General features: G+C 44.2%; 3 protein-coding genes across 4 annotated transcripts in view; 1 reads left to right on the forward strand and 2 right to left on the reverse strand.

Moving 5' to 3' along the window:
- Positions 1 to 61,431: 61,431 nt before the first annotated feature.
- On the reverse strand, positions 61,432 to 335,871 carry SH2B3 (SH2B adaptor protein 3). Its single transcript, XM_088449227.1, has 9 exons — positions 335,544 to 335,871; positions 257,422 to 257,463; positions 256,171 to 256,977; positions 90,801 to 90,902; positions 81,623 to 81,711; positions 67,963 to 68,057; positions 63,692 to 63,906; positions 63,414 to 63,585; positions 61,432 to 62,192 (listed from the first exon to the last, which is right to left on the reverse strand). Exons 3-9 carry the CDS (start codon positions 256,948 to 256,950, stop codon positions 61,885 to 61,887), a joined length of 1,761 nt encoding a protein of 586 aa, XP_088305353.1. The 5' UTR covers positions 256,951 to 256,977; positions 257,422 to 257,463; positions 335,544 to 335,871; the 3' UTR covers positions 61,432 to 61,884.
- Positions 335,872 to 479,126: 143,255 nt separating this feature from the next.
- On the forward strand, positions 479,127 to 498,610 carry PHETA1 (PH domain containing endocytic trafficking adaptor 1). 2 transcript variants are annotated; one of them, XM_088449228.1, is made up of 3 exons: positions 479,127 to 479,344; positions 492,061 to 492,155; positions 496,491 to 498,610. In XM_088449228.1, exon 3 carries the CDS (start codon positions 496,499 to 496,501, stop codon positions 497,279 to 497,281), a length of 783 nt encoding a protein of 260 aa, XP_088305354.1. In that variant the 5' UTR covers positions 479,127 to 479,344; positions 492,061 to 492,155; positions 496,491 to 496,498; the 3' UTR covers positions 497,282 to 498,610. The 2 variants fall into 2 exon arrangements, with proteins under 2 accessions (XP_088305354.1, XP_088305355.1); XM_088449229.1 differs by lacking the exon at positions 492,061 to 492,155.
- A 38,445-nt stretch (positions 498,611 to 537,055) lies between these two features.
- Positions 537,056 to 576,716, reverse strand: part of CUX2 (cut like homeobox 2) — a 414,556-nt gene continuing 374,895 nt past the window's right edge. The window contains exons 13-22 of the mRNA XM_088449256.1: positions 556,320 to 556,368; positions 556,128 to 556,221; positions 554,759 to 555,397; positions 553,813 to 553,914; positions 550,564 to 551,336; positions 547,213 to 547,372; positions 546,074 to 546,355; positions 542,887 to 543,075; positions 539,908 to 540,181; positions 537,056 to 538,255 (exon numbers count right to left, since the gene is read on the reverse strand). Of these exons, the coding sequence (XP_088305382.1) occupies positions 537,418 to 538,255; positions 539,908 to 540,181; positions 542,887 to 543,075; positions 546,074 to 546,355; positions 547,213 to 547,372; positions 550,564 to 551,336; positions 553,813 to 553,914; positions 554,759 to 555,397; positions 556,128 to 556,221; positions 556,320 to 556,368 (3,400 nt within the window). The 3' untranslated portion in view covers positions 537,056 to 537,417. The remainder of the gene's footprint in view (positions 538,256 to 539,907; positions 540,182 to 542,886; positions 543,076 to 546,073; positions 546,356 to 547,212; positions 547,373 to 550,563; positions 551,337 to 553,812; positions 553,915 to 554,758; positions 555,398 to 556,127; positions 556,222 to 556,319; positions 556,369 to 576,716) is intronic.

A 576,716-nucleotide genomic window follows, 5' to 3' on the forward strand; every position in this document is an offset into this window, starting at 1 on the left:
TTCTTCTCTGTGTGAGTGTGATTCTTCAGTGTACCAGTCTTGCTTCTCTCCTATCCTGCCACTGCCTTGTTAACAAAACTGAGTTGCCTTCAGGCTGTGGGCGGAAGTACTGGAGTATCCTGGGATAGAAAAAAAGCTTTGCTGTTGGTGTCCGGTACTCAAAGTACTATTTACACCCCATTGCCTCCCTGTGGATCATATTGACCTTGAAGAAAGTGCGTTAATAAGGTTACGTTTTACCATAACTCTCCTTATTTTGGCCCATAATGTATAAATCTATTTTTATTGTAATGTACCCAACAAAATTTACGTAGGGTAGTGAGAATTAAACTTTTCTTTTTTGATCTCGCATAGCCCAAGGGGTTAAAAAAGAAATCTCAGCCAGGGAAGCCGAATGCTCTCCAGAGCATCCCTGACACATAAGTGGGTTTGGTCTGTTTTTGTTGACATGCAGCCAGGGCAATCAAGCTGTCAATCTCCTTTTGATTCTCAGTATAAGGTTAACAGTTAAGCCTATAACCCTTGAACTGTTAAATATCTTCAATCTGAAGAAGGAAACAGTTGTCACACTTTTGTGGAGTGTGGTTTTTTTTTTTTGGCCACAATGAACGTTTGTTCGCTCTATGCCATCATCCCACATGATGCTGGTTCGAAAACTGCAATTCAAGTCCTGCCAGGGCCCGTCTGTTGATTTTGTCATGAATTAGTGTTTAAACTTGTAAAAGCGAGGAAAGCCATGGGATCATATCTAGCACAAGCTTAAGCCAGCATTTTCATGGATAAATGCGAGAAGACCCATATCCCTATGCAAGTTTGAGAGCATTCTATATTACAAATGTTTTATAGATTACATTCCTTTATTATCCATCTGGGTAGTCATTACTTCTGAGTTATGCATTTGAGGTGTGGAGTCGGACACTAGCAAATTGAAAGCTGGCTTCCACCCCCTATATAACCCCATCCCTTCCATCCTAAGCTCAGTCTTGTTTTTAGTGCCGTGGAGTTAGGCACTGGCTAGGTCCTAGCTTTCAGTAAGATTTTATTTTGATAATTGGTTTGGGTGTTTCGTTCCTGGCAACAAGCACTAACAGAGTGGGAGTTATATTGATTAGAGGTCTGTGTGAGCCCTGTATCCCATGCTAATGACTGCCCCGGAGAGAGTCACAAAACTACATAGTCCCCGGGTCTCTCTCCATGCTTGACACACATCTGATGGCTAAAAGAAGGTAAGTTTGTTACAGAATTTGTAAAGACTTTATTGCCATTATGTACTTCTTCACGACACACTGCTTTTAAGCAGATTGACCGGGTTTGTTGTTACTCATAATGCACTGTAGAGCTGGTATGTCTCTCACCTCCCCGGGGCTTCTACAGCACCACGCCGCTTTCAGTCCCTGAATGCTTCCTTGATGGACCGCCAGAGGGATTACAGAGCAGCAACATGCTGCCGGCTTTTGGGGAGAGAGCGGTTTGATGGGTTCAAGGATGCTGTGCTGATGCACGTGTGCACGTGTGGTCGCACAGCAGGTGATGTCGTCATTCTGGGCTGCGGGCAGTCTCGGGTAATGCCGGCGGCTATGATTAATAAGGTGTCCTGAGTAAACAGGATGCCTCGCCTGGCCACACCTCCCCCAGGTGGCTTTGCAGCAGCTCATGTGGCTTCAAAGCCATGCAGCAATCTGATCAGAGCAGCTGAAGTTCTGTGCGGAAGAGCTCACAGCAGATACTGGGGGATGGATGCTAACAAGATAAGCGGTTAACTAGGATTATTAATTATGTGCATCAACCTGGTGTTTTCTGGGCTTATAGTTATATAAGCCCCTTTTACTGAACTTTTTTCAGGTATTTAGGCAGTAATATACAGGGATATTTAAGATTTGCTTTACATTTGGTTTTTGCTAAGAATTTGGACTGTTAAGATCCCAGGCGTTATTTGCATTTAATAGATGGGTGAATAGAGTCTTAGCTTCTCCTTGGTATAAGTTATTACATTTTTACATGAGAATTTAGGTGGCTATCTGTATTGGTTAGAATAGTCTTGTCTGTCTTTTTGAGTATGGATAAGCCAGACAAGGGTTCTAAAAAAACAGGGATCAATCACTGTTTATACTCGTAAATTGCCAAAAGGTACGTACCCAGGGTTGCTTTGTGCTGGTTGTTCACAGGGGCTTACATTACCTGGAGGTTTGGCTCAACAGCCGGTGTTGCCTGATTGGGCCAGGTCTATGAGGCCATAGGTAAATTACATCACACTCGGGAAAATGATACCCTGTGCTCAAATTCCTGCTTTGTCTGATCCAGATGAGCCCAATATATTCGATGATATCTTGCTCAGATGGCAACGTCCTTAAATAAAATGGTAACGTCTGCAGGGACCACAGCTGCTAAGAGACATTCAAGCCATTCCAAACTGCTTTCCAGGAAGAAGAGGAATTGGATTATGACTGGGAAGACACCTCACAGTGGGAGGGTGACTCCCATTATGATTCAGGAGTTTCTATGTTGATAGAGGCGGTCAGGGAGACTTTGCATCTGCAAGAAACAGCTATTCTAGAGACTAGTTCAGTATCTTTAAATGTAAGAAGAAACCTGTATCTGTTTTCCCAGAATTTTCACATTTTGAGGAAATATTAAAAGAAGCCTGGTTAAAACCTGATTCAAAATTTTAGTCCAAAAAAATTTAAGTATCTTTATCCCTTTTCGGAAGAGGGTACCAAGCTTTGGGAAATTCCACCCAGGGATGCTCATATTGCTAGATTGGTTAGGAATACGGTTATTCCCACAACATAGTCTGTAACTCATAAACATCCTATAGATAGGAAGAATAAGGCTTTTCTTAAATCTATATTCACTTTGTGAGGAGTCTTTCTGCACCCAATTATGACCAGCGCATGAGTATCAATCCCTGGATGATCACTGGTTTTCAAACTGGATGTATCTGAAGCAACCTCTTTAGTTGATCAGCGTCGCCTATATACAGTCAGGTCCATAAATATTGGGATATTGACCGAATTTTCAGATTTTGGCCTCTTTTTACCACCACAATGGTTTTGAAATTAAACAAGATGTGCTTTAGCTGCAGACTTTCAAATTTAATTTGAGGGTAATTACATCCAAATCAGGTGAACGGTGTAGGAATTACAACAGTTTCAATATGTGCCTCCCACTTTTTAGGGGGCCAAATGTAATGGGACTATCAACTCAAAAGCTATTTCATGGACAGGTGTGGGCTATTCCCTCGTTATTTCATTATCAATTAAGCAGGTAAAAGGTCTGGAGTTGATTCTAGGTGTGACATTTGCATTTGGAATCAGTTGCTGTCAACTCTCAATATGAGATCCAAAGAGCTGTCACTATCAGTGAAGCAAGCCATCATTAGGCTGAAAAATCAAAACAAACCCACCAGAGAGATAGCAAAAACAGGTGTGGCCATATCAACTGTTTGGAAAATTCTTAAAAAGAAAACACATCGGAGAGCTCAGCAACACCAAAAGACCCGGAAGACCACGGAAAACAACTGTGGTGGATGACAGAAGAATTATTTCCCTGGTGAAGAAAAACCCCTTCACAACAGTTGGCCAAATCAAGAACACTCTTCAGAAGGTAGGTGTATATGTGTCAAAGTCAACAATCAAGAGAAGACTTCACAAGAGTGAATATAGAGAGTTCACCACAAGATGCAAACCATTGGTGAGCCACAAACACAGGAAGACCAGATTACAGTTTGCCAAACAACATCTAAAAAAGCCATTACAGTTCTGGAACAACATCCTATTGACAGATGAGACAAAGATCAACTTGTACCAGAGTGATGGGAAGAGAAGGAAAGGAACTGCTCATGATCCAAAACATACCACCTCATCAGCGAAGCGTGGTGGTAGTGTCATGGCGTGGGCATGTATGGCTGCCAATGGAACTAGTTCCCTTGTATTTATTGATGATGTGACTGCTGACAAAAGCAGCAGAATTAATTCTGAAGTGTTTTAGGCAATATATGCTCATATTCAGTCAAATGCTTCAAAACTCATTGGACAGCGCTTCACAGTGCAGATGGACAATGACCCGAAGCATACTGCAAAAGCAACCAAAGAGTTCTTTAAGGCTAAAAAGTGGAATGTTATGCAATGGCCAAATCAATCCCCTGACCTGAATCCGATTGAGCATGCATTTCACTTGATGAAGGGAAAATGCCCCAAGAACAAGCAGGAACTGAAGACATTTGCAGTAGAGGCCTGGCAGAGCATCACCAATGATGAAACCCAGCATCTGGTGATGTCTATGCATTCCAGACTTCAGGCTGTAATTGCCTGCAAAGGATTTGCAACAAAGTATTAAAAAGTGAAAGTTAGATTTAGGATTGTTTAGTTTGTCCCATTACTTTTGGCCCCTTAAAAAGTGGGAGGCACATATAGAAACCGTTGTAATTCCTATACCATTCACCTGATTTGGATGTAATTACCCTCAAATTAAATCTGAAAGTCTGCAGTTAAAGCACATCTTGTTTGTTTCATTTCAAAGCCATTGTGGTGGTGAATAGAGGCAAAATATGAAAATTCTGTCAATGTCCCAATATTTATGGACCTGACTGTAGCTGATGCTTTAATAGAGATTATTCAGTTAGTGTCTCTTATTTCAGCTTTGGCCATTTCCGCCAGGCGTTCACTGTGACTCAAAACATGAAAGGCAGACAGAGGCATTGCCTTTTTGAAGGAGGTTTTTTGTTTGGTCCAGAATTAACTAAAATTATTTCTCATATTACAGGAGGAAAAAGTCCTTAACTTCCTGAGAACAGCAGCAAAACCAAAACCCCCTACCTTTTTGTTCCTTTTGGACTCAAGGCAGGGGGAGCTTTCAGGCCTTCCGGGGGGTGTCTAGGGGTCCCCGTGAGAAGGACAGTCAGGGGATGTGATGTTCCCGGCACCAGTCGCCCTGCTGTTAAGTCAATCCACATGACTGTCACGGGACTGGGACCCATCTTCTGGTGGGCTGCTGCTTACTAGGATTCCGGGAAACTTAAATTTAATTAAATCCGTATTTTTGAGTAAATCAATTGGAAACCAGGGGTTACATTTTAGATTTGGAGGGTCCAGTTCCAAAAAGATTCTTTTCCACTCCTCTCCTGGTGGATGGTTGCAGGAGGGCGGCTCTCATACAGGCAATTTCTGTGCTTTCCGATTCCGGAGTTGTAGTTCTGGTACTACAGCAAGGCCTGGGGTTCTACTCAAGTCTTTTCTTGGTAGACCAACCAGACGGGTCTTTTAGGCCCATTCTTAACCTCCAGGGGGTTAAATGCTTTTCTTCAGGGTCCATAGGGATCGACATGGATACCATGGGGATATTATTGTTGGAGAGATCCAGGCACCAAACAGTTAAAGCTTCAGCTCCCAGGATGCTTCTGGTCCTCCCATATATGCCCCCCCAGCCATAGGCCTTCAGTTGTTCATTTGGTGCAACAGTTCCCCTGTACATTTGTAACAGGGGACTGCTCAGGCAGTCCTAAGCTTTCTTTATTTTGTTTTATTTTATGTTTTTGTGTTGGCAGTAATAAGCGTCTGAATTAAGACGCATGTACTGCGACTCCCATCTACCTCCGCCGGGCCTCATCACCAGTAACTGGGCTAGTGATTCCGGCGGGTCGTGGCTGAGCTTGCTAGCAGCAATGCTGCGACCCGGATGCACGGAGATGTCGGGTAAGGCGGTTCCTTGTTTATGGGAAATCTCGCGCAGCAGTCCTTGGTTCTGGTGTCGGACACACCAGAAGCCGCTGCAGTCAGGACCTGGGATTGTCCGTATTCTCACTAGACAATCAGGGCCTTACCGTCTGGTGCCGGGGATACTCGGCTGGTTGACGCAGCTTATGGGAGGTAGGCACTCCAACCCAGACGCAGTCCCTACGAAGGATTTTGCGCATCTGGGTTTCTACGTTGCCTTCCACATGTATATGAGACGCTCACGGTTCACTATCAGTGCGCTGCTGTAGCTGTTGATCTCAGGAAGGATTGGGTCAGTCTCCTTGTATACCTCTCCTGTGGTTAAGGTATATAGGGCTCTATATCCTACAATTTCTGGTGTTTGTTTACTTGATTTAGACTCCATTGTAATTATATTACATATGCATTGTATGTGACTGTTTGCTTTCTGCTATTGACACACTTTTTTCTGTCAATTATAACTATCACTATCTTTTCTCTCCATCCTCTTGGGGTGGAGGTTTTTCTTTGAGTACTTCACATTCATTTAAGATTTTGTGAATGCTGTCACATAGCATTGCATTTATTACCTTTTATTGAACATGTCAAAAGATAAAGGGAAACATGAGGGGGAGCCCCCTGTACTGGTTTCATGTAAATCCTGTATGGCCTGTCTCTGGACAAAAGCCATTTTTAGTATCCTCTTTGCCCCTGGTAATGAAGCAGTTTGTGGATCGCATGGTTGCTCCCACAATGCATCCTTGGATGGGTTGTTCACAGCATGCTATGTTTGCACCTCCTATGCATCTATCCATCTACTGTTGAAAGCAGACCAGTAGTTACTAAGGCGCCTAAGTGCAAGTTATCTCTATCAGTCTGCTCAACATATGGATTCAGACGCATCATCAGAGGAATCAGGTGATGCGTAGGGTTCCTCTCCAGGGTCTAGCTCAGGGGAGGAGGACCGACCATCCATCTACACTGGATGTTCCTTTTTTTGGTGAGGGCGGTTAAATCAGTCCTAGATATTCAGGATGATGAACCAGCTCATAGTAATAAGGCTCAAATGTTTAATCGCCAATGGAAGGTGGCCAAAATTGAGTTTCCTGTATCTGAACAGCTCACTGAGCTTATGGATGAGGCATGGGGTAAATCGGATAAACTATTTTATGTGGATAAAAGAATAACATTGTATCCTTTCCCAGCTTCTGTATGTACTAAGTAGGAGGTACCTCCTACTGTGGATGCTCATGAAACGCATTTAATTAGAAATGCAACATTGCCTATTCAGTCAGCATCTTCTCTGAAGGATTCCATGGATAAAAAAAATTGAAGCATGTCTTAAGGCAATATTTTCATCTAGAGCTGTTATTTGTCCAGCTATGGCTGGAGCCTTGGTAGCCAAAGCTGTTGAAGAATGGATGGGGGCATTGGAAGACTCTCTACCAAATGCTACCAGAGAACAGATGTATATCTCCCCCATACGGGAAGCGGCTTTCTATTTGGGAGGAGCTGCAGTAGATGCTGGAATTTTAGCTTCAATAGTGGCACTCAGGGCCCTTTTGGTTAAAATCCTGGAAAGCTAATACAGGATCAAAGAGGGCGCTGAAAGTCTTATCTTTCTATGGAAAGGTACTTTTTTGGAGCAGAGTTGGATAAAATAGCTACTCTGGCGGCTTCAAAATCAACAGTTCTGCCATCTATGGCGGCTATAAAGTCTAGCAGGTTTCTTTTCGGTCCTTCCTTCCTCAGGGGCGAGCGGAATCTGTATGATCCTGACACCAGCATCCTGGCACCAGTGGAAATACCGATTGTTCTCAGGTAAGTATTAGCTAACCTAATTCTACCCCCTACCCTCCCTTAGGGTTACCTAACCCTAAACCCTCCTCTTAATTGCCTACACCTAACCCCCCCCTTCCCCGCTGCCTAAACCTAAGTCCCCCGGGGGTGCCTAACCCTAACCCCCCCTTGCCCTAGCCTAAACCTAACCTCCCAGGGGGGTGCCTAACCCTAAGTCCCCCCCTCCCAGGAACCCTAAACCTAACCCACCTCCCACAAGTTATCCGCGCCCTGCGTCCCTTCGATTGGGATGCTGGGTGTCGGGCTCCAGGCATATGTCTAATGACAGGCGTTGGCATATCGATGCCTGTCTTTAGAGCCTTGCCGGGATATGACAGTCGGGAAGCCGGCTGTCGGGATTAGGTCCGCAGGCTTCCCGACTGCATACCAGGACGAGCAAGGTAAGTCTTCTTTTAGGCCTACTAGTTTTCGGAAGGTGACAAATGAAGAGGTCTGGCCCAGCAAGACATCCAGCTTCTAGACCAAACGACACACCCTCGGTCTGATGGGGGATCCCAGGGTGGGAGGCCGACTTCTTCAGTTTGCGGATTATTGGCATCAAACAGATGCCTGGGTCCGAGAAGTGGTCTCTCAGGGGTATGCCCTCACTTTCAGGAGGCATCCTCCCCGGAAGTTTTTTTTTGCACAGATCCTCCATCAGACCTGGTCAGGGCCTTTTCAGGAAACCATTCACTCCCTGCTGCAGGCAGGGGTAAGAGTCCCGTTCTTTTGTCGCAACAGGGAACGGGTGGTTATTCCAATCTTATTTCTTGTTCTGAAACCGAATAGGACCTATCGCTCTATACTGAATCTGAAAAACCTCAACAAGTTTATCCATGTACCCAAGTTTCATATGGAAACTCTCTGGTCAATTATTTTGGCAATGGAGCTGGGGGATTACATGGTTTCCCTGGAGATTCAGGATGCATATCTGCATGTTCCGATTATACCATCTCATCAACAATTTTAAGGTTTGCTGACCTTCAGCAACATTACCAATTTCAGGCTCTACCCTTTGGCCTATCTACGGCTCCCTGGGTATTTACCAAAATAATTGCAGTCAAGACTGCTGATCTCCCACGTCAGGGGTCAGAATTTGGCCCTACCTGGATGACCTTCTGATATTGGCACAGACTCCAGTTATGTAACAAAACTATCTTCATATGACCATAGCCTGCCTACAAAGGCATGGCTAGATCATTTGGAAGAAATCGTCACTCTCCAACACAGCAGATGGTACATCTGGGAGCGTTTCTGGAATCTCGGGCAATAAAGGGTGTTTCTGTCAGAGGACAAGATTGCGGATCTATCATTGCGAATATGCAAGCTGTTACTCAAGCGAAGGGTATCCATTCAGTTAGCAATGCAGGTCCTGGGATCAATGGTATCCACCTCGACATGGTGGGGTATGCTCAGTTCAATTCCAGGCCTCTACAAAGATTGATTCTCCCAAAGGTGGAATGGACAGCATCATCTGATATGTCTAAGAGGATCCTTCTCACTCCAGAGGTTCATCACTCCCTCCTGTGGTGGCTGAGAAAGGATCATCTAAGGGCGCCTGTTCTGGTTTCCAAATTGGGCGTTTCTCACCACGGACGCCAGCCTTCGCGGATGGGTGGCAGTGACAGGTCAAATGAAGAAAGTAATCTGCCAATAAGCATTCTGGAACTGCGAGCAGTATACAGAGCTCTGGTCATGGCACAGGACCTGCTCCAGGGCAGGCCGGTCCAGATCCAGTCCGACAATGCGACTACAGTGACCTACCTCAATCAATAGGGAAGCATTAGAAGTTATGCAGCCATGAAGGAAGTAAAGGTTTTGATTTGGGCAGAATGTCATCTTCCGGCCATCTCTGCAATATTCAAACCAGGAGTATTCAATTGGGTCGCCAGGACATACACGCCGGAGAGTGGTCTCTCCATCTGGGAGTGTTTCAGCTCCTGGTAAACAAATGGGGTCTACCAGAGAGATCTCATGGTATCACGCCACACCCACTAGGTCCCGAGGTACGGGTCCAGAGACCCATCAGCAGCCTTCATGGATTCACTGGCAGTAAGGTGGGACTTCAAGCTGGCGTATCTTTCCTCCAATTTCTGTACTTCCCAGAGTTCTCAGACAGTTCAAGCAGGAAGGTGTAATGGTAATACTGGTGGCTCCAACTTGGACTAGATGTCATTGGTTCACCGACATACAGAATCTGTCCGTAAACCATCCATACCCTCTTCCTCTATGGCAGGATCTGCTAACGCACTGTCCCTGCTGACATTCGGACTTGCCTCGTCTGGCTTTGACAGCGTGTCTCCTGAATCCTCCATCCTAAGGTTTTTCCAGTTCTCTAATTCAAACAATGATTTATGGCACGGAAACCTGCCTCTGCCCTCATCTATTAGAGTTTGGTTTTCTTTTGGTCAATGGTGTTCCCTTAGAAATTATGATTCTAAGATATTCTGAGAGTGCAGGTTTCTGCACCATCGATCTGGTTCCAGAAGAAGGTTGCTTCATTACCAGATGTTAGAATTTTTTTCCAAGGAGACTTGTGAGTTCAGTCTCCTATTTGTTGCACCGGTAGCACCGTGGGATTTGTCTTTGGTTCTTAAGGGACTACAAACTTCCTCATTTGAACCTTTGTACTCTGTGGATTTGAAATGGTTAACAGCAAAGACACTTTTTCTTCTTGCTATTTCTTCTGCTCGCGGAGTTCTTCGTACAAGGGAGGGTTACCTTCCTAAGGTAGTGTCCAGTTTTCATGTGAATGAAGATTTTATTGTTCCAGCATTTCAGGCTCCAAACCTTTTCTGTAGGTGAAGCCTCCCTGGATGTAGTTCGTGCTCTCTGTATTTATGTAGAGCATACAAACTGTTAGAAAATCAGATGCTCTTTTTGTATTCTATGGTTTTCACAAACGTGGATGGCCAGCTAATAAGCAGACTCTGGCAAGATGGCTGCGCATGACTATCTCTCAGGTGTACACACAGGCTGATCTCCCTGTCCCAAGCATAGTGACAGCACATTCTACTGTCTGTAGGGCCATCATGGGCATTTAACCGTGTTGCCTCTGCTGAGCAATTGTGCAAGGCGGCCGTGTGGTCTTCTGTCTACAGCTTTTTTAGTTTTAATGCCTTTGTTACTTTTGCCTCTCAGGATGCTTCCTTTGGGCGAAGAGTTCTTCTTTCTGCTCAAGAGCGTCCCCCACCCTAGGGGGAACTGCTTTAGGACATCCCCATGATATCCCTGTGGATCCCTATGGACCCAGAAGAAGAAAATTAGAGTTATGGTAGATTTAGAGAACTTCTTTTCTTCGAGGTCCACAGGGCACCCACCCTGACTCACCTGGCTTCATTGGGTTATATTCTTTCGGTCACAGATTCCCTCATCTTTTGTAAGAGTGTTTCTGGTGTATGATTGTTCTTCCTTCTCCTCTTTTCCTTCTACCTTGAGGCTTGTTAACTAAACTGAAGTCCTATGGCTAGGGGCAGGGTATATATGGGGAAGGACCTGGAGCATTCTGGGAACAGAAGCTTTAACTGTTTGGTGCCTGGTCTTCCACCATAATATCCCAATGGTATCCCTGTGGACCTCGAAGAAAAGGAGTTATCTAGGCAAGTCTACCATAACTAATTAATTATACAGTGCCCCCAGTAGTGCAGACTTAAACAGTGCCCCTTATGCAGTGCCCCCAGTAGTGGTCCCTCTTATGCAAGCTTCCAGCAGTGCTCCTTATAAAGTACCCCCATTATGCAAGGCCCTCAGTAGTGGGTCCCTCTTATGCAGTGCCCCCAGTAGTGATCCCCCCCCCTATGCAGTGCCCCCAGTAGTGGTCCTACCTATTCAGTGTCCCAGTAGTGATAGTGCCCCTTACATAACCCAGACATGCATACACAAAACACCTGAATCCCTGCTCCCGTTGCTGTCTGCTCCTCCGTCCTCATGACGTCTCTACCATCACTGCAGGAGCCGGAAGACTGCGCTAATGAGTGAGCTCCGGCAGTGGGCGCAGCAGCCAATGAGAGTCTGTCTGACTCTCGTTGGCTGCTGAAACACACACACCGCCGCGGGTAGTACGAGTGTACTACCCAGCGCAGGCGGCAATGTGTTAGTGTAGTGCGGACCACACTCACTGCCGTGCGCACTACACTGACTTTACCGGCGGACCTGGACCGTGGCTGACGCCACCACCCCTGGCACCTAGGGCAATCTACCCTAGTTACACCACTGCTCAAGGCACCCCAACAGTTCAGGTTTTAGAGATTACCATGGTTGAGCATAGGTGGATAAATCAAATTGACCGAGGTACTAATCAAGTCACCAGTGGCCAAGCATGGATATCCTTAAAACCTGACCTGTAAGGGTGCCTTGAAGACAGTTTGGGAACCTCTGGCTTATCTGAAGATGCTTGAAGGTTTGGAGACTAGTGAAAAGTCTTACTGTGCATGGGAGGGCATTCCACAGAGTGGAGTTTCCCTATACCTTTTTAATATTTCACCTTTTCTTCTTTTTAAAGTATAAATAATGATTGGGCACTCTTAAACCACATTCTTCCCTTCAACCTTTTTGCCTGGAAGCATTTTCTCTTTAATAATCTTAGGCATAAAACTGTATAACATTAGGCTTGCACTTTATCATTTTAAAGTGCTTATTATTACATAGTTCAAATCTTAATATCTTGAGAGCACACTAGTTTGTCTCTTAATATTCGATCATTGTGTAATCTGACCTACATGTACATAGGAAATATTAGTTACAGTACTATAATGCCAGTGCAAAAGTTTAGCCTTGATATAGATTGAAAAGCCATCATTAGTAAAAATAGCCCCTCAAATGTGAACGGACTACTAGAAACTGAAATAGAGTATTTTTTTTCCCTGTATTAAATCATCAAGTCTAAAAACAAATGATCCATTAAATGTGGAGTGCAAATGAATATAAGACCACATACATCTGCATAAATAAATTCACAATGAAAGTGCATGTTTGAAAACAAGCCTCAGGACAGGAATGTTATGTATTGGAGTGGAATGACTCTCTGTAGGGTAATGTCCTCTGAATCAAAAACACAGATATAGCATCCAGGCATAGGGAACACGGTGCTGCTTCTCCCCTCCTGCTCCAACACGTTCCCTCAGACCTTTGTGGCAGCTAAACACACTCCAAACTGGAGAACACAAGCGTGACCTGTGCCTCTGGTGAGTGAGTCAGTTAGTCCTGCCCACAGTCGAATAACAGTACAAAATGCTAAAGCATGTGTTTATTGCCATACTACAAATTACCATCCTACCCTGAGCAAACTAATTAAAAAAAAAATGGGAGGATGGGGAAGCCCTATCACTGTTATTACCTATCACATTTCTTCTTCAGGGTCCACAGGATCTACCTTGGGGTATGTAGTTGGAGAGATCCATTGCACCAAACAGCTACAGCTTTAAAGCTTCCAGCATGCACTGCTCCTCCTCCCTATTACCCCGCCTCCAGCCACAGGCATTAAATTTTTTAGTTTGGTGCGCGGCAAGTATCCAGACGCACCTGTTTAACAGCGGGACTGCCTAGGCAGTCCCAGGCTTTTTTTTCTTTTATGATTTACCCTAGTTTTTTTTTAACTTCTGAGTTGAGTGGTACTAAGCGCCGAATAGGACGTAGGTACTGCGACTCAATCTACCTCCGCCGATGCGCTAGTACCGCTATATGGATTTCGGCGGGTCTCAGTGAGGCTTGGCTAGCGGCGTCACTGGGGTCCGGACTGCGATCGGATCCACAGAGATGGCAGGTAAGTGATTCCTCGTGAGGGGAATCCTGCGTGATGCAGTCCAGGCCTCCGGTGTAGGAGATGCACCAGAGGCTGCTGCAGGTGAAGGCCTTGTGTAACGTGTACTCACTAAGGCAGCCAGGGCCATATCTTCTGTCGCCGGGGATGGGTAGTAGATGCACTAGAGCGTACTAGTTAGTGTCCACTACTGTGAGGCCAGCGTACCCGTGCCATCAAAATCGCAGCTTTGGGGAGATAGGTGCTCCCCCGGAAGCTCCTCCCCTGACGCAACGTTCTGTTATGTATTTCTGACTCTGGGTTGCTACTTCTGACCACCTGGCGTGTTGTGCATACTGCTGCAGGCTGGTTGTCTCAGAGATCTGGTCTATCGCTCTGGGTCAGGTATATAGCTCTCTATATCCTGCCAATACCCCGGCGGGGCTGGTCAGTTGATTCAGAGTCAATTTGCAATAGCAATGTTTTTATTTATGCATTGTATGTGACTTTTATGCTAACTGCTGTGTATATATACTTGCTTTTGTTTTCAAACTGACATATCTATCACTGTTTCTCCTCATCCCTCTGAAAAAATGTGTGGTGTTTTTTGTGAAGTGGGTCACATTGCATTAATACTGTATACATTATGCCGATCACACATTTGTTATGTCTGAGGGTAAAGGTGAGAAGGGTGAGCCTGTCTGAACAGGATTTTGTGCAAGATGGATTGTGTAGTGTCTGTTGTAAACAGCCACCTTTCCTATCTGGTACACCTGCACCTACACAAGAGCCATCTTGGGTAGCGTCTTTGTCGTAGGTTTTGTCGCATATGGTGGACAAGGTTGCAGCATCGCGTGCTCCTACCACGATATTGCCTCCTATTGTGGCATCCTTCTATGTACATGTCCCATATGAATCCCTGTTGGTTTCATTATTCTGCTCACTCTAGTCAAGTATGCTGCTGTCCATAGCCCCTCAGCAGGTGGAACAGGCGAATAGACCAGTGGCAGTAAAGAAGCAGGGGCATAAGATGTCCTAAGGTCGCTAGCATGGGTGCCGAGAGGGGGGGGAGTGGGTACAGTTTGCACGGGCTTGTTAGAGGGTCCGGTGTTGCCCCCCCCCCCTCCCTCACAGCAGCTCAGCACACAGCTTGTGCTGGGCTGCAGGGAGAGACTGCTCGCGACTGCTGCAACAGCCAGAGCAGTCTCCAATGGCTGTGGGGGGGAGCGATCACACGGATTGCGACCCCCTGCTTAGCGCCAGGCTGGGGGGGGCTTACAGCGCACCCCTCCCCAGTGCACAGCTTCGCGGCACTGCATAAGTGATTTATTTTTATTTTTTTTGTCAAGGGGGCGTGGTCACACCTACCGCAATTAGGCCACGCCCCCTCCTTTACCCAGGCTATCTACGGCCCTGGTGGCTAGAGATTATTTTCCTCAGTCTGAGCAACTCACAAATCTCATGTCTGAAGCATGTTGTGCTTCAAATAAGCATTTCCTTACTACAAGAAATTTTACCTCTCTATTTGCTCAGGGTGATTGTAGCAAATGGGAAGTTCCTCCATCAGTAGATGCTCCTGTAACTAGATTAATCAAGAGCTCTACGTTACCCATTCCTGCAGCATCCGATTTGAAGGAGATTACAGATAGAAAACTTGATAACTATTTAAAATCAGTGTTTTCATAATCTGGAGCTGTTACCAGGCTAGCTATGGCTGTAGCCTGAGTAGCCAAGGCAATAGAAGAATGGACAAAGTCTCTGGAGGATAGCATTCTTAATGCTACCAGAGAACAGCTGTCTTCCCTCTGTGAGATGCGAGAAGCAGCTATATATATGGGGAAGTGGTCATTGACGCAGGTATCTTAGCTTCTAGGGCAGTGGTGGGGAACCTTTATTCTACGGAGGGCCAATTTGATATATATATAACAGTATTCGTGGGCCTGGTGCAGGCCACGCCCCTCCGTGTGTCACACTGGGGCAGGGCCACAATAACCAGTGATTACAGCAAGGCCTGAAGCATCCTGAGGATGCTTCGGGGAGCTGTAAGGCCAGCGGTGTTACCGTCTGAAATGTCCTAAGGACACTCCAGGCGGCACTGCTGCATAGATTGACTGCATGGTGCCGGCACCCTGCTAGCCAGATGAGGCTAGCAGCAAAAAGCTCTGAGGGCCAGACCAAATGATTCCGAGGGCCTTATACGGCCCCCGGGTCTGAAGTGCCCCATCCCTGTTCTAGGGTATCGGCAGCTTCAATCGCAGCTTGAAGAACCCCTTTGGCTAAAAACCTGGAAGGCGGGTACAGGTTCCAAGAAAGCCCTGGAATTTTTGCCTTTTGTGGGGGAAGGTACTTTTTGGACCAAAACTGGATGACTTAGTGTATTCTCTGGCGACATTTAAATCTGTGGGTTTGCCATCTATGACCACACTGAAGTATAGGCAGTAGTCAGCTCGTTCCTTTCACCCACAGAGTAGGGCAAAGGGACAGGCTTCCTCTAGACAGGATAATTCCCACAGGAGTCAGAAGACCAAGAAATCCTGGTCAACCAAGCGTCCTGCCTCCAAGTTGGATGGTAAGCCTACTGCGGGCCTCCCCCTGGGGGGGGGGGGGTGTTCAGGGTTGAAGGCTGACTCCTACAGTTTTCTCAGGCCTGGTATCAGACCATAACAGATGCCTGGGTTTGAGAGGTGGTCTCTCAAGGTTACACAATTATGTTCCTGAGGCATCCCCTTCAAAGGTTTGTTGGTACAACCCTGCCTTTAGGCCCGGTCAGGTCCTCGGCCTTCCGGGAGTCTATTGGGGCCCTCCTGAGTTCAGGAGTTATAATCCTCATTCCTGTGATGCAACAGGAATGGGGTTATTATTCAAATTTGTTTTTGATTCAGAAACCAAATGGGTCACATCGCCCTATCCTGAATCTGAAGTCTCAACAGATTCATCCATGTGCCCAAATTCCATATGGAAAACCTATGGTCAATTATGCTGGCAATGGAGCATGGAGATTTTATGGTCTCCCTGGATATACAAGATGCATATCTGCATGTTCCAATTGCACAATCCGAACAGAGATTTCTAAGATTGGCAGTAGATCAGCAACATTACCAATTTCAGGCTCTACCCTTTGGGCTGGCCACAGCCCCTCAGGTATTTACCAAGGCAATGGCAGTGATGACTGCTCATCTCAGATGACAAGGGGTCAGGATACTGCCATATTTGGATGACCTCCTGCTATTGGCACAATCGCAGGAGTTGTTACAAGGTCATCTTCAGATGCTTACAAGAGCACAGCTGGATAATAAATTGGAAAAAGTTCTCTTTCTCCAACTCAGCGGATGGTGCACTTGGGGGCGCTGCTGGGCTTCCTGGGCCAGAGGATTCTCCTACCAGAGGACAAGATTGCAGCACTAGTCTCGTGTGCACAATCTACTCTGCAAACAAAGCACCCTTCAGGGAAGGTGGATGACTCAGGAAAGTCACCTACCGATAAATATCTTGGAGCTTCCTGCAGTGCACAAAGCGCTTGGTCTGGCACAGGACCTTCATGGCAGGTCTGTCCAGATTCAGTCTGACAACGTGACCACAGTGGCCTACGTCAACCATCTGGGAGGCATACGAAGTCCGGCAGCCATGAGGGAAGTGGTGAACATTCTGCTGTGGGCAGAATGCCATCTTCCAGCAATCTCGGCAATATTCATCCCAGGAGTCCTCAATTGGGAAGTGGACTTCCTAAGTCATCAAGACATACATGCCGGAGAATGGGCTCTTCATCTGGACATCTTTCAATTCCAGACGTATACCTCATGGCGTCACGCCACAACCACAAGGTCCCCAGGTACGACTCCTGAACGAAGGACCCCTCAGCCACCTTCGTGGTTGCTCTGGTTGGCATATCTGTTTCATCCGATAACCCTCCTCCAAAGAGTAGTCAGAAAGTTCAAGCAGGAAGGCGGCAGGTTAATACTAATGGCTTCTGCCTGGCCCAGGAGACATTGGTGCACCAATCTAACATGTCTGTCCATAGACAGGCCACTTCCACTACCTCTACAACCGGATTTGCTAATGCAGGGTCCCTGCCTATGTCCGGATTTTCTGCGGCTGGTTATGACAGCGTGGCTATTGAGGCTTCCATCTTAAAGGCCAAAGGTTTCTCTGCTTCTGTGATCCAGATGATGATGAGGGCAAGGAAGCCTGTTTCAGCCCGCATCTATCACCGGATTTGGCATTCATATTTTCATTGGTGTTCCCAGATAAAATATGACCCTAAGGTTTTTAAGGTTTCAAGAGTACTTGCTTTTCTGCAGGCTGGATTAGACTTTTAGGTCTGCGCCTGGCTACCTTGAGGGTTCAGGTTTCTGCTTTGTCAGTTTTATTCTAGCGCAGAATTGCGTCACTGGCAAATGTAAGAACATTTTTGTAGGGGGTTTTCTGACTGCAACCTCCAGTTGTCCCTCCAGTAGCACCATGGGATTTATCCTTTGTTCTCAGGGCACTGCAAGCTCCCCCCTTTTTGAACCCTTGGATAAGGTCGACTTAAGATGGTTGACAGCGAAGACACTTTTTCTCCTCGCTGTCTCCTCAGCTCGTAGAGTTTGATTTGGCAGCACTGTCATGTTGCTCTCCATATTTGACTTTTCATCAAAATAGAGCTGTCCTTCGTATTAAGGTGGGTTAACTTCCGAAGGTAGTATCCTGTTTCCGTATGAATAAGGAAATTGTTGTCCCGGATTTTCAGTCTTCAAACCTGTCTGTAGGTGAAGCTTCCCTGGATGTGGTTCGAGCCCTTTCGTATCTACGTGGATCATACCAGCTCCATCAGGAAATCAGATTCGCTCTTGTGTTATATGGTCTTCACAAACGAGGCTGGCCAGCAAACAAACAGACTTTGGCTTGCTAGCTGCGTACAACTATTGCTCAGGTCTATATACAGGCTGATCTCCCTGTTCCTAACAAGGTGACAGCACATTCTACCCGGTCTGCTGGATCGTTGTGGGCAGTTAGACATGGCGCCTCGGCTGAACAGCTGTGCAAGGCAGCCACTTGGTCTTCCATCCATACTTTCATCAAATTCTATGCATTCGATACTTTTGCCTACCAGGGTGCTTCTTTTGGGCGCCGGATTCTCCTCTCTGCTCAGGAGCGTCCCCACTCTTAAGGGAACTGCTTTAGGACATCCCCAAGGTAGATCCTGTGGACCCTATGGACCCTGAAGAAGAAAATAATAGTTATGGTTTAACATACCTTACGGTGTGTAGACACAGTACGACTTTTATAAGCGATCTGAACTATATCGTTCATATTCACTTTTTTTCCAGTCACCAACCTAACAACCAACGATGCGCGAACAATAATGATATCTATGGTCTTTCATTCATGCAGGAAAACTTGGATGATTTTATAAAGATTTGCCTGTAAAAAGATAGCTTAACTGATATATCTATACTAGATATCTATCATAGATATCGATCGGTGTATACAACCAAAATCGTTTGACCTGCACTACAGAAAGTTGGAGGGAAATCGATCAACGATATCTATGGTGGTTCAAGTTATTCCTTGTGTATGCAGCATTAGTTAACACTTTTTTTTTTTTTTTTCTTCGAGGTCCAGAGGGTCAACCGTGTACCCACCCTGACTCACCCGGCCTCAGTTGGGATCTGTTCTTTGCTTTTTTGTATCACTGATTCCCTCTTTGTAATTTGAGTGTGTTTCTTGGGTACATTGTACTTCCTTCTCCACTTTCTGCCTCTTGCTGTTAGGCTTGTTTACAAACTGAATGCCTGTGGCTGGACGTGGGGTATATAGGGAGGAGGGCCAGTGCATGCTGGGAGCTTTAAAGCTGTAGCTGTTTGGTGCAATGGATCTCTCAAACTACATACCCCAAGGTAGGTCCTGTGGACCATATGGACCTTGAAAGTTACTAAACTTATTTTTTTTGTTTGTTAATGTTTGTATATATTGTCATGGTGGTGGCACCCCATACTACTTTATTTTTGCTTGTAAGGTTGAACATTGGGCACCCAAAGGGAAAAGCTTTGCCTACCTACACCTGCTATAGTGAGTACAACAATTAGTATAATCTGCTGGCAACAAATCAGAAGTTGCAGTGGTCAGGTTTCCTCTAGTAAATGACTTCATGTAATAATGACCTTCAACTTGCTATAAGAGAAATCTGTCTCTATTTAGAACCATGATGTAGATTTATTAAAGCTTGGAGAGCGAGAAAATGGAGATAAAGTACCAATCAATCAGCTCTTTACTGTCATTTTTCTAGCACAGTCTGTAAAGTGACAGGAGCTCTGACTGGTTGGTACTTTCTCTCTCCACTTTATCTGCCCCTTTGTTAATAAGTGTTTTAAGCCTTGCCATGCACAACATTTCAATAGGATGTGTATCAAGGGGAATCTACACAAGGATACACTTCTTCAATGGACGTGTTCAGCACCGTCCAGGGCACGCCCTGGGTCCTATGAGCGCAATCCTTATTAATGTGTTTTCTATTTGCCAGAAGTTTGCTAAAGTAAGTTTAAGTATAAATCATGCAAGATAAAGAACTACAGGTAGACTACTCGATGGGAGTACTATGCCAGCTGGCATCTATCTTGCGCGATTTCTCACAGCAAATGCCCAGAACAGTGTAGATTTGGGTGAATCTGCCACTTTTGCATGAATGTGAATGGATGGAGGGACTGGGACATTAGTAGGTCATTCTCAGCATGGATCTAATTGCAAACACGTGGAGACTAATGCTGCGTACACACTGGGCGATTAGGAAAGACTGTACGATTACGACATTGTAATCATTCAGTCATTCCTGATCCCCCTGCAGTGCCTACACTGAATGATCAGTCGTTCAGTGCAGGCACCCTCCATAATTCCTGGACATGGCCAATCTGTCGTTAACATCAGATTGGCCTGCATGTTCAGGTGATGGACAATGCTGGTCGTTTCCATCATTATAGTGCACGATTACTGAATGATTACGATGTCGCAATCGCTCAGTAAAATCGCCCAGTGTGTACGCACCATAAGAAGACACATGCCTGGGAAAGCCATACTATTTGCAGGTGGTCAGGGGCAGAACGATGATGACCATTGCCAGTACTAGCCAACCATATCTGATGGGCTAGTTGCTAATACACTGCAGGTTCTGATTTGTGCTGTCTTTATTGGTCAGGCATATGCTTTTATTTGTGTGTTTTAGCAACAGTTTTCCTACACAAGACACAAAGGTGTTTTGAGTGTATTAGGTTTTATTGATACCTTTATAGTGATTGTTTATTTTGAAAGCAAAACAAATTGATAAAGATATGGGTATAAGTGTATGTGAAATATGTAGGACCAAAACCTGTCATATATGCTACTTGTACCCTATGTGGCTGAGACCAACTTTCTAGTTGTGCTACGAACGGACCCCTCCAGTCCCATTATACTTACCTAACACTGCCACTGTTCTCTATTTGGCCATCTTTCCCGTCATTGCAGGAAGTACGTGCACGTCACACCTAATGTGCATGGCATGTGCAGCTCAGCCACAATTAGGTTATCCCACAAATGTGCTCCATGACCTAATTCCTAACGGCTCCAATTTTATAATAACAGATACACCTAGTTAGTGTCTGTTGTGTGTTTCATATTATTCGACACTATTTACGTCATATTGCAGGAAAAAAAATCTGTACAATAATGGGACTCTAGATTGATTTATAAAGGTATAGTAGCAGTCAATATTTGAGTATAGACTATTATTAGCAGTAATAGTTCCATTTCTAAGTATATTAACTAGTGCTAGTGGGAGACTATAGGCGTGTTTCCTGTGTAAGACAATAGTGTGCTATTGGTGCAGTCTATTCCACCCGCTGACTGAGCCATGTGACTGCACAGCTGAGGGGATTGATGTGAATTGGAGCTAGTTTCCCAGCATTGTTTTTCAGAGATCTACTGTTTAGATTTGCACATTTTTGTTTCTCCACTTCACATGTTCTATTTATTAGGTAGATGTTGTTTGCTGTCCCCACATGCTACAATAGCACTGATGCTATCAGGTAATCAGTCTGACTAGGTGACTGCTGGTCATTATTATCACATCTGTGTGTGCAGTTATCGTCCAAGTGCCCAAACTGGTCCCTGTATTGCTGGAAGCAACCAATCTGGGGCAAAGAACATTGGGAGGTCTGTGTCTGGCCAGCTGCAGTTAGATCTTTTAAAACATAAGTTTATTTATGCCAGAGAGTAGCAAAGATGGTACTGTGAGTAGCAAAACCTATAGGAAATGCAGTATTAGCGGGGGTTCATGAATATAGTAACCTAATAATACTGCAAATCAATCGGAGTTTAAATGTGAACTAAACTTGGATTTCTTACCCATGATGCTTTTGGGATCTTTGCAATGAGAGCAGTGATGGGGAGCCATGGCTAAATCATAGGGTGATGACCACGTCCTCCCGGAAAAAAAGATTAATGAAAACTGCTATGTGCACAACCAAACAGCACTGTAAGCCAACAATGCTAACCACTGTACAATCTAGCACAAATCACTTAATTGCCAAATTTGTGCATGTATACCCTTAGTGACATAAATGAGGTCCTTTTAGTCACTTTTATTTGTCAGGATATTTGAGCCTAATGTGTTAATGCCTGTAACACAAGCTACTATAAAGGGTAATTCCACCTTCCCCTCTGACTGAATTGGTTCTCCACAAACAGAACCTGAATACACTCCGCCTCCTTTTATCACACTCAAGTCACTGCAGCCAACCAATATTACTTTAAGCCAGTGGTTCCCAAACTTTCTTGAATCACAGTGACCTAGGGTATCAGGATTTTTTTGATGGCACGCCTATGCCAAAAGTTCTTATTGAAAAATTAAGCAAATATTATTAAATAAAGTAAACTGTCTTATCCTGGTCTGAGGGGATGGACAGGGTTCTGTTTGTTTGCATATTTTATGATAGACAAAACCAGTGCTAGTGCCTGCTATAATTGCATTTGCCATGAATTGATATGGTCCTGGACCACTAACCCATGGCACCTCTGCAAGTGCCCTGCGGCTCCCCAGGGTGCTATGGCACCCAGTTTGGGAACCACTAATTTAAGCCTTTAAATGCATCTCTTTAGACAAATGTACAAATAAACCCAATAAAAGCAGAGCTTTCCCTATTTGTTCAATCCTGGCAGCTAATGTTAGAAGATGAATGTATGCTGGGAATATAAAGGCACTTTTCTATCTGTATAGTGTGTCCCTCATTCTTCTAAATTGGTCTCTGTTTCTGTCCGCAAGTTGTGCATATCCAAGGATATATTTATTTCGGGATTTGTCAGGCTCACCAGTAAGCTGAGATCTATTCCTTACAAATATTACGTAAAGAATATAAAATGTACTAATAATGATGAGAGAAAGCTGTAGTGAGTCGCACTAAATAGCTGCAATAAATGTGAGTAGAATTTTTTTACATATTTACACAGCAAAAAAATTGTTTACAATTAAACTAAAACAAACAAAAAACCTAAAGGTTAACGGTTTTTTTAATGTCCGTGTTCTGATACAGCTATTTGATAATATCACTGTACAACCAGATCTGTGGTCCATTTGCCATACCTGGGAAGGGCAATATTGCACAGATCTTTGGGATCGCTATTGGGCAGGCACTCCCCAGTGGTGATACCTCAATTGTTCCATTCTCCAAACAGCACCGGGAGAATTGTGGCTTAAACCAAGGGTTGTATTCAATTAGTTTTGCACCCGCGATACTTTTTAGCATGCTGGACTTTTCGCCTACATCGCCTGTTGTGCATGTGGAAAAGTATTGGGCGCGGTCCTGCTATTCGCCGTATTCAATTGGGGCGCAAAAATGGCACACAGCGAAACTGAAACAGGTGAAAAGTCCTGTTAAAAATGGGGAACTCAGCCTGACACCCCACAAAAGATGTACTATAGATGCCCCTGATTTGCCCTAATGAAGGTATTTTGGGTACTTAATGCGCTAATTGGCAGCAATTGTCACAACTTAACACAAGTGGTGAAGAATAGCATTAAGCAGTATTTTTTGGCTAATTTGGCAAATTTGTGGTACTTGAAAATGGGTGCTTGCATATATTTAAGTTGCTAAAGTGAAGTTTTAAATCGCTTAACAAAATCCACCTTCCGCAAGCACTTGCAAACAAAAAAACACCTGCCCCATACTTGGAGACCCCCCAGAAGTCTTTCACTAGTTTTTATGTTTGGCCCCCAACTTGAAAGTACTTTTTTGGGGGTGTTCTAAAGGTATTTTTTTAATTTTTTTTTACAGTGTTTATCTTTGGGGGGACTGTCCCTAAGGTGTAGGGGGGTTTCCCGAAGTTTGCACCCCAAAACCACAATTCTGCACTTTTTTCTGCCTGCTATTCATATGCGAAACTTTTCCAATGATTACATTGCATTGACATTTCACCTGGCGAAATGGCATCCGAGATACTTTTTCGTGGATTCGGATTTTTCACCTCTAATTGAATATGGCCCCAAGTCTGCTGTGTGAGAGTGGTGAGGCGGATGAGTGGGTGAGCACATGTGGCTTCCCTGATACTTACAGCAGCCATGTGGGTGCCGTCCTAGCTGGGGTGAGTACTGTACACATGACGTACTGGCAGGTAGCAGAGGGATATATGCTAGATGATGTTGTCATGCCTTATGTAATCAAAACAAAGCGATGAAATGCGAGTTATAAATAGTGTGGTTGGTTGGCTCCATTTCTGAACACTTGGTATTCTTATTTTTTCTTTATTAACTTCAGTAATACTAGTACGGTACATTTGCAGCATCTGTTTTTTGTTTGTTACATTGTAAGCTCATAATTATTACTTTGTTTTTCTTTTTATGGGAATGTCTGATTTTCCAGTTCTATACATGAATAGTTACTATAATTGAGTTATTGTTTTTCCTATGCAACATATTTTTGTCTTAATTGTAATCTATTAAAGGGAATTAATCACTAAACTCCTGACCTACACATACTCCTATAGCTGTATTTGCTGCAGTGAAAACCTTTTCGAATGGTGGCGTGATCTTGCCAGGAAAGAAAGCTTCCACCCACCCTGACACCACTATCTACATCCCATTGGCCTAATGGATGGGGCAGGAAGTCGGATGGCTAGCCATTGCAGCAGTTACAGAATATGCATCACGGCCGGAGTTGCGCACACACTCACAAATACATGTGAATACTCTCCTGTTGTCAGGTTTGGCCACTTGTAAAATTAGCTGTCATCGCTACCAGTACGGAGTTGCACCAGCCCTGCCTTAGTGCTATATAGATGTCTCGGTTCAGTTTTTTCTTTTTTTACTTTTAATTACTTTGTTTTTTTTTTTTAAATATGAGTCAACTATTATGTGCTATATGGTGCAATGTCAGAAAAGTTACTATACACTAATCTTCTATAGTTTGCGAATGCTAAATGTCCTATTGCCAGATAATGTCTAGGGGGTCTATTCAGCAAGAGTTGCGATATTGCCAAGAATATTATTGGGCAACATCATCACGAGTTTTTATCAACTATGATAATTTATGGCTGCTATTCAGCAATATTTTGAGTTGCGGTAACACGCTGTCCCTGTGATGTCAGAAGGCAGTTTTCGGGATTCCGAAAACAATACCTTCTGTGTGGTGTTCTGCACATGCTCAGTCATGCGTTCTGGAATAGTCTCCGTCCCTGCTTGTGGTGACCGCCGACGGGTAAGTGCAGCTCCAGCCTGTCCAAATTGATTGACATGTATACAGGCTTTATATTAGTCTGTATTAGGGGTGAGTGGGTTCGGATTTCTGAAATCCGAGCCCCCCCGATCCGAGGCCGATCCGAGTCAGGCTCGACTTTTCCCGCCTGACTCGGATCTGAAATCGAGGCAAAACGTCATCATCCCGCCTTCCCAGTCTCGCGGGTTTTGGATCCTATATAAGGTACCCGCGTCGGCGCGATTTTCTCACTCGGCTGTGGACAGTGAAGAGGGAGGGTGGGAGTTAGGGCTGGCTAGGCTGTGTAGTGTAGTGCAGAGTAGTGTTGTGCTGTGCTGTGCTGCTGTTGTCCACTACTTCAAAGTCCATAGGGGCTGGCTGTGTTGTGTTGTGCTGCTGTTGTTAATAGGGGCTGTGTCCACTACTTCAAAGTCGATAGGGGCTGGCTGGACTGTGTTGTGCAGTCAGTTCTCCATAGGGGCTGTGTCCACTCCAAAGTCCTGTGCAGTGTCCCAGTCCTAAAGGGGTGCTGTAGTGTTGTCCAGGGGGTGCTCTGTCCATCAGGGGTGCTCCCCCCAAGTGCTAAAAAATAATATTTTTTGTGTGTTTGTGAATTGTGTGCGCAGTAGCCGCACGTGCATCAACAAAGTAGTGCCAAGCGTGCGCCTGTGTCATAAGTAAAGGGCCGGCTGGCTTGACCGTTAAAGGGTGCTGTAACCCCCAAAGTACACTCCAAACCAAAAAAAATTTTTTTTCTGTGTTTGTGACTTGTGTGCACTGTGGCTGCACGTGCATCAACAAAGGAGCAGCGCCAAGCGTGCGCCTGTGTCCCATAAGTAAAGAGCCGGCTGGCTCATTTCTTAAAGGGTGGTGTAACCCACAAAGTGCACTACTCTCCAGCAAAAATAAAAAAATATTTTCTGTGTTTGTGTGCGCTTTAGCCGCACGTATATATCAATATAACATAAATGGAGGACCAAACTTTCTCCGATAAAAATAAAATAGGGAAAGATCAAGAACCACTTCCTCCTAGTGCTATTGCTGCTGCTGGGAGTTGTTCATCATCCCAGAGAGGAAGTAGGAACATCACTACTTTTACTAAACAATTGACTCTCCAACAGTCCCTAGCGATGAGGATGAAGTACGACAGCAGTCATCCTGAAGCAAAACGTATAACTGAGGCCTTGACTGCTATGTTGGTGTTAGACGTGCGTCCGGTATCTGCCATTAGTGCAGTGGGATTTAGACAATTGATGGAGGTAGTGTGTCCCCGGTTCCAAATCCCGTCTAGATTCCACCTGCATTCTCAAAGCAGCAGCGTCAAGCGTGCGTCTGTCTGTTAAAGGGTGGTGACACCCTCAAAGTGTGCTACACAGACAATTAAAATATTGTTCTTCTTTTTTCTGTCTTTGTGAATTGTGTGGGCTGTAGCCGCACTTGCATCCTCAAAGCAGCAGCGACAAGCGTGCGTCTGTCTGTTAAAGGGTGGTGACACCCTCAAAGTGTGCTACACAAACAATAAAAATATTCTTCTTTTTTCTGTCTTTGTGAATTGTGTGGGCTGTAGCCGCACTTGCATCCTCAAAGCAGCAGCGACAAGCGTGCGTCTGTCTGTTAAAGGATTACATCGGTGACAGCATCCAAGTAGGCATGTCAGACAGTCCGTACCTGTACTGGCAGGAAAAAGAAGCAATTTGGAGGTCCCTGTACAAACTGGCTCTATTTTACCTGAGTTGCCCCCCTTCCAGTGTGTACTCCGAAAGAGTGTTTAGTGCAGCCGGGAACCTTGTCAGCGAAAGGCGTAGGAGGTTGCTTCCACAAAATGTGGAGAAGATGATGTTCATAAAATGAATTATCAACTCTTCCAGGGAGACCAGCCTCCAGAACGTACAGAGGGACCTGTGGTTCCAGCGGGGATGAATTAATACTCTGTGAGGATGAGGATGTACACACTGAAGAGGGTGAGGAATCGGTGGATGAGGATGATGATGACATCTTGCCTCCGTAGAGCCAGTTTGTGCAGGGACAGATTAATTGCCAGCTTGTTTTGTGGGGGCCCAAACGAACCAATCATTTCAGCCACAGTTGTGTGGCAGACCCTGGCACTGAAATGATTGGTTTGTTAAAGTGTCCATGTCCTGTTTATACAACATAAGGGTGGATGGGAGGGCCCAAGGACAATTCCATCTTGCACCTCTTTTTTTTTCTTTGCATTATGTACAGTTTGGGGCCTAGTTTTTCAAACTGCCATCCTGTCTGCCACTGCAGTTTCACGCCTAGATGGGTCACGTGTTTGTGCCGCCCACTCGTGTCGCTTAGCATAGTCATCCAGCTACCTCGGTGCAACCTTTTGGACATATAAACACTATTGTGAGGTGTGAGGTGTTCAGAATAGACTGGAAATGAGTGGAAATTAAGGTTATTGAGGTTAATAATAGCATAGGAGCAGAAAAACCTACAAATTCTGTGATTTTAGCTGTTTTTATGCTTTTTTTCAAAAAAATACAGATCCAAAACACAAAACCCAGAACCCAAAACACGGAAGGGTGGTTTTGGCAAAACCAATCCAGATCCAAAACACGAAGAAAGATCCAGATCCAAAACCAAAACACGAAAAGTGGCCGGTGCACACCCCTAGTCTGTATACATGTATATTTATGTGCTTTTATATTTAACATTTATATATAAATGTTAAATATAATTGACATGTGTATACAGGCTTTATATTAGCCTGTATACATGTATATTTATGTGCAATTACTTTCAGCAGGTTCTAATTGGTCTTGCCTGTCGGCGGTCACCCGGGAGCAGGCACGGAAACTGGGCGGGCTTACAAGATATGTTTTAGGGACTTATGGGAAAATTTCCCTCTGTCCCAGCAGTTTTGGGGATATTTAAGTATTTTCTTCATAAAATGCCATTCTGAGATGGCGTTATATAAAGTAAATATTTTTTGAGTGATTTAACACTTTTTGCTTTGCTGAATAAAAAGCACTGTAGAGATCAATGGCTGATCCCTACAGTGCGTTACTCTGCGAGCAGGGAATTAATGGAGAGGATAATTGTGTTATCTTCTCTATTATCCCGTTGCTGAATAGGAGATTTACATAAAAATACAGAAATCATAGTTTCCGTATTTTTTTATGTTAAAAAAACAAACAAAAAAAAAAACGCATTGCTGAATAGACCCTTAAGTAACTAAAGTAATAAATCAGGGTTGATCAGTGAATATTGGCCACCTATGTTTTAGCAATACACTTGACACAGTATCTCATAATAAGCTAGTTCAGGAATTGTAAAATTTAAGAGAGTTCTAAGGTCACAGGATAGGAGAACCCCAGGGATCACTGCTGCTGCTGTTTTGTCTGCTATGTTAGCTTAGTAATATTACTAGGGAAAGGTAAGCCTTATTATGACTGATGACAAGTGGTGCTGTTACACATCTTTGTATCACCAGCAGGTGAAGGAGAGCCCTAACATTCACACTGCACACTTATTGTACAATGTAGTCTACTGTAGACCATACTAATGCATGATTTAGAAGGAGAGATAGTGTTCTGGTCATTCAAGTAAAAAAATAAAAAAGGTACCTACCTATACTTTGGCCAGAAAACACTGTACATAGTATATCCAACAAGGTAACGGTTTATGCTTCAACTCAATAGAACACATTTAGGATTAATTAGAACGCTGTTGCAAAACAGGCCTTATCCTAACTAATGTTCTTGTGGATGTGAATTCCTGCAGTCATGATAAAAAAAAAAAAAAAAATGTAACCAGTGACTACCACTGTTTACACTGAAACCTCTCTACTCATTTGGGACCCTCTGCGATACCCCCGTCCACACTGGGAACTCCTGTCAGTGGTACCTATTATTAAGAACATCATTTGCCAGCCACTGAAACTACCAGCACCTAGTCCTCTATATTAGACGTTTGCGTTGGACATTTGAACAGCCTTCTCCAATGTGAAATGGGATTGCACACTGCTACTAAAACCTCTCCATCTTTAGAACCAATATTGGTCAATGACCACAGTGCACCCAGGACTGCATTGGCGATTATGCTCTACGGAACTGGTAACATAAACTCTCCCTATAACAACCCATTGGTGTTCTTTCTAAATGCACCTTCTACAAATATTCATTCAACTCCCCTCATGAAAAACGATTGTATATACTACTGACACTTTAACGCATTTCTGTTTTTATTTTTGTTTTATTTTAACTTGAATGCATTTACATGTCCTTTTGATGTTGTTATATTCATGTCTTCATAATCAGTACAAATTAAATTCTTAGCAGCTACACCCATGCAGTTAAACATATATTTCTTCAAATATTGTGGGTTTTTTTTGGTTATTAACCTATATATTGTATATATGTAACTCTGGTTAAGGTTTAAAAAACAAATACAACCATACTATATTAATAACTATATGTATTAAGGTAATATATATGTATGTAGTCACAAATCATGAGATAAAATGTATGTGTGTCATGTATTTATAATTCAGTATTGTGGTTCATGATGTATATATTTAATGCATTTACATATCGGATTATGTGGAACTTTTTTCTCTGCGGTGAGGATGTGCCCCAGTGTTCGGGATGCACGTGCATTATAGAAGAAGGGGCGGAGTGATACGGGCGGGAGTGATTTGGTTCCTGTCAGGGAAAGAGGGACCAAGTTGAGAGAGAACTAGATAGGAACTGAGGAGGTTGACAACAAGTGCCCACCCCCCTGTGTCCTGAGCGGCAGAGCAGTGTTAAGCTGCAGGGCGCACGGGGGATGGAGCCCGTCACACCCGGAGCTATGAGAGCAGCTGCAGCAGTCAGCAGAGTTCCCAGCTCACCAGTCCAGGGTGTTCCTGGATGCAGCCATCAGTGTTAGCAGCAGGTGGTCAGTGGAGGAAGAGGTGAGACAGCAGCAATAGTAGTGAGGCATCGCAGGGTCTTGCTGCACAGCATAGTGGAGGTTGACATCATAGGCAGCAGTCAGCTGTTTCTAAAGAGCAGGACATCCATCCTTCATGAAAAGCTGCTAGAAGGGTGTCTTCCTGTATGTGGGCAGCGGCAGTAGTGCCAAGCCCATAGTTATTAATCAAAACTACACTCACTCAATAGCTATCAGGCAGCTCAGCCTACCTTTATCACCTGCATCAATAGCTGTGGAGGCATTGAACCTAATAGTATAGCTGACTACGGGAGCAGCAGGAGTACTCCCACTACTGAAGCCATAACTTATACTCCATTCCCCCAAATACTCTTATATAAGAAGAAGTTTGGGGGAGAACTGAGGAGATGCAGTGATAGGCTGTCTCATTAGGTCAGCTGACCGTTTCCAGGGTGAGGCAGCTCAGCTTTTACTAGAGAGATTCACTGAGCAGAACACCCTATGTTACAGCGGCTCAAAATAGAGGATACTTTTGGCCATTTAAGTAGATAGATTTTAGTCTTATTCTATGACTTACATCTGCTAATTTTATGTTTAATACTTATTATCAACTGTTTTTGGACTATATCTACAAGTGGATGTGTGTATTATATTTGTCTCTGTGTGAACATCCATAAAACAGGTGGATAAAAATGAATCTTTTAAAGTGACTATTGCATGACCCATTGTACATTGACTCTAAGGGGAATAGTTATCTAACTGGCTATCAATATCATATACCAGTGCAACTTTAAGGTGTTTGTATAGCACCATTATATGTAAAGGAACTTTTGCAATACAGGATTTCCAGTGTAATATAACACAGGAGACGAGAAGACTCTGGACTCAATGTTGCACTAAGCTATTAACCATTAGAGCTTTATTATAGATCTTTTGAACTTAAGAATTACTTTGTTCAGTTAAAATTCAAGTATAAATATGTACTGACTGTATATGCCATTTCTCATGTATATGGAAGTACTGATTACTATTTCGTAAGCTAAACTAATATGAAACTGTGAAACTATAGTTAATGTATTATTTGCTTAAAGGGGACTGGTAAGCTCGGTGACACAAAAGGAGAGAAGAACAGATTTGCATTCATAACTTAACTGCTGTAAATTTTTAGGTCACCCTAGATTTTTTCGTATTGATACGCATACCCCAGCAACTCTAAATTGCTTAAAAGGATTTTCCCGAGTAGGCCCATACCTACTACTGATACTTGGATGGAGGCACTGATAGAAAAAAGGGTACACCACTTAACAGGAGATTAAAGGTAGGAAAATATTAGAGAGTAATACCCCTTTTACACCAAAATCCCGGGTCCGACCCTGGAATTTGAACACTGGTCAATCCCGGGTCGAACTCGGCTTCAGACCCCGTTTACACTGCAATTCGACCAGGGTTATTCCCGGGTTTGCCCCGTTCACACTGAACCCGGGTAATCCCTGCTTTTCCCTATAGATGTCATTAAAAATTGACTTTTTTAAGGGCTGACAAAGATGAGGTCACAAAAGGCAACAAAAGAGAGGGGTGGGGACTGCTTACAGCATTGCAGCAATGATGGCAGACGGAGCACATGTGGGTATTCCCGATGTCCTCACTGTTTTCAGCTTTCTGCTGATTTCAGCAACAGAGAATTGGATGCAGCTTTTTATGATGTGGCACCTTGTGCAGGGTTCGAGGAGGAGAGCGCAATTCTTGGCTGAGAAGGCCAGATTTCAACACCAATATTTGTGCAGAAGGAGAGCAGCCAACATCACCACCATGATGAGATTGACCACGATGGGAAATCGAAGAATGTGGGCCAGAGACCGCCACCATGGAGAAGCTTTCATGCTGACTGTAGAAGCTTTCCAAGTGGAGCAGTGGCTGGAACACTTTCGGATGTCGCGTGCCTATTATATATTGGAATTACTGGCACCAGCACTGATGATGCAGACCACCAACTACTGAAAGCCCATCACCCCAATCAGGAGATTAGCCATTGCACTCTGGTGGTATGCTACCCCCGGAGAGTACCGCGCACCCTCCTGTCTATTTGGTGTTGGGATTGGCACAGTCTGCAAGATCATTTACCAGGTGACGCGGGCATTAGTGGATACTCTGTACCAGCGCTTTATCTCCTTGCCAGAAGGACAGCGCCTAGATGAAACCATCCAAGGCTTCCTCAGGCGTGGGTAGCCGCAGTGTGCTGGTGCCATAGACGGGACCCACATTCCCATCATCGCCCCCCATGAAAACCCTGTGGATTATTATAATCGTAAAGGGTGGCATTCCATTATTCTTTAAGCTGTTGTGGACCACCGATACTGGTAACTAAATTTGTACAAATTATTCTTTCATACCTACTTTTATTTTATGTTTTTTGTTGGTAGAATACTCCTTTTTTTTTTTTTTACAGATGTTTTCATAGGCTGGCCTGGACGGGCACATGACGCCAGAGTACTAGCCAACTCTGACTTGTACAGCATAGCAGAGGAAAAGCGGGGTGGCTGGCTTTTCCCTAGAAAGGTAAGAATATATGGTCCTTTTTCTCTTTATGCCCACTATTCTTATGTGCTTTAGCAAAATATGAAGTGTGAAATGGTGCGGAATGCATGATATTCCAAAGTATTTGCCAACATATATATTGTGCTATAAAATACATGAAATTTTTGAAACCTACTTGACCACCATATGAATATACCTTATGCCACTTCTCATTATAGTGACCATATTTTTTGTTTAACAGAAATCGGTGACCGTAGATGGCATGGAGGTCCCGGTCCACATCATTGACGATGCAGCATATCCTTTGAAGCATTGGCTAATGAAGGGTTATACACAACATGTACAGTTGTCCCCGGAAAAGGTCACCTACACTCACAGCCTTAGCTCTTCCCGGATGGCTGTGGAAAATGCTTTTGGACGTTTAAAAGGACGTTGGCGCTGTCTCATGAAGAGGAATGTTGTGGACCTAAAAATCATGCCCCATGTAGTAGCAGCCTGCTGCATACTGCATAACATTTGCGAAATTCAAAAGGACCACTTCCTTCCCGAGTGGAATGTGCAGGACACTGAGGTGGGAGGCATTACAAGTGATGCAGTAAGCTACGTGGGGGAGCATGAGGACAGCGCCGAGCTCATCCGGGCCACCATTTCCACAAACCTTCCCTTATTGATTTAAAATAAAAAGGCAAAATTTTATATTCCAAACATGTTTTTGGTTTATTTGGTTTAAAAGTTTTTTTTGTTTTTTTTACACTTTAACCATGTGCACATATTGTGTTTTTTAATAACACATTCTCAGATTGTAGAAAAAGTACAAAAACAGTATAAAACATATGTCAAACATCGTATGCCCAGTATAAAAGAAAAGTGCCTTATAGATCCCTGCGGGCAAAACAATATACTATAAAAGTAATAAAAAAATGAAAAGTGCCATCACACAATAAACATGATAATTTTAGCCACACAATATAAAAAAAATAAAATAAAATAGAACATGTACCGGTTGGTACAATGATAAAATATTTAAAATGGCCATGTTTACGGCAATTGCCTATACACTGTATACTGTGGTGACTCTTGGTTTGTTTGTGTTGTGTTAGGGTTAGTGCTAGGGTTGTAATAATTGGGCCCCATATTGCAATGCCCAAATCTGTGTTCTGGGTACACTGGGATAATGCCTGTGCTTGGTTTGATTAGCCACGACCAAATGTGTGCTCAAAAACATCTGTCTCTCCTGCATATCCATTAATTGCCTCATAAATGACTGCTGCATTTCCCTTTCGGACTCTAGAAACCGATCCAATCTAGCATCCTCCTGCCTCTGAATGTCGGCATCCAATTCGCGGAGATGCTCCATGATCACAGAAGTCATCGCTCTAGCCGCTTGCTCCGACCTGTTGAACTTCTTCTTTTTGGGTGGCACATTGTAGACTGCAAAGGGGAAAAACAAAAAAAAATATATAATATGCACTGAGCCGACGTAAAGATAGGAGTGGTGTTTGCGTACATGTGCTTGTGGCCTTCTATCTACCTGCACGCTAGCAGCACTCTGCAACAGTTACCATTTGGATTTAAGTGAATGTAGTGTGTGTGTGTGTATAATGTGGGTGTTTTTATTTTTTAAAATACTTACTATTAGCGCGTAGCGGAGGGGTCTTTTTAGGGGGCGCAGTCTCTGAGCTTGTCTCAGCTACCTCATCTATGGTGGAAGCGATACTGTCAGCATTCACAGATGAATCCATCCTGTCAGCATTCACAGATGAATCCAACCCACTCGGGACTCCAGCATCTGGGCTATATTGTGGTACACTACTGTATCTTTAACTGTGACGGTCATCTGGCGTTTCATTTCTTCCTCCGCCCTGATGAGCAGTAGCTCTCGTATATCGGCATCGGTCCAGTTCGATGCAGCACACATGCTGCTGTAGTAACAGGGTGTGGCTCAGGCTGCTGTTATGGCTGTGTATCAGCCTGCGTTTGGAGCTGCTGGTCAGGCTGCAGCTCTGACTGTGGCAGCCTGTGTATCAGCCTGCGTTTTGTGGGAGTTGGTCAGGCTGTGTGCAGGAGGTTAGGCAGGCAAGTAATGGCTGCGTGTGCGTCTCTCTGCAGGGCCCTGACAAATTACATAATCTGCAAGCGCCCCAGAAGCTCCAATCAGCTAATAGCAGAATGTAGCCGGGTAAAATAATCCGGGTAGCACCTGTTCACACTGCCGCATGACACGGGAACAACCCTTGTTCAACCCTGCTCTAATCCCGAGTAAGATTCCCAGGTAAATCAAACCGGGAAATTTTTCTGGAAGCCGTTCACACAGAGCATCGACCCGGATTGACCCAGCCAATAACCCGGGTTATTCGGTTGGTGTAAAAGGGTTATTATGGGGTTAGCAACCTGGTGTCCCTTTACAGAGGTAAAAGGGGGGGTACATATACATTACACACCTACATTGTGCTGTTCCTTTTCTGGATGTTTAAAAACCTACTGGGAAACTTCCCATGTGAATAAAAGCTATTTTAGCAGCAAGAGGGGGCAAACTTCACATTAATGGTCATAGTTTTGGAATGAGTTGCTTAGCAAGCACCATATGGCTGTGATTTTCTACTGGTCCATATGACTAGACTTGGTAGGGGTCTGCCTACTACCTTAAAGAATTTTTATTTATAGGATTACATTTTAGTTGCTGTTTATCTCCATTTAATAAATCACCTATTAAGTGACAGCGCTTACTATGGCTTTGTATTTACGAAGTACTGTAAAAAAAAAAAAAAAAAAAGCATTTAAGATTGAGCCTGATTCCTAGTCAGTAGTGGCTTTGGTTGCATCTTTTGCTGCTGTCGAATCTGTGTCTTTATGCTAATGCCCTACTCTGGTGTACATCCGAGCATCCCAATGTGCAAGGACTGAGACCACTGTACATACTGAATTACGGCTTGGTGCGTCTTTAGAGCCACCATCAAAACTTGTGTTAGCCCTATGGCCAAGGCTGTATTATTGGGGACTTGGGGCAACAGGGGCGGTCATCCCGGGTCCCCCACATAGTCACCACAAGCAGGACATTAATGGAGGGCAGAACAGCATTTCGCTGCCTGCACTCCAGTTCTCCTCCGAGCCGTCCCCACCCCCTCCTCAGCAGCAGTTGCAGCCGCATCCAGTGAACTATTTCGGCAGAGGCCATAGGACAGAGTCTTCCCCAGACTGTCTCTCTGCTCGGGGCCTTGGGCTGAAGACAGAAGTCGGTGCACATGTGCCACAATGCTGTCCCAGGCTCCGGAGGCCTTCCCCCCCCCCGTTACCGCTGCTATCCTTTGATGTCTGGTCCCAGCCACAGCGGAGGAAATGGACCCGCTGGACAGACGAGTATGAGATTTCACTCAGCGCTCCCTCACTGTCCAGTGAGTATACTGCGCTCCTTCCCGGCTGTTCGTGCGCAGCCCGGGCAGACCCACTCCCCGTCGTGTCTGCCCATGAAGCTCCCCTGCAGCAGGCGTCCTTCCCCCTCCCTCCCCCCCAAGGCTATGCAGGTTCTTGTAGTCCCACAAGTGTACTAATCATATAATATATATACAGTCAGGTCCATAAATATTGGAACATTGACAGAATATTCATATTTTGGCCTCTATTCACCACCATAATGGTTTTGAAATGAAACAAACAAGATGTGCTTTAACTGCAGACTTTCAGATTTAATTTGAGGGTAATTACATCCAAATCGGGTGAACGGTGTAGAAATTACAACGGTTTCTATATGTGCCTCACACTTTTTAAGGGGCCAAAAGTAATGGGACTATCAACTCAAAAGCTATTTCATGGACAGGTGTGGGCTATTCCCTCGTTATTTCATTATCAATTAAGCAGGTAAAAGGTCTGGAGTTGATTCTAGGTGTGACATTTGCATTTGGAATCAGTTGCTGTCAACTCTCAATATGAGATCCAAAGAGCTGTCACTATCAGTGAAGCAAGCCATCATTAGGCTGAAAAATGAAAACAACCCCATCAGAGAGATAGCAAAAACATTAGGTGTGGCCAAATCAACTGTTTGGAACATTCTTAAAAAGAAAGAACGCACCGGAGAGCTCAGCAACACCAAAAGACCCGGAAGACCACGGAAAACAACTGTGGTGGATGAAAAAATAATTATTTCCCTGGTGAAGAAAAACCACTTCACAACAGTTGACCAAATCAAGAACACTCTCCAAGAGGTAGATGTATGTGTCAAAGTCAACAATCAAGAGAAGACTTCACAAGAGTGAATATAGAGGGCTCACCACAAGATGTAAACCATTGGTGAGCCACAAAAACAGGAAGACCAGATTAGAGTTTGCCAAACAACACCTAAAAAAGCCATTACAGTTCTGGAACAACATCCTATTGACAGATGAGACAAAGATCAACTTGTACCAGAGTGATGGGAAGAGAAGGAAAGGAACTGCTCATGATCCAAAACATACCACCTCATCAGTGAAGCATGGTGGTGATAGTGTCATGGCGTGGGCATGTATGGCTGCCAATGGAACTGGTTCCCTTGTATTTATTGATGATGCTACTGCTGACAAAAGCAGCAGAATGCATTTTGAAGTGTTTCGGCCAATATTATATGCTCATATTCAGTCAAATGCTTCAGAACTCATTGGACAGTGCTTCACAGTGCAGATGGACAATGACCCGAAGCATACTGCAAAAGCAACCAAATAGCTTTTTAAGGCTTACAAGTGGAATGTTATGCAATGGCCAAGTCAATCCCCTGACCTGAATCCGATTGAGCATGCATTTCACTTGATGAAGACAAAACTGAAGGGAAAATGCCCCAAGAACAAGCAGGAACTGAAGACATTTGCAGTAGAGGCCTGGCAGAGCATCACCAGGGATGAAACCCAGCGTCTGGTGATGTCTATGCGTTCCAGACTTCAGGCTGTAATTGCCTGCAAAGGATTTGCAACAAAGTATTAAAAAGTGAAAGTTAGATTTAGGATTGTTTAGTTTGTCCCATTACTTTTGGCCCCTTAAAAAGTGGGAGGCACATATAGAAACCGTTGTAATTCCTACACCGTTCACCTGATTTGGATGTAATTACCCTAAAATTAAATCTGAAAGTCTGCAGTTAAATCACATATTGCTTGTTTCATTTCAAAGCCATTGTGGTGGTGAATAGAGGACAAAATGTGAAAATTCTGTCAATGTCCCAATATTTATGGACCTGACTGTATATAGTGTGTGTATGTATGTATGTGTATGTGTGTATATGTATATATATATATATATATATATATAATCATCTCACGTCCCGCTCCAAGAACGAGGCGGCACTCCCAAATAATCGTGATACAAAAAACGTGTATTTAAATCGATTCAGTGACACATGTTATCGACGCTTCAAGGTCCTTAGACCTTTTCATCAGGATGGGTCACATTATGTGAGAAAACGATATTATATATTATACACATTCTTGTAGTACAGTTACATTGATAGGGGCCCCCACAAACCTTGATCCGGCCCTGCCATAGGCATTGTTCTCAGTCTGAGTTTAGCCTTCTACAGATGTGTCTGCATACATCTTACCTACGTGCGCTACAAGTCACGTTAAACAAAACACGTGAGTGGCGTGTGACTATGTAGCGCCAAATGTCATTTTGTGTTACTTTTTACCATCAAATGTGTCTTATTTTCTAAATGATACGAATAGGATGCACAAGCAGCTGCTACTGATAAGAATGATATGCGGTATGCCTATGTTCTGTATGTGACTGCGGTGTATCTGCATGCTAATACTACATTACAGTGTCAGCTACTACTGATAAGAATGATATGCCTATGTTCTGTATGTGACTGCGGTGTATCTGCATGCTAATACTACATTACAGTGTCAGCTACTACTGATAAGAATGATATGCGGTATGCCTATGTTCTGTGTGTGACTGCGGTGTATCTGCATGCTAATACTACATTACAGTGTCAGCTACTACTGATAAGAATGATATGCGGTATGCCTATGTTCTGTGTGTGACTGCGGTGTATCTGCATGCTAATACTACATTACAGTGTCAGCTACTACTGATAAGAATGATACGCCTATATACTGTGTGTGACTGTGGTGTATCTGCATGCTAAAACTACATTAGTGTCAGCTTCTGCTGATAAGAATGATATGCCTATATTCTGTGTCAAAGTTGGATAATTGGCTGAGACCAGATCAGTTTAAAATTGAATTGCGGCGACGCCATCTTGCGACTGGCCGCAAGACGCCATCTTGGAAATGAAATCGGAAGACGCCATTTTGCGAATGGCCGCCCCAGCGCCATTTTAGATAAACTCACAATTAAGTACATATGGCGAGATTACTATTAGCACCATGCGATTGCATCTTTCATCATTTCTCATATACACAGTAATACGCACAATTGCGCTGTTAACTAGTCGTATATTAGTAAATGCATAAGATCCTATATGAAAACACCGTTTAGTAGCTAAATGTGCACGCATCTGTCCCCAGTTAACTAGCGTCTTTATATCAAACCCCGCATACTCACACATTACATATTCACATACAAGGTTTCATAAGCTCTAAGGTATAAGATTTTAACTTGTTCATTAAGTATAAATGCTATGAAATAAAGATTGTTTGGTAACTAAGGTTTTATACATGATAAGTAAGCCGTGTTTCGTTTTGTACAGATGCGTACTCTTTCCACAGTATTCCGGTTTTATCGGTGGGGAGATCGCATCATGTATTCTCAACTTATGGACCACAGAGACTTCAAGCAACAAAATGTATATGATATGAATAACTGTTAGGATGTTGCATATGGCGGGAATCTAGGGACCCTCAGTTGTTGGAGGCTGGGTTGTGTCTATTTGAATCAGCCTGTTAAATGCTCTGTAACAGATGTATCCCCCTTGGGAACCAATAGCATCAGCAACAAACTTCTCTATTGTGTTGTCTATTCCTGGGGGGTATAAAATAAATATGTGTGCTCCAACACTGGGTCTTTAGTCTTCGTGCTAAATGCTGATAGACGAGGGGTTTCTTGCTGATGCCTAACATCTGGTCCGGAAGCGCTGCGTATGTATACTGTACTTGGGTCTGTATAATTCCTTTGTGCTGAATTGTGTCTGGACCAATAGCGTGTAACTGACTGTACTTTTACCTGAATAATACTTGTGCTTTGGAACAACAGTATCAAGGTCTTAAGTCTTTATCTACTGTATGACTGCGTACGCAAATTCGCGTCATCCTAAGAAGGTATAGGCAGGATATTAGAAGGTATAGGAAGGAGTGTATAGAGGTTCTGATCCAGTATAGTTATCTGTGTGTGACTGCGGTGTATCTGCATGCTAATACTACATTACAGTGTCAGCTGCTACTGATAAGAATGATATGCCTATGTTCTGTGTGTGACTGCGGTGTATCTGCATGCTAATACTACATTACAGTGTCAGCTGTTACTGATAAAAATGATATGCGGTATGCCTATGTTCTGTATGTGACTGCGGTGTATCTGCATGCTAATACTACATTGCAGTGTCAGCTGCTACATGTTAAGAATGATATGCGGTATGCCTATATACTGTGTGTGACTGTGGTGTATCTGCATGCTAATACTACATTACAGTGTCAGCTGCTACTGATAAGAATGATATGCGGTATGCCTATGTTCTGTGTGTGACTGCGGTGTATCTGCATGCTAATACTACATTACAGTGTCAGCTGCTACTGATAAGAATGATATGCGGTGTATCTGCATGCTAATACTACATTACAGTGTCAGCTGCTACTGATAAGAATGATATGCCTATGTTCTGTGTGTGACTGCGGTGTATCTGCATGCTAATACTACATTACAGTGTCAGCTGTTACTGATAAAAATGATATGCGGTATGCCTATGTTCTGTATGTGACTGCGGTGTATCTGCATGCTAATACTACATTGCAGTGTCAGCTGCTACATGTTAAGAATGATATGCGGTATGCCTATATACTGTGTGTGACTGTGGTGTATCTGCATGCTAAAACTACATTACAGTGTCAGCTGCTACTGATAAGAATGATATGCGGTATGCCTATGTTCTGTGTGTGACTGCGGTGTATCTGCATGCTAATACTACATTACAGTGTCAGCTGCTACTGATAAGAACGATATGCGGTGTATCTGCATGCTAATACTACATTACAGTGTCAGCTGCTACTGATAAGAATGATATGCGGTATGCCTATATACTGTGTGTGACTGCGGTGTATCTGCATGCTAATACTACATTACAGTGTCAGCTGCTACTGATAAGAATGATATGCGGTATGCCTATGTTCTGTGTGTGACTGCGGTGTATCTGCATGCTAATACTACATTACAGTGTCAGCTGCTACTGATAAGAATGATATGCGGTGTATCTGCATGCTAATACTACATTACAGTGTCAGCTTCTACTGATAAGAATCATATGCGGTATGCCTATATACTGTGTGTGACTGCGGTGTATCTGCATGCTAATACTACATTACAGTGTCAGCTGCTACTGATAAGAATGATATGCGGTATGCCTATATACTGTGTGTGACTGTGGTGTATCTGCATGCCAATACTACATTACAGTGTCAGCTGCTACTGATAAGAATGATATGCCTATGTTCTGTGTGTGACTGCGGTGTATCTGCATGCCAATACTACATTACAGTGTCAGCTGTTACTGATAAGAATGATATGCGGTATGCCTATGTTCTGTGTGTGACTGCGGTGTATCTGCATGCTAATACTACATTACAGTGTCAGCTACTACTGATAAGAATGATACGCCTATATACTGTGTGTGACTGTGGTGTATCTGCATGCTAAAACTACATTAGTGTCAGCTTCTGCTGATAAGAATGATATGCCTATATTCTGTGTCAAAGTTGGATAATTGGCTGAGACCAGATCAGTTTAAAATTGAATTGCGGCGACGCCATCTTGCGACTGGCCGCAAGACGCCATCTTGGAAATGAAATCGCAAGATGCCATTTTGCGAATGGCCGCCCCAGCGCCATTTTAGATAAACTCACAATTAAGTACATATGGCGAGATTACTATTAGCACCATGCGATTGCATCTTTCATCATTTCTCATATACACAGTAATACGCACAATTGCGCTGTTAACTAGTCGTATATTAGCAAATGCATAAGATCCTATATGAAAACACCGTTTAGTAGCTAAATGTGCACGCATCTGTCCCCAGTTAACTAGCGTCTTTATATCAAACCCCGCATACTCACACATTACATATTCACATACAAGGTTTCATAAGCTCTAAGGTATAAGATTTAAACTTGTTCATTAAGTATAAATGCTATGAAATAAAGATTGTTTGGTAACTAAGGTTTTATACATGATAAGTAAGCCGTGTTTCGTTTTGTACAGATGCGTACTCTTTCCACAGTATTCCGGTTTTATCGGTGGGGAGATCGCATCATGTATTCTCAACTTATGGACCACAGAGACTTCAAGCAACAAAATGTATATGATATGAATAACTGTTAGGATGTTGCATGTGGCGGGAATCTAGGGACCCTCAGTTGTTGGAGGCTGGGTTGTGTCTATTTGAATCAGCCTGTTAAATGCTCTGTAACAGATGTATCCCCCTTGGGAACCAATAGCATCAGCAACAAACTTCTCTATTGTGTTGTCTATTCCTGGGGGGTATAAATATGTGTGCTCCAACACTGGGTCTTTAGTCTTCGTGCTAAATGCTGATAGACGAGGGGTTTCTTGCTGATGCCTAACATCTGGTCCGGAAGCGCTGCGTATGTATACTGTACTTGGGTCTGTATAATTCCTTTGTGCTGAATTGTGTCTGGACCAATAGCGTGTAACTGACTGTACTTTTACCTGAATAATACTTGTGCTTTGGAACAACAGTATCAAGGTCTTAAGTCTTTATCTACTGTATGACTGCGTACGCAAATTCGCGTCATCCTTAGAAGGTATATGAAGGAGTGTATAGAGGTTCTGATCCAGAATAGTTATCTGTGTGTGACTGCGGTGTATCTGCATGCTAATACTACATTACAGTGTCAGCTGTTACTGATAAGAATGATATGCGGTATGCCTATATACTGTGTGTGACTGCGGTGTATCTGCATGCTAATACTACATTACAGTGTCAGCTGCTACTGATAAGAATGATATGCGGTATGCCTATATACTGTGTGTGACTGTGGTGTATCTGCATGCTAATACTACATTACAGTGTCAGCTGCTACTGATAAGAATGATATGCGGTATGCCTATATACTGTGTGTGACTGTGGTGTATCTGCATGCCAATACTACATTACAGTGTCAGCTGCTACTGATAAGAATGATATGCCTATGTTCTGTGTGTGACTGCGGTGTATCTGCATGCCAATACTACATTACAGTGTCAGCTGCTACTGATAAGAATGATATGCGGTATGCCTAAATACTGTGTGTGACTGCGGTGTATCTGCATGCTAATACTACATTACAGTGTCAGCTGCTACTGATAAGAATGATATGCGGTATGCCTATGTTCTGTGTGTGACTGCGGTGTATCTGCATGCTAATACTACATTACAGTGTCAGCTGCTACTGATAAGAATGATATGCGGTGTATCTGCATGCTAATACTACATTACAGTGTCAGCTGCTACTGATAAGAATGATATGCGGTATGTCTATATACTGTGTGTGACTGCGGTGTATCTGCATGCTAATACTACATTACAGTGTCAGCTGCTACTGATAAGAATGATATGCGGTATGCCTATGTTCTGTGTGTGACTACGGTGTATCTGCATGCTAATACTACATTACAGTGTCAGCTTCTACTGATAAGAATATTATGCGGTATGCCTATATACTGTGTGTGACTGCGGTGTATCTGCATGCTAATACTACATTACAGTGTCAGCTGCTACTGATAAGAATGATATGCGGTATGCCTATATACTGTGTGTGACTGCGGTGTATCTGCATGCTAATACTACATTACAGTGTCAGCTGCTACTGATAAGAATGATATGCCTATGTTCTGTGTGTGACTGCGGTGTATCTGCATGCTAATACTACATTACAGTGTCAGCTGCTACTGATAAGAATGATATGCGGTGTATCTGCATGCTAATACTACATTACAGTGTCAGCTGCTACTGATAAGAATGATATGCGGTATGCCTATATACTGTGTGTGACTGCGGTGTATCTGCATGCCAATACTACATTACAGTGTCAGCTGTTACTGATAAGAATGATATGCGGTATGCCTATATACTGTGTGTGACTGCGGTGTATCTGCATGCTAATACTACATTACAGTGTCAGCTGCTACATGTTAAGAATGATATGCGGTATGCCTATGTTCTGTATGTGACTGCGGTGTATCTGCATGCTAATACTACATTACAGTGTCAGCTGCTACTGATAAGAATGATATGCGGTATGCCTATATACTGTGTGTGACTGCGGTGTATCTGCATGCTAATACTACATTACAGTGTCAGCTGCTACTGATAAGAATGATATGCGGTATGCCTATATACTGTGTGTGACTGCGGTGTATCTGCATGCTAATACTACATTACAGTGTCAGCTGCTACTGATAAGAATGATATGCGGTATGCCTATATACTGTGTGTGACTGCGGTGTATCTGCATGCTAATACTACATTACAGTGTCAGCTGCTACTGATAAGAATGATATGTGGTATGCCTATATACTGTGTGTGACTGTGGTGTATCTGCATGCCAATACTACATTACAGTGTCAGCTGCTACTGATAAGAATGATATGCCTATGTTCTGTGTGTGACTGCGGTGTATCTGCATGCCAATACTACATTACAGTGTCAGCTGTTACTGATAAGAATGATATGCGGTATGGCTATATACTGTGTGTGACAGCGGTGTATCTGCATGCTAATACTACATTACAGTGTCAGCTACTACTGATAAGAATGATATGCCTATGTTCTGTATGTGACTGCGGTGTATCTGCATGCTAATACTACATTACAGTGTCAGCTACTACTGATAAGAATGATATGCCTATGTTCTGTATGTGACTGCGGTGTATCTGCATGCTAATACTACATTACAGTGTCAGCTACTACTGATAAGAATGATATGCGGTATGCCTATGTTCTGTGTGTGACTGCGGTGTATCTGCATGCTAATACTACATTACAGTGTCAGCTGCTACTGATAAGAATGATATGCGGTGTATCTGCATGCTAATACTACATTACAGTGTCAGCTGCTACTGATAAGAATGATATGCGGTATGCCTATGTTCTGTGTGTGACTGCGGTGTATCTGCATGCTAATACTACATTACAGTGTCAGCTGTTACTGATAAGAATGATATGCAGTATGCCTATGTTCTGTGTGTGACTGCGGTGTATCTGCATGCTAATACTACATTACAGTGTCAGCTGTTACTGATAAGAATGATATGCAGTGTATCTGCATGCTAATACTACATTACAGTGTCAGCTGTTACTGATAAGAATGATATGCAGTGTATCTGCTTGCTAATACTACATTACAGTGTCAGCTGCTACTGGTAAGAATGATATGCGGTATGCCTATATACTGTGTGTGACTGCGGTGTATCTGCATGCTAATACTACATTACAGTGTCAGCTGTTACTGATAAGAATGATATGCAGTATGCCTATGTTCTGTGTGTGACTGCGGTGTATCTGCATGCTAATACTACATTACAGTGTCAGCTGCTACTGATAAGAATGATATGCGGTATGCCTATGTTCTGTGTGTGACTGCGGTGTATCTGCATGCTAATACTACATTACAGTGTCAGCTGTTACTGATAAGAATGATATGCAGTATGCCTATGTTCTGTGTGTGACTGCGGTGTATCTGCATGCTAATTCTACATTACAGTGTCAGCTGTTACTGATAAGAATGATATGCAGTGTATCTGCATGCTAATACTACATTACAGTGTCAGCTGTTACTGATAAGAATGATATGCAGTGTATCTGCTTGCTAATACTACATTACAGTGTCAGCTGCTACTGGTAAGAATGATATGCGGTATGCCTATATACTGTGTGTGACTGCGGTGTATCTGCATGCTAATACTACATTACAGTGTCAGCTGTTACTGATAAGAATGATATGCAGTATGCCTATGTTCTGTGTGTGACTGCGGTGTATCTGCATGCTAATACTACATTACAGTGTCAGCTGCTACTGATAAGAATGATATGCGGTATGCCTATGTTCTGTGTGTGACTGCGGTGTATCTGCATGCTAATACTACATTACAGTGTCAGCTGTTACTGATAAGAATGATATGCAGTATGCCTATGTTCTGTGTGTGACTGCGGTGTATCTGCATGCTAATACTACATTACAGTGTCAGCTGTTACTGATAAGAATGATATGCAGTGTATCTGCATGCTAATACTACATTACAGTGTCAGCTGTTACTGATAAGAATGATATGCAGTGTATCTGCTTGCTAATACTACATTACAGTGTCAGCTGCTACTGGTAAGAATGATATGCGGTATGCCTATATACTGTGTGTGACTGCGGTGTATCTGCATGCTAATACTACATTACAGTGTCAGCTGTTACTGATAAGAATGATATGCAGTATGCCTATGTTCTGTGTGTGACTGCGGTGTATCTGCATGCTAATACTACATTACAGTGTCAGCTGTTACTGATAAGAATGATATGCGGTGTATCTGCATGCTAATACTACATTACAGTGTCAGCTTCTACTGATAAGAATGATATGCGGTATGCCTATATACTGTGTGTGACTGAGGTGTATCTGCATGCTAATACTACATTAGTGTCAGCTGCTACTGATAAGAATGATATGCGGTATGCCTATGTTCTGTGTGTGACTGCGGTGTATCTGCATGCTAATACTACATTACAGTGTCAGCTGCTACTGATAAGAATGATATGCGGTGTATCTGCATGCTAATACTACATTACAGTGTCAGCTTCTACTGATAAGAATGATATGCGGTATGCCTATCTACTGTGTGTGACTGCGGTGTATCTGCATGCTAATACTACATTACAGTGTCAGCTTCTACTGATAAGAATGATATGCGGTATGCCTATATACTGTGTGTGACTGAGGTGTATCTGCATGCTAATACTACATTAGTGTCAGCTGCTACTGATAAGAATGATATGCGGTATGCCTATATACTGTGTGTGACTGCGGTGTATCTGCATGCTAATACTACATTACAGTGTCAGCTGCTACTGATAAGAATGATATGCGGTATACCTATATACTGTGTGTGACTGCGGTGTATCTGCATGCTAATACTACATTACAGTGTCAGCTGCTACTGATAAGAATATGCGGTATGCTTATGTTCTGTGTGTGGCTGCGGTTTATCTGCATGCTAATACTACATTACAGTGTCAGCTGCTACTGATAAGAATGATATGCGGTATGCCTATGTTCTGTGTGTGACTGAGGTGTATCTGCATGCTAATACTACATTACAGTGTCAGCTGCTACTGATAAGAATGATATGCGGTGTGCCTATATACTGTGTGTGACTGCGGTGTATCTGCATGCTAATACTACATTACAGTGTCAGCTGCTACTGATAAGAATGATATGCGGTATTCCTATATACTGTGTGTGACTGCGGTGTATCTGCATGCTAATACTACATTACAGTGTCAGCTGCTACTGATAAGAATGATATGCGGTATGCCTATGTTCTGTGTGTGACTGCGGTGTATCTGCATGCTAATACTACATTACAGTGTCAGCTGTTACTGATAAGAATGATATGCAGTATGCCTATGTTCTGTGTGTGACTGCGGTGTATCTGCATGCTAATACTACATTACAGTGTCAGCTGTTACTGATAAGAATGATATGCAGTGTATCTGCATGCTAATACTACATTACAGTGTCTGCTGCTACTGATAAGAATGATATGCGGTGTATCTGCATGCTAATACTACATTGCAGTGTCAGCTGCTACTGATAAGAATGATATGCGGTGTATCTGCATGCCAATACTACATTACAGTGTCAGCTGTTACTGATAAGAATGATATGCCTATGTTCTGTGTGTGACTGCGGTGTTTCTGCATGCTAATACTACATTACAGTGTCAGCTGTTACTGTGTCTCACTGCTGCATGGCACAACTAGAAGCGCTGTGTTAAGCACAAGGAAGTAAGTTGTATGTGGACACATCTGTATTTGAGAAGCTCAGCATTAATACACACAACCGCTTTCAGTGACACGCCTGTGACATTCCCATAAAGCCCAACATCGTGCATATTTTTAGCCACAGTGTCTGAAAATCAGACCTGTCCCACCAAAATTGACTTGGCCAGTGTGCAGATATATGTATCTGTCAGCAAAACCTGCCTGTGCCATGAAACAGATGCTGAGAATGATGTTCATAATAAATAATAAAAAAAAATAGATGTCCAGGCCTCTATAAAGATCTACACTAGATTGAAACGCGGCGTTGGTGGGGTGTTGTCTGATGCTGGTGACTTCATCCAGGAGCAGAAAGGGAACATTTGCAGTGTTTACATCTCACTGCTAATTGTTCCTCATCACTCTGGTATAAGTGCCTATTATTCAATAGGTTCTCTTTGTTTTATCCACATTGTGTAATAAAAGGTTTTATACCATGACTTTTTTTCTTTTGGAACTTGTTTCCCAAATATGGTATGTAATCACTTGAATGAGGAAATCATCCATCAAGGAAAACGGAGGAAAGATCCACCTGATGTGCCTTCATTTCATTTAAGGCAGTGAGTTTTATGCTGTGGAGGCATCCCCACATGAATATCAAACCAATAATGGGAAAGAGGACAACCATCTCTAAGGGAAGTGTGGTTTTTATCCGTTTAAATCAAGCGCCATTGTGTATAACTGGAATTTTTTTTTGTATATGTGAGATTTCCTGGCTTGTTCGTTCTGCAGAGGGGGATTTCCTAAATAAAGTTTTGTCAGAACAACAGTTTCAGGTGAAACAATCACTATGGTAAAGTAAAGCCAATGAACCAACCAGCATATTTTTGGAGTGTGGGAGGAAACTCATGCAAGCATGGGAAGAACATACAAACTCCACATAAATGGGGCCTTGGTGGGTACTTGTATTTTCTGGTGGTGTGCCAATATGTATTAATTACATACAATAAAACCATTTCAATTTAGACCGCTTAAAGCGCAACAGATTTTGGTTATCCGTATAACTATAAAGAATTTAAGATTACAATGGTAAAGGGCTAAATTCCCATGGCATTTCATGGTAGTTTGGAAATTCGTCACAATACTCATTTTGTTTTTAATTAAAAGGATGGAAATATACATATTTAAAATGTATAAAAGGGGTGTCCATATCATAAAGCAGCATTTTAAATGTTCCAATAATTTCTATGGCATATTTTTCTAAAATATAAAAGGTTAAAATATTTCAGCAGGAAATTGCCAAATTGTTCCTTGTACAACCACTAAGTGGGGGAGACTGCAAAATTAATTAATAGTGACTTCTATGAAGATAACCAGTTTATAGTTAAATCACATACTAGGGGGTATATTTACTAAAGGTCAATTTTAATCGATGTGTTTCTGGGGCTAAATCACACATTTACTAACCGTCAACTTTTGAATTAGTTTCTTAAGTATTAGTAAATGTGTGATTTTGCCCCAAAAACAAAACGATTTTGATAGATTAAAATCGACCTTTAGTAAATATACCCCTAGTAGTGTTAAGCTGATATTCGTTGCTATCTGAACTTCATACTTATCCAGGTGTTGGAGACACAGATGTACAAAGTGCTGGAAAACCTGGCGCATAAATACATTGTAGATATAGAAGGAATACCGTACACAAATACAATAACAAATATTTTAATTTCTATACAGATGCCAAAATACTTTGAAGAGAAAGCAACTTAAGTCTTTAACAACATATATGTACATTCTAGCAAAAGACACTATTAAAAAAATAAGTTACTGGTACAGTACATGACAATATGGAAAGAATATCTGCAGGATGCCTAATTTTATTACTTATTCAACAAAGTGTAAAAAAGTACTAAAATAATGCAGTGGCTGACATATACATTAAGGTGCAGGCCACCTGTGTTCTTAACCTATTGTGGTCACAGTTGCAAGTCCTATGGTCAGACACATCTAGCAATCTACCCCTATGGAGGACAATGGAATTAGAAGAATTTAGACGCATAGTATTCTATAGCTAGACATGATTACTACAAGGAGATGGATCACAAGATTTCTGTCCTGTTTTAAACAGAAACATGATTACTGCATTGCTTAGTGCAATGCTGATTGAGGTCACATACAGTACTCTACATGACATACGGCACACTAATTCCAGGCTTGCTCCCTATTGGATATTCGGGTAAACTGTGTATGAAATTTATTATCCATTGTTGGTGGCTGTTACCATAGTGAAATGAAATATTGTAGAACAACCGAGCACAACAGTAAAAGTCTGTTTAACATAACCTATTATGGCTAAGTAGCGTTAACTCCATCTCAAGTGTCCATCACAAATCAATACCATAATTTTATGAAGGTTTAAAATAATAATAAAAAACACAAAATGCTTTTAAACTACAGTGTTCTATTTAATGGGGAACACGTTCAATAAGGGAATATGTTCCTTTTAAATAAAACACAGCTTTAATTAAATAGTTTCAGAACATACAGCAACTGTGAATTGGAAAACTAAGCTGTCTGGTAGGCAGTAAGAATTAATTCTCGTGAGCATTGGTTCAGCCAACAAGTATGGCCGCTCCATTGTGGGTGGGCAACGGGCAAATTTAAGTGTGTTATTTATCAGTCAATGACAAAAACAACAAAAGACAGGGGTCCATACAGAGGTTACAACTGTTTTACAGGCAGACAGGTGGTTAAATAAAGGTTCTACTTTGCGATTTATTTACTTTTAAATTGTATATGTCGTTCCACCTAGTTGTTGCTGAAATATCCCCTAAGAAGTTAATGCGGATTCCTCCTTGGTAATGACTGCAAGTCGATATACTTTATTGTAGTTATTCTGTCACAGGCGATTTACTTAGCAGCAATCACAACTTACCGAAGTCTACTTAATGCTATTTGAATTGGTTAAAAGTAATGTACATTTGTTTTAGAAATGAACTAATGTAATTGATTTCTAACATAATCATGTGGACAGTGAAATATACACTTGGGCTGAGTCTGTCAGCTAATCAGGTTTAAAAGAAAGTTGGAAGAGGAAGAATCCTTTCACACCAGAGTCCAAAATACATTACAAATGAAAATAAATACAAATGAAAACATAATGCATTCTGCATTGTTTGTTTAATTTGTATTTATTTTTCTGCAGTTGCCACTGTTAAGTACGTCTCGGATCTGGTAGTCCTGGCAGCCATATACACTGTCAGTGATTTACTTTCCTAGCAGGTGCTGGCGAGTATGCCACACACAGATTCTGGCATGTAACTCTGGAGATGACAGTGTCACAGGTAAGTGCTAACACCTGGTAATAAGGATTATGGTTCAGGGTATATATATATATAGTTTTTATTTCTGTCCCTGAAGATGGTTTATATACCTGAAAAACCAGAATAAACAGGTTGTATGCTGAACCTATTTACAAGTCTCCAAGTGCTGCCACTTACCTGCAGTTCTATTTTTATATCTGAATATATATATATATATATCTATATATATATATATATACATACATTAGATGCACATAAATTATAACGATTAAACATGATCATACTGCACTGACATTTAATGCAATGTGGGCAAGGATGGAAGATCACGTACTTGTGAAGTAGGGTATTAGCACTAGCTGCTCTGGTATAAAATCAAGCGCACATCCCTTTAATATATTCATTATTGCATTCAGACACTGCTTATTTATAAATCTGGAACTTAGGCTAAAGGCACTTGTTTGCTGTGAAAGCTGAAATCCGCCAGCCATTCCTTCATATGATTACATTTGGATCTACTGCTTAGATCTGCATGTCATAATGGGTCATGAGCCTATTGGCTGTACACTTCCTCTTACATTCTATTCCAGGGGTATTACAAACAGGACATTATGCTAGTGATCAGTTTTTCCTTTGCATTTCAAAATAAAGAGCTAGAGATTGCCCCTGGCAGCTGGTAAGGTTAGGCGCCAAGGACCAGATCACATTTCTCATTGTATTCACCTACAGGTCTAGTGCCTTTATAAATGGATGTGTAATGTGTTAGCAGACACAGATGTCAGGTTATTGGAAGTACGTCTGAAGCAGGGTGGGCAATAAGCATCTCTCTAGCTGTTGCTGAACTACACATCCCAGCATGCCTTGCAAAAGTTTTAGCAAGGCCAAATACCAAAACTGTGGCAGGGCATGCTGGGATGTATAGTTCTACAACAGCTGGGGGGCTGCTTATTACCCACCCATAGTCTAAAGGATTAAACACAGTAACTGCAGGTTAGATACAGCCTCTAGTCAAGTGTATCTACATGTACCTGATGGATTCTTCATCTTTACTTACACCTGGCACCTCAGTCATCTGCCAATATTTAGGGGCAGATTCAGTTGGAAATAGTAGTTTGTAACACACTGTGGAGGACTGGAGGCATACAGAGGACCCCTACTCTTGGCCCACCAAGTGTATCTAACCAGAGATTAGCTGTAGAACAGATCCTTTTGGTCTATTTTGCACATATTGGCCGGAGTTGAAAATGGCTTTAATTGCTACCAGTTACCATCCAGTTATTCCTATTCAGCTGTAGGTGTAGATGCCACTATGATGTGTACAGTACGACTACTGTCTGCATCTAAGTATGCGAGATATGTCTGCAAAACTGGCCCGTCTTTTACTCTGCATCAGCTCCGTAACGTATAAATCCTGTTATATTTCTGTGTATTGTTATAATTCTGTGTATTGTTATATATGTGTGTATTATATTTCTGTGTATTGTTATATATGTGTGCTTTGTTATATTTCTGTGTATTATTATGCCTGTGTATTCTTATATATGTGTTTATTGTTATATTTCTGTGTATTATATATGTGTGTATTATATTTCTGTGTATTGTTATATATGTGTGCTTTGTTATATGCCTGTGTATTCTTATATGTGTTTATTGTTGCTATATATGTGTATTCTTAGATATCTGTGTATTGTTATATATGTGTATATTATTATATTTCTCTGTACTGTTCCCTGTGTAAAATTTCATTGTCACTGCTGAGTATGACGGGTTCTCCAGTTTGCTACATTAGTTAATAACTAAATATTACATATTTAGTACATATATTCATACATTTCTATAATAGTATATACATAATATCTAGTTTTTCATGGTAGTTTTGTTCATTTCTAAGCCAGTCGTAATAAAAACATCTTCATTTATGACTAAATAGTGTTCTAGCAAATTAGACAGGGAAATTATGCCTAACAAATGAGCTTATCATATCATTTACCAATGCTGTTTGCAAACAGTTCAGACCTTGGAAACATAAAATATTTAATTAGAGAGTACTACATGGTACAGAGAGAAAAATATGCGTATGTCTGTCTGCACCTGATGGTGGCATTGTTGTTATTACTGTCTATACATTTTTATTTGTTTGGATCTCATAGATGGGGATGTTCAGCCAAAAAGTTGGAAAAGCTGCCTAGTAAGTTCACATCAGGTTCCTGACGCCATGAATATGTAATAAGGAGCATTATATCCAGCATCTTACAAATATGTGTATAAATATTAAGATGCAGACATTTCATAGTCTCTGCACACACAAGGCTATTTTTGCCTAGGTAACAGAAAATATTTCCTCTTAAGCATTTCACATACAGTCCAACTCTTCAAACATACATTATCCAGACTTCCAGGTTAGACACATTTGCAAGACAAATATATGGATATTTATTCTCCTCTGCAAACAGATCTACTCACCAGGTTCACTTAAATAATTCCGTCATTCCTGTATTTTCAAACATAATAGGGCTCGTTTATTCACATAACAACATATAGGTACTAAATTTGCCTGCTGCCATTACTACCAGACACAAGCTTTCATTGTTACCCAGGACAGCAACCAGACCTTGTTTTTAAGTTTACATAAATTGATTAAAGCTATATTGCTGATTGGCTACTGTTTTACAGTGCAGCTTTTGGCCTTATGACCTTTGATGGTGTACTGATATCGTTTACTAATATGTTACTGATTGTTATCCCTACATCAGTGACAGATGAAAGTGGTTGCTTTGTACCCCTGCTACACCACGCTATATATTGCAATAGGGCCTATCGCTACACAGTACACAGATTTAAATGTACTATGTAGCACTTTCAAAACTGCCAGATCTGGATTTAAAGGTGCAATAATATTAAATACAAAACATATCTAGTTATGCATTTAATATTTTTGCCCCTTTAAAACCAGTGGCTGAAACCACCAAAGGCATGGTGGCCTCGAAAAGTGCTGCATAGTAAATTTACTTTTGGTGCCCGAAGGTCAGAATTGTCACACCACCAAAATCTGGACTGTCTGGGGTGTACTAGCTGTGCTGCTGCCCAGGGCACAAGGCTGAGCCAAATCCAGGTGCCCCATGACACCTGGATTTGGCTTGCAGTTTGCCTGGGTGCATTATAGCCCTGTTGCGTTCGCTGAAATGAAAACTACTACTCCTGTTTACACAAACAGCTTCTTTACCGATGCTGTGAGGAGGTCTATTTTTTAAGTACTTCTCTTCACACATTATTGTTATATATGTGCTCTTTGTATAAAACACATTATATGTACTGAGGGCCTGATTCAGCATGCACGTATGTGTAATGCCGATTCCCAAATATCGGGAATCTACGCATACGCAGGACCTGTTCTTCACAAGTGAATAGTGGGTCCTGCATGAACGCACACAGGCCCCTGTATGTCTCTGCCCAACCGTCAGGCAGAGGCATTTCCAAGGCAGTGCAGGGACGGCCAGCGTTCTCTGATATGGGGGTACGTCGGCCCCGTTTTCTGGAAGTGGCAAGGCCAGGGGCTACAGTTTCCTGGCCTCAGATGCCGGCCAATCTGGCCGGCGCAAACTGAGTTATCCCAGCCTGCAACCTCGGTCGCGGTGCTGGGATCACAAATGCAGCAGGGGGTGTCTGTCATACACCTCTTGCTGCATTTGCAAGGATGGAATTGTACTGCTGCTTGTGTGCAGCTTTGCAATTCCGTCCTGTGCTGAATCACCCACTAAGTATTATATTTTCACTTATAATACATTTTGATAAACAACTTCTACATGTTAAACTACTCGTTGCCTTATATAAATGTGCTACTAGCCACATTAATAAACAGAACTTCATGTATTTCATATGTGTATTTTGCTGTGAAAGCTATTATCTGTTATCAGCACTTTTCTGCAAAAGGTGCAGTGATCTCAGAGGGTACTCATTGGGAATCTGTAATATATCCAAACAAGTCCTCTCATGATCACAAATCTATATGAAATTCTGCCTTATCTGATATGCTCAGGAAATGGTAACATCTGTCAATACGGTATATTAGGGCATTAGCCAAATTGCACTCTAGGTTTAGTGATCCTTTAATATCTCTCCATCTCTCTGAGGCTAATATTTGTGAATCTATCACACACAGAGTACCTTGGAGATGACTGCAGTGAGTACAGCTTCCCGTTCATATTTACCATGGAATGCAAACACTGAATGTCTTATTTTTGAGCAAGAACAGGGATATTTTGCAACTCAAGCATGTAAGTCATTTTTAGATTTGCACAAGGAGACAGTATCCTGTATTTGTTAATACTGAATGAATAACTGTATTTGGCCGAATTCCTAGGAATGGTCATGCATTTGCACATACTATGAATTTTTTGTTAATTCCTTAAACAGATAATTTCTGGGGAAATAAGACCATCTTATCTTTACTGAGAATGAGCTCATGTCAGATTTTTAGCAAACACTGAATACAGAATACAGAAGATACACCAGAATTTTTCATACAATAACCAGAAAAAACAAATACAACTGTAAACTGTATTATCACCATGGAGGTGTCGAGTCCTGTGTCTATCTACATAATATTCAGTAAGTGAATACATACTAGTTGCCTCTCATTATAAGATTCTATGAGGAAGTACAATTTATGTCTCTTGTGTTCTACTGTTCCTGTTACATTTTACAGGCAAAGCATAACAGAAACTGTCAATTTTAAGTAGTTAAAAAAAAAGGTCTTGTGTACAGACGTTGGAGAAGTTGGGAGCTGAAGAGGTTAAGAAAATGAAAATTGAGGTAACATCCTGGACTTCATGCTGCCTAGACTGTTGCTTGAACATGTATGTGAGATGACTGACTATTAGTATTTGAAATGATCTATTTTCATTAGCACAGCTGGATGTTATACTGTGGCCTGCCAAGAAAATCTCTCAGAAATGTGTGTGGTTACTTCCTCTTCCGATTGCCATTTTACAGCCAAAACCAACAAGAATTAAAAAAAAAAAAAAAAAGACTACAGACAAGAAGAGGTGGTGTGTTGTGAGATCAACAGAAGAAATAGATTTCTATTTAATTCTATTTGCCAGGTTTTGGGGATTATGGGGGTCATTCAGACCCGCTCGTGAGCGGCAGTACGCTCGCAAGCGGGTCGATGTTCCCCCACTGCGCATACGCACGACGGAGGGAGCTCCGTCGTGCGCATGCGCGAGACCCGGCAAGCGACGGGCTCTCCATCGCTCCGGGTCTCGCACCAAAGGGGGCGTGCTGTCGATGTTGATTAACAGCACGCCCCCTTTGGTGTGTGTGTCGGGGGCGTGCCTGCCAGACGGAGGCGTTCCCATGGGAACGCCTACCGTCTGAAGCCGGCCCCAGTGGGAGTGATTTTGGCTCTGATAGAGCCAAAATCACTCCTGGGCTTGCGGCAGCGAGACTCTACCGCAGGGTCTCCATCGGTCGCGATGGTCAAGACCATCGCGACCATCATCATGGACGCTCGCATATGCTGTGGGTGGTCACCCACAGCTATACGAGCGTCCAGGAGGACTCTCCTAAAACAGGTAGGAGGGCCCTGATTCAGAGCGAGCGCTCTGGTCAGAGCGTTCAGCTCTGAATCAGGCCCTAAGTGTGTAGTATTCATGTCACCAGGTAGAGATAATTTGTGTTGCTACTGGTAGGACACACATCCGGGGTTATTTTTACGAAGCAGCGGCCTTTGTAAGTTGCCACTTCTCTGTGAGTTTAAAGCGGAACTAACATTTAGGGGGTATTCAATTACAGGCGAAAAGTCAGAGGACGGACTTTTCGCCATCATCGCTGTTTTTTCTGGGATAAAGTATCGGGCGCGTGCCCCCTTTATCCCTGTATTCAATTAGGATCCGGCGAAAACGGGACCCGGCGGAAAGGTAAGTATCAAAGTCCTGGGAATTTATCCTGGCACCCCCCTAAAGATGGCCTGACATGGGGGATCACTATGGGTACCCGATTTGGCCTGCTGAAGGTAGTCAGGGTTTTTAAATAGCCGCGGCAGGTGCATAAATGCGCCTGTGAAGAAGGGGTGAAGAATAGCATTTATCTTATTTTATTTTTTTTAAATAACTATGCCCATCAAATTTGGGGTACATGAAAATGGGTGCAAGCATATTTTGAAGTCCCTAAAGTTATTTTTAAAAATTCTTCAAAAATGCACCTGCTGCAACCATCCGTAATGAAGAAAACACCTGCCGCATATTTGGGGACCCCCCTTGAATCAATTTCGCTAGTTTAAAACTTTGTTCCCCAACTTTTGTTTGCCCCCGGAATTAAATTACTTATTTTGGGATGTCCTGAGGATTTTTTAATTATTTTTTGACACAGATTACTTTTAGGGGACATTAAAAAGGCGGCAGGCTATTTTATTTTATTCTACACGCCTAAACCCCAATTCTGCACTTTTTTCCGCCTTGTATTACACGGTGAAAACTTATCCCCGTTTTTTAACAAAGACTTTTTGCACCTGAATATGGCCCTAAGTGTCAAGCCCGACGTGCTTTACACATAATGTTAGTGCTGCTTTAAATTTTCACCTCAAAGCCACCACTTTGTAAATATAGCCCTTGCTGTGTTTTCTGCAATAGATATTGTATGCAAAGAGCAACTGTGTGTTATATCACAGGTCTACAAAATAAAACTGTCTTTGCATTGGGATATAGAAATATAACTAACAACCAGAGAAAGAAGCGAAAAAGAAATGCACACAGTAACAAATGCAGTCGGGAAGCCTACTTAACTAGTTTTGCAGATATAGCCTTCTAATTAAAAAAAACAGTTGGCACCAGGGCAGGATTCTCCATGGGCAAAAGGACTACAAAAAAATGTAGCCAGCCTAGTGCCAATAGCAATAGAGCTCTTCCTGCACCAATGAGGTGGTGGAAGTCAGGTAATTGTCATAAAATATAGATTTATTACAGTATGCTCTTGGTGCATTACAGGTACCAGCATGGCCTGGTGCCAAACATGGCTGCCAAGACATGCTGGCACATGGAAAACAGCAAGTGCTGGCATGCCCTGGCACTCTGGCCTGCTGGTACTTGTAGTGCGCCAGGGACAAAATGTCACAAATGCAGGTGGTGCACAATGTTGACAATGTAGGGGGATCACTTTTTAAAATTACTTAGTTATTGAATCATTTTATTTTGATTAGAGCAGACATTTTCATGTCCACCTCCAAAGGTGATGTTTCTTTGGGAACCTCTCGGGAAACTGTCCACAAACTATCTGGCATTACCATACATTTGTACAATTTAAAAGATATCTGCAGAGACGGTATGGCAGACCAAATGCGCTGGAAAATTAAATAAAGAGATCACGACAGCTTTGTGTCATTTTTCAGAGTTTGCCAATTATGGTTTATGTGCATACACCAGTGGTTCCCAAACTTTTTGAATCACATCGCCCTAGACTCCTAGAGTATCATAATTTTTTACACAGCACCACTGGTCCAAAAGTTTCTTATTGAGAAATTCAGCAAAAATTAAATGAAGTAAAGTGTCACCCATAAGCTGGCCACACATCTAAAGATTATCTGTCCAACCAGCCCACTAGTTGATTGGTAGGAATGAAAATCTGGTAACGTATGGGAGTAAATGATGATCAGCAATTTGCTCCTAAATGCCAGAAAACAGATGACAATGGTCGTTCAGACAAGTTTGTTAAATGTTTGATCGAAATAATTTGTTTACAACAGTTTTTGTCAATTCTTCGGCGTTTAGGAGCAAATTGCTGATTGTCATTTGCTTTCATACCTTACCAGATTTTCATTCCAACCAATCAACTAGTTGGCTGGTTGGAGAGATAATCTTTAGATGTGTGGCCAGCTTTAGGCTCAGTTATGTGGTGATTGACAGGGCTGCACCTCTTTTTCTCTATATTTGTGACTGGCAGTCAATAGCACTTGTTTTTTGCTATCATACTGACTAAAAATAATTTTATTTGGTACTGGACCACCAACCCGTGGCACCTCTGCAAGTGCCCTGAGGCATCCCAGGGGGCCACAGCACCCAGTTTGGGAACCACTGGCATACACTGAAAGATAACCGTTTTAAACAGTTATCAATTAGCCTAATTTGGAAGTTTATCTTTCAGTGTATGGCCAGCTTTACATCTCTGGTCACAAACACACCTATCTCTTTTTTTGTGCCCCAGGTTTTCTATAGCACAGAGAAATCATAGTATCATTTCTAATTAGTAACAAGGTATTGCTATGTAATATGCTTTTGTCACCAGCCACAGTGTAGACAGCCATTTTGTTGTGCTGAGGCAATATGCAGGATATCAAAGTAACACCTAATTCTTCAGTTCCTCATGAATGTATGCTCAGCCCACAACCCACAAAATGGCTGCCAGGTGGATGATGAACTCAGTAAAAGAGGAACACAAAATACACTTGGATAAAATTTAATTAGTTGAGGGGCATATTGTTTCATTATAACACAGGGTTGCAGCATGAATTTAAACTAACAACGCATACGTCTGGTTTTGAAAAGCTGACTGCACATAGATGACTACTGACTGCAAAAACATCCGTACAGAAATCTGGTCTGGACTTTAGCATCTTAGCTTTGTAGCCTTTTAAGTTATTTTAATATGAATAGACCTTGTTGACCACATATTGCGTTTACTTCCATCCACCTCATGTATTGTTTGTTAGACATATCTAAAGATTGTAGGCAGTGTTGTAGTTTGAACTTCTGTACACATTTTTCCATGTTGCAACTATGCATTCATAATTTGTGGTTCTTTATCCACAGTATCCCATAAAATGCTCTCCTTTTACTGACCTAACCCCTACATACATGTTAGCTGCTAATCTCAGCATGCATTCCTGGCAGAGCACTATTTCCAGTGCTATCTCTGTCAGGTGGTTACCAGTAAAGTAACTGCTGCTGAAAAGTTCCAGAGAGCTGCATTTAAAACAATGCAGACAGACATTATGCACATTCCACACATATTACATGGTATACGTTAGGGTGATGTCTTTAGAGCTGGATCACACAAATGTCTTATGTTCCAACAAAATAACATCTAAACAAACACATGCATCATTTCATGCTTTTGTTGATGTCAAAATAGGAACGTGTCACAGAACTGCAGCATGGAACTTTTTTTTTTTTTTTTTTTTCAACACATATATGAAAAAACTCCCATCAAGAAAAATATATTTTAAATTTAATGCTGTTTTCAAGTATAAACTAGTGCATGCAAACTGCATTATAAATGCATTGGAAAAAAAACAAGCCTATGGCCTGTCTGATCCAAACCCTGACAACTTTAGGGACCACTGATAAAAATGCAAGTGCTCTGTTTTATTTAGTTCTGACCTATGGGAAGTCTAAATTAATAATGCAGCTCATGTTTGTTAGCTTAAAGTTGTGAACGATCACTCAATAGTCCATGATGCAGATATTAAGTTATCCCCCAAGACAGTCATATAATTATATCAACTGGTCGGAAGAGAAAATTAGAAGACTACTTCTAGTTTCATGTATGAACTTGTTTTTGATGCTGACAGATTACAATGTAAAGCTGCCCTGCTTAAATAAAAATCATGCAAAAAAATAATAATTTATACATATATATATATATATATATATATATATATATATATATATACTCACCTGCAGTTATGGAGGAATGGGAGTCATGGCATTTTGAGAAATCCATGAGACAGTCACTTGTATAAGGACTCATGAATACTGATGTCAGTGCCCTGCAGTTGGTTACAGCTGACAAGGGAGCACTGTTGTATGTGTCCTGTCGGCACACTGCTTATCTTCCATAAAGACTGGTCTCCTATGGGATTGCAGCCAAGAGACCAACTGTAGGGCACAAATACCAGTGTTGCCTTAATCTAAGGCACAAAGACCGTGCACACAGCTACACTTCAAGACATAAATTACATAAATAAAAACCTCCATCTTGTTTCAGTAGCTGGATTTGTTATCTGTGCTGACACCATAACACGGCTCTTGTATCCTAATCCTGGATAATTCAAACTACTTAATTTTCAGCTTCATTACCCAATTCCTAGTCCGTCCTAGTGGAAGCTTTCATACTACGTATGCACTTATTCAGTTTTGTTTTTTCACACTTATTAATATTTGAAGAGTCAATTACAAATGGAGCTGCCTAGGTCATCACAGTGGTGTTGTTGACCTGTCATCTATTGTGATACAAACAGCAACAACACTTAAGCTGGGCATCCACTATACAGTTTTCTGTCAGATATCTGTCCAATCTGGCTGGTTGGAATGAAAACCTGGTAATGTATGGGAGGAAATGACAGTCGTCCATTTGCTCACAAACACTGGAAAATAGCCAAAAATGGTTGTTCAGACAAATTGGGTAAAACACACGAATGTAACCAATTTGAACAAATTTTTTGGTCCTTTTTTCAGTGTTTAAAACCATATGATCGACTGTCATTTGCTCCCACACATTACTAGGTTTTCATTCCAACCAGCAGATTGGACAGATATGACAGAAGATTGTATAGTGGATGCCCAGCTCCCGTTATTAATAGTAAAAATTACCTGAAAGATTAGTTGTTTTTTTTTTTTAAATGCAGCTAAATGTATGGAGTGGGACAGCTCCGGTCAGTAACATACATGTAACATGGAATGTGATTACTCCATGCACCTCCTGGAACTGGAATAGTTTGCAACTACCTTTTGTAAACAGTAATAAGAAAACAAGCTGATAAGTTGCTAACAACTTAACCCTTCACTGCATCCAAGACCGGCACAGGCCTAGCAGGCAGGAGATAGAAGGGCCCTTTAACAGGCCTAATACAATAACACCCAATGGGGATGTACAACTTCACTCATCCCTGCAACATAAGGCAATAATACAAAAATAAAAACAGGTTACATTCTTGGTTTGATCAGCATGTGTTAAGGCTTTTGTGATTGTGGAAAAGTAAACATGTCAGTTCAATATTTACAGCACACAACTGCATTGTCATAGAGGTGTGTAAGGATTGTCTATCGCTCGCATGTGGCCCCTCGAGGAAGAATCCATCTCGTAGTCGGACTCCCTCTGACTGTTTGATTGCGCCCTGCCAGACTCACTGCGCAGTAAGTCCCGTGCCAGCTCTCCTGGAGGGGGGATCAGGTGGAAGATCTGCTCAGAGTAGGAGCTGGGGTGAATGTCCTCTGCATAGGGATGTCGCAGTAGATTTGGTTGTTGGAGGTGGGAGACACTACGCTCTGAACTTGACCTCTGGATTGGCAATGGGAACAGTAACGTACTGACTGTGGGGCTGTGGTCTGTAGGAAGGGAAAAACAATAGTCAACCACCAGATGGTTATCATCTCCTCTACCATATTTTGTTTATTAAAATACAACTTCAAGAAATACGACTACAATACAATGAACATCTGCTTAATTTTGGATTTTAAAGGACCCTACGGTGCTGTGTACAAAAATGTCTAATATGTCATCAAGTGACAAGGGTGGTATACTTCAGTGTAGGTCATTACTGTTCAAGAGTAATATTGCTGGATTTTGTCAGCATGTACTGAAAATAGTAAATGAACTGAGGACTGAGTAGGCGTAGTCTGCTTGTATTTACTAACACAAACTGTTCATATTCACTGCCGTCAATCATTTTGAAAGTGTTCTATGCATGTGTGTTTGACAATATACTGTGCATTTGTATGGTACAAGGTGAGTATGAGTGAGAATACATTAACGTATTTAACCCTCTACAAACGCATAAGCTAATGCAATGGATAGCTTTGCTTGTCCGAGAAACATCTGAACATCCGAGGTCCTCATCAATGGATCAATTCAGTTATGGGATGAAAACCTAAACAGCGAATTCAGAACAGAGCGCAGCTGCAAGCCAAATAAAAGTGCTCTCTCTGTGAGCAGACATTTGGCGGCGTGTGGGGGGCAGAACCTGTGAGAGGAGCTTTGTTTGCTATGGTGACAAAATTACATCCTCTTCTCACGTCAGGAATCAGTATAAAACAATGCATTAAATAGAGGACATTACTGTCAATATTCCAAAATGGAACCTAAAATGTGGTAACAACATCATAATCAGTAGGCAGACAAATAATTTAATTAGTTTCTATTTTATGGTTATGTCCCTTCTATGTATTCCATCACCTGAACCTTCCATGCAATGAGTTTATAAGTAAATGACCGTGTATTGGCCTTTTATAAATAAAAGAGCTTTATAATCTAATTCACATTATAAGATGAATCACAATGTGGCAAATTAATGATCTGATTTAACCCTTTTGCTGCAGTTGGTGCAGCCAGAAATGACTCTCTCCACCTCACTGACGTATATGAAGTCGCACTCTCTGCGCTTAGCTGCCAATAAGCTGAAGTTCTGGCAGATAGAGGCACGTGCAAACAGTGTGACTATAGTACTGGCTATGGAGGGGCTGGACAGAGTGATAACAACATGGTGTACTGGACACAACGTGCCGGGTAAACAATCTAGCACTGAAACACATATGGTTACGACATATCACCTTGTGAATGAACAGCGGCCACCACGTAACTAGACAACTTCACGTCTCCTGCAGCTCCACATTCAAGTGGAATTGGATGCAAGCGGAAGTAGTGAAGCATCTCGACCACAGACAGGAAGCGGAGGTGCTGGATCCGGCACTGACCCCTTTCTGTCAGTGTGAGGCGTAAGTGCTAAAATACAGAATGGTATATCATTTAGACACTGTATTTATAATACACATAACTCTGGTAATTGAAACCAACATACAACACTGGCAGTAACAGGTTGTGGCATTACCTTTGCTCTGCCTTGGAAATTAAATGTGAGAACATACTCTCCCCTGCGTGTTTCGCTTTGTCTCACAAGGAAGACCCCATGTCCCTCAAACCCCTGGGACTGAACTAGCTGAGCAGCTTTCACCCTAGAGATGGGTCCATGATACCAGGGGTAGGAGGCCAGAAAATGGTCAGTTTTGTGGCAACACTGTTCTGGAGGCACAAAGACGGCAGCACCTGAGGGATAATAAGGACATAATTATATTGTACATATTCAAACCCAGATATTTAGATTTTTTTCTAACACATAATCTGCTCTTAATATAGCCAGGGTGCAAATTTTCATGTGTGACCAGACGAGACTAATTCAATGGGAGTAAGTCATCTACACCGTGGTGTTGTGGTACCCAGTACTCATCATCTATCATCAACTCCGGAATAATCAAAATTATTTAATAAAACATCTACATGAAAACGACATCTAAAGCAGATTATTATTTGCTACAATAAAATTATCTGCATTACATTTGGTATGCTTGAGAGAATGTTCAGGCATTAACATGAAAGAGAAACAGAACCTTTCTCAGTTTATGGAACAGCTTATTAATTTATGTTCCAGTTTATTATATGCTGTCATATTTTAAAAAAAATAATGACCTGTTTAAGTCACTGACCTGGGTTAATCATTTGAATTTATACGTAGACAAGATCTATTTAAGTCAGTAGATGTTCTTGTTGCATAAGTTCAATGCGTTATGCCTGACACTACAATGCTGTATGGCTTATATACAAATCAGTAGGCTGTGTGTCAAAATACATAGACAGTACTATTATTATATCCATAATGTACAATGGATGGGGATCAATTTTATGCTCACATTTAAGCATTAATTAGTTCATTATGGGGGGGTTTTATCAAAGCAGGAAGAGAGATAAAATTGTGGGAGATAAAGTACTAACCAATCAGCTTCCAATTTACATTTGCAGGCTGTGTTTAAAAAATGATAGTTAGGAGCTGATTAGTTGGTCATTTATTTTTTACAATTTTATCTCTCTCCCAGCTTTGATACATACCCCCCTAAAGCCGCATATCCACTTGCAGATATAAATGAGCGATTGAACCCCCACTGGTCGTTTCCGACATCAATCATCGCCTGCACATGACAGTCAATCTGCCGATAACGACAGATTGGCCTTGTTCAGGGATGAGGGAGGGTGTCTGCACTGAGCGACATATCGTTCAGTGTAGGGACTGCAGAGGATGAGGAATGACTGTATGATTACAGTGTTGTAATCGTACTGTCGTTCCCCTATCTGCTAGTGGATATGCGACTTAAGTATTTAAACTATCCTATTTGCAACTTTGTATCTGCCACAGTAGATATACTGACATTTTATATTCCATAACAAGAGCAAATCTATCATGTACTGCGGAACATTTGAGGCGCCATTTAAATAAAGGATAATAATAATAATAGTACTGCTTGGATCTGCTGTCATTGTGCTCAGAGATGAGATCAGAGTGGTGCTAGCTAGCTAAACCATTCTCTATAGAATTGAATCAATATACTTCTATATATGTTTATTACTGTGAAACTACATGACTTTTACATAGAGTTTGACTATAAGTATTGTAATTTTGAATGAAGAATTCCAGTGGCGTAACTAGGGGGGGTCGGGCAGTGTGCGTGCCCTGGGCGCCGTGGGACCGGCGGCGCGGGGGGGGGGGGGGGGGGGGGCGCGGTTGGGGGGGGGGGGGCGCGCCGCCGGCCCCAGGCTGCCCAGGGCACGCACCCTGCCCGACCCCCCCTAGTTACGCCACGGCTCCTGCAGTGGGTAATGGGACTGACGTCATGACGTCTGTCCCATAATGCTGAGCGCGCCAGCCTGGGAGGACTGGCGGGCGGCGGCGGGAGCGGTGGCGTGGACCGGAGCAGCAGGTAAGTATGTTTTTATATATATATACATATATATATATTTTTTTAACCTATCTGCAGAACGGGGGAGGGGGGTGGCCACTACTGGGAGGACCTCTACTGTGGGTGGGGGCACCATTATTGGGAGGACCTCTACTGGGGGGGGGGCTACTACTGGGGGCACTTACTCGGGAGGGGGAACCTCTACTGGGGACTACTACTTGGGGGGGAACTACCACTGGGGGCATTATAAAAGGGGCCTACTAGTAGAGGCACTGCACTCGGGGGACCACTACTGGGGGCAATAATAGGAAGGGCCTCTACAGGGGGCACTGGATAGGGGGGATCACTACTTGGTGCCTGCATAAGGGGACCACTACTGGAAAAACTGCATGGGGGGGCTACTGCTGGGGGCACTATATAAAGGGCACTGCATAGGGGGGGGGGGACTACTACTGGGGGCACCATATAAAGGGCACTGCATCAGGGGATACCGCTACTGGGCACACTGCATTGTGGGGACTGCTATTGGGGGCACTGCATAAGGGAGAACACTACATGGGGCACTGCATTTGGGGGGACCACTACTGGGGATACTGTATAAGGGGCACTACTATGGGCCTGCATAAGAGGGACCACAACTCCATACTGGGGGTACTGTATAAGGGGTACTACTGGGGTTAAGGTGCATATGGATAGGAATGTTCAGTGTGAAAATAAAGGGGTGTGTCATGTTGACACGCCCCATTTTTAAGTGACCACGTCCATTTTTTCACCACGCGCGTCGAATTTGCCCTGGGCTCCAAATACCCTAGTTACGCCACTGAAGAATACTATTGTTCAGCACTGTATTACTGGTGCCTCTAGATGTGATAACATTACACATGATATATAAGCCATTCATTCTCTCTTTTTCTTTAAACATTTTGGTGTTTAGCAGGGTGGTGACGGTCGGTGTTATGAAGTCCTTTAGTTAGAAATCTTATGACAATCTGCTTCACATTCACTGGAGAAGTGTAGATTTTACGCGGTCTAAGGCACATAAGTTCACCCAATTCAGTGAAGTAATTGTAGACATAAATGACTGTGCATTCATATTTCTTGGGGCGTCACTTTCTCTCTTCTCACTCTCAACTTTCTGCTATCAGACTTCCGCCCCATTATTCCACAGAGACGTAATTTCCCCCTCCACTTCCTCCACTTGCTGGGTTCCCATAAAGCTCTGTTCTTGTCCCTCTGCTTTTCTTACTGTACACTACTTTTCGGTAAGTCATTCGCTCATACAGCCAGTTACGGTATGAAATCCCTGCTATCGGGATGCCGCTGGTCAGAATAACGACAGCAGCATCCCAACATCCATAGAGAACAGCGGTGAGTATTTTTCTAACCCCTACCCTAACCATAATCCTCCCTCCCTGGTGCCTAACCTTAACCTCCCCTTCTAGTGCCTAAACCTAACCTACCCCTTCCCTCCCCTCCCCCTAAACCTAACACTCCCTCCCCGGTGCCTAAACCTAACCTCCCCCCTAGTGCCTAAACCTAACCTCCCCCTAGTGCCTAACCCTAACCTCCCCTTCTAGTGCCTAAACCTAACCTCCCCCTCCCAACACCCTAATCCTAACACTCCCTCCCCGGTGCCTAAACCTAACCTCCCCCCTAGTGCCTAAACCTAACCTCCCCCTAGTGCCTAACCCTAACCTCCCCTTCTAGTGCCTAAACCTAACCTCCCCCTCCCAACACCCTAATCCTAACCTCCCCCCTAGTGCCTAACCCTAACCTCCCCTTCTAGTGCCTAAACCTAACCTCCCCCTCCCCACACCCTAATCCTAACACTCCCTCCTCGATGCCTAACCCTAACCCCGTTAACCAACCCTAACCTCCCCCTAACACCCCAATACTTACCTTCTGTATGCCGGCGGTCGGGATACAGGTGCCGGGATCCTGACCTGTCGAGATTTCGGCACCGGTATTCAGACCATCGGCATCCAACACGCAGAGATGCCGACTACATAGCCCCCAGTTAATTTTAACTTTTACTTTCAGGGTTGGAAGCACAGCATGTAAGCTGGGTTTCAGGTGAGCAAGATATAGGAAGAAAAAAAACTGAAAGCCTCTCCTATACACCCAAAACATCCAATATGACCCTACCATTTGGTAAAAAAATGCTCTCATCCTAGCCTCCCTTTTCATTTGTTATTGCAATAATTAGTGCTAAATGTGAAAAACACCGTTCTCATAAGTTAATTGATTCAACACAGGTATCTACATTAGTTAATACAAGTGGGCAGTTCAGGGATGGAGCATTTTGTACCAGGTGGTCATGTGTGAGGGCCTCTAGACCTGTAACAGCAATAACTCGCACAATACACGAACTGACCTTGCATGATGGAATCTGTGCTGCCACTGGTGGGGTTCTGGCTCGGTAAATCTGAATGAAGAGACACTTGCAGTTCTCCATCAGCCCCTTCTGTCCTATAATAAGTAGAAGTGATTTACAGATTTTAGTGTTTACACAGAATATCTGTAGCTTATACATAACAATGAGTATACAAATGCAAGTGTGGATCATAATGTGTTATAAATTATTTAAAGTGATAACAAATTGAGCAACCTAGTAACTGGCCAGTCACAAACCAGCTGCATTCCAATTGGTGGAAATGTACATTAGTAATCCTGGCCAGAACGGTGGGTATTTGTTCATCTATCCTCATCCCCAGGTGACTGGATCTGCAGCCAATTTGGCTCACATGAAGGCCACGTCTTATGTATCTGGCTATTGGGTAGTTAAAATAAATAACCCAACTGACATTTGGTACAAAAGCTCGTACTCTCCTGTATACCAAATACAAACATGTAATTGCAAGTCAAACATCTGCTAAGGTATGGAAACATTTTCTTTGACCTTGAAATTGTTACAAGGTGCTATTTGCATTTTAGGGTCATTAACCCTACTAATGGGCAGTTGTAGCCTAAATTTTATGCTGGGTACACACTGGACTATATATTGTTCGTACAGCTGACAAACAATATAATGACCTGAATGTCGGCTGGTGTGTACACATGATATATATTTCTGGGAACCAAGTCGTTCACATATATAGTGCATCGGCCGTGCAGCAAGGTAGTTGCCATATGTCTGAAAGATTAATTGTGCACATTTGCCTGTGTGTACGGGCGAGTGATCGACCGACCCATATGCTGGCTACGCGACTTAGCAACCATGACGCAACTAGTTCCTGCAGCCAGACAATATCGGTCAGCTGATTGGTAAGTGTGTATGCACAGCCACATACTTAACAAATCGGTCGGTCAGCCAGCCGATCAATCGGCCACAGCACAACTAATAAGACGCCAGTATTTACTCGAAGAGAGACCAAATGCAAGAACAGAAACAGACTAGATACATTATGCAAACAGAAAATTACATTATTAAGTGAAAAATCCTGTATACTGATTTTTGGGATTCTCATGTGTCGTGGTTTTGGCAACCAACAGAGCTGCTTTTTTTTTTTTTGCATAAAATACATATGTCCGTACAATGTATGCAAATGAATAAACTATTGCTTTCATCAATATGCACATTTGCTGCCATTTTGCCATTACATCTCCTTATGCTTAGAGAGCTGAGACAAGATTAGTCCAAATATGGGTGTGACCCAAGCAGACCACAGCAAAGGAACATATACCCCAAGGGTATACTTAGAACAGGGAGGGCCCACCATGAAGCGGGACCCCGCTCGCCCCCCCTGCCACCCGTACCTGATGAAATGTGCCTCCCGTGCAGTACGCTGGCTTCCTATGGTTTTTCTGCGGCGCGATCTTTCCGGTGACAAATTCGAAAAGATGGCATATGCGCAAAAGAGAGCAAAGACACTGGCATAGCTCCTGTGTGGAGCCATCTTTCTGAACACATCACTGACAGTATGGCGCCATGCGAGAAGCATAAGGGAGCCAGTACACCGCACAGTAGCAACAGTGGTCAGTCCTGGCTTCAGGGAGTGCAGTGCAGGAGCCCCCCTGCACCCATGGGTCCGTGTGCACTGCACACCCTGCACCTTTGATAGATACGCCACCGATATGCTCCCTTACTGTATTTTATATCTATGTCTGTATTTAAGATTGTCCTATGTATATGACTCTTCGTAAAATAAATATATTGAGTAATTGTGTAAGAATTGTTCACTGTAACATTAGCATTTACTATTAATATTAACACTGTAAAGCCACAGCTCCTGGAACTAGTTTTATCTACGTATACTATCTTTATACTACTGTTCTCTCCAAACGTAGAACTGGCACACCTTCTACCCCTGCAAAGCTGGAGGCATCTACAGATGCCTCCAAATCTGCATATGTTGCCATTTGCCATCTTTTTGGCTGCATTTTATGCCTAACGCAAAATAAACCCAAATCATTATCAGCCCCACAATGCTTATTGCCCATAATTCAGACTACTGTGGCACATATATTAATAGGATACATCATTTTAAGCTCTAATAACCGTTTACTTACTTGAAACCCAAAAAGAAGTATAGGGTTGATTTAATGACCTGAGCAATCTTTAAGTCACTTGGGCATCATGGTTTTAAATTGAACAATTGCAAGAGCTCTACCCAAGAGAGCCCATGTTTTCCAAAAATAGAGAGACTGTGAGGTCCACTATTTTATAACTGAGCAGGGAGTAAAACTCAGCTTTAGCAGCCTCTCAGAGTGCCGGAAACACACTTGTAATTCATGGAAATTCAAGGAAAGGAGCACAGGGCTGGAGGAGGACAAGCTCTGGAAATCACACAGTGATTAATTGCTAACAGAGTTCTTGGTATTTCAATAACAGGAAAAGCCTTTCAGCAAAGCGCTGGAGGCTGCACCATATGCAAACCCTACAGGTCAGCATGCACTTCCCCTGCTTCCTGCTTCAGCAACAGCAATTATCACCTATACACCAAGTCACACATGCAATGCTCCACAGCAGCAGGTGACTTCTCCAATGTATACATGGCAACTAACTCTAAGCTTTAACCCATGCACAGCTGGAGGGCTGCAGGCAAATCCCGCTCTCGAAGGAAAACAGCTGTGCTTTTAACCCCTTATATCATTGTGCTTTATAGATAACTCTATCAAGTCCAACATTTGCAATGATAAACACACATATATAGCAATAACATACACGGAATACAAAGAACATATTCAAACATTGTTTGAAAACATAATAACTAATTATACAGTAAGTGGGACTTGTGCCATATTTGGAAGCAAATTTTCTGCTATCTTTCTTGTCAGCACTATGGCCATACCTCCCAACATTCTAGAAAGTGAAGTCGGGTCTGTGTGTGTGCCTAAGGCGCACTCCCGAAAAAAGGCGTAGCCTCGAGGAAAATGGCGTACCCGCAAGCAATGTCCCCCGTTTTTGTGATGCTGTCAAGCAGTCCAGCACTCTGGGAGCTGATGGTCATGCCCTCAGTCTCTCTCTCCAATTAACAGAGGCATCTATTCTCCACTTGTTCTGTTAAGCAGAGCAGTGGGTGAGAGGGGACATCCTAACCTCCCCTGCGAGTGGGATGGTGGGACAGTGCCTGAAAAGTGGGGCTGTCCCGCCAAAATCAGGATGGTTGGGAGGTATGCTATGGCACAGTGGTTAGCATTGCTGTCAGATAGGCTTGAGTCATGAATATGATTTCCGCCCAATCTGTGTGGAGTTTGTTTGTCTTACCCATGTTTGTGCGATTTTCCTACAGGTACTGTAGTTTCTCCAACGGGACAGGGACTTATGTGATGACAAATATTCTTTGTACCTCTCTATGGGCAGGAAGTACTAAAGTGAAAAATGTGGTAAAACCCCCAAAATGCAGTTTTCATGGGTTTTACTGTATTTTCCATATGTACTAAGTGGGTAATGCCATCTTCAGGTAGCTTTACCCAATAGAAGCCTATGGGCTTCTTATCTGGAAGCCCCCCTGAGAGGGATCCAATCAGATCCCTCCCATCTCCCCCCTCTCACCTTCTGTGCATGCGCAGAAGGACGCCAGAGGGCCTTCTGGGTGTTACACCCTGAAGTCCCTCTATCTTAGGGCATCGAAAGAGCTGTCCTTTGCGATTTTCATCGCATTTCTAAGTACATAATCAACCGCGGTATGTACCTGAGGAGAAGCGGGATGTACCGCATCGCAGATGTGCTGCTTAGTACATCCCGCCCTATGCAACTGGTGGTACTATATAAATACATTGTGGAGTTTCTACGAAGGAACGTGTGAGGGAAGGAGTAGTATGAATTCAAGGCAGGCAAGTGCAAAAGTTTTAGGCAGGTGGGGGGGGGGGCAAATGCTGCAAAAGTAAGAATGCTTTAAAAAATAGAGGTGTTAATAGTTTATTTTTATCAATTAACAAAATGCAAAGTGAACAGAAGAGAGATCTAAATCAAATCACTACTTGGTGTGACCACCTTTTGACTTTATTATTGTTTTTTTTATATGTCGCTACAAGTTTTCCACAGCGCCTTACAAAGTACATAAACAAATAGGTGACCAGTGACTTACAGTACAATACAGTGCGATGAAGGACAAGGACATGGATAATATACATTGCTACATTAGCGACCATAACACCCACATAAGCATAAACAACCAAGTGGTAGGTGCCCTAGTGGGCAGTAAGAAGTAGATGAAAGTAAAGTAGGGAGAAGCACAAGAGGGTAGAGGGCCCTGCTCGTAAGAGCTTACATTCTAAAATGGAGGGTCAGACAAACAGGAGTGACACAAATGGGGCAGACGGGGAGGAAGGAAGATGCAGTAGCAAGTAACGATGAGAGCAGGAAGGCTTCAATTAAGTAGTGGGTCTTGAGAGCCCGTTTGAATGATTGTAGGGAGGTGGAAAGTCTGATGGGGAGAGGGAGAGAGTTCCAAAAGAGGGGAGCAGCACGGACAAAATCTTGGAGGCGGGAGTGGAAGGAAGTAATCAGTAGGCATGAAAGGCGGCGTGCATTAGTTGAGTGCATAGGGCGGACAGGAGAGTGAAGGGAGATGAGATCAGAGATGTAAATGGGAGAAGATTGGATGAGGGCTTTGTAAGTGAGTGTGAGAACCTTGAATTGGGTTCTGAAAGGGAAGGGGAACCACTGGAGGGCTTGCAGGAGAGGTGAGGCAGATGTAGAGTGATTGGAGAGGAAGATGAGCAGAACAGCAGCATTGAGGACAGACTGGAGAGGAGAGAGATGGGATTTGGGGAGGCAGATAGGAGGTTACAGTAGTCCAATCTGGAGCTGATCAGCGAGTGTATGAGGTTTTAGTAGCATTCTGGGTGAGATAGGATAAGAAATCGCTGGGACATCCAGGAAGAGATAGCAGAGAGACAGTTGGAGATACGAGCCAGTAGAGAGGGAGAGAGATCAGGGGAGGAAAGGTAGATCTGAGTATCATCAGCATAGAGATGATAATGGAGGTCAAAAGAGCGGATGAGTTCACCTAGAAAGGACATATAAAGGGAGGAGAGGTCCAAGAACATAACCGTGGGGAACGCCTACTGTAAGAGGATGTGGGGGGGAAGAAGAGTCAATAGAGGAAACAGGGAAGGATCGGTCAGAGAGGTAGCAGGACAGTCAGGAGAGGGCAGTATCATGTAGACCAAGGGAGTGAAGAATTTGCAGCAGGAGAGGGTGGTCCACAGTATCAAAAGCAGCACTGAGGTCAAGGAGAATGAGCAGAGAGTAGGGGCCTTGGATTTGGCAGCAAGGAGGTGTCAAAGCTGGATAATTGGCTGAGACAAGATCAGTTTAAAATTGAAGCGTGCGCGACGCCATCTTGCGAATGGCAACTAGACTCCATTTTAGAAACAAGAATCTGCAAGACGCCATTTTGCGACCAGCATCACTTTAAGTTACAACTCACGAGCTAAGAACAGATGACAATGTTTTTGATAATCTAAATAGAATAGACAATGTACCAGAAACTGTAAGTGTTTTACATACAAATTGGGAATCCCTGTTGGCAATTGTAATATAATCCAGGCATTGATCTACACAATTGGATTTGTCTGAATCCAAACAGGTTTTAGTTTCATACCCAGACAGGATGGTTTAGTTTCACAGCTGGAGATCACATTTGCATTGCAGTCTGAAACTGTGAGTGAGGAATGATATGTGTGTGTATGTATGTATGTATATATATATATATATAGATATATATATATATATATATACATATATATATAAATATGTTAAGTCCATCATAGATGGAATCTCATGCATAAACACCGCACATTACGCACAATTGAGCTGCTAACATGACGCCCAGTAGCGAATGCACAATTATTACCATCATGCGATTGCATCTTTCACCATTTAACATACACACATTGGACCTCATTCAGAGTCGGTCGAAGCGGCCGCACGGTCGTACGGGAAAAGGGGCCGGATATGCAAATGATTCCCTCGCAAGTTGCATCCCTAAATTCGGTTCGGTAGCTGACCGACCAAGGGGAGGAAGCGGTCGGAAGACAAAAAAATACGCCCCCTTCTCGTACGCATTACACGTCATCTCTGGGCATATAAGGATTAATTGAGACCATCGGGAACCTTTGGAACTGGTCGTAGAGCTTAAGGTTGACCATACCCTCTCTTAAGCTCTACGATCATGTCAGTGTAAAAACCTCCCATGTCACATGTGCCATGACGCTACTTTGTTAATTATGCACTCCCATAAACCGTATGCACTCCCATAAAACGCCGTTCGCATAATGAGGCACGCCTGCGTTCGGATCTCCACTCCCCCATTTTCAAGCACCTTCCCCTGTTACTACCCACAAACACCCCCATCTGTCACGCAAACTACCTTCCTGGCTGTGTTCAAGGAGAGAGAAATTTCTGATCGTAGCGGCTAGTTTGCGCACGCGCATTGCGAACTTTACGCATGCGCAGTATAGCGAACATTGGTGGCGTGCGGCCGCTTCGACCGACTCTGAATGAGGTCCATTATGCTTAAGACCCCAAATGAAAATACCGTTTAGTAGCTAAATGCGCACGCATCTGTCCCCAGTTAACTAGCATCTTCCTATCAAACCCCGAATACTCACACATTACATATTCACACATAAGGTTTAATAAGCTTTAAAGTATATGATTTAAGTTGGTTCAGTTAGTTTAAATGCTGAGAAATAAAGATATTTGATAACTAAGGTTTTATACATGCTAAACAAGTCGTGTTTGGTTTCGTACTGATGCGTACTCTTTTTACAGTATTCCGGTGTTATCGGTGGGGAGGTGCATAATGCATTCTCGAGTTATGGATCGCAGAGGCTACAAGCAACAAAATGTATATTTCATGAACAACTGTTAGGATGTTACAGGGGGCGGGAAGGGAAAGACACCCAGCTGTTAGAGGCAGGGAGAGTCTATTTGAACCAGCCTGTTAAATGCTTTGTAACAGATGCTTCTCCCCTGGGAACCAATGACATCAGCAGCAAACTTCTCTATTGTCCTGTCTATTCTGGGGGGGTATAAATATGTGTGCTCAAATGCTGGGTTCTTAGTCTTCGTGCTGAATGACGAGGGGTCTCTTGCTGATGCCTATCTTCGGGTCCGGAAGCGCTGCGTATGTATACTGTACTTGGGTCTGTATAATTCCTTTGCGCCTAAATTGTGTCTGGATCATTTGCGTGTAACTGTCTGAACTTTTACTTAAATAACACTTGTGCTTTGGAACCACAGATTCCAGGTCTAAGTCTTTATTTACTGTATGACTGCGTACGCAATTTAGCGTCATCCTTAGAGGTTTATAGGAAGGATTTTAGAAGGTACAGGCAGGGGTATATAGAGGTTCTTTTAAACATCGTTAGAGGTCATTGCTGACTTTCGTGAGGGCAGTTTCTGTGGAGTGAACAAAAGCCAGACTGAAGGGTCAAGGAGGGGGTGAGAGGAAAGAAAGGCGGTTGTAAACAATACGCTCAAGGAGTTTGGAGGCAAAAGGGAGGAGAGAGATGGGTCAGTAGTTAGAGAGAATGTTAGGATCAAGGGTAGGTTTTTTAAGAATGGGGGATACAAGGGCATGCTTGAATGCAGAAGGAACAGTGCCTGATGAGATGGTGAGATTAAGGAGGTGGGCAAGATGGGAGAGGTAGCGGAGGAGGCGGGAGGGTAAAGGGTCAAGGGGGGAGGTGGAAGGGGGGAGGACCGGATGAGGGCCATGACTTCCTCTCCAGATACAAGGGAGAAGGATGTCAGAGTCTGTAAAATGGATGGGGAGGGGTGATCTGGGAAAGCAGGAGGTGGAGAGCTGGGGGACTGGTTGGATATGATATCCTGACGTATGGAATCAATTTTAGATGTAAAGTAGGTAGCAAAGTCAAGGGCAGAGAGCAAGGAGGGGAGACGAGGAAGGAGTGGGCAGGGGAGGGAGTTGAAGATGGTGAAGAGACGCTGGGGATTTGAGGAGTGGGAAGAGATGAGGTTCTTGAAATATGACTGTTTAGAGAGGGAAAGGGCAGCACTGTAGGATGAGAGCATAAATTTGAAATGGAGAAAATCTGCCTTAGAGCGTGATCTTCTCCACTGTCGCTCGGCGGTTCGTGAACACTTTTGCAGGTATCCGGTGCATTTGGAATGCCAGGGTTGAGGTGTGGATCTGCGAGGGTGAGTAGTGATCGCTGGAGCAACAAAGTCAAGAGCAGAAGTAAGGGAGGCATTGTATAGGGAAGCAGCTTGTTCAGGGCAGGAGAGAGAGAGGATAGGGGAGAGAAGTGAGTCAAGCAGGGAAGAATAGGAAACTGTGTCAATAGCCTCAAAGTTACGCTTAGTGATTGTGTCTTTAGGAGGTAGAGGAGGTAAAGTAGAGAGGGATAGTCTAAAAAGAGATGGTGATGGTCAGAGAGGGGGAATGGGGAATTGGAGTAATCAGAAATATCACAACGGTGAATGAAGACCAGATCAAGTGATTGCCCACTCACATGGGAGGGTGAGAAGGTTCATTGGGAGAGGCCAAATGAAGATGTGAGGGTGAGGAGTTTGTGGGGATATCAATTGGAATATTGAAGTCACCTAGGATAATAGAGGGAAGGTCTGAGGAGAGAAAGTGAGGGAGCCAGGAAGCAAAGTTGTGAAGGAGGGAGGGCCAGGGGGATGGTAAATGACAGCTAATCGGAGGTGTACTGGTTGGAAGAGGCGTATAGCATGAACTTCAAATGTAGAGAATGTAAGGGCTGGTTCTGAGGGTATGAGTTGGTATGAGTAACCGGGGGATAGAAGGACCCCAACACTACCACCATGGTGACCCCCAGGCTGCTTGAAAGTGGTGTCAGAGGGTGAAATCCAGGTTTCAGCAATGGCTAGAAGATTCAGGGAGTTGGAGATGAAAAGGTCATGGGTGGGGACCAATTTATTACAGACTGATCTGGCATTCCAAAGGGCACAGGATAGAGGGACAGAGTTTGTGGGAGAGATGTGAATGAGATTATCAAAACAGCATCAATTCTTCTAGCTAGACTTGCACACAGTTTTTGAAAGAGCTTGGCAGGGAGGTTGTTCCAAACATCCTGGAGAACTATCCACAGATCTTCTGTGGATGTAGGCTTGCTCAAATCCTTCTGTCTCTTCATGTAATCCCAGACAGACTCGATGATGTTGAGATCAGTGCTCTGTGGGGGCCATATCATCACTTCCAAGACTCTTTGTTTTTCATTACACTGAAGATAGTTCTTAATGGACAAAAGTCCATGAAATATGACGTTTTGCCTCTTTCTTAGACCCGAAATTTGGCAGAACTTGGCGGGAAAATCCGAATTGATACGAGCCTGCACATCTCTAAATATAGTTAGCCTGGTCTGCAGTCTGATCATCATATGACCTAGTCACAACCACTGAGGTCCTTCCAGACAGTCTATATATAAATCCTTTTAGTCAATCCGTTAACACAGATTCAAGAGCACTCACCAGATTTAGAAACAATTCATACAACTTTATTATGCTATAGTCATAGCCTTATTGTGAATCATATCCAATGTTTGATCAAATGCTGACGTTTCATATCCACATGATCCTTTTTCAAGACAAACATTTGCGTCATAGTAAATATGCAGAGTTACAGCAGACAACTTATCAGATCAACAGCCATAATGCATTTTTAGAAAGCTTTGTAATCACACTGCTGAGAATACTGGGAGTGTAACTGCTGAATAAGGGGAGGAGAGTTTCAGATGCCTGCAGGGACTGATTGGACAAGATCCATCTGTCCCTGCAGTTTTTGGCAGAAATAAGGCTTTTTTTCATATAACGCCACTTTCGGATGTAAGGTAGGATTTTAAGGATTTGCTTAATGTTTTTTGCTTGCTGCATAGCTGAAAATGTTGGGTGCTGTAGAGTTGGGCATTAACACAGAAGATAATTGTGTTATCATCTCCATTAAGCCTTTCCTACATATCTGGATTCTTACATCATGCGGAGACTTTAGTTTCCGCATTATTTAGAGTGACTTTTTTCTTGCAAAATATACCCCATGAATAGATCTAGTGGAGATATATACATGGGGTTGCCAACCAACTGTAAGAGCAGCAGGATTTTCCATATACAGGTCAGAGGAGAGACGAATCAAAGGTGATATCATAGAAACATTTACATACTGTATAACAAAAGTATAGGTACTGTAGTGGCCAGGAAGGCAGTACTGTATTAAATAAGAGGTGTCTGCAACAAGGGGACACACTTTAAAATGTAATAAAAAAAAGACAAAAAGCAAATATAAAGAAGAGCTTTATTACCAAAAGGATAATAGATCCATGGAATAATCTCCCAGCCAGGGGCAGAACTATGTGAGACAATGGAGGTGCCTGCCGCCGGGCGCCAGCACTGAAGGGGCACCTCCTTCATTGCCCACAATATATTCACCCCACTTAGGGCTGTAAATATGTACTCGGAGTGTACCGTCATGGCCGCCCAATACATGGCACCTCTTCCCGGCACCTGAGAAGCTACCATAACCATATACTAGTGGAGGGCTCCGTGCCAGACCATCAGATGCTGCTTCCATCTACCTATAGCCTGTCCCCGCTCATTGATGTTGCTGCTCCTCGGCATCTTCTAATGCCAGTGTGACTCTGGCGCCCTCCCTCACCCACAACTCCCCGTCCCACTCCTCCCTGGTAGCAGCTCTAGCCATGGACCAGAGCATAAGAGCGGCTGCAGATCTTCCAGGGGCTGGATGTCACCAAGGATGCACAAGATGGAGCTGCGGGTAAGAGGGCATGGGAGGCGGGGGCCTGGGGCACCAGTGACTGTCTGGGGGCAGATCTTTGGTGGAGCAACTTCCCAGCATGTGAAGCAGTCGGCAGTAGACTGAGTATTTTGTGATTTGTAGTTCCACCACAGTAGCAGTCTTATAGTATCTTGAATCAAACTCAGTCCTCAAAGCCCCCACATCAGGTGGTTTTCTGCTCTATCTGGGGTATAAGGAGAGCTCCCCATCTACATCAGATGGCTTTTGCCTCTATCAGGAGAACTCTGAGTCTCATACTAATTGCACTATACAGGTCACTATCTTATCTATGACTACCGCATAGCAGTATATACCCGAAAAGGAAGGGGGATGGATATCTTTATAGTAAATAGGCCTACTAGAAACAAATTCACATATTCTATATTAGTGTTTTTGTGCGTATGTATAAATAGATAGATACATTTGCAACATATTTATTTTCCCTTTTTCCATATGGGGAGAGGCACCAAATTCTAACTTGCCTCCGGGCGTCCTGGATGAACTTGCTCCCAGCAGTTGTGATGGGGACTTGTACAGTCTTTAGGAGTTGATTCAATTAGCCGGTGCAAGTGGGTGCATGTACTGCATTTATGGTAGCCCTGAACTCACAGATCTGTTTTCACAGCCCCATAGGGCTGCATACAAAAATCTGCGCGGCTGGGTTGAGATGAGGGCGCATTGTTTGAACCAGTAAAAAAAAACAAGAAAAAAAAAATATAGGGCCAAATGTAATAGGGTGAGAGTTTAGAAAAGTGAGAGTTTCTGACAGTTTTTAAACTTTGCTAATGTAATAGAGTCCAAAAACAAAGTAACAGAGCGAACTTGCATGTTTTTTTAGATTTAAAAAACATTCACGATTTAAAATCTCATTCAGATGTTTTCCCATTTTGAAGATAAAACTCAACCAATGTGAGAGTTTACTGCTAAACTCTCACATTTTCTAAACTCTCACCCTATTACATTTGGCCCATAGACTACTAGAAGTGTGAACTATCCATAAATTTTTCAAAGTATTTAAACAAATGTCAATATATTGTTTGTGTCTCTTGTTAAAGTGGTTAATGGTCAGAATAATAGGAATACGTTTTATGGTCATTCCGCCTTCCATCTTATCCACCACAGTTCAATAATGATTCAATAACTGCACAACAGTCAAAATGTTTCCTATGTGAAATAGTTACAGCCCATTGATTTCAGCATGCAAAGAACAAATATGAAATTAAAAACTCTCAAGGCCCCATTTAACAATGATGCATAACGCCTTTAGCACTGTCATCCTTTCAGTATTCAACAAACAGTGGTAATCTAAGATTGCCGCTGTTTGTCACTGCATCACTCTCGCCATCTTTAGATGAAATCCGTCGCCGACACTTATGGGAGTATCACGGGCACAATTTCACAAGCAGAGCCGCAGCTACAGAGGCCAGCCATAAAGCGCCATAAGTATTGATGGTCATCGCAATTGTGCTTCGATGGTGCAGTGTTTGAGTACAGCGACGACTTTCCACTGTCCACATTCATAGAAAGTGGGCATCACGGGGCTTGCTATCTCTGGCACTCACAATTACAGAAGGGGAAGGCTGCATGTTATTGCAGCAGGGAGACCAAAAGAAATCGCTGCCGCCCATGTATTAGCGTCCATCTCTGAATCAGGCCCTCAGCCTGTCTGTGGGAATATGTACTTGCCTTATTTCATCAGCATTCTGGTTCTTTTGTGTATTTTACTCACATTCATACTCTCCTCCCATCTTTATTATCAACATTTACAATTAGCAAAGAAACCCACTATTTATACAATAGTGCAACTGCAACTGATTTCACAGCTGTGAGAGCGGGCGTAGCTGGAGGCGCAGAAGGAAATAGAGGGGCAGATGTTGGTTAGGGCCTGGAGCAGGAGGCAGAGAACAGTGCTTTAGAGGATAATATAAGGTTGCTTAAGAGAGAAAAAGAATATAATATATAGAAATGTCACAGCTGTAAACAGAAGAGGCCAGCAGGCAGTGCGCTTTTTTAAAGTTACGCACTTTTCCCGACTGAAGCGTGCCCTGATGTTTAATGCAATTAACAACATTAACTAAGGGGTCTGCATGCACTTCATTTTAGACCTAACTGGATGTAAATTGCAGCCTATGTGTGTCCAGAAAGACTGGTAATCTCAATCAACTTCTGAACATGATCTATGAGATGTTGATTTGGATGCACAGTACTGTAAATGAGGTCAGATGATGACGGCGTCTGACCAACTGTGGCCCTCTTCCAACCATGCTAATGGAACCTGACCAGCGAATATCTGCATCCATCACATTTGTCACGTGTCAGCATATATTTATGGGCAACTCTGACAAAAATCTGACTGTTCGGTGGTAGAGAGAAGCATCTGGAACAGCCGCTGTATGGACTCCTTCATTTCCGACAGCATTACAAATCTCACAGTAAGGGTATATTTACTACAGTGTGGGTTTAAGTGGAGATGTTGCCCATAGCAACCAATCAGCTTCTACTTATAATTTATCTAGCACCTTCTAGAAGATAACAGCTAGAATCTGATTGATTGCTATGGGCAACATCTCCACTTCTATATACCCCTAAGTGTTTACAGTCCTGCATCATGAAACACATCATGATACACACAATATGAATATGGGCTGACAAGGTTCTTTGCAGTAAGAATCTAGGAAGCATCCTCTTAACAAGTTCCCTGATGTCATGTAAATATATGATATTTTGTAAGAGCTCTTGTAATTCTATTCAGAATGGATGGATTTGTGTAAAATCTCCCACCATAAAACAAAGAGGATGGCCTACCCGCGGTTCATGCACTCTTTGATTTCTGATGTCCAAGAATTTAGCTGCTGGTCATCTACAACTTCAAAAATAACTTCAGTTGTATTAACCTACAAAAAAGAACAAGAGAAAGAGGGAAAATATAAATATCATAAAACATTCTAATTTTGCATGAAACACACAAAGGATCTCTTTGATATGTGCTTATCCACATCTGAAAGGGTTATCTACATCCGCCTGTGAGAAGCAATTCTGTCATGCAATAAATATCATTCTCCTTGGGGCCATTTGTACGCAGTTCCTATTGTACAGTAATAGTGTACATTATCTTATATCTTATCTATGCGTGTGATAATATCCCCAGTGTGACTAGGAACTGTAATATAAGAAAACATGCTTCTATATTGGCGTAAAGTACTCTGGGTCTGATTCAGAAATGTACTCTATGTTGATATTTACACAGTTGTGTGATTATTGGTAAACTGCGTATGTGTCTAAGTCGCACTGCCCATCCCTAAAGGTACATCACCGTAATCGCTCGCAGCAACTGTTTACTCAGTGTGACTGACAGGCAGGGAGTGTTTGGCAGAGGTAATGGGGGAGTGGCAACAAGAAACGCAGATGTGTTGCGAACGTTTTGGAGGGTGTCACAGCCTGCATCTACTATCCCATACGCAATAAAATTGGCATTGGCGTCTCAGTTCCCGAGGCACAACAGCTGTGATGGCATTAGTGTATATTTGTGAATCAGGCCCTATATCTCACATCATATAAAAATACGGAGTCAATTCACAAAGCGCATGCTCAGAAAGTGAGCGATGCAGAGGCATGCATATTTCTATTACATATACACGTATGACCAAAGAGGTAGAACAAAGGCAAAGTGCTGTGATGGCGCGTTCACACAAATGCGGGCTATGTATGCGGGGCCGGGTGTAAGTGTATATAAGCCTGTTTGGAGGTATATCTTTGGCACCTAGTAAAAGGAAGATGTATGTACACATCTACTAGTAGCAAACCAGGCACATACGCCACAGATACAGCCACCATTTTTCTGTACATTCTTCATGGGAGCAATGTATGTACAATTTCCTCCCAACTGTGCATCATGCACAATGCACGTATAAGAATTGTATAGTGTCCTTGCATTAGACATGGGCAATACTCATATATTAGTGTTCTGATAAAATAGCGATCAGAAAAATAAAAGGTGTTGCTGTTGCCCTGTGATATTATGATGCTGCAATGCTAAAATAAGTCGCAGTCTCAGGCAGAAGCAGGAGAGACAACTGCATTAAACAAAATGGTAGGGGCAACTGTGTGATACATACTCACAGGTCATCAATCAAAAGTAAGATTTCATCTACAAAAGTGCCAAGTAGTGTGTGCTTAGGAGAGCTGGCTTAAACATTGAAACACATATTTACATTAGCAGATATTATATATATATATATATATATATATATATATATATATATATTAGGGGTGTGCACCGGCTCGTGTTTTGTGTTTTGGTTTTGGATCTGGATCTTTCTTCGTGTTGTGGATCTGGATTGGTTTTGCCAAAACCACCCTTCCGTGTTTTCGGCTCTGGGTTTTGTGTTTTGGATCTGTATTTTTTTTTTTAAAAGAATAAAAACAGCTAAAATCAGAGAATGTGTTGATTTTTCTGCTCCTATGCTGTTATTAACCTCAATAACCTTAATTTCCACTAATTTCCAGTCTATTCTGAACACCTCACAATAGTGTTTTTATGTCCAAAAGGCTATGCTAAGCGACACGAGTGGGCGGCACAAACACGTGGCCCATCTAGGAGTGGCACTGCAGTGGCAGACAGGATGGCAGTTTGAAAAACTAGGCCCCAAACACTACATAATGCAAAGAAAAAAAAGAGGTGCAAGATGGAATTGACGTTTCTGAGATGCTGCTACTGGTGACGCTGCTGTTGTTGCTGCGTAAGGTGATACATCTACCCAGTGGGCTGTCACAGTCATATAGTCCTTAGGCTGCCCTGTTCCACTTGTCCACATGTCCGTGGTTAAGTGGACATTGGGTACAACCGCATTTTTCAGGACACTGAGGACACTTTTTCTGACGTTTCTGTACAGTCTCGGTATCGCCTGCCTAGTGAAGTGGAATCTAGACGGGATTTGGAACCGGGGACACACTGCCTCCATCAATTGTCTAAATCCCACTGCACTAATGGCAGATACTGGACGCATGTCTAACACCAACATAGCAGTCAAGGCCTCAGTTATACGTTTTGCTTCAGGGTGACTGCTGTCGTACTTCATCCTCCTCGCTAAGGACTGTTGGAGGGTCAATTGTTTAGTAAAAGTAGTGGTGTTCCTACTTCCTCTCTGGGATGATGAACGACTCCCAGCAGCAGCAACAGCAGCAGCAGGAGGCATAGCAATGCAGGATCCTCCGGAGGAATCCCAGATAGGAGAGTCAGTCATGCCAGTGATATGGCCTGCAGGACTACTTCCGATCCTGACTAAGGAGGAAATTGACGAGGAGGGAGTTGACGGTGTGGTTTGCAGGCACTTGGATACAACAGGACAACGGGATTTAGGTGTCCCTGGACTGCTTACGGTCTTAGCCAAAGTTTCTGAACTTGACAGTAACTTTTTATGAACGCGCTGCAGGTGCCGTATAAGGGAGGATGTTCCTAGGTGGTTAACATCCCTACCCCTACTTATTTCACCTTTACATATGGTACATATGGCAAGACAGTTGTTGTCCGGATTTGGATACAAATATTGCCAGATCAAAGAGGTGGAATGTTTGGTTTTCTGCCCAGGCATGACCGTGATGGGCTTTTTCATCCCACAGACAACAACTGTCTCCCCCGGAGCCTGATTTAAACAAACCACATCACCATCAGAATCCTCCTCGCCAACTTCCTCCTCAGCGCCAGTTACACCAGTATCCTCATCCTGTTGTACTTCAACAGTGACATCTTCAATTTGCATATCAGCAAGTGGACTGTGGGTGCTCCTTTCAGCACTTGCAGGGGGCATGCAAATGGTGGAAAGAGCCACCTCTTCCCGTCCAGTGCTGGGAAGGTCAGGCATCGCAACCGCCACCACACTTGGACTCTCCTTGGGGATTTGTGATATCTTCTTAGAATGCACAGATCTTCGCTGTGCTTTTGCAAGCTTAACTCATTTGATTTTTTTAGCGGGAGGGCTTCCATCGTCATGTGAAGCTGAACCACTAGTCATGAACATAGGGAAAGACCTTAGCCGTTCCTTGCCACTCCGTGTCGTAAATGGCATATTGGCAAGTTTACGTTTCTCCTCAGATGATTTAAATGTTTTTTTCAAGGTCATTTTCCTGAACTTTGTCATTTGGGATTGTATGTGCCCTCTACTATGACATTGGGCATCGGCCTTGGCAGACGACGTTGATGGCATGTTATCGTCTATGTCATGACTAGTGGCAGCAGCTTCAGCACTAGGAGGAAGTGGTTCTTGATCTTTCCCTATTTTATTTTTATCGGAGAAAGTTTGGTCCTCTATTTATGTTATATTGATATATACGTGCGGCTAAGGCGCACACAAACACAGAAAATAATTTTTTATTTTTGTTGGAGACTAGTGCACTTTGTGGGTTACACCACCCTTTAAGAAATGAGCCAGCCTGCTCTTTACTTATGGGACACAGGCGCACGCTTGGCACTGCTCCTTTGTTGATGCACGTGCAGCTACAGCCCACACAGTTCACAAAGACAGAAAAAAAAGAAGAATTTTTTATTCTTTGTGGAGCGCACTTTGGGGGTTACACCACCTTTTAACAGACAGACGAACGCTTGGCGCTGCTGCTTTGAGGATGCATGTACAGTGCAGACAATTCACAAACACAGAAGAAAATGTTTTACTTTTGTTGGAGTGCACTTTGGGGGTTACACCACCCTTCAGACAAACGCACGCTTGGCGCTGCTCCTTTGTTGATGCACGTGCAGCCACAGTGCACACAATTCACAAACACAAAAAAATATATTTTTTTATTTTGTTTGGAGTGCCCTTTGGGGGTTACAGCACCCTTTAACGGTCAAGCCAGCCGGCTCTTTACCTATAACACAGGCGCACGCTTGGAGCTACTTTGTTGATGCACGTGCGGCTACTGCGCACACAATTCACAAACACAAAAAAATATATTTTTTTATTTTGTTTGGAGTGCCCTTTGGGTGTTACAGCACCCTTTAACGGTCAAGTCAGCCGGCCCTTTACTTATGGGACACAGGCGCATGCTTGGCGCTGCTCCTTTGTTGATGCACGTGCAGCCACAGTGCACACAATTCACAAACACAGAAAATATTTTTTTATTTTGTTTGGAGTGCCCTTTGGAGGTTACAGCACCCTTTAACAGACAAGCCAGCCGGCCCTTTACTTATGGGACACAGGCGCAAGCTTGGCGCTGCTCCTTTGTTGATGCACGTGCAGCCATAGTGCACACAATTCACAAACAAAGAAAATATTTTTTAATTTTGTTTGGAGTGCACTTTGGGGGTTACAGCACCCTTTAACGGTCAAGCCAGCCGGCTCTTTACTTATGACACAGGCGCACGCTTGGCACTACTTTGTTGATGCACGTGTGACTACTGCGCACACAATTCACAAACACAAAAAAATATATTTTTTTATTTTGTTTGGAGTGCACTTTGGGGGTTACAGCACCCTTTAACGGACAAGCCAGCCGGCCCTTTACTTATGGGACACAGGCGCACGCTTGGCGCTGCTCCTTTGTTGATGCACGTGCAGCCACAGTGCACACAATTCACAAACACAGAAAATATTTTTTTATTTTGTTTGAAATGCACTTTGGGGGTTACAGCACCCTTTAACGGTCAAGCCAGCCGGCCCTTTACTTATGACACAGGCGCACGCTTGGCACTACTTTGTTGATGCACGTGCGGCTACTGCGCACACAATTCACAAACACAGAAAAAATATTTTTTTTTTTTTGCACTTTGGGGGAGCACCCCTGATGGACAGAGCACCCCCTGGACAACACTACAGCACCCCTTTAGGACTGGGACACTGCACAGGACTTTGGAGTGGACACAGCCCCTATGGACAACTGACTGCACAACACAGTCCAGCCAGCCCCTATGGACTTTGGAGGAGTGGACACAGCCCCTATGGACAACAGCAGCACAGCACAACACAGCCAGCCCCTATGGTCTTTGGAGGAGTGGACACAGCCCCTATGGACAACAGCAGCACAGCACAACACTACACTACACAGCCCAGCCAGCCCTAACTCCCACTCTCCCTCTTCACTGTCCACAGCCGAGTGAGAAAATGGCGCCGGCGCGGGTACCTTATATAGAATCCAAAACCCACGAGACCCGGAAGACAGGATGATGACGTTTTGCCTCGATTTCAGATCCGAGTCAGGCGGGAAAAGTCGAGCCTGACTCGGATCGAGGGGGCTCGGGGGGGTTCGGATTTCAGAAATTCAAACCCGCTCACCCCTAATATATATATGTTGTTATAGAGATGAATTCCTTATTATTAGTATTATTATTATTATCTTGAGCATATTTTTGTTACTGCCTAACCCTACCTTGTATCGTATCATCCTATAGATTGTAAGCTTGCGAGCAGGGCCTTCCTACCTATATATCTGTCTGTTATTACCCAGTTTTGTTCTATTAATGCTTACAATTGTAAAGCGCAATGGAATATGCTGCGCTATATAAGAAACTTAATAAAATAAAATAATAATAAATGGTCAAATACCCAGGAAAAAAATATACAAATCTCAGAGCTGCTACACTGACCACATAGTCTACCACTTAGCTCCCCTTACACTGGCTCACTTCTCATTTCCTCCATTTGCCTCCCCCTTCCCCTTAGACTGTAAGCTCCATGAGCAGGGCCCTCCTCTCTCCTTGGGCTCTCTGCCCCTGGACTCCAATCACCTGTTTTTTTTTTTTCTTAGCCAAACAAGACGTGTCATTTGCACCCACACTGACAGATACAGGTTTCAGCTGTATTTTTCAACTGCACACATTGAATCAGTGCTATTTGTACTGTCTTATTGTTTTGCCCTCTGCCTGGCACTACCGAACACTTATATTTTATCAATAAAATGTAATAATAATAATCCAAATATAAATGTAGCTTAACATTATTTACTAACATTGCACAGGCTTCACTCAAAGTCAGAGAACCCGTAAAATGTTTTTTTCTCATTTTGAAATCTAATCACAAATCACGTGGTAACAAGATCTGTACATTATACAGTTTCAAGTACAGTTCTTTTTGTGGGCAGAGGGCCTGATTCAGAGCCGGACGCTCTGACCAGAGCACTCGCTCTGAATCAGTGCCCTGCTACCTAAAAATGGAGCGGCCTCCTGGCCGCTCGCATAGCTGTGGGTGACCACCCACAGCATATGCGAGCGGCCAAAAAGATGGTCGCGATGGTCAAGACCATCGCGACCATCGGGCTTGCGACGAGACCCTGCGGTAGGGTCTCGGTGACCGCAAGCCCTGGAGTGATTTTGGCTCTATCAGAGCCAAAATCACTCCCACTGACATCACTAGTGATGTCAGTGGGGCCGGACCCAGACGGTAGGCGTTCCCATGGGAACGCCTCCGTCTGGCAGCCATGCCCCCGGCACGCCCACCAAAGGGGGCGTGCTGTCAGTCAACATCGACAGCACGCCCCCTTTGGTGGAGACCCGGAGCGACAGCTTGGCTGTCGCTGTCCCGGTCTCGCGCATGCGCACGACGGAGCTCCCTCCGTCATGCGCATGCGCATTGGGGTAACATCGACCCGCTTGCGAGCGTCCTGCGCTCGCGAGCGGGTCTGAATGACCCCCAGAGATCTTATATAGTCTTTGTATGTCTGACTGCTTGGTTGCCAATATAAGGTGAACATTTAGTGGCATCTTGTAAAACGAACCAGCACCTTAATAGGATTTCACATCCTAACCACACTGTGTGCTTACATTAGTTATCACATTTCAAGCACAATGTTAGACATTTGTATCCCCAGTGTAAGAAAAGATGCTAATGAATCATTCAACACAGCGTAGGATCTATATCTCTTGATCCATGCAAGGTTGCGGTAGTTTGTAACTGTTTATTTCTACTTATTAAATTCCAATCATTTACATATGCAGCAACTTCCATCATGTTTAGGGGAGAGCTAAATACTTAATAATATGTTTTATATTTATGGAGTTGATATACTTTTTCTTGTATTCTGAACTATGTAGATTTAACTGTCTGCTCAAGTAATATACTTACAGCTGCCACTGTCCTAGGCAACAATAGAGAATATTACCTAAACTAGTTACTGTGCATCCAGGATGGAATCGGTATGACATACCGCCGGACCTAAGCCCGGCGGATGAAATACCGACGCCGGAAGTCCGGCAGATGAAGATCCCGACGGCGCCTGGTAAGTATCTTAACCCTCCCCTCTCCCCCCCCCTAACCCTCCCTTAGGGGTGCCCAACCCTAACCTCCCCTCTAGTGCCTAACCCTAACCTCCCCCCAGGGGTACGTAAACCTAACCCCCCTCCCCGCTCCCTAAACCTAACCCTCCCGGGGAGGTGCCTAACCCTAACCTCCCCCTGGGGTGCCTGACCCTAACTCCCCCTCCCCTAGCCTAATCCTAACCCTCCCAAGGGGGGTGCCTAACCCTAAGTCCCCCAGGGAGTCCCTAAACCTAACCTCCCCCCCCCTCGCGGCTAACAGGTCCCGACGCCCGGCTTACCTATGTTCGGTATGCCGGGCGTCGGGATTTCGGCTTGGGGCTGATGATAGGCGTTGGTATTTACCTATCATTAGTCCCATGTCGGGATTTCACAGTCGAGAAGCCAGCAGTCAGCATTTCGACCGCCGGCTTCCTAACTACATACCTCCAGGACAGTCTGTTATCCAACAAGCTATCTACTATTTTCATTGTAAATACAAACACAGGTTAGGTGAAGGCACAAAATGAACAGTGCAGCAGAGGGCATGTTCCCAGCTTTTGTAGTACATACAGCCCTGATCTGCTTGCTGCCATGTAACCAATGAGGTAAAAAAGATTTCTGTTTTAATTAGGTTTAAAAAATAGCATCTCTAATTGGAAGTCACTGTATTGGATCTCCTATGCTACAGAGGGCCGAGCAGAGGTCCCAGCTTTATGAGAGTGTGTGGTCCCTGCTAAACAGATAAATAGTAGGAGTGTTAGGAGTTGAATTATTAGGAAAGAATTTAATAAACATCTTAAACAAAGTGGAAAATCCCTTTAAGCTCACTTATGTTCTTGACGTGGCATGAGGTCGTACCTTGCTATTGCCCAGGTAGCAGCTTCACTATCTATGTTGGAAGAATTCTTAAGCTGCATACACACACAACGATTTTGTTACCAACGATTTTATGAACGATTTTCTGTCAGATTATCTGTCAGATTTTTTAAAGTGTAATGAACGATTTTTTGAACTACAAACGATTTTTGTAACTTCCCTTAATGAAAATCGTTCAGTTGGTCAGTCAGAATGAACTACAAACTACAAACGGGAACGCGCATGAACGATAATCGTTCATCGTTATATAACTCAGAAACTGAACGATTATTTCAACGATTGAACGATAACGACGTCGTTATAGTTAAATCGTTCAAAAAATCGTTACGTGTGTATGCACCTATTTTGATGACAAATCTGAGTACACCATTAACTTAATCCTGGAAACTGTTTTGCTCTTCACATAATAAGCACATAATAAGCATCCAGTTTTCCATCAACTAAAATAGAGATGGTGCGTGGTTGTATATTCTCAGACTATATTACTTTTGGCGAAGTTGTATATTCTCAGACTTTATTACATTGGGCGAGGTTGTATATTCTCAGACTCTATTACATTGGGCGAGTTTAAAAATGTGAGAGTTTCTCACCCCATTACATTTGGCCCTAAATGTTAAAAAGAAGAAAAACTACACAATTATAAGATACTGTTATGGATGGTGGGAAAATGTATTCATTAAAGTTCATTAAAAGAGATGTCATCAAAAGTCAATATATCAATAATAGTCCTGTTCAGTCTATCTTGTGTGCAAATACTGTATGAAGATTGCATATGAGCAAATGTATACTGTGTGAGATCATGGGATTTGTACACTTATTTGTTATAAGAAAATTCTTATTAGCATCTACATATACAGACAGACTTTATTTCTGTATTGTACATACCTTAAGTACAAATGTATTAATGTTGTCTGGCATTTCCAGGTTAGTGCATTTTCTGATCTCATGAATTGTAGAACACGGAACCCGTAACTTTGGTTTGGAGCACTGCAGTGGAGAAAAGGATAATTTGTTTGATATTCATGGGAATAATGATGTATTTGGTTTAATTAACATCAATACAATGCTTTACAGAATATATTACAACATGTATAATTGCACTCATACATTTGTATTTTGCATTTGCTAACTATCTGGGAGCTCCTGAAATAGATTCAGATTTCAGAAAATTCTCCCTGGAAATGTCTGTGTCTCACATTATCCTACTAAACCAACATATTGAAAAAAGGAAACGATACTAACTATATCTTTAATAAATTCATCCCTAATGGTAGCATGCATGCAGATGACATGCCATAATGAGATGTAGTCACGCCCTCATGTAGAGTGCCCACACACCCCCTTCTCATAGCCGCCCGTAGGTTGTCCCAATACCCAACCGAAAAGGTTTAGAGGTATAGAACACTGGGTTAGGGTACTTACCGACGCCCGTGGGGATCTCTCACTGTCAGACTCTCGCTTTTGGGATTTGAACCGGCGGCTGTTGAGCCGCCGGTATTTCAATCCCATTTCCATAATACTCTGAAGTAGTTTATAACTATAGAAACATGTATATAAAATGTAAATTTGAAATAATTTTACACAACTTTTTTTTCTTTTATCATCATTTAGAGCAAACCCAGTTACAATTCTATACTTTGGCAAGACCAAGTAATGCCCCATACAGTGGGTGTAGGTATAGGGATAGATATTCAAATTGGAAATAAAATGGGTTATGATTCTGTGGCAAGGGAACTGTGTTTTATTTCACATTGAAGCTAAATACTGTCATTCCATGGCAGCACGGTAAACATACACATCAGACACACATGCAGATTTGGGAATAAATGTGTGTTTGTGGCTGGTCTCATACCAGGCATTTAATACTGACTTACTGAACAAGGATTTCTTTTTGGGGAAAGTAGAGAGGAGATCCAACGTGCCAGGAAGTCAGATTTATCAGGTATAATGTGTAATGATGATTCGCTGAATGAGACCACAGACTTCCATCTCTAAAGCCAAGAAGAAAAACTTGTACCTCCAACAGTCCACTACAAATTTACACCTGTCCCAAAAATGATATGCAAGAAATTCAATCTAAATATATTACAGCCAAATATTACAGAACATATCTATGTTCTGGCAGGTCTAAGTTCGGATGAACGTAGCCCAAATCCAGAGGTATTGTATTTTATGGGTATGTTACTAAGAACTAAGCTATAATACCTATACAGATGTGTCCACATACATCTATCCTCCATGCGCTACAAGTCGTGCCACACAACGCGGGAGCTCCGTGTGCCCCGGTAGCACTGACGTCTTTCCTGCAACTTTTTACCTTGAAATGCGTCTTATTCATCAGCAAATAGCTATCACAAGCTTCTGCTGATTAAAATGATATGCAGCATGGCTATATTCTGTGTGCATCTGCGGGTGTATCTGCAATGTGAAATGCTACGTTAGTGTCAGCGGCTGTAACACTGTAACTTGACATTTAGCGTGCAGATACACCTGCAGACACAGAGAACATAGGCATGCTGCATAGCTGCTTGTGCTAGCTATTCACACAGTGTGAATAAGACGAATTTGAAGGTAAGAAGTCGCACAAAAAGACGCTCGGCGCTACAGAGTCATGCCACGGCATGGCGCGGTTAGAAGGGCTGTTTAACACGCAAGGAAGTTAGATGTATGAGGACACATCCGTAGTTTACTACAGCATGGTGGACAACTACTGTTAGAACAGTATTAGCCTCTGTAATTTCTTGCTGTTGTAATTACTATGGCTGATACCCACTTACATTCAGTATTATTAATCAGTGTAAAGAGCATTCGGCCTGTCTGCTAAGGTTCTTAACTGGTTTTCTTTTATGTGCCTCATTTTCCTAACCGCTGATCTGTAATGAAACTTATTATATTTGGCAACTAGCCAAAGCAAATCAAATATATCTTCTAGTACAGCTGTTAATTTAATAGGAAATGTAGTGTGTAATTCCATGTTTATATACATATTAGTGAATTTTTAGTCTGGAAGGGGAAATTCAATTAATCTTGTCAGAAAAAAATAAGAGAAGACTCCATTAGTGCAACTAAAATTTTTTAATAAAATAGTAATAAAGTAGAAATAATGTTGGTGAGCAAATTAAAAGCAAAAAAACCCTTCACAAGCTAGGGTCCTTAACCTCACAGTATATTGCCAGGCATCTCATGAGAGCCAATGAACCCTTTGACACTCACCCCCACATGATAGAACATGGACGCTGTGAGGCTCTGGTTTTGTTGTGGGCCCGGGATGGTAATAGGAGCCGACACTGAAGCAGCTTTAAAAATAAACGTGGAGTTTTTAATGAGTGGCTTATCAGACATGAATGTGGCAAAACAAAAGTCCGGGTATAGCACTAAAGTGCATTTGGGAACTGTAGTGAGGCAATGGGAAAAAGTCCAGGTAGTGATAACAGAAGGCAGTCCAGTACTCCAGGTTTTGTGAGACTGAAATGAAAGTGCAGGCGGAAGAAAATAATGTCCAGAGGAATGCAAGTGGAGGCAAGATGCAGGGTGACAGCTGACACAGGTACTCAGGCAAGGGAGAGGTAATGGAGGAGGCAGGAGAATCCAGCGGGGCTGGAACAGGCAGGGTGAAGCAGGCTTAGGTAATGATCCCCACAGACAGGTGAAAAAGCACAGGAACTCTCTCTCATCTCTCGCTGAGAAACACTTTGCACTGGCAATGAAAGGAAGCTCTGCACTCCCTTAAATACCCAGCGCCGCACTGTGACAGGCTAGAGAGAGCATGTGACACACCAGGATAGGGCAACTAGGTCACATGCCCGGAGGCAAGATGGGGACGCCCATGCCAGAACGGAACGGAAACACCACCAGGCCTAACCAGACCAGAGTGACAGTATGCCCGCAGAGGACTACGCTGCCAATGCACCCCGCCAGACACCAGTGCCACATGTTCCTCGCCATAGCATCCTCACAGGTATTACCTGCCGGCCGGCATGCCGAGAAACCCTGGTCGTGACAGTACGGGGGGTGGCCCTTATGGGTGGTCTCAGGACACTCACCCGGCTTTTCAGGATTTACAGTATGGAATTTCCTGACGAGTGCAGGAGCATGGAAATCCCGGGCATCAGTCCAACAGCGTTCTTCTGGGCCGTAACCCTTCCAGTCCAGAAGGATTTGTTTAGGATTAAGGGTTTCAGTAAGGAAATGTGAAAGGAGCTGGAAACTTTTAGGTATGAGGGTAGCTGAAGGCGATAAGCCACAGGGTTGATTACTTCGGTGATGGAGAAGGGTCTGATGAAATGTGGGGCAAAATTCATGGAAGGTACGCTGAGCCATAGGTTCCGGGTGGATAACCAAACCTGGTCTCCAACTTGCATGCAAGGTACCTTCCTTCGCTTCTTATCTGCCTGAAGTTTGTAGTTAGAGGACGCTTTCTCCAAATCAGTACACACTCGAGCCCATATTGATATAAATCTCCGTACAGTATCTTCCACTGCTGGCACATCAAAAACAGGCAGACTTTGGAACTCAGGCACTCAAGACCGTAAACAACCTGGAACGGAGTTTGGTTTGTTGGAAGAGTGATAGAAGGCATTATGCGCAAATTCAGCACAGGGCAGCAAATCGTACCAATTGTTCTGAGACGAAGACATAAAAATTTGTAAGAACGTCTCAAGGTCTTGATTGACTCTCTCTGTGGATCCATTGCTTTGTGGATGATAGGCTGTGGAGAAGTTTAGCTTTACTTGCAGAACAGAACATAGAGCTCTCCAAAATCTTGCCACAAATTGAGCACCACGGTTGGAGACTATTTCGGCAGGAAGTCCGTGAAGACGGAATATGTGCTGGACGAACATATGAGCTAAATCCGAAGCAGTAGGCAGTTTCTTTAGAGGTACATAATGGACCATTTTCGAAAATTGGTCAACCACGATCCAGATGGTAGTGTAACCCTGAGAACTCGGCAAATCAGTTACAAAGTCCATGGAGAGAAATGCGTCCCACGGACATAATGGAATAGACAGGGGCAACAACTCACCAGCTGGGGCTTGACGTGAAGATTTGTGTTGAGTGCATGAAGTAAATGAAGAAATAAATTCCAACAGTTTTCATCGATGGCCACCAGTAGACTCTCTTTAAAAATTCCAGAGTCTTCCGAGTACCAGAATGACCTGCGAAACGTGAGGAGTGAGCCCATGTGAGAAGCTGCTTCCTTAACTCCGGGGCCACAAAGGGGTTTTCCCGGTAGGAGGTTGTAACTGTATGGTGGCAAACACCCTTGACTCCAGTACGGGGGTACTGCGTAGAATTTCGGAATTGTTATCACAGGAGAGGGATCTAGACAGAGCATCTGCTTTCTGGTTAAGTGCTCCAGAATGGAAAGTCAGAGTGAACTGGAAACGTGCAAAGAATATTGGCCATCGGGCCAGACGAGGACTCACACACTGGATGCTCTTGAGGAAGAGGAGGTTCCTATGATCGGTGAAGACAGTGAAAGGAAACTTAGCCCCTTCCAACAGGTATCTCCATTCCTTTAGCACCAATTTCACCGCTAAGAGTTCTTGTTCTCCTATAGCATAGTTCCTTTCAGCAGGAGACAATTTCTTGGAATAGAAACCACAAGGGTGAACTCGGTTATCTTCATAACGCTGGGACAGAACAGCTCCCACTGCCTCTGATGATGCATCAACCTCCAATAAGAAAGGTCTATCTAGGTCTGGTTGTCTGAGAACTGGAGCTGTAATAAAAGCTTGTTTCAAAAGCTAGAAGGCTGTCTCTGCCGCAGGTGACCATAGGGCAGGATTAGCGCTTTTACGCATCAGGTCCATGATAGGAGCCATCAAAGACAAAAATCCCTTGATAAAGCATCTATAGTAATTGGCAAATCCGAGCAGTCTCTGAATGGCTTTCAGTGTTTGAGGTCGAGACCATTCCAGGATCGCCTGAACCTTTTTGGGGTCCATTTCTAGACTGGAGCCAGAAATGACGTAACCAAGGAATGGCACATTTCTCCAGTTTGCAGTAGAGGTGATTCTTCTTTAGATGTGATAGCACTTCCTTCACATGTTTATGATGCTCTTCTAGAGAAAACGAAAAAAATCAATATGTTGTCCAAATAGACAACTACTGAAACATAACATAAGTCCCGGAAAATTTTGTTAACAAAGCCTTGAAATACAGCAGGGGCATTGCACAATCCAAAGGGCATCACGAGGTATTCAAAGTGCCCATCTCTGGTATTAAAAGCGGTCTTCCACTCATCACCTGAGCGGATACGAATAAGATTATATGTTGTAGATCTAACTTAGAAAATGTGATGGATCCTTTGACTCTGTCGAATAACTCAGTGATTAATGGAAGCGGGTATAGATTTTTGACCGTTTAAATCATTGAGACCCCGGTAGTCTATACATGGTCTTAATCCACCATCCTTCTTGAAAAAGAAAAAGAACCCAGCTTCTGCAGGAGAGGTAGAAGGACGAATTAATCCTTTCTCCAAATTCTCTTTGATGTATTCAGACATCGCTTTGGTCTCTGGCAAGGATAGAGGATAGGTGCGGCCACGAGGAGGCATCTTGTCAGGCAATAAATCGATTGGACAATCCCATTCCCTGTGAGGAGGTAAGATATTCGCTTGTTGTTCAGAAAAGACGTCAGTAACCATTTGGTAATCCTTGGGAATTGCTGGAGATACTAATGAGACTGATTTCCTCAGAGGTCGTATCTTGGGAAGACAGGATTTCTGACAGTCAACTCCTCATGAAAGGATTTGCATCGAGCACCAGTCGATCCTGGGATTGTGCTGGCGTAACAAGGGTAGCCCTAAAATGATTTCTTGGGAGGCCTCAGGTATTACTAAGAATTTGAGAGACTCAGAATGGAGTGCCCCAATACGAACCAGTACTGGTTGAGTTTCCTTGGTGACAACTCCGTTAGCCAGAGGACGTCCATCTACAGCGGTCAGGGAAATCGCGTGCACAAGGGATGAACAAGGAATCTGTAGCTTGTTAACTAAGCTGGAGGTCATAAAATTTCTGGCTGCTCCAGAATCTAGTAGAGCAGTAACGAAGACAGGTTTTGACTTCAGATCTATGGCTGAGATAAATATGATATCTTTCGAATTTGGGGACGGGCTCATAACTCCTAACTTGATGTCCCCAGGGTCAGTTGGGAGCGGGCGTTTCCCAATTTTCGGGAACAGGAGGCCACCAGGTGACCCGATTCTCCACATTATAGGCAGAGGTTTTTTAATATTCTTCTCTGACGTTCCTCTTTGGAGAGATGGGAATGATTCACCTGGATTGGCTCTTCATCTGTAGAAGGAGGGGTGGGATAGGTAGTAGAGGGAGGAGTAGATGACCTTTGCCGGACAGTTCTGTGCTTTTCAGCCTGACGTTCTCTGAAGCGTAGGTCAATCTTATTACAGAGGGAAATCATCTCGTTTAAGTTAGGAGGAAGGTCACGGGTGACCAGATCATCCTTTAGTCGATCAGAAAGCCCAAGCCAGAAAGCTGAGGTGAGGGCTTCCTCATTCCACTTGAGTTCTGATGCTAACATTTTAAACTGTACGGCATATTGGCTGACAGGACAGGTTCCTTGTCTCAGTCATAATACTAGATGAGGCTGATACAGTACGTCCAGGCTCATCAAAAATCCTCCTGAATGATGTCACAAAGACAGTGTAGTTATCCAGCAGAGAATCTGAACGTTCCCAGAGTGGGGAAGCCCAATCCAAGGCTGAGCCGGACAACAGAGACACGATGTAGGCCACTTTACTTCTTGCAGTGAGAAAATTATCAGGCTGTAAGGTGAAGAGTATATCACACTGATTCAGGAATCCACGACAAAGCTTGGGATTGCAGTCAAATTTACTTGGCATAGGAAAGTGTAAGCGGGGGGGGGATGTCCTGTAACCTGTATTTGCAGACAAAGGGGTAGGTGTAACTACTGTTGCACTAGGAGTGGATAGAGAAGTTTGTAAATTATCCTGTCGTTTAGTTACTTCTTGCATGAACTGAGCCATTTGGTGCTGCATAGCTTCCAGGTTTTCCAAACGGCCTGCAATACATCGGAATAAGGCCCTCATTCAGAGCCGCTCGCTATTTGCGGTCGTTCGTTCTAAAACAAGGGGTGGCTATTCAAATGAACCGTTCGCTCATTGCGGTCTGTTCACGCCTCTAAGTCTGAACGAGCGAGCAAAACTTGCGGTTGTTATTTTGAAAAATACGCCCCCTTGCCACTCGCACCATACGTCATGTCCGCTATTTATTAGATTAATCGAGTACATCGAACAGCGTATGAACTGCTCGCTATTCTTGTGGTTGGTTTTTCAACCGCTATTTTGCGAGCAGTTCAGAGTACAAAAAACCAAGTGACGTGGTCAATGACGCTGCTTTATTAATTATGCACTCCCTTAAAACGCCCATTTTAACCTTTGAGCACGCCTGCGTTCTAATTCCACTCCCCTGTTTTCAAGCACCTTCCCCTGTTACCACCCACATACGCCTCCTTCTGTCACTCAAAATAGCAGGCATTCGCAGCGACCGCACTGTGCGTGTGTGCAAGCCCCGGAGCGACAGAGAAACTCTCTCGCTCCGGAGCTCTCTTCAAAAGGGGTGGCTGTCAATGTTGATCAACAGCTCGCCCCGTTTTGTAGGCGGGCCGGGGAGGTGGTTTCCAAAACGGAGGCATTCCTTAACGAACGCCTACCATTTTGTGGGCGGCCGCACTGACATCATCTGTGATGTCAGTGGGGAGTTTCATGCTCTTTCAGAGCAGGAAGCTCCCTGGGGCTTGCGGCTGCCGAGACCCAACCTTAGGGTCTCGTCGCAAGCCCAGATAGTCGCGATGGTGATCACCATCGCGACCATCAACCTGGTCAGTCGTTAAGCTGTGGGTGGTAACCCACAGCTTAACTAATGACCAGGAGGCCGTCAACCTATTGACCCTGTTGACCATTTGTAACTGTCGAACCTTCTTACATGTTGACCTTTAGTGTGTCGAGCTTTTGTCCCTGTCAACCTATCGACTGTCTAACATCTTGTTTCTATCTAGACATTGTCTAAATTTTTACTGTAGATCTTTCAATCCACACCCCACAGCCTATAGTTAGGAACTGATTGGTTGGTACTTTATCTTCGTCCACTTTATCTCTCTCCAAGGCTTAGTACATAGATCCCTAAATCCTCCTACCAATGGAACAACACAAGCTTTGCACCTGGGCTAAAGCACAAAGAATTCCACCACTGGACGAAACACATCATCCCCTTCCTCATCCAACTTGCTCCAAAGAGGTCATACTCTGATTTTGCTACCCTCCAAGTATTTATTTTCACCAAAAAGAGTCTTATTTCAGTAACTTCAGGTTAGGCACTTCTACCATTCAACAAACCCAGCCCTAAATCTCCAAGTTAGAGTCTCCATTCATAGTCCTTTCTTGATAGATTGTTACTTTCTCAGTTGACTGCAATTGTAGCTTACACAAGATGTATAGGTATTGGCAATGCCGTAAGTATTTTATCATGTTATTGTGCTGTGACTCCTTCCTCGAACCTCTCTTTACCCTGCTTTTCATACAAACTATGTACTGATTGCCTCTTATTTGCTGTTTCTGGGCCTGTTTCAAAGGTGGACAGATTTAGAACATCGGGCGCAAGCACCCAATGTTTTAAATATACGCATACGCCTGAGACACACATGCATCCTGATGGTAACCGCCGGCAGACACATAAGGAAGGAGATCCATGAAATTTCAATAGAAGTCCCTCGGCGGTGACTGGGGTGGCTTTTGTCGGCAGGGGTGTCGGGAACCTGCCAGTGTCAGGGACTGCGTTGAGACATACAGTTCCACTGGCACTGGCGGCGATGTATCGTCTGATATTCCGAACAACTATAGGGTTGCTCTAATGTCCCATTTCCGCTTAATGATGCAACATTCAACGCACTGCAGCAGATTAGAGCCACAGCTGGTGAGATTCTCAGTAGGAAGCAGCATTAGCATAAATTTGCAGTAGCGGCTGTGAAGCTACAGCGCCTCCATCCACCTCTGAATCAGGCGCTGTTACTATTTAAAAAAAAGTAATTATTATTTTTTTAAAAATCAATTTGCCAATGATATGAATCTTTTTACATTATTCATATGGGGAATCCATTTTTGTCTGCAAACTCTTCTGTCATGCAAAAAAAGATTGTGAACTCCCAGTACTAGATCGGGATTCAGCCAAAAAAAGTAATAGGCTGCAGATATAGCGGAAGAACGGAAGAGGAGATAAAGTCAGCAATTAAGTCTCAGAAGTCTTCTAAAGCTCCAGACCTATTAATTTCCCATGTCATATTATAAATCCCTACACAATCCCTAACTCCACAAATGGTCCAGGTCTTTAATTATGCTATGCATACGGGAGAAATTCCATTCTAATTCCACCCAGTCCATTATCACTGCATTATCTAAACCGAACAAAGACCCTAACAGATGTGACAATTATAGAACAACATTATCTCTCCCTGCTGAATATGGGTATCAACCTCAGCTCCTATATTAACAAAAACTCTCCTCAGATGTTTTAGTATTAGACACAGAGAGAAAGCCTTTCCTAGATGTTTCAAATTCTGAGAAGTTTTGCTTTTTGCAGCTAAGTTTTACATCTATCCATAACCAATGTTTTGCTTTTTGCAGTAGTTTTACATGCTATCCAAGGGCCTGATTCAGTGCGGATCGCAACTGCGATTGTGATTGCAATAGCGATTACACACGCAGTCTCACAACAAAGATATGCTAATTCATTGTGATCGCTATGCCGTCGCAGCACAACATAAGGACACCCACCTTCCCTTACACACATCCGTAATATTTAGCAAGACTGCGAAACCATCGGTAACATTGAGCACACTCGCAGCCTCACGCACACTTGCACAAGCTCTAACCTTACTGAGGAATTGCCAACCTCTTCGCACGCTGTGAGTACACAAGCTGCATATGGCATCGCAGTGGCTAATTTATGCACGCCCCTGCAACAGCGTTCAAACACACTGGCAATGCCTGCGTTTCGCTTAGCACCCACCGTCACCACCCCCAAACTGTACTTCCTGTCAATCACTCTGCGATGGGTCTGCATAGTGACTGTGATCGCAGTCCTGATCGCAGTGGAGTGTTCGCACACTGAGATGCATACGCATGCGCAGAATGCAACAAGCGATCGATTGCGTGCTTAATCACAGCAGTGATCCTTGCTGAGTCAGGCCCCAAGTTCTTTACCGTAACCCATATCTGTAAGAGTATAGCCTGATTCTCATTTAGCACAGCTTATTTGGTCCATTTATTTATAATTTATAATTCATATTTTTATTGATTCAATTATTATATATATTTTTTAATTTGAATTCACTTTTGTATACAGTTTTCAATTATTGCAAAATGGACTTATTAGGGGAGCACCTGGTTGTGTTAGAGCTTTCTGACGTGTATACTGTAGGTGTATATTATACACAAATATATTTTTCAAGTACTGTATCCTAATTCTAAAAATGAATGTAGTTATTAAAGGCATTATTTTGATACTGTTGGCTATGCCAGGAGCTACTATCTGCTCAAAGCATCCAAATTGCATCACTAATATTTTCAATTCATATCCCTTAGCTGATAACAAGATCATTTGCAGAACTGTTGCTTTTAATTTCTCTGCTGGTTTCTAGTGTGAATACAACACATTCAGATGAGATATTCTGCACTAAGTAGTCACTTAGGGCCTTGGGGGTTATTATGATTGTCGAAGCTGAGTAATTGGCTGAGACAAGTTCAGTTTAAAATTGAATCGCAACGACGCCATCTTGCGACTGGCCGCAAGACGCCATCTTGGAAATGAGATAGCAAGACGCCATTTTGCGAATGGCCGCCTAAGCGCCATTTTAGATAAACTCACATTTTAGTACATGTGGCGATAATACTATTAGCACCATGCGATTGCATCTTCCATCATTTCTCATATACACAATAATACGCAAAATAGTGCTGTTAGCTAGTCGCATATTAGCGAATGCACAAGACCCCGAATGAAAACACCATTTAGTAGCTAAATGCGCACGCATCTGTCCCCAGTTAACTAGCATCTTCATATCAAACCCCGTACACTCACACATTACATATTCACTTACAAGGTTCCATTAGCATTAAGGTATAAGATTTAAGTTGGTTCAGTTAGTATAAATGCTGTGAAATAAGGATATTTGATAACTAAGGTTTTATACATGCTAAGAAAGCCGTGTTTGGTATTTGTACTGATGCGTACTCTTTCCACAGTATTCCGGTGATATCGGTGGGGAGATCGCATCATGCATTCTCGAGTTATGACCCGCAGAGACTTCAAGCAACAAAATGTATTAACTGTTATGATGTTGCAGGGGGCTGGGAGGGCAGAGATCCCCAGTTGTTAGAGGCTGGGTGAGTCTATTTGAACCAGCCTGTTAAATGCTCCGTAACAGATGGATCCCCTGTGGGAACCAATAGCATCAGCAACAAACGTCTCTATTGTTTTGTCTATTCCTGGGGGGTATAAATACGTGTGCTCCAACACTGGGTTTTTTAGTCTTCGTGCTGAATGTTGATAGACGAGGGGTTTCTTGCTGATGCCTAACACCTGGTACCGGAAGCGCTGCGTATGTATACTGTACTTGGGTCTGTATAATTCCTTTGCGCCTAAATTGTGTCTGGATCAATTGCGTGTAACTGACTGTACTTTTACTTGAATAATACTTGTGCTTTGGAACCACAGATTCCAGGTCTAAGTCTTTATTTACTGTATGACTGCGTATGCATATTAGCGTCATCCTTAGAAGGTAAAGGCAGGATATTAGAAGGTATAGGAAGGTGTGTATAGAGGTTCTGATCCAGTATCGTTAGTTGGGGGCTCGTAGTGAAGTCACTTACCTGCTCACACGGTACATATGGCTATCGATATTTCAGCAAAGGGTGGAGTGGCCACATGCAGGGTTTGCCTGCAACCGCTTTGTGCTGAAAGATCGCTATCCGTCTCCGTGTGAATCAAGGAGGCTGATTAGAATCCAGGGACAAGAGAGGAAAAAGTTTGTTTTCCTCTGTTGATAGAACCTTACGTTTAAAGGGGTGCTGCAGTACTGAGTACGCGGCTAAGTCGCAGATTTGCGCACAACAAAGACGCACTTTTGTGTACGCAGCTAAAGGTTGTCATACGGTTGTGTGGTAGTCGCATTATTATGTATGCGACTGGTCGCACAATAGCGTATACGTACTTCTGGTTGTGCTGCCACGTGTTTGAACAAAGCCGTTGAGATTTAGATTTTTCAATTATTACCAATATCTGGGTTAACGTGTATTTTTCTGCGCAGGAAAAAGTGTGTAACAGTGAGTGATTTGTTGGTAGGGGTAACTTGTTCCCTACAGTTAAAGGTACCGTATGACCTTTAAGGGCTAAGTGCTAGTCGCTCGGTAAGCAGCTTTACCGTTCTATACACAGTAGCAGGTGTACATGTTGTCTTTGTTGTAGAGAGGTGCGTGGAAGTGGCCGACATATAAACTTCCATAGGTGTGGAAGTTGCCTTACTAAATCTTATCCGGGTGTGGAAGTTGCCTTTTTCAAATCTTATCCAGGTGTGTGGGCGCAGCCGACTTAAATCGTCCACAGGTAAGTGAAAGTATCTTGATTGTCTTTCACCAGTTTAAATCTTCATTTAAAAGCGTAGGATTTTGTCTCAGAATGGGAGCCGCGCAAACAGTAGAGATGTTAGACAATTATGTGCTGCTAATGGAGGCGCTGATCGGATCGACTCGTCGTATTATGCATACTAAGTATGGTACTTATGCAATAAGGTATTGTGATGTATGGTTTAAAATGACGATGAAGAGTGTTAGACCGTTTCCCAGAATTGGTAGTTTTGATAAAAATGTGTTATATAATGTTCGGGATCACATCAGTCTGATGCGCTCCCGAGAGAAAAAGGTTAAATATTTTGAATTTTTAAAACTGTGGCAGCATCAAGGGGATGCGTGGCTTAAACATGTGCAAACGACGCAAACTAGCGTCATGAGCACATTGCCAGAAAATACATCCGCGACACTAAATTGTAATACGGGCGAGCTGCAAAATGGCGCGCCCATGCGGCAAGGTAGCGTCGTGGAGAGTATTGCCAGCAGTTCATGCTCACCTCCCCCACCTTATGTGGATGGAGGTGCAAGTACAGTTACCAAAAATACCAATAAAAATGTAACAAGCAACTTGTACCCTCTCTTAAGCAACTATAAAGAAAATGTTCATGTGGATGATGAGCCTATTGTAATGTCTGCCATTTCCCATGCTGTGCAGATGATAGATGCTGCATCACCACAATCACAAGTGGTGCCGCCATCTCCATCGGTAAAAGCAAGGGAAGTGTTAATGCCCTCTGCACTCGTAGAGGAAGTTGTTCATACCATACGTAGCAGCAGCAGACTAAACCCCCAGCCAGATAACCAGGTCAAAGGTAGCAGCGCTACCAGTCTGCATCCCATTCGGACAATAACCGTTCTAAATGGAAATGCAGATGCGAACGGTATGGTGCCAACGAGGGAAGTAGTAATGCATTGTCCTTGGACAAGAGCAGAACTAAATTCCATTATAAATGATTTCCCCGATCCCAAAAAGGAACTAGCCAAATGTCAAAGATTTTTGAGAAATTTGGGTAGTTCACATGAGCCCACTAATAAAGATTGGCGAGTGGTGTTAAGAGCCTGTCTACCACACAATACTGATGTGACAAAATTTATCACGGATTGTGTATTGGATGGTGACGTTCCCTTAACAGACCAAGTGAACCAGGGTAACATTTCCCGCATTGTAACTCAATTGGGTATATATTTTCCGGTAGTAGTTAACTGGAACAAAATTTTCACCATTAAGCAAAAGGAGAGTGAAACTGCAGAAGATTATTGCGATCGGGCTCTGCAGGCTATCACCCAGTACACTGGGATAGAGGATATTAAAGATAGCACTCACCACAGGGGAATGATAGTCACGGTACTTGTGGACGGTCTGAAAGAGAGTTTAAAAACTCGGGTTCAGACCTCACAGCCTGGCTGGCGGGGACTCACAATAGATGCCCTCATAGAAATCGCCATCGAACATGATGAAAACATCTCAAAGAAGAGAGAAGCCCAGAGCAAAAAACTTATGGCTGTCAGTATCCAAGCTCTGGAGGGAATGACGGTAACATCACAGCCAACAGACTCACACACACTCACACCTGAACAAGTATGTGCCCTCACTAACCCCACACATCAACAAACACAACTCTATCCCACTAACCCGACACAACCACAGGTCCCATACTACTCACAAACTTCTTATCCCCCACAATACCCTTACCCTCCCTATCCTTACCCATATCCACCACCTTTACCCTCTGCTCAAACTTCACAACACATGTCTTCACCCTATTCACAAAGATGTTTTAACTGTAAACAACCAGGACACTTAAGTAGAAACTGTACAGTAAAAAGAGTAGGAACCCCAAATCAGGGAAGACCTGGATATCCCCATAAGGGATATGCACAGAGGCCAGCAAATGTCCAGCAGGCACCAGCTCCAATTGTGGCCGTAAATGCTTTATTGGAGAATGGTAGCCAACGCTAGGTGTCAGGTCATACCTGTAGTCTACAGATAGTCAGGTTAACGGGAAGTACTAGGGAAGAACCGGTCATGATGGTTGATGTAGCTGGTACTGAATATCCTTTTCTTGTAGACACAGGGGTGACCAGGTCAGTGATAAAATCTCCCGTTAATTTACAGGTGACCAACGAGACAGTACCAACAATGGGTGTAACAGGTAAAGTGGAACATTATCCTTTAACAAAGTCCACAGAGGTTACTATAGGGCCGTTGCATACCAGGCATTCTTTCCTTCTGGCTTCTGCGGCTCCTACTAACCTGCTGGGCAGAGACTTGCTATGTAAGATGGGATGTGTTATATATTGCACCCCTGATGGTGTATTTTTGGATATCCCAGAGAAAGTTGCACACGAGGTGCGGGATATATTGAACACTCCCCAAAGGATAATGTATCACTCTACAAGTTTAAATGAAAATCCATCTCAGATAAATGAAATGTTGGCCCTAATTCCAGATTCCCTTTGGACTAAATATGGACAGGACACTGGATTAATGGCAAACGTAAGCCCCGTAATGGTATATTTAAAAAGCGGTAGGCAAGCACCAAAAATTCCCCAGTACCCACTAAAACAGGAGGTAGAATTAGGGGTTTTCCCAATCATTGATAGATTATTGCAACAGGGAATTTTAGTTCGTACAGCTAGTGTAGCCAGCAGTCCCATCTTTCCAGTGAAGAAGAGTGGTGGAAGGGGTTATAGGCTGGTACAAGACCTTAGAGGTGTTAATAAGGTAGTAGAGAGCCAATTCCCTGTAGTGCCAAATCCAGCTGTTATTCTGATGCAGATCCCACCAAATGCAACCCATTTCACTGTCATTGACCTCTGTTCTGCTTTCTTCTCTGTGCCTCTCCATCCTGACTGTCAGTATCTATTTGCATTTACATACAGAGGTTTACAATACACATGGACACGGTTACCCCAAGGTTTCATAGACAGACCCAGTATCTTCTCCCAGGCATTGCACGACTGTTTACAATCTTTTCAACCTGCCAATGGATCTGTTCTAATTCAATATGTGGACGATTTATTGCTATGTTCTGACTCGTTTATGTCATGTTTGAATGATACTAAACTTTTGTTACTTCATCTCTCGCAAACAGGACACAACGTGGCTAAGGACAAACTACAGCTGTGCCAATCCAGAGTAAAATATTTGGGACACTGCCTAACCCAGGGGTTACGACATCTTACAACCGATAGAATCCAGGCCATACAAAACATGTCACTGCTGCAGAATCAACAGCAAATTCGTAACTTCTTGGGAATGTGTGGATACTGTAGAATGTGGATCCCAGGTTTTTCTATTTTGGCCTTACCTTTACAGGAATTAGTCTCTTCCTCAATGCCTGATCGTCTCATACACACAGAGGAATCAGAGCAGGCTTTCCTTAATCTTAAGGATAGTCTGACAAAACCTCCTGCATTGGGAATACCAGATTATGAGAAACCTTTTGATTTGTATTGTACGGAAGCCGATGGTTGTGCTGCAGGTGTCCTTACACAAAAACATGGTGATGCCAGTAGGCCCGTAGCATACTACAGTGCCCAATTGGACACTGTGGCAAGATCACTCCCCACCTGTTTGAGAAGTGTAGCAGCTACCGCTCTATTGGTGAGCAAAAGTGAGGACGTAGTATTGGGTCATGATATGATTGTCTACACTCCCCATGCTGTATCTGCTCTGTTGAATTCAGCTCAAACCAGACACGTCTCCTCGGCTAGATTCACCAAATGGGAACTAGCACTAATCGCTCCTGCAAATATTACTGTCAAGTTGCGGTACGCTGAATCCAGCAACATACCTACCATATGTACAACATGATGTACAAAGGGTGGAAGGAGAGAGGTTGCTGGTGGGAGGTGAGTTCAGCAGACATAATGATACGCACGATTGTATGACATATCTGAACCAGACCTTTACTGCTAGACCTGACATACATGACATACCTTTAGAGAATGTGGATGTAACTTTTTATACGGATGGGAGTTGTCATAGACAAACAGACACAGGTGGATTATGTACAGGTTATGCTGTTGTAAATGACACAGACATTATAAAAGCTAAACCTCTTGGTCCTCCTCACTCAGCCCAGGTGGCAGAGTTAGTAGCACTAACTAGAGCGTGTGAACTGGCAGCAGGCAAATCTGCTAACATTTACACTGACTCGAGGTACGCGTTCGGGGTGGTGCACAATTTTGGGACTCTATGGCGTCTGAGAAATTTTATGACAGCAGCAGGCACACCAGTTGCACATTCCCGACACATAAAACATCTTTTAGAAGCAATCCAACTGCCTAAAGCGGTGGCAGTAATTAAATGCAAAGCCCATACATGTGAGGATGACCCGGTGTCACCGGGCAACAACAGAGCCGATGAAGCTGCAAAATGGGCAGCAGGGTTAAAAATGTTTCCTCCAACTGAAACAATTATGCAATTCCAAACAATTGATATGCTGAAATTAATTGATATGCAAAATTGCAAGAGTGCTCCGGGCTCTGGAGGGACGGACAAGGTAAGCCAGTAGCCCCCAAGGCATATTACCCCAGCCTGGCTGAGGCAGCACATGGTCTGACTCACCTGGGCAAACAAGGTATGTGCAAGTTGGTGAGGGCATACTGGTGCGCACCAGGTTTTTCTTCACAAGCAGAAAAGATAGCAATGTCCTGTCTGACCTGCTTGAGAAAGAACTTAGGGAAAGCGATCCCTACCGAACCATCCCACATTCCACCAACTGATGGACCTTTCCATGTGATACAAATTGATTTCATCCAATTACCACCCTCCAGGAACCTTAAGTATGTATTAGTGTGCACAGACGTATTTTCTAACTGGGTTGAGGCCTACCCAGCGGCCACTAATACTGCTGCGTTTACTGCCAAGAAAATAGTTCAGGAATTTGTATGCAGATACGGTATCCCTAGAATCATTGAAAGTGTCAGGGGTACTCATTTCACAGGTGATGTTTTTCAAAATATGTGTAAACTGATGGGTATTAATAGCTGATTTCATACCCCCTACTGACCGCAAGCCAGTGCCAAGGTAGAGAGGATGAACGGGACTATTAAAAATAAGCTAAGTAAAATCATGGCAGAGACTGGACTAGGATGGCCAGAAGCGTTACCTTTGGTTCTACATAGCATAAGAACCACTCCTAGACCTCCTCTGAATCTGTCCCCATTTGAAATATTGTTCGGTAGACAACCTAATTTGATTATAAGTCCACAGGAAGACCTGAAGGGTAACAACAAGGTAACTGTAAATTTGTTATATCAATGAGTAAGCAGTTAAAGCAACAGCAGCAGAAACTGAAATTGTTGTCTAATGATATGTCTGAAACTAACTGTCATGATGTTGAACTAGGATAATATGTTATGATCAGAAATTTCTTGCATTCAGGTTGTTTGACTGATCGGTGGGAAGGTCCATACCAGGTGCTGCTGACAAGTACTACATCTTTGAAGGTGGCCGAGAGAGATACCTGGGTCCATTCCACTCACTGCAAAAAGGTCAATCAACCGGTGAAGAAACAAGTCGGAGATAGCGTGGACCTGTCAATCGCGAGCTTGTTCTGGGAGGATTGAACAGGTTGTAGTGAGATACCTGAACTGAGAGAAATTTGCAGATCTTGTTGTGACAATGGACAGGCCTGCTGTGTTAATTTTCATATTCTCTTTTAGAGTGTTCACCATCTTGGTCGGTTCGTGAATATCCAGTTTCTGTGATGGGAGGCCGATCGAGGAAATGGGAGCTGATGGCAGTGCTGATGGAGTGGAGTAAGGAGGAGTGCAATGCCAATCAGGGGAGTGTCTGACCAATCTTAGTACTGTTATTGTTAAGAGAGCTATCATTCCGGATACTCGGGGAAAGTGCGGAGGTTTATCGTCTGAAGATTCCTGTATTTGTGAGCTCTGTGGCTCCCTAGTTGATGAGAACTGTATCCAACGGTGCCAACCTAAACATAGCCCGTACTGGGGTGGGTATCCTTTAGAGGATTATCATAGTATGGTAGGCAAAGTGTTAATTCAAACTGATTGCTGGGTGTGTTCACATGTGCCACAGGGACAGCATAATGTAGGGTTGGTGCCATTTCCGCTGAATATCACGGAAATTTTAGAATTACAAAAAGGGAAAACATTGGATGGAAAATTCCTCTCATCCAAACCACCTCATTTCAAACTCTATCAATTCCAAGTAGATAGATCACTTTTGTGTTTGAACATAACCACCCCAATAAACCCGGGAGTTGGGAAGTGACGGGGAATAATCAGACGATGACCTTCTCACAAAGAGCTGATGATGAGTCCATAAACCATGATCTGTTATGCTCCATTAAGTCTGGAGGGAAACATTTTAGGTATCGGTATACATTGAGTTCCACCAAAGAAATTATTGGTAAAGTGCCAAATGGTTATTGTGCTAAAATAATACAGCCAGAAACTTGCATGTATCAGATGGAAGACCCAGAAATAGGATTGTTTGCAAGGGAAATGTGCTTAATGATAATGATGCATACCATTCCTTATGTTCTCCCTGATAATGTATATTTCATATGTGGAAGAAAAGCGTATAAATGGCTCTCCCCGAGTTCCGAAGGTTTGTGTTACCTGGGAAGAGTAGTCCCAGAAGTTCTGACCCTCAGATATGTTGAAATGCTGGGTATACATAAGAACACACCGTCACCATATCTTCACACACAATATGAACATAGAGGCAAAAGAAATATGATACCTGGTGACATACATAAAGCCACTCAGTTAATCAGTGAGACAACTGGCTTTCAAGTGTTAGTCGCATTGGATCCCACCAGGATTGCTCGAGGTACATTAAATTTTAGATATATTCAGGAACTTGCTAAATTGATAGATAATATCACCGAGATGTATGATGACACATTCAGGTATACAGGGAAAGAACTGGAAGCATACAAGAACTGGTGCAACACAGGCTAGTGTTGAATTATTTAACTGCTGTTACTGAAGGGTATTGCGTAACATTGGCCACCCAATTTGGAGTAAAATGTTGCACCTATATCACCAATGATACTAGCGACCCCAAGGAGGTGATAGACCGAAAGATGGATGAAATTCTACAGCTAAAATGGGAGTTTCATAAGAACCATAACGCTTTAGTGGCTGAAGTAGGGGAAAAGATAGAAGGATGGGTTTCATGGCTGAACCCAGTAAAATGGTTCTCAGGTCTAGGGGAATGGGTCCAGGAAGTGATCGCCAGCATAGGCAAGTGTTTGATCCTTATACTGATTGTCATCATAATAATTGGCATATGCGTCCGGTGTGTTCCTATTGTGTTGAAGTTTGGAAAATGTAAAAAATAGAGTAAAACGTAAGAAACTATGATGGTGGTCAGTAATGACAATATGAATACCGAAACTATGATGGTGGTCAGTAATGACAATATGAATACCGAGGTAAATATAGAACTGCATTACAACCCTGAACTAGGAAATACTATCATTTGATGTATTATATTTAGACATGCATAGAATGTATTATTGAAATGTTATTTATTTTAGAACACCTCAGACAATGAAAAGTTTAAATTCCCCTTCAAGACTGCTTTTATAAGACTGGTGCATTCCCACACCTTTCACATGATCTTCCAAGATCCGCGGTGTGCGTATAATAGTAGTTTTATGTCCCCACCCAGAGACGCATTATTGATGGATTAAGAATCACCTCGTGCCATCCCACAATAACACTACATAATATGTAAATATAAGCCTAAATTAAATTCTAATAGCAGATTGTGATAGCATGTTGTTTGCTATCAAAGGGTGGACTGTCGAAGCTGAGTAATTGGCTGAGACAAGTTCAGTTTAAAATTGAATCGCAACAACGCCATCTTGCGACTGGCCGCGAGACGCCATCTTGGAAATGAGATCCTAAGCGCCATTTTAGATAAACTCACATTTTAGTACATGTGGCGATAATACTATTAGCACCATGCGATTGCATCTTCCATCATTTCTCATATACACAATAATACACAAAATAGCGCTGTTAGCTAGTCGCATATTAGCGAATGCACAAGACCCCGAATGAAAACACCATTTAGTAGCTAAATGCGCACACATCTGTCCCCAGTTAACTAGCGTCTTCATATCAAACCCCGTACACTCACACATTACATATTCACTTACAAGGTTCCATTAGCATTAAGGTATAAGATTTAAGTTGGTTCATTTAGTATAAATGCTGTGAAATAAGGATATTTGATATCTAAGGTTTTATACATGCTAAGAAAGCCGTGTTTGGTTTTTGTACTGATGCGTACTCTTTCCACAGTATTCCGGTGATATCGGTGGGGAGATCGCATCATGCATTCTTGAGTTATGGACCGCAGAGACTTCAAGCAACAAAATGTATTAACTGTTATGATGTTGCAGGGGGCGGGAGGGCAGAGATCCCCAGTTGTTAGAGGCTGGGTGAGTCTATTTGAAACAGCCTGTTAAATGCTCCGTAACAGATGGATCCCCGTGGGAACCAATAGCATCAGCAACAAACGTCTCTATTGTTTTGTCTATTCCTGGGGGGTATAAATATGTGTGCTCCAACACTGGGTTTTTTAGTCTTAATGCTGATAGACGAGGGGTTTCTTGCTGATGCCTAACACCTGGTACCGGAAGCGATGCGTATGTATACTGTACTTGGGTCTGTATAATTCCTTTGCGCCTAAATTGTGTCTGGAACAATTGCGTGTAACTGACTGTACTTTTACTTGAATAATATTTGTGCTTTGGAACCACAGATTCCAGGTCTAAGTCTTTATTTACTGTATGACTGCGTAAGCATATCAACGTCATCCTTAGAAGGTATAGGCAGGATATTAGAAGGTATAGGAAGTTGTGTATAGAGGTTCTAATCCAGTATCGTTACGAGTTTTGCATTTATAGCTATAACTGTCGTTATAGTAAGGCTGTGTATTTGCATGCCTGACACAGAAATACTGTGGTGCTGTGAGTTGGATGTCTCTTGAGATACATGTGACTCAAATTACAAATGCAAGACCACAATTTTGTGGCTTTTCCGCATACGTCTGGACCCACAAAAATACAGCCAACTCTAAATGAGACAGTTTCTTTGGTTAGGTCTGTATTTAATCTTGTTTTATGCTTAAATTAATTAAATTAAATAATTAAAAACAGCTTGCTCTATGGAATGGACTGTATGCTGTATACATTGGTAGATATAACCATATCAGTTATTTTAGATACATTTATTTACACATGCTTTGCAATATATTACTTGCTTTTTAGAAGATATATAAAGTTGCTACAATGTTTAATTTCCTTTTCTAAAAACAATATATACATCAGGGCTTGACAAGGCGAAATAGTACCCAACACATGTGCCATGGTGCCTAATTTGTACTTCTCTATGTGCTACTATGTCACTCTACAGTTACTGAAGGCCTGGGGTGAATAACTGCAGAGAGCTCTCTGCTGTGACTGTGGAAAACAGCATTTAATTGACATCCCAGAATGCTGTGCGTGTGGTCTGACATTCTACAGCCCCAAATGTAACCTTGCTCAGGAGAAAACTGATGACAGGCCGGTTCCTCTCTGATCCAGATGGCTCAGTGGTGGCACTAGTACTCAGAGGGGAGCTGACCTATGATCAGTTGTGCTATAAATAAATGCATATTAACCATGCATTAAAGGGGAGGAGCTAATAACATTAACAACAGATGAATGACATGGAGAAGAGGACTGTGTTGTTGATAGAAAGTGGGAAAGTACTAGGTCTGTTAGTGTACAATATCTTGTGCATTTCGCATTGCACATGCTCTGTCACAAACCGTGCTAGAGACCTCCGTCTCAGACCCCTACATCTTCCCATGTGGCTGTGCCATCGCTACCCACTGAGCCGTCGGCCTGTTGTTCCGGTGATCTCCGATGCGGGGCCTCCACCTGAGGATTGTCTGCAACATCCCCGCTGTTGCCTGTGTCCCTCTGCCGCAGATCCATGCGCGCACGGCGCGCCAGTATGCAAGTTTTCTGGAACATGGGCGCGGCCATCTTGGGCCAGGTCAGGTGATACTTGTGCATCCAGTCAGCAGCCGTCTCAAGTGCTTCAGCCAACCCGCTTCAGCCTGATGGTATAAAAGACCTTCCTGTAACACATGCTGGTTGCCAGTGCAACAATGTCCATTGCTGCTGCATGACTTATGTTCTCGAGCTCCCGGTGTGATACCTATGCTTCCTAGCATAGCAAGGCTTATTCTTACGTAATACCTATGTTCCTGAGTTTCCTGTGTGTTACCAGTGCTACTCCAGTCCGGAGTCATATTCCAAGTGCTTCAGAGTTCATTCCACGTTACTCCAGTCCGAAGTCATATTCCAAGTTCTACAAGTTCATTCCACGTTACTCCAGTCCAGAGTCAAATTCCAAGCTCTACAAGTTCATTCCACGTTACTCCAGTCCGGAGTCATATTCCAGGTTCTACAAATTCAATCCTCGTTACTCCAGTCCTGAGTTAAATTCCAAGTTCTACAAGTTCAATCCTCTTTGCTCCAGTCCGGAGTCAAATTCTATTCTTCAAGTTCATTCAGTTCCAAGTCTACAGTTTCTTAGTACAGTTCCTTTCCAAGTCCAGTGACTATTCAGAGACTTTTGTTTTACAGATTTATTCAGTATCTTCTAGTTGCGTTATCGCTGCACAGAGGACTGTATTATAACATCTTATATCACAGTCTCCTCTATTACTGTGTGAGCAGAAACTACATTAAACCATCCAGTTGGTTCAGGTGTCTATCTTACAACCCAGTTCGGGTACACAACCCCAAGTTCCCCAGTCCGTGACATGCTCGGAATGGTGCATGTATCTATACAGATTTGGGTGTTTCTGACACACCTGCCCGCACCTGGATGGGCACAGTAAGAGCGGAGCGTGCAAACACATGTAGACTGAGCCAAAGACGCATACATGCCTGAGAAAGTCGTATTATTTGCAGATGGTCAGGGGCAGTTGCACACAGTGGATGATGATGATGATGGCGACAAGAGAACCACTTGTGTTGTCTGTTTGCCATGCTCTGCTGATTGCTCTCTTCATCCGTCAGGCATATATTATGCACTTCTGTGTGTTGTAGCAAGACTTTGTTTGCGGTAGACAGGGAGTTGTTTCTACTGTATAACAGAGGTTAGTGCTGATTGACTGCTGTTTATTGAATGCTTTGATGTAAGTGACAGTAATATACTGTGTTTCTGGCCTAAACGCATATGCTAATTTTGCGGGCCAGAGCTAGTCTGTATATGGGAATAAATACACAATTCTGCATGCAGCTTTGTAAATCATAAATTATGTTCATTTTGTGCCCAATTCTGCTTAACGGAGCAAACTTCTGAGGTTTGGCATTGTTTATTATTTGTAAGTTTTGTACATAAAGGTGTCTCAGCAATAAGATTATTTGAACACCCATCAAATATATGATGTCTATCTTATAATCATTTATTGAAGAATTTTATATGACTCTATAAGAGGTCTCTCACTATTCTAATTCTTGCAATTGATGCATACATTTCTATGTGACATAAGAGATGACACTGGTTTTTTATATTTTTTATTTTTCTTATATTTAATCAATTTTGAATGTTGTGAACAGACAGCGCTGTTTCCAGTTTGATCGATTATATTTTGGTATCTTTTACATGAGGGTCAGCTCCTCAGGTTTTTTGTGAAATAGCAGCAGTTTGTCACATTCTACCAAATCAGTACTCAGTCTAACATAGGGGTGACACTAGCGCTTTTTTAGATTAGGAATTCTGCATTAACCCCAATGTTAATGCAATACTAAGTATATCATTTAATGAAAGAAAGAGACTCCTATCTGTAATAACATATCAGCAAGTGTTATAACTATAACAATCACATCTGACAATTCAGCACACATAAGCCGGGGCTGCAGGGGAAGACTCAGAGAGCCACCAGTTGTCTATCAATGTATCCAAAGGATTCTCCAAAAGTCCTCACCAGCAATCGCTTCCTCTTTTCTAATGGAAAACATAATGAAAACACAATAGGGACAGATTATGGGTCGGATGCAACTCACATACAGCTGCAAATAGTGACTTTTAGCAAATTGCGATTGCGTAGAAGGAATTTACGAATTTTCGTGTATCTCCAGCCAATTCGGATGGATCTTGGCCGGATCTCTGTCTGCATGAAATAGGCATTTCTGGTCGGCAATGCTAGTGGGTGGAAATCACTTTATGTTGTAAATGGCATGGGCTCTAGTAACATATTCACTTTTTATTCTATTCATCTAATGCTGAAGAAATACAGACTCAGATTGAGCATCTAAAAGAATGTACATAAAGATCTGACTACATAAAAATAATAGATGGCGATAGACACTGAAGTGGTATTATGTGTATAATATGAGCCTGAGCAGACTTGGAAAAGGTAACATTTGCAGTAACTGATTATAAGGAGACTAAAGAGCTAATGATGTATACAGGTGCCGAGCAGTGATAGGGTTAACTGTGCATAAAAGGTATGTGAGCCCAGGAAACCTAACTGTGTCTGTGTAGTTTGGTTCTACGCTGCAGGGGAAGAAAAGGCAGAAGCTTCTCTTACAAAGCACATTTTTGTCCTTATTAGGAATTATAAACCCTTTTGATTAATATGACAAGGGATTGGATGCGAGAAACTCTATACAGACTTGGCAATGGTCTGTATTAAGCAGACAATATAGAGATGATTATATATTTTTTCATGGTAAAATATTCCAAAGAGCCTATTTCTATTACCATGAATTTCTAACCATGTTTATTCTTTAAATTAACATTTATTTATTAGGTGCCACATAATTCCTCAGCGCAGTACAAACTGAGGAATGTGCATAAGACCTAATAATAGGTAACAGAGATGATGTCGGAAGGGAGGGACAATGAGGACGTAAGAGCTTACAAGCTCAAGGAGAGGGCCTGACATGAAGTGAGGAAGTAGATGTAGAGATGGTAAGTCCAGAGGCGCTTTAACACCTAGAATAAAGGTGGGCAATTAGTGGCCCCCCAGCTGTTGTAGAACTACACATCCCTGCCACAGTTTTGCCATTTGCCCATGCTAAAACTGCTGCAAGAAATGCTGGAATTTGTAGTCCATCAACATCTGGAGGGCCACATATTGCCTACACCTGACCTAGAAGAACCCATGTGGAGCTCACCTAGTGGTGTATCTATAACGGATGCAAAGATCCTGGGGTCAAGAGGTGCCCCGCATCCAGTATCAACTTCTACTACTAGCTGCCTCCTTTCCTCATACCTGCTTCCTGCAGGACCATCTATCCGGTAATGTCTTCGGAAGGATGTCGCATGAGCAGAAGATAGCAAAGACTCAAACAAAGCTATCTTTGACACCCTGCACCTATTACAGAAGCACCACCGGGTGAGCCAGATGAGGAGTTAGGTGATGAACTGGTAATCATTAATAAACAGGTGAGCTTTAGAAAGTGTTTTAAGCATTGAGGCTCTAGTTTGACTGGGTTCCATAAGTGTGGGTCAGCACTAGAGAAGTCTTGGAGGCAGAAGGATGAAGAGGTTATCAGTGTGGAGGTGAACAGTTCCAAATACACATTACCCCACATGTTTCAAGTTACTTTACCGCGATAACACAGCTAAAAATAGGGATTATTCATTCATATTGGAATAGCATGTATAGTCATTTCAAACGAACATTACATATCCACAGATCTTATTAAATGAGTAATGATTCATGAATGCAGCTGATTTTTTTGGCCAATCTCTATGAAAAAAAATTATGCAGCGTATCCACTACGCGACATTACTGAGCGATTACACGATTACAACATCGTAATCGCGCAATCGCTCAGTAATCTGGCACAAATCGCGCACATTAATGTCAGAAACAACCAGCGATGCGAGCTCCCGCTGGTCATTTCCAACATCAATCATCGCCCGAACATGCTGGTCAACCTGACGTCAGGTTAAGCATGTTAGGGTATGATTGATGTGCCTACACTGAACGACTGCTCGTTCAGTGTAGGCACAGCACAGACTGTGAAACGACTGCACGATTACAATGTTGTAATCGTGCAGTCGTTTTTTGGTCTGCTAGTGGATGTGCCCCTTTACTGTGGTGAAGAAGTGCTTGGTCTCTTGTAGGTATTCAAAATTATTCTTAGTACCACCAACGCACACTAAGTTTTACAGTATCTGACCATCTGACCAGCAGCAGACCCAACTGTTTATAGGTACCGCACCACAACTGAGTACAACAAATAGTGGGAAGTCTAGGAGAGTGACCCAGCTCCTAGGCAACTATAAGTACTTTGGTCACTCTCCTAGGCTACTAGAAGTACTAGAATGCAAAGGGGAGGCCTGTGTGTAAATTAATGGTGGAAAAAAATACAGCCATGTATCAATGGCTAGGAAAATTGAACATAAATAACACAATCACAAATATAAAATAAAATATTTAGCCAATTCCTGAGTGTAAATCTAAGAATTATTGCTGAGATTTAATTGCAATTACCAATAATGGCGCAGATTAGAAGATAAAGACTGGCTATATTTAAGGATTTGCCTTAAGAGATATTGGCTCTCATTCTATTTGCGGTCGTTCCAAAACAAGGGGTGGCTATTCAAATGATCCGTTCGCAAATTGCAGTCTGTTCACACCTCTAAGTCTGAACGAGCGAGCAAAACATACGCTCGTTTATTCGATAAAAAAGCCCCCTGGCCGCTCGCACCATACGTCATGTCCGCTATTTATTTGATTAATCGAGTACATCGTACAGCGTATGAACTGCTCGCTATTCTTGTGGTTGGTTTTTTCAACCGCTATTTTGCGAGCAGTTCTGAGTTTAAAAAAACCAAGTGACGTGGTCAATGACGCTGCTGGATTAATTATGCACACCCTTAAAACGCCCGTTTTGACCTTTAAGCACGCCTGCGTTCGAATTCCACTCCCCCGTTTTCAAGCACCTTCCCCTGTTACCACCCACATACGCCTCATTCTGTCACTCAAAATAGCAGGCACTCGCTATATAGCGTACAAACGATTTTTGGCCGCACTGACTGGTTCGCGCATGCGTACTAAAAACCGTACGCATGCGCAGATGTGCGAACATCGCTCGGAACGAGCGTACTGCCGCTAACGAGCGGCTCTGAATGAGGGCCATTATTAGATATTCAGTGCGGTAAGGCGTAAGAATAAATACTCTGTTTGGACTGTGTTCTAACTTTAATATGTTATGCTGTATAAACAAAACAAAATAGTAGCTAATGCTGGCCATACACGCTGCAATTATCGGGACGATCCGCCCAATATCGGCGGATCGCCGCGATAATTGTAGCGTGGGGGGGGCGACCGAGGGTTAAATATTGCTCGGTCGGGCATGCTCGATTGTCCAGCATGCCTGTCCGATGCGATATTTACCTGGTAACTGTCGGCCGCATCGGGCAGTGTATGCCCAGCGCGGCCGACAGACAGACATTTCCTGTGTTCCTTCCTACGGAAGGAACAGGGAAATGTCTCCTCCCCCGGGGGCGGAGCGCAGATGTCGGGCTATACACTGTAAGATTTCTCTCACAGTGTATGCCGCGGACATCTGCGGCTGGCAGCCAGCCAGATAAAATGTCTATCGGTCTGACAGACATTTTATCTTGCCGTGTATGCCCAGCATATGATTTAAAGCAAATGGTTTCTTTGCTGTTTTACTGGATTAAATGTTCAAAATAAATCCTAAAACAAGTCTCGTGAAAGTTTTTTTTAATCTAGGAGCCAGTTTAAAAATGTAAGAGACATTTTCTATGCTATCCACTAATAAATACATAACAGATCATACACATAGCCCTCACTCAATTCACATCCTCATCCTTCTTTCTTTTATCTCCATCTCACTCCTCTATCTTTCCCTTAGGTCTATTCTCTATGTTCCTCAAACCCATTCAACCCCCTCCTCAGCATCATTGTCCCCTTCATTACTATCACCATCCTCCCACCCTCATCGGCATCAATCACAATAATTAACAAGCTAATACTTAGTCATCATTAACCTCTCTATACAGCATCATTAACCCCAATCTTCCATCATAAACCCCTCCATCATCCTTAAACCTTCAATTCTGAGTCAGTTAACCCTTTCCCATTAACCTGCTATCCTATCATTAACTCCCCCCATCATTAACACCTCCCCCTCACTCACCACACTACCACTCTGTTCTTCACTTAGAGAAGAACTGATCATACATACAATGAGGAAGGTGAGAGACATTAAAGGCTCTGTAGCAGTGTTACCTTTCAAGTCGTACCATGATGATTACTGCAATGATTTATAAAAAAATAAAAAAAGTTAAAACTGATTTAAAAAACAAACTGGTGTGTTCCTGCTCCCTCAGTATAAGCAGCTCTAGCGCTTAAAGCCAAGGTTTGTAGCAACAAAACCAGGGGGAATAACTTTTAAAGAAAAACTCTGACATACCGTAGATAAAGCATTTTATTGAAATAAACACTGCACAACACTTTTCCTCTTTTTTTCCATCTGATCCAATGGATGGTCCTCTTCTTTCCTAGTATCATCCACATCCTGGCTTGGCCTATTCTATTAATACCTCTTTTCCACCAAAAACCCTGGTCCGACCTGGGTTTTTGGACATGGTTCCAACCCTGGTCAGACCCAGGACAGACCCATTTACACTGCACCTTCGATCTGGGTTACTCCCAGGTCAGTCCTGTTCACACTGAACTCAGGTCTGCCCTGCTAAACCTGTGAGGTCATAAAAAGTGGGAGGTGACTGCTCCACAACCACCAATCATCTCATTTTAGGCATGACCCAGGTCGGATAACCCGAGGCGCACCGTTTACACTGCACCATTACCCAGGTCCATCCTGGGTCCAACCCTAGTAGCTACCTGGGTTGGATTGCTGGGTTACTCGACCTGGGTTATTTTTCAGAGACCCTTTTACACTGAGCTGCGACCCTGGTAGACCCAGCAAAAACCCAGGTTTTTGCTCTGGTGTAAAAGGGGTATAAATAACCATAAAGAAAGATACTTCTGTATAGAAGCTACAATGCAAAATGACAGCTTTTGAAGCTGGCATTGTTTACAAACAGAGGCTTTGCTCTGATTGCTGATTGGTCAGAGCATGGAAAAAGTCTGAGTAACTTAAAATCACTTAAATCTATTATTTGCTATGATTATTCCTATCATCACTCAGGGATGTAAGTAAAGCTCTAACAATGTCTGCATGGAGCTGTGATACCATATGGGGGGAAACAAGAATTTTGTCTGTCCTGGCAATTCAATATTCTACCATATGCTAAACAGGCTAGGCTGATGAACAACATGACCAGGAACCCCACGTTGTGTGTCCCTCTATTAAGGTATCCCATAAGGATTACATCAGCAGCAAAGCACACCGTGCAGGAGCTGGCTCTACACAGGGGGATCATTGCAGCTAACCGCCCCCCCCTTCCCACTCGAAGATTGCAGTATTTTAAAATTCGATGATAAATACAATTTCAAAGAGAGAGTATATAACAAATACCTACCAATAGTATAAATTACACATTGGTCCAACTGGAAAAGTAATTTTGTAACATTTGCAAATGTATATGAAAGATCCAGTATTATACATGAGTTATTCTTGTGGATACTATTATCATAAGTTATCAGCCATCTGGTTCAGGTTGATGCAAGCATTATGTATACATTTGCACATGTGCTGCAGTGTTTTTTTTATTGGTAATTATTTGAAGGCATACAGGCCCTGATTCAGAGCCGGACGCTCTGAAAAGAGCGCTCGCTCTGAACCAGGGCCGTCCTATTTATATTTGGAGCGGCCTTTTGGATGCTCGCATAGCTGTGGGTTACCATGATGATGGTCTCGATGGTAAGACTATCGCGACCATCGGGCTTGCGACGAGACCCAGTGGTAGAGTCTCGCTGCCGCAAGCCCTGGAGTGATTTTGGCTCTATCAGAGCCAAAATCACTCCCACTGACATCACTAGTGATGTCAGTGGGGCCGGCCCCAGACGGTAGGCGTTCCCATGGGAACGCCTCTGTCTGGCAGCCACGCCCCCGGCACGCCCACCAAAGGGGGCGTGTTGTCAATCACCATCGACAGCACGCCCCCTTTGGTGCGAGACCCGGAGCGACAGCTTGACTGTCGCTATCCGGGTCTTGCGCATGCGCATTTGGGTACCATCGACCCGCTTGCGAGCGTCTGAATGAGACCCACAGTGTGGAAGACAAACATCCTTCCATAGGATATATATATATATATATATAGTGACAGGGACTGCATGCTTTCACATGAGGTTAATGTGCAGCAGGTTTGTGCAGAGATGGAGCAATAAACAGCATAATAATGAGATCCAGTCCAGGTTTTCCTGGGATCAGTTGTAAGCCACAAGCAAGGCTAATTAGCAGCACCTGTTATCTGTCTTTAAAGTTTTGTCATTGCAAATCCACAATGATCCGGATGGTGAATTAGTTGCCCAGGTTATAGGTCTGGAGGTATATAGTGTAAAGCCGCATACGCACTACACGATGTGTGCATGTGACGATCTCATCATCGGCGGGCCTGGCGTGGGGTGCCGGTATCGGCAAGTGTATTCACACTTGCCGATGCCAACCAGCTATGGATGATGGCGGGGGTGGGGGAGCAGGGCCAGGCTGCATTCAGCAGCACGGCATCGCTCACGATAACTCCAGATTGGGCTGCATGTACTGCCCACTGGGGTTATCAAAATGATCAGAGGGAGCACGCATCGCTGGTCATTTTTCGCAAACAAACTAGCCGATATTTTGAACGATAACGATATCGTTCAAAATATCGTCTAGTGCATACGCGGCTTTAGGGATCCTGGACCTGAGGGTCCACTAAAAGAACTGTGTAGCTGTATAGAAGATTCTGTGTACCTGCAGTAACATCTTGCCTGTGAACACTGCACCGACCTGTATATCTGCCTATGGCGAGAAAATAAACTTCTGTTGGAATTTACTCCGATCTATGTGATTCCTGTCACAATATTTATGTGTGTGTGAATATATATATATAAACAGTTATATATATATATTACTGAAATGTATTTAATACTTCGTACAAAAGCCTTTGTTGGTAATGACAGCTTCAAGACACCTCCTGTATGGAGAAACTAGTCGCATGCATTGCTCAGGTGTGATTTTGGCCCATTCTTCCACACAAATAGTTTTCAAAGCTTGAAAGTTCCTTGGGCCTCTTCTTTGAACTCTGATCTTTAGTTCTTTCCATATATTTTCAATTGTATTCAAGTAAGGTGGTTGGCTGGGCCATTCTAGCAGCTTTATTTTCTTTCTCTGAAACCAATTGAGAGTGTCCTTGGCTGTGAGTTTGGGATCATTGTCTTGCTGAAATGTCCACCCTCGTTTTATCTTCAGCATCCTGGTAGATGCCAGCAGATTTTTATCAAGAATGTCTCGGTACATTTTTCCATTCATCCTTCCTTCAACCATATGAAGTATGCCAGTACCGTATGCTGAAAAACAGCCCCACACCGTGACGTTCCCACCTCCAAACTTCACTGTTGGTATGGTGTTTTTGGAGTGATGTGCAGTGCCATTTCTACTCCAAACATGGTGTGTATTATGGCATTCAGAGAGTTCAATTTTGGTCTCATCTGACCAGACTATATTCTCCCAGTATTTCACAGACTTGTCCAAATGTTGTGCAGCAAACTTTAAATGAGCTTCAACATGCTTTCTTCAGCAATGGAGTATTGCGTGGTGACCGTGCATACAGGCCATGGCGGTTGAGTGCATTACTTGTTTTCTATGAAATAATTGTGGCTGCTAATTCCAGGTCTCTCTGAAGCTCTCCACAAGTGGTTCTTGACTCTTGGACAACTCTTCTGATAATTCTTTTCACCCCTCTGTCAGAAAACTTGCGAGGAGCACCTGGTCGTGGCCGGTTTATGGTGAAATTATCTTCTTTCCGCTTCTGAATTATGGACCCAACAGTGCTCACTGGAAGATTCAGAAGTTTATAGAAATCCTTCTGTAACCAATGCCATCAGTATGTTTTGCAACAATAAGGTTGCGAAAGGTATTGAGAGAGCTCACTGCTTTTACCCATCATGAGATGGTTCTTATGTGACACCCTGGTATTAAGATACCTTTTTATAAGCCATCAGTTGGGACTGAACCAACTTATATCAATTTGCACTGACAAGGGAAAGGATTGCTTTCTAATTACTGATAGATTTCAACTGGTGTCTCGGCTTTCCATGCTTTTTTGCACCTTCATGTGTTCAATACTTTTTCCCTGTGTCATTTCACATTATTACACATAACTTAATGTATGGATATTTATGGTTTGATTTCTTTGCATATGCCAATTGCATGGGTTGTTGTTGACATTTGGTGAAAATTTCATTACAATAGCCCCATTACATATATATTTACTGAGAAAAATGTTGATGTGTTCAATACTTATATAACCCGCTATATTATAAATATATATAAATATATATATATATATATATATATACATACTGCATATTCTTCAGTTCTAATTATCTGTCACTAAATAGCAAATGTGTGACCCTGATTCATCCCCACTTTCTGTGAGTGCCCTAAAACTCATTATAACCACAACTAGCGTCCGGAACAGATGTACTTATTAAACCTGTCTCATCCTTTCCACAGGAAATATCTGCTGTCTCCAGAAAATTCTGGCCTACACAACCTGTGTGTGTTTTTCACATAAGCCAGTGTTTCTATTCCAAAACGTGTTTTGAACTAGTAGCAGGGTGAGCTCTAATTCTTAAACCAGCAACAGTACTAGTGGTATCTTTTAACACTTTCACTGCAAAGAGGCTCAGTAACTTGATGGTTCAACTCGACAGGTCTCTGCTTATATTAAACATTTCTCTAACAGTCCCTGAGCTAATGTTTCCAATTAACAGAATGAAACGGATATGTTCCACTAATACTCCCACTGTGGGAATTGCCTGATTCCTTACAGGAAAACACTGCTGTATCACTGTGCCTCTATGCTTTAACCTCTTAGTGATCAAGAAAACTGAAACAAATCACCATTAGGCACTGCAATTTCCCTGAGAATAATTCTAGTTAGTAAATACATTTGTATTCACTAAGATTTCTCTAACTATCAGTCACAACCAAATTGACATTAAAGCTACTTTCCCTCCCTAAAGTTGGGTAAACATTAGACAATGTTTAATCAGCATGACATCATTCACGACGGACACGGCAGGGGTGCCGGCATCGGCAAGGGCAAACACAGCGATGCCAGCAGTGACAGAGCGACGGCGAGGGGATGGTAGCGGAGGCCATGCTGCATTCGGTAGCATGGCATCGCTAGTGACATCCTTAGATCTTTCTTCATGTACAAAAGATCTTAGGATGCGAAGGACGACCCGCGGGAGCGCGCAACGGCATCGTGATAGTGGGTACACACTACACCAGTGGTTCCCAAACTCTGTCCTCGGGACCCCACACAGTTCACATTTCCCAGGTCACCCAACAGGTGCACAGTTGAATTTATTACTAACTGACACATTTTAAAAGATCCATACGTGGAGCTAATTATTTAATTTGTGATTCTGTGAGGAGACCTGGAAAACATACACTGTTTGGGGTCCTGAGGACAGAGTTTGAGAACCTGTGCACTACACGTTTTGAACGATTTGTTTTTCCGATGCATCAGAATCGGCCAAATCACTTAAGATATCGTCTAGTGCAGGGGTCTTTAACCCGTGGCCCGCCGATGGTTACTGTAGTGCAGACCGCAGTAAGTGCAGTCTGCACTACACACAGAAACAAACACACCGCTGCCGGCAGCAGTGTGTTTGTTTTGACAGCCAGCCAATGAGAGACAGACAGACTCTTATTGGCTGCTGCGCCCACTGCAGAAGCCGGGCTAGAGCTCACTTATGAGCTCCATCTTCCGGCTCCCGCAATGGGTGATGGGGGAGACGTCATGACGTCTCTCCCATAATTCAGAGCGGGCCGGCACGGGAGGACGGAGGAGTGGACGGTGGAGGGAGCAGGACGGCGGATTCAGGTAAGCGAAGTGCCATCGTACGAGAGCCACGGAGCCCAAACCTGAGAAAACATATGGCCTCTATCATGAAGGTAGTAGGTAATGTTTTCCATTTCCTTTATATGCCGCATTTGTGACTTTAGGGCAGAGAGGGTTGGTAGAAGTGGGTTTTTCCAATTACGAGCAATCAAACATCTAGCAGCAATTAAAATGTGGGATAACAATTTAACAGAGCGCTTACTGAGATCTAGAGGGGGGTAACTTAAAAGGAAGGTCCATGGGTCTTTTGGAATCGGGGTCCCAAGACAGTATTCAGAAGAGCATGAACAGAGGTCCAGAAAGGTTCAAGGGTCGAGCAGGTCCACCAGATATGGGTGAGGGTACCTCGAAGGCCACATTTTCTCCAACAGAGTGGTAAAACAGAGGGGAACATATGGGAGAGCCGTACTGGGGTATAGTACCAGCGGTAATATAATTTGTAAGAAGTTTCTTTAAGGCAAGTAGAGATAGAGACTTTAGCAATTGCCAGTCTCATGTCGTCCCAAGCCTCATCGCCAGATGGATGGCCAAGATCTATCTCCCAGGAGGATTCATGGGGATATTAGTAGAGAGAGCAGCATCAATGAGAAATGCTGTATATTTGAAAGATCATCCCTTTAGACATGGGGCAATGTTTAGAGTCGTTCTAGTGAGGTCACAGAGAAGTGGGGCCTGTGGTAAGGAGCCTAAAAAGTGTCGTATTTGGAAATATACAAAGGGATTTAGGGATTGGGTTGGACATTGCAGTTGTAGGTCTGAGAGAGAAAGCCAGAGCCCCGGTGAGCTAAAATCAGCAGAAATTTAAAGGACGCTGTTATCCATGACTTTGTGCGGGCTGTATGCACACCTGGGGGGAAATTGGGGTTACACCATATGGGGATAAGAGGAGATATAGGGGTGTTAATAGCAAATTTAAGTGAGTATAGAACCCATATGCGTAAAAGGAATTGAGTGTTGGAGGAAGGTTAGAGGGAGGACGGTGTTCTGTTGTAGGCCTCATAGGGAGGATAGGTATGGGGAATTGATATAGCTGGATTCAATATCAAGCCAGGAGGATGTTCCGTGGAGGGAGTAGGCGGAAACAATTTGGGAAAAGTGTGAAGCCAGACAGTAGATCTTTAAATCCGGGAGACCTCCACCATTTTTTTTAAGGATGGTCGAAGATAGCCGATAGGTTTGCCATTCCAAATAAAATAGTTGATCGATTTCTGAAGATTTTGAAAGAGGGTAAGGGGAACTGCCACTGGGAGGGTCTGGAAAAGGTAGAGCCATTTAGTGAGAATATACATTTTGACTGCGTATAAGCCGTTTCGAGGAAGTCAGATCTGCTTGTAGTTTCGTAAAAAGCTGTGGAAATTCTCCTGATATAATAGATCATAACGGGATGCTTTTAGGTGGTTTCTACAATCAGTTAACTTTCATTTATTGGCTTTTACAGACCCTACAGCAATTTCACAAAAATACATTGCTTTATCTTTCTAACTTATACCCCTTTTCCACCAAAATCCCGGGTCGCACCCAGTATTTTGAACATCAGGGTCGGACCCGGCTTCAGACCCCCTTTCCACTGCACATCGACCCGGGATATTACCGGCTCGGCCCGTTTACACTGAACCTGTGTAAGCCCTGTAAAAGCCTATGGATGTCATTAAAAATTGACTTTTTTCAGGCTCACAAAGATGAGGTCACAAAAAAGATCCAAACACCATGTAGAATCGTTATTTGGATCGCCTAAACCAGTTAGGGTCTGTTTCCACTGCCGCGTTATCCGGGTTCGAGTGGGGTTCAACCCTGGTCAAGACCTGGGTAGGATTGCCGGGTATATCGACTCGGGTAACTTTTTTGGGAGCCGTTTCCACTGCGGCCCTACCCGGGTAGACCTGGCAATAACCCTGGTTATTTGGGCAGTGGAAAATATGTATTACTAAACTGTATCAGCCATCTCTTTTTCTCTTGTGTTGCTTTTCTCTAGATAGAATTGTATCAAAACGCAGCACAACTGTGTCCTATACATACAAGGCTGAGAAGTACAGTGAGTCAGCAGGAAAGAAACGCTCCATTTAGTAAGAGTTGCATGGGAGGACATGACGATAAATAAAAAATAAAAAAAAGGTGAAAAATATCCTTAAGAGCAGTAAAGGGGTTAGGCCTGCGGTTCCCAAACTTTCTTGAATCACGGCTTCCTAGAGTATCAGCAAAAATGATTAAATTGTGCTTTCCTGTCTTCCTTATGTTTAGTTATGTGGTGATGGGCAGGGTTGTGCTTATGTTTAGTTATGTGGTGATGGGCAGTGTTCTGCTTACATTTGTCCATGTATGGACAGCCACCAGCACTGGCTCGGTCTATGATATTGACCATAAATAATTTGATTTGGTACTAGACCACCAACCTATGGCACCCCTGCAGGTTTCCTACAGCACCTCAGTTTGGGAACCACTGGGTTAGGGGATGCCTATTGTCTCTTTCTTCAACAGTATATTATATATTTATCACCAAGAAATTGAAATACTAAAATGTTCCACTTTTCATATCATACCATCCTTTCTATATATGCCTGTGAATAAGCTCTCAGGGTCAGCACTATTAGCTGTATGATATTAATGTTTAGAGTAAAGACAATAAAACTAAACTAAATATTAAGAGTAGAGCAGCAGCTCTCAACATTTTTTCACCTGGCAGCCCATTTGCGTTATTTGGGCCCTCAATATTTAAAATTGTAAGGATAATAAGACGCAGGCTAGAAGGCATAATAACTCTGAAATTTCATAATCTCAGAATCATTTTATAAATATAAAACCTGAGGACAGAGCTTAGGTGGAACAGACGCTGCTGAATAACGCTCTGCTCAGATGTTCACCTGGGTGCAATGCTCTTAGGGTGAGATGTATCAAAACTTCTAAAGATCGGAGCAGTGGACACGACCGGTCCCCAGTGAGTCCGCACAGTCGGGGCATGCTTGTCAGCCCCTCCCCCACACACTTGCCAACAACCCCTTACCATAATTATTAATAAATCAATAAATGGGGGGGAGCAGACAGAAAGCCTGCAGATGACTTTTTACCATTGCTGATATTTTTGTGTACAATAAAGCTTCATAGAGCGTACCCCCCCAGGCTGAGAACTACTGGTGTAGAGGAGGGTCCTGGGAAATTTATCAGATGGCAATCCCACACAGGTTAATGCAAATATGTAGACTGTAAATAAAAACAAATGAGTGACAGGGAATCAGTATTACATATGTGATAACGAAATGCATGCTGCACAGAACTGCAACACTATCCTATGTCAATTGTAGTACTGAAATATATGTTCTTCTTGGTGAGGTCATAAAGATAATATAAATGTACACTCCACTGAAGAAAATTATATTCAATCTTATCTAAGAAGCTCAGAGCACAGAAAGATACAAACCAAGAATATGAGTAAATATGGCAGGTCTTAAACTAATGACAAATCCATCCTTGCTAAAAATGTGTGAAATTTACAAAGCAGACAGCACATTTGCTATAGTAATTCCTGGACTCTCCCTAGGGTGTCAGTAATCCTTCCCAGTGCTGGAGGCTGGTAGTACATCTCTGCACAAAGAGATCATGGTCCTAATATAATGTTATGCAAAGCAAGCATTGCTAATTCATTTTCATGGAGCTTAAAAGCAAATATTCAAGACCAGTGGTCATTCCCCAAAACTAGATGCTAAGGGTTTTAAAGAATACATGAAATGGACAATGTTTTATATTTGAGGGTGGTGGATTCATGGCGTACCTCCCAGCTCTGGGCCTGATTCAGAGACGGACGCTAATGCGATCGCAACTGTGTTTTCGGATGCAACACAGCTGAGAAAATATGCTAATGTTAGCAAAGGTCACCTTCTGCCTACTTACCTGCGTGCGACGACGCATACATACATAAACATCGATTACATTTAAGCACATCGACGGCCATCTTACCCTTGGGGCGGCAGGTCTGATCAGCCGCAGCCTTGGGTGCTCTAACACGCAGAGCTGCTTATGCAATCGCAGTGGCTAATTTATGCATGGCTATGTAACTGCGTTTAAACTTTAAACGGACAGGCACGTCTGCGTTTTTGTGACCACTCCCCATTATCACCCCCAAACGCTGGCAGTCTGTCACTTGCTAGGCAATGGATTGCAATGCAATCGCAGCGCACGTGCATCTGCAATGGCAAACAATCGCTCGATCTGCGTGAAAATTTCATTAGCGTCCACCTCTGAATCAGGTCCTCTGTTCCTTCTAAGGCCAGAAATGACAGTGTTAAAAAAGAAAAAAAGGACTATAACTTATTTGGAAAGTTGCTAATTTGCTCCAATTCAAGGATGAAATGTGCAGATTAGTCAGGGAGGAGAGGGTCAGTCAGATATGGGAACAGTTTCACAGGTCACATACAGAGAACACCGTACAAGTGAGCAGGAAATCAGACACAAATCAGTTGCCACAGCAAAATAAGTCCACCAGAAAACACATCTCTTCTATACCAATGAGAAACATTTATCTGGAAGCAAAATATAGACAAATGGCAGACAAAGTTTTATGTCTGCCATGGTCACTCGGTATGATAAATTGTGTGACTGATTAATAATTCAGATTTCTGGAAACACAATTTTTAAGCAGCTAACCAGGACTCTCACATAACATCCATAGTGACCATTCTAGGTCCGGCGCCCTGTCCGCACATGGTCACGAGAAAAGGGGGTGTGTTTTTAAGATGCGCCCCCTTTTCATCACTCTTGTGGGTTGTGGCCAGCACTTATGGACATGCTGGGATGCCCCAATGTCTCCACTCACTGTGAAAAGATGCCGTACCGTACGCATGAGCACAGCATCTATTCCCGCGGTGAGCGCCAAACTGCAACTTCTCCCACCCACGGGAAACTGTGATCCGTGGGTGGGAATGGCATCTGACAGGCTGCTCCATTAGGGCGATACCATAATGGCAGGGTGCATTTTGCCATTTTTAAATGGGCAGGGCGCAGCACCCCGCTAAAATAGCCTAGCAGGATCGCAACATGCAGTTAAGTTGTTGAAACACACGCCATACTTCCTTTTGGGTAACATCACTGTTTATAAGGCTCCACAGACTCCATGGGGCAATTCATTAGTTTTTTTTAGACGCTATAAGTAATGGGTGCCCAATGTAGCCATTGTTTTGGGCGTCCATTAATTATCGCTCTTCTCGCGCACAATTAGACTGGGTTTAGCTGCGTAAAATGGTTCTATAACCTTGGTTAAGGCGTCCAAACAATAGTTCGGAGTGCCCAAACCACAGACTTATCTCACATTTCTGCTCCCCATCTCATGAGACTGCGAGCAGAAGTGTCGGTGACGGCGGCTATCGTGCCCAAACGGAGCATCAATTGAATTACCCTGTCGAGTGCCCATTAGTCACAGCAGCGGCTACTAACAATTTGAGTCGTCCCCCATAATGGCAGAGAGTCAGCATTCCATGTCATGCAAAATGAAGATAGACATAAAACATTACAAGTACATAAGAGGAAGCATTGCAAATTATGGAAATACATAACCTAACACAATAAGCACAGATGAGTTAGGCAGAGGAGGTGTGGAGATGGAATAGTGGGAAGTGAGGGCCCTGTTTGTGAGGGCTTACAGTCTAGTGGGAGGGAAAAGGATGAAAAGATTTATTTTGCACATACTTGGGCGATTCAGCTCTGTGTGATGTTGGGTCATGTTGTGTAGCTGGAGAATAGTAGAAACAATAGGAGCTTTGAAATTGGATAGGAAAACACCAGTGGAGAGGAAATTATAACCTAAGTGCTGGCAGGCAAAGTGATAGAAGGGAAACAGCAAGAGATGGCAAGCAAGAGATGGGAGGGAAACAGCAAGAGATGGCAAGCAAGAGATGGGAGGGAAACAGCAAGAGATGGCAAGCAAGAGATGGGAGGGAAACAGCAAGAGATGGCAAGCAAGAGATGGGAGGGAAACAGCAAGAGATGGGAGGTAAACAGCAAGAGAAGGTAAGCAAGAGATGGGAGGGAAGCAGCAAGAGATGGGAGGGAAACAGCAAGAGATGGTAAGCAAGAGATGGGAGGGAAGCAGCAAGAGATGGGAGGGAAACAGCAAGAGATGGGAGGGAAACAGCAAGAGATGGTAAGCAAGAGATGGGAGGGAAGCAGCAAGAGATGGCAAGCAAAAGATGGGAAGGAAACAGCAAGTGTTGGCAAGCAAGAGATGGGAAGGAAACAGCAAGAGATGGTAAGCAAGAGATGGGAGGGAAACAGCAAGTGTTGGCAAGCAAGAGATGGGAGGGAAACAGCAAGTGTTGGTAAGCAAGAGATGGGTGGGAAACAGCAAGAGATGGAAAGCAAGTGATGGAAAGGAAACAGCAAGAGATGGTAAGCAAGAGATGGGAGGGAAACAGCAAGTGTTGGCAAGCAAGAGATGGGAGGGAAACAGCAAGTGCTGGTAAGCAAGAGATGGGAGGGAAAGAGAAAGAGATGAGAGGGAAACAGCAATAGATAGGAGGAAAACAGCAAGAGATGGGAAGTAAGAGATGGGAGGGAAACAGCAAGAGATGGGAGGAAAACAGCAAGAGATGGGAGGAAAACAGCAAGAGATGGCAAGAAAGAGATGAGAGGGAAACAGCAAGAGATGAGAGGGAAACAGCAAGTGATAGCAAGCAAGAGATGGGAGGGAAACAGCAAAAGATGGGAGGAAAATAGCAAGAGATGACAAGCAAGAGATGGGAGGGAAACAGCAAGAGATGGCAAGCAAGTGACGGAGGTAAAGAGCAAGAGATGGCAAGCAAGAAATGGGAGGGAAACAGCAAGTGTTGGTAAGCAAGAGATGGGAGGGAAAGAGCAATAGATGAGAGGGAAACAGCAATAGATAGGAGGAAAACAGCAAGAGATGGGAAGTAAGAGATGGGAGGAAAACAGCAAGAGATGGGAGGGAAACAGCAAGTGATGGCAAGCAAGAGATAGGAGGGAAACAGCAAGAGATGGGAGGGAAACAGCAAGAGATGGAAAGCAAAAGATGGAGAGATGGGAGGTAAACAGCAAGAGAAGGCAAGCAAGAGATGGGAGGGAAACAGCAAGAGATGGGAGGGAAAAAGCAAGAGATGGCAAGCAAGAGATAGGAGGGAAATAGCAAGAGATGGGAGGGAAACAGCAAGAGATAGGAGGGTAACAGCAAGAGATGGCAAGCAAGAGATGGGAAGGAAACAGCATGTGTTGGCAAGCAAGAGATGGGAAGGAAACAGCAAGAGATGGTAAGCAAAAGATGGGAGGGAAAAAGCAAGTGTTGGCAAGCAACAGGTGGGAGGGAAACAGCAGGTGTTGGTAAGCAAGAGATGGGAGGGAAACAGCAAGAGATGAGAGGGAAACAGCAATAGATAGGTGGAAAACAGCAAGAGATGGGAAGAAAGAGATGGGAGGGAAACAGCAAGAGATGGGAGGAAAACAGCAAGAGATGAGAGGGAAACAGCAAGAGATGAGAGGGAAACAGCAAGTGAAGGCAAGCAAGAGATGGAGGGAAATAACAAGAGATGGCAAGCAAGAAATGGGAGGGAAGCAGCAGGAGATGGGAGGGAAACAGCAAGTGATGGCAAGCAAGAGATGGGAGGGAAACAACAACAGATGGGAGGGAAACAGCAAGTGATGGCAAGCAAGAGATGGGAGGGAAACAGCAAGAGATGGAAAGCAAAAGATGGAGAGACGGGAGGTAAACAGCAAGAGATGGCAAGCAAGAGATGGGAGGGAAACAGCAAGAGATGGCAAGCAAGAAATGGGAGGGAAACAGCAAGAGATGGCAAGCAAGAGATGGGAGAGAAACAGCAAGAGATGGGAGGGAAACAGCAAGAGTTGACAAGCAAGAGATGGGAGGGAAACAGCAAGAGATGGGAGGGAAACAGCAAGAGATGACAAGCAAGAGATGAGAGGGAAACACCAAAAGATGGGAGGGAAACAGAAAGAGATGGGAGGGAAACAGCAAGAGATGGCAAGAAAGAGATGGGAGAGAAACAGCAAGAGATGGGAGGGAAACAGCAAGAGATGGGAGGGAAACAGCAAGAGATGACAAGCAAGAGATGGGAGGGAAACACCAAGAGATGAGAGGGAAACAGCAAGAGATGGGAGGGAAACACCAAGAGATGGGAGAGAAACAGCAAGAGATGGGAGGAAAACAGCAAGAGATGGGAGGGAAACAGCAAGAGATGGCAAGCAAGAGATGGAGGGAAACAGCTAGAGATGGCAAGCAAGAAATGGGAGGGAAACAGCAAGAGATGGTAAGCAAGAGATATGAGGGAAACAGCAAGTGATGGAAAGCAAGAGATGGGAGGGAAACAGCAAGTGTTGGCAAGCAAAAGAAAGAGAGATGGGAGGGAAACAGCAAGAGAAGGGAGGGAAACAGCAAGTGATGGCAAGCAAAAGATGGAGAGATGGGAGGGAAACAGCAAGAAATGGCAAGTAAGAGATGGGAAGGAAACAGCAAGTATTGGCAAGCAAGAGATGGGAAGGAAACAGCAAGAGATGAGAGGGAAACAGCAATAGATAGGAGGAAAACAGCAAGACATGGGAAGAAAGAGATGGGAGGAAAACAGCAAGAGATGGCAAGCAAGAGATGGGAGGGAAATAGCAACAGATGGCAAGCAAGAGATGGGAGGGAAACAGCAAGAGATGGCAAGCAAGAGATGGAGGGAAACAGCAAGAGATGGCAAGCAAGAAATGGGAGGGAAACAGCAAGTGATGGCAAGCAAGAGATGGGAGGGAAACAGCAAGAGATGGGAGGGAAACAGCAAGTGATGGCAAGCAAGAGATGGGAGGGAAACAGCAAGAGATGGGAGGGAAACAGCAAGTGATGGCAAGCAAGAGATTGGAGGGAAACAGCAAGAGATGGAAAGCAAAAGATGGAGAGATGGGAGGTGAACAGCAAGAGATGGCAAGCAAGAGATGGGAGGGAAACCACAAGAGATGGGAGGGAAACAGCAAGAGATGGGAGGGAAACAGCAAGAGATGGGAGGGAAACAGCAAGTGATGGCAAGCAAGAAATTGGAGGGAAACAGCAAGAGATGGAAAGCAAAAGATGGAGAGATGGGAGGTGAACAGCAAGAGATGGCAAGCAAGAGAAGGGAGGGAAACCGCAAGAGATGGGAGGGAAACAGCAAGAGATGGCAAACAAAAGATGGGAAGGAAAGAGCAAGAGATGGGAGGGAAACAGCAAGAGATGAGAGGGAAACAGCAAGTGATGGGAGGGAAACAGCAAGAGATGGGAGGGAAACAGCAAGAGATGACAAGCAAGAGAAGGGTGGGAAACAGCAAGAGATGGGAGGAAAACAGCAAGTGATGGCAAGCAAAGAATGAGAGAGAAACAGCAAGAGATGAGAGGGAAACAGCAAGAGATGGCAAGCAAAAGATTGGAGGGAAAGAGCAAGAGATATGAGGGAAACAGCAAGAGATGGCAAGCAAGAAATGGGAGGGAAACAGCAAGAGATGCTAAACAAGAGATGGGAGGGAAACAGCAAGAGATGGCAAGCAATAGATGGGAAGGAAACAGCAAGTGTTGGCAAGCAAGAGATGGGAAGGAAACAGCAACAGATGGGAGGGAAACAGCAAGTGTTGGCAAGCAAGAGATGTGAAGGAAACAGCAAGAGATGGGAGAGAAACTGCAAGTGTTGGTAAGCGCAAGAGATGGGAGGGAAACAGCAAGTGATGGCAAGCAAGAGATGAGAGGCAAACAGCAATTGATAGGAGGAAAACAGCAAGAGATGGGAAGTAAGAGATGGGAGGGAAACTGCAACAGATGGGAGGGAAACAGCAAGAGATGGAAGGAAAACAGCAAGAGATGGGAGGGAAACAGCTAGAGATGGCAAGAAGGAGATGAGAGGGAAACAGCAAGAGATGACAAGCAAGAGATGGGAGGGAAATAGCAAGAAATGGCAAGCAAGAGATGGGAGGGAAACAGCAAGAAATGGGAGGGAAACAGAAAGAGATGGGAGGGAAACAGCAAGAGATGGCAAGCAAGAAATGGGAGGGAAACAGCAAGAGATGGTAAGCAAGAGATGGGAGGGAAACAGTAAGAGATTCCAAGCAAGAGATAGGAGGGAAAGAGCAAGAGATGGGAGGAAAAAAGCAAGAGATGGGAGGGAAACAGCAAGAGATGGCAAGCAAGAGATGGCAGGGAAACTGCAAGAGATGGGAGGGAAACAGCAAGAGATGGCAAGCAAGAGATGGGAGAAAAACAGCAAGACATGGGAGGGAAACAGCAAGAGATGGGAGGGAAACAGCAAGAGATGACAAGCAAGAGATGGGAGGGAAACAGCAAAAGATGGGAGGGAAACAACAAGTGATGGCAAGCAAAGGATGAGAGGGAAACAGCAAGAGATGAGAGGGAAACAGCAAGTGATGGGAGGGAAACAGCAAGAAATGACAACCAAGAGATGGGTGGGAAACAGCAAGAGATGGTAGGGAAACAGCAAGAGATGGGATGTAAACAGAAAGAGATGGCAAGCAAAGGATGAGAGGGAAACAGCAAGAGATGAGAGGGAAACAGCAAGTGATGGGAGGGAAACAGCAAGAGATGGGAGGAAAACAGCAAGAGATGACAAGCAAGAGATGGGTGGGAAACAGCAAGAGATGGGAGGGAAACAGCAAGAGATGGGAGGGAAACAGCAAGAGATGGCAAGCAAGAGATGGGAGGGAAACCGCAAGAGATGGGAGGGAAAAAGCAAGAGATGGGAGGGAAACAGCAAGAGATGGGAGGGAACCAAGCAAGTGATGGCAAGCAAGAGATGGGAGGGAAACAGCAAGAGATGGAAAGCAAAAGATGGAGAGATGGGAGGTAAACAGCAAGAGATGGCAAGCAAGAGATGGGAGGGAAACAGCAAGAGATGGGAGGGAAACAGCAAGAGATGGCAAGCAAAAGGTGGGAGGGAAAGAGCAAGAGATGGTAGGGAAACAGCAATAGATGAGAGGGAAACAGCAATAGATGGGAGGGAAACAGCGAGAAATGGGAGGGAAACAGCAAGAGATGACAAGCAAGAGATGGGTGGGAAACAGCAACAGATGGGAGGGAAACAGCAAGTGATGGCAAGCAAAGGATGAGAGGGAAACATCAAGAGATGAGAGGCAAACAGCAAGTGATGGGAGGGAAAGAGCAAGAGATGGGAGGGAAACAGCAAGAGATGGCAAGCAAAATATGGGAGGGAAAGAGCAAGAGATGGGAGGGAAACAGGAAGAGATGGCAAGCAAGAGATGTAGGGAAACAGCAAGAGATGGGAGGGAAACAGCAAGAGATGGCAAGCAAGAGATGGGAAGGAAACAGCAAGTGTTGGCAAGAGATGGGAAGGAAACAGCAAGAGATGGGAGGGAAACAGCAAGTGTTGGCAAGCAAGAGATGGGAGGGAAACAGCAAGTATTGGAAAGCGCAAGAGATGGGAGGGAAACAGCAAGTGATGGCAAGCAAGAGATGGGAGTGAAATAGCAAGAGATGAGAGGCAAACAGCGATAGGAGGAAAACAGCAAGAGATGGGAAGTAAGAGATGGGAGGGAAACAGTAAGAGATGGGAGGAAACAGCAAGAGATGAGAGGAAAACAGCAAGATATGGGAGGGAAACAGCAAGCGATGGCATGAAGGAGATGAGAGGGAAACAGCAAGAGATGGCAAGCAAGAGATGGGAGGGAAACAGCAAGAGATGGCAAGCAAGAGATGGGAGGGAAACAGCAAGAGATGTGAGGGAAACAGCAAGCGATGGCATGAAGGAGATGGGAGGGAAACAGCAAGTGATGGCAAGCAAGAGATGAGAGGCAAACAGCAATTGATAGGAGGAAAACAGCAAGAGATGGGAAGTAAGAGATGGGAGGGAAACTGCAACAGATGGGAGGGAAACAGCAAGAGATGGAAGGAAAACAGCAAGAGATGGGAGGGAAACAGCTAGAGATGGCAAGAAGGAGATGAGAGGGAAACAGCAAGAGATGACAAGCAAGAGATGGGAGGGAAATAGCAAGAAATGGCAAGCAAGAGATGGGAGGGAAACAGCAAGAAATGGGAGGGAAACAGCAAGAGATGGGAGGGAAACAGCAAGAGATGGCAAGCAAGAAATGGGAGGGAAACAGCAAGAGATGGTAAGCAAGAGATGGGAGGGAAACAGTAAGAGATTCCAAGCAAGAGATAGGAGGGAAAGAGCAAGAGATGGGAGGAAAAAAGCAAGAGATGGGAGGGAAACAGCAAGAGATGGCAAGCAAGAGATGGCAGGGAAACTGCAAGAGATGGGAGGGAAACAGCAAGAGATGGCAAGCAAGAGATGGGAGAAAAACAGCAAGACATGGGAGGGAAACAGCAAGAGATGGGAGGGAAACAGCAAGAGATGACAAGCAAGAGATGGGAGGGAAACAGCAAAAGATGGGAGGGAAACAACAAGTGATGGCAAGCAAAGGATGAGAGGGAAACAGCAAGAGATGAGAGGGAAACAGCAAGTGATGGGAGGGAAACAGCAAGAGATGGGAGGGAAACAGCAAGAAATGACAACCAAGAGATGGGTGGGAAACAGCAAGAGATGGTAGGGAAACAGCAAGAGATGGGATGTAAACAGAAAGAGATGGCAAGCAAAGGATGAGAGGGAAACAGCAAGAGATGAGAGGGAAACAGCAAGTGATGGGAGGGAAACAGCAAGAAATGGGAGGAAAACAGCAAGAGATGACAAGCAAGAGATGGGTGGGAAACAGCAAGAGATGGGAGGGAAACAGCAAGAGATGGGAGGGAAACAGCAAGAGATGGCAAGCAAGAGATGGGAGGGAAACCGCAAGAGATGGGAGGGAAAAAGCAAGAGATGGGAGGGAAACAGCAAGAGATGGGAGGGAACCAAGCAAGTGATGGCAAGCAAGAGATGGGAGGGAAACAGCAAGAGATGGAAAGCAAAAGATGGAGAGATGGGAGGTAAACAGCAAGAGATGGCAAGCAAGAGATGGGAGGGAAACAGCAAGAGATGGGAGGGAAACAGCAAGAGATGGCAAGCAAAAGGTGGGAGGGAAAGAGCAAGAGATGGTAGGGAAACAGCAATAGATGAGAGGGAAACAGCAATAGATGGGAGGGAAACAGCGAGAAATGGGAGGGAAACAGCAAGAGATGACAAGCAAGAGATGGGTGGGAAACAGCAACAGATGGGAGGGAAACAGCAAGTGATGGCAAGCAAAGGATGAGAGGGAAACATCAAGAGATGAGAGGCAAACAGCAAGTGATGGGAGGGAAAGAGCAAGAGATGGGAGGGAAACAGCAAGAGATGGCAAGCAAAATATGGGAGGGATAGAGCAAGAGATGGGAGGGAAACAGGAAGAGATGGCAAGCAAGAGATGTAGGGAAACAGCAAGAGATGGTAAACAAGAGTTGGGAGGGAAACAGCAAGAGATGGCAAGCAAGAGATGGGAAGGAAACAGCAAGTGTTGGCAAGAGATGGGAAGGAAACAGCAAGAGATGGGAGGGAAACAGCAAGTGTTGGCAAGCAAGAGATGGGAGGGAAACAGCAAGTATTGGAAAGCGCAAGAGATGGGAGGGAAACAGCAAGTGATGGCAAGCAAGAGATGGGAGTGAAATAGCAAGAGATGAGAGGCAAACAGCGATAGGAGGAAAACAGCAAGAGATGGGAAGTAAGAGATGGGAGGGAAACAGTAAGAGATGGGAGGAAACAGCAAGAGATGAGAGGAAAACAGCAAGATATGGGAGGGAAACAGCAAGCGATGGCAAGCAAGAGATGGGAGGGAACAGCAAGAGATGGCAAGCAAGAGATAGGAGGGAAACAGCAAGAGATGTGAGGGAAACAGCAAGAGAAGGCAAGCAAGAGATGGGAGGGAAACAGCGAGATGGGAGGGAAACAGGAAGAGATAGCAAGCAAGAGATGGGAGGGAAACAGCAAGAGATGGGAGGGAAACAGCAAGAGATGGAGGGAAACAGCAAGAGATGACAAGCAAGAGATGGGAGGGAAACAGCAAGAGATGGGAGGGAAACAGCAAGAGATGGGAGGGAAACAGCAAGTGATGGCAAGCAAAGGATGAGAGGGAAACAGTAAGAGATGAGAGGGAAACAGCAAGTGATGGGAGGGAAAGTGCAAGAGATGGGAGGGAAACAGCAAGAAATGACAAGCAAGAGATGGGTGGGAAACAGCAAGAGATGGGAGGGAAACTGCAAGAGATGGGAGGGAAACAGGAAGAGATAGCAAGCAAGAGATGGAGGGAAATAACAAGAGATGGCAAGCAAGAAATGGGAGGGAAGCAGCAGGAGATGGGAGGGAAACAGCAAGTGATGGCAAGCAAGAGATGGAAGGGAAACAACAACAGATGGGAGGGAAACAGCAAGTGATGGCAAGCAAGAGATGGGAGGGAAACAGCAAGAGATGGAAAGCAAAAGATGGAGAGACGGGAGGTAAACAGCAAGAGATGGCAAGCAAGAGATGGGAGGGAAACAGCAAGAGATGGGAGGGAAACAGCAAGAGATGGCAAGCAAGAAATGGGAGGGAAACAGCAAGAGATGGCAAGGAAGAGATGGGAGAGAAACAGCAAGAGATGGGAGGGAAACAGAAAGAGTTGACAAGCAAGAGATGGGAGGGAAACAGCAAGAGATGGGAGGGAAACAGCAAGAGATGACAAGCAAGAGATGAGAGGGAAACACCAAGAGATGGGAGGGAAACAGAAAGAGATGGGAGGGAAACAGCAAGAGATGGCAAGAAAGAGATGGGAGAGAAACAGCAAGAGATGGGAGGGAAACAGCAAGAGATGGGAGGGAAACAGCAAGAGATGACAAGCAAGAGATGGGAGGGAAACACCAAGAGATGAGAGGGAAACAGCAAGAGATGGGAGGGAAACACCAAGAGATGGGAGAGAAACAGCAAGAGATGGGAGGGAAAAAGCAGAGATGGAGGGAAACAGCTAGAGATGGCAAGCAAGAAATGGGAGGGAAACAGCAAGAGATGGTAAGCAAGAGATATGAGGGAAACAGCAAGTGATGGAAAGCAAGAGATGGGAGGGAAACAGCAAGTGTTGGCAAGCAAAAGAAGGAGAGATGGGAGGGAAACAGCAAGAGATGGGAGGGAAACAGCAAGTGATGGCAAGCAAAAGATGGAGAGATGGGAGGGAAACAGCAAGAAATGGCAAGTAAGAGATGGGAAGGAAACAGCAAGTATTGGCAAGCAAGAGATGGGAAGGAAACAGCAAGAGATGAGAGGGAAACAGCAATAGATAGGAGGAAAACAGCAAGACATGGGAAGAAAGAGATGGGAGGAAAACAGCAAGAGATGGCAAGCAAGAGATGGGAGGGAAATAGCAACAGATGGCAAGCAAGAGATGGGAGGGAAACAGCAAGAGATGGCAAGCAAGAGATGGAGGGAAACAGCAAGAGATGGCAAGCAAGAAATGGGAGGGAAACAGCAAGTGATGGCAAGCAAGAGATGGGAGGGAAACAGCAAGAGATGGGAGGGAAACAGCAAGTGATGGCAAGCAAGAGATGGGAGGGAAACAGCAAGTGATGGCAAGCAAGAGATTGGAGGGAAACAGCAAGAGATGGAAAGCAAAAGATGGAGAGATGGGAGGTGAACAGCAAGAGATGGCAAGCAAGAGATGGGAGGGAAACCACAAGAGATGGGAGGGAAACAGCAAGAGATGGGAGGGAAACAGCAAGAGATGGGAGGGAAACAGCAAGTGATGGCAAGCAAGAAATTGGAGGGAAACAGCAAGAGATGGAAAGCAAAAGATGGAGAGATGGGAGGTGAACAGCAAGAGATGGCAAGCAAGAGAAGGGAGGGAAACCGCAAGAGATGGGAGGGAAACAGCAAGAGATGGTAAACAAAAGATGGGAAGGAAAGAGCAAGAGATGGGAGGGAAACAGCAAGAGATGAGAGGGAAACAGCAAGTGATGGGAGGGAAACAGCAAGAGATGGGAGGGAAACAGCAAGAGATGACAAGCAAGAGAAGGGTGGGAAACAGCAAGAGATGGGAGGAAAACAGCAAGTGATGGCAAGCAAAGAATGAGAGAGAAACAGCAAGAGATGAGAGGGAAACAGCAAGAGATGGCAAGCAAAAGATTGGAGGGAAAGAGCAAGAGATATGAGGGAAACAGCAAGAGATGGCAAGCAAGAAATGGGAGGGAAACAGCAAGAGATGCTAAACAAGAGATGGGAGGGAAACAGCAAGAGATGGCAAGCAATAGATGGGAAGGAAACAGCAAGTGTTGGCAAGCAAGAGATGGGAAGGAAACAGCAACAGATGGGAGGGAAACAGCAAGTGTTGGCAAGCAAGAGATGTGAAGGAAACAGCAAGAGATGGGAGGGAAACTGCAAGTGTTGGTAAGCGCAAGAGATGGGAGGGAAACAGCAAGTGATGGCAAGCAAGAGATGAGAGGCAAACAGCAATTGATAGGAGGAAAACAGCAAGAGATGGGAAGTAAGAGATGGGAGGGAAACTGCAACAGATGGGAGGGAAACAGCAAGAGATGGAAGGAAAACAGCAAGAGATGGGAGGGAAACAGCTAGAGATGGCAAGAAGGAGATGAGAGGGAAACAGCAAGAGATGACAAGCAAGAGATGGGAGGGAAATAGCAAGAAATGGCAAGCAAGAGATGGGAGGGAAACAGCAAGAAATGGGAGGGAAACAGCAAGAGATGGGAGGGAAACAGCAAGAGATGGCAAGCAAGAAATGGGAGGGAAACAGCAAGAGATGGTAAGCAAGAGATGGGAGGGAAACAGTAAGAGATTCCAAGCAAGAGATAGGAGGGAAAGAGCAAGAGATGGGAGGAAAAAAGCAAGAGATGGGAGGGAAACAGCAAGAAATGGCAAGCAAGAGATGGCAGGGAAACTGCAAGAGATGGGAGGGAAACAGCAAGAGATGGCAAGCAAGAGATGGGAGGGAAACAGCAAGAGATGGGAGGGAAACAGCAAGAGATGGAAAGCAAAAGATGGAGAGATGGGAGGTAAACAGCAAGAGAAGGCAAGCAAGAGATGGGAGGGAAACAGCAAGAGATGGGAGGGAAAAAGCAAGAGATGGCAAGCAATAGATAGGAGGGAAATAGCAAGAGATGGGAGGGAAACAGCAAGAGATAGGAGGGTAACAGCAAGAGATGGCAAGCAAGAGATGGGAAGGAAACAGCATGTGTTGGCAAGCAAGAGATGGGAAGGAAACAGCAAGAGATGGTAAGCAAAAGATGGGAGGGAAAAAGCAAGTGTTGGCAAGCAACAGGTGGGAGGGAAACAGCAGGTGTTGGTAAGCAAGAGATGGGAGGGAAACAGCAAGAGATGAGAGGGAAACAGCAATAGATAGGTGGAAAACAGCAAGAGATGGGAAGAAAGAGATGGGAGGGAAACAGCAAGAGATGGGAGGAAAACAGCAAGAGATGAGAGGGAAACAGCAAGAGATGAGAGGGAAACAGCAAGTGAAGGCAAGCAAGAGATGGAGGGAAATAACAAGAGATGGCAAGCAAGAAATGGGAGGGAAGCAGCAGGAGATGGGAGGGAAACAGCAAGTGATGGCAAGCAAGAGATGGGAGGGAAACAACAACAGATGGGAGGGAAACAGCAAGTGATGGCAAGCAAGAGATGGGAGGGAAACAGCAAGAGATGGAAAGCAAAAGATGGAGAGACGGGAGGTAAACAGCAAGAGATGGCAAGCAAGAGATGGGAGGGAAACAGCAAGAGATGGGAGGGAAACAGCAAGAGATGGCAAGCAAGAAATGGGAGGGAAACAGCAAGAGATGGCAAGCAAGAGATGGGAGAGAAACAGCAAGAGATGGGAGGGAAACAGCAAGAGTTGACAAGCAAGAGATGGGAGGGAAACAGCAAGAGATGGGAGGGAAACAGCAAGAGATGACAAGCAAGAGATGAGAGGGAAACACCAAAAGATGGGAGGGAAACAGAAAGAGATGGGAGGGAAACAGCATGAGATGGCAAGAAAGAGATGGGAGAGAAACAGCAAGAGATGGGAGGGAAACAGCAAGAGATGGGAGGGAAACAGCAAGAGATGACAAGCAAGAGATGGGAGGGAAACACCAAGAGATGAGAGGGAAACAGCAAGAGATGGGAGGGAAACACCAAGAGATGGGAGAGAAACAGCAAGAGATGGGAGGAAAACAGCAAGAGATGGGAGGGAAACAGCAAGAGATGGCAAGCAAGAGATGGAGGGAAACAGCTAGAGATGGCAAGCAAGAAATGGGAGGGAAACAGCAAGAGATGGTAAGCAAGAGATATGAGGGAAACAGCAAGTGATGGAAAGCAAGAGATGGGAGGGAAACAGCAAGTGTTGGCAAGCAAAAGAAAGAGAGATGGGAGGGAAACAGCAAGAGAAGGGAGGGAAACAGCAAGTGATGGCAAGCAAAAGATGGAGAGATGGGAGGGAAACAGCAAGAAATGGCAAGTAAGAGATGGGAAGGAAACAGCAAGTATTGGCAAGCAAGAGATGGGAAGGAAACAGCAAGAGATGAGAGGGAAACAGCAATAGATAGGAGGAAAACAGCAAGACATGGGAAGAAAGAGATGGGAGGAAAACAGCAAGAGATGGCAAGCAAGAGATGGGAGGGAAATAGCAACAGATGGCAAGCAAGAGATGGGCGGGAAACAGCAAGAGATGGCAAGCAAGAGATGGAGGGAAACAGCAAGAGATGGCAAGCAAGAAATGGGAGGGAAACAGCAAGTGATGGCAAGCAAGAGATGGGAGGGAAACAGCAAGAGATGGGAGGGAAACAGCAAGTGATGGCAAGCAAGAGATGGGAGGGAAACAGCAAGAGATGGGAGGGAAACAGCAAGTGATGGCAAGCAAGAGATTGGAGGGAAACAGCAAGAGATGGAAAGCAAAAGATGGAGAGATGGGAGGTGAACAGCAAGAGATGGCAAGCAAGAGATGGGAGGGAAACCACAAGAGATGGGAGGGAAACAGCAAGAGATGGGAGGGAAACAGCAAGAGATGGGAGGGAAACAGCAAGTGATGGCAAGCAAGAAATTGGAGGGAAACAGCAAGAGATGGAAAGCAAAAGATGGAGAGATGGGAGGTGAACAGCAAGAGATGGCAAGCAAGAGAAGGGAGGGAAACCGCAAGAGATGGGAGGGAAACAGCAAGAGATGGCAAACAAAAGATGGGAAGGAAAGAGCAAGAGATGGGAGGGAAACAGCAAGAGATGAGAGGGAAACAGCAAGTGATGGGAGGGAAACAGCAAGAGATGGGAGGGAAACAGCAAGAGATGACAAGCAAGAGAAGGGTGGGAAACAGCAAGAGATGGGAGGAAAACAGCAAGTGATGGCAAGCAAAGAATGAGAGAGAAACAGCAAGAGATGAGAGGGAAACAGCAAGAGATGGCAAGCAAAAGATTGGAGGGAAAGAGCAAGAGATATGAGGGAAACAGCAAGAGATGGCAAGCAAGAAATGGGAGGGAAACAGCAAGAGATGCTACACAAGAGATGGGAGGGAAACAGCAAGAGATGGCAAGCAATAGATGGGAAGGAAACAGCAAGTGTTGGCAAGCAAGAGATGGGAAGGAAACAGCAACAGATGGGAGGGAAACAGCAAGTGTTGGCAAGCAAGAGATGGGAGGGAAACAGCAAGAGATGGAAAGCAAAAGATGGAGAGACGGGAGGTAAACAGCAAGAGATGGCAAGCAAGAGATGGGAGGGAAACAGCAAGAGATGGGAGGGAAACAGCAAGAGATGGCAAGCAAGAAATGGGAGGGAAACAGCAAGAGATGGCAAGCAAGAGATGGGAGAGAAACAGCAAGAGATGGGAGGGAAACAGCAAGAGTTGACAAGCAAGAGATGGGAGGGAAACAGCAAGAGATGGGAGGGAAACAGCAAGAGATGACAAGCAAGAGATGAGAGGGAAACACCAAAAGATGGGAGGGAAACAGAAAGAGATGGGAGGGAAACAGCATGAGATGGCAAGAAAGAGATGGGAGAGAAACAGCAAGAGATGGGAGGGAAACAGCAAGAGATGGGAGGGAAACAGCAAGAGATGACAAGCAAGAGATGGGAGGGAAACACCAAGAGATGAGAGGGAAACAGCAAGAGATGGGAGGGAAACACCAAGAGATGGGAGAGAAACAGCAAGAGATGGGAGGAAAACAGCAAGAGATGGGAGGGAAACAGCAAGAGATGGCAAGCAAGAGATGGAGGGAAACAGCTAGAGATGGCAAGCAAGAAATGGGAGGGAAACAGCAAGAGATGGTAAGCAAGAGATATGAGGGAAACAGCAAGTGATGGAAAGCAAGAGATGGGAGGGAAACAGCAAGTGTTGGCAAGCAAAAGAAAGAGAGATGGGAGGGAAACAGCAAGAGAAGGGAGGGAAACAGCAAGTGATGGCAAGCAAAAGATGGAGAGATGGGAGGGAAACAGCAAGAAATGGCAAGTAAGAGATGGGAAGGAAACAGCAAGTATTGGCAAGCAAGAGATGGGAAGGAAACAGCAAGAGATGAGAGGGAAACAGCAATAGATAGGAGGAAAACAGCAAGACATGGGAAGAAAGAGATGGGAGGAAAACAGCAAGAGATGGCAAGCAAGAGATGGGAGGGAAATAGCAACAGATGGCAAGCAAGAGATGGGCGGGAAACAGCAAGAGATGGCAAGCAAGAGATGGAGGGAAACAGCAAGAGATGGCAAGCAAGAAATGGGAGGGAAACAGCAAGTGATGGCAAGCAAGAGATGGGAGGGAAACAGCAAGAGATGGGAGGGAAACAGCAAGTGATGGCAAGCAAGAGATGGGAGGGAAACAGCAAGAGATGGGAGGGAAACAGCAAGTGATGGCAAGCAAGAGATTGGAGGGAAACAGCAAGAGATGGAAAGCAAAAGATGGAGAGATGGGAGGTGAACAGCAAGAGATGGCAAGCAAGAGATGGGAGGGAAACCACAAGAGATGGGAGGGAAACAGCAAGAGATGGGAGGGAAACAGCAAGAGATGGGAGGGAAACAGCAAGTGATGGCAAGCAAGAAATTGGAGGGAAACAGCAAGAGATGGAAAGCAAAAGATGGAGAGATGGGAGGTGAACAGCAAGAGATGGCAAGCAAGAGAAGGGAGGGAAACCGCAAGAGATGGGAGGGAAACAGCAAGAGATGGCAAACAAAAGATGGGAAGGAAAGAGCAAGAGATGGGAGGGAAACAGCAAGAGATGAGAGGGAAACAGCAAGTGATGGGAGGGAAACAGCAAGAGATGGGAGGGAAACAGCAAGAGATGACAAGCAAGAGAAGGGTGGGAAACAGCAAGAGATGGGAGGAAAACAGCAAGTGATGGCAAGCAAAGAATGAGAGAGAAACAGCAAGAGATGAGAGGGAAACAGCAAGAGATGGCAAGCAAAAGATTGGAGGAAAAGAGCAAGAGATATGAGGGAAACAGCAAGAGATGGCAAGCAAGAAATGGGAGGGAAACAGCAAGAGATGCTAAACAAGAGATGGGAGGGAAACAGCAAGAGATGGCAAGCAATAGATGGGAAGGAAACAGCAAGTGTTGGCAAGCAAGAGATGGGAAGGAAACAGCAACAGATGGGAGGGAAACAGCAAGTGTTGGCAAGCAAGAGATGTGAAGGAAACAGCAAGAGATGGGAGGGAAACTGCAAGTGTTGGTAAGCGCAAGAGATGGGAGGGAAACAGCAAGTGATGGCAAGCAAGAGATGAGAGGCAAACAGCAATTGATAGGAGGAAAACAGCAAGAGATGGGAAGTAAGAGATGGGAGGGAAACTGCAACAGATGGGAGGGAAACAGCAAGAGATGGAAGGAAAACAGCAAGAGATGGGAGGGAAACAGCTAGAGATGGCAAGAAGGAGATGAGAGGGAAACAGCAAGAGATGACAAGCAAGAGATGGGAGGGAAATAGCAAGAAATGGCAAGCAAGAGATGGGAGGGAAACAGCAAGAAATGGGAGGGAAACAGCAAGAGATGGGAGGGAAACAGCAAGAGATGGCAAGCAAGAAATGGGAGGGAAACAGCAAGAGATGGTAAGCAAGAGATGGGAGGGAAACAGTAAGAGATTCCAAGCAAGAGATAGGAGGGAAAGAGCAAGAGATGGGAGGAAAAAAGCAAGAGATGGGAGGGAAACAGCAAGAGATGGCAAGCAAGAGATGGCAGGGAAACTGCAAGAGATGGGAGGGAAACAGCAAGAGATGGCAAGCAAGAGATGGGAGAAAAACAGCAAGACATGGGAGGGAAACAGCAAGAGATGGGAGGGAAACAGCAAGAGATGACAAGCAAGAGATGGGAGGGAAACAGCAAAAGATGGGAGGGAAACAACAAGTGATGGCAAGCAAAGGATGAGAGGGAAACAGCAAGAGATGAGAGGGAAACAGCAAGTGATGGGAGGGAAACAGCAAGAGATGGGAGGGAAACAGCAAGAAATGACAACCAAGATATGGGTGGGAAACAGCAAGAGATGGTAGGGAAACAGCAAGAGATGGGATGTAAACAGAAAGAGATGGCAAGCAAAGGATGAGAGGGAAACAGCAAGAGATGAGAGGGAAACAGCAAGTGATGGGAGGGAAACAGCAAGAGATGGGAGGAAAACAGCAAGAGATGACAAGCAAGAGATGGGTGGGAAACAGCAAGAGATGGGAGGGAAACAGCAAGAGATGGGAGGGAAACAGCAAGAGATGGCAAGCAAGAGATGGGAGGGAAACCGCAAGAGATGGGAGGGAAAAAGCAAGAGATGGGAGGGAAACAGCAAGAGATGGGAGGGAACCAAGCAAGTGATGGCAAGCAAGAGATGGGAGGGAAACAGCAAGAGATGGAAAGCAAAAGATGGAGAGATGGGAGGTAAACAGCAAGAGATGGCAAGCAAGAGATGGGAGGGAAACAGCAAGAGATGGGAGGGAAACAGCAAGAGATGGCAAGCAAAAGGTGGGAGGGAAAGAGCAAGAGATGGTAGGGAAACAGCAATAGATGAGAGGGAAACAGCAATAGATGGGAGGGAAACAGCGAGAAATGGGAGGGAAACAGCAAGAGATGACAAGCAAGAGATGGGTGGGAAACAGCAACAGATGGGAGGGAAACAGCAAGTGATGGCAAGCAAAGGATGAGAGGGAAACATCAAGAGATGAGAGGCAAACAGCAAGTGATGGGAGGGAAAGAGCAAGAGATGGGAGGGAAACAGCAAGAGATGGCAAGCAAAATATGGGAGGGAAAGAGCAAGAGATGGGAGGGAAACAGGAAGAGATGGCAAGCAAGAGATGTAGGGAAACAGCAAGAGCTGGTAAACAAGAGATGGGAGGGAAACAGCAAGAGATGGCAAGCAAGAGATGGGAAGGAAACAGCAAGTGTTGGCAAGAGATGGGAAGGAAACAGCAAGAGATGGGAGGGAAACAGCAAGTGTTGGCAAGCAAGAGATGGGAGGGAAACAGCAAGTATTGGAAAGCGCAAGAGATGGGAGGGAAACAGCAAGTGATGGCAAGCAAGAGATGGGAGTGAAATAGCAAGAGATGAGAGGCAAACAGCGATAGGAGGAAAACAGCAAGAGATGGGAAGTAAGAGATGGGAGGGAAACAGTAAGAGATGGGAGGAAACGGCAAGAGATGAGAGGAAAACAGCAAGATATGGGAGGGAAACAGCAAGCGATGGCATGAAGGAGATGAGAGGGAAACAGCAAGAGATGGCAAGCAAGAGATGGGAGGGAAACAGCAAGAGATGGCAAGCAAGAGATGGGAGGGAAACAGCAAGAGATGTGAGGGAAACAGCAAGCGATGGCATGAAGGAGATGGGAGGGAAACAGCAAGTGATGGCAAGCAAGAGATGAGAGGCAAACAGCAATTGATAGGAGGAAAACAGCAAGAGATGGGAAGTAAGAGATGGGAGGGAAACTGCAACAGATGGGAGGGAAACAGCAAGAGATGGAAGGAAAACAGCAAGAGATGGGAGGGAAACAGCTAGAGATGGCAAGAAGGAGATGAGAGGGAAACAGCAAGAGATGACAAGCAAGAGATGGGAGGGAAATAGCAAGAAATGGCAAGCAAGAGATGGGAGGGAAACAGCAAGAAATGGGAGGGAAACAGCAAGAGATGGGAGGGAAACAGCAAGAGATGGCAAGCAAGAAATGGGAGGGAAACAGCAAGAGATGGTAAGCAAGAGATGGGAGGGAAACAGTAAGAGATTCCAAGCAAGAGATAGGAGGGAAAGAGCAAGAGATGGGAGGAAAAAAGCAAGAGATGGGAGGGAAACAGCAAGAGATGGCAAGCAAGAGATGGCAGGGAAACTGCAAGAGATGGGAGGGAAACAGCAAGAGATGGCAAGCAAGAGATGGGAGAAAAACAGCAAGACATGGGAGGGAAACAGCAAGGGATGGGAGGGAAACAGCAAGAGATGACAAGCAAGAGATGGGAGGGAAACAGCAAAAGATGGGAGGGAAACAACAAGTGATGGCAAGCAAAGGATGAGAGGGAAACAGCAAGAGATGAGAGGGAAACAGCAAGTGATGGGAGGGAAACAGCAAGAGATGGGAGGGAAACAGCAAGAAATGACAACCAAGAGATGGGTGGGAAACAGCAAGAGATGGTAGGGAAACAGCAAGAGATGGGATGTAAACAGAAAGAGATGGCAAGCAAAGGATGAGAGGGAAACAGCAAGAGATGAGAGGGAAACAGCAAGTGATGGGAGGGAAACAGCAAGAAATGGGAGGAAAACAGCAAGAGATGACAAGCAAGAGATGGGTGGGAAACAGCAAGAGATGGGAGGGAAACAGCAAGAGATGGGAGGGAAACAGCAAGAGATGGCAAGCAAGAGATGGGAGGGAAACCGCAAGAGATGGGAGGGAAAAAGCAAGAGATGGGAGGGAAACAGCAAGAGATGGGAGGGAACCAAGCAAGTGATGGCAAGCAAGAGATGGGAGGGAAACAGCAAGAGATGGAAAGCAAAAGATGGAGAGATGGGAGGTAAACAGCAAGAGATGGCAAGCAAGAGATGGGAGGGAAACAGCAAGAGATGGGAGGGAAACAGCAAGAGATGGCAAGCAAAAGGTGGGAGGGAAAGAGCAAGAGATGGTAGGGAAACAGCAATAGATGAGAGGGAAACAGCAATAGATGGGAGGGAAACAGCGAGAAATGGGAGGGAAACAGCAAGAGATGACAAGCAAGAGATGGGTGGGAAACAGCAACAGATGGGAGGGAAACAGCAAGTGATGGCAAGCAAAGGATGAGAGGGAAACATCAAGAGATGAGAGGCAAACAGCAAGTGATGGGAGGGAAAGAGCAAGAGATGGGAGGGAAACAGCAAGAGATGGCAAGCAAAATATGGGAGGGATAGAGCAAGAGATGGGAGGGAAACAGGAAGAGATGGCAAGCAAGAGATGTAGGGAAACAGCAAGAGATGGTAAACAAGAGATGGGAGGGAAACAGCAAGAGATGGCAAGCAAGAGATGGGAAGAAAACAGCAAGTGTTGGCAAGAGATGGGAAGGAAACAGCAAGAGATGGGAGGGAAACAGCAAGTGTTGGCAAGCAAGAGATGGGAGGGAAACAGCAAGTATTGGAAAGCGCAAGAGATGGGAGGGAAACAGCAAGTGATGGCAAGCAAGAGATGGGAGTGAAATAGCAAGAGATGAGAGGCAAACAGCGATAGGAGGAAAACAGCAAGAGATGGGAAGTAAGAGATGGGAGGGAAACAGTAAGAGATGGGAGGAAACAGCAAGAGATGAGAGGAAAACAGCAAGATATGGGAGGGAAACAGCAAGCGATGGCATGAAGGAGATGAGAGGGAAACAGCAAGAGATGGCAAGCAAGAGATGGGAGGGAACAGCAAGAGATGGCAAGCAAGAGATGGGAGGGAAACAGCAAGAGATGTGAGGGAAACAGCAAGAGAAGGCAAGCAAGAGATGGGAGGGAAACAGCGAGATGGGAGGGAAACAGGAAGAGATAGCAAGCAAGAGATGGGAGGGAAACAGCAAGAGATGGGAGGGAAACAGCAAGAGATGGAGGGAAACAGCAAGAGATGACAAGCAAGAGATGGGAGGGAAACAGCAAGAGATGGGAGGGAAACAGCAAGAGATGGGAGGGAAACAGCAAGTGATGGCAAGCAAAGGATGAGAGGGAAACAGCAAGAGATGAGAGGGAAACAGCAAGTGATGGGAGGGAAAGTGCAAGAGATGGGAGGGAAACAGCAAGAAATGACAAGCAAGAGATGGGTGGGAAACAGCAAGAGATGGGAGGGAAACTGCAAGAGATGGGAGGGAAACAGGAAGAGATAGCAAGCAAGAGATGGAGGGAAATAACAAGAGATGGCAAGCAAGAAATGGGAGGGAAGCAGCAGGAGATGGGAGGGAAACAGTAAGTGATGGCAAGCAAGAGATGGGAGGGAAACAACAACAGATGGGAGGGAAACAGCAAGTGATGGCAAGCAAGAGATGGGAGGGAAACAGCAAGAGATGGAAAGCAAAAGATGGAGAGACGGGAGGTAAACAGCAAGAGATGGCAAGCAAGAGATGGGAGGGAAACAGCAAGAGATGGGAGGGAAACAGCAAGAGATGGCAAGCAAGAAATGGGAGGGAAACAGCAAGAGATGGCAAGGAAGAGATGGGAGAGAAACAGCAAGAGATGGGAGGGAAACAGCAAGAGTTGACAAGCAAGAGATGGGAGGGAAACAGCAAGAGATGGGAGGGAAACAGCAAGAGATGACAAGCAAGAGATGAGAGGGAAACACCAAGAGATGGGAGGGAAACAGAAAGAGATGGGAGGGAAACAGCAAGAGATGGCAAGAAAGAGATGGGAGAGAAACAGCAAGAGATGGGAGGGAAACAGCAAGAGATGGGAGGGAAACAGCAAGAGATGACAAGCAAGAGATGGGAGGGAAACACCAAGAGATGAGAGGGAAACAGCAAGAGATGGGAGGGAAACACCAAGAGATGGGAGAGAAACAGCAAGAGATGGGAGAGAAACAGCAAGAGATGGGAGGGAAACAGCAAGAGATGGGAGGGAAACAGCAAGAGATGGCAAGCAAGAGATGGAGGGAAACAGCTAGAGATGGCAAGCAAGAGATGGGAGGGAAACAGCAAGTGATGGAAAGCAAGAGATGGGAGGGAAACAGCAAGTGTTGGCAAGCAAAAGAAGGAGAGATGGGAGGGAAACAGCAAGAGATGGGAGGGAAACAGCAAGTGATGGCAAGCAAAAGATGGAGAGATGGGAGGGAAACAGCAAGAAATGGCAAGTAAGAGATGGGAAGGAAACAGCAAGTATTGGCAAGCAAGAGATGGGAAGGAAACAGCAAGAGATGAGAGGGAAACAGCAATAGATAGGAGGAAAACAGCAAGACATGGGAAGAAAGAGATGGGAGGAAAACAGCAAGAGATGGCAAGCAAGAGATGGGAGGGAAATAGCAACAGATGGCAAGCAAGAGATGGGAGGGAAACAGCAAGAGATGGCAAGCAAGAGATGGAGGGAAACAGCAAGAGATGGCAAGCAAGAAATGGGAGGGAAACAGCAAGTGATGGCAAGCAAGAGATGGGAGGGAAACAGCAAGAGATGGGAGGGAAACAGCAAGTGATGGCAAGCAAGAGATGGGAGGGAAACAGCAAGAGATGGGAGGGAAACAGCAAGTGATGGCAAGCAAGAGATTGGAGGGAAACAGCAAGAGATGGAAAGCAAAAGATGGAGAGATGGGAGGTGAACAGCAAGAGATGGCAAGCAAGAGATGGGAGGGAAACCACAAGAGATGGGAGGGAAACAGCAAGAGATGGGAGGGAAACAGCAAGAGATGGGAGGGAAACAGCAAGTGATGGCAAGCAAGAAATTGGAGGGAAACAGCAAGAGATGGAAAGCAAAAGATGGAGAGATGGGAGGTGAACAGCAAGAGATGGCAAGCAAGAGAAGGGAGGGAAACCGCAAGAGATGGGAGGGAAACAGCAAGAGATGGTAAACAAAAGATGGGAAGGAAAGAGCAAGAGATGGGAGGGAAACAGCAAGAGATGAGAGGGAAACAGCAAGTGATGGGAGGGAAACAGCAAGAGATGGGAGGGAAACAGCAAGAGATGACAAGCAAGAGAAGGGTGGGAAACAGCAAGAGATGGGAGGAAAACAGCAAGTGATGGCAAGCAAAGAATGAGAGAGAAACAGCAAGAGATGAGAGGGAAACAGCAAGAGATGGCAAGCAAAAGATTGGAGGGAAAGAGCAAGAGATATGAGGGAAACAGCAAGAGATGGCAAGCAAGAAATGGGAGGGAAACAGCAAGAGATGCTAAACAAGAGATGGGAGGGAAACAGCAAGAGATGGCAAGCAATAGATGGGAAGGAAACAGCAAGTGTTGGCAAGCAAGAGATGGGAAGGAAACAGCAACAGATGGGAGGGAAACAGCAAGTGTTGGCAAGCAAGAGATGTGAAGGAAACAGCAAGAGATGGGAGGGAAACTGCAAGTGTTGGTAAGCGCAAGAGATGGGAGGGAAACAGCAAGTGATGGCAAGCAAGAGATGAGAGGCAAACAGCAATTGATAGGAGGAAAACAGCAAGAGATGGGAAGTAAGAGATGGGAGGGAAACTGCAACAGATGGGAGGGAAACAGCAAGAGATGAAAGGAAAACAGCAAGAGATGGGAGGGAAACAGCTAGAGATGGCAAGAAGGAGATGAGAGGGAAACAGCAAGAGATGACAAGCAAGAGATGGGAGGGAAATAGCAAGAAATGGCAAGCAAGAGATGGGAGGGAAACAGCAAGAAATGGGAGGGAAACAGCAAGAGATGGGAGGGAAACAGCAAGAGATGGCAAGCAAGAAATGGGAGGGAAACAGCAAGAGATGGTAAGCAAGAGATGGGAGGGAAACAGTAAGAGATTCCAAGCAAGAGATAGGAGGGAAAGAGCTAGAGATGGGAGGAAAAAAGCAAGAGATGGGAGGGAAACAGCAAGAAATGGCAAGCAAGAGATGGCAGGGAAACTGCAAGAGATGGGAGGGAAACAGCAAGAGATGGCAAGCAAGAGATGGGAGAAAAACAGCAAGACATGGGAGGGAAACAGCAAGAGATGGGAGGGAAACAGCAAGATGACAAGCAAGAGATGGGAGGGAAACAGCAAAAGATGGGAGGGAAACAACAAGTGATGGCAAGCAAAGGATGAGAGGGAAACAGCAAGAGATGAGAGGGAAACAGCAAGTGATGGGAGGGAAACAGCAAGAGATGGGAGGGAAACAGCAAGAAATGACAACCAAGAGATGGGTGGGAAACAGCAAGAGATGGTAGGGAAACAGCAAGAGATGGGATGTAAACAGAAAGAGATGGCAAGCAAAGGATGAGAGGGAAACAGCAAGAGATGAGAGGGAAACAGCAAGTGATGGGAGGGAAACAGCAAGAGATGGGAGGAAAACAGCAAGAGATGACAAGCAAGAGATGGGTGGGAAACAGCAAGAGATGGGAGGGAAACAGCAAGAGATGGGAGGGAAACAGCAAGAGATGGCAAGCAAGAGATGGGAGGGAAACCGCAAGAGATGGGAGGGAAAAAGCAAGAGATGGGAGGGAAACAGCAAGAGATGGGAGGGAACCAAGCAAGTGATGGCAAGCAAGAGATGGGAGGGAAACAGCAAGAGATGGAAAGCAAAAGATGGAGAGATGGGAGGTAAACAGCAAGAGATGGCAAGCAAGAGATGGGAGGGAAACAGCAAGAGATGGGAGGGAAACAGCATGAGATGGCAAGCAAAAGGTGGGAGGGAAAGAGCAAGAGATGGTAGGGAAACAGCAATAGATGAGAGGGAAACAGCAATAGATGGGAGGGAAACAGCGAGAAATGAGAGGGAAACAGCAAGAGATGACAAGCAAGAGATGGGTGGGAAAAAGCAACAGATGGGAGGGAAACAGCAAGTGATGGCAAGCAAAGGATGAGAGGGAAACATCAAGAGATGAGAGGCAAACAGCAAGTGATGGGAGGGAAAGAGCAAGAGATGGGAGGGAAACAGCAAGAGATGGCAAGCAAAATATGGGAGGGAAAGAGCAAGAGATGGGAGGGAAACAGGAAGAGATGGCAAGCAAGAGATGTAGGGAAACAGCAAGAGATGGTAAACAAGAGATGGGAGGGAAACAGCAAGTGTTGGCAAGCAAGAGATGGGAAGGAAACAGCAACAGATGGGAGGGAAACAGCAAGTGTTGGCAAGCAAGAGATGTGAAGGAAACAGCAAGAGATGGGAGGGAAACTGCAAGTGTTGGTAAGCGCAAGAGATGGGAGGGAAACAGCAAGTGATGGCAAGCAAGAGATGAGAGGCAAACAGCAATTGATAGGAGGAAAACAGCAAGAGATGGGAAGTAAGAGATGGGAGGGAAACTGCAACAGATGGGAGGGAAACAGCAAGAGATGGAAGGAAAACAGCAAGAGATGGGAGGGAAACAGCTAGAGATGGCAAGAAGGAGATTAGAGGGAAACAGCAAGAGATGACAAGCAAGAGATGGGAGGGAAATAGCAAGAAATGGCAAGCAAGAGATGGGAGGGAAACAGCAAGAAATGGGAGGGAAACAGGAAGAGATGGGAGGGAAACAGCAAGAGATGGCAAGCAAGAAATGGGAGGGAAACAGCAAGAGATGGTAAGCAAGAGATGGGAGGGAAACAGTAAGAGATTCCAAGCAAGAGATAGGAGGGAAAGAGCTAGAGATGGGAGGAAAAAAGCAAGAGATGGGAGGGAAACAGCAAGAGATGGCAAGCAAGAGATGGCAGGGAAACTGCAAGAGATGGGAGGGAAACAGCAAGAGATGGCAAGCAAGAGATGGGAGAAAAACAGCAAGACATGGGAGGGAAACAGCAAGAGATGGGAGGGAAACAGCAAGAGATGACAAGCAAGAGATGGGAGGGAAACAGCAAAAGATGGGAGGGAAACAACAAGTGATGGCAAGCAAAGGATGAGAGGGAAACAGCAAGAGATGAGAGGGAAACAGCAAGTGATGGGAGGGAAACAGCAAGAGATGGGAGGGAAACAGCAAGAAATGACAACCAAGAGATGGGTGGGAAACAGCAAGAGATGGTAGGGAAACAGCAAGAGATGGGATGTAAACAGAAAGAGATGGCAAGCAAAGGATGAGAGGGAAACAGCAAGAGATGAGAGGGAAACAGCAAGTGATGGGAGGGAAACAGCAAGAGATGGGAGGAAAACAGCAAGAGATGACAAGCAAGAGATGGGTGGGAAACAGCAAGAGATGGGAGGGAAACAGCAAGAGATGGGAGGGAAACAGCAAGAGATGGCAAGCAAGAGATGGGAGGGAAACCGCAAGAGATGGGAGGGAAAAAGCAAGAGATGGGAGGGAAACAGCAAGAGATGGGAGGGAACCAAGCAAGTGATGGCAAGCAAGAGATGGGAGGGAAACAGCAAGAGATGGAAAGCAAAAGATGGAGAGATGGGAGGTAAACAGCAAGAGATGGCAAGCAAGAGATGGGAGGGAAACAGCAAGAGATGGGAGGGAAACAGCAAGAGATGGCAAGCAAAAGGTGGGAGGGAAAGAGCAAGAGATGGTAGGGAAACAGCAATAGATGAGAGGGAAACAGCAATAGATGGGAGGGAAACAGCGAGAAATGGGAGGGAAACAGCAAGAGATGACAAGCAAGAGATGGGTGGGAAACAGCAACAGATGGGAGGGAAACAGCAAGTGATGGCAAGCAAAGGATGAGAGGGAAACATCAAGAGATGAGAGGCAAACAGCAAGTGATGGGAGGGAAAGAGCAAGAGATGGGAGGGAAACAGCAAGAGATGGCAAGCAAAATATGGGAGGGAAAGAGCAAGAGATGGGAGGGAAACAGGAAGAGATGGCAAGCAAGAGATGTAGGGAAACAGCAAGAGATGGTAAACAAGAGATGGGAGGGAAACAGCAAGAGATGGCAAGCAAGAGATGGGAAGGAAACAGCAAGTGTTGGCAAGAGATGGGAAGGAAACAGCAAGAGATGGGAGGGAAACAGCAAGTGTTGGCAAGCAAGAGATGGGAGGGAAACAGCAAGTGTTGGAAAGCGCAAGAGATGGGAGGGAAACAGCAAGTGATGGCAAGCAAGAGATGGGAGGGAAATAGCAAGAGATGAGAGGCAAACAGCGATAGGAGGAAAACAGCAAGAGATGGGAAGTAAGAGATGGGAGGGAAACAGTAAGAGATGGGAGGAAACAGCAAGAGATGAGAGGAAAACAGCAAGATATGGGAGGGAAACAGCAAGCGATGGCATGAAGGAGATGAGAGGGAAACAGCAAGAGATGGCAAGCAAGAGATGGGAGGGAAACAGCAAGAGATGGCAAGCAAGAGATGGGAGGGAAACAGCAAGAGATGTGAGGGAAACAGCAAGAGATGGCAAGCAAGAGATGGGAGGGAAACAGCGAGATGGGAGGGAAACAGGAAGAGATAGCAAGCAAGAGATGGGAGGGAAACAGCAAGAGATGGGAGGGAAACAGCAAGAGATGGAGGGAAACAGCAAGAGATGACAAGCAAGAGATGGGAGGGAAACAGCAAGAGATGGGAGGGAAACAGCAAGAGATGGGAGGGAAACAGCAAGTGATGGCAAGCAAAGGATGAGAGGGAAACAGCAAGAGAAGAGAGGGAAACAGCAAGTGATGGGAGGGAAAGTGCAAGAGATGGGAGGGAAACAGCAAGAAATGACAAGCAAGAGATGGGTGGGAAACAGCAAGAGATGGGAGGGAAACTGCAAGAGATGGGAGGGAAACAGGAAGAGATAGCAAGCAAGAGATGGGAGGGAAACAGCAAGAGATGGGAGGGAAACAGCAAGAGATGGAGGGAAACAGCAAGAAATGACAAGCAAGAGATGGGAGGGAAACAGCAAGAGATGGGAGGGAAACAGAAAGTGATGGCAAGCAAAGGATGAGAGGGAAACAGCAAGAGATGAGAGGGAAACAGCAAGTGATGGGAGGGAAAGAGCAAGAGATGGGAGGGAAACAGCAAGAAATGACAAGCAAGAGATGGGTGGTAAACAGCAAGAGATGGGAGGGAAACAGCAATAGATGGGAGGAAAACAGCAAGAGATGGCAAGCAAGAGATGGAAGGGAAACCGCAAGAGATGGGAGGGAAACAGCAAGAGATGGGAGGGAAACAGCAAGTGATGGCAAGCAAGAGATGGGAAGGAAACAGCAAGAGATGGAAAGCAAAAGATGGAGAGATGGGAGGTGAACAGCAAGAGATGGCAAGCAGGAGAAGGGAGGGAAACCGCAAGACATGGGAGGGAAACAGCAAGAGATGGCAAACAAAAGATGGGTAGGAAAGAGCAAGAGATGGGAGGGAAACAGCAAGAGATGAGAGGGAAAAAGCAAGTGATGGGAGGGAAACAGCAAGAGATGGGAGGGAAACAGCAAGAGATGACAAGCAAGAGATGGGAGGGAAACAGCAAGAGATGGAAAGCAAAAGATCGAGAGATGGGAGGTGAACAGCAAGAGATGGCAAGCAAGAGAAGGGAGGGAAACCGCAAGAGATGGGAGGGAAACAGCAAGAGATGGCAAACAAAAGATGGGTAGGAAAGAGCAAGAGATGGGAGGGAAACAGCAAGAGATGAGAGGGAAAAAGCAAGTGATGGGAGGGAAACAGCAAGAGATGGGAGGGAAACAGCAAGAGATGACAAGCAAGAGATGGGAAGGAAACAGCAAGAGATGGGAGGGAAACAGCAAGTGTTGGCAAGCAAGAGATGGGAAGGAAACAGCAAGAGATGGGAGGGAAACAGCAAGTGTTGGAAAGCGCAAGAGATGGGAGGAAAACAGCAAGTGATGGCAAGCAAAGAATGAGAGAGAAACAGCAAGAGATGAGAGGGAAACAGCAAGAGATGGCAAGCAAAAGATGGGAGGGAAAGAGCAAGAGATGTGAGGGAAACAGCAAGAGATGGCAAGCAAGAAATGGGAGGGAAACAGCAAGAGATGCTATTCAAGAGATGGGAGGGAAACAGCAAGAGATGGCAAGCAATAGATGGGAAGGAAACAGCAAGTGTTGGCAGGCAAGAGATGGGAAGGAAACAGCAAGAGATGGGAGGGAAACAGCAAGTGTTGGCAAGCAAGAGATGTGAAGGAAACAGCAAGAGATGGGAGGGAAACTGCAAGTGTTGGTAAGCGCAAGAGAAGGGAGGGAAACAGCAAGTGATGGCAAGCAAGAGATGAGAGGCAAACAGCAATAGATAGGAGGAAAACAGCAAGAGATGGGAAGTAAGAGATGGGAGGGAAACTGCAACAGATGGGAGGGAAACAGCAAGAGATGGAAGGAAAACAGCAAGAGATGGGAGGGAAATAGCAAGAGATGGCAAGAAGGAGATGAGAGGGAAACAGCAAGAGATGACAAGCAAGAGATGGGAGGGAAACAGCAAGAAATGGCAAGCAAGAGATGGGAGAGAAACCGCAAGAAATGGGAGGGAAACAGCAAGAGATGGGAGGGAAACAGCAAGAGATGGCAAGCAAGAAATAGGAGGGAAACAGCAAGAGATGGTAAGCAAGAGATGGGAGGGAAACAGTAAGAGATGGCAAGCAAGAGATAGGAGGGAAAGAGCAAGAGATGGGAGGAAAAGAGCAAGAGATGGGAGGGAAACAGCAAGAGATGGCAAGCAAGAGATGGGAGGGAAACTGCAAGAGATGGGAGGGAAACAGCAAGAGATGGCAAGCAAGAGATGGGAGAAAAACAGCAAGAAATGGGAGGGAAACAGCAAGAGATGAGAGGGAAACAGCAAGAGATGACAAGCAAGAGAGGGGAGGGAAACAGAAAAAGATGGGAGGGAAACAACAAGTGATGGCAAGCAAAGGATGAGAGGGAAACAGCAAGAGATGGGAGGGAAACAGCAATAGATGAGAGGGAAACAGCAAGAGATGGCAAGAAAAAGATGGGAGGGAAACAGCAAGAGATGGGAGGGAAACAGCAAGAGATGGCAAGAAAGAAATGGGAGGGAAGCAGAAAGAGATGGGAGGGAAACAGCAAGAGATGAGAGGGAAACAGCAAGTGATGGGAGGGAAACAGCAAGAGATGGGAGGGAAACAGCAAGAGATGACAAGCAAGAGATGGGAGGGAAACAGCAAGAGATAGGAGGGAAACAGAAAGAGATGGGAGGGAAACAGCAAGTGTTGGCAAGCAAGAGATGTGAAGGAAACAGCAAGAGATGGGAGGGAAACTGCAAGTGTTGGTAAGCGCAAGATATGGGAGGGAAACAGCAAGTGATGGCAAGCAATAGATGAGAGGCAAACAGCAATAGATAGGAGGAAAACAGCAAGAGATGGGAAGTAAGAGATGGGAGGGAAACTGCAACAGATGGAAGGAAAACAGCAAGAGATGGGAGGGAAACAGCAAGAGATGGCAAGAAGGAGATGAGAGGGAAACAGCAAGAGATGACAAGCAAGAGATGGGAGGGAAACAGCAAGAAATGGCAAGCAAGAGATGGGAGGGAAACAGCAAGAAATGGGAGGGAAACAGCAAGAGATGGGAGGGAAACAGCAAGAGATGGCAAGCAAGAAATGGGAGGGAAAAAGCAAGAGATGGTAAGCAAGAGATGGGAGGGAAACAGTAAGAGATGGCAAGCAAGAGATAGGAGGGAAAGAGCAAGAGACGGGAGGAAAAGAGCAAGAGATGGGAGGGAAACAGCAAGAGATGGCAAGCAAGAGATGGGAGAAAAACAGCAAGAGATGGGAGGGAAACAGCAAGAGATGGGAGGGAAACAGCAAGAGATGACAAGCAAGAGATGGGAGGGAAACAGCAAAAGATGGGAGGGAAACAACAAGTGATGGCAAGCAAAGCATGAGAGGGAAACAGCAAGAGATGAGAGGGAAACAGCAAGTGATGGGAGGGAAACAGCAAGAGATAGGAGGGAAACAGCAAGAAATGACAACCAAGAGATGGGTGGGAAACAGCAAGAGATGGTAGGGAAACAGCAAGAGATGGGATGTAAACAGAAAGAGATGGCAAGCAAAGGATGAGAGGGAAACAGCAAGAGATGAGAGGGAAACAGCAAGTGATGGGGGGGAAACAGCAAGAGATAGGAGGGAAACAGCAAGAAATGACAACCAAGAGATGGGTGGGAAACAGCAAGTGATGGGAGGGAAAGAGCAAGAGATGGGAGGGAAACAGCAAGTGATGGCAAGCAAAGGATGAGAGGGAAACAGCAAGAGATGAGAGGGAAACAGCAAGTGATGGGAGGGAAAGAGCAAGAGATGGGAGGGAAACAGCAAGTGACGGCAAGCAAAGGATGAGAGGGAAACAGCAAGAGATGAGAGGGAAACAGCAAGTGATGGGAGGGAAAGAGCAAGAGATGGGAGGGAAACAGCAAGAAATGACAAGCAAGAGATGGGTGGGAAACAGCAAGAGATGGGAGGGAAACAGCAAGAGATGGGAGGGAAACAGGAAGAGATAGCAAGCAAGAGATGGGAGGGAAACAGCAAGAGATGGGAGGGAAACAGCAAGAGATGGAGGGAAACAGCAAGAGATGACAAGCAAGAGATGGGAGGGAAACAGCAAGAGATGGGAGGGAAACAGCTAGTGATGGCAAGCAAAAGATGAGAGGGAAACAGCAAGAGATGAGAGGGAAACAGCATGTGATGGGAGGGAAATAGCAAGAGATGTTAGGGAAACAGCAAGAAATGACAAGCAAGAGATGGGTGGGAAACAGCAAGAGATGGGAGGGAAACAGCAATAGATGGGAGGAAAACAGCAAGAGATGGGAGGAAAACAGCAAGAGATGGCAAGCAAAGGATGAGAGGGAAACAGCAAGAGATGAGAGGGAAACAGCAAGTGATGGGAGGGAAACAGCAAGAGATGGGAGGGAAACAGCAAGAGATGACAAGCAAGAGATGGGTGGGAAACAGCAAGAGATGGGAGGGAAACAGCAAGAGATGGGAGGGAAACAGCAAGAGATGGCAAGCAAGAGATGGGAGAGACAGCAAGAGATGGGAGGGAAACAGGAAGAGATGGGAGGGAAACAACAAGAGATGACAAGCAAGAGATGGGAGGGAAACAGCAAGAGATGGGAGGGAAACAGCAAGAGATGGCAAGCAAGAAATGGGAGGGAAACAGCAAGAGATGGTAAGCAAGAGATGGGAGGGAAACAGTAAGAGATTCCAAGCAAGAGATAGGAGGGAAAGAGCTAGAGATGGGAGGAAAAAAGCAAGAGATGGGAGGGAAACAGCAAGAGATGGCAAGCAAGAGATGGCAGGGAAACTGCAAGAGATGGGAGGGAAACAGCAAGAGATGGCAAGCAAGAGATGGGAGAAAAACAGCAAGACATGGGAGGGAAACAGCAAGAGATGGGAGGGAAACAGCAAGAGATGACAAGCAAGAGATGGGAGGGAAACAGCAAAAGATGGGAGGGAAACAACAAGTGATGGCAAGCAAAGGATGAGAGGGAAACAGCAAGAGATGAGAGGGAAACAGCAAGTGATGGGAGGGAAACAGCAAGAGATGGGAGGGAAACAGCAAGAAATGACAACCAAGAGATGGGTGGGAAACAGCAAGAGATGGTAGGGAAACAGCAAGAGATGGGATGTAAACAGAAAGAGATGGCAAGCAAAGGATGAGAGGGAAACAGCAAGAGATGAGAGGGAAACAGCAAGTGATGGGAGGGAAACAGCAAGAGATGGGAGGAAAACAGCAAGAGATGACAAGCAAGAGATGGGTGGGAAACAGCAAGAGATGGGAGGGAAACAGCAAGAGATGGGAGGGAAACAGCAAGAGATGGCAAGCAAGAGATGGGAGGGAAACCGCAAGAGATGGGAGGGAAAAAGCAAGAGATGGGAGGGAAACAGCAAGAGATGGGAGGGAACCAAGCAAGTGATGGCAAGCAAGAGATGGGAGGGAAACAGCAAGAGATGGAAAGCAAAAGATGGAGAGATGGGAGGTAAACAGCAAGAGATGGCAAGCAAGAGATGGGAGGGAAACAGCAAGAGATGGGAGGGAAACAGCAAGAGATGGCAAGCAAAAGGTGAGAGGGAAAGAGCAAGAGATGGTAGGGAAACAGCAATAGATGAGAGGGAAACAGCAATAGATGGGAGGGAAACAGCGAGAAATGGGAGGGAAACAGCAAGAGATGACAAGCAAGAGATGGGTGGGAAACAGCAACAGATGGGAGGGAAACAGCAAGTGATGGCAAGCAAAGGATGAGAGGGAAACATCAAGAGATGAGAGGCAAACAGCAAGTGATGGGAGGGAAAGAGCAAGAGATGGGAGGGAAACAGCAAGAGATGGCAAGCAAAATATGGGAGGGAAAGAGCAAGAGATGGGAGGGAAACAGGAAGAGATGGCAAGCAAGAGATGTAGGGAAACAGCAAGAGATGGTAAACAAGAGATGGGAGGGAAACAGCAAGAGATGGCAAGCAAGAGATGGGAAGGAAACAGCAAGTGTTGGCAAGAGATGGGAAGGAAACAGCAAGAGATGGGAGGGAAACAGCAAGTGTTGGCAAGCAAGAGATGGGAGGGAAACAGCAAGTGTTGGAAAGCGCAAGAGATGGGAGGGAAACAGCAAGTGATGGCAAGCAAGAGATGGGAGGGAAATAGCAAGAGATGAGAGGCAAACAGCGATAGGAGGAAAACAGCAAGAGATGGGAAGTAAGAGATGGGAGGGAAACAGTAAGAGATGGGAGGAAACAGCAAGAGATGAGAGGAAAACAGCAAGATATGGGAGGGAAACAGCAAGCGATGGCATGAAGGAGATGAGAGGGAAACAGCAAGAGATGGCAAGCAAGAGATGGGAGGGAAACAGCAAGAGATGGCAAGCAAGAGATGGGAGGGAAACAGCAAGAGATGTGAGGGAAACAGCAAGAGATGGCAAGCAAGAGATGGGAGGGAAACAGCGAGATGGGAGGGAAACAGGAAGAGATAGCAAGCAAGAGATGGGAGGGAAACAGCAAGAGATGGGAGGGAAACAGCAAGAGATGGAGGGAAACAGCAAGAGATGACAAGCAAGAGATGGGAGGGAAACAGCAAGAGATGGGAGGGAAACAGCAAGAGATGGGAGGGAAACAGCAAGTGATGGCAAGCAAAGGATGAGAGGGAAACAGCAAGAGAAGAGAGGGAAACAGCAAGTGATGGGAGGGAAAGTGCAAGAGATGGGAGGGAAACAGCAAGAAATGACAAGCAAGAGATGGGTGGGAAACAGCAAGAGATGGGAGGGAAACTGCAAGAGATGGGAGGGAAACAGGAAGAGATAGCAAGCAAGAGATGGGAGGGAAACAGCAAGAGATGGGAGGGAAACAGCAAGAGATGGAGGGAAACAGCAAGAAATGACAAGCAAGAGATGGGAGGGAAACAGCAAGAGATGGGAGGGAAACAGAAAGTGATGGCAAGCAAAGGATGAGAGGGAAACAGCAAGAGATGAGAGGGAAACAGCAAGTGATGGGAGGGAAAGAGCAAGAGATGGGAGGGAAACAGCAAGAAATGACAAGCAAGAGATGGGTGGTAAACAGCAAGAGATGGGAGGGAAACAGCAATAGATGGGAGGAAAACAGAAAGAGATGGCAAGCAAGAGATGGAAGGGAAACCGCAAGAGATGGGAGGGAAACAGCAAGAGATGGGAGGGAAACAGCAAGTGATGGCAAGCAAGAGATGGGAAGGAAACAGCAAGAGATGGAAAGCAAAAGATGGAGAGATGGGAGGTGAACAGCAAGAGATGGCAAGCAGGAGAAGGGAGGGAAACCGCAAGACATGGGAGGGAAACAGCAAGAGATGGCAAACAAAAGATGGGTAGGAAAGAGCAAGAGATGGGAGGGAAACAGCAAGAGATGAGAGGGAAAAAGCAAGTGATGGGAGGGAAACAGCAAGAGATGGGAGGGAAACAGCAAGAGATGACAAGCAAGAGATGGGAGGGAAACAGCAAGAGATGGAAAGCAAAAGATCGAGAGATGGGAGGTGAACAGCAAGAGATGGCAAGCAAGAGAAGGGAGGGAAACCGCAAGAGATGGGAGGGAAACAGCAAGAGATGGCAAACAAAAGATGGGTAGGAAAGAGCAAGAGATGGGAGGGAAACAGCAAGAGATGAGAGGGAAAAAGCAAGTGATGGGAGGGAAACAGCAAGAGATGGGAGGGAAACAGCAAGAGATGACAAGCAAGAGATGGGAAGGAAACAGCAAGAGATGGGAGGGAAACAGCAAGTGTTGGCAAGCAAGAGATGGGAAGGAAACAGCAAGAGATGGGAGGGAAACAGCAAGTGTTGGAAAGCGCAAGAGATGGGAGGAAAACAGCAAGTGATGGCAAGCAAAGAATGAGAGAGAAACAGCAAGAGATGAGAGGGAAACAGCAAGAGATGGCAAGCAAAAGATGGGAGGGAAAGAGCAAGAGATGTGAGGGAAACAGCAAGAGATGGCAAGCAAGAAATGGGAGGGAAACAGCAAGAGATGCTATTCAAGAGATGGGAGGGAAACAGCAAGAGATGGCAAGCAATAGATGGGAAGGAAACAGCAAGTGTTGGCAGGCAAGAGATGGGAAGGAAACAGCAAGAGATGGGAGGGAAACAGCAAGTGTTGGCAAGCAAGAGATGTGAAGGAAACAGCAAGAGATGGGAGGGAAACTGCAAGTGTTGGTAAGCGCAAGAGAAGGGAGGGAAATAGCAAGTGATGGCAAGCAAGAGATGAGAGGCAAACAGCAATAGATAGGAGGAAAACAGCAAGAGATGGGAAGTAAGAGATGGGAGGGAAACTGCAACAGATGGGAGGGAAACAGCAAGAGATGGAAGGAAAACAGCAAGAGATGGGAGGGAAATAGCAAGAGATGGCAAGAAGGAGATGAGAGGGAAACAGCAAGAGATGACAAGCAAGAGATGGGAGGGAAACAGCAAGAAATGGCAAGCAAGAGATGGGAGAGAAACCGCAAGAAATGGGAGGGAAACAGCAAGAGATGGGAGGGAAACAGCAAGAGATGGCAAGCAAGAAATAGGAGGGAAACAGCAAGAGATGGTAAGCAAGAGATGGGAGGGAAACAGTAAGAGATGGCAAGCAAGAGATAGGAGGGAAAGAGCAAGAGATGGGAGGAAAAGAGCAAGAGATGGGAGGGAAACAGCAAGAGATGGCAAGCAAGAGATGGGAGGGAAACTGCAAGAGATGGGAGGGAAACAGCAAGAGATGGCAAGCAAGAGATGGGAGAAAAACAGCAAGAAATGGGAGGGAAACAGCAAGAGATGAGAGGGAAACAGCAAGAGATGACAAGCAAGAGAGGGGAGGGAAACAGAAAAAGATGGGAGGGAAACAACAAGTGATGGCAAGCAAAGGATGAGAGGGAAACAGCAAGAGATGGGAGGGAAACAGCAATAGATGAGAGGGAAACAGCAAGAGATGGCAAGAAAAAGATGGGAGGGAAACAGCAAGAGATGGGAGGGAAACAGCAAGAGATGGCAAGAAAGAAATGGGAGGGAAGCAGAAAGAGATGGGAGGGAAACAGCAAGAGATGAGAGGGAAACAGCAAGTGATGGGAGGGAAACAGCAAGAGATGGGAGGGAAACAGCAAGAGATGACAAGCAAGAGATGGGAGGGAAACAGCAAGAGATAGGAGGGAAACAGAAAGAGATGGGAGGGAAACAGCAAGTGTTGGCAAGCAAGAGATGTGAAGGAAACAGCAAGAGATGGGAGGGAAACTGCAAGTGTTGGTAAGCGCAAGATATGGGAGGGAAACAGCAAGTGATGGCAAGCAATAGATGAGAGGCAAACAGCAATAGATAGGAGGAAAACAGCAAGAGATGGGAAGTAAGAGATGGGAGGGAAACTGCAACAGATGGAAGGAAAACAGCAAGAGATGGGAGGGAAACAGCAAGAGATGGCAAGAAGGAGATGAGAGGGAAACAGCAAGAGATGACAAGCAAGAGATGGGAGGGAAACAGCAAGAAATGGCAAGCAAGAGATGGGAGGGAAACAGCAAGAAATGGGAGGGAAACAGCAAGAGATGGGAGGGAAACAGCAAGAGATGGCAAGCAAGAAATGGGAGGGAAAAAGCAAGAGATGGTAAGCAAGAGATGGGAGGGAAACAGTAAGAGATGGCAAGCAAGAGATAGGAGGGAAAGAGCAAGAGACGGGAGGAAAAGAGCAAGAGATGGGAGGGAAACAGCAAGAGATGGCAAGCAAGAGATGGGAGGGAAACTGCAAGAGATGGGAGGGAAACAGCAAGAGATGGCAAGCAAGAGATGGGAGAAAAACAGCAAGAGATGGGAGGGAAACAGCAAGAGATGGGAGGGAAACAGCAAGAGATGACAAGCAAGAGATGGGAGGGAAACAGCAAAAGATGGGAGGGAAACAACAAGTGATGGCAAGCAAAGCATGAGAGGGAAACAGCAAGAGATGAGAGGGAAACAGCAAGTGATGGGAGGGAAACAGCAAGAGATAGGAGGGAAACAGCAAGAAATGACAACCAAGAGATGGGTGGGAAACAGCAAGAGATGGTAGGGAAACAGCAAGAGATGGGATGTAAACAGAAAGAGATGGCAAGCAAAGGATGAGAGGGAAACAGCAAGAGATGAGAGGGAAACAGCAAGTGATGGGGGGGAAACAGCAAGAGATAGGAGGGAAACAGCAAGAAATGACAACCAAGAGATGGGTGGGAAACAGCAAGTGATGGGAGGGAAAGAGCAAGAGATGGGAGGGAAACAGCAAGTGATGGCAAGCAAAGGATGAGAGGGAAACAGCAAGAGATGAGAGGGAAACAGCAAGTGATGGGAGGGAAAGAGCAAGAGATGGGAGGGAAACAGCAAGTGACGGCAAGCAAAGGATGAGAGGGAAACAGCAAGAGATGAGAGGGAAACAGCAAGTGATGGGAGGGAAAGAGCAAGAGATGGGAGGGAAACAGCAAGAAATGACAAGCAAGAGATGGGTGGGAAACAGCAAGAGATGGGAGGGAAACAGCAAGAGATGGGAGGGAAACAGGAAGAGATAGCAAGCAAGAGATGGGAGGGAAACAGCAAGAGATGGGAGGGAAACAGCAAGAGATGGAGGGAAACAGCAAGAGATGACAAGCAAGAGATGGGAGGGAAACAGCAAGAGATGGGAGGGAAACAGCTAGTGATGGCAAGCAAAAGATGAGAGGGAAACAGCAAGAGATGAGAGGGAAACAGCATGTGATGGGAGGGAAATAGCAAGAGATGTTAGGGAAACAGCAAGAAATGACAAGCAAGAGATGGGTGGGAAACAGCAAGAGATGGGAGGGAAACAGCAATAGATGGGAGGAAAACAGCAAGAGATGGGAGGAAAACAGCAAGAGATGGCAAGCAAAGGATGAGAGGGAAACAGCAAGAGATGAGAGGGAAACAGCAAGTGATGGGAGGGAAACAGCAAGAGATGGGAGGGAAACAGCAAGAGATGACAAGCAAGAGATGGGTGGGAAACAGCAAGAGATGGGAGGGAAACAGCAAGAGATGGGAGGGAAACAGCAAGAGATGGCAAGCAAGAGATGGGAGAGACAGCAAGAGATGGGAGGGAAACAGGAAGAGATGGGAGGGAAACAACAAGAGATGACAAGCAAGAGATGGGAGGGAAACAGCAAGAGATGGGAGGGAAACAGCAAGTGATGGAAAGCAAAGGATGAGAGGGAAACAGCAAGAGATGAGAGGCAAACAGCAAGTGATGGGAGGGAAAGAGCAAGAGATGGGAGGGAAACAGCAAGAGATGGCAAGCAAAATATGGGAGGGAAAGAGCAAGAAATGGGAGGGAAACAGCAAGAGATGGCAAGCAAGAGATGGAGGGAAACAGCAAGAGATGGTAAACAAGAGATGGGAGGGAAACAGCAAGAGATGGCAAGCAAGAGATGGGAAGGAAACAGCAAGTGTTGACAAGCAAGAGATGGGAAGGAAACAGCAAGAGATGGAAGGGAAACAGCAAGTGTTGGCAAGCAAAAGATGGGAAGGAAACAGCAAGAGATGGGAGGGAAACAGCAAGTGTTGGAAAGCGCAAGAGAAGGGAGGGAAACAGCAAGTGATGGCAAGCAAGAGATGGGAGTGAAATAGCAAGAGATGAGAGGCAAACAGCGATAGGAGGAAAACAGCAAGAGATGGGAAGTAAGAGATGGGAGGGAAAGAGTAAGAGATGGGAGGGAAACAGCAAGAGATGAGAGGAAAACAGCAAGAGATGGGAGGGAAACAGCAAGAGATGGCATGAAGGAGATGAAAGGGAAACAGCAAGAGATGACAAGCAAGAGATGGGAGGGAAACAGCAAGAGATGGCAAGCAAGAGATGGGAGGGAAACAGCAAGAGATGGGAGGGAAACAGCAAGAGATGGCAAGCAAGAGATGGGAGAGAAACAGCAAGAGATGGGAGGGAAACAGCAAGAGATGGAGGGAAACAGCAAGAGATGACAAGCAAGAGATGGGAGGGAAACAGCAAGAGATGGGAGGGAAACAGCAAGAGATGGGAGGGAAACAGCAAGTGATGGCAAGCAAAGGATGAGAGGGAAACAGCAAGAGATGAGAGGGAAACAGCAAGTGATGGGAGGGAAAGAGCAAGAGATGGGAGGGAAACAGCAAGTGATGGCAAGCAAAGGATGAGAGGGAAACAGCAAGAGATGAGAGGGAAACAGCAAGTGATGGGAGGGAAAGAGCAAGAGATGGGAGGGAAACAGCAAGAAATGACAAGCAAGAGATGGGTGGGAAACAGCAAGAGATGGGAGGGAAACAGCAAGAGATGGGAGGAAAACAGCAAGAGATGGGAGGAAAACAGCAAGAGATGGCAAGCAAAGGATGAGAGGGAAACAGTAAGAGATGAGAGGGAAACAGCAAGTGATGGGAGGGAAACAGCAAGAGATGGGAGGGAAACAGCAAGAGATGGCAAGCAAGAGATGGAGGGAAACAGCAAGAGATGGTAAACAAGAGATGGGAGGGAAACAGCAAGAGATGGCAAGCAAGAGATGGGAAGGAAACAGCAAGTGTTGGCAAGCAAGAGATGGGAACGAAACAGCAAGAGATGGAAGGGAAACAGCAAGTGTTGGCAAGCAAGAGATGGGAAGGAAACAGCAAGAGATGGGAGGGAAACAGCAAGTGTTGGAAAGCGCAAGAGATGGGAGGGAAACAGCAAGTGATGGCAAGCAAGAGATGGGAGTGAAATAGCAAGAGATGAGAGGCAAACAGCGATAGGAGGAAAACAGCAAGAGATGGGAAGTAAGAGATGGGAGGGAAACAGTAAGAGATGGGAGGGAAACAGCAAGAGATGAGAGGAAAACAGCAAGAGATGGGAGGGAAACAGCAAGAGATGGCATGAAGGAGATGAAAGGGAAACAGCAAGAGATGACAAGCAAGAGATGGGAGGGAAACAGCAAGAGATGGCAAGCAAGAGATGGGAGGGAAACAGCAAGAGATGGGAGGGAAACAGCAAGAGATGGCAAGCAAGAGATGGGAGAGAAACAGCAAGAGATGGGAGGGAAACAGCAAGAGATGGAGGGAAACAGCAAGAGATGACAAGCAAGAGATGGGAGGGAAACAGCAAGAGATGGGAGGGAAAAAGCAAGAGATGGGAGGGAAACAGCAAGTGATGGCAACCAAAGGATGAGAGGGAAACAGCAAGAGATGAGAGGGAAACAGCAAGTGATGGGAGGGAAAGAGCAAGAGATGGGAGGGAAACAGCAAGTGATGGCAAGCAAAGGATGAGAGGGAAACAGCAAGAGATGAGAGGGAAACAGCAAGTGATGGGAGGGAAAGAGCAAGAGATGGGAGGGAAACAGCAAGAAATGACAAGCAAGAGATGGGTGGGAAACAGCAAGAGATGGGAGGGAAACAGCAAGAGATGGGAGGAAAACAGCAAGAGATGGGAGGAAAACAGCAAGAGATGGCAAGCAAAGGATGAGAGGGAAACAGCAAGAGATGAGAGGGAAACAGCAAGTGATGGGAGGGAAACAGCAAGAGATGGGAGGGAAACAGCAAGAGATGACAAGCAAGAGATGGGTGGGAAACAGCAAGAGATGGGAGGGAAACAGCAAGAGATGGGAGGGAAACAGCAAGAGATGGCAAGCAAGAGATGGGAAGGAAACAGCAAAAAATGGGAGGGAAACAGCAAGTGTTGGAAAGCAAGAGATGGAAAGGAAACAGCAAGAGATGGGAGGGAAACAGCAAGTGTTGGCAAGCAAGAGATGGGAAGGAAGCATCAAGAGATGGGAGGGAAACAGCAAGTGTTGGAAAGGGCAAGAGATGGGAGGGAAACAGCAAGTGATGGCAAGCAAGAGATGGGAGTGAAATAGCAAGAGATGAGAGGCAAACAGCGATAGGAGGAAAACAGCAAAAGATGGGAAGTAAGAGATGGGAGGGAAACAGTAAGAGATGGGAGGGAAACAGCAAGAGATGAGAGGAAAACAGCAAGAGATGGGTGGGAAACAGCAAGAGATGGCATGAAGGAGATGAGAGGGAAACAGCAAGAGATGACAAGCAAGAGATGGGAGGGAAACAGCAAGAGACGGCAAGCAAGAGATGGGAGGGAAACAGCAAGAGATGTGAGGGAAACAGCAAGAGATGGCAAGCAAGAAATGGGAGGGAAACTGCAAGAGATGGTAAGCAAGAGATGGGAGGGAAACAGCAAGAGATGGGAGGGAAACAGGAAGAGATGGCAAGCAAGAGATGGGAGGGAAACAGCAAGAGATGGGAGGGAAACAGCAAAAGATGGCAAGCAAGAGATGGGAGAGAAACAGCAAGAGATGGGAGGGAAACAGCAAGAGATGGAGGGAAACAGCAAGAGATGACAAGCAAGAGATGGGAGGGAAACAGCAAGTGATGGCAAGCAAAGGATGAGAGGGAAACAGCAAGAGATGAGAGGGAAACAGCAAGTGATGGGAGGGAAAGAGCAAGAGATGGGAGGGAAACAGCAAGAAATGAGAAGCAAGAGATGGGTGGGAAACGGCAAGAGATGGGAGGGAAACAGCAAGAGATGGGAGGAAAACAGGAAGAGATGGGAGGAAAACAGCAAGAGATGGCAAGCAAAGGATGAGAGGGAAACATCAAGAGATGAGAGGGAAACAGCAAGTGATGGGAGGGAAACAGCAAGAGATGGGAGGGAAACCGCAAGAGATGACAAGCAAGAGATGGGTGGGAAACAGCAAGAGATGGGAGGGAATCAGCAAGAGATGGGAGGGAAACAGCAAGAGATGGCAAGCAAGAGATGGGAGAGACAGCAAGAGATGGGAGGGAAACAGGAAGAGATGGGAGGGAAACAGCAAGAGATGGCAAGCAAGAGATGGGAGGGAAACAGCAAGAGATGGGAAGGAAACAGCAAGAGATGGCAAGCAAGAGATGGGAGAAAAACAGCAAGAGATGAGAGGGAAACAGCAAGTGATGGGAGGGAAAGAGCAAGAGATGGGAGGGAAACAGCAAGAGATGGCAAGCAAGAGATGGGAAGGAAACAGCAAGAGATGGGAGGGAAACAGCAAGTGTTGGAAAGCGCAAGAGATGGGAGGGAAACAGCAAGTGATGGCAAGCAAGAGATGGGAGTGAAATAGCAAGAGATGAGAGGCAAACAGCGATAGGAGGAAAACAGCAAGAGATGGGAAGTAAGAGATGGGAGGGAAACAGTAAGAGATGGGAGGGAAACAGCAAGAGATGAGAGGAAAACAGCAAGAGATGGGAGGGAAACAGCAAGAGATGGCATGAAGGAGATGAGAGGGAAACAGCAAGAGATGACAAGCAAGAGATGGGAGGGAAACAGCAAGAGATGGCAAGCAAGAGATGGGAGGGAAACAGGAAGAGATGGGAGGGAAACAGCAAGAGATGGCAAGCAAGAGATGGCAGAGAAACAGCAAGAGATGGGAGGGAAACAGCAAGAGATGGAGGGAAACAGCAAGAGATGACAAGCAAGAGATGGGAGGGAAACAGCAAGAGATGGGAGGGAAACAGCAAGTGATGGCAAGCAAAGGATGAGAGGGAAACAGCAAGAGATGAGAGGGAAACAGCAAGTGATGGGAGGGAAAGAGCAAGAGATGGGAGGGAAACAGCAAGTGATGGCAAGCAAAGGATGAGAGGGAAACAGCAAGAGATGAGAGGGAAACAGCAAGTGATGGGAGGGAAAGAGCAAGAGATGGGAGGGAAACAGCAAGAAATGACAAGCAAGAGATGGGTGGGAAACAGCAAGAGATGGGAGGGAAACAGCAAGAGATGGGAGGAAAACAGCAAGAGAAGGGAGGAAAACAGCAAGAGATGGCAAGCAAAGGATGAGTGGGAAACAGCAAGAGATGAGAGGGAAACAGCAAGTGATGGGAGGGAAACAACAAGAGATGGGAGGGAAACAGCAAGAGATGACAAGCAAGAGATGGGTGGGAAACAGCAAGAGATGGGAGGAAAACAGCAAGAGATGGGAGGGAAACAGCAAGAGATGGCAAGCAAGAGATGGGAGAGACAGCAAGAGATGGGAGGGAAACAGGAAGAGATGGGAGGGAAACAGCAAGAGATGACAAACAAGAGATGGGAGGGAAACAGCAAGAGATGGGAGGGAAACAGCAAGTGATGGCAAGCAAAGGATGAGAGGGAAACAGCTAGAGATGAGAGGGAAACAGCAAGTGATGGGAGGGAAACAGCAAGAGATGGGAGGGAAACAGCAAGAGATGGGAGGGAAACAGCAAGAGATGACAAGCAAGAGATGGGTGGGAAACAGCAAGAGATGGGAGGGAAACAGCAGGTGATGGCAAGCAAAGGATGAGAGGGAAACAGCAAGAGATGAGAGGGAAACAGCAAGTGATGGGAGGGAAACAGCAAGAGATGGGAGGGTAATAGCAAGAGATGGCAAGCAAAATATGGGAGGGAAACAGCAAGAGATGGGAGGGAAACAGCAAGAGATGGCAAGCAAGAGATGTAGGGAAACAGCAAGAGATGGCAAGCAAGAAATGGGAGGGAAACAGCAAGAGATAGTAAGCAAGAGATGGGAGGGAAACAGCAATTGATGGCAAGCAGGAGAAGGGAGGTAAACGGCAATTGATGGCAAGCAAGAGATGGGAGGGAAACAGCAAGTTTTAGCAAGCAACAGATGGAAAGGAAACAGCAAGAGATGAGAGGGAAACAGCAAGTGAGGGCAAGCAAGAGATGGGAGGGAAACAGCAAAAGATGGAGAGATGGGAGGTAAATAGCAAGAGATGGCAAGCAAGAGATGGGAGGGAAACAGCAAGAGATGGGAGGGAAACAGTAAGTGATGGAAGGGAAACAGCAAGACATGGGAGGGAAATAGCAAGAGATGGCAAGCAAAAGATGGGAGGGAAACAGCAAGAGATGGGAGGGAATAGCAAGAGATGGCAAGCAAGAGATGGAGGGAAACAGCAAGAGATGGCAAGCAAGAAATGGGAGGGAAACAGCAAGTGTTGGCAAGCAAGAGATGGAATGGAAACAGCAAGAGATGAGAGGGAAACAGCAAGTGAGAGCAAGCAAGAGATGGGAGGGAAACAGCAAGAGATGGAAACCAAAAGATGGAGAGATGGGAGGTAAACAGCAAGAGATGGCAAGAAAGAGATGGGAGGGAAACAGAAAGAGATGGGAGGGAAACAGCAAGAGATGGCAAGAAAGAGATGAGAGGAAAACAGCTAGAGATGGGAGGGAAACAGCAAGAGATGGCATGAAGGAGATGAGAGGGAAACAGCAAGAGATGACAAGCAAGAGATGGGAGGGAAGCAGCAAGAGATGGCAAGCAAGAGATGGGAAGGAAACAGCAAGAGATGTGAGGGAAACAGCAAGAGATGGCAAGCAAGAGATGGGAGGGAAACAGCAAGAGATGGGATGGAAACAGGAAGAGATGGCAAGCAAGAGATGGGAGGGAAACAGCAAGAGATGGGAGGGAAACAGCAAGAGATGGCAAGTAAGAGATGGGAGAGAAACAGCAAGAGATGGGAGGGAAACAGCAAGAGATGGAGGGAAACAGCAAGAGATGACAAGCAAGAGATGGGAGGGAAACAGCAAGAGATGGGAGGGAAACAGCAAGAGATGAGAGGGAAACAGCAAATGATGGGAGGGAAAGAGCAAGAGATGGGAGGGAAACAGCAAGAAATGACAAGCAAGAGATGGGTGGGAAACAGCAAGAGATAAGAGGGAAACAACAATAGATGGGAGGAAAACAGCAAGAGATGGGAGGAAAACAGCAAGAGATGGCAAGCAAAGGATGAGAGGGAAACAGCAAGAGATGAGAGGGAAACAGCAAGTGATGGGAGGGAAACAGCAAGAGATGGGTGGGAAACAGCAAGAGATGGGAGGGAAACAGCAAGAGATGGGAGGGAAACAGCAAGAGATGGGAGGGAAACAGCAAGAGATGGCAAGCAAGAGATGGGAGAGACAGCAAGAGATGGGAGGGAAACAGGAAGAGATGGGAGGGAAACAGCAAGAGATGACAAGCAAGAGATGGGAGGGAAACAGCAAGAGATGGCAGGGAAACAGCAAGTGATGGTAAGCAAAGGATGAGAGGGAAACAGCAAGAGATGAGAGGGAAACAGCAAGTGATGGGAGGGAAACAGCAAGAGATGGGAGGGAAACAGCAAGAGATGACAAGCAAGAGATGGGTGGGAAACAGCAAGAGATGGCATGAAGGAGATGAGAGGGAAACAGCAAGAGATGACAAGCAAGAGATGGGAGGGAAACAGCAAGAGATGGCAAGCAAGAGATGGGAGGGAAACAGCAAGAGATGTGAGGGAAACAGCAAGAGATGGCAAGCAAGAAATGGGAGGGAAACTGCAAGAGATGGTAAGCAAGAGATGGGAGGGAAACAGCAAGAGATGGGAGGGAAACAGGAAGAGATGGCAAGCAAGAGATGGGAGGGAAACAGCAAGAGATGGGAGGGAAACAGCAAGAGATGGCAAGCAAGAGATGGGAGAGAAACAGCAAGAGATGGGAGGGAAACAGCAAGAGATGGAGGGAAACAGCAAGAGATGACAAGCAAGAGATGGGAGGGAAACAGCAAGTGATGGCAAGCAAAGGATGAGAGGGAAACAGCAAGAGATGAGAGGGAAACAGCAAGTGATGGGAGGGAAAGAGCAAGAGATGGGAGGGAAACAGCAAGAAATGAGAAGCAAGAGATGGGTGGGAAACGGCAAGAGATGGGAGGGAAACAGCAAGAGATGGGAGGAAAACAGGAAGAGATGGGAGGAAAACAGCAAGAGATGGCAAGCAAAGGATGAGAGGGAAACATCAAGAGATGAGAGGGAAACAGCAAGTGATGGGAGGGAAACAGCAAGAGATGGGAGGGAAACCGCAAGAGATGACAAGCAAGAGATGGGTGGGAAACAGCAAGAGATGGGAGGGAATCAGCAAGAGATGGGAGGGAAACAGCAAGAGATGGCAAGCAAGAGATGGGAGAGACAGCAAGAGATGGGAGGGAAACAGGAAGAGATGGGAGGGAAACAGCAAGAGATGACAAGCAAGAGATGGGAGGGAAACAGCAAGAGATGGGAGGGAAACAGCAAATGATGGCAAGCAAAGGATGAGAGGGAAACAGCAAGAGATGAGAGGGAAACAGCAAGTGATGGGAGGGAAACAGCAAGAGATGGGAGGGAAACAGCAAGAGATGGGAGGGAAACAGCAAGAGATGACAAGCAAGAGATGGGTGGGAAACAGCAAGAGATGGGAGGGAAACAGCAGGTGATGGCAAGCAAAGGATGAGAGAGAAACAGCAAGAGATGAGAGGGAAACAGCAAGTGATGGGAGGGAAACAGCAAGAGATGGGAGGGAAATAGCAAGAGATGGCAAGCAAAAGATGGGAGGGAAACAGCAAGAGATGGGAGGGAAACAGCAAGAGATGGCAAGCAAGAGATGGAGGGAAACAGCAAGAGATGGCAAGCAAGAAATGGGAGGGAAACAGCAAGAGATAGTAAACAAGAGATGGGAGGGAAACAGCAATTGATGGCAAGCAAGAGGTGGGAGGGAAACAGCAATTGATGGCAAGCAAGAGATGGGAGGGAAACAGCAAGTGTTGGCAAGCAAGAGATGGAAAGGAAACAGCAAGAGATGAGAGGGAAACAGCAAGTGAGGGCAAGCAAGAGATGGGAGGGAAACAGCAAGAGATGGAAACCAAAAGATGGAGAGATGGGAGGTAAACAGCAAGAGATGGCAAGCAAGAGATGGGAGGGAAACAGCAAGAGATGGGAGGGATACAGCAAGTGATGGAAGGGAAACAGCAAGAGATGGGAGGGAAATAGCAAGAGATGGCAAGCAAAAGATGGGAGGGAAACAGCAAGAGATGGGAGGGAAATAGCAAGAGATGGCAAGCAAGAGATGGAGGGAAACAGCAAGAGATGGCAAGGAAGAAATGGGAGGGAAACAGCAAGTGTTGGCAAGCAAGAGATGGAATGGAAACAGCAAGAGATGAGAGGGAAACAGCAAGTGAGGGCAAGCAAGAGATGGGAGGGAAACAGCAAGAGATGGAAACCAAAAGATGGAGAGATGGGTGGTAAACAGCAAGAGATGGCAAGCAAGAGATGGGAGGGAAACAGCAAGAGATGGCAAGAAAGAGATGGGAGGGCAACAGCAAGAGATGGCAAGCAAGAGATGGGAGAAAAACAGCAAGAGATGGGAGGGAAACAGCAAGAGATGGGAGGGAAACAGCAAGAGACGGCAAGCAAAAGATGGGAGGGAAACAGCAAGAGATGGGAGTGAAACAGGAAGAGATGGGAGGGAACAGCAAGAGATGGCAAGCAAAAGATGGAAGGGAAACAGCAAGAGATGGGAGGGAAACAGCAAGAGATGGGAGGGAAACAGCAAGAGATGGCAAGCAAAAGATGGGAGGGAAACAGCAAGAGATGGGAGGGAAACAGCAAGAGATGAGTGGGAAACAGCAAGTGATGGGAGGGAAACAGCAAGTGATGGGAGGGAAACAGCAAGAAATGGGAGGGAAACAGCAAGAGATGACAAGCAAGAGATGGGTGGGAAACAGCAAGAGATGGGAGGGAAACAGCAATAGATGAGAGGGAAACAGCAAGAGATGGCAAGAAAAAGATGGGAGGGAAACAGCAAGAGATGGGAGGGAAACAGCAAGAGATGGCAAGAAAGAAATGGGAGGGAAACAGCAAGAGATGGGAGGGAAACAGCAAGAGATGAGAGGGAAACAGCAAGTGATGGGAGGGAAACAGCAAGAGATGGGAGGGAAACAGCAAGAGATGACAAGCAAGAGATGGGAGGGAAACAGCAAGAGATAGGAGGGAAACAGCAAGAGATGGGAGGGAAACAGCAAGTGATGGGAGGGAAACAGCAAGTGATGGGAGGGAAACAGCAAGAGATTGGAGGGTAACAGCAAGAGATGGGAGGGAAACAGCAAGAGATGGGAGGGAAACAGCAAGAGATGGCAAGCAAAAGATGGGAGGGAAACAGCAAGAGATGGGAGGGAAACAGCAAGAGATGGCAAGCAAGAGATGGGAGGGAAAGAGCAAGAGACGGGAGGGAAACAGCAAGAGATGGAAAGCAAAAGATGGAGAGATGGGAGGTAAACAGCAAGAGATGGTAAGCAAGAGATGGGAGGGAAACAGCAAGAGATGGGAGGGAAACAGCAAGAGATGGCAAGCAAGAGATGGGAGGGAAAGAGCAAGAGACGGGAGGGAAACAGCAAGAGATGGAAAGCAAAAGATGGAGAGATGGGAGGTAAACAGAAAGAGATGGCAAGCAAGAGATGGGAGGGAAACAGCAAGAGATGGGAGGGAAGCAGCAAGAGATGACAAGCAAGAGATGGGTGGGCAACAGCAAGAGATGGGAGGAAAACAGCAAGAGATGGGAGGGAAACAGCAAGACATGGCAAGCAAGAGATGGGAGGGAAACAGCAACAGATGGGAGGGAAACAGCAAGAGATGGCAAGCAGGAGATGGGAGGGAAACAGCAAGAGATGGGAGGGAAACAGCAAGAGATGGCAAGCAAAAGATGGGAGGGAAAGAGCACGAGATGGTAGGGAAACAGCAAGAGATGGCAAGCAAAGGATGAGAGGGAAACAGCAAGAGATGAGAGGGAAACAGCAAGAGATGACAAGCAAGAGATGGGAGGGAAACAGCAAGAGATGGGAGGGAAACAGCAAGAGATGGGAGGGAAACAGCAAGAGATGGGAGGGAAACAGCAAGAGATAACAAGCAAGAGATGGGAGGGAAACAGCAAGAGATGGGAGGTAAACAGACTGTGGAAACAGATAGAGGGGGAGACTTCCCATTTCTACCCTGTACTGCCATAATGCTGCAATCTTTTTCTACAATACTAAACTCTCTACAGCCTTTGATGAACCATCGCCTGTAGTGATCCAAATCCCAACCCTTGCACCCCATAAAGACTCACCGTCTGTAACAGTGCTCCTGTTCCGCAGAGCTTCAAAGGATAAAAAAAATGTTCCAACACTGAATTGTCCACATCAAATTCATCCCCTCTTCCTATTATACTGCCCTCTTTAGCAGAAAACCTACTTTAGATAACTAATCTCGTCTTTCTCCAACAACACACCTCACCTCTTTGCTTCCCTGCACTTATCCACACCACCGGCACCCTATCACCTCACAGCTCACCTAGGTGACTATTTATATCAGTTATTCACATCCAGAATTGGAAGTTGACATCTGGGACAATAAGGACAAGTAAGAAGCCTATATGTTCCCTATACATATAGTTAATATAGGAAGACCATAAATGATTGTTGTTGTCAGCAGTCACATAACAATAAGGGATCTTCAGTAACATGTGTAGAAGGTATTTACTTTGCTATATTTACAGTACATCTACATTTAGTTATTTAGAAGAAAATTGACCTATATATAGATCTTTTTCCAACCATTTGATGAAGGAATAAAAGAAAAAAAACATAACTCAATTTGCCTTAAGATTGGAATTTTCTTCTTGAATTCAGGAATTGGTAGTCTACATCCATGAGGCATAAAACAATTCTTAGGTTATATACTCATGAATGTTGGCTAAGCCTACAAAATCCACAGGTACATCTTGAGGTTCTGATGCACCAAGTTAATGTTACAGACACCAATGAATAAAGCACACCTCAGATGCTGAATTAATCACACAAATAAGTGGACTTCTGAAGATGTATTCATTATACTTTAAAGTACACCATAGTGTGATGACAACAGCAGTTCCACATTATTCAAAGGTCATCAGTGTTTACTTACAACAAGACTGTAGGACTTTGTTAAATAATTAATACTGAACAAATTGACGAGACGGGTTTAAAAGTAAGTGTTAAAATACATTGATGAGAACAATTTAGCCTTTGCCTTAATTGTAAAACTGAGCTGTCATGATAAGAGTTTCGGTTAACTTTATCTCTTGATAGGATCCATTATCAAGTATCTTGTGTTTAGACTAGGGTTACCATCTTCTCTGGACTTAAATGATTGCCTTGCTATGTATGTATGTATGTACTGTATGTGTGTCCTATTAATAACATTGGCAGCAAACCCTCCGGCCAAGCAAGAAAATACTGGTAAATTGGCAAATCTAGATGAGACACATGATGCAAGATCTCAGATGAGAATAGGACAAAATAAGTCAGATTTGTATCACACTACTAACTGTTACTTTCCACTGGCAGCCACATAACTCTACTGATCCGGCCAATGTCAAACCAGCGTATAATACAATTAACAGCATCCGTTTAGGGAATTCACATGACTGTCACAATGCTCTGCTCAAGGAAATGCTCTGCTTACAACCACAGTTTTTTAACTGTGCATTCCCATGCAAGATTAACCCCCCCACTGCTGAGCACAGTTGCACTGTGTTTTCCCAAACTAGCAAATAGTTACATTCGCTAAGCTGTGCACAAAAGCAGTCTGAACACAGACTAAATTATAGAAAGAACTGGTGCAAGGCACAGTTTCCTTATTTCAATTGTATTGCTAGTTATTGGGATACATGTTAAGTATACAAAGCAAAAATGTTGTTGCATCTCACTCATGATTGGCAACAATAATGTCTAAAAGTGGGTACACACCTATACAATCTTCGGGCATGGTGAACGGCCCAACTATAGTATAGATGTGTATGAAGGTGAGACGAAGGGGAGTTAGCTGACAAACATCTGAAAATGCTCCTGCAACGCTGCTCCGGCAACTGTCAGATAGTGAGGTCACATCTTATGTGCTGTTTAAAGCTGGGTACCCACTTTTGCGATCACTTGACTGATTGGGTAAATGCTACTGATCAGCCGAGTACTGTGTACCCAGCTTGACTCCCTGTGAGCCCCGTACACACTGAGCTAGAAATAACTCAGTGTGTAAGAGCTTCTGAGGGATCGGGAGATTGGAATCTAAACTATTAAACAGCACATAAGATGCGACCTCCCGATCCTGACCGTTAGAGGAACCTTGTAAGCCATTTATCGGCTAATGCTCCTGCATTGCCCTGCATAAACACCTATACAATCTTGGCCCATTATCAGGTGATTGGGCAGATGATTGTATAGGTGTGTACCCAGCTTAATATTTTAGATGCCGACTTCCCGATCCTAAAAAGGAATGTACACACTGTGCTATTTCTCGCTCAGAGTATAAGGTCTCATAGGGGATCAAATTGGGTACAGTCTACTTGGCTGATCGGGAGCGTTTAACCCGATCAGCTGAGTGATTGCAAAGGCGAGTACCCAGATTTAGATTCCAGGTCCGTATTTAAATCTTCTACTCCACTAGGCCACATTTGTTTTGCAGCCCTACTCCACTCTTCATCACTGCAGAGCTTCATAGCTTATACGAAAAATACATAGAATTTGTTACATGAAACGGGGAACCTCTTTATAGATAAAGATACCTCTCAACATTTGTTTAAAAGTCCCCATGGGGACAGATGTGTTTATACTACCACAAAGTCTTTGTGCATCAACAAAAGGGGGGTGGGGGTCAATATCATGTAATACATGTGGTTACAATTTGTGATATGATATCTCAGCACTCATGGGGAGGCAAATATATTGTGAAACAGAAAATAAATAAATAAATACATTTAATAATATATTAACATAGGAAAATTGAGAAAGCAAGACATCAGGTATGTATTTGACCAGGTTTAGTAAAAATATATTAAAATATAAATAAGTCTGATAGCAAGAACAATTAAAAGCAGGCAGGTGTATATCCCAGAAAATAGCAGTAATGGTTTGGGAACCTTATATGGGGTAAATTTACTAAAGTGAGAGTTTTTAGAAGTAAGTGTTAAAAGTGATGTTGCCCATAGCAACCAATCAGATTCTATGTAACATTTAACTAGCACCTTCTAGAAGATAATAGCTAGAATCTGATTGGTTGCTATGGGCAACATCACTTTTAAAACAAACTTCTAAAAACTCTCACTTTAGTAAATTTACCCTTAAATGTTAAGTGAGACTCATGAGATTAAGCTCTGCAATTATACATACATTTGGATTCACTGTCAAATTGACCTCACTGTTTATTATTACCAGTTATTTTTGCAGGACTATATAGCGAATATTTAGCCAATCTTTGCCCCAGTGAAGTTTACAATCTATCTAGCAGTAAAATATGATAAGGTGAGGAAACCAGAGGCAATCTGCACCCCTACAATTCTGCCACTCATGCAGGGCTGTCTTAACATCATTGTAGGCCCTGGGCAAAGTAATGCACTGGGGCTCCTACCTACCCATTCACGGGAATAAAAATGTAATTGGTCAATAAAATTGAACCTTTACATTCATTGGTGCTTTTAACAAATCAATGATGTAAAGCAAGGTTTATGGACTCCATCTACCTCTTATCTTCTCCAGCTCGCAGTGCAGTTCCTGCTCTGCACTGCAGCTGTGATTAAAGAATGGGGATGCTCCTAAGAGAGGGAGGCCCGAGGGGACGTGAACCCCCCTTTAATCCAGCTCTGTGGCTGCAGACTGGGTGGCAGGTAGAGAATGCTGCCTGGCTGCTCTGATTGAGTGTAATTCACAATCAGAACGGCTGGGGAGCATATTTCTCTGCCTGCCTCTCAGCCGGCTGCATGCATGGAGTGAATGACAGCACAGCCCATGTAAATGCTGTTTGAGCCCGCCTCTACTTGAAGGCCCCTAGAATCATATGGCTCTGGGCAGCTGCTCACTGAGCCCATATGTTAAGATGGCCCTGTCCCCAAGGATCAGGTATATGTAGCCTTTTTACATTTACAAGCCTGATTGTAAAATATAATTATTTGGTGTTTATATTTAATGTCCAGCTAAGTCAATAGATCACTGTTATATACCTTGATAATTGTGTATTCACTGTACACCTCACTATATTAAACGTTCAACATTGGTGCAGTGTTTATAAAAAAATGTTTCAGATATTCATATTCTAGCTTGAACGCCATATTAAATGGGCAGAAGTACTCTAAGAAACATACCATGATATGTCCTTGGCACAGAACTGAAGTGTTCTTTGTCTGAAATGTGCCATTGAAGCTAGCCATCTTAAGATATATTTAATATATAGTTGTTTGCCACTGTGATTATATTCCAATAAATACAAGACTAAAGCATACAAAGGGTACACACTATGTGATCCATCTTACAATATATCATGCGGATCGTATAGTGTGTACGCACAATCGCGCATGCATGGCAGTTGTTCATCGCATCAACCCATCTGCTGTACTGCACAGTAAGCTGGGATGATGCAATTAATGACGTCATTCTGCTAAATGCAGATTGGAGCGATAGATTGCGCTGTCATACAGCAGATTGTATAGTTTGTATGTCCGGCACAACATTCCATCGCATTGTGCCATTGCTGGGTACACACATCATATAGTGTTGACGTAGACCTGATACTTGCAGATACAAATTAAAGGATCCCTGAGCTATTTACTAGACCACAGCAACATTATTAATTAAGATAGAATGTTCTAATTCTGAAGTCTTCAAAGCAAGGTACATCTTACACACACAGTACTTACTATTCATATTGCTCAATCATAGTCACTATAGTCCTAATAGCAGGGAACATATCTGTCAGGTCCTCCATACTAATAGCAGTGAACATATCTCCCTGTCCATTATAGCAGTGCACATCTCACCTCTACCAATAGCAGGGGACATATCTGCAATGCCCACCAAAACAGGAGACTTCAGCACAGGACACAACACATCTGAGCTGGGCACACACTAAACGACGCGTGTACCCAGCGATGTGACACATGATCCCTCTGCCGACGAGCCGACATATCGGGCAGTCCATACACACTGGGCGATCTGGTGCCTGACCGTCCGATATGCAGGCCCCCGCCGCATAGCACTGCATGGGATTATCAGCTGCATCGCCTGATTTGACTGCATGTACAAAAGATCAGGCAATGCAATGCACGCTATAGTGCATACACACTGGACAATTTTAACTATTTGTCGTTCCGATGCATCGGAATTGGACAAATTGTTAACAAAATCATCTAGTGTGTAGGGGCCTTTAGCTCTACCTGAGAAGAACTTACAGATGTTCTGTTCAGATTCATTATAGTCATAGGCACCAGAATCCATCTCAGTCCATAAGAACAGACCAAGGGGCTTATATATAGGGTACCATCTTCTGCCGCTGCGGGAACTCCTGCGAGTCTTTACGTATTTTTAAAGTGGCAATCATTTTAAAAGGCAAAACCAGCTTGGTTTTGCCTTTAAAATGATTGCCACTTTAAAAATACGGGAAGACTCGCAGGAGTTCCCGCAGTGGCAGAAGATCGCACCGTCTACATAAGCCTTTATGTCTCAATACTATCTTCTATAAGAAGATGGACATATCTCAGTTCTAGCTATCAGAACAGGTAATAGATCTGTTATCAAAACACAAGAATGAATAAAGAATAAAAAAAACCAAAAACGATTGCAAATAAATTATTAATTGGTGGATTTGGGAATTTGGACAATAAATTGTAGATTATATATATTAATGTTCATAAAATCTATTTATACACCTCTCAACCATAACCATCATCATAGTTCTATACAGGCATTGATCATAGTTCTATACAGGCATTGCACTACACTAACAAGCTACATGGTTCAAAAAGGATAACTCTACCCATAGAAAGATCCACCCTGTCACCCAGGAAAGTAAGCATTCCTTCTCTGGGATCATTAGTAGAATAATGTCACTGTATAACCTCAAGAAAGGAGCGTGCTCTCCAGGTATGGACTAAATTATTAATTTCACAAATGTTACAATAGAGAAACTAACAAAGGACTGGATGTTTCAGGTGGTTTTATGGCTGGAACGACTTGCTGCGATCTAAATGTTTCTGCTCCCAATTCTTACAATGATTCCTGTCACAATTTGTAATAGATTCTATTTAATGACTTTCAAATATGTGTGGAAATCAGGTAAACTTCGATTGGACAGATATACCATGTCCATTCCTGTCAGAGGGGGCTGGTGTTTCCTAGCTTGGGGAAGTATCAGATTGCATGCTCGTTAAGTCAGGCTCAAGGTTAGTTTGCGGGCAAACTTCCCCAAAGCTGTGCGTGGTCCTCAAAAGAGATTTAGCTCAGTCATTCCCACTTCCAGATTTGTTATGGTTTAGTGTATCTAGCCGTCCCCATAGTGTTACCTCCTCTAAGGCGGTTTCAGCCACCATTGTGGCATGGCATACTCTAGTGCAGTATTCAGAGGACACACAGCTGCCATCCCCAACTCTTTCTCTAGCTGGGATAGCCTACCTGATACCAAACTTGCAGTATACCAATTGGATTAGCAATGCAATGGCAGATCTTCTCTGGAGGAGGTTACTTGTGATGGATGTTTGCTTCTTTCCTCTCATTTCAAGTCTGCCTTCCCTCTTCCTCCCTGATTTTATATATATATATATATATATATATATATATATATATATATAAATATTTGCAACTGAGACATTGGCTACAGAGTATACATCCCCCTGTACTCAACAAACCACTTTTGCTCCTGTTTGCCCTGTATGTCCTAGCAAGGCTTCTACTGCCCATAGAGGTGTTATCACCTGGTGGTACCATTTGCTACTGCTAGACACTAAAGGGTATATTTATTAAAGGTTGATTGTAATTGATTTAAAATCTGTAAAAATCGATCAACGACGATGCTGTGTTTCTGGGGCTAAATCAGACATTTACTAACAGACAAATTTTATTTTTTTTTAAGTATTAGTAAATGTGTAATTTAGTCCCAGAAACACAACATTGATGGTGATCAATTTTGATCGATCAAAATCGACCTTTAGTAAATATACCCCTGGAAAGGGCAAATTCCCTGCTCAACTCAAATTGGAGGCGGTCACAATCACTGTTTGAGGATGTATGAGCAATTATATTCCGCACTTGCATCAAAGTATTGGTCATGCAGAAATGCTTTTTTAGCTTATACACAGATTGTAGCTCACCCTGGATAGGCAGCATAAAATCTGGCCCTCCATATCTAAATACTGTTTCATGTATTTTGAGAATGTCCACTTCTCAGGCCTACATGGGTGGCAATTTTTCCTTTATTAGAACAGTCATGGGGGTGTCCGTGTCCCCTGATCCATAGATGGCCCTCTTTCACTATCACTGAGGCAATATACCATCTGGAGACACGTTCATTATGGGTCATGTGCTTATAGCGGGATGCAGTCAATTGACTTACGGCCGGGATGCCGACTGCCGGAATCCCGATCAGCATGGGAAGACCGGAGACGGAATCCCGACATGGCTGGAGATGCAGACGCTGGAAACCCGACAGCCGGCATCCTGATCGTACGTACAGCGAAGCCGGGTAGCTGTTAGCCGCGCAGGGGGTAGAGGGGGGGGAGGTGGTTAGGCACCACGGGGAGGGGCTAGGGTTAGGCACTATGGAGGGAGGGTTAGGTTTAGGCTGTTACCGGGAGGGTTAGGGTGCGGGGTAGGAAGGATTAGTGTTAGGGTGCAGGAAAGGAGAGTTAGGGGGTAAATAGGACAGGGGAACACTACTTACCATTCCGATTGTAGCCATCAGGATGCTGCTGTCAGTGTGTTGACAGCTGGCATTCTACATGTCGGTATATCATACTCAACCTGCTTATAGCTACTAAAGCAGCTACTGCTCAGCTCTGGCGCACTGCTTCTGTACCTAGCTGCTCTGCCATTGAGAATAAGATACAGGAGCATTGCAAATTTAAAACACTGGACTGTAGATTCTCTACCTCAGCCTCCTCCCCTTTGATAAGTTGGTTGGGATGGAGTGAATACTGGGTGGAGCGGAGGGGTAATGGCAGAGCTGGTCAAGCTGTGGATTGTGGTCTTTTGGGGGTTTATTTACTAAGCATCATGTACTAAAACCCGGCGCTTCCGATCGTGTTTATGCCCAAAAGTTAAAAGGACAGTTATTTTAGTAGAAAGATATGGCTAGTGAATTCACTGCCGTTTTAAATTTTGGGCATAAACACGATCATAAGCGCCAGGTTTCAGAACCCAGGAATATATATTGCATATACCTGTGTCAGATGTACTTTCTGTCATTTTATTGTTTTTTTTTATCACAACATGTGTTCCCCTCCTAAGTTTTTTTTTTTGTTTCATGTTCTTCTTTTCCTTTCTGTACCCTACAGTATTTGTTGCATAAACAAAAAAATAATCAATAAATACAACTGTTATAAATATATATATATATAAATATATATATATTGCCATACCAGCTGAGTAATATGGTGCATACACACGGTCAGATTTTTCTCCAGATCTGAATGATAACGATTTAAAAAATCGTTCAATCGTTCATATTTGAAGGAAAATCTGACATATCTGTCAGATCTGTCAGATGAATGATTTGAACGATGCACGTTCCCGATGGTCAGATAACGATATCTGACATCTGATGTGTTTGCAGTCAGACTTGGACGATTCCATTAATTTTAATGCAGTCAAAAATCGTTCAATCGTTCAAATCGTTCAAATCTTTGGTAAAATCGTTCAAATCATTCTTCTGACAGATCTGATAGATCTGACAGCTCTGACAAATCTGACCATGTGTATGCTCCAAAACTCTGCTTCTCATTGGCAGTGTTAAGAGGACTCCTACCACTTCACCGTCCTGTTCTGTTACCCTCTACCCATATGTGACCTGACCAGCTGCAGGATGCATCAATCATTGCCATCCCACCACTCATCGCATGCATAACAACGTAAATAACGCCAATATACATGAATAGATTCACAAAGGACAGCTCTCCTGTTAAGAGCTGTCCTTTGCCATAGAGGGATTCCAGGTTTATGACCCAGAAGTCCTCTGGGACCGCTGGGGATGCTGGGAGGGATCGGATTGGATCCTTCCCAGGAGGGAGAGTCGCCAAAAGAAGCTCATAGGCTTCTTTTGGACAACCCATCACATCCAAGCTCCGGAATCTATCACATTCTGGGGCTTGGTGCATATGTGGTGAGTGGCCAAACCTCCAAAAACTGCATTTTTTGGAGATTTGTCCGAAAACAAAAAAAATGCTATAGTGCATCCCGCACCAGGTCACACAAGAGTATTACATCAGATGGCCGGTCTTAAGCTTCCAATTGCAGATATAGTTAAAATAAATTAAGAAATAAAAACATTATTTTAATTTATTTGAAATAGAGAGCATTTTTTCCTATGTTGACCTTCGGGGGAAGCCTTCTCCGGTAAACATAGCAATGGCTATGGCTACCATGGCCAGCACGATCTTTAAAAACTAGGATTAAAAATCCTTTCTCCGGAGAAAACAAGAAATAAAGAACAGCAATAAAAAATAACCCCCAAAATACTATAGTTGCATCTTCTATAATAACAGTAAAAATGCAAACTATTTGTAAAACACTGCTTCAACATGAAATAGTTAATCATGTATTTAAAAGATAAGCATAAAGTTATACACAATTGTGTTGTCAATGTACCTTTATTTAATCCAGCATCCTTGTACGTACATCATTATAGTCTGACACACAGTAAAATGGAGACATATCAGTGTTTGTCGCCATTCAGAATTTAGCAACCATTCATGTTAAAAAGTTTTCACAGAAAGTTCTGGGGTTATGAAAAAAAGGAAGTAAAGATCTTATGGTGTCTATCCATTAACAGACATAGAAACAACAGCACGATTACGACATTGTAATCGTGTTGTCGTTTCAATGTCTGTGATGTGCCTATACTAAACGTTCAGTCGTTCAGTGTAGGGACATCCATCATCCCCGTACATACTGAACCTGACGTGATCGTCAGGTTGACCAGCATGTACGGGCGATGATAGATGTCAGAAACGACTAGGGTGCGTGCGCATCGCTGGCCATTTCCGCCTTAAATGTGCCCGATACATGCGCGATGTCGTTATCGTGCAATCAACCTTCAAATATCACTAAATGGATACCCCCTTTAAGTTTCATGGTGTTGTGAATCACAGAACTGAAACACAGCCTTTATTAGTTATATTAGACAGAGGTGTAGAGGGGGTACTTATTATCTGGCCCAGGCTTTTTGGAGGGGCCCAGTTTGGACCCGGGTCAGCTGCTAAGGGGGGCATTGTCTCCCATTGCAGTACTGCTGAGCGCAGGAGCCCCCACCTGCCCAGTCATCGGGGCGCCCCCTGTGCGGTGTCAGGAAAACTTTTGTTTTTGAGGGGTGCATGGCCACACCTTCCCAGGATTTGGCCACGCCAACCTTTAGTACCCGGGCCTGTGGCAGCAATTGGCGCCCTGATATTAGATATTAGCACAAATTCTGTCAACATAGTTATTTATCAAGTAGTGCACACAGAAATTGATCCATAGAAGGACGCTAATGCTGCTACTGTAGCGTCTTTGTAGGCAGCAGCTGTCTGCAAATATGCAAATGTCGCAGCTGTAGGGATTTGTATTTAGACGTCCACAGGTGGCATTGCAAATCCAAGAAACTGTGTACAAAGACGCAGTATCGGTCGCAGATCAGTCGATAATTGACCTTCTGAGTAACCCTATCGTCATGCAGAATGGCCTTGTGTACTGAGATGCCAGAGCCATTTTATTGTGTACAGGATCACAGACGCAGGCTGTGACATGCCTGCATTTTTCCCGCCACTTCTCGGTTACCTGCCACAAACGCTCTCTGACTATGAATCGCACTGCCGGAAACAAGTCGCTGCGAGTGATGACGGTAATGTACCTTGACACATACGCAGTGCGACTTAGATGCATGCGCAGATGACCAATAATCAGTCAACTGCATAAATATTGGCTTTGCGTACATCTCTGAATCAGGCCCACAGTACAAACAGAGTAATGGCGAACAGCACAAAAAGTGACATATCCTGTATTACAAATTAGTAAGATAAAGGAGTTGTTAACCTGATTGCAGACATTCCACATGTATGAATGTGAATACATTCATGACTCCAAAGGCAATTTAGCAGTTCTGCATAACTTCAAAAGTTCTGTTCAAAAGCATTTTTTCAGAGATAACTTGACATTTGTGTTCTAAGAATAGAAGAAAATTACACTTAAACCGCAATCACTCTTATCTGCAGGCTAGCTAGCATATGAAATGCTGCTTTGTGCACCTATTTTTATGAAATGGTGCCTGTTTGTGATGGAAAAGTCGGAAATCAGTATGATTTACCGCCGGCCGACAGCGGTAGCCCGGCAGTGAAGATCCTGACAGGTGAGTATTTTTTCTATTTACTAACCTAACCTCCCCCCCTAACCCTCCCTTAGGGGTGCCTAACCCTAACCTCCCCCCCAAGTGCCTAACACTAACCCCCTCTAAGTGCCTAAACCTAACCCCCCCTTCCCCGCAGCCTAACCCTAAGTCTCCCAAGGGGGGGTGCCAAACCCTAACCCCCCTTCCCCTAGCCTAACCCTAACCTCCCAGGGGGGTGTCTAACCCTAAGTCCCCCTCGCGAAACCCTACCCAGCCCCCCCCGCGCGGCTGTCCGCGCCCGGCTTCCCTTCGATCGGTAAGCCGGGTGCTGGGCTCCCGACGTAGGTCTAATAACAGGCGTCAGGATTTCGACGCCTGTCATTGGACACTTGCCGGGATTTGACAGTCGGGAAACCGGGTCGGCATTGTGACCATCGGCTTCCTGACTGCATCCTGGAAAAGTCATGGATTAGCATTCCAATGCTATGATGACTGGGTGCAATACCTCACTTTCTCTGGTTTGAGAAGCTGGGTGGATTAAGTCATTCCTTGCTGAGTGCAGGCTATGAGCATTCTTTACATTGCACCATTTGCAATAATGAGATTTCGTGTTTCAGGACTAGATATTTCAACGCGCTTTTGGGATGGAGATAGCAAAACAACATGAATTCATGTATGTTCTTGTACTGTAAGTGCTAGTAGATGGATGCTTCTTACACCGGAGACACACTTTATATAGGAAAGTACATTGATCCAACCTACATAATATCAACACTGAAATATACAGTGCATTGCAAAAGTATTCACCCCCTTGGCTTTTTCCCTTTTTTGTTACATTACAACCTGTAATTTATTTACTTTTAAAATCTGAATTTTATGTGATGGATCTGCACAAAATAGTCTAATTTGGTGAAGTGAAATGAGAAAAATATATTTAAAAACAGTTTCTTTATAAATAAAATTCTGAAAATTGGCATGTGCATATGTAATCGCCCCCTTTGCTATGAAGCCCCTCAAAAGTTCTGGTGCAACCAATTACCTTCAGAAATCACATAATTAATTAAATGAAGTCCACCTGTGTGAAATCTAACTGTCACATGATCTGTCAGTATAAACACACCTTTTCTGAAAGGCCCCAGAGGCTGCAACACCACTAAGCAAGAGGCATCACACCATGAACACCAAGGGGCTCTCCAAACAAGTCAGGGACAAAGTTGTTGAGAAGTACAATTCTGGGTTGGGTTGTAAAAAAAATATCCAAATCTTTGATGATCCCCCGGAGCACCATCAAATCCATCATCAAATGGAAAAACCATGGTACCACAACAAACCTGACAAGAGAGGGCCGCCCATCAAAGCTCACACACCGGGCAAGGAAGGCATTAATCAGAGAGGCAGCACAGAGACCAAAAGGTAACCCTGAAGGAGCTGCAGAGTTCCACAGCAAAGACTGCTGTATCTGTGCATTTGACTACAATAAGCCGTACACTCCAAAGAGCTGGGCTTTATGGAAGAGTGGCCAAAAAAAAGCCATTACTTAGTGATAAAAATAAGAAGACACGATTTGAGTTTGCCAAAAGGCATGTGGGCGACTCCCTAAATGTATTGAGGAAGGTGCTCTGGTCAGATGAGACTAAAATTTAACTTTTCGGCCACCAAGGAAAACATTATGCCTGGCGCAAACCCAACACATCCCACCAAGAACACCATCCCCACAATGAAACATGGTGGTGGCAGCATCTTGCTGTGGGGATGTTTTTCAGCAGCAGGGACTGGGAAACTGATTCTAGTCGACGGAAAGATGGATGGTGCTAAATACAGCAAAACCTGTTTCAGTCTGCCTGTGATTTGAGACTGGGACGGAGGTTCACCTTCCATCGTGACAATGACCCGAAGCATACAGCTAAAACAACACTTGAGTGGTTTAAGGGGAAACATTTAAATGTGTTGGAATGGCCTAGTCAAAGCCCAGATCTCAATCCAATTGAGAATCTGTGGTCAGACTTGAAGATTGCTGTTCACAAGCAGTAACCATCCAACATGAAGGAGCTGGAGCAGTTTTGCCTTGAGGAATGGGCAAAAATCCCAGGGGCAACATGTGGCAAGCTCATAGAGACTTATCCAAAGCGACTTGCAGCTGTAATTGCCACAAAAGGTGGCACGACAAAGTACTGACTTTAGGGGGGTGAATAGTTATGCACTCTGAAGTTTTCTGTTATGTTGTCCTAAATGTTGTTTGATTCACAATATAAAAAAACACAACTTCACAGTTGTAGGCATGTTCTGTGAATGAAATGAAGCACACCTTCAAACAATCCATTTTAATTCCAGGTTGTGAGGCAACAAAACATGAAAAATGCAAAGGGGTGTGAATACTTTTGCAAGGCACTGTACATAACTAAAAGGGGTGAGAAACAACCACTCTATAGTGTATTAAATTAACATCCACATAAATGACTGCATCCAGGGTTTCCCATCAGTACAAAACATTACACTACCTTAACTGGCTTGTTCTCTTCCCCGAATGCATCCTGGTGCCACCTCTTCCCTAGGTAAATGAAGCACACGTAGTCAGTCGGCTGTCCACATGTAAAACAGAAGAAGGACTTCATCTGACCAGGCAACCTGCTTCCACTGATCCAATGTCCAGTTCCAACGCTCAGTAACTTTCAGTGGTGGACAGGGGTTAGCATGGGCCCTCTCACTGGCCTGCAACAAAGCAGCAGGGTTGTGCGTGGTACATTACCCCAGGCACTATCATGACATTTTGTGTATTTTGTGCCACAGTAGCCCTTCTGTTGCTTTGAACCAGAAAGGATATCCTTCTATATTGATAAGTGTTGGCAGCCCAACATCCTTTCTGTGATTGATGTTTTTTCCATCTTCAGATCACTGTCCGTATATACTCAACATGGCTTATCTTGAGCACCCCAAAAGCCTTGCCATTTCGGAAACCCCCAGACCCAGAAATCTGGTCATAACAATTTGGCCCTTATTAAAGTCATTAACCTGCTTATATATTCTACATTTAACATGTTGAGAATGAGCACCTAATGTCAGCTTGCCATCTAATATATCTCTGACCTTTACATGAGCCGTTTTACGAGATAACTGATGTGATTTGGTTCATATGGGAATGGTCATAAGTTAAATTTCACAGAAAAAAAAAGTTTTTTTCAGATAACAAGTAATGGGTTAAGAACCTTGCCAGTGCCATGAAGTACCACCATTGGACTACTGAAGACTGGAAGAATGTCTTAAGGAACAATAAAGCAAAAATAAAGTGAAATCTTTGGTTTATCACGCAGGGTTTTTGTACCTCGTCGAATAGGTTAAATCATGGTTAAATCATGGCTCCTTAGTGTGTGGGGTTTATTTACTAAGCAATGGCTTTGGTGTGTTTGTCGCCAACATTAATGAAAAAGCAATACTTTTAATAGAAAAACGCTCTTTTTAATTTTTAATTTCAGGCTTAAACATGCAGGATTGCAAATGGCAGCAATAAACCCTGTGACATCAAATTTCAAACATGGAGGAGGAGGCATTATGGTCTGGGGCCCTTTTGCTGCAACCTGAGTAGCAAATAGCACTCTCAACCAAAAGAGTTACCACAGCATTTTACAATCCAAGGAATTCCCTCTCATCTAAGTCTAGTTGGTCAAGGTTTCATCCTACAACAAGGCAATAACCAAAACATACCTCCAGGCTACATCAGAACTACTTTAGAGAAAAAAAAAAACCAGAACCTACCATTCAAATCATGGACACATGAGCTCATTCAGACCTGCTCGCAAGATGCGGCCACTCGCTGGCATAAAGGGTCCGGATATTTAAATGCTCGCACTGCGTGGTGTAAGGACGCCCTCTGTCTTAACGAGCTACGTCACTGAGCGCTCGCTAGTGTCTAAAGACACCCCCTTTCCCCTCGCAACACACGTCATCTCCTGGAATTGTTTGAACATCGAGAGCCATTTGAGCTGCTCGCAGCCCTTGAGGCTACTTTTCCCTGCTGCAAGCACTGCGATCTGTGCTGGCTGACATACATGCAGGTGACGTGTAAAATGACGCTACTTTGCTAATTATGCACGCCCATTAAACAGCGTTTTGTCGGCCTGACATGCCTGCGTCCGCAACACCACTCCCCCGTTTACAAGCACCTTCCCCTGTTACCACCCACAAACGGCACTATCTGTCACTCAAAGTAGCGACCTGATAGTGGCTTACGAGCAACCAAAATCCGATCGCAAAGACTGGCCTGCGCACGCGCACTGCGAATTGTACGCATGCGAATAAAGTGCAACACACTGCACGATATGCCACGAATCGTTAACGATATTGACAGATCTTCCAGCATGTAGGGAAGATCTGCAGATAAAACCAGCAGGAGCGCGCATCATGATCAGGCGTACACAACTGGACGACATGAACGATTCGTTGTTCGGATGCGTCGGAATCGGCCAAATCATTCATGATATCATCTAGTGTGTACCCAGCTTTATATTATATAGCCACTCAGGCTGAAAGTGAAACCGTTACCTAAAAAGGCACACTACCAGTATGCCTGTATTACACAACACACAAGTGATTGCTTTGGGAAGGAATTACTAAACACTGTCATTTCTTATCTGAGGTTTTATATTTTTAATCCAATAAAATTTTATTAGATTTGTTTTTATACATAGAAAAAAAACAACAACAACAATAGAACAATACTAATAATTAAAACACTTACACAGTATTGCAAACATTGGTGTATAATAAAGAGAAATACAGGAAAAATAATACGTGTGGTCTCAATTCTTACCACTTATTAACTATACAGCACAGCAAAAAATGAAAAAAATTATTTCGAGAGACACCATAATCAAATTAAACACTTGGTTGCCACAGGACACAGGATACATTAAGAATATAAAGCCAATAAAAGGTATTCAAAGTGAAAGAAATAAATCTGGTTGAATACCTAGAGAGCAGATATCCATCATATTGCACCAGAAATAGGCATAAGAAATCTGGATAGGTCTGCCCTTGTACGGTTATATGAAGAGTCTAGCCATCTAGCCCATACATAATACTTCTGTACTGTATTTCTAGCAGTATATACATATTTTTCATGTGCGGCAACCGCACTAACCAGGGAAGCCAAGTCTCCAGATTCGGCCCACTAGTCGCCATCCATTCCCTTGCTATGCATACCTTAGCAAGCGTGCAGTGATTGGTGGTGTAACGAATAGCGTGTTTGTCAATTGTGTCCTCGTCTATTACAGCCAAAGTACGTGATACAGGAGTAAGAATATCTTGAGGTATACCCGTAGAAACAATAACACTTAATACATTTTGCCAAAAAGAATTAACTACAGGACACAACCATAAAAGATGCCAAAAACTTCCCGCAGATGAACTGCACTTGGGGCATTTTGAATCAGTACTTCCCCCTATTCTGAGTAAAAGGGCGGGTGTCATGTATACCCAATGAATTAAGAAATATTCTATCTGCTGATACCTTACAGACATAGTGGCTAGATGGGGACTAGCAAGAGCTGCTTTCCAACATCTTCCTCAATTGCCCCAATATAATTTTCCCATTGCTGTTTAATAGACAATAGGTCAGAATTACGATGCTTATTCAATAAGGTAGAGTAAATCACAGATATTAAATGACTAGAACTAGCAGATTGGAGTAGAGTTTTAATAGGGGATTCCCGTATAGACAAATGAATCTCAGAAAATTGGGCATTAATAGCATGTCTAAGTTGAAGATAACCAAAAAAAAAAAATGTTTGGGTACGTCAAACTCTATTTGTAATTGATGGAAGGACTTTAGAATTCCTGCGTGAAATAACTGTCCAAGACATACCACATCCCATCGTCACCAAGCTTCACCGACCTGTATAGCGGAAAGCTCCCTGAGACTACTGGTGGGGTATCCGGATCTATACCCTCCGCCTGCACAACATGTGAGACAAGTCTCCAAATAATTATGGCTTGCCTAACTAAGGGCATGTTAACTACGTGTACATTATCACTTAAGAGTAACTTTAATGGCGACAAACCTGAATTGGACTGAGCCAGAACAAGGGCAGGTAAAGAGTCAGCAGCTTTATCAGTAATCCATTTCCATAAGTGTGCTAATTGTGCTGCATAGTAGTAAAATTTGAAAAGGGGCAATGCCAGACCACCAGAATCGCGAGGTCTAATCAAAGTGTCTAACTTAATTCTAACCCTCTTGTTAACCCAAAGTAATGAAGAGAGTAATCCATCAATTTGTTTAAAAATCTTCTGAGGGATATACACCGGGGAATGATGCAAAATGTACAAGATCATAGGTTGCAGAACCATTTTGACAAGATTAACTATGCCTGTTAAAGTCAGTGGTAGTCTACCAAATGTTGGCACACTGGACTTGAGGTAAGCAATCTGCGGAATAATATTCAATGTCACATATTGTTGAGGAACATTAGAGATCCAAATTCCTAAATATTTAAATGAATCCACCTATTTAATTGGAAGGTTTATAATGGGATTACTGGGACAAGCTTCTTTGAAGAGAAGAATACACGATTTGTTCCAGTTAATCAAAAGACCTGAATATTTACCAAACAAATCAATAACATCTAGGACAATAGGCATATAGATATCATATTGCGTGATAAAGAGTAACATGTCGTCCGCGTACATTGCAATTTTATCTACCCTGGAACCCAGCTGAAACCCTGAAATAGTAGAGCTGGCTCTAATAATACATGCCAAAGGCTCAATAGCCAAAGCAAATAAAATGGGCGACAAAGGACACCCTTGCCTCGTTCCCCTAAAAAGTGAAAACGACAAAGAAATAAATCTGGTTATAGACACTCTTGCCACTGGAGCTGAATATAGTAACTTTACCCACTTAATATATCCCAGGCCAATGCCAAAACGTTCCATGGTTTCCCAAAAAAATGCCCACTCGACCGAATCGAACGCCTTAGTTGCATCCGGCGAAGTTTGTGCATCCCCACACTGGACCTGTAGCTGTGTGAATAAGCGACGAAGATTTACCGCCGTGGATTTACCCAGCATAAAGCCAGTCTGATCAGGGTGAATCAGTTGGGTTATAGCCTGATTAATCCTGGAGGCCAGTAATTTTGTTGGATTTTCACATCAGTGGGGAGAAGTGATATAGGCTGATACAAGTCAGTCCGAGTATTGTCCTTGCCTGGTTTAGGTAAAACAAGTATTAATGCCTCAGACATTGAACTTTGTAAGGTGTTGTTTTCATAAATTTTATTAAAAAGATCAAACAATTGGGGTACAAAAAATGTTTTATGTATTTTTATTTTTTATATAGCTCGAGGGGAATCCCGTCTATCCCTGGGGCTTTACCATTAGCAAAGGAATTTAATGCCACCTCAAATTCCTCTAACGTCAAGGGAGAGTCAAGAAAGTCCCTCGCCTCCGGGGAGAGTGTTGGACGGGATATAGTCAATAAGAAGTCACGCGTTTCCTGTTGAGTATAGGCTGATCTAGAATTATTTAATTGACGTTAATACCTGACAAATTCCTCTGCGATGTCTGGGGTTCGCACGTAAGCGACATCATCAGACCCAGTTATTTTAACCACTGTATTGGACGATGAATGCTCGGTTCGTGCCAGGTTAGCTAGTACGACCCAGGCCTATCGCCAGATGCATATTGCAAATGCAAGTTAAAAAGTAGTTTACAGTGTGCCTTGTCCAGCAAACAATCTTTCCATAATTTTTGGCCAGCCAACCATACTTCTTTATTTGAATCTGACCCATCTGAAATATAAGCTATTTCTAGACACCTACAGGAGGCCTCCAACTCCACCTTTTTATAGAAAGATTTCAAACCAGCTACTCTTTGGATTACAGACCCTCTGAGAAATTATTTAAAAGCATCCCAAGGAACTGAAATAGATGTAGTGCCACTATTTATCTAAAAAAAACTCTTTCGAAGCAGCCTCTTATTCTGCCCCAGAGCCCATGTGCGACAACCAGAACTGGTTGAACTTCCAGAAGGAGTGACCCCCCCTGACCCCCAGGTCAAAACTGATTGTTAATGGGGAATGACCGGATATACCCCTAATCTCGTATTGGACCTTGTGAACTGTCGGCAGTAGTACTGGCGCGACTAATGCCAGGTCAATCCTAGAAAACGAAAGATGAGTATATGAAAAACAAGAAAACTGTTTCATAGAAGGATATCTCGTCCTCCTCCAGGCATCGATCAATCCCATTCCCTCCACCATACCCAAAAACCCAGAGCCCCTCGCTCGTGTATCAGTAACAGATATTCTGTGCCTATCTAGTATTGGGTGCAGGATTTTATTAAAATCCCCCAGACATAAGGTGGACGTTCCCGGGAATAAGGCCAAAAATTCAACCACCTTTTCAAGAACATCATGTGAATACAGTGGAGGAATGTATACCGCCAATAACAAAGAAACTGTGTCAATCTTCCATTTCAAGAATACGAATCGACCCCAAGCATCGCATTGCACCTGTTCTAAAGTAAATGGAATAGATTTACGCACCAGTATGGACACGCCCCTAGACGTTGAAGTATGTGATGAGTGATATGTCCAACCAATCCAAGGCTTTTTTAAGGACATCAATTTCCCACTAATCAAATGAGTTTCCATAAGACAGATTATATTGGAAGCCTACTGTTTTACCTGCCTGAACACCAACGATCTTTTAACTTTGTCATTCAACCCTCTAACTAGAGATGAGCATTTTGGATTCTGTGGAATCCGAACCGCTCCGAACATTGGGGATCTGAGTCCACCCGAACGCTGTTCGGGTGTTCCCCGCCTGACTCGGATTCCCGTTCAAGGCCGAGCCGCAGCTCCCTGATGTCGGATTCTCGCGAGAGATTCCGACGTCAGGGCTCCTTTAGTGTAGGGCAGACTGCTGTGATAGCGGTCTGCCCTACACAGATCAAACACACAGCCGCCAGCGTCAGCAGTGTGTTTGTAATAGCAGCCAATGAGAGTCAGGCAGACTCTCATTGGCTGCTGTACGGAGGGAGACAGGAGAGTAGAGCGGACAGCGGCGGGAGCGGGGATTCAGGTACGTTTTCTTTTTTCTTTTTTTTATGCGTGTAAGGGGGCATTAATGGGGGGTATACTACTACTGGGGGCCTGCTAGTGGGTGGCATATTACTACTGGGGACCTGCTAAGGGGGGGCATATTACTACTGGGGGCCTGCTAAGGGGGGGCATATTACTACTGGGGGCCTGCTAAGGGGGGGCATATTACTACTGGGGGCCTGCTAAGGGGGGGCATATTACTACTGGGGGCCTGCTAAGGGGGGGCATATTACTACTGGGGGCCTGCTAATGGGGGCACTACTACTACTGGAGGCCTGCTAAGGGGGGGCATACTACTACTGGGGGCCTGCTAAGGGGGGGAATACTACTACTGGGGGCCTGCTAATGGGGGGTATACTACTACTGGGGGCCTGCTAAGTGGGGACACTACTACTACTGGGGACCTGCTAAGTGGGGGCATATTACTACTGGGGACCTGCTAAGGGGGGGCATATTACTACTGGGGGCCTGCTAAGGGGGGGCATATTACTACTCGGGGCCTGCTAAGGGGGGGCATATTACTACTGGGGGCCTGCTAATGGGGGCACTACTACTACTGGGGGCCTGCTAAGGGGGGACATACTACTACTGGGGGCCTGCTAAGGGGGGGAATACTACTACTGGGGGCCTGCTAATGGGGGGCATACCACTACTGGGGGCACTACTACTGGGGGCATGTTAATGGAGGCACTACTGGGGGCCTGCTAATGGGGGCACTACTACTGGGGGCCTGCTAATGGGGGCACTGCTACTTGGGGGCATACTACTGGGGGGCATGCTAATGGGGGGCATACTACTACTGGGGGCACTGCATAGGGGGCCCTACTACTAAGGGGACTGCATTGGGGGCACCACTACTGGGGCCATTGTGTAAGGGACAGCACTGCTGGGGGCATTGTATAAGTGGCATTACTACTTTGGGCTTTGTGTATAAGGGTCACTACTGTGGGCATTGTGAAAGAGGGTCACTACTGTGGGCACTGTGTAAAAGGGGCACTACTGTGGGCATTGTGTAAAAGGGGCACTGCTGTGTGTCGTAACATAAATAAGAGACACTACTTTATGGTGTAATGTGAATCAGGGCCTATGTGCGGTGTAATGTGAATAAGATTGTGCACTGTGACTCCTTTGGGCCGTAGCCCACTATGTAACAAGTACTGTGATTCTTCTGGCCGTACCCCACTGGGTGGGTGCACTACTTTTCATTTCTGCCACTGCTGTGTGGCAATGTTTCATAGATGTGCTTTAAATTGTGGTGTCTGCGCCGCTGCGCCGCTGCTTTGTCGCTTAGTAACCAGTCAGCTCACTGCAACCTTTGGCCAATAATGTTGAAAACAATGTTAGAAGCTGTGGGGTGGTCTAAATTGACTATAAAGGACTGGAAATTAATGTTATTGAGGTTAATGATACTCTAAGAAGAAAAAAAGGACCAATTTATGTGATTTTAGCTTTTTTTTTTGTAAATTTTTGTAAAAAAAATCCAAATCTAAATCCAAAGCCAGTCACCGCAGTTTGGCAAATCCAAATCCAAAGCCGGACGACGAATTAGAACCAAATCCAAATCCGGCAAAATTGGTCTGGCGCACATCCCTACCTCTAACATTGAATATTAATATTATGTGACGCCATCATTCAATACCATACTTAACATGTTTAAGTAACCATGAGAGCACACAACGAATGCATATGCAATACTTCACATACCAAAAAAGAGTAGACAGAATTGAAATATAAAAATACCCCATACAAACTAGTATAGATTCACCCCCTAAAACACCCCCACCCTGTATACCATACCCAACCTAGGCATACCTTGTACCGAAAAACCCCTACCCTTACAAATAAACTAAACAATATAAATAAAATATGCCTCCGGACACGGAATCATCCCCCGGGAACAAATAAAACCATAGAAATTGTGTTACAGAATTAACCGATAATCAGCCAGCAAAAGAATATAAGATATTCTACCCATAAAGAACTATATAGGCCATCAACAATAATAGAAAAATATATATATTATACAATGAATAATGAAGAGCAAACAATAAAGGTATGAAATCTTAACTCGCTGAAAGGGCCATGAGAGTACTGCAGGTAGATGATAACATAGGTTGGCCCCATTTGTATATTCTCAGACTACAAAAACAGGAGAAGTATCAAAACATAAAACACAGTGAATAAAGCAGAAACAAATTAGACATTAGCCATATAGAAATGCAGGATTATTAAAGCTCAAGATATCAATCATTAACCAATGCATCCCTGGCTGGTCTGCGGCGGTCAAGCCATATGGCTGCCTCCCTCGGAGTCGTGAAGTACTTGGTTTCGCCATCGGCAACTACACGAAGCTTAGATGGATATAACATTGCATAGGAGATATTGAGATCACGAAGGCGCCTTTTAATCTGAAGAAATTGGGCCCTGTCCTTCTGTATCTCTATAGCAAAGTCAGGGAATACAGAGATCCGTGTTCCGTTCCATTGTAAAGGACCATTAGTACGGGCCAATCTAAGAACAGAATCCCGGTCACGGAAATGACGGAATTTCGCTAAGAAAGTCCGCGGTGGGGCCCCAGGCGGCAAAGGTCTAGACGGCACATGGTGGGCCCTCTCGATTGTAAAATATGTAGAAAAAGAGGTAGAACCGAATGTGTCTAAAAGCCATTTTTCCAGGAACTTTTCAGGATCAGTACCCTCCTCCTTCTCTGGCAATCCAACGAATCACACATTATTTCGCCTGAGCCGTCCATCCATGTCAGACATTTTACCTCTGTATGGATGTAAGCTGCGAATCAATAGAGTTAACTCGAACACCCAAAGGTGTTACTTTATCCTCCAAAGTGGATGTATGTTTCTCCACCTCACCGACTCTCTCACAAACACATTGCAGATCGTGATGTATAATGGATAGATCTGACTGCACTTTGCCAATCTTTTCTGACAATCTGGTCTCACAAGCAGTCACGGCATCGAGAATACGCTGAAGCGCAGCATCAGAGGACTGAAGTCACCGACTCCGCAGGAGACGCAGGAGGGGAATTACCTTTCTGATCAGTAGACGTGGATTGAGCAGGTGGTACTCTAGAGAACTTCTCCAGCTTAGCCGCTGAGTTATGATGTTTCACCATCATAAATTATATATGAGAGGCTCCAACAGAATATACGAGGGTTGTTCAAAAAGTAATGCCTAAATGTTCATAACTCTGAAATAATACGCAACATTTATTTGAAACTTTGTCAGTTTGTACTTTAATATGTCTGCTAACTATATATGTAGTTTTGTTTAGGTAGTCCAAGAAATACCACGGAATCAGTCACCTGATTCATATACATTACCAAAATTAGTGGAACCGAAAGGAAAACAAATACATAAATGGAACAAGCAAACTGGTGGGCATTACTAGGCACAAGAAGACTGGCCACTGCACATTCTGCGTGTGAGAATTACTGTAATGTTTACACCTATATGACTAGCAGAAACTGACAGGTCTTTTTTCAAATTAGCTAATTTTCAAAGCAACTAAGTTTCCTCCCGTTATATTTGGTTTTGTACGATTAGAGAACTAAAAGGATTTTCACACTGAATTGCCCCCTGTAAAATAAAAGTATAAAGATCAATGTTTGGTACAGGGCCATAAATAACATTTTACCCATACATATTTGCCTTAGCTATCTATCATTCCAGGACAACTGACATCTTACCCAAATGAGGAAGATCAAGGTTGTCATGGAAAATAAACACAACCATTCCAGCCCAAAGTTCATGTCTTTTGCAGAAGTGAAAACTGAAGTCGTCTGACTATAGGCTCTGTGCATACATAACTTCACATTGCTTTACACCAGTTGTACTAATTTAGAATAGTACCTAGTTCCTTAACACATATGTAAAGTTCCCTTAGTTATTTGTTTTAATCTATGCTCACTTAATGTTATAATTGACTATATAACTGATAAAATGACTACAGACACAGATATTGGTATACGGGCCCATATTTGGCTAACATTTGTCAGATCATTTTTAGGCATGCTTGCAAATCTGGTTGGTATACATTCATCTCCTATGTGCACTAACAGGAGTCCTATGATTTTGTTAGAATAATTACACTGTCACATGTAAAAGATAAACCATGACGTCATGAGTCTCTAGCTAAAAAATTTTTTCCCCATCAATTTATTTAATTAGATTTTAAAACATTAGAGATATGCTCTGAGTGCAACTTATGTAGGGCCCAGGGGTGTGCAAGTGGTGCCGCAGCAGAGAGCTACCTGGCACGTCCTTAGGCTATGCCCATTGCTCAACTTCCTGGTCCAGCCCCCCTCTTTATAACATCATGAGATCACATATGTGGGGGGACCAAGGCGCTGGCTCAGGGTGCATTAATGCCCTGTTACGGCACTAACCTTATATAGCCACATCTATTTACTGTGCCTGACGCTGCCAATGGAGCAACCGATTTTCTTCATAGTGAGATACCCACTTGCAGCAGGGCAAATCCCTCTCGGTGCATCTTTAGACGCACCATCTAACGCACCATTGGAACTTGAAACATTCCTATGGCAGGCATAGATTCTGCGTCTAAACATGGCGTCCTGTATGAGCGGTTCTGTATCATTAGACGGTAACCATCAGGAGGCATGCGCAGTACTTACAACAACGGCCACCTGTCTGCATATCGGCACTGCGTCCAGCTCAGTCAGGCCCTGCATCTGGAGTCATATGTATGTAGATTTATGTCTACATTCAGATGCCAAATCGCAGTCTATTCTATTTTTTATATATGTAAAATAATCAAATACATTTTTCTAGTACTTTTCAACGATTCCTCTGAGTATGTAAATGTAATTCTAGGAACAATTTGTGTTCAGATTTCTGTCTGGTTTTCACAATCAAAAACTCTAAGGGGGGTATCCAATTAGTAGCGCTAAAGTAGCGCTACTAATTGATCGTGACAGGGCTATCCAATTAGCCCTGAAGTGCTGACCGATGCCGCCACTTATCGCGGATATTTTTCGGGACCTGATGTGTCCCGAAAAACAATCTACGATAAGTACCGTTTTTTCCACCACCTAAATGGCGAAAACACATAGGTCCGGGTTTTAATCGTGGGTCCTGTGTGTTTTCAGGAGAATTATCCTATTATTTTCGACTGAAATAATAGGATAGGGCGAAAAAAAACATTGTTGAAAAACGCGGATAATCCCTGTTTTTTACTTATCGTGGCTATTTATTAGCGCCCAAACTATGTTCGAGGCTAATTGGATACCACCCTAAAGCTAGACAATGGTGTGACCTAGCGATGCAATGTAATGGAACATTGCATGCGCCGCACACACTAGACGATCCGGCATATGTTGGCATGATGTATTGTCACATGTTGCATTTAACTGCACCACGTCGTTCATTGATTAGTCCCATCTGACGTGCAGGACAGCAGATGGGATGATGCGATGAATGACCTTCGGGAATGGCACATTGAGTATACACACTATACGATGCGTACGATATATCATTTCAATCCGCATAGGGGTGATATATCATACGATACATTGCATAGTGTGTACCCAGCTTAAAAGTCTACTTTTTTCAATGTTACAATAACAATAATCTGAAAAAAAACTCTACCTAGCTAGACTAATAAATGAAAAGCCAATAAACATCACAATTACCATTGTCAGCTTTGCACCATACTGTATACATAAATCTATTCTGTGTACATAAAATGTAAAGTATTAACTGCATACTCTATATACACAACTAAGGGCCTGATTCATTATGGATCACAATATTGCGTACACACGCCGTTCAACTGCGATAGTATGCTAATCCATTGCAATCGCAATTCAAACTCAGCACTACATAAGGACGCACACTTTACATTGCACAAATCCGTAATACTTAGCAGAATAGCTAAACCATCGGTACAATTGAGTAGCATCACAGCCTCACGCACAGTTGCACAAGCTATGACCTTACTCAGGAATTGCTAACAACCACGCACGCTATGAGACCTCACACTGGGATTGCAGTGGATAATTTATGCAGGCCCCTGCAACGGCGTGAGATCGCTCTGGCACGCCTGCGTTCGGCCGACCATACCCCCGTCACCGCCCACAACCTGTCAATCACTCTGCGATGGCACTTCCTGTCAATTACTCTGCGATGGGTCTGCATAGACATTGCGGTCGCAATGCCCATCGCAGCAGCCGGTTCTCGCACTGCAATGCATACGCAGAAGGCAACAATCGGGCGATTGAGTGTGTAATCGCAGTTGCATACGGTAGTGTATCAGGCCCTAAATTAATTTCTTCCCAAATCTTTAGAACAATACAGTAACGGTCGGTATTTGATACTGGTCGAATTCAAGACTGTTGTGTGTTGTGAGATCACTTGCCCTGTCCATGAGTTTGAATTGGTTATAATTTTTGTAAAGCAAGTTTTCAAGACAGTCAGTAATTCTCTGCCTGTTCAATTATAGAAACATCTACCTACTAATATGGCAATCTGCTGCAAAAGAGATAAATATTTAGCAAAAATATTATTATTATTATTACCATCATCATAAATTTGTATGCTGTCAGAGTGGTTGATAAAATAAGTGCAGACATGAAAACAAAAGGTTGGGAGGAACCTGCTCTTGAGAGATCTAAAATTCCACCTGGAAGAGGACATAGCTAAAACAAGAGGAGTGAATGTTTGTCATAGTGGAGATTGGGAGCTTTGAAGATACGTATAGGTGGAAGTAGGAAAAACTGTAATAAAGAGATGAGTTTGCAGAGTGCATTTAAAAATGTGAAGGCTGTGGGACAGTCTAACTGGTCATGGTAGGGAATGCCATATGTTTGCAGAAGCACAGGAGAAGTCTTGCAGGCTGGAGTGAGAGGTGGTTACAAGTATAAACATAAGTATAGAAGAGCAACAATAGATAGACAATCAATAGATTGACAACAGATGGTAGATAGGCAATAGGTTGACAGGGACAAAAGGTCAACAGGTACAAATGGTCGACACATATATGGTCAAGAGTGCAAATTGTGGACAGTCACAAATAGACGAAACACATATGGTCGACACAAAAATTGTCTTTTTTTTCTTTTAAGACTACTCTTCGCCCTAACCCCCCCTAGTGCCAAACCCTATCCCTACCCCTCGTGCCTAACCCTAACCCCCTCCCAAGTGCCTAAACCTAAGCCTAGCCTAACCCTCACCCTAGTGTCTAACCCTAACCATCCTCTTCCGCAGCCTAACCCTAACCCTCTAGCAAGTGCCTAACACTAAACCTCACCCTGACCTTAAAAACATTGAAAAAACATGTCGACCAATTTTGTGTTGACCATTTGTCCTTGTCAACCTTCTGTCCCTGTCCACCTTTTGTCCCCGTCGATCATCTGGTGTCGACCTACTGAGTGGCTATTTAGACACTGTCAAAATTTAATTTGGATACCTGTTAATGTATATATCATTCAGCTCTGTCATATACAGCCGTTCATATACAAATGGCAAAATGTCCTTGTTATTTACAAGATTAGTCTCAGGGAATCCAAAAGGGCATGAAAATGAGAACATGTTTCTGTTTACAGAGGTATAAACCATCCCGTACAAATAAAAGGCAAAGTTATTAAAGCAAGATCCCATATTACCACAGAATTTCACAGTAATCAGGAGTTTTGCCATTATATTCTTATGCCTCTTTCAAAAGGAGGGGTTTCTGTTACATTGCAAAACTCAATTGCTAAACTGTATGAGCAGTGGAGATGAAAGGCCCTACCCTAAATCCTAAATTTTAATAAACAGTCACACCAAAAGAAGCAGTGATGCTATAAAATATACATATTGTCTGTTATGTGCATGTGTTACTAACTTACATATTATATACAGCAGTTGTTAGAGAAAATTGCTGCGTACCTGTCGTTAGTTCTTTTCTGTGACGTATATTTTTCATATTTAACCTTCATTAGGATGTACAAAGAGAGAATATATGGATTCACAAAACCACATTTATTAACCTTAAAGCAAGTAAAACAAAAAATACTACATTTTAAGAAGTGCAGTGTGCCTAAGAGGCCACCCTGGACAAACCTACATATTTCCGCAAAATGCCCACAACCTTTGTAATTTTCATTCATAAAATGAGCAAAATACACACAATTGTGAGAAAATAAAAAGAAATACGTACCTTCAAAAGTCGGACGAGTTCGGGCGCAATGAGCCTGAGAGGCCAGGAAGGTCACTACTGCACTCCACGCAGGCGGCAGGAAAACTGACTAGGGGGTTTCAAACAGCACCTAGAGATAGGAAGGTACTAGGAGCGGCAGGCCTCTGCGCCCCCTTGTGGCGGAGAGGTGAGCGAAAACAGCTTTGTGGCGCCTGTCAGGCCAGCTGCGCCTGACGCAGGGTTAATGGCAAAATTGATTGCTGAGGGTAAAGACAGAAGACATTTTGGCCCTTCTTAAATAACAGTATAGAATGAGAGAGTAATTGTAATACTTGTATGTGCAAAAGATTATGTAAACAGAAAGCTGAATAATATGACTAGCTGGACTATATAACAGTTACTGTATATGTCATTATTTATTATTCCTTAAAATGATGGCAGTGTTTAACTGAAGTCTTAATTTACACAAAAGTGACAACTTTCTACAACTAAGTGGCGTATTCAATTGGGGGCGAGAATAGCAAAAATCCTGCACCTGTGAGGTTTTTCCTGCAGGTGCAGGATTTATTCAATTAGGTGGGGGGGGATTGGGTTTTGAGCACTGGGAGGTTTTGTTTTTTTGAGCACCTCCAGAGCAAGTCTGACTTTTCCTAATATCGTTATTTTTAGGAAAAATCTGTGGGACTTGCTCTGGGACCCCAGCGGCACCCCCCTTCCTGAGGACTAATTAAGCAATTGGAAGTTTCCAATTAGCTTAATTAGTCAGTAATTACTTTCCCTTCTGCAGCGCTGTCTTCTGCATCCAGCGTCGGGACCCGGTCTCCTGCAGCAACAGTGAGTATGTCAGTGTGTGTGTGTTTGTAGATGTGCAGAGTGAGTGTTGTGTGTGTGCCCCCTATTGTGTGTGCCCCCCCTAGTGTCAGTGTGCCCCCCTTTAACGGACACTGTGAGAACTACATCTCCCAGCAGCCCTTGCTCCTACAACCAGCCCCCGGCAGCCCCTTGCTCCTACAACCAGCTCCCAGCAGCCCCCGGGACTCCCAGCAGACCTCTCCCCAGTGAGAAGATGTAGGGGAGGCCACCGGGAGCCGCGGAGACCACCAGAGAACCCCGGCAGGTAAGTGCAATTTAAAAAAAAAAAAACAATTTATGCGGTGCGAGGTTTTCACAGCTGAAAACCTCACCACCACTTTTATTGGATACCGCGGGTATCAGGAGCGCGCACACCCGCAGAAATCTATAATTGGGTGCAAGGTTTTTTTACCTCGCCAAATCTTGCGCCCAATTGAATATGCCCCTAAATCTCAGAATATTTTCCAATAACATACCGGCTGATGTAACAGTAACTGTGCATTTTAAACACTACCAAAAATTCAAATATATAGTTTATTTTTAATGAGATAAAATAAAAATTTATGCTTTTATGTTTCGCTGGAATTTTCCACTCAGCCAAACCGTCTAAATTAGGACTCTACTTTCATGGGGGATGATAATATACAATTGCTCTGAGACTTTACAAAGACATGCAGTAAGAGGAGACTTTTAGGAGACTCTGTAGAATATCGGGCCTGATTCAGACCCGCCCGCTAGATGCGGGCGCTCGCTCCCAGCGTATGCAAATTCAACTAAGTGACGTTAAGGCAGGCGATCGCACGGCAAGGCATAAGCACGCCCACTATGTCTTGGCGTGAGATCACTTTGTGTATGTAGACGCCCACCAGCTTGTCTTTAGCCGCCCACTAGCGAACATCATCTCCAGGAAATATATACAACCATCGTTACATCGGGTTCCATCAGAACTGACCGCAGTGCTTGCGGTTGACTGTACCCTACCGCGAGCACTATGACGCTGCCTGTTAATTATGCGCGCCTTTGAAATGGCGTTAAGATTCTCAGCCACGCCTGCGTTCGCACCTCCACTCCCCCATTTCCAGTGGCCTGCCCCTGTTACCGCCCACAAACGGCCTCTCCTGTCACTCCTGACGCCGCCAGGTGATTACACCCACCACACCACACCAATTATCTATTCCCTCTCCCCCCTCCCACCCACGGAGACGTCCAAGACTATCGACCATAGTGTCCAGCAGGGGTAACGTGCTGGTCAATTGAACCGCACGGACAGGTGTCCCCTAAAAGGGTCGACCCACCTTCCCAGTCTCTCCCCCACCACCACACCCACCTTGTGCCCGGGACTACATTGGAGAAGCATTGTGACTACTCTAATAAAACAGTTTACTCCCACCCTGTGTCCGCCTCTCTCATTCCTTTGGTCCACCCCTCCCCACTTATCCACACCATACACACAAGCAACCACATACACATTCCAGCAGTCCCCAATCATCATTGCACCCACAGTGCGAGCGCACCTTCCGTACCCCATCGTCTATATCCAATTATACGCAGGACCCGGTACGCCTGCGATCAGGAAGTGCAGCACCCCACTCACTCATAGAGCACACCTTTCAGCCTATTCACACACCACATCTGCCCACACAGCAGAGCGCAGTCCTACCCAACCATTACCATTTCTCCTGTCACTCATTCCACCGGGCTGTCTTTGCTGGACGAGCGAGCGCTTCCCGATTGCTCAGACTAGTTCACGCACTGCGATGTATATGCATGCGCACATTAGCAAACATTGCCAGCAACGAGCGATCACTAGCTAGGCCCATAGTCTTGTCAGATACAGTTCTGCTTTCATAATATCGTCTGGTTCCACAGGAACTCTGCTTTCAGAACATTGGGCCTGATTCAGAGAACACTAATGTCGCCGCTGTTGCTATGCGATAAAAAAATGTAAATGTCGCAGCCGACGGGAGTTGTACTGAGACGCCCAGCTGCAGCTTTGCAAATCCAAGCATCTGTGTAAAATGTTGCAGCATCTGCGTGCAAAGACGTAGACTCAGTTGCAGATCATTCAATTATCGTTGTCCTGAGTGAGTTTATGGTCCTGCACAATGGAACTGAGACTTCGGAGCCATATTTCTTGCATACGGATCGCAGTTGCAGGATGTAATATGCCCCCCCCCTGCAACGCACCCGCATTCTTTGCCGCTACGCCTTGTTACCTTCCGCAAGCGCTTCCTGACTATCAATTACACTGTGTGTAAATAGTCGCTGCAAGCGAGTATGGTAATGTACCTTGACGAATGCATACTGCGACTTAGATCTGCACACGCAGATTCTCGATTTTCGCTTAACTGCAAAAACATTGGCATAGCATGCTACTCTGAATCCGGCCCATAGTCTCCTTACACACAGCTCTGAATCAGGCCCATAGTCTCGTTACATACAGCCCTGAATCAGGCCCATAGTCTTGTTACATACAGCTCTGAATCAGGCCCATAGTCTCCTTACACACAGCTCTGAATCAGGCCCATAGTCTCGTTACATACAGCCCTGAATCAGGCTCATAGTCTCATTACATACAGCTCTGAATCAGGCCCATAGTCTCATTACATACAGCTCTGAATCAGGCCCATAGTCTCATTAGATACAGCCCTGAATCAGGCTCATAGTCTCATTACATACAGCTCTGAATCAGGCCCATTGTCTCGTTAGATACAGCTCTGAATCAGGCCCATAGTCTTGTTAGATTCAGCCCTGAATCAGGACCATAGTCTCGTTACATACAGCCCTGAATCAGGCCCATAGTCTCGTTACATACAGCCCTGAATCAGGCCCATCGTCTCGTTACATACAGCTCTGAATTAGGCCCATAGTCTTATTACATACAGCTCTGAATCAGGCCCATAGTCTTATTACATACAGCTCTGAATCAGGCCCATAGTCTTGTTACATACAGCTCTGAATCAGGCCCATAGTCTCGTTACATACAGCTCTAATTCAGGCCCATAGTCTCATTACATACAGCCCGGAATCAGGCCCATAGTCTTGTTACATACAGCTCTGAATCAGGCCCATAGTCTTGTTACATACAGCCCTGATACAGGCCCATAGTCTCGTTAGATACAGGCCTGAATCAGGCTCATAGTCTCATTACATACAGCTCTAATTCAGGCCCATAGTCTCATTACATACAGCTCTGAATCAGGCCCATAGTCTCGTTAGATACAGCCCTGAATTAGGCCCATAGTCTCGTTATATACAGCCCTGAATCAGGCTCATAGTCTCGTTACATACAGCCCTGAATCAGGCCCATAGTCTCATTACATACAGCTCTAATTCAGGCCCATAGTCTCATTACATACAGCTCTGAATCAGGCCCATAGTCTTGTTACATACAGCCCTGATACAGGCCCATAGTCTCATTAGATACAGCCCTGAATCAGGCTCATAGTCTCGTTAGATACAGCCCTGAATCAGGCCCATAGTCTCATTACATACAGCTCTGAATCAGGCCCATAGTCTCGTTAGATACAGCCCTGAATTAGGCCCATAGTCTCATTACATACAGCTCTGAATCAGTCGTTAGATACAGCCCTGAATTAGGCCCATAGTCTCATTACATACAGCTCTGAATCAGGCCCATAGTCTTGTTAGATTCAGCCCTGAATCAGGCCCATAGTCTCGTTACATACAGCCCTGAATCAGGCCCATCGTCTCGTTACATACAGCTCTGAATCAGGCCCATAGTCTCATTATATACAGCCCTGATACAGGCCCATAGTCTCGTTAGATACAGCCCTGAATCAGGCTCATAGTCTCGGTACATACAGCCCTGAATCAGGCCCATAGTCTCATTACATACAGCTCTAATTCAGGCCCATAGTCTTGTTACCTACAGCCCTGATACAGGCCCATAGTCTCATTAGATACAGCCCTGAATCAGGCTCATAGTCTCGTTAGATACAGCCCTGAATCAGGCTCATAGTCTTGTTAGATACAGCTCTGAATCAGGCTCATAGTCTTGTTGGAAAAACCTCTGCTTTCAGAACATTGTGGTCAATTTACTCAATTGGCGAATTTCGAAACTGCTGCACCTTCAGGTGCTGAATTTAAAGGGGCAATAATATTACATGTAAAAACTAGAGGTAGATTTACTAATGCTTCTAAGAATGAAAAGTGGTGGTGTTGCAACCAATCAGATTCTGTCCACCATTTTCTAGGATACAATAGAGAAATGATAGAGAGAATATGATTGTGCTAAGGGGCAACACCTCCACTTTTAATTTGTAGACGCTGTAGTAAATCTAGCCCCAGGTGTTTTGTATATAATAGTAATGCCCCTTTCAATTGTGTGACTGAAATCACCGAAGAAGCAGCATCTATGAAAAGAACCACTTCGTAAATTTACTCCAAGGTCTCATTAGATACAACTCAGCTGTCAGAACACAGTCTAATCTGTTGAGGGATCTTCAGCAAGTACAATTGAGGATCGTTTCAAAAAGTGACCCAAAGGAAAATGTGGTTTCATTGTCTGAATATAATTCTGATACCTGTGTATCTGGCTGTCATAAATGCCCTCTACTGTCTGGTCATTTCTGGGAATGTGGTCTGCTCAGTCAGAAAGCCTACTTTTATATATAGCCAGTTCAGGAGTACTTGCTCTGGAGACATTTCACTTTCATGCCGTACTCATTTTCTGCTCAGTCCAGGATAATAGCTTCCCAAAGAGTAGAACAAAAACATAGGTACAATATAGGTTCTATTTAACTTCTGGTACGTATCAATTTATTTTAGTATTTGTAATAAACAATGAAAACGTGTGTATTGTGAAAAATGTGGCTTATATTTCCAGTCACCTTGGATTTTATTGCCCTATATAAGCCTTTATAAGGTCACAGAACTGCTTACTGACTTATAATATCTTTATAATTAGGCAGGCTTTATGCCATATCTCTGCTGCACTTTTGTTTGCAAATTGCAAATGGTGCATAATGGTCAGAGTACCACGCGTCTTGCCTTACTAGCAATGAAGATTTATTATGGCTGGTAAATCACGAACAGGTAAATTCCTTATTCAAGTCAGAGATAACATTAGTAGTCTCCATATTGAAAGAGGAGATTAGAGACATTTTAAATGTATGTCATTAGAAGCCTGGTTCTGCTTTGATGTTAGTGGTCTTTCCTAGAAGCAGCATTAACAAAAAGGGTTTCTGAGATTTTTAGAAGAGTTCAAACACCACGGTATCATTGCTGCAACACATATGTAAGTATTATATTACTATCAGATTTTAACTGATTGTTAATTTTTACCAGTGCTTTTTTCTCTGAAAAAAGTAGCTCTACTATGAAAAAAATGGTCTTTATGTTTACCCATAGTTTCATAGTTAAGCAATTAAAAAGAGAAGTGTTGGGGAATGTAGCCAAATACTAGGTACACTGTAAGTCAGCTAGAAGTTATGTGAACATACCTAGTGCACATATTTTAATTATCATCATTTACCAATTTGCATTTAACACTTTAGTATTTATTTATGGGATTATATACACCAGGATATTATAAATCAGGTGGTAGGCAACCTCTGGCACTCCAGATGCTCTGGAACTACACATCCCAGCATGCCTAACCACAGTGTTGCTGATAGGGCATGTTAAATCTGTGATAGGGCATGCTGGGATGAGAAGTTTCATAACAGCTGGAGTGCCACAGGTTGCTTCCCCGGATATAAATCAACGAGACGTTATATGAACGTACCGAGTACACATATTTTCATCATCGATTGTCAACCTGCTTTTAATTCTTTCGTATATTATACCTATTTTAACATTTGAGCTCAAAGAAAGGAGAGTAGAGTGAACACTTTGTCGATACTGTGCGGGATGAGTAAGGGATCCTGCTGCTCGGGATCCTGGCGGTCAGAATCCCGACACCGGCATCCTGACAGGGCTAGAATACCAACACCTGTCGGTAGGTTTCCCCTCTCCCTACCCAGTGCCTGACCCGAACCTCCCCCCCTAGTGCTTAAACCTAACCTCTTCCTCTCCACACCCTAAACCTAACTCCCCCCCTTAGTGTCCAACCCTAACCCTCCCCTTAGTGCCTAACCTTAATGCTAACCCTCCACCCAGCCCCGCTACTTACCTTCGGTATTATGGTGGTTGGGATGCCGGCGCCGGGATTCTGACAAGTGTCGGGATTCCGGTGCTGGCATTCTGAGCGTCAGAATCCTAGCGGTCGGGATATTGACCGCATCCCAACTCAGCAAGCTACAAGTCTGCCTTTGTATCACAGGGGAATGTGCAGTGTATTCATAGGATTACAATATGACAGAAATCACCCAGTCACAGTATCCAGCTTTGCTTCTATGCAAAGTACACGCTGATTCCATTTCTATCTGATGTTATAAATACACAGTGGTAGGAGCTACACAGTTTCTTTCAACTAGAAAACTATTATACAGTAATTAAAACAAAACAAAAAAGAAAAAAAGGAGTAATGCCTGCTGTTCTATTATAATGTCATAAACATAGACATGATGATCGTTATATACTGCACGTAACTACACCGCGTCGTTCATTGCATCGTCCCATCTGGTGTGCAGGACAGCAGATGGGACCATATATATCGCACGATGGATCATATAGTGTGTACCCAGCTCAGTGGCGTAACTATAAATTTTGCTCCCCCATGCCAAAAAAGTTCAAGCCGCCCCCCGCCCAAAAAACAAACACACCCAAAGACGACGTTTAAGGTGTGCGGTTTCATGTTCATGATACAGTTATGTGCCTTACACATTATGACACACTAAGGGGGCTGCGGGGGCAGCAGTTACGCCACTGACCCAGCTTAACACTAAATAACTCTGGTCTGTATAATAAGACCATAGTGCAGAGTACCCAAGTGAATAGGGCTGGTAGGTTAATTGGCTCTTAACACAAATTAACCCTACTGGTAATGTGTGTTCACATGTAATAGGGAATATAGATTGTAAGCTCCACTGGGACCGATGTGAATGGCCAAATATTCTCTGTAAAGTGCTGCGGAATATGTGTGCGCTATATAAATAACTGGTAATAAATAAATAAATAGGGCCAAAACAGCACCTGTCTGGTCATGTGAGTTTATAGGTGGCCCAGCAGTATAGTGGTTGAAGGGTTATATTCACACACAGAAGAAAGGGTTTCAGTTTATTGCCTTTTACACCACAACGAAGAATGTATTGAAGCAGTGTTTCCAAAATAAGAACTGTGCTACAGATAGCTAATTACCAAGTTGACCCTGTGGTCAGTGCGAGGCAAGTGTCTTTTTTCCGTGTCATAGTCAGAATGGAAACAGTGTGGCAGATAAAGAAATAAGTACATACACCAATGTGAATAAAACATTTTTTTTCTTTTTAAACATAAAAAACTGTAATAACTATAAGAAAAATGGAAAGTAATCGTCATTCTACCACCTTCGAAGAATGATGATTCAAATCATTAGTTAAAAGGAAGAGTGCGTTCTACCACATCACATATACACACTTACAGATCTGCCTATAGAAAGATTGCAAACAAGGATTAACTAGGCTGCATTTTGCAAGGTCTGTCGACCACTTTATCATGCAGGTAGTTTAGATGTATCTGGGCCTGTGTTATTGGTAGGTTTTTTGCCGTTTTAATTTTTACTGGCTGAAAGATGGACGCTGCAAATAAGCAATGCCTGGATCTCCAAACACTGTTTATTCCGGTCTTATAAGTCACCCATTTGTTTTATTATTCCCTTTTGTTAATTTAACTTAATCCTAAACCTAGGAATAAACACACTGACACATGTATATGGAATTAAAAGAGGTCACAGCCAGAATTTATTGATCAAATTGAAGTTTTAGAATAGGTGGCAAGAAGAAAGCAGTGCTCCAAGGCCACAGCCCGATGGATACCAATACTAAATAATAGGGGCGGATCCCCGCCTTGCGCAGACTGACCTGGGGTAGTACCATCCTCCCCTAATTTGCACAGCATTGGCCCCTCCCTTGGAACAAAGACCATGTCCCCCCTTTAGGCGGTGACAAACTGGCCGCTTTCAAAGGAAAGATGCTACCACAGGCACTCCTGCGCTAATAATAGGCCGCCCGTGAGCACTGCTTCCCGCCAAAGCCCGGTTCGCAGAACCAGGCCCGCCACCAAACTGTGACCTTCCTGAAAATAAAGGGAAACTGCAGAGGTCACTGATCAACCACACTAGCCCCGCGCCCAGGAGTTTAGCCCCATTGGGTCTATGAAAGCTCTCCGCCCTGTAACGTAAAAAACTTGGGTATTGCATGACGCGTCCGCCAACGCTAAATGACAAGTGTGCAATGACCATATCCGCTCAATACCCATGCATGCGCCCAAATCATTGCCTCCCAAGTGGGGCCCCAAACGTCTCGTCTGCTGCCCATATGGCATCTAGCAGGCGCTTCCAATGCATTTCTTGTAATCCTAACAATTGCAACTTACCCACTCACAACAAAAAATTTTACCTGCAAATCCAAGGGGTGCTGGCTAGTCCAGTAAAAAATAGGAATTTATCCACACCCGACAATTAGCATTCCCGGACAAACCTGTCCGAGAGTTCACGTAGACATAAATTGGCATTTATACAGACAGATATTGGAATTTAATACAGACAGAAATTGGTATGTAATAATAACAACAACAATTTAACCCCAAGGAAAGGGAAACAAAATAGTTGGGTGACCCATCTGAAGATGAAAAACAGCAAAACCTCTTTGAGGGCAAAAGCTGAAAATCCTTTCAGAATCCCTAGCGGCAGTAGGCATAAGGCCCCTAGGTTTCCCAACAAACTCGCAAGGAGCGCAACTACGTAGTGCAACTTATCCTCCTTTAAATACGAGCTCACCACCCTAACTGTTTTTAATAAGTCGACTGAAACACCTGCCCCCGCTGCGCAAGCTGCTGCCCCTAACTAAATTAATGAGTCCTGCAAAGCTCCGTAGCTATACCTAAAGCAATAAGATAATTCTGAAATACCCTCATAAACTGCCACCTGGACAAAGGGGGTCAGATTAGCAAGGATAAACCAGTGCCCGCCACCTGGAGGGCGAACATTATTAAAGCACCCTGCCTGAGCAACTGGACAAAATCACGAGATATGCAAGCGCCTGAATAGAAATGCAACGCCCCTTGGCCAGCTAATCTGTCTTAAACCTATGTAATTAGCATAAGATCAATACCTGCTTAATAACCACCTTATTACACCTTAAACCTGCTAGCGCATAAAGCTTATTAGCAGCAACTAGCTTGCCCATGCTTAGTATAATGTAATTGGCCAGATCCGCCCACGGCGTGCCTGGAAAAATTTAGAGATACTTGATAACGCTGAAGACAAACCTCCTTGGAATGACCCCTTTCATGGCATGCCCCAGACAAACTCTGCTATATAATCATCAATCGACCTACCTCACCCGCTCTTGGAAGCTAAGACCCTGCCCATCGTACCAAACCGCCGTGTAGGTCTTTAATGTACTAGGCGTCAATGACTTCAGTGTGAGGTCCTTGATGCCAGCCCAATGAAATGCCGGGCATGGAAAGGGAAGGTTAAACCATTTAAACAGGAGGCACGATAAAATTAACCTGTCCCACTGAAAAAGATTTTAGGCGTCCGCCATACCGTTTGCAGCGCCTGAAACCTGCCATGCCCTAAATTCAATATTCCTTACCCACTTAGCAGTGTAAAATACATCAACAACCGTAAGGCCGGATCTAAGTCCGTCCCTGATTAGCACCAACCTACACCACGCTTAAGTTATCCAAAAGGGAATTCGCCTATTGCAAATCTTGCTCTCATACAGCTACCTACCATTGGGAACACTCTCTAAAAGAAGGATGTTCTTGTTTAGGCCCTGAAACCCATAAGTAACCGGCCCGGGCTCCATGCACCACACCCTTACAAAATGCACCAAAACTTAAGGAACCGGACACATCTGTAAACAGTTGAAGTTCGAATTGGCTACAGATGCCGGAGGCAATATCTTTACGCCATTGAATTCGCACATAAACAACCAACCAAAAACGCAGAACCTCACTCAGCTCCAAAGAGATGCAGAATGAGGTTATGAGGCTTCCTAACCCCCGCTGAGGTTCCTCCTAGCCATCTGCTGAAAAAAACCAACTCCTAGGTATGACTCTAAACGCGAAACTGAGGGGACCCAATAGCGATTGCAACTACATTAACTAAACCTTCTTTACCGAAATGAACGCTTCTAGCAACTCCCCCAAAATGCCACGCCCTCTCCATAGACAAGTGGCATAACCCTATCAAGGTATCGGTTTCTACATCCAAGTAATATATGCGCATAAGTAGACCTTACTAACGACGAACAAGGCCGGCAAGCAAAAAAGTAACTAAACCCTCGAAAAGTACACGAAATGAAACAGCCCATCGACAGACATCAGTCTACGTAATAGAGCTCTACTACTTTAATTCCCACATATCTAAAGGACTCGGGGTGAATGGGCAACAGCCGTAAAGCGGATTCTATATCCGCCTTAGTTAGTAGAGCCCTCACCCCGAAACCTTGTACTATCTCCAGGGCGTTTTTTTTTTTTATATAAACAGATTGGCAAACGACACGACAATCTGATGGACATCATGCGTGGGAGCCCAACCCTTCTATCTGGGCAAGAGAGATGCTGTATCAACCCAAATCTACTCGGTTCCCTCTACGGTGCCGCCTTAAAGGCGGTGCACCTAAACTTTCAGAAAAGGGGGGGATGCAAAAAGGAGGCCGCACATGCGCCCTAACCTGGCTTCCGCCTCCACCGTACACCTAACGACTTCCAGATGGACATGCGCTGATTTCAGAATCCTCCTAGAAAACCCAGATATCGCCCATGTCAAAGGTAAACACCAACCCACGCCAAAACCTTGCCCCCCCCCCCCCCCAAAAAAAAAGGCTGCTTCCTCCCCAAGGGGATAACGACCCAACCAACTCCTCAAAACCCCCAAATTACTCAGCAACGGCGCTTCATTGAACACCTCCGCGATGCTCGTTGCCCTATTCTCCTCAACCTGTTCCTGCGCCGCAGACCCCCTGCACATCTTGGCTGGGTGACCACTCCCGCAGAGCATGCAGATATGCCAATATCCACAGCCTGCCCCTCATGATGCTGCGTGTTATTACACGCGTAGCACGACACGCAACTGATGCCTGCAGATCCAGGGCGGATCAGAAAAGGCTGCTTCAGACCAGCCGAGGAATCTGCAGGCGCGTTAGGCAGTTGATTGACTGCAAGCCAAACCTCGACGTCCTTAAAACCGAATTAAAACACTGCTTACCCCTCCTGCTGTGTCCTAAATGCGTCGTATTGCCGCCAAGCGGTACTTTTAGCTGACTAGTTTAAGCCGTGTACCATGTGCATGTATTTTAGCACATTCATAATACTCCCCAGGCCTGGATTCAAGGGGCGTGCCGCAAAAACACATACACGCGCCACCGAATTCTGGTAAGAACGACATGTCGCCTCCGCAACTACCCCAGCTGACTAAGTCCGATCCAAAGACCTACTTGCGTAATCCGCAACCGCAAACATATGCACAAATTTACTCTTCTTGATCTGCTCCCTAAATTTAGAACTTAAACCCTTAAGGATAGCCATATTCGCGCAGTGAACCTCATCTCCCGATGCATCCGGCACCTTAGTTGCCGACACTGTGTTAGACCTCTTATGGCTCCCCCGCTTTGCCTTAATTTTTATTTATTTATTTATTTTTATTTTATTTATTTTTTTGCGCAAAGTAACGCCTGAAATTGCACGGCCTATCAGATGAACTGGAAGAATCGCTAGAATCAGTGGAAGATGAATGTGCGCTGCGAAATGTAGAAAAACCATGCTCACCAGAAATTTCCGCCGAAGGACCAGACATTTCCTCCTGAGCGTTCGCCAACTGTCCCTCACTGCGCGGTGCGCCCACCACGATTTGACTCGCTGATACCACTGCATCATCCGTCTGCTGGACCTCGATAACGCGACTGGAAAGATCAGAAACTCCTACCTGGGGGCTTGACACAGTAACTGGTGAATTGGACCACACAGCAACTGTGCCTGCGGAATGGGGGACAGGGGAGGCAATGGGTGGCAGTGGGGGGGCGTGGGCAGATTGCGGGGGAGGCAGGGGGGACAGAAGGGGGGAGGGTTGCAACATATGTGTAGTTTGGGAATATGCAGGTGCGGGGGCATGAGGCAGGGAAAAGGGGTGAAAAAACCTGATAGGAAGGTGCAAAAACCTTGTAAAAGGGGGTTAGGGTCTGGAGTTGCAGCAGGGGGGGGGCTGATGGTACACGGAAGGGGCAGGATGGTAAGGGGCAGTACATTTCAAGGGGATACTGCGTGTAGTGTGGTGGTGTATAAATATGGGGACCTGTCCTACTGCTGAGCCAGAAACGGGGCGAAGGGGTATAACTCCCGTCCCTGGGTGCCGGCAAACAACAGGGGAAAGATTGCTGGGTGGGGCACCTGGGGCCTTGGAAAACCCTGTTACTAAAGAACAGCGGGGAGTGCTGGGGGGGGCCCTGCTCCTGGAGCAGAGGGGGCGGATGAAGGGGGGAACAGGACCAAGCAGGGCTCCCTGCGTAGGCCGAAAATATATAAAATGGCCGCCGTGACCCTGTGGCCGGGGCCAACCGCCGGCGCAGGGAGCGGGCTGGCCGTGATCTGCGGTGCTGGGACGGGGGGCTGTGGCCGCCTGAGCTACTCGCTGCGCCGCCGGAGAGCCAGACGGCCATGATCTGGGCCATGTGCGGGAGCGCAGACAGGCGCGCGGTCGAGGCCTATAGCAGGGCGCGCCCCGCTAAGAGGAAGCCACTGTGGTGAGAGGCGGCGGGGGGGGGGGGCGTTGGCTGAACGGAGGGGCCTTGGAGTAACTGAGGGGGGTACTGGAAGGGGACGAGGGGGCCGCAGGGCGAGAGGCCTGGGAGCTTCCATAAGGCGGCGGGCGGGGGGCGGCTGAACGGCTGGGCATGGCTGAGAAGATACTGGCAGGGGACAGGGGATGGATGAACACAAAAGCAGGGGAGGGAGGAGGAAAATGTGGAACAGAGTCTGAAAGAAAGCAAAATAGATAAACAATAAAAGAAATACTGACAGGAGCTAGAGAGGGTGTAAGAAAAGGGTAGATAAATGAGGTGTAAAATGCAGATGGGCAAGGGAAAGACAGGCAGATTAAATATAATATATAAATGACACTTAGCCAGCCTGGTTGAATAAACTGGAAAGAGGAAGATGGCTCCCTTCCCCAGACTATTTATATGGGACCTCTAAGCCCTCCCAGAAATCCTACCATAGGCTTATACTCCTCAAATGACCAATAACTAACCGCACCCCCCTCCAGCTTTTAACCCTTAACTTACCTAACAAAATTACATATCAAACAGGGTGCTTATCTATCCTCAAACTTATTCAAGTATTCGGATGCATGAAACTAATTTTTGAATGACATAAATAATACATAGAAATAGTCATAATCATATCTGTATCACTTGCAATATACAATAATATACAGTACATATGCAGGTAGATCCTGAAATTCTGGTTCCAGAACCTTTGAAAGAGTGAATATTCTGCAAAAGGACATCACAGCAATGTTAGCATCGCAATGGGCCAGTGGTATTTCATACCGATTCCAATTATTATGCCCTGCAGCCGGCAGTGGCAATTGCAGCGGATCTAATGCGATAGCTTCCCAAGGCAAAGATTGGGGAAGCTACTTACTGCATGTTTAAGAAGGACAGCAGCAGAAGAGGCAATAGCAGCAGTTCCACAGTTCTGGATAGATAGGCAGATATATATATCTAAAAGTCCTGGCCCCAGCCCCAGCCCAGCACTTACCTTTACTTGCTGGCCGCTCGCGCTACCACTCCCGTTGCCTCGCGCTGACTGGATCTAACTAGATCCAGCAGGCGCACGGGGCAGGCTCCTCACGTCGCGGGTGACATCATGACGTCACCCGTGCAGTGCATCACTGGGAACACTTGCCTTTGAAGCGATCGGAGGCTTCTTTAGCCTCCGGTCCCTTCAGAGGCCAACGTCCCACTGCGACGGTCGGCGGGGGAAAGTGCCGGGCGGTAGGCTGTTTCTGCCGGGCGATGCACCCGCAGAAAACAGCCTTTGGAGAACACTGTCCTGTATATGAAACTGATGACCAATCAGAGTCTTTTACAAAATGTTGTCATGTTTCCTATGTAACAAGAATTCCAAAGTACTGCTACATTTCTACTTTCTCCTTCATCCACCAGGGGACACTGGAGCATATACACTGGGGTATAGACAGGTGTGAGAATGGAGCCTGGGACTTTAAATTTCTTCAGAAGTGTAGGCTCCTCACCCACCCCACCCGACTTCAGTTTAGATTATGTGCCCAAGAGGAGCATATGCATAAAGGACTGTCTCCAGCTGTATTTACTTTTTTTAAGTTTTCTATTTATTCTATGCTACAGGTAGGCTGTATGACCACAGTCTGCCTGCAATGTGGGAAGCCACCGGACTCTGAGGACCCATCACAAAGCACGCTTTCATGTCCGGTCCTGGGCCACACCTGACCGCTATCAGAGTGGGGACCCGCCACAGCGCTCGCGTCCGGGTCCCTGGTCAACTGCCTCTGACGACCCGCCATAGCGCAGTCTTGTCAGTGCAAATTAATATAAGTCCCAACTGATAGCCTATAAAAAGGTGTCTCATTACCAAGGTGTCACACAAGAAACAACTCATGATGGGTAAAAGCAAAGAGCTCTCTCAAGATCTTCACAACTCTATTGTTGCAAAACATACTGATGGCATTGGTTACAGAAGGAATTTTTAACTTCTGAATGTTCAAGTGAGCACTGTTGGGGCCATAATCCGTTGAAAGAACATCATTTTTCCATAAACCGGCCACGACCAGGTGCTCCTCCCAAGATTTCTGACGGAGGAGTAAAAATAATTATCAGAAGAGTTCTCCAAGAGCCAAGGACCACTTGTGGAGAGCATCAGAAAGACCTGGAATTAGCAGGCACATTATTTCATAGAAAACAAGTAATGCACTCAACCGCCATGGCCTGTATGCACACTCACCACACAAGACTCCATTGCTGAAGATAAAGCAAGTTGAAGCTCGTTTAATGTTTGCTGCACAACATTTGGACAAGCCTGTGAAATACTGGGAGAATATAGTCTGGTCAGATGAGACCAAAATTGAACTCTTTGGATGCCATAATATACACCATGTTTGGAGTAGAAATGGCACTGTACATCACCCCAAAAACACCATACCAACAGTGAAGTTTGGAGGTGGGAACATCATGGGGTGGGGCTGTTTTTCAGCATACGGTACTGGCATACTTCATATGATTGAAGGAAGGATGAAGGGAAAAATGTGCCGAGACATTCTTGATAAAAATCTTCTGCCATCTACCAGGTTGCTGAAGATAAAATGAGGGTGGACATTTCAGCAAGACAATGATCCCAAACACACAGCCAAGGACACTCTCAATGAGTTTCAGAGAAACCTAACCCTCCCCCTTAATGCCTAAACCTAACCTCTCCCCCCCCCCTCCCCGCAGCATAAACCTAATCCTCCCCCCGTAGTGCCTAACCCTCCCCCTAGAGCCTAACCCTGATCCCTAACCCTAGCCCTAATCTCACTACTTACTGTCGAGATGCCGGCGCTGGGATAGTGACTACATCCCCATTAGAGGTCCATCACAGCACCTCCTAGGATTTGGATAAGAGCCACTATGTGCATCCTACTCCGCCAGAGAAAAGGCAGAGCAGCTCTGAACATAATCAGCAGCGATCCCAGCTATATGTAAGTGATTGGCCCCTGATAAATGCAGTGAGAATTGGAGGTCAGAATGGATAGACACCACCAAAGTGCTAACAGAAGGTTTTTAGTGGGATTTACTGATTTTCAAACTGGAAACCATGAATAAGCCTGCACAATATTTATCTTTCATTATTAATAAAACCAAACCACACATTATAAAATGTACCTTAAAATATCTTCACAGGTTATAGTACGGGTTTCCCATTTTGTGCTAAAGAATAGATAATTAATTTCCTAACTGAAACCTTTCCTATCAGACACTTGCAAAATGCATTCAAGTAATTTAAACATGTCTTCCTGGGTTGAATACAGCAGTGCAGGAAATACAATAATAATATAATTTGTGTCACCTTCATTTCAGTTAAGTAATAAAAAAGCAATAAGTTCTGAAAATTGAATATTTTGTGTAAAAATGTCTTTGCTTCAATTTCAACAGTCAACTAGGCTTCAAATTGTACAATTTGTGGGTCCAAAATAACCACAGATCTCAATTACCATCTCATCACATATACATTTACATGTATGTATATAGGCAAATATGAAAAAATCCAGCTTGCTTGGTGGTTGGGCAGTAGCTGGAATAAACCGTGCATGCAAATCCCTCAAACAAACAAGGAGCTTGTATGTCGGGTTACAGCATGCCTGTGAATCTAGCACCATTTTATTAAATAAACAGTAATACTGAGTAACATCTTGCTAGAAGTCTGCATGGTCTGTGTTCTTAGTAGGCATCAGGGGCTGGCTGGCAACTTTTAGCCTGGGGGGCAAATGCATGCAGGCGGCCCTGGCAGAGGAGTAGCGTGTAGCCAGGGTGCCCGAAAGAACGTGCGTTCTACGCACCCCCCCTCAGGAGAGGACACCCTTATGCAGGCCTCGAGTAGTGCCCCCAGTAGTGATCCCCCCTATGCAGTGCCCCTTGTGCCCCCAGTAGTAAGCCCCTTATATAGTGCCCCCCAATAGTGGTAACCCTTATGCAGTGCCCCTTAAATAGTGGCCCCAGTTGTAGTCTTCCCCCTATGCAGTACCCCCACTATTGCCCTTTATATAGAGCCCCCAGCAGTGGTCCCTCGATGCAGTGCCCCCAGTGGTAGTCCCCTCCCCCAATGCAAGCCCCTAGTAGTAGTCCCCTTGTAGTGCCCCTAGTAGTAGTCCCCCCCAGTAGTAGTACCCCCCTTGTAGTGCCCCCAATAGTAGTCCCCCCCCAGTAGTAGTACCCCCCTTGTAGTGCCCCCAATAGTAGTCCCCCCCTTGTAGTGCCCCCAGTTGTAGTAGTCCCCCCTTGTAGTGCTCCCAGTAGTAGTAGTCCCCCCTTGTAGTGCCCCCAGTAGTAGTAGTCCCCCCCCTTGTAGCGCCCCCAGTAGTAGTAGTCCCCCCCTTTGTAGTACCCCCAGTAGTGGTCTCCTCCTTATAGTGCCAGACCCTCCACAGTAGACACACATAATATAAAAATAAAAAAAACACTTACCTGACACCCGCTCCTGCTCCTGGTCCCGCCGCCAAGATCAGCTCCTCTGTACGCCGCTTTGCATTATGGGAGTGACGCGTCACTCCCATTACCCACTGCGGGAGCCGGAAGATGTCCGGCTCTGGCAGTGGGAGCAGCAGCCGATGAGAGTCTGTCTGACTCTCATCAGCTGCTAAAGCAAACACACAGCTGCCCGGCTCCGGCGGCTGTGTGTTTGTGCTGTGTAGCACTGACCGAACTCCGTCCGGTCAGCGCTACACACCCGGTGCAGTCTGTGTCACAGTGACATAGACTGCCCGCGGCCCGCATGACGCTGCGGCCCGGGGGGCACATGGCACCCTGCCCCCCGGCCCAGCCCGCCACTGGTAGGCATGTTATTGAAAAATAAAAGTTTCTAAAGTTGTTAAGGTGCATACACACGTAACAATTTTGTAACCTACGATTTTCTGTCAGATTATCTGTCAGACTTTCCCTTGAAAAAGTGAAAGATTTTTTGAAGTGTAATGAACTATTTTTACAACGATGAACAAAAAATGTTCCTTCCCTTAATGAAATTCGTTATGTTGGACAGTCTAAAATGGACGATGAACTACAAACTACAAACGGGAGCGCACTTGAACGATTATCGTTCATTGTTATGACTCAGAAACTTCACAATTTTTTGAACAATTGAACGATAACGACGTCGTTAACTACAAATTGTTCAAAAAATCGTTACGTGTGTATGCACCTTTTGTGATAACAATGTGAGGTAAAACGGTTAGCGTCATATTGCTAGAGTACAGCGCTATGGTTAATAAAGTGAAGCTAAATACACTAAAAGCCATGTACATAAAGACTTTATAAAAGTTTAATGGAATTTTAAAGCAAGATGAACTTTATAACAGCTGGAATTGTAAAATTAAATATGATAAAGGGAAGAATTTGGTTACAAAATATATAGGGGATAAGGGAGGCTGGGTGAGATAAATTGTACTTATCTCATACTGATTTATAGACTAGAGCAGTGACCTGCACACAGTGCTGTAAAATGGCTTCATTTACTTCTGTAACGTACTGTACACAGAGACTGTTACTAAGGAAGGAAGTAGACCTGACCTTTTCCAACAAAGATAAACAGCTTGATTGTGCCCAAGTTTATATTGGACTAGAACAACTGCAAAGGTCAGAAAGGCCGGTAGGAAATGGGCATTGATGAAAAGGGAACCGTATTGTTACATGTTTTGTATATTATATTATCTTTAGAAAAAATACAATTCATGACCTGTCTCTTGGCTGGATATACTGTCTACATTCAGAATTGCTTGTTCACCGATCTGAAAAGAACAATGGTTTGTAAAATGCATTAAAGGGAACACAAGCTTCTAGCCCATTTATTCAATCTATTGTACTGGAAGCATTTGTTAGATAATGAGAAATAGGTTGTGCTGTATGCTAATATTTTAAGAGGCCAAATCAATTATCAGCTAAGTGCGGATGCGATGTGTGAGTTTATAATGAACAGGTCTTTTAAAATGTGTCAGTAATGAATACACCTGTGCACCAGCTTCGTTGATCTGGAAATATGAACTGTAAGGGATCTTTGAGGGCCAAGTTTGCTCAGACCTGCATAAAAATTTTTTTAATATCACCAGCCTTATGCAAAAATATTAGTCCAGCTTCATGCAACTAGTGTTGGAAAACAACAGGTGACTGTGCCATCCCTAAGTTTATTATTAAACAGAGAGGGTTTTCCAACTCCAGTCCCAGGGAGCCCGAACGTGCATGTTTTCCAGGTCTGCTCACAGAATCCCAAGTGAAATAATGAGTACCACATGTGAATCTTTCAAAGTGTGCCAGTCAGCAATGAATGCACCTGTGTTCCAGGAAAGATGGAAAACAAGCACTGTTAAGCTAACTACACTCGCTGCGATTTTTCAGTCGAACTGACAATCGGCACTATTTTTCTGCAAGTGGAAGTTAACGATAAATGTGCTACACACTATACAATTTAAGTGTGAAATCTGCAGATTTTTTGGCTCATGGATCAATAATTTGCATATGTCTGCCCACAAGGATGATGAGGTAAACATAAACAATCGGAGGGAATATGATCTGATTATCGTGAATAAACCACACACGGTATCAGGACCTTTTGGCCGATATCTTCTGGCAAGTCTCACCAATTCGATCATAGAAGGATAGCGTTTGTAGACTTTTTTGCATATTTCAGCGATTATACACACTACATGAGAAAACAGGACGATTACCCGATTATTGGCAAATCGGTCAAATGATTGTATAGTGTGTGCCCAGCTTTAGGGTTCCCTGAGGACTGTAGTTAGGAAACACTGGATCGGACATTAGATTGTTTTAGGATAAAAAAAACACAGAAAAATCCCTCAACTCTTTACTGAATCACAGAGGTATGAGGAGGGGTTTTACTGCTTCTCTCTTTTTCTAGATAATCCCTCCCTTTCTAGCAGGTAATAGGAAGTTAAAAATGATTGAGAAACTTCAATTACTGTATTAATATTATATTGCTATTAGAGTGTACATACTGGTGATAATCTATGCTCACCATTGTCAATGGACCCAATATAGTGTAATCTTTGTTCATGATCTGTCTTGCTTATTGAAAAAAATGCAGTGATTACGTCGCAGGCGAATATAAACGTACACTTGTCCTTGCAACAATCTGGATTAATGGATAAAATGATTACCAGAATTAAAATTAATAAATCCAGAAACCGAAAAACTGATCAAAAATGTATTAACATTTATTTAAATAGCACCAGCATGTTCTGCTTTATAATTGAGACCAAAAGAGAGAAAGAAAAAAAGATTTTATTTGTACGAATGTCTAATTATCAATTTCATATACAATACAAAAACCATATGGGGTTGGGGAGGCAGAGAGAAAGCGAGTGCAGCTGAATGGGATACCACGAGATATCTGAACTGTGTGTGGTTGTGAGGTGCCGGAGAAACAGTTCTATCTCTGATACCTTTCGGCCATCGATGCCAATTGAATAGCCATCTCTATCATGACTGAATTAAAAATATTGTTATGTACCCAAGTTATTTGTTAGTTAAATGCACTATCCTTCTTTAACACTTTATAAATGGCTATAAGTGTCTGTTTATGAAGGATACCACTCAGTGCTTTATCTATGACCTGGGCCCATGAGCCAAGGTAGTTGGGTGTAGGGTCACCCACCCTGCACCAAAAGTTTTATACTGCTACCAGAATTATGCTTTTATACTGCTCCAATATGTCTTGACTTCATCGGCGCAACTTTGTGAGTCCCGCCCTCTTAACCTACCACACTTCATTGGTCGCCCAGACACAGAACGATGATTCTCATTCCAAGCCTCTTGGCTCACTGGCCGGACTTTATGGGGCAGATTCAATTAGCCGTTAGGTTTACCCTTGGCTAATTGCTCTGCCCTGAGCTATTTAATTGATAGCCCCGCCGGGGCTTAACGCGTGGGATAACCCATAGATTAGGTGGGGACAGAACCATAAAGCTTCAAAGACAGAGTGTAGATATAATTTCACAGAGCTCCTGAGGTAAAGAAAAATATATATATTCTTGCATCAGTATAAAAGTCTAAGGCCCTGATTCAGACCCACTCGCGAGCGGCTGTCCGCTCGCAAGTGGGTCGATGTTCTGCACTGAGCATGCGCACGACGGAGGGAGCTCCGTCGTGCGCATGCGCCAGACGCGACGAGCGAAGGACTTTCCTTCGCTCGTTGTGTCTGATCAAAGGGGGCGTGCTGTCGATGTTGATTGACAGCATGCCCCCTTTGGTGGGCGTGCCGGGGGCGTTCCTAAGGGAACGCCTCCCGTCAGAAGCCGGCCCACTGACATCACTAGTGATGTCAGTGGGAGTGATTTTGGCTCTGATAGAGCCAAAATCACTCCGGGCCTTGAGGTTGAAAACCTCAACCGCAGGCTCCGGCTCGCAGTTTCGATGGTCGCGATGGTCACGACCATCACGGCCATCAAACTGCACGCTCGTATAGGCTGTGGGTGGTGACCCACAGCTATACGAGCGTCCAGGAGGACGCTCCATTTTTATGGAGGGCGGCCCTCATTCAGAGCGTGCGCTCTGCTCAGAGCGTACGGCTCTGAATGAGGGCCTAAGTGCAGACTGGGAAACACAGGGTGTCCATGGCTCATGGGCCTGTGTGCAATAATATTACTTACAGGCCCACTAATTGCTTAAAATGTCCCTGCTACCGCTAGCATTATATTAAACCATTATAAACTACAGAAAACAAGGAAAGATATATAATCAAAAGATATATAATTTTCAGAATATTGTATCTGCCAGCCATCTGTCATTAGGACCCAAATACCCTTGTTGCTCACTGAAGACCACTGAAAACTAGTGCATCTACAGTAGGTGTATAGGGACTGTGCAAATGTATAAACCACTACCATCATCAAACAAAATGACTGCTTTAATTAGACTAATTATTGGCTAGACTCAATCACATAATGAGGGAAATGGGCATCAACAACTCCAAGAGCAGAGGACGCTACATAATATATACCCTCTCATTAATATGTACCCATTTTTCTCATTTCAACAAGTTGAAATCTCATTTTTGTACTTTTCTGCATATTCAGCACAAACACAAACTAGTCACTGATACACTATTCAGTACTCTGTAAAGAATATCCACATTCTGACCAATACCTTCCATCTAATGCAAACATTGGCTCCTCTGCAAATACTAACAGCTCCATGCACTTTCATTTCTAAATACATTTTTGCTGTACCTTGGCTGTTTTACACTGCGTGCCACCCACAAGAGCACCAAAATATAGATGGCTTGTGTGTGGGTCCTGTAGGTGACAGCCTGCATAATAAATCAGCTCTGTGTTTATGTGACTGCACAGATAACTATAGAAATTATAGATGTAAAGTTCACATCCGATGACTTTATAGTAGGGGGGAGCGGGTTCGGATTTCTGAAATCCGAACCCCCCCGAGCCCCCCCGATCCGAGTCCGATCCGAGTCAGGTTCGACTTTTCCCGCCTGACTCGGATCTGAAATCGAGGCAAAACATCATCATCCCGCCTTCCGAGTCTCGCGGGTTTTGGATCCTATATAAGGTACCCGCGTCGGCGCCATTTTCTCACTCGGCTGTGGACAGTGAAGAGGGAGGGTGGGAGTTAGGGCTGGCTGGGCAGTGTAGTGTAGTGTAGTGTAGTGCTGCTGTTGTCCACTACTTCAAAGTTCATAGGGGCTGGCTGTGTTGTGCTGTGCTGCTGTTGTTAATAGGGGCTGTGTCCACTACTTCAAAGTCCATAGGGGCTGGCTGGACTGTGTTGTGCAGTCAGTTCTCCATAGGGGCTGTGTCCACTCCAAAGTCCTGTGCAGTGTCCCAGTCCTAAAGGGGTGCTGTAGTGTTGTCCAGGGGGTGCTCTGTCCATCAGGGGTGCTCCCCCCAAGTGCTAAAAAAATAATATATTTTCTGTGTTTGTGAATTGTGTGCGCAGTAGGCGCACGTGCATCAACAAAGTAGTGCCAAGCGTGCGCCAGTGTCATAAGTAAAGGGCCGGCTGGCTTGACCGTTAAAGGGTGCTGTAACCCCCAAAGTACACTCCAGTCTAAACCAAAAAAAAAAATTATTTTCTGTGTTTGTGAATTGTGTGCGCAGTAGCCGCACGTGCATCAACAAAGTAGTGCCAAGCGTGCGCCTGTGTCATAAGTAAAGGGCCGGCTGGCTTGACCGTTAAAGGGTGCTGTAACCCCCAAAGTACACTCCAGTCCAAACCAAAAAAAAAATTATTTTCTGTGTTTGTGAATTGTGTGCGCAGTAGCCGCACGTGCATCAACAAAGTAGTGCCAAGCGTGCGCCTGTGTCATAAGTAAAGGGTCGGCTTGCTTGACCGTTAAAGGGTGCTGTAACCCCCAAAGTACACTCCAAACCAAAAAAATATATATTTTCTGTGTTTGTGACTTGTGTGCACTGTGGCTGCACGTGCATCAACAAAGGAGCAGCGCCAAGCGTGCGCCTGTGTCCCATAAGTAAAGAGCCGGCTGGCTTATTTCTTAAAGGGTGGTGTAACCCACAAAGTGCACTACTCTCCAGCAAAAATAAAAAAATATTTTCTGTGTTTGTGTGCGCTTTAGCCGCACGTATATATCAATATAACATAAATGGAGGACCAAACTTTCTCCGATAAAAATAAAATAGGGAAAGATCAAGAACCACTTCCTCCTAGTGCTATTGCTGCTGCTGGGAGCTGTTCATCATCCCAGAGAGGAAGTAGGAACATCACTACTTTTACTAAACAATTGACTCTCCAACAGTCCCTAGCGATGAGGATGAAGTACGACAGCAGTCATCCTGAAGCAAAACGTATAACTGAGGCCTTGACTGCTATGTTGGTGTTAGACGTGCGTCCGGTATCCGCCATTAGTGCAGTGGGATTTAGACAATTGATGGAGGTAGTGTGTCACCGGTTCCAAATCCCATCTAGATTCCACCTGCATCCTCAAAGCAGCAGCGACAAGCGTGCGTCTGTCTGTTAAAGGGTGGTGACACCCTCAAAGTGTGCTACACAAACAATTAAAATATTGTTCTTTTTTTTTCTGTCTTTGTGAATTGTGTGGGCTGTAGCCGCACTTGCATCCTCAAAGCAGCAGCGACAAGCGTGCGTCTGTCTGTTAAAGGGTGGTGTAACTCTCAAAGTGCTCCAAAAAATAAAAAACTATTTTTTTAATGTGTTTGTGACTTGTGTGCGATGTAGCCGCACTTGCATCCTCAAAGCAGCAGCGACAAGCGTGCGTCTGTCTGTTAAAGGGTGGTGACACCCTCAAAGTGTGCTACACAAACAATTACAATATTGTTCTTTTTTTTTCTGTCTTTGTGAATTGTGTGGGCTGTAGCCGCACTTGCATCCTCAAAGCAGCAGCGACAAGCGTGCGTCTGTCTGTTAAAGGGTGGTGTAACTCTCAAAGTGCTCCAAAAAATAAAAAACTATTTTTTTAATGTGTTTGTGACTTGTGTGCGATGTAGCCGCACTTGCATCCTCAAAGCAGCAGCGACAAGCGTGCGTCTGTCTGTTAAAGGGTGGTGACACCCTCAAAGTGTGCTACACAAACAATAAAAATATTCTTCTTTTTTCTGTCTTTGTGAATTGTGTGGGCTGTAGCCGCACCTGCATCCTTAAAGCAGCAGCGACAAGCGTGCGTCTGTCTGTTAAAGGGTGATGACACCCTCAAAGTGTGCTACACAAACAATTAAAATATTGTTCTTTTTTTTTCGGTCTTTGTGAAATGTGTGGGCTGTAGCCGCACCTGCATCCTTAAAGCAGCAGCGACAAGCGTGCGTCTGTCTGTTAAAGGGTGGTGACACCCTCAAAATGTGCTACACAAACAATAAAAATATTCTTCTTCTTTTTTCTGTCTTTGTGAATTGTGTGGGCTGTAGCCGCACTTGCATCCTCAAAGCAGCAGCGACAAGCGTGCGTCTGTCTGTTAAAGGGTGGTGTAACCCTCAAAGTGCGCTCCACAAACAATAAAAATATTCTTTTTCTGTCTTTGTGAATTGTGTGGGCTGTAGCCGCACTTGCATCCTCAAAGCAGCAGCGACAAGCGTGCGTCTGTCTGTTAAAGGATTACATCGGTGACAGCATCCAAGTAGGCATGTCAGACAGTCCGTACCTGTACTGGCAGGAAAAAGAAGCAATTTGGAGGTCCCTGTACAAACTGGCTCTATTTTACCTGAGTTGCCCCCCCTCCAGTGTGTACTCCGAAAGAGTGTTTAGTGCAGCCGGGAACCTTGTCAGCGAAAGGCGTAGGAGGTTCCTTCCACAAAATGTGGAGAAGATGATGTTCATAAAATGAATTATCAACTCTTCCAGGGAGACCAGCCTCCAGAACGTACAGAGGGACCTGTGGTTCCAGCGGGGACGAATTAATACTCTGTGAGGATGAGGATGTACACACTGAAGAGGGTGAGGAATCGGTGGATGAGGAGGATGAGGATGACATCTTGCCTCCGTAGAGCCAGTTTGTGCAGGGACAGATTAATTGCCAGCTTGTTTTGTGGGGGCCCAAACGAACCAATCATTTCAGCCACAGTTGTGTGGCAGACCCTGGCGCTGAAATGATTGGTTTGTTAAAGTGTGCATGTCTTGTTTATACAACATAAGGGTGGGTGGGAGGGCCCAAGGACAATTCCATCTTGCACCTCTTTTTTTCCTTTGCATTATGTACAGTTTGGGGCCTAGTTTTTCAAACTGCCATCCTGTCTGCCACTGCAGTTTCACGCCTAGATGGGTCACGTGTTTGTGCCGCCCACTCGTGTCGCTTAGCATAGTCATCCAGCTACCTCGGTGCAACCTTTTGGACATAAAAACACTATTGTGAGGTGTGAGGTGTTCAGAATAGACTGGAAATGAGTGGAAATTAAGGTTATTGAGGTTAATAATAGCATAGGAACAGAAAAACCTACAAATTCTGTGATTTTAGCTGTTTTTATGCTTTTTTTCAAAAAAATACAGATCCAAAACACAAAACCCAGAACCCAAAACACGGAAGGGTGGTTTTGGCAAAACCAATCCAGATCCAAAACACGAAGAAAGATCCAGATCCAAAACCAAAACACAAAACACGAAAAGTGGCCGGTGCACACCCCTACTTTATAGTATTTTAAAGTAAAAACCAGCTATAAAACATCAGTTGAATCGGTCAGTTAAAAATACCCCAATCAAACCTCTATTGTCTTCTCAGGATGTGGTTTTCATTGGGTGCAACAAAATTTGTCATTTTTTCTTTTAACATTTCCTGGGTCTAGGAAAGCATTAACTTCAGACCAAATCTAGGCTAAACTGCAAGAAGAAGTTGGTGTCTTTGCACTTTATTGGTAAAGACCCTAATTCTACCTCTAACAGATGACTGCAAAAAGTTTAATTACTCATGAGAAGAAAAGCTCTAGACTGCAAATTGGGGGAGTCCCATTTGCAAACAGCTGCACCGACAGATTTCATTCGTGTACAGCTCTTACATTATCGCAGTTGGTTTCCTGTACCAACATCTTAATTCTGAGAAAAATAAACTTTCTCTGCTTTTGTTCCTTTGAATAGATCCACAGCTTGATTTTCATAATATAGGTACCATGTGTCACTGAATAAATATACAATTATTAGATTTGCTTTACTCATCTGCAAAAGTGGCTCTGCGTTGTGAATTGCTTACTGAACTAAAGAATTTGGAACCGCATGGAGACGCTACCATATTTAGATCCACATTCAATCATGGGGATCGTTTGCAAATGGTATAGGCATGACCTGTCAGTTAATATAAATAAATATTTCATCTGTTGCAAAGCAGTTGCAAATACAGTACTTGATACTGAGTACTTGATATGAGCCACTGTACAATTTGTAGGCATTTGCAAATGTCAATATTTTTAATGAGATAAAAAGCTGTCAGCATTTATAGTGCATAAATAGCTTACAATTTCTGATTTTGCACTGTTTCATACCCATTGTGACACATAATACTTTTAAATTTGCGAATGCACAATTCACCTACTAAAAGCTATAGAAACAGTATTACATGGAAAAATGCTGCATAACAGGGCAGTGCCTTTACTGACTATAATGCCCATTTAATGCCACAGCTAGACTCAAAGGTGTGGGGGGATTTCAATTGTTTTATCACCCTCCTGAGGTGGTGAGCAGAAATCTGCCCAAAATCAGGCATTTGGGTTCCCGAACTCATCGCGCCTGGTAGTCTGCATGGGTTTAGCTGCTTTACTTGAGTAATCCTGATGCATTTGGACACAACATAAGTAATAAGAGTCCACTGTTTTCGCGCCCAGTGGCACAACAATTGAATATCGTCCATCAGTTTAGACTAGAGCTGCTGGCGCAAGAAAACAATTGAATTCCACGGCAGACAGAGGCGTGTCTAGTGCCCAACATATTATGCCAGCCCAGTCCTCCAACACCTTCTTTCCTTTAATCATATAGTCCAGAGCACCTGATGAGCACAAAACTACTACAGGTATACACCTTCTTTCCTTAATTGTTGCACATATTTCCTACCAGTTAAGTAATCATATAGGGCCTGATTCAGACCCACTCGCGAGCGGCTGTCCGCTCGCAAGTGGGTCGATGGTGTGCACTGCGCATGCGCACGACGGAGGGAGCTCTGTCATGCGCATGCGCGAGACGGGACGAGCGAAGGACTTTCCTTCGCTCGCTGTGTCTGATCAAAGGGGGCGTGCTGTCGATGTTGATTGACAGCACGCCCCCTTTGGTGGGCGTGCCGGGGGCGTGCCTGCCAGACGGAGGCGTTCCCAAGGGAAACGCCTACCGTCAGAAGCCGGCCCCACTGACATCACTAGTGATGTCAGTGGGAGTGATTTTGGCTCTGATAGAGCCAAAATCACTCCTGGCCTTGCGTTTGAGAAACTCAACCGCAGGCTTCTGCTCGCACTGGCGATGGTCGCGATGGTCAAGACCATCGCGACCATCATCCTGCACGCTCGTATAGGCTGTGGGTGGTGACCCACAGCTATACGAGCATCCAGGAGGACGCTCCATATTTATGGAGGTGGGCCCTGATTCAGAGCGAGCGCTCTGGTCAGAGCGTCCGGCTCTGAATCAGGGCCATAGTCCAGAGCACCTGATGAGCACAAAACTACTACAGGTATACACCTGCAGCAGCATGAAAGAGGTGTTGTCAACCTCACATATAAATATACAAAAAAAACAATTTCTGCGCTTGTGCAACCCAAATAAGAGATTCCTGATAAACCAATAGCATATATATCGATCTCCTAATGGTAACTGTCTGACAGCTGCTAATCTTTTTTGTTGCCACAAATTTTACTAAAAAATTTACGATTGGTTACTTATATATATTAACCACAGTAAATAAGGAAAGCTCACACAGGTTAATATTGGCAACCAAAGTAATGTATAACTATAGGAAGGCAGCTCACACCAAAACGTAGACATACGGTATCGTAGTGCTTCTCAAACATTAAATTCTAGATTGATGTAGAAACAAGCCACTGTGACACTAAAGCTAATCTTTCCATTCGGGGATCAACAGTAGTTCACAGGGGGTGAGGGCCGCTAATAAGCTGTCAGCAGGTGGCGCACTTACATCAAACATGCTGACATTTATAACTCCTCTCCAGAAGATGCCAGGAGAACATAAAGCTGGCTACTTCTGGGGGCAGGGGAGGGTTCCTATGTCATTAGGCCCCGCACTATCACAACAAATTGCCGCACATTGTGGGACTGCAAGGAGGAGGCGGGGCCAGCCAAGCCCCCATCATACGGACCGCGATTCCCAGCAATTATGCCGCAATTCCCAGCAATTATCTCCCCGTCCTGCCCACTTCACTAGGAAGTGGGTGGGATGCAGGAGATCTGGATACTCTTTCGTGGGGTGCGGTATGGCTACCTGAAAATTCGGGGGCCTCTGGCAACTTCCGGGAGAGTAGGTAAGTATGACTTACATGCATGCACAATCGCAGCCAGGATTCTCCACAGGTCCAGTCTCCTAGCCAACCCTTAGGCTTGCTGTCCAGCGGCTTTATCTGCAGTGCCAGGAATATATGTATGTATCCGGCACCAAGGATACAAGTCTGGCAGAGGCTCAACCGGTTGCCACCCTAATGGGGCAGTTAGGAGTTCTCTAAGGATGTCCAAGGCAACCGAGATAAAGTCACAGGTGGCTGCAGATGGTCCGATGTAATACAAGGAGAGCAGCTTTTTTATATTGCCCACCACTTAGTCAAGATCCAGGTTCAAGCAGTGTCATTCATGGTCTTTTGCAAATCTGCCTCAAAGCCTTAACATCCCCTCAGCGACTCGGAATCTGTTTGTCCATACTTTGGGTACAGGTTCACTCAGTACTGAATTGATTCCCATCCGCAACTCCTGCTAGCCTCAGCGATCTGTGATCTGTCCAACCCAGTTTTTGGTGTCATGTTAATGTCTAGGATATCTGTTAGATTTACCATGTACAGCGCTTATCGCATTTTGCGGCTGTGCAAATTACTGTCTATTATAGTACACAGTCTTTGTTAATGTTCCCTCGCAATTCTAGGATGTACAAAAAAATAAAAGTATTAAAATACCAAATTAATAATTGCCCGGTTAACTAAGCCCAACCTGCTGCCATCTATAGCAAATGTTGTGTTAATTTAGATATATAGAGTAGATAAATATTAAACAATATTTTTTAAAAAGCACTAATTGTGCTAAGCATCGCCCGTCTGTAATATATTTAGTACTAGGAGTCAGATGTGATAAAACAACATTTGATAATAAACATCATCAATTTTATTTATATTTTTTATCTAAGGCCGCCAAAAGTCGGAATCCACAAAAAAGTATCGCTGATTGCGACTTTTCGCCAGGAGGAAACTCATCTCCGTATTCAATTGCAAACACTTTTCGCGTACGCGAAAACGCAATGCAATGTAATATTCAAAAAAGATTCACCTCTGAATAGGTGGGAAAAAAAGTGCAAAATCGCTATTTTGGGGTGCAAAGGTGGGGAAACCACTCAGCACCCTTGGGACAGCCCCCCAAAGGATAACTGCATCAAAAAAAACGAAAAAAATTGAGGAACATCCCAAAAAAACACTTTCAAAATGGGGGCGATAAAGTGCAAAGTGGGGGTAAAAACTAGCGAAATAGACTTTTGGGGGGCCTGTAAGTATGGGTGAGGTGTTTTTTTGATTGCAGGTGCTTGCTTCAGGTGCGTTTTTTATGTTTTTTTAAACTTTACTTTAGCGGCTTTAACCCATTTTCAAGTACCCCAAATTTGACAGGACTACTTATTTTCAACAAAAAAAACTGCTTAATGCCATTCTTCACCACTAGTGCAAAGACGCTAATAAGAAGAAATTGTCACAACTTAAGTACCCCAAACAGCTTTATTAGGGCTATTCGGGGCATGTACATTGATCCCCAATGTTAGTTCATCTTTTAGGTGGTGTCAGGCTGATTTCCCCAATTCTGTCAGCACTTTTTGCCTGGTTTGCATTCGCCGGGTTGTGTTTTCGCGTCTTTTGGAATCGAATAGGGCGTATCGCGGGTACACGTGCGATAAGTTTCCGCGGCTAAAAAATGCGATGTATGCAAAAAGTACGGCAGGCAAAACTTTATCGCGTACGCAAAACTATTTGAATACGGGCCTAAGTGGAAGTCTTACTAAGTATTAAAAATATACAGTATATTACGTTCCTCCAAAGTTAGATGAATTTACCCATTTGAAGTTAAAATGTAGCCACAGCAGAGCAGGACACTGTGGGGTTGATTCAATTGTTTGAGAGAATTAGCTGGGAGCTAATTGAATTGCCTGCGCGTGCTAGTCGCGACGTCTACATTCTCGCCCTCATGCACAGGATTAGCCAAGTTACTGGGCTTCTCCTGTGCTAAGAGCTGGGCGTGCTGCAGTTAAGGCACGTCCGGGACTTGTGACCAGCCCCAAACCCCTTCTCTAAGTGGATTTCTGCTCGCACCTCAGGAGGGTGCGAGTAGAATTTCGCAATAAGTGCAGCCCCTGGGTTGATCGCCCAAATCAATTGAATTAGATCCCGCCAACTTTAGATGGGATCTATTTCTTTCAAACTATTGTATATACCCCAGTGTGTCCAGAGAGATATCACAAATAAGTAATATAATAATTAGGGAAACTTCCAGGTGACCCACAGCAGGAAGACACTATATTCGTGGACATAGATGATCCCAAGTTACAGATAGTGAACTCCACCACAAATGGCTCACGAGAACCTGATAACTGTGTGACTCAGTTCTGCTAATCAACTATTAGTGCCAAACTATATAGTGCCTCCGGCACAAACAACATGTTGGGTTCAGAGACTCTGCTAGGCTGGATAGATGACTTTAGCTGTAAGATAAAGGCTCCGAAAATCATGCTGGGAAATGCTGTCCCCGTCAGTTCAAATGCAGCTAATCGGGCAATATAATTCTGCTGTAGTAGCTGTAACTAAACTGGAGTCTAGCAATGTGTGAGGTCTAAATTACTCTCCCTTCTAATGCGTTTCGTCAGAACCTATGTGACTTTTTAAAAGACTAATGGGGGAGCTGTAAAACTAGTAATTTGTTGCAATGTCACAAGTGATACAAGTTAACCATTTAAGAAACAAACTAATTTGAAAAACTCCAGGATATTAAGAAATAACTTGTTAATACATACTAATCATAATGTTAAACAAATAATACAAATTTAGAAACGTAGTCCATAGGTATAATGAATGGGTATACACATCAATATTCAATAATTGACACCATTTATTAGCTGTTGAAAGATTGGACTGATTGAATCTAAAAGTACCAATTGGAACAAACTAAAAATAAATAATGTAAATAAAAATATACATAAAATAAAGAATAAAGTAAAGAAACAAAAGATAAAAATAGAAGTTAATAAAAAATAAAAATACAAAATAAATGTTAATTTAGGAATGAAATGTCCAAACGTCTCCAATCCAAGGGAAGACCAGACCTACTGCTGCTTAGATTCAATAGTAAACCATAGGAAATAGTGTCACCCTATATTGTTGACATACTAAATTTGATGTGCAGATGAAAGATATCAAAAAGGGCAGAGGTATCTCAAATAAGCTATAAACCATGTTAAGAGACCAGTCTAATATGTCTATGATGATATACAAAAAAATCAATATACTTTATATATAAAAAGATCAATATATATTTTTTAGAATAAAGTATAAAAAAATATTTCAAATAGTCTCCTATCTAAGGTGTTGTCTGACTTTATTTTGCTTAGCTTCAAGTCATAAAACCAGGTAAATAATAAGGTTGCCCTCTTAAATATTACATATGATAAATAGTAATAAAAAAGGTCCTCAATAAATGGATTCAATAGCTCTCCCTGGTCCAAAGCCTCCCTAGTTATCAATAATAGACAATGCTTCAGTCCTTAACCCTCTGGGAATTATTTGACTCCAAGAATATTTCTGCAATGTAATTATATTACACCAATGGTGGGTATCCAATCTTTAAAAAATATCTTTTAACCTAGAAAACAACTGGTTAAATCCCATATTCCTATCCTCATAAGGTGCTTTTATCTGACTAGTAACAGTTCAAATCAGCTGCATATATTTGTCCTCTGCTGGTCCGTCATTCTATAAAACATGGCAAACTCCCATAATCAATCTAAATAATACTATAATGGTTTCATATATATATATATATATATATATATATATATATATGTAGTAGTGTTCCTTCTAGGCAGGGGGCAGGTCGTCTGTGGCTGGATGGCACTGCTACGAGTCCAAAAAGGGGTGTGGACACTAGAAGGGTGGCGTCTTGGAGCAGCCGCCTGTCGCAGTGAGCTGAGGTGGTGGAGATGGGATGAGGGTAGAAGCGGCTCTGGACTTATATTGTTGAATCAGCAACAGGCTCAGCTTGCGTGCCAGCATAAACAACCCATAGGAGTGGACAGTGATGCACAGAGCTTACTGTTTGGTGCATGTAAATCCCAAATATAGATATAAATGCACTTAATCTGTTTGGAATATGTATAGGGTAAGTGGAAGGGGAGAAATACACTGCAATACAAAATAGAAGGGGGGATACTACATAATACAAAAGAAGAGAATGTTACATGATACTAAATATGGGGGGGGGCAGAGAGAACACAGAATACAAAATGGAGGGATATTATATAATTGAAAATTGGTGGGGGACATAATCCTACAGAATACAATTGGGGGAGTGATGGCATACAAGGGATTTGGAAGAGTCTGGTAGCATAAAAGGGTCATGTGGAGAAATGTGATGGCCTCCCAGGTACATGTGGCAGCCTCTTGTGTCATAAAAATGGCATATGGAGGTGTCTGGTGACATAACAGGGACATGTGGACAAGTGTGATGACATACAAAGGGCATGTGGAGAAGTAGCATGGCATAAAAGGGAAATGTGGAGGATTTTGGTAGAATAAAAGAGGCATATGGAGAAGTGTGATGGCTTACTAAGTGCATGCAGCAAAGTCTTGTGGCATAAAAGGCGAACGTGGAATAGTCTGGTGGCATAAAGGGCCTTGAAGAGGAGTCTGATGGCATAAAAGGGAGATGTGGAGGGTATAATGGCCTAAAAAGGACACCGTGGAGGGGTCTGATGGCATAAAAGGGGCATATTGAGTAGTGTGATGGCACATTAGGGGCAATGGCTAATGACTAAAGTCCTAGAACTTTTCTTTCTTTTTCAATGTCCTAGGTTTGGGTATGTAAAAGTGCAACCTATATTTTTATAATCAGTATATAGATTTGTTTAAACCCAAATTGTTAAAAAATGTGTCCCCAACAGTGAAGCACTATTAACACTTGCAGCGCTGGTCACACTTAATACCAGTACATCTAATAATTAATATATTCAATTTAATAACACACAAAAACACTGTGACATATAAATCACAAAATCATATATAAAAAATTAAAAATTGATTACATAAATTCCTAAGCAAATAAAACAGTCCACACCATGGTTTCCAGTATACTGCACAAACCTACAGAGAACTTACGGTTACGTTTTATTTATCAAGTAAAAAATCTAAAATATTTGTCGTAAAGTATCAAGGTCCACAAATATTGTTCATCAATTTATGCACTTATAAACAGGGGAGCCCATCATAAGAAAAATAAGATTGTATCAATGCACTTTGATTAGAGCAGTTAGATAGCATTAATAATCCTTGGCTGGGAGTCATTATTTGTTTCAGAACACCCACCGCTCCGTCAAGCTAATAGTAATTGTGATGGTCTGAGGCATCCATTCCCCCGGTACTTCATAAACTGAAATGTAATCACTCCCATTCGGAAAGCCCAGAATGCCAGTGCCTGGATGACCAATCTGGGACACAGTGTAGTGGGGCAATCCTATAGTAAGCAAATGCAGGTAATAAACTGAGGATTAGTCCACATAGATCTAAATAACAGCTCTGATTCAGGACTCCAATAAACCACAGAAGTAAAGTGCTAGTACTTCAGAAGTGGATTCTTTCCCCAAAGAAAGTGCTATATAGGTCAATAAGGATTCCACAGTGTCCACAGTTAGGGACAGCGACGCGTTTAGTCTACCCTGTAGACTTTTCAAGCTAAAAAAATCAGCTTGAAAAGTCTATAGGGATTTACCTATATACAGTCAGGTGCATAAATATTGGGACATTGACAGAATTTTCATATTTTGGCCTCTATTCACCACCACAATGGCTTTGAAATGAAACAAACAAGATGTGATTTAACTGCAGACTTTCAGATTTAATTTGAGGGTAATTACATCCAAATTAGGTGAACGGTGTAGGAATTACAACGGTTTCTATATGTGCCTCCCACTTTTTAAGGGGCCTAAAGTAATGGGACAAACTAAACAATCCTAAATCTAACTTTCACTTTTTAATACTTTGTTGCAAATCCTTTGCAGGCAATTACAGCCTGAAGTCTGGAACGCATAGACATCACCAGACGCTGGGTTTCATCCCTGGTGATGCTCTGCCAGGCCTCTACTGCAAATGTCTTCAGTTCCTGCTTGTTCTTGGGGCATTTTCCCTTCAGTTTTGTTTTCATCAAGTGAAATGCATGCTCAATCGGATTCAGGTCAGGGGATTGACTTGGCCATTGCATAACATTCCACTTTTTAGCCTTAAAAAACTCGTTGGTTGCTTTTGCAGTATGCTTCGGGGCATTGTCAATCTGCACTGTGAAGCGCCATCTAATGAGTTCTGAAGCATTTGACTGAATATGAGCATATAATATTGCATGAAACACTTCTGAATTCATTCTGCTGCTTTTGTCAGCAGTCACATCATCGATAAATACAAGGGAACTAGTTCCATTGGCAGCCATACATGCCCGCGCCATTACACTACCACCACCATGCTTCACTGATGAGGTGGTATGTTTTGGATCATGAGCAGTTCCTTTCCTTCTCCATACTCTTCTCTTCCCATCACTCTGGTACAAGTTGATCTTTGTCTCATCTGTCCATAGGATGTTATTCTAGAACTGTAATGGCTTTTTTTAGATATTGTTTGGCAAACTCTAATCTGGTCTTCCTGTTTTTGTGGCTCACTAATGGTTTACATCTTGTGGTGAACCCTCTATATTCACTCTTGTGAAGTCTTCTCTTGATTGTTGACTTTGACACATATACACCTACCTCCTGGAGAGTGTTCTTGATTTGGCCAACTGTTGTGAAGGGGTTTTTCTTCACCAGGGAAATAATTCTTCTGTCATCTTCTGTCATCCACCACAGTTGTTTTCCGTGGTCTTCCGGGTCTTTTGGTGTTGCTGAGCTCTCCGAGGCGTTCTTTCTTTTTAAGAATGTTCCAAACAGTTGATTTGGCCACACCTAATGTTTTTGCTATCTCTCTGATGGGTTTGTTTTGATTTTTCAGCCTAATTATGGCTTGCTTCACTGATAGTGACAGCTCTTTGGATCTCATATTGAGAGTCGACAGCAACTGATTCCAAATGCAAATGTCACACCTACAATCAACTCCAGACCTTTTACCTGCTTAATTGATAATGAAATAACGAGGGAATAGCCCACACCTGTCCATGAAATAGCTTTTGAGTTGATAGTCCCATTACTTTTGGACCCTTAAAAGTGGGAGGCACATATAGAAACCGTTGTAATTCCTACACCGTTCACCTGATTTGGATGTAATTACCCTCAAATTAAATCTGAAAGTCTGCAATTAAAGCACATCGTTTGTTTCATTTCAAAGCCATTGTGGTGGTGAATAGAGGCCAAAATATGAAAATTCTGTCAATGTCCCAATATTTATGCACCTGACTGTAGGTGGAAAATGGATGGAAAAAGGTGGGTAAACCTAGGCATGTAGTGAAGTGGGCAGAATTGAGAGAATTTCTACAGAGATAGGAAGGGGCCCAGAGTAGGGGACAGGGCTTAATTACGCAATCCTACAAGAATTGTGTCATATGTCCCTGCCCCTTATTTAAATATGTGCTATTCGCATAACGCAAAATGCCAGGCCCCATCTCCCGGGGAGGAAAAATTAAAAGTAGGCAAGTATGTATATACTGTATAGCAAATCTATTTTGGAATTTATCTCTTTCTCGGTGTATGCATGTTCTTATGAGTTCTTATGAGTTTCTCAAATCAGAAATATCTTAACAAAAACTTGGGAATCAAAATGATTGCAAAGGTACTCATAGTGGTCACAATATACATCACACCTCCCAACAATAACGCACATGAAATTGGGGGAAAAATATGCCTCATCCCTGCCCCACCCAAATTCCACCACCGTAAAGCCGGAAACTTCTGTGTAAACCCTACAACTTCTATGTAATGTAGTATTAAAATTAGGAGGGTTAAATAGAACTTGATGCACAGTGCAAAAGTTTCCAGAGTAAGGCCAATAGCAAAACCAGACATCAGCCCATTTAATCTCACATGGAGGGTACAACATTCTTCATTATAGGGAACCTGTTACTACATAGTGCACTAAGCAATGAAAAGAGGATATGTGGACAAGTAATGCTCTTCTAGGTAACTACATTTTCTCAAATGGTAACTGAAGATCAGATGTAAATATGCTGTGACCCTGATATCGCCACATCCTGCTCTCTGCTAGCTGCTAAAATTACATATAAAGCAATTCTAAGGATTTTACCTATATGTTCATTTACGAATATTTAAGTAGCTTCAGAGAAAATAAATTAAACTGAGTGTGTTCAAACCTAATGCTATCTTTGCCCAGCAGAACGATTCTTGTAGCTAAAGACATGTAGTGTTTAATCTCTCATTTCTCCCCTAGTTTAATCTAATGGAGGTAGATTGTTTTCTTCTTGTCACATCAGTCATTTAACAGGTCCCCTTAAGTGTCTCCAGTGCTACATAGACAATAATGGAGGAGAGGCAGATATTAAAATAAGCCGGAGGAAGTAAGCATTTTGTGGCCCTGACATGACCCATAACGGAGGCTGTAGAAAAGCAAAGAAGACCATAATTTGTTAATTGCTGGGAGAGGAAAACTATTTTGGCAGCATACATATCTGTTCAAAGTTCAGAAACGTTTTTTCAATGCCAGATTTGTATAAGATATTGTCATGAATGAAATTAGAATCTAAAAAGAAAATATATGATAAACTCATTAAAATCTTATCTACCATTTAGTACATGTGTGTGACCTGTCACTCAGGAGAGGGGCGTACTGACACAACTCTGGGTTATTTGCTCAAGAGTGGTGGAGTAAGATACAAGAGCTAGGTAGAATTTCTGGGAAGCAATTCGGAAGCTGACTGCCTAAATACCGGCAGTCGGCTTCCCGATTGTCTTATCCCGGTAAGGGTGAAATGCCGGGCGTCTAGATGTAGACGCCCGCATTTCCCCGACGCCGGGGGACCGGCGCCCGGCATCACGATCGTAGTGATGCCGGGCGCCGCAAGCGGACAGCCGTGGGGGGGGAGGGTTAGGTTTAGGGCTCCTGGGGGGGACTTTGGTTTAGGCACCCCCCCGGGAGGGTTAGGGTTAGGCTAGGGGGAGGGAGGGTTAGGGTTAGGCACCCCCGGGGGGGACTTAGGGTTAGGCATCCCCTCCGGGGGACTTAGGTTTAGGCAGCGGGGAAGGGGGTAGTTAGGGTTAGGCACTTAGAGGGGGGATTAGGGTTAGGCACTTGAGGGGGAAGTTAGGGTTAGGCACCCCTAAGGAGGGTTAGGGTTAGGGGGGTTAGATTAGTCTATACTTACCTATCCACGATCGGGATTTCCAGCGCTGTCGGGCTTCCGCTGCCTCGAACTCTGCTCCTGTCAGGCTGCCGCTGACGGGAATCGAACCGCCGGCCATGCGGCCGGCGGTATTTCATACCCATTCCGAATTTCTGTCTGGTGTCATCTAGCTGGGAGACAGGACAGGAGGGGAGGCAGTCCCATGCCCCCCAGCGTTCCACAATGCCGGCTGTCACAATGCACATTAACGCCCAAGAGCTGCAAGCACCCACCACTGCCTAAGATTGAAGTGCCATGAATGGAGGAGCAAAATGGGCCCTATGTTTGAAATGAGAGGGGTACAAGCCTGATAATGTTATCTACCCATTAATACAAATAAGGGGGAAGTTGGAGTCCGCACAGGACTAATCAAACTTCAACACCTCTTGGCAGGACTCACAATCAGCGACTTCCCACAACACCTGTATGTCTCACATTGATAGCGTCTACATGGCAACGGGGTAATCAATGGCCAGAATGAGTTGTAGGAAGCCGCTGACTGCAATGACCAGCAACAGGTGTTGAAACTTGTTTAGCAGTACATAGGTAAATGCAATGATTTATTTACACTTATGCCTGATTAAAGTGAAATACACCAAAACACCGCAATAAGTAGTAATAGTAGGTGTGTATGTGTGAATGACTTATCACCATTACAAGAATCCAGGCAATATGAGCCATAGGGCTGAATTCAATTAGCCCCGTTAATTTTAAAGGGGGTGAAAAAGGGTGGTAATCTCGGACTTTAACGCCTGGGGCTATTCAATTTCAGTCACGTTTTCACCTGAGCCCCTTTTTAACGCACGTTAAATTAACGTGGTAACGGGCGTTAACACATAGAATCGGTGATAAATACGGGCCTATGTGTTAACAGGGCTGCGGTACCTGATCAGACCCGTAAAAAAAATCCCAGTTAAGTGCAGCCTGCGGGCTGCCTTCAGGGCTAATTGAATAGCCCCAGGGGAACAATTAGTCTGTGGTAAATTACCGTGGCTAATCTAACTCACCCCTTAGTCCAGCAGTGAGTGCAACTAAAATCAATTGATTATTTGTATGGAGATTATTCCACCCATCTTTAGCTGGGCACACACCATGCAATAATATGTTGCATACACACTCTCAGATTCTTGTGCCAAACAGTCAGAAATCACTTTACAGACGGAGAATTTGAGAGTGTGTCAGTCCAAAACCAGTGGTACGGCTCCCGATATTACACACTGTGCCTTCCAGACAATGTGAAAGACAAGTCAAACATTTGGGAGAAATAAGGAGCTGTCACAAACTGGAACGTAAATCATCAGAGCAGTTTAAGCTATTTCACCAGCCACCTAAATATAAACTGAAGTTTAAAAAAATACTTTTGCAACAATTGTTTAGTGTACAGATAACATGAGGTGTTTACCAAGAGAAGTAAAACTTGATTATGATGAAGTGCAACTGGTTAGGGAATTTTTAGGCCAAATAATATTTAGATTCGTGCTAAGTTTTATAGAAAGTGGTAGAGGATGTAGTGACTTCCTCTGTAACCTGTGATGTTTTAAGGAAGACAGGCACTGGCGGTTTCTGCACCACCAAACCTCAGTTTTTAACATGGGAAAAGCAAAACAAAAGACACCAAATAGACAGTTTTTATTTTCTAGTGTTTTAACTTTTAAAATATCCCATTACGTGTGTGTCCATTACCAAAGTAATTCCAGGACCTATAGTATAATTCACAGTTCTGGAGTGCAAGCGTTTAACCATGCACTCCAAATCTTCATAAAATCATCTAGGAAACTCTTGAGGCACATGTGAGCTTGTAAAAATAATAAAGATGTTAATTAATTGTATCTAATGGGGCGCAACAGATAGTTTAACCACTCTCTAGCAGCACAATATATTGTCTCACCCACATTGTTGCTTTACTCCCACCATTAGGACTTTGTGCATGAGTGATAGGTGCATTTTAATAGAAATGATTCCTATGTATACTTGTTTCTGGTACAATAACTTTGTCAGGCTTTGCATAAAATACACATATGTGATACCACTATGCTTGAAATAAACAACCAATGAAATGTTGGGGTATATTAGTCGGTTGCTCTAATTGGGAGAAAATAGCTATAAGAAACAAGGAAAAGTGTGATTTATTACAATATTGCATGCTTTACCAACATAATTTTCCTGGCACAAAACTTTTACAATCCTAAATCCATGGTCAGCTGTCACCTCACCTTCCACCATTTTTCATTGAAAAGAAACGTTAGACTTAAGAAACAGCAGAAACTGCCCAAAACTCATGTGTATGAGGCCCTCCCAGTTAGTGTGTGTAAAGGAGCAGGTTTACATCATTCAAATATGAGTAACCAAGACCAATTTACTATTAGATGATGTACAGTATAGTATTTTCATTTGAATCAAGCTGTCCTTAGAACTGTCCACTCTACAGAGTAAAGTAGATGATATATACATATCATAATCATACATATTACAATCATCATAATCAGATTAGCAATAACTCCATGCATTAAAGGGTCTATTTATAAATATATGTTAAAGCCCTTTATTTGGCTCTTTTTCACAGAAGGGCTTTCTCACCATAGGCCGTATTCAATTAGCCGTGAAAAGTGCCATTTGGAGAAAAGTTTTTGCATTTGCGCTTTTTGCCTGTTTTCTACTTTTCTCCGTATTCAATTCCAGGACGTTTTTGCCTACGCGAAAACCTTACATGGAGAAATAGGCGAAAAAGTTTCTCTACATGTAGACAGGCTAATTGGAAGTGCAAATTCGCTATTTTGGGGTGCAAATGTGGAGATTTGATCCAGAACCATTTGCACACCCCCACCCCTAATGACTAATCAGTCAAAAAAAGTTTTAAATTTTTTTTTAAACACCCCAAAAGGGGCGAAAATTTAAAAAGTGTTGGAAAATGGGTAAAAAGTGTGGGGGGGAGCTGGTATTTTGGGGGGCTCTATGGTTTTTTAAAATCTTCATTTTAGAGACATCAAAATATACTAGTACCCATTTTCATGTACCCGAAATTAACTACGGTACTTATTATTCTGAAACAACATTTCTTTCTATCATTTTTCTACACATATGCAAATATGCATATAACAGCCCTTTGCCTCAAAATAAGTTCACTGAATACTTTTATTAGGGCTACTACTTCTATTCTATATTGATTCCCAAGGTTACTGAAGCTTTTTATGGGGTACAGACTGATTTCCCCCCAAAAAGATGCAATTTTCGCTAGATTCGCTTTGTAAAACATTTGCATATCCGCGTTTTCGCCTGTTTTACAATTGAATAGGAGAAAAGATCACGTCAAAAACAGGCAAATGAGGCAAATTCATTCCACTTTTCGCCAGACGGCGCTTTTCGCTGCTAATTGAATTCGGCCCCATGTCTCAACTTGACTAGAAAGATTTCTCCTGTGATATCCTATTTTCCTCTGCTTACCGCTGTCCTTATATACTTCTATGAGGACGGCAGCTTGAGTGTATTTAACAAGCGGATAAAGCATATTCTAGCTAATGCCTTCTCATGATACCCGTAATGGAGGAACAACAAAGCCAAACAGGCTTCTCTGGATCCCCTCTGGATGAAATCACTCTAGCATGAGCAGATGCAGGTTGCAGTCTCCTGAATATTAGTACTTCAACTTACAAAATGTTTGCCTTCACTAGACTATTTGAATAGGTGGCGGGTTCATTTGACAGACTGCACATGTGCAATGGGACCCAGAACTCCTATTTCCTGTAATTTTACAGCCTTCCTAGATATTTCATCCTTGAATCGCTCTTATTACATATTCCTTCTCCCTGTGATCACATAGGCCAGAGGTTGGCAGTTTTCATATACCATGATGCTCAGTGCCCATCACAGATATGTCTTTATCATACTGTCATTTTAATTTTACACTATTAAAAGTACAATGAAATGACTAAAATGATTATAATAGGAAATTGATGAGATGACAACAACATATTCCTTACAAAAAAAATAAAACATAACTGTCTCCAAGTTGCCAAAATAAATACATTACCTTACTAAGTATCATGCAAAATTACAGGGCGCATGCAAAACTAGGGCAAACCAACACAAACGTTTCTCAGGTACAGAATTTCCATATAAACTGCTGTGTGTGTTAACTATGTTTTCATATTTTTGCTCACGCAGCCATTTCAAAGGTTAAGAAATGAAACCAACAGAAGAGCAAATAACCACTTATTACATATAAATTAGACTAGTACACTGCAAATCTGCATGCACATCATTACTTGTATTTCTTATGCTGGATGCACACCATATGATATATAGTTTAGTGCATCTGTTTGTGTGTACACACAGCATATCTGTGAACGATGCTGTGACGTTAGGCCCCCGGCAACAGCAGCTTCAGAGCGCAGAAGGAGAGGGGAGGAGTTGGGGCCGGTCACTACATTGTGACATCAGGCCCCCGGCAACAGCAGTTTCAGGGCGGAGAGGAGAAAAGAGGGGAGGAGATGGGAGGGGAGGTTACGGTCCGTGTACAGTACTGCTGTCAATACCGCTGCGGGCCCCCAAATTACCAACCGTCGCTGGGCCTGGCCGCAGGAACTGCTGACAAGACATCACAACTGAGCAGGCAAATTTAAATGCCTGCCCTGTTGTGATGTATGGCTACATATCAATTGGCCGATTGGTAAGTGTGAATGCTTACCAAATCAGTCGCTTGGTCGGCGGGACGATTGGCTGGCCATTAAAGGTGCATACACATGGGACGATGTGCTGTATGAACGATATTGGTGAAAGATTTCCCTTGAACTTTCTGTTAGTGCAGAACAAACAATATTGGGTGTACACACTGAAATATCTTTCAGTGAAGTCATCCTGCCACATCTCTGAAGATGCAATTCTTGACGATATCATCCAAATTGGCCTGCATGTACAGATGACCAAAGCTATCGTTATCATCCAGTGGGAGCACGCATCGTTGGTCGTTCACTGCATACACACTGAACGATATGAACGATATATCGTTGAACTATATAGTTATCGTTCAAAGATATCATCTCGTGTGTATGCTCCTTAAGTCAGCCAGGTGTGTACCGCACATTAGACTGTCTGCCTGGATAAAAACTGTTTCACATGTCACACATGCCTTTGTGTACTGCTTAATAGGGATGTAAGATTCATTCAAAATACTTTATAGACCAATGTTGTGTTCTATGCAAAGCTGAAGGCATTAGAATGTATAAGCCTTCAGTTTGCTTAAATGTAGAGCAGACGCAGTCCCCTAATCAAACCATTTGCTTTAAAAATATCTAATTTATTGAATGACTTCTGTTCCTTTTCTAACATGATGATACCTCTGATTAAAGCAATTATTCATTCACCAAAGTATAGTAAATTATCATATACAGTAAGTTGTATATTTTATGTAGAAACAATATATAATAGGCTGTCTTGCAAGGTTACAGAAAATAGTTTTTAATTTTGGTCAATTTTTTGGTTGATTTGTGTATGAATTTGGCTGCCTTCGTGCATTATCCAGCTCGTGGCAGTTATTAGTAGCCTAGAATGTAGCACTGTGGGCTTCTGTCTGATTCTGACCATGGCGCTTTATGTGCAGTTTGTAAGTTCTCCCTGCATTTGCCTGGGGTGACATTATGTTTCCTGAATACGTACTAGCATATTGGCTTTTAAATTGGCCCAGGAGTCTGTGCATTACTGTCGGCCTGTAGAAGTGAATTAGAGTAAACATTCTTGGAGTGCAAAGCTCTGCGCAATATATTGGCACCATACAAATTAAGGGACTATAATAATAATAATAATAGTAAGTTCCTATTAGTATGTGGAAAGTGAATGGATAGAACACTGTAGATACAAATCCTGTAGGGTTGCTGACAATGACTGAATGTGTCTAGAAAGCAGTAAAAAAGATAGAATAGATGGTTATCACACACCTGTTGTAACAGGCCATTGGGAGTAATGTTAGTCATACCCCCTTTACACCGACCTAAAAATCCCGGGATGATGTGCATCAACCTGGGATTTGTGTCGGTGTAAATGGATCCACCCGGGTACAGGGACCCGGGGATCCAAATCGAGTACTTTGCAGGGTTGGCCACGGGTCGTTCTCGTTCCACCCTGCAGTGTAAACAGCGCGATCCAGGGCACAATGACATGGATCAGGCTGCATGCGGCCCCATTGGCCGGCTTCAGTGGTGCTTGGAAATGACATCATCTCCAAGCGTCCACTGTAACACCGAAGAGCCGGGTCACTGCAGACCCGACTCCGATGAGAACGGCGCCGATTCGGGAATATCCTGGGGTGGCGCCGCAGTCTGAAAGGGGAAAGTTCCGGGTCTGATCCATATTTGAACCCTGTTTCAATCCCCGGGTCGGACCCGAAAATTTGGTATGAAAAACGGTATCAATTTTTCAGTACATCTAAGATCTAGTAGATATATTGCAGGGACAGCTATCACACTGAGGTAGTCTTCTGTATGTAATGAAGTAAAACATTTGAAATATTTTCTTCTCAACCAAAGTATCAAAAGGATGTATTTTCCCCTTAAGCACTGTAAAACATTCTTTATTTTACATAGGTCATTATTCATAAATTAAACAGGACATTTGTAGCATAGTTTTCACTGTGTGTTATTCCAAAACTGCCTCTTCTACTAGTATAGGAGACAGAGAGTCTGAGTACTCACTTTCACCCTTAGCCCATGTACAGTTTCAGGTTTACTTCATATATCAATGTGTCTTGAAAGTTGTTACCACTGTTCTAATGGTTTGAGTCACAAGTGCAAAGCTTTGTATATTCTGTGGTCTCTGCAAAGGTGGCCCCATTACATACCCAATCATGGAATATCGCATGCAAGGTGGTTTCATGTCAATCTGAGCAATGAGTTAACCACATAGCTACTCTCCAATGTCAGCTGGTACAGATTCCTTTCATCACCATTGTATCTGTGTTTTATACATCTTCTCCTTAATTCTTGTTTAGCATTGCATAATGCTGGCCTTATATGTATACCAGATATATGGCCAATTTCTGTGGAAATAAAAGATCACAGGGGCTAGGAGAGCGGGCAGCGAATGACCACACACATACTGATGTGGTCACTGTGAGTTGGAGATTTTGCACATATACCTGAGCAAGCCAATCAGCTGTTTTCCGCCCATATTGGCACAGATTTTGGCCACTTGGTCTGTAAATGGATACGTTAAGTATGGAAATTACTGCGTATGTCCCCAGCATAAGCTCCCAAGGGAAGAGTTTCCACTGAGAACGGTCACTGGCAGCAGGTAACACAGAACTCAGAAGCCTGAAATCCAATCCAATGTATATGCACAGATAAATAACAAATATAAATATTAATGGGAAGATTCAATTACTTGCTGTGTTAACAGTGTGGGTAAAGCTCTGAGTTTAATGCCTAGAGCTATACAATTCTTAATTTCCCCATGCGATAAACGGGCAGTCCGCGTTATCCCATAGATTACTCGTTAAGTGCTGGAATCTGAGGGTTTCCCCGTGTGTTAAGCCCCAGAGTATGCATTTAACGCAATTTTTCCACGTAGCTTCCCCAAGGCTAATTGAATTTGCCCATTAGTGCTACTGTCCATTTTACCTACTTAAAATAGTACAATAAAATACTAGAAATAAAGTTTGCTAAACTACCGTATGTATAAATTCTTAATTTCCATATATATGAATTTGCAAATAACTCAAGTTTTCTGAACATTTTCTTCACATTTGTTTGCAATTCTATTAAACAGTGATAAAAAAGGTCAGACAGTTGTAACCCTATTCTCTAGCTATTATGAGAGTAACACCTTCTTCATCATTTCTTTCTAGGTTTATTGTTCAAAATGTTTTATCAAGACACAATTTACAAAAAAATAACACCACAACAAAGAGGCTCCCAACAAAACTACTCTTCCACTAAAATTCTGGAGGTAGATACATAAATATTAAAGTTAATAATTGTTTAATAACACAAACAGAGATGACCAGGACAATTCTATTTCCCTAAAGTAGCTCCTATTTGTTATATAGTGGCTGCAATCTCTATCCATGCTCATACCTCTATATACATTATTTACAATATTAAATCACATAACAAAAACATTGTGAACTCCAAAATATGTAAATGCCATAACACGATCATAATAATAAAAAGCATACAACTGAGACAACAGAAAGCATGAAAACAGGAAGTAACAGTGACAATGTAATCCCCATAAAGCACAATACATATAATTGAAATACCAGGATAATACCCTGAGAGTCATTTATGTCCACGTGGCTTAAAGGAAATTTGTTTAACCCCTTAACCTTTTTTGTTCCTGGTTTGTACACAGTCCAAATATCATCTGAAGCCGTAATGTTAGGCCCAATTGGATTGAGTAGCCATCATGTCTTTGCTGCCATGTTAACCCTTGTACCTTCGATGGGAATGTTCGCAATCATGTCAAAGTACTACCTAGTCCACTTTTAATGGCAAGCATCTAATTTTATTGCAATTTTCCATATTTCTTCCAATGAACTGCTTATGAGCCTTAATTTATTAGTTAACTCTAGAAGGTTAGTGGGCAAGATGGCTATTGTTATTTCAAATGGTATATTTGTGGAAGTTGCAATATTAGTTATTAATAACAAGGTTAACTGGTACTGAACTGTGCTTTCAGCTCATCTTCTGCGGCTAAAATGTAAAAACAACATATTCCGACAACTAAGAATTAACGCCATACTGGAACAGGTATTCTACATTGTGCAAACATCTTAGGGGTACCTTTAAGTTTGCCTGATCTCCAGGACTTGTATAGGATGTAAATATCTGCTGTCAGCAAACGAGAGGTATTTTGTTTGCATATATGATTTTTGGTAATACAATAGTAGGCTTCCATTATTCAGAACAACCATTTGTCTCTTCACAAATGACACCTGGTTGCTATGTGAAGCCATGTGCATAAGCATCAGGACAGGTCAAATGGAACAAAGGCAGTTGCAGAATATCACACATAGCTTCTGCACTGTATTGTCATGGCTGTAAATTACCCCACACCCCTACAAACATATAATATATAGAAACATTCCTAAATAAAAAACTAAATGATCTTACCTTAGGAGGATCAAACAATTCCATCACATAGTCCTCATTGTCTAATTGGCTTGCTTTCCGTAAAATTAGTCGGCATCTCTGCCAAACAGTTCCACTGTCCATACTTGTCTCATCCACCATGCTGTAATTCAAATGCCCCTCTTTCCGGACTTCAAACACAGGCTCCCTTGTTAAAGTCCATGGCAAAATCCTTTTATGCCAGGTGGGCGAGTCTGTTCTATCAGTTTCAACTTCCCTGGATTCAGAAGGAGTTGTATCTGCAGGTTTCCTTCGGAATATATTTCGAATACTCCTCCTAATATGATTGAAGGAGAATCGAATGAATGGTCTTGGAGGTGGGGGAGTGTGATTGCTCTGGAGCTCCCCTGAGCTCCAAGCCTTTTGTACATGTTGGACAGCTGTGTCATTAGCTGTCTGTTCTGTCTGTTCATGGATAGCTGTCAAATCCACCTCCACTTTTGCTGCAACCGTACTATTAGGTTCCTCTGAAGTTCTGCTACCTGTCTCTCTGTAATCTTTTACTCTACTGAAGGGAAAGAATCTGTATTGGTCAATGCCCCAGCTTTCTCTCACTTCGTTCCTGAAATACTGTTGGAATAGATCCGTGAACTGCAAGGAGAAGTTTTCTGCGGCCAAGATATCATAGTGTGGGTTCTGGTTAGCGAACAACCAATACTGCCTTGCCAACTCCCTAGCCGTGGAGATGGCGTGAAGCTCGCAGAACTCATTCCAGCCCTGAGGGACGGATGAACTTTCAGGTTGAATAGTGTCCCCATTCATTGCAGTGACTGAAGCAGTTGTGGTATGCTACGAAAGCAGAAAAAGGAAACACTAATGAGGGGCTTTCCACTGCAAATTCACTGTCTTGCTTGTTAAGAGGAAGTTACTTTATAGTGAACAGTTCTCTAGATTACAGCACTACTGTTCTTAACACCAAGCTAAGAAACCTTCATCTCTTCAATGCTGCACACAGATTATCTGCATCAGGTTACCATTTAATTAGCAAGGATGACCCTGACAAGAGAACTATATACCAAGCATTTAAAGGCAAAATCGATAACCAGTCCATCTGTTAGATTAATACCCCTTAACAAAGTACATAATTTACCTTACATTTTAAAATAGAAACACAGCAAAACCAGATATTCTCTGCCATTTCAGATGTTAAAGTATCAGACAAGATGCAGCCTTAAATTATGATATACAAAGAGATAAATATGTTCCAATTAATAAAATACACAATGTACGTACATGCTATTGCTCCTCTGTGCAATGGTGCCACTGTTTTCCAGCCTGTGAAATATAATACACATAATCAAAGAAGCAATTCATAAGCAATTCATATCTATAGACAAACTTTTTTTATATAAAATGTTGAATGTGGGGGGGAGAGGGCTTGAAGCAGTGAACTGTAGAAAGATTTAAGCTCTGTCTTAATAAATTTGTTATTTACAGTACTTATTATTTACCATATATAGGCCCTCCAACATGACGCCCTTCGATCCTGTGCAAAATACTCTGCTCCCAAATTTGTCACTTAAGTGGAACAGAAGATTTACCACTAAAGGTAACTGGTGAATGAACTGATGAGAATGGTGATTTTAAACATCAAACAAGTAATTCAGCATAGGGAACTGGAACAGTAAGTTTCAGGAGCAGAACATTTTGTTTTGTGTTGTAGAGTACAAGTGAGAGGTTATTCCCATAACCTCAACCTTATCTAAATTCTATAGCACAATTCTGCTTATGAATTATTAAAATGGTGAATGAGATGAGACTGTGACCTTATTATAGTGCTAATAGACTCTAGAATAAGACTGTGTACAGTGTTGAGTACATTTTCAGCCTCGTGACCAATATTTCGGCTAAATAGAGTAATCTGGGACTAAAAGAATTAAGGGGCCTATTTATAATTTATTTTAGGACAAAAAACATGCGGATAATAGCCACCTTCGCAGGTCTCTCAAGACTTTTGGTATTAGCTGCATTTATCAATGGTTTGCGTTACATAAGAACCGCCAGACACTCCCATGTACTCTATGGTAACAGCAATGTTTATCAGGGTCCTAAAAGTTTTTTTTTCTGACACCAATACTACATAAGGGAGAGGGGACTTTCCGATCCCTCCCCTGAGTAGCTGCAGCTTCTCCTCTCCTTCCCACTAGTTCACTGGTCTCCAATACACTGGGGAGATAAACACCAACAGTGACTGCAGACAGCGTGCCAGGCAGTTCAGTTGTATTCAATGTGGGTCTAGATTTTGTCTGTACTTAGTACAAGGCAAGTAATTTGTGACATAAAATAACTGGGGTATCCAATCATCTGTTTTTTCGATGTGATATATTGCAGAAAGCCCAGCTGTTCGCCCTAGTGGGAGTCACGTGAGACTGGTCTTTGTACACTGTAGTTCATTGTGAATGATCTCTGCATTACTGCTGGTTATATAGCCCTCCTATTTCCTCTTTAATTACCTAAATTAATGGATCACTATCAGCGAAGTCTCTACCATCTGCAAATGAGTGCTGCTATATACCTTGGGGATTATTTACCGCAACTGCAGGTTTTTGAAAGCGCTGTTCCCACTCTGGTTGAATGATAAATAGGTAAGGTAAATATTTTATTCTATCAGTTCCATTTGACAAATATTGATAAATAGATTAATTGATTAATAGAATGAAATGAGAATCTAGTGTTCAGTGCAACACTGCACAATGGAAATTTCTAACCATGATCAGTTTTTAACACTGCAATACCCTGAGAATGTTATCACTTATATCAATGTAAGTGCAAAAATCCTAAAACAGTATGTATAAAGGAAACAATTTAGCGGGAGCCTCTAAATTAAGTCTAAAAACTGCATGACAAAACAACCAATTTCATTTGGGAGACACATGCCTGGTATTTCCAATCTCACTGATATGACCCAATCTCAATAACATATCCAATGTCTTCACAACGGGTTTGACTTAGGTCACACTGACATGTTCTGACCCTCTAACGTGAACGTTCTACCTGGTAACCTATACTATTAATTAAAGAGAAGGTTGTTTTTCCACAATAACTTTTTATTAATAAAAATCAATAAACTGTCTTAACAGCATTGCAAGCTACAGTAGACTTTATTGTACCAACAGTACTTTATCAGTTTTCCTCACTTAAAAACTAAACTTCAAGAACAAAACATTGCTGTGAAATCAGATCTTTGATCTTGGCATAAGCAGGTCATGACCTTTCAATCTGAGAGACACCAGGCAAAAGCTGAGACCGCAGAACAGATGTAATGGTGCATACACACGGTCAGATAAAAAGGACGATACAAGCGATAACGATATCGTTTGATCGTTTATATCGTCCTTTTTGTAGCCCCCTCCAACGACCAAACGATGGTCGATGCGTGGGCATGGATGGTCGATATCGACCATCGCCCGTGCATGCAGGCCAACCTGGTCGATATCGACCAGGTTAGCCTGGTTACTATAGGGACCCGTGATCGTTGATCGCAGTTCGTTATAGTAGTTCCCAGGGTTGGTGCGTGTGCTGGATGTTCGATAACGATCATCCAGCACATACATGTAGGTCGATAAGACAACGATATCGGATCATTATCTGATCTGACCGTGTGTATGCACCATATGTCATTGCACTGTGTAACCATCATTATTATTATCCTTTATTTACATGGTGCCGCAAGGGTTCTACAGCGCCTTACAAAGTACATAAACAAATGAGAAAACAAGAAAACAGCATCTTGAGGTGCGTATCCACTAGGCGATATTAATGGACGACTGAACGATAACAATATCGTTAACGTTCAGTCGTCCATTAATCGTGCACTGATTGGGCAGTAAAATGTTGGCAACAACCAGCGATGAACATTCACGCCGGTCATTGCTGGCATAGCTCGAACATGCTGGTCAACCTGACGATATCGTAATAACGGACCGGCACTCTCCACAGCACACATCTCCTGCTCCGGTGCCCTCTGGAAATATGTCAGTGAAGACGTGCCACACATTTCCTGCTTTCTGGGCTGTGCTGTGGAGGAACACCTGGGACTTGACTGAGATATCTGGAGCTCTGATCAGGTTGTGTCCTTTATAGCATCTAGGATCACCGGGACTCCTATCCAGGCTGCTGCTTTTGCCATTCTGAGTCTCATTGATATGCCTGTATTTCAACTGTTTATGTAAGTGCAACTTGTAAATTAAACCTGTGTTTCCTAATCTATTATGCCTTCCTGAACCTGTGTGTACAAACACAAACACACACACAAGAGCATACTTACACACACACGTGTGGGCTCTGCTGCTTGGACCTCCTACTAAGTGCCGGGCTGCTGGGCGGTCGTGATCCGCCTTCTCCCACGATGACATGCTCCCTCTGAAAGGTCTTTAACTGCAGCACAGGCGCGCTGCCCGCATCCTGCCGGTTCAGCTGTCAGTGCTTCCACGTCAGGTGGTATGACGCGGAAGCGATGACAGCTAAACAGGCATTGGCCGGGCAGCTCTGATTGTGGTGGGTGGCCTGTGGCCGGTGGAGAGACGGAGACAGTTGTCTCCGACTCTAAGAAAACAATTTGGTCAGTCAGGGGGGGGTTACGCTACTGCTGGCCGCGGGTGGCACTGCCGGGTGGTGCCAGCGCCCCCAACCGGCTGGCACCCCTGGCGAGTGCCATCCTGGCCAATAGGGAAATATGCCCCTGCAACTACTTCCCAAAGATACAGTTCATTACATGTGTGATTATCGTCATTATTTTTAGCGTTGATATTTGCACTCACAATAGTAGCGACAACTGCTTAGACAACATGAGATACAATGCGATCTGTAGCCAGGTCTGCAGGCATAGTGGTCCTCCGCACAAAGATAAGGATACCTCATACATGGTGTAGAATAAGCCTAACAGAAAAAGCCACTTTCATCGCTTTGCAAGCGAATTAAAACTTACAGCTCATATATGAAATCTGCCTTTTAACTGTGTGCTTTTTGGAAAACTAATAAGTAAATTAGATGTAGGAGTGTGCAGTATTTCATTAACTATCCCAGCTAATGGAATCTCAAGAGTATCTTAAAAAAAAAAAAACCCTCTAAAACCATCATTTTTTATACACAATTATGCAAATGAGCTGGAGCTGCCCTATAACCCAAATATTTTCTTTATGCATTTATCAAGCAGTCATCGTTCCCAAACTTAGGGTTGACCATATACTAATCCACATTTTGTTCTATATCTCAGCGTGTTAAGTAGGCAAGTCTTGTATATCTCAAGCACTTTTTAGGTAAACATAACAAAAATCCAGCTTTTCTCATTTCCACTCCATATCTGGAATCTGCCTGGAAGAATCACACCCCCTCCTCTACTTTCTGTCTTCTGCCTGGAAGAATCACACCCCCTCCTCTACTTTCTGTCTTCTGCCTGGAAGAATCACACCCCCTCCTCTACTTTCTGTCTTCTGCCTGGAAGAATCACACCCCCTCCTCTACTTTCTGTATTCTGCCTGCAAGAATCACACCCCCTCCTCTACTTTCTGTATTCTGCCTGGAAGAATCACACCCCCTCCTCTACTTTCTGTCTTGGAGCAGTTGCTCCCTCTTTTTCACTTCCCTGCTTCTCAAATCCTGTTATTTCCCCAGACATCACCAGGAAATTCCATCTTCCTAATCACTTACTCAGGCTCTCTTTGCCATACAATCATTTCCAGCTGTTTTAAATCAGTGTCTTATATCTATACTCCAGTTAATGGAACCAAAAAAACATTGTATACTTATTTATGATCATTATGTTCAGTAGGACATGGTACAATTGAAGTATACCAACAAAAAAACTGCATATTTGGGCAGGGTGTCTGACTGAGCACTGCACTTTTAACTACAGGTCCAGTCATACAAAATTATTTAGATTTAACTGGGTTTAAAATATGATTGTTTTAAACAGAAGGGCAATTCCACCGGTAACGGAATCATATTTATGCAGTGATAAACTCTATTCATTATATGACTGCCACCACTAGTGTGACAAATCATCATAACCCAACAGTCCACAAAAAACCCCATACATGAAACTATCAGAATAACTTTAGTGTTATCTTGTGTAGTTATCCCTGATAAATCAGCCTACTTATAAAATCAGTGACGGAATCACCATTCGTGTATGCAAACAAAATGGATAAAATTCAGCTTCAGAATTAACTCCAGAATTTTTCACAATTTTATTGCACGACATGCAGGGGATACATGTACATATATTTGGTAAAAGTATGACAATTTGAGTAACCTGGGCACATAATTTAATAAAGTAACGGAGTCACCATGCTGTGGTAATGGAAGCACCAAGTGGGCAATGATGAGCATGGTAAAGTGTACTGATTTCAATATGTTTGCCTCCTACTAGTGCAACTACTACTGCTTATATCTCCCACTATGTTTTATAAAATATTTGAGGACAAAATTGCATAATTTGGAACATACAAAAATGGCAGCTGCTCAATCAATCTAGCAGTACTAATCAGGTGCATGAAAGGGAGGGGTCATACTAAGTAGAGAAAGGAGGGGGATTTAACCCCCTATTGTACCTCAGCACACTGAATAATACCTGCAACAATATATGAAGACTATATGGTCATAGAAATTCAGAGATATTAGTTGCATGCATTTGCAAATACATGGGAGGCTGCTGGGCCACGTCACGGCTTCTCTGTTACCAGCAGTTCCTAACACTAAGGGGTTCACGTCCGGGGCGCAGTGCACCCCAAAAAACGTCCAGCCCAGGACCCCCCCCCAGGGCATCACACGAAAATGGAAAAAGAGTGACAGTGCAGTGTAAAGTATAGCTGTGTGTGAGTAATCATTAAGTGTGAAATGAGAGGTTAAAATATATGTGAAAAGTACATGAATAATAAACAAACATAAAAGGTGATGTGAAAAGCAACTATGTGTATTAAGTGGTGATGCCCTGAGGAGGCCCAGCCAGACCAGTCCCGGGGGCCCTACGCCCAAACGCTTACCCCAAATGTAAAATATACCAAATATAAGGCCTCATGATAAAGGCACATATATAATTTTGTCAAATGTAAGGCCTCATGATAAAGGCACATACATAAATGCATCCAAATTGAGAGCCAGCTTACCTGGGAGTCACCCCTGGGAACTCCAACTAGCACTAATAGAACCAGCATGCCCTACTAATGCTGGCTCCTTCATGCAACTCATAACAAACAAACACAATACACATAGTTGCTTTTCACATCACCTTTTATGTTTGTTTATTATTCATGTACTTTTCACATATATTTTAACCTCTCATTTCACACTTAATGATTACTCACACACAGCTAGACTTTACACTGCACTGTCACTCTTTTTCCATTTTCGTGTGATGCCCTGGGGGGGTCCTGGGCTGGACGTTTTTTGGGGTGCACTGCGCCCCGGACGTGAACCCCTTAGTGTTAGGGACTGCTGGTAACAGAGAAGCCGTGACGTGGCCCAGCAGCCTCCCATGTATTTGCAAATGCATGCAACTAATATCTCTGAATTTCTATGACCATATAGTCTTCATATATTGTTGCAGGTATTATTCAGTGTGCTGAGGTACAATAGGGGGTTAAATCCCCCTCCTTTCTCTACAATTTGGAACATATCAACATGGTGCAGGACTTGTGAATAAAAGTTGACATAAACGTACAAATATAGATTCAGATACATAAAAGAAATGCAAATCAAATATATCAACTACAAATAGGTACATTCAAAACAAAATCAAGACTAATCAATTAGTACAATCATGAACTATAGCCTTTACTATGCCTCTGGAACAGGACTAAAATTATAATGGCCGTTACTGATATTGAGGAGTGGCAACACTTGTATTTCATCCATCAAACATTTCTCCTCCATTGGCCTATGTAACAAGGTTTTTTTTTAATAAAATTATGTAGAAACTGCAGTTTCTGCAGAATTTAATGTATTGTAGCTATGTACTAATAGCACAATCAGGAGATTTCACATAAACCTCGGGCAGAGTGTTAATTAGCACTGCAGATAGCAGTCCCCATTAATATCAATGTGGACTACAATCTGACCCCTATGTACCAAACTCCAAAATTGAGGTTAACTTCTGCAGAGAGAGCAATCATATCTGCAGTACTGAGAGTCAGAACTACACCTGCAATTTCAATCAAGGCTAGCAGTGTTCACAGACAGAAGAGGACCCAGGTGAATAATCACTGTGGAAAGGAGAGCATAGTCCAAATGTATACACTGGAGTGTGACAGCCAGTATGACTAGAGCAGATTTTCCAGGCGAATTACATACACAGATCCATGGGACAGTTGGCAGGGGTAAGTCTAAAGGCAAAAAAGTGAAAAACTAGCAAGGGTCATGACAACCCCTAAGTTAAATCACTGATTTTTTTATTTTACTGTATCATTCTACTTTTTATACATTGGAGAAAATAGGAAAACAAAACCACTGATTATTGTAAACCACTAAAAGCAAAATCATATTCTGAGTCTGCATCTGGTTACAGAAGACAATAGAGTCATAATGGGTATAGCCTATAGGTTTTGCCAACCACAAGTGACTGATACAAGCAAAGTGAGACTGGAAAGGTTTCAATCACTAAAAGGCCACACAGGTTCCCAGTAATGTGTTTTTACATTTAAATACTACGTATCTATTTCTTCACATGAAGATGTTCTCTGCAGGTGTTCTCTCATACAGGCTACTTTCAGACAGGAAGAATTTCCAGGTTACAATATTGTATGATCCACAACATGCACAGAGGGCGAGTTACCAACACCAACACTCTCAGAAAATGAGGGAATCCGTGCCCGAAAGAGAAATTACCCAATGAAGCGAGGTGCGTCAGGGTGGGTGCCCTGTGGACCCTATGGATCTTGAAGAAAAAGAGTTATCAATGGTAAGTCTACCATAACTCTTATTTTCTTTTTCAGGGTCCATAGGGATCCACAGGGATACCAAAGGAAGCCTCCTGAGAGGCAAAAGTATCAAAGGCGTAAAACCTAAGAAAAGTGTGGACAAAACATCACGTGGCTGCCTTGCACAATTGTTCAACATTGGCACCACAATGAAACACCCACCATGGCTCCACAGACAGAGTAGAATGTGCTGTCGCCGTGTAAAGGACAGGGATATCAGCCTTAGGGCAAACCTGGGAGATAGTCATATGTAAACATTTAGCCACAGTTGGTTTGTTGGCTGGCCAAACTCGTTTGTGAAAAACTCATAACACAAAAAGAGTGTCTGATTTTCTAACAAAGTTTGTACACCACATAGATACGGAGAGCACGAACCCCATCCAGGAAGAGTTCACCTACAGAAAAAGCTGAAGACTGAAAAAGCTGGAACCACCATTTCTTCATTCACATGAAGATGGGACATAACCTTAGAAAAGGTAAACCTCCCCTGTACGGAGAACAGCTCTAACCTGGTGAAAAAGATCAAAAATGGGAAGCAACAATAAGTGATGCAAAATCAGAGATAGTGAGGAGAAAAAATTTCTTCACTGTCAACCTCTTCAAATCTACAGAGTCCACAGAGGTTCAAATGGGTAGCTTGTAGCCCCTTCAGAACCAAAGACAAATCTCACGGTGCTACTGGTGGGACAAAAAGGTGGCTGAATTCGGAGAACCTCCTGAAGAAAAGAATTTTAACCTCCTGCAAAGAAGAAATTCTCTTCTCAAACCAGACTGACAGTGCAGAAAACTGCACTCCCAGGATGACAAGGCTCAGACCAAAGTCTAACCCAGCCTAGAAAAAATAAGTACTCGGGAAACCCTAAAGCCTTAGGGTCATACTTTCATGTGGGAACACCCAACAGAATGCCTAACTCTGTAACAGATGCGGGCAGAGGAAAGCTTTCGTGCCCTAAGCATCATTGAAATTACAGAGCTGGAGAAAACCTTTGGCTCTTAAAACTGAAGCCTTAAGAGCTACCCCATCATGGACAGACGAGGTAGGTCCGGATGCAGGCAGGGACCCTGCACTAACAGATCCAGCCATAAAAGGTCGAGGAAACGGAATATCTATGGATAGATTCCGTATGTCGGCGAATCAATGACGTCTAGGCCAAGCAGGAGCCAGTAGTATTACTGTTCCGTCTTCCTGCTTGAATTTCCTGAGGACCCTTGAAGGAGGGAAATCGGGGGAAAGAGATCCGCCAGCTTGAAGTCCCATCTTCCTGCCAATGCATCCACGAAGGTGGCTGAGGAGTTTCTGGCCCTGGACCCTTACCTGGAGACCTTGTGTTGTGACGTGATGCCATGAGGTCTATGTCTGGTAGGTCCCATTTGTCCACTAGGAGTTGAAAAAAAACCCTGGAGGAGAACCCACTCTCCGACATGTATGTCCTGATGACTTAGGAATTCCGCTTCCCAATTGAGGACTCCCAGGATCAATATAGCAGAGATAGCCGGAAGATGACATTCTGCCCATATCAGAATGTTTATCACTTCTCTCAGGGCTACATGACTTCGTGTGCCACCCTGATGATTGAGATAGGCTACTGTGGTCGCGTTGTCAGACTGGATCTGCACCAGCTTGCACTGGAGCTGGTCCTGTGTCATCATAAACGCATGTTTATGGGTAGATGAGTTTCCTGATTTGTCCATCTTCCCTGAAAGATGTGATGACCTGTCACCCATCCGCAAAGACAGGCGTCCGTGGGGAAAAGGACCACATTTTGGATCCAGAATGGGCGACCTTTATCCATATGATCCTTATGTAGCCACCACGAATCTCTGGCGTGAGAAGGATCCTCCGGTACCATATTAGATTATACTGTCCATTTCATTGGGAGAAAATCAATTGCTACAAAGGCCTGGAGTGGAACTGAGCATATTTCACCATGTCGAAGTTGGATACAACTAAGACGTTAATACACTCACTGGTCATCTCAAGATTGGATTACTGTAACCTTCTCCTATCTGGCCTCCCCAAATCCCATCTCGCTCCTCTCCAGTCTATCCTTAATGCTGCTGCACGGCTTATCTTCCTCTCCAAACGCTCTACATCTGCCTCCCCTCTCCTACAAGCCCTCCACTGGCTCCCCTTCCCCTTCAGAGCCCAATTCAAGGTTCTCACACTCACTTACAAAGCCCTCACACACTCCTCTCCCATTTACATCTCTGACCTCATCTCCCTTCACTTTCCTGTCCGCCCTCTTCGTTCAACAAATGCACACCTCCTCTCATGCCAGCTGATTACTTCCTCCCACTCCCGCCTCCAAGACTTTGCACGCTCCCCACCTCTGGAACTCTCTCCCTCTCCCCATCAGACTCTCCACCTCTCTACAATCCTTCAAATGGGCTCTCAAGACCCACTACTTCATCAACGCTTTCCAGCTCTCATCCTAACTTGCTACTACATGCTCCCTCCTCCCTGTCTTCCCCATCTGTATCACACCCATCTGTCTGCCCCTCCCCTTGAGAATGTAAGCTCTTGCGAGCAGGGCACTCTACCCTCTTGTGCTTCTCCTTACTATATGTTCATCTACCTCTTACTCACCACTAGGACACCTAACACTTGGTGCCTATGCTTTGCTGCTTATGTGGGTGTTATGGCCACCTATGTATCAATGTATATTATCCATGTCCTTGTCCTTCATTGTATTGTATTTTACTGTAAGTCACTTTTTGGATATGTACCTTGTAAGGCGCTGCGGAACACTTGTGGCGCCATATAAATAAACGATAATAATAATAATAATACCATCTACCCCAAGACCTGTATTGCTGATAGGATGGATACCCTTTGATTGCATAGCAATTTGCGTGCCCGCAATGACAGAGCCACCATGTTGTCCTCTGGCAGAAACACCCTTTGTGCCCGAGAATCCAGAAGCACCCCAGATGTACCATGAGCTGTATTAGAGACAGAGAAGATTTCTTCCAATCGATTATCCAGCAGTGCTTCTGTAGGCAGGCAATGGTCAGTTGGAGATGGTGTTGTAGAACAGCTGGAGACTGTGCCATTATCAGAAGACCTGCCAAGGTATGGCCGTATTCTGATTCCCTGAATCCTGAGATAGGCAGTCATCACTGCCATCATTATGGTGAAGACCCGCAGGGCTGTCGATAAGCCAAAGGGCAGTGAATGAAATTGCTAATGTTGTTGCAGGACAGCAAACCGTACAAATTGTTGGTGTGATGGCTTAATCAGCACATGGAAGTACACACCCTGAATGTCCAGAGAAGCCAAAAAAAAAAAACAGGTTCCATTAATTGAAGAGTTTCCCTACGGAACTTGGGTACACGGATAACCTTGCAGGTTTTCAGATTTAGAATAGAGCAATGAGACCCATTCTGTTTCTGAACCAAAAAATAAATTGGACTAATAATCCTTTCCCTGTTGAGCCACAGGAAATTGGATTATCATCCCTGCCTGCAGCAGGGAGTAAATGGCCTCTTGTAGGGCCAAGTTCCTGATAGACTCCGATGGGAGAGTAGTGCAAAAAAACTACTGAGCCTGCTCATCATCCTGTATATTTAGGATTGATTTGACCTCCCTCACCAAAGAAAAGACATCCATTGTGGAAGGATGGTCCTCCTTTCCCTGGAGAAGAACCTGGCACATCATCTGATTCCTCAGATGATGCGTCTGAATCTACATGCTGAGCAGACTGATGAAACTAACATCTGCTTAAGAAGGCACCTTAGCGACTACCGGTCTGCTTGCAACAGCAATACTCTGACTTGAGCGGGTATAAACATCCATCCACGAAGGATGTATAGAAGGGGCAAACATAGTACGCTGTAAGTATCCCATTAAAGGAGGCACTGGTGGAGTAGACAAGTGATCTACTAGCCGCGTCATCCCCTGAGACAAGGAGGCACCCAAGTTGGCTTCTGTACAGGGGCTAATAGACTGGACTGGTGATATGGTTCTTTATAACAGACAGCACATCAACCATCCTCTATAAAGTCCTGAGAGGACAAGCCCGCAAAACAGGATTTACATGAATCCAGCACAGGGGTCTCAACCTCCTGTTTCCTTTACCTTTTGACATAATCAATAATAAAAGGTAACAATGCAATGCAATAGCCTTCACAAATAGTAGTAATTATGAAGTACACAGAAAAACCCCCACTCACCTGTACAGGGTTGGGTATGAAATGCCGATGGCCGGGAAGCCGCCTGACTAAATCCTAATGCCGCAAGCCCGAACGCTGAAGATCCAGACTGGGGCTGGTAAGTACACTAATCCTCCCCTCCCCCCCTAACCCTAACCCTCCTTTAGTGATGCCTAGCCCTAACCACCCCCTGGGGGTGCCTAAACCTAACTCCCCCTTCCCACACCCTAAACCTAACTCTCCCGGGGTAGTGCCTAACCCTACCCTCCCTCAGGGGTGCCTAAAACTAACCCCCCCTTCATGCACCCTAAACCTAACCCTCTCGGGATGGTGCCGAACCCTAAACCTAGCCCCCACAGCTAAGTACTGTCACTGCCCAGCTTACCTTTGTTAGGGCAGCCGTCTGTCTAGATTCCAGCGTTGGAATATATAGACGGGTGTCAGGATTTCAACGCCTGTCTTTAGTCCCGATTCAGTATTTAGATGCCGGAATTTAGTCAGACGGCTTCCCAGCCATCAGCATTTTTACTGTATCCCCCTGTACCAGAGGGATGAGGAGAAAAAAACAGTGATAGTTATAACTGACAGTCAGAAATAAAAGGCAGTATTAACACAGCAGCTAGCAAACAGGCACATACAATGCATATGTAATTTAATTACAATAGACTCCGAATCAACTACTCAAACACAAGGCTTGGTAGGATATAGAGCACCATATACCTGACCCGAGGGAGAGGTATACAGGGAGACTGACCCAAAACCTCAGCAGAGCACCGATAGTGGACTGTGAGCGTCTCATATACACGAGGATAGCAGAAGGAGTGACCCAGACGTGCGAAAATCTTTGATGGATCCGTGTCTGGGTCGGGGGAGAGCTTACCTCCCCTAAGCTACGTCAACCGGCCTGGTATGCTGGCCTCGTGGCAGCAGAAGCGTCTGCTGCCGATCCCCGACGTCAGATGATAAGGCCCCAGCGGTCTAGTGAGGGAGCGGGCATCTGCAGCGGCTTCTAGTGCGTCTTCAGCGCCGGAAGCATGGACGCACACGATTCCCCGTAAGCGAGGAATCGCCTTACCTGACATCTCCATGCGTCCAGTTGCAGTCCGGGCCCCAGCATCGCTGCTGTCACAGGTGAAAGAGGACTTGGACCCAGAGTGGAACCAGGAGAGGTTTTCAGGGCAGATTGCTGATACTGGAAGGATGCAGGCTTCAGAGGGGTATTATTCATGAGTGGCCCACTGCCAGGTGGAGATCCAGATGGAAGTATACCCGATATATACGCAGGGCACAGGCGACTGGTAACCGGATGACTGGGGAGAAGCACAGACTGTTCAGATATCAGCAGAAGTTCCCCTAGGGGTGGTAGCCTGGAGTAGCACTGCTGTCACACAGATGTCTGACAAGGGTGACTATAGTCTGGAGCGAGCAGCGTCTGAGAATAACAGCTAGGAACAGGTAACAGCAAGGGAGCACAGAGAACTAGTACCCAGCTTGCACTGGGATAAACGTTGCACTGGCAAAAAAAGGACTGCTCAGCAGCCCTTAAATACCAAAGGAAGTGCATGGTTGCTAGGATTCCTGATAATGCTCTGGCTGGATTGGCTGAAATTAGTCACCTGATGAAATCCAAGATGGCCACGCCCATGTCGCTCTGCAGCACTGCCTAAAGTGGCCCAAACCGACACATGCATTCAGGACTCTGTGCCTGCGTGACCCTGAGGTATGCAGCGCTGACCTCCAGATGCCCATGCCCCTGCCAGAGGGACCCTGCCACAGCGTCCGAACTGGTAAGGCTCACTGGCCCCGGACACACACAGCCTTGGTCATGACAGCTGCTAGCAAGCTCTGCTGTGACCTGCCGAAATCACCAGAGATGTTACTAGTGTTGCGGCCCGGCGGAGGTAGATGGAGTCGCAGTGAAGGCGTCTTAAATTCAGACGCTCAGCACCAAAGGAGTCACTTACCTTACTGACACATGGTGCGGGTGACCTGTGTCCTTTTGCTCGCCGAGGGCGCGTGCTCCCGGGAGGGGGCGTGGCTTCACAAAAAGGGGCATGGCCGTGACCCGCTAAGCCACGCTCACTTGTGAATCAACACACAGTGGGCTTCCCCAGCGCTCCTGCAGCTGCTGGGGCAACCCACAGTCTCTCCCTGCCTGTCTCCGTGTCTTGGCTTCACGGTGACAGACACCATACGAAGGGGTGACACCAAAATAGCAGAGCAGCTCTGCTATTTTGGTGTCACCCCCTCAGATGGTGTCACCCAGTGTGGCCCGCACCCCCTGTACTCCCCTAGTGACGCCAGTGCTCAGCACTGCTAACTCAAAAACATAGAAAATAAAACATAAAATAAAAGCTTGGGACTACCTGAGCAGTCCCCCTGTTACAAAGGTGCATCTGAATCCTGCTGCACCAAACGATAAACTGAATGCTTGTGGCCGGGATCGGGGTATATGTGGAGGAGGACCAGGGGCATCCAGGGAGCTGAAAGCTTAACTGTTTGGTGCCTGGATCACTCCAACAACATTATCCCCATGGTATCCCTGTGGATCCCTATGGGGCCTGAAGAAGAAAAGAACCATATGAATACAAAATGTACCATCAATGCTGCCAGGGATGGTCATTACCAGTGTTAATCTATTTTGTTATCATGCTGTACTTTACATAGAGTTTTAGGTGCCTAAAATGTGACCAAAAATATATATATTTTTAAACCATCCCCAAATTACCCTTTATTGGCTGATGAGATATCAGCTAAGACAACATTGGGCAATATTTGGAAGCAAAGCAGGAAACAAATATCCCAGCACTTGCCCACACCTATATTTTTACGGCTTCCAACTGTATGTAAAATAAATGTAACGTGAAGAAATACCTCATATTTGTATTGGTTTACACTGGTAAGGACTGGAGTTGACAATTGGTGTGTTCTTTTTTTATGATGCAACTAAAAAGGCTTACAAAGGTAGCAGCCCCAGAAAAATGAATGCATATAACTACTGAACATTAGTCATGCCAGTATAATCTTGACTTTGTGGGCTATTTGATTTGTACATGTGAAGTCGGTCATAAATCATATGCTACATTGCTATTAAAGATCAAGTCAACCCATTACCATACGTACATTAATTAGATATGAAACGTGTGCATCACAGAATAAAATAATTAACTGCAGTAATACCACCATGTTCTCTGTTTTGTAAAAAGCTGCTTAGGACGTCACACTTACTCTGGTCTTGCATTGCCCTGGAGCACAGTCTAAGGGGTAAATTTACTAAGCGTGGTTTGCAAAAGCCTTTTGAATGTAAGCACACTGAGAACTGGCAGCATTTGCAAATCGCCGCTCAGTAAATTTACCTCTAGGTGATTTCTGAGTAGTGATGCTGCGTGCATTATACCTAACATTTTTCTAGTTGTACATGACACAAATAGCAGTTTGTGAACAGAATATTTTAAAAGTGTAAGACATGAACATTCACAGGAAACATATGTCAGACAAACACAGTCAGTGGGGAAGCACAAATACAAATGAAACCCAGCATATTTATAACAGTATACTGTACGTAGAATATGTATCCAGTTATGCATACAAAACATAGCTCTCATAAAACCATATTTCATCAATATTGCATCAACCCGACCAAACCTGTCAGCGTGGGCGTTAGTTTGCTGATAACATTCAATGTATCTTCGATGCAAATAATCTGAATAGGTTACACAAAGATATTAGTCCAGCCGCCTCCCAGAAAGAATTCACTACAAAACCACCAAATGGCAGTTAAAAAAAAAAAAAAAACTTTTAACAATAAGGCAAACTCTAGGGTCTAAAGAAAAGGTATTGTAATTAGGGATGAGCGGGTTCGGTTCCCTGAGAACCGAACCCACCCGAACTTCGGGGATCCGGGGCGATCCGAGCCCAAGCTCGGATCTCCCTGTCTGCCCCGGATCCCTCTCCCGAGGCAAAACCTCGAGATCTGCTGTCGGATCTCGAGGTTTTGCCTCGAGCGGCCATTTAAAAAAAAATGCCTTTGCCTTTAATGGGCAAAGTGCTGATTGGCTGACAGAGCCGTCTGTCACGGCTCTCAGCCAATCAGCATTATGGTGCTCATTTGCATGTAGCACGGACTCGTGAGATCCGTGCTACATGCATCTGTGTGATTGACAGTGACACAGAGCACAGATGGGTCAGTGAGACCCGTCTGTGCTGCTGTGTATTTCAATGACACAGATGCACGCACGGACCAGGAGATCCGTGCTACTTGCATCTGTGTCATTGACACAGAGCACTAACGGGTCCGTGAGACCCGTCTGTGCTGCTGTGGTAAATAAAAAAAAAAAAACATGTGTAAAAAGAGAAAAAAATGGCGTGCCCCCCCCCCAAAAAAAGAGCAACCAGCCCCGGGCATTAGTGACCCAGTGCTGGGTGTGCTTAAATACAGGGGACAAACAACATAGGGGTCCCCTGTACTTAAACACAACCAGCACCGGGCTAGTCAGAACCAGAGCTGGTTGCCAAAATACGGGGGACAAACGACGTAGGGGTCCCCCGTATTCTGCGCAACCAGCTCTGGGCTCTGATCCGGTCCTGGTTCTGGAAATACAGGGGAAAAAAATGAGTAGGGTTCCCCTGTATGTTCCAGAACCAGCACTGGACTTTTTCTAGCGGGGGGCTGATGCCACAGCCAGGGGAGCCCTTTCACCGGGCCCCCCAGCCGCAGCATCAGCCCTGACCGCTAGTCAGCCCAGGCCGGGGATCCCTGGAGAGCTGGGGACCCCCCCAATAAAGGGGTCACCCTCTCCAGGGCACCCCAGGCTGATAGCCCGGGGCTATCCCCGCCACCCCTGGTGGCGGTGGGTGGCGGGTTGATTGTGTGGTGTGGTGTAAATAAAGAATATCAAACATTGTCTTTACAAGTAGAACTGCAAGTCCCAGCAAGCCTGCCCCGCATGCTGGTACTTGGTGAACCACAAGTACCAGCATGCAGGGCATTAAGGGCCCACTAGTACCTGTAGTTCACCTGTAAAAAAATGTTTAAAAAAAACACAGGACACACACACCGTGACAGTATAAGTTTATTAAACATACATACACACACACACACACACATGTACACATACTCACCTATGTAACCCTGTAGCATCGGTCCACTTGTCCGGTAAAGTATCCATAGGGGACCTGTGAAAAAAAACATACTCACCATCTCCTATGCGAGGTTCTGTCCTCTTCGTTCCAAAGTAGGCATCCCCGGACTTGGCAAAAAAAAAAAAACGAAAACGCGATCCACGAACTTAGTACCGTTCTATAGAACGGTACTTCCCGAATGAGAGCTTAGCGGCGGGGTATCACCATGGAAACCCCGCTGCTAAGCGTTCATTGGCTGAGAGAGGCCATCTCCCGTCTCTCTCAGCCAATGAACGGCTCCCTCCATTGTAGTCAATGCTGGGAGCCGCAAGGTTATTAAAGTTTACCCTGCGGTTCCCACCATTGACTACAATGGAGGGAGCCGTTCATTGGCTGAGAGACGGGAGATGACCTCTCTCAGCCAATGAACGCTTAGCAGCGGGGTTTCCATGGTGATACCCCGCCGCTAAGCTCTCATTCGGGAAGTACCGTTCTATAGAACGGTACTAAGTTCGTGGATCGCGTTTTCGTTTTTTTTTTTTTGCCAAGTCCGGGGATGCCTACTTTGGAACGAAGAGGACAGAACCTCGCATAGGAGATGGTGAGTATGTTTTTTTTCACAGGTCCCCTAGGGATACTTTACCGGACAAGTGGACCGATGCTACAGGTTACATAGGTGAGTATGTGTACATGTGTGTGTGTGTATGTATGTTTAATAAACTTATACTGTCACGGTGTGTGTGTCCTGTGTGTTTTTAAACATTTTTTTTACAGGTGAACTACAGGTACTAGTGGGCCCTTAATGCCCTGCATGCTGGTACTTGTGGTTCTCCAAGTACCAGCATGCGGGGCAGGCTAGCTGGGACTTGCAGTTCTACTTGTAAAGACAATGTTTGATATTCTTTATTTACACCACACCACACAATCAACCCGCCACCCACCACCACCAGGGGTGGCGGGGATAGCCCCGGGCTATCAGCCTGGGCCTGGGGTGCCCTGGAGAGGGTGACCCCTTTATTGGGGGGGTCCCCAGCTCTCCAGGGATCCCCGGCCTGGGCTGACTAGCGGTCAGGGTTGATGCTGCGGCTGGGGGGCCCGGTGAAAGGGCTCCCCTGGCTGTGGCATCAGCCCCCCGCTAGAAAAAGTCCAGTGCTGGTTCTGGAACATACAGGGGAACCCTACTCATTTTTTGTCCCCTATATTTCCAGAACCAGGACCGGATCAGAGCCCAGAGCTGGTTGCGCAGAATACAGGGGACCCCTACGTCGTTTGTCCCCCGTATTTTGGCAACCAGCGCTGGTTCTGACTAGCCCGGTGCTGGTTGTGCTTAAGTACAGGGGACCCCTACGTCGTTTGTCCCCTGTATTTAAGCACACCCAGCACTGGGTTACTAATGCCCGGGGCTGGTTGCTCTTTTTTGGGGGGGTGCACGCCATTTTTTTCTTTTTTTACACAGGTTTTTTTTTTTTTTTTTACCACAGCAGCACAGACGGGTCTCACGGACCTGTCATTGCTCTGTGCCAATCACACAGATGCATGTAGCACGGATCTCCCGGGTTCGTGCTACATGCAAATGGGCACCATAACGCTGATTGGCTTCCTGTCTGCCACTGCAGTGCCACTCCTAGATGGGCCACGTGTTTGTGCCGCCCCCTTGTGTCGCTTAGCATAGTCATCCAGCTTCCTCGGTACAACCTTTTGGCCTAAAAACAATATTGTGAGGTGTGAGGTGTTCAGAATAGAGTGGAAATGAGTGGAAATTAATGTTATTGGGGTTATTAATAGCGTAGGAACAAAAAAAGGCCCATTTATGTGATTTTAGCGTTTTTTTTTTATTTTTTAAGAAAAAATCCAGATCCAAAACACAAAACCCAGAACCCAAAACACGGAAGGGTGGTTTTGGCAAAACCAATCCAGATCCAAAACACGAAGAAAGATCCAGATCCAAAACCAAAACACAAAACACGAAAAGTGTCCGGTGCACACCCCTAATTGTAATGATTTATTAGTATATATGGTGTATGTCTACTGTGCATTGAAAGCTTGTTACAGACATTGTGCCTGATTCAGAGGTGAACGATATTCCTGTCGCGTCTTAGATTCTGCAAAAGTATGCAAATGACGCACCTTCCCGGGGTTTGTACAGAAACACCCACTGGCGGCATCTCACATCCGCTGCTTTCATACACCCTATGTTTGCTCAGAATGTCTGTCATAAGTGTAAGTCAGCTGAGACATTTTGACTGCATACGAAGAGCAAACCGTAGACAGAGACACATTATTAAGTAGCACTGTAGATTGAGAGTATAATGGTACTAATAAATAACATACAATGACATGAAACAAAACTCAATCTAAGAGGTGTTGGGAACAGGTTTGATATGACATACCGGCGGCTGAATATGGATGGATGAAGATCCCGACAGGGGTGGCAAACATGCATTCCCTACCGCTCTCCCCCCCTAACCCTCCCTTTGTGGTGCCTAAACCTAACCTCCCCCCTAGTGCCTAACCCTAACCTCCCCCTGGTGGTGCCTAACCTTAACCCCCTTCCTGCACCCTAAACCTAACCCTCTCGGGGGGTGCCTAACCCTAAACTCCCCGATGGTGCCTAAACCTAACCCCCTTCCCCGTTGCTTAACCCTAATCTCCCCCAAAGGGTTCCTAAACCTAACCCTCCCCTTCCGTGGCTAAGACCGAACAAGCCACGCTTACCTTCGATCCGGATGCCGGCTGACGGGAGTTCGGCGTCGGGGTTTTGACGCCTATCTTTAGCCCTGGGTTGGGCTTCAGAAATCGGGATTCCGGCGGCCGGTAGCATAACTACTTCCCGTAGGGAACAATACGCAAACTAGCAGAATAACACTTGCAGCTGCTGGTGGGGACAATATGTGATTACTGTAAGCCAGCACCTTCTGCAAACACCACCAGCAGATGGGAAACCACCTGGGAGTCCATAACTCTAGCTTGGTACATGCTACATGATTTATAGACACTACTAGCTAAATTATTAATTGATTACAAATTCATGCTTTTTTAATTGATGGTGCTTATATAATATGATTTTATGAGCATATTTTGTACATCGTAAAAAGTAGCACTTGCTACAAAAACAATAATCTGCATAATTGGGTGAAAGTGTACCTGATGTGTGCTTGGCGTAACCATAGCACATATCTAACTAATGCAAAGCTACAAACATCTTGTTATTTGGCCAGTTCTGCATATGTACACAATTGTCACTTTTGAAGGGAACATATATTACATCTACGCATTTTTGATGCAAATGCATTTATTCTCAGATCCCACTGTGTCCATATTTTCAATCTTTTTTACATAACTAAAACTAAAACATAAAATAACTTTTAAGGTGCGTATCCACTAGGCGTGTAAACAGGCCGATTGAACGATAATGACGTCGTTATCGTTCAATCGCTTGCTAATCATCAGCAAATCAGCCATGTGAATGTCATAAACGACCAGCGATGCGCGCGCCCGCTGGTCGTTTCCTGGTCAGCATGTATGGGGATGACGGATGTGCCTAGACTGAACGACTGAACATTCAGTGTAGGCACATCAGAGACTGAAACGACAGCACGATTATAATGTCATAATCGTGCTCTCGTTTCACAGTCGGGAAGTGGATGAGCACCTTTACAAATGTACTAAAATGCTACAAGTGGCCTTATTTTCATATTCCATTACGTTCAATTTTAGGTCAGGTGCCATTGTAACAGTAATTTGAGGGCATTTACTGTGACTCACATATGAAACTTGATATACAGTAGTCACACCGCATTTACAGCAGTAGTACATATGGAGGTCGCACAGCGCTAAAGACATTCCTAGATGCAGGTTTCAAGTGCAATTGTGAAGCGATCTCAGGGAGGACAGAAACATATCTAGACGCATACCCCATTTTCACAGAGACTATGGGGTATACTTACTAAAGGTTGATTTTAATTGAATTTAAGCAATTTAAAATCAATGAAACATTGATGTTGTGTTTCTGGGGCTAAATCACACATTTGCTAAAACTTACAAAAACAAATCAAAAATTGTCTGTAAGTAAATGTTTGATTTAGCCCCAGAAACACAACATCAATGTTTCATTGATTTTAAATTTTAATCAAGTTTAAATCGATCAAAATCGACCTTCAGTAAACTGAATAACAAGAGATATGGTAAGAACTTACCTTTGTTATCTCTGTTTCTACGAAGTCCATAGGGTCCACAGGGTGACCTTGGGGTATAGCTGGATCCTGGATCCTCGGGCACCACGGAGTTAAAGCTTTTAGCTGCTCCCAGGATGCACTTGGGTCCAACCTCCCCTATACCCCGCCCCCGAGCCACAGGCACCTCAGTTGGTAAGCAGCCCAGGCCGGAGGAGGAGACGAAACAGAGAGAAGGAAGACTGGAACACACAAGAACCATACTCACAGAAATGGGAGACGGAAAACCGGTGACCAGTCACAGAGCCCATATGAAGCCAGGTGCGTCAGGGCGGGTGCCCTGTGGACCCTATGGACTTCGTAGAAACAGAGATAACAAAGGTAAGTTCTTACCATATCTCTTGTTTTCTACTTCAGGGTCCATAGGGGTCCACAGGGTGACCTTGGGGATGTCCCAAAGCAGTCCAACTAAGGGCGGGGGACGCTCCTGTGCTGATAGGAGAACCCGGCGCCCAAAGGATGCATCCTGAGAGGCAAAGGTGTCAAACGCATAGAACCTCAAAAAGGTCTGAATGGAAGACCAGGTGGCCGCCTTACAGAGCTGAACAGCAGAGGCGCCACGGCTAGCAGCCCAAGAAGGGCCCACGGACCGAGTGGAATGAGCCTTAACAGAGGCTGGAACAGGTAAACCCTCCTGCATATAAGCCTCAATAATAACAGAACGAAGCCAACGGGCTAGAGTCTGTTTGTTGGCAGGCCAACCCCTCTTGTGAAAACCAAAGAGGATAAACAAAGAATCCGACTTCCTCACAGAACTAGTCCGGTCCACATAAACCTGGAGTGCCCTTACAACGTCTAAGGAAGTCTCCCCAGCCGAAAGATCAGGTGACTGAAAGGCTGGTACAACAATTTCCTGATTAATGTGGAACCTGGAAACCACCTTAGGCAGGAAATCAGGACGAGTGCGAAGCACCGCTCTGTCCTGATGAAAAATCAGAAAAGGGGGACGACAAGAAAGCGCCCCCAAATCTGAAACCCTCCTGGCAGAAGCAATTGCCAAGAGGAAAACAGTTTTAAAAGTTAGCCACTTGAGCTCCACTGACTCCAAGGGCTCAAAAGGAGGACCCTGTAAGGCCCTAAGAACCACCGCCAAATCCCACGGGGCCACAGGTGGCACAAAGGGAGGCTGGATTCTCAAAACACCCTGGAAAAAGGTGTGTACGTCCGGCATAGCAGCGATCCTGCGCTGGAACCACACCGACAGACCAGACACGTGTACCTTCAGTGAAGAAAGACGTAATCCTAAGTCCAAACCGGACTGAAGGAAAGCCAGAATACGCGAAACTCAGAACACCTGGAGATCATAGTTTCTGGCCTCGCACCACTGAAAGTAAGTGTGCCACACTCTGTGATAGATCCTCGCGGAAGCAGGCTTGCGCGCCCTCAGCATGGTGGTCATAACGGAGCTAGAAAAGCCCCGAGACCTCAGGACGGCTGTCTCAAGAGCCACGCCGTCAAAGATAGTCGACCCAGATCCGGGTGAAGACAGGGCCCCTGAGACAACAGGTCCCGCCGTTGAGGTAGGAGGTACGGAGCGTCGATGGACAGGCTCCGCAGATCGGAGTACCACGGCCTTCTGGGCCACGCTGGGGCCACCAGGATCAGTGTGCCTCCGTCCTGTTTGAACTTGCGCAGGACCCGAGGCAGCAAAGATATCGGAGGGAACAAGTAAGCCAGTTGAAACAGCCATTTCACCGACAGCGCGTTTATCAGACTTGCGCCTGCGTCCCTTGTCCTTGACCCGTACACAGGCAGCTTGTGATTGTAACGGGACGCCATCAGGTCCAGCTCTGGCAGCCCCCACTTGTCCACGAGTAGTTGGAATACCTCTGGATGAAGCGACCATTCCCCGGGATGCACATCGTAACGGCTGAGGAAGTCTGCCTCCCAATTGAGGACTCCTGGGATGAAAACTGCCGAGAGAGCTGGAAGATAGCGCTCCGCCCAAGCCAGGACGCGGGACACCTCCGACATCGCAGCTCGACTGCGAGTCCCTCCCTGGTGATTGATGTACGCCACCGTGGTGGCGTTGTCTGACTGCACCTGAACGGCCCTTCCGTGAAGAGCGGTGCCGGACGACTGCAGGGCTCTGTATACTGCCCGCAGTTCCAGGATGTTGATGGGAAGAATCGCTTCCTCCGCCGACCAACGACCCTGAAGTGACAAGGAGCCTGTCACCGCCCCCCAACCCCGGAGACTGGCATCTGTCGTGAGCAGAACCCATTCCGGGATCCAAAAGGGGCGCCCCTCCAGGAGATGCGCTGTCTGCAGCCACCAGGCTAGGGACAGACGCACCTCCGAGGACAACACCAGCATCTGAGAGCGGATCCTGTGTGGCAATCCGTTCCATTCTGAAAGAATCAGCCCCTGCAGGGGCCTGGAATGGAACTGGGCAAACTCCACCATGTCGAATGCCGACACCATGGACCCCAAAACCCTCATCGCAGAGTGCACCGACACTCTGCCACTGCTCAGACAACTGTGAATCCGCAGCTGTAAGGAGGAGACCTTCTCTGGAGTCAGAAAAATCCGTTGCTGACGAGAGTCCAGCAGGGCCCCCAAATGAACCATCCGTTGTGATGGGATGAGGGAGGATTTCTTCCAGTTGATCAACCAGCCGTGCGCCTGTAGACAAGCGACCGTCAGGTGGAGATGCTGGATCAGTACCTCCGGGGAGCTTGCCAGCAAGAGGAGGTCGTCTAGATACGGTAGCAACCGTATCCCCTGGCTCCGAAGGTGAGCCGCCATGACCGCCATCACCTTGGTAAATACCCTTGGTGCCGTGGAGAGACCAAAGGGTAGAGCCCTGAATTGGTAGTGGTTGTGGAGAATAGCAAACCGCAGAAACCGTTGGTGCGATGTTGCTATAGGCACATGGAGGTAGGCGTCCTGGATATCCAGGGAGACCATATAATCCCCCGGTTCCATCGCCAGTATGATGGAACGCAAAGTTTCCATCCTGAATTTGGGAACCCTGAGAAACCTGTTCAGGGACTTCAAATTGAGGATGGGGCGATGAGAGCCATTGGGTTTCTGCACCAGAAACTGCGTAGAGTAATACCCCATCCCACGTTGAGACTGTGGTACGGGTATAACGACCCCCGCCGTCAGCAAGGCCTCTATGGCTTCCTGAACCTGCAAGGCCTTGGTTTTGTCCTGAGAAGGACTTGTGCAAAAAAACTGGCAAGGCGGCCTGTGCCGAAAAGACAGGGCGTACCCCTGGGAGACCACTTCTCGCACCCAGGCATCCGTGGTGGTATTGTGCCAGCACTGGGCGAATTGAAGAAGTCGGCCTCCCACTCTGGGGTCCCCCAGAGGGAGGCCCGTCCCATCACGCAGAAGGCTTATCTTCTGGCTTGGAAGAAGGGCGCCTAGCACTCCAGGCTTGCTTCTTTGGCTTTGAGGCGGTCTTGGGTGCGGACTGCCTCGGGAAGGACTGACCCTTTGCCTTGCCCTGAACCCGAAAGGAACGAAACGCCGAGCTCCGGACCTTAGCAGGTGTAGTAGCTGAAGGGAAGAAGGCTGACTTGGATTTTGCCAGGGTATCTACTATTTTGTCCAGGTCCGGACCAAATAGTAATTCCCCATTAAAAGGTAAGGCCTCCAAGCCTTTCTTTGAATCCGCGTCTGCTCTCCAAGACCGCAACCACAAGGATCTACGAGCAGACACTGCTGCCGCCGAAACCCTAGAGGTCAACAGGCTAGCATCCAAAGATGCTTCTCCAATGTAGGAGGCGGCATCTCTCATCTGTCCTAACAACGCCCTCTGGACGTCCGGAGATTCATCCGTAAACGTGTCCTCCAAGGCGTTGGCCCACCCCTCAATGGCCTTGGCCACCCAGGAGATGGCCATGGACGGCCGGGCTACAGCCCCTGAGAGAGAATAAATAGACTTTAGACAAGTCTCCACCTTCCTGTCCGTAGGATCCTTCAGCGAGGATATAGACGGCAATGGCAAAGTAGCACTCCTGATGAGGCGTGTTACATGGGAATCGACTGCAGGCGGAGTTTCCCATTTCTTACAATGCGCTTCCGGAATGGATAATTGGACGCCAAGCGTTTCTGTGGCAGGAAACGCTTACTGGGCGTCTGCCAGGCCACCGCCATGTGATCAGTCAACTGATCAGACAAGGGGAACGCTGTAGAAGTAACCTTAGCTTTTTTAAAACTAGGATACCTTGACTTGGGAGCGGGTGCCTCATCCTCAATCAGAAGAATAGCCCGCACCGCCTTAACCAGAGCCCGCACATTGATGGAAGACTTAGTGTCTACCTCCTGGACTGAGGCATCTGAGGCTGAGTCATCCTGTACCTCACCATCATCCGAGAACCCCTCAGAATCCGAAAGATGCGCAGCCTGTGCCATGACTGAGCGTTTAGACGCCCTGGAGGGCACGTCACTGCGCAACATCGACTGAAAAGCCGAAGATGCTGCCGCCAAATCTTGGACAGTGTGGGAAAGCGCATCCACCCAGGGTGGAGGAGCTGTCACAGGAGCCTGAAACGGCACCACAGCCGGCTGTGCCACAGGGGTGGACTGAATATACATTGGCAACCCCGCATAGGGACCAACAGGCTGAGACCCCGGGGGAGTCAGCAATAATTGTGGGACACCCGGGGAATGGGGGATGGCAGGCTGGGGCAACGCCCTAGTAGGGGCGGCAGTCGGGACCGACAGACGGTCCGCGATGGACACCAGCACCTGGGAAAACATCGCCCATGGTGGCTCCTGCGAAATGGGAGGTTTAGACGTACCAGGGACCGCCTGGCACCGTCCGCACAGGCCGTCCTGTGACAAATCCTCCCTATCCACTCCTGCAGAACAGCGCCTGCAGGAGAACAATGCTGGAGCCCCGGAGTGCTCAATCTCCTCCTCAGACATGACTTAGGAAGAAAACGTGCGCACTCACCAGTGTGCTGAACAACAGCCCACAATATGGCACCGTGTAGCACACAACTGTATGTGACGGACCTCACAAATACGTGATCTATATAGGTGAGGTCAGTAGAAACACCCTTCCCCCGCACACCTGTAGGGCTTGTAGGAGAAGGAAAGGGATAGGTACAGGCTGACAGTAAGTAGAAAAAAGACACAGACAGGCAGCACTAGCAAAAGTCACATACCATGCAGGAAGATATACTCACTGCACCTTTCCACTACAATCAACCTCCCAGATTCAGTGTCTGGGAGGGCTATAGCGCTGTGTACACTGTCCTTGTCGGGGGAGAGGTACACAGGGGGACCGGTCCGCGTGCTCCCTGAGAGTATCCACGCTGCCAGTAAGAAAATGGCCGCTGGAGACCTCAGAGGAGGAGTGGCCCGAGTAGCTGCAGCTCAGCGACGCCAGACTCCGAGCTGAAAGGCGCGCTGAGCTGAGGGGAGGAGCCGCTGACAGGGAAGGCTTCCTCCCCTGGCTAGCATATTTAACCCCAAAGGTTGCGGCATCCCGCTTGCCGCTTAATTACCCTGGTGGTCTAGTGGTCTGGCGGGGTATGCCTCCGATGGAGGGGGGGCCCGCCGCCACCGCTAGCGCCCCCGGTCCGTCCCCTGGACCGGGGGCATGGGACTGCATATGAAAGGCATTACCCGCGCACCGCCGCTAATCAGCGGTGCGCGGCTTACCTGATCTCCCCGGCGTCTTCCGGCAGCAGTCCCGGGGGAAGCCAGAGTCCGGCTAGTACAGACTCTGGCTTCCCCCGCCGCGATCCCCAGTTCAGTGCTGGCGTCGCGGCGCCAGCAGGGAGAAGGAGCGGCAGCGTGGGCGTCTGTACAGACAGCCCATCGCTGCCGCTCTGGAGAAAAAGAAAAAACTGTAGTCAAAAAATAAATAAATTTAACTAAGTTAAAAAAGCTTTAGGGGGCTGCTCCTGCAGACCCCCCCCGCAGGGTGACCCGACTCCGGCCGGGCACCATCTTAAACTGAGGTGCCTGTGGCTCGGGGGCGGGGTATAGGGGAGGTTGGACCCAAGTGCATCCTGGGAGCAGCTAAAAGCTTTAACTCCGTGGTGCCCGAGGATCCAGGATCCAGCTATACCCCAAGGTCATCCTGTGGACCCCTATGGACCCTGAAGTAGAAAACCCTTATAACTGGAAACATATCCTGCTATAACATTTGGATGCTTCCAATCAAGGAATCGGTTTGGAGGTTCTGGGCAAAATTTACTAAGCGGTAGTTTGACGGCGGGTTCTATTCTATTCTAAACCCCGGAGGTTTGGTGGCGGGTTCTATTCTGTTCTAAACCCTGGGGGTTTGGTGGCGGTTTCGCAGCGGTTTCTAATTGACAGCCCTGTTCTATTCTATTCTAAAATGTGTTTTGATGGCAGTTTTGCAGCGGTTTTGGCCTTAGTAAATCTGCAGATAGTAAAACCGCCGTCAAACCACAGTCAAAACACATTTTACAATAGAATAGAACAGGGCTGTCATTTAGAAACAGCTGCAAAACCGCCACCAAACCCCCGGGGTTTAGAACAGAATAGAACCCACCACCAAACCGCCAGGGTTTAGAACAGAATAGAAACCACCGCTTAGTAAATTTTGCACTTTATATTACTTGGAGAGGGACCCATGCTGATCTTCATGAGCCTTGTTTGTCTAATTCCACAAGCTCCCTGGTCATTGTTAATGTATATTTGATTATTTATACTGATGATTTATGCTTGTTTCATGGTACTTGGAAAATCTCTGTTTCCCATGTAGCATAAATGAAGATCTTCCAAATATGTTTTTTATTGAATGGTGAAATGTGCTAACATAGGCCCTGATTCAGAGCCGGACGCTCTGACCAGAGCGCTCGCTCTGAATCAGGGCCCACCTCCATAATTATGGAGCGTCCTCCTGGACGCTCGTATAGCTGTGGGTCACCACCCACAGCCTATACGAGCGTGCAGGTTGATGGTCGCGATGGTCTTGACCATCGCGACCATCGCCACTGCGAGCCGGAGCCTGCGGTTGAGTTTCTCAACCGCAAGGCCCGGAGTGATTTTGGCTCTATCAGAGCCAAAATCACTCCCACTGCATCACTAGTGATGTCAGTGGGCCGGCTTCTGACGGTAGGCGTTCCCTTGGGAACGCCCCCGTCTGGGAGGCACGCCCCCGGCACGCCCACCAAAGGGGGCGTGCTGTCAATCAACATCGACAGCACGCCCCCTTTGATCAGACACAACGAGCGAAGGAAAGTCCTTCGCTCGTCGCGTCTCGCGCATGCGCACGACGGAGCTCCCTCCGTCGTGCGCATGCGCAGTGCACACCATCGACCCACTTGCGAGCGGACAGCCGCTCGCGAGTGGGTCTGAATCAGGCCCATAATTTTTTGTTAACTGAAGCAAGAGAAAGATGCATTAATGACATGCAGTATTTCATATCAATCAGTAATACATTTCAAGTACCACTGTAATTTCACAAATCAAGGATTAAGGCCCCCATACATCAGTAATCTGAAAATCACAATTGAACAATTTGAAGATTTGTTGCCCGATTTTAGGATTCTCCAAACTAGCTATCATTTTCAGCAAAATACAGATCTGTCAATCTTGAAAGGTTACTAGTAACGGTCTGCAAATCTGCTGATCTTCTCCATACACTAGCAATCTACAGCCCCAATCTAACATGTTGAACAACCTGATTTACCAATTGCAATCACTTTTTGGTTGAAATCTGTGATCTGTGAACCTCATACATTGCTGATATTTTTACACAATCATCTGCAAATTGCAGAATTGCCACAATCGATTGCTGATGTATGAGGGCCTTTAGTGGTATTGAGTTTGATCCTATCAATACAGACAGAGCCGTCTCCAGGGGTTGGAGCACCCTGTGCCGGTACCTTAAAGGCCACGCCCCCTATGTGCTGTAATTTCCCGCATGGCACGCCTCCAAATAACATCAGGCTGGGGGAAGCCTCACTAGCTGGGCTTCCCCCAGCCATCTCCCGTCACTGAATGGATGCCGCGCACATGATCCATTCAGACTCTGGCACTGATTTTTAACTCATGGGCTGGCTGCTGGCACTGACAGGCAGGCTGTATGTGGTGGGGTGTGGCACGCCGGCACATAGTCACACACACAGCCTGCCCTGCCAGTGCCAGCAGCCAGCCTTGGTGATGCATTCACTTATCGTCTCTCCTCCGCACGGCCGCCCTCGTCGCCTTGTCCATGCCTCCACGACCGCCCAGTGCTGCTCAGCTTCAGGGTTGCTGAGTTAGCCCCACTCGTTGTGACTCATCATCCGGTCACTCGTCGTCTGGTCCGTCTGCACGCCCGCGCTAGTTGGTGAGCCCGGCATGACAGTGCCAGCCAGGCAAAATGCTGGGGGAAAATCGGCGTGCCCTCTGTAGGTGGTGCCCTCGTGCGGCCGCTCAGGTGGAACATGCCTGGAGCCGGCCCTGAATACAGACAGGTGTATCACTTTTGTTGTCATATGGACATTCATTAACTAGATCCATAAGTGCACTGACCCTCTTTTTGAATACATGCACGTTGACTTTATTGATTGACCTAGTTGTTTTTAAATTTGTTGTGTGTTTATTACATGTGGGGTTTTTTTACATATATTGTTAATATACAGAAAACACGGTTATTTTCTTGTGTAAGTTATAACTTTAGAAAAATACGTTAAGGTGCAGCTATGCAAGATATCTCTCTGCTGCTTTCTGCCTGCAGCCTATGGAGGTGTGAGCAGAAATCAGCCTATCATAATTGCACTTATAACCAGCAAAGAGAGACATCCCGCAAAGACACCGGAAGCCGTTTCGATGGCAGCTCACATCTTATTGAAACTGACTCTAGGACACCATTTAATTAATTTTTTTTTTGACTGTGCAAAAGGAGTCCCATTGATGGTAATATTCTACAACAGTGGTTCTCACCAGTCCTCAAGTACCCCCGACCACCCCAACAGGTCACGTTATGCGAAACTCTTTAATTATGCACGTGAGTTAATCTATTTTGCTCGGTCAGTAATTACCCCACCTGCTTCCACAGACAGAAATCCTCAAAACATGACCTGTTGAGGGTATCTGAGAACCAGTGATCACTGATTTTACAGGGTGTAAAAATCTGCTAATTGTGTATGGCAACAAAAGCTGTGTGCACTTAAACCCACTAAAATCACAATGCTGACAAATATGTGGAATCTCTTATCTCAAGTTCACTATAATATGCTGGGCTGCAAAACAATACCTGTAGTGCATTACTGCTTATAATTAGGTTTATTCTTATAAACAACCCATAAATATAGCATCCCAATTTGCCATGTACCGTTAACATCTTCAAGAAAAAGGGGACTACCATAAAATCAATGCCACTGTCACCTGCAGTGATTAAAAAAGCCTCATCAAAAGCCCCCATTGCATTGCTACCTCCCCAGGGCCATGTACAAATGTTCATCAAAAGCCCCCATAGCTTCTCTGCCTGCCCATGTTAACATTTGTACTGTTCCAAACATGAAGGAATGTTCCTGAAACTAGAAGATGTATACACCAAGCATTCCTGACTTGCTGTCCAAGACCCCCATCTGCATAGTTATTACAAATTTATATTGACAAATTAAACCTATCCCTGCTACTAAATTATATGTCACATAAACCTTGTTAGAATACAATTACCTTCTGAATAGCAGTGGATGACTGGAAATACTTGTGTTGATATAAATAGGAAGCAAAGGCTATACTTTAGCAGCTGTGTTTATGCAAGTATATAACTTGGTTCCAGTTTTAAACACACAGGAGCTGACTTAAAGTCAGGAGTGCATTTTGTCCAGGTGCAGGACTTGCAGCAGAGCCCATCACTTATCTATTTTGTCATAATATATATGCAGCACTGGTATACACCCATAGGCCCACTCCAGTCTTCACTCAGAAAACTGCCATTAAAGGGAGGAGAAAAGAGAGCACATAAAAAGGTACAGTGCATCCGAAAAGTATTCACAACGCTTCACTTTTTCCACATTTGTTATGTTACAGTTATTCCAAAATGGAATAAATTCATTTTTGTCCTCAAAATTCTACACACAATACCCCATAATGACAACGTGTAAAATTTTTTTTACGATTTTAGCAAATTTAATTAAAAAAAAAATAAGAGATTAAGAAATCACATGTACATAAGTTATCACAACCTTTGCTCAATACTTTGTTGATGCACTTTTGGCAGCAATTACAGCCTCAAGTCTTTTTGAATATGATGCCACAAGCTTGGCACACCTATCTTTGGGCAGTTTCGCTCATTCCTCTTTGCAGCACCTCTCAAGCTCCATCAGGTTGGATGGGAAGCGTCGGTGCACAGCCATTTTCAGATCTCTCCGGAGATGTTCAATTGGATTCAAGTCTGGGCTCTTCAAGGATATTCACAGAGTTGTCCTGAAGCCACTCCTTTGATATCTTGGCTGTGTGCTTAGGGTCCTTGTCCTGCTGAAAGATGAACCGCCGCCCCAGTCTAAGGTCAACAGCACTCTGGAGCAGGTTTTCATCCAGGATGGCTCTGTACATTGCTGCATTCATCTTTCCCTCTATCCTGACTAGTCTCCCAGTTCCTGCCGCTGAAAAACATCCCCACAGCATTATGCTGCCACCACCATGCTTCACTGTAGGGACGGTATTGGCCTGGTGATGAGCGGTGCCTGGTTTCCTCCAAACATCACACCTGGCATTCACGCCAAAGAGTTCAATCTTTGTCTCTCATGGTCTGAGAGTCCTTCAGGTGCATTTTGGCAAACTCCAGGCGAGCTGCCATGTGCTTTTTACTAAGGAGTTGCTTCCGTCTGGCCACTTTACCATACAGGCCTGATTGGTGGATTGCTGCAGAGATGGTTGTCCTTCTGGAAGGTTCTCCGCTCTCCACAGAGGAATGCTGTAGCTCTGACAGTGACCATCGGGTTCTTGGTCACCTCCCTGACTAGGGCCCTTCTCCCCCGACCGCTCAGTTTAGATGGCCGGCCAACTCTAGGAAGAGTCCTGGTGGTTCCGAACTTCTTCCATTTACGGATGATGAAGGCCACTGTGCTCATTGGGACCTTCAAAGCAACAGATATTTTTCTGTACCCTTCCCCAGATTTGTGCCTCGAGGCAATCCAGTCTCAGAGGTCTACAGATAATTCCTTGGACTTCATGCTTGGTTTGTGCTCTGACATGCTGTCAAGTGTGGGACCTTATATATACAGGTGTATGCCTTTCAAAATCATGTCTAATCAACTGAATTTACCACAGGTGGACTCCAATTAAGCTGTAGGAATATCTCAAGGATGATCAGTGGAAACAGGATGCACCTGAGCTCAATTTTGAGCTTCATGGCAAAGGCCGTGAATACTTATGTACATGTGATTTCTTAAGTGTTTTTTTTTTTTTTAATTAAATTTGCAAAAATCTCAAAAAAACTTTTTACATGTTGTCATTATGGGGTATTGTGTGTAGAATTTTGAGGACAAAATTAATTTATTCCATTTTGGAATAAGGCTGTAACATAAAATGTGAAAAAAGTGAAGCGCTGTAAATACTTTCCGGATGCACTGTAACTGGTAACAATTTAGATCAAATACTGCTCCTTCCTGGGAGATAGCTGTGCGTTCATTCATTCACTATGACAGTCCTGCACACTCAACAATTGTTCTTGCTTTGATGCCAGTTTTAAATTTTTTAAGTTGTAGATATTAAGCAACTTGTGTCTTTCTCAGTATACAAAGGTTAGTAGTTATATCCCAATCCAAAGGTTCCCGAACTCTGCCATTACAGCCCAGGTTTTAAGGATATCCATGCTTGAGTCTAGATGGTTAAATCAAATTGGCTGAGATACTATTAATTCACCTGTACTCAAGCATGGATATTCTTAAAACGTTGACTGTAATGGTGGCGCTTAGGAACCGCTCTTCCAATCCATTGTTTCTAACAACATGGATTTTTGCACACATGCCTTAACTCACAGCAAGCCCATGTATCAGGTGGGCAGTTGCTGGTGTCCTTAGCAAATGGTGACTGGGAGCTTTAACCCACATTTACATTGAAAAATATAGATTTATTTTTTGCTGGATTAGACATCCAGAAGGATTCAAGATGTGCGGAGGGTGAGCAGTCCTTCTCTGGCTTGGTCTGTCTATATTTCTTATATGCAGTTTTCTATCTATGCACATACTGTATAACAACTGCTACTACTTGGGGAAACACATTATTCTCGTAAATAATTGCCCACTGACTTAAGTCAGAATTTCCTAAAATATAAAACCTAAGTTTTGTTGCAGGTATTATTATGGTTATTATTTATTCTTGCTTATTTGTAGGGTTCAACAAATTTCCAGCATTGAGGAAACAGTATAAACATAACACAATGACATATAGGTTAAGGCCCCCATACATCAGCAATTGATTGCAGCAATCGTGCAATTTGCAATCGATTGTGTATAAAAATCTTTCCCTTTTTCAATCGATTGTGGCATCTCTGCAATCGATTGAAAAAGGGAAAGATTTTTATACACAATTGATTGCAAATTGCACGATTGCTGCAATCAATTGCTGATGTATGGGGGCCTTTACAAGTGGTTAGTGGGGATGAGAAGACAAGTGGTTAAAGAGGACCCAGCTCGTGAGATAGTATAATGGACTCTTTACTTCTGCATTCACTCATGTCTGGGATCTACAGGGAAATAGCTCTTCACTTCTGATGTCACAGTTACCCAAATCTAGAGAGAAATGACTTTACTTCTGCATTCACTCCTGCCTGACTAACAATATTTTATATCTTACAGCAGGTGCGTTCACCTTATTTCTAATAGCTGCATAATCTTTCTTTAATCGTCTCCTAATCGTTTCATTCTCTTTGGGTTGTGCATTGTGTTTGACATGGTCAGGGATCAGTTTATCTGGATAGCTGTGAAACCAATGCGGGATTACCTTAGACAATACTTTAACATTCCCTCTATGTCAAGCTGCATCTGTTTAGCTGCTGCCTGTATAATAAATATACTGTCACTAGACCCTATAGACAGATAATTTATGAAAGCAAAACTTAGCTCTGCTTGTACCTCCCAGATATATGGGAAAGATTTCTGGACTGCACAACCTGACTATATATATATATATATATATATATATATATATATATATATATATATATATGTATATATATAATGAGAGGCACAATTCTAGGTAAGCCCTACAAGTTATATACTGTAGTGCAACTTTGGTTCATTTTTGGGGCGTGGGTCCCCCTGGTTTGCATTGGTTGATCTGTCTCAGGGCACCGCATTATAACACATTTTAACCCTTCACTGTTTGTTTAATATATATGTACTTCAGTTTTTTTATTTTCATTCTTTATATGCAGCTGCAGGCTGCTCGTAACTATCTCTTTACACTGCACTTTTCTTACTATGGTGGTGCCCTGGGGAAGCTTGGCTGGGCCAGTTTTGGGGGTTTGAATTTGAACCCTAGTATGTTAGGGACCTACCCAAAAGAGGCTACCTGGATATGGTGGGTAGGCCCATAACCTTGGCCATGATTATGCTAAAAACCTCTATTGATTGCAAAATTTTATTGCATTTATATATTATTAATGATTTGGAGTTGTGCACCTGAGATTTGTCTGTTTCTGTGCCTGCAATTAGTCTCATTAGGTAGCACCTCCCATTATATATACATATAGTCAGGTTGTGCAGTCCAAATCTTTCCCAATATTCCATTTAATGTGCTTTATTGCACTTCTGAGGGAAAGGAGACCCCTCAGTCTGGATTAGCACCCCATCCTTATTGGTTTAAAAGCATGGAGTCTGATAATGTATATGCACACTGGTATTAGGCACAATTCTAGGTAAGTCGTACAAGTTATATACTGTAGTGCAACTTTGGTTCATTTTTGGGGCGTGGGTCCCCCTGGATTGCATTGGTTGATCTATTTCAGGGCACCGCACTATAACACATTTTCCTTTATAACACATTTTAACCCTTCACTGTATGTTTAATATATATGTACTTCACTTTTTTATTTTCATTCTTTATATGCAGCTGCAGCTGCTCCTAACTATCTCTTTACACTGCACTTTTCTTACTATGGTGGTGCCCTGGGGCAGCTTGGCTGGGCCAGTTTTAGGGGGTCCTGTGCTCTGGATTTGAACCCTAGTATGTTAGGGACCTACACTAAAGAGGTTGCCTGGATATGGTGGGTAGGCCCATAACCTTGGCCATGATTATGCTAAAAACCTCTATTGATTGCAAAATTTTATTGCAGTTATATATTATTAATGATTTGGAGTTGTGCACCTGAGATTTGTCTGTTTCTGTACCTCCCAGATATAATAGTGTGCAAAGCTTCAACAGAACCTCGCTGCTCATTGAATCTCCCCCTATGTCTCCATCTTTTCATGACTAAATGTGGGATTGTATCCTTGCATATTGATTCCCTAATTATTATTATTTGTTTTAATAATCAGATTTTTATTGAGTACCACAACATATAAAATACAAGGCAAGACACCACACAGGTGTACAGCAAAATTAAATTATCTCGGCTACCTTCTCTTCTGTAAAGGGATTCTCCAGGGAAGCAATTACCTCCTCCAAGAACCAAGGGAAATCAACCTCTGTTAAATAGGACAGAATTTGGGCATAAAGGGAGAGCTATCAGAGATTTTTGAACAATAACTTTATCCTCAGAAGAAAAGTGCACCCTGATCCGACTTCATCTTGGGGATAAAGATAGTGGATGGCTGTTGCCGTACAGCCTGAGCCAGAAGTCTACTCGGTTTGTTCCCCCACCGAAAGTATTTGAATCTGCATCTCTGAAAGGCTTGTTTAACTTAGTCATTAAGGAGTTTTTTAAATGCCTGGTGAGCTTCTGATAATTCTAGCTGAATAGATTAAGCAAGGGATTGCTTATTCAAGAGACTTAATAGTGCCCCAAAGAGACAACATCCAGGAAACCCTTTCTTTCTTGAGTTTAGAGCCCAGATGAATGAGTTTGCCTCTCAATACACATTTGTGGACTTCCCATACAGACCTCAGGAGTAGAATTATGAGGGATAAAATCATCCAAGGCTGCCACCAATTCACCCTTGCAAATGGGGTCTTTAGGAATAAGCTCATTGAGCCACCAGGACCAGCTACAAGCAGTAGAATGGGGATTTGCAATTAAGATGTACACTGGAGAATGGTCTGATCACGTTATTAGACCAATTGAGTAGGCTCTGAGAGAGGAATCTATGTGGGTTAAATAAGTATTTAAGTCTACCATAATGTTGGTGAGGAATAGAGAAGAATGTGTAGTTTCTGTCCAATGGATGGGCAAGGTGCCACAAATCTAATAGAATACACCAGACTATGAATACAAAAGGAAGTGCGAGAATGGCCTTTAGAAGTACTGTATCTAGAAAAGGATCCATTGGCCAGTTAAAGTCACCACCCAGCATCAGTATACAAGACTGCCAGGAGACTATCTTGTCTAATAGTTGAGAGAAAAAGGCAGATTGCACAACATTAGAGACTTAGAGGAATCACAGTAAAAACCTGAGATAAAACTCAGTGTCAGCGAATCGCACAGCACCGGCAGTCCCGCTGTGTGCATGGATTCCAAATAATATGTGTATACATATAAATAAATGATAATAATAATAATAGTAATAATAATAATAGCCTAATATGTAAATTATCAGTTGATCTGCTCACTAATTATGTTGGCCTGATGATCTGAGTAGGCACCGACAGCCTATTTGCTCAGCCGTTACAAAGTGATACATAATAAAGATACAAATGTAACATTTGCATAAGAACTGACTGCTTAATTCTGAGTGTCACCAATAAATAGATAAAAAGTATATTTCATATGTCCCTTGGTGAGAAAGAAAGTATTTATTTTGACATATAAACTACGGTTAACTATTGGCTCCTTGAAGCGGGTAGTAATTAACCTGCATATTATGAATGAACAGCGTATCAACTTTGTTTGTCTGATGGTCTGAGCAGGCACGGATAGCCTGTTTGTTTAGCCTACAACATACTAAGGGGTATATTTACTAAAGTGAGAGTTTTTAGAAAAGGAGATGTTGCCCGTAGCTATTCTAGCTATTATCTTTTATAAGGTACTAGATAGATAAGTAGAATCTGATTGGTTGCTATGGGCAACATCTCCATTTCTAAAAACTCTCACTTTAGTAAATATACCCTTAAATGTTGCATGATATAGATACAATCGTAACATATGTAGGAATTTATTGCTTAATTCCCAGGATTAATTTATTTTGATATACAAGTTAATAGGAAAATTAATGGACATGTCTTGTGACATTTGGTTGGGTTAAATCTATGAACAATTGGTGTTGATTAGGGAATACAATGACAGTCCATATCTGCATTATATACCAGTTAAAACGGGAATAAAGAGGAACTACTTACAAACAGTGCAATAACTTACGTATACTCGGTACTCGTGTTTAATTTCAACATATTATGGATAAGGGATGATAGAATAAAATAATTTAGTATTTATTAAAATCATTAACATCTGAGATACTATACAGTAATAAGCAGCAATTTGACCAAGTGTCCACAAGGAGGTTTCAATAATGCCATCTACAAGCACATTGTATTTAGTAGGGAGTATGTGGATAAATAGATTATTATTTGGATATGACAAGATTTTTTAAAATTACCCTCTAGATATTGGGACATTAATTACCCCCTAGATATAGGGGGATTAATTACCCCCTAGATATTGGTCAGACACGCTACAGGATCTGTTTTCCACATTAACTTACCTTATATGTTTTTCATTTATTTACTAGGATCTGTGCACCCAATTATAAATAGGGAGCATATGAATATTTGATTCCTAGTTTAAGGAGATCTAGGCTTATTAGTCTACTTTATATTTGAACTTACAATAAGGTGCACGTTGATATTTGATCTGCCTTATACCTTCTAATGAATGTGAATTACATTTAGCTAATGGACTCAGCTAGTAACACATCATCCTATTTCCAGTGTATAGATCAGGGGCGTATCTATGGGTGCAGGGTGTGCGGGGCACATGGGCTCCCCCATATTATTTAAAAAACTCACCTGTCCGTGGTCCCGCATCGGGTGTCAGCACTGCACAGAACACTGGAAAATGGCCGCTGCAGCCATTTTACTGGCGTTCTGCGCATGCGCAGTAGACTCTGGGCACACTCTAGTGCCCAGAGTCTACTGCTTCTGAAATGGCTGGCCAGCCACATCAGTTGGCTGCCGACCGCCGGGGAGAGAGGAGGGGGCCCTGCACGGGGAATGCACATGGGCCCCCTCCTCTCTTAAGACGCCCCTGATATAGATTAATATATTACGCTAGAGAATATATACCATCAAAATTGTGGAGTATACTTGGATGCATAATAGAGGCAAACTTTAAAGTAACATAAAAAAAACATACAGTGGGACTTTTTGTTTTAATTACACTATTTGTATTGTCTTCACGAGTGTTTGTTTTTCTATGTGAGGTTTTAAAATATTTTGCTGTCTGTATGTATATTTTTTATTAAGAATAAATGAAAGTTATATTTTAATTCATATTAGTGTGCCAAGAGAATTCCTGTTTTCTCTCAAGATATAGGTGTCCAATGGATGGGCAAGGTGCCTCGAATCGATCAGCGACGTACCCGACTATGAATACAAAAGGAAGTGCGGGAATGGCCTGTAGAAGTATCTAGAAAAGGATCCATTGGCCAGTTAAAGTCACCACCCAGAATCAGTATACAAGACTGCAAGGAGGCTATCTTTTCTAATACTTGAGAGAAAAAAGACAGATTGCACGGGATTAGCGGCTTAGAGAAATCACAGTAAAAACCAAAGGATAACTGCGTAAAAAAAAAAAAAAGTGAGGAACACCCTAAACAAGTACTTTGAAAATGGGGGTGAAAAAGTGCAAAGTGGGGGTACAAACTTAAAAACTAGCAAAATATACTTTTGGGGGGTCTGCAGGTATGGGTGAGGTGTATTTTTGATTGCAGGTGCTTGCTTCAGGTGCGTTTTTTACAACTTTACTTTAGCGACTTTAAACCATGCTTGCACCCATTTTCAATTACCCCAAATTTGACAGGACTACTTATTTTCACCAAAAAAAAACTGCTTAATGCTATTCTTCACCACTTGTGCTAATTAGAAGAAATTGACACACCTTAAGTAATCCAAATAGCTCTATTACGGCTAATCGGGGACATATACATTGATCCCCAATGTTAGTACATCTTTTAAGGGGTGTCAGGCTGATTTCCCCAATTCTGTCAGCACTTTTCGCCTTGTTTGCATTCGCCGGGTTATGTTTTAGCGTTTTTTGGTATTGAATAGGGCAAATCGCAGGTAAGCGCGCAATAAGTTTCCGCGGCTAAAATACGCGAAGTAGGCGAAAAGTCTGGCAGGCGAAAAAGTATCACGGGTGCGAAACTAATTGAATACTGCCCTAAGCATGAAAAGAAAACCCCAATGATACTTAATGTCTTTTTTCGGAAGTTCAGACAAAAGAGGTTTGAGAAGGCGTCACTACTGAAAAGTGTGCCAGGAAAGGACTTTAAATATTTGAACCTTGCTGCCTTCAAATTCAATAGTTCAGATGGCAGAATTGTGTCTTTCACTGTAAAATAATGTAGCTGACAATAAGATCTCGAGGGGCCTCGGAGTGTAAGCCATGTGGGCAAAGTGCATGGTGGGTCCTGTCGAACACAATCGGTGTATCTGGATCGTTAGACAGGATCTCATTTAAGATTTATGTTAAGACATCAACAATGAGAGCAGAAGGGCTATGTGGGAACTCTGACTTCCAGCGGGTACAGAGAATGGTCAGACGCCAGTGACACTGGCGAAATCCAGCACCCAAGTTGCAGAAGAGACTCCCAAAGGCACCAGGGTCTGCCCGTGACAGAGGAGTAGACCAGCTGGAGAGCAGAGGATAGCAACGCTGAGTGGAGCTCCATCTCCAAGAGGAGACGGCTTGAAGCCAGATGGAGAAGCTCAATGGGGCGCTCCCAAGCTTATACAATTAAGTGTATCCCGCACAGGATTAAATGAATATAGACTTAGATGTGATAACCAGCAATTTAGATATGTATAGAGGATTACATAAATATATAATAACCTCAAAGATAATATACACAGAGATGCTTGAGGCCCTCCCAGGAATTGAATATCAAGTACTTAAAAATTCTATGTAATTAGCTAGGCTAATACAAAGCAAGAAATTCCTACATGGGGCACTCTTATGCATAATATTTATATATATATATATATATATATATAAAACGTAACTTTTAATATATCTCCTTTTAAGATAATAGGGTATTAAACTCAAATATGTGAATATGGATGAATTCCATATTATTTCATTCATCACTATCATCAGCTTTAAGGGGACAGAGATGGAGCACAACCATTCTTTGGGATGCTCACTTAACTCATTCATGCACATTTGCAGCACAATCCCAGTAAAGTAGAAGCAGAGTGAATTTAAGGTGCAGTTAGAAAAAGAGAATGTGGATTTATCAATACGTCTGTTAAAAGTAGACAAATAAGTATAATTGTGCACTTTGGTAAAGTACTTTTACTATATAACTGCTTAAAATGTGCAGATATATTACTTATAAGATGTGTAGCACTATGTAATGTGGAGGTCTTCTCACCTTCAGGTATATTATTACAGATGTAAATTACTTAGGGGCATATGTATCAAAGCTTGATGTGAGATAAAATTGTGAGATATATATCACCAACCAATCAGCTTCTAGCTTACATTTTGCAGGCTGTGTTTAAGAAATGATAGTTTGGAGCTGATTGGTTGGTGATATATATTTCACAATTTGAACTCACACCAAGCTTTGATACATATGCCCCTAAATCTCTCTGCACATTTTAAATCTGCCCCACCTGCAGTGCAACATGGTTTCACCAAGATGATCAGTTAAGTGCTAAATCTCACTCTAATTCCAAAGCTGAATCAGGCCCTATGTTCTAAAAGTTTAAATATGGCATTAATAACATTGGGATGTAAAAAAGTCCATAAGAAACTATTCCTCCAAATGTGACTACCACACTGGCAGCAGATTTTCTCCAGAGACATACACTGGTGTCCAGCAGTGCCTGGGATACTAGCACCTCACTATTGCACACTCAGATACAGAAACAAGTTACTAGCAGCCATAAATTATATCCTCATATTTATTTCTTCTTCACAGGTTATGTGGTTTCATATATACTTTTATACAGCCCAAGATGAGACCTGACATACTGAGAAAATATATGAGTTACACAAACCTCAAGCCCAAATGTATTACCAAGAAACTATGGAAGGGAGAAGTGCAACGTGGAATTACTTCCCTTCAAAAACATCCAATTCTCTATACAGAAATGCTTAACATGCAATTTAGCGCCTATTTCATTTCCACTTTTCTTTTTTCCTCCTCTACCACTTCTATGAGGTCACTGCTTCATTTCTCTAAATCTTTATTATTGTGTAATTATACAAGGTACATTCTATGGCACTGTGGAAAATGATAGGTATTGACTTACACATAAAGACTGAGTTTCATTAACAAACTACTACAATAATATAAATGGAGCCCTTTATTTACCTGTACACTCAACCACAGAGATACCTTAATAGACACATATAGCAGATACAGCATGTGTTCACTATTATGCAATCAGGACATGTGTAGAGGAGGTTGTAGAGGACATGCTGCATGTAATATCTGCACTACTGCCCTTTAGTGGGCCCCCACTTTGACTTTCTATCGAAGCTGTCATTGCCAGCCAGTAAGTGACTCAGCATCCTTTCAGCCACTAGCCAAGCTTCCTTCCGCACACAACACAGACAGAGGCTGTAGTAAGACTCCACGCACCAGTATAACAGCTGTGAGAATAGCCTGCAATTCTGTACAGAAACGCCTGGCTGAACGTGCAAGTTACAGAACTAAAGGCCTCCATACATCAGAGATGGATTGCAGCAATCGTGCAATGTGCAATCGATGGTGTATAAAAATCTGCAATGTATGGGCTTCACAGATCGCAGATTGCAACCAAAAAGTGATTGGAATTGTTTAATCAGATTGTCCAACATGTTGGATTTCACAGATCAATTGGAGCTGTAGATTGCTAGTGTATGGACATGATGCAGATTTGCAGACGGTTTCTAGCAAAATGATGGGCCTTTCAGGATTGCCAGATCTGTGTTTGCTGCAATCGATCTGCAAATCACTGAAAAAGATCTGTAGTATATGGGCTTGCTCGATTAGGAAATCCTAAGATCGGGCAATAAATCTTCAAATTGTTCAATTGTGGTTTTCAGATTGCTGATGTATGGGGGCCTTTAACTCAGGCAAACTGATTCACTTGTTGTGCCTAATTGAATTGACCCCACTATGTATTAAAAAGAAGAGCGTCAATCGTCATCGTCAATGATCTCTATGGGACGTTTTGCTTTGCTACAGTTATAAATTAAATTAACATATGATTATTCAGTTTGCTTAGGTAATAATGGACAATGGTATCCTAATTTTTATTCTATTTAATCGTTAACTTATAACAAATATTGTAAATGACATTAATAAGGTCCTACACACTAGGCGATATTTTACACGATCCGCCCGATTCTGATGAGAGATCATGTAAACTATGTCCGGATCGTGAGTGTCCACTCACGATCGCGCTGCCGATGCGCGTACCCACTGGTCGTACATCGCATCTTCAGATATTGTCTGCTGCAGGCAAGATCTGACAATATCAGTCACGTTGCACTGGAAATAGTTAGGATGCACTATAGATCGTGGGTCAATCTAGACAGTTGTTAACACCAAATCGTGCCCACAACTGCCGGGAAGCTGCCGGTGAGAGTTCAAGGGGAAATCGGACACGATATCGCATCATGACCACATCGCCTAGTGTGTAGACACCTTAAATCTTCTGAGAATATTTTGGGTCAGGAATCTATAAAATTAAAATAAATAAAAATGTACAGGAACATTTTACTGAAATATTACGTAATAATATTAGCCAAATTCACAAGGAGGGGTTAAAATGCATTTCAATTTTTTTTAGCTATATGAAGTCTTACAGTGCATTGTGATCTCTAACAAAATCAGTCTCCATATGAGCCCTCTGTCCAGGAGAGCATAAACTATGTCCATGTGGTAAACGTATGCAGATGACTACTGTCAGCTGGGAAAATGGATTCTTATTCTACAACTTTCCTGCCTTATATTATTATATTATATCCTTAACTTATATCATTGCATTATATTACTACCTTATCATTGCATTATATCACTGCCTTATTAATATCAGTGCTTTATATTACTACCTTAGATTTGCCTTGCCTTATATTACTTCTTTATACAGTATAACTGCATTATGTCACTGTCTTATTTGTGTCAGTGCCTTATATTACCACCTTATATTATTGCATTGTATCATTGCATTATATTACTGATTTATATAACTGCCTATAAAAATACTAGAGGCAATTATGAACGGCATTGAAGGAGTCAAAAAGTAAAAATATTTCTTGGTGAATCAAACTGTTTTTACACATATTTGTACAATTTACAGAATAAAATTTAAATAAAGTAAGCTTTTGAGTATGTGTTCTCTTAGCTGAATATATAAATATAACTAAATGTCATTATTTTATTATGTTAATAATTTAAAAGCTTATTTCACCTGTTAATTTGCAAAATGCAATAATATATGTTTTGAAGAGATTTCTAGCTTAAAACAAGTCGTGGGACTGTATTTGTTCAAAAGGTACATGTAGTGGACAAAAAATGGAAACACCAATATAAAATACTAATAGAATGCTTGACCACCAAATGCAAGACAGGTCACTCACTCAACAGCCCCACTTTCGTGGTGGTGGAAAATGATGTCTATGAATTTGTTCGAGAATATACTACAAATGCACAATCCGGTTAAGAACAGGTGACTGAAAAAGCCATCACATATGGTAGCCATCATCAAACTCACTGTGGTGACTAGAAAATACATACAGTCTACAGGGCAAGTGCATTTGTCTATGGTCCCACTGTATCTATTTGTCCCGGCCTGAGGCATTGCATACACAGTCCTGGTCTCTCACTGCTAGGGTGGAGGAACTGGTGAGACACAGGGCCTGATTCAGACCCGGTCGCTAAGCCGTGATCGCACGCTATGGCCGATAGTCGCCCATCTGCGCATGCACATGTGTCGCAGTGCGCGTGCGCGAGCAGTCACTGCGATTGTGAATCGTGTGCTCGTAGCACAAAGACTGAGCGCTACTTTCAGTGACAGATAGTGCCGTTTGTGGGTGGTGTGGGGAAGGTCTATGTAAACGGGGGTGTGGATGTGTGAACGCAGGCGTGCCTGTGTGTTCTAACGGCGTTTCAAGGGCGTGCATAATTAGCATGGAGGCGTCATTGTACATGTCACCTGGTTGTATTTCAGCCTGCAGTGATCGCAGGGTAGGGTCTACCTCAAGGGCTACGAGCAGCTCCGATGGCTCTCGATGTTACTGATATTGCATACACTTCCTGGAGATGACGTGTGCTGCGAAGGAAAAGGTGGCGTCTTTAGACCGGCGTGCGTTCACTCTGCCGTTGCTCTCTAAGACATAGACGTCCTTAGGCCTTGCCGTGCGATCGTGGAATTTGCATTCCCTGCCCCTGACAGCTGCGTAAGTGCGCTGCGTTGCGTCCAGGTCTGAATCGCCCCCACAGTCTGGCAATGAATCAGAATTAATCAGCTAAACTCTGACTCGTTGCCAGACTGTCACTCATATACAGTACTGCACAACCCCTAATTCTTGTGAGAGAGATATGATCAAAATCTCATTTTGTGATATGAAGCAACAGGGTACAATAGCTGGCCTGTTCTTAGGTACAGGGAGGGATATTGAGACAGAGGGATCACTACAAATACGAGGAAATTAAAGTCAATACTGGCAGTTGGGTTTTGAGTTTTTAGGTGTTATTTTTTTAACTGGCTGTGAGGTAACAATTAATGAATTGTGTACTTCTTGAACAGGGGGAGGAGGAGGGGTGGGGAGGGGGCATTTTTCCCTTTGACTAGTTTATCACAAGACTTGGGCAGGTTTACCAGATATGCAGGAGCCTAGTTCTATGCAGCCTCTCCAACATTCCAACATTTGGTTGGATCATTTTTGTTTTCAAAATGTGCTTGCTCCTATGATCACTCAATATACCATTAAGTAGTGTTTAGAATTGACCTTGCTTTCTGAAGGGAATGACTGCACTGCACCCAAACCATGGTCCTTCCTACAAGCTTACAAAACATAGCTATTCACTGCTGGAAAGATCTAGTACCTTCTATAAAATGGTAGCTAAAATAATTTGTAGTCTGGATACAAAATCATGCTCCCAAATGTTGTACTGTTATTACTCTGTGATCATGACTAGCTGTAGCAGGGCTCACTCACCAGAGGCCCAGGCTTTGCTCGGCATGCTGGCCATGCTTGTCTTCTCCGATTTGGAGAAGATCTAGTACAAAGCATTCTCTGTGGCACTAGTACCAAGGATTGCCTACTCATGGACTATAATATACAACAATCAACTATAGAATAAATACTAACAACTTTTTAAGGTATTGTGTAAAATATTTCTTCTTCAGTGCACCCTTAATGAGCTACATTAGTATACATTACAGTATTGCTGCCAGTATTACTGCCACAGGGGATCACAGAATGTCCTCGTGTACAGACTTGCTGCAGCAGGGAAAAGATAGTTGTAAAGAGGAGATGAACAGAAGCCAAGCTGTATTTCTATGTGAGTACTAAAGTCATGCCCCTGACTGTCCACCCACACACCAATTAAAACAGAAAAATATTAAAAGAAAACCTACATTAACCCCTCTGAGAAAAGATATATATAATTATAAATCACAGCATTAATGACAGAGAGCCTGATTCAGCGATGTACGCAAACTAGATGGGCAGACGTTTGGGGGGGCAGAGCCAGGGCAGTGACCTGAAACATTCTCCAGAACAGAGGTGAGGCCAACACAGGGTCTGCATTGTTGGATGCGTATTTTTTCTGGACCCGGCTTTCCAGTTCGGTTGGCCAGGTTGGGTACACACTACGCGATGTGTGTACCCAGCGATGCGAACGGCGACCCTCTTCCCCTTCCCCGACAGGCCATCATATTGGGTGGTCCGTATACACTAGACGATCTGGTGCCCGACCGGCCGCATGGGGTCGCTGCAGGTCGTCATCAGCATCATCAGGTCGGCCCTACTTGCAGGCCAACCTGACGATGCGACTGACGACCCCACGGGAGCGCGCACCGCACAATATAGTGCGTACACATCACGATTTTGAATGATATGTCATTCTGATGCGTTGGAATCGGGCATATTGTTCCAAAATCGTATGGTGTGTAGACACCTTAAGTGTCAGCTTACACAACCTGGCCAAAGCAGCAACCAGTGATCCGAGGCAACGTCTACGGACGTTGCACTCAAATCGCAGATAAAAGCAGGTGGTGTTTATTTCTTACAGACACCTCCTGCTGCATTTGCATTTAGTTGGACAGTAATACACAGTATGCAGCTCTGAAAAACCGTCCACCTCTGAATCAGGCCTACAGTCCACTAATAAATGAGGACTTAGGAACCAGAAAACAATTATTCATATGAGCTCTGCTGTAATTTGAATTAGGTGCGAAGTTATTGATTCAGTTTCTAGAGCTCACTATACTTTCAGTACAAGTAACAAGACAATTGGCCTTGAGCAGCGGCTTTCAGTTCATGTCTCCAGGGCGAAATGGCAGGAAAGGGTATGTAATGCCGGCTGTGGGGATGCCTCCTATCAGAATACCGACCGCGGCATCCCGATGGTTGGTATCCGGGTAAGTATGCTTACCCTCCCCCCCTAACCCTAACTTCTGGTAGCCTAACCCTAAGCCTCTCGTTAGTTCCTGAACCTAGGTCCCCCTCCTAACGAGCCTAAACCTAACCCTCCCCCCTTAGTGCCTAAACCTAACCCCCCCCCCAGTGGTGCCTGATCCTAACCTTCCCCCCTAGGGGTGCCTAACCTGGCTCCCCCCCCAAAACCTAACGGTAACCCCGCTAACTGCCCTTACCCTTGCCCTCCCCCCCGCGACTAAGAGGACGGGCTTCCCGGACTTACCTCGTTCGGGCATCTGTCCGTCTGTGTTCTGGCATCGGCATTAAGGTAGGCGTCTGTATTTTGACGCCTATATTAACTACCTTGTCTGGATATCAGCGTCGGCATTTAGACCGCGGCAGCTGACTACATCCCCTCTAGCATGCCAGGTGCAAATGATGCATTACAGCTTAAGTGTAAGTTTGCAACATTCACAAATATAAATGCACGTTTCTTCATGTGTACAAGCATCATAGTGAAACAACTACACATTTGTTTTTCTTGCTCAACAAATGATTCTCTAGTCAGTTTAAAAAACCTATATGTGTCCTTATCCTGCACCAATCCATCTGTGTGGAAGCGATTTCTTTGGATATATTGAATATCACTGTTTATCTCCCTACCAACTGTATATGTAAATGTGTGTAGGAAGCAACATTTATGTGGGACTGACAGAAACAAACTGTTTGACATTAAATATTTGCCTCTAGCTTGTGTTCAGGGGGATCCAAAAGGACTGACTCAATCAGCTAAGCACTAATCGGAACGGGATACGTTCAGTGTCCCGACACAGGGGTTACCAGTGCTTAGAATACTGGTGCTGGAATCCCGACACCTGTCAGAATCCCGGCCCCGGCATCCCAAAGGTAAGTAGCGGGAATGGGGGGAGGACTAGGGTTAGGCCCTAAGGAGGGAGGGTTAGGTTTAGGGTGCGAGAAGGGAGAGGTTAGATTTAGGCACTAGGGGGGAGAGAAGGTTTGGGTTAGGGTAGGGAGAGAGGGAGGGTTAGGACACCTACCGCAAGGTGTCGGTATCCTAACCCTGTCAGGATTTTGACAACGAGATCCCGAGCGCTGGCATCCCATACCCATCCCACAGGAACCACATTCTGAAAATGTCATCATACTATTATTAGCTCACTTCAGAATCCATACATTCCACATATGTATCAATGGGGTATACAGTAGGGTGGTCCAAAAAATAAAACATTAAAATTTTCCTTTCTCCACAAGTTTACTTTTATTCCTTAGTACATCAGTGGGTAGTACACCAAAACATTTTCCAAAACAAACAATATTTATGGGTCGCCCTATATTGAACTTTTCTAGACTTAGATCTGAGTCCTCAGATAGTTGAATACGTTGCGGAAAATTGGGTAGCTGTGGACGTTTCCGATTTTTTACCATTTTTATCCTTGGCTTTCATAGACACTCGATTGTCAAAAAATGCTAAAGCTACTAAGTGTTCATAAAGAAACCAGAAGTGTCTGGTAAAAGCAATGTAAGCTTTCTTACCAATTGTTACATCAGGGTAGATTTTTAGGAGACTTAAGAGCTCGATGTCATTACAGTGTTCTCCCCAGAACATTTTTCCAGCCGGGTGGCATCAAGAAGTAGCCGGGTAGGGGCCTTCGCAATAATAAAATGTTTTAAATCCTGACCTTATAATGATTTAAACTTGAAACAACAATTTATATATTAATTCTCCTCTTCTTCTTAGAGGCCCAGATACAGGCCCCACTTGTTGGCACCAAAGAATTTATTTTTAATACAGACCTCAGATACTGGCCCCACTTGCAGGCTACACAGAATATATTTTTTATACAGACCTCAGATACTGGCCCCACTTGCAGGCTACACAGAATAGATTTTTAATACAGCCCTCAGATACAAGCCCCACTTGCAGGCTACACAGAATATATTTTTTATACAGACCTCAGATACTGGCCCCACTTGCAGGCTACACAGAATATATTTTTTATACAGACCTCAGATACAGGCCCCACTTGCAGGCTACACAGAATATATTTTTTATACAGCCCTCAGATACTGGCCCCACTTGCAGGCTACACAGAATATATTTTTTATACAGCCCTCAGATACAGGCCCCACTTGCAGGCTACACAGAATAGATTTTTTTATACAGACCTCAGATACTGGCCCCACTTGCAGGCTACACAGAATATATTTTTTATACAGACCTCAGATACTGGCCCCACTTGCTGGCTACACAGAATATATTTTTTATACAGCCCTCAGATATTGGCCCCACTTGCAGGCTACACAAAATATATAATAGCTCCACAGATACTGGCCCCACTTGCAGACTCCCAAATACATCCCCACTTGCAGGCTCCTACACAGAGAGAGTGGATGCAAGTCTACTCTCTTTAATCAGTTCAGGTGACTGTTCCTGCCTGAACAGTGCGCCACTACTTTTATACAGGGGGAGGGATCTTTGCCCTCCAGCCTCATACCGCCCCTGGACTGTCATGGACAACTTCCCCCCGCCCTAATGACGCATCTCCTGCCTGGCACTCTCCCCCACCCCAATGCCGCGTCCCCTGCCCGACACCTCCCCCCGCCCCAATGCGCCACGTCACCCGGAGCCCTCACTAACGTGTCCTTATTGCCGGGGGACGCGGAGCCTACGATGTGAAGAACAGGTGACGTCGGCGCATCTCGACGTCACATCCGGCATCTGTATCAGTGGCAACAAGGACACGTTGAGGGCGACCGGTCGACAGGGGACGCGGCGCATTGGGGCGGGGGGGGGAGTGCCAGGCAAGGGAAACCAGCATTGGGGCGGGAGTGAGTGCCAGGTAGGGGTCGTGGCATTGGGGCAGTGCTGGGCGGTAGCTGTTTCTTGCCGGACATTGCCCTTGCAACAAACATCCCGGGGAGAACACTATATGTTATAGGTTGCTCTAATTCCCAATGGAGCTTCATTCCAATACTTTACACAAACAAAGCCAAATTCACCATGTTGTTTGCCTCTCTAGGTGTTAACTGGAACGGATTTAGAAAGAGACATACTTTCAGAGAGTAAATACCTTTACCCATCCATTGAGCGTGGTGAGTAGGGCCAGGAGCTAAAAATGTTTCCCTGCTATTTCCACCACCACCAACAAACAAGAGATAAATGCAAAAGCTCTCGATAATCGACTCTTGGTTGCTGTTTTTCCAGTGCATTTGGTAAATATTCTAACATTTCTTGTCGTAATCCAGAATCTTGGAAGAGGGCAATATCATAGAAACATAGAATTTGACGGCAGATAAGAACCACTTGGCGCATCTAGTCTGCCCTTTTTTACCTTTTGGTAACCTCAACCCTATGTGATCCTCAGTTCTTTTTAAGGATATTCTTATGCCTATCCCAAGCATGTTTAAATTGTTCTACGGTCTTAGCCTCTACCACCTCTGATGGGAGGCTAATCCACTTATCTACTTCTAGTGTTAACTCTAGCTCCGGCGGGCGTGGCCATAAAAAGGGGGCGTGTCTATAAGATGCTTCCCCTTCTTCGTCATACTTGGAGGCGTGCCCGGCACTTACGGACACGCCGGGCAGCCCCCAAGCGCTGCAGACAGAGAGAATAGATGCCGGGCGCATGTGCTCGGCGTCTATTCTCCGGCGGTGACCGGGTCACCACACATTTCTCCACCCGCGGGACACTGCGTCCCGCGGGTGAAGACGGCACCCGCAGGCTGTGAGGGCAGTGCGGTTTTTGCCCTCCTTCTGGAGGGCAGGGTGCTTTTTGCCCTCCAGAAGGAGGGCAGGGCGCCGCGCCCCGCTAAAACAGCCTAGCGGGAACGCTATACTTCCATATCCACTGCACTATAAACATTTTATCAATACTTCTTTATTCGTTCTGAAAGTGGTTGAAAATTCCAACTTCTGGGCCTCCAGTAGAGCCGAATATACCGTGTTTCCCCGATAATTAGACCTACCCCGAAAATAAGCCCTATCCTTACTATTGATGAATGGCCCAAAATAAGCCCTACCCCGAAAGTAAGACCTAATAAAATCTAAATTTTTCCCGGCCCCTGCACTACACTAATATGCACCCAGCTCCGCCCCCCGCATGAAATCCGGTACTACAGTAAATGAAAGAGCTGGAGGAGGCTGCCCGGCCCGCTCCTCCACCAGCTTACAGGAACGTACTCAGACTGCAAAACAAGCTTTCAATAAAGCTTGTTTTGGAGTCAGCGCGCGTGACGTCATGAAGTCACGGCGCGCCTCTGAAGGTGGACAACGGAGGAGCCGAGGATCGTGGAGGAAGGCGCGACTCTGAAGGTGGACTTCTTGTTGTAAAGGTAAGTTCAACAGGGAGAGGGACAGGCTGAATTCAACACCGGGGTGGGGGTGGGGGTGGGGGGGGCTGGAGACGCACAGGCTGTATTCATCAACAGGGGGGGAGGCTGGAGAGGCACAGGCTGCATTCAACAGGGGAGGAGAGAGGCACATTGAAATTGCTGTCAATGTTAAATTAAATAAGCCCTACCCCGAAAATAAGCCATAGTGTGTTTTTTGGACCAAAAAAAAAATAAGACAGTGTCTTATTATCGGGGAAACACGGTACATGAGAAGACATTTGAAAGCATAATCTCTATTTGTGTCAGCTTCCAGAAAGTAAACTTCTTTGCGACCACTAAACTACAACGTACAAAGCTAAAATTTGGTACACAAGTTACTACATTATAATGGACAAAAATAGTCTACGTGGAGGCATGATTCAAGCATCATTGTTTTTGACAAAGTTAAAGTGGACCACCCTAGTATACAGGCATATCAGTGGGGCATACAGGCATATCAGTGGGGTACACCTGAGTATCAGTGCGGCATACAGGCATATCAGTGGGGTAAAGAAAACGGAGATGAGTCCTCACACGTAAAAAATCTAGTAGCTATCTAAGATAGCTAGAGAATAATCAGAACATTGAAAGGAACCAACATACTAGTTTATCACTTTAGAAAATCCTGGATAACTTGGAGTTGGTGGTGCACCCATAGACTTTGTGCTGTACACATAGAAACAATCAGTGGGGTACACAGGCGTATCAGTGGGGTACACAGGCATATCAGTGGGGTACATAGGCGTATCAGTGTGCACACAGGCGTATCAGTGGGGTATACAGGCGTATCAGTGGGGTATACAGGCGTATCAGTGGGGTACACAAGCGTATCAGTGGGGTACACAGGCGTATCAGTGGGGTACACAAGCGTATATCAGTGGGGTACACAAGCGTATATCAGTGGGGTACACAGGCATATCAGTGGGGTAAACAGGACACAATTTCCCTTCAGATAACTGCACCAAGAACTAGTGTTAATGGTTGCTAAACTCAACATTATTTACTTTTTAAGATATTTTCATAAAAACATCAGAAGAACCCCTAGTTTCTATTGATGATTTTATAAAGTCAATCACTAAGAGACTTTTTCAGTAACGGTTGAAAGGGTGTTTGTATGCTGTATTCCACAATAAAGCACTGTACTTCACAGTTATTTGTCTATTATAATAAGTAGCATTGTACTGTACACTGCAAACATAAACCAGGTTTATTGTGGCCTTTTAATTTCTGCCAACATACCGCATTCAAGTTAGTTGCTGTAATTCATCCACTGCAATCTACTTGCTAAGTGTCTATAATATTTTATACTGCTTTTAAAGCAACTTTTCTTCTTAGAAAAAAAAAGTATCTGCTCATAACAGGAATTACCCATTACTTTCTATGAGGAAACTGCGATCATGAAAAGATTAGAGAGAAAGATATAACGGAAAAGAGTTTATGTTGCCAATATTCTCACTGATAGTGGAATGGTTTACATTATCAGTATTCTTGCTTCACACTGACAGCGGAAAAGTTTACGTTGTCAATATTCTTACATCACACTTACAGCAGAAGAGTTTATGTTATTGTCAGTATTCTTACTTTTACACTGACACCGTTACAGAGTTTACGTTGTCAGTATTCTACTTTACACTGAGAGCAGAAACAAGTTTACATTGTAACTATATTTACTTCACATTGAGAGCAGTAAAAACTTTACGTTATCAGTATTCATGCACAACGCTGACAGCACAAGAGAGTTTGCATTGCCAGTATTCCTACTTCACATTGAGAGCAGTAATGACAGATGACAGTTTTACATTGTTAGTAATCTTCATGCTGACAGCAGAAGAGAGTTTACTTTGTCAGTACTCTTACTTCACGCTGACTACTTAGCGCGTTTATGTTGTCAGTATTCTTACTTCACGCTGACAACGGAAGAATTTACGTTGTCAGTATTCTTACATCACGCTGACAGCGGAAGAGTTCACGTTGTCAGGTTTCTTACATCACGCTGACAGCGGAAGAGTTTACGTTGTCAGTATTCCAACATCACGCTGACAGCGGAAGAATTTACGTTGTCAGTATTCTTACATCACGCTGACAGCGGAAGAGTTCGCGTTGTCAGGTTTCTTACATCACGCTGACAGCGGAAGAGTTTACGTTGTCAGTATTCCAACATCACGCTGACAGCGGAAGAATTTACGTTGTCAGTATTCTTACATCACGCTGACAGCGGAAGAGTTTACGTTGTCAGTATTCTTACATCATGCTGACAGAGGAAGAGTTTACGTTGTCAGTATTCTTACATCATGCTGACAGCGGAAGAGTTTACGTTGTCAGTATTCTTACATCATGCTGACAGCGGAAGAGTTTACGTTGTCAGTATTCTTACATCATGCTGACAGCGGAAGAGTTCACATTGTCAGTATTCTTACATCATGCTGACAGCGGAAGAGTTCACGTTGTCAGTATTCTTACATCACGCTGACAGCGGAAGAGTTCGCGTTGTCAGGTTTCTTACATCACGCTGACAGCGGAAGAGTTTACGTTGTCAGTATTCCAACATCACGCTGACAGCGGAAGAATTTACGTTGTCAGTATTCTTACATCACGCTGACAGCGGAAGAGTTTACGTTGTCAGTATTCTTACATCATGCTGACAGAGGAAGAGTTTACGTTGTCAGTATTCTTACATCATGCTGACAGCGGAAGAGTTTACGTTGTCAGTATTCTTACATCATGCTGACAGCGGAAGAGTTTACGTTGTCAGTATTCTTACATCATGCTGACAGCGGAAGAGTTCACATTGTCAGTATTCTTACATCATGCTGACAGCGGAAGAGTTTACGTTGTCAGTATTCTTACATCATGCTGACAGCGGAAGAGAGCTTATGTTGTCAGTATTCTTACATCACGCTAAGAGCAGAAAGGAGTTTATCTTGTCAGTATTCTTACGTCACACTGAGAGCTAAAAAAAACTGTAGTTTACATTATCAGTATTCATACATCACCCTGACAGTGGAAGAGAGTTTACATTGTCAGTATTCTTACTCCAAGCTGAGAGCAGAAAGGACTTTCCATTTTCAGTATTCCTACATAACGCTGACAGGGCAAGACAGTTTACGTTGTCAGTATTATTACTTCATTTTAGCAGCTGAAGAGAGTTTACATTGCCAATATTCTTACTTCACGTTGAGTAGAAAAGTTTTCATTGTCAGTATTCTTACATTACACTGAGAGCGGAAGAGCGTTTACGTTGTCAGTAATCTTATTTCACACTGACGGCGGAAGAGTATTTATGCTGCAGTAAGTAAAGTTTGTTTACACAGACTGCTCTGGATTATCATAATTTTACAGAATTAGCTGAAGACATTTTCAGTCATTCTCAAATAGGCAAATGAGGCAATTAGATGTTGGTGAGATTAATAGCAATTAAGAAAACCTTGAAGAATGTGGCTGCTGCAGCACCCCAGAGATAAGTAAAATAGAGGATCTCTACTATCCTAGCATGGAAATTACCAGCAAAACCCTGAGACATACAGGACACTAAACAGAATATCTAAGTGTAAACTATGCAATTATTTTAGTTATATTATTAAGTTAGTTCAGTAATACACTGACTTAGATCTATTGCTGTCCAATAGTAGATTCACTTGCGGAAACATAAGACCTTTAAACTTACAAACAAATGGGTACAATGTGCTCTCAGTCTCACAATGACTCTAGTTTGAACTGTGTCATTTATCACCTGGGATATTCTGGCAATCATTTCCAGAATAAATAGATAATTGTGCGTGAAAGATAATGCAGCCTTGATAACTGTACAATATACTGGCATAAACCAACATGATCCAAATTCCTGGCACTCAGCATATCATAAAATGTCACATAAATCAGATAAACAAACCTAAACTGAAATTGCATCTGAAACGGACAAATATAAAAGAACTCGCAGTTCCAACTCATATTGATTTGCTAACATTTATTTTTATAGTCCATACAAATAATTCTAATTACTATTTAATCGCTAATTGTAAATATGTATATTAAATGGACATAATGAAAGGTATTTTACATTATTATTTGAAAATATGCAGAACCTATGTACAGCCATGGCCAAAAGTTTTGAGAATGACACAAGTATTGGTTTTCACAACGTTTGCTGCTCCTGTGTTTTTAGACCTTTTTGTCAGATGTTACTATGGTATAATGAAGTAAAATGACAAGCATTTCATAAGTGTCAAATGCTTTTATTGACAATTACATTAAGTTTATGCAAAGAGTCAATATTTGCAGTGTTGACCCTTCTCTTTCAAGACCTCTGCAACTCGCCCTGGCATGCTGTCAATCAACTTCTGGGCCACATACTGACTGATGGCCGCCCATTCTTGCCTAATCAATGCTTGGAGTTTGTCAGAATGGACCCAAAATTTCGATGTTTTGTTCCCCGAGCCACTTAGTTATTAGTGTTCACTCTAGCTCCGGCGGCAGGCAGGGCGCTGGAGCTAGAGAGGGCACATCCCGAAAAGGAGGCATGGCCATCGAAAAGGGGGCATGTCTATAAGACGCGTCCCCTTTTCATCACTCTTGGGGGCATGCCCGCCACTTACGGACATGCCGGGCAGCCCCCAAGCGCTGCTGAAAGGAAGAACAGATATCGGTCACCGCACATTTCCCCACCCGCGGGACACTGCGACCCGCAGGTGGAGACGGCTGTTTTAGCGGGCCGCTGTGCGGTAAGGGCAGGGCGCTTGGGCGCTCCAGAAGGAGGGCAGGGCACCGCGCCCATCTAAAACAGTCTAGCGGGAACGCTAGTTATCACTTTTGCCTTACGGCAAGGTGCTCCATCATGCTGGAAAAGGCATTGTTCGTCACCAACTGTTCTTGGATGGTTGGGAGAAGTTGCTCTTGAAGGATGTTTTGGTACCATTCTTTATTCATGGCTGTGTTCTTAGGCAAAATTGTGAGTGAGCCCACTCCCTTGGCTGAGAAGCAACCCCACACATGAATGGTCTCAGGATGCTTTACTGTTGGCATGACACAGGACGAAAGCTTTTGGAGGATGGCCTGGTGTGAAGATGGGCAGCAAAGAAGCCACTTCTCTCAAGGAAAAACATCAGGGACAGACTGATTTTTTCAAAAGGTACAGGGATTGGACTGCTGAGGACTGGAGTAAAGTTATTTTCACTGATGAATCCCCTTTTAGATTGTTTGGGGCATCTGGTAAAATGCTTGTCCAGAGAAGGAAAGGTGAGTGCTACCATCAGTCCTGTGTCATGCCAACAATAAAGCATCCTGAGACCATTCATGTGTGGGCTTGCTTCTCAGCCAAGGGAGTGGACACACTCACAATTTTGTCTAAGAACACAGCCATGAATAAAGAATGGTACCAAAACATCCTCCAAGAGCAACTTCTCCCAACCATCCAAGAACAGTTTGGTGACGAACAATGCCTTTCCACCATGATGGAGCACCTTGCCATAAGGCAAAAGTGATAACTAAGTGGCTTGGGGAACAAAACATGGAAATTTTGGGTCCATGGCCAGGAAACTCCCCAGACCTTAATCCCAGAGCCGTAACTAGACTTTTTGGTGCCCTGTGCCAGAAGAGCATTGGCGCCCCCTCCCCCTTCATTTTTCAAATAGGGACATAAGATAGTACACCTGAGGACCACGGCCTCATGAGGAAGGGCCAGGGAAGAGATAAGGGAGGCCAGGAGATGCTGGGGATAAAAGAAGAGGAAACTACAAGTGAGAATGATAATAAATAGGAAAACTGACATGCCCAAAAAGTGCCCCCTGCCCTGCGGTGCCCTGTGCCATGGCACTGGTCGCACTACCCTAGTTACGGCCCTGCTTAATCCCATTGACAACTTGTGGTCAATCCTCAAGAGGCGGGTGGACAAACAAAAACCCACAAATTCTGACAAACTCCAAGCATTGATTAATTGATTAGGCAAGAATGGGCAGCCATCAGTCAGTATGTGGCCCAGAAGTTGATTGACAGCATGCCAGGGCGAATTGCAGAGGTCTTGGAAAAAAAAGGGACAACACTGCAAATATTGACTCTTTGCATAAACTTAATGTAATTGTCAATAAAAGCCTTTGACACTTATGAAATGCTTGTAATTTTACTTCAGTATACCATAGTAACATCTGACAAAAAGGTCTAAAAACACTTGAAGCAGCAAACTTTGTGACAACCAATACTTGTGTCATTCTCAAAACTTTTGGCCATGGCTTTAAATTGACAGAAGTGGTCATGTAAGTTATTTAGGGCCCATATTTAATTAGAAGTGAAAAGCCGAGATCCACAAAAAAGTATTGCCGATTGCGACTTTTCGCCAGGTGGAAAATTATCTCCGTATTCAATTCCATCCACTTTTCGCGTATGCGAAAACACAATGCAATGTAATAGGCGAAAAAGATTCGCCTATTAATAGGTGGAGAAAAAAAGTCCAAAAACGCTATTTAGGGGTGCAAAGGTGGGGAAACCACTCAGCACCCTTGGGCCAGCCCCCCAAAGGATAACTGCGTAAAAAAAAAACTAACAAAAAGTGAGGAACACCCCACAAAAAGCATTTTGAAAAAGAGGGCGAAAAAGCGCAAAGTGGGGGTACAAATTTAAAAAGTAGCGAAATAGACTTTTGGGAGTCTGTAAGTATGGGTGAGGTGTTTTTTTTATTGTAGGTGTTTGCTGAAGGTGCGTTTTTACGTTTCTTATAACTTCACTTTAGCAACTTTTAAATATGCATGCACCCATTTTCAAGAATCCCAAATTTGACAGGAATACTATTTTTTTCCTAAAAATACTGCTTTATGTCATTCTTCACCACTTATGCAAAGACGCTAAATAGTGGCAATTGTGCGAACTTAAGTATGCCAAACTGTTTCATTAGGGCTAATCGGGCACTGCTACGTTGATCCCCATAGTCTCTGCATCTTTTTTGGGGGTGCAGGCTGATTTCCCCGATTCTGCCACCACTTTTCACCTGTTTTGACATCGCGTATCTCCGTTTTCGCGTCTTTTGGAATTGAATGGGGCGAATCGTGGGTACGCGCACGATAAGTTTCCGCAGCTAAAATACGCGATGTAGGCGAAAAGTCCAGCAGGCGAAAAAGTATCGCGGGTGCGAAGCTAATTGAATACGGGCCTTGGTTTGAAAAATTAATTTGTCCCTCAACGATCAAATGTAAGGCATATAAAATATATTATGGTACCACTTATGGACAGTACACTCCAGGAGAAGACAATGACAGTTCATTAAATGATCTGTGTCCTATACATATAGTTCTGAAATATATGACCCAATGGTCTGTATAAAGCCTGTATAGAGCAGTTTAAAAAAACTCCTTATTAAATGTAATCTTTCTTCCAGAGATCTACAAAAGCAGCAGTGTTGTATACTTATTTCCGCTCTGGATGCGTGTCACTCTGACATGGGTGCCCTGTTCCAGCTTGATATGGATGTGCTCTGGAGAAGTACATGAAGTACACTGCACATCCGTTGTCAATGTAAACATGTTGCTGTTTGCAGACTCATATCTAAGACATAAAATCAATCACTGTGGTTTTTGTGAAAGTGAAACTGTCGATTTAGTAACAATCTTACAAGGCATAAAATAGATCAGTGAGCAATAAATGCACCATGACTAAATCAAACCTCTTCTTTTTAGATAAAGTTACGGAGGTGTTTGATTTAGCAGTTATGTCAGTTTGTTTACAGCAGCCTCACTTGTACAGCTTTGTGAATGAAATGTGCTAAGCCCACCTCTAAAGCCCTCATAGGGCCGTACCTAGCTACATAACTGCATGATCTGCCTCGAATCACCTATACAGAGTAATGGAGCGTACACACGGTCAGATTTGTCAGACTTGTCAGATTTGTCAGATGAACGACTGAACGATTAAACGATTTGAACGATTTGGACGATTTGACCAAAGTTTTGAACGATTTGAACGATTTGAACGATTGAACGATTTTTGACTGCATTAAAATGAATGGAATCGTCCAAGTCTGACTGCAAACCCATCAGATGTCAGATATCGTTATCTGACAAACGGGAACGCGCATCGTTGATCGTCCATCGTTCAGGCATGTCAGATATGAACGATTTTCCATCAGATATGAACGACTGAACGATTTTTAAATCGTTATCGTCCATATCTGAAGAAAAAATCTGATCGTGTGTATGCACCATAATACTGCAAACACACTTGCACATTATAGTCATAATGGCATTGATAATTAATTAAAATTTTATACAGATTAATAAAACAGAGAACATGATTTTCAATTACCATATTCACGCTAATCTGTGTATGCAAAAACAAATTTGATTTAATGTATTATTATCATTAAATATGAATGAGTATATTATATATATATATATATATATACACATACATACATACATACACACACACACACACACACACACACACACACACACATATATATATAAAATATGTAATGAGGCAGCACTCAAGGATACTTTAGAGTCATGGGAGGAATTCAATTAGGTGAGACTCTGCAAAAGGCGTTAAACTGGCAGATTTCGCCGTTTAATTCTCACACTTCAACTTCATGCGCGCACCAGAGATACACATAATTCAATTAGAAATGCCAAATCGCAATACTCGCAGCGCGAGTGTCCAAATTTTGTCCAAAAAGCGAACAGGGAAAATAGCATAAAAAAGTGGGGAGACCTTCCTGGACCCCAAAAAAGTGACAACTTTGTTAGCAGAATAATATAGAAGACTGTAAGTGGAAATAAGGAAAATACTGTACGCTTTTAAAAGCTGTCAAATGGCTGATTTGTGAATTTTTAAAAAAAAAGTAAAATAATGTAAAAAGCTATAGAATTTCATTTAATTAAAAAGAAATTAAATGAAAAATGCAAAAATTGTAGAAAAAAAGATGCTATTGGGGTAATTTGAGGCGACTATAAAAATGTAAAATAAATGATTAAAGAAAGCGATTTTGTGATGCATTATTTAGCTAAAAAGCTTATTATGGGGTAAGTTGAGGCCGTTTATTTTTGTTCACCCCAAAAATGACATGTAATTATTGGCCCAAATAAGATAATTGAAACGTCCAAATGCCTAATTAGTCATTAGGAAGGGGGGGGGGGGGGGTCGAAGAGGTTCTGAAGCACGTCCTGACATTTTTACCTTAAAATAAAGATATTCCCTACCTTTTCACCTGCTCAGGGAGGAGCGAACAAAAACAGGCGAATTTACTCTGAAAAAGAAATGCGAGTTTGGAATTGAATTGCAAATGTAATTCACAATGCAAATTTGCTGGGAATTTGCCCCGCAGAACCAAACTCGCACCTAATTGAATTCCTCCCTTAGACACAAACAAATAATGGATAACCAGTTTCATTTTATTTATAAAACCAAAATTGTGTCTAAAGGGTTCTTAAGTGCCATTCATCCAATGCTTAAGTCTTTTTTTTTTTTTTTTTTAAATCTCAAAAAAAAGTGATTTTTCTTACTATGTTTCCCAACGTTACCAAAGCATAACTGCTTTATAAAAAAAAGAAAGCATAATTTTTCCTGGAAACTAATACAATATTTATTTTGAGTGGGAAGAGTTAATGAAACAAATTTAGTCCAGGTGAACCTGATGCATTCCAAATATGTGAAAATGCTTCTGCTACTTGTGGTGCAAAATTAATCTGGTCTTTAAGGGGTTAAAGCAATGCAGACAAATGTATAAGCAAAAAATGTGTAAGCAAAACGTAGAGGCAAATTGTCAAACATATTGTGGAATTTTCATTCTGAAGTCTACATCATTTTTAGTTCAAGTTCACTACCACTTTTTTATGCTTAACGTAAAGTGGTGGTATTTTGCATATAGAATATGGGGGAAATCTTTACCTCTTTTATGCTCCCTTCATTTTTGTAGGAAATTCCAAGTCTGCAAATCATGACTGGGTTAGGAACAGCAAAATACTTCCATTCTACCCACTTAAAAGAACTCACAAAATCAACTAATACCCCTTTTCCACCTAAATTCCGGGTCTGACCCGGAGTTGGAACAAAGTTCCTATCCGGATCAGACCCGGAATTTTGCCGGCGCCGACTCGGGATATTCCCGAGTCAGCGCCGCTCACACCGCAGTCGGGTCTGCATAGACCCGGCTTTTGCGGAGTGAACGTGGTCGCTTGGAGATGGCGTAATCTCCAAGCGCCACTAAAGCCGGACCAATCGGCCGGCTAGCAGCGCACTCCAGGTCATCGTGACCCGGAGTGCGCTGTTCTCACAGCAGGGTTTCACGGGCTGCGCCCGTGTTAAACCCTGCTAGTTACCTGGGTTGGATTGCCGGGTCACTCGACCCGGCGATCCAACTCTCTGCCCTTTTACACCAGGGAGCTGCCCGGGTTAACCCTTCAAAAACCCGGGTTTTAGCTCCGGTGTAAAAGGGGTATTAGATGCTATTGTTTCTATGTCTGACATAGAAAAGTGCTTAAAAATGTATATTTGTGTTGAGAATAGATCTAGTCTCTTATATAAGTTAATTAAAGAAAATGAACAATAACTAAACTTCACTATTACCTCACTTTACCAAATATGATATCTACACAACAGTCTGACACGCCTCTTACAATAACTTACTACATCCCATTCAGAAGCCATACATTAAGTAATTGGCGGTGTCTTCACTTACCACACACACACACAACGAGTGCGGCTATTGCATCGCTAGGAGCCTGACTCAGATGTGGATGCAATGCTGATTTTTACGCAGTTGAGCAATTATCGGTCAACTGCGCATGAATAACGGTCGCACTGCGCACAAAGTAGGTAGGATGCAATGCTGCTCGCAGTGAAGATTTAAGGACCGTTTGGGGACGGTTATAGGGAATGGCGGCAGAAAACGCAGGCTTGTCATGACTGTTTTCAGGACACTTAACTGCCTACATCTGCAATCTCGTACACAGAAAATATGCCTCCAGCATCTCAGCTCCCTCCGCCATTCATTAGCATATTTTCGCACAGCAGCTGCTTACGGGATAGCAGCTACGATTGCTTTAGTGTCCATATTTGAATCAGGACCGGCGCCCACTCTAGATTACTACAGTTGCACCTGGTTCAAGTAATGAGTTTCAGGGTAAGCATAGAAAAGGGTGCTCGGAAGTGACACCAAATGTAAGCAGTAGGTGACAGCAAGACTCCTCCATTTACATTTATGTCATATTTGTGAGCTTTACCCTATAAATCCCTGTGACAATGAATGGAGCCACAGAAAACTCACCATTAAAAGGAGACTGTACTGAAATACTATTTTGAAAACTGGGAGGCACCATTACATAAGGAAAAGTAGGGAGGAATAATATTTATAAAAGGACACAAATACAGGCCCTGTACACTAAAATGCTAGGTTTAAATAACTTTTTTAGAGTATCGGCGACATTTACCCTGTGAGTCCCCCTCTTTATGCTCACAAAAGCAATCCCCATAGCTTTCTATAAGGCCCACAAAAATGCCCCATTTACCAAGCTCCTAAACTAATGTTTTTTCAGAGCTTGGTCCCATTAGCTAATACTTATGGACTATGGGCCTGATTCAGAAATGTACGCTAAAACGACAGTTAGTGTACATCTCCGATGGTTTAGGGTCTGCACACATGCGCAGGACACATTCTGCGTATGTGCCGTAGGAATCCTGCGATCTCACTCGCAGACCCCCCTAAGCTGCAGCATGTCAGGGCAGAGTGGGGGTGTGGCTGGCCACCTTTCCCAGATACAGGGACATGTGGCCCCGTTTTCCGGGAGGGAGGAGGCCAGGTTGTGCATCAGTGGATGCAGATTTCCTAGCCTCACAGCTGCCAGGACCCAGCTAGGCTGCAGTAAGCTTCAGTTTCCTCACCCTGGACAAAGGAGAAACCATCGCGACCATCAGTCGCGATGTTTGCGATGGTTATCCCAGGCTGCAACCTCGGTTGCAGAGATGGGATCGCAGATGCAGCAAGGAGGTATGTTTCCTACAGGGACCTCCTGCTGCATTTGCATTTTAGATGTACAGAATTGCACAGCCACTTGTGTGCGGCTCTGCAATTCCCTATTCCTCTGAATCAGACCCTATATGTCTGGATTTTTTTTTGGAGAGGTCTGAAGGATCCCCCCTCTATTAACTCACGCTTTCACATGCAAGAAGCGAGTTAACGGAGTGGGCCCAATGGCTGCTAATGCACATTAAAAAAGCTGGGTCTGAACATGGAAGTAAAGTGATAGTTTGCTTTACCTTTTAGCCTTCGCCTTGATGGGTTCTTATTGTAGACTGTTTCCTGGCATCTCTACAATAATAAAAATCACAAAAAGTACATTTCCAATTGGCGCAATATGCGGTGATGAGGAATTTCACTTTTCAGGGCTTTTGCACAAAATTTGATAAATAGTCCCCTAAATCTGAATAGAAGACTGATGACGCAATGATCATTTCGCTCTTTGTTTACACTCTGTACCTCTCATATATTTAAGTTGAGATTCTTCTATGGTGATTTATTACTATCCAATGTTGTACAGTTGTGGGCGATATTCTGGGCAGCTAGCTCCGCTGACGTCCCAAATTTTACCCCTTCTAATGTTATTCTATCCGCAATGCCAAGCATTATGCATCATATTGGCTCAGCAAAATTACAAGAAATCCATATTAAATTTCTGAATAGGGCCTACAAATCGCAAGTTTAATGACATGTTTTACCAGTTAGTTTGGGTACTTGTCCAAAATGCCATGCTAGTTCTGCAACCTTTATCCGTAACATATGGCAATGCTCCAAAACAAAAATATTCTGGTACAAATGCCATCATTTTATTGTGCATATAACGGGAGTTGCCCTGCCTTTCTCATGGGAGCCGGTTTTTGTTAGTCTATCTTGATGGCACACATCTCTGCCCGAGAAATAAATGCTTTTTCTATCAATACTGATTACACCAGCTAGAAAGACCATCCTACAGAAATGGTTCTCTCCGAAACCCCCTTCACTTGCACTGGTTAAATCTGAATTACTTTCAGTTTTATATTTTTGAGAGACGTACAGTGTTGTAAAATTTCTCAAAAAATGGGATTTAAACGTAAACTATCTGCCTCCTACAACCTCTGACCAAATTCTGAAAGTCTTTGAAAATACTTTGTGGTCTCTACTGCGCAGTCTCACTAGATAATTGAGCAAAGTTTATACTTTGTTCTCTTTTAATGTAGCTAAACAATGTGTTACATATTTTTATATAGAAACGCACGTTCGAGCACAGCCTTTTCCCACACCTATCCCCCACCCTCCCTGTCTCCCCTTTTCTTTATCGCTAACTCTTTCTACTCTTTTTCTATATCTTTGTTCTAACATTTTCTATGAAAACATAACATTTTTATATTTTGAACTTTCACCTCTCATTGCATTTGTTTTGTTACCCTCTTTAGTATATGATTCTAGATATTTGTATTGTTTACTATGCAATCCTTTGGAAAAAATTCTATGTACATATGTATATGGTTCTATATTTACATGTTGATGTATTTCTTCTCTTGTGTATTTGCATACTTCTTTTGCATACTTTATACCAAATGAAAGAAAAAATTTTTGTTTTGTTGTTGTTTTTTTAAATAGAAGTAAGACTGGATAAAGATATTTGACTGAAGCCATTTGGATTTTTTCTGTCTCTTTGTAGATCTTGTACCGTCATAAGACACCAGGAAACATAGTGTCCCTGTGCATTAATCTTTCAGCCCACATATCACACTACCAGATCTGGCCATTTCTCCTGTCTACATGTGTAGCAAACAAGTCAGTTTATTCATATATTAACAAATGAAAGAGTACATGACCAGCTATGGATGAGCATATTTTCTATCCCTGTAATACTTGTATAGTATATCGTTTTCAAACTAGTGACTAAATAGTGCTTAATGCTGAGTATATTTGGGAGAAGCTCATGTCAGTTACCACGAATAATGAAGTTGAGTCACCACGTCTGTATTTACCATTGTTTTGGCTTTTTTACAAGTTGGTCTTGTACACAACTGCAAATGCTCCGGTGTCTCAGTTCCAATGGTCATTCTGAGTAACCATAGGGTCACTCAGAATCTGCGACCAATACTGCGTCTTTGTACGCAATCGCTTGGATTTGCGAAGTCACCGGTGGGCATCTCAATACAAGCCCGGACAGCTGCGACATTTGTATATTTTCGCACAGGTGTTGCGTACAAATTGGCAGCAGCGGTGGCATTAGCTTCCATCACTGAATCAGGCCCTAAGTTAAGATTTCACCGCTGGCTGACTTAACATGCAAACTGCAACCTATTTTCAGCATTCACGCTCCTGCACCCCCTGCTATTCACATAGAAAAAGCTTACCGTGGCACATCAACAGTAATTCTGCAGTCAGCGACTTGGGGAAACTGCATGAAAAAGTGGGGAAGTCACCCTGAGGCCCAGAAAGCTGTCAAATGACAATGGATAACAGTATACTACCCATCTGTACAAAATACAGGATGAGTCTCCCATATCCAAAATGCTTGGGACCAGGGGTATTTTGGATAACGGAATATTCCGTATTTTGGAATAATTGCATATCATAATGAAAAATCTTGGGAATGGGACCCAAATCTAAACATAGAGGGCATTTATGTGTTATATACACCTTATACACACAGCCTGCAGGTCATTTTATACAATATTTTCAATCATTTTGTAGCACAAACAAAGTTTGTGTACATAAATGAAATTAATTTATGTTTCATATACACCTTATACACACAGCCTGAAGGTAATTTGATACTTTATTTTTAATAATTTGTGCCTTAAACAAAGTTTGTGTACATTGAACCATCAAAAAGCAAAGGTTTCACTATATCAGTCATGCTAAAAATATTCCGTATTTCGGAATATTCCGTATTTCGGAATATTTGGATATGGGAGACTCAACCTGTACAATTATTTATTTATGCTTTTTACAGAGAATCACCTAAAAATTATATCTTTATTTCCCAAATTGCGCTAATTAAATGCCTCCGATAGCATGACTATTCATTGAGAGGGGTGTCAACATTTTTGTCTCAAAATATTTCCCCCCTACTTTTCACAAAATATTTTTCCCCACTTTTCTTTCTGAAGAAGCTTACAGGTGAAACGCGTTGAAGATCGAAGGACCACACAGTTTAATCCATGTCGCAAGCTGCACAATAATCCTGCAGCAGAGCCCATACCACAGCTGCAGAAACAAGCACTTATCCAGTGAAGGATCTCCTCGAAAAGGATCCGGACCAGAGAGAGGCTGGGACACTAACACTGCAAAGGGGCAGTCTGCAGCCAATGGCAGCTGAACGAAAGAGGACAACACATCTTACCGGTAAGATTAGGGTCAGTGGGATGCTACTGACAGAAGAACTACTTCACATACAGTGTGGCCAGCAGAAACTACTTCTAATGTGTCTGTAAGTGGGGTCAATGGCAGTACCTTAAGGGGAGATGATCATAGCAGCCCTGCACCTTTTGGTATACAAGTATTTACCTTAAAAGCTGACAGTCGAGATTGCTGTGACTAAATAATAGACATACAGATGGGTCCTGACTCATTTTTTGCTGCACTTGCACCAAACAGCCCCTCTCAGCGCGCCTGGTCCCGTAAGACTCTGCTAGTGCTGGGCATCTTTTTTGACACACATGCTTCTCAGTTGCAATACGGTGCGAGTAGGATGCACCAGGAGACTGTGCTGACTAATTTGATATGTGACACTTGTACATCTGTGTGCATTTGAGTCTCTCAATCAGCATGCACAGTGCTACCATGCAGCGGCCGCAGCTTTTTTCAATGCCAAGTTCCATTTGCAGATTCAGTCGCACACAGATATACAAGTGTCACATATCAAATTAATCAGCACAGGCTCCTGGTGCGTCCTGGTCAGATTGCGACTTAGACGCATTTTTGGCAAAAAGAGATGCCTGGCGCTTGCACGGGATCCTGATGGCTCACTCACGCCAGGCATATTGTGTTGCATGGCGAATTGAGGCTAGATGAGCAATGACACATCTGTAGACGCCTAACAACATTCTACATAAGATCCATATGATATTATGCTTCTGTTGGAATTTTCAATTCAAACTCTGAGTATAGACTTTGAGACCATACGGGCGAGACACTCACGCAACCCATTGTCTCTGCATTGGGATCACCACTATGGGGTATATTCATTTAGCAACGTTAACCCGCAATTCAACTTAATGCGACCAACCATGAGTTTTTTCCCTATTCAAGTAGCCGAACAAATTTAGCTGCGGTAATTTTCAGCAGGAAGTAATGCAGCTTATTTCTCGCAGCCCGAACTGGTGAAAAGTTTCTGAAAATCCCTGTTTTAAGGTAAAAATGTCAGGACTAAATTCACAGCCTCCCCTTTCCTCCCAACTCCAATTACTATTTAGGCACTTATTAGTTTTTAATTTTTTTAATTTGGCCAATGATGTCATTTTTGGTGTGAGATTCTGCAAATGGCAGCATAGTGGGCTAAGAGATGTTGGACAGGTATAAGGGGGTGTTGTATGGATGGGACAGGTATTTGTAACCTTGCTGGTAGTTGTTACAGGTGTTTCTTCTCAATTTTAATTTTTTTCGAAGTGACTTAAAATTACAGAAATATAAATCTGCAGCCATTTTTATGCTCCTCGAATTAAACAAGAGCTTGCTTGAAAAATCAGCCATTTGAAACTTTAAGAGCATGAAATATTTTTCTTTTGCCCACTAGACATCTATACGATTATGTTTTTGCAATATTTGGGGGTACAGGGTGATTCCCCTATTTTCTCCAACACTTGATACAGCTATTAACAGCAAAAATGACCATGCACATGCTTTTTCCAATTGAATTGGAGTGCACATAGGCCGTGATTCAATTCAACGCGATGCTGAATAGCCCCTGGAGGGAGATCCCAGAGCTATTCAAATCAGCGCGATGTTTGATCCGACTAAAGGATTTCTTCTCGCGCCCTCCTGAGGGTGCAAGGAGAAATCCAACAAAAGTGCCAGCCGCGCGGCTGTGTGTAGGCATAACGCAGCGCTAGCAGCCTCATGGCCGGCACTTTAGTCAGAGAATGCAGAGTCTCTCGACTAAACAACCAGGTTAAGTTGTGAGAACCAGCATTCTCCGACTTAACAGCGCGCTGAATTGAATAGCACCGGGAGCTCCCTCCCAGGGCTATTCAGCATTGCGTAGCATTGAATCGTGGCCAAAGACGTGATATTCGAAATTACTGCACTCTAGGACTGTTTATTCCATCGACAATAAACACTGTAGATAATTGAACATTCCCCTATATGTTATATGGGTGAGATACCCACCATCTACTATATATATATATATATATATATATACACACACACACGTATACACATACATACACACACACAGTATATATCCAGGGTGGTCAATAAGTGTGGAAACGCCCTTATGCACTTAAAAAAGGACATGAGTAAGGAGATATTAATCCAGTGTCTACACCAGGGGTGGGGAACCTTTTTTCTGCCAAGGGCCATTTTGACATATTTAACATTATTCGCAGGCCGGTTACAGGCCACGTCCCCTAAATGTGATGTCCACGGGGGCGGAGCCACAATCGCCGGTGATTACAGCAATGCCCGAAGCATCCTGAGGATGCTCCGGGGAGCTGTAAGGGCAGCGGTGTGACAGTCTGAAGCGTCTTAAAGACGCTCCAGGTGGCACTGCTGCATAGATTCTGGCTGCAGGGTGCCATTCTGAACAGAACTGTGCATATATTGAACAGGATTTACATATACGGTTGCGGTTTGTGCAAAAGTATCTCTTCTGAATACTATTTCTTAATATTACCAATTATATACTAAGTTGCAAGTATTAGCTGTAGGATACAGACTTACGCATTTCTTGTGACTGTTGCAAGCTATTTATGTTTTGCTGAAAGATCTTAAATATATGTGTTAAATCACTGAGAAGTCCTTGAACAAACAATAAATATACATATGAGAACAGGTTATGTCATTGTTGTCAAATCATAGAAATAAACTTTAGAAGAATTTTAACCTATTCAGCGCCATTGCTTCAATTCTTTCTGATATTGACTCTAAAATCTGCATAAACTCCCATTGTGACACGGGTCCTTCAACTGAGTAGCAAGGGGTGTGGCTGCTATGGAGCCCGGGCTCTCAAATGTGCCCCATCCCCAGAACAGGGTCAGTGTCTAACACTGGCCGCGCGGGCTACTGCTGTACTAGGGAAGGAGGGGAGGGCCATAGGGAGGGAGGCGCGGCCACTGCTTTAGAACACCCATGCAATCCATGGCGGCTCTTCTGGAGGCGGCAGGAGGGGTGGGGTGGGTCAGACTGCAAAGCTACCGGAGGCCGCGTATCTACGGGGCCAGGCAGGGTTCACATCTGCAGCAGCCAAGACCAGTAATTGCTCATAGTGGTAAACATAGAAACATAGAATTTGACGGCAGATAAGAACCACTTGGCCCATCTAGTCTGCCCCATTTTTAAACATATTGTTACCTCAACCCTTATTGATCCTTACTTCTTCTGAAGGATATCCTTATGTCTATCCCATGCATGTTTAAATTGCTCTGCCGTCTTAGCCTCTACCACCTCTGATGGGAGGCTATTCCACTTGTCCACTACCCTTTCTGTAAAGTAATTTCTCCTCAAATTTCCCCTGAACCTACCTCCCTCCAGTTTCAGAACATTTCCTCTTGTTCTAATACTTCTCTTTCTTTGAAGAATGTCTCCTTCCTTTACATTGTTAAAACCCTTTATATATTTGAACGTTTCTATCATGTCCCCCCTTTCCCGTCTCTTCTCCAAACTATACATATTAAGATCTTTTAGTCTTTCCTGGTACGTTTTGTGGAGTAGACCTTGCACCATTTTAGTTGCCCTTCTTTGTACAGTTTCTAATGTATTAATATCCTTCTGGAGATATGGCCTCCAGAGCTGAACACAGTATTCGAGATGAGGACGTATCAATGACCTATACAGTGGTATTATCACTTCTATTTTTCTACTACTGATTCCTCTCCCTATGCAACCAAGCATCTGACTTGCCTTCCTCATTGCTTTGTTACACTGTTTGATTGCCTTTAAGTCACTTGAAATAGTGACTCCTAGATCCCTTTCCTCTTCAGTAGTTTCCAGTATAGTGCCATTAATACTATATTTAGCCTTTGGATTTTTGAGACCCAAGTGCATGATCTTGCATTTTTTGGCATTAAACTACAATTGCCACGTTCTTGACCATTCCTCTAGTCTACCTAGATCATCAATCATTTGTACTGGTGTGTCTACACTGTTGCATACCTTTGTGTCATCTGCAAAAAGGCATAGTTTCCTTTCAATACCTTTTGCAGTGTCACAAATAAAGATATTAAAAAGCACTGGTCCAAGTACAGATCCCTGAGGTACTCCACTAGTAACATTTCCCTCTTGAGACTGCACTCCGTTTACTACAACTCTCTGTTTCCTATCCTGCACCCATGATCTTATCCATACAACTATCTTCGTATCCAATCCCATGCTTTCCAGTTTATTTAACAGTCTGCGATGTGGAACAGTGTCAAAAGCCTTAATAAAGTCCACATAAGCTATATCTATGGCCCCCCTTTATCTATTTCCTTAGTCACCCAGTCAAAAAAGTCAATAAGATTTGTTTGACATGATCTCCCCCCAGTAAATCCATGCTGTTTGGGATCCTGCAAATTGCTGGATTTGAGATAATTTATGATTCTTTCTTTTAAGAGTGTTTCCATCAATTTCCCTACTACTGATGTAAGGCTCACTGGTCGGTAGTTGCTTGCCTCTTCCTTGCTTCCACTTTTGTGCAGTGGGACAACGTTTGCTCTTTTCCAGTCCTCTGGAATTACTCCAGTAGCTAGTGACTGGTTGAATAATACTGTTAATGGTGTAACCAGCACCCCTTTAAGCTCATTTAGTATCCTTGGTTGTATCCATCAGGCCCCATTGATTTATCCACTTTCAGTTTTGAGAGTTCTGTTAGGATCTTCTCCTCTGTAAATGTGTTTGTTCCTACCTCATTTTTCTGATTACACCTGCAACTTAACTGTGGCCCCTTGCCCTCTCTCTCAGTAGTGAATACTGAACAAAAATAATTATTAAGATGATCAGCTATTACATTGTCTCCTCAACAAGATACCCTCTTTCTGTCTTTAGTCTTTTTATTCCACCTTTTGTTTTTCTCCTTTCGCTTATATACTTCAAAAGTTTTACCCCCTTTACCCACTAACTGTGCCATTTTCTCCTCAGCTTTTGGCTTTGCACATCTGATTACTTTCTTAGCCTCCTTCTGTTTTACAAGATACACCTCTTTGTCTTCATTACTTTGCGTCTGCTTGTATTTTCTAAAGGCCATCTTTTTTGCATTCACAATACTTGCTACCTCTTTCCCAAACCACACTGGCTTCCTATTCCTTGTGGTTTTCCTAACCCTTTTGACACAAAGGTCTGTTGCTTTTAATATTGCACTTTTTAAATTTTCCCACCTTTCCTGCACGCCTTTCAAGTTCCTTCACTTTGCCAAAGATTCGCTTCAACATCTTCTCATCCCTGCAAAATCATCCTTCCTAAAATCTAACACCTTACTATACTGCTTGATGATCACTAGATCCCCCCCAATATAATTTTTTCACTAACTTGCTGATCTCAGCTTGTATGAATGCTGCAGCAGCTCCAGTCCTGTCCTGTCACTTTTTCCAAATGACATTTTGTTATCGCCATGCAGGCCGGTGAAGGAGAAGGAAGGAAGAGGTGGGCAAACAGACGGGAACACCACCTGTATCATTTATAATGCTGGGTGGGGCATGGCTGGCCTGGCATTAGGAGTCCTGTTGATTGTCAGGCCAGGAGGACTGATGTAGCTTTGCCTATGGCCAGGATGGTGCTTGACTTTTGCCCGTGCCCCTGGTGGCTGCCATCCTGGCCAGCCTGCAGTTACGACCCCGCATATGGCAAAGAAGTTGGTGTCCATCCCTAAGAAATCAAATGTACATGTAGTGGTTTAATGTTAAATTACAGTAATTTATATCATATAATCTCTTTGTGACATGTACCAGCTGTAGGGCTTTCAATATCAGCCATGATTTAAATTGTGCACAAAGGGGTAGATGTATTATCTGGTGGCTTTCCATCGGTATTTGTCTGGCCCCACTTTGCCCATTTATTGTGGTAAAGCAGGTCCAGCCTTCAGCAAGATGTGTTATTCTTTGTTGTGCCAAAGAGGGAGTGTGTTACATCTTCAGCGAATTCCACTCTCCCTCTGTCGGCTGTCCCGTTCGGAGTTTTAGCGGTTACTGCGCAGGTGCTTTTCTTCCCAACGGCCCCTGCGTTTCTTCATGCTCGCTTGTGTGTCTCTGCAGAACCTCAGTAGCTCTGCACAACAGTCACTTGCTGTTCAGAACAAAGCAAACTTTATTGACAAAAATAAATTAACAAAGATGGCCGTCGGACAGAGAAATGAGGAGAAGACTACAGCAACGCCACTCTGAAGTGGCGAAATCAATAAAGGTAGGAATTGGTAGGAATCGGAATGACTGACTGACCATTCTTACATTGGCTGGCCACATCGTCGCATATGTTTAAAACAGAGGTGGCGATAATGACAGGGGCACTATGCGTTGATACATGGGGAGAACTGGTAACTGTGGCACTTAACGTGTGCAGTTACCATTTTCTTACCTATCGCCGCTTAATACCTTTCACCTAAGGCCACTATTACAAGCACTTAAATAGCTGATTTTATGACTAACTAATTAAGAGTCACACATCTTGTTGGCTGTAAAGCCTCATCTAGAGTGGGTAGCAGTGACATACAAATGTGTCCTTTCTTTCTGAGGCTTTAATCGCACTAAATAGCCCCTATCGGCGTGCCAGGTCCCATGCTCAAAATGTGCGTCTTATTTGTAATTGACTTTTCGCGGCGTCTGCAAATCAACTAAGGTGCAAAATTGAAAGAAAAAAAAGGTACACTATTCCTCTCAGTTGCGACAGACATCTTGAACTGTATGGCATATGGACACATCTGTACACAATAATAGATCCAGATTTACCTGTCTTCCCACATAGTCTGTGTTCCCACCACTTGTCACACACAAGTATTTGTGGCCCATTGCTACAGTCAACACAGTTCTTAATATGCATAAAGAAAGGCTCTTTAGTAACAATAAAAAGTTATGGTAATTAAAATAAATGGATAAAAAGAAAATCTGTTATCAGAGCAGAATGATTCAGTCACCATACTTCCATCATTTACCAATGTAAAACAGGATCGGGGAGATTGGGGATGATACATTCAAAATTAAACTGACCAGGTTGTCCAGCTCTCATCTCCTGTCGCCATAGGTCTGGGCCTACATAGTACTAGGAAATGCTTCCTTTCCTTTCTAGCAATGTACTGACATTCCAGGCATAGCACTTAGGCCAGCAGTGCTCCCTGTATCCCACTCCACCCGGTAGTTGGGGAAGAGAATGCTCTTAACCAATTAGTTGCCAAATAAACCACCAGAAACCAAAAATGTTGAGCAAATGATAAAACTTATGTATTCTGTAGCGTGATCAGCCAAGTTATCATTTTCACATAAATGAACTGCTTATGGTTTGTTATCCCTGGAGGGGTTAGCTTAGCTCTGCAGACACAGTTTTGCCTTACAGAACAGCTTGCCTCCAGGGGGTCTAATCATGAAGCAATGAAGTGTCCTGTCTAGCTGAAAACAGTGCACTTCTCTGCTTCGTGTGATTCATAGAGCAGTGTACCATTGGAGACGTGTATTATTTCTCTGGCGGTGCGCCTGCTCCTGCATGTATCGAATCACAATACATCTGTATGGTGAGTGTGATTCATAAAGGAACGGAAAGCAGGCTGGATGGCGTTAGCAGTGCTGTTAGCGGAGAAGAGCAGCGAAGACAGCTGTCTTCTCCCTGTTCTCTCCGCCCCCTTCTCTGCCAGCAGCCAATCAGAGGAGCCCAGGGCATATGCATATCCAGGGTCACCTCCTACAGTGCTGACTGCTGGCTGGCGGCTGCCCCGCTGACCCAGTGCCCCCCAACCCCCCATCCTACCCCTGCGGCTGCTATTGTAATGTGACCCGGCATATGCATTCGGATTGCCCGCGCAGGTCCGCTGAGAGCCACGGCGGGCCCGGGTAATAGGGGGCGTGGCCTAATCGTGGGAGGCGTGGCCACGCCCCCTTTCCGACATTAAAAAAATAAAAGTTTTGCAGCGCCGCGAAGGGGGGAGGGCACTCTGAGCCCCCTCAGCCCTGCTCGAAGCCAGGGGGGGCGCAATCAGTGTGATCGCTCCCCCCCACAGGCATAAGAGGCTGCTGTGGCTGCTGCTCAGTAGCCACTAGCAGTCTCCACTGCAGCTCAGCACACGCTGTGTGCTGGGCTGCTGTGAGGGAGGGGGGGCAGCGCCCCCGGCCCAGACCCCCACTGGGCCCCTCAGGTAGCCCGGGCCCGGGTAATCTGTACCCGCTCCCCCCCCTCTCGGCGCCCCTGTGCCCGTGGCCCCCGCACCGCCCCCGTTCCTTCCCCTGCAGCTGCTCAGGTGACCCGGACTGCCAGTGCCCCAAAAAAATGTAAAGAAGATAATAAAAAAAAGATGAATACTGCTTGAAAAGCTTTTATGAGAGACAATTGATCTGTATAACAAGCATGCATTACCTGCAAACATGCGCAGCTTCAGTTCTGAATAGGTATCATGCAATGTGTAATGGTACAATACTTATTACTATTGCCGCTGTTTTAAATCAGGTTCCAAGGTGTCTATTCAGAAATTATTTTTTTAATATAAAAAATACGGAAACTATGATTTCTGTACTTTTTATATAAATCCCCTATTCAGCTATGGGATAATGGAGAAGATAACACAATTATCTTCTCCATTAATTCCCTGCTCGCAAAGTAACGCACTGTAGGGGTCAGTCATAGATCTTTACAGTGCTTTAACGCTTTTTGCTGTTCATCAAAGCAAAAAGTGTTAAATTACTCAAAAAATATTGACTTTATATAACGCCATCTCAGAATAGCATTATATGAAGAAAATACTTCAATATCTCCAAAACTGTAGGGGGATAAGTCCCTGCAGCATCGAGTAAGCCCGCCCAGTCTCTGTCCCTGCTTCCTGGTGACCGCCGACAGGTAAGTCCAATTAGAGCAAGTTAAACCTGTGTAAATTGATTGACATGTATATACAAGCTTTATACTAGCCTGTATACATTTATATTTATGTGCGATTATATTTAACATTTATATATAAATGTTAAATATAAAGGCACATAAATATACATGTACACAGACTAATATAAAGCCTGTGTACACATGTCAATCAATTTGGACAGGCTGGAGATGTACTTACCCCATCGGTGGTCACCGCAAGCAGGGACGGAGACTATTCCCGAGCATATGACTGAGCATGCGCAGAAGAACTAACAGAATGTATTGTTTTCGGAATCCTGAAAACAATGCCTTCTGTAACATCGCAGGGACAGCGTGTTACTGCTACCGTTGTCCCTGCACAAAATATTGCTGTATAGCAGCCATAAATTATCACAGTTGATAAAAACTTGTGACGATGTTGCCCGATAATATTCTGGGCAACATCGCAACTCTTGCTGAATAGACCCCTAAGTGTTTATTCTGTGAAAAACACAAGTGAGCAGCATGAGTATCGCAAACCGCTACGCACTGGTGACCTATGTATCAAGCTGTTTATTTTAAATCAAATTATGTAGAAACTGCAGTTTCTACAATTTCCCGGGGGTATAACTCGCAGGGACAGAAGTTACCACAACCGCTGTCCCTGTGAGTTCCCCTTTGTACATAGCGGGGATATTTACATTACAATGAAAATATCCCCTGCGAAATGGATACATAATAATCACAGCTGTTCTGCGATTATTAGTACATAGACCCCCTGGACACACTCAATATAGTACGTACTACAGTTTAGTCCAGTTCAGCGCATCAGTCTGTGTGAAAAACATGTTCTCTGTAAACATCAAGAATCTCCAAGATAGCAGAGATTCACGCAGGAGTCACCATGTAGAGCACTTCAGCTCCAACACTGTTTTTGTGTGGGTAGGGGTTGACTAGTGTGTTTTCATTTTATAATATTTTTTCCATAAAAAAAACCTGCAAAACCCTTATAGGTGATGTTTATTAAAAAAATATATAAAAAGATGCACATGAGGCATTGAAGTTTCAGGGGGAAATCCCTCAGAACTGATTGATGGCATGTCTGTTACTGGCTTCCTTAGTATGATACAATCAAACTTAAAAGAAACCATTTTACTTGCATCCTGTTAACAATTCAGTTATGTGTGCTATGTACAGTAAGCTACCCCAGTTTTCTGCTATGCACCAAACAATTCCCTTATACAGCTAAAAAAGTTACACTTATACATTGTATCTGTGGTCTATAATATAAATACAAGGCATAGTATAAACTGTAAGCTCTTGTTTTGCATACAGTGGAGTATTTGTGGACAAAGTGATGCTGTACATATAAAACACTGACACGAAGATAATTTCTAGAAATGGAAGCTGTGCTAACAATCCTACAAGTTCCCTGTAAAAAATTCACCACTGCTTGTGACTGTTTTTTTTTTCCAAATCTGAAATATATATATATATATATATACATATATATATTTATATTTGTAAAGTGGGGCTTTACAAATATAAATATATATATGTATATATATATATATATATATATATATATATACATATATTTATATTTGTAAAGTGGGGCTGTAAAAGAGAGCTTTAAGAAACCAGCGAAGTGAAATATCAGTGTTCCCCCAGAATGTAACATACCCGGCATTAATTCTTAAAAGTATGAATTTCTAGAGCACTCAGAAGTCATACATGTTCCTGTTTTCCCTGCATCAGTGGAGTGCATTCGTATGAAGGCGAAGGCCAGCAAGCATGCAGACTGCGGCACTTCCGGGGGACTATTGGTTACCTTCTGTGTAGCAACATAGAACATTATAAAAACATGCTATCATCTTCATACATCCGGACATGTTACCATGCGCTTCCTGACAAGTGCAATTGTCTGCTTTTACCACAATTAACATTAGTTTCCCGACATACCCCAAACAGCCGAGGACCTGCAATACCTGTCTGCAAAGTATCACCTAATGCTGTGCATGAACATGACAAGTAACGGAATATGACAAGTAGTGCTCTCTAAGAACATGGCAACAGTGGCTACATGAACATGACAAGTAGTGCTCTGCAAGAACATGGCACAGTGGCTGCATGAACATGACAAGTTGCTCTGCAAGAACATGGCACAGTGGCTGCATGAACATGACAAGTAGTGCTCTGCAAGAACATGGCACAGTGGCTGCATGAACATGACAAGTAGTGCAGTCCGTATAGGCAGCCCGTCATGACAGCTATATTACTTCCATGGTATCTCACAGTGACATGCGGCGGGCGGCTGCTGGGAGGGAGCACACAGCAACAAACATAGCAGACGGGAAGCTACTGTCCAAAGCTGGGGTCACAGAGATGGAATGAAGGCTGTGAGAGGCAATAATATTATTTCTCTAACGTGTGTGTGTATGTGTATATATATATAGACACACACACATCACTAGAGGTGACCCCGGCTGAGCACTATGTGGCCCCCGCATGCATTGCGCACTCTAGTGGCAGGGGAAGTGGGGAGGTACACTCTGAGCCTTTACCTGCAGGAGAGTTCTTCCCGTGTCGGATCCCCCATGGTGTCTCAGGCCATAACTTCCACAAGATGATTGGCAGCCCCTATATATATATGTGTGTAGATATATATGGATATAAGGCTTCTAGTAGCTCATCTTCCTCCTAGTCTCCGAGAAGGCACTTTTATACGGCGGTATGAGGTGACAGCTGCGCCTGAGAGGGTGACAGCTGCAGGAGGAGATCCCGGGACAGACGTCAGATGCCGGGAGGGGATCCCGGGGAGATGATCAGGGAGCTCTCGGCGTTAGTCCCCGGCGCTGCTGCTGGCCCATGCTGAGATGTGTTATTATGTAAATGCTGCTGCTGGGTGCAGGATGTGGGCTCCTCTCTATCAGTCCTGTACTGTCCTCTGCATGTGGAAGCGAGAAAGCAGCAGCGTGCAGCAGGGATCACTGGTGGTGACAGCCACGTCTCTGTCACACGGCAGCCAGGCACTATCACACCTAAATACACTACTACACCCAGCTCCCCGGGCTACGTGTCCCGCCACCAAACGCCGTCACACAGGAATAATGCGCTTAGTACATCTCCTGCTGCTGCAAGGGGCGATCGCGCGTATTTACACCTCCTACTCTATTCAAGGACAGGACACCCGTGTGGGACGGGACTATAGGAAACAGACGTTGGTTCTGTAACGTAACACTGCCTGTACCACACCGCGGAGTCTCAGTGCATACTGCATAGACGGTAATTAGATCATTGGAGATGAGTTTGAACTCGATTTTTCTGAGCTTATAATAAGTGCAAAACCGAAAGTGAGTTCGTCCCTCTCTGGCCATGATAGGGAGGAGCAACACAGTACAGCACCCTATAATATCCTCCTCCCATTCTGTACACGCACCTCTCACTAGTACACTAGCTGTTCTCTGGGATGTGTTCGCTGTACATTTGTATACCCCCCAACCTATAGATTTGCTGTCTGTTACCAACTTTTCTGCTATAACGTTACATTTGTAATGTAAGCCAGCATTTACTTGAGCTTACTAACCAGAGAGCTACTTAAGATTTATGGCATCCTTTTGGATTATAAGGTCTATATGTATATTTACTAAAATGAGGGTTTTCAGAAGTGGAGTTGTTGCCAATAGCAACCAATCAGATTCTACTTCTCGCACATTATAAGGGTGGGCTATAAGCGGCCCCCGAGCTGTTTTAGAACTACACATCCCAGCATGTCTTTTAGAGTGTAAGCTCTTACGAGCAGGGCCCTCTACCCTCTTGTGCTTCTCCCTACTTTAGTTTCATCTACTTCTTTCTCACCACTAGGGCACCTAACACTTGGTTGCTTATGCTCTGTTGCTTATCTGGGTGTTATGGTCGCTAATGTAGCAATATATATTATCCATGTCCTGCATTGTATTGTATTGTTCTGTAAGTCACTTGTCAACAATTTGTTTATGTGCTTTGTAAGGCGCCATATAAATAAATTATAATATTGTCCTGACACAGTTTTGCTATTTAGCCATGATAAAACTGTTGCAAGGCATGCTGGGATTTGTAGATCAACAACAGTAGGAGGGCCGATTATTGCCCACCCCCTAGAATCTGATTGGTTGCTATGGGCAACAACTCCACTTCTAAAAACCTTTAATAAATATACCTAAGTATAATACATTTATCCTTCTATAGATAGGTACAGTTTCCACAATGGTCTAATAATATTCAGGGTGGATATAGAGTACATATATATTGTAACTTAAGTATGTGTGTGCATAATATATATATAATGTATATATGCCAGGTCACCTCATTTTCTGTCACGTCCTCCGCTCTGGATGGCTCCGCTAACTCTCTGCTGTTCTGATGTCCCTATACCTTTTTCTTGAGCCCCCCCCAAATTCTCCATCCCGCCCCCTTTCGCTCAGTCCTGCCACCCTTCCCCTTGCTCTGTCCCTCCACCCCATACTTACATTGTTCCTGGCAACCGGTCATCTTCTAGGTATCGACTCCCTCGCAGTGGGAACTATTGGTGCACAAGTCCAGGCTTCCACTGCACCCGTACTGATGAGGCAGATGGACCTACACAATTATTATTATGTATGTGTATATATATATACATATATATATATATATATATATATATATAATTTAGGAATCCCAACATTTAGGAATCCTGTAGAGGGACAGGGGGCATGTCAGAAAAGGGGGTGGGGCTTCTGTAAAAGGGGGCCGAGTCTATGGAAACAGGGCGAGGCCTCACGGCTTTCCCCATTTACGTCACTTTGGGGACATGCCCAGCACTCTCCGAGATGCTGGGCAGCCCCCAGGCTCTCTGTACACAAGTGAACAGATGCCGTGCGCATGCAGGAGGCACACCCGCTGCTCTTATATGCAGGGCAGCGGTTTGTGTTCCCCCAAATTCCCCACCACGACTGGACACTGCGGCCCCTGGGTGGGACAGCGGGACAGTCCCAGAAAACTTGGACTGTCCCTCTGGATGCGGGACAGTTGGGAGGTATATATATATATATATATATATATATATACATACATATATATGTTTGTGCGTGTGTGTGTATATACTGCCCACATAACTAACCACACCCCCACTGTGCTGGTCACATGCCCTATGGCAGCATAATATAGGCCCTTCATCAATTTCAGCTCCAGGCCTATGTGGACCTTGGCACTGCCTTTGGTACAATTTTAGAAATCCAGGGCTATCTGGAGAGATGTGCTAAGCAACAGGGACTAACAGAGAATGGCTTCCCCTATAGCAGGCTACAAAAAGATGTCCGCTATTGACCAATGGGGAGCCAAGTTTCCTTTCCCTGGAACCCAAGCAGCTGGACAGTGAAAACAGGTTGGAGCCTATTGGGGTGTCTGACTGGACTCTTGATGTCCATGCCTTCCTCAAACTGACAGCTTCTGCAGCTGCTACTGTCCTATGAATATAAAGGGAGAGGAATGTTTCATCCTGCTGGGTCCACTTTCAGCAGCTGCTGCACAGTGGACGAAGGGAATCAGTATAAATCCCTTAGTGGTACCTAACCCTAACCTCCCCCCCAGGGCCTAACCCGAACCTCCCCCCGTTAGTGCCTAAACCTAACCCCCCCTCCCCGCACCCTAAACCTAACCCTCCCGGGGGTGCCTAACCCTAACCTCCCCGCCCTGGTGCCTAAACCTAACCCCCCCTTCCCCTAGCCTAACCCTCACCTTCCCCGGGGGGTGCCTAACCCTCACCTTCCCCGGGGGGTGCCTAACCCTAAGTCTCCCCGGGGGTCCCTAAACCTAACCTCCCCATCGGTCTGGTGCCCTGTTGGCGTTTCGGCGTCAGAATTAACATAGACGTCGGTATTTCAATGCCTATGTTAAATCCCTTGCCGGCGGCCGTATCCCGGACAAAGACCTGGCTACAAGCAGTATCTGCTGCCACCAGCTCAGAGCAGCCCATGAGGAGAAAGCAGGTAAGATTCAGCACTGGACTGGGCACACCTTAGTACTGTGCAGTGCTATGCACACCATAGTAATGTGCAGCATTGGGCATACCATAGTGTTGGGCAGCACTGGGCACACCATAGTACTGTGCAACGCTGGGCTCACTGTAGTACAGGGCAGCAGAGTGAGTCCCTACAACTAGAATTCCACGGGACCGAGCCCCTCTGAGGTAAGCTGCTGCTGCTCTGCACTTCTGCGGTCTGCCAGGTCTCTCAGGTCGGCAAACTCCAAGTGACATGTCAGTAACCGCCTGTTACTGACTCCGCCCACTGTACAGTGAACGTGTAACGATGCTGCCACCTCCAAACTCCTTCAATCGGCGATTGGAACCATTTACGGACACCCAAGCTCCTACCGCTGGCACCTGGAACCGCTTCTGCTGTGTATGCGTGGACTAGTTGCAGCCACACCTCCTGGTTGATGTCGGCTGTTATCCCCCTGATCCCTCACAATGGACCAGGCCCTGCATTGTAGCTGGCAGAGGGCTTGCGCTTGGAGAAGCTTGGGCTCAATCTTGAACAGCTGGAGAACAGAATAGTGTTTGGCGCAATTCTGTTGGTCGCAGGATTCAGATGCAGTCGTTGTAAGGCAAAGATATTTATTGCTCAATAGTCCTGAAAAAGACTCTTCTCATCAGTTTGAAGGTGGTACAGCATACAGAGATGTTACAGCAGTTAATGTCCACAAAGATACACACCAAACTAGGCACTCAGGCCCTTCTTTTATGTAACTCCAAAATACATTACCACAGGAGGTAAGTCCGCCCTGTGGTTTTCAACCAATCACCTTAAGTGCATGTGCTGCCCACATGCACATTTAACATTGTCCTGTATGGACAGTGGGGAGTGGTCACTCCCCTGTGCCTGAGCCTACCTGCAGAGCTCGGCGACACCTCCAGCTACATCCAATCCAAAACAGACTTTCAGGAATTTGCTAAGAGACCAAGCCTGCCATCTCTGCCTGAAGCTGAGCTCCAGAGGTGGGCAAGCAGGGTCCCCGGGCAGGGTTTCTTGGCCAACTCTTCAGAGATCCCTAAAATTATTTAGCTGGCTGCCTTATGCAGCCTTACCCCTACCTTCTCATGCCACTTCCAGGCATGAGGCCATAGAGGAGGGCATTTAATTCCTCTAGGTGAGATGCTGGGGGACCCAGCAGCCCACAGAGAGCTCCAGATCCCCCTGGACCTCCACAGACCTAAGGTAAGTGCATTTTACTTACAAAATATACATTTCAAATACATACATTATAAATGTACAATTCGTGCCTGTGCACAGCATCATGCTTTACACACAGTGCAGCCCTGCTGCTCGGGATCTGTGTGCCCAGCTCAGTGCTGCATATACAGGGTTAAACACTTTTAGACATTTTATTTAAAATTTTTTGTATTTATGTGTTGGTGCTTTTACTCTGTGCCCAGTGCTCAGCGATGGGCTTTATTGAACCAGTGCTGGGGTGCTGGGAGCTAAGCTTCCAGTCCCCAGCTTGCAGCGCTTGGTCCGGCAACTTGGGGCTGGGTCTTTCTCCCTAATGCACAGCCACAGCCCCTGGACATGGTCTAGGCTGCGGCACACTTGGCCCCTCTTGCTGCCCTGGGGTACCAGGAGCTGGCGCTCCTGACCCCCAGCCTGCGACTACCTCAGTCCCCTCCCTCGGTGCAGTGCACCAGGGGTTAACTGCTTGCTCCGCGACACTGTGGAGCTGATCCCCACCGGTCAGTGCACAGCACCACACGGGGGCCTGGTAGCCCTGTCCCAACTTGTCCCAGCTGCAGCGGCTTCCTGCCTCCCCCAGCGTTGGAGATACAGGGAGCTGGTTCATAGCCCTGTAGTGCTGGGGCGCAGGGAGCAGAGCTCCCTATCCCCAGCTCTGCCCTCTGCTGTCTGGCCTCAGTAAGCAGGCTCCCGGTCCCCGGCGTGGAGCCCTCATTGCCGCTCCGCTGCAGCCGCCGGAGATGGTCCGAGGAAGCGGCACCCACATACAGTTAACATAGGTCATTGCCGCGCCGCCAGAGCGGGTCTTGGACTGCGGCATAGGAAACAATATTTCAAACACTCTGCGCCTAGCACCGTGAAATGCATTGAAATATGGCTCCTAGCGTCGATACCATGCAAAGATGGTACCGCAGCACAGGGCTGAACCCCTTCAGTGCTGTGGCCGCCTTTAACCAAGTGGGGGCTGGGATTGGGGACCCGGCCACACTTCCCCCCTATTCATGCGGGCTACCAAGGGCCATGTCCCAACGATTTGGATCCTGGTCACACAGTCCTTTGGGGTTACCGAGAGTTCCCGGGGGTTCAGGTTCTTCCTGACAAAACAGTCCATCCGCATTGCTGTGAGCCTTGCCTTGTTTGTGGATAATATGAAAGTCATGAATCTGCAGTGCAAGGCTCCACCGCAATAGTCTGCCATTTACCCCCGTGGTGTGTTGCAGCCACTTTAAAGGATTGTGATCAGTCACCACAGTGAAATGTCAGCCATACAAATAGGGCTGGAGCTTCTTCACAGCCCAAACAATAGCCAAACATTCCTTCTCAATCATGGCATACCTCATCTCCCACTGCAGCAGTTTCCTGCTCAAATAGGCCACAGGGTGCTCCTGCCCATCTGGCCCCTCCTGGCTCAGTATTGCTCTGAGTCCGTACTGTGACGCATCAGTCTGTACAACAAAGTTTTTACTGTAGTCCGGCGCCATCAGGAGCTTGTACAAGAGCCATTTTTAATGACTGGAATGCCAACTCACAAGCGGGTGTCCAGTCAACTACCTTGGGGAGTTTCTTCTTAGTCAAATCTGTCAGAGGTTTGGCCACAGAACTGAAGTCAGGGACAAAGGATCTTTAGTACCCTGTGATTCCTAAGAAGGCCAGGACCTGTTTCTGGGTTGTGGGCCAGGGCCAGCCTCCAATTGCCTCTACCTTCGCTGGTTCAGGCTTCACCTTCACCTCCACATAGTGCCCCAGGTACTGTACCTCTGACATCCCCATTTGGCACTTGTCTGCCCTGATGGTCAGACCTGCCCACCGTATCCTTTCCACATGCCTCAGGTGATCTTCCCAAGTTCAGCTGAAGATAGCGATGTCATCCAAGTATGCCTGAGCAAAATCTCTGTACCCCTTCAGCATGTCTTCGACAACGCTCTGGAAGGTGGCGGGCACATTCTTCATCACAAATGGCATGGCCTTGAACTCGAACAAGCCAAATGAGGTGATGAAGGCAGATCATTCTTGAGCCTCGGGGGTCATTGGCATCTGCCAATACCCCTTGCTCAAGTCAAACGTGGAGATGTATTTACATTGTACAATGCATCAAAGCGGGATAAGGGATAGGCATCAGATTCATTCAACTGGTGGTAACAAAACCGCGTCATATGGTCCTTCTTGGGAACCAATACAACAGAGGCGGCCCAAGGACTGTTGGAGTGCGTAATTTAAGCCAAATGCTAACATCTCCTGCACCTCATTGTAGATACTCGCCTGCGCCTCTGGGGAGACCCGGTACACGGGTTGCCGAGTTGGCCTATGCTCACCAGTCTCTACGTGGTGAGCGTGCAAAGAAATCAGGCTGGGCTTCCTACTGAACTGGGCCTCAAAGGACCGCAGCACTGACTCAAGCTGCTCCCTTTTGAGGTTATCAAGTTCCTTGCTCTAGCTTACTTCCTCTACACCACCCTCACCTTGGGCATTGGCGAGGTCAGGAATTGGATAATTTCCTGGTTCCTCAATCTGTAAGCAGCACACGGCCGCTTCCTATTCCACACACTCGTGATATTTACATGATAGGTACGCTGCCTCCTATCATTGCTGTCAAATGACACCACATAGGTGATGTCACTTAGGCATTTTGAGACCATGTATGGCCCCGCCCAGGCAGCCTGGAGCTTGTTTTGGCGTGTGGGCACCAAAACCAGCACCTTCTGCCCTACTTCAAAGACCCTGGCATGTGCTCCGTGGTCATTCTCAAGTTTTCTACTTCCGATCACTGGGGTGTCTAAGGACATCACAGGACTTACAGTAGACCCTCATGTCACAGAACTTACAGTAGACCCATACGTCATCCAACATTCCAGGCCAGAAAAAGTTCTATGCCAGGCGCTTCAGTGTTTGGTCCCTGCCCTGGTGTCAAGCCAATGGGATTTTGTGCGCAACTGACATCAGTGGTGCTTGAAAGCTCCTGGGAACCACCAGTTAAACTTGCTTCCTAACTGGCCTATCCCTTTCTACCTTGCCTACTTGGTACAGTAACCCTTTCCAGCAGGTCTCACTCCCCGCCCCTTCCCAGGAATGCACTGCCAGCTTGGCGCCTCATGCCTTCCAGGGAGGGATCAGAGAGCTGAGCCTCCCTAAACTCCTGTCTGCAGCCCTTACCTTCTTCTAAGTTGGGACACTCTACAGGGGGGTCTAGGTTGGGATTACTAGGGTCAGTCTGGTCGGGGTCAGTCAAAGGGAGGTCATTGTGGTCACATACCGCCAGAGTTGGCAAACCACTTGAGACAGGAGCATCACTGGACACCCCCACAGGATCCAATGAACCAGAACCAACATCCTCTGCATTGCTAGGGGATGTAGGCATGCCAGAGGCAAAAGGCATGCTGGGCAGATGTGAAGATCTAGCATCTAGTGTTATTTTCCTCTGGGCTGGTTGATGCTGTGGTTGGCAGTTGTCTAGCAGCTGTGGACTTTTCTTCTGGGCTGGGCTGTGTTGGGATTGATGAGGACTGTAGTCAGGTAGCTTGACTGTGGGTGATGGCACTAGAGAAGGCAGTAACGGTTCCACCACCAAGATCGTTCCCCAGGACTACATCAGTTGGGAGGCCATACATTACTGCAACATCCTTCAACTCTAGGCCATCTCCCCAGTCCAGGTAGACTCTTGCCATAGGTACCTCTCGCTCCAGTCCATCTGGCACTGTCACCTTGGCAGGTCGATCCTGCAGGACTGCAGCAGGGACAATAAGGTGGGGGTTCACTGTGATTGAGGCCCCCAAGTCCTTCAGGCCTTCCCCCTGCAGGGCCCCCCTTGGACCAGCTTCAGGTGCCACCACATATTTTGTGGTGGCCTCTTGGCCATGCAGGCGACTTGGGCTCACCTCCCTGGTTAGACAAGCAAGCCGGGCTCCAGCACTCGGATCTGTGGCACGAGTTTGGGGTGTGGGACAGGTCATCCTCAGATGGCCAATTTTCCCACAGCTGTAACACTTCTTGTCCAGTCGGGGCCCCGGTGGTCTCTGATGGTTTGCAGAGACAGGATGAGGCGGTTGCTGGCCAAGAGCACCCGGGTTGGAGGATGCTTGATTTGGGGGGCAATGAGCAGCTGCTGGTCAGGCGTTTCTGCCCTTGTGGCCGAATTGTCACATACTTGTCTGCTAACTGGACAGCCATCTTCAAGCTGGATTGCTGCCGGTTTAGCACTCCTTCTCCTCTGGGGCACACCTGCGGTAGAACTGCTCTTGGCACAGCAGATCAATCAGTGCATCCCAGGTAGTGGCACCAGATCTCTTCACCCACTTCACCATGCACTGCCTCAGCTGGGAGGCGAACTGCTCGTGGGTGCTGGTAGGGTTCTTGGGCAAGTCCCGGAACTTCTTCCTGTAGGACTCAGGACTATGAAGTATTGCTGTAGGAGGCCCCTTACGACTTTGTCATAGTCACTGCAGGCCTTTGTGGCCACTGCAGGATGCAATCAGGAAGCTGGCTGACATTATCCCGACAGCCGGCTTCCCGACTGTCATATCCTGGCGAGGGTGAAATGACCGGCGTCTAGATGTAGAAGCCACTCATTTCACTGATGCCGGGAGACCGGCGCCCGGCATCCCAATTGAAGAGATGCCGGGCGCCGCGAGCGGATAGCCACGGGGGGAGGGCTAGGTTTAGGGCTCCCGGGGGGAACTTAGGGTTAGGCACCCCCCCGGGAGGTTAGGGTTAGGTTAGGGGGAGGGTTAGGGTTAGGCACCCCCGGGGGAGGTTAGGGTTAGGCACCCCCCGGGGGACTTAGGTTTAGGCAGCGGGGAAGGGGGGGGTTAGGTTTAGGCACTTAGAGGGAGGATTAGGGTTAGGCACTTGGGGGGAGGTTAGGGTTAGGCACCCCTAAGGGAGGGTTAGGGGGGTAGGTTAGGTTAGTTCATACTTACCTGGGGACAATCGGTATTTCCAGCGCTGTCGGGCTGCCGCTGTGGGGATCTGTTCCACTGTCGGCCTGGCGCTGCCGGGAATCGAACTGCCGGCCATGCGGCCGGCGGTATTGCATACCGATTCTGCCACTCCTCGATAGGCCTCCAGTGTCTCTCCATGCAGCGTGGGTACTAGGTGTAGTTTGTAAATCGTGTAGTTTGTAAGTCCTTTCAAAAACTTGTAAATGTCCATCAATGTCCCCATCACTGTCTGCAAACTTGGTAAACTGTATGCGATCTGATCTGGGTACAGCAGTCTGCAACGGTTCTCAGGATACCACGGCTGGTTGTGCCCGCTCACTATGCCACATTAGGATGATGAGCATGCATTCCTACTCCATTGCCCTTTCTCTCAATTCCACTAGCCGGTCCGCTAGGGTATCCGTTCTGCCCCACCCTGGGACGTTGGGATTCCTGCTATGCTGAGGAAGGTTAGAAAGCATGACTGTTGTGATAGGGGGCGGGGCTTGGAGTTCTCACCAGGTCCTGATGGTTGTCCACCATTAGGTCGTCCTCATGGGTGCTGCTGCCTTCAAGGCTTCCCACCTCCAACTAGTTCGACTTCTCCCAGCTCCTGAGCGCCTCTCTCATGTCGCTTATGCAGTGTTCTCCCCAGGCTGTTTATTGCGGGTGCATCACCCGGCAAGAGACAGCCTACCACCCGGCACTTTGGGAGCCTGCAAGTGGGGACAGTGGGCCTGATTCAGAGCCGAACGCTCTAACCAGAGTGCTCGCTCTGAATCAGTGCCCTCCTCCCTGAAAATGGAGCGGCCTCCCGGCCGCTCGCATAGCTGTGGGTGACCACTCACAGCTTATGCGAGCGGCCAAAAAGATGGTCGCGATGGTCAAGACCATCGCGACCATCGGGCTTGTGACGAGACCCTGCAGTAGGGTCTCGCTGCCGCAAGCCCAGGAGTGATTTTGGCTCTATCAGAGCCAAAATTACTCCCACTGACATCATTACTGATGTCAGTGGGGCCGGCTTGAGACGGTAGGTGTTCCTATGGGAACGCCTCTGTCTGGCAGCCACGCCCCCGGCACGCCCACCAAAGGGGGCGTGCTGTCAATCAACATCGACAGCACGCCCCCTTTGGTGCGAGACCCGGAGCGACGGAGAGCCTGTCGCTATCCGGGTCTCGCGCATGAGCACGACGGAGCTCCCTCCGTCATGCGCATGTGCAGTGGGGCAACATCGACCCGCTTGCAAGCGTCCTGCGCTCGCGAGCGGGTCTGAATGACCCCCTGTATCTGGGAGCTGTATAATAAGGAACAGATCCTACAGACTTTGCATCTTTTTCATAATCAGACAACTGAGCCTCTAATAAGGAGAATTAATATATAAAATGTTATTTCAAGTTTAAATCATTATAAGGTCAGGATTTAAAACATTTATTATTGCGAAGGCCCCCACCCGGCTACTTCTTGATGCCACCTGGCTACTTCTTGATGCCACCCGGCTGGGAAATATTTCTGGGGAGAACACTGTTATGGTTGCGTTGTAAGGGAGTTGAATGCCCTTTTCTTGGCACACCATTTTAAGAATGTCTTGGACGTTCCACTGTAATCAGTCATCCTGCGTGTTCTCCTGAATTGCAGTTATTCCTCTCCTGAGTAACTCGGCTTCTCCCGTCGGGTGATCGAAAATCCACCTGGGATTATCCCACCACCATGCCACCAATATCTGTGACCAGATTACCTCAACTCGACACTCGATCACAGTGATATATTTGATTATAGTTCTTAGACAGGGGCAGCTCAAAGGGTAGGCTGACAGGGCACTCATCCAGAGTACTGTGGCCCGGGGGCAGGGGTTAAAATAGGCTGGAACGGGTCAGAACTATGTTCCGTCAGTTTTCAGTTCTATTTGGAGATGGAACAAGTTTCGCCTCCTCCAGCCTACCTTGCACGGCGAGTCTGCTCTGCGCCGCAGGGAGTTGCCGGGTGCCCGGTGAGATTTTGTTACCAGTTCACTCCTGAACTAGTTCCGAGGAGCAGCCAGTTGGATGGCAGCGGGCGTAGGAGCGGGGCTTAAGGTGATGGCATTAGAGAAGGCAGTAACGATTCCACCACCAAAATCGTTCCCAGGACTACATCAGTTGGGAGGCCATCCATGACGGAAACATCCCTCAACTCTTGGCCATCTCCCAAGTCCAGGTAGACTCTCACCATAGGTACCTCTCGCTCCAGTCCATCTGCCACTGTCACCTTGGCAGTTCGATCCTGCAGGACTGCAGCAAAGTCAATAAGGTGGGGGCTCACCACTGTGATTGAGGCCCCTGAATCTCTCAGGCCTTCCCCCTGCAGGGCCCCCATTTAGACCGGCTGCAGGTATGTGGTGGCCTCTTGGCCATGCAGGTGACTTATTCCACAGAGTCTGCCTGCTGCACGTCACACTCCATAGGACTGACTGGAGTGGGAACAGTCTTTTTGGGCTCACCTCCAAGGGTTAGACAAGCAAGCCAGGCTCCAGCACTCGGATCTGTGGCAGGAGTCTGGGGTGCTTGGGGTGAGGGACAGTTCACCCTCAGATGGCCGATATTCCCACAGCCATAACATTTCTTGTCCAGTCGGGACCCCTGGTGGTCTCTGATGGTTTGCAGGGACAGGACGGGCGGTTACTCGCCAAGAGCACCAGGGTTGGAGGATGCTTGGTTTGGGGGGCGATGAGCAGCTGCTGGTCGGGCGTTTCTGCCCTTGTGGCCAAATTACCACATACTTGTCTGCTAACTGGGCAGACATCTTCAAGCTGGGTGGCTCCCAGTCTAGCCCCATGCAGTGTGGGCACTAGGTGTTTGACCCACTCCTTGGGTAAATCGTGTAGTTTGCAAGTCCTTTCAAAAACTTGTAAATGTCCTTCAATGTCCCCATCACTGTCTGCAAATTTGGTAAACTGTATGCGATCTGATCTGGGTACAGCAGTCTGCATGGGTTCTCGGGATACCACGGCTGGTGGTGCCTGCTCACTATGCCAAATCAGGATGATGAGCATGCATTCCTGCTTCATTGCCCTTTCTCCCAATTCCACTAGCGATCCGCTAGGGTATCCGTTCCGCCCCCCCTGGGATGTTGGGATTGCTGCCATGCTGGGGAAGGTTGGGAAGCATGACTGCTGTGATAGGGGGCGGGGCTTGGAGTTCTCACCAGGTCCTGTTGGTTGTCCACCGTTAGGTCATCCTCATGGGTGCTGCTGCCTTCAAGGCTTCCCACCTCCAACTGGTTCAACTTCTCCCAGCTCCTGAGCGCCTCCCTCATGTCACTTATGGTTGCGTTGTAAGGGAGTTGAATGCCCTTTTCTTGGCAGACCATTTCAAGATCGCCCTTGGACTTTCCATCAGTTTTCAGTTCTATTTGGAGACGGAACAAGTTCCGCCTCCTCCAGCCCACCTTACACGGCCAGGCTGCTCTGGCTTCCAGCTCCCGCAGTGGGCACTATGGGAGAGACATCATGGTTCTGAGGAGCAGCCAGTCGGATGGCAGCGGACGTAGGAGCGGGGCTAAAGGTAAATATTGTGTGTTGTGTGTTACTGTTTTTTTTTGTGTAGGGGGCATTACTACTGTGAGCATTACTACTGGGGGCATTACTATGAGGGCACTAGGGAACATTACTACTGGGGCATTACTACAGGGGGTATTACTACAGGGACACTACTACTGGCGGCACTACTACAGGGGGCACTACAACTGGGGGGCAATGCTACTGTGGGCATTAAGGAGGATTACTACTGGGGCATTACTACAGGAGGCATTACTACAGGGACATTACTACTCGGGTCACTACTACAGGGGCACTACTACTGGAGGAATTACTACTGGGGGCACTACTACAGGGGGCATTACTACTGGGAGCTCCTATAGGGGGCACTACTACTTGGGACATTACTGCAGGGGGCATTACTGCTGGGGCACTACTACTGGGGGCATTACTACTGGGGGCACTATTGGGCATTAATACAGGGGGCATTACTACTGGTGGCACTACTACAGGGTGCATTACTACTGGGAGCACTACTACAGGGGGCATTCCTACTAGGGGCATTACTACTAGGGGCAATAGGTGGCATTACTACTGAGGGCATTACTACAGGGGGCACTACTACTAGGGGGCATTACTACTGGGGGCATTACTACGGGGGGCACTACTACAAGGGGCATTACTACTTGGGGGCACTACTACAGGGAGTACTACTACTGGGTGCATTACTACAGGGGGCACTATTACTGGGGGCACTACTACTGGGGACACTACTACATGGGGCACTACTACTGGGGGCATTACTACAGGGGGCACTACTACTGGGGGGCATTGCCACAGGGGGTACTACTAATGGGGGCATTACCACTGGGGGGCACTACTAATGGGGGCACTGCATAAGGGGCACCACTCCAGGGGGCACCACTATTGGGTCACTGTATAAAGGGCATCATTACTGTGGGTCTGCATAAGGGACACCACTACTGGGGGCACTGCATAAGGGGCACCATTACTGGGGGCATTTCATAAGGGGCACCACTACAGTGGGCATTGCATAAGGGGCACTACTGCTGTGGGCATTATGTGTAAGGGGCACTACTGCTGTGGGCATTGTATAAGTGGCACTACAGTGGGCATTTTGTTTAAGTAGCACTAATCTGGGCATCATGTAAAAGGGGCACTACTGTGTGTCATAACATGATTAAGGGACACTATTATGTGGCCTAATGTGAATCGGGCACTGTGTGCAGTGTAATGTGAACAAGATTGTGCTACTGTGTGGCGTAATTTGAATTGGGGATACTATTGTGTGACCATGCACCTTTCTTTTAAGGCCACGTCCCTTCATTAAGATAGTGCAGAGGATAGGGAGGTGAGTTCCACCATGTTTCTAGGACCACATTAACACTGATCAGGGGGGCACAGTCTTAGTCACCCCACCAGCACAGTACTGGCCAGGGGTGCAGCCATCTAGCCAGTCGTCCGCATCAGGGCCATAATGGTACTTAATTTCCTACGTGGAAGAATCAGAGGGCTGTGTGATTGCTACCCGGTGCTATGAATGCTGCATGCAGCGTGCATCCTGTGATCGGCTTCCATACGCCTAAGGATCTTACCTTACATACCGTGCATGCAGAGGAGTATTGTGGAACCATGGCGCCCGGAGAAAGTACATGTCATATCGCCCCCCTGTACTGAACTGTGCCATTGGGGTATGGCCAGCCTGTGGGGGAATACTGAAGTGAAGAGAAAAACAGCAAACACTGGCAGTATCACGCTGGGCATTGAGGTCCCATTGGGGGAATAGAATGCTACAGTGATGCACTATCTGACATTAAGGGGTAGCTCCTTTGACACTGCTTTATTTATGTATAGCACCTAGGATCTGATTTATCTCCTTTGAGTCATTATTATTAGTCAATAGAGGAGACTGTATTATATATTCTGATTATTTAACATAAATTCACAGAATACATGTGCTAGAGTGAGATATCACAGGGTGCACAGATTATTACTGCAAATACGGCCCAAAGCAGATTTCACTGGAGTGGGGACACCTATGGGAAGCTCCCTTCTCAGCTGTGCTCCTACTTCACAAATATACATTGCACCTATATTAATGTGAGTGCTACTAATCATGTCATGTTCTGTCTACCACCAGTATTATTATTTCAGGTCTCCTAATAATTTTTAAAAGACCTTTCAAATAACACTGTGTGGCCATTACTTTATATAGCAAAGCAGTGACTCTTTTTAAACTCATACCTTATAATTGAAGTTTAGGATTTTACCTCAGATGTGTCACTTTCAATTCCATTGAAGCACAGAATGAGGAGAGGAGGAGGAGGGAATCAAAAAGGTGAGGGCAGAGGAAAGTGCTGATCAGAGAGGGGAGGTGACAGAAGCCAATAAGAAAGGAGAGGGGAGGAGCAAAGAGCCGATCACAGAGTAGATAGGGGAGGGAATTAAAGAGGTGACAAGTGGATGTCATCAATCTGACAGGAAAGGGGAGGTGGCTGAAGATGATCACAGAGGAGGGAGGGCCGGAAGGGAGGCAACCTGGGCAGTTTGAGGGAGTATGAAATGTAGAAACTGATCTCAGATCCATAACTTATTTAGGATATAGAGCAAACAATCTAAGATAAAGCTAAAGGTGCCCACACACATACCGATGTGCTCACAATACGATTTTTTGGCCAATTTCCTCATGAACTTTCACGGGAGCTCCCTTGCCGTCGTGATCACGATTTTGGAAAAAAGACACCCAATCTGTCGATAGATCTCACGATCTATTGGATCGTACACATCGTGAGATTGGCCATAACAAATCGTGAGTTGAAAAAAAAACAGGCTCTTGACTATTGGTGGGAAATTTAAATAGCCATAACAATGGGAGGGGCTATCTAGGGAGTATAAAAAGCAGGCACCCTTTAAACTATGTGTACATTCTGCTCTGCTACTAGATGAGGCTAGGTGTATTCCTGCTGAATCCTGTACATTGCTACTGTGCTCCTTGTATTTGGCTTGCCTTTTACAAAGTTTATTCTACCTGCAAGTGTGTGCTACCTACCTGCATTCTATCCTGTTCCTGAATTCTGTACTGATGCGTCCCTATCAGTATAGAGTGTTGGTCACTGAAGCTGGGGTCCGGGAGATTAACAAGAGGGCCCAGTGAAGAAGGACGAGAGCATGCTGGACCAAGGAGTGGCTTCTACAAAGGGATACCCGCTCTTACATGTCCCTGCTGATGGAGATCAAGGAGAACAACCCGGACAACTATCGGAACTACCTGCGCATGGATCACGCCACCTTCCAAGAATTGCTGCATCTGGTGACCCCCCACATCCAGAGACAGGGCATAAAGTGGCGGAGGGCAATCCCTGCTGAAGACAGACTGGTGGCTACCCTAAGGTACCTGGCTACAGGAAGGTAATTTGAAGACCTGAAGTTTGGGACACTCATCTCACCTCAGTCCTTGGGCGGTATCATTCCGGAGACCTGCAAAGCCATCGTAAAAGTGCTACAGTACCAGTATTGCAAGGTAAGTTTAAAAAAAAAACACCACACATTGGTTTCTTGTTTAAAGAAATTTTTTTTTTTAATTTTTACTCAACATAAAGCAAAAAATAGCCTTCATTTAGTACAATGTGCACTGACCTGCAGGCAACTGAAAGTGTGCACTAAACTGTGTGCAATATACTTTTTTTGTAACAAGTTCACAAAAGAACATTATCACCAAATTTTATGAATCCCAATAGGTAGCCGGCTGTATGTGATAGGGTGGGTCAGACGCTAGTTTGAACAGGCCAATACACACATGACACAAGTATACATTGTGGCCCCGGGTTCCAGCAATGTGTACTTGTGCCATGTGCGTAGTGACCTTGTCCAAATGGCGTCATCACCACCCTATCCCATGCAGAAAGCGCCTATTACAAATCATAAAATTTGGTGACATTAAAAACAAGAAAAAATTTACATCTCTGTATATTGGGGCGACTCATCCGCTGCATCCAGCAGAGCATTATACAAGGTCATGCTGGTGCTTGGTGGGGGAGTAATATCTAACTGGGCAGGGGGGTCGGATATACCTATTTGGGGCAGGGGAAAATAGCACTGGATCTGCAATGTATGTAGAATTTGTGAGATTTTTGCTCATACAGCGACTCAACAGGTCGTGGGTTAACCTTAGAAAATTTCTTTGGCTATCTGTATCCATATTTCTCAATGTGCTGTTCACATGAGCTGTGAAATCATCTTTTGCATCTGGGGGTTTCTGCAGCAGCCGTTCTGCGTTTTGGAAAAAATTGTCCTCACGTTCAGTAAGATTCTCCTTTCTCCCTTGTTTTTTTTTCTTTTTTGGGGGTTGTTGAGAAGATGAGGGTCCAGGTGGAAGTGGAGTTTCCACTTGTGTGGTATTCTCCGGCTCACTGTCACCACCGAGCAGACTGAGGAGCCATCGATGGGAAACACATCCACATCAACCCACCTGCCAACACCGGATCATATTACTACAACTACAAAGGATTCTTCAGCATCGTTCTCATGGCAGTGGTGAATGCCAACTACGAATTTCTGTTTGTGGATGTCGGCAAGAATGGCCGTGCTTCGGATGGTGGGTCCTTCAAAAAGACGGCTTTCTACCAGAGACTCGCCAACAAAACCCTCAACTTGCCCTCACTGGACCAGACAAAGCACGGCCTAAATTACGTTTTCATTGCAGACGAGGCTTTTGCATTACATGAACATGTGATGAAGCCATTTGCACACAGGGGCCTGACCAGAGAGAAAAGGATCTACAACTACCGTCTATGCCGGGCACGGCGCATTGTGGAAAATGCGTTTGGAATAATGAGCAACCGCTTCCGCATTTTCCACACCACCATCAATCTACATGTGGAAAAGATAGACTGGGTTGTGATGGCGTGCTGTGTGCTGCACAACTTTCTGCGAAGAAAATCTACTCAACGAGTAGTCCCAGCTAGACCAGAAGATGTAGGACTCCTGGAGGACATTGAACATTTGACATCTGTGTCTGCACCACCAACTACAACAACATCCACCGCACGTGCCAAAGAAGTGAGGGAGGAGTACATGACCTATTTCAATGGACCAGGTGCTGTACCATGGCAGGAGGACTGTCTGTGAACTACTGACTAAATTGGACATTTTGGATTAACAACAAAAATATTAAGGATTTTGGTTTAAAATGTGTCACTACTTACCAAGACTTCTGCAACCTCCTCATCTCCCTCACGCTCAGCCATCAAGACGATAGATTCCCTCTCTGGCTCTTGTTCACTGATGAATTACATCATATGGTAGTACGACAGTGCAGGACTATATATTTCATCTGTGCCCTCTCCTGATTTTTTGGAGTCATCCACCTTCTTTTTTTCTTTGATGTACACTGTCCTGAGATTTTGAATCTTTTGCCGTACAGTTTTCAGGTATGCATCAGATATGTATTTTTTCGTATACACCAAAAGTTCCTCTAGTGCGGCCAACTTGTGCGACTTATTGTGGTACTTCCGAGAACTGATCTTCCACAGACACTCTTTCGAGTGCAGGATTTCAATGACTCCTGTAATGAATTCACGTTCAGAATCCATTCAATGCAGGAGGTACCAGATGCATATCTAGCAGGTCAGTGCAGCGATCTTTAGCTTCCATGGGACACGGGAGCAGAAGACCCACCTTAGTGCCCCTGTTAACATTACGCCTCACCTGAGCTCATGACAACACTAATTGGACCCTAGAGGACTGGCAACATGTGGCGTGGGCCGATGAGTCATGGTTGCAGTTGTTTCGGGCTGATGGTAGGGTTCGGGTGTGGAGCAGACCCCATGAGGCCATGGACCCCATTTGTCAACAAGGCACATGCAGGCTGATAGTGGTATAAAGGAACCTCCAAGCATGTATTACAGGGTCAATCCAATTTGAGGTCTACGTCTCCTGACAGACATCTGCAGGTAGTGGTAGTGGAAGGCAGTCCGTTCAGTTTCATCTTCCAAAAGATGAGAATGTAGCGACATTCTGATGGCTAGAGTAGCCCTAGCAGCAGGGCCGGCCCAAGGCTAATATTTTTGGTAAGCGATTATCGATTTTGGCGCCCCTTAGTGGAATAAACATTACACACAGATAAAGATAAACTATGAGGCCTTATTATTAAGGTGGTTTTTCATACAGTTATGCATAAACTACAGTTTCTGCATAATTTTATGTATCATGGGTATGTACTAACAGCCTGATGCAAGAATTTCACAGAAATCTGCAAAAGGCTAACTACCACTGCAACCGCAGTCCCCCTTTAATGTCAGTGGGGACTGCAGTCTGACACCTATGTATCAAATTCGAAAAAATCGTTTCTTTTCAGAGTTTGGTCCCTTTTGGTTTTTGCCATCTGAGAATGGCGCAGACCGCTCTATGCCTATGGAGACATTTCCGCAGCCGCCGGGAATGTACTGTAACTTGCAGGGAAAACTGTTAGTGCTACCGCTGTCCCTGCAAATTACATTTAGTACATAAAAGGGAAAATCATGTAAAAAATTATTATCCATGCTGCAATGTCCTCCTCGATAGAGATAAACACTATATAGTGCTCAATCACCCATATACAGTAAGTTGTATAAAACTAAATAAAACATTATAATATTTGTACACAACAAATATTATAAACTACAAATATTATAAACAATATTTTGTATAAAATTAGTATTAATACAATATGGATCTGCAGGTTTGAAATAGCAATATACTAAAAAGAATAGGAGGAGACAGGAAACAGAGAGAGAGGAGGAGGAGGAAAGGGGGGAGCTGGGTGAAACATAGAGAAGATGAATTTGGGGAGCTGGTGGAGAGAGAAGGAAGTAGGGGATCCAACATAGGAGAATTAGGGAGAGCCAGGAGAGAGAGAGGAGGAATAGGGGGAACTGGGAGAGAGAGAGAGAATAGGGGGAGCCTGGAGAGACAAAGGAGAAATATGGGAAGCCGGGAGAGACAAAGGAGAAATATGGGGAGCCGGGAGAGAGAGAGAAGGAATCGGTTGAGCCTGGAGAGAGAAGGAATAGGGAGAGCTGGTAGAGAGATACCAGGGATAGATTGAGCCGGGAGAGAAAAGCAATAGGGAGAGCCAGGAGAGAGAAGGAATAGGGAGAGGCAGGAGAGTGAAGGAATAGGTTGAGCTGGGAGAGAGAGAGAAAAGGAATTGGGGAAGTCGGGAGAGACATTGAAGAAATAGGGGGAGCTGGGAGAGAGAGAAGGAATAGGGAGAACCGGTAGAGAAAGAGAAGAATTGGTTGAGCCAGGAGAGAGAAGGAATAGGGAGAGCTAGGAGAGAGAGTGAAGAAATAGGTTGAGCCAGGAGAGAGAGAGAGAGAGAGAGAGAGATGGAATTGGGGAAGCTGGGTGAGACATAGGAGAACTAGGGGGAGCTGGGAGAGAGAGAGAAGGAATAGGGGGAGATGGGAGACAGAGTGGGAATAGGAGGAGCCAGGAGAGAGAGAGTAGGAATAGGGGAAGCTGGGAGAGACATAGAAGAAACAGGGGAGCCAGGAGAGAAAGAAAAGGAATAGGGTACGCTGGGAGAGACATAGGAGAAATAGGGGGAGCAGGGAGAGAGAGAAGGAATTGGGGAAGCTGGGTGAGATATAGGAGAACTAGGGGGAGCTGGGAGAGAGAGAGAAGGAATAGGGGGAGATGGGAGAGAGAGTGGGAATAGGGGGAGCCAGGAGAGAAAGAAAAGGAATAGGGGATGCTGGGAGAGACATAGGAGAAATAGGGGGAGCTGGGAGAGAGAGAAGGAATAGAGAGAACCGGGAGAGAGAGAGAAGAATTAGTTGAGCCGGGAGAGAGAAGGAATAGGGAGAGCTAGGAGATAGAGTGAAGAAATAGGTTGAGCCGGGAGACAGAGCGAGAAGGAATTGGGGAAGCCGGGTGAGACATAGGAGAACTAGGGGGAGGTGGGAGAGAGAGAGAAGGAATAGGGGGAGATGGGAGAGAGTGGGAATATGGGGAGCCAGGAGAGAGAGAGAAAGAATAGGGGATGCTGGGAGAGACCTAGGAGAAAGAGGTGGAGCTGGGAGAGAGAGAAGGAATAGGGGGAGACAGTAGAGAGAGGAGGAATAGGGGGAGATGGGAGATAGAGAGTAGGAATAGGGGGATATGGAGACATAGGAGGAATAGGGGTAGATGGCAGAGTTTAGGAATAGGGGGAGATGAGAGAGAGGGAGGGTATAGGAGGAAACAGGATAGAGAGAGAGAGTAGAAATTGGGCGTGATGGAAGAGAGAGTGAGAGGAGGAGGAATAAGTGGAAATGAGAGAGACAGAAGTGGGAGATGGCAGAGAGAGATACTTCATATAGTGGTCACTGTATGCAGTCCCCTGTAAAGCTGAATCCTGCTGCACTGTAGCTGGTGCCAGGGTCTCATTAATGGAACTAGAACCCGGAAGTGCGGCTCCTCTGAATGACTGTGCGCTCTGCCTGAATGACGTGTGCTTCACCTCGGCTCCTCATGTGGCTCCACCTCCCAGTCAGCACATGCTTCTGGGAGTCAGAGTAGTCAGTTCCAAGCCTCCTCTAAACAGCGGAACAGCTGTGCGCCTATCAGAGGAGTCTGTTTAGTGATGGTGACTCACTGTACAGCAGTGCATGTCAGTCTGTGGCACGGTGGCGCCCTTTACAGGGTAGTGCCCAATGCAGTCACGTACTTTGCGTATTGGTAGGTCAAGCCCTGCCTAGCAGATAAAACACCACCAGCTATACTGTACTTCACACACTGAGGTGTTTAAATTCACTCAGCTTGCCTTTTTATTCTGCTGTAATTAAGGAGGACAAGTGGATTCTCTGTAGCCCTGCTGGTTTACCTGGTATACCTGCTTTATTCGCTCCAGATATAGTTCCTTCCCTGAAAGATAAGGTCACTTCTGATACTAATGATAATACCTTATTTAAGATCTAATATAAAATTGAAGATGCCTCTGGTCCTTTATTATATGTCCTGGACAAGGCTGAAAGAGAAGGAATGTTCATCTCATCCTTTGAATCCCAGCCTATAGCTTCTACATTTGCTTTGCTCAAGACAATCAGTAGAACAACCCTCATTATAGTGCAAACCTTTAACTATATTACAGGGACGTAAGTTCATGCCAGGCTCTCAGAGGCAAAATAGGCTGTTGTGTCATCGTCCCCCACCTAGTGGCTCCGACTTGCTAGAGCCCCCCCATTTGTCCAGTTCCAGCAACCCCCCTTCTGTCTCTCCAGCCCCCCAGTGTCTCTCTAACTGCAGTCAGCCCCCTTCTGTCTCTCTAGCCTCCCCAGTGTCTCCAGCCAGCCCTGTCTGTGTCTCCAGTCAGCCACACTAATGTCTCTCCAACCGGCCCCCCATGTCTTCTCCATGCAGGATGAGCAGCCAGAGTCAGGTGCCCAACTCAAAACTTCACAGCTATAGCAGATCTCAGAGAAAAACAAATTAATCCACCTCTTGGTCCAATCCAGGCAGAGGAAGGACAGCCAGTGAACACTCCTCCCCATTTAACTCTGTCATATTGTTTTCACAATCTCAGACGCATTTTTGAAAACTATTCAGTTTGGCCTAAATCTAATCTGTTTTTCTCATTAGAAACCCTGCACAGTATATAATTGCTGTTTGCATTTAGATGACACATTGCAGATGGCCTTGCTGCAAAGCAAAATAGAATTTGCAGACTCTTCTGTCAGGGCTGGACAAACCATATTTTCCAAATATTAATAGAAAATGGCTCAGTTCATCCAGTGTTAAATGTAAAGGCTCTGATCGGATTTCTGGAACACAAAAAGTTCTGTATGGAAGAGTTGCAGGAGCTTCCCTTTCTTTACCAGACATTATTACTACATAGAGATAGTTCTCAAGCAGGGGCGGATTGGGATGGGAAATTTTTGGAAGCAGCCCTAAATGTGTGGTGGTGGGGAGGCCAAGGAGAGTCTATGGAGGGAGGGGCTATAATCTAGAAAGATGAACACTTTGAGACTTTCCTGACTAGCCCTAACATTATTCAGTTGCAACTTGATTTAAAAATTGGCCAGCTTACTCCAACTTGCCCTGTATTATATATTATCCCTGTCACCTACACATTACATTAATATTCGTACTATCTAACCTTAATAATTTACTTTTAACTCTCTGCCGGGACAAGAGTTCTCGCAAGCTCTGTCCCAGCACCTAAAGATTGACAAATATTAATTTTCGCTTTTCAATTTTGGGGCGATATTATCACATCACAACTACATTAAAACTGCGGAATGTGATAAATATGCCGCTAATTGATCTGACACCTATCAGTAAGTAGGTTAACCCAAGCCCTAACCCTAAACCCAACCCTCCCTTCCCGCAGACTAAACCTAGCCCTCCTCTCCCCACAGCCTAAACCTTAGCCGCGCGCGATGTTGGGGCGCACTGTAGAGAGCCGGCAAAGGGTGCTCCAACCCCTGGAGCCGGCCCTGTCCAGGCAGTATGGTCAGCATAACATCTGCTGTTTGCCACGTGTGTCATCTTGTGTGCATTTCTACTCCCAACCACTTGTGTCATCTTAGCGGCACAGAGTGCACTCGCCAGTGACGTAACTAAGGCAGGGCGAGCGGGGCACGTGCCCTGGGTGCCGTGGGACCGGCGGCGCGGTTGTGTGGGGGCGCCGCAGGCCACGGTACCGGCCCGCCCTAGTTAGCCAGTGTAGTGCCGACCGCAGTGAGTGCGGTCAGCGCTACACATTTACGCAGGACTGGCACTAGGCTTCCAGCGCCGGTCCTGTGCTGCACAGCTGAGCCCCTTCCCTCTCCCTGAGCGCTTGCCCAGTAGCGCCAGGAGGAGGGTGGCAGGCGGGCTCAGGCTGTGCATAACACACACATCACCACCAGGACTGGCGGCGATGTATGTGTTAATCAGCAGCCAATGAGAGTCAGATAGACTCTCATTGACTGCTGAGCAGGAGCGTGGATACAGGTAAGTATTTTTCTTTTGTTTCATTTCAGTGTGTATGTGTGTATTTCGGGAGGGGACGCGCTCTATTACAAAGGAGGAGACTACTACTGGGGGCATACTATTGGAGGCACTGCTTCAGGTGGGGGGGACCACTACTGGGGACTACTACTGGGGGCACTGCTTTGGGGGGGACTACTACTGGGGGGGACAACTACTGGGGGGGATACTACTGGGGGCACTGCTTCAGGGGGGGACCACTACTGGGGGGATACTACTGGGGGGATACTTCTGTGGGCACTGCATCGTGGGGGACCACTACTGGGGACTACTGGGGGAACTGCATCGTGCGGGACCACTCCTGGGGACTACTACTGGGGGGGATACTACTGTGGGCACTGCTTCGGGGGGGGACCACTACTGGGGGGATACTACTGGGGGGGATACTACTGGCGGCACTGCTTTGGGGGGAGACCACTACTGGGGACTACTACTGGGGGGGATACTACTGTGGGCACTGCATTGTGGGGGACCACTACTGGGGACAACTACTGGGGTGGGGAATACTACTGGGGGCACTGCTCTGGGGGGGACCACTACTGGGGGGATACTATTGGGGGGGACAACTACTGAGGGGACCACTACTGGGGGGGATACTACTGGGGGGATACTTCTGTGGGCACTGCATCGTGGGGGACCACTACTGGGGACTACTACTGGGGGGGGATACTACTGTGGGAACTGCATCGTGGGGGACCACTACTGGGACTACCACTGGGGGGGATACTACCAGGGGCACTGCATTGTGGGGGACCACTACTGGGGACTACTACAGGGGGCACTGCATCAAGGGGGACTCCTACTGGGGGAACTATATAAAGAGCACTGTATAGGAGGGACTACTACTGGGGGAACTATATAAGGGGCTCACTACTGGGGGCACTGCACAGGGGGCACTGAAAAGGGAGAACCACTACAGAGGGCACTGCATAAGGGGGACAACTACTGGGGGCACTGTATAAGGGGCACTGTATATGGGGGATCACTACTGGGGGCCTGCACATGGGGGATCACTACTGGGGGCAATGTATAAGGGGAACTAATGGGGGGCTGCATAAGGGGGACCACTACAGGGGGCACTGCATATGGGGGACCACTACTGGGGGCCTGTATAAGGGGAACTAATTGGGGCCTGCATAAGGGGGACCACTACTGGGGGTACAGTATAAGTGGCACTACTGGGGGCCTGCATAAGGGGGACCACTACTAGGGTCACTGCATAGGGGGGTCTGTATAAGGGGCACTGCATTAAGGTGCAAATGGAAAGAAATGTTCCCAGTGACAAGAAAGGGATGTGTGTCATGTTGACACGCCCCATTTTTCAGTGACCACGCCCATTTTTTTTGCCAGGCGCATGCACATGGGGGGGGCTCCATTTTCAAATTTGCCCTGGGCTCCAAATACCCTAGTTACGCCACTGGCACTTGCTGTCCTGAGTGTGCAATCCAGCGTCCAATGGCTTGTGCCAACTTGGCGGGACTGGTCGCACCTCAGCGTCCTAAGTGTGCAATTCAGTGCACCAACGCCTGTGTCAACCCGACGACATAGGCCACACCTCAGCGTCCTAAGTTTGCAGTCCAGTGCACCAACGCCTGTGTCAACCCGGTGACATAGGCTGCACCTCAGCGTCCTTAGGGCCTGATTCAGACCCGCTCGCAAGCGGTTCAATGGTGGGGCATTGCGACGCGTGGTGCGCAATGTGCGTGCGCAAGCCCCAGAGCGAGAGAGAAATTCTCTCGCTCCGGGGCTCGCTACAAACGGGGCAGCTGTCGATGTTGATCGACAGCTCGCCCAATTTTGTAGGCGGGGTGGGGGGTGGCTGGACAAACGGAGGCATTCCTGAAGGAATGCCTGCCATTTGTGGGCGGCCCTACTGACATCACGAGTGATGTCAGTAGTGAGCTTCCAGCTTTATTAGAGCCGGAGGCTCACTGGGGGTTGTGGCATACGAGACACTACCACAAGGGTCTGGTCGCAAGTGCGATGGTCGCGACCATCACCTGGCTAAGCTGTTCGTGACCACCCACAGTTTTAAGCTGTTCGTGACCACCCACAGTTTTAGCGAGCGGCCAGGAGGCCGGGTTTTTTTAAAACAAAGCGGCCACCCTGATTCAGAGCGAGCACTCACATTTTGCGAGCGGCTCTGAATCAGGCCCTTAGTGCGCAATCCTGTGCACCAATGCCTGTGTCAACTCAGCGACATAGGCCGCAAATCAGCATCCGTAGTGCGCAATCTAGCGCACCAACGCCAGTATCTACCAGCCAAGGCCTACCAGCCGTCAAGGCTGCCACACAGCCCAAAGGCTGCATCTTGCTTATGACCCATTGGCTGCTACTAGCCAAGTATTACCAGCCCACAAGGCTGCTACACAGCCCAAAGGCTGCAGCTTATTCCACTGCCCACAAGCCTCTATCTGCCAGAAGTAATCAGCCCTCAAGGCTGCTACATGGCCGCAGCAAGCCAACTTATCCAGTCCTAAAGGCTGTTGCTGGACTGAGTTAACGAGGTACCTCTATCCTTAACAATAGTTCAAAAATACCCTACTTACAGAGACTATTTGGCCATTCACATCTATCTGCCCAGTGAAGCTTACAATCTATGTTCCCTACCACATACACACCAGAGTTAAATTTTGTCAGGATCCAATTCACCTACCAGTATATATTTGGATAGTGGGTGGATACCAGAGTTCCCGAAGGACACCCAAGCACATACAGTGAGAATATACAAACTCCACACGGATAGGGTCGTGGCAGGAATTGCACCCATCACTTCAGTGCTGTTAGGCAATAAATATAACCATTACACAAACTGTGCCGCCCAGTTTGAGTTGTTTCTCACTTGGGCAGCGTATGTGGGGAGATTGTATTACCCGTTTAGTCCAGAGCTACTGCCCTCCATCTGTGCAGCTAGACCCCTCACCACTTTCTTCCCCATTACCCCTAAGAGGCCACTTTCCCACAGAGCATCTGAGGAGTCCTGGGAGCGAAACATGACTGGCACACACTGCTAAAGCTAACTAGTTAGTTCTGTCTCAGCCTCGGTACGCAGGGAGGGACAGTGCCAATTTGGATAATACATTTTTTAGTGTTTAGTGGGCTAATACTTTTTGCTCAGGAGCAATAGCTGACAAAGGTTTGACACTGAGCTGTATACAGCATTGCTCTGTGAGTTTAATGCTCCAGCCCTTCTAACACTGCAGCCAGTTCCCTGAGCTCCTTACCTCTGCACATTACTGTAGCTGCACTTGGAGCTTCTGGGCCTGATTCAGAGCCGGACGCTATTTGCGAATGGTCGTTCAGAAAAAGGGGCCTGCTATTTAAATTGAGCGCTCACTCTTTGCGGTCTGTTGACGCCTCTATGTCTGAGCGAGCGAACGAAACATGTGCTCGCTATTTTGTAAAGACGCCCCCTGGCCGTTCGCATCATACGTCATCTCCGCTACTTTTTAGATTAATCGAGTACATCGAAAGGCGTCTGAACTGCTCGCAGTGCTTGTGGTAGGTTTTACTTCCCGCAATCACTGCGAGCAGCTCAGGCTAAAAGACAACCAAGTGACGTGGTCGATGACACTGCTTTGTTAAATATGCACACCCATTAAACGCCCGTTTTGACCGTTTGGCACGCCTGCGTTCGGATCTCCACTCCCCGTTTTCAAGCACCTTCCCCTGTTACCACCCACAAACGCCTCATTCTGTCACTCAAATTAGCAGGCCCTCGCTGTTTTGCGAGCGCACGTTTTCCGACCGCAATGACTGGTTGGCGCATGCGCCTTACGACCCATGTGCATGCGCAGATGTGCAAACATCGCTCGGAGCGAGCGAGCGGCCGCATACGAGTGGCTCTGAATCAGGCCCTCTGTCCGTGCAGCCAAGGTCGTTCTCTTCTCATGCAAGCTCCACGGCATCAGACTGTCTCTCTCCCAGTACTCTGTGTGCCCCTACACAGACTTCACAAAGAACTTCTCTGCATGTGCAGACGCTCCCAATGCTGCCTGATCGGAGCACCGATCACGACTGTTATTTCCCAGCCCGGCATAGGTTGTCTGTTTAAGGCTGGGTAAGCCACTGAGGTGAGTGCACGGCCCAGCCAGGGGGGAGGCTGTCTGTGTAGTGCGCAGCGTGACCCAGCCCGGGGAGGGGGGAAGGACTGTTTGTGTACTGTAAGTGACTGAGGGAGGGCACAGCCCGGTCGGGGGGATGGGTGTCTGTGAAGTGTGCGGCGTTGGCTGGCCCAGCTCGGAAGGGGGAGGGGGGTGGGCTGACTTTGTAAGCCACTGAGTGGAGTGCCAGGCACGACCATGTGCCGGCCCAGCGGGAACTGTCCCGGTCTCCTGGCGGCCCAATCCACCCTTGTTCTCAAGGATGCTTTCCGCTCTGGGTCTTAATCAGAGGCGAACACAATAGCACAGCCACTGCGTCTTTCTCATGGATGAACATTCCCTTTCCTTATGCCTTCCCCCCACCAGCTTTTCTATTAAGAATATTGCATAAATTCTGAATAGATCAGGGTTCTCAAATCATTCTGGTTTACACAGTTTGGCCATCCATGTCAGGATTTGCGTCTGATTCTGTTTTGGATTTGTATCAGTTGGTGTTTAAAAAGCTCTAGGTCTAAACAAGTTCCATTTCATATGCAAAATTTATTAAACACAGGCAAAGATAGAACACTGCAATTAGCACCCTACCCTACCGTTCCCCCTGACCCCTTTATGGCGTCGTCCTCACTTCCCATTGGGTTGCATGTATTCTTATAAACACCCTTGGATATCATCTTGGATAACTAGAATCCTGCATATTCAAAGTGATTTCACCCCCCAAAAGTTGCAGATATGTGTGAAAAATATGGTATGTCTCCCAACCATCAGTTTGCAAATTTAAAACTTTGTAGCTTTATTAGCTCAGTTAGCAAACCCCACAAAATTCCACAAACTACTGCATTTGAACATCGATGTATTTACAACCCTAGTTGCAAGGGCTCCATTATCAATTCTGAACCCATTGCCAACCCCCTCATCTCCTGAGTTCAGAGAACCTTTTGAGCAAACCTGGGGATTAGCTTAGAGGACGACGAATGGGCAGACATCAGATAGTGCACTATTAATACCAACACACAAAAAAAAATATTTAAAGTGTATACCTGCTGGTATATAGTCCCTGCAAAGCTGCATCACATTTTCCCAGGGTCTTCGGACCTTTGTTGGAGGCAGTGTGGTCAAATTGCTTCCTATATGCTTGTGTGGTGGGGCTGCCCTTTGGGGTTCCGGACTATAGATAGACAGTAATTAGTTAGACAATGTCTAGATAGACACCAGATGTTAGACAGTTAATAGTTAGTCAAGGATAAAAGTTCAACACAGACAAAAGTCAGACACACTAAAGTAAGACATGTAAAAAGTTTGACAGGTACAAAAGATCGACAGGGTCAAAAGTTCAACATGAAACAGATTGACACAAAAATGGTCAACTTTTTTTTTTTTATGTTAGGGTTAGGGTTACGCACTTACTGGAGGGTTGGGTTCGGCACTTACCCCCACGGTTAGGGTTAGGCACTTACCCAGACGGTTAGGCTTAGGCACCAGGAGTGAGGGTTAGGATTAGGCACCAAGGCGAGGATTAGGGTTAGGGTGAAGATTAGGGCTAAAAAAAAAAAATTGTCGACCATTTTCATGTCAAACTTTTGACTCTGTCGACCTTTTGTACCTGTTGGCCATTTTACGTGTCTAACTTTAATGTGTCTGACTTTTGTTTGTGTCTAATTAGAAGTTGGCTGTTACCATGAAGACTTCCCACATTGCACCAAGGAGTAGCTGCTGACTGTGTCAACAGAGTATACTGTATCTGCGCAGAGAAGTAGCAGATGGCTATAATAGCAATGTCTCTTGTAGATGCGCACAAAAGTTGCAGATGACTGTAATAGCAGTGTCTCTTGTATCCAGGGCCGGCGCTTCCATTAGGCAAGCTTAGGCAGCTACCTAGGGGCGCCGACCACTAGAGGGCGCTTCTGAGTCTGCCCGGTTGCTATGGGGCCCGCCGGCCCAGCGGTCACACCCCCTGCACCCTCCATTTGTCGGGTGCCCGCTGAGATTGTGTTACCAGCAGGCGCCTGGCTCCTTCTCTCCTCTCTCCCCCCCGGCACCAGCGGCAGCCGGAGGACGGAGCTCAGGAGTGAGCTCCGGCTTCCGGGTCCTACAGTGCATTATGAGAGTGACGTCATGACGTCACTCCCATAGTTCCGAGGAGTGGGTACCGAGGACGGACGGCAGCAGGCACTGGAGCGGGGTTTAAGGTAAGTATTGTTTTTTTTTGTGTGTATGTGTGTGTGCAGGGGGCTTACTACACGGAGCTTTACAGGGGCCTTACTACTGGGGGCATCATATGGGGGCACTACAGCAGCCTTACTACTGGGGACATCATATGGGGGCACTACAGGGGCCTTACTATTGGGGGCACTACAGGGGCTCTTATTACTGGGGGCACTTCAAGGGGCATTACTACTGGGGCACTGCAGGGAGCATTACTACTGGGGTCACTACTACAGGGGGCATTACTTTTAGGGGCATTATTACCAGGGGGCATTGTTACCAGGGGCATTACTACAGGGGGCATTATTACTACTGGGGGCACTGTGTAAGGGTTACCATTACAGTGGGCATTGCATAAGGAGCACCATTACAGTGGGCAATTAGTGTTTTAGGAAAACTACTACCTTGGGCATTGTGTAAGACCTAAGTAAGGGGGAGGGCCCTTAAATATGTTGCTAAGGGGCCCAAAAAGTTCTAGTTACGCCCCTGACACTGTGTGTATATATATAATGTGTGTATATACTTCTGCCTGCGCCCCCCCTCTTCTTGCTCTTTTAGCCTCTCAGGTGGAAATGACTTTGCACAGGTGGAGTGGCGGATAAGTTTTGTGTTAGTTATGTATATATATATATATATATTAGGGATGTGCAGGCTCGGTTTTACTCGGATTTACTCGGTTCTTATCGCCACTTTACCGCAAATTCGGATTTATTATATTGGCTATCTAAAACACATGATAGGCGATAGCCAATAAAATGCCGTTTAAAGATCCGAGTAAATCCGAGTAAAACCGAACCCACTCACCCCTAATATATATATATATATATATATATATATATATATAAAATATTTTTTTTAACACAAAGCTTATCTGCCACTCCACCTGTGCAAAGTCATTTTCACCTGAGGGGCTAAAAGAGTAAGAAGAGGGGGGGCACAGGCAGAAGTTTTGCCTAGGGTGCCTAGAAGTCTAGCACCAGTCCTGCTTGTGTCTGCACATAGAAGTAGCACATGACTGTAATAGCAATGTCTCTTGTAGCAGCGCACAGAAGTAGCAGAAGACTGTAATAGCAATGTCTCTTGTAGCTGCGTACAGAAGTAGCAGATGACTGTAATAGCAATGTCTCTTGTAGCTGCGTACAGAAGTAGCAGATGACTGTAATAGCAATGTCTCTTGTAGCTGCGCACAGAAGTAGCACATGACTGTAATAGCAATATCTCTTGTATCTGCGCACAGAAGTAGCAGATGACTGTAATAGCAATGTCTCTTGTAGCAGCGCACAGAAGTAGCAGATGACTGTAATAGCAATGTCTCTTGTAGCTGCGCACAGAAGTATCAGATGACTATAATAGCAATGTCTCTTGTAGCTGCGCACAGAAGTAGCAGATGACTGTAATAGCAAAGTCTCTTGTATCTGCGCACTGAAGTAGCAGATGACTGTAATAGCAATGACTCTTGTATCTGCGCACAGAAGTAGCAGATGACTGTAATAGAAATGTCTCTTGTATCTGCGGACAGAAGTAGCAGATGACTGTAATAGCAATGACTCTTGTATCTGCGCACAGAAGTAGCAGATGACTGTAATAGAAATGTCTCTAGTATCTGCGCACAGAAGTAGCAGATGACTGTAATAGCAATGACTCTTGTATCTGCGCACAGAAGCAGCAGATGACTGTAATAGCAATGTCTCTTGTAGCAGCGCACAGAAGTAGCAGATGACTGTAATAGCAATGTCTCTTGTAGCTGCGCACAGAAGTATCAGATGACTATAATAGCAATGTCTCTTGTAGCTGCGCACAGAAGTAGCTGATGACTGTAATAGCAATGTCTCTTGTAGCTGCGCACAGAAACAGCAGATGACTGTAATAGCAATGTCTCTTGTAGCTGCGCACAGACGTAGCAGATGACTGTAATAAAAATGTCTCTTGTAGCCGCGTACAGAAGTAGCAGATGACTGTAATAGCAATGTCTCTTGTAGCTGCGCACAGAAGTATCAGATGACTATAATAGCAATGTCTCTTGTAGCTGCGCACAGAAGTAGCAGATGACTGTAATAGCAATGTCTCTTGTAGCTGCGCACAGAAGTATCAGATGACTATAATAGCAATGTCTCTTGTAGCTGCGCACAGAAGTAGCTGATGACTGTAATAGCAATGTCTCTTGTAGCTGCGCACAGAAACAGCAGATGACTGTAATAGCAATGTCTCTTGTAGCTGCGCACAGACGTAGCAGATGACTGTAATAAAAATGTCTCTTGTAGCTGCGCACAGACGTAGCAGATGACTGTAATAAAAATGTCTCTTGTAGCCGCGTACAGAAGTAGCAGATGACTGTAATAGCAATGTCTCTTGTAGCTGCGCACAGAAGTATCAGATGACTATAATAGCAATGTCTCTTGTAGCTGCGCACAGAAGTAGCAGATGACTGTAATAGCAATGTCTCTTGTAGCTGCGCACAGAAGTATCAGATGACTATAATAGCAATGTCTCTTGTAGATGCGCACAGAAGTAGCTGATGACTAATAGCAATGTCTCTTGTAGCTGCGCACAGAAGTAGCTGATGACTGTAATAGCAATGTCTCTTGTAGCTGCGCACAGAAACAGCAGATGACTGTAATAGCAATGTCTCTTGTAGCTGCGCACAGACGTAGCAGATGACTGTAATAAAAATGTCTCTTGTAGCTGCGTACAGAAGTAGCAGATGACTGTAATAGCAATGTCTCTTGTAGCTGCTCACAGAAGTATCAGATGACTATAATAGCAATGTCTCTTGTAGATGCGCACAGAAGTAGCAGATGACTGTAATAGAAATGTCTCTTGTATCTGCGCACAAAAGTAGCAGATGACTGTAATAGCAATGACTCTTGTATCTGCGCACAGAAGCAGCAGATGACTGTAATAGCAATGTCTCTTGTAGCAGCGCACAGCAGTAGCAGATGACTGTAATAGCAATGTCTCTTGTAGCTGCGCACAGAAGTATCAGATGACTATAATAGCAATGTCTCTTGTAGCTGCGCACAGAAGTAGCTGATGACTGTAATAGCAATGTCTCTTGTAGCTGCGCACAGAAACAGCAGATGACTGTAATAGCAATGTCTCTTGTAGCTGCGCACAGACGTAGCAGATGACTGTAATAAAAATGTCTCTTGTAGCCGCGTACATAAGTAGTAGATGACTGTAATAGCAATGTCTCTTGTAGCTGCGCACAGAAGTATCAGATGACTATAATAGCAATGTCTCATGTAGCTGCGCACAGAAGTAGCAGATGACTGTAATAGAAATGTCTCTTCTATCTGCGCACAGAAGTAGCAGATGACTATAATAGCAATGTCTCATGTAGCTGCGCACAGAAGTAGCAGATGACTGTAATAGAAATGTCTCTTCTATCTGCGCACAGAAGTAGCAGATGACTGTAATAGCAATGTCTCTTGTAGCTGCGCACAGAAGCAGCAGATGACTGTAATAGCAATGTCTCTTGTAGCTGCGCACAGAAGCAGCAGATGACTGTAATAGAAATGTCTCTTGTATCTGCGCACAGAAGTAGCAGATGACTGTAATAGCAATGTCTCTTGTAGCAGCGCACAGAAGTATCAGATGACTATAATAGCAATGTCTCTTGTAGCTGCGCACAGAAGTAGCAGATGACTGTAATAGCAATGTCTCTTGTAGCAGCGCACAGAAGTAGCAGATGACTGTAATGGCAATGTCTCTTGTAGCTGCGCACAGAAGTAGCAGATGACTGTAATAGCAATGTCTCTTGTAGCTGCGCACAGAAGTATCAGATGACTATAATAGCAATGTCTCTTGTAGCTGCGCACAGAAGTAGCAGATGACTGTAATAGCAATGTCTCTTGTAGCTGCGCACAGAAGCAGCAGATGACTGTAATAGAAATTTCTCTTGTATCTGCGCACAGAAGTAGCAGATGACTGTAATAGCAATGTCTCTTGTAGCTGCGCACAGAAGTATCAGATGACTATAATGGCAATGTCTCTTGTAGCTGCGCACAGAAGTAGCAGATGACTGTAATAGCAATGTCTCTTGTAGCAGCGCACAGAAGTAGCAGATGACTGTAATGGCAATGTCTCTTGTAGCTGCGCACAGAAGTAGCAGATGACTGTAATAGCAATGTCTCTTGTAGCTGCGCACAGAAGTATCAGATGACTATAATAGCAATGTCTCTTGTAGCTGCGCACAGAAGTAGCAGATGACTGTAATAGCAATGTCTCTTGTAGCAGCGCACAGAAGTAGCAGATGACTGTAATAGCAATGTCTCTTGTAGCAGCGCACAGAAGTAGCAGATGACTGTAATAGCAATGTCTCTTGTAGCTGCGCACAGAAGTATCAGATGACTATAATAGCAATGTCTCTTGTAGCTGCGCACAGAAGTATCAGATGACTGTAATAGCAATGTCTCTTGTAGCAGCGCACAGAAGTAGCAGATGACTGTAATAGCAATGTCTCTAGCATATGCGCACAGAAGCAGCAGATGACTGTAATAGCAATGTCTCTTGTAGCTACGCACAGAAGTAGCAGATGACTGTAATAGCAATGTCTCTTGTAGCTGCGCACAGAAGTATCAGATGACTACAATAACAATGTCTCTTGTAGCTGCGCATAGAAGTAGCTGATGACTGTAATAGCAATGTCTCTTGTAGCTGCGCACAGAAACAGCAGATGACTGTAATAGCAATGTCTCTTGTAGCAGCGCACAGAAGTAGCAGATGACTGTAATAGCAATGTCTCTTGTAGCTGCGCACAGAAGTATCAGATGACTGTAATAGCAATGTCTCTTGTAGCTGCGCACAGAAGTAGCTGATGACTGTAATAGCAATGTCTCTTGTAGCTGCGCACAGAAACAGCAGATGACTGTAATAGCAATGTCTCTTGTAGCTGCGCACAGACGTAGCAGATGACTGTAATAAAAATGTCTCTTGTAGCCGCGTACAGAAGTAGCAGATGACTGTAATAGCAATGTCTCTTGTAGCTGCGCACAGAAGTATCAGATGACTGTAATAGCAATGTCTCTTGTAGCTGCGCACAGAAGTAGCAGATGACTGTAATAGAAATGTCTCTTCTATCTGCGCACAGAAGTAGCAGATGACTGTAATAGCAATGTCTCTTGCATATGCGCACAGAAGCAGCAGATGACTGTAATAGCAATGTCTCTTGTAGCTGCGCACAGAAGTAGCAGATGACTGTAATAGCAATGTCTCTTGTAGCTGCGCACAGAAGTATCAGATGACTATAATAGCAATGTCTCTTGTAGCTGCGCACAGAAGTAGCTGATGACTGTAATAGCAATGTCTCTTGTAGCTGTGCACAGAAACAGCAGATGACAGTAATAGCAATGTCTCTTGTAGCTGCGCACAGACGTAGCAGATTACTGTAATAAAAATATCTCTTGTAGCTGCGCACAGACGTAGCAGATGACTGTAATAGAAATGTCTCTTGTAGCCACGTACAGAAGTAGCAGATGAGTGTAATAGCAATGTCTCTTGTAGCTGCGCACAGAAGTATCAGATGACTGTAATAGCAATGTCTCTTGTAGCTGCGCACAGAAGTAGCAGATGACTGTAATAGCAATGTCTCTTGTAGCTGCGCACAGAAGTATCAGATGACTATAATAGCATTGTCTCTTGTAGATGCGCACAGAAGTAGCTGATGACTGTAATAGCAATGTCTCTTGTAGCTGCGCACAGAAGTAGCTGATGACTGTAATAGCAATGTCTCTTGTAGCTGCGCACAGAACAGCAGATGACTGCAATAGCAATGTCTCTTGTAGCTGCGCACAGACTTAGCAGATGACTGTAATAAAAATGTCTCTTGTAGCCGCGTACAGAAGTAGCAGATGACTGTAATAGCAATGTCTCTTGTAGCTGCTCACAGGAGTATCAAATGACTATAATAGCAATGTCTCTTGTAGCTGCGCACAGAAGTAGCAGATGACTGTAATAGAAATGTCTCTTGTATCTGCGCACAGAAGTAGCAGATGTCTGTAATAGCAATGACTCTTGTACCTGCGAACAGTAGCAGCAGATGACGGTAATAGCAATGTCTCTTGTAGCAGCGCACAGAAGTAGCAGATGACTGTAATAGCAATGTCTCTTGTAGCTGCGCACAGAAGTATCAGATGACTATAATAGCAATGTCTCTTGTAGCTGCGCACAGAATTAGCTGATGACTGTAATAGCAATGTCTCTTGTAGCTGCGCACAGAAACAGCAGATGACTGTAATAGCAATGTCTCTTGTAGCTGCGCACAGACGTAGCAGATGACTGTAATAAAAATGTCTCTTGTAGCCGCGAACAGAAGTAGCAGATGACTGTAATAGCAATGTCTCTTGTAGCTGCGCACAGAAGTATCAGATGACTATAATAGCAATGTCTCTTGTAGCTGCGCACAGAAGTAGCAGACGACTGTAATAGAAATGTCTCTTCTATCTGCGCACAGAAGTAGCAGATGACTGTAATAGCAATGTCTCTTGCATATGCGCACATAAGCAGCAGATGACTGTAATAGCAATATCTCTTGTAGCTGCGCACAGAAGCAACAGATGACTGTAATAGCAATGTCTCTTGTAGCTGCGCACAGAAGTAGCAGATGACTGTAATAGCAATGACTCTTGTATCTGCACACAGAAGTAGCAGATGACTGTAATAGAAATGTCTCTTGTATCTGCGCACAGAAGTAGCAGATGACTGTAATAGCAATGTCTCTTGTAGCTGCGCACAGACGTAGCAGATGACTGTAATAAAAATGTCTCTTGTAGCTGCGCACAGAAACAGCAGATGACTGTAATAGCAATGTCTCTTGTAGCTGCGCACAGACGTAGCAGATGACTGTAATAAAAATGTCTCTTGTAGCCGCGTACAGAAGTAGCAGATGACTGTAATAGCAATGTCTCTTGTAGCTGCGCACAGAAGTATCAGATGACTATAATAGCAATGTCTCTTGTAGCTGCGCACAGAAGTAGCAGATGACTGTAATAGAAATGTCTCTTCTATCTGCGCACAGAAGTAGCAGATGACTGTAATAGCAATGTCTCTTGCATATGCGCACAGAAGCAGCAGATGACTGTAATAGCAATGTCTCTTGTAGCTGCGCACAGAAGCAGCAGATGACTGTATTAGCAATGTCTCTTGTAGCTGCGCACAGAAGTAGCAGATGACTGTAATAGCAATGACTCTTGTATGTGCGCACAGAAGTAGCAGATGACTGTAATAGAAATGTCTCTTGTATCTGCGCACAGAAGTAGCAGATGACTGTAATAGCAATGACTCTTGTATCTGCGCACAGAAGCAGCAGATGACTGTAATAGCAATGTCTCTTGTAGCAGTGCACAGAAGTAGCAGATGACTGTAATAGCAATGTCTCTTTTAGCTGTGCACAGAAGTATCAGATGACTATAATAGCAATGTCTCTTGTAGCTGCACACAGAAGTAGCAGATGACTGTAATAGCAATGTCTCTTGTTGCAGCGCACAGAAGTAGCAGATGACTGTAATAGCAATGTCTCGTGTAGCTGCGCACAGAAGTATCAGATGACTATAATAGCAATGTCTCTTGTAGCTGCGCACAGATGTAGCTGAAGACTGTAATAGCAATGTCTCTTGTAGCTGCGCACACAAACAGCAGATGACTGTAATAGCAATGTCTCTTGTAGCTGCGCACAGAAGTAGCAGATGACTGTAATAGAAATGTCTCTTGTATCTGTGCACAGGAGTAGCAGATGACTGTAATAGCAATGTCTCTTGCATATGCGCACAGAAGCAGGAGATGACTGTAATAGCAATGTCTCTTGTAGCTGCGCACAGAAGCAGCAGATGACTGTAATAGCAATGTCTCTTGTAGCTGCGCACAGAAGTAGCAGATGACTGTAATACAATGTGTCTTGTATCTGTGCACAGAGGTAGCAGATGACTGTAATAGCAATGTCTCTTGTAGCTGCGTACAGAAGTAACAGATGACTGTAATAGCAATGTCTCTTGTAGCTGTGCACAGAAGCATCAGATGACTGTAATAGCAATGTCTCTTGTAGCTGTGCACAAAAGCATCAGATGACTGTAATAGCAATGTCTCTTGTAGCTGCGCACAGAAGTAGCAGATGACTGTAATAGCAATGTCTCTTGTATCTGTGCACAGAAGTAGCAGATGACTGTAATAGCAATGTCTCTTGTAGCTGCGCACAGAAGTAGCAGATGACTGTAATAGCAATGTCTCTTGTAGCTGCGCACAGAGGTAGCAGATGACTGTAATAGCAATGCCTCTTGTATATGCGCACAGAAGCAGCAGATGACTGTAACAGCAATGTCTCTTGTATCTTGTAGCTGCGCACAGAAGTAGCAGATGACTGTAATAGCAATGACTCTTGTATATGCGCACAGAAGCAGCAGATGACTGTAATAGCAATGCCTCTTGTATATGCGCACAGAAGCAGCAGATGACTGTAATAGCAATGTCTCTTGTAGCTGTGCACAGAAGTAGCAGATGACTGTAATAGCAATGTCTCTTGTAGCTGTGCACAGAAGTAGCAGATGACTGTAATAGCAATGTCTCTTGTATATGCGCACAGAAGCAGCAGATGACTGTAATAGCAATGTCTCTTGTAGCTGCACACAGAGGTAGCAGATGACTGTAATAGCAATGTCTCTTGTATATGCGCACAGAAGCAGCAGATGACTGTAATAGCAATGTCTCTTGTAGCTGTGCACAGAAGTAGCAGATGACTGTAATAGCAATGTCTCTTGTAGCTGCGCACAGAGGTAGCAGATGACTGTAATAGGAATGTCTCTTGTAGCTGCGCACAGAAGCAGCAGATGACTGTAATAGCAATGTCTCTTGTAGCTGCGCACAGAGGTAGCAGATGACTGTAATAGCAATATCTCTTGTATCTTGTAGCTGCGTACAGAAGTAGCAGATGACTGTAATAGCAATGTCTCTTGTATATGCGCACAGAGGTAGCAGATGACTGTAACAGCAATGTCTCTTGAATATGCGCACAGAAGCAGCAGATGACTTTAATAGCAATGTCTCTTGTATCTGCGCACAGAGGTAGCAGATGACTGTAATAGCAATGTCTTTTGTATCTGCGCACAGAAGTAGCAGATGACTGTAATAGCAATGTCTCTTATAGCTGCGCACAGAGGTAGCAGATGACTGTAATAGCAATGTCTCTTGTAGCTGCGCACAGAGGTAGCAGATGACTGTAATAGCAATATCTCTTGTATCTTGTAGCTGCGCACAGAAGTAGCAGATGACTGTAACAGCAATGTCTCTTGTATATGCGCACAGAAGCAGCAGATGACTTTAATAGCAATGTCTCTTGTATCTGCGCACAGAGGTAGCAGATGACTGTAATAGCAATGTCTCTTGTATATGCGCACAGAAGCAGCAGATGACTGTAATAGCAATGTCTCTTGTAGCTGCGCACAGAGGTAGCAGATGACTGTAATAGCAATGTCTCTTGTATCTTGTAGCTGCGTACAGAAGTAGCAGATGACTGTAATAGCAATGTCTCTTGTATATGCCAACAGAAGTAGCAGATGACTGTAACAGCAATGTCTCTTGTATATGCGCACAGAAGCAGCAGATGACTTTAATAGCAATGTCTCTTGTATCTGCGCACAGAGGTAGCAGATGACTGTCATAGCAATGTCTCTTGTATCTGCGCACAGAAGTAGCAGATGACTGTAATAGCAATGTCTCTTGTATATGCGCATAGAAGTAGCAGATGACTGTAATAGCAATGTCTCTTGTATCTGCGCACAGAAGTAGCAGATGACTGTAATAGCAATGTCTCTTGTATCTGCGCACAGAAGTAGCAGATGACTGTAATAGCAATGTCTCTTGTATCTGCGCACAGAAGTAGCAGATGACTGTAATAGCAATGTCTCTTGTAGCTGCGCACAGAAGTAGCAGATGACTGTAATAGCAATGTCTCTTGTAGCTGCGCACAGAGGTAGCAGATGACTGTAATAGCAATGTCTCTTGTAGCTGCGCACAGAAGTAGCACATGACTGTAATAGCAATGTCTCTTGTATCTCCGCTCAGAAGTAGCAGATGACTGTAATAGAAATGTCTCTTGTATCTGCGCACAGAGGTAGCAGATGACTGTAATAGCAACATCTCTTGTATCTGCACACAGAAGTAGCAGATGACTGTTATAGAAATGTCTCTTGTATATGCGCACAGAAGCAGCAGATGACTGTAATAGCAATGTCTCTTGTATCTGCGCACAGAGGTAGCAGATGACTGTAACAGCAATGTCTCTTGTATCTGCGAACAGAAGTAGCAGATGACTGTAATATCAATGTCTCTTGTATCTGCGCACAGAAGTAGCAGATGACTGTAATAGAAATGTCTCTTGTATCTGCGCACAGAAGTAGCAGATGACTGTAATAGAAATGTCTCTTGTATCTGCGCACAGAAGTAGCAGATGACTGTAATAGCAATGTCTCTTGTATCTGCGCACAGAAGTAGCAGATGACTGTAATAGAAATGTCTCTTGTATCTGCGCACAAAAGTAGCAGATGACTGTAATAGCAATGTCTCTTGTATCTGCGCACAGAAGTAGCAGATGACTGTAATAGCAATGTCTCTTGTATCTGCGCACAGAGTAGCAGATGACTGTAATAGCAATGTCTCTTGTATATGCGCACAGAAGTAGCAGATGACTGTAATAGCAATGTCTCTTGTATCTGCGCACAGAAGTAGCAGATGACTGTAATAGCAATGTCTCTTGTAGCTGCGCACAGAAGTAGCAGATGACTGTAATAGCAATGTCTCTTGTATCTGCGCACAGAAGTAGCAGATGACTGTAATAGCAATGTCTCTTGTAGCTGCGCACAGAAGTAGCAGATGACGGTAATAGCAATGTCTCTTGTAGCAGCGCACAGAGGTAGCAGATGACTGTAATAGCAATATCTCTTGTATCTTGTAGCTGCGCACAGAAGTAGCAAATGACTGTAACAGCAATGTCTCTTGTATATGCGCACAGAAGCAGCAGATGACTGTAACAGCAATGTCTCTTGTATATGCGCACAGAAGTAGCAAATGGCTGTAATAGCAATGTCTCTTGTAGCTGTGCAGAGAAGCAGCAGATGACTGTAATAGCAATGTCTGTTGTATCTGCGCACAAAAGTAGCAGATGACTGTAATAGCAATGTCTCTTGTATCTGCGCACAGAAGTAGCAGATGACTGTAATAGCAATGTCTCTTGTATTTGCGCACAGAGTAGCAGATGACTGTAATAGCAATGTCTCTTGTATATGCGCACAGAAGTAGCAGATGACTGTAATAGCAATGTCTCTTGTATCTGCGCACAGAAGTAGCAGATGACTGTAATAGCAATGTCTCTTGTAGCTGCGCACAGAAGTAGCAGATGACTGTAATAGCAATGTCTCTTGTATCTGCGCACAGAAGTAGCAGATGACTGTAATAGCAATGTCTCTTGTAGCTGCGCACAGAAGTAGCAGATGACGGTAATAGCAATGTCTCTTGTAGCAGCGCACAGAGGTAGCAGATGACTGTAATAGCAATATCTCTTGTATCTTGTAGCTGCGCACAGAAGTAGCAAATGACTGTAACAGCAATGTCTCTTGTATATGCGCACAGAAGCAGCAGATGACTGTAACAGCAATGTCTCTTGTATATGCGCACAGAAGTAGCAAATGGCTGTAATAGCAATGTCTCTTGTAGCTGCGCACAGACGCAGTAGATGACTGTAATAACAATGTCTCTTGTAGCTGTGCAGAGAAGCAGCAGATGACTGTAATAGCAATGTCTCTTGTAGCTGCGCACAGAGGTAGCAGATGACTGTAATAGCAATATCTCTTGTATCTTGTAGCTGCACACAGAAGTAGCAAATGACTGTAACAGCAATGTCTCATGTATATGCGCACAGAAGTAGCAGATGACTGTAATAGCAATGTCTCTTGTATATGCGCACAGAAGCAGCAGATGACTTTAAAAGCAATGTCTCTTGTATCTGCGCACAGAGGTAGCAGATGACTGTAATAGCAATGTCTCTTGTATATGCGCATAGAAGTAGCAGACTTGCTAACTCCTGAAGGAATGCTAGAACACTTGAAAACAGAAGAAGCAGGACATGCTGCAATAAAAGTTACTAGCAGCAACCAGACTGAGCCTGGACTGGCTGACTTGCAATCACCTGACACAAGATCGTGGACCCCATGCCTTAGCGGCTCCCAGTTCAATGCTTAAGATTTTCAGGACAAAATTACCACAGCTGTAATCAGTGCTGCGCATGCGCCACTTTTGTGAATGTGACGGCACATGCACAGCACTGATTACAGCTGCGGTAAGTTAGAGCAGGCAGGGAAAAGTATCTATTTTCTGAAAAGCTGTCATCGCAAAAATGAGAGGAGGAATGATGAATTGCTCCTGTAATTAGGTAGAACTCCATGCGAGTTCTAAACCTAATTACCTCCATCGAGTTTTTAGTTATGATGAATAGGCACCTGGATCTTTTGATTCCAGTCTCCACAGATAAAAGAATTTACCTACTCTTGCTAAGGGGTATTCTTCTATCTAGACCAATTTGTCCTAAATATTCCGAAACTTGGGACATTCATCCTTTCTTGTCATACCTAAAGTAGTCACTACTGTATTAGGATGCAGGACAGTCCCATTTTTATCAGGATGTATTTAGATGCTATAATTTAACACACAAAAATTAAAGCACTACAACTTTATTTTGTACATCTCTCAAGTAATTAACATAAACAAAATCTATTTTCTGTCATAGAGGTAGATGTATGAAGAATTTAAGTTTGACACAACATCAGATCATCTTAAACACACACATTCCGCAGCACATACCCTAACCAGGAGCGGATTGGCTGTTAAATGCACAGGGACATTTCCCGAGAGGCCGACTGGGCTGTGGGGCTTCTTGTGGCCACACCCCTAGCAGAGCGTCACTCCCCTATTCTTTATGACATGCACTGGCTGCCCACCAGTGCCTGTCAGCGGCCCGCAGCTCAGACAAGAAGAAGCTGTCCTCACGCGGGAGTAAGAGAAAGCTCCTCCTGTCACTATTCCCCACCCAGACAGAACACAAGTGAAATCAGATGCGCAGAGCCGTGGCCCTCAGCAGCAGAGCAATCAGCGCCCCAGGGGTAAGTCAAATAATTTGTTTGGAGATCTGAGTTTAATCTGTTGACTACTGTGTGGTCCAGGTGTGCTCTGGCACTCGGCACTACACTTTGACAAGCAGCCGCTTACCCAGCACCCGGGAAAAGCAGGACAGACCCAGCACACAGCACCAACACCCAGCGGCAGGCTGGCCCCGGCACACTGCCCTGACACTTGGCGGCATTGACAAGCGGTTGCTTCCCCTGCATGCGGCACTACAGGGATAAACAGCTGCTTCTCCAGCACCCAGCTGCAGGATGGACATGTCACATGGCCCTCAAACCCACCAGCAGACTGGCCCCTGCTCCCAGTGGCAGGACGACCCAGCCGGGAGGTAGTCCCCAACACCTGGTGGCAGGACAGCCACGGCACCAGGCGGGAGGTAGGCCCCGGAAACAAAAGTAAATTCTGGCTGTTTGGTACTGTGGGGGTTGGGGCAGGGCAACTGCTACTACTTTAAGCTGCCCTTTTATCTTGCCTCGCCCCAGGCACTGCCTGCCCCTAAAATCCTCTTTGCCCCCCCCCCAGTATTGCCCCAGCTATTTATGAATGCGCTCTCCCTACCACCAGTACTGCCTTCCCCTAACCTACTCCTTGCCCCCCGGTACTGCTCCAGCTGCCAGCTACCCTTGCCCGCTCCCTACCCCCAGCACTGCCTGCTCCTAACCTCTTATTGCCCCTAGTATTGCCCCAGCTGCTATTCACCTTTACGCCCTCTCTACTCCCAGCACTGCCTGTACTGCACCAGCTGGTATCTATCCTTAACACCTTCCTACCACCTTTCTACCCCCAGCACTGCCTTCCCCTAACCCCCTAATTGCCCCCACTACTGCACCAGCTGGTATCTACCCTTACCTCCTCCCTATCCCCAGCACTGCCTGCTCTTACTCTCCTCTAACCCAGCTCTACCCTAACTTCTCCCTGCCTTACTCCCAAGCTCTACCCCAACTGCTACCTGTCCCCAGCACTGTCCCAACTGCTGCCTGCCCTCACCCCCAATAATATGTAATGGGAACAAGAAATAGTGAAGTAAAACCCCCATTCCTTAAAGCGAGGGTCCCTGGGACTTTTTAGTTCATATGCATATGTGTATGTGTGTGTATATATATATATATATATATATATATTAGGGGTGTGCACCGACCACTTTTTGTGTTTTGGTTTTGGATTTGGATCTTTCGTGTTTTGGATCTGGATTAGTTTTGCCAAAACCACCCTTCCATGTTTTGGGTTCTGGGTTTTGTGTTTTGGATCTGTATTTTTTTTTTTTAAAAAGCATAAAAACAGCTAAAATCACAGAATTTGTGGGTTTTTCTGCTCCTATGCTATTATTAACCTCAATAACCTTAATTTCCACTCATTTCCAGTCTATTCTGAACACCTCACACCTCACAATAGTGTTTTTATGTCCAAAAGGTTGCACCGAGGTAGCTGGATGACTATGCTAAGCAATACGAGTGGGCGGCACAAACACGTGGCCCATCTAGGAGTGGCACTGCAGTGGCAGACAGGATGGCAGTTTGAAAAACTAGGCCCCAAACTGTACATAATGCAAATGCAAAGAAAAAAAAGAGGTACAAGATGGAATTGTCCTTGAGCCCTCCCACCCACCCTTATGTTGTATAAACAGGACATGCACACTTTAACAAACCAATCATTTCAGCGCCATGGTCTGGCATACGACTGTGGCAGAAATGATTGGTTCGTTTGGGCCCCCACAAAACAAGCTGGCAATTAATCTGTCCCTGCACAAACTGGCTCTACGGAGGCAAGATGTCGTCCTCATCCTCCTCATCCACCGATTCCTCACCCTCTTCAGTGTTGTGTACATCCTCATCCTCACAGTGAATTAACTCGTCCCCACTGGAATCCACCACCACAGGTCTCTCTGTACGTTCTGGAGGCTGGTCTCCCTGGAAGAGTTGATAATTCATTTTTATGAACATCATCTCCACATTTTGTGGAAGCAACCTCCTACGCCTTTCGCTGACAAGGTTCCCGGCTGCACTAAACACTCTTTCGGAGTACACACTGGAGGGGGGGCAACTCAGGTAAAATAGAGCCAGTTTGTACAGGGGCCTCCAAATTGCCTCTTTTTCCTGCCAGTACAGGTACGGACTGTCTGACATGCCTACTTGGATGCTGCCACCGATGTAATCCTCCACCATTCTGTCAATGGTGACAGTATCATATGCAGTGACAGTAGACATATCAGAAATTGTTGCCAGGTCCTTCAGTCCGGACCAGATGTCCAAACTTGGTCCTGCCTGCCCTGCATCACTGCCAGCGGGTTGCTTAGGATACCTAATTCACAAACACAAAAAAATATATTTTTTTATTTTGTTTGGAGTGCCCTTTGGGGTTACAGCACCCTTTAACAGACAAGCCACCCGGCCTTTTACTTATGGGACACAGGCGCACACTTGGCACTACTTTGTTGATGCACGTGCGGCTACTGCGCACACAATTCACAAACACAAAAAAATATTTTTTTATTTTGTTTGGATTGCCCTTTGGGGGTTACAGCACCCTTTAGTGGTCAATCCAACTGGCCCTTTATTTATAGGACACAGGCACACGCTTGGCACTACTTTTTTGATGCACGTGCGGCTACTGCGCACACAATTCACAAACACAAAAAAATATATTTTTTTATTTTGTTTGGAGTGCCCTTTGGGGGTTACAGCACCCTTTAGTGGTCAATCCAGCCTGCCCTTTATTTATGGGACACAGGCGCACGCTTGGCACTAGTTTGTTGATGCACGTGCGGCTACTGCACACACAATTCACAAACACAAAAAAATATATTTTTTTATTTTGTTTGGAGTGCTCTTTGGGAGTTACAGCACCCTTTAACGGACAAGCCAGCCGGCCTTTTACTTATGGGACACAGGCGCACGCTTGGAGCTGCTCCTTTGTTGATGCACGTGCGGCTACAGCCCACACAATTCACAAACACAGAAAATATTTTGTTTATTTTGTTTGGAGTGCCCTTTGGGGGTTACAGCACCCTTTAGCGGTCAATCCAGCCGGCCCTTTATTTATGGGACACAGGCGCACGCTTGGCACTACTTTGTTGATGCACGTGCGGCTACTGCACACACAATTCACGAACACAAAAAAATATATTTTTTTATTTTGTTTGGAGTGCCCTTTGGGGGTTACAGCACCCTTTAACGGACAAGCCACCCGGCCTTTTACTTATGGGACACAGGCGCATGCTTGGCACTACTTTGTTGATGCACGTGCAGCCACAGTGCACACAATTCACAAACACAAAAAAATATATTTTTTTATTTTGTTTGTAGTGCCCTTTGGGGGTTACAGCACCCTTTAGTGGTCAATCCAGCTGGCCCTTTATTTATGGGACACAGGCGCACGCTTGGCACTACTTTGTTGATGCACGTGCGGCTACTGCGCACACAATTCACAAACACACAAAAAAATATTTTTTTATTTTGTTTGGAGTGCCGTTTGGGGGTTACAGCACCCTTTAGCGGTCAATCCAGCCGGCCCTTTATTTATGGGACACAGGCGCACGCTTGGCACTACTTTTTTGATGCACGTGCGGTTACTGCGCACACAATTCACAAACACAAAAAAATATATTTTTTTATTTTGTTTGGAGTGCCCTTTGGGGGTTACAGCACCCTTTAGCGGTCAATCCAGCCGGCCCTTTATTTATGGGACACAGGCGCACGCTTGGCACTACTTTTTTGATGCACGTTCGGTTACTGCGCACACAATTCACAAACAAAAAAATATATTTTTTTATTTTGTTTGGAGTGCCCTTTGGGGGTTACAGCACCCTTTAGCGGTCAATCCAGCCGGCCCTTTATTTATGGGACACAGGCGCACGCTTGGCACTACTTTGTTGATGCACGTGCGGCTACTGCGCACACAATTCACAAATACAAAAAAATATTTTTTTTTATTTTGTTTGGAGTGCCCTTTGGGGGTTACAGCACCCTTTAGCGGTCAATCCAGCCGGCCCTTTATTTATGGGACACAGGCGCACGCTTGGCACTACTTTGTTGATGCACGTGCGGCTACTGCGCACACAATTCACAAACACAAAAAAATATTTTTTTTTATTTTGTTTGGAGTGCCCTTTGGGGGTTACAGCACCCTTTAACGGACAAGCCAGATGGCCTTTTACTTATGGGACACAGGCGCACGCTTGGCGCTGCTCCTTTGTTGATGCACGTGCAGCCACATTGCACACAATTCACAAACACAGAAAAAATATATATTTTTTTGCACTTGGGGGGAGCACCCCTGACGGACAGAGCACCCCCTGGACAACACTACAGCACCCCTTTAGGACTGGGACACTGCACAGGACTTTGGAGTGGACACAGCCCCTATGGACAACTGACTGCACAACACAGTCCAGCCAGCCCCTATGGACTTTGAAGTAGTGGACACAGCCCCTATGGACAATAGCAGCACAGCACAACACAGCCAACCCCTATGGACTTTGGAGGAGTGGACACAGCCCCTATGGACAACAGCAGCACAGCACAACACAGCCAGCCCCTATGGACTTTGGAGGAGTGGACACAGCCCCTATGGACAACAGCAGCACAGTGCAGCACAACACTACACTGCACTACACTACACAGCCTAGCCAGCCCTAACTCCCACCCTCTCCCTCTTCACTGTCCACAGCCGAGTGAGGTACCCATGTCGCCCGACGTGGGTACCTTATATAGAATCCAAAACCCGCGAGACCCGGAAGGCGGGATGATGACGTTTTGCCTCGATTTCAGATCCGAGTCAGGCGGGAAAAGTCGAGTCTGACTCGGATCGGCCTCGGATCGGGGGGGCTCGGGGGGGTTCGGATTTCAGAAATCCGAACCCGCTCACCCCTACTGTATATGATTTACGATTTGTTCTTTGTCCTGCAATCAGCATGGCAACAAGTCACATACATAATTATTGGTCTGATTTGCCAACAATTGGTGATTCACCTAATTTATTTTATAATGTGTATGAATGATCATTTCAGTGTTTCACAGATAAAACAGAAAACACCCACAAATGCATTTCTTCAATTATCCGATCTGTCGTTCAAGACAGAAAATCTCGGCCTCAATTTTCCGATATAGAGCAGTGTGTGCATTCTCAATAATCTGCCAATATTTCCTGTTTTCCTGTCACATGTCATCCTCCTTGCGGGCTGACATATACAAAATCAGTGTGGAGGAGTGACGGAAAATTGGTAGCTTTTACTAAAACATTATATACTGTGTAGCACAGATATTGTGACTTTCAATTTGCAGTATAATTGTCCCGTTTATCATCCTGATAAAAAAACAGATGGTGTATACCTACTTTGACTCTATGGGGGAATTCAATTTGCCGTGGACTTTACCCTCCGACCAATTACCAATGCAGAGAGATTCGATCAGAGGGGTTTATCTCGTGCATTAAACTACAGAGGTGGACTTTGGGCCTGATTCACTACTGATCGCAACTGTGATTGCAATAATGATTATGCACACAGTTCAACTGCGATAGTATTAGAGATGTGCATTGGACCATTTTTGCTGGATTTGGATTTGGGTCTGATTCATCGTCCGGCATTGGATTTGGATTTGCCAAACTGCCGTGACTAGTTTTGGATTTGGAGTTTTGGACAATAATGTACAAAAAAAGCTAAAATCACATAAATATTTTTTTTGTTTTGTTCCTAGAGTATTATTAACCTCAATAATTTACAGTCATTTACAGTCAATTTAGACCACCTCACAGCTCACACTATTGTTTACACCATTTTTGGCCAAAGGCTGCTGTGAGCTGGTTGATTACTAAGCCACAGAGCAGCGGCACAGATGTCACAACCCTGGCTAGTTTTTCACCTTTTGCCTTGAGACTTACCCCTGTCAGCTGTCCTGTGGATCTGTGTGCGCAATTCGCCTGGGAGATCTGCTCTAGATCATGCTGGTTGTGACACTTCTGTGATTGCATTTGGACTGAGGGCCTTTCCACATTGATTATTCACCTGGGCTCTCCTATCTGTGAACACCGCTAGGCTTGATTGGAATTGCAGGTGTAGTTCTGACTCTCAGTCAGGGGCTGGGTGGCAACTTTTAGCCTGAGGGGAAATGCATGCTGGCGGCCCTGGTAGAGGAGTAGCATGTAGCCAGGGTGTCCGAAGAATATGCGTGCTATGGCGCCCTCCCCTCAAGTGTTCCAGGGAGGAGGCGGGTCCATATAGGATTAATGTAAGGTAAAAATAAATATTAGGGCAGCCGCCTGTCGTAGTGCCCATATGCAGTGCCCCCGTGTGCCACAGGAGAGAACACCCTTATGCAGGCCTCCAGTAGTAGTCCCCCCCTTTGTAGTGCCCCCAGTAGTAGTAGTCCCCCCCTTTGCAGTGCCCCCAGTAGTAGTAGTCCCCCCCCTTTGTAGTGCCCCCATTAGTAGTAGTCCCCCCCTTGTATTGCCCCCAGTAGTAGTAGTCCCCCCCTGTAGTGCTCCCAGTAGTAGTCCCCCCCTTGTAGTGTCCCCAGTAGTAGTAGTTCCCCCCTTGTAGTGTCCCCAGTAGTAGTAGTCCCCAGTAGTAGTAGTCCCCCACCCCCCTTGTAGTGCCCCCAGTAGTAGTAGTCCCCTTATTGTGCCCCCAGTAGTAGTAGTCCCCTCCCCCTTGTAGTGCCCCCAGTAGTAGTAGTCCCCCCCATTGTAGTGCCCCCAGTAGTGATTGACCCCCCCCAGTAGACACACATAATATAAAAAACAAAATAGAAAAAAACACTTACCTGAATCCCCGCTCCCGCCATCTGCTCCTCCGTCTGTCCTCCCGGGCCGGGCCGCTCTGCATTATGGGAGAGACTTCATATGACATCATGACGCCTGTCCCATTGCCCACTGCGGGAGCCGGAAGATGGAGCGACTCCCACAGTGGGCGCAGCAGCAGCAGCTAATGAGAGTCTGACAGGCTCTCATTGGCGGCTGCTTACAACAAACACACAGCTGCCAGAGCCGGCGGCTGTGTGTTTGTCAGTGTAGCGCTGACCGAACTCCGTCCGGTCAGTGCTACACACGCGGTGCAGTCTGTGTCACAGTGACACAGACTGCACCGGCCCGCGGCCCGCGGCCCGCATGACGCTGCGGCCCAGGGGGCACATGGCACCCTGCCCCCCCGGCCCAGCCCGCCACTGCTCTCAGTGCTGCAGATAAGTTTGCCCTCCACTACTCTGAATGCTACTGCCAGACCACCTGACTGTATCCACCAATTCCTGCTAGACCCAGAGTATAAAGATCCTCCTCTGATAGCACTCAGTGCCTGAACATCTCGTTACTTCCCATGGTGTATAGTTCATGCTACTTCTGAGTGCATGGGTATCCCAGGCTCCTGCTCTTGCTGGTTCCTAGGCCAGTTCATCTGGAAATCCTGCTTACAGCAATACCTGGTATATACAGAAATCCTGCTTACAGCAATACCTGGTATATCCAGAAATCCTGCTTACAGCAATACCGGGTATATCCAGAAATCCTGTTTGCAGCAATACCTGGTATATCCAGAAATCCTGCTAACTGCACTACCTGGTATGTCCAGAAATCCTGCTAGCAGCAATACCTGGCATATCCAGAGGTCCTGCTGCAGGATGACCTGTGTTCCTGAGTTCCTAGTGTGAAACTTTTGCTTCTAAGTTACACGTTCATTCCACGCTACTCCAGTGCGGAGTCAGTTCCAAGTTATAAGTTCATTCCACGCTACTCCAGTATGGAGTCAGTTACAAGTTACAAGTTCACTCCACGCTACTCCAGTCCGGAGTCAGAACCAAGTTCCAAGTTACCCATTCAGCTCTACTCCAGTCTGGAGTCAGATCCATGTTCCAAGTTACCCATTAAACTCTACTCCAGTCCAGAGTCAGATCCAAGTTCCGAGTTACCCATTCCGCTCTACTCCAGTCCGGAGTCAGTTCCAAGTTATAAGTTCATTCCACGCTACTCCAGTATGGAGTCAGTTCCAAGTTACAAGTTCACTCCACGCTACTCCAGTCCAGAGTCAGAACCAAGTTCCAAGTTACCCATTCCACTCTACTTCAGTCCGGAGTCAGATCCAATTTCCAAGTTATCCATTCCACTCTACTCCAGTCCGGAGTCAGGTCCAACTCCAAGTTCATTCCATATTGCTCCAGTCCAGAGCCACCTCAAATTTCCAAGTTCATTCCATATTGCTCCAGTCCGGAGCCAACTCCAAGTTCCAAGTCCATTCCATGATACTCCAGTCCGGAGTGATATTCCAAGTCAATTCACACTACTCCAGTCCGGAGTCAAGTTCCAAGTTCATCAGTTCAATTCACATTACTAAAGTCCGGAGTCAAAGCCCAAGTTCTTTAGTTCAATCCACGTTATTCCAGTCCAGAGTCAAGTTCCAAGATCACCAGTTCAATTCAGCAAGTCTTCCTGCCGGTCCCAGTCCAGTTCCTCCAAGTTTTCTACTGGTTCCAAGTTCCTGTCATTTATCATCAAAGGCAGTTCTCACTGCCACATAAGTCTTATGCAATAGAGCTATTTACCGCATCTATGGTTCCAGTCATGCCGGTCTCTGCTGAATCCAGTTCATCGCCTAAGCCAGGTAACTCTCAGACACCAACCGTGACAACAGATACTACATTTTAAAGCACATCTATGAAACATTGCCACACAGCAGTGTCAGAAATTAAAGGTAGAGCAAGATGGCATTGTCCTTTGGCCCTCCTACCCACCCTTACGTTAGATATTAAAAAGAACATGCACACTTTAACAAACCAAGCACTTCAGTGACAGGGGCTGCCACTTTTGTGGCTGAAGTGCTAGGTTTGTTTGGGCCCCCACAAAACAAAGCTATCAATCAGCTTAAGGCAACAGCTCTACAGTGGCAAGCTGTCAACATCATTGCCATCCTCATCCTCATCAGTGTGTACATCATCCTCACACAATATTAATTCATCCCCGCTGGAATCCACCATTACAGAAGTCTCTGTACTTTGACGTAATTGCCGGGATAGGTCTTCCTCTTGGAATTTCCAGTTTATTTTGATGAACATCATCTTTTCCACATTTTGAGGACGTAGCAGTTCTTGCTCACAAGGTTCCTGGCTGTGCTGAAAACTCTCTCTGAGTGCACACTGGAGGGTGGGCAGCTTAAGTAATGCAAAGCCAGTTTGAACAAGGGCCTCCAAATTGCCTTTTTTTCCTTCCAGTACTTGAAGGGACTCTGTGACATGTCTATTTTTATGGTGTCATGAAAATAATCCTCCACCATTCTTTGGATGGTTATCGTATCAGATGGAGTTATGGGAGAGGTGTCACTAATGTTGGCCAATTCTTTTAGACCCAACCAGCTGTCAAAATGTTGGCTTGACTTATCTGAATCACGACTTGGTCTTTTGGGAAAGCTGATTTTTTTCTGGCTGCTGCTGAAGAAACTGAATGAGGAGACGTTGTAGTCCCATGTGTCACTTGAGCTGCCAACTTGCTCACCAGGAGCTCTTTGCATCTTTTAAGATCTGGGTCAGTTGGAAAGAAAGACACAGCATACAACTTAAACTTAGGATCAAGCAATGTTGCTAGACTGTAAGATTTCAAGATATTGGCCACCCGTGGATCCTGGCAAAGTGAATAAAGGACTTGATCTAGAAAAAAAAAAAAAACCTGCACCACTAAGCAAAACAGGGGATGTGTCGAAATTCACCCAGCTGTAATACTTCCACAATATTTGTGGCATTATCAGAAATTACAAATCCTGAGGAGAGTCCAAGTGGGGTAAGCCATGTTTCTGTGACATCTCTTAGTTTTTCTAAGAGGTTGTCAGCAGTATGCCTCTTATTGAATCCGGTGAGACACAGAGTAGCCTGCCTCTGAATGAGATGGCGTTGTTTGTTAGATACTGCTTCGGCTGCTGCTGAAGGTGATTCACCCACCCAGTGGGCTATCACAGTTATGTAATCTTAAGTTTGCCCACTACCACTTGTCCACATATCTGTGGTTAAGTGGACAGTGGGTACAATGGCATTTTGTAGGCCAATAATTAGGGGTTTTTTTTACGTCCTGGTACAGCGAGGAATGGCTTTTTGGGTAAAATTAAAACTAGATGGAATTTGGTACCGGGGACACTGGACCTCAATTAACTGTGTAAAACCCACTGCATTAATTGAGGATATTGGTCGCAGATCTAATACTAGCATAGCCATCATGGTGTCAGTGATCTGCTGTGCGACTGAGTGAGAGCTGTCATATTTGCTTCCCCTTGCAAAGGATTGTTTAACAGTCAATTGTTTTGTTAAACTACTGCTAGTAGTGTTCTTGGTCCACTTCTGGGATGAAGATCCACCCCCAGCAGCTGGCCTAACGATCAAGGATTCTTCTGAGGAGTCCTGGAAAGGGGAGGAGTCACCTAGCAATAACAAATTGGATGCCAGATGACCTCTGATCATTACTAACCATATTGAGGATGAACGTGTTGGTAATGGAGATTGCAGGTGCTGGGATCTAGTAGAGAGAAGGGAGCTAGCTGATGCTGGACAGCTTGTTGTTATTTTTTAAGCACCAGTTTCTGATGTTATCAAATACTTGTCATAAGCTCACTGCAGATGACGTAATAATGTGGAGGTTTCTAGATGCTTAACGTCCCTACCTCTACTTACTGTGATTACACAAAGGCTACAGATGGCTTGACAAATGTCAGGATTTGGGTAAAAATAATTCCACACATAAGAGGTGGATTTGTTGGTCCTATGCCCAGGCATGACATTGGCCTTCTTCTTATTATGGCCAAGAGCTGCCTGACTTACACAAGCAACATCCTCATCCTCAATATCCTCATTAGAGAATACACTCCACCTCTTGCAATTCCACAGTGGCATCCTCAATTTCTATGTCATCAGCAATACTTATGCTGCTCATCCCCACAAATCTCAGAGGAGCAGAAACTGTGGAATGTGGCTTTTCTAAACAGTCAGACTCACACATAGCACTCGTGGACACACTTAGACTCTCCTCAGGGATTTCTGACATTTATATTTCTGATCGCACAGTTTGATCTACTACCTTAGTGGTTTGTATTTTACACTTCTTCTAAAGTCTGAGTGAAAAGGTCTTTCATTGTCATGAGAGGCAGAAGATGTCTCACTGACAGTTGCAGAACCATCACTCAGAAATAAAGGCCAAGGCCTGAGCCTTTCCTTGCCACTGCATGTGGTGAATGGTATGTTGCCAATTTTCTGTTTTTCTGCACTAACATTTAGAAGTGTTTTTGTCTTTTCCCCTGTAAAATCTAAATTTTTTATTTCAGATACCCTGATTTTTTTAAAGCCTCTATGCCATTGAGCATTAGCTTTAGATGATAGTGAAGGACTAGTATCGTCATCATGACTGGTTGCAGCAGCTGCAGTGTTAGCATTTGCTTGCTGCTTCTGCTCTCCTCTCAGTTGGTTGTCGTGATCCATATTGATGAAAACACTCAAGTTGTACAAAAACTAGTATTATGTATTTACTAATCACCACTCACACAGTGGAATATGGTAAGCAGAGTCACAGTACTTGTGTACACAGTGGGGTATGGCCCAAGGAGTCACAGTGCTTGTATACACAGTGGGCTATGGCCCAAGGAGTCACAGTGCTTGCATATGCAGTGGGGTATGGCACAAATAAATAGTTTATTTTAACTTTTATTATTTTTTTTTTTTTTTAAACTTTTTACTTTTCTTGCATTAACTTGTCACAGTCCTTGTGTGCTATGAACACGCAGTGAGCTACAGCCCAAGGAGTCACAGTGCTTGTATACACAGTGGGCTACGGCCCAAGGAGTCACAGTGCTTGTATACACATTTCGGTACAGCCCAAGGAGTCATGGTGCTTGTATACACTGTGGGTTACGGCCCAAGGAGTCACAGTGCTTGTGTACACAGTGGGCTACGACCTGCAGAGTCACAGTACTTGTATACAGTACACAGTGGGGTACAGCACAGATAAACAGTTTTTACATTTTATATATATATATTTTTTTTTTTTTAAACTTTGATTGCATTAACTTGTCACAGTACTTGTGTGCTATAAACATGCAGTGGGCTACAGCCCAAGGAGTCACAGTGCTTGTATACATAGTGGGGTATAGCCCAAGGAGTCATGGTGCTTGTATGCACAGTGGGGTACAGCACCACAAAAAAACATTTTTTTTTTACTTCTTAAGCTTTAACTTTCTTGAAAGTTTTTCTTACTTTTCTTAAACTTTTTTTTGTACACACAGCCACTTGTGATTCTGGACACAGCCACTTTAATCAGCAGAGTATAGCACAGCATACAGCAGCGTGCAGCATGCTCCCTATACACAATCACTTTACCAGCACAGCCACTTGTGAGTCTGGACACAGCCACTTTAATCAGCAGAATATAGCGCAGCATACATCAGCATGCAATGTGCCCCCTATACATAGTCACTTTGCCAGCATAGCCACTTGCGAGTCTCAGCAGAGGAGTGCGCAGCAGGTGAGTGAAACGGTGCAGAGTCCGGGTCGTGGTGCCTTATATAGAAAACAACTCTCGCGAAATCCGACGTTGGTGGGATAACGTACGGCCTCGAAGTGGGATCCGAGTCAGACGGGAACACCTGAGCCATGGTTCGGGTGGACTCAGTTCCCCGGTGTTCGGAGCACTTCGAATTCCACAGAACGTGACTTATTAGCAGAGTGACCAGGGAAGGACACTGAGGTCCATAACTTAATAGATGGTATGATGTAAAAATATGTATATAACCACAGACTATACACTGGGCCCTGGGTGTGCAGGATGTTAAGTGAGTTGCACAGCAGAAGTGCATGTGGCAGTTAGTCCACACATGTTGCAGCTTAACCAAGTCTTAGGTTTATTCAACCAGGTAGAACAACAAGGTTGTGGATAGAGACACAGGGATGAACAAGTAAAATAAAAATCTCGAGCAGCCTAGAGTGTCTCGGTATTGCTAGGCATTGTAGTGCGCCGGATGGCAGGATAGTGTATGCCCCGGTGGTTAGTGGCGCTGTGCCCCTTAGTAATACCGGGGGTGGTAAAGGGAATTTGCAGTACTCTGTAGGGCTTTTATGGCTGGGAGTCTCAGAGGGCACGTCCAGTTTCCAGGAATGCTGTGGATGAAAGACACGCCAACAGGATGCACATGCACAGTAGCGCATGTTGGAGGTCAGGCCTCCTGCTGAGCTGCGGTGGGTCATAGAGACTGCCACCTCTGCTGCTATATGGATATGAAGTAGCACTCATCCAACATCCTCCCTCGCTGAATACTGCTTCTAATCAAATATAAATACAGTGGGCATCACACAATATTAGATGTCCCACCTACAACAAGAGACATTGAAGTAATATGGGTGAATGAGAAACATTGGTACTTCAAATATGTTCTAGTCCTCATTCCTGCAAGAAAACACTTCAGGCATTAGAATTCAAACTTTTCATGAACATGTTGGCAACACTGTGTTCACTGAACATACTAACTGAAGCTTTCTTTACCAGCTCCCTGTTAAATTAATGTTTGGAAGAAATGTTTACAGTTTTCTCCAAATGATAAATGTCTAAGTCACACTTATGGAGCATACACATGGTCAGATTTGTCAGATCTGTCAGATGAACGATTTGAACGATTGTACCAAAGATTTGAACGATTTGAATGATTTTTGACTGCATTAAAATGAATGGAATCGTCCAAGTATGACTGCAAACACATCAGATGTCAGACATCGTTATCTGACCATCGGGAACGCGAATCGTTCAAATAGTTCATCTGACAGATATGTCAGATTTTCCTTCAGATATGAACGATTTTTTAAATCGTTATCGTTCAGATCTGAAGAAAAATCTGACCATGTGTATGCACCATTAAACCCAACAGTAGGCAACAGAACGTTTTTCTTCTCCTGCTTCTCCAATTGCAGTTGGACACACAACTTTTGATTATTTCATTTTGCATGGACACTTGGGGCCAAATGTAATAGGGTGAGAGTTTAGAAAATGTGAGCGTTTAGCAGTAAAACTCTCACACTAATACATTGATTGAGTTGTATTTTCAATATAAGAAACACTGAATGAGTTTTTAAATCCTGAGAGTTTTTTTAGCCTGATAAACAAGCAAGTTTGCATGTTCTGTGACTTTATTACATTGGCTGAGTTTAAAAATGTCAGTTTTCTATCACATTTTCTAAACTCTCACCCTATTACATTTGGGCCATAATGCTGTATTTAGGACTTATTTTCAGTTTTGCCAGTCACAACTTGGTTTTTTATCATGAACAGGGGTATTCAATATGGGTGCGATAACATCGTTTTTGCGTTAATATCGGAGGTATGACGTCATTATCGCAGGTTTTACTTTTACACCGTATTCAATTTCAAAGACTTATCGCAGTTTTGAAAAGTCTTTGATAAAAAATGGGGATAACTTTTCACCATTGAATAGGTGTCGAAAAAAAGTGCAGAATTGGGGTTTAGGGGTGCAGGCTTAAAAAAAATAGCCTGCACCCCTGTGAATGACATTTAAAAAAGAACTGTGTCAAAAAAAAGTTTTAAAAAAAAATAGGGACACCCCAAAAAATTTATTTAAAAATTGGGGTAAAAAAAAAATGGGAAAAAATTGTTTAACAATAGGGAAATAGGTTCAGGGCTAATCTGCAAGTATGCGGCAGATGTTTTCTAGAATAGAATTATAGCGGCAGGTGCACAAATGCAGAATTTTAAAAAAATTACTTTAGGGACTTAAAAATATGCTAGTACCCATTTTCATGTACCCCAAATTTGATGGGACCACTTAAAAAAATTAAAAAAATTACCTAAGTGCTCTTCTGCATCACTTATTCAATGTCGGGAAAAAAACACCTGCTGCGGCTATTTAAATCCCCGACTTTCAATTAAAGGCTAAAACGGGGGTACCCATAGTGTTCCCCCATGTTTTTACAACTTTAGGGGGGTCTGACAATTATTTTAAGGAAGAATTCGTAACTTTACACAAATCCAACTTCGGAGTTTCCCATTTTCGTTAATTTTATATTGAATACGGGGATAAGCGGGAGCGCGCACCATACCTTAACGCAGAAAAAAACTCCGATATGAAACATTAACTTCGACAGTGAAGTTAACGTTTCATATTGAATACCCCTCAAAGTCTCTTAGCTACACAGCGAACAAGTCCAGTAAACTCCTCACTATACTTTCCTGGAGGTTTCGCCTTGTTGCTCTTCACGGAACTACATTCATCTAGTGGTTATCTGTACTTAATGTCTCAATCTCTGACATGCTTTCAGCTGCAGGCATGTCTAGCAACATACTGTAGGTCCCTATGGCTGCACAATACTCTGATTGTCTTTAGCTGAAGTACTGTAGTCTCATGAAACACAACGTCCCTTGATAGTACTGTATAAGCTTTATGTTATTGACATTCCACAAATTACAGCTTTTGCTTTGTTTTAGTATCCCAGCATGATGCATCTGGTGGGTGTAGGATCAAGTTTGTACGCCCTACTTCCAAATATACATAAATGACTGATGTTTAGTCTTTTCCCAGTCCATACCTCCAATGGGTCTTGACTTTGACTGCCACTGTAGGTGATACATTTTTGAGTTAAACAAAATCTTTTGTCAAGACTTGTATCATTCAGCATAGCTTGAGTTCTTTCAACTATTGTCCTATTTGCTCTTTCACTCACACCATTTTGTTCTGGTGTATAGGCAGGGCTGCAGAGAGCTGGCCCAGGGAAGGGGGAGTTACCTAATCACTGGAGGTGTGGAGGTGTGGCCATGCCCCCTTAGAAAAAAATCAAAATGAAAAACCTATTTGTAGCTTCACAGAACTGCACGCTGGGGAGGAGGGTGCTGTTAGCCCATTAGCCCGGTGCAAATCCAGGGGGGGTGCTAGCACAGGCAGAGGAGAGGAGACTGCTGCTCAGCAGCAGCAAGCAGTCTCTCACTGCAGCCCAGCACATAGCAGTGTGTGCTGGGCTGCTGACAGATAAGAGGGAGTAGAGGGCAGTATTGGATGTGGCCACTCCCCAGCCCCTCCAACAAGCCCGGGCCCAGGTAATTAGTACCCGCCCCTCCCCTCTCAGAACCCCTATGTATAAGCAGTAGTTGACTGATGCTGTATGCCATTTTCTTTAAGATAATTGGCTAGACCTTTGTTGTCATATTCTCCGACATTATCAGATTTTGCTTTGCCTTTAACTTTCAAGCATATAGTAATTGTGCCAACTTTTGTGGCATTTCATACCTTGTCTTCTATTCCTCTGTCATTTATGGACTCACATGCACTTAATGACTCGAACCAACTTTCATTACAGCTAAAATGCCTTGTGGCTCCTGAGTCCATGTACCAGCAGACTTTGCAGTGGCTATCTGCTACATTTCAGGTTGACTCATTCCTGCTGTCACATTTAGGTGATGAGGTGCCACTTGATACACTTAATCTATAATTTGAGGCCTTATGTCCCAACTTGTAACATATAAAGCATCCATACTTAAGCTTTCTGTGCTTTGATCTTTTAGACAGTAGAACAGAAGTTTTAGCATTTGTTTCTGTAGGTAAGTACTCTTGAAACTGCAATAACTTAGCAAGTACAGTTTCTGTGGTTAGCTTTGTAGTACTAGACTAATGCTACTACATGGAAGTCATACTCTTGCTTAGGGTTTGGCAGCATCAACATTGCAATTTCCTTGTCATCTACTACAGTATGATGCCCATTGATGTAAATTGCTGAGAGATGGATAGCATTCTGTCAATATACTTGTTCATGTTCTGGCATGCACTAAGCTTTGTTGCATATAATGTGTGTCTCAAGTCAATTCTTCTCATTAGTCTTTTATCTTCTTTAGCCACCTGCGCAGTCACCCATATGTCATGTGCAGTTGCTCTACTGTGGATAATGGAATATACATGTGATTCCACAGCTAGACCTATTGTCCCTATAACTCTAAATACTTCTTCTGAGCTTGGATTATCACCAAGACTGCTAGTAACCTTCAATAGCTTTTCCCACTTTAACTGCATCTCCAGGGCAAACTTCCATGTAGCATAATTTTCTGCACCTGTCAACTTCTAAAACATCATGCTGATCTCTGCACTGTACATTCTTCATACAGGTAAATAAGGGTCTGTCTGTAATCGCTCAGATCCTCTTATTCCATATCACTGCAGCTTGTTGATTTTGATATCAGCTAGTTCCACATCAAGGGTATATGGTCTTTCAACGGTCTGAATAGTGCACAGTGATGGCCTTGGTTCAGATCCCTCTTGCATTAGTCAGAGCCTATGGTTGAACTCATAGCCTGTTAGCAGAGCAGTGTATGAACCCTTAACCTAGTAAAGCGGAGTGCACCTGGGCACGTGAACTATTGGCAGAGTGACCAGGTAAGGATACTGGGGTTCTTAACCTAATAGATGTAAATATATGTATATAATCACAGACAGTACACTGGGCCCTGGGTGTATAGGATGTTGCACAGCAGAGGTGGGAGTTAGTTGACATGTGGTACAGCTTAATCAGGTCTTAGGTTTATTTAACCAAGTAGAACATGGTGGCATAGAGACACATGGATGAAGAAGGAGGAGATTGTAAAAGGGTAGAAATATTTCTTCATGCATTTAGAGCAAATCCGGGACTTATTAATACATTGGGGAATTCAATCTATCTGAAGAAAATACTTATGGGGAAAGAGAGAGAGAGAGAGAGAGAGAGAGAGAGAGAGAGAGAGATGTGATAGAATAGAGATAATCTTGTGTGTGGGTGCTATGGGGTATGTGAGAGATTGAAGACTACATGGTACATGAATTACATAACTAATATATATTCATGAGAATAAACACCATATAAGGGATGATACATATCTACCATCTCTGTTCCTCTGGCCTCCATCCTCTGCTCCTATCCTTACCATGCCACCCTCTTCCCTATATGTGTTATTTTATAATGGTGGTGTGTGTGTTTTCCAGAGCCTGGATACTTACCGTCATTAGCCTCTCTGCCCTTTCTTCCTTGCATTTACTTATGTTTTTATCATGTTGTAAGGTGGATTCCCTAAGGGCATCTACAGTTATACCCCTCCAATTGGGCAGTGAGGTTTGTATCCTTGTTTTCAAAGATTCTTTAAGTCCATCAATTAGTACTGAGATGGCTATTTCCCGGTGGTGTATTTCATCTTTTATGTTGGCTACCCCAGTATATTTAGCCATTTCTTGTAATGCCCTTGTAAAATAATCCATTGTAGTCTCATTATCTTTTTGTTTTATAGTAAAGATTTACTTCCAGTCCACTGCAACTGGGAAGTATGTGGCCAAAATTTGTGATAATGGTCCGCAATTCGGACCTAGTCCAAGGGCAATACATGTCTACCTTTGTAACAGGAATTACCCCATGCCTGTCCGCTTTCCCACTGGGAACTGCTATTGTGCGAACAGGGTATATTCCTGCTACTTCACTATTTTCCAAATTAATTCCGGGCCTTACCGTCTCGGTACTATGGATGGCACCATGCTAACCTGCTTCGCTGGTCCCAGCCACTTCTCCTGCATCTGCTGCAACCCCTCCTTTACTTCGGAATATTGCCCCTCTTGGATGCTGAGTGCATGAGAAATGGCCGAAACCAGGGTAGGGTCATCATCTCTTCCTGAATAAAAACTTTCCAAATTGGTTAGTACAGGGTATAGGTTAGTTATTTTCATTTTTTGTAGTTATACTGGTTGTAACTCTTTCCCCTCCCACATATGGTGGTGGTGGTGGTGCACTTGCTTTCACTCTTTCTAAAGTACCAGTTTTCTGCTCCTTACTCATTTCTCTTTTAATTTCCCCTTCTTGTTGCCACAAATTCAGACAATCATTATGTTTCGTCCTCAATTTGCGTGACTTTATCAGACATATTTGACTTTGTACTATATGTAATACCTCGGGATTGAAACTACCAAATTTTTTAAATGATACTTTACCACTCTCAGTCATTTATACCCATTCATTAACATAAGCCATTGCGTACTTACCATACTTGTTACGCATTATGTACCCTGCGGATCCTTTCGGTCCGCCCTCAACTGGAACCACAGTTGACTCAGTCATTCTACGAGTAGATTTAGCACCCATTTTGGTGGCTTTACCAAACTACTAATTTACTTCTTTAGGATACCATTGGGGAATTCTTTGTAAGTACTTCACCGTCAATATGCAACTGACCGTTCTACAACAGGCAACGCATATAGCAGGGGTCCCTACCTACTTTGGTTTATTTCCACTAGAATTCCGGATGGGAAATGTCACCACCCCATCCAGTGGACTTCAACCAGGACTTTTCAACCGAGAGAATCAGTGAAATTTCCTTTCTTTTACACAAATCACTCTTGTGTATTATACTCTATGCGTACAATACACAAACATGCGGTCCAATCGCAAGACACACAGGTACTGGTTATCTATGTGTCTTACGATTACAGAGGCAGTTTAACTATGACATGCCCCCTGCACCTGAGGTCTTCATAGGACAGCCTCAGACCTTGAAATTGATTTCAAATAGGACACATTTCCTCCACAACGTGTGGTTGCGATCCTAACACGCCGCCAGAACCTCTCTTAGTTCAGCGTTTTATTGCGGTACCTTTCTGGTTCACACACTTATGCAATTCTCTTTCAACTGTTCACAAAAAAGAAAAAACTATTTTTTCTGTACAGAAAAATCACTTCACAGAAACAGATAGTACTTTCCCAGAGGTTTTACACTTTGTTGTAAAATATTACAGTAATCCTATTCAAATCGAATAGTTATTTTTTTGTCAATATACATATAGATATATATTTATATACCTTAATTTAATGTATTAACCCGTTGCTTATAGTGCAGCAAATTTACACACTCTCAACCGTACTTGCGTACCATGCTATGTGTGTGTCGGCGTATGCATGCACGTGTATCGTTGCATGCCTGTGTACGCAACTATCACACGTTAACAATCAAATCTAGCAATAAAACGTAAACTGTATTCTTATTGCTGTTAACGATTGGTATTTTTATATGCTTACACGTTCCCCACAAGCACCTGAAGTGACCCAGGTGGACAACAACTGCTGCATGCTAGCTAAATGTTTAGGCGCGAATGGAGCTTTTGTTATCTCGGGTCTATGCAAGTATTATGCACTTATACGCTCACACAGTTTTATAATTTCAAATAAACTTATCCGATTTGATTCAGACCTAAAATGAGTGCTATAACTTATGGCAAGAGTACAAGGACATAATTTATACAGTGTGCGTAATTTCGCGCCAACAGACCAAAGAAATAGCTTTTCTTTATTGTCCCTCGGTTTGCACCAGCACCTCTGAGACTATACAAGACAGATGTGATTTAACAACATTAGATAGTTTTAAAACAAAAATTGTGTTAGTGATGCGTCTCCACCCTTTGTTGTTAGACCAACGTCTGAGTACTCCAGTTAGTCCGTGAGTGTGAGATGGACCGGACAGAGCCCCCATCTGTGAAATCCTATTCAAATCTCACTATGGCTGTTGACGCCATGTGGACGCACCTTGCGTATGGCGATATGAAAATGTGTATGCACAGTGCACACAACGTGTGATGCATACGCAATGCCTTCCCTTATTGTAACACCACCAGTATGCATAATAGTCGCTATCATGATATCAAAAATACAATGTGAATTACAGTGCAATATATATATATCACAGTATAATTACCTTATGTGAAAGCAAGTGAACATACACACCAGTTTCTGTGGTCCAACACACAAAAGTACCTATTTTGTATTGAAAGTATATATAACATTATTGTCACAAGTTATACAGTGGTAAAAAACAGTTCAGGAAAAAGGTCAGAGTTACAAACAAGTATACATACATTCGCATGCACTCCCTGGATCCAGAGTACAGTCGTCACCAGATGACTGGTAGAATACAGCTACTACTTTCTGGACCAGGGGAGCCTAATTTATATAGTTAAATTATGGGTGTTTATAATAGCAGTCTGTGTCTTCTTCAATTGGTCCAGGGGCGGGACGTTTTCCAGTTCACTGGGGGTCATTGGTTGGTTCAAACAGTGGGTGATGTCTAGGCTCAGGATGCTGTTACAGGTGTTCACCTCTGGGTTCCCACCAAAAAGCTAGTTCAAATCAACCATTGTTATATGTGATATTAAACATAAATCCAGCATTGCTAATATCTGCTTGCCGCAATGTGTGACAATCTATTCGCAACCACCGGATTACCGCTAACACAATTCTGTGCATTTTGACCCCAAACACGATGTTAATATGTGGTCCCGTCCCTGGACTATATGTATAGCTGTTTTTCTTCTCTTTAATATATTTGTACCTTGGTGTAAAGTGTTGGTTGTATGTGTGACTACTATGTGTAAATTATTGTGTAGGAGGCAGGTTTGTATTGTGTGAGCCACGAAAGCCGGGATATATATAATACATTGGACACGTCACTATTAATTCTAATGTAAATGTCTGATCTGTTCTATATATACATATTGAATAAACAAAATGCACAGATACTGGCATGCACAAGGCGTGTTAAACAATGCAGTCAGGAGCTACAATGAAATGTCTGCATATCTTTAGCAATTTGTATGTTATCTGACCTTCTTGTTGGATTTCTGCTGACCAGAGACAATTACAGTACAGGGTCTATTTGATCACCAACAGATTCCCAATGTCCAAGCTAACAATTAAGGCAAACATACGGTATTTACACTCCCAATCAATCCAAGGTCGATTTTAAAAGTTTTGGATAAAACAATCTGATATTGTTTTTTTTTTATATGTTAGGACAATGTAAACTGGGATTTTGTTAAAGTCTGGGATATAAGTGTATTTTAATATTTTTGACTTCGACAACCGGGTCGTACAGTATGTACGGCTGGTGTGATATATTGTTCCATCACATCATGATGTTCCTGGTACACACATCGTATATTGTGTATACAGCTTTCCTGTTTCATTTAAGCACCTGAACATCCATTTAATAGCCTTGTTAAGGCAATGCGTGTTGAGACTCAATAAGCTGGGTACACACTGAACAGATATATCTGCAGATGATAGTCATTCGTACACACCGAACAACCATCATCTGTCTCAGAGTCCCGCTGTCCCAGGGGGCGTATTCCGTCCCCCCTCCCAGGGTCCTCTGCTGCAAGTGGGCAGATATATCTGTCCATAAATTAAGGAATATTTCATTTATCGTCACATGTCACATTTATCGTCACATGTTCTAACAACTCCAGAAATTTCACTTTTAAGCAGAGGCCTAACATTTGCCCCGGTACAGAAAATGAATTAGTTACAGATGTTTGTAGACTTTAATAAGTTTATCGGGAAGTTAGCACTAAAAAGGCACTCACCAGGAAAGAAACTGCGGTCCTGACAAACTACAATTCATCTAAATCAAACCTGAAACTTCCTTCAAAATTCTATCCCCTAGAATCAAAGGGACATCATATAAGTATTTTTTATGATCTAGTTAAAAGGACCTACTAGACAAGAAGAGTACGGATGTTGTGAAGTCTAATGTAACCCATGCTGAGAAATATGCCCTCAAAACTTTAAAGAATAATGAAGATCTGGTACTCAGGCTGGCAGACAAAGGAGGTGGCATCGTTATCCAAAATAGAGGAGATAGAGAGAAAAAAGCCATGAGACTATTAAGTGACATCAAATAGTATAAACCCCAACCCAAAGATCCCACTGATTAATTTTTAACGGAACTTAGAGGAATCCTGGTACATGGCCTACATAACAACATTATATCTAAAGGCAAATATTAATGTCTTCTAAACTGTACTCCCACAATACCCATTTTTTAGAACCTATCTAAGATACATAAAAGCTTGGAAAATCCACCAGGTAGGCCAATAATAGCATGGATCGATTCACTGATGGCCCACCTAACAGAATATGTGGATGTGTTCTTGAGCCTGCATTTAAAAGAGCTCACCTCATATCTAAAAGACACAACCAGTGTACTTAATTACATGGAGAAGTTTGAATGGAAAGACAACTACAAATGGGCCACTGTGAATGTATCATCACTATATACATCAATTATGCATGAAAAAGGTATCCTAGCTTGTCAGAAAACATTGGAAAGTGACCCCAATCTCAGCAAACCCCACAAGGATTTTATCTGCATCTTAATACAGTTCATTTTAACTCATAATTGTTTTAAATTTTTAGATCAATGTTATCTCCAGATCTGCGGGACTGCCATGGTCACAGTTTCTGCACAACCCATATAATGGCAACATTCGATTTTACAAAAGATACATTGATAACATTATCATCATATGGGATGGAGATGAAGAAGATTTTAAGAAGTTTATGGATTTTTGTCACAAGCGCTGCACTGCTAATGCTGTGCAAAGCGAACACTGGGCCAGCGTTTGCTGAAACTCCGCCTACCTCCTGTCCATCATTCTGGGATTGGCCCGGATTGGCTCCTGCGTCCATGACCTTCTCCTGTGAACGCTGCTCCGATGCCGGTGATAGCGTTTCTCGTGTTTCCGGTTCTGAGCGTGGTCTCCTATATCCAGTTGAGTTCCCAGTATTTAGTCAGCTTTATTGTTCCTGCTGTTTGTGTCATCTAGGTGGCACAGACTGCATTTGTACTACCTGCTGCTAGTGTCATCTTGGCAGCATGGTCTTCATTCCTGCCCTCTGCTGTTTGTATCATCCAGGTGGAATAGACCACACTCAGTGTCCAGAGTGCGCAACCCAGTGTCCAACAGCTTGTGTCAACCAGGCGGCACAGGTCTCACACCAGAGTACGTGATCTTATGTACTACCGCTAGTGTTATCTCGGTGGCATTAAGCACACCTCAGCGCCCTGTGTATGCAATCTTGAGTACTAAAGCTAGTGTCCTCCCGGCGGCATGAAGTGCACCTCAGCGTCCTGTGTACGCAATCTTGTGTACTATCACTAGTGTCATCCCGGCAGCACTAAGGGCATCTCAGCGTCATCTTGCCAAGTCTATCAGCCCTCAAGGCTGCTACACAGCCCAGAGGCTGCTACCTGCCCAGTGGCCGCATCTCATCTTACTGGCCCACAGGCCACAGCCAGCCAAGTCACTTCCAGCCCTCAAGGCTGCTACCGGCCCAAAGGCTGCATCTCGTCTTACTGGCCCACAGGCCACAGCCAGCCAAGTCACCTCCAGCCCTCAAGGCAGCTATACAGCTGCATCTAGCCAAGGTACAGTGCATCCGGAAAGTATTCATAACACTTCACTTTTTCCACATTTTGTTATGTTACAGTCTGATTCCAAAATGGTCATAAATTAATTTTTGTCCTCAAAATTCTACACACAATACCCCATAATGACAACGTGTACAAAGTTTTTTTGAGATTATTGCAAATTTAATTAAAAAAACCACTAAGAAATCACACGTACATAAGTATTCACGGCCTTTGCCATAAAGCTCAAAATTGGAGTCCACCCTTGGTATATTCAGCTGATTGGACATGATTTTTAAAGGCATACACCTGTCTATATAAGGTCCCACACTTGACAGTGCATGTCAGGGCACAAACCAAGCATGAAGTCCAAGGAATTGTCTGTAGACCTCAGAGACAGGATTGTCTTGAGGCACAAATCTGGGGAAGGGTACAGAAAAATGCTGCTGCTTTGAAGGTCCCAATGAGCACAATGGCCTCCATCATCCGTAAATGGAAGAAGTTCGGAACCACCAGGACTCTTCCTAGAGTTGGCCGACCATCCAAACTGAGCGATCGGGGGAGAAGGGCCCTAGTCAGGGAGGTGACCAAGAACCTGATGGTCACTCTGTCAGAGCTACAGCATTCCTCTGTGGAGAGAGAACCTTCCAGAAGGACAACCATCTCTGCAGCAATCCACCAATCAGGCTTGTATGGTAGAGTGGCCAGACGGAAGCAACTGGAGTTTGCCAAAATGCACCTGAAGGACTCTCAGACCATGAGAGACAAAGATTGAACTCTTTGGCGTCAATGCCAAGCGTTATGTTTGGAGGAAACCAGGCACCGCTCATCACCAGGCCAATACCATCCCTACAGTGAAGCATGGTGGTGGCAGCATCATGCTGTGGGGATGTTTTTCAGTGGCAGGAACTGGGAGACTAGTCAGGATAGAGGGAAAGATTAATGCAGCAATGTACAGAGACATCCTGGATGAAAACCTGCTCCAGAGCGCTCTTGACCTCAGACTGGGGAGATGGTTCAACGTTCATCAGGACAACAACCCTAAGCACACAGCCAAGATATCAAAGGAGTGGCTTCAGGACAACTCTGTGAATGTTCTTGAGAGGCCCAGCCAGGGCCCAGACTTGAATCCAATTGAACATTTCTGTAGAGATCTGAAAATGGCTGTGCACCGCGCTTCCCATCCAACCTGATGGAGCTTGAGAGGTACTGCAAAGAGGAATGGGCAAAACTGCCCAAAGATAGGTTTGCCAAGCTTGTGGCATCATATTCAAAAAGACTTGAGGCTGTAATTGCTGCCAAAGGTGCATCAACAAAGTATTGAGCAAAGGTTGTGAATACTTATGTACATGTGATTTCCCAGTTTTTTTGTTTTTTTTAATTAAATTTGCAAAAAATCTAAAAAAAAATGTTTAACACGTTGTCATTATGGGGTATTGTGTGTAGAATTTTGAGGACAAAAATTAATTTATTCCATTTTGGAATAAGGCTGTAACATAACAAAATGTGGAAAAAGTGAAGTGTTGTGAATACTTTCTGGATGCACTGTATACCAGCACTCAAGGCCTGAATGCTCTGAGTATATTCCCAAGGAGACCAGCCACAGATTAATTAAGATAAGTACCATTGTTTTAACTATGTTATGTGTTTGTGTATTGCAGTGATCCTCAGGACCCCACACAGTTCACTTTTTGCAGGTCACCCAGCAGGTGCACAGGTGTATTCATTACTCACTGACACATTTTAAAAGATCTACAAGTGCAGCTAACTACTTCACTAGTAATTATGTGAGGAGACCTGCAAAACATGCACTGTTTGAGGTCCTGAGGACAGATTTTGAGAACCAGCGGTGTATTGAATGTATTGTGTGTATAAATTGAATATTGGTCACAACATACTACACTATGGAGCCAATTTATTTGCATTGATACGGTTGCTGAAAAAAATATCTGTGGTTCCCTGGAGTCCGGGTTAAAGGCGTTTGTTGAAGGTGTTCCATGGTTGATGTTAAAAAGACCTGTCTGATACGTTTAATTGACAAGTGTATATATGGTACGCCAGGGCCGTAGCTAGGGTAGTGCGGCCGGTGCCATCGCACAGGGCACCACAGGTCAGGGGGCGCTGTTTGAGCCTGTCAAATTTCTGTTTATTATCATTCTTGCTTGTAGCTTCCTCTTATTTCATCCCCAGCATCTCCTGGCCTCTCCTATCTCTTCCCTGGCCCTTCCCCATGAAGCCTTGCCCCTTTTTTGGGTGCATTATGTCTCTTTGAAAAATGAGGGGGGCGCCAATGCTCTTTCTGGCACAGGGCACCAAAAAGTCTAGTTATGGCTCTGTGGTACGCATATACATTGAGAACATATTTATAATCAATTGTTTTCAGAGATACCACACTATTGGGCGCTTGTCCTCTCTTCCCCCTTTCTTATATCTGCAGATATATCTGCCATCGGCTGTGCAGCAGAGCGACGCAATGTTTGTGAACGACTGCGTTCACAGACATATCGCTAGTACACACTAGCCGACGGACACCCAATATTTTAGCCGATCAATTGGATGGCCAAGATATCTGTCAGTGTGTACCCCGCATAAGTCTTCAACCATTAAGAACTGCAGCTTTGAAGTCTGCATAAGTGATTTGTCATACATTTGTTGCCAGTATGACTTTTATTAGCATATCCTGAGCTTCTATGCAGAGGAAGTTAGCAGGATAAAGCTCTTCACCATGTATATAAATCAGTGCACATAATGTATACAGCTAGTCACTGTTCTTTTAAAAAAACGGAGGTGCAAGGCCTATTTAGCAGATAACAAGCTGTGTTGTAGTGTGCTAAGAGCTTCAAATAATATACATGGTTGGGTTAAAAAAAATTTACATTAGAGTGGGAATACTTCCCAGCGCGAAACTAGCGAGTGGTGGACCCAAGTGCAAAAATATGCTTTAAAGTTATATTCCCCACTGGGGTAAAATGCTGTAAGTAGCGTAGCACCCTAGTGGAGATCCCATAGCCGCATATTGAGGTCAACAGCTGGTGATGGGAGTTTTTTTTTAAAAAGCATTTCACATTTATTTCACTTCAATAAAATGCCTAAGGTTTCTGGTGTATAGGTGACCCAGACCACTGACATTCACTTAAGATTTCAATTCCACTCTCTATTATATCAAAGTTTAGTCTTGCTCATGCACTTCCCGAATTTGTGTTTTTACTATGTTTTTATTTGAGTATCAATATGACAATTTGAAAGGACAGATTTCAAGGGTCGCACTTTTTTTGAGTGTCATTAACACTAGTTACACCTCCGGAGATGGGCTCCTCACTCTTTGCTGCAAACGTTATTATAGGGGGCAGGACCCTGTTGCATTGGGGAGCAGTAAGGGTTGGTGCCCTGTTGAGCCAGTCTGAACTGTGTGACTGCACAAGCAGTGGGCCAGCCCAGCAAGATTAAGGATAAATAAAAATTGGATTTGGGCTCACTGGCCGGCTTAAGGCGGCCCAATATGCCAAATGTTGCGGGGTAGAGAAATTAGAATAGAACATAGGTTACAGTATAAATCCATAATATAATATATATAAAAAGGGAATGACATTACTGAGATATTACTAAAAGGGTTAAAGTACATAAATGGACAGGGGATACATGTAAGTACTGTACAATTAAAATTTTAGTAAAGATAGTGTAAAATGTATAGTTAGTTAGTAACTATTAATAAAAGTAGGTGTGTTGGATGTCACAGCGTGAGAAGTGTTGGAGAGGTAACAATGGGAAAGGGTTGGTAATATAGACTAAACAGGCACAAATAGGTACATAGTATAGTGTACAATATCTATACACATTGGACAGGAAAATATAATTAAGAAACTTGTATTATACAGCAACTGAAGGGTGCAAGGAAATGATAAGAGTGGGCATCACTATGAGAGGTGCAGCAGTAATCCAAATGCATAGGATAAATATAAAAACAGCAAATGACTCACTAAAGGCAATATATGAAAAACAAATAAAATAAAAAATAACACAATATTTAAAGTGCAAAGTGGAGGGCTCGGACAGTGCGTGTGAGCCCTCTACCCTCATAAAGACGCCCTGATAATATGGTTGAAAATAAAATTCCAATATGAAATAAAGACCATATTGAACTTCCTATTGGCTTATGTCAGCCTACATTTCTACACCTGGTGAATAGAGGAAACAACATATCTACAGTACAATAAACATATGGAGACATATTGGTGGGGAAAATGGTCAGCTTTAATTATTTACTGAAAGAAGGGAAAAGGTATGCTGGTGATAAAAGAACCCTATAACACACAGTATCGCCATCTTGCCCAAATAATCAATAAAAGGTGTATATGGGGGCCAACTGCCATCCCATCACCAACAACTCCCAAACTCCCCTGCCAATCATACATAAATAGGCCCTCCAAAATTGGCAGTGTAGTTGACTCCAGTGAGTTAGTGGTCTTTGTACTAAGCCTGGGAAAGAAATAAATTACCAACCAATCAGCTCCTAACTGTAATTTTTCAAACACAGCCTGTAAAGTGGCAGCTGATTGGTTGGTACTTTATCTCCATTCACTTTATCTCTCTCCAAGGCTTAGTACATAGACTCAGTGGTGTCACAAGAGGGGTGGTGGGCTGCATCCGGGATCCACCCACCGAGGGGTGACACCAAAGTGCCGCATCCTCTTCAGTGACAGGAGTGGGTGCTGCACTGTAGCATTATGTGCAGCACTCAGCTCCTGACACAATGAGGAAGCCAGCACTGCACACAGACTGGTCCCCGGGGGCAGTCCACAACCCCGGGACCCACAGAGTGACTAAAACGGGTTCGGGCCGAAGGCCTCCCACCTTTTTCTTGCTGCAGCACAGTTTTGCCACGCACTCTAATCCTATCCGCACTGGGTGTCACCACGGGGAGGGACACCACTCCATAGACCCAACAGCCTGTAAAGTGACAGGAGCTGATTAGTTGGTGCTTTATCTCCATCCACTTTATCTCTCTTCAAGGCTTAGTACATAGACTCCACAGCCTGTAAAGTGACAGTTAGAAGCTGATTGGTTGGTACAAAGACCCCAAAGAATCGGCCTAAACCCATATATTGACAGGAAGAGCACCTCAAGACCTACAGTAAGACAGCCACTGTTACCGTACTTTCCTGCAAAGGTACAAATCTGACATTCAAAATTTGGGGGGACTTCTAAAGAGATCTCCCAACCAGGAAATCACTATTATGACCCAGCAACTCAACCCTTTAACTGTAATAGGACTACACAAATCAGATCATAAAAAGGGGACACACCTTACATTTTTAACCCTTGCTCCAAAGTGGATTTTGACACAGCCTAGTAGTTTAAATTCTACCAGGTATCTAAAATTCCAAAGATAGAATACAATAAATACAACTGATAAAATAGTAGACAGTACATAAGTAGTTAAAGTATTATAATTGGGACTTGAAAGATACTCTATAAGACACAGACTAATCTAACTAGTAATCATAACTGGCCCAATCAGTAAAAGTAATGAAAACTAATACTAATTAATAGTTTGATAGCACAGAAACCATTTGGAAAAAATAATTTTAACTATCCTCCCCATGGCGAACCTATATTGTAGGACAATTTATAAATTAAAGATAACACTGTTAATAATCTCAAACAGCAGATCTCATAAAATGATTTTAATGTCAAACATTTTTAAGACACAACAGAAACATTTTATTTTTATTTGCTCAAATTGTGTTTAATAAGGTCCTAGCCATTTCCTAGCCTTCATTATTACAGTGCATGACGCATCACAATGGAGCTGAGGCTCAGGGTAATATCATAGTCTTTAACAGTTTCAATCTTTTGAAAGGAAGTGCTCAACGGAGAATGAGCAAAAATGAAAGTATTGTGTATTAATACACTTCTAGTAATAATATTACTGATCAGCTCTGGAAACTCTGCACCAGTTCAGAGAACTGAAGGTAAGTGAACACCTCAGTTATTTTACTTATTTTACTTACCATAAATAAATCATTTTATTCTAGCTAAGTAGAGACAAGTATACCTAAGCAGATATCAGGATACAAAGTACATAATACACAGCTTATTTTCAGTGCCAGATTTACATCACTTTACTTAAGCTGGGCATACACGCCCAGATAAAATGCCTGTCAGACCGACAGACATTTTATCTGGCAGCCAGCCGCAGATGTCCGCGGTATACAATGTGAGATTTTTCACAGTGTATTATCCCGACATCTGCGCTCCGCCCCCGGGGGAGGAGACATTTCCCTGTTCCTTACATGGGAAGGAACACAGGAAATGTCTGTCTGCTGGCCGCGGTTGGGCATACACTGCCCGATGCGGCCGACAGTTTACCTCATCAATATCTACACTGCAGGATGCGGCCGACAGTTTACCTCATAAATATTGCATCGGACGGGCATGCTGGACAATCCGGCATGCCCGACCAAGCGATATTTAACCCTCGGTTGCCCGAACACAGGCTACAATTATCGGGGCAATCCGTGGATATCGGTAGCTTTAGTTACCTGTGTAACAAGAGAGATAAAAAGGTCCATAAAGTAAAGGAAATATCATGTCAATGTTGCACTTGGCAAAAGAAAATATTACTCATCATTTCAACATTACAATACACATTGCTTTATATTTCCTATTCTTCACTTTTTCATTATTACTAGGGATGTGCGCCGACCCCCGTGTTTTGGTTTTGGGTCTGTAGCTCCTTCGTGTTTTGGATCTGGATTTGGTTTTGTCAAAACCACCATTGCGTGTTTTGGTTTTGGATCTGTATTTTCTTTCAAAAATTTATAATATCTGCTAAAATCACATAATTTGTGCTTTTTTTCCCTACAGTATTATTAACCTCAATAACATTAATTTCCACTTGTTTCCAGTCGATTTTGACCACCTCACAGCTCACAATATAGTTTTCATCCAGTTTAGTCCCAAAAGTTGCACCAAGCTAGCTGGCTGACTAAGCTAAGCGGCAGCAGTGGGTGGCACAAACACGTGGCAGTTCAACGCCCAACATGACATGACACATAAGGAAACATATGTTTTCATTAATCAAGAGGCCTGCGGGAGATAGAGTATGTATGAAATTGAAGGCAGGGAAAGGAAGGGTTGATTCGTAGTAAATTCAATTAAATTTTTTTATTCTGAAGCAAATTTATGAGAGAGGAGGGGAGAGCATGAGTGAACAATATGTTTCTTGTTTTGCTCACAAAATCAACTTGGTGGTTCAGAATATTTTTTCAAATCAAAGGGGCACACAGGAGATGCTGTCTGTGGCCATAAATATTTCTGGACATTTTCAGCATTCAGCTACTGCATGTCAAAGATTGGAGCAGCTGTGGCAGTTGAACTTCCAACATGGCACATTGGGAAACAAATGTTTTATTATTTAAGAGACCAGAGGGAGTTGGAATATGTATGTAGTTGAAGGCAGGGAAAGGAAGATTTGATTAGTAGTAAATTTAATAACATTTTTTGATTCCGAAGCAAATTTATGAGGGAGGAGGGTAGGGTAGGAGAGGAGGTGAGGCATTTACAAAAAAATACAAAAATATTTAAATCATTCACATCAGTCCTTGCCCCAGAAGAATCCTTGAGCGCTACACCTGCTGCTGCTGGGAGTGGATCTTTATACCACAAAAGTACCAGGAAGGCTACTAGCAGAAGTTTAATAAAAACTTGACTGTTAAGCAATCCTTTGCAATGGGTAGCAAGTAACCAAATCCCATCTAGTTTCCACTTCACTAGAAAAGCAATTCCCAGCCTGTACAGGGACATTAAAAAAAATTAATTAGTGTCCTCCAAAATGCAGTTGTACCCACTGTACACTTAACCACAGATATGTGGACAAGCGGAACAGAGCACATAAGATTACATGACTGTAACAGCCCACTGGGTGGGTGTATTGCCTTCAGTGGCACCAAAAGCAACTAAGAAACAGCAACTCATTCACCGGTTTCACTAAGATGCATACCACTGATAACCTTTTAGAAAAACTCAGGGAAGTCATTGCAAAATGGCTTACCCCACTTGGACTCTCCTCATGATTTGTGATTTCTGACAACACCATCAATATTGTGAGAGCATTACAGCTGGGTTAATTAGAACACATCCTATGTTTTTCTCATGCAATCAACTTGGTGGTGCAAATTTTTCTTTATAAATGACAGGGCCGTGCAGGAGATCCTCTATCTAGCCTGAAAAGTGTCTGGACATTTTCGCCATTCAGCAGGTGCATGTAGAAAATTGCAGCACCTGCAAAAAATTTTGAATTTGCCCTGCCACCAGCTGAAGCAAGAGGTAGTTACAAGGTAGAACTCCACCCTTTATATGCTTCAGCAGAGGTAGGAACAGCAAAAACCTATCCAAAGCTACATAGCAAACTATGACATTGGAAGAGGAGGGGGAATTCTGAGTGGAAAATACTTTCCGTGTTGTGCAAAGTGCTGAAACTCTTTGAAGTAGATACTTGCAAAATGAGTTCAGATACTGTCAACATGAGTCAGGTAATTCCTCTAATTAGACTGTTGGAAAAGCAACTTGAGAAACTGAAGTAGGAGCTGAACTAAGCGATTCTGCAATAGTATGTTGGACTTGTACATCAAGTCCTTTATTCGCTTCATCAGGATCCAAGGGTTGTCAGGACCTTCCAATTGGATCAATACATTTTGGCGACTGTGCTCGAACCTAGGTTTAAGTCATACATCATGTCTTTCTTCCCAGCGGACACAGATCTGAAGAGATGCAAAGACCTGTTGATAAGCAAATTGTCAGCTCAAGTGGCACGTGTTGCAGTGATGGCTCCTCCTTCACTTTCTCCAGCAAGTGCGGCTGCCAAGGAAAAACTAAACTTTCCCAAAAGACCCACTGGTGATGCAGATGAGTCAACACAACCAAACTTTGACATCTGGTTGGGTCTAAAAGAATTGCCTACAATTAAATTAATGAGACATCTTCTGTGACTCCATCTGATATGGTCACCATTCAAAGAATGGTTGAGGACTATTTTTAATGATAACATCCAAATAGACATGTCATACAGTCCGTTTGACTACTGGCAGGAAAAAATGGCAATTTGGAGACCCTTACACAAACTGGCTTGGCTTTACTTGAGCTACCCACCCTCCAGTGTGTACTCTGAAAGAGTTTTCAGCACAGTCGGGAACCTTGTCAGCAATCGGCGTAGGAGGCTACTACCTCAAAATGTGAAACAAATGAACTACAAATTCCATGAAGAAGACCTTTATCGCTAATTATGTCCAAAAATCACAGAGGCACACCTGTAATGATGGATTCCAGCAGGGATGATTTAATATTGTGTGAAGATGATGTACACACTGATGAGGTTGAGGAATCGGATGATGATGGAGACAACATCTTGCTTCTGTAAAGCCAGTTTGTGCACTTAGAGATCATTGCCAGCAATGTCAGCTGCCCATAGCTTGTTTTGTTGGAGCCCAAACAAACCAATCGCTTCATGATTGATAGTGTGATGAAGGTGTTGGTGGTGAAGATGGCAGATGCTTTGATCTAGCAGAGAGAAGGGAGCTGACACTGGACTGCTTGTTGGTACTTTTTTAGCCAAAGTTTCTGAATTTTGAAAAAAACTTTTTGGATGGATGCACTGCAGATGACGTAACAGATGGTTAAGGTTCTTACCTCTACTAACTCTAGCTTTACAAATGGTACAGATGGCTTGACAATTGTTGTCCGGATTTAGGTAGAAATAATTCCACACATAAGAAGTGGATTTTTTTTGTCTTGTGCCCAGGCATGACAATGGGCTTTTCCTTATCATGGGCAATAACTGTTTCTTCCACTGGTGCCTGATTTACGCAACAAACATTCTCATCAACAACATCTTCATCATCAACATCCTTATTAGCGTCAGCTACACAAATATCCTGCTCATCCTGGTGCACAGAAGCATCCTCGATTTCTATGTCAGCATTTTCACTTGTGCTTACATCATCATAAGAGTCAGAACCACCAGTCATAAATAAAGGCCTTGGTCTTGCCACTTCGTGTTGTGAAAGTCATATTGCCAATTTTATGTCTTTCTGCAGCTAACTTTCCCTTTGATTTTTTCTTTACCACTGTAAAAGATTGGTTCTTTGATTTTAGATGCCCTGACTTAAGCCCTGTTGGGCATTGGCTTTAGTAGATGATGTAGACAGATTAGTATCGTCATGACTGGCGGCACTGGCAGCATCTCCAGCACTTGTATGTGGTTCCTGCTATACTCTCAACTGATCATTTTCCATATCAACAAACGCAAATGAAGTGGGGTACAGCACACACATCAATTTGTACCAATTTTAAATATTACACTGCGGTATCAATGACCTACAGTGTCACAATATTTTTTTATGAATAAGAAAAGAATAACACACTGCGCTACCACTTACAGTGTCACAAGATTTTTTTATGAATAAGAAAAGAATAACACACTTCGCTACCACTTACAGTGTCACAATATTTTTTTATGAATAAGAATAACACACTGCGCTACTACTTATAGTGTCACAATACATGGATGATAAACTGCGGTCTGGCAGTGTCACAGCCTGTGAGCGGCCGCTACATGTAAAGTGGCCTCTGATTTGCTGGCGGCCCATGTAAATTTCAGATGACTGCCGTCAAACATACCTATACTTGTCCAGCTTGGAACGGATAATAATTTTTTTGTTTTGCAAAGTGTAGTGGATGCTACGGAGACCGGCACAAGAATAGAGGTGAGTATAGGATCTTTTTTCCAGGTACTCCCATTTGAATTCTACATGGAGAAGGGGACAGATCATTTGGCAGCAGGTATGTGTGAGTGGGGTAGGTAGTTGTATGTAATAAAGTTGTACTTTAGATGGTGTGTGAGTGTTGTGGTTTTTTAACTATATTACAGTGGGGGTATGGGTTCCGGCCACCTGCTGGCACTTGTAGTTCCACAAGTGCCAAAGGGCAGGCATGTTGGCACCTGTATATCCACTGTAACAATTTTACACTCTTATTACCCCCGTACCCACAGCTCAGGGGTGCGGGGTAGAGCACCAGGCTTTAAACTAAGCCTGGGGTGCTTGGGAGAGGGGGGACCCTTTTATTGGGGTCCCCATCTCCCCTGAGATCCACTGCTTGGGCTTACCAGCTTGGTTTGTTAATTTGGCCGGGGAGACCCGGTGATAGTGCCCCCTGGCTGTGGCATTACACCCTGGTCAGTTTTTGGTTCAGTGCTGATTTTAAATATAGGAGGACCCCTACACAATTTTTTTCCCCCTATTTTTAAAACCAGGACTGGCCAGCAGCCAGGTGCTGGTTCCTAAAATACAGGGAGACCCTAATCGATTTTCCCCCCATATTTTTAGGAACCAGGACTGGCTGAGCAGCACGGGGCTGGTTATGCCTTTTGGGGTGGACCCTAAGTATTTTTTTTTTAACATTTAACCATTTAGACACTGTTTCCATGCTGAAACATACACAAATCACACTAATTTGTGTATGTTTCAGGGAAACTTGCAGCTCAGGAGATGGTCTATTTGCAACTTCTATTTACTCCCTGATTTGCCTGCAAAATAAGCCAATTAGAACAAAATTAATATTGGTAAATTCCTGTGTTATGCCGAAGTGATTGAAAAGTACTTCCGATTTGAGTCGATGGTGTATTAATTTCTAGTGTGAATAAAGGCCAATTTTGCGGGATGAACATGGATGAACTCAACCTCCCTAAATGAAATAAACACCCGGGTTTAACCATAGTAAATTTACGTCTTGGTAAAAAATTATATTTTCACCCTAGATTGCTATCTCGGAGCAACACGAATCTTAGTAAATTTACTAGATGACTCAAGCCACTGCTCCCGGTGTTATCCACTCCGATCAAGTGGGCTTTGTCCCGGGTAGAGAAGCTAGGGATACCACTGCAAAAGTTATTGAATTGATATCTTATGCAACTGAAACTAACACTCCGATAATGCTCCTCTCTACAGATGCAGAAAAGGCCTTTGACCGGTGGATTGGAGCTTCATGGCGGCAGCATTGGGGTGGTTGGGTTTGAGTGATGCGTTTATCCAGAAGATACTCTCTCTATACCGGGCTCCCTCAGTGCAGGTCCGGGTTAATGGATTCTGGCCCTGATTCAGAGCCGGACGCTCTGACAGAGCGCTCACTCTGAATCAGGGCCGTCCCTCTTAATTTTTAGAGCGGCCTCCTGGCTGCTCGTGGGTGACCACCCACAGCTATAGCAAGTCAAGACCATCGTGACCATCGGGCTTGCGACGAGACCCTTGTGGTAGGGACTCGTTGCCACAAGCCCTGGAGTGCTTTCGGCTTTATCAGAGCCGAGAGCACTCCCATGACATCACTTGTGATGTCAGTGGGGCCAGCCCCAGATGGTAGGTGTTCCCAAAGGGGGTGTGCTGTCACTCACCATTGACAGCACGCCCCCTTTGTAGCGAGACCCGGAGCGACTGCTTGCCCTTCGCTATCCGGGTCTCACACATGCACACGACGGAGCCGCCTCCGTCATGCGCATGTGCACTGGGCCAACATCGACCTGCTTGCGAGTGCTCAGCGCTCGCGAGTGGTCTGAATCAGACCCTCTGTCTAACACGATTCACATTGCAAACGGTACATATTTTTGGTTTATGTGCAGGGGCATGAGAATATCGTCTTGCCCTTTTTGCTGATGATTTATTAGCTATACTAACAAATCTGGTTATATCCCTTCCTAACCTTTTGCAAGAATTTAATCAATTTAGTCAGCTGTCTACTTTTAAAATTAATTATTCAAAATCAATGGCTCTTAATGTCACAGCCTCCATGGAGACTTTTTCGACTCTTAGTTCCTCCTTTCCTTTCAAATGGTGCTCATCCCATATACAATATTTAGGTGTACAGATACCAAACAGACTTAGGGCCTCATTCAGACCCACTCGCAATCGGCTGTCCGCTCGCAAGTGGGTCGATGGTGTGCACTGCGCATGCGCACGACGGAGGGAGCTCCGTCGTGCGCATGCGCCAGACGCGACGAGCGAAGGACTTTCCTTCGCTCGTTGTGTCTGATCAAAGGGGGCATACTGTCGATGTTGATTGACAGCACGCCCCCTTTGGTGGGCGTGCCGGGGGCGTGCCTGCCAGACGGAGGCGTTCCCAAGGGAACACCTACCGTCAGAAGCCGGCCCCACTGACATCACTAGTGATGTCAGTGGGAGTGATTTTGGCTCTGATAGAGCCAAAATCACTCCAGGGCTTGTGGTCGAAAACCCCGACCACAGGCTTCTGGTCGCACTGGCGATGGTCGCGATGGTCAAGACCATCGCGACCATCATCCTGCACGCTCGTATGTGCTGTGGGTGGTGACCCACAGCTATACGAGCATCCAGGAGGACGCTCCATTTTTATGGAGGATGGCCCTCATTCAGAGCGAGCGCTCTGCTCAGAGCGTCCGGCTCTGAATGAGGGCCTTAATCCGCTGTTCACTTTAAATCATGCCCCCATATTAGCAAGCTTTGCAAGGAATTGACCCATTGACTCCCTCAGAAATTTTCATGGTTAGGTCGGATGAACATAATTAAATGATTTGTGCTCCCTAAACTCCTATATCTGTTTACAACAATTCCTATAGAGCTCCCACCTCGCTTTCTGTCCAATGTACATAATATTATTCGTGAGTTTGTATGGGGAGGCAGACAACCTAGGTTTAAACACCAGTTTCTCTTTCGATGGAGATCCCATGGTGGTAGACAACTACCTATGATTTCTGCTTACCATCCAGCGACACTGTTAAGTAGGATTCTGGATTGGACCAGGAGTCCTGGGGAGAAGCAGTGGGTGGACCTGGAGTCTTATTCCACAAATTTCCGCTTACAATTTTTCCCTTGGTGTTCCAAGGTGATTCGCTCAGACCACCCAACAGTGGATCCTACTCTACCACTATGGAGGAAGCTGCGCACAAAGCCTGGCATTTCCTCGGTGGTGTCTCCACTTTCACCCATTGTACATAATCCCCTTTTTACCCCTGGGATTTCCGGACATTATATGCCCTCCAGGTATTACTAGAATGGGCCACTTGATTTCAGATGGTGCATTTCATTCTTTTGGGGATCTGTCGGCTGAATCAAATTTATGCACTCACGATTATTGGTTCTACCTACAGACCCGCCACTTTGCTTCCTCTCTGGGAGGTCTTACTAAATTCAATAGAGACATGTCTCCTTTTGAGACTATGTTTTCTCATCCTAATGCTCCTGTACATGTAATTTCCGGCATATATCAAATACTTCTGACGTCCCATCTACCTGACAGTCCAACATTTCGGAACGGGAATTTAATTCTAAAGGTATACAGATTAATTGGGAGAAGCTGTATCAGACTGTTAGTACATGTTCCTCAAGTCTGGAAGTTGTAGAAACACAATATAAAGTGCTGTTGAGGTGGTATCGTTACCCGGTTACACTACATACATTTTCTCCAGGAGTGTCTCCGCTTTGCTGGCGATGTCATCAGGATAGGGGTTTATTATATCACATCTGGTGGGATTGCCCATTGATTGTCCCGTTTTGGAGAAAGATTATAACCTTGGCATCAGAGATTCTGGGTTCACCTGTCCAAACTGGACCAGATTTTTGGCTTTTATTGCACACAGATATACCCATTTCTAAATATAAAAAGTCTTTACTCAAACATCTGAATAATGCAGCCAGAGCGGTAATTCCAGTCCATTGGCATTCTTCTGTACCTCCCTCACCCTGGGAATGGTTCCAACGCATAGATTTCTTTATGTTAATGGACTACATTTCTTACTCGACCCCTGAAAAGCACTCTGCATATGTGACACTATGGTTTAGTTGGATGGACTTTAAAACTTCCACCTCCTATAAGAATCTTATACCCTGGGATCAAGTATAGGTATCAGTTTTGATAGGCTACAATATGTAGCTTTGGTTATACATTTGCCAACCAGATCTTCAATGGCCACATACTTTTATAATATAGTAGATAACTTCATTCTGCCCTATATCATTCCTTAAGTGTGTCCCCCCCCCCCCCCCTGTTGTGTCTGTATTGTACTATTATGTTTTTGAATGCATTATTTTTCTGCAATTTACTGGATATATTCAAATTGGATGTTGTACAGGTGTCTTTTGTATTTCTTTTTATTCTGTTCTGATATTGTATATGTATATTGAAAAATTTATTTGAAAATAAAGAATTTATAAAAAAAAAAATTACTGGCTGATATAGAGATTAGTTGAGGAAAAAAAAAGAAACAGATAAAAGAGCAATTGTACAATTCCCTGCCTAACTTGCCTTGATGTTTAGATATATTATTATCTACCAGCTATAACTAATGGAACCTGACCATGATATTGGAGAGACTTAATTGTTTAAGGGGTCTATCCATCATCAGGGGCCTATGGGATCACGGATGATGAATGGCCCGTTAACTTAAGTATGTGGAAACTAGCATTTCCGCATGTGTAACGGGCCATTAAGGGATGATGAATGGACCCATAAATGTGGCCACTTTTACAGGAAACTCAAACATTAGTGGACCAAAGTGAAAGCATTTTGTCCAGTATTGTGCTTATGTTGCAGTATATATAATATTTCAAGAGGGCCAAAGTGCACAGTTTGGGGCATTCCAAGGTCAGTGGGGGAATCAGGTTACTCCACAAAAAGGCTAGACTTTTATAAGTATACTTTCATATGCCTTTTACACTTTCCAAGACCTTTTTATGTGGTTTTATTGTACCTACTCTCTGATGGCTTATCTAATGCCGGACATCCACTACCTGACCCAGGGAAGACTGTATGATTACGACATCATAATCGTACCGTCGTTCCCCATCCCCTGCAGTGCCTATACTGAACGATCAGTCGTTCAGTGTAGGCACCTTCCATCATCCTTGAACATGGTCAATCTGTCGTTATCGGCAGATTGACCAGCATGTTCGGGTGATGATTGATGTTGGAAACGACCAGCGGGAATGCGCATCGCTGGTCGTTTCCGACATTTGCATGCCCATTTTGTGCCCGATTAACCAGCAATTAAACGATAACTATGACGTTATCGTTCAATCGCTCTGTTTAATCGGGTAGTTGATACCCGCCTTAAGACATAAATGACACTCAGTATTCAGCTGAAGTGATAGTAGGTATGACTTTGTAGGAGTGCACCTACAACAAAGTGCACAAATATGCAGATAAAAACATAAAAGTAGCTCAATGTTTCTTTACTTGAGGATGAAAATAGTAGTATTTTAGAAGAATGGCGATAATTATGAGGGGACATTTTTTATATGTCATGCTTCACTAGTGTGAGAAGGGGTCTGGTTATAATAGGGATCCCCCTTGAGCCATCCATAATGTAACCTGCAGTCCAATTTCTGACTGATTACATAGGGACCTGAAAGGACGGGGAGAGCAATTAATTATGCTTTTAATTAGCCACTGACCAGGATGGCTCGTTAGATTAATTGCGCTCTTCAGCACTGGCATAGTTACCAGCATTTTAAAATTATGTTTCGCAATACGTTGCTGCTCATCTACTGCATCTAAGCCATAGGCAAACACAGCACACACATGACCACAGTAGAAATAGTAATATACAGTAATAGAATTTTACTAGTGCTACATGTTCTCAGTATCACAAATGAAATAATTAGCACCACCTGTGGATCTTTTAACATGTATCAGCCAGTAATAAATAACCTGTGCACCAACTAGGAGATCTGGAAAACATGCACTGTTAGGAATATACATATATGTCCAGGGAAGTGCTAGGTTCTTCAGCTGCTCCTCCAGACCACTGGACTTGCTCCCATGCTCTGGAACGGTGCCCACATCTGAAATAAAAATTCAGCTCAGGCAGGATGGCTTACTGCCGCATCAAATGACTTACTGTGTGATCCTGTATATGCTGGAATTATGACACACAATACACATTGTATGACACATATTAAATCTGGATAAGTGCTAATTCTGCCCTTTTCATGGACTGGCCACACTCGCTCTAAAATCAAGCATTTGGAAACCCCCCTCCAGAAATCCTGCGTTTGCCACTGTAAGCATTTCACATACGATACTGTCTCTGGAGCACTACAAATCCCATCATGTTACGTTTACTGAAGACAATGCCATTTCGCTTTTTATATATTGTTCATTAAATAAATATTGAATTACAAAGCCTACATGATAAAAATATATAATAATTCTATATGAGATATAGAAAATGAATAATGTTACTGTGCAATTGTCCAATACGTAACAGGAGTGACATTTCTGGGAACATCAATTCCCAGAGATGAATCATTACAACCTGGGACTCTGGAAATTTGGGACAGGTGACAGCTGTGCACTTGGACTGGTTGTGTTTAGTAGAAATGGTGTAATGGAGGGGACAGTCCTCTGAAATGTTGAGCACCACATACTCCTTTTGTTGATCTGTAATAAAGTAGCCCTTATAAGTATATTAGACTCTTCCTTCCATCCTCTACTGCACAGCCGTACTCACATGTATGGGCCTGGGTCTGGTTACCATGAAGAGCTAGCTGGCACAGACTTGTAGTTCAGAGACAAAGTATAGAGGAAAGCCATGCATGGCTCATGTTACATAGGCAGCGCTGTCATTTTTATAATAGATGTAAGTTGAGTGTAACAAAGCAGTTTTGCAAATTAAATTAAGTTTATTCACCTAACGTGTTTCCTTCTTGCATAGGTGTCCACTATGTCCAGTTACTGATCAGAGTGCTGATCACACAAACAGCCATCCAGATTATATTCATTGGGGCTATAGTGTGCTTTTTCATTTACATCTGGTAAGTTACCAACATTATTTACTGATCATTTTACAGTTTCTTTCCCTAGACAAAAGGTGTATTATTACTATAGTATTATTACCAAATATAACAGTCAACTGGTTTTTCTGACAGGTGTGTAAGTCTCCAATCTTTTCCAGGGGCAGATTTAGCATGCTTCAATATCCCAGTGTCTACAAGTTTGTTCTTGCAGAATGTAACAGACCACTTCCACAAGCTTTGCTGACCCCCTCTGTTTTGCTGGCCTCCCCGCTTCCCCAGAATGTGTGATATCAGCTGTGACGTCCCTGAGCACCATGCTAGGCTGCAGGGTGCTGTTCTAGATGGGATGCAGTTAAATTACCACAGCCCTGAATGCTGTCTGTCAGAATCCTGGGGGCGGAAGGCCGACCCGGGACTAAAGATAGGTGTTGAAATGCCGACGTCTTTCATTAGCCCCACGCCAAAATTGCGACACCCGGCATCCGAACAAGGTAAGTCAACGGGGAGAGGTTTGTAGCCATGGGGGGGGGAAAGTATTCGGTTTAGACAAACCCGGGGAGACTTAGGGTTAGGCACCCCCCGGGGAGTATTAGAGTTAGGCTAAGGGAAGGAGGTTTAGGGTTAGGCACCCCCCCGGGAAGGTTAGGTTTAGGGTGCGGGAAAGGGGGGTTAGGTTTAGGCACCGCCGGGGGGATTTAGGATTAAGCAGCACTGAGGGGAGGGTTAGGGTAAGGGGGGGTAGGGAGGGTAAGAGTACTTACCGGCTGCTGTTGGGATATCCTCCCTTCAGGCTTCCGGGGTCGGTATGAGAACTGGCAGCTATTCAGCCATCGGTATTTTATACCGATTCCGTTCTAGGCATCCCACAAGTTGGTAAAGGCTGCACCTCTGTATTTTCAATGTTATAGCCCCTATCCCTGTATTTTCAGGAAAAACTTAACACATGAAACATCAAGGGACAGATTAAGTAAGGGAAAACATTCCCAGAGAGATGTCTTAGTTTGAATAGTAATGAGGAAAGTGTAGCCTGCTGTAAATGGTAATGAGGAAGGTGTAGCCTGCTGTATATAGTAATGAGGGAGGTGTAGCCTGCTGTATATAGTAATGAGGGAGGTGTCGCCTGCTGTATATAGTAATGAGGGAGGTGTAGCCTGCTGTAAATAGTAATGAGGAAGGTGTAGCCTGCTGTATATAGTAATGAGGGAGGTGTAGCCTGCTGTAAATAATAATGAGGAAGGTGTAGCCTGCTGTATATAGTAATGAGGGAGGTGTAGCCTGCTGTATATAGTAATGAGGGAGGTATAGCCTGCTGTAAATAGTAATGAGGGAGGTGTAGCCTGCTGTAAATAGTAAGGAGGAAAGTGTAGCCTGCTGTAAATAGTAATGAGGAAAGTGTAGCCTGCTGTAAACAGTAATAAGGGAATTGAAGCCTGCTATATATAGCAATGAGGGAGGTGTAACCTGCTGGATATAGTAATGAGGGAGGTGTAGCCTGCTGTATATAGTAATGAGGAAGGTGTAGCCTGCTGTATATAGTAATGAGGGAGGTGTAGCCTGCTGTAAATAGTAATGAGGAAGGTGTAGCCTGCTGTATATAGTAATGAGGGAGGTGTACCCTGCTGTAAATAGTAATGAGGGAGGTGTAGCCTGCTGTATATAGTAATGAGGGAGGTGTAGCCTGCTGTAAATAGTAATGAGGGAGGTGTAGCCTGCTGTAAATAGTAATGAGGAAAGTGTAGCCTGCTGTATATAGTAATGAGGAAAATGTAGCCTGCTGTAAATAGTAAAGACGGAGGTGTAGCCTGCTGTATATAGTAATGAGGAAAGTGTAGACTGCTGCAAGTAGTAATGAGGAAGGTGTAGCCTGATGTATAGAGTAATGAGGGAGGTGTAACCTGCTATAAAGAGTAAGGAGGGAGGTGTAGCCTGCTGTATATAGTAATGAGGAAAGTGTAGCCTGCTGTATATAGTAATGAGGGAGGTGTAGCCTGCTGTATATAGTAGTGAGGGAGGTGTAGCCTGCTGTATATAGTAGTGAGGGAGGTGTAGCCTGCTGTAAAAAGTAATGAGGAAGGGGTAGCCTGCTGTATATAGTAATGAGGGAGGTGTAGCCTGCTGTATATAGTAATGAGAGAGGTGTAGCCTGTTGTATATAGTAATGAGGAAAGTGTAGCCTGCTGTATATAGTAATGAGGGAGGTGTAGCCTGCTGTAAATAGTAATGAGGGACGTGTAGCCTGCTGTAAATAGTAATGAGGAACGTGTAGCTTGCTGTACATAGTAATGAGGGAAGTGTAGCCTGCTGTATATAGTAATGAGGAAAGTGTAGACTGCTGCAAATAGTAATGAGGAAAGTGTAGCCTGCTGTATATAGTAATGAGGGAGGTGTAGCCTGCTGTATATAGTAGTGAGGGAGGTGTAACCTGCTGTATATAGTAGTGAGGGAGGTGTAGCCTGCTGTAAAAAGTAATGAGGGAGGTGTAGCCTGCTGGATATAGTAATGAGAGAGGTGTAGCCTGCTGGATACAGTAATGAGGGAGGTGTAGCCTGCTGTAAAAAGTAATGAGGGAGGTGTAGCCTGCTGGATATAGTAATGAGAGAGGTGTAGCCTGCTGTATATAGTAGTGAGGGAGGTGAAGCCTGCTGTAAATAGTAATGAGGAAAGTGTAGCCTGCTGTAAATAGTAATAAGGGAGGTGTAGCCTGCTGTAAATAGTAAGGAGAAAAGTGTAGCCTGCTGTAAATAGTAATGAGGAAAGTGTAGCCTGCTGTAAATAGTAATAAGGGAGGTGTAGCCTGCTATATATAGTAATAAGGGAGGTGTAACCTGCTGGATATAGTAATGAGGGAGGTGTAGCCTGCTGTATATAGTAATGAGGAAGGTGTAGCCTGCTGTATATAGTAATGAGGAAGATGTAGCCTGCTGTATATAGTAATGAGGGACGTGTAGCCTGCTGTAAATAGTAATGAGGAACGTGTAGCTTGCTGTACATAGTAATGAGGAAAGTGTAGCCTGCTGTATATAGTAATGAGGAAAGTGTAGCCTGCTGTAAATAGTAATGAGGAAGGGGTAGCCTGCTGTATATAGTAATGAGGGAGGTGTAGCCTGCTGTATATAGTAATGAGGAAAGTGTAGCCTGCTGTATATAGTAATGAGGGAGGTGTAGCCTGCTGTATATAGTAATGAGGAAGGTGTAGCCTGCTGTATATAGTAATGAGGGAGGTGTAGCCTGCTGTAAATAGTAATGAGGAAGGGGTAGCCTGCTGTATATAGTAATGAGGGAGGTGTAGCCTGCTGTATATAGTAATGAGGGAGGTGTAGCCTGCTGTATATAGTAATGAGGAAGGTGTAGCCTGCTGTATATAGTAATGAGGGAGGTGTAGCCTGCTGTAAATAGTAATGAGGGAGGTGTAGCCTGCTGTAAATAGTAATGAGGAAAATGTAGCCTGCTGTAAATAGTAATGACGGAGGTGTAGCCTGCTGTATATAGTAATGAGGAAAGTGTAGACTGCTGCAAATAGTAATGAGGAAGGTGTAGCCTGATGTATAGAGTAATGAGGGAGGTGTAACCTGCTATAAATAGTAATAAGGGAGGTGAAGCCTGCTGTATATAGTAATGAGGGAGGTGTAGCCTGCTGTATATAGTAATGAGGGAGGTGTAGCCTGCTGTAAAAAGTAATGAGGGAGGTGTAGCCTGCTGGATATAGTAATGAGAGAGGTGTAGCCTGCTGGAAACAGTAATGAGGGAGGTGTAGCCTGCTATAAAAAGTAATGAGGGAGGTGTAGCCTGCTGGATATAGTAATGAGAGAGGTGTAGCCTGCTGTATATAGTAGTGAGGGAGGTGAAGCCTGCTGTATATAGTAATGAGGGAAATGTAGCCTGCTGTATACAGTAATGGGAGAGGTTTAGCCTGCTGTATATAGTAATGAGGGAGAAGTAGCCTGCTGTAAATAGTAATGAGGGAGGTGAAGCCTGCTGTATATAGTAATGAGGGAGGTGTAGCCTGCTGTATATAGTAATAAAGGAGGTGTAGCCTGCTGTAAATAGTAATGAGGGAGGTGTAGCCTGCTGTAAATAGTAATGAGGAAAGAGTAGCCTGCTGTAAATAGTAATGAGGGAGGTGTAGCCTGCTGTAAATAGTAACGAGGAAGGTGTAGCCTGCTGAATATTGTAATGAGGGAGGTGTAGCCTGCGGTATATAGTCATGAGGGAGGTGTAGCCTACTGTAAATAGTCATGAGGGAGGTGTAGCCTGCTATAAATAGTCATGAGGGAGGTGTAGCCTGCTGTATATAGTAATGAGGAAAGTGTAGCCTGCTGTAAATAGTAATTAGGAAGGTGTAGCCTGCTGTATATAGTAATGAGGGAGGTGTAGCCTGCTGTAAATAGTAATAAGGGAGGTGTAGCCTGCTGTATAAAGTAATGAGGAAAGTGTAGCCTGTAGCAAATAGTAATGAGGAAGGTGTAGCCGGATGTATATAGTAATGAGGGAGGTGTAGCCTGCTGTATATAGTAATGAGGAAAGTGTAGCCTGCTGTAAATAGTAATGAGGAAGGTGTAGCCTGCTGTATATAGTAATGAGGGAGGTGTAGCCTGCTGTAAATAGTAATGAGGGAGGTGTAGCCTGCTGTATATAGTAATAAGGAAAGTGCAGCCTGTAGCAAATAGTAATGAGGAAGGTGTTGCCTGATGTATATAGTAATGAGGGAGATGTAGCCTGCTGTATATAATAATGAGGGAGGTGTAGCATGGTGTATATAGTAATGAAGGAGGTGTAGCCTACTCTAAATAGTAATGAGGGAGGTGTAGCCTGCTATAAATAGTAATGAGGGAGGTGTAGCCTGCTGTATATAGTAATGAGGGAGGTGTAGCCTGCTGTAAATAGTAATGAGGGAGATGTAGTCTGCTGTAAATAGTAATGAGGGAAATGTAGCCTGCTGTATATAGTAATGAGGGAGATGTAGCCTGCTGTAAATAGAAATGAGGGAGGTGTAGCGTGCTGTCTATATAGAAATGAGGGAGATGTAGCCTGCTGGATATAGTAATGACGGAGGTTTAGCCTGCTGTAAATAGTAATGAGGGAAATGTAGATTGCTGTATATAGTAATGAGGGAGATGTAGCCTGCTGTATATAGTAATGAGGGAGGTGTAGCCTGCTGTATATAGTAATGAGGGAGGTGTAGCCTGCTGTATATAGTAATGAGGGAGATGTAGCCTGCTGTAAATAGTAATGAGGGAGGCGAAGCCTGCTGTATATAGTAATGAGGTAGGTGTAGCCTGCTGTATATAGTAATGAGGGAGATGTAGCCTGCTGTATATAGTAATGAGGGAGGTGTAGCCTGCTGTATATAGTAATGAGGGAGATATAGCCTGCTCTAAATAGTAATGAGGGAGGTGTAGCCTGCTCTAAATAGTAATGAGGGAGGTGTAGCCTGCTGTAAATAGTAACGAGGGAGGTTTAGCCTGCTGTATATAGTAATGAGGGAGATGTAACCTGCTTTTATAACTGGCGGAAGCTACCCTAGTAATAACTGCTACCGTTGGTAGTAACCCCTTCATAGATACAGCAAAGCCCTGTTGCCAGCAAAAATTTCTCCATTTAATAAAGAACAAAGTAGGTTAAAATAATACAACAGTGTGATTTATATTTAAACCTGCATAATCAAAAAGAGGAAAGTCAAAATATAGACAAAGTTGTACATAAAGTTAGACGTCATAACTAAAATTACTATGCTACAATGCTAAAACCCAATGGCTTTAATTATTTGAACTTGATTAATTAAAGTCTTCATTAGATCTAGTTAATTAGAAAGTAAAAGGTCATAAACTGGAGCTGCCTGAGATGTCTCGCACATTAGGCATGTTAAAATACAAGAGTGTGTGTGCACAGGATAATAGTCTCTGGACTTTAGATTATTAATACATAATATATAGATGGAATACATGGCCACCGATATGTATTATGGTGAAGAAGATATATACATAGATAGGATTCCAGCTAGGTTTTATTAGGGATTACCTTGAAGATTTTCGCCCGATTCTGTGACACTAAATTAAGGAGTAGATTTACTAAAGCTTCTAAAACAGACATGTGGTGGTGTTACCCATAGCAACCAATCAGATTGTATAATTTTCTAGGATGCAACAGAAAAATGAGAGCTACAATCTGATTGGTTGCTATGAGCAACAGTATCAATTTTAATTTTTAGAAGCTTTAATATAGCTACCCCTAAGTATATAACATGAAATTATGAGAAAGTAATTAATAGCAATTATATTTCAAAAACTATAAGTAAAGATCAGAACATACATTGTCTTTACTTTTCGTACTGAAATGTGCTTTATCTGTCATATCACTTCCCCTTATGTCGTAGTGGTAAATGCAATAGCCTCTGAGTTGCAGGCAACCGCAATATTTCAGCGATTTAGCTACCAGATTTAAAGTGGCAATTCTGTAAAATTATTGCCGTTTTAAATGTAGCAGTTTATTTGACGAAATCATGTAGCTGTCTGAAACTTGTAGGCTACATTTACTCCTAAACGGTGATATAGGCCCTCATTCAGAGCCGCTCGCAATTAACGCTCGCTCGTTCATAAAAAGGGGGTGGCTATTCAAATGAACCGTTCGCTCTTTGCGGTCTGTTGCCGCCTCCATGTCTGAACGAGCGAGCAAAACATACGCTCGTTTATTTGATAAAAACGCCCCCTGGCCGCTCGCATCATACGTCATGTCCGCTATTTATTAGATTAATCGAGTACATCGAACAGCGTATGAACTGCTCGCTATTCTTGTGGTTGGTTTTTTCAACCACAATATTGCGAGCAGTTCTGACTATAAAATAACCCAGTGACGTGGTGAATGACGCTGCTGTATTAATTATGCACACCCATAAAACGCCCGCTTTGACCTTTAAGCACGCCTGCGTTCTGATCTCCACTCCCCCTTTTCAAGCACCTTCCCCTGTTACCACCCACATACGCCTCATTCTGTCACTCAAATTAGCAGGTACTCGCTATATAGCGAACAAACGATTTTCGGCCACACTGACTGGTTCGCGCATGCGTACTAAAAACCGTACGCATGCGCGGATGTGCAAATATCGCTCGGAACGAGCGTACTGCCGCTTACGAGCGGCTCTGAATGAGGGCCATAGTGTCCAGGAGAAGACTCAGTTACTGCATATTTGTTTACTCTCCTGGAAAAACCAGGGGAGTCATGAATTTTGGGGAGTCCCCATATTCTGCAGAGAGAGTATGTCACCCATCCGTATACTGTCCATTTCCTAGTGAAATGGTCGGATGGGGACATGATGACGTGATTCTCATCTTGGCCACGCCCCATCTTTATGCGCCCACAAATGACGCAAAGCACCCAACCTTTCCCCCCACATTGATTACTGCCATCTAAAATGATTAGATGGCCCAACTATTAGTTACTATGCAAATGTCAGCTGGGTGCCTGCTGTCTCACTGACAAGCTGTATCCTTTAATGTTTGAAGAATAAAATGCTATTACCTATTATAATATTATTTTATAGTTATGCTTCAATTAAGCGTGGAAGCTGCTGGAGGCTATTCCGGTGAATTCTACACGTTGCCTACAAAGGGCAGATTCTGTTTGCAGCCTATGGAGGTGTGAGCAGGATCTGCTTACCGTAATAGCCAGAATATCTGCCCCTTACAGTCCTACTTTATTCATAAATACAAAAAGAATGAAAATACCAGAGCTGTAATAAGAGGACCAGACCATGCACTGCTTGTGTTATTATCAAACCCACGTTGTTGTGCTGTACTCTCATACAGTATGCTCTCCTCTGATATAATGTATGCACAATACACACTGCTCCTTGAAATCATTTGGGATATTTAGACACAATGATTTCTCTGTATGATCTGCAAGTGAGAACCTTACATTATTTTTGCACTTTTATAGTAGTAAGAAACGGAGATCAAAAGAAGACCAAGGACTACAACAACTTGTTGTCATTAGGCCAGGTAACATTAACCAGATAACTGCATGATAAGTACTGAACACATGACAGGCAGAGCTAACTTTGGTCTCAGTTTTGTTGTTGAAGCTCAATATGTAAAACCCTAAAGTGTTTGTAGCTATTGTTTTGATTGTGAATGTGGCAGCTTGTAATAGTATGGGCCTGATTCAGAGATTTACGGAAATACAATATTTATGTAAATATTGATCTGCGCATGCAAGGTAACGGTAGTGCACATGTGCAGATCTGGTTCTGTGACGTCGGTCACAGTGCCCCAACAGCTGAAGCATAATTGACATAATTGACATGCTGCTGGCGTTTGGAGGTGGTGACGGGGAGCGTCCAGAAAATGTGGGTATGTTGTCCCCGTTTTCTGAGCATGCTGAAGCCAGTGGCTGTGTGCTTGGACGCGGCTTCCCTGCCCCCGGAGGCATGATTTTACTGGACATCCTGAGTAACCTGAGGTTACTCAGATGTCTGATGTTCATCAGGTGATCTGATACTGCGGCTCTCGCATATCTTAGCACTGCTACGGTGCCACTAATGTAAATCTCTGGCTGTACATGAAAACGACATAGTGCAGGCATAGAGTGACAGCTAATGAGTGTGCTTTGTTCTTGCATGCTAATTCTTCTAGAACTACAAACACCATCTTGCACATTTGGAAAAGACATGCTTGCACTTGCAGAGCCACAAGTGTGCACTATAAATGTTGTGCCTGTTATATACAATTTTTGCCCGTTAAAATTATACAATTATTGCCTTTGTTTAAAATAATGATTGTACCCTTTATAAATAAATATTTAATGCCTCCATAAAAACTTACTTATTTTAAAATGTATTGCATTTGTTATCAATAGATAATTATTGCTTCCATCATATATGATTGCCCAATGAGAAATAATTAATTATTTGCATTATAATTAATAAATAATTTTGACCATATAATAATATGAAAATGTTCTTTTTTCATTGGTCTGATGTAATCCAATGAAAAGATGGTAATCTATAACAAGAATTAGAAAGTAATGGTTGGACTGTACCCGAGGAGTGTGCAATACAACATGCAGGGCCTGGCTGGCAACTTTCAGCCTAGGGGCAAAAACAAGCAAGTGGCCCCTACAAGCACACTGTGAACTTGGCCCTGATAGGATGACACCATCTCCAGATACTACCTTGTGTGGAGGGAAAACAAATCTTATAATATGTGTTTAGGCTGTCATCCACAATAAGACAATATTACACCTCAGGGGATGTTATTCAACAGAACCAGTTTATAAAGGGGCATGAGATGGCAAAAAAGTGGCATGTGAAGAGGTCTGAGAGGCATTTAACTAATTAAAAAAATGAAAATATAAAATAAAAAATGGACGAATATGCCATATTGTCTAAAGGTGGGTATATACTGGACGATGTGTACACGGACATTGTGTCGGCCCAACAGGGGCACATTAGAGCAGTATTGACATCACATGCGTCTGTGGGAGCGCACATATTGTGCATATACACTTCACAAAATGTCATTACGATGTAGCTAAATCAGCCAAATCGTAACAACATCATCTCAGTGTGTACCCAGCTTAAATGACAATCACAATGTACAAAAGAAGTTTGTGCTGAAGGCAATGTAGTGACCATATGAACAAGTGGATGAACTGTCTTAAAAATTAAAACACATTACACATAACAATAAAATGACACATAGCATGGAACAAAAATCAAGCGTGTGCATCTGTAAATACAGAAATAAACACGATTGGCACTTCAGATTTCATGAAAAAGATATACTGTATTATAAAAGTTTTATTACAAAAAGCTGACATCAAGCTTTTTATAATATATCCTTTTCATGAAAACCAGAGAGTGTCAATCATGTTATTTCTTTTATTACACAGTGGCAAACACAGGATTTCTAGAGAGGGGTTTCCAAATGCTTGATTTTAGAGCGAATGTGGCAAGTCCATGAAGAGGGCAGAATTAGTACTCAACCAGTTTTAATATGCGTCATGTGTATCATCATTCCAGCATATACAGTACCAGCGATCACAGTAAGCCATTAGATGCGTCAGTAGGCCATCCTGCCTGAGCTGAACGTATTTATTTTAGATGTGAGCACCATTCCAGACTATTGGAGCAAGTCCGGGAGCCTGGAGGAGCAGCAAAAGAACCTAGCACTGCCCTGGACATATATGTACATATTGGGCTCTATAGCAGTGCATCCCTAACAGTGCATGATTTCCAGATCTCCTAGTTGGTGCACAGGGTATTTACTACTGTCTGATACATGTTAAAAGATCCACAGGTGGTGCTAATTATTTCATTTGTGATACTGAGAAGAACATGCAACACTAGCAAAATTCTATTATATTGCTATTTCTACAGTGGTCATGTGTGTGCTGGGGAGGGGAGTTTCCAGGCAGACGGAAACCCCCCTGCGTTTGCCTATGTTACAGTTGCACACCCTAGTCTGTTATATATATATATATATATACCCCTCCCCTACACCTTCCATATATATATTTAATGATTTTATGCACCCTGTCCAGTATTTACTGTATATTAGTCATTTTGTGCCCCATATACTCTTACCCTTTTTACATATTTTATAGTCTTGTGTAATCCCACTTATATGTTTTATACCCATCATCTCCCTTACTCCTTATTTTCTACCCATATCTTTTATACTTATCATCTCTTACCCCTTATATATTTTACACACACCCACCAGCTCCTCAACTCCTTATACATTTTATGCCCATCACCTCCCCCACTTTTATATCTTTGATATCCATCATCTACCCTATATTTTTTGCTCATCACCCCCCCCTCCCCCCATTTATATATTGGAAGCACTATTTTAACTTACTTTCGCAAGGCTCACTGTGGCTGGGGGTGGTTCCTCCAGGATGGGAAATTCCAGGGCAGGAGCTCCTCACTGCATACTGAGCTATAGTCTCTTCTTAAGGTGCCCACACACATAGCGATATTTTACACAATCTTGCCGATTCCGACGAATCGTGACGACAGATCGTGTAAAATATGGCCAAATCGTGAGGAAATCGTGAGTCCTAACTCACGATCACGATGCGCGTCCCCGCTGGTCGCACATCGCATCGTCAGATCTGCCGTGCAGTAGGGCAGATCTGACAATCTGGGACAAAATGCACTGGGGAAAAAAAAAAAAAAGTTAAGAAGCACGATAGATCTTATGCTTTTTACTCCAAATCGTGTGTAGGAGCTGCCGGGGGAGAGTTCAGGGGAAATCGCACACATCGTGGGATCGTGTGCAGATCGGTATGTGTGTGGGCACCTTAACGCAGGCAGGAGACAGAGCAGGCCGGGGACAGGAGCGGATGAATGGAGCCACGGACAGCCAGGACCGTGCACTCCGCTTTGCCTCTCAGAGAAGGGCCACAGAAGAGGATCCTGTGACTGTGTCACCCCGGCTGCAAAGAGGGAGAGGGCCCTAGCTGATCTGGAATGACTCGTTGGGAGGGGACAACTCAACATGCTGCCAGAGTGCATCATGGAGCTCAGCAAACAGCAAAGGTCCATGGGAGGGCTGCTGGGGCTGGGCATGCGCAGCAGCCCTACCGCGGCCATTATAATTTGTAACTATAGAACCACTGCTGCCCGGCAGAGGAGGAGAGCATGGGACAGGGCCAGCCCGCCCCTGGCCCTGTCTGTATCTGCCGGTCCCTTCTTATGTTAGCTGCACTGTGCCGCAGCTTGACACAGCCGGGAGGCAGGTAGAAACTTCACGGCTGTCAGGCATACATGCAGCGCCGCGGGGGCCCTAGTGCTGCACAATTGTACCGGCCCAGGGGGCAGATGGCACCCTGCCCCCCGGCCCAGCATGCTAGAACACTTATGGTTTGTCAGTCCATGCTGGCCAGGGGCTGGATGGCATATTTTAGCCTGGGGTCAAACACATAACACAGGCCCATGTGCAGAGGCCGATCCTTACAGATACTTGTTGATTTATCATAGGGGGAAATCCCTTTTCCTGGAGAAGGCAATTGTTTTCACCAGTGAAAGGGCTTGTCTTGCGCCACTGATAACCCCTGTTGAGGTTCCTATATATCAAACATGGAAGCAGTCAGACTGTGGTATACAGTCACAAAAGGCACCATTTATATGCTAAGCAAATTTTTCTTCTGGAGATTTTTTTTAAAGGAAATTATTGTAACATCACAACAGAAGTGTTTGAAAATTAGGATATCACTAACTATATTTAATGTGCGGTGATTTGTTTGTATAATATATGCTGCTGAGTTTATAGTTACGAAGTGGGATGCATCAATGAGAAAAATACGGTCAAACCCCGAAAATGCGGGTTTGACCACATTTGTCATATGCACCAAGCCCCGGAGTGCTTGATGGCGTTAACCATAGAAGCCTTTGGGCTTATCCCCGCAGAGTGCATGTGCAGAAAGATGCCGGAGGGGCTTATGGGCCATAGACCTGAAAGCCCCTCCACCGCAAAGGGCCGCTCTTACCGACAGAGCAGTTCTTTGCAGGAATCGTCATGCATACCGGTGTTACCAACGCCGACATATATGCGGTGACCGGCAGAATGCATCGCGAGTGCGATGCTTCATGCATCCCGCCAACGATGTGTGGTGAATAAATTCGATTGTGTTCTTACATAAGCATGGTTGGGTATGCAGTCACAATGTTTTGCGGGTCAACATTCACAATTGAAACAGGAGAGTATCTCCAGCGCCGAGAACGGTACTTTATAGGTCAAAATTTTGTTGTGACACATCTGCTATTTAAAACTAGTCCCTTACTCTCCATAAATGGGAGTCAAGCAATATAGGATTGTTTAAGGTAGTATCAGTACTTAAAATACGAGGTCTGTCTAAAAAGTTTGGTGAATGGTCTGATATATCTGTGTGCAACGCTTGCAACAAGGTCGCTCATGCGTGCTGACATGCATGGACATGTCCATCATACTTGCCGACAAACTGGCTGCCTCTTCCGGGAGGAGGCAGCCAGCTTGGCACTGCAGTGGGGGGGTAAGAGGGCGTGACCCATTTTGGGGGCGGAGCAGGGGGCGTGGCCGTGTCATTGTGTCATCGCAGCCCGCCCCCGCTTCACAACGCATATATTATCGGCGTTGTGTAGCCGGGGGCGGGGCCACGATGACGCAATTCAGCGCGAATCACGTCATCAGCTCCCCCGACCCAGCCACTTTGACCAGGTAAGTGGTGACGTCGGTGGGGGGGGAGCGGACGCAAGCGGGGGTGTATGCGAGCTGCGCCGGCCGGGAGACTTGCCCCCTCTTCCGGGGGGTTGGGAGCGACACACGATTTTCAGGAGGCTCCCGACCATTTCGGGAGGGTAGGCAAGTATGATGTCCATGCATGTCAGCGCGCATGAGCGACCTTGTTGCAAGCGTTGCATACAGATATATCAGACCATTCACTGAACTTATAGTAGCATCGGCCCTGATGGTACCTTACAGTCGAGACTTCAGCTCCTGTGGATCTTCCCTTTCTCTCTCTGGCAATGACTCCACACTGGCTTGTGCTTCTCAGGCTGTAGCAGAAAGGCTAGGTCCATACACACAGTAAAATGACTTAATGTGACAACCTAGATGAGCAGAATAATCTGGCAACATTTATTAAAGGGGATAAAAGTACATGGTTCTAGGAAAAAGTTATGTAGATAATAATGATCAGCATACAAATGACATTCAATATGGCACAAATTAGATGTTAATAATATGCATTAATTCCTTTATCAATATTATAATAAGCAACTAACACTACTTTTTTCTCAGCAATTAAATACACTATTAACTGTAGTTGCTGCAGCACCTCTTAGCTCTTACTAAATAGAAAATGCAATAGTTAAATTACTTCAACATGTTATACTCCAACTAAAAGGAAAAACATTCATTCACATAAGCACATATAATGAAATAGTAAAATATACGATCACACAGCAGACTACCATATAAATACCCAGACTGATCAGTCATTTATATGTAGATGAGTTCTTTTGTTGGAGTACTCTTTTGCTAGATGGACACAGGGCCTGATTCAGAGCCGCTCGTTCGCTCCGAGCGATGTTCGCACAACTGCGCATGCGTATGGGTCGTAATGCGCATGCGCCAACCAGTCATTGCGGTCAGAAATCGAGCATTCGCAAAATAGCGAGTGCCTGCTAATTTGAGTGACAGGATGAGGCGTTTGTGGGTGGTAACAGGGGAAGGTGCTTGAAAACGGGGAGTGGAGATCCGAACGCAGGCGTGCCAAACGGTCAAAACGGGCGTTTTAAGGGTGTGCATAATTAACAAAGCAGCATCATCGACCACGTCACTTGGTTGTTTCTTAGCCTGAACTGTTCGCATGATTGCGGTATGAAAATCCAACCACAAGCACTGCGAGCAGTTCAGACGCCTTTCGATGTACTCGATTAATCAAATAAATAGCGGAGATGACGTAGGATGCGAGCGGCCAGGGGGCGTCTTTCCAAATAGCGAGCGCATGTTTAGTTCGCTCGCTCAGACATAGAGGCGTCAACAGACCGCAAAGAGCGAGCGCTCAATTTAAATAGCCGGCCCCTTTTTCTGAACGAGCGAGCGCAAATAACGTCCGGCTCTGAATCAGGCCCACTGTCCTATTACAGTATATGCATGTATTTGTAATCCATAATAGGGAATCCACAATAAGCAACATTAGGTAATATTAGCATCTAATGCAGATCATTGTTCTTATAGGTAGCCAGCCTAATGGTAATATTACTGGTTGTGTAGATTACTTGCCTATTCTCCTGGAAATTGCAAGAGACTCTCGAATTTGCTAGCAGTCACCCGCATCCTACCCACTTCCTAGCGATGTGGGCTCTATAGGGGGATAATGAATCCTGGGTCAACAGGGAGGGAGCATGGCCAATATGACATATTTCTATGAAAATCCCATCATATTGGCCCTGCCTCCTCTTGATCAACCCAAAGCAATGCCCATGTGGGGGGCAGGGCCAAGTGACTAGTAGCGTCAGACCCCGCTCCCATCTACAGTCAGCTGCATCTCTCCTCTGGAGGAGAGAGTGTAAAAATAGGCAAGTACGCTGTGTAGCAGGGTGGTCCACTTTAACAATGTAAAAAACAAAGATGCTTGAATCATGCCTCCACATAGACCATTGTGTAGGCTTTATTTCTCTTCAAGCTTTGATAACTCTCCCCCAGGGTATTGCTGCCTGTGGAATGTTAACTTTAGCCAGGTAAGCAAAAGGTTGAGTAATGGAAGAAGTGAGTGTGACAGGTACAGGGAGGGAGCGGAGGGAACCGCTGATAGGTTGAAGCCTCTGGAAAAGGACAGCATGCTTTTGATGTGTTCTGGTGCCAGTGAGTGAACTGGGGGGAATCGGTATGTAATACCGCCGGCCGCATGGCCGGCAGTTCGAATCCCGGCAGCGTCAGGCCAACAGAGGAAGAGATCCCCGGCAGCATCAGCCCGACAGCGCTGGAAATCCCAATCGTCCACAGGTAAGTACTAACTAACCCTACCTACCCCCTAACCCTCCCTTAGGGGTGCCTAACCCTAACCTCCCCCCAAGTGCCTAACCCTAATCCCCCCTCTAAGTGCCTAAACCTAACCTCCCCTTCCCCGCTGCCTAAACCTACGTCCCCCGGGGGGGGCCTAACCCTAACCCTCCCTCCCCCTAGCCTAACCCTCACCTCCCGGGGGGTGTCTAACCCTATGTCACCCCCCGGTAGCCCTAAACCTAACCCCCCCCCCCGCGGCTGTCCGCTCGCGGCACCCGGCATCCTTTTGATCGGGATGCCCTGCGCCGGTCTAAATGAGCTGTGTCTACATCTAGACGCCGGTCATTTCACCCTCGCCGGGATATGACAGTCGCAAAGAGGCAGCCATATCCCAACCGGGGAGAGGCAGCCATATCCCTTTGGCCGGAGCATATCCTGCGGGAACTGCTCAGTTTCTGAGTCCCTTATGACTGTATTTACATAAAAGATTCACTGGAGCATGCAAATGTGACTACTACGTGGGCAACCCCTTATCCACAGCTCATATCGAGTGCCATACTGGCCAACTGCTAGTTACGATCAAGGATACATTTTTAACTCACTGGCATATTAGTACTTGCTTACATCTCTTAAAAGAATATTTTCAGTTAGTGCATTGTATAAAAGTTATCGTAGATCAACCCATATCCTAATCATGACCATAAAGTTACGAAGATGTTGCTTTAGCATAACCCCAAGTCCAGTGTACAGTACAACCTCAGTGGCAGAAAAGAAGCAACTTTTTTAAGTACAAATTTTTAAGTACAGGTACACAGGTGCCTCTGCGATGAGATATGACTTCTATATTAATAAGACTTCCAGTGTTAGCAGCAATAAACCATGACTAAATGACATTCTGCCTAAAGCATCATTCATGTATGTGTCCTGAGGAAAGCAGATAAGCGTGGGCGTATGATGGAGCAAACTATATCTCATCCTGCATTACTGTGCCCACAGGAAGATTTCCAGCTTATGTACTTCTGGTTACCCTATTATATATCCCCTAGGATTTTCTTGTGTAAATATTTATCTTCCCATGTTCAATGTAATAAACTTTCACTTAATGCAATATTACTGGAAAATGTTATTTATTTTGTTATTTTTATAAGAAATGGGAACTATTACACTCCTTTTATGTACTGCCCCTCCGTTCAGTAGAAAGGTGGGGGGATGTAGCACAGCATGACATAGACCTAAGTGAAAACCATCTTGGTTCAGATAGGACAGATGAGTAAAGCTGGGTACACACTGGCAGATATAATGGCTGATCAATTGATTATCTTGTATGCATCGGCCATTGTGTACCAGCGACATGTCTGTGAATGACGTTGTTCACAGACATATCACGTCGGCTATGCTGCACAGCTGATGCCCAATACATGCACCCGCTGACAGAAGGAAAATGATGGTTGTTCAGTATGTATGAACAACCATCATCTGCAGATATATCTGTTGGGTATGTACCCAGCATAAGTTACGTACCCGCCCAATACATAGCTGGAGCGCCTGTCCCTTTGTGCGGAGATGTATGAGCCTGAAGAATCCACAATTTCTAGGTCTGCATCACATTACAGTTTGAGTTATAACAAATATTTTGACTGGTTTTCAAAAATAAATAAGAATAGTATTTATTTTTCCTATTAATCTGGACAATCAATTTGTTGGACTAAAAATAAACTAGTAAAACACACCATGAGTAAAATACTACTATTTGACCATTTGAAATGGCAAAAGGTCCGTTTTGATTTTTATCGCTGATATTATTTATTTTCCAGTACTTCATTTTATTATTTCTCTTATTCTATTACTTCTCTTTTGAACAGACACAAACTCATTAGTAATGTCACAATTCAGAAGTCTTAATCTGTATGACTAAAGTGCCATCTAGTAGTTATTCTGGTGAATTACACGATTGATATTGTTATACATGTCATTGTTATACTTGTGCTATACTATATTTTTGTTGTCTATGGGCGGAATGCATGACGCATCACATTCGGGATGAGATGCATCCCGCCACCCTTTGCATGAATGGCGGCGTTAGTTACGCTGGTATGCATGAAGAAAATCACAAAGGACAGCTCTCCCGGTAAGATCTGTCCTTTGTGAATAAGAGACTTCCTGGTCTATGACCCAGAAGTCCCTCTGGCGTCCTTCTGCGCATGCGTAGAAGAAAATCACACGCCGCGGGTGGTGCTGGAAGGGATCCGATTGGATCACTCTTACAGCACTCTCCAAATAGAAGCCCATAGGCTTCTATAGGGTTACGTCATGACGATACCCACCGCATCCAAGCCCCAGAGTGCATCACATTCCTGGGCTTGGTGCATATTAGAAATGTGGTCAAACATGTATTCTGGGGGTTTGACCGCATTTCTCCCGTTGCTGCATCCGGCCCTATGTATGTACTGTTATAGATTTCACTAAGATCAATATTATAAATGCTAAATTATACTCCTTGTGATATGTGATTATAAGGATTTATACACTGTAATCAAAGAAATAAATCACCTCTAATTTAGAAATAACTGTCACTATAAGAATAAATACACAAGAAAACATGTTATAGGATAATGAATACCCAAATGAAAATGATAAGGAAAGTAATCCCCCTATTCCTCCCCTATTGCTCCCGCCTTCCTCTATTCTCTCCCTATTATTGCTCCTTTCTCCCATCTGATTTTTTCCTGTTTCCTCCCTCCCTTCCCATCTGTCTCCCCCATTTCACCCTCTCCCTCTCCACTGCTGTTATACAGTCTGTTTCTCCCCATTTCCCCGTGTCTTTATTTACCTCCCCCTCTTTCCCTGTATCTCTCCATCTTCCCCCCATTCCTCAGCCTGTGTCTCTCTCTTATCTTCTCCCCCTACCTTCCCCTTCTGTCTTTGCCCCATACTCCCCTGTTGCTCTCTTTGCCGACTCCTCCTGTTCTTCATTATCAGAATGTGTTTTCCCATTCACAATACATAGGTACTATCAGTGTGTGTCTTCCAAATCACAATACACTGTCATTATCAGTGGGTGTCTCCCAAATCACAATACACTGTCATTATCAGTGTCTGTCTTCCCAATCAAAATACATCCTCATTATTATCCCCAATCTGAGACCTGTCACTTGCATTCCTAGCCCACTTCATACACCCTTCTAGACACAACACCTGTATTGCTGCAGCACCCGCTGTGTAAGTGGCAGTGGCCGCCCCTCCTTCCACTGTCCTCAACTCCACCCACCCTGTCATTTATTCTACCCAAGCCTGACTAAGCTCCCTCTCTTTTGACGTCCGCCTTTTGACGTAAGACTGCATCACCTCCCTCCTCAACGTACGCAGCAGGCATGCACGACACTTGCACGCCGACATCTGTCTCACACGTACGTGTCCTCGACATGTAGGCATGCTAGCTTTGCACATTGCTCCTGTTGCTTCTGTTGAGGGGGGGAAGTGGTGCAGTCTTACCACCTCCCTGAATATTTTTGATTTTGTTTTCTATTGAATCTGCTTGTCTTTTAATTTGTACACATTTTATTAAAATGTAAAAGATTTTTTAAAACTATTATATTATTAGAGAATTTTTTTTAAATTTTGGAAACATATAGGACTTAGCAAGAGCTTAAAGATGCGGATGGATTTCTAAGGGCCGAAACTAGGATTGTTGTCACCCGGGGCAAGACAGTAACTTGGCGCCCCCCTTAGTAATGTCCCCTTCAACAGTGCACCTATAGTAATGTCCCCTGAAGCAATGCCCCTGTAGTAGTGCCCATATAATAATGCCCTTGTAGTAGTGCCTCATAGTAATGCCCCTGTAGTGCCAATATGGTAGTGCCCATATGGTAATGCCCCTGTAGTGCCCTTATAGTAATGCACCTGTAGAGCTGTTTTTTACACACACAAAAAGAAAAAAAAAACAATAATTACCTGCGTCCACTGCCATCCGGTCTGCCCAGCTGCTCCTCGGAACTATGAAAAAGATGTCATGACGTCCCTCCCATAGTGCCTGGGCCGTGGGGAGAGCCGGAAGCTGGAGTTCAGGAGAGAACTCCAGCCACCGGCTACCGTGATGCTGCAGGGAAGGAGCCGGGTGCCCGCTGGTAATAAAATCTCAGCAGGCGTCCGGCTTGGAGCCTCCCTGCGGCGCCGGGCTGGAGGACTCTGGTGCCGGGTGCAGACCTCTAGTTGCGGCCCTGGATTTATGACAGAATGTACAAGTTATGCTCGTTAATTACCGCAGGGAACATATCAGGAATGTCCAGGGTACTTTTAAGTACAAATAATTGCACAGAATTATGCCAATGTAACAGCTACATGAAATATGGTATGTTCACCTTAATCTTCATTATTTAATCTATAATATGAGTTTAAATAAGACATCTTTGTGAGGTGTGATCAGTTAGATAGCTTATTTCTCCTATCCCATACGGATGTGACCATATACATCTAGCCTCCTTGCATGTTAAACAGCCCTTCTAGTCGTGCCATGCCGTGGCGTGACTTGGTAGTGTGACTGCATGCGAAATACTACGTTACAGTGTCACAGCTGCTGATACTGTAATGTAGCATTTTGCATGCAGATACAACCACAGTCGCACACAGCATATAGGCATATCATTTTAATCAGCAGAAGCTGCGTATGCATTCTATGAACATTGCAGGGCATATAAGACGCATTTGAAGAAAAGTTGCACAGAAAGATGCTCTGCACTACCGCGTCACACAGTTCTCACGCTTTATGTGTAATGCAAAATGTAGCGTGCAGAGGATAGATGTGTGTGGACACATCTGTACATCCTAGTGATTCCCAAATACCACCCGACCTGTGTACTGACCTCAAGTATATTTTTATCTGTCATAGAAATATACATTTTATGTCAAAATGGATGACAGATGGTGGGGTTTTTGATCTCTGCTCCTAGTTTGAATACACCTTGGCTAGACAGGTGTTTGATTTTCTTCAACTGTGTTTAGGAGTCAGGCAGGCAACCCTACTTCAGTTACATGTAAATCTGTCAGACAACTTGAATAAATGATAAACAATATGGTATACAATATGTTCCTTAGAATACATAAAAATAGTTACTCGAGTTGTGGATGCCACTGTGTCTATATTGTGTCAGTGTGGCTGCTTGTGTAGTGCACACAGTTAGTGGAAAGTATCTCTTTTTTCTTTATATAATCTATAGTATATAAAGTAAAATCAACAAATGATAACTAAACTGCTAAACAGGAGACCAAATAAATTAGGGAGAGTGAAGAAATGTGCAGTTTATATGCAAAGTAGAATACAAAATTAGGAGCAATAATAATAACAACAGTTGAGGTCATTAACATATAGAAATCAAGGCTACTTTACATGTTCTTCAGAAAGCAAGGGAAAGTCCCTATGTTGGAGTGCACTTATAATTGCATAAGTGTATTTAATAAAACTTAACCTTTATTAAGTATTCTTTAATAAACATATAATCACACACAAAATTCAACAAAATAAAAAATAGTATAGATAAGTAAAGAAATTATTAAAACAAAGGCTGTGATTATCTCTATGTCCCATTATTTATTATTGTGCTGTATTCATAGAGTGCTCATTCATATTATTTCTAGCAGTTGAATGCAGATGTAATTTGCTCTGTACATATTTATTACCACAGGGAATTAGATGTTAAGTTTAATAACATATAACTATCCCCACAGATTCAAGGTGTGTATTACAGCAGCATGTACATATATAGAGAAACAATGTCTCATATCCCCATCCACGTAAATTTCTGAAACTATGTATCTTGTTTTACTCAGAGTCCCTAGTTGTTACATACATTCAGCAGGGCCGCAACTAGGGGGGGGGGGCTGGAGGTGCACGTGCACCGGGTGCGCTGCTGTACCCGATGCCAGTGACCTCCAGCCCGGCACTGCAGAGAGGCTCCAAGCCAGGCGCCCGCTGGTAATATTTATTACCAGCGGGCGCCCGGCTCCTTCTCTGTAGCGATGCGGTATAGCCGGAGCCGGAGGCTGGAGTTCTCTCCCGAACTCCAGCTTCCGGCTCTCCCCACGGGCACTATGGGAGAGACGTCATGACTTTTCCCCCATAGATCCGACGAGCAGACGGCGGACTGGACGCGACGTTGGATGCAGGAGCAGGGTTCAAGGTAAGTATTTTTTTTTTAATAAGCTGCACTACAGGGGCATTATTATGGGGGCAGGGGCATTACTATGGGGGCATGGGCAATAATGGGCATTACTAATGGGGCATGAGCACTACAGGGGCATTACTATTGGGGCATGGGCACTACAGGGGCATTACTATGGGGGTATTAACATATGAGCATTACAATATGGGCACTACTACAGAGGCATTGCTATGGGGGCATTATCATATGGGCACTACTACAGGGGCATTACTATATGGGCACTACTACAGGGACATTACCTCAGGGGGCATTACTATAGTGGCACTGCTGTAGAGGGAATTACCAGGGGGGCCGCCAAATTACTGTCTTGCCCCTGGTGACAAAAATCCTAGTTTCGGCCCTGCATTCAGCATTGTGATAAATAGCCGAATTAATATTAGATATAAGAAAATGATATATAGGAGCTTCTTATTGTAGTAGGATGCATCCAACAGATTTTGTTTCAGTATTAGTTTATATGTGAACTCTCATTCATATTACATTTCTAGAATTTAAATGAAGGAGCTCATTCTATTCCTCTCCGTTAATTCAACGCTGATGTTGTACTATCAGCTGTTTAAATGAGAGCCGTAACACAATAATAACTAGTGGTTAGAAGAATGCTGCTACATTTACCCTCCTCGACAGCTTCGTATGTTAACAGCTCTGTTAGTGAGATATAGCGACACCGCAGCCGTGATCTATTCGCAGCGTGTCTTACATTACTGATCCACCACTATGGGCCCCATTTATTAAGGATCACATTTTGCAATGCGATCAGGGCATGCAGTACCGCCCATGATCGCATTGCAAAATGCGATCATTCTGGCCGAATGTATGACCCGGCACATGCAGGGAGACGGGCTCCGAAAAGAGCTCGTCCCTGCGATGTGGCCGGAGCGCATTCCGGGCTGCTGCGAATGCGCAGTCCTGCGCACTGCACATGAGCGGCGCCCATTGCCGGCGGAGGGATCTGCAAGATCCCTCCGCCGGCTGAAATGCAGGTGAGTGCCCATAGGACAATATCGGGAATGTTTCGCATTCCCGATATTGATACATTTGGCAGCATCGCATCCCCCATAGAAACCAATGGGGGAGGCGGCTGCCGGCGGTAATGGACGGATCGCAGCAGGTATCGGAGATACCTGCTGCGGTTCCTCTTTCATACATCCGGGGGATACTAAGTATTTGAGGTAAACCCCCAAAAACAGGTGTTTTCGGGGAATTTACCTCAAACGCACTTTGATAAATGGGCCCCTATGTTAGATGTATTGACATCGCTATGGTACCAGTCCCCAGCCATGGTCAGTGTGACATGCGCTACAGTTATTCTGCTATCAGCACATCTATTACAGCATATATATTCAATTAGGGCATTTCACAGCTAACACCGACGCACGTTTCACTGTAGCTCATAATGCATCACGAACAGGCACTGTACAGATACATTTCTTATAGTAAGTTTCCAAGTAAAGCTTGTGGATGAGGTATTATTATTAGAAGGAGATCATCCATGTAAGGAGCAATTTTATGCAAAGAATGTCTGACTGTTGCCTGAAATGCTGGGATTAGATTTCTGTTATGGCTGTGGTACCTATGATTACAATGGGTAGAGGGAACAGCCCTGTCAGTACTATTAGTGATTACTAAGGGCAGGGATGTTATGCCATTTGTGGAAGGTGTCGCTGAAGGAATTTGGTAAAGCAGAGATCATGGTTAGACACAAAGGGGCAGGAGCAAGGGAGGGGCATTCTATGTACTGTGAATTAAATCTATTGTCCACCTAGTGTTAGCTGAGGCCTTGCAGTCCCGGACAAAACTGATTCAGAGATACACGCAATGCTGATATTTACGCAGATCGAGCAATTGTTTGCCATTGTGCATGTGTGAAACCTGTACTGCGCACGCTTAGCGATTGTTTTGTGATTACGCTCACACAGAGTATTCATTCGCAAAGTGAGTGACAGGTAACGTGGGTGACTAGGCAAATGCAGGCGTGTGTGACCGTCTCATGGGCGTGCAGAAATTAGCTATTGTGATCTCCTTCGCAGCATGACAGCTCTCTGTATGTCAGGAGAGACACTGTGTTTGAGACAGGTCAGACTTGCCGCATATGCTGCATGGATTCCCGATCTGCATCGATGTTACCGATGTTTATGCTGGTGCGTGACATTGGACGGATGCGAGAAGGGTGCAGTGAGCATCCCTATGCTAAGTTAATCTTTGGAAACATTAGCATATTTTCACAACTGCGTTCCGTGCGAAATCTCAGATGTGATTGCATTAGCATAAACCTCAGGATCAGGCCCTATGGACCAAGGACGGAGGACTAAATGTAATGAAGTTAAAATTTCAATGTAAACTGTCAAGACTACATTTTATAATGAGATGGATCTATAGTTAACATAACATGAATCTCATCGTGATTTTGAAATCACTACAATGTTTAATCCTGTTGAATCAAATGATCTAGGTTCTAGAATGTCATTACATAAGCTGGTCAAATTTGGCACTAATATTTTGGATACTTTCTGTAATATTGTGCAATAGGCCATCTGGGTCACAAGCAGAGAATCACTAAGGTCTTAATAGCCTGTAATATTTCCTTGGCGGTGATGTTGGTGGTTTAAATAGATAGATTTTCACAAATAAATTTAGGTAGCAAGTAAGCTATGAGTTATTATTTAAGACAGGGTTTGCCAAACTCAGTCCTCAAGGCCAGTGCCAGATTAAGGTCCGCATGGGCCTGGAGCTGAAATTTATGAAGGGGCTATTGTGTGACTTATGAAGGACCAGGGGGTGTGACCAGCAATGAGGGAGACGTGACCTGTGCTGTGGGGGTGTTGTCTGTACAGGGCTAGTACCATGGCAGGCGCAGTTAGTGTAGACCATCAACTACCTCAATTTAGCTCACCTCTTTGTATACTGTATTATGTATTTGTCCCTGACCCCACACATATTTTACATAAATGTGTGTAGGGTTAGGGAATGTCACATAAATACCCCTCACTCACATCATGCCCTGCCCACATAATGGACACATAGTTGTTACTCGCCATCATATCCTGACTATGTCTATATTTGTGCTCCTCTTTGTCTATATGTTATGTATTGTTCTCAGCCCCATACCTGTATGTATGCGCCAAGCTTGCCCCTTTCTGTGTATATGTTCCATGTTATGCTACCCCCTCATCTGTATATTCTGCACTGTGCTCTTCCCTCTCTCATCTCTATGTCCATTACTGTGCTCTTCCCCCTCCTTCTCCTCTGTTTACATTATTGTGTTCCTCCTCCTCATCTGTGTCCATTACAATGTCGTCGTCCCCTCCTCCTCCTCATCTGTGTCCATTACAATGTCGTCGTCCCCTCCTCCTCCTCATCTGTGTCCATTACAATGTCGTCGTCCCCTCCTCCTCCTCATCTGTGTCCATTACAATGTCGTCGTCCCCTCCTCCTCCTCATCTGTGTCCATTATAGAGTTCTCATCCTTCCTCCTCCTCATCTGTCTGTTACGCTGCCCCCTATCATCACTGTGTCATCACTGTGTCCATTTTTGAGTTCTCTTTCTCCCTCCTCCTTTGTGTTTATTACTCTGTCCCCACTCCTCCTCATTTGTGTCCAATTCTCTGTCCCCCTCCTCCTCATCTGTGTCCTCCTCTTGTATGTTTTGCTCTCTCCACTCAAAGTTCACTTACCTGCTTCATTTTCTCTCTTCCGCTGTCTCCACTCCACCTCCAATCTTACAATTCCCGCGGGTCTTCTTTCCACTGCCAGGAGTTGCCAGGAAGATCATGTAAGTTGCTACTGGCAGTACAGCCACGGCGCTCTGGTAGTCAGGAGGATCCCCAATGGCGCTGCCGCTTCCTCAGTCAGTCACAGTGTAAGACCATGCGCATGTGCCTGACAGCATCGATGCGACATCATTAGATACAGCTGAGCTACACTACACAGGGAGGGAATGTGAATCCTGCCACTGTGCCGCTCTTTTAATTCATTTTATGCCGGTCCGGGACTCGGGGGACGGAGAAGTTGGTTGTCCTGTGCTGGTGGGACTGGAGGTGATGGGAGGAGAGGTTTGAGTGGGCAGGGCCTCGGACGGCAGCCGGTGGTGATGGGAAAATGTTTTTCCTATCTACAGCGTATCCTCCTTGTACTGTTGGACCCATTTTCATTTGGAGCCTGGAGCTGCAGCTCCACCCACCCCATTGTTAATCTGACCCTCCTCAAGGCACCCTAAAGGTTTAGGTCACAGGTTCTCAAACTCGGTCCTCAGGACCCCAAACACTGCATGTTTTTTCGGGTCTCCTCACAGAATCACAAGTGAAATAATTAGCTCCATCTGTTGATCTTTTAAAATGTGTCAGTGAGTAATAAAGACACCTGTGCACCTGCTGGGTGACCTGGAAAACATGACTTGTGTGGGGTCCTGAGGACCAAGTTTGAGAACCACTGGTCTAGGTTTTGACAATATCCATGCTTGTGCACAAATGGTATAATCAAACTGACTGAGGTACTAATTAAGTCACCTGTGCTTAAGCATGGATATCCTTAAAACCTGGACTGTTAGGGAGTCTTGAGGACAGAGGGTCTGATTGAATAGTGCACGTAAGTGAACTGCTGAACGCAGATTTTTGATTATTGAGAATCTGCGCGTGCGCAGGACCCATTCTGTGCTTGTACGATTTGCGCATGCGTAGTAGTGATGTCCTCGGGAATAAGGCGCGGACACCATGTCCCAGTGACCTGCGCATGCGCAGTAGACTCTGGCATAAAGTCAGAGTCTACTGCGCTGCCGGAGAGGAGGTCGCTCGCACATAGGCTGCACACGGGCCTCCTCCTCTCTTAAACGCCCCTGGTGGGCACAGTTGGGTATAATGTGTGAATAGTACCAGTGGGAAAGGCATGAGGATAAGATGCATTTTACTTATTTGTGACAAAATAACTGTACCCACCACATTAACAGCTGATAGGGGAGTGGAGAAAAGGAGACCCCTATCACTATAGATCCCTCTTAGCTTTGAGTTACATAATAGAGCACAGTTTTAAGAGATTACTTTAATATATAACTATATGACCCCAGAATGCTATTTATGTGGACTATATAGGCTGATCCTCTTTCCTATTTATAGTACTGTGTTTGTCAGACTGACCATGTAACTTGGTTGTAAAAGCAGAACTGTTTGCATTAGGGAATTTCTGTAAAGCGCAATTTCCTGGAAACAAGTCCCTGCCAAATAAATTTGTTTAGAGACAGTCACCATGAAACCTTTCCTAAATCAGTGATATTTACACACAGCCTATATATGAACAGTTTGATGTCCATCAAAGTTTACTCTTTTAGTTTTTTGCCTGTTGTTCTACTTACGTCCCAGTCTAGTCACTGTGCACAAATCATTGGGAAGAGGCTGGGGTCCCAGGCTTTCAGCTGTATTATTACATGTGGAAGTATGTTCCGACAAATGGACAAAAGGTGCAACCCAGTGTTAGAATCATGATTTTACTGTAAATATTAGAGGTGATTGTTTTTATTCCTTGCATACGGCTGTACATTAAGGGGATTGTGAGTTAAATAACATACTACGGCATGAAATAGGAGATAAGGATGGTCCTGCTTACAATATAGTATGTGTGGGGAACAGTTGAAATACATGATAGTCTAATTAAATATATAAATATATATGGCTGATTGTAGTAGGCAAGACAGAAGGCGGAGAAGTGAAAGATAAACCATTCAGAAATGTCAGACAGTCAGCTGCTAGCGACTATAACAGACCATTTATCACAATTAAGCCTCCTTCCTCTGCTGGTTCTGGAATATTCTTACGCTCATGGGTAGCCCTGTAGTCATCTAGCTCAGAGAAGCTACAGTATATGTTCTGTATCTTTGCCATCAGGCACATAGCTGGCCAAAGAGCCTATTTGTTGCCCGTGGTCGCAGAAGCTATAGACACAGCTGCTGTCACCAAAGAGATCAGCAGAGGCAGTACTGTAGCCAGCTTTTGATATGAAGGGGAGCAAAGATGGAAAAATAGGCACCACAGGCCCAAGTGTTTCAAAATTCAAATGACATCTTAATACATTATTTGCATCCAAATGACATTGATAATTACCCCTAACATTACATTAATACCCACATACATAGAAAAACACTGCATATACAGTTTAATACAACATAGTCAGAACTCAGTGATCGCCATACAGTAAACACAACCTCCAGTGACTGCCATACAGTATACACAGCTTCCAAGTGGCTGCAAAACAGTATATATATATTCAACTCTTTCCCATTCAACCCTACATACATGCCATCCGACCACTCCATATGCCTCTTAAATGTTCCTCAGACAGAGGCACGGGATCTCATGTGCACCGTCGCGACCATCAGTCATCTGAATAAGCCTAAGCTTACTCAGAATGACCGCCGGAACTGTGCAGCCGTGGCCAGAAAGAGGCAGTCCCTGGCCTTGCCACTCCCAGAAAATAGGGGCCCCACCCATTCCTCACCCTCAAAATGTGACATGTGCAGATCCCTAACTATCGGACTTGTATGCAAACCATTGGAGGATGAGGGTGAGAGGGTGCCCAAGGAACAGGGGGAGGAGGATGGGAGGGTGCTGAGGAACAGGGGGATAAGGGTGAGAGGGTGCTGAGGAACAGGGGGATGAGGGTGAGAGGGTGCCCATGGGACAGGGGGAGGAGGATGGGAGGGTGCTGAGGAACAGGGGGATGAGGGTGGGAGGGTGCTGAGGAACAGGGGGATGAGGGTGGGAGGTATACCATTAAACTGGAAATTTAATGTGATTTTATCCATGAGTTTAGTTGTCAACTTCTGAAACAATTTCCAAGTGCACTTAAAGACGGACAGTGTTACACAAATGCTATGTGCCCAAAATCACTACCCCTCCCATGATGTGATATGGCCAGTGGACCTGATCATGATTCTAGTTTAGTACTCCGACAACTGAACTTATGAGACATACACAGCAAAATCTAATACTCATCAAAACATAGATAATGGAACTGACCAATTAATAAATCATTTAAACAAGATGGATATATGAACATTGGGCCTGATTCATAAATTTACGTTAGTGGCACCGGCGGTGCGTCTTTGTATGCAGCAGCTGTGCTAAAATATGAAAAAGCTGAAGGAGGCGTCTTGAGTAAAAAGACACCCCTGGGCCAGCTTCTGTGATCACATGGCTGCATCCAAAGATGCAGCATCAAATCCTCTGCGTTACCATCAGACATCTGAGTAACCCTCAGCTTCTTCAGGGTGTCCGGCAAAATCACGCTGCCAGGACCAATGAAGCTGCATCCGTGGACGCTGTCACTGGTTTCGGCACACCTAGCATACGGTGTCACCACCTCCGTTTTCTGGAATGCTCCCAACACTCCCCCCCCCAATAATGCTGCTGCTTTGAGAGTACTGTGACAGTCGTCGCAGGACCTGATTCACACATGCACAGTGCGGCTCCTGCACAGATCATTAAACATTGGAAAGTTGTGTAAATAGGTTTAACATCAGAATCTCTCATCATCAACACACATGCGCCTCACATCATTACTGTCTGCAGGTGAGATCCCCCCTCCTTTCACTAATTAACACTGTCTGTGCTTCCTGTTTTCATCCATTCCCCATCCCACACCATGGTGTCGGCCCTGTTGCATCTATTTCCTGCAGTCACATGAGGTCAGGTCATGATCCATACTCATCTCCTTAAATAATTTGTACTGCGGTGAGCATCCTGATTTTTGGATTGGCTACAGGTTGTTGTTGAGTAATAGATAGAGATTGGTAACAAGAATGTGCTCTCATCCTAGTAAAACATACATATATAATACATCCAAAGGCTGTTCATGTAATTTAAAGACAGTTTGCAACTATAAAGCATAAGTAATAAATATACTTTCATTTTATAATTAGTGGTGACTGAACAAAAAGAAACGGTACATATCTCGGTAATCAGGCCCAATCCCACGTTTTTGGGATGTGTCTGGTACACTGCTGCATCCAATCACATCTTCTATACAGTATATATTTCGTTTCAGGACAAGTAGGACTTTATTTTGGTGTTACATTGAAATGTAATATATTGTTTTCTTGTGATATACATGAATATAAGAAAGTAGATACTAAATGTGATTTTATCTATCACTTAGGTGATGGGTCAGGCAGATATGCCAATCCTCACTCCTTGGAACCAGAGAACACTGTGCTGGCTGCCTTAGATGTGCAGGAAGAATGCACCTCTGATGAGGTAGATGAGGACATTTATAACTTCTCAAAGCTTCATGATTTCCTTGGGGAAGAAATTAGGGAACTCCAGACCCAGTGGGCTGAACATCTCCATCACTAGTCATAAACTTTGGATGGAAAAATTCTGAGTAATGGCTCCATCACATGACAACCCTGAGTGATTATTCATTTTCCTCAGCGAGGGAACCATCCTGTTTACTGTCAGAATCACAAATCCCATTGCTGTGTTTTAGGTTTTTTATTAAAGTTTTTAGGTAAATAACAAGTGTAGACATGGTGTTACATAGATCAGGTGATACAACGTAGGTCAATGAGTGGATAAAAACAGTAGTCTTCTTTATACAGATTATCAAAGTATTCTCTCTTAAAACAGCACGGTCACATAGGAGCCCAATAACAGAAATTAGATAACAGCCATGTAAGAGTACTACTGAGGAGAGATTCTGCAATGCTGAATAAAACAGAGAATGGGAAGTCAGGTGGGGGAGGGGGAGAAGGAGCCCCGGCTGATGAGCTTCACAGATTATATGAAAAGTGGCCCCGAAAGACTATCTTAGGGATAAGGTGGGCAGCTAACGAGCGTATATTTACATATACATTAATTACAGAGCTTGTAGAGTGTGTGCGGGGAGGATTATTGACAAGTATAGAGAGATGAGACCGGTGTCAGTAGACAATTGTGTATATAAATTATAAATGCCATGTAGTAGTGTCAAAAAGTTTTATGATATCTCTCTGAGTTGTAGGATCTAGATATTCTATGTAGGTGTCCCACTTACTGTTACAAGTTTGTCTGCAAACTAACCCTCAAAAAAAAATCCCACAAGAAACTGCTACCACAACACAAGCCCACCACCACAGACATATACAGACACACAGATCTGAGACCCAATCACAGTTCTATCCCAGTTACATGACAGGTAACCACATAAATACATTCACCAGCCTAGTTGAAAGACACATGTCCAAGATCAAAACTCCTAGACTCAATTCACACCACAACAATTTAAACAAAGATGTACGCGAAGCACTAAAGCTGGGTACACACTGACAGATACATTGGCCGATCAATTGATCGGCCAATATATCTGCTGGCCGTCGGGCAGTGTGTACCAGCGATATGTCAGTGAACGTCGGCGTTCACCGACATATCGCATTGGCTGTGCTGCACAGCCGATGGACAGATATGTCTGCAGACATATCTGCCCATCAGCAGGTGTGTGTGGGCGGTTTGCAGACCGCCCGTACACACACAGCGGCAGCCACAAGGAGGTCCCAACATACCCCCTGGTCGCCGGGACCTGTGGGCAGACACAGATGATGGTTGTTCAGTGTGTACGAACAACCATCAGTGTATAGTGTGTACCCACCATTACAGACCTACAGAACAATCACAACATCATCATAAAACCCACGGAGAAAGGCGGAGGTATCATCATCCTGAACAAATCAGACTGGCAGAAGCCCATAGGCTACTTGACAACCTAACCACATACCTTAAGCTGGGTACACACTGACAGATATATCTGTCCAATCTGTCTGGTGGGAAGGAAAATCTGGTAATGTATGGGAGCAAATACCAATAGAAATTTACTCCAAAACCCGAGAAGACAGACCAGATTTTCCTTTCCACCAGACAGATTGGACAGATATATCTGTCAGTGTGTACCTGCTTATACTTAACAAAGATCCAACATCACATTTCAAAACAGAACTATAAAGATTACTTAAAGACGGACTACAGAAGGGCATACTCAACACACATGAATACACATTCCTGGACAAACAACACCCCGTGATTCCAGTCTTCTACTATCTACCAAAGATCCACAAAAATAACCAACATCCCCCAGGAAGACCCATTATCTCTGGCATAAATTCACTCACCTCAAATCTATCACAATATATCGACCAATTCCTACAACCCTACGTGAAAATTCAGACATCATACGAGGTATGTCTATAAAATAATGACACTGTGATTCCACCTAGTAAACAAAGCAGTCAGAACCGGTTCTAATTGCATACGTAGTAACCTTGAACTTGTCTGAACCTGCATAACAAGCAGCAACACTATGACGTTCAGTTGATTGTAAGTTGCCATTTAATTTGGTTCTGTTCTCTGTAGAGTGTCGAAAAAATGCTACGTTTAAAAGTTGAACAACGTGTCAATTTGGAATTTTTAGTAACATTTTTCCGATATCAAGAGTGTAATTTTACAATAATGGGTTCCAGAAGGCACAACAGTTACCCAGCATTATTATAAGGAAGCTTTGAAAAAGCTGAGAGAAAGAGTCAGAAAGAAACGGCCGCAACTGTGGAAAAATTGTTTAATTCTTCACCAGGACAATGCGCCTGCTCACAAAGCACTTTCTGTGAAGCAGTTTTTGACCAACAATCACATTACTACACTTCAACATCCTCCATATTCGCCCGATTTAGCACCTTGCTACTTTTATCTTATCCCAAGGAATGCCTCCGTTTGTGAAACCACCCCCCCGCCCCGCCTACAAAATGAGCCGAGCTGTCGATCAGCATCACAAGTGATGTCAGTGTGTGGACTTCTTGCTCTGTAAGAGCAAGAAGTCCACTGGGACTTGCGGCAACGAGACCCTACCACAAGGGTCTCGTCGCAAGTCCGATGGCATCGCGACCATCATCCTGGCCGCTCGCACTAGCTGTGGGTGGTCACCCACAGCTATGCGAGCGGCCAGGAGGCTGCTATAAAAATACAATAGGCGGGCACTGATTCAGAGCAAGCCCTCTGAAAGAGCGTCCGGCTCTGAATCAGGCCCTCTATGCGCAAGGACATCCATCCCAATCCCTTTTATTCACCATGGCTTCAACAGTTACTGCACAGCAAAGTGTCAGGCTTTTCACAACAGCAAACAGAGCAATGAGTTAACATCTTCAGTTACAGTTTAAGCACATCAGATTAATGGACTCTCCTGGTCCCAGCATCCTAACACTAACCATCATCCCCAGCCCCAGCCTATCACTTGGCCAACTTGTTCAGCATCAGGAGCCATGTACTCTGGGCTTGATTCAGACCTGCTCGCTAGATGCGTTCACACGCAGCCAGCGTATGCAAATCCGGCAAACCCACAGCAAGGCAGGCAATCGCATGGCAAGGCATTAGCACACCCACTATGTCTTGGCGTGTGATCGCGCTGTGTATGCAGATGCCCAACAGCCTGTCTTAAGACACAAAATATAGCCCAGGCGCTGTGGAGTTGATATGTGCTAACAGATTCAATGTGGTTGTGTGGGGTAGTCAATCCCACTGAGTAGAAAATGCATAAAAGATAAAGCAACCACAGATTCCGTGTAGTTGGATCAGACCCAGATCTTTATGAAGGATTAGATGACGCCGCTCTGAAGCTCCGTATCAGACGGGAATAGGACAGAGGGCTCTGCGTCCCGGATGAATGTGAAGGATAATGCACTGCAAGCTGATGTAGGCACTGGCTCAGAGCTTGCCAGGCGCAGTGTATGAGCGTGCAGAGGGAACCAGTGATAGAAATCCAGGGACCAAAAACCGGGTGAGTGTAGCTGCGCCTGGCAAGCTCTGAGCCAGTGCCTACATCAGCTTGCAGTGCCGGGTAGAGCGCGTGCATCTTGGTCAGATGGCCCACATATTTCCAGAGCACGGAGTTCACTGTTTCTCCCCCCCTGTGCCGATCCTGGAGTATTAGAGCGGCCACCCACTCCCCTCTGCATCTCCATCGTCAGTTGAGTTGAGATCGGGAGGCCAGCCATCCTCGGTCACGGCAACCATCATTCATACTGTGGTCAAACATAAAGATCTGGGTCTGATCCAACTACACGGAAGGTAATACCAACATCTATTCGTTACAATTTAACTTTATCACCGGATGATGAACTAATTAACAACAGTTCAAAAATTATATTTGTCCATGGAGGAGTTCCCCAGATGGTTTCATTAAATGTTTATTCAATAGTCCGGGACTTTTCATTCATACAATTTTCTTTTCTTCTTTTCTATATATACAATTTAGGAATCATTATTATTTATATGTAATTTTATTACTTACATGTGTGTTTTATTGCTTTAATTGACTTATAAAGCATTGGTTGCTTTGTCTTAATAAAGATACAATTCATTTTTACCATACATATTGTTGCTACTGGTTTGAGTGATTTTTATTCATACTAACAGAATCTGTGGTTGCTTTATCTTTTAAGCCTGTCTTAAGACGCCCACTTATGCATGTCATCTCCAGGATGTGTATGCAACCATCGTTAACATTGAGTACCAACCCTACCCTACCGCAAGCACTGCGAGCGCTTCAGTGTGAAATTCAACCATGTGACATGTACTATGACGCTGCGTCGTAATTATGCACGGCTCTGAAACGGCGTTGAGGCGCTCACACACGTCTGCGTTCACACCTTCACTCCCCCGTTTTCATCGACTAGCCCCTGTCACCACCCAGAAATGGCTTTTCCTGTCACTCAAGCTAGCTAGGCGTCTATGCACAAGGGGCGATCAAACGGACTGGTTCGTGCAAGCGCACTGCGATGCGTACACATGCGCACAATGCAAACATCAGCAGTCTGCGTGTGAACCCTTCCTAGCGAGTGGGTCTGAATCGGGCCCTCTGTTCCTAGCAGATATTTAAGCCAAGCTATCAGGTGGCTGTTGTTCTAAGTGGGCTGCAAAACCTGAAGCAGATTTATCTCAACCACATTTTGGAAGCATTTACTAAGTTACTATCATTTAGCTGATCACGTGGAAAGTCTCGTAAAGACACAAGTGCGACTTTGGCCCAAAACTCTTAAATGTAATAGGGTGCAAGTTTCTATGTCCCATTGTGACTCGCACGTGAGTGCATACCAGATGAAACTGCGGCTAAACTCGCACCTTGTAAGGCGACTTTCATTACAAGGTGTGATTTACACAGAGGCATGCACAGATGAGTGAGATCTGTGCATACTTCTGTGTTAAAAAAAAAACTGTAAAATCAGAAAAAAAATTATGTTGGGTCCCCCCTCAAAGCACAAACAGCACTGGGCTTTTCTGAGCCGGTCCTAGTTGTACGGGAGGAAAAAAACGTAGGGGTCTCCCATATTTTCATCATTAACCACCAGGCTCAGTGAGCCAGTCCTGGTTGTGGAAATATGGGGGACAAAATGATTAGGGGTCCCCAGTATTATCCACAACCTGCACCAGACTCTTTCTAGCAGGGGTGTAATGCCACAGCCATGAGACCCGCTTCACGGGGTTTCCCGGCCAGAGCACTGTCACCCCACACTAGCTAGCCCAGGCCAGGGATCCTTGGGGAGGTGGGGACCCCCAATAAAGGGCCAGAGCACCCCAGGCCTGGGCTGATAGACTGGGGCTATCCCCGGCACCTCTGGACGTTGGGTGTCGGGTTGATTGTGTCAAAAAAGTAGATAAAATAATATTGGGCCTGATTCAGACCCACTCGCGAGCGGCTGTCCTTCGCTCGTTGTGTCTGATCAAAGGGGGCATGCTGTTGATGTTGATTGACAGCACGCCCCCTTTGGTAGGCGTGCCGGGGGCGTGCCACCCTGACGGGGGTGTTCCCACGGGAACGCCTCCCGTCAGAAGCCGGCCCACTGACATCACTAGTGATGTCAGTGGGAGTGATTTTGGCTCTGATAGAGTCAAAATCACTCCGGAGCTAGCGGTTGAAAACCTCAACCGCAGGCTACGGCTCACAGTTTCGATGGTGGCGATGGTCACGACCATCGCGGCCATCAAAATGCACGCTCGTATAGCCTGTGGGTGGTGACCCACAGCTATACGAGCGTCCAGGAGGACGCTCCATTTTCATGGAGGCCGGCCCTCATTCAGAGCGTGCGCTCTGCTCAGAGCGTACGGCTCTGAATGAGGGCCATTGTCTCTTACAGGGGAACTAGAGTCCCAGCAAGCCTCCCCTGCAAGTTGGTACTTAGAAAACCACAAGTACCAGCATGCGGGGCAATAAGGGCCCGCTGGTACCTCTAGTCATCCTGTAAAATAAATATTAAAAATACCACAGGACACGAACACCGAAGGCTCTAATATGTTAATTATTACACATACACTCACTCATTTACTCACACTACATTCTTCCTTTTGCCCTAGAGCTGGTCTGTCCCCTTCTCCAATAGAATCCTGTACCATCCTCTAAGGATGGTACGTCCAGAATGACGGCTTGGCCGCGGCATTTCACATAGAAATGCATTGGCTGAGCGTTTGGTGGCTGAGACGAGCCTCCGCCTCTCTCAGCCAATGAGTGGTTCCCACCATTTGACTTCAATGGTGGGCACCGCTAGGTAACCTTTACTAAGGTGATAATAAGTTGGGATAACAGGAAAAGAATACTATACAAGAGATAGAAAAAATACCTCCGACATCCAGAGGAGGGGACAGGTATAATCTACTCTGCAAAAGAGAAGCATATTGGATATTTTTGCACTAAGGATCCTGTTGCCAAATGGCTTGAATGAAATCATTGAACTTAACTATAAACGCTAATAAGGCACATCTTAGCATTGTTTCCCCTGCCAGTTTGGATCCTCAGCTAGATTTATCAGTTTCCTCCTTCCCCACTTTTTTTTCTTGTTTGTAGAATATACATTATGTGTTTGGTATTATTATTATTATTTAGATGTTATGGAAATTTATGATCTAATTTAAAAGTTTATATGATTAGATTTACTATTGACCTCAGAAATCATAATAAAACCTAAATGATTCTATTAGAAAAATCAACATCCTTAAACTGGGTCTTGAACCTGGGACCTTCTGGATACTGGTGGTGTCCTGTGGCCATAATTCAGCAAGGACTGCAATTGCAAAGCTGCACGCAGGGTATAGTTGTATAATGTATGCACGCAGGCAGCTTTGCAATTGCAATCCTTGCAATTATGGGAAACGGGAAACGGAGGCCATCGTCGCCTCTTCCCCGCCTACAAATGCCAGCAGACTGTCAATCACTGACAGTTTGCTGGCAGTCTCCGTGCGGCCTCGCCGACCCGTTCTGCACATGCGCAGAACGGGTCTGGCGGCTGCGCAGATTCCGGAACATCGGGAATCTGTGTTCAGCAGTGCACTTGCGTGCACTGCTGAATTAAGACCTGTGTGCTGAGCTACAGAAACAGCATATACTTGTCTATGATTTTCTTAGTATATAATAATAGGGTGAATTCCTTTTTTTTCCTTTTTTAAGATATATGATTAGTACATGTTTTAGCTCAACATCAAGTGTGCTACAAACCTTGCAATTTTAACATTTACCATCCTGAATTCCTCTTTTATTATTTCAAAATGTTTATATTTCAATACTCTTGAATGATCCTACATAGGCAGGGGCGTTTCTAGAGAGGTAGGGGCCCGTGTGCAGCCTCCGACACGGCCCCCTCCTCTCTGTCCGGCGGCCGGCAGCGCACTGAGCTGTGCGCGGCCATTGCTGGAGTTGTAGACTCTGGGCACTACAGTGCGCCCAGACTCTAAAGTCTATGCGCAGGTCACAGGGAAAATGGCCACGGTGGCCATTTTCCCTATACTGCGCATGCGCAAACGACAGGAAAATGGTACAGCGCCGGACCCCCACCCCGACGTGGGACTCCAGAGAGGTAAGTATTGCTATGGGTGCAGGGTGTGCGGTGCGGGGCCCCCCTGGACCCAGGGGCCTGTGCGCCCCGCACACCCTGCACCTATTATAGATACGCCCCTGTATATAGGAATAATTGCCATGTGTTCTTATGATTTATTTAATGTCAATATTTATATCAAACCTTTGTGGAATTGTGATTATTTTTATTTGTATTCTGTCTTTATGTATTGTTAATCTAGGGCACACGTGTGGCTTATTTGATTAAAACAGATAAACTGTGATTGGCTGTAGGTAGTATAAAAAAGGAAGTTTGTGAACCCTTAATTTCCCACTGAGGAACCCGTTGCTTGCTTTAAATGGAGAAACACGTCAGAGAAGTGCAGTCAGGGTAGGCAGGGTAGGCAGAGCCTCCCCTGTCATACTCCTGAGATTTTATATATAAAAAGATTAGAATAATACAAAGAAGATATTTATAACTTATAAACATCTTCTTTGTTTATTGTAATCATTGTTATAGTTAACATTCACCAGCTTTGTGGAGCTACCTGGGACTGCAGGGAGACGAGAGATGAGGCAGCAACAGCTTAGCCTCACCTTTGTATAGTCAGACACTGCTTGCAGAGCTGGGGGCAGGGCCACACCACGGGCATTAAGCTGCATAGAAAGAGAGCTAATAGAGGCATGCCTCTGAGTATGGGGGGGTGCCTTGAGCACTGATGGACACCTTGGATGTGTCATGTGACCAGGAAGTGCACTGCAATGTTTAGAGATCAAAGCTCAGTCAGCAGAAGCAAGAAAAGACACAGTGATGCAGGTAGGAGAATCAATGGACACTGAAGCTTAGTGTAGAGAGGGGAGAGTGTGCAGTGCCTACACACTAGACAATATCGGAATGACAAATCGTGTGGTGTCTACTAACGGTAACCATGCGCGATCCCATGGGTAATTTGTCGTATTCTCAGATCTTTCCTACATGCAGTCAGATTTGACAATCTCGTTAACAATTTTGCGCAGATCGTTTGTGTTTTGGCACTAATGATCTATTGAACAATATATCATCCAATTGGCATCACTCAACTGACATATCGCTGGACACTCCCCGTCTCCATTTTGTGCAACATCATGCGTGTGAAGGAGCAGGATGGGGAGCTAGCTGGCATCCCCAATCACCTCTTCTTTTGAAGTTGGTAAGTATATACAAAAGTGCTGCTGACCACCAATGTGTGTATCCACTGCCCACCAATGTGTGCCCACCCCTATTGTATATACCCCTGACCACCACTGTGTACCAAAACAGGTGGTGATCCACTGCCCACCAGTGTGTGCCCACCCTTATTGTATATACCACTGACACCACTGTGTAACAAAACATGTGATAATCCACTGACCACCACTGTGTGCCCCCAATATGTATAAAACCCTAGTCACCACTGTGTGCCCACACATATGAATATAGCCCTGACCACCACTGTATGCCCACACATATGTATATAGCCCTGACCACCAATGTGTGCCCACACATTTATACCCCTGACCATCATTGTGTGCCTACCCATATTTATATACTCCTGACCACCAAATGCATATTGTTGACTACTGACCCCAAATGTGTATTTTAATATTTTATATTACCTAAACATTACAATGCAATTATGTACATATTAAAAATACGGAAGTAAACCAGTTTAAACTTTTTTATAAAAAAAAAAAATTAGAGGTCAACATTAAAAACACCATAACTTAACTCAACATTAAAAACACCATAACTTAACTCAACATTAAAAACACTATAAAAACTAACTCTTCATTAAAAACACTATTTAAAAAAAAATGTCCTTTTAACTAATGTTTTTTTATTTGTTTTCTCATAGAAATGTCTTTGGATAAGGAGTGCGACTTTATAACAGGGTTCCTGGAGCTCTATCGCTCTAAAGAATGACCAAGAAGTTGCTGGTGCTGGAAGAGTTGGCCCAATTCAGCATCCAGTGCCATAGTGCACCTTCTGTTAATTGGGTGAGGAAGAAGATCCAAAACCTTCGCACAGTCTTTGTGAGGGAGACTAAAAAGGTTGAAGACTCCAAGAGGTCTCACTGAGTAGGGGTGAGATATGCTCCCAGTAGTGTACCACCCCACCTTGTGGTACTACAGTCAGGGGCGCCGAGAGGGGGGGGGAGCGGGTACAAATTACCTGGGCTTGCTGGAGGGGCCTGGCAGGAGCCCGGGTCCGGCACCACTCCCCCCCCCTTACATCACAGCAGCCCAGCACATGCTGTTGTGTGCTGGGCTGCACTGGGAGACTGCTAGCGGCTGCTAAGAAGCAGCCACAGCAGTCTACTATGCCTGTGGGGGGAGCGATCAAGCTGATCGCGCCCCCCAATGGTTATGCGCCGGGCTTAGGGGGCTCACTACACCCACCTTCGCCAGCGCGCAGTGCCGCTGCAAAAAAATTTTTTTAACCTAAGGGGTGTGGCCACGCCTCCCACTATTAGGTCACGCCCCCTTTTTACCGGGATCTGGCGCAGCTCTTGACGGGCCTGACTACAGTCTGTCCTACTCCGTTCTGGAGCAAGATCCACAGCAAGGGTCTGTCATCTTTATGGCCAAGCGAGAGTGAGGGGAGGTGGCCGAAGAGACATAGGGCATGATTCACTACAGATTGCAACTGCGAATGCAATAGCGATTACGGACGCAGTTCAACTGCGATAGTATGCTAATTAATTGTGATCGCTATGCCGCTGCAGCACAACATGAAGCTCACTTTATTTTATACACATCCGTAATGGTTAGCAAGACTGCGAAACCACCGGTACAATCAAGTTCCATTGCAGCCTCACACACACTTGCACAAGCTCTGACCTTACTCAGAAATTGCTCACTTCATCGCACGCTCTGAGACCTCAAGCTGCATATGCCATCGCAGTGGCTAATTTATGCATGCCCCTGTAACGGCATTCAAACGCACTGGCACGCCTGCGTCTCTCCGACCACCTTCCCCCGTCACCACCCACAAACGGTACTTACTTTCATACACTCTGCAATGGGTTTGCGTAGCCACTGCCATCGCAGTCCCGATCTCAGTGGAGCATTCGTGCACGCGCACTGCGACGTGTACGTAACAATCGGCCGATTGCGTGCATATTCGCAGTTGCGATCTTTGCTGAATCAGGCCCACACTGCATACATACCATGCTAAATGATTTTTAGGAAACACATGCTTTAAAGTCCTCAATTGTCCACTCCACTTTATCTGAGACAGTCCTCCTGCCATGGCACTGCCTCTGCTCCCTCACCTGTTTTGCCCAAGCAGTCCTTGTGTATTGCAGTCCAGATGCTGCCACAGATGATAACTGAACCATCTCCTCTGGCTGGTCTGGGTCTTCTGGCATAGCTGTGCCTGATGTCATTTGTTGGGTGGTTCTGCACCTGAGAAAGTTGTGCAGGACACAGCACGCCAAGACGACCCAGTCATTCTTGTCCATGCGCAGGTTTGTGGTGGTGTGGAAGATGCGAAAAAGGTTTCTGAGGAATCCAAAGGCGTTCTCCACAATACAACTTGCAGTGGAAAGCCTGTAATTGTAGATGCGTTTGTCCTTTGTCAGGCTCCTTTGCGCGTATGGCTTCATGATGTGTTCGTGTAGTGCGAACGCCTCGTCAGCCACAATCACAAACTTTAGGCCATGTTTGGTTTCCTCCTCAATCGCCAAGTTAAGGGTCTTGGAGGTGAGCCTCTCGTAGAATGGTGTTTGTTTGAAGGACCCATCGGTGAAAGTGAGGGGTAAGCCTCACTGCCACCGTGCCCACCACCACCACAACCCAAAAGAAGGCGTAGGCAGTGAAGAAACCAGCCACAGACCACCCAGTCAGACGACTTCTTGGGGCAGGCAGGGGTCCTCAAAAAAAAACAAAAACCCGACCACTTTGACCATCTGGCTACCCATATAAGCAACTCCACGCGGCAAATGGATCTGGATATCCAGATCGAATTTGAAAGGTTATCATACGACCTCATCACCCAAAGTAAAAAATGCCGCCTGTCTCCTGACACTTATATTTCAGATGCTCATTCCTACCCACATGCCCCTCCCGCCACTGTGATGGCTCCCATTCCATAACACCCTACTCCCCCACCAACTTACCCGTCCACCTCATCCCAGGCAGTTTACAGTGCCTTATTAGAGTCTGGGGAGGAGAGTCCTGATTTTTATAATTTATTTAAAAAAATGTTTTATTACTGTTGTTGCACAATTATCAACAAGTTTTATCTTTCCCAACAGCTACTCTATGATATATGGTGCTTCTTACGTAGATTGAACACGGTCATTAAAAACATGACATAAGGGCAGATTGCTGAGGCGGGGATCTCAATTTGTAATTACGGCTTGTGTTTCTAGACATATTCAAATCAGCGTCAGACCCACCATATATCATAGAGCACCATAGCTATTGGGACTGATAAAACTTGTTGAAAATTGCCTTTTACCATTTTATACACATACTCTAAAAATGGATAATTTATAAGAAAATGTTTTATTACTGTTGTTGCACAGTTATCAACAAGTTTTAACTTTTTCCAATAGCTACTCTATGGTATATGGTGCTTCTGACGCAGATTGAACATAGGGCCTGATTCAGACCCACTCGCGAGCGGCTGTCCGCTCGCAAGTGGGTCGATGTTATGGACTGAGCATGCGCACGACGGAGGGAGCTCTGTCGTGCGCATGCGCCAGACGCGACGAGCGAAGGAGAGTCCTTCGCTCGTTGTGTCCGATCAAAGGGGGCGTGCTGTCAATGTTGATTGACAGCACGCCCCCTTTGGTGGGCGTGCCAGGGGCGTGCCTCCCTGACGGGGGCGTTCCCACGGGAACGCCTCCCATCAGAAGCCGGCCCACTGACATCACTAGTGATGTCAGTGGGAGTGATTTTGGCTCTGATAGAGCCAAAATCACTCCGGAGCTTGCGGTTGAAAACCTCAACCGCAGGCTCCGGCTCGCAAATTCGATGGTCGCGATGGTCTCGACCATCGCGACCATCACAATGCACGCTCGTATAGCCTGTGGGTGGTGACCCACAGCTATACGAGCGTCCAGGAGGACGCTCCATGAAAATGGAGCCCGGCCCTCATTCAGAGCGTACGGCTCTGAATGAGGGCCCTAGTCATTAAACACATGACGTAAGGGCAGATTGCTGGGTCTGGGACCACAATTTGCACGTGTTTCTTGACCTATTCAAATCAGCGTCAGACCCACCATATATCATAGAGCACCACAACAATTGGGACTGATAAAACTTGTTTTTATACGCATTTTAATTGAAAATATTTTGCCTTGTCGTAGTTGTATTACATGCAGCCATGTTGGCAGCAAATTTTATACAGTTTTTAGTGTGTTTACACTTGTAAATGTTTTCTACATTTAAAAAAAAATAATAACTTTTTTCTTTCACAAGAATTAAGGACCTGATTCAGACCCGGTCGCTAAGTTGCGCTCGCTCATTCTGAGCGATTTTCGCCCATCTGCGCATGCGTATAATTCGCGCCAATCATTGTGATCTGATTTTGGTTGTTCGTAAGCCACTATCAGGTCGCTGCTTTGAGTGACAGATAGTGCCGTTTGTGGGTGGTATCAGGGGAAGGTGCTTGTGAACGGGGGAGTGGATGTTCGAACGCAGGCGTGTCAGGCCGCCAAAATGCTGTTTAAAGGGCATGCATAATTAGCAAAGTAGCGTCATTGTACACGTCACCTGCATGTATTTCAGCCAGCACTGATCGCTGTGCTTGCGGCGGGTTAAGGCAACCTCAAGGGCTGCGAGCAGCTCCGATGGTCCCGATTAATCCTACATTTCCCGGCGATAACGTGTGTTGCGAGTGGCAAGGGGGCATCTTTAGACACTTGCGAGCGCACTTTGCCATAGCTCGCTAAAACATAGTGGGCGTCCTTACGCGACGCAGTGCGAGCACTTCATTTAAATTTCTGGACCCTTTTTTCCAGCGAGCGGCCTCAGCTTGCGAGTGGGTCTGAATGAGCTCCTAAGTTTTGTGTGTTTTCTTACCTTGCAAAACTGGTCCTGCAGCACTTTCACAATAGCTTTGCAGGTCTCAGGAATGATGACGCCGCTTGAGGGGAGATGAGGGACTTAAACTTCTGGTCAACCAGGGACCTTCCTGTAGCCAGGAACCTCAGGGTAACCTCCAGTCATCTGGATTGTTCTCCCGAATCTCCATCAGCAACAACATCTGAGAGCAAGTATCCCTCTGCAGCAGCCACTCCTTCGTGCAGCATGCTCTCCTCCTTTGCTGGGTCCTCTCCTTCACCACCTTAGCCCCAGCATAGGCTAGCAGAACTCTATACCGATAGGGATCCATCACCACAGAATGCAAGATAGAATGCAGAATAGACACACTTTGTTAAGCCAGGCAAAACAAAGCAGAGCACAATAGCAATGTACAGCGTTCAGCAGGTATACACCATGCCTCACTAGTCACAGAGCAAACGTGCACAGAGCTAAAATGGTGCCTGCTTTATATACCCTCTAGTTAGTCCTGCCCATTATTTCAATTTAGCATAAATCTTTAAGATGGTAGTCAGGTGTTTTGGTAAGCAAACAATATATCGTGCACTATCTAACAATTTTGAAATTGTTAACGACGCACGATATATCGTTACATCGTTGGTCAGATTGTACAGTTTTATGCACCATATTGTATGTCTAGGAGTGACAGAGAGTTCAAGGGAAAAACATTGCATCATTTGCGAGTCGTCTAGTGTGTAGGCACCTTAACAGTGAGTAGGGGATGAGACATGCTCCCAGCAGTCAGACCCATCTCCATGGGTGCCTCCCCAGACATTGATTGATGACCGATGAGTACACATTTACATCAAGGAATGCTTCCGAATGATCAGCGGCTGCTAAATTAACATTGTGCTGGATGGTGGCTGCAGAGGACTGCGAATGATCCTTGAATTATTTGGCTGGCTGTTCGCTCTACGAAGCTTTATTAATTAATTATATTATTGCGCCGAGCTGAGGAGCTACCTTGGTAACTCCCTCTTCAGAATGTTCATTTATTGTCAGTGGAAATTGGACGCGGCAATATTCTTCTGTAACTTCATGTACACATAGCACATTCACAGGTGGTAGAACTTGGTCCGCTTTTTCTGGAACAAATTCCTTGGACACGATAGATCGTTCATTACCTATTTCCAAATGAGCCCAAACTTTACGGCCTGCAATTTGCACTACCACTCTGAGCCGACATCCTCCTGGCCTGTCGCACACTCCATGGATTCTTACCGACTTGTGTAGTTGTGATGGTCATGTCCTGGCTCATTCGTAACAAATTACCACTGGATTCTTCACTACAATTTCCACCAGGCATTTTTGTCATCTTTCCCAGTGTGAGGTACAGCTCAATGACCATGGTTAAATCCTCAAAAGTCTGGGGGTCAGCCTGAAGAGCCCACCTCTGTACCTCTCAGTCCTTCACCCATATACAGTGGTCTATAGCCACTATTTCCACACTTTGGTCAACTGTATTCTCTTTAGGTGTTACCCATGCTTTAACTAACCTGGCAAACTCCGCCAATTGGATTCAGGGTTTCTCTGAAAGAGAAAACTGCCAGTCCTGGAATTGTTAAGCTTTGCCAGGTCTTATCACCCCTATTCTAGCCAGTATAGCCGCCTTTAGGGGGGGAATATGAAGAGCCATGTTGCTCAGGTAGTTCAGCATAAGCTTTTTGAGCTGCCCCTGTTAGGCATGGCGCCAATTTATGCACCCAATCCCCCGGCTGCCAACCTTGGCACTTCGCCTTTCTCTCAAAAGTGTACAAATATGCCTCAGACTTAATATGTCTCAATAAGTAATCAGACAGACCCTCTCATTTTCTGCAACACCCTTGCATCCTGTCCTGTTTTCCTTAGTAGGACAAACTCAGCATGCATCATCATATTACTTTCTAGCTGAGCCTGCATTTAGGATTGTAACTTTTGTATTTGAGCTTGCTGGCCTGTAGCCAAATTAGTAATATTCTGGGGGACTTCCTCCATACTTCTTTAGGGTTTAATGGCAAATTTAAACTTAACCTCCCTTATCACAAACACCTGTTAGCGAATGCTAACATACCATACGGAAGAAATAAGGTAAGTCAAAAAGAAAACTCTGCTTACCTTCTGTTTTGCCAGGGTCAGTAAAAATACTTAATACACAGTACTGCAATAGTTATGTCAGGGTGCCACTGTATCTGTTTAGAACAAACACACACAAAAAATTACACTTTACACATACTTCAAACTTTCCTGGGCTGCCCTACCTGATACCATATTAACAAGGCATATAGTAGGATTTTAGCCCAGTGAAGTCAATGTCTTTTAACTCTCTCCCTGCTGGTATATATGCAGGAGAGGGGAAGAAAAACAACAACAAAAATCACCCTACTGAGTGCTGGAAATCAGCCTGCCACCACAGCAGCTGTACAATCATTGGCGGGTCCTCACCTCGCAGGTTGTATCTGGTAAGTTATCCCTGTATGGGCCACTTAATGTGACAACTTGGAAGAAGAACCACCTCCAACAGGTATGGTCAAAGCAGTAGGTTTTTATTCACAATCTTTTCAACAGCTACTGCACAGCAAAGTGTCAGGCTTTTCACAACAGCAAACAGAGCAGTGAGTTAACATCTTAACAACGCTAAATGGCTGCCTAGCTGAGCTTCAGGAGTGGATGAGTGCCAGTTGGCTGCGACTGAACCCTGATAAATCAGAGGGCCTGATTCAGAGCCTCTCGTAAGCGGCCGCTCGTTCGCTCCAAGCGATGTTCGCACAACTGCGCATGCGTATGGGTTGTAATGCGCATGCGCCAACCAGTCATTGCGGTCGGAAATCGAGCGCTCGCAAAATAGCGAGTGCCTGCTAATTTGAGTGACAGGATGAGGCGTTTGTGGGTGGTAACAGGGGAAGGTGCTTGAAAACGGGGAGTGGTGATCCGAACGCAGGCATGCCAAACGGTCAAAACAGGCGTTTTAAGGGTGTGCATAATTAACCAAGCCACGTCATCGACCACGTCACTTGGTTGTTTCTTAACCTGAACTGTTCGCATTATTGCGGTAGGATAAACCTACCACAAGCACTGAGAGCAGTTCAGATGCCTTTCGATGTACTCGATTAATCAAATAAATAGCGGAGATGACGTAGGATGCGAGCGGCCAGGGGGCGTCTTTACAAAATAGCGAGCGCATGTTTCATTCGCTGGCTCAGACATAGAGGCGTCAACAGACCGCAAAGAGCGAGCGCTCAATTTAAATAGCCGGCCCCTTTTTCTGACCGAGCGAGCGCAAATAGCGTCCGGCTCTGAATCAGGCCCAGAGGTCCTTATGATAGGTCACAAGTCAGGGCTACAGCATAGCCAACCAACAGGATTTACGCTTGGGGGATCAGAATTACAAAACACTGAACATGTGCGGAATCTTGGTGTTGTCCTGGATAGTGGCTTGACACTTAAACATCAGGTATCAGCCACAATCAAATCCTCATTCTTTCATCTGAGGAACATTGCCAGAATCAAGCACTTAATTCCCTCAGAAGATCTGCCTAAAGTCATATATGCATTTATGTCATCACGCGTAGACTACTGCAACACCCTCTACCTTGGACTCCCAGCAAAAGAATTGCACCGCTTGCAGCTGGTACAAAACACAGCTGCCAGGCTATTAACCAACCAGCCCCGTTCCAGCCACATAACACCCACTCTCTACTCCCTTCACTGGCTGCCTGTCAGATGGCGAATTGTTTTCAAGATTGGATTACTAACTTACAAAGCCCTACATGACTATGGCCCAAGGTACCTAAAGCAGTTTCTGATTCCTTACCGTCCCACTCGATTACTGCAATCCGTTGATGAAGGACTATTATTAGTATCTAGAATCTCCCGGAAATCGTCTGGGGGTCGAGCTGTCAGTTTTGGGGCTCCAACCTTATGAAACTCACTTCCCCGCACAGTTCGAGAGGCCTCCACTCTAGAATCCTTCAAAAATAGACTCAAGACATACCTCTTCACCCAAGCATTTCACTAATGTCTCTTGTTTAAGTTTATTTTGTATTTTGTACTGCAAATGTAAAGCACTTTGAGTCCTTTAGGAGAAAAGCGCTATATAAATAAAATTATTATTATTATCTTCAGTTACAGTTTAATCACATCAGATTAATGGACTCTCCTGGTCCCAGCATCCTAACACTAACCACCTGTTAGTACTCTAGGGGAATTGGCCTCCTGTGATGCACCAGGCTCTGCTGGCTGGGACACTGGCGACAGAAACCGAGGAGGTTTCAAATAGCTCTTCCTCATAGCAGAATACAAAAATAGCAAAGACTTGATAATAAAGGTTACGAAGCTTTATTAGTATCACAGCACTGATTAGAATGGCGAGTAGTCGAGGTAGAACAAAAGTCCAGAACGTAGAGATGGCTGATGCCAAAATGTCCAGAACGGGGAGGTAATTTTAGCATACAAATCCTAGAAGGTGGTACTGTAATTGGAGTAGAATGACTGGTACCAATGTACGAATACTGCAACAAGCCGAACACTAGTCTGATGACACTGAATATCCTCAGTTAGACGAGTGAAGGAATCCTGAGTCAGATACACTGGGGTAGACCCAGCTAGACGAGAAGGGAATCCTAGGTCAAAAGATACCGGACCAGAGACCCGGTCGCTAAGGAGCGATCGCTCGCTGCCGGGCGATTGTTGCTGAGTGCGCATGCGTATAATTCGCAGTGCGCGTGCGCAAGCCAGTCTCAGTGATGGGGAATTGTGCGCTCGTAGCACACAGACTGCCCACTACTTTGAGTGACAGTGCCGTTTGTGGGTGGTAACAGGGGAAGGTGCTTGTAAATGGGGGAGTGGTGTTGTGAATGCAGGCGTGTCAGGCCAACAATACGCCGTTTAAAGGGCGTGCATAATTAGCAAAGTAGCATCATTGTACACATCACCTGCATGTACAGTACCAGTCAAAAGTTTGGACACACCTTCTCATTCAATGGTTTTTGTATATTTTAAATTATTTCCAACATAGTAGATTAATACTGAAGACATCAAAACTATGAAAAAACACATATGGAATTGTGTTGTAAACAAAAAAGTGTTAAACAAATCAAAGTATGTTTTATATTTTAGATTCCTCAAAGTAGCCCCCTTTTGCTTTGATGACAGCTTTGCACACTCTTGGCATTCTCTCAATCAGCTTCATGAGATATGTGTTCTTTCATAGTTTTAATGTCTTCAGTATTAATCTACTATGTTGAAAATAATTTAAATATACAAAACATTGAATGAGAAGGTGTGTCCAAGCTTTTGACTTGTACTGTATTTCAGCCAGCACTGATCGCAGTGCTTGCGGCGGGGTAAGGCTACCTCAAGGGCTGCGAGCAGCTCCAATGGCTCTCGATGTTACTGAATAATCAAACAAATCAAGGAGATGACGTGTGTTGCAAGGGGAAAGGGGGCGTCTTTATACACTTGCGAGCACACAGTGCCATAGCTCGCTAAGACATGGAGTGCCAGCATTTAATTTAAATATCCGCCCCCTTTTTGCCAGCGAGCAGCCACATCTTGCGAGCAGGTCTGAATGAGCTCCACTGTGGAAAATCTAGATAGACTGTGCGGTAATTCTGGCTTGACATTAGATGCGTGGATAAAGTACACAAAGATGCATCGTACCTCCTGGAGAAGTACTCCGAGATGCGTCGTTAGACAAGCGCTATTCAGGAAAGGCGTGGGAAATCCAAATACACGAGAGTATCAGGAGCCAAATACTTAGACTTGAATAGACGTTGTACAGGCACTGAATGAACGTCCACGAAGAGTTTATATAGGCAGTGTCTGTCGCTGATTTGCGACTGATTCCCAGCTGACCTGAGAACCTGATCTGGCTGGAAGATCCAGAATCACATGACTGAAGCAAGATGGCCACGCCCATGAACTGGAGTCCCCGTTGACAGTATTGGAGGATGACACATTACTGCACCAAAAACGTTAGTCAACACAGAAGAGAAGATCTGAGATGAAGGGACCCACGTTCAGCATCCGTGAACCAGAGACCGGAGGTATGTAACGTAGCTGAGTGGGCTTTGCATCGGGACCTGGTGGTCACATTCCTGACACCACCACCCCCAGCCTATCACCTGGCCAACTTGTTCAGCATCAGGAGCCATGTACTCTGGGCCTGATTCAGACCCGCTCACGAGCGCACAGCACTCGCAAGCAGGTCAATGGTCCCCCACTGCGCATGCGTGCGCCAGAGCCGGCCCCGGTGTGCGCATGCGTGAGCCCCAGCGAGCGACAGCAGCTACGTCGCTCCTGGGCTCACTACAAGATGGGGCGGCTGTCGATATTGATTGTCAGCTCTCCCCATTTTGTAGGCGGGGAGGGGGGGTGGCTGTGCATTCCCGAAGGAATACCTGCCGTTTGGGGGCATGTCAGTAGAGAGCTTCCGGCTCTATCAGAGCCGGAAGCTCACTGGGTCTTGCGGCACAAGTGTCTCGTCGCAAACCCGATGGTCGAGACCATCACCTGGCCGCTCGCAAAAGTAGTGGGTGGTCACCCACAGCTTAGCGAGCAGCCAGGTCGGCTCCAACAAAAAAAAAATGCCCTGATTCAGAGCGAGCGCTCTCTGAATCAGGGCCTCTGGCCCTGATTCAGAGCCGAATGCTCTGACAGAGCGCTCGCTCTGAATCAGGGAGTCTTTTTTTTTTTTTTATGGAGCGGCCTCCTGGCCGCTCGCATTGCTGTAGGGTGCCACCCACAGCTAATGCGAGCGGCCAGGATGATGTTCGCTGAATCAGGCCCTCTGTTCCTAGCAGATATTTAGGCCAAGCTTCAGATGCACTGATTACCTGGCTGCTGTTCTCAGCGGGCTGCAAAACCTGGAGCAGACCCATCAAGTGTGTGTGTGTGTGTGTTGTTATCCAGATTAGTTTAATGTACAATTGTTGCATTTTGAGCCATGCATTTTTTTTTAAATGTGTTGTAACCATCAGCTGGCATGAAGATTGGAGACTGATTTTGTTTTTTTAAGTGTAGTTTAATATCTATACATCAGTGTTTCCCAACCTAATAAAAAATAACTGAAGTAGTAATTAAGACACCTGTGCTCAATTATGGCTATCCTTGAAACCTGAACTGTTATGCTGGCCATACACGGTAAGATTTTCTGTCCAACCATCCAACTAGTTGGTTGGTTGGAATGAAAATCTGGTAACGTATGAAAGCAAATGACAATCAGCAATTTGCTCCCAAGCAGGAAAATGGACAAAAACTGTTGTTTGAACAAATTGTTTAGAGCAAACATTTAACAAACTTGTCTGAACATCCATTTTAATCTCTTTTATGGCATTTAGGAGCAAATTGCTGATCATCAGTTAATTCCATACGTTACCAGATTTTCATTCCAACCAACCAACTAGTTGGATGGTTGGACAGAAAATCTTACCATGTATGGCCAGAATTAGTGTGCCTTGAGGACCATAATTGGGAACCCCTGCTATACATAGTATAAAATAAAGGCCCTCATTCAGAGCCGTACGCTCTGAGCAGAGCGCACGCTCTGAATGAGGGCCGTCCTCCATAACTATGGAGCGTCCCCCTGGTCACCACCCACAGCCTATACGAGCATGCAGTTTGATGGCCGCGATGGTCGTGACCATCGAAACTGCGAGCCGGAGCCTGCGGTTGAGGTTTTCAACTGCAAGGCCCGGAGTGATTTTGGCTCTATTAGAGCCAAAATCACTCCCACTGACATCACTAGTGATGTCAGTGGGCCGGCTTCTGAGGGCGTGCCGGGGGCGTGCCCCCGTCAGGGAGGCACGCCCCCGGCACGCCCACCAAAGGGGGCGTGCTGTCAATCAACATCGACAGCACGCCCCCTTTGATCAGACACAACGAGCGAAGGACTTTCCTTCGCTCATCTTGTCTGGCGCATGCTCAGTGCCGACCATCAACCCACTTGCGAGCGGACAGCCGCTTGCGAGTGGGTCTGAATCAGGGCCAAAGTCCCTTGTAGGCGTCCGTCTCAGACCCTCAAACATGACCCGTCCCATCAGGTACAGAGGAGCTCATTCAGACCCGCTCGCTAAGATGCATACTCTCGCTGCTGCCGATGGTATGCAGTGTGTATACATTGTGCGCATGCGAAAGATCACAATGCATTCACTTGCTGCGCATAGACAGCCCAGCAGAGTGAGTGACAGGGGAAGTCCTTTGTAGGTGGTAACGGGCTGGCCATTAAAAACGGGGGAGTGGAGGTGCAAACACAGGCGTGCCTGAGCATCTCAACGGCGCTTTAGAGGTGTGCATAATTAAAAGACAGCATCATAGTACACATCACCTGGCTTGTTTTTACACTGCAGTGCTGGCGGCAGGGTATGGTTAACCTCAAGCACTGTGATAGCATCCGATGTACCGATAGTTGCATACACTTCCTGGACATGACGTGCGATAGCACTGCCTACGCAATTTACATACACATCGTGTAAGCTGCTCTGAATCAAGCCCAAAATGCTCTGCTCCTGGGCTTTCCTCTTAATTTATGATTGCAGTCACCTGTGCTGAACGAATTAATTGATAATAAAGGTGTTTCACCACAGGTGACGGCAATTATAAATTAAGATTGAAGTCCAAGAGCAGAGTATTTTGCACCTGATGTAATGGGTCATGTTGGATGGTCTGCTGTCTGTTTGTTCAGGCTAATCTCAAGACCCACTGGACAGATTTTGATGTAGACTTCACTATTCCATATCGCATTTGTCGAGGAACATTTAAGTTCATGAAACATTAATGTATAACAAAAGGGAGCCGAGCTGAGATGATTTTAGTGAAACTTAATGCAAAAACGGATGTCTGAGCGCTTTCTTGGCTTACACTGCCTAAACCATTAAAGATATATCACAATGGACTTTATTGTACACCATGTAGAGATTGATACACATTATCCGGTTTCTCCAGAAAAACTGATGTAAGCCCTGTTTACTAATACAAAATGTCAGTTTTTCCTTTATTTTTAAGCTTCCTATTTTATTGACATAAAAAATGATTCTTTAATTTCAAACAAGTCCAATTCCTGGTGAGGGGCTGCTTCGGCATGACAATAAATAAAGCATAGGGACAGACACTTTACGTGGCTGGAGTTGACTTAAGTGGAGACTGTTTTGCTCATGGACAGCTTTACGTGGCCCTTTTGATTGTCACGTCAAAACTAAATCTTTTCGTGTTGACATTAGGAGGAAAAACGGTTGAACAAGACTATCGCCGTAAGTTGAAAATTGCTCCCGTGTGAATCCGGGAAGGGTTGCTAGATTTTGGGGGCGATTCAGACCCGGACGCAATGCAGCGCACTTTCGCAGGGTATGCAAATTCTGTGATCGCACGTCGAGGCTTAAGGACACCCTCTATGTCTTAGAGAGCGACGTCAGAGTGAACGCACGCCGGTCTAAAGATGTCACCTTTTCCTTCGCAGCACACGTCATCTCCAGTAAGTGTATGTAATATCAGTAAAATCGAGAGCCATCGGAGCTGCTCGTAGCCCTTGAGGTAGACCCTACCCTGCCGCAAGCACTGCGATCACTGCAGGCTGAAATACAACCAGGTAACATGTACAATGATGCCTCCATGCTAATTATGCACGCCCACGCCGTTAGAACACACAGGCTCGCCTGCGTTCACACACATCCACACCCACGTTTACATAGACCTTCCCCACACCACCCACAAACAGCCCTATCTGTCACTCAAAGTAGCGCTCAGTTTGTGTACTTTGAGCGCCTGATTCTTGATCGCTAAAACTGGCTTGCGCACGTGCACTGCGGCTTATACACATGTGCAGAAAGCAAAAATCGTCCAGTAACGAGTGAACGCTGCGTTGCATCCGGGTCTGAATGAGCTCCTTAGTACAAAATGTAACCATCTGCACAATTCTTTCTACAAAATAAATAAAAGTATACACAATGGCGCTTATAGGGATGCTTTCTAGCAAACACTAGGCCAGGGACGTATCTATAATGGATGTATGGGGCCCGCACCACACACCCATATTATCTAAAACTTACTTCTCCGAGGTCCTGCATCTGGTCTCTCAGCTCTGCTCAAATGGCTGCCGCATTTTGCGCATGCGCTGTGAGGAAATCACTGGGAAAATGGCGGCTGCGTCATGCGCAGTATACTCTGGGCACACTCTAGTGCCCAGAGTCTACTGATTCTGCGGTGGCCGGACAGCCGCGTCAGTCAGCTGCCGGCGTGAGAGGAGGGGGCCTGTGATGGGGGTTGCACACAAGGCCATCTCTTCTCTAAAGATGCCCCTGCACTAGGCCTTGTCCATATTGTCCTTTTTCTACCTTTATAAATACTTTTTTTATGATGATCTAGGCCAGTGATTCTCAAACTCGGTCCTCAGGACCCCACACAGTTCACTTTTTCCAGGTCACCCAGCAGCTGCACAGTTGTATTCATTACTCACTGACACAATTTAAAATATTCACAGGTGGAGCTAATTGTTTCAGTTGCGATTCTGTGAGACCTGACAAACATGCACTGTTTGGGGGTCCTGAGGACCGAGTTTGAGAACCTGTGATCTAGGCCATTTGAAACTTATTGGAAAGCATCAGCATAGACCTGCCATTCCCATGTGATATAAGCACAGAGACAGCAGCCATCTTTCTTAAGACAATTAGAATGATGTAGAACCTCCCTCCTTCATCTCATGTGCATCTAATGCCTCGGGCAGGAGGGAGGTGATAAGGTTTATTTTATATATATATATATATATATATACATACATACACTAGCGACACACCCCAGCTTCGCACAGGAGCAATTTCTTCTCGCCAAAGTCCCCTGCATTATGTGACCACAGTCCCCTGGATCTCACCACAACTCCCTACTTCTCACTCCTGCCCCTTGCATCTCACCAGTGTCACCACAACCCCCGCTGCTGCTGCCCTGCAGCTGGCTGGGGCCCGGCCACTGGGATGTGCTGGAAAGTGAGGAGAATCATGGACGAGAGATTTGTATTTCGGCTACAGTAAGCATTGTCAGCAGCATGTCCCCAGGGCTGGGGCACCTGTACATATTTCTGCAGCCTCCATGAGCACCCCTCCCCAGCTGCCGAACATAGTAATGCGCAATGTCCTTTTTGCACAATGTACCCTGTATTTCCTAGGCTTCCTAATGAGCTTCCTCACCGTGGTGCCCCTATCCGAGAACAGAGCTGACTTCCATGGGTTGTGCTTCCTGTTCACCGAGGGTGTGTGGCAGTGTGGGAACATCACGCTGAAGAAGGAGTACATCAGGGTAGGAGTGGTGGCGGGAGTCTGCCTGTAGGTTCAACAAAGGGATGGACATTGGAATCTGATGTTAACCACTGATGTAGTTGCTCCGATGGTAGTGTTTTTACCATTTGATGGTGGTGGTACGTTATTTACCATTATCGCATGGAAATCATTTGATGGTGTCCCGATGGTTTTTTCATTTTTATTTTTTTCTCAAATGTCTGATAGCTATGCCTCCCCTGGTTTCTACCTGACTACTGTGTCTGCATCTACATGGGTTCATTGGAGGATAACACTCATTCTCTGTCTGCCTCAGATATGACCCAGTTCAGTCCCTGACGACCTCCCCTCTCTAGGCTGCTGTTAAGCAACAGGACACATTGTTATCTGTGATTGGCTCTCACTGTATCAAGAAGCCAATCAGAGCGCAGCCCTCGGCCCTGCAGCAGTCACTCAACAGTTTTTTCTGTGACTTGCTTCATTCCAAGCTTCCGTTTCAGATGTTTCAGCACCATAGCCAGCTTCTGGACAGCAGCTTGGTGCAAGATTTTTTTGTGTGACTTGCTTCGCTATAATCGTCACTGCTCGACTACCTTTTGTCACAGATGAATGGTTCATACACCTAAACCTTCTTCGACCAATGCTGTATAGATTAGTGAAAACTCCATCAAAATCTGTTCAGTTCTTTAAGAGATTAGCCTGAACAAACCAGGAACTTTATTCTAGATGTATAGATAACACCTCCCCCTGGGCGAATCGGTATGTAATACCGGCAGTCGGGATGCCTCCTGTCAAAATACAGACAGCGGCATGCAGATGGTTGGTATCCCGACAGGGGTCAAGTAAGTATCCTAACCCTCCCTTCTTGTTGGACTTTCACCTTCGGAATTTAAACTGGCGGCATCCCGTCCACCAGTCTGCTAACTACATACCCCCCCTGGGACTGCCTGTCACGGACTAAACTGATTCACTGAGCTGTCGGATTTTACTGGGGGGCTGGAGCCCTGCAACCCCTGGATAATATCTGCCCTGCTTGTAATACTGTTAGCTGGTTGCAATCATATTTGCTAAATTTTCAATTATATAAAAAGTAGGTTGTAGAAAGTCTGTTTAAAAGCTTTAATGCAACAAAAAATACAAACTTTCAACTATGTAGAATGATACACTATAGTGAGCGCACTAGTTTCATATATATGTCACAATTCCTGGTGAGGTTTGGCTGGGAACATCTCAGAAGGTGTTCAGGGTAAACGGTTACAAGTGATGTTGAATTAGCTGCTTTACCTACAGCTGTATTTACATATGTTAATAGGTCAGAGGAGTCACCCGAAGCGCACTCCATATCCCCCTCGCCGCGGCAGAACTGCGTGCGCCTGAAAAGGGGAGTGGCCTACCATAAAGGGGGCATGGCTTTGCGGGAAATCCATCCTTGGACGGCACAGCATCCCCGATGATGCTGGGCTGCCCACGGAGGCTAGTTGTTCCTACACGGTCAGCTCCTTCTTTGTGACAGGAGCCAGGTGCTGCAGGAGAATGTCACACTGCAGCACTCTGCTCCTGTCACAGAGGAGCCGTCATTTTGGTGTAAACCTCCCCGAGGGTGACCCCCGGTGTGGCCTGCACCCCCATGGCAACGCCACGAAATAAGGTCTTGGCATGGGAAGAACTTTTATTGCAGGTAAAGTGATACTAATGCATTATACATTGTAGCAAAGTACAGTAATATAATTGGCATTCCTTTGTGGTGATATCAGGATAGTAGCATCAGCACATTGTACTTGTCTGTTAGGGGCCCAGCTTGGGTCTATTGTGGACAAATGATCTATGTTTTATGTAGATTATACCTCCTACTTTCTTTGGCCACATTGGATTAGAACCAAGTTAGAGTAGATATATTTCTGTATGACGCTGAAGTTAGCATTCACTTCTAAAGGCCCCCATACATCAGAGATCGATTGCAGCAATCGTGCAATTTGCAATCGATTGTGTATAAAAATCTTTACCTTTTTCAATCGATTGTGGCATCTCTGCAATCGATTGAAAAAGGGAAAGATTTTTATACACAATCGATTGCAAATTGCACGATTGCTGCAATCAATCTCTGATGTATGGGGGCCTTTATTCGTGCTCCAGCTTCTTATTCACGTTAATTAAATCAAGTAGAATCACAATTTTAACAGTGTAAAATCAGGAATTACATTTACACACGTGTCAAAGTTCTGGCCCAAGGATATTTAACCCTTGCAACACTACAGCTACTTATTCATCTCAATACATTTTATACCTGCGCCCACTATGCCAGCCTAGATCATGGCCAAAACCTTATTAGGCCAGGCAAATTATGACATTTCTCTAATGGATACGCTATCCAATATTTACAATGTTCAAATTGTGATCCTACTTGATTTCATTGTTTTGATATAACATGTTCTGAATAAGAGGCTGTAGCACAAACAATGTCGTAACTAGGGGGTTTGGCGCTTAGGGCAAGGGAATAAACAACGCCCCCCCCTAATTACCCCACGGGCCTAGTGCCCGACAACCTGGTGTTCTAGGTAGATATTGTATCCTAGCTGTCCTCAGCCGCATTCTTCTGCCGCTAGCCCGTCATCTTCTGGCCTCTTCCAGGGCCGCTGAAGCTCTTCACGCGACTTCTGCCTCACCCGCCGCCGAACTGACTTCTCTGCCCAGTCGTGTTTGACATCAGACGCTACGGGCGGAGCCAGCCATGACGTACCGAGGCGTGATTGGCTCACCGCGGCTACTTTCTATTGGCTGCTGGTCCGCAAGGGGACACATCTCCAGACTGCAGGATTGCAAGAGTTAATCCCAGCACTGGACATTGCTCTGCCAGGGCACCAAGGACATGGTGTCCCACATGCACCCCCTTGGTTACGCCACTGAGCACGAATAAGAAGCTGGCCGGAGAAGAGGCTAACTTCAGCCTCATAAGAGTTTCTTTCCTTTAGCAAACACCCATATAGCCAGGATTCCCTGAGAAATGTAACTAGTCTCCAGCACCTTAGAATCCCCTCAGAATGAGGCTAACCTACAGTAATACATTTGAGAAACATCTGTGAGAGGACAGCCTGCAGCTAGCTTCTATGTTTGTGAAGGACACGCAGGCACAATCCACGCTGCTGCAGGGCGGGGTGACAGCTGCTGTGGGGAGGAGGGATCTCTGTGGACGATCCATTTCCTGTCCCGGGTGGTGGTGGAAATGTGCAGAGAGAAGAAGCAGCGAATGTGAGATGTGGACAATGGGAAGAGGGGGCAGACAATGGAGAAGAGCTGCTCACCTGCTATTCTCTGGCTGATAGTACATTGGAGACTGACAGCAGATGATTGTCCCGGAGCCTGGTCACTTTGTGTATGTAACATACTATCTGCCATTCCTACTTACTACAGCAAGTACACAGCAGCTGGTACAGAATTAATAGAAAAGTTTCTGTATGTATGACTGATAGTGATTTCCTGCCCTGGAGATTGCACAATGCATTTCCTGCTGGCTGCTATAGATGGGATTTCTCCTGGAGGTTGTCTGTTTATGTAGTGATGTTACATCCATGGGGGGGTGTAGTGAGTACTGGACAGGGTTGTGTCAGTTTTTTGCCACACTGGAGTAGACTAATGTGCCATGATTTAAGATACAGTATTTACAGGTATTTGAAAACTGTTTCAGGATTGCAAACTGTCAGTAAATGTACTGATTATATCTAAAAATTGCATTCACTTGTCACCCTGTTACTCTCTGCACACATTTTTATATAACATGATAATGATAAGTAACAATATGCTAGTCATTCGTTATTGTTCTCACATTGCCACATTGCAGGATTTGGCTACCTAGTAATCTGTCATTGTATCTGCCCTGAAAGTGCAAACAGGTATTATACTTCAGTCACTGGGATGGACAATTACACACTCTGGGTGCACACTAGACGACCTGTGTACCCAGCCGTCAGACGACATATCGTGCGGATCGTACACACCACACGATTTGGTGAGCGACCGCACAATATGTTGTTCCCCCGCCATATCCAAATGCATGGGGTCGCCAGTCACATCTTCAGATTGAGCAGCATGTACGCAGATCTGAAGATGCTACAGACGACACCGCGGGAGCGCGCATAGTGCGTACACAAAGGATAATTTGAACAATTGGTCGTTCCGATCTGTCAGAAAACGTCAAATCGTTTAAAAAATCGTCAAATGTGTACCCAGCTTTATACTGGTTTTTAGACAGGAGACAAATTATGTCTGTGAATTAGCTTTGTCGATGATACAGTTTATAGTAATCATGTTCTTTTTAATAATTTTACTGTATCAAAGGAGAACATTTAATATATTTGGAATATATGAGTCAGAAACGTGAACCCCATGCTCAGCAAATCCATGTTTCAGGAGAAATCCGCACTTGTGTTATGGATGTGGAGAGTGTCGCATACAGTAGTGTACTAACAAGCTGCATTCACAACCTCCGTCTGTACCATTTCCACTTACAGTATGCTGGACTATGCAAGTTTCTTTATAACCTCTGTGACCCAGTGTATATCACCCAAATGGTTCCGCCAGTTGGGGTTTGGTGGGCTTATTTCAATAATAAAAAAATGCATGAAATTGTCCCTTAACAACTTAACTGGCTAATATGTTTTCAAATATGCATTCAAATTTTTTTTTTAATCAAATTATGTTAATAATAGCTATTTAAACATGATTAAGTATCTATTATTTTTTTAACAAATATGCAGATTTGTCTATAAAATTATACTTAATCAAGTTTACATAGCTATAATTTACGTCATTTGCTAATAAAAAAAAAATCATCAATTTTGGGGATATATATTTAAAAAAAAAGTATGTATGTATGTATGCATGCCATTATAATGCAAAAAAAAATGTTTCAGTTTTTTTTTTTTTTTTTTTTTTCTTGTGTTGTACAAAATTACTTTTTGCAAGAAGAGCAACTAGCCAGCAGCAGGGGGTGGGAGTTCCTGAGGATTGCCCATCACTGCTGCAGCTATTTGGGAGAAGGAAGTGTGGGGATACACTAGGGGGGGGTGCTTCTGTAGCAGGGAGCTCAGCCTCAGACTGTGGACAATCCTGTTAGGATCGCTGATCACAACCTGAGTCAGTGTGACTGGCCTAGTGGCTGCGGCTGCTGTGAGCACTGTGAGCCTTTTGTTGGGCTGCAGAAGGATGGTCTTCCTGCGGCTGGGCAATTGCCCTTTCACTGTGTCTGGAGATGGTGGGGGGAGCTGGGCAGGAAGCAGAAGGGCCAGTGCTGCCAGAAGTCAGGAAAAACCCAGCTTGGCGTGTTCACATCTGATACGACCATCCCAGGTAAGTGGTTAAGCATGATTGTTAACATATAATGACTAGGGATTTGGGGGCAAACTAATATTAATAATAACTAGCCTATTATTTGGTAGTGAAAAAAAATTCTTAAAAAAAAGATCATGAAGAACCTTGGAGTGTGGACTGGATCACCATGGAGTAGGACACTCTCCAGCCTACTCGTCCTAAACTTACCTCCTGTGCCAACCTGTGGTCTCTCTGACTGACCTGGCCTGTTGGGGTCTCCTGTGCTGGGAGGTGCCTCCAGTGTCTTTCCTGAAGTATCTGCTGCTGTGCCTGCGTGGTGGGATCCTCTCTTCTCTCCGGTGCTCCCCAAGTAGGCCTACTGTCTACCCCTGCAGCGTCTGTGTGTCTACTGCTCTGGGTATTCCCCAGGCGAATCGGTGTAACTGGGCAGCTGCTGCTTCCTCCTCTCTTTCTGCTTCCGGGATCTTGCTGAGCTGGTTGGTATTTCTCTTGGCCCAGTGGCCGCCATTTTGCCAGCGTGTTACCTGCTGCTGGAGCTTACAGAGTGTGGGACATACTTACCTTAGCTTGCAGTTGTGGTTAGGGAAACTTGGGAGGCTGGCTTATACCTCCTGTCCTAAATGTGGTGAATCTGACGCTGGCTTCTGGCATTTGCTCTAGTCTTGCCCTTTTGGTTTCTTCCTTTCAGTCTTGTATATTGGGATGTCTGATTCTGAGATGAGCATGCCTTTGTCCTCTCCAGGGCAATGATTTTGGGCTGGGCCTTGCCGATGTGCTAAATCATCATTTACAAAATGTTATTGTTCTCTTTTCCCTAGTTATAGTGTGTATTGCAAGGACTTGGATGGCCCCATAGGCCCCCACTCTTTCCTCCTGGGTAGGCGTGGTCAATTGCAAGAGCTGGTCCCTTTGGCAATCCCATTGTTTATTTTGATGTTGCTGTCTTGTGGGTGTCACCGCCGCCATACTGTTTCTGATTCTGTAATTGTTTGTGTGGGAGTTTTCTTTTTGCAGATGCCTCCCTTGTATTTATGGCTCTTTATACCTGTTTTTGCTATGCTTTTGCCATATAGGTATTTGCATGACTGTCTTTGTGTATTCTGATGTTGTGCATTTTATTGTGCTAACCATGGGGTCTGATTCTCACCACTGTTGCATCTTTGTACGCAGCAATGATAAGAAAATATTCTAATGCAGCAGGAGGCATCTGAGGACAAAAGACGCCCTCCGACAGCATCGCAGATCTGAGTGCCGCATCGGACAATCAGTCATCTTAGTAAGCCTAAGTTTACTATGAATGACCACCGGACGTGCTCAGCCAGGGCCAGGAAGAGGCAGACCCCGGCCGCACCTCTCCCAGACAACAGGCCCCACCCATTCCTCACCCCCAAAAAGGCAACATGAGCAGATCTCTAACTATCGGACTTGTATACAAACTAGGGGTGTGCACCGGCCACTTTTCGTGTTTTGTGTTTTGGATCTGGATCTTTCTTCGTGTTTTGGATCTGGATTGGTTTTGCCAAAACCACCCTTCCGTGTTTTGGGTTCTGGGTTTTGTATTTTGGATCTGTATTTTTTTGAACAAAAGTATAAAAACAAATAAAATCACAGAATTTGTAGGTTTTTCTGCTCCTATGCTATTATTAACCTCAATAACCTTAATTTCCACTCATTTCCAGTCTATTCTGAACAATTCACACCTCACAATAGTGTTTTTATGTCCAAAAGGTTGCACCGAGGTAGCTGGATGACTATGCTAAGCGACACGAGTGGGCGGCACAAACACGTGACCCATCTAGGCGTGAAACTGCAGCGGCAGACAGGATGGCAGTTTGAAAAACTAGGCCCCAAACTGTACATAATGCAAAGAAAAAAAAGAGGTGCAAGATGGAATTGTCCTTGGGCCCTCCCACCCACCCTTATGTTGTATAAACAGGACATGCACACTTTAACAAACCAATCATTTCAGCGCCAGGGTCTGCCACACAACTGTGGCTGAAATGATTGGTTCGTTTGGGCTCCCACAAAACAAGCTGGCAATTAATGTGTCCCTGCACAAACTGGCTCTATGGAGGCAAGATGTCATCCTCATCCTCCTCATCCACCGATTCCTCACCCTCTTCAGTGTGTACATCCTCATCCTCACAAAGTATTAACTCGTCCCCACTTGAATCCACCACCACAGGTCCCTCTGTACCTTCTGGAGGCTGGTCTCCCTGGAAGAGCTGATAATTCATTTTGATGAACATCATCTTCTCCACATTCTGTGGAAGCAACCTCCTACGCCTTTCGCTGACAAGGTTCCCGGCTGCACTAAACACTCTTTCGGAGTACACACTGGAGGGGGGGCAACTCAGGTAAAATAGAGCCAGTTTGTACAGGGGCCTCCAAATTGCCTCTTTTTCCTGCCAGTACAGGTATGGACTGTCTGACATGCCTACTTGGATGCTGTCACCGATGTAATCCTCCACCATTCTGTCAATGGTGACAGTATCATATGCAGTGACAGTAGACATGTCAGAAATTGTTGCCAGGTCCTTCAGTCCGGACCAGATGTCCAAACTTGGTCCTGCCTGCCCTGCATCACCGCCAGCGGGTTGCTTAGGATACCTAAGTTTTTTCCTGGCAGCCCCAGTTGCGGGAGAAAATGAAGAAGGAGCCGTTGACGTGTCACGTTCCGCTTCAGCTGACAGTGTGTTCACCAGCAGGTCTTTGCACCTCTGCAGGCTTGTGTCGGCCGGAAAGAGAGACACCACATAGGCTTTAAACCTAGGATCGAGCACGGTGGCCAAAATGTAGTGGTCTGATTTCAACAGATTGACCACCCTGGAATCCTGGCAAAGCGAATGAAGGGCTTCATTCACAAGTCCCACATGCCGAGCGGAATCGCTCCGTCTTAGCTCCTCCTTCACTTTCTCCAGCTGCTTCTGCAAAAGCCTGATGAGGGGAATGACCTGACTCAAGCTGGCAGTGTCTGAACTGACTTCACGTGTGGCAAGTTCGAAGGGCTGGAGAACCTTGCACAACACGGAAATCATTCTCCACTGCGCTTGAGTCAGGTGCATACCCCCTCCTTTGCCTATGTCATAGGTGGATGTATAGGCTTGTATGGCCTTTTGCTGCTCCTCCATCCTCTGAAGCATATAGAGGGTTGAGTTCCACCGCGTCACAACCTCTTGCATCAGGTGATGGCGGGGCAGGTTCAAGAGTGTTTGCTGGCGCTCCAGTCTTCGGCACGCAGTCGCTGAATGGCGAAAGTGGCCAGAAATTTTTCGGGCCACCCAAAGCGTCTCCTGCACGCCCCTGTCGCTTTTCAGAAAATTCTGCACCACCAAGTTTATTGTGTGAGCAAAACATGGGACGTGCTGGAATTTGCCCAGATGTAATGCCCGCACAATATTGGTGGCGTTGTCAGATATCACAAATCCCCAGGAGAGTCTAAGTGGGGTAAGCCACTGGGCGATGATTTCGCTCAGTTTCTCTAAGAGGTTGTCGGCGGTGTGCCTCTTACTGAAACCGGTGATACACAGCGTAGCCTGCCTTGTAACGAGCTGGCGTTTCTGAGATGCTGCTACTGGTGACGCTGCTGCTGTTGCTGCGTAAGGTGATACATCTACCCAGTGGGCTGTCACAGTCATATAGTCCTTAGTCTGCCCTGTTCCACTTGTCCACATGTCCGTGGTTAAGTGGACATTGTGTACAATGGCATTTTTCAGGACACTGAGGACACTTTTTCTGACGTTTCTGTACAGTCTCGGTATTGCCTGCCTAGTGAAGTGGAATCTAGACGGGATTTGGAACCGGGGACACACTACCTCCATCAATTGTCTAAATCCCACTGCACTAATGGCGGATACCGGACGCACGTCTAACACCAACATAGCAGTCAAGGCCTCAGTTATACGTTTTGCTTCAGGATGACTGCTGTCGTACTTCATCCTCCTCGCTAAGGACTGTTGGAGGGTCAATTGTTTAGTAAAAGTAGTGGTGTTCCTACTTCCTCTCTGGGATGATGAACGACTCACAGCAGCAGCGGCAGCAGTAGGCGTAGCAATGCAGGATCCTCCGGAGGAATCCCGGATAGGAGAGTCAGTCATGCCAGTGACATGGCCTGCAGGACTACTTCCGATCCTGACTAAGGAGGAAATTGACGAGGAGGGAGTTGACGGTGTGGTTTGCAGGCGCTTGGATACAACAGGACAACGGGATTTAGGTGTCCCTGGACTGCTTACGGTCTTAGCCAAAGTTTCTGAACTTGACAGTAACTTTTTATGAACGCGCTGCAGGTGCCGTATAAGGGAGGATGTTCCTAGGTGGTTGACGTCCCTACCCCTACTTATTTTCACCTTTACATATGGTACATATGGCAAGACAGTTGTTGTCCGGATTTGGATAGAAATATTGCCAGACCAAAGAGGTGGAATGTTTGGTCTTCTGCCCAGGCATGACCGTGATGGGCTTTTTCATCCCACGGACAACAACTGTCTCCCCCGGAGCCTGATTTAAACAAACCACATCACCATCAGAATCCTCCTCGCCAACTTCCTCCTCAGCGCCAGCTACACCAGTATCCTCATCCTGTTGTACTTCAACAGTGACATCTTCAATTTGCATATCAGCAAGTGGACTGTGGGTGCTCCTTTCAGCACTTGCAGGTGGTGTGCAAATGGTGGAAAGAGCCACCTCTTCCCGTCCAGTGCTGGGAAGGTCAGGCATCGCAACCACCACCACACTTGGACTCTCCTTGGGGATTTGTGATATCTTCTTAGAAAGCACAGTTCTTCGCTGTGCTTTTGCCAGCTTAACTCTTTTGATTTTTTTAGTGGGAGGAGGGCTTCCATCATCATGTGAAGCTGAACCACTAGTCATGAACATACTAGGGATTGACCTTAGCCATTCCTTGCCACTCCGTGTCGTAAATGGCATATTGGCAAGTTTACGTTTCTCTTCAGCTGATTTAAATGTCTTTTTCAAGGTCATTTTCCTGAACTTTGCCATTTGGGATTGTATGTGCCCTCTACTATGACATTGGGCATCGGCCTTGGCAGACGACGTTGTCTATGTCATGACTAGTGGCAGCAGCTTCAGCACTAGGAGGAAGTGGTTCTTGATCTTTCTCTATTTTATTTTTATCGGAGAAAGTTTGGTCCTCCATTTATGTTATATCAATTTGATATATACGTGCGGCTAAACACAGAAAAAATTTTTTTTTTTGGTTTGGACTGGAGTGTACTTTCGGGGGTTACAGCACCATTAACGGTCAAGCCAGCCGGCCCTTTACTTATGACACAGGCGCACGCTTGGCACTACTTTGTTGATGCACGTGCGGCTACAGCGCTCACAATTCACAAACACAGAAAATAATTTTTTTTTGGGTTTGGACTGGAGTGTACTTTCGGGGGTTACAGCACCCTTAACGGTCAAGCCAGCCGGCCCTTTACTTATGACACAGGCGCACACTTGGCACTACTTTGTTGATGCACGTGCAGCTACTGCGCACACAATTCACAAACACAGAAAATATTTTTTTTTTTGGTTTGGACTGGAGTGTACTTTGGGGGTTACAGCACCCTTTAACGGTCAAGCCAGCCGGCCCTTTACTTATGACACAGGCGCACGCTTGGCACTACTTTGTTGATGCACGTGCGGCTACTGCGCACACAATTCACAAACACAGAAAAAAATTTTTCTTTTGGTTTGGACTGGAGTGTACTTTGGGGGTTACAGCACCCTTTAACGGTCAAGCCAGCCGGCCCTTTACTTATGACACAGGCGCACGCTTGGCACTACTTTGTTGATGCACGTGCGGCTACTGCGCACACAATTCACAAACACAGAAAATAATTTTTTTTTTGGTTTGGACTGGAGTGTACTTTCGGGGGTTACAGCACCCTTAATGGTCAAGCCAGCCGGCCCTTTACTTATGACACAGGCGCACGCTTGGCACTACTTTGTTGATGCACGTGCGGCTACTGCGCACACAATTCAAAAACACAGAAAATAATTTTTTTTTTGGTTTGGACTGGAGTGTACTTTGGGGGTTACAGCACCCTTTAACGGTCAAGCCAGCCGGCCATTTACTTATGACACAGGCGCACGCTTGGCACTACTTTGTTGATGCACGTGCGGCTACAGCGCACACAATTCACAAACACAGAAAATAATTTTTTTTTTGGTTTGGACTGGAGTGTACTTTCGGGGGTTACAGCACCCTTTAACGGTCAAGCCAGCCGGCCCTTTACTTATGACACAGGCGCACGCTTGGCACTACTTTGTTGATGCACGTGCGGCTACTGCGCACACAATTCACAAACACAGAAAATAATTTTTTTTTTGGTTTGGACTGGAGTGTACTTTCGGGGGTTACAGCACCCTTTAACGGTCAAGCCAGCCGGCCCTTTACTTATGACACAGGCGCACGCTTGGCACTACTTTGTTGATGCACGTGCGGCTACAGCGCTCACAATTCACAAACACAGAAAATAATTTTTTTTTGGGTTTGGACTGGAGTGTACTTTCGGGGGTTACAGCACCCTTAACGGTCAAGCCAGCCGGCCCTTTACTTATGACACAGGCGCACACTTGGCACTACTTTGTTGATGCACGTGCAGCTACTGCGCACACAATTCACAAACACAGAAAATATTTTTTTTTTTGGTGTGGACTGGAGTGTACTTTGGGGGTTACAGCACCCTTTAACGGTCAAGCCAGCCGGCCCTTTACTTATGACACAGGCGCACGCTTGGCACTACTTTGTTGATGCACGTGCGGCTACTGCGCACACAATTCACAAACACAGAAAATAATTTTTTTTTTGGTTTGGACTGGAGTGTACTTTGGGGGTTACAGCACCCTTTAACGGTCAAGCCAGCCGGCCCTTTACTTATGACACAGGCGCACGCTTGGCACTACTTTGTTGATGCACGTGCGGCTACTGCGCACACAATTCACAAACACAGAAAATAATTTTTTTTTTGGTTTGGACTGGAGTGTACTTTCGGGGGTTACAGCACCCTTAATGGTCAAGCCAGCCGGCCCTTTACTTATGACACAGGCGCACGCTTGGCACTACTTTGTTGATGCACGTGCGGCTACTGCGCACACAATTCAAAAACACAGAAAATAATTTTTTTTTTGGTTTGGACTGGAGTGTACTTTGGGGGTTACAGCACCCTTTAACGGTCAAGCCAGCCGGCCATTTACTTATGACACAGGCGCACGCTTGGCACTACTTTGTTGATGCACGTGCGGCTACAGCGCACACAATTCACAAACACAGAAAATAATTTTTTTTTTGGTTTGGACTGGAGTGTACTTTCGGGGGTTACAGCACCCTTTAACGGTCAAGCCAGCCGGCCCTTTACTTATGACACAGGCGCACGCTTGGCACTACTTTGTTGATGCACGTGCGGCTACTGCGCACACAATTCACAAACACAGAAAATAATTTTTTTTTTGGTTTGGACTGGAGTGTACTTTCGGGGGTTACAGCACCCTTTAACGGTCAAGCCAGCCGGCCCTTTACTTATGACACAGGCGCACGCTTGGCACTACTTTGTTGATGCACGTGCGGCTACTGCGCACACAATTCAAAAACACAGAAAATAATTTTTTTTTTGGTTTGGACTGGATTGTACTTTGGGGGTTACAGCACCCTTTAACGGTCAAGCCAGCCGGCCCTTTACTTATGACACAGGCGCACGCTTGGCACTACTTTGTTGGTGCACGTGCGGCTACTGCGCACACAATTCACAAACACAGAAAATAATTTTTTTTTGGTTTGGATTGGAGTGTACTTTCGGGGGTTACAGCACCCTTTAACGGTCAAGCCAGCCGGCCCTTTACTTATGACACAGGCGCACGCTTGGCACTACTTTGTTGATGCACGTGCGGCTACTGCGCACACAATTCAAAAACACAGAAAATAATTTTTTTTTTGGTTTGGACTGGAGTGTACTTTGGGGGTTACAGCACCCTTTAACGGTCAAGCCAGCCGGCCCTTTACTTATGACACAGGCGCACGCTTGGCACTACTTTGTTGGTGCACGTGCGGCTACTGCGCACACAATTCACAAACACAGAAAATAATTTTTTTTTGGTTTGGATTGGAGTGTACTTTCGGGGGTTACAGCACCCTTTAACGGTCAAGCCAGCCGGCCCTTTACTTATGACACAGGCGCACGCTTGGCACTACTTTGTTGATGCACGTGCGGCTACTGCGCACACAATTCACAAACACAGAAAATATATTATTTTTTTATCACTTGGGGGGAGCACCCCTGATGGACAGAGCAACCCCTGGACAACACTACAGCACCCCTTTAGGACTGGGACACTGCACAGGACTTTGGAGTGGACACAGCCCCTATGGAGAACTGACTGCACAACACAGTCCAGCCAGCCCCTATGGACTTTGAAGTAGTGGACACAGCCCCTATTAACAACAGCAGCACAGCACAACACAGCCAGCCCCTATGGACTTTGAAGTAGTGGACAACAGCAGCACTACACTACACTACACTACACAGCCCTAACTCCCACCCTCCCTCTTCACTGTCCACAGCCGAGTGAGAAAATGGCGCCGACGCGGGTACCTTATATAGGATCCAAAACCCGTGAGACTCGGAAGGCGGGATGATGACGTTTTGCCTCGATTTCAGATCCGAGTCAGGCGGGAAAAGTCGAGCCTGACTCGGATCGGACTCGGATCGGGGGGGCTCGGGGGGGTTCGGATTTCAGAAATCCGAACCCGCTCACCCCTAATACAAACCATCAGGGAATGAGGGTGGGAGGCTGCATCGAATCCTCTGCAAGACCATCGGACATCTGAGTAACCCTCAGGACACAGCCAAGGACGCAGCCACTGGCTTTGGCTCACCCAGCAAATGTGGTCGACAACCCCCCCACACCTGTTCCCAGGAATCCTTCCAGTCACCACCCCTCCCCAATAATTCAGCATTTTGGGCTACGCAACCGACATCACAGGACCTGATTTGCACAAGTGCAGCACAGCTCCTGCGCATATCATTAAACAGCGGAACGTTGCGTAAATATTGGATTGCATAAACTCTGAATCATGACCATTGTTTCACATACAGGAAGGTTTATCCAAGGTTTCATCCATTCCCCATCCCATACCATGATGCTGGCCCTGTTGCATCTATTCCTGCAGTCACATGAGGTCAGGTCATGATCCATACTCATCTCCTTAAATAATTTGTGCTGTGGTGAGCATCCTGATGTTTGGATTGGCTACTGGTTGTTGCTGAGCAATAAAAGGAGATTGATAACAAGAATGTGCTCTCATCCGAGTCAAACATACATAGTGTTCATTCTAGCACCCTGCACCTGTCACAACCCGTGCAGTTCCTCTATCATACCTGTTGTGCAGCTCTCTGCTTTGGTGCTTCTAGCACACTCAGCTGATACAACAAACTACTGAGATACAGACCAGAGTGTGCTAGAAGCACCAGAGCAGAGAGCAGCACCCCAGACAGGGTAGAGGAACTGCACAGGTTGTGACGGGTGCAGGGTGTTAGAATGAACACTACCACATACCGTATATACTCAAGTATAAGTCGACCCGAATATAAGCCGAGGTACCTACTTTTACCACAAAAAACTGGGAAAACTTATTGACTCGAGTATAAGCCTAGGGTGGGAAATGGCAGCAGCTGGTAGTGCCCCCAGTAGTAATTCCCCCTGGTTGTGCCCCCAGTGGTAATCCCCCCCTTTCAGTGCCTCCAGTAGTAATCCCCCCCCCCTTTTAGTGCCCCCCATAGTAATACCCCCCCTGGTAGTACCCCCAGTGGTAATCCCCCATTTTAGTGCCCCCTGTAGTAATCTCCCCCTGGCAGTGCCTTCTGTAGTAATCGCCCCCTGGTAGTGGCCCCAGTAGTCTCCAGACCCCCCCCTCCCCCCCCACCCCCCCAGTAGAGGGAGACGTAATAAAAATAAAATAAAAAATCACTTACCTGAAACCCCCGCTCCTGGTCCCGCCGCTAACAGCTCCTCCGGCCGCTTTGCATGGGAGAGACATCATTACTCATGACGTCTTTCCCATTACCCACTGCGGGAGCCGGAAGATGGCTCCCGCAGTGGGAGCAGCAGCAGCCGATGAGAGTCTGACAGACTCTCAGCAGCTGCTGATTACAGCAAACACACAGCTGCTGGCTCCGGCGGCTGTGTGTTTGTGCTGTGTAGCGCTGACCGAACTCCGTCCGGTCAGCGCTACACTTCACTCGAGTATAAGCCGAGGGGGTACTTTTTCAGCACAAAAAATGTGCTGAAAAACTAGGCTTATACTCGAGTATATACGGTAAATAATACATCCAAAGTCTGTTAAGTAATTTAAGAACAGTTTGCAACTATAAAGCATAAGTAATAAATATCTGGTGCAAAGTCCACACATATCATGTATTGGTAGAGTAGAGGCATCCGAGGACAAGCCTGGCAACACAATGACAGAATATGAGTTATGCATTTTGGTAGTAAAACCTCAATTGTCTGTTTGAGTTTGTGCTGTAATATTAGGATAGATAAAGAATAAAAGTAAATTGATATATATTAAACAGAAAATCAAATACCCCATTGTAGGTCATGGCATGGCTCAGCACATTGAGCTCATCCAATCAGGTTACAGGTGTCATTTGCAGCTCTTGTGACTTGTAACATATTGCACCATGTTATAAAATAAGCTGTACAGAGTAACTCGCACACACAGCGTATAATGAAATCTGATGTATTGTTTTGCTGTATCAGGATTAGAAAGAGCCCATGTGAACGCTGCAGCTGAGAGATTAATAACTGAGCAGGCGGCCAGCGTGGGAATCCATACAGGTTCCTCAGAGGCTGCTGTGAGTATGTTTGGGGAAAATAAAACTAAATGTCACCGTTCTGAAAAATATCCTCCTGTAGCACCACAGATGTATGAGCAGATGGGATGGCTTACTCACTGTCCTTATTTCTATGTAGGCTATATTAGATCAGGTCCTGTCCTACATTACTTTCATTTTACAATTAGTGGTGACTGAACAAAAAGAAACTGTACATACCTCAGTAACCAGGCTCCTGTCCATGTGTTTGGGATGTGCCAGGTACACTGCTGCACCCAATCACATCTTTTTTTTTTTATATACAGTGTGTGCGAGTGTGTGTGTGTGTGTGTGTATGTGTATGTATATATATATATATATATATATATATATATATATATATATTACACACACACACAGTCAGGTGCATAAATTTTGGTACATTGACAGAATTTTCATATTGTGGCCTCAATTCATCACCACATGTTTCATTTGAAATGTAACAAACAAGATGTGCTTTAATTTCAGACTTTCAGATTTAATTTGAGGGTAATTACATCCAAATCAGGTGAACGGTGTAGGAATTACAACGGTTTCTATATGTGCCTCCCACTTTTTAAGGGGCCAAAAGTAATGGGACTATCAACTCAAAAGCTATTTCATGGACAGGTGTGGGCTATTCCCTCATTATTTCATTATCAGTTAAGCAGGTAAAAGGTCTGCAGTTGATTCTAGGTGTGACATTTGCATTTGGAATCGGTTGCTGTCGACTCTCAATATGAGATCCAAAGAGCTGTCACTATCAGTGAAGCAAGCCATCATTAGGCTGAAAAATCAAAACAAACCCATCAGAGAGATAGCAAAAACATTAGGTGTGGCCAAATCAACTGTTTGGAACATTCTTAAAAAGAAAGAACGCACTGGAGAGCTCAGCTACACCAAAAGACCCGGAGGACCACGGAAAACAACTGTGGTGGATGACAGTAGAATTATTTCCCTGGTGAAGAAAAATCCCTTCACAACAGTTGACCAAATCAAGAACACTCTCCAGGAGGTAGGTGTGTATGTGTCAAAGTCAGCAATCAAGAGAAGACTTCACAAGAGTGAATATAGAGGATTCACCACAAGATGTAAACCATTGGTGAGCCACAAAAACAGGAAGACCAGATTAGAGTTTGCCAAACAACATCTAAAAAGCCATTACAGTTCTGGAACAACATCCTATGGCCAGATGAGACAAAGATCAACTTGTACCAGAGTGATGGGAAGAGAAGAGTATGGAGAAGGAAAGGAACTGCTCATGATCCAAAACATACCACCTTAACAGTGAAGCATGGTGGTGGTAGTGTCATGGCGTGGGCATGTATGGCTGCCAATGGAACTGGTTCCCTTGTATTTATTGATGATGTGACTGCTGACAACAGCAGCAGAATTAATTCTGAAGTGTTTCGGGCAATATTATATGCTCATATTCAGTCAAATGCTTCAGAACTCATTGGACGGCGCTTCACAGTGCAGATGGGCAATGACCCGTAGGATATTACAAAAGCAACCAGAGTTTTTTAAGGATAAAAAGTGGAATGTTATGCAATGGCCAAGTCAATCCCCTGACCTGAATCCAATTGAGCATGCATTTCACTTGATGAAGACAAAACTGAAGGGAAAACTGAAGCATTTGACTGAATATGAGAATATAATATTGCCACTTCAGAATTCATTCTGCTGCTTTTGTTAGCAGTCACATCATTAATAAATACAAGGGAACCAGTTCCATTGGCAGCCATACATGCCCACGCCATGACACTACCACCACCATGCTTCACTGATGAGGTGGTATGTTTTGGATCATGAGCAGTTCCTTTCCTTCTTCATACTCTCTTCTCTTCCCATCACTCTTGTACAAGTTGATCTTTGTCTCATCTGTCCATAGGATGTTGTTCCAGAACTGTAATGGCTTTTATAGATGTTGTTTGGCAAACTCTAATCTGGTCGTCTTGTTTTTGTGGCTCACCAATGGTTTACATCTTGTGGTGAACCCTTTATATTCACTCTTGTGAAGTCTTCTCTTGATTGTTGACTTTGACACATATACACCTACCTCCTGAAGAGTGTTCTTGATTTGGCCAACTGTTGTGAAGGGGTTTTTCTTCACCAGGGAAATAATTCTTCTGTCATCCACCACAGTTGTTTTCCGTGGTCTTCCGGGTCTTTTGGTGTTGCTGAGCTCTCCGGTGCGTTCATTCTTCTTAAGAATGTTCCAAACAGTTGATTTGGCCACACCTAATGTTTTTGCTATCTCTCTGATGGGTTTGTTTTGATTTTTCAGCCTAATGATGGCTTGCTTCACTGATAGTGACAGCTCTTTGGATCTCATATTGAGAGTCGACAGCAACCGATTCCAAATGTAAATGTCACACCTAGAATCAACTGCAGACCTTTTACCTGCTTAACTGATAATGAAATAATGAGGGAATAGCCCACACCTGTCCATGAAATAGCTTTTGAGTTGATAGTCCCATTACTTTTGGCCCCTTAAAAAGTGGGAGGAACATATAGAAACCGTTGTAATTCCTACACCGTTCACCTGATTTGGATGTAATTACCCTCAAATTAAATCTGAAAGTCTGCAGTTAAAGCACATCTTGTTTGTTTCATTTCAAAGCCATTGTGTGTAGAGGCCAAAATATGAAAATTCTGTCAATGTCCCAATATTTATGCACCTGACTGTATATAAGCCTGCAGCCCAGCATCAAGGGACCCCTTCTTTTTCTGCTGGTCCCTACTCTAGCATATACTGTATGCCCAGCACACCATTACATTACATGTACTCACCTTCCAGATACAGAGGGACACATCTATACAGGGACTGGCTGTGAGCCACACCAAACTAGATCTTAATTGAAAGCTGCCAGAATTTTCAAACAAAACGGAAAAGAAATATGCCCGCGCTCGGTTTTACCCATATTATACATGGTACCAGCGGCAAGGCAATATTAATGCCATAAATGTATACAAAACAGAAAAACTTTTGCAACTTTCTTTGTTTATCAGATGCACTCTTCAGCCAAATACCACATAATCTGTCATGGTTAGAAAATCGCTGGCTTGTCACACTAGCTATGCATTCGGTATTATTTACTGCTGGCCGTATGGCCGGTAGATCAAATCCCGGCAAGGGCAGCCCGGCAGAGGAGGAAATCCCGATCGTTCTAATGGTAAGTATAAACTAATCTAATTCTACCCCCTAACCCTCCTTTAGGGTGTCTAACCCTATCCTTCCCCCCCTGTGCCTAACCCAAACCTCCCCTTCCCCGACGCTTAAACCTAAGTCCCACGGGGCGTGCCTAACCCTAACCCTCCCCCTAGCCTAACCCTAACCTCCTGGGGGGGGTGCCTAACCCTAATTCCCCCCCGGGAACCCTAAACCTAACGCTTTCCCCCACGGCTGTCTGTGTCTTCAATCGGGATGCTGGGCACCGGTCTCCCGGCGTAGGTAAAATGACAGGCGTCGAGATTTCGACGCCTGTCATTTAACCCTTGCCAGAATTAGACAGTCGGAAAGCCTGCTGTCGGCATTGCGACGGCAGGCTTCCTGAACGTATACCCTAGCTATGTATAAACGGGTGATGGCTGCAGATTTCACACCATGGGGCGGGATGCACTAATTCTTACCGCCGGACATCGCTATTGTACATCGCTATTGTGCTATATGCACTATCATATGCGATCTGTACAGCAAAGGACAGCTCTTCCGATATTCCGATAAGAGCTGTCCTTCGCGATCTCTCCTGCACAGTGGACTTCCGGGTTTATGACCCGGGAGTCCATCTGCGCATGTGCAGGGGTTTTACCGCATTTTCCGTTCGGTGCATCCCGCCCCAGAGATGGTCAGTGAAACTGTGTACAATTGCTCTCTTACAAGAGATCTCTTAATTAATCTACTTAAGTACTATTGGCAGGTACTTGCACTGACCCCTGAGTCTATTACGGCTGGATGTGCTTTCATATGAAGCAGCTCCATCTTTTGCATATAATTTTCTTTAACGTTTATATTTTGATCATATTAATTCAGCAGGTAGAAATCAGGGTTAAACGTGAGACAATAATTTCTAAAATGAATCAAAAATTAGAGTAAACCTAAAATGTTGTCTATTTTTAGAGCTACCAAGTTTCCAACACCCCCTTCCCCCATCACCTCATATACCTTTACTAGTGGTAAATCTCACACATACATGATTTCATATTTGGTTCCCCATCCTTTTGCCCCAGTCCTGAATATGTAATAATGTGAAATCATTATGTTGTCCCTAATACATGTGTGTCGGTCACCTTTGTTGTTTGTTACTGTGTACTAACATCTTATTTTGTGAATTTAAGGGTCAGAGATGAGAAAAGACATGAAGCTAAATGAGAGGAACTTGGTGTATTATGCCACCTGCAAGTCACCAGTGGACAAAAGTGGCTTCCTGTGTAAGAAGGGTGAGCGCAACGCTTCATATCACAGGCGCTGGTTTGTGCTGAAGGGGAACATGCTCTTTTATTATGACAATGAGGACAGTAAAGAGCCGCTAGGAGTGATCATCCTGGAAGGATGCCGAGTGGAGCTATGCGAGTCTACTGAAGAGTTTGCTTTTGCAATCCGGTTTGGTTACGCCAAATCCCGCGCCTATGTTCTGGCTGCTGAAAGCCATAGCACTATGGAATCCTGGGTCAAAGCTCTTTCCAGGGCAAACTTTGAATACATTAGACTTGTGGTAAAGGAATTGCAGGAACAACTTATGGAAATACAAAAAAGGCAAACCTCTTCTAACTGCACTCTGGGTTCTACAGATACAAATCCCAAGTTCCAAGGTATACCGATAAAGGACAATGGCTGTGCTCTATGGAACAGCATTTCAAATGACTTGCCTAACGGCTCCACTATTACAAATGGACCAAAATGTAGAGATACAGCAGAGAAATTAGATGATGAGTTAGGCAGATATGCCAATCCTCACTCCTTGCAACCAGAGAACACTGTGCTGGCTGCCTTAGGTGTGCAGGAAGAATGCACCTCTGATGAGGTAGATGAGGACATTTATAACTTCTCAAAGCTTCATGATTTCCTTGGGGAAGAAATTAGGGAACTCCAGGCCCATTGGGCTGAACATCTCCATGAACAGTCATAAACTCTGGATGGGAAAATTCTGAGTAATGGCTCCATCACATGACAGTGATTATTCATTTTCCTCAGCGAGGGAACCATCCTGTTTACTGCCAGAATCACAAATCCCATTGCTGTGTTTTTAATTTATTTTATTAAAGTTTCAGCTAAATAACAAGTGTAGACATGGTGTTACATAGATCAGGTGGTACAACGTAGGTCAATGAGTGGATAAAAACAGTAGTCTTTATACAGATTATCAAAGTATTATCTCTTAAAACAGCACAGTCACACAAGAGCCCAATAACAGCAATGAGATAACAGCCATGTAAGAGTACTACTAAGGAGAGATTCTGCAATGCTGAATAAAATAGAGAATGAGAAGTCAGGTGGGGGAGGGGGAGAAGGAGCCCGGCTGATGCGCTTCACAGATTATATGAAAAATGGCCCCAAAAGTCTATATTAGGGATAAGGTGGGCAGCTAACCTATATCCTTACATCTTATATATCAAATTCATTGGTCTGTCTGTTTGGTTGTCCGGTTATGCATTCAGACACCCCTGCAGTGATTGGTATAAAACCAGCATGAGGTGGTCCATTTGGATCCTGGCCAGGTTTTAGGGGCGTTAGGATCCCAGTCGGACCTCCCGTTGGTGTATGCTGGGCCAAACTTTGACCCGGGGATCCTGCTCTGAGCCCGTCACTGGATGGATTTGGATGAAAACTTCACAGAGAGGTGGCAGTTGGTCTAGGATGCCTACTGGAGTGGTTTGGGTCCGGTTGGACCTCATGGCAGAGTGCGCCTGGCAGAACTTTGACCCAGGGAGCCTGTTCTGGGCCTTCCACTGGATGGATTTGGATGACATCGCATAATAAAACTTACAAACTAGAAGATGTAAACCCAGGCAACACTGGGTACTTCAGCTAGTACTCATTAAAGACAGAGGCCCTTATTCAGCAATGCCCGCTGGTGAACGCAGATTCCCAATGGTCGGGAATCTGTGCAGGGGCCTGACCTGTACTGCGTATGTGCAGTACAGGTCCTGCGTGAACGCACACAGATCGGCAGCAGGCTGTCAGTGATGTTCCCGAAACGGAGGCATGTCGCCGCCATTGGGGGTAAGGAAGAGGCCAGGATCACCGTTGACTGGCCTCTTTCTCTCATCGGCGGCGGCCAGCTTGCATGACCCCATGGTTCACTTAGCCGACCAATATTCCCGCAGATTATCCGATGCTGTGTTGGACTACGCAGTTTGGATAAGTAATGCATGCATGAGGCGTGATTACCATATCTCCAAGGACAGAATTGCTAAGCTGCTTGTGTACAGCTTTGCAATTCCATTCAGTGCTGATTCAGGCCCAGAGCTCGTAGATTGTGTGTGTGTCTGGGGGTGGGGGGGGGGGTTAGGTGACTAATCATTTAGACAAACTTCTATATGAATGCCATGTAGAAGGGTCAAAAACTTTCATAAAATCTGTGTACTGTAGAATTTTTCCATCCCTTTCTCTGTGTCTGGGAATATTGCGCTCTTCTCAAAATAAAGAAGTTCTACAGGGAGCATTTCACTTCTGTTAATGATGGAGGAACAGGTGAAATCCATTCTCTAAGAATAGCTTTCTTCGCCACTGTAAGAAGCGGAAATAATTTGGAGCCAGTCTGCACTGGGATATGAGGGGTCCAAATATCAAAGTTACAAAAGAGCATAGGAACCATGTGGATTGTGAGCCATAGCCCGGTGATTACATTAATAAATATCAATAGTTTATTGCAGAAGTGTACCCGTTTTCTGTACTCCCAAAAGCAGGGACAATAATTTGACTCTTGAAGTGAGGAGGAATACGAATATCTTAGATTGGCAGACTGTGGGCCTAATTCAGACCCGCTCGCGAGCGCAGGACGCTCGCAAGCGGGTCGATGGTGCCCTAATGCGCATGCGCACGACCCGGCGAGCGGCGGGGTAGCCGTTGCTCAGGGTCTCGCACCAAAGGGGGCGTGCTGTCGATGGTGACTGACAGCACGCCCCCTTTGGTGGGCATGCCGGGGGCGTGGCTTCCAGACGGAGGCGTTCCCATGGATCCCATGGATTCCCTACTGTCTGGGTCCGGCCCCACTGACATCAGTAGTGATGTCAGTGGGAGTGATTTTGGCTCTGATAGAGCCAAAATCACTCCAGGGCTTGTGGCAGCGAGACCCTACCGCAGGGTCTCATCGCAAGCCCGATGGTTGCGATGGTCTTGACCATTGCGACCATCATCATGGACTCTCGCATAAGCTGTGGGTGGTAACCCACAGCTATGCGAGCGTCCAAGAGGCCGCTCCAAGTTGAGGTAGGAGGGCCCTGATTCAGAGCGAGCGCTCTGGTCAGAGCGTCCGGCTCTGAATCAGGCCCTGTGTCCAAATAGAGTCAGATAAGTGAGACTTTGGGCCCAGGACATCCCAAGCTACAAGGGCTGAAGTCCATGGGTCCACTTGCGTTGTGGCAATTAAATCAGTATATAAATATGCAATTCATTAAGGGGTTGTTTTAAAAAAAAAAAAAATGCAGCTAAAGTTCTGATGGAGGCACAGTATGAATACACAAATAAGGGTAAGGGGGAATGGAAGAAAGGTCGCACCAAGGACTGATATTCAAAACATCTTGAATTCTCAAATAATCCTTAAATTCCTATTACTATTATACATCAATGATCAGGTAAGGGGTGCTACTCAGGGACATTATACATTATTTCAAAAAAGGAGAGAAGGGAAGAATCCCTATATGAGTGCACTATTACTTATAATAAAAAATAAAATATAACTTTTATTATAATTCTTAAAATACACCCTTGGGTGAACAAACAGCAAAATACAAAACATACAATATTACATATAACAGAACATATTAAAATATGTGTGCTCAGTCCTATATATTTGTCACATATACACTTGATAGTGTCCCTTTGTGTACCTGTTAAATTTATTATGTTCCTAAATTCAATGACAGTTTGAGATGTTCTCAAATTATTGGCTGCTTAATAGAGAGTATCAGCAATTAGTTTAACCCAGGTGTGTACGTCTCATTTGAGAAGATCCAATTATAATCATGTGTGCTTACAAATCTAATATATCAACCAAATGAATCCCCTTATTAGGGTGTTATATTATGATGTAACACATTATAGACCATTTATCTGTTTGTAATTGTGTTTCCACAACACAACGTTGATGCCAGAACAGCAACACTGTATCAATCTCAAGAGTCTGGTTTAATAGTGGATAACAAACAGCTCATTACAGAGTATCCAACTTGCCTGTAATTTCTGTAATTTATTTTAATTTACAGGTGCTTGTTCCCATTCATCACTAATTAATAGCTTGGTTCATACACATGGGGTAATAGTATAATACAGTGGTTCTCAAACTCTGTCCTAAGGACCCCACACAGGTCACGTTTGCCAGGTCACACAGCAGGTGCACAGGTGTAATCGTTACTCACTGGCACATTTTGAAAGATCCACAGGTGAAGCTAATTATTTCGCTTGTGAGTGTGAGGAGACCTGGAAAACATGCACTGTGTGGGGGTCCTGAGGACCGAGTTTGAGAACATGTAGTATAATATAAAGTGGCACTGCTGATTCTGGCCGTATATCTCTCTCATTCAGCAGAGTTATCACATAAGGCAGCGCTGCTTACAGTGGCTGCATATCTTTCTCAGCTGGCTCACTTAATATACACATCAGTGCTTTGAGTCTGACCACGTGTCTCCTCTCAGCTAGCCTGGTATATTTCCTGCTCTGAGAGTAAAAGCTGCACTATTTGCACTGGCTCTGCAGTGCCGTACAAAAGCTACAACTAGAATTACTATCAATTCAGTGGAGCTTCAATTTCTATCATAACATTCAAATTATAGGTACAACAGGTATTATTAACATTTAGGACTGGCACAGGGAACGCCTAGACACGTGTTTCACTTGTGCTTTCTCAAAAGGCTGACTTTTAAATAAACTTATCTTATAGAAAATAATTTTGGCCCAGGGCATTACGTCATAGTTAATGAGAGGTTCAAGAACTGAGTTCCTGCTGAAAAATAGGACTGTGTATATAATTATATAATAGCCTTGATGCTCGGCACTCAATTGCTGTATTAAATACAAATTTCCAGGTGCCTTCCACAGGATAAAATACATATATTGAAGATTGGCGGCACTCACGGATAATATGTTCAAAAAAGCATCAGAAAGACCTCCAGCAATAAATCAACGTTTCGGTTTATACAACTTTCGTCAGGATTCAAAAGACAAATACAAAATCTTACATTATATAACCGACATAACCACCCAGTGAATCTTCAAAACTGGTGTGTACAGGAAGTGTATGCTGATGTCATCAATTGTGCCACAAGCGACGGACGTGACGACAGCTACCCGGTGTCCAGTAATCAACAATAAGTGTACCATCACCATGGCAACAGACCGTAATAAAGCTGCAAATACAAACTTGAACATTAGGTACTTATTCTATACGGGATACAAAAAATGTATCGCACAGTAAAGCATACAAAACCAAAGAGACATTCATAAAAAACAAGTTAATGAAAAACTATCATTAAGGCCATACGGTTTAACAGTGTTCAGGTAATGAATCCACCTCGCTTCCCTTTGTAAAAGGATTTTTGAGCGATCCCCTCTACTATTCTTCCGGCGTTTGTGGCGCAATTGATGACATCAGCATACACTTCCCGTACATGCCAGTTTTGAAGATTCACTGGGTGGTTATGTCGGTTATATAAGGTAAGATTTTGTATTTGTTTTTAGAATCCTGACGAAGGTTGTATAAACCGAAATGTTGATTTATTGCTGGAGATCTTTGTGATGCTTTTTGAACATATCCATGAGCGCCGCCAATCTTCAAAAAAAAAATAAAAAAAAAATATATATAATATATATATAGTGTATGTGTGTGTGTGTGTATATATATATATATATATATATATATATATATATATTATATAAAGCAGTAATCCATGGCACTCACCATTCCTAGTTTTGGGGTGCAACATGGTATGTGACCTCATTGTTTAAATAGAAATCACAGGGGTTCTGCACTCACCATAATAACTAATAATAATAATAAACATCATAAACAGTGGGGTTTTGGTTCATGAATTGCTTTTAAATGTGAGACAGTTACCAAGCACACCTGTTGCAAAGCACCTAGGAAAACAGCTGACACAAGTTAGATAACTAGTTAAAAAGGGTGCATGATAACTGTCTCACATTTAAAAGCAAAGTTGCTGTGAGCTTTAAACCTTGATAGCATACCCTGAGTTTAACACTAATGTGATGGCTATGTCCATGTTATAATTCTGAGCAATAGAGTAGGGACTTGCAGTAAAGTGGGGTCCCGTGACGGGGGCTACAAGCTTAAATGCATTGATCAATTCATGAACCAAAACCCCACTGTTTATTATGATTATTATTGTTAGTTATTATGGTTATTATGATCTTGGGCAGTGCCAAACTCCAATTTTGCAGGTTCAAAGTTTCCCTTGATATTTTCTGTTTTTAATGTCCGTTTAAGGGGATGAAGACGAAGAAGGGATCCACTTTCAGTTTCTACAATGATACCCTCGACCAGAGTACACCCAATGACAATCCCTACAATGATACCCTCAACCAGAGTACACCCAATGACAATCACTGCAAAGATACCCTCAACCAGAGTACACCCAATGACAATCACTGCAATGATACCCTCAACCAGAGTACACCCAATGACAATCACTGCAATGATACCCTCAACCAGAGTACACCCAATGACAATCACTGCCATGATACCCTCAACCAGAGTACACCCAATGACAATCACTGCCATGATACCCTCAACCAGAGTACACCCAATGACAATCACTGCAATGATACCCTCAACCAGAGTACACCCAATGACAATCACTGCAATGATACCCTCAACCAGAGTACACCCAATGACAATCACTACAATGATACCCTCAACAAATACATTTAAAAATGAATACATACATTACATCACACATATATTGTGGCCGTTGTGGGTTAGATGTTGTTAATAACTTGCTGTCACCCCTTAATGGGGCGAGCTCATTGACAGCTCGTTAAGCTCACTGGTTTTAAGCTGCTACTTATAAATAATGACACTCCTTGTTTTTATTTATATGTATTTACTTGAATTTCACCAAATGATACACTTTATGGTGATATTGTTTTAATACCAGTGCTCCGTTTTCTCCACTTATTTTATATATCTTATATATATCTATGTGTGGGTTTTTCTTTTTTATGTACAGTTGCTACACACTTGAACAGTCACAGGGTTTGACGCAAATTCAGTACTGCTATCCAATTTACTTTTATGTACAATTGTTGCCTTTGGCATGGAGACTGGAATCTAAAGGTGCCTACACACATGGCGATATTTTACCCGATCTGGCCGATTCCGACGCATCGGAATGACAGATGGTGTAAAATATGCCCAAATCGTGAGTCCCCACTCAAGATCACTATGCGATGCATGTCCCCGCAGGTCGCACGTGGCATCTTCAGATCTGCCGTGCTGTAGGGTAGATCTGACAATCTCAAGTCACGATGCACTGGAATAGTTTAGGAGGCACGATAGATTGTGTGTCACATTGGCAGCTTTTACAGACCAAATTGTGCCCACGACTGCCGGGGAGAGTTCAGGGGGAAATCGTACACATGGTGGGATTGTGAGCACATCGCTATATGTGTAGGCACCATGACTTTGGGTTTTTTAAGTGTAGTTCAATATTTTTAGTATAAAATTTAACCATCATTTGCCACAATGCTTTCTAGCAAACACTAGGCCTTGTTCATATAGTTCTTTTTCTATCTTTATCATTCATTTTTAAACACTGATAATGATGCTCAAGGTCATTTTAAACTTACTGGAAAGCATCAGCATAGACCTGCCATTCCTATGTGATATAAGTACAAAGACAGTGGCCATCTTTCCTAAGACAAGAATGCTGTAGAACATCCCTCCATCTCATGTGCACACGCCTCAGACAGGAGGTTGATAGGTTTTGTTTTATATATAACAGGAGGAGGAATGGCGGCGCGTGTATACGCTGCAGCTGCACTTACCGTTGGTACCGGTGATGGTGATTTCCATGGTCCGGGTGTTCGTGTGTTGCGCACTCCGTATGTGGTGTAGTTGCTCCTGTTGGTTGGAGTCCTGTGCGGTGATGGCGGCCGGTGTAGGATCGCATATCTTCGTGAGGTGCTGCTTTGTCTCCGCCTGACTGGAGCTTGGAGCGGAGTGACAGGTTCCGGAGCTGGTGGAGTGGAGCCGCTTGCAGGAGCTGTTGGGTCCGGTGCAGAGGCTGTGCAGGTTGTTGAAGGAGGGGCAGCCCCGGGTAACCCCGCAGCCACAGGCATTGTGGGTAAAGCGGGGGTGGCTGGGATTGCTGCCGCTTCTGGAGCTTGTGTGTCTGCTGTCCCTGGAGTTACTGTGCCTGCAGGCGTGGCGGCCCTGGATGGGTCTGTTGCAGCTGGGGTGGTGAGTGCTGGCTGGACTGGAGTGGTGAGATGAAGGGCTATGAGCACAGCAATGGAAGTAGAAATCATGGGGGTGGGCAGCGCTCTGGAGGGGGGCATTTCTGGAGACTTGGTTATCCCTGGAGATGCAGGCAAGGTTGGAAGAGGCATCGGAGGAGGGAGAGGAGGCAAAAAAGGGGTAAACGAGCTGGTATTAGAGCCAGGCTCAATTTATGTTTTATCAAACCCCCCTTGCCTAGTTTATTTCTAGCAAATGTTCAGTCCCAGACTAGTATACTGGACGAATTACAAGTGGTTCTTTCGTACATGAAGCATTTGGAGTCCTGTTCTGTATTAATCTTTACCGAGACTTGGTTGAATGACTTAATACCGGATACTGCGGTCTCTTTTGGAATCAGGATTTTATTTAGAGCAGACAGAACTCCTGCATCAGGGAAGAGCAGGGGCGGGGGGCTGTGTTTGTATGTCCTGCGTACCTGGTGTATTGATGCTGTCTGTATTGGTAATCATTGCTCAGTGGATATTGAATATTTGTCTATCAAATGTAGACCCTTTTATTTGCCCAGAGAAGTTTTGGTGGCAATTATCATTGCCGTTTATATTCCCCCTCAGGCTAATGTGACAATTGCTCTGGGAATTCTTTATGAGGAAATTGCAAAACTACAATCTGTGTATGTTGAGGCAGTTTTTATTATAGCAGGTGATTTCAACCAAGCTGACCTGAGGAAAGGATTGCCTAAGTTATATAAAAATGTATCGGCTCCAACCAGGGGCATGCATACTTTGGACCAGGTGTATACAAACCTCAAGTCAGCTTATGAAACTGTTGTAACGATACTGGATAAGAACCTCTATACACACCTTCCTATACCTTCTAATATCCTGCCTATACCTTCTAAGGATGACGCTAATTTGCGTACGCAGTCATACCGTAAATAAAGACTTAGACGTGGAATCTGTGGTTCCAAAGCACAAGTGTTATTCAGGTAAAAGTTCAGACAGTTACACGCAATTGATCTAGACACAATTTAGGCGCAAAAGGAAATTATACAGACCCAAGTACAGTATACATACACAGCGCTTCCAGAACCGGAGATAGGCATCAGCAAGAGACCCCTAGTCATACAGCATTCAGCACGAAGACTAAGAACCAGTGTTCAAGCACACATATTTATACCCCCCCCAGAATAAACAGGACAATAGGGAAGTTTGTTGCTGATGTCATTGGTTCCCAGGGGAGAAGCATCTGTTACAGCATATTTAACAGTCTGGTTCAAATAGACTCTCCCTGCCTCTAACAGCTGGGGATCTTTCTCTTCACGCCCCCTGCAACATCCTAACAGTTGTTCATGAAATATACATTTTGTTGCTTGTAGGCTCTGTGATCCATAACTTGAGTTTGCATGATGCGACCTCCCCACCGATAACACCGGAATACTGTAAAAAGAATATGCATCAGTACAAAACCAAACACGACTTGTTTAGCTTGTATAATACCTTCGTTATCAAATACCTTTATTTCTCAGCATTTAAACTAACTGAACCAACTTAAATCATACACTTTAAAGCTTATTGAACCTTATGTGTGAATATCTAATGTGTGGGTATTCAGGCTTTGATATAAGGACGACAGTTAACTTGGGGCAGATGCGTGTGCATAAAGCTAATAAAACAGCGGTTTCATACAAAGTCCTATGCATTCGCTAATGTGCTACTAGTTAACAGCGCAATTGTGCATATTAATGTGTGTATGAGAAATGGTGACAAATGCAATCGCATGGTGCTAATAGTATTATCGCCACATGTACTAAAATGTGAGTTTATCTAAAATGGTGCTTAGGCGGCCAGTCGCAAGATGGCGTCGCCGCGATTAAATTTTAAACTGAACTTGTCTCAGCCTATTATTCAGCTTCGACATTTGTTTGCCCCCATATTGGCAGATCCGATCATATGTCCCTGTTTCTTATACCCGTTTATAGTTCACTAGCTAGGAGATTGCGACCGGTCAGACGTCTGGTAACTATATGGGCAGAGGATGCACTGATTAGATTAGAGGATATGTTGGAATTTACGAATTGGGATTTGTTTATTGATGAGAGTAGGGAAAGTGGCGATATAGATATTGACTTTCTAGCATCATTGGTATTAGGTTACATCAGTTGCTGTACGGACAGTGTTACAGTAACAAAAAGTATTAAAATATTTCCCAATGTAAAGCCTTGGTTGAACGGGGACGTTCGATGTCTATTCAAGGCTCGTGATAGAGCGTTTAAATTTGGTGATTTAGAAATGTTGAAATCTTCCAGGAGTGAGTTGCAGAAAGGTATTAGGAGGGCAAAAATTAGTTACTCCGCAAAGATTGAAGCTAGAAGTTATGAAAACAGGAATCCGAGAAGCCTGTGGCAGATCCAGGATATTACTGGTTGTAAAATAAAAAAGGATGTGATTAGCAATGATAATAATCTATTAGCTGAAGATTTGAACCTATTTTACTCTAGGTTTGATCAAGAGAATAGTTTTTCTGTTACGCCCCAAATTCGCCGGGTGGGGGAGTCTCCTCTTATGTTGGAGGAGTATGATGTGGTTAAATGTCTGTCGGGTTGATTTGTGTAAATCAGCCGGCCCGGATGGGATTAGTATTAGTGGTAAAGTCCTCAAGGGATGTGCAGACCAGTTAGGTTGGATATTAACTGTCTTATTTAATTTGTCCCTTTTTAATTGTGTAGTGCCAAGATGTTTTAAGAAGGCAAACATTGTTCCAGTTCCTAAAAAGGGGGTAGTAAAATGCCTTAATGATTATCGCCCAATTGCACTAACTTCATTGATAATACCAGCCCTTCAAAGCATTTCATTAAGACATATTCAATCTTCTTTCCCAGCAGATTTTGATCCTTTTCAGTTTGCATATAGGAAAAATCGTTGCACTGATGATGCGGTACTTGCAGCACTTCACTTTATTTTAGCTCATTTGGAAGCGAGGGATTCTTATGTTCGGATACTCTTTGTTGATTTTAGTTCTGCTTTTAACACGGTCATTCCCGTCTCACTAACATCTAAGTTGTTTGACTTGGGGTTAAGTGGGTTTATTTGTAATTGGGTTTTACATTTTTTAACTGACAGACCACAAGTAGTTAGAACTGGAGGTGCTGTGTCGGGGGAAGTGTTGATTAAGACTGGTGTTCCCCAGGGTTGTGTTCTCAGCCCCCTATTATACTTGCTATTTACCCACGACTGCGTGTCGACTTCTGATTCTGTGAAAATCATCAAATTTGCTGATGATATTGCGTTGGTTTAATCAGCAGGAATGATGAGTGCCATTATAGGAAAGAGATCAAAGAATTGGTTTCTTGGAGTGGTGAAAATCACTTGCTCCTAAATGGTGATAAGACAAAAGAACTGGTAATTGATTTTCGTAGGAGATGTTTAGAGCAAAAATTTCCAGTGTCTATTAACAACCAGGATGTTGATACAGTTGAGTCTTTTACATTTTTGGGTATACAGGTTGCGTCAAATTTGACATGGTCTTTAAACACACTGTCCCTAATTAAAAAGGCGCAACAGCGCTTGTTTTTCCTAAGACGTTTGAGGGCTTCAGGAGTTAGTAAAGTAACCATGTTAAACTTTTACAGATGCTCAATTGAGAGCATTCTGGTGTTTGGTATTATTATCTGGTATGGCAACTGCACAGCGAGTGAAAGGAGTGACTGGAACGGGTTGTTAGGACTGCCAGCAAAATCATTGGCGTGCAGTTGCCAACTATTCATGATGTTTCTGGGCTTAGGGTTCTAAAGAGAACCAAGAGTATCCTATCGGATCCAAGCCATCCATTTCATGAATTTTTTGATAAGCTCCCGTCTTTAAAGCAGTTCAGAGTACTACGGGCGCGTACGAGTCGCTTGAGGGTTAGTTTTCTTCCATCTGCTGTGCGCATGCTGAATGCTATGAATGTATTTCACAGTTAATTTAACATCATTATTTCATGTAACTGTCTGATAACCTTTACCATGGATTGCTATTCACTGTTTTTTAGCGTGTTTTTGTGCAACGTAATTTCGTCTGTCAAACTTGTTTTGCTGATGACAGCAAATAAATACAATATATATAAACTACTGTACCCAACATATCTTGCTGCTTGGTGTTTCTATTACACAGCCTTTAAAATTGCTAGGTAATTTAACTATAGAGTATTTCATATAGTTTTAAAATCTGTACCAAGGCAGGAAATGACTCTGTATCTGTATCTGTGGATTGTCCTCTCACCATTTGTTTATTTGCTTGCTGACCCTTTGCTGTTTGAGGAGGGTGTTAGGGGAGGGGTAGAATCAGTGTGGACACCTGGTTTCAGCCATACTTATTACTTATATCTAAGGCTGTTAAAGCCAAGGCTGCGTTTGCAAGAGCGCTTAGTTTAAAGTGTAACTAGAATTTTTAAATTGAAGCCGAAGTTATTCAGGAGTTAAACAGGAGGAGAACAGAAGGAGAAATTAACAAATCAACTATTCCTGCTAGTAAGGACTGTTTTTATCTACCACCACACTTCCAACATGCCTATGGATTGTGCCTGTACCTGGATCCCCAATGCTGCTCACATCCCTCCTGACCTCCTCATGCAGTCTGCTTATCCACTCCAACTATGCCATACTGAACGACGCAGCAAGATGACCCCTCTAATGTACCTTGGTTGTGGCCCCCAAATCTTGAGGCTTGGTGCAATTTTGATCAACTCATTGTCTTTTCCTCTTAAGTTTAAACTAACCTTTCCCTAAATGTTATATTAGTGTCACCCTTGTATCCAGGCAATCTCTGTCACCCCTGTCTGTCTGCCCCCTCCCCTTAGAATGTAAGCAGGGCCCTCTTCCCTCATGTGCTTCTCCTTCACTTAATTATACTTTAATATACAACAGTACCCCACCCTTGGTTGCCGACACCATGCTGCTTATCTAAGTGTTATGCAGGAATGTATTAATCATGTATCTGTCCTGCATTGTTTGTACTGTTAATAACTGTTTTCTTGTGTACTCATTTGTATATGTACTTTTGACGTTTATGACTTTGACAGAATTTACCCTGGCGAGCCCGTGGTCCCTAGGGCTGCAAAAGCACTTTGGCCTATTATGAGTGCAGACCGCGACCCAATATATTTAAAAATATGTCTCCTTTGATTAGTTACAAGATGTTGCAACCTAAAAGACATCCTCATCAACAGTGACATCACCCCATTACTTAAACCATCGTACGTTGTGCAAAAATGTATGGTTCTTCATTTACTACTAATTTATATGGACCCTTTCACCATCATTACTATTTTGCAAGTTGCAGCATTTTGATTGTTGTATTTCTGTATGCATACTCTTACATTGTTTACTTAAATTTTTTCTGCAGGGTGCCGGGCAGCTGTCATTAGCACAGATATTGTACGTCAGCCTATACACAGGGCTTCACTGACATTGTTTGATCCAATAGCCATATAGCTTTATTTGGCTACAATAGGTACCACTCCAGCATGCCTTACTGCATGCAGGAAAGACCATGTGATGTCACAGACCCCGGTACCCGGACAGCGTCCTGTACATGTGTTTTGTCTTATTTCACTCTGGTATATAAGGTAAGCACTTTGTGCCTTTTAGGTCTACAAACATTGGCATGGAATAAGCTGCACTTGATTTAAACTCTTATAAAAGTCCATTTACTGAGATATGGGACATATTCTATTATACTATTATTAGGAAGGCACTCCGGCCATTAGTTCTTCAGTACTGAGTGCCCCTAAACATACAAATATATATTTGGGCTGCTTACAATCCTAAGTGTGGAGGCACCTTGCGACCATCCTTTATCACAGAGTGCATCAAAAGACTTTTGCACACATCCTGCACAGGCACTTTGTCTTTGCACTTTGTCTTTGCACTTTGTCTTTGCACTTTGTCTTTGCACTTTGTCTTTGCACTTTGTCTTTGCACTTTATCTTGGGAAGATGGAACCATCAAGCAGCAACAAGAATTCATCCTTTATTAACATAGAGTTGCCTAAGGGAGAGACTTTACGTTTCACACTGGTAGAGATCACAGCTTTCCTATTCAATACAAAGGATGGAACATCACAACAAACAACTACAGCGGCGGATGTATATAATACAATGTTAAAATGGAGAAAAAAGTAAACAGATTACCTCCTACACATCTGATTATTATAGATCAAAGATGATCCCTAGAGGGTTTTGAGTAAAAAAATTATCCTACCATCGGCTGGAATAATGCGTTTTACCGAAGATGGATTGCAATCCTCAATAAATGTAGTCTGGACTTAATGGTTTTAGTTATTGAGGAGTCTGGCAAGGAGCTTAGGGCCTGATTCAGAGCCGGACGCAATTAGCGTTCGCTCGTCCAGAAAATAGGGGTGGCTATTCAAATGAACCGTTCGCTGTTTGCGGTCTGTTCACGCCTCTAGGTCTGAACGAGCGAACAAAACTTGCGGTCGTTTTTTGGGAAACTACGCCCCCTGGCCGCTCGCATCCTACGTCATGTCTGCTATTTATTAGATTAATCGAGTACATCGACCAGGGTATGAGCTGCTCGCTATTCTTGTGGTTGGTTTTTGCTACCACAATTTTGCGAGCAGTTCTGGCTAAAAAATAACCCAGTGACGTGGTCAATGACGCTGCTGTTTTAATTATGCACACCCATAAAACGCCCGTTTTGACCTTTAAGCACGCCTGCGATCGGATCTCCACTCCCCGTTTTCAAGCACCTTCCCCTGTTACCACCCACATACGCCTCATTCTGTCACTCAAAATAGCAGACATTCGCTATATAGCGAACAAACGATTTTCGGCCACACTGACTGGTTCGCGCATGCGTATAACGATCCGTACGCATGCGCAGTTGGGCAAACATCGCTCAGAGCGAACGAGAGGCCGCTTACGAGTGGCTCGGAATCAGGCCCTTAGTCTTACCAGGTCCAAAATAGATACTTTAGCTCAACAACTTAAGGAGATCCTAAAGGACAACACACATCAAATAATGTGGAATAGATTATCACAGTGTGAACAATACAAAAGAGGCCTTTTGAAATCTAAAAAGAACAAGCTACATATAGTAACTACAGACTACGAGAAAAGCGGGTACATCGATGGATGGATGGATGGATTGGAACCTGGTACATCACCGTGTAGTAAACCAGTTTGGCAAACATGGAGTAATAAAAATTACAAAAGCCGCAGCGATGTGCCATCCTCAAATAGTGGCAGCGACTTTCAACTACAGGATTCAGATAAAACGTCTATTCCAAGAAAACACCTCCCACCTCTGGGACTGCACTGACTCACTGAGGTGGCGAATTTTACTGGGCGGCTGCAGCCCTGTAACACCTAGGTCACCACTTGTAATACTGTCAGCTGGTTGCTATCATATTTGCAAAACTTTTGATTATATAAAAAGGAGGCAGTTGTAGAAAGTCTGTTTTTAAAGCTTTAATGCAATTAAAAATACAAACTTTCAACTATATAGAATGATGAACACTATAGTGATACTATAGCGTACTAGTTTCATATCTGTCACATGATTCCTGGTGAGGTTTAGCTGGGAACATCTCAAAAGGTGCTCAGTGAATACAATTATTTTGAAGGAGAAGCTGCTTTCCCTACAGCCTAAAGCTGTAGTTCCATATGTAAATAAGGTTACTTTCTCAACAATCCTGGCATGGCAAGAACTGTTAATGCAGGTAAAGTGATACTAATGCTTTATACATTATAGCAAAGTAATATACTTTGTGGTGATATCAGGATAGTAGCATGAGCCCATTGTACTTGTCTGTTTGAGGCCCCGCTTGGGTCTATTGTGGGCAAATGGTCTATGTATTCTATATCTCCTACGTTCTTTGGTCACATTGCATTAGAACCAAGTTAGAGTAGCTATTTCTCTAGCATGTGTAGGGCTTCTGTTGGGGGGCACTGTGGGTCCTAGCTTGTGGAAGAGCATGTGGAGAATTATAGTTCAGCAACAGATTTATCAGTACTAGCAGCCTTAAAAGATAAACAACAGCGTTGTGTAGCACCTAAAGCCTAAGGGCCTGATTCTGAGCTGCTCGTAAGCGGCCGCTCGTTCGTTCTGAGCAATGTTCGCACATCTGCGCAGGCGTACGGATTGTAATATGCATGCGCGAACCAGTCAGTGCGGCCGAAAATCGTTTGTTCGCTATATAGCGAATGCCTGCTATTTTGAGTGACAGAAGGAGGCATATGTGGGTGGTAACAGGGGAAGGTGCTTGAAAACGGGGGTGTGGAATTAGATCGCAGGCGTGCTTAAAGGTCAAAACGGGCGTTTTAAGGGAGTGCATAATTAATACAGCAGCGTCATTGACCACGTCACTTGGTTTTTTTTTTACCCCGAACTGCTCGCAAAATAGCGGTTGAAAAAACCAGCCACAAGAATAGCGAGCAGTTCATACGCTGTTCGATGTGCTCGAGTAATCTAATAAATAGCGAACATGACGTAGGATGCGAGCGGCCAGGGGGCGTATTTTTCAAAATTACAACCGCAAGTTTTGCTCGCTCGTTCAGACTTAGAGGCGTGAACAGACCACAATTAGCGAACGGTTCATTTGAATAGCAACCCCTTGTTTTAGAACGAACGACCGCAAATAGCGAGCGGCTCTGAATCAGGCCCTAAATCAGTAACAAATGAAAATTTTGTAACAAACAAATGTGTAGCGACTGTGCCAGAAATAAGAATTAAAAATAAATAATAAAATGTATAACTTGTGTGTAATAAATATACAAATTTAATAATATAGAACAGACATCATTGGCCAATATAAATACACATATAAAATATGTCTAAGAACATATAACATCAATAAATCAAAAGCTGATTTAAGCTGCCCATCCATTACACGATGCGGGGATGACAGCACGATTTGACGCCATCGTCTCCCGTGGGGTGAAGTGCATACACTGAACGTTCAGACGTTCAGTGTATAGAGATCTATCATCCCCGAACATGGCAACCTGACGGCGGTCGTCAGGTTGGCCGTCATGTTCGGGCGATGATTGATGTTAAAAACAACCAGCGGGCGCGCGCTTCGCTGGTCGTTTTTAACCTTTTACTGACAGATTTGCGGGCGATTACCAAGCGATGGATTGATAACGACAGTCATTATCGCTCCATCGCTAGGTTTAATCGCCTAGTGGATGGGCAGCATAAGGCTTTAGGTGTTACACAGCGCTGTTGTTTATCTTTTTTTGCGTTTCCTTTTGGCTTGCAACCATAAACAGCTGTGGAAACACTTATTAATTCAATCAAGAGATTCCAGTGTTCCATAATTCAGCGCCATTGGCTATAGATTTCTGTTTTGTTTTTCTGTGTTAAAAGATAACTGTACCCAAAATGGAAAATGTAGCTTTCGATTATGTTCAATCAGTAAATATGAAAAACTAAATAGTACTTATGGAGGCTCTATTGCACAGGTTCTCAAACTCAGTCCTCAGGACCCCCAACAGTGCACGTTTTCTAGGTCTCACAGAATCACAAGTGAAATAATTAGCTCCACCTGTGGATCTTTTAAAATGTGTCAGTAAGTAATGGATGCACCTGTGCTCCTGCAGGGTGACCTGGAAAAAGTGAACTGTGTGGGCCCCTGAGGACCGAGTTTGAGAACCACTCCTCTATTGGTTGGCTCTGCATGGGTCCTGAAGATGGCTGTAACTGTTTCACTCCGCACCCTTCTGTCCTCCTACCACCGACCCTGTGCGCTTACAAAAGTGACGTTTATGGGGGAAGAGTATTATCACATTCTCAAAACAAGCTAAGCTGTGAGAGGGGTGCAGTGTATTATCGTCACAGCCAGGGGCTGGCTGGCAACTTTTAGCCTGGGGGGCAAATGCATGCAGGTGGCCCTGGCAGAGGAGTAGCGTGTAGCCAGGGTGTTCGGAGCACGTGCGTGCTTAAGCGCTCCCCCCCTCAAGTGTTCCAGCGAGGAGACGGGTCCATATGGAATTAATGTAAGGTAAAAATAAAGATATGGGGCAGCCCCCTGTAGCCCATATGCAGTGCTCCCTGTGCCCCAGGAGAGGACCCCCTTATACAGGCCACCAGTAGTGATCCTCCTATGCAGTGCCCCTTATACAGTGCCCCCAGTAGTGGTCCCCCCTGTGCAGTGCCCCTTGTGCCCCCAGTGGTAAGCTTCTTATATAGTGTCCCCAGTAGTAGACCCCCTGTGCGGTGCCCCTTGTACCCCCAGTAGTAAGCCCAGTATATAGTGCTCCCAGTAGTGGTACCCCCTATGCAGTGCCCCCAGTAGTAGTTCCCCCTTGTAGTGCCCCCAGTAGTGCTCTCCCCCTTGTAGTGCCCCCAGTAGTGCTCTCCCCTTGTAGTGCCCCCAGTAGTAGTCCCCCCTTTGTAATGCCCCCAGTAGTAGTCTCCCCCTTGTAGTTCCCCCAGTAGCAGCCCCCTCTTGTAGTGCCCCCAGTAGTGCTCTCCCCCTTGTAGTGCCCCCAGTAGTAGTCCCCCCTTTGTAATGCCCCTAGTAGTAGCCCCCCTTGTTGTGCCCCCAATAGTAATCCCCCTTGTAGTGCCCCCAGTAGTAGTCCCCCCCTTGTAGTGTCTCCAGTAGTAGTCCCCCCCTTGTAGTGCCTCCAGTAGTGCTCTCCCCCATGTAGTGCCCCCCCCCTTCCACAGTACACAAACACACACACATAATAAATAATAAAAAAAGACTTACCTGAATCCCCGCTCCCGCTGCCGCGCCATCCGCCTGTCCTCCCGGGCCGCTCTGCATTATGGGAGAGACGTCATAAGGCGTAATGACATCTCTCCCATTACCCACTGCAGGAGCCGGAAGATGGAGCAGCTCCTGCAGTGGGCGCAGCAGCAGTCAGTGAGAGTCTGACAGACTCTCATTGGCTGCCACTCAAAACAAACACACAGCTGCCGGAGGCGGTGGCTGTGTGTTTGTAACTGTGTAGCGCTGACCGAACTCCGTCCGGTCAGCGCTACATGCGCAGTGCAGCTGTGTCACACAGACACAGAATGCCCGTGGCCTGCATGGCGCTGCGGCCCGGGGGGCACATGGCACCCTGCCCCCCGGCCCAGCCCACCACTGGTCACAGCCATCGAGGGTCTGGCGAATAGCGCATAAGTACAAATAACATTTTCAGATTAGTTTTTTGCTGCTGTAACAGTTCTCATTTCAGTCTGACTCTATTTGTGACGACTGCCCGTGGAACCCAGATTTTACTCAGATCCTGCCTTCCATGTTTAGCAGTCCTCAACTGTTGGGAGCAGTGAGAGGATAAACCAAATAAGAGTATTTAACATTAAGGGGTCTATTCATTATGTTAATTACCGTGGTCCAAAAGGATCCAAAAATCAGCTGTCTCTCCAAAGCGCTTCACTGCTCCTTTCGGAGCTGGTGTGTATTCGTAACCTACAGGTCACACACATGCACAAAAGCTGCGGTGTCTGGCAGAAGATGGACAGGGACGGAGGGATCCGATAGGATCCCTCTTCACAACCCAGGACTCCTTTCAATATGGAGGGAGTGGGTTGCAAGCTGCAAAAAATGTCATTTGAAGATGGCGAATGCTCCCGCAGCCAAGCTCCGAAAATATTGTATTTTTGGAGCTTGATGAATTCTGCCCCCATATTTGTGTATGGGACAGGGGCCATTAGAGAGATCCATGGTTGAGCACAGGTGGTTAAATCAAATTGACTGAGGTACTAATTAAGTAACCTGTGGTCAAGCATGGATATCCTTAAAACCTGGACTGTTAGGATTCATTGAGGACCGAGTTTGGGAACCTCTGAAATAAATAATGTACTATATAAAAGTGAAAATTTGTCCGTCTGTCTTTCTATACAAATCCACAATTTACAAGCCAAGATTGTGAAATTTTACATACGAGCGTATTAAAACACGGCGGAGGCAACTAAAAAAATGTGAAATCAAAATTAATTACTGTTAATTTTTAATTAATCAAAAACCACAATTTTTGCATAGCATTCGCCCTGTACAAGTCAGGTACGGAATTAGAAAAGGATTTAGCCCACAGTTTACAAGCCCAGATCTCTCATGGTTCTACACCTAAAACACCAAAGAAGATTAAAAGCATTGTCCTGTTTGGTTTATTGTTAGATGCAGATTTGGACACCATTCTTCTTGGGCCATCTGCAAGGTCAATAATAAAAATATTAAAATTTTATTTTTGTTTAATTTCATTATTTGATTTTATAACATGCATTTTGCTACATACTAAGGAATTATGGAATTTTATTCTGTAGCATATAATATAAGTCTCTGAACATCATTTACTATGGCTCTCGCATGGAGTTTACAGTATCTTTTAAATGCTGTATGAATTTATTAGTGATGAGCGGGAATCTGGGGATCGCCCTGCCTGCCCCGGATCCCTCACCCGAGGCAAAACCTTGCGATGCCGCTGTCGGGTCGCGAGGTTTTGTATTGAGCGGGCTTAACGCTGATTGCCTGAGAGAGCCGTCTGTCATGTCTCTCAGCCAATCAGCGTTAAGCCCATTTAATATGCACACAGATATCACAAGAAGATGGCGCCCGCCATCCCTCGCTGCCTGACACCACCGGCACCCCCCGCTGCTGACACCACCGGCACCTTCACTGGCAGCATCCCCCGACACCACCACTGCTGGCACCCCTGCAATGCTGCCCCACGTACTGAGGACACCGTTAGCAACCCCCACACCACCAGCACCCCTGCACTGCCGACACTGTCAGCACACATGCACTGAGGACACCGCTGGCACCCCCGCTCTGCCGACACCCTGCATTAAGAACACCCTTGCACTTCCGACACAGTCAGCAAACCTGCACTGAGAACACTGCTGGCACCCCCGCACTGCCGACATCGCCGGTACCCTTCACTGAGGACACTGCCAGCACCGCAGCACTGCCATTCCATGTACTGAGGACACCGTCAGCAATCCTGCTCTGCCGACACTGCTGTCACAGTAAGCGCACTATTGGTGTATCCAACTCACACTGTATAACACACTGTATCTGTGTTGGAAAGTGGAAGCTGAACTGCCACATGTTAGTGCCGCCCACTGTGTCACTTAGCTTTAGTCAGCCAGCTAGCTGGATGCAACCTTTTGGCCTTAACTAGATGAAAAAAAATAATATTGGGAGGTGATCAAAATTGATTGGAAATGACTGGAAATAAATGTTATTGAGGTTAATAATACTGTAGGAACAAAAACAGGCCCATTTTATGTGATTTTAGCTGTTTTTATGATATTTTAAGAAAAAAATCCACATCCAAAACAAAAAAACAAAACACCAAGGAAAAAAAACAAAACCAGATTCAGATCCAAAACCAAAACACAAGGGTTGGCGCACATCTCTAGAAATTATAACCACTATTGATATTAAGCAAGGCTTATTATGAGTCTGAATATGGTAAAAATATGGTAAAACTTGATATCTGCATCCATGAGGAGAGATCCATCTGATTTACAATCAAGCCCATAAAGATGACAAATTTTTATTTATACTTGCTCATGCATCAGCTTATACAACTAGATGGTGTCAACAGTGGCGACCAAACCTTTTTGTCTACCTCCTTGGTTGCTGGACCGTACTATGGAACGCACAGAGGCTACTTCCGGTTAATTCCTTTGTCAGCCCCTGAAGGGTAAAACAGATTGGATGAATCTTATACACTGCGGAGACCCTGAATGCCGGAAACAGCTGCACAAGGAACTGGATGTAGTTGCTGTGCATTTCATAGTGCGATCCAGCAACCAGGAAGTACACAGTCGTCCTGGTACCAGAGCAACAGAAGCTCTTGGCCGTGTTTACACTGTACATCCGACAAATTTTGAATGCTTCTATCTCCGAAGTTTGCTTTACACCGTCACATCCTTCGAAGACCTTAGGACTGTGGATGGGGAAGTTTGTCACATTTTCCGTGAGGCCTGTCTAAGGAGAGGTTTGTTGAAGGATGATGTGTAAACAAACATTCTTAAAATCCCGGGCAACACCGGGTACTCCAGCTAGTAAATAATAAAATGTTACATAAGGTGGTGCCCGGCTCCTTTGTATGTATTTATGCCTCATTAAAATGTGGATTAAAAAACACAGTATTTCTTACACTTTATTAAATTACCAATTTGTGTATACTGCACTATATATGCTGTTTGCTTTTTCTATTGTTTGATACCAAAACTCCTCCAACTTTTAATTGAAAAACATTGGAGACCTCTTAAGTGAAACAAATAAGTATTTTAAATTGTTAATTTAGAGCAAGGCCTCTCAAAGTTATTTACTACTGTGCCCTATGTTTGTGCTCATTTCCGTCCACATTGGACGGCAGCTCCATATTTTACAGATACATATATACACACATGCATCCTGTTTCAGGGACTAGTTTAGTTGAAGCCATGCTCTTCGACAGAGACGAATAAAGACTTGTCCGCTGCTTACAGTTGATTGTATGTTTTTACACCGGATGTCTACAGATACTTTCTTTAATATAATATATAGGTATCCAGGGCCTGGGTAATGCACACTTTACTATCTACTTCCATTTATGGTACTGTACGACTGTTCATTCAGCTTTCACTCATGTTACTTTTAGATGTTTAAACATTTACATTCCACAAGTTAACTATGACAAATGTGACAGTATATATTGTACATTCCTTCTGTGGAATAAACTTTTATAAGTATAGAGTTTGTGTGAGTGTATGTATGTATTATACAAATCTTATGCTGGGTACACACTAAACGATATGTATCCAGCTCGATATCGCTAGCGGCGGGGGTGCCGGCATCGGCAAGTGCATACACCAGAGGTTCCCAAACACAGGCCCTGATTCAGAGCCGGACACTCTGACAGAGCGCTCGCTCTGAATCAGGGCCGTCCCTGCTTCCCACAGCTATAGCGAGCGGCCACAATGATGGTTGCGATGGTCAAGACCATCGTGACCATCGGGCTTGCGACGAGACCCTTGCGGTAGGGTCTCGCTGCTGCAAGCCCAGGAGTGCTTTTGGCTCTATCAGAGCCAAAAGCACTCCCACTGACATCACTAGTGATGTCAGTGGGGCCGGACCCAGACGGTAGGCGTTCCCATGGGAACGCCTCCGTCTGGGCAGCCACGCCCCTGGCACGCCCACCAAAGGGGGTGTGCTGTCAATCACCATCGACAGCACACCCCCTTTGTTGCGAGACCCTTAACGACGGCTTGGCCGTCGTTATTCGGGTCTCGCGCATGCGCACGACGGAGCCGCCTCCGTCGTGCGCATGTGCACTTGGGCACCATCGACCCGCTTGCGAGTGCTCGCAAGCTGGTCAGAATCAGGCCCACAGTCCTCAAAGCTCCCCAACAGTTCAGGTTTTAGAAATATCCATGGTTGTCACAGGTGGTTAATTCAAAGTGACTGAGGTTCTAATAAAGTAATCTGTTCTCAACCATGGATATCTCTAAAACCTGAACTGTTGTGGAGCACGTTTGAGAACCTGTGGCATATACAGTTGCCGATGATTGAACGACGTCGGGGTCCATACACAGTGTCAGCTTCCAGAGTCGGCAGGAGACTGCGGGAGAGAGATAGAAAGATCTCTCTCCGGCCCCTGGAGCCTCCATAGGCTTACAGTAGTTTACACCATCTGAAACTGCAGTTTCGGCATAATATTATGTAAAAAAAAAACCAGCTTAATACATATGCCCCTAAATATGTAAATATTCCCAGCGGTATGGATAGACATTAATCATGGCTGGTCCATGATTATTAGTACATAGACCCTTACTTTGAGCACACACAGAAGAAGGGAAACAGGCAATTCCTTTTTTGTATTAAAGTTAATAAAATGACCAATATTCTGCCAGTAAGTATAAAACCTGCATAAATTATTCTGACAAGAAAGATGATAACGCTCCTCAGGTATCCAATCAGCAACATCGTAGCACAATGATCAGCGTGTGTTTTAAAATGACTGATCATGTGAAGGACCCCTCCATCCTATTGGCCTGGGAAGAGTTTCAGACATGAGTTTTAGTACATTGTGTTTCTCGTTTCTCTGATCTGGAAATAATGGAGTTCTGAAGTGATAAAATGTCCTTGCAGTGTGACCATGCTGATTTGTAATGCTACAGGCAACATTTTGATGTACTGGTGTGAAGGGAAGGCTTACCCAATCCACTTTATGTTACATTGTGGAAAGCTATGGTTTCTTGTTTGGAAAACAGCCGCCCTCTGAGACTATAAATAGCCCGTCTTAGTGCTCTGCTTCAGCTGTAATAATGCTGCAAATATGCACAGAATTTATTGGGGGAAAAAAGACTTTTATTCCTGCTGAACGTTACTAAAAACAAATCCTGTGGGAAAGAAGTGTGTGGTTTTTCCATGTACTGGATCGTCTTGCATGATAGGAAGTTGATGTCACCGACGCAGCTGCTAAAATGCTAAGATCGGCACATTACAAGTCATGTTAGAGCAAGTCAGAGCAGCAGAAGAAATATGCATCCAAATGCAACGGCCCAGAGAGAAGAATTAGGCCTCATTCACACAAGTGTTTTTTTTTTTCACGCTGTAGACGAAATGTGATACAATGCAAGAACCTCTAATTCTCCGAGTGGCCAAATAGGGTGCATGGTCTGGGTGTATAGGGGATGGTGTCTTATGTACTGTTCTCTACTGTATTCAGAAGAAAGGGCAGAAGTAAAATAATGCAGATGTGCCCCTTTGCCATTTGGATGACTAGTTCTGGGCATAATTACTGTATAACTGTCCTGTCCTCATTCAGTTCTTGTATTCAGCCTGAGTAGGTGTATAGAAGACTGCATTGCTGGACTTCATCTCTTGTTATAGACCACATATGATACCTACTGTATGTAGAAAGTTCCCTCCCGATATGTAATAATATATTCAACATGCAGCTCTTCAGCACTACACATTCCAGCATGCCCTACCAGATTGTTGCTATTAGTGCATGCTGAAACTGTGGAAGGGCATGCTGGGATGTGTAGTTCCACAGCAGCTGGAGGGCTGCATGTTTAATATCCCTGAATTGTATACAATGTCTCTCCTGGAGATCCCCCTGCTCCTGGTCATATAAGGCTTTTAAAAAGTATGGTAACTGATGACCAAGTGCAACATGTTTGGACCAGACATGAAACATTATCAGATGTGTTGTGTATAACAAAGTTCCTAATATAGTTTCATAAGAGATCTATGCATCAAAAGTATATCCCTAAAGAAGCTCCTGCTTCATGAAATACTTACATAGCTGCTAAAAGTAAGGCGTGCTTTGAGGCTTACACCATGGTTATACCTGACAATGCAGTAAGATATTCTGCATTATCTGTGCTTTATCCACTCAATGAATATGGGATAATTCCGTTGCTGCTGTTTCATTTATGTATTTCATGCAGGGGAAAGATTCACCAAAAGTAATGAAGTATGAGATAATTGTTCAGTTGGAGACATATTTGCCATTAGGTGCTAACATTACTTTCAGAGCAGAAAAATAACAGACAGAAATACTGATAGACCATGGGAGCAGCCTTACACCTACCAATTTGCCTAGATTGTCATATTTGTAAGACCATCAATGATTTTAGCAATAAGTGCTATTAGATTTGTTTTGTAAACAATAGGAGATAAGGAAACCTGTGCACAGTTAGTTGTTATTGATTAATGTCTACTTTTAAAAACTCCCCTCTAGAACCGTCTACTTCATTGGGAGAGTGGACAGAGGGCCTGATTCAGAGCCGCTCGTAAGCGGCTGCTCGTTCGCTCTGAGCGATGTTCACACAACTGCGTATGCGCAAAACAGCCATTGCGATCGGAAATCGTGCGCTCGTAAAACAGCGAGGGGCTGCTAATTTGATTGACAGAATGTACCGTTTGTGGGTGGTAACGGGAAGGTGCTTGAAAACGGGGGAGTGGAGAGCCGAACGCAGGCGTGCCTAACGGTCAAAAGGGCGTTTAATGGGAGTGCATAATTAGTAAAGGAGCGTCATCGACCACGTCACTTGGTTGTCTTTTAGCCTGAACTGCTCGCAGTGATAGCGGTAAGAAAATCCGACCACAAGCACTGCGAGCAGTTCAGATGCCTTTCGATGTTCCCGATTAATCTAATAATGACGTGTGATGCGAACGGCAAAGGGGCGTCTTCACAAAATAGCGAGCGCATTTTTCGGACGCTCACTCAGACATAGAGGCGTCAACAAACCGCAAAGAGTGAGCGCTCAATTTAAATATCCGGCCCCTTTTTTAGTCTGCACATAGCGTCCGGGTCTGAATCAGGCCCAGAATCTGGGAGGAGTGCAGGAGGACTCCCAGGAATTTGGGACAGTAGCCAGGTATGGGGTTTGTTACTCAACTACAGCTGCAAGTATTACTCCTAGTATAAAATTCTCTGGTTTGGGTACGGGATGCCGGCATCCCATCAGGGTTAGAATACCGACACATTGTTGGTTGGTATCCTAACCCTAACCTCCCTGCACCCTAAAAAACCTAACCCTCCCCTAGTGCCTAACCCTAACCCTCCCCACAACTGACCTTCGAGATGCCAGCATTGGGATTTCATAGTCGGCATTCTGATGCCCAGGATCCCAGTGATGGGGATATTGACCGCATCCTCACTCTCTTACACAAGACACAACGGTTGAAATGAACAAACAGGACACAAACAAGTATCAAGTTCTATATTTAGTGTCTTTAACATGGTGTTTGCAGTTTTTTTTTTTTAAACAAAGTACTTTTTTGTTTTTAGTTTATTATACAAACTATACAGTACATGATCCTACAGTAATATTACATGTCCACTTGTTTTAGTACAACAGGATCCTTGTAAAATCATACTATCCTAAGTGCTTAATTTAGTCAGAATCCTATACAGTACATCCCCACCCACCTTACACGCTAAACACTAGAATGTAATGTACTTGAGACACATAAACTTACATCAGAGATGCTTTTTGGGCTACAATTGCTCCATGTCCTACACATGTAAAGTCAGATTGGCAGAAGGATCTAAAACATTGTTTATTTTTGTGTTGCATTGATTACAACTCTTACCTGTAACTATATGCAACTCAATTACACACCTGGGACAAATGAAAAACCTTGGCAATAGGTTAAATATACACGTTAATAATATTACTGTTGATGGAAATGTGATTTAAAATAATAATTTGTAAGTACTTTACAGTGAGAGATGAAACTGGGAGTGACTTGTATTAACAGCAGATTTAATGCCAAATTGTGTAAACACAACATTAAACGTCACCTTCAGGCACCAAGTTGATCTTTTTTTCTATTGGTTTATAAAAAATCAGCTTTCTAAAGATAACTTAACCCTCTCTCCTATTAGTGATTCGATTATGGTAATGGACATGGAGGTCTCTGGTGTGTATGAGAGCTAAAATTGGGCCAGCACAGTGATGTATGTAATGTAAAGCATATTCATCAGCAATGTACATGAATAGAAGCTGGTGAATGGAAACATACAGGGAGCCACAGAAGGTAAGTACAGCTTTGTTTGGGTTTTTGTGTATGTGGTTTCTTCTAAATAGTATATGCTCCTTTGATGTTTCCATTCACCATCTTCCATTCATTATCCATATAAATGTGGTCTGGTAGGTCCGCTACAAGTAGATCAGAGCTCGGAATGATAATGTAAAGTAATGGATGCCCACATTATTTGTACAATAATCTGGAGCTACTAACACCATAGTAAGTCATTAACACAGTGACAAAACTGAATGACAAACCTAGCACCATTTTGTGAATATTAACGAATGTCTCTCATACAGTCAATGGTCTTGAAGCATACGAGTCTCACCTATTCCCCAATAAGTATATTTTCCAGACCACCCAGGTGCAGGAGACGGTCCCCAGTAACTAATGACCTTTCTGGTAATTTGTTGTGTGATTGTGATCTGAATAAGGTGAGTGCAATAAGCATATTACTGTATAATAATATGTAGTCATCAATTACCACACAGGTTACATTATGTATATTTTATTTTTTGGGGTTCATCAAGCTCTCTGTTAGTGAACAACAATCTGCAAACTTTTTTTTCCCTTGTTACTGGCGACCGTCCTGCGGCAGAATATCCTTTTGTTTCTTAGATTCGCACAGGTGCCACAGCTCCTTATTCTTCTGACTGCAAACTGTGGGCCTGATTCAGAGCCGGACGCTATTTGCGCTCGCTCGTTCAGAAAAAGGGGCCGGCTATTTAAATTGAGCGCTCGCTCTTTGCGGTCTGTTGACGCCTCTATGTCTGAGCGAGCGAACGAAACATGCGCTCGCTATTTTGTAAAGACGCCCCCTGGCTGCTCGCATCCTACGTCATCTCCGCTATTTATTTGATTAATCGAGTACGTCTAAAGGCATCTGAACTGCTCGCAGTGCTTGTGGTAGGTTTATCCTACCGCAATCATGTGAACAGTTCAGGCTAAGAAACAACCAAGTGACGTGGTCGATGACGCTGCTTTGTTAATTATGCACACCCTTAAAACGCCCATTTTGACCGTTTGGCACACCTGCGTTCGGATCTCCACTCCCCGTTTTCAAGCACCTTCCACTGTTACCACCCACAAATGTCTCATCCTATCACTCAAATTAGCAGGAACTCGCTATTTTGCGAGTGCTCGATTTCCGACCGCAATGACTGGTTGGCGCATGCACATTACGACCCATACGCATGCGCAGATGTGCGAACATCGCTCGGAGCGAACGAGCGGCCGCTTACGAGCGGCTCTGAATCAGGCCCTGTGACCCCACCACTAGTCTCCATTAGCGCAAGTCACGTCAGCTTTCTTGAACAGAATGTGGAAAGAGCAGGCACAAAAAGATGAAGGGTGAGTTCTGCCATCTAGTGGTGTTTACTATAAACGCAATGTTTTAAATATCTTTCTCATAAGATTCCTACTCCTTACACCATTAACGTTTCCTCCGAATTTACCAGACAGCATCCTTGTATATACTTTGTTGCAGCAGTGTGTACTGTATGTGTAATAGTCCTAAAGTGGTTTCTGCTTTGTCACCAGCTTTGTTTAGCCTGAGGGAAAATATAGCAAAAAATGTAATATATAAAATAAAACACATATGACTATTAAATAATATGGTAAATTGTTTAAAGTAAACATTTTTTGTTTTGCTAATACATTCCTAAAGGGGCAGATTAGACGGGCCAAGTGGTTCTTACCTGCTGTCAAATTCTATCTACTGTCAAATTCTATGTAATGTTGCGGTCACAATTCGGAAGCCTGTGTTGATGTAGTAAAAGGTACATGACGTCCCATTCTGTTGTACCAGCCTGTCTCTATTCTCACAGTAAGAAAATGAGGGTACCAATGTAAAATAAAATAGCAGTTAACTGGATTTTAAATGAACATCTCCCCTAAGATCTATAAGCTATAGTATCATACAGGTCACTGACGGACAAAGGGGATCATTTTACATGGAAACAGCAGCATATTAAGAGAGGAGGGGGCCTGTGTGCAGTCTCTGTCCAGGGCCCCCTCCTCTCTACCCGTCGTCCAGCAGCGCACTGAGCACAGCAGACTCTAGTTCTAGCCCAGAGTCTACTGTACATGCGCAGGTCACAGGTTGAATGGCACGGCAGCCATTTTCCCAGTGATTTCCCTACTGCGCCTGGCAAAATGCCAGGAAAATGACAGCGGCAGCCATTTTCCAGTCAATTTATGCAGCGATGTTACCACCGATGCAGACTCCAGAGTACAATAGAATATGCTGTTGCTATATAAGTAACTGTAAAGTCATCTCCTGTACTCAGAACATATGTGAAAGCTCCAGCCATGGTTAATGTGTTCTGTTAACTTTGCTTAAGCGGCGGCATGCGCACAAATTGCAATGGCATCCAGATCCATCTATTAAACAAACTGAGGTGTTGTCAACACATCCTGGTGCAGACTGCCTGCACGGTGTAAAGACGACTAGTGTAATGTAATACTCCGATAGCTTGGTTTAAAATGTATCACTAGACTAGCAAACGCACATTTAAAGGTAACCTAAAACAATGTGAAAAGTTGAACAGCAAGTAATGGACTGTAGTCCTAATCCAGTCACACATGCTTAGTAATATTTCTCCAAATTGGTTAAAAGCCTAACATGCAGTACCCCAAACTCCAACCACTGATCATAGAGCCTGGTCCTAATCACACAGAAGTTTCATTTGGAAGGCTTAAAAATCTGTTTGATTATTGCCATTATCAATGTTTGTGCAGGGTCTTCAGCTCAGCAGACTGTACGGGGACCCTTACGATCAACTCTTATGCCAAGCCACCAGATCTGTCTGACCTGGTCTAATGGGTTACTGTACATGTGGCCAGCTTACAACCACAATAATTATTTAAGAATACAGTGTACTACAAACCAGTGATATCACTGCACCATTATGATTTCACTGAGAATGCACACTTATCAGTGCACTAGCAACCAATGACATCACTGAGAATGCACAGTTATCAGTGCACTAGGAACCAGTGATACAACTGAGAATGCACACTTATCAGTGCACTAGGAACCAGTGACACAACGGAGAATGCACACTTATGAGTGCACTAGCAACCAATGACATCACTGAAAATGCACATTTGTCAGTGCACTAGGAACCAGTGACACAACTGAGAATGCACACTTATCAGTGCACTAGGAACCAGTGACACAGCTGATAATGCACACTTATCAGTGCACTAGGAACCAGTGACACAACTGAGAATGCACACTTATTAGTGCACTAGCAACCAGTGACATCACTGAGAATGCACACTTATCAGTGCACTAGGAACCAGTGACACAGCTCATAATGCACACTTATCAATGCACTAGGAACCAATGACACAACTGAGAATGCACACTTATCAGTGCACTAGCAACCAGTGACATCACTGAGAATGCACGCTTATCAGTGCACTAGGAACCAGTGACACAGCTGATAATGCACACTTATCAGTGCACTAGGAACCAGTGACATCACTGAGAATGCACTTATCAGTGCACTAGGAACCAGTGACACAGCTGATAATGCACACTTATCAGTGCACTAGCAACCAGTGACATCACTGAGAATGCACACTTATCAGTGCACTAGGAACCAGTGACACAGCTGATAATGCACACTTAGTGCACTAGGAACGAGTGACACAACTGAGAATGCACACTTATCAGTGCACTAGAAACCAGTGACACAGCTGATAATGCACACTTATCAGTGCACTAGGAACCAGTGACACAACTGAGAATGCACACTTAAAGTATCAGTGCACTAGGAACCAGTGGCACAACTGAGAATGCACACTTATCAGTGCACTAGCAACCAGTGACATCACTGAGAATGCACACTTATCAGTGCACTAGGAACCAGTGACACAACTGAGAATGCACACTTATCAGTGCACTAGCAACCAGTGACATCACTGAGACTGCACGCTTATCAGTGCACTAGGAACCAGTGACACAACTGAGAATGCACTTATCAGTGCACTAGGAACCAGTGACACAACTGAGAATGCACACTTATCAGTGCACTAACAACCAGTGACACAGCTGATAATGCACACTTATCAGTGCACTAGGAACCAGTGACACAACTGAGAATGCACACTTAAAGTATCAGTGCACTAGGAACCAGTGACACAATTGAGAATGCACACTTATCAGTGCACTAGCAACCAGTGACATCACTGAGAATGCACACTTATCAGTGCACTAGGAACCAGTGACACAACTGAGAATGCACACTTATCAGTGCACTAGGAACCAGTGATACAACTGAGAATGCACATTCTTAATTCACTAAGGGCCCGGTTCACTACGGATCGCTATTGCGATCGCAGCTATGATTACGCACGCAGGTCTGTTGTGAAAATATAGTAATGACTGCAAAATCACAAATCTATTACAGAGATACTCAAAGCCAACATAGAGACGCCCACTACCGCTTTTGCACATCCATAATACTTAGCAGTCCTGCGTATACATCCGGAACATCGAACAACATCAGCCCCTCAAGCACAATTACAACAGGTCTGACCTTACTCAGAAATTGCTAACCTTGTCGTACACAGTGAGTACACAAGTGCGTATGCTGTCGCAGTGGCTAATTTATGCACGCCCCTGTAACGGCAAACAAACGGACTGGCACGCCTGTTGCATACACTTACACCCCGCAACATGACAGCTTACTGAAGTCAGCTGTAATTTCTCACGGGGCATGAAGGCAATCAGCGACTGCTTTACATGCAGCGGCTGCTCATTGGCTGGGTCCCACGTGGGAGCAGCCAATCAGCGGCAGCTTTACATGTAGCTGCCGTTCATTGGCTGGGATCCACGTGAAAGCAGCCAATGAGCAGCCGCTTTACATGTAAAACGGCCGCTGATTGGCTTGCGCCCCGTGAGAAATTACAGCTGACTTTTACCTTACATTAAGTACACACAGAAACATTCACAAAACACACTGTTCTGTGTATGTTTCTGGCAAACTCGCAGCTCAAGAGGTGGAGTGTTTGAAACTTCAATTTCTCTGCGAGTTTGCTCTAATCTCACCCGAGATTGTAATCTTGATTCTTAGTAAATTTGCAAGATGCATCTTTTTAATGAAAAGAACTTCTGAGTTTGGCCGATGGTGAGTTGATTCGAGTTTGCGATCTCACCCAAACTCACCCGAGTTTGTCTTTAGTAAATTTGTGAGATGAAAAACATGCCTAAACTCACCCGAGAGTGCAATCTCGACCAACCTCGATTTTTAGTAAATTTACCCCTTATAGTCAGTCTGCTAGCCAGTCGTGGGTGTATACTGAAAGGGCTGCTGCTATTACTTCATATACCTCCTATTTATAATTTCCCAGATGCTGGATTCATCCAACTCTATAGCTGAATGTGGAAAGATACAAAGTGTGGCAAGTATTACTTGTGATATGCATAACAGTTAATCCAAAGGTATGCGATTTCCTTCCTGCATGATTATTACACTCAAATCTGCATTCACCCTCATGCAAAATAATCTGTGTATTTAAATGTATGGGATGTCATAATGTGCTTGTAATTGGTCTTACTTGCTCTGTGAATATTCTTGAGGGTAGTATAGTTTATTGAGCAATTGTTTACTTGACAGAGTACAATTTATCTGCTTTGATCAGCTGACCAATAGAGGCCATAATCAGACAAACTATTTCTTTAGAATTAGAAGGGTCATCTGTGGCCTTTGGGTCAGCTGAATGTGGAAAGATACAAAGTGTGGCTGGAAAGTATTAAGTGTGATATGCATAACAGTTAATCAAACAGTTGAACAAACTTTGACCAACATTTGAGACCAGATTATGTAAACTAAATTTATTACAGTTTTATGTGTTTAATGAACTAGGTTTGGACTATGAGATGCACTAACAAAACTCTTAAAGCTATGTATTGAAATGATAGGAGCTGAGCTGATAAAATTTTCAGAATTAACTGCAATAGTAACAAAGTACGATCTGGATATTGTGCCTATTACGGAGTCTTATCTGGATACTCTCATCAGCTGGAACTTGGTGACCTGGCCGTGAGTATATCCTCCCCGTCTACCCCATCTGTGTCACACCTGTTTGTCTGCCCTACCCTTTTAGAATGTAAGCTCTTGCGAGCAGGGCCGTCTACACTCTTGTGCTTCACCCTTCTTTACTTTCATCTACTTTCATCCACTAGAGCACCTAACACTTGGTTGCTTAAGCTCTGCTGCTTATGTGGGTGTTATGGTCGCTAATGTGGCAATTAATATTATCCATGTCCTTGTCCTGTATTGTATTGTACTATGAGTCTTTTGTCACCTATTTGTTTTCATACACTGTAAGGCGCTGTGGAACACTTGTGGCGCCATATAAATAAATAATAATAATAGCGGCCAATTATCCAACTAGTTGGTTGGTTGGAATGAAAATCCAGTAATGCAAGGGAACAAATGACAATCAGCCACTTGCTGCTAAACACAGGAAAATGAGACAAATTTTGTTAAATAGATTTAACCAACTTGCCTTCATGACCTTTTTCGTGTCTTCTGGTGTTTAGGAGCAAATGGCTGATTGTCATTTACTCCCATACGTTACCGGATTTTCATTCCAACCAACTAGTTGGATGGTTGGAGGAAAGTTGGTCTGGTGTATGGCCAGCTTTAGTCATTTACAAGGTGGGACCTGCAAAGACCTTTTGGACCTCTGTTCAATGTGCCATCCACTAGTAGATCAGGGAAAGATGGTACGATTACGACATCGTAATCGTACCGTCGTTCCCCTAGGGGGGTGCAGTGCCTACACTGAACAATTAATTGGTCAGTGTAGGCACATCAATCATCCCCGAACATGGTCAATCTGTCGTTATTGGCAGATTGGCCTGCATGTTTGCCCGATGATTGATGTTGGAAACGACCAGCGGGAGCGTGCATCACTGGTCGTTTCCGACATTTAGATGCACGATTTGCGGCCAATTACCGAGCGACTGCACGATTACAATGTCGTAATCGTGCAATCGTACAGTGTAATCGGCAAGTGGATGGGAACCTTAAGGCAGAGGAAGCAAAACCGTAGGGGTCCACAAGTAATCAGAATGCTGTACCAGTTTTAAGGGGCAATTTAGTTGTTTTTTTTATAATGCATAGTAAGCATCTGAAAAGTATCAGATTTGCACACTAGCCATCAAGTGTATTGTGCTACAAAGGACATACATAGATACATAATTTATGTGCTCAGAATGTGACATGCATTTGTTTTTTGGTTTGGAAAGGAAGAGTGATGCAAAATTAGTATGCAGTGCCAGTGGCATAGACACAGGAGTTTTTATTGTAGAGTATTACAGGATATTAGTAGTACAATATTGTTGTCATATATTCAAATTTGTTTGTATGTTTTTGTGTGGTGGCGGATGGACTAACACAGGAGCAGGAGATAAGCAGCAGCACATCGTGTGGCCTCACCCTCTCCCACCAGGCATCTCACTTACTGTTTGGCGGGCTCCAGGTAGGAGAGGGGGAGGCTGTGTCAGCAGTGCATGCCTCCAGTGCAGGGTGGGCTGGGGTCAAGGCAGTGTGGACTCGTGAAGGGGGGGGTGGCTCCATGCAGTGAGCACGGCGCCAGCATACAGTCCGATTATTGTGTATTTGGTCTGGCCAATGAATAACAATATATTTACCGGTTTTTAAAATATGGCCAATAATAACATGTAATTTTCTCTAAAAGGCAGAAAAATGGATTACATGATGTGGGACATGAATGTTGAGGTGTTGTAGGATGGGAATGGGATTTTTGAACTTGCAGCTGCGAGTAAAATTTTTTTTGTTTAACAAATTTGTATATACACTTATACATCACTATAGAGACACTTTAATTTACCCCACAATGCGCTAGACACTTACTTGCTGAAATATACATTGTCGGCTATCATTTTTCCATCATTTATAAAAGTTCCAAGAGACAGCCATTTCACACCATGTAATTACCTCCAATACTATGTTTATGGACACTAACAGCCTTCTGCAGTGTCCTGTGCTTTCTTATTTGACGCTTTTTCGGGGACCAGGATGATTTCCTCACTCTTCCATGTACTTCACACAGGTCACACACTGCAGAAAACCGTGCAACATCCACAACTAGCCATTTCTAAATGAATTGCATAGGTATCATGGTCACATCACACAAAATGCCCCTAATGTTAACTCCCCCGAGCAGAGGGACGGGAACTTGTGGCTAACTGAATATCCCCTTAGTGACTATGGGGTCTATGTACTAAGCCTTGGAGAGAGATAAAGGACCAACCAATCAGCTCCTAACTGTCATGTAATAGGCTGTGTTTGAAAAATGAAAGTTAGGAGCTGATTGGTTGGTACTTTATCTCTCTCCAAGGCTTAGTACATAGACCCCAATGTTCCTTTAACTAATTTTCATCATTTAGTCATATGAGGACAATATAGTTCAATAATCAGACTCATTGCATGTCTTACTGAACTCTCATCTCACATAAATACCTGTGTATGCCTCAATCTCACTTACTGTACGATCGCTATATTAATACAGTAACACATTTAAAATAATTCAAATACATGTAACATTAATGACAATATAAATGCTAAAGGCTGTCATACTGCGGTATCCGAACGCCACACTTTTCCTAAAATAATTGCGCAGCATTCGTAAACTCTAACTCGCTCCTGTTGTGATAAAGGAGGAATGGACATGAGAGCTCCATAGAAATGATTGTGATGCTGAAATGTATGTGGCACATATTAAGATCACATTTCATGTCCCGTATTCCTGGATATCATCTGTGCAGTCGCCCCCTGAATGGCAGGAAGATAAAACTTGGGGTACTTTTGCACAGGAACGTCAGAGTTGGTATGCAGATATGTGCATGGAATAATCTAGTGGTGGAAATACATGCACCATTGGCACACAAGTAAAAGCGTTGTTATGTTCTGTACATTTGGACACATCTTGCAATACAAACAAATCACAAAGAGCATATTTATGTCCGGTGTACCAGTGTGTATACTCAGGGTGCAAGCACTGGATGCGCAAGAGTGTTAATACACAATGCCAAAGTTGCATTACCCTATTTGTACATGATTTAAAAAATGTAATCAAGACATGTTCTAATACATTACAGTATTTGTATGCAACATAATAATGCGCTCACATACATGAGAGAATAATGTTTCATTAATAAAAGTGAAAATTGCACTTACCCTATCTTAATAATTAAAAAAAATACATCAGAAACTAAGTACTACAGTCATTTCCATTGTTTATCCCTTTCCTGCAGCAATCTGTATGGAATGGCAATTAAATAATGCGAATAGACGGCACTGAAGACATTGATCTAACATAGGGCCTGATTCGGATTTGTAACCTGATGTTTTGAGTCCTGCATGATCACTCGCAGTCCCCCTTTAGCCACAGCATGATTGACAAGTTGCTGTGTTTGAGGGGCGGAGACCTGGACCGTTGTACAAAAAGGGGGCGTGTTGCTCCAGTTTTGTAGCTGTGCTGAGCCCAGGGTCTGCGTCGTTGGATGCAGACATCCTGGACCCGGCTGGTTAGTTGCAACAAGTCTGAGTAATGGTGCATACACACGGTCAGATTTTTCTTCAGATCTGAACGATAACGATTTTAAAAATCATTCAATCGTTCATATCTGAAAGAAAATCTGACATGTGTGCAACGATGAACGATGAGTGTTCCCGTTTGTCAGATAACGATATCTGACATCTGATGTGTTTGCAGTCAGTTTTGGACAATTTCCGTCCATTTTAATACAGTCAAATATCGTTCAATCGTTTGCAAATCGTTCATCTGACATATCTGACCGTGTGTATGCACCTTAAGCTTTGCCTTACAAAGATTGGCTGAGGGCTGCGTCTTCAGCCGCACACTAGGATCGCAGATGCATGCAGGAGGTGTCTATTCCCTACAGATTCCTCCTGCTGCATTTGCATTTGAGTTGTACAGTATTTTACAGCTGCTTCCCTGCTGCTCTGCAATACCGTCCACATTGGAATCAGGCCCATAGCCACAATGCTAATCTATCAGCTGGAAATCAATATGCAAGTAGCCAATCAGAAGTGGACAGTCAGCATGGTCATGATCATCCTGTATATTTGCATCAGTCCTCCAGCGCCTGCAAGACATACTGCTCATAGGCACACGCAGGGGGGGTCTCCGGTTGCCTGGAAACCCCCCTCCCCAGCCCATAACCACAATAGAAATTGTAAAATAATAGAATTTTACTGTATGTTCTTCTCAGAATCACAAATTAAATAAATAGCACCTCCTGTTGATCTTTTAATATGTGTCAGCCAGTATTAAATACACCTGTGCACCAACTAGGAGATCTGGAAAACATGCAGTTAGGGGTGCAATGCTATAGACCATCAATAGGGTAAATTATTAATATAACATAATACACTATTCAGTGCATAAGAAGACCAATATGTACATATATGCCCAGGGTAGTGCTAGGTTCTTCTGCTGCACCCCCAGACTCTCAGACTTGCTCCAATGCTCTGGAATGGAGCCCCCATCTGAAATAAAAACATTTAGCTCAGGCAGGATGGCCCTACTGCCACATTTAATGGCTTACTGGGATCGCTGGTCTTGGATATGCTGGAATTATGATGCACATTACACTTTGTATGACACATATTAAAGATGGTTAAGTGCTAATTATTCATGGACTGCCCACACTCACTCTAAAATCAAGCATTTGGAAAACCCCCTCTAAAAATCCTGCGTTTGCCACTGCTGCTTCTGATAGAGATATCCTAACTGAGTGGCAATTACATCCATGACCTTACTATCCCTGGCATATGTAACAAGATGAGGATTTGCGAAAAACTTGATACAGGCGTATATGTCCCTTCGTCGTACATCTAACTCCAAGTGAGCCTGTAAATCCACAGTAAGGCTATATGGACATTGGGCATTCGATAGACACCTGAGATTTTTCATAACTATTCTTAGCTCCTTCCAAACTGCGCTCACCATGTATTTAGCCCAGGGCAGTGCATCTAGCAAGTTTATGTAAAACCCAGCTCTGCCCTGAAATGTATGGGACCCACCAGCACCACATTCATAGAAATGTACAGAACAAATACAAAATGTGACATAACGTAAGTAGTACACTGTACTAAAATGCATCTAAATCGCTGAAGTGCTGGCGGGTAAACTTGGTGCATCACAAATCCTGGCCATATGATTATGTAACACTTGTGAAAGCAGTGAAATGATGATGTCTGTGTACAGAATTGGTATTGTGTAATACATTCTAGAGGCCATTTACAAAGTGTAAAATGGCCGAACCACAGTACAAAAGCAGTTTTCATGTGCGCATAGTTTTGCACCGTGGAGCAGTCTGCGGAGCATAGTGACCATGTTTGCGGAGCAGCAGCAGCAGCTTGCAGAGTACAGGAGTACAGTAATTGTCAGATTAAGTGCACTGATGTCACTCATTGTGGTGCATGAGAATACTGGAGTGAGATGAAGGGGCAGGGAGGGTGCATTTACACTGGGGGTTTCTTGTGTTGGTGATTGTGGGGGTTTGGTCTTTTCCACTCTAAAAAAAACCCTTCATTTTTGCACCCACCAGCTCTGACCCCCCCCCCCCCCTAAAAGTGGCTTCCCCTAGGAGTATTTTATATAATGAAAACTGATACGTTTATTTTATTGAAATGGGTGCCACTAAAGTGCCCCTTCGCATAGCTAGCAGCACAAAGGGTAGGCGTGCACTGTGAATTGCAAACTACGGGTGGATATCCAGGTACACGGGCAAAACCAGGGGACATCACATGCCTTCCATAAATGAGGTCCAGCACGTGACTTGTGTGGAAGTTATTGCACAATGGTTGAGCTTTTTCTAATGCAACATCAAAAACTATACAGAATATACAGTACATACCTTCCAACATAACACATTTCTCCTAGAACACACAGGTTGATCTTCATTCAATGAGAAGAGCAGAAGTAACAACACCTCATCAGAATCTTGTGCTCCACACATCAAATTGATGCCTAAAAACCTTTAAACCCTTCATTAGGACATAACCATGCAGCCAGAGGTTATCCAGCTGCTATAAAACTACAAGTCCCAGCATACACCATCAGCCTGTGGCTACACTAGAAGTCATCTTCTAAATCCAGCCCACCAAACCTCTAACCCCAGAGCAGATCTCTTGGGATGAAAATCACCATCACATTGTCTCATGATGTTCATGGTTAATGCCTGCGTAATCTATAGTTAAGTTGATATTTTTGATATTATCCGCATTTCTGACATAATTCATAATACACACAAAATAAATATGCATCACACATTGAGGCATCAGGACACACATCATTCTCATTGCAAATTCAGCACACACTGGTTTTTATGCCACAGCTCTGATTGCACCTCTCCCATACATAAGGCTGGATGACAGGATTCTTGTATAAGTGAGCATTTCTATGCCTAGATTCTGTTCTGCAACATTCATAGTACCTGGAATGGAATGCACAATACATTTTACAGTGGATCCTCTGACCTACACACATCTCATGGCAATACATATTCAGTTTAGAGTCTTACAGACTGTATCCATCTCTTCAGAGGGTAATAAGAATTGCTCTCTTGTAGACAGCAGTAAAAGCAACGGCTGATCCCATACTCCATTTGGTCAGTCTCCCAGTGATTCTTGATGGCTTTAATCTCATCCAGTGGCAAGCTACAAGACGTCATTGTGATCGCGGATACATCTCTGTGGTTTTTAGATCTATCTCCGTTATCAAAGCAGCTTAGGCTGTTAATTTATCCCAAATATAAAATATCTAAAATGTTTATAAATATTTGTTTTTCTAAAAGAGTTTCTTTTTTTTTTAATAACCATGAAAACTAAGTCTTGTGTTTGATTTTCAGACTATTTTCCTTTAAATCCCAAGGGATTTTTATGATATTTGTCCTGCCTTTTTATTTAGCATTGTCTACTTCACAAAACAAAAACAAAATATATATATATGTTTATATAAAATATCCGATATAGGTTCTCTGCAATATCTCTGTTCCATAATGTGGATTCACAGAGTTTAGTAGTAACAATATGGTCCTTTAGGTTGCACCGATAAAAAGCAGTTTCAAAACTCCCATTCCAGAGTCTCTTCTTTATTTGCAGCTCTCTCAAGCCGATGTATAATGTTATTTAGATTTGCCATCTTTTCGTTTCTCTTCTGGTTGTTGGGGCTATGCTTTGTGGAAGGATGCAAGGGGGCTGTGTCGCTGGCTGGGCTGGAAGAGAGAGCCTTACTTGGCATGGTGCTAGGCAAGGACGGAGAGATGGGAGCAGAACAAGAAGGTACGGGAGAGACTGACATCATGAGGCCTGGAGAGGAGGCAGCTGATGGGGAATTTAGAGACACTTCTAGGCTGCAACGCGAAGATTCTACTGCCGACTTAAAGCTAATGGGGTCAGCTTGTGGTCGGTCTGTGCCTATGCCCTCTTTATGTGTAAGTACAGGCGAAGCACAGTCATAGACTATGGGCTGATGAGACTTCTCATGAAAAGAATTGCTCTTTCGTAAATAGTGTAGTCTCTGGGAGCCATCACAGCGAGAGGAAGTAACCTGCTTTTCCCGAAGAGCTCTGGATGGCTCAGATTCACAGCATGACCCTGATGCTATCCCGGAGCCGCAAGACTCACAATGATTTGAAGACTCATAATCAACTTCTTCCTCTATGTTTTCTTTCTTAATTGTCATTGAAGTTCTCACCTCCCTTGGGTAACCGTTACTGTGTAGCAGATGTTTTAGATCAGTAATTATTGGCTTCCTATCTCCTACTTCAGAGTCTGGGCTGTGAGGATTTAGTACTCTGTGTGGAGTTGCCCCAGATGTAAAGCTATCACAGCTACTTGGCTCTTGGTCGGTGTCATTGTCGTGTTGACCTTCCACCAGTACCTCCCTGCGCATGCGTGACCTGGAAGTTCATAGAGATGCGAGATCTGGTTAAATGAAAAACTTATTGTAGACAAACTGCAATACTGATTATCTAGTGAGTAATAAAGTATTATGGAGCTATAGTTTAAAAATATGACATGATATGGATACAATAGGATGTTACTCATTGAGCAGCTCAGTGCTTGTCTGTAACTACACTAAAGGCGGGTATCCACTACCCAACAGTGAAAAGACTGAACGATATTGTTATTGTTCTCTACACTGCACAGTGCCCACACTGAACGTTATATCGTTCAGTGTAGGCACCTTCCCTCATCCCCGAACATGGTCAACCCGACGATATCGTCAGTTTGGCCAGCATGTCCCTGCGATCAGCGATGCCGGCAACGACCAGCATGAACGCGCATCACTGGTCATTGCCGATGTTTTGCTGTCCGATTAATGAGCGATTTAACGATAATGATGTCGTTATCGTTCAATTGCTCTGTGTAATCGGGTAGTGGATACGCACCCTAATGCTCAGGTAGTGGCTGGCTGGGGTGAGGATTATCAACTGGGAACCTAAATAGTCTCCAACAGGTCTTATTTTCAGGTGAATTCATCTAATTGACTGGGCTAATACTTAACACAATTTTTTCATAATCCAGAAAATATGAGTCTGGAAATTCTAGTTTAGTGTATAGTTCTGAGAGGTGTAATAATAAAGGAATAATGTAAGATAAGCAGTGTCTATTTATTTAAAATATTGCAATATTTCAGGCAATATAAAAATTATATTTGGTACCCCCACCAAGTATTTGTTGGAGTTTATGCATCCACATTTAAAGTAATCCAATGCAAACATTTTTTCTGTTTCATTTAAATTTTCTGGTTTATTCTCCCAAAACATAATTTGTGGCATCGGTAATCAGTAGTAATTTATGGCTCGAGCTACTTTAAAGTTGTTTTGAAAAAAATAAATACAAAACATTAAGACAGATTGTATCAACTTATTATATTATTATTTTTAATAAAGCTAATTTTATGCAAGTTAGGTAAAATAGTAAAGGATTTAAGTCCCTATTCCTTAGCAGTCTGCATGTTGTATAATCTCCTGAGACATGTTAACCAAAGTCAGACGCAGCCTGAAGCTCTCAGACACCAGGAGAATTCAAAAAGAAATCTGACTTTGGGAGAAGAGAGGTGTGACTATATCACATGCTTTTTATCATAAGGCTTTTCTGGTTTTTGCGGCTTCTCCTAGAGCAGTTACCTACTCGATTCTATTGCATACATTTTTCTATTGATATCAAAGATGTCTAAAACTTTCAGCCATATAAAAATGTATACAGTCTTCTGTAGAAAAGAAGTTGAGCATTTAATTCCATTGAGAAAATTCTAATTACTTGGTCGTGCTCTGAATAATATATACAAGGTTATTTTTCTGGAAAAATAGTTTCAAGAACAACAAATTTTATATATATATATATATATATATATATATATATATATATATATATATATATATAAATATATAGTAATTAGAAAAGAAGGCACTCAAAAGGGACTTTAAATTTAAATGTACAGTATCTCATGGAAAATACATTTTGGCCCAGACCATTACGTCATTACGTTAATGAGAGGTTCAACCGAGTTCCTGCTTGTTTCTGCTGTCCAAATACATGGTCTCACCTGTAGTTATGGAACCAGTTAATAACTGTGTTTGTCTTAAGGTTCAGTTGGAAAGAGAGCAGCTCAATGGTTTGCTGGGAAGGGTATGGTTCCATTTGATAGGCTTTTTTCAAGGCTTCCTTCTCTTCCAATGCGAGAACCACCCGAGGCTTTTTCATCTGCATGAGGTTATAGTCCTGTGCTTGGAGACCAGGACTTGCACACTCCATTCTAGTGTTGGATGATTCACTGTCCGAACCGACACTTATAAGCCCATAACGACGTTTCAGGTAGGCTAAACATAAAATAGGATTGTTTTGTCAGCATCCATGTTTCTGTACAGTCTTTTGCAGCTTTAGGGGGGTATTTATCAAGCATAGAGAGAGATAAAGTGGAGAGGTAAAGCCCTAACCAATCAACAAAAACTACCGTACATTACAAGCTGGGTTCTGGGGCCCCACAACATTTTTAAGTTGGCTGGCCAAGATATAATTTAATTTTGGCACCCCCGCTTAAAGTCATCTTCTCAGGGTCAGTTACAGAAGTCACATCTCAGTCAATGCCCCCTGCTGCTCAGAGATTAATTATGGGGTGTGTAGTAGAACTGGAGACTGCAGCAGCATGTATGTAACACCCGGCTCTGGCCCCTGCTGCTGCTGAGGAGCCGAATGATGAGTGGTATTATAGTACAAGGAGACTGCAGCAGCATGTATGTAACACCCGGCTCTGGCCCCTGCTGCTGCTGAGGAGCCGAATGAAGAGTGGTATTATAGTACAAGGAAACTGCAGCAGCAGCAGCGTGTAATGTCTGTAACACCCTGCTCCCTTCCCCTCGCCATCATCTCTTCCATTATGCCATTCAGCAGGAGGAGCAGTAGTCCGCCCCCCCCCTGGTCCCCCCCTATGGCTTGTACAGGCTGTAGGGCAGCCGGCATGCTGTGTGGTGGTAGCTCTGGACAGTGCATACAGCAGCACCTCTGTGTGTACTGTGCTATCTCCGGCTCCAACAGTCTGGCACCCTGCGACCCAGTACATTGGCTCCTCTCTCAAATGTTGAGGGAGGAGTGAGCCGCCCCCTTGCTTCTCCCATTCTGGCACCTAAGGCTATGTTTGAAAAATGACAGTTAGGAGCAGATTGGTTAACAGGGCTGGATTAAGGCGTGGGGGCCCCCTCCAATAAATTGGTCCCTTATCTTGTCCCCACCAATATGGCCACAGCGCTTCTCCTGTTACCCCCCTCACAGACCCCAATTGTCTCTCCTGCCCAGTGTTTCCCCAACCCCACAGTGTCTTCCCAGCGGCCAGCCCCCGCACTTACCTTCTATGTTTTCCAACTGCCCGCCGCGGCTCCTCTGCTGTCTGCTCTCTTTCAGTGGGTGCAGCGCTGCGTGATGTCATGATGTCACATTCACTGCACTGATTAAACAAAAGACACTTTATTGCACCAACCACCGCTGGTGCAATAAATTTACTAAGTGGCTCTCCGGACTATCCCTGTACCGGTACCTGCCTGAGACCTGCTGATCATGCAGCAGCGCAGCCAGCGGTACACCTGTGCCCCTAGTCCCCCCATCTCCGGGTGGGCTCATGTGTGGGGGCCCCCTGTTGCCCTCCCAATAATCCGGCCCTGTTGGTTAATGCTTTATCTCTCCATGCTTTGATAAATACCCCCTTTAATATTTTTCTTTACTGTTTTGAAAAGTAATTACATTTGGCAGGCCTATATTTAAGCATTTAACTGCCTAGACACAGTCAACTATACCCACAATCACAGGGGCTGTGTGTGGCGTGTATGCATCATTAATTTTACATTTGTTTGTTTCTACACTGAATTAAAAATAAATGAATAAATCACGGCCTTAAAATCTTGAAAATAATCTCGATAATTCATAGCAAACTTTACAAGTTATTGTCCGCACAATCACATCCCTCTTCTCTACAGCGTCACATAGCATCCTGTCTATGACTGATGGGTAAGGTGATTTTTTTACGTTTTAAGTAAATAAATGTCAAATTTCTAAAAGAGCCCGTCAGCCTACATACTGTACAGCAGAGACAGACATTTGTTGAGTTGAGCTCATGTGACTGCCTCCCATCAATTCTCCTGGTATGATGAATTTATCATGAATATTAATCATGTTCCTCAATGATGTCCGTAACAGTGTATATACATTTGTTAATATTACAAGCAGGGCCATTTTTGTAGTGAATACAGAGCCTGATTCAGAGACGGACGCTCTGAATCAGGGCGTTTTTTTTTTTTTTTTGGAGCGGCCTCCTGGCCGCTCGCATAGCTGTGGGTGGCCACCCACAGATATAGCGAGCGGCCAGGTTGATGGACGCGATGGTCAAGACCATCGCGACCATCAGGCTTGCGATGAGACCCTTGTGGTAGGGTCTCGTGGCCGCAAGCCCCAGAGAGCTTCTGGCTCTAACAGAGCCGGGAGCTCTCCCACTGACATCACTGGTGTTGTCAGTAGGGCCGCCCACAAACAGCAGGCATTCGCTTGGGAACGCCTCCGTTTGTGAAGCCACCCCCCGGCCACGCCTACCAAACGGGGCGAGCTGTCAATCACCATCGACAGCTCGCCCCCTTTGGTGCGAGACCCGGAGCGACGGAGCACCCGTCACTAACCGGGTCTCGCACATGTGCACGACGGAGCCGGCTCCGTCGTGCGCATGCCCAGTGGCCAAGCATCGACCAGGTTGCGAGCGCTCAGCGCTCGCAACCGGGTCTGAATCAGGGCCACTGTCCATGGCTTTGTGAGTGACTCCACCCTAAATTGTCATTCTCCTGAAATAGGTGTTTGGTAACGAGCAGGTTTCAGAAACAGGAAAATAAAAAAAAATAAGATAAATGCAAAACCATTTATATTGCTCCTCCCACTGCAAGTGCCTGACCTGTCCATATGGTGACTGCAAACCTACAGACACAAGGCAGCTTTTATTGTGGAACAACGTGTGGCCTCTCTATAGAATGACTTCTCTGCTGTAACTCACCTTTCTTTTCCATTTTCTTCATGTCTCTGAGTTTTTCAATGTTGTGCGGATCACTCAACCAGAGCTGCATGCGGACAAATGGCTCCCTGCCCTTCAGACTTAGCTTATGCCACGGCTTGGGCCTGGACAGGAGGTCCGACACAGAGCCCTGAGTAAGGCCCAGTATGCTTTCTCCAAACAATCTCTGCCCTAAAAAAAGATGTAGATTAAAAGATGTAGATTATTCAAACAGTTTGTGTAACTCTTCTGCCCTTCTCCGATACATGGTGTACGTCAGGAGCATGTATACCCGGAGTCATTCATAAGGACTATACACGTTTAAATATTTTTTTAAAATGAATGGCAGGAAGCAAAATGATCTTTCTCAATTACTATATGTACTTTCTCTTCAAGTCTAAAATGATTAAAAACAAGAATATTTTAAAGCCATTCATTGGGTAAGCAGCCACGTCACAATGCAGATAATTTACTTTTCCTATTACATAGATCATTAGCAGAGGAATAAATTACTTTGCATAATAAGCCTCAGGGGCAGAAGTATGGGAGACAATGGAGGCGCCTGCCGCCGGGCGCCAGCACTGAAGGGGCACCTCCTCCATCACCCATTATATATTCACCCCACTTAGGGCTGTAAATATGGGGGATAGGGGGGCACTAAATGATAACTTGCCTCCGGGCATCTGGGATGAACTTACGCCACTGATAAGCCTGTATGGCTCAGTTCTAACAATAAGCACAGTTAAGTAGTAATGAGCAATATTGTGAAAATAATATCATAGGTATCATATATGTTATTTAAATGGTTGAAGAAGTACAAGATATTCCGGACAATGAATAATTTATAACATTTACAGATAACCCGCGTCAATTAGCAGCATAGGAATTTCACAGTCAACTGAATCCTCACCTATATGTAATGAAATGCAAATTATTGCATTAAGTTAACTTCAAAATAACCAGTACAGTGAAGATGTGCTTGTGTTATAGGAAATCAGGGATTACACTGGTTGCTACGTGCAGAAAAAATTTAACAAGTGGCCAAAGGGGTTTATGTATAAAGCAGTGAAAAGAGTGGAGAAGTGGACCAGTGGAGAAGTTGCCCATAGCAACCAATCAGCTCCTACCTATTTTATAGACTGTACTTGATAAATGATACTTCAGAGCTGATTGGTTGCTATGGGCAACTTCTCCATTGGTCCACTGCTCCACTCTTTTCACTGCTTCATACATTAACCCTAAAGTTTTAAACTTGTCCTGCCATTGCCAGAATATGGACTGTGGTACTTCTTACCCCATTCATGTTCCCCAGTTGCTCCTCTAGTGTATAAGAGGAGACAATTGGGGAGCCAGAAGAGGGACTGGCACCCTATGCCTAGATGAGAGACTTGCGGTGAAGATCATGGAAGCATGACATAAGGACTGGCTAAAGGTTATGGCTTCTGCTGGACTAATGAAATGGAGGTTACCACTTGTTTTTCTTTTCTATTTATCTCTCTTTTCAGTGGATTACAAGTAAATATTACATGGATTACTATTTGCATTAAAAGAAGCAAACTGGGCATAGCGTTCAAGTTGGAATTCAAATTAACTAAATTTTCCATTGGATTAAAATAACACGTGGTTGGTCTTTCCCTTTCAAATTACATATAGAGCATACTTCCCACAGAATGGGATTGTATTGCCAGTGGAGGAATCCCGACAGTGGAGGCGAGTACAGCTAACCCTCCCCTCCCCCCCTAACCCTCCTTTAGGGGTGTCTAACCCTAACCTCCACCCCTAGTGCCTAACCCTTACCTCGTCCCATAAGTGCCTAAACCTAGCCCCCCCTCTCCGCACCCTAAACCTCCCCGGGGGGTTGCCTAACCCTTACCACCCCCCCGGGGGTGCCTAACCCTAAGCCCCCCTTCTCCTAGCCTAACCCTCCCCGGGGGATGCCTAACCCTAAGTCCCCCCGGGGTACCCTAAACCTAACCCCCCCCCCACGCAGCTAAGAGGACGGGCGCACGTACATACCTCGTTCGGGCCCACGTCGTTCTGTCTTTCGGCATCGGGATTATGACAGGCGTTGGTACCTCGACGCCTGTCATAAATCCCTAGCCAGCATTCCGGTGTCTGGATTGTGACCGCGGCCGCATAAATACATCCCCTTCCCATTGGGTACAATGTGCATATGCTCTCCTTATAGGATTAAATACTAAGGCAGAAGTTCCCAAACTCAGTCCTCAAGACACAATAAGGGGTATATTTACTAAAGTGCGGGTTTCTAGAAGTGGAGATGTTGCCCATAGCAACCAATCAGATTCTAGCTATTATCTTCTAGAAGGTGCTAGTTAAATGTTAAGTAGAATTTTATTGGTTGCTTTGGGCAACATCTCCACTTCTAAAAACCCGCACTTGAGTAAATATACCCCTGATAGTCCAAGCTTTAAGGATAACCATGCTTGACCACAGGTGACTTAATTAGAACCTCAGTCAATTTGATTTAAGCACCTGTGGTCAAATCTCTAAAAACCTGAACTATTGAGGTGCCTTGAGAAACGCGTTTGGGAACCTTTGTATTAAGGACATGTTCCCTTGGCGTAAATGCTACAGGCCTTCTCTGACCAGACTTGTGCTGGATCACACCATGACAGGGGTTTCTCTGTTACAGTGTGTCTGGCCAGGTCTGTCTAGCCTTGTGCTATTTTCCACTTTAGCAGGTGAACCCCATGCTCGTACTACTCTCCTGTTATGGTGGGAACCAGCCCAAGTTGTATAGCGCTGGTAATGGATTTTAGGGGCAAAAAGACACACTTTTAAAAACAAATATATATTTATCCACTAGCAGAACATCTCCCATACATTTCAATATACCAATATATAAATTTCAGTGCACACTGGAAACTGTATTGAAATGAATAGATTATTAAATGAATGGTAAAAGCTCCATGCTGCAAATGCATATGAGATGCATATATATTACAAGTGAACCACAACTCGAATAGCACATAGCATTTCACATGTGCTTTGTATTGCATTTTTTGAGGCAAAGTCAATAACTGTGGGGCCAGTTATCTCACAAATGTTGACCAAAAAGGTAAGGGAAAATAAAATTGTTTCAAAATGTCTGTTTTCACCATTTTCAATGAAAGCATCCTGAACAAAATCAAAATAGGTCCCAATGGTATAAAGACGTGTGCACAGTTACCTAAGTTATTGTCTGTCAGCACTTCCTTAACCTTCTTGGTGATAGAGTAGGTGTCTAGCTCCGGAGACATGGCCACAATCTCCTGAATACCTGCTGTCGCTGCTTGATGAGGACTTGGGAAGGTTCTGCCGCTCAATGAGGAACCAGATCTGCTCTCTGGCTGCTGATTCTCTTTGCTGCTTTCTAGGCTTAATATAAGTGGCTCTGCAGGACTCTTTTCTGGATCTGATGGGCTTGGTGGTGGAGATGGTGATGGATGTGTCTCAGAGGGACTTGCTGTGCCTTTAAAATAAAAAGCCCACATCATTAAGATGTTGTCTTCATTTCTGTATGCTTTTGCTACCAACGTTAAGGTCTATTGTGTATTCTGGAATCCCTTGGTAGCCTTATTGTCACTTTCAGGCCACCTCTGAGTCGGCCCTGACCAATGCGGTGCCCTAGGCAAGATTTTAGTTGGTGCCTTTTAAAATATTTGAGGTGGGCCCAGCGGGCAATTGCGCCCTAGGTATTCACCTATATGATCTATGCCCCAAGCATAGACCATATAGATAAATAATTACAATCTTTATGAAACAGTTCGAGTTTGTGCAGAATTTCCTTGTTCACAGAAAATAAAGCAAAATATTTCTAGCTTTAAACCTACAAATTTGACTCCTCTTGATTGAAATTGCTCCAACACAAATGATTGAGAAATGTACTTTAACTTATCTAACCGACAAATTCTGTCCATTTATTTCATTAGCCATTTATAATCAGAGACAGAATAAGCCACAGTTTATCTGCACTGTCGCTAGAGGCTAAAAGAAGCCACTGGCTTTTTATTTTATCTTTAGATATTTCTATTTGGCAAAACCCTTTATTCAAATGTTTTTAATAATGTATAATAAAACACTGCACAAGTAAAACTAACCGATATTTTGCTCAATATTCTGGCATGTAATCTTTGGGATGAAAGTCTCACCGTCTTTATTTTGAGTCTCTCTCAGGCCTTAGCTGGTACTTTCCTTTTGTACATACTGTACGCTCACCAAATCTTTCTATATAGAGTTATAAAACACATCTACTCTTCTCTTGATATAATCTATAAATACCAATGCACAAGTAATATATAACTCCCAATACACACATAATATACATACCTTGTGACAGGGATGGTTGCTGGTTAATTCCTTGGCCAAGTTGATCTGTCAACCATAGTTGCATGCGAATGAATGGTTCACGTCCTTTCTGGGTTAACTTACTCCACGGTTTGGGTCTGGACAACATGTCACTCACACTGCCTTGCGATAATCCAAGCACCTGAATATAGGCATGATTGAGAATGAGGGCACAGCAAACAGCGATAAAACATTAAAACAAAGGACTGATGTTTTCTCTTTCAGGTTTTACTCGACAAACCAGCAGATATAATTAAAAAAGTCACTTCAGTATTACTAAATAAAACTGTTGAATTAATTGTGTAATATAGGGGCCTATGTATTAATAATCGCGGCACTGCCGCAATTATTAACATTCCATTGTATATATACATATATATATATATATATATATCGATGTCCCCGCAAGTTATATCCCCGGCATTTTGGAGAAGGGAAAGACTTCCCAGGGGAAAGCTGGCACTGCGCATGTGCACAGTGTCAGCTTCCAGGGCTGGCCGGGAGCTGCGAGAGAGAGATTGAAGATCTCTCTCCTGCACTGGGAGCCCCCGTTGACAAACAGTATGCTGGTGCATATTATGCAATTCCTTTTTTGTGTCTTCATGAAGAAATAATGGGTCTATCATTACTACTGTTGCTAAACTCTGAAAAACTTTGCTTTTTGGAGTTTAGTACATAGGCGGCAGATCTTAGTCCCCATTGATAATAATGGGGACTGTGAGCTGGAGATTTCTGTGCCATTAGTACATAGGATCGATACATAAAATTTTGCAGAAACTGTAAAAAAATGGCTTGATATATAGGCCCCATAGTGTTTCAAGCTAATACTTTAATGTGCAAAGTATGTATGCATGCATGCTTTTACCATAACAAGTTCCTTGATATTAACCATTATCCCTGTTTACAAGATCTGTGCATATTCTTTATTAAGAAAACTTTTGTGAAACACAGAAAAACATAACCCGCAATGGTAAAACTTGACTGTAATTACTTTTTAGAACACATCTACAGTATATTGAAGAAGTAAGCAAAATAAGAGTAATAATGAACAGACACAGATGCCATAATATTCCTCATTATAGAATAAGTACAATACAACACAAGAAAATAATTTAAAGAAACAAAATAATAAATCATTAAGTGGTTCTAAGCAGGGGTCCAGGTGTGAATGGGAGGCTGTTCTCTTTTCTGGTCCAAGGTAAAAAAAAACTATTTGTGGTTGATAACTAAGGGATGGAGGATAGCGCTTGAAATGGCAATGATAGAGTGTCCACCCCAGAGAGACTTAGGAGTACCCACATTTCCTATAGGAACGTTTGCAGGCCTTCCAGTACTGGGTCTAGGCTACTATGCTTCAGGAAATATGTGACATGTTGTGTGTCTAATTGGACACCTAATAATTTGGTTACAGATATATATATGTGGGACAATCTTTGAATTCCAAATCTTAAGCAGGTAGCAGTAAAATTCAATTAGTGATTGGTTGAATTGATAGGTCACCTATATTCATGAGAAAATCCAGTCTAGCTAGTCAATGCAGTATGATTTGGGGAGGGGATCCAGGACCCCCTCTCTGAGATCATTGCCTTTGCACTGTTATTTCAATGTTTGAGCCCCTCCTCACATGTATAAATACCCTCTTGAATAGCAAATAGGAAGTATCCAGTCTTTATCCAATACTTGCTGCAGCTCACAGCTCATTATTACAATGTGTTCATTCCACCAGTAATGTGAGCAATTGTACAACAGGGCCATGACAAGGAAACCAGCACCCGCGCGTCCTTAGGACTTCCAGCTTCCTATCAGGTCCCCTCTTATGTCATTACATCACAAGTGCTGGGGGTGGCCGGCTCAGGGTGCCTTCTGCAGATTAGTAGTGATTTTCAGGATGTTGAGGGGACAGTGGTCAGGATGAATTAAGGAGACGTATAGTGGCACAATGTATAGCATTGCTTCCCCACAGCTCTATGGTCTCGGGTTCTATTCAGACAATTCTACTACCTGCACATTTTTTATTTTTTTTTATGTTAGTATGTTATCTCAGAAAAATACAAAAGCTAATTTGCTTTTTATTGAATTGGCCGTAATATACAGTTGGGATCCTGTCGGTCAGAATTCCGACTCCGGGATCCTGACAGGGTTAACATACTGACACTTGTTGGTAGGTATGCTAACCCTCCCCCTATCCCTACCCTAACCCTCCCTCTTTGGTGCCTAACCCTAACCTCCCCCCATAGTGCCTGAACCTAACCTCCCCCTCCCCGCACCCTAAACCTAATCCTCCCTCCTTAGTGCCTAACCCTAACCCTCCCCCTAGTGCCTAACCCTAACACCTAAACCTCTCCCCCACCCCGCTACTTACCTTCGGCATCCAGGCAGTTGGGATGCTAGCGTCGGTATTCCAGCGCCGGTAATGTAAGAGTTGGCATCCTGACCCCCGGTATGCCGAACGCATCCCTGTGTGTGGACATGCGTTTGTGTGCACTGTGTATAATATTTTTGGTATATAAAGGATAATAAATAGAGAATTATAAGAAATAATAATAATAATAAAGGTATATAGTACCGCTCTCAGTGATGGTAGATTGTTAATCACTAACTGCCTATACTTCAAAATAGTTAATCTTTTTATTTTGCTACAGAATTACTTCAAATAAGCCTTTAATGAACTGCCACTGTTGCAATGTACTTTCAGGAACAATTACTGTCCATGCAATTTTAGTTTAATGACTTTGCTAAGAAATAGCAAAACATTTATAGTGTACACATACAATATGAGTGTCAGCAGAAACTACACAATAGATTGCAGATACTAAGTTCCTGGGCACAGAGCCTGAACATAGCGAGACATCATATAGCTGTGCTCAGCCACATAATTCATTTGTCAGAGATGCTCAACTCTTGTCCTCGGGGTTAGCTATACATTTTTTTCAGCTCTCAATTCAAAATCACAGATTTATGGATAAGTAACGTGTTCTATTAGATACATATATGTGACTTATAATTTAAGATTCAAAATTGTAATCAGAAGAGCTGGAAAGCATGGTTCTCCCTAAGAACTAGATATAAGCAACCCTGCCTAGTATCACATGGACTGAATAATATCAGGTTTTTCTTCTTAAAGGAAAGCAGAAAACTTCAGAGATTTCCTACGATTCTGGCAATACAAGCTATATTTCTTATCCTTATCCGGCTCATGTGACACTAGCCTTAGGTAACAGCTTATATTTTCTCTATCCAGCTTTGTTCAGCTTATGTGGCACTACCCATTGGTAACCACTCACATGATCCATACCCCACCTGAGGTAATGCACAACTGGGCCATACTAGTACCTTTTCTCCAAAGATTCTCTGGCAGATGCCATTTTTTGCTAACTTTTCTTTAACTTGTCTGGTCAGGTCCAGGGTATCCACTTCTCTGTACATGTACATCTCATACTGCTCTGGGGTAAGGGGAGGAACGGTGGGCTTGAGGCTTCTTGGGACGTAGGTAGGGTAGTATGAAAGCTGATTGATGTTCTGATTATCTAGACTTCCAGTCTCGATCTTCACTTCCATAATCTTATGTGCTTCTTCTCCATTCGATACTTCTTCCTCATTGTGGGAAGTCTCCCCATTATCGCCTCTCTTCCAGGGTCGACCATTTACCATGCTGGAATAACTTGATGATGAAGAAGACAGTGATGGAGACACAGAAGTAAATGGACGGTTCATTATATTTTTTTCTGATGCCCAATGCTGGTCAAAGTATGAACCAGCATCGCCTATTTCCGACTTTACTTTGCGTATGATGCTTTGTACAAACGCTGCCGGGGACAGAACACTCAGTGGCGTCTGTGTAGAGCTTGTGCTGGTTAGAAGGTGGCCCTCCTCCTGTTTAATGTAGATCTGAGGTGCTTTGTGCATGGAGGGGGTGAGAATGGGCCTCTCATTTGGGGGTGTAGGAATGGACCTGTGGCTACTGCCCGATTCTATTTCCAGCAATGCCTGGTGCTGTGCCTGCATCTCCCTCCTTGCCTGTTCCAAAATACTCTTTATTGCATCTTCAGAATTATTGTTAGTGCTGGAAGATGATGATAAAGGAGCAGTTGAGGTCTTTGTGTCACCTGCATTAAATATGAAAAGAGATATAACAATGGAACACAGTTTGCAACCCATGGAAAGCTACAGATGCATTGTTTAAATCCATCAGTTTTCATTCATGTACAGTCAGGTCCATAAATATTGGGACATTCACAGAATTTTCATATTTTGTCCTCTATTCACCACCACAATGGCTTTGAAATTAAACAAACAAGTTGTGATTTAACTGCAGACTTTCAGATTTAATTTGAGGGTAATTACATCCAAATCAGGTGAACGGTGTAGGAATTACAACGGTTTCTATATGTGCCTCCCACTTTTTAAGGGGCCAAAAGTAATGGGACAAACTAAATAATCCTAAATCTAACTTTCACTTTTTAATACTTTGTTGCAAATCCTTTGCAGGCAATAACAGCCTGAAGTCTGGAACGCATAGACAACACCAGACGCTGGATTTCATCCCTGGTGATGCTCTGCCAGGCCTCTACTGCAAATGTCTTCAGTTCCTGCTTGTTCTAAGGAATTTTCCCTTCAGTTTTGTCTTCATCAAGTGAAATGCATGCTCAATCGGATTCAGGAACAGCATCAAAGGTTTCATTTTACAATGTACTGAATACATGCAAAACAAAAGCGAATGCCATTAGCATAGCATCTATTAGTTCAATTCTTAATCAGTATAGTTAAAATTGTAGCTACATCAGCCCCAAGCTGTGTAATTAATTCTGAATAATAGATCTGCACTTTAAGCAATTAGAATGTAACTATGTTGCAACCCTTTGCTCCTGAAAGGTGGATAAATCCAAATGTAACTGTGGCAGTTTCAGGTAGTGTGATATAAAGGGGGGAATTCAATTAGATGTGGTAATACAATATGTTTTCGTGTGAAAACTTATCTGACCTGTCTCCTGAACAAAACCCTATCTCGTATGTATGTGCGCTCCGTTTATTGCGTAAAAAGTGGCCAAAACTAATTATCCCAAAAACTTTTTCGGGGATGACTTCAGAAAACAGGGGAAATCTGCCTGTACACCATGGGGAAATGGTCTAGAAGTGTGTTAGTGGCTATAATGGAAGTTTTTTTAAAGTAATATTTTTTTGGCCAAAATAAATGCTGTAGTTAAATTAGGGGTACATTAAAATGGATGTAAGCATATTTGTGTGTCATTTTAGGGCTTTTTTTTTTTTTTTAAATGTTAAAAATACACTTGTCACCGCCTCCTGCAATGTTTATAACACCTTTCCCATCCCCCAAATACCTATCCCACTACTTTAAACCCATTTTCCAGCACCTCTTTTTCACCCCAAAGCTGACACGTCATTATTGGCTAAATTAATCTATTTAAAAATGTATTTTTGCCTAATTAGTCATTAAGGGGGTTCTGAAGCAAGTCCTGCCATTTTTACCCCAAAATAGGGATTTTGAAAAAGTTTTCACCGGTTCCAGGGTGCCGAAAAAAAACTGGCGTAGAGTCAAAAATGGACATGCCATTTTCGCCATGCAAAAAGCCCCAGAATCTGAAATGCCCGGTGACTTTTCCCCGAAAACTTTTTGGTAAAACAAAACGTTTAATGCCATTTTGGGGCTTATCACGGCTAATTGAAACCGGCCCAAAGTCTGTACAACTACAGCACAGCATGATGAGAATAAACTGTAGCATTATATTTTAGTGGTGATTGATAGACAAAGTTCTTTAAGCTGCTGATCTGAATCAAACTCTTTCGCACACGCATAGAAAACATATATTACAAATATGCTTATTGTAAAACATTCGCAATGCAAAGGATACTTTTGGTAATTGAAAAAGAAGGATTTTGCAATTATCATTCTGGATTTTTTTTTAAATGTGCAAATAACTGTAATATGCCTGTGAGTACATTCACACATATTTACTATGCATTTACAAAACATACATTCAGGCTAAATTCTCTTTTTTATGCACATGTGAATGAGCCCCAAGCTCCTCCGATACGCCACCCTCTCTACGCCACTTCTGTCTTCACCTCTGCCCTATATAAGCACACAGTACAATTTTCATTAGTGTATCAAAGTGTTTGTGTTGAAAACAGGGGGCACACAGACTGACACTGTCTCAAATATATATATAAAATTAAAATGGCAACAAATCTGCCACACAGAAAAGACATGCTAGGTGCAGCTTGCCGAGAGGGAGCAACTACTGTAAGTCCCCTAAACAGAACAATATAAAAGAAACAAGCACAGTACAATTCTAAAAATCAGCGCTGATCAAACGACCATCATTATAAAAGTCAGTAATATATAAATATAATTGCTAAAATATATCTCTATTTATATATTAGCCACTTATATATAGTGGACACTGCCGTTTTTATCTCTTACATTACATTGTGCATTTTGATTTCTTTTAAGTACCTAGTAAATTTATTTTTATTTTGAGTTTTTTTGTCACATGATTTATAACGGGGGTTTCCATTAGATTTCAGTGCACATGACTTCGTTTTGATGATTCTAGAACTCACCTCCTTTCTGAGACTGAATCTCCTTTTTCGCTTGCTCTAGGATATTTTTGATAGCATCGTCTGAACCGGTTTCTGGAGTTCGGATTCTTGGTGTAATGCTTCCTGAGTAACAGCACAGAGTGATTACAGTTCTACATTTGAACTTTCAACATTATGCTACATTTTCTTTTTTTTTTTAAGATGGCAAAGTTACTGCTTCAACCCCCAGCCTGGTTAGCATAAACTCTAAATTATATAAAGATTGTGGGCAAAATATACTAAGTGGCGGTTTACGGCGGGTTCTATTCTGTTCTAAACCCCGGCGGTTTGGTGGCGGTTTCTATTCTATTCTAAACCCCGGGGGTTTGGTGGCGGTTTTGCAGTGGTTTCTAAATGACAGCCCTGTTCTATTCTATTCTAAAATGTGTATTGATGGTAGTATTGCAGCGGTTTTGACCTTAGTAAATCTGCAGATAGCAAAACCGCCGTCAAACCACAGTCAAAACACATTTTAAAATAGAATAGAACAGGGCTGTCATTTAGAAACCACTGCAAAACCACCACCAAACCCCCGGGGTTTAGAACAGTATAGAACCCGCCACCAAACCGCCGGGGTTTAGAATAGAATAGAAACCGCCGTCAAACCGCCGCTTAGTAAATTTTGCCCTAAATCTGTAGTTGATTTTGAACAAGAGCCTCTACTTTATGTAAAGTAAGACTTACCTCCTGTGAGTATTATCTCCATTACCACAAATTTATAAAACCAGAGTGGTCTCTCATAAATGAAACTGGCTGGTAAAGGTCTAAATTATGGGTTCTTTTCATTATATTTTTATAGTTCTAGTAGGCTGGGATAATAAGAGGGCTTGTGCATGTTTGTGACATGTGACCCCATTACGTGAGAAACTTGCTCTATTCTGGATCCATAAGTGTGACTGGAGAGTTGTTTCTCAGTGAGCGCACTTACCTCTTTGCCGCACCTGAATAGTCCTTAGGGCCAGAACATTCTGCTCATCGGAGAGAAATTGCTTCATCTTAATGAAGGGCTCCTTTCCTTTCACTGTAAGTTTTCGCCAAGGCTTGGGGCGGGCCAAAATCTCACTTACTGAGCCCTGGGAGAGCCCTAGAACATAGTGCCCAAATACCCTTTGCCCAATGTTGTGTTTTAGAAGCTGCTCCTTAACTTGAAAGGCAATTTCTGATGTATCAAGATGTTCATCATCCACTGAGCTGGAATTGGTAACTTCAGACTGATCACTGAGTGGACTGGAATCCTGATTCCCAGTGGACTGGTGATTGCTGGGAAATATATTGGCCTTTATTGTATAAAATGTGGATGGGAATGATAGCACTGAGTTGGTTTCTGTCTTGAGCAATGGTGAATTAACCCGGTTCTTGAGAAGTGTTTCTCCTGCTAATTGTTCAATATTGTTGGAGTAAGCGGAAGAGAAGCTAAACGTCCTCTGAGCCCTGTTTGCTAGTGGGGACCCCATAACAGATTGGGGAGAACTGAGGGTTGAGGCTCTTCCCCTGGTCAGAGGAGAAGCGGAGTACGACCTCTCGGCTGCTACAGGATTTTCCATGGCACCATGAGGATGATCCTCCTCTAGAAATGATGACAGAGTGAAAATAAGAATATAGTATATACACAAATACTGCTATATGCAGCAATTACACAAAATGCAATAATAGTAGCCAATTTAGGACAATCTTTATTGACTAAGCAATATCTTTACAGTTTAAATTAAGAAGAAACCTACATTCATTTTACAATCAGTAGTGAAGAAACTAGACCTAAGTCACATTGGTTTTCTTACAGGAATATTGCTGCAAATCTTTACACATCCCAATTATGTTGTTCACATAAATACACAGTGCAGGGATTTCCACATACTCTGTACATGGATGCGGACCCCCATCACACCATTTACAATTGTCTTTATTAGTGCATATTAACGCAAATTCCAGCAAGTTACACCATAGATATGTGAAAAAGTGAATAGGATCATGCCTTTATTATATGATTGTTCTAAATGATCAAATTCCGGAGTAACAAAGTTAATTTGATTGATCACAACGGAATCAGTCCATGACCCCAATTAGAGCATGTGTGAGGTCTTTAGCAGCAGGGAACATCAGGCACTATGAAGATTTGTGTGGCCGCCCTATAACCAACCATATTATCACTGCCATTTGGCCCTAAATACAGATGGACAAATTGACTGATAAACAAGTGAAAGAGCCAGTTCATTACGTGATAAGGGCAGATTTGTATCAGTGACACTAGGAACAGTGCAGATGTGTATACACGAGCAGAACAGGAGCTGATAACATACCACAGCTGGGCACAATGCTCTGCTTTTCTACCAGATAGTTTTGCAATGGGTAAAATGCTTCTTTTTTGATGGATAAGTCTGCCTCGGACGTCTCCTGTAGTTAGTAAATAGAACATTTTTTAAAGATCTCTTAAAAATATCAGTCGGTGTGTATATATAATCTTTATATTTAATATTAGGCAAATTACTAACCGGAACAAGGTCACAGCTGTCTGTGGCAGACTTCATGGCTTTCAAGATGCTGTAAGATAAGGAAGAAAGTTAGACCAGTCATAATTTTTGTGCATTAATTGTATAAAATTATACACGACTCCATATATGTTTTTGTAGATTAGATGTATTACACCTGTAGGGCAGTATACAGTAAAAATAAACATACAAGAAAACTCAAGCATTATCAAAGCCACCAAATGCAATCGTGAACCTTTGCCTACCAAGATTCTAATGGAAAAGTCCATACATCTAACAAAGCCATGAATATAGAAGACAATTTTCGGATACTGTGTCTCCAAGCAGAATATCAACATAGCAAAAAGCAAAATCACTATGAAAGACATACAAATGATCCACGAATAGCCCTATAGGAAATGCAATATCACTGGGCATAAACAATAATCCCTACATAAATAACATTTGAGGTTTATTTCTATATATTAAATAGTAGAACAACTACAACCCACACCTTTAAACCATGTAGGAGCTCCAATATATTAGGCATAGCAACTTGATATACACACCTATTACATATCAACACAGCTGCCATCATCTGATTTCGTCCAGAATCAAAAGAGTAAAATAAATTGAAGTATAACAGCAATAAAGACAACTAGCAAATTATGATAAACAACATATGGATCAATGAAGGTTGATTAACAAATGTAAAAATTCTATTGTCTTGTCAATACATGACTGCTGTATATTATGAACGCTTTTGGAGGAGTTGGTAAAGCAATCGCCAATATGGAAGGCAGAGCTTTTGTATTTCACGCCTTCAAGAATCAGCCACCTAGATTTATAACCCGCACAACATTGCTACTCCAAGCACCCTCCTCTCCTGAATTAAAAAAAACTTGTTTGAATTTCACTATTTCCCAGTTGACTGTTATAGTTGAGACGTTATTTAGTTATCAGGCTGAACATCATAAGGTAAAGACTGTTGGCCTGATTCAGCAAGGAACGGAATTGCTAATACGCACGTAATCGGTCGATTGTTGCGTTTTGCGCATGCATTGCAGTGCGCGAACTAGCAATTGCGATGGGAACTGCGATTGCAGAGGCTACACAAACCCAGAGCAGAATGATTGACAAGAAGTGCCATTTGTGGGTGGTGACTGGGGGGTGGTCAAGCGAACGTAGGCATGCCAGTGCGTTGCAGGGGCGTGCATAAATTATCCACTGCATGGCCATAAGCACTGATAGGATGAGTGGCTGTTAGCAATTTCTGAGTAAGGTCGGGGCTTGTACAAGTGTGCATATGGGTCCGATGTTACTTGATGTTAACGATTGTTTCGCTATGTTGCCCTAGTATACGGATGTGAGTAAGGGGAAGTGTGCGTCCTTATGTCTGGCTGCAATTGCAATGTGAATGCAAATATTCAAATAGCACCGCTGATATTAGCAACTGCAGTGCGTGCGTATAAGCAGAATTACGATCCGTAGTGAACCAGGTTCTGTATCAGCTGAAATACGTCGTCAGGATATTGAATAGCTTTCTTGCCTTCCTACGGATTTGCATCACAGGAATATCGCTGGCCCATCTGGATGTACATCTGCTGCGATATCTGTGTGATATCTATCACCTGGGGTCAATCAAAAGACGGCCCCAGTAATCCCGGCGCTAAAGAACCAATGTAAATAATTAGGAAATGTATATAACTTAATACACAGTGCTGCAAAATTCTAAATGTCAGTTGCTATTCTGACACAAAAAGAAAACACAACCCAGAAAAAATTGGAGTAGATTGCGCTACTGTGACTAGACAATAGTAACATGTGCTTGATTGATAATTAATAACACCATAGCCTCTCTGAATCAAAAACAGACAACATTTATTAAACATACAATATAAATTGAAAAGATAAAAATAGATAAAATGTATCTCTTAAATAAGAGTATAATTCAAATATACAATTATTACAACAACTCATGTAGCCACATAAATAATATCCACTGGTAGATCTTTTATTCAATGCGGGATAAAACTTATTGTAAGTTCAATTAGCAGGTCAAAAGCTCACCGTTTCTCATAAACACGTAGTGGGAGCAGTCTGCACAGGCTTGATGTAACAACCAGTTGGTAATTGTAATATACCGGGCTTGTGTGGTAAAGGTAAAGTGGCGGCTGGAGTGAGGTATATGTCCGTGCTGTGCTGCAGTCCCGAATCGCTTCCCCGTTGAGCAGCAGGCGATGGGCGGCACGCAGCTCTCAGCGTTGCCGGAGCCGTGAGTCGCCAGTTGATTTAGGCAGCAAATTGGCGGCTGTACTGGGACCGGCACCGTCCTGCGCCACAGACCCAGATAACTCCCGTTGCTGGCACACAATACGTAGAGCGGTATCCTCCAATGCTGTGCCTCTAGTCTTTAACACTCCGGTGTAGTGGGAGCTCCCGTCTCTCCGTGCTTCAAGGATAACGGTGGCAAAATAAAGGCTGCTGAGCTGTATCTCTTATTTAAGAGATACATTTTATCTATTTTTATCTTTTCAATTTATATTGTATGTTTAATAAATGTTGTCTGTTTTTGATTCAGAGAGGCTATGGTGTTATTAATTATCAATCAAGTACTATTGTCTAGTCACAGTAGCGCAATCTACTCCAATTTTTTCTGGGTTGTGTTTTCTTCTTGTGTCAGAATAGCAACTGACATTTAGATTTTGCAGCACTGTGTATTAAGTTATATACATTTCCTAATTATTTACATTGGTTCTTTAGCGCCGGGATTACTGGGGCCGTCTTTTGATTGACCCCAGGTGATAGAGGTTGTTAGTTGTATTATTGTTGCTTTATCCCAGGCAGCCATTTGAACCTTGGAATTATTATCATACAAGTGCTTGATTGACTCATATTTTTACTATTATATATATTATATACATTGTTCAGATTATATTATATATATTATATTGCATATTTATTTTTGTACGTTAGGTTACCATGACTGAATTTATGTGCTGCACAGATAGAAAGGATAGAAGGGAAGGTTATGTGTCCTCTTTTAATAAAGGAAATGTAAGAGAAAATGTGATTGATGAATCCCCAAATATGATCAAATTATTCCACCAGTTGGAGGACCTCCAAGTGCAGGAGATGCGCAACTGGTGGGATGGGATATCATTGCAACATTATATTGACAAAAGTATCATCCCTAGAGGCTTGAGGATATTTAAAAGTTTGTCTATCACAGATAATCCTAATCTAACAAAGAAATGGAATCAGATTTTGGATTCATGTTCAATATCCCTTATGGAACTACTAATTGAATATAGAGAAAATAAAGTTAAAGAGATAACTAAAGAAATAGATAAAACAAAGGAAGATTTACTCAGATTTAGAGATAAATCAGAATTTAAAGAACTTGATGAAAATACCAATAAGAAAGTGATTCAATTTGAGCAAGAACTATTGGACTTAAAGTATCGCAAATTTGATAGGGATTTAAAAGATTATGAAAGTGATAGAGTACGAACATATAGAAGGAGACCCATTAATTCTAACCAATTTAGGAAAACCACTCATTATACGAATGGTGATTCGAGATTTAAAAATACTCCACAGGGAGTCACAACAATTGTAAGAAGAGATAGAATTAACTCATCCAATCAGAAAACAGTGAGACCTAAGAATCCCAGTGACAAATTTAATTTGAAGGGGGATTTTTTATACAAAGAGGACAGATTGAAGCAACATCAACATCCAAATCCATTTGCATCCCTGAGAGTAATCACTCCAAAAAGACAAAGAGACCAAGAGGTAGAAGAGGCAGGGGACAATCAAAGAAAAAGGAGAACTTAGAAGGGATGAAAACAGGAATCTTCAATTTATCTAAGAAAGTTTTAACAGAAGGAGAAATAAAATTATTGATGAAGGGACTTAATTATGCACCTAGCAAGGAGCCGAATATTTTTGATTTATTTTTGGATCTCAATAAATATATGAGAACGTTGTGTAGAAAGAGATATTTTGCTAATAAAGCTTTGAAAGATAAAGAAGGAGTCAACTGTCCATTGGTCCTAGATAGAGATGATATGGAGAGCCTGGAGGCTCTAGAAGGTCTGCAGCGAGAATCCGAAGAGTTTTGTACTCCTACAATCCCAATTTTTGATATAAATAAAGAGTCAGTACAGTGCCGTCGACCCATGTTGAGAAATAAATCTCAATTTTTTCCTTTGGAACATAAGAGTCCAGCAATCTCCATATTTTATACAAAAACATTGGAGGAATTCAAAACTCTATGCCAAACGAAAAATTTCAACAGTAAGGCAGGGAATTTGACCAAATGGGAACGAGCGGCACTAAGAAACTTAAAGGAAGATTCGACAATAGTTATTAAATCTGCAGACAAGGGGGGTGGGATTGTCATCCAGGATAGAGAGGATTATATCAAGGAAGCACGTAGACAGTTGGACGATACTGACTTCTACGTGGTTCTGGATGGCAATCCCACCCCCAGATTTCAGATGCAACTCAAAAATTTGTTGGATGATGCTGTGGAGGAAGGGAGCATTTTGAAGGAAGAAGCACAGTTTTTGTTTTCTGCACACCCTGTTACACCAATTTTTTATCATCTCCCAAAGATTCACAAGACAATGGTGGCACCTCCTGGGAGACCAATTATTTCGGGTGTAGGGTCTTTAACTTCTAATTTGTCACATTTTGTAGATGTTCATTTACAGGGTCACGAGGCCAATCTCAGATCTTATATTAAAGATACAGGATATATTTTGAAAAAAATGTTGAATTTAGAGTGGACACCAGGGTGGGGTTTTCTCACCCTTGATGTTCAAGCTCTCTACACCCATATACCTCACGATAAAGGTGTAGAGTCGGCTAGATACTATTTGGAACAGGATAATACTCTGAGTAAAGGGCAACGTGACCTTATTCTTGATGCTATTTTATTTATTTTAACACATAATTATTTTTTATTTGATTCCACTTATTATTTACAGGCACTTGGGACGGCCATGGGGACCAGGTTTGCGCCCAGTTTCGCTAATCTCTATATGGGTCGCTTTGAGGAGGAATACCTCTGGGGTGGCCCATATGGAGAGAACCTGGTCCTCTATGGCCGTTATATAGATGATTTGTTCATTATTTGGAATGGGGGTATTGATTTGGCACGTGAGTTTGTTGATTATTTGAACACCAACACTTATAATTTAAAATTCACACATTCTTTTGATTTAAAACAAACTAACTTCCTAGATGTCTCCTTCACCATAGGGGAAGATAACATTGTACTAGCATCCAATCACATTAAAGATGTAGGAGTAGGTAATTATCTCCACTATACTAGCAGTCATTACAGACCTTGGATATCGAATATACCAAAAAATCTACTTTTGAGGTTGAGACGGAATTGTGAAAGGGATGATGAATTTTACAGGCAGATGGATATGATGGTGAAAGATTTTGAAAGGAGAGGGTATCCGAAAATACTTCTAGAAGAAGCTAAGATCTATGCAATGTCCCTCTCTAGACCACAATTATTGGGAGTACAGGGTCCCAAACAATATAACAGAGATGTTTCCCAGATAGATGAGAGAAGATCAACTAAACCCAAAATCTCCCAGTTTAAAGAAAAGGAATTTATTCCCTTTATTTCTAAATATAATAAGAAATCAGGCAAAATAAAAAAGATAATTAAAGCAAATTATAATATTCTAAAACAGGACCCAATATTGGGACAATGTATTCAGGATAATCCAAATATTATATTTAAAAAGAATCAAAATATAAAAAACATTTTGGCCCCCAGTGAATTGAGACCAATAGTTACTGCAAAAGAGAACTCATGGCTTCCATCTAGACCCTTGGGGTGTTAAAAATGTAATAGGGGAGTATGTCTTACATGTAGGTATATATCTAACAGATGTAATCAGATAGTATCCAGTTCTACTGCACAAATCTATCCCATTGTACATTTTCTCAACTGTGAGTCGATATATTGCGTTTATGTTCTAGAGTGTTCATGCTCTTTACAATATGTGGGTAGAACCACAAGAGCCATTAAGACCAGATTTAGAGAACATACAGTAGACGCAATATTTTAAATAGAGTACAAAGTCATAGCGTATCAAGACATTTTTCTCTGGTGCATGAGGGAGATCCGGCAGGACTTAAGTTAACAGTGGTAGAACATTTTCAAGGTACCAGAAGAGGAGGAGATAGGTTTAAACAACTGTGTTTAGGAGAATCCTCTTGGATTCTCAAATTGGATACACTTCACCCGAGGGGTCTGAATATAGCGGTAGATTATTCATGTATAGATTAGATCATTGGGATAGGGAGCTTAATTAGAATACAGGGTTCAGGTACTTTCTTCTGGATAGTACTACCAGGGGTGACTTTTTGATGCAGGTAGATGCAAGCAGACGACTGTCGCTGCATTCTGGGCATCTATATGGGTCGGCCCCTGGTTAGTGGCATCTAGACTATGATACATTTGTATTGTAATTAGTATATAGATTTGTGGTTTGATCCTAGTGCTTCTGTAGTAGAGAAAATAGTACACAATGATCAACACAGGTATGATTAATATTAATAGGTGTATAGAAACTGGGTTGAGGTCTATACGGTTTATTAGGAATCAAGCATTTAGTAATTGTTTAGAAAAATGTTTAGAAAAATGTATAAATATGTATGGAAATTATAAAATGAAATAACAAATAGGGGTAGACATAAAGGAGGAACATGACATTAGAATAGATTACTATATGTTTATCTATATATGTTCTATGATTTTAGACAGTGTATTTAATGCCAATATAATTGTGGCTATATAGATTAATGATGTAGTGGATAATTTATATTTGTGCAGCGTAATAATAATAGTAATAAATTAAAATTATAAAAATATTAAAATTATAAAATATGAAAATATGAATGTTAGAATTATAAAAGAAAAATAATAATGGAAATTTGATATCAAATGATTCTTTATGGGCATATGTTTTATGGTACATTAATGAATTATTCGATGGCATGTATTTATATGTGTGTATGTATTCTGGCCATTGCCAGTTATTGCTATACACATGTGTATATGTATATATATATATATATATATATATATATGTGTGTGTGTGTGTGTATGTGTATATATGTGTTATTATTATTATTAATATTATTATATGTTTATTTTATTGTATATTTAATATTGCTATATTTATATGTAAGTGTTGAGACTAATGAATAGCAAGTAGCTAAATAGCTTATAGCCTCTGTGAATCAGTATAAGAGATAATTAAAGTGACATACTCAGCTGATTGTATTTGTTTAATTGAAAACCCTATTTAAGGGTAAGTTATGGACTGATTATCCCCATCTTGAAAAAGCTCCTAGAGAGGAGCAAAACGCGTCGAAGGGGTTAAACACTGTGATCAGTGTCCAACAGCTCAGCAGCCTTTATTTTGCCACCGTTATCCTTGAAGCACGGAGAGACGGGAGCTCTCACTACACCGGAGTGTTAAAGACTAGAGGCACAGCATTGGAGGATACCGCTCTACGTATTGTGTGCCAGCAACGGGAGTTATCTGGGTCTGTGGCGCAGGAAGGGTGCCGGTCCCAGTACAGCCACCAATTTGCTGCCTAAATCAACTGGCGACTCACCGCTCCGGCAACGCTGAGAGCTGCGTGCCGCCCATCGCCTGCTGCTCAACGGGGAAGTGATTCGGGACTGCAGCACAGCACGGACATATACCTCACTCCAGCCGCCACTTTACCTTTACCACACAAGCCCGGTATATTACAATTACCAACTGGTTGTTACATCAAGCCTGTGCAGACTGCTCCCACTACGTGTTTATGAGAAACGGTGAGCTTTTGACCTGCTAATTGAACTTACAATAAGTTTTATCCCGCATTGGATAAAAGATCTACCAGTGGATATTATTTATGTGGCTACATGAGTTGTTGTAATAATTGTATATTTGAATTATACTCTTATTTAAGAGATACATTTTATCTATTTTTATCTTTTCAATTTATATTGTATGTTTAATAAATGTTGTCTGTTTTTGATTCAGAGAGGCTAAGGTGTTATTAATTATCAATCAAGCACATGTTACTATTGTCTAGTCACAGTAGCGCAATCTACTCCAATTTTTTCTGGGTTGTGATATCTGTGTGATATGCCTTCTTTCATCTGGGTGGTAGGAAGTTATTTTATATATTTGTCTGCTGCATGGATAATATATGGATTGTATTAGACATGCCAACACAATATTATTTGTCTGGTATGTAGGAAGTAATGCTAACAGCTATCCGATACTTGGGAATTTGTTGGATGTGTACTGGATTAATAAAGGTTTTTTAAGGGTAATGCACAAAAAGGAGATTTACCTGTTAAATCCTTTTCATCGATTCGATAGGGGACACAGGCTTTACGCTGGGTATAGGTTGATGAGTAGGATTCTGGACACCAAATAGTTAAAACTTCTTACCCATCAGCCTTTGCTCCCTCACTCCTATGACGCGCCCCCAGCCATCGCCAACTCAGCTAAGTTAGCGAGCCTTAAGCAAGGAGCAAGAAGGAGGAGACAAAAGACCAGCTCACATACAGGTTCAAACACACAGCAGACAGGGGAACCTGAAGCAGAGAAAAGCCCCGCAAACCAGGTGCGTCAGGGTGTTAAAGGATTTAACAGGTAAGCAAATAAATCTCCTTTTCTTCCTACTCCATAGGGGACACAGGCTTTACGATGGGACGTCCCAAAGCTAATCTCTTAAGGGAGGGGACGCTCCTGAGCTACGCTGAGAATTCATTGCCCAAAAGCCTCAACAGGGGAGGCAAAGGTATCAAAGGAATAGAACTTCACAAACGTTTGGGCAGAGGACCACTTGGTGGCTTTACAAAGCTACTTCACAGAGGCGCCCTGTCGAACTGCCAAAGACGTTCCCACCGACCGTGTAGAATGAGCCGTCATAACGGTTGGGATCAGAAGGTCTACTGCAGTATAAGCCTGGCAGATAGTCCTACGGACCCATCTGGCCAAAGACTGTTTAGTAGCCTGCCATCCCAGTTTGTGAAAGTCATACAGGACAAAGAGAGCATCTGTCCCACAAAGATCTCTAGTCCCAACCACCTAAATCCATAGGGCCGCCTCCAAAGAGGAATCCTCAGATGTAAAATCAGGATCATGTAAAGAAGGGACCACGATCTCTTGACTGATGTGGAACCTGGAAACAACTTTAGGAAGGTAGCTCAATCATGTTCGAAGGACAGCCTTGTCATGGAGAAAAAACAAAAATGGAGAGCGACAGAATAATGTGCTCAAATCCGACACCCCCCCAAGGTAGAAGCCCTCGCAAGAAGACAGTCTTCCAGGTAAGTTAACTAATATCCATTGTCCAAAGGCGAAAACTGAAGAGCTCTAAGAAAGCTCACAGACAAATTCCATGGAACCACCAGCTGAAGCAAAGGAGGCTGTACCTGGAAGACAACAGTGCAAACTGTCCCTGGAATAGCACAGAAAGGGTTGAAACCTGTACCTTCTGGCCCTGCCTGCAGGAAAGATAGGACTTGAGAAATGACAGCTCCCAGCCGAGCACCAGACAAAGTTAGTCCTCCAAACCCGAAGGTAAAACCTAGTCGCAGAGGGTTTCCAGGCAATGAGCCTAGTATTACTGACCAACCTAGAGAACCTCTTAGCACTTGGGATGGATGTCTCAAGAACCACCCCCTCAAAGAGAGATGGCCAGAACTGGATAGAAGCACAGGCCCTGAGATAGAAGACCCGGATAGAGTAGAATACACAGAGAAGCGTTGACGGAGAGGCCCTGAAGAAGATCCGGACGCAGTGGAATACACAGAGGAGCGTTGACAGAGAGGCCCTGAAGATCCGGGTACCACGCCCTTTGAGGCCAATAAGGAGCAACTAGGATCTCTGACCCGCAGAATCAGAGAGATTGGAGTGAAGATCCACAAGAGAAGGAAGGCCCACCGAACTGCCAAGGTGTCCACCAGGAAAGCACCCGAATCCTGTTGCGTGAGCAGAACCTCAGTAGCTGGTGATTGTGCTGAGACACCATTACTTCAAAATCTGGCAAGCCCCAGCGAAGAACCAGGAGTTGAAAGACATCTGGATGCAGAGCCCATTCACCCAAAAGAGCATCCTGGCGACCTACAAAGACTGCTTTCCAATTTTACACTTCGGGGATGTAGGCTGCCTCTACATTGACGGAAGATGCTGATCCGTGCCAAAGGAGAATTCAACTGACCTCTTACCTGGCGCCATGACTGCGAGTGCCCTCCTGATGGTTTATGTAGGTGACAGCCGTCACTTTGTCGGACTGTACCTGGACTGGATGATGCTGGATGAGAGGCAGAGAGCTGTGTAGACTGCTCAGAGCTCCAGAATGTTGATCAGTAGCTGGCTCCTTCTGAGCCGACCATTGACCCTGAAAAGTCTGATGACAGGTCACCGCCCCTCACCCGAAGACTTGCAGCAGTGGTAAGGAAGCCCAAGTCCTGAATCCAGGAGAGGCATTACCTGGCCAGGTGGGACCCCTGGAGCTCCAGACCTGTTCCACCGGCCAGAAATTACAACTGGAGAAGCCAGGAAGGAAACTGGGCATACTCCTCCATGTCAAAGGTGGAGACTAGAGAGCCTGGGATCTGCATGCAAGCGTGTACCAACATTTGGCGGTGACATAGAAAAAAAAGCAAATTTCAGCCTGTAAGTCCCGCTGAACACTGGAGTCCAGTAAGGTCTCCAAATGCAACATCTCCTAAGACTAAATCAGAGAGTATCACTCACATGTAAAAAAACTCCAGCGTCCCTGGTGCCTTCCGTAGTTAATCCCAACCTGGGACCCCAATCCAAATGTATCCAATGTACGGTGGCACTCAGTTATTAATATAATAACCACATATGCAGGGTATAATACCAACGTTTCGATGCATTAAAGCATCGAAACGTTAGCATTACACCCTGCGTATGTGATTTATTATATTAATACCTGAGTGCCACCGTGCATTGGATATATATATATATATATATATATATATATATATATAAAAATTTCAATTGATAACCCATCTGTGAGCCTAGAGAAGGCCCACCGTGATACGAAAGAAATCCCAGAGGACGAAGACACGAGGAGCTGTGATAAGTCCAAATGGCAAAGTCCGAAACTGGAAAAGTTCCTCCTGAGCAGCAAACCGGGGGAAACGCTGGTGACTGAGTTGGATGGGAACATGTAAGTAGGCATGAAGTCCAAGAAGGCCAAGAAGTCCCCTGGCCCCAAAATTAGTATGATGGAGCAAAGCGATTTTATGTGGTACCTAAATGTCATGAAGTTCCCGCTAGTGCCCAGAGAATGAGGATGGGCTGAAACAAGCAGTCTGTCGCCTAACCAGTAAGAGGCTGGTATAGGAGCACACACCTTCAGGAAGACAGGGGACCAGGACATGATTCTGGAGGCCAGAGGGGAGCGAAAAAGTCTCCCGGAGCTTCAGCTGCTCCTCTGAGATTTTGGAAAACCCGCTAACGCATATATGAGACCCTATGAGGCTCAAACCTGGGCTGTGCAGGTTCAAAGACAGGACCACTACCCCAGGACTACTAGTCAGCTAGGTTGTTAGGCGTCATACGTGGTCTCTACACTATGAAAAAATGCTTGAAACCATCCACCCATGCTGGGGTTGCCCAGATGGACTCCACCCCAAAGAGGAGGAACATCCTAATCTAGACGTTATAGGGTCTGGTGCAGAACTCTATCCTCCTGCACTGAGGCGCAGACTCAAAATTGGTCAGGCCTAGAAGGCCTGTGCAGAGTTATGTCCTCGCTGGTTAACATGTGCCACTCCTGTACTGAGTAAGTGAAGGAGTGTTGTACTTACCTGGCTGTATGGCAGGTGTAGAATAGGGACCTGAGCATTAGACCACCACCATAGAAGGTTCTAACTGGGTCAGCTGCAACTTGGTTAGTTAACATGCACATTACCTGTAATTGGATGCCCCTGCCAGCTTCCTTGACTGCTCTGGTCAAAGGAACCTCAACATAGCACTGCTATGAAAGACCTGGCACAGAGGCCTGTATTCTAAGCCATTGTGCTCCAAACCCTGAGGCAAATGAAAGTCTAAACCCAGAGGCCTGCAGAGAAAGTACATTAGTACACAGAGGCCTCTAGAAAAAGGTTTAACAGCTACTCCGCACAGGTGCACCCACCTCCCCGGGTGCCTCAATCTTGGAGGTCATTTAAAAGCAGTCCAGGTGTATCCCCCACACAAAAGTTAGAAAAACAGCGATGTGTAGATTATGGGGTTGTGCCGTGAATGAGAAACGCCACAAATAGAGAAATAAGTGGGGCTATAAAGAGAAAACTCAGGTCATACTGATGCTTAGAAATTTCTCAATGACTGAGACATTAACGGTCCCATCACTATTACCTATAGTACAGTGCCATCCCGCCTTACTAATGGGGTATTTAGTTAGATATAAACATATCCACATCATATATGCCCACCTAGACATGTATACATATATATACACCCACCAGGTCATAAAAATAAAACTGCACACATTACATGCAAGGCACAGACCAATGGGCAATAATAGTGCTCAGCAAACCAGCCCTATTAATGCAGGAAGGAGTTAAATGTATACCACACAAACTATAGTAAGGTATACATGGATATAGGAGCCCAACTACTCTCCAGAGTGTGCTGAACCATGCATTGTATAAATGGCTGCCCAGCGTTTCTCAATAGGTGGAGAGAGAGAGAGAGCAAGAGGGGAAGGGAGAGTAAACAGACTGGGACAAGCTGACTGCTGAGTGACCGCGCCAAGGTGCAGGGGGAGGGGTTAACAGGAAGCCTGACTCACCCCTCTGGTATGGACCCGAGGGACAGGGCTCTCACCGCTGCCAGCGGCATCCTGTTACTCGGTGCCCTGGTGGTCTAGCGTGTAGAGCAGGGACACCCAGAGCCCACACTACCAGCACTGCTGGTGGTCTTCACACCAGTGGTGTTAAGCCATGAGCATGCGACACCCTGCAAGCAGGGATTCGCTCTTACCTTCCCCCATCAGCGTTCGGCTCCGGGCGGTGGTGTACATATCTGCACCCGGAGTCCCGTGATGGAGGTCACCGACCCAGTCGCCAATGCTGCCACCACAGGCGCTGGAGTCGTTGGAGTGGCAGTGACGGTGTCCTATAGGACACCCTGCACTGCCCGCTCTTGTCATAAATATATTAAAATAAACGAAAATAAACGTTACAAGGGCCATTTAGATGCCCCCACAACATGGTGCCTCCAGCTTGGCACCATGTTAAAACTGCCTGTTGCTGGGGGCGGGTCATAGGGGTGAGGGAGCAGGGGCTGATGGGTAAGAAGTTTTAACTATTTGGTGCCCAGACTCCTACTCATCAACCTATACCCAGCATAAAGCCTGTGCCCCCTATGGAGGAAGAAAAAATTTAAATTTTTCCATTTCCTTCATAAATGCTTATGAAAGGACTCTGCAGAACAATGTTCGATTGAGGATGTTTTGATGCCATTTAAGCTATTGTGTTACAAACCATCTACACAATTTGGGCTAGTAAGTATGCACCCATTGGGCATTTTCCACCCTACTTGTGAAATCTTCTTGCCCTTCTTTGTAATTCATTGCACTGGGAGTGGGTACTGGACCTGGTGTGTAAGTTTCACTATGCAAGGTCGTGGTTTATTTTCACATCATAGAAAAAAAGGAGAGACCAGATGCACCATACAACCATTAATAATTATACATAATGTGCAAGATTTTTGGCATAAATTTGGCCAAAATTATATGCTTGCCCACCAGCGTCAAGGTAACCTCATCGGTTAAGTCCCTAACACTATGGGGGTTCATGTCTGGGGCACCCCCAAACCATCCCAACCAAACCACCCCAGGGCACCACACAAAATAAAATAAAAAATAGCAGTGAAGTGTTAGGCAAGTGAGGGTGGCTGCTTAGTGTTGAAAGTGTTAGAAAAATGAAAAATAAATGTGTGAAAATGTAACAAACTTGCTACTATGTAGCAAGTCAGTTATGGGGTGAATTTTGGAGCGTGGGGCCCTTGAATTGCTCTGGCTGGACTTCTTTGGGGCATCACCACTTAACACTTATTTTTAACACTTTATAGCACTGTGTTTGTTTTTTGTTTGTTACATTTTCACACATTTATTTTTCATTTTTCCAACACTTTTAGCACTAGGTCACTTACCTAACACCAACATTATTTGGGGTGATTTGGCTGGGATGTAACGATACTGCCTTTGAACCTCTATATACCCCTGCCTATACCTTCTAATATCCTGCCTATAAACCTCTAAGGATGACGCTAATTTGCGTAAGCAGTCATACAGTAAATAAAGACTCCAGACCTAGAACCTGTGGTTCCAAAGCACAAAGTATTATTCAAGTAAAAGTACAGCAGTTACACGCTATGATCCTCATATAATCTTAGCGCAAAGAGATTATACAGACCCAAGTACAATTATACATACGCAGCGCTGTCTGGTCCAGATGTAGGCATCAGAAAGAAACCCCTCGTCAATCAGCATTCAGCACGAATACTAGGAACCCAGGGTCAGAGCACACATATTTATACCCCCAGAAATAAACAACACAATAGAGAAGTTTGTTGCTAATACCATTGGTCCTAAAGGAGAGGGCATATGTTACAAGGCATTTAACAGGTTGGTTCAAATAGACACAGCCCAGCCTCTAACAACTGGTGGTCTCTGGTTTCCCGCCTCATGCAAATCCTAACAGTTGTTCATATAATGTACATTTTGTTGCTTGAAGTCTCTGCGGTCCATAAGTTGAGAATGCATGTTGCGATCTCTCCATCGATATTACCGGAATACTGTTGAGAGAGTACGCATCAGTACAATACCAAACATGGCTTACTTATCACATATAAAACCTTAGTTACGAAATAACCTTTATTTCCTAGCAATGATAATAAATGTGCATACTCGAATCTTATACCTTATAGCTTATGGAACCTTGTATGTGAATATGTAATGTGTGAGTATGTGCGGTTTGATGCAAAGATGCTAGTTAACTTGGGGCAGATGCGTGTGCATGGAGCTAATCATACAGGGTCTTATGCATTCGCTAATATGCGACTAGTTAACAGCGCAATTGTGTGTATTAATGTGTGTATGAGAAATGGTGAAAGATGCAATCACATGATGCTAATAATAATATTGCCACATGTACTAAAGTGTGAGTTTATCTAAAATGGCGCTTAGGCGGCCATTCGCAAAATGGCGTCTTGCGATCTCATTTCCAAGATGGCCGCAAGATGGCGTCGCTGCGATCCAATTTTAAACTGATCTTGTCTCAGCCAATTATCCAGTTTCGACAGTCCACCCTTTGATAGCGAACAACATGCTATCACAATCTGATTTTAAAATATAATTTAGACTTACATTTATATACTATTTAGTGTTATTATGGGATGGCACAAGGTGGTTCTTAAATCATCAATAATGTGTCTCTGAGTGGGGACATAAAACTACTATTATACGCACACCACGGATCTTGGAAGATCATGTGAAAGGTGTGGGGATACACCAGTCCTATAAAGGCAGTCTTGAAGGAGAAATTTGAGACTTTACATTATCTGAGGTGTTTTAAAATAACATTTCAATAATACATTCTATGCATGTCTAAATATAATACATTAAATGATGGTATTTCCTAGTTCAGGGTTGTAATGCAGTTCTGTATTTACCTCAGTATTCATACTGACCACCATCATAATTTCGTTCTTTCGTTTTACTCTATTTTTACATTTTCCACACTTCAACACAATAGGTACACACCGGACACATATACCAATTATTAAGATGATAATCAGTATAAGGATTAAGAATTTGCCGATGCTGGCGATCACTTCCTGGACCCATTCCCCTAGACCTGAGAACCAGCCATGAAACCCATCCTTCTATCTTCTCCCCTACTTCAGCCACTGAAGCATTATGGTTCTTACGAAATACCCATTTTAGCTGCAGAATTTCATCCATCTTCTGGTCTATAACTTCCTTAGGGTCGCTGGTATCATTGGTGACATAGGTGCAACATTTTACTCCAAATTGGGTGGCCAACGTTACGCAATACCCTCCAGTAACAGCAGTTAAATAATTTAACACTAGCCTGTGTTGCACCAGTTCTTTCTTGGACGCTTGCAATTCTCTCCCTGTATACCTGAATGTGTCATCGTACATCTCGGTGATATTATCTATCAATTTAGCAAGTTCCTGAATATATCTAAAGTTCAATGTACCCCGAGCGATCCTGGTGGGATCCAATGCGACTAAAACTTGATAGCCAGTTGTCTCACTAATTAACTGAGTGGCTTTGTGCACGTCACCAGATATCATATTTCGTTTGCCTCTGTGTTCATATTGTGTGTGAAGATATGGTGACAGTGTGTTTTTATGTATACCAAGCATTTCAACATGTGTGAGGGTCATAACTTCTGGGACTACTCTTCCCAGGTAACACAAACCTTCGGAACTCGGGGAGAGCCACTTAAACGCTTTTCTTCCACATATAAAATATACATTATCAGGGAGAACATAAGGAATGGTATGCATCATTATCATTAAGCACATTTCCCTTGCAAACAATCCTATTTCTGGGTCTTCCATCTGGTACATGCAAGTTTCTGGCTGTATTATTTTAACACAATAACCATCTGGCACCTTACCAATAATTTCTTTGGTGGAACTCAATGCATACCGGTACCTAAAATGTCTCCCACTAGATTTAATTGAGCGTAACAGATCATGGTTTATGGACTCATTATCAGCTCTTTGTGAGAAGGTCATCGTCTGATTATTCCCTGTCACTTCCCAACCCGGGTTTATTAGGGTTGGTTATGTTTAAACACAAAAGTGATCTATCTACTTGGAATTGATAGAGTTTGAAATGAGGTGGTTTGGATGAGAGGAATTTTCCATCCAATGTTTTCCCTTTCTGTAATTCTAAAATTTCCGTGATATTCAGCGGAAATGGCACCAACCCTACATTATGCTGTCCCTGTGGCACATGTGAACACACCCAGCAATCAGTTTGATTTAACACTTTGCCTACCATGCTATGATAATCCTTTAAAGGATACCCACCCCAGTACGGGTTATATTTAGGCTGGCACCGCTGGATACAATTCTCATCAACTAGGGACCCACAAAGCTCACAAATACAGGAATCTTCAGACGATAAACCTCCACACCGTCCGCGAGTATCCGGAATAACAGCTCTCTTAACAATAATATTATTAAGATTGGTCAGACACTCCCCTGATTGACATTGCACTCCTTCTGACTCCACTCCATCAGCACTGCCATCAACTCCCCTCTCCACAATCGGTCCCCCTTCACAGAAACCGGACATTCCCGAACTGACCAGGATGATGAACACTCTAAAAGAGAACATGAAAATGAACACAGCAGGCCCATCCATTGCCACAACAAGACCTGCAGATTTCTTTCAGTTCAGGTATCTCACTACAACCTTTTCAATCCTCCCGGAACAAGTTCGCGAGCGACAGGTCCACACTATCAGCCTTATCTCTGACTTGTTTCTCCACCGGTTGATTGATCTTTTTGCAGTGAGTGGAATGGACCCAGGTATCTCTCTCAGCCACCTTCAACGATGTAGTACTTGTCAGCAGCACCTGGTACGGACCTTCCCACCGATCAGTCAAACAACCTGAACGCAAGAAATTTCTGATCATAACATATTATCCAGGTTCAACATCATGACAGTTAGTTTCAGGCATATCATTGGACAACAATTTCAGTTTCTGCTGCTGTTGTTTTAACTGCTTACTCATTGATATAAGATACTGTACAGTTACCTCGTTGTTACCTTTCAAGTCTTCCTGTGGACTTATAATCAAATGAGGTTGTCTACCGAACAGTATTTCAAAGGGAGACAGATTTAGAGGGGGTCTGGGAGTGGTCCTTATACTATGCAGGACCAACGGTAATGCTTCTGGCCAACCTAGTCCAGTCTCTGCCATGATTTTACTTAACTTATTTTTAATAGTCCCGTTCATCCTCTCTACTGTGCGCTAAACTGCGACTCAGCCCCGTGTTCAATACTGCGGCACCCCTTTAAATGTTAGGTTCTATCAACAAAGGAAAACAAACTTTTTCCTCTCTTGTCCCTGGATTCTAGTCAGCGTCCCTGGCTCACACAAAAACGGGTAGCGATCTCTCAGCACCGAGCAGTTGCAGGTAAACCCTGCATGTGGCCACTCCACCCTTTGGTGAGAAATCGATAACCGTAAGTGCCGTGAGAGCAGTTAAGTGACTTCACTACGAGCCCCCAACTAACGATACTGCCTTTGAACCTCTATATACCCCTGCCTATACCTTCTAATATCCTGCCTATAAACCTCTAAGGATGACGCTAATTTGTGTACGCAGTCATACAGTAAATAAAGACTCCAGACCTAGAACCTGTGGTTCCAAAGCACAAAGTATTATTCAAGTAAAAGTACAGCAGTTACACGCTATGATCCTCATATAATCTTAGCGCAAAGAGATTATACAGACCCAAGTACAATTATACATACGCAGCGCTGTCTGGTCCAGATGTAGGCATCAGCAAGAAACCCCTCGTCAATCAGCATTCAGCACGAAGACTAGGAACCCAGGGTCAGAGCACACATATTTATACCCCCCAGAAATAAACAACACAATAGAGAAGTTTGTTGCTAATACCATTGGTCCTAAAGGAGAGGGCATATGTTACAAGGCATTTAACAGGATGGTTCAAATAGACACAGCCCAGCCTCTAACAACTGGTGGTCTCTGGTTTCCCGCCTCATGCAAATCCTAACAGTTGTTCATATAATGTACATTTTGTTGCTTGAAGTCTCTGCGGTCCATAAGTTGAGAATGCATGTTGCGATCTCTCCATCGATATTACCGGAATACTGTTGAGAGAGTACGCATCAGTACAATACCAAACATGGCTTACTTATCACATATAAAACCTTAGTTATGAGTATGTGGGGTTTGATGTAAAGACGCTAGTTAACTTGGGGCAGATGCGTGTGCATGGAGCTAATCATACAGGATCTTATGCATTCGCTAATATGCGACTAGTTAACAGTGCAATTGTGCGTATTAATGTGTGTATGAGAAATGGTGAAAGATGCAATCGTATGATGCTAATAGTAATATCGCCACATGTACTAAAGTGTGAGTTTACCTAAAATGGCGCTTAGGCGGCCATTCGCATAATGGCGTCTTGCGATCTCATTTCCAAGATGGCGTCTTGCGGCCAGACGCAAGATGGCGTCGCTGCGATCCAATTTTAAACTGATCTTGTCTCAGCCAATTATCCAGCTTCGACAGATGGTTTGGGGGCGCCCCACGCCCCAGACATGAACCCCCATAGTGTTAGGGACTTACCCGATGAGGTTACCTTGACGCTGGTGGGTAAGCTCATAATTTTGGCCAAATTTATGCTAAAAACCTCGCACATTATGTATAATTATTAATGGTTGTATGGTGCATCTTGTCTCTCCTTTTTTTCTATGATGTATTATTAAGTCTCAGCTAGGTAGCACTACCCATTATAAAGAGCTAGGGTGTGCAGTACAGGCCCCCTTCCACTAAAATATTTATTTTCACATCATCTAGTTGCGTTAAAACTACTGGGTGATTCATTGAGGTGATATACTACAATATATCTTGTATGGTTTTTCTAGTCTTGTATTCTATTCATTTCTGAGACGTAGTGAGGAGCATAAATACACATGAGATATTGAATCTTTGCTTCTGGAACCCCCCCATGAATTTCATTTTTGAACTAACATTTTGGTGCTTGCTTATTGGACAACTCCTGATACATTTTTCTGTAAATCATATTAGGCACCTGTTATATACACTGATTATATCTACTTGGAACTTATTAAATGATGATTTTTTTTTTGTCACTTACAATCCCCAGCACCAATTTGGAATGTTTATACTAATGAGCTATTTCACGGGTAAAACAAAGTGATTGGCAAGCAGTGTGGCATTTAGGGCACACTGCAATGATGGTTGTGTTGCAGGATTTTAAGTGTAACAGGTAATTTAAAAAAAATTAAAGCTAAGCTATGAAGATGATGTGTGAAAATGTAATTAGCTGCTGTAAACGTTTAAAAAATACTATATATATATATATATATATATAAATATATATACACTGTATATATATATATATATATATATATATATATACATACATATATATAGAAATATATATATATATATTTAGATTATAAATGCAATGACTTTTTTTATGCCATGGTGTCACAGAGAAACTAAATTATGTTGCATGTCTACTAGAATCCTTGGGAAAGCAAGCAGTAAATCCCATATTGT

Source organism: Taudactylus pleione, unplaced genomic scaffold (assembly GCF_031769625.1).
Source record: "Taudactylus pleione unplaced genomic scaffold, aTauple2 ptg000479l, whole genome shotgun sequence".
NCBI lineage: Eukaryota > Metazoa > Chordata > Amphibia > Anura > Myobatrachidae > Taudactylus > Taudactylus pleione.

Excerpts from the sequence above, each read along its gene's own strand:
- SH2B3 (XM_088449227.1), bottom strand. The coding sequence starts at position 256,950 with ATGAATGGGGACACTATTCAACCTGAAAGTTCATCCGTCCCTCAGGGC. Across the intron at positions 90,903-256,170 it reads AATTGTTTGATCCTCCTAAG|TGCTCCAAACCAAAGTTACG; the intron begins GTAAGATCATTT and ends TCTCCACTGCAG. Across the intron at positions 62,193-63,413 it reads GGCCGCTGTTCATTCACAAG|ACCACAGCCCCACAGTCAGT; the intron begins GTGATATGTCGT and ends CCCTTCCTACAG.
- PHETA1 (XM_088449228.1), top strand. The coding sequence starts at position 496,499 with ATGAGAAAAGACATGAAGCTAAATGAGAGGAACTTGGTGTATTATGCC.